The 548080-nt window shown below is 47.9% G+C and overlaps 7 protein-coding genes and 4 long non-coding RNA genes across 23 annotated transcripts; 5 read left to right on the top strand and 6 right to left on the bottom strand.

Annotated features, from left to right (window-relative positions):
* Positions 1 to 53438: 53438 nt before the first annotated feature.
* Positions 53439 to 64974, top strand: N4BP3 (NEDD4 binding protein 3). Its single transcript, XM_077911225.1, has 5 exons — positions 53439 to 53636; positions 58882 to 59232; positions 59475 to 60005; positions 60367 to 60621; positions 60736 to 64974. Exons 2-5 carry the CDS (start codon positions 58912 to 58914, stop codon positions 61270 to 61272), a joined length of 1644 nt encoding a protein of 547 aa, XP_077767351.1. The 5' UTR covers positions 53439 to 53636; positions 58882 to 58911; the 3' UTR covers positions 61273 to 64974.
* A 3659-nt stretch (positions 64975 to 68633) lies between these two features.
* On the top strand, positions 68634 to 84278 carry RMND5B (required for meiotic nuclear division 5 homolog B). Of its 3 annotated transcripts, none has more exons than XM_077911230.1 (11): positions 68634 to 68821; positions 70562 to 70785; positions 76901 to 77051; positions 79848 to 79993; positions 80125 to 80265; positions 80754 to 80854; positions 80987 to 81153; positions 81977 to 82142; positions 83328 to 83430; positions 83523 to 83677; positions 83764 to 84278. In XM_077911230.1, exons 3-11 carry the CDS (start codon positions 76913 to 76915, stop codon positions 83825 to 83827), a joined length of 1182 nt encoding a protein of 393 aa, XP_077767356.1. In that variant the 5' UTR covers positions 68634 to 68821; positions 70562 to 70785; positions 76901 to 76912; the 3' UTR covers positions 83828 to 84278. The 3 variants fall into 3 exon arrangements, with proteins under 3 accessions (XP_077767356.1, XP_077767357.1, XP_077767355.1); XM_077911229.1 differs by lacking the exon at positions 68634 to 68821 and adding an exon at positions 69238 to 69463; XM_077911231.1 differs by lacking the exons at positions 68634 to 68821; positions 76901 to 77051 and adding an exon at positions 69236 to 69463.
* An 841-nt stretch (positions 84279 to 85119) lies between these two features.
* On the bottom strand, positions 85120 to 88245 carry NHP2 (NHP2 ribonucleoprotein). 2 transcript variants are annotated; one of them, XM_077911235.1, is made up of 4 exons: positions 87946 to 88237; positions 87794 to 87863; positions 86045 to 86150; positions 85120 to 85472 (listed from the first exon to the last, which is right to left on the bottom strand). In XM_077911235.1, the coding sequence occupies exons 1-4, from the start codon at positions 88103 to 88105 to the stop codon at positions 85347 to 85349; spliced, it is 462 nt and encodes a 153-aa protein (XP_077767361.1). In that variant the 5' UTR covers positions 88106 to 88237; the 3' UTR covers positions 85120 to 85346. The 2 variants fall into 2 exon arrangements, with proteins under 2 accessions (XP_077767361.1, XP_077767362.1); XM_077911236.1 differs by lacking the exon at positions 86045 to 86150 and having other exon boundaries at positions 87946 to 88245.
* A 120-nt stretch (positions 88246 to 88365) lies between these two features.
* On the top strand, positions 88366 to 104021 carry LOC144321894 (uncharacterized). The gene is made up of 2 exons (XR_013387389.1): positions 88366 to 89034; positions 103643 to 104021. It is a non-coding gene; the product is annotated as an uncharacterized LOC144321894 (long non-coding RNA).
* On the bottom strand, positions 94647 to 104406 carry LOC144321895 (uncharacterized). 3 transcript variants are annotated; one of them, XR_013387391.1, is made up of 3 exons: positions 103856 to 104406; positions 103178 to 103368; positions 94647 to 95204 (listed from the first exon to the last, which is right to left on the bottom strand). It is a non-coding gene; the product is annotated as an uncharacterized LOC144321895 (long non-coding RNA). The 3 variants fall into 3 exon arrangements; XR_013387392.1 differs by having other exon boundaries at positions 94647 to 95201; XR_013387390.1 differs by lacking the exon at positions 94647 to 95204 and adding an exon at positions 99289 to 100291.
* Positions 104407 to 104466: 60 nt separating this feature from the next.
* LOC144321893 (uncharacterized) lies at positions 104467 to 110209 on the top strand. Its single transcript, XR_013387388.1, has 3 exons — positions 104467 to 104669; positions 108243 to 108438; positions 109649 to 110209. It is a non-coding gene; the product is annotated as an uncharacterized LOC144321893 (long non-coding RNA).
* Positions 110210 to 115766: 5557 nt separating this feature from the next.
* Positions 115767 to 122182, top strand: HNRNPAB (heterogeneous nuclear ribonucleoprotein A/B). Of its 2 annotated transcripts, XM_077911233.1 has the most exons (8): positions 115767 to 115924; positions 116008 to 116239; positions 116968 to 117136; positions 117805 to 117963; positions 118159 to 118290; positions 120360 to 120477; positions 121155 to 121295; positions 121572 to 122182. In XM_077911233.1, the coding sequence occupies exons 2-8, from the start codon at positions 116031 to 116033 to the stop codon at positions 121640 to 121642; spliced, it is 999 nt and encodes a 332-aa protein (XP_077767359.1). In that variant the 5' UTR covers positions 115767 to 115924; positions 116008 to 116030; the 3' UTR covers positions 121643 to 122182. The 2 variants fall into 2 exon arrangements, with proteins under 2 accessions (XP_077767359.1, XP_077767360.1); XM_077911234.1 differs by lacking the exons at positions 115767 to 115924; positions 121155 to 121295.
* On the bottom strand, positions 119246 to 153076 carry PHYKPL (5-phosphohydroxy-L-lysine phospho-lyase). 3 transcript variants are annotated; one of them, XM_077911226.1, is made up of 13 exons: positions 152932 to 153076; positions 152189 to 152307; positions 150792 to 150951; positions 147740 to 147814; positions 147112 to 147199; positions 146918 to 147034; positions 145885 to 145967; positions 145427 to 145652; positions 125604 to 125758; positions 125100 to 125189; positions 123439 to 123569; positions 122928 to 122997; positions 119246 to 119678 (listed from the first exon to the last, which is right to left on the bottom strand). In XM_077911226.1, exons 1-12 carry the CDS (start codon positions 152988 to 152990, stop codon positions 122948 to 122950), a joined length of 1353 nt encoding a protein of 450 aa, XP_077767352.1. In that variant the 5' UTR covers positions 152991 to 153076; the 3' UTR covers positions 119246 to 119678; positions 122928 to 122947. The 3 variants fall into 3 exon arrangements, with proteins under 3 accessions (XP_077767352.1, XP_077767353.1, XP_077767354.1); XM_077911227.1 differs by lacking the exons at positions 119246 to 119678; positions 122928 to 122997; positions 123439 to 123569; positions 125100 to 125189; positions 125604 to 125758 and adding exons at positions 126510 to 127295; positions 129508 to 129617; XM_077911228.1 differs by lacking the exons at positions 119246 to 119678; positions 122928 to 122997; positions 123439 to 123569; positions 125100 to 125189; positions 125604 to 125758 and adding an exon at positions 135621 to 138958.
* A 4052-nt stretch (positions 153077 to 157128) lies between these two features.
* On the bottom strand, positions 157129 to 479198 carry COL23A1 (collagen type XXIII alpha 1 chain). Its single transcript, XM_077911224.1, has 29 exons — positions 478914 to 479198; positions 454888 to 454954; positions 223706 to 223750; positions 204747 to 204754; positions 203280 to 203306; positions 184462 to 184488; positions 182772 to 182798; positions 181429 to 181455; positions 176930 to 177046; positions 176088 to 176123; positions 175754 to 175780; positions 175275 to 175301; positions 173592 to 173645; positions 173016 to 173078; positions 172555 to 172599; positions 171060 to 171137; positions 169147 to 169200; positions 168463 to 168507; positions 167582 to 167671; positions 166669 to 166731; positions 166270 to 166326; positions 165969 to 165995; positions 164699 to 164761; positions 164560 to 164613; positions 164317 to 164343; positions 160999 to 161052; positions 160725 to 160811; positions 158647 to 158685; positions 157129 to 158212 (listed from the first exon to the last, which is right to left on the bottom strand). Exons 1-29 carry the CDS (start codon positions 479196 to 479198, stop codon positions 158210 to 158212), a joined length of 1623 nt encoding a protein of 540 aa, XP_077767350.1. The 3' UTR covers positions 157129 to 158209.
* LOC144321566 (uncharacterized) lies at positions 309137 to 332255 on the bottom strand. The gene is made up of 3 exons (XR_013387169.1): positions 332012 to 332255; positions 330974 to 331135; positions 309137 to 309350 (listed from the first exon to the last, which is right to left on the bottom strand). It is a non-coding gene; the product is annotated as an uncharacterized LOC144321566 (long non-coding RNA).
* A 13475-nt stretch (positions 479199 to 492673) lies between the features above and the next one.
* CLK4 (CDC like kinase 4) lies at positions 492674 to 519200 on the bottom strand. Of its 5 annotated transcripts, none has more exons than XM_077911219.1 (13): positions 519049 to 519200; positions 512113 to 512273; positions 507320 to 507542; positions 506113 to 506203; positions 505656 to 505722; positions 501728 to 501844; positions 501471 to 501637; positions 501181 to 501275; positions 500795 to 500924; positions 497506 to 497588; positions 494165 to 494244; positions 493426 to 493516; positions 492674 to 493336 (listed from the first exon to the last, which is right to left on the bottom strand). In XM_077911219.1, exons 2-13 carry the CDS (start codon positions 512271 to 512273, stop codon positions 493196 to 493198), a joined length of 1446 nt encoding a protein of 481 aa, XP_077767345.1. In that variant the 5' UTR covers positions 519049 to 519200; the 3' UTR covers positions 492674 to 493195. The 5 variants fall into 5 exon arrangements, with proteins under 5 accessions (XP_077767345.1, XP_077767344.1, XP_077767346.1 ...); XM_077911218.1 differs by lacking the exon at positions 519049 to 519200 and adding an exon at positions 515578 to 515738; XM_077911220.1 differs by lacking the exon at positions 519049 to 519200 and adding an exon at positions 514691 to 514961.
* Between the last annotated feature and the right edge of the window lie 28880 nt (positions 519201 to 548080).

Genomic DNA, 548080 nt, shown 5'->3' with positions numbered 1-548080 from the left:
CCCTCTGCCCCTTCCCCACTTGTTCTCTCTCTCTCTCTCTCTCTCTCTCTCAAATAAATAAATAAAATCTCTTACAAAGGGATGCCTAGGTGGCTCAGCAGTTAAGCGTCTGCCTTCAGCTCAGGGTGTGATCCTGGGGATTGAGTCCCACGTCGGGCTCCCTGCATGGAGCCTGCTTCTCCCTCTGCCTGTGTCTCTGCCTCTCTCTGTGTCTCTCATGAATAAATAAATAAATAAAATCTTAAAAAAGAAAGATAAGATCTCTTACAGAAATAAAGTTGGGTTGAAATACTTAGTATCCTATTCCTTTCTTATGAGACACTTATTATTCTAAGAGATATGATTACATTCACCTTCTGCTATGCCTGTAAAATGGTTAGATAGCGGGTTTTCTTTCCACATTTAGTAAACAGAAAGAGTGTTTGAATCAAAGTCTAGAAGAGTGATGTGCTCCCTCCTGGTGAGTTTGGAATAGCACTGAGACTAAGATGGGTCCACAATTACATGATATGTATGGAACTAGGATCCAAGCGCCCTGTCTTAATGATTTTTTAAAAAGTTATGCAAGTGGGGCACCTGGGTGGCTCAGTGGGTTAAGCGTCTGCCTTCAGCTCAGGTCATGATCCCTGAGTCCTGGGATCGAGGCCTCAGTCCGGCTCCCTGCTCTGCGGGGAGACTGCTTCTCCTTCTGCCTCTCATGAATAAATAAAATCTTTTAGAAAAAAAGTTATGCAAGTAATACATGAATGTTCTCATTGAAAACGCATGCCTTTTTTCCAGGAAAATTCAAAAGTTCCAAATTGCCGGATCTCTCTGGGTATTTAAGGCGGGGTGGGCTTTCATGATCGCAAACCAGATTCCACCCTTTGATCTCCCTGTTTTTTATTAGTTGAGCTCCACATGTCAGAACTATCCTCGGTGCCTTCCTCTCCCCAGCTCCACACTCCAGTCAATCTGTAAACTCTTCCTTTGAAATGACTGGTTCTTAGACTCTCTCTGCCAAAGTGCACCATCCTCATCACCTTGTGACTGGGTCCTATCACATCCCTGACCTGAGCTCCTGGCTGTCTGATGCAGGTCTCTCTATTCTATGATATACACCAGGGATTAGCAAATTCTTCCTGTGAGAAGAGCCACATAAAAAATATTTTAAGGGCAGCCCAGGTGGCTCAGAAGTTTAGCGCCGCCTTCAGCCCGGGGCCTGATCCTGGAGACCCAGGATCAAGTCCCACGTCAGGCTGCCAGCATGGAGTCTGCTTCTTCCTCTGCCTGTCTCTCTCTCTCTCTCATCCTCTCATGAATAAATAAATAAAATCTTAAAAAAAAAAAATATATATATATATATATTTTTTTTTTTTTAAGCTCTGTGGGCCTTACACTCTTTATAGCAATGATTCCATTCTGCCCTCGCAGCATGAAAGCAGATATACATAAAAGAACGGGTTTGGCCGTGTTCCAATAAAATTTTATTACAAAACCAGGTTGAGGGCCTTAGTTTGACAACCTCTGGTGTATGCTGAGTATATACCTCCATCCTCAAATGTCATTTAAAATATGATTCCCCTTTAGAAAACAACCATCAATTGCTCCTGGTCATCTATGAGACAAATTTCAAACTCCACAGGTTGGTATTCAGGGTTCACATTATCAGATCTCAACCTGTCTTTCCAAGCCTATAAGTGCTTCTGCTAATTGCATGACTCCTCTGGTCTCACCAGATGGTCCCCTAAGTCAATTCAATTCCTCCCATCTTAACTGTACTCTTAAGAATTCTCTTAACTGGAAAAAAAAAAAAAAAGAAAAAAGAAAAGAAAAGAATTCTCTTATCTGGAAGGTCTGTTTTCTTCCCCAAGAGATTCAGATCATTTCTGTCCTTCAACCCCTGTCTCAAACCCTACCTCTTATGGAAGGCATCCCTGCCAAGCCCAACTTTTTGTTTTGTTTTGTTTTAAAATATCTTATTTATTTATTCTTGAGAGAAACAGAGAGAGGCAGAGACACAGGCAGAGGGAGAAGCAGACTCCATGTGGGGAGCCTAATGTGGGACTCGATCTCAGGACCCCGGAATCACGACCTGAGCCGAAGGCAGACGCTCAACCATTGAGCCACCCAGGTGCCCCACAAGCCCAACTTTTGACAATTATTCCTTCTGAACTCATGGCACATTTTGCCTCTCTTTTGGCATTTAGCTTCAAGTCTTCATTTGAGCTGTGATAAAGAGAACAAAGTACAGCTACTGTTCATGTAGAAGTGCCAGACTTCTCAGAGGACATGGCTTGCAGTATTTATGATGATCCATGGTCTCAACTTTTAGTCCATAAATGGAATACAGCCAAGACTGAGGAATGGCTTCAACTGGGTAAGTGAGACACCAAAACAGTAATTTATGGTGAACAGGTTAACAAATTCCTTAAAGTACAGTCCCCAGGGAAAGTGTAATGATTACTGGAAGGTTGCTTGAACCAGACTGACCCTAAAAGGTCCTCAGGCCCAGATGGGATGCCACCACCATCTCATTGCAGGGACAGACCTGCCAGGGACACTAACATGGTCTGATTCTCTATTAAGATGACCATGTGGTTTTTTCCTTTGATCTATAAATATAATTTTTAAATAATTGATTTTTGGATGTTAAGCCAAACTTGCATTCCTGGGATATATTTCTCTTTGTCATGATGTTAAAAAAAAAAAAATATATATATATATATATATATATATATATATATATATATATATATATATTCTGGCTTTGGGTTGCTAGTGTCTTTTTTTTTTTTTTTAAGATTTTATTTATTTATTCATGATAGACACAGAGAGAGAGAGAGCCAGAGGCACAGACAGAGGGAGAAGCAGGCTCCAGGGAAGGAGCCCGATGTGGGACTCGATCCCAGGACTCCAGGATCAGGCCCTGGGCCGAAGGTAGGTACTAAACCGCTGAGCCACCCAGGGATCCCAGGGTTGCTAGTGTCTTATAGAGAATTTTTGCACCTACATTCATAAGAGATATTTGAGTTTTCTTGTGATGTCTTTGTCTGATTTTGAATAAAATTAGGATAATTCTGGCCTAATTGAATGAGTTTGGGGAATCTTTCCTATCCTTTCTATATTTTGGAAGTTTATAAATGATTGGCGTTAATTTTTCTTTAGTGTTTGGAAGAATTTATTGGGTTTTTGTGTGTGTGTGTGTGTTTTTTAAGATTTTATTTATTTATTCATGAGAGACACACAGAGAGAGAGAGAGAGAGAGCAGAGACATAGGCAGAGGGAGAGGCAGGCTTCATGCAGGGAGCCCGACGTGAGCTCGATTCCAGGTCTCCAGGATCACGCCCTGGGCTGAAGGCATTGCTAAACCACTGAGCCACCCGGGCTGCCCGGAAGAATTTATTGTTGAAACTATTAAGATCTGGGCTTTTCTGTATGGCAAATTTTTAAATTACCAATTTAATCTCTTTATTTGTTATAGGTCTAGTCAGTTTTTCTATCTCTTCTTGATTCAGTTTCAATACTTTATGTATTCCTAAGAATTAATTAATCTCATCTGAGCTATCTAATTTGTTGGCATACAGTTGTTTATAGTGTTCCTTATAAGTCTTTTTATTTCTGTAACATTGCTAATAATGTCCCTTCATTCATTCCTGATGTTAGTAATTTTAATCTCTTTCTTTCTTTGTCAGTCTAGCTAAGTCTGAATTTTTGTGGATCTTTTAAGGAATGAACTATTTTTTTAAGTTTTATTTATTTAAATAATCTCCACACCCAACATAGGGCTTGAACTCATGACCCTGAGGTGAAGAGTTGCATGTTCCTCCAACTGAACCAGCCAGCATATGATCTGTCCTGGAGAATGTACTGTATGTGCTTGAAAAGAATGTGTATTCTGCTATTGTTGGCTGGAGTATTATTCTATAGGTGTCTATTAGGTCTGTTGGATTATAGTGTTGTTTGAGTGCTCTACATCCTTTTTGCTTTATCGCCTCATTGCTGTATCTATTCTTGAAAGTCGAGAATTGAAGTTTCCAACCATCATTGTTTTTGCTTTATTTTTTTATTTTTTATTTTTTAAAGATTTTATTTATTTATTCATGAGAGACACACAGAGAGAGGCAGAGACACAGGCAGAGGAAGAAGCAGGTTCCATGCAGGGAGCCCGATGTGGGACTTGATCCCGGGTCTCCAGGATCATGCCCTGGGCTGAAGGAGGCACTAAACCGCTGAGCCACCAGAGCTGCCCTTATTTTGTTTTTTTTTTTAAAGATTTTATTTACTCATTTGACAGAGCACAAGCGGGGGAGCAACAGGCAGAGAGAGAGAGAAAAGCAGACTCCCCTCTGAGCAGAGAGCCTAACGTGGGGCTCAATCCCAGGACCTTGAGATCATGACCTGAGCTGAAGGCAGATACTTAACCAACTGAGCCACCTTAGTGCTCCATCATTGTTTAACTGTCCAGTTCTCCTTGTTCTGTTGTTGAATTATGCATCATATTTTGGGGGATTTTTGCTAATTGCATATAGTTTATAAAAGTTGTAACAGAATAGATGAAACTTCATGGCAAATATCTTACTCTAAAATTATAAATAGGGGGATTCCTGGGTGGTGCAGCGGTTTGGCGCCTGCCTTTGGCCCAGGGCACGATTCTGGAGACCCGGGATCGAATCCCACATCGGGCTCCCGGTGCATGGAGCCTGCTTCTCCCTCTGCCTATGTCTCTGCCTCTCTCTCTCTCTCTCTCTCTCTGTGACTATCATAAATAATAAATTTTAAAAATTTTTTAAAAATTTATAAAATTATAAATAGGGATCCCTGGGTGGCTCAATGGTTTAGCGCCTGCCTTTGGCCCAGGATGTGATCCTAGAGTCCTATGATCGAGTCCCACATTGGGCTCCCTGTGTGGAACCTGCTTCTCTCTCTGCCTGTGTCTCTGCCTCTCTCTGTGTGTGTTTCTCATGAATAAATAAATAAAATCTTTAATAAAATAAAATAAAAATATAAATAATGCATTGCTTCTATGAAGCATAAGAACAAGGAAGAAATAACAGCAGTTGGGGTAGAAATCGTGAGCAAAAAAGATGAGAAAAAAAAACAAGATGAGATAAAACATAATCTGTCAGAGCTCAGGAAAGAGGCAGAAGAAAAATAAAATAAACTCATCGCTCCAATGATACTGAAATTCAAAGCCCTTAGAAACAGATAAAGACACTAAAGTGTCCTAATGGAGGATACACATGAAAAAAAGCCATCAGGATGAAGCTGATCTAAAGGTATTAAAAGAGGGCACCTGGGTGGCTCAGATAGTTAAGCATCTGCCTTCAGCTCAGGTCATGATCCCAGGGTCCTTGGGATAGAGCCCCGCATCAGGCTCCCTGCTCAGTGGGGATTCTCCTTCTCCCTCTCCCTCTGTTATCCCCCTGCTTCCCTCTCTCAAGTAAATAAAATTTAAAAAGTAAAATAAAAGTATTAACATAACTAGAGAGAAAATTATAGCTATAGAGGATAGACAGAAAGACACACGTAAGGACACTCCTTGAACAGGAAAGTCAAAATAAGACAACAGAATATGCAAATATTTTTAACGACAAGGAGATTATAAGTTACTAAATTACAGGCCTGTGCTATCCAATAGAGCAGCCACTAGCCACATGTGACTATGTAAGCTGTAATTAAGTAAAATGTAAAATTCAGTTCTTTAGTCATACTAGCCACATTTCAAGTGCTCAGTAGCCACATGTGCCTAGTGGCTGCCATGCTGGACCACACAGATTAAAACATTTCATTGTCACTGAAAGTTCTATTGGACAGCATTGTCATAGACCAATAACTTCTCATGAACATAGATGTAAAATTTCTGGACAAAATATTAGCAAATCAAATCCAGTGATATGCAAAAAGGATGATGTATCTGACTAAGGTGGGTTATCCCAGAAACACAAGGTTGCTTTAACATTAGAAATATCAACCAACCACCACATTAACAGAATAAAAAAAAAAAGCACAAGATTTGCTCATCTGATGTGGAAAAAGCATCTGAAAAAAATTCAAAACCCATAAAAACAAACAAACCTTGGTGAATTATGAGGCAAAGGGAATTTCTTCAGTCTGATGTCATCTACAAAAAATTTCAACTAACATCATAATTAATGGTGAAATAGCAAATGACTCTCCCTCAAGATTAGGAAGAGGAAAGGAAGTCTGCTCTCACGATTACTATTCAATAGTGCCCTGAAGATGCCAGCAAGAGCAGTATGTCAGGAAAATTGAATAGAAAGCATAAAGATTGAAAACAAGGAAGTAGGGGTGCCTGGCTGGCTCAGTCAGTGGAGCATACCACTCTTGATCTCAGGTTTGTGAGTTCAAACACCATACTGGGTGTAGAGCTTACTTTAAAAAAAAAAAAACAAAACAAAAGGAAAAACATGAGGGGGATCCCTGGGTGGCGCAGCGGTTTGGCGCCTGCCTTTGGCCCAGGGCGCGATCCTGGAGACCCGGGATCGAATCCCACATGGGGCTCCCGGTGCATGGAGCCTGCTTCTCCCTCTGCCTGTGTTTCTGCCTCTCTGTCTTTCTCTCTCTGTGACTATCATAAATAAATAAAATTTTTTAAAAAAATTAAAATAAAAGAAAAACATGAGGAAGTAAAGTGGTCTTTATTCACAAATGTCATGATGGTATATATAGAAAACTCTAAGAAACATGCTAAGAAAAAAACCCCACTTGGATTAATAAATGAATTTAGCAAATCACAGGGGAAAGGCAAATTCATAAATTTAATTGTATTTCCATATACTACCAACAAGGAAGTGAAAAACAAAAAGTTAAAAAATATATTTTTATATATTTATAATAAATATATATTTTTATATTTTATGAAAAACATAAAATACTTAAAAATGAATTTGCAAAATATCTGCAAGACTTTTCCATACGTGCAATGACAAAACATTTCTCGGAGAATTTAAACACTTAAATAAAATGGAGAGATACACCATGCTCATGGATTAGGAGATTCATATGTTATTAGGATGTTAATTCTCCCCAATTTGATCTATAGGCCAATAAACACATGAAAATTTGCTCAATATCATTAGTCATCAAAGAAATATATGTTAAAACCACAATGAAATACCACTTCACAATCACAAAAAATGGCTCATATCACAAAGACTGACTACATATTGTCAAGGACGTGGCATGACTGGAACTCCCATATGCTGCTGATGAGAGTGTAAAACTGTACACTCATTTTGGAAAAGCATTTGGCATACTCTTGTAAAATTAAACATACACTGACCCTATAACCCAGCAATTCCACCCCTACCTATTTACCCGGAAGAAATGAAAACTTGCCCCAAAATATACTTACTCAGGAACATTCATAAGAGTTTTACTCACAATTGCCCCAAGCTGAAAACAAACATGTTCATCAATAGGAAAATAAATAGACAAATTGTGGTATATTCATACAACAGAATACTGCTCAGCAGTAAAAAGGACTTATACGTGCAACAGCATGGAAACATTTCAAAACTGTTGTTTAGAGGCACCTGGCTGGCTCAATCAGTGGAGCGTGCAATTCTTGATTTCAGTGTCATCAGTTTGAGCCCCACATTGGGCATGGAGATTACCTTTAAAAAAATATTATTTTTTTTGAAAACCAAAAAACCCACATTATTTAAGCAAAAAGAAGCTAGACACAAGTAGTACATACTCTATGATCCCATTTCTGGGAGGTTCAATAAAATCCTACTATTAGGGATGCCTGGGTGGCTCAATGGTTGAGCCTTTGGCTCAGGGCATGACCCTGGAGTCCCAGGATCAAGTCCCACACTGGACTCCCTGTGAGGAGCCTGCTTCTCCCTCTGCCTGTGTCTCTGTCTCTCTCTCTCTGTCTCTTTGAATAAATAAATAAAATATTTTTTTAAATCCTACTATTATGTTACAGAACAGAGCCTAGCATTTCTCCCCAAACTGACCTATAGATTTCAATACAATACCAATCAACATCCCTAATAGATTTTTTTTTAGTGTAGAAATTGTCAAGCTCCTCCTAAGACTTATATGGAAATGCAGAAAGCCAAGACCACACAAGTCTCCAAGAAAAAGAATGAAGTGGGTTGACTTTCCCTACTAGACAAAGAGATGATATCTACACTGTGGGGAAGGCACAAGGCTAGCAGACCAAGAGAATAGCCTAGAAACAGGCTCAGGCATGCATGGATATCTGGTTGACAACAAAGGTAGTCAATCAGAGCAGTGTGGAAAGAACAGTTATTTCAATAAATCCTTTTTTAAAAAAGATTTATTTATTTATTTATTTTAGAGAGAGTGTGTGTGAGCAGGGGGAGGGACAGAGAGAGAGAATCTCAAGCCAACTCCTCGAGGAGCACAGAGCCCGACATGGGGCTCAATCTCACAACCCTGAGATCATGACATGAGTCAAAATTAGGAGTCAGAAGCATAACTGCTTAATCAGCTGAGTCACACTCACGCGCCCCAAGATTTTATTTTGAGGTAATCTCTACACCCAGCTTGGGGCTCAAACTCATGACCCCAAGATCAGAAGTTGCATGCTCCACTGACTGAGCCAGCCAGGTGCCCCTCAATTTCAATAAGTCTTGCTCAGACAATTGAGTATCTATTTTTTTAAAGATTTTATTTATTTATTTATTCATGAGAGACACACAGAGAGAGAGGCAGAGACAGGCTGAGAGAGAAGCAGGCTCCGTGCAGGGAGCCGGACACAGGACTCGATCCTGGGTACTCAGGTTCAGGCCCTGGGCCGAAGGCAGCACTAAACTGCTAAGCCACCCGGGCTGCCCGACAATTGGGTATCTAAATGGAAAAATAGAAACAATCCATACGTCACCTATACACAAATATCAGTTCCAGGTGGATTATAGATCTGCGTGTAAGAGGCAAATCCATAAAGCTTCTAGAAGATAACAAAAGATAAGTTTGGGCTGGAGAAGGATTTTTTAAATGGAACACAAGAAAGTGTAACTATAAAGGAAAATATTGACCAAGCCGACTATTTTAAGAACTGTTAATCCGGGATCCCTGGGTGGCGCAGCGGTTTAGCGCCTGCCTTTGGCCCAGGGCGCGATCCTGGAGGCCCGGGATCGAATCCCACGTCAGGCTCCCGGTGCATGGAGCCTGCTTCTCCCTCTGCCTGTGTCTCTGCCTCTCTCTCTCTCTCTCTCTGTGTGTGTGTGTGTGTGTGTGTGACTATCATAAATAAATAAAAATTAAAAAAACCTGTTAATCCTGTGACACTATTGAGAGAGCAAAAAGGCAAGCCACAGAATAGAAGTAAATATTTGCAATACAAATAACAAAGAGAGTCTGTGTCCAGAATATCCAAATAAACTCTATAAATCAATAAGGCAGACAATCTGATAGAAACACAGGCAAGACATTTATTCAAGAAGACATCTAAATGGCTAACCTGGGGCACCTGGGTGGCTCAGTCAGTTAAGCATCCAACTCTTGATTTTGGCTCAGGTAGTGATTTCAGGGTTGTGAGATCAAGCCCTGCACAGGGCTCTGCACTCACCAGGGAGTCTGCTTAAGATTCTCTCTCTCTCTAAAAAAAAAAAAAGATTCTCAAAAAAAAAAAAAAAGATTCTCTCTCTGTCTCCCTCTCCCTCTGCTCCTCTCCAGGTTCTTGCATGCTCTCTAAAATAAACAAATAAATCTTTTTTTTTTTTTTAATGGCCAACATGGGACACCTGGGTGGCTGAGGGTTGAGAGTCTGCCTTTGGCTCAGGGCGTGATCCTGGAGTCCTGGGATTGAGTCCCACATCGGGCTCCCTGCATGGAGCCTACTTCTCCCTCTGCCTGTATCTTTGCCTCTCTCTCTCTGTGTGTGTCTCTCATGAATAAATAAATAAAATATTTTTTAAAAAATAAAAATGGCCAACACAGCACGATTTTGTTTAACATCACTAGTAATTAGGGAAATGCAAATGAAGACTATATTAAGATGCCAGTCACCTAAAAAAAGCTAAAATTAGAAAGATTGGCAATACAGAGTATTCGTGTGAATGCCAAACGCTTAGAACACTCATACACTGCAGAGAGTGGTGTGAACTGATTCAACCACCTAGGAGACAGCTTAGCACCATCCTCTACAGTTGAAGATATGCATACCCTGTGGCCCAGAGATCCTACCCTAGCTCTCCTGAACTAACGTGTGCATATGTGTAGCAAGAAACATGTGTGAGAATGGGCAGAGTAGCACCATTTGTAATGGTAAAAAAACTAGAGACACTCCAGATGTTGATCACAGTAGAAAAGATAAATGCATCATGGTGTATACATGTAATGGAATATCACAAAGCCATGAACATGAATGAATTCTAGTTTTCCACAATATTGATGAAGCACGCAAACATAGTTAAAGAAATAAGCCAGATTAAAATATATTTATGTATATATGTATATGGTCTATGATTCCACTCTATATAAGGTTCAAAACTGACAAACCCAAACAGCAATGTTTCAGGGTACATTCTTCATGGTAAAACCGTGAATATGAAGACTGGGCAGTGATTAAGACGGAGCCTGAAGAGGGCTTCTGGGGTGCAGATGGTGTTCTTGCCCCAAGGGGTGGCTGTAAGGACATTTGCTTCACGGTCTCACTGAACTTTACGTTTTTGCTTCATTCACTTTTCAGGGTACCATATTTCGTGACTGAAACACTTGAGTTTTTTCTTTTTTTACTTAAAAAATCTCTACACCCAGTGTGGGGCTCAAACTCACAACCCTGAGATCAATAGTCATGTGCTCTACTGACTGACCCAATCAGGCGCCCCACAGCTGAAAGAAGTTTAAAAGAATATGTAGTCCACAAAAACTTGCCTGGAGTAAAAGTAGACTTGAATCTACATGTTGGAAGGGAACCCTGCATCACCCAAAAAGATGATCACATTGGACAAAACTGAGTCATATCCTAGAAAAGTAATTGAATTTTAAATATAAAGATAGACTCCTTTATGCAGCCAAGCAAACAGATAAGGTTACTTACGAGGCAGAAAAAACAAGCTGGCCTCATACTTTCCCACAGCAACATTCCATTTTAGAAGGAAATGGAACAACTGCTACAAAATTACCATTGAAAATTGACCCAACTGGACTATAATAGCATACAGGGATCACAGTATTCACATACACAAAAAATAACCAGTAAGAAGCTCTGGAAGAGAAGATCCCCATTCACAGAAACAACAAGAAAGAGAGATGATACAGGCTTAAACCTTTCAAGAAATATGCAAACCAAAAAAGAGAGAGAGAGAAAAGAAAAAAAAAAGAAATACACAAAACTCCATAAGGAGAACTACAACACTCTTGAGAGACAAAAGTAGACTTGAACAAATGGAAAAACATATGTTCTTGGACAGGACGACTCAACATGACAAAGATGATAATCCTAAGATAATTTATAAATTAAATGATCTCAGGGCACCTGGGTAGCTCAGTTGGATGAGTGTCTGCCTTTGGCTCAGATCATGATCCTGGGGTCCTGGGATCAAGCCCCACATTGGACTCCCTGCTCAGTGGGGAGTCTGCTTCTCCTTCTACTCCTCTCCCCTCCCTCCTGCTCATGCTCTCACTCTTTCTGCCACATAGATGGAATCTTTATAAATTAATCAATTAATTAAATGATTTTGATTGAAAAATACTAATAGGCTTTTTTTCTGATGCTAGGTAAGTTGATCTAGTTAATATGGAAGAATAAATGAGAACAGGCATTTTATTTTATTTTTATTAAAGATTTTATTTATTTCTTAAAGTATTTTATTTACTTATTTGAGAGAGAAAGAGCACAAGCAGGGGGAGCAGCAGAGGGAGAGGAAGAAGCAGGCTCCCTGCTCAGTGGGGAGCCTGATGCAGGGCTCAGTCCCAAGACCCTGGGATCATGACCTGAACCAAAATCAGATGTTCAACCCCTGAGCCACTCAGGCGTCCCAAAACAAGACATTTCGATAAGCGAATAGCCATTTGGGGAAAGATAAAAGTGGATCCACCATGCATTCCATGTGCCAGAGTTCAAAGTGTAAAACAATGAAAACAACCTCAGAGCAAGTGATGAGGGAAGTTTCTCTTTGGGCTGGATCATTCTATTGTCAGCGGGGCTAGTCTGGCTCTTCCCAGAACTCCCTTCCCCCATCAGCTGAAAGAGGAGCATGCAGGCAGGAGTGAAGCAGTGGCCGTGACAGTTCCATACCTGGTCTTCCTAATGTGACACCTGCAGTAGCCCCAGGTTTACCACTAAGTGTTTGGTTATGGTCACACAGATGCACTAGCCAGCCGCCCCTGCATGGCCTCACTCCAGCTTCCCTGATGCTCTGATGGCTCCTCTGAGCCTCACACCACTCCTTTCCAACCTTTATTCTTGACTCCTCTCACACCTATGGAAGGTTGAGTTCCAGTGTTAAATCTTCCAACTTGGGGTGCCTGGGTGGCAGTCAGTAGAGTGTCTGCCTTTGGCTCAGGTCATGATCTCAGGGTCCTGAGATGGAGCCCCATGTTGGGTTCCCTGCTCAGTGGGGAGTCTGCTTCTCCCTCTCCCCCTTCTTCTCCCCCAATCTTGCTCTCTCTTTATCAAATAAATAAATAAAATCTTTTTTTTTTTTAATCTTTCAGCTCATGGCAGTCCTGCTTCCCTGGTTGAACCCCAAACTGATGGATTTACTGGTGCCAAAAGTGGGTGCTTGACAACAAAACCCTCAAGCATTGGTCTGGGGACCAGTCAGGAGGCAGAAAGCGGAAGAGCAGCAAGGAAATTGCCATGAGATGTATTTAGAAGAATGATGTGTGCCTAGTGGTGAAACATTTGTAAATATTCTCGCCTGTGCTAATACTAAAGCTAGCACATGCACCTAACAGCCTTGGATATCTGGCTAAGGAGATTTCTAGGCAGGAAGACAAAAGTGCCAATCGCCTCTTTTAGCCGCCTGTGATAAAGAACAAGAAGAGAGAGATGAGCTAAAGAAGGCACAGTTTAGGAATAAAGCAGAGTTTAGAGGAAATATTTCAACCCAGTACTATTCAAAACCTTTTCTCGCAGCCAGATTTTCAAAGTAACAAAATGGCTTGAAGGTTAAGATCAAATCTAGATACAGCTGTAAAACTCTTTGTTAAAACCTCACAATGAGAGGCATCTGGGTGGCTCAGCGGTTGAGCGTCTGCCTTCAGCTCAGGTCATGATTCCAGGGTCCTGGGATCGAGTCCCACGTCGGGCTCCCCACAGGGAGCCTGCTTCTCTCTCTGCCTGTGTCTTTGCCTCTCTCTGCGTCTCTCATGAATAAATAAGTAAAACGTTTAAAAACACAACAAAACCTCATAATGATTTAGAAGGATGCCTCATGGACCCTCTCAGCTAGAGAAAAATGCTCCTAAGAATCTTAAGGGCATTGTCCTACAGCTGCTTGACATGCCTGATTCAGGACCTTTCTCTTGGAAGGAATCATGCGTATGTATTTTGGGGTATGAAGCAAACCCCAATCAGATTCATAGAAGACTTAGAGATTTTTTTAAAGAGAATTGCATTGGTGAACACACATTGGTGAACACACTTCCTGCTTGAACTAAAGGAGACAAACTGTTCACACTCACCAAGACTGAGTTGCCAGTTCTCTGCAGTTGTGGAGAAGGCTAGTAAAAGCCCCTCCATGGCACACACAGGGTATTTCCCTTAGAAGAGGATTTCTTAGTGAAGTCAAGAGCAAGTGAGAACAGAGGCTGAGGAAACCACTCCCAGAAAGCAGATCTGGGTCCTAATCAAGAAACATTCCTTGCTTCTGGAACATTCTAGGAATGTTCCTTGAATATGTGTTGCTTGCTGAATTTCAAAGTTTTCATGGATCCATGATTGCTTTATATTTCCCATTCTTTCCCTTTTTGAATAGACATGTTTATTGTGGTTTTCCTTACCTGGTTTTTATATTACACATTGGATGTATGGTGGGGGGTAAGGGTGGGGGTGCAGACACCAGAGGAATTGTATGTAGGGAACACCATCCATATTTGAACCTGACATTGTTTTTTTTTTTTTTTTTTTTTGATAGTCACAGAGAGAGAGAGAGAGGCGCAGAGACACAGGCAGAGGGAGAAGCAGGCTCCATGCACCAGGAGCCCGATGCGGGATTCGATCCCGGGTCTCCAGGATCGCGTCCTGGGCCAAAGGCAGGCGCCAAACCACTGCGCCACCCAGGGATCCCCTGACATTGTTTTTTAATATTTTATTTATTTATTCATGAGATAACACACACACACACACACACACACACAGGCAGAGACACGGGCAGAGGGAGAAGCAGGCTCCATGCAGGGAGCCCGATGTGGGACTCGATCCCAGGTCTCCAGGATACACGCACTGGGCCAAAGGCAGTGCTAAACCACTGAGCCACCAGGCTGCCCTAAACTTGATTTAGATAATAAGATGACAGACATTAACATGACTATGATATTAAAATGAGATATAATCAGGGTGCCTGGATGGCTCAGTGGTTGAGCATCTGCCTTCAGCTCAGGTCATGATCCCGGGGTCCTGGAATTGAGCCCCACATCCAGCTCCTTGATTGGTGAGAAGTCTGTTTCTCCCTCTGCCCCTCATCCTACTCATACCCTCTCTCTCACTCACATTCTCTGTCTCTCAAATAAATAAATGAAATGAGATAGGATCTTTGGGGACCTTGGGAGGGGGTGAGCTATTTTGCATCTGGAAAGGGTATGAGTTGTGGCCAGAAGGTAGGTAATCTCCAAAAGTGGCCACCAGCAATTCCTTCCCTTTCTATCAAATACATGTCAGTTCTCACAGCATGTGGTGGGTTCTATTCTATCTCTTGAAACTGGGCAGATCTCCTGACTTGCTTTGACCAATAATGGAACAGAAGTGATGCTGTAGCAGTGAAAGACCTACCTTTTAAGAGGACTGTCAGGTTCCACTTCCTTTCTTGAAAGTCTCCATCTATATAAGAACTCTAACTGCCCTGAGACCATCATGCTGAGGGAAAGCCCAAGCTAGCCATGCAGAGAGGCCATACAAGATAAAGAGGTGCCTGGCCTGCTCTCAGATGTGCTAGCCACCTGACTGACGCATCAGACTAGTGAGTGAAAAGCCCACTGTATATTTCAGGAACAGAATACACCGTGTGCAACTGAAGATTTGCCCAATAGATCTGGTTTCAGAATCATGAAAGATAATAGATTGGTTTTTTTTTTTAAGATTTTTTTTATTCATGAGAGACATACAGAGAGAGGCAGAGACATAGGCAGAGGGAGAAGCAGGCTCCTGTGGGAAACCTGATGCAGGATGTGATTCCAGGACCCCAGGGTCGTGACCTGAGCTCAGCCACTGAGCCACCCAGGCATCCCAATAATAGATTGTTTTAAGGTACTAAGTTTTGGGGTTATGCAATAATAGAAAGCAACCTCCATGATACATTGTTGAAAAGGCCCAGAACAGGGGTGCCTACCTGGCTCACTTGGTGTGGCATGTGACTCTTGACCTCAGGGTTGCAAGTTCAAGCCCCACATGAAGTGTACAGATTACTTAAAAATAAAAAAAAAGGGCAGCCCAGGTGGCTCAGCGGTTTGGCGCCTGCCTTAGGCCCAGGCCATGATCCTGGAGTCCCGGGATCGAATCCCACGTCGGGCTCCCTGCATGGAGCCTGCTTCTCCCTCTGCCTGTGTCTCTGCCTCTCTCTCTCTCTGTTTCTCATTAATAAATAAATAATTAATTTTAAAATAAAGAAAGAAAGAAAAAAGGCACAGAACAATGTATACAGTAAGCTATCTTTCATGTTGAGGGAGAGAGATATGAAAACAGAATCATTAAAAAATGTGCAAATAGGGGCAGCCCCAGTGGCGCAGCGGTTTAGCACCGCCTGCAGCCCAGGGCGTGATCCTAGAGACCTGGAATCCAGTCCCACGTCGGGCTCCCTGCATGAGGCCTGCTTCTCCCTCTGCCTGTGTCTCTGCCTTTCTCAATCTCTCTCTCTCTCCCCTCTCTCTCTCTCTTTCTGTCGCTCATGAATAAATAAATAAAATCTAAATAAATAAATAAAATAAAAATTTTAAATGTGCAAATAAAAAAACAAATCCAGGGATCCCTGGGTGGCACAGCAGTTTAGCGCCTTTGTTTTTGTTTTTGTTTTTTTTTTTTAATTTTTATTTATTTATGATAGTCACACAGAGAGCGAGCGAGAGAGAGAGAGGCCTGATTTAGCAGGCTCTAAATCACTGCGCCACCCAGGGATCCCTAGCGCCTGTCTTTGGCCCAGGGCGCGATCCTGGAGACCCGGGATCGAATCCCACATCAGGCTCCCGGTGCATGGAGCCTGCTTCTCCCTCTGCCTGTGTCTCTGCGCCTCTCTCTCTCTCTCTCTCTCTCTCTGTGTGTGACTATCATAAATAAATAAAAATTTAAAAAAACAAAAAACAAAAAAAAGAAATCCAGTGCAGTTCCTGGCAAAATCTCAAGAGGGCTTTTTCATAGTGCTTGATAGGCAAATTCTAAAATTTACATGGTTAAAAAAAAAAAAAAAAGGCCAAGAATGTTTAGGCACTCCTGAAAAAAGTACTAAGTAGGGAATTTGCCTATCAGATATCAAGACTTGTTAGAAGGCCATAGGAATTAAGATAACATAGTATTGGCAACAGGGGTAGACAGACCAATGAAATTAAATAGAAAGCCCATAGACAGGCCTATAAATGGGTGTTTGAGCCCCACGGAGGTAAGGAAGGCGTCCAAAGGGCACATCCCTTTAAACATACATACGAGGGACGCCTGGGTGGCTCAGTCGCTTGATCGCCTTTGGCTCAGATCATGATCCCAGGGTCCTGAGATCGAGCTCTGCATGGGGCTCTCTGCTCAGCAACAAGTCTGCTTCTCCCTCTCCCTCTGTGATTTATCTGGCTCTTGCTTTCCTCCAATAAATAAAATATTTCTTAAAAAAACATACATGGTAAAATATTTACATGTGCAAATATATGATGCTTATGATTTGTTTGAAAATAAAGATGTGGAGCAACAATAAATCTCATGCACTGTTTATAGGAGTGTAAATTTGTTAACTAGTTTGGCACCATTTAGCCAAGAAAACTCACACTGGTGCTCCAGGGGACAGAGGGGAAAAGATGCAAGCAAAGTGAGAAGCTTACTTATAATTTAAAAAGAAAAAAAAAGGAAACAAGACAAATGTCCAAATGGGATCACACATTAGTAAATAATGATTTACAGTAAAATGCCACAAGTGGTGCAAATGAACTACCTGTATTAGCACAAATGAATCCTTCAAACACAATGCCCAGAGAAAAAAGGCACATCACAGAAGACAAATAGAGTCCCTTTTCATAAAGTTCAAAACTGAGCAGGGTAGCCCTGGTGGCGCAGCAGTTTAGCGCCGCCTGCAGCCCAGGGCGTGATCCTGGAGACCGGGGATCAAGTCCCACATCGGTCTTCCTTGCATGGAGCCTGCTTCTCCCTCCGCCTGTGCATCTGCCTCTCTCTCGCTCTCTCTGAATGAATAAATAAATAAAAATCTTAAAAAAAAAAAAAAACTAAGCAGAAGTAAACAATATTTTCTTTAACAACATACAAACATAAATACATATATGGTCACATAAAAGAAAGCAAAAGGGAGGGATGCCTGGGTGGCTCAGTAGTTGAGCATGTGCCTTTGGCTCAGGGCGTGTACCCCGGGGTCCTGGGATTGAGTCCTCTATCGGGCTCCCCGCAGGGAGCTTGTGTCTCCCTCTGCCTATGTCTGCCTCTCTCTGTGTCTCTCATACATAAATAAATAAAATCTAAAAGAAGAAAGAAGAAAGAAGAAAGAAGAAGGAGGAGGAAGAGGAGAAGAAGAAGGAGAAGGAGAAGAAGAATCAAAGAAAAAAGAAAGCAAGGGAGCAGGGGTGCCTGGCTGGCTCAGTGGGCAGAGCATACAACTCTTGATCTCAGTGTCTTGAGTTCAAGCCCCACATTAGGTGTAGAAATTACTAAAAATAAATAAATAAACTTAAGGAAAAAAGCAAGGAAAGAATTAACAAGTCAGGGCCGGGTGACAGTGTGGGGTGAGGAAGGAGAGGATGCATTTAGGGAGAGGCTTCCAGGGAGCTTCGGAGAAAACCTTAGTGTGTTCTATTTCTTAAGCTGGATTTTGGGCACAAAAGGGTTCATTTTCTTATTTTTGCACTTTATACATACATTTATACATACTTGTTTCATATTTACAAAATATAAAATCCCACAATAAAAAACTGCAGCTTAAACAAAAAGACTATTGGCATCCCTCTGGCTGTTACAAGTGACAAAAACTCTTTTCTGTCACCACTCTGGGAGATCTCAGGTGAGCACACCTGTGGTTTATGCCAGTCCCCTCAACATCTCCTATGGAGCCCCTTTGCACTTTCAGAGTTCCCCAGGTGGCATCTACTGACAAGAGGGCCCTGTGCTCCTCGTGGCAGCAGCTGTCACAATCGTTTGTCCCAGGACAAAGAGAAATGCCAAAGGAGAAATGGATGTGGTCTGTGGAATAAGGTAACTGAAACCTTCTAATTATTTTTTTAAGGTTTTATTTATTTATTTATGAGAGACACACAGAGAAAGGCAGAGACACAAGCAGAGGGAGAAGCAGGCTCCCTGTGGGGAGCCTGATGCCAGACTCAATCCCAGGACCCCAGAACCATGATCTGAGCCGAAGGCGGACGCTCAACCACTGAGCCACCCAGGTACCCATCTTCTAATTATTTTTTTTTTAAGATTTATTTACTTTGAGAGAGAAGGAGGGACGGCATGGGAGGAGGGGCAGAAGGAGAGAGTTTTAAGCAGACTCTGAGCTGAGCACAGAGCCCAACTTGGAGCTCGATCTCATGACCCTGAGATCACAACCTGAGCCGAAACCAAGAGTCAGATGCTTAACCATCCGGTGCCCACCCAGGTGCCCCGAGGCCTTCTTTTTTTTTTTAAAAAAAAACTTCCAAAGATTTATTTTTTTTTTTAATTTATTTATGATAGTCACAGAGAGAGAGAGAGAGAGGCAGAGACACAGGCAGAGGGAGAAGCAGGCTCCATGCACCGGGAGCCCGACGTGGGATTCGATCCCGGGTCTCCAGGATCGCGCCCTGGGCCAAAGGCAGGCACTAAACCGCTGCGCCACCCAGGGATCCCGCCCTGAGGCCTTCTAATTAAATCATCACTTCCACTTATTTGGAAAGCCTCCTTTAGACCTAGTTTCTTCATCTGTAAAACAGACCTGATTGCTACCTTATGGGGTCGTGAGAATTACATGAAATTATCCAGGCTCAAGATGCAAGGAATGGAAATCTTTTTCAAATTACATTAGACATCCAAAATAAAAGGCCTAGTTGTGGGGGAAAAAAAAAAAATTACATTAGACAACAGCTCCAGCACCTGGCAGGAATCTAGTATTACCTAGTGTGGGTAGGAAAGGCTCCCCCACCTTTCTGCATCAGAAAGACTCCTCCCAGGCTTCCACAGTCCCATGAAGGTCACTGTAGATTAAAAGACATCTAAGGGACACATCCACCAAGTGCAGCGTGTGGACTTTAGATGGATCCTGAGCCAGACCAATTGACCATAGAAACAGATTCTTAAGAAAATGTCAACAAGGATTGAATATGAAAAGATACCAAGGTGTGATAATGGTATTATGCTTGGGATTTTTTTAAAAAATGCTTATGCTTTAGAGATACGGCCTAAGATATGTTGGCTAAAATGTGATTATGTCTAGGATGTGCTGTAGAAGAATCCAGAGGTGGAAGTGGAGAGGAGGTGGATACAGGTATAGCTGGCTGGTAGTGTCCGAGGGACTTCATCGGTCTCTTGGTTCTACTTTAAGGCATGTGTGAAATTCTCCATGGAGGAGGGCGGGGAAGAGGGAGGAGAGAAGATCCCAGGAACATTCCGGACCCCGCAGAGAAGAGCTCCAGTCTCAGAGCACAGCTCAGCTCTGTGTGGGTTTGCGAACTGCCCTCCTGCAGGAGATAACGTCATCAGCCCATGCGAACTTCAGAAGACAGTGGTTCCACACACTGTGCCACGTTCACCCAATCTTTTTGGGGCCAAACCCACCCAAAGGACTGCTGTACCGAGAGTGCACACAGGGCGCCTGGGTGGCTCAGTCAGTGAAGCATCTGACTTTGGCTCAGGTCAGGATCTCAGGGTCCTGGGATCAAGTGTGGAGTCTGTCTCTCTCCCTCTGTCCCTCCTCCTGCTCATGCTCACTGTCTCTGTCTCTCTCAAATAGATAAATAAAATCGTATAAATAAATAAATAAATAAATTAATTAATTAATTTTGAAAAAAGGAGTGTACCGCATGAGCAGGCTCAGACACCTGTCCCTCCTGGATCCCACAAGCTCTGCGCTCTCCATCCCGGAAAACCATGCATATAAGAAGTGAGTCCCTTTCTGGGCCCCTCTCCCTTCTTGAAATACACCAACCGGTTCCATCCCACCCATTCCGGCACAGCCTGAGGGCCCTAGAGGAGCTTCCATCTGAGAACAAAAGAGCCTGGCCTTCCCCCACCTCTACCCCCCACACCCCCCAACCCCTGCTCCCGCCTGCTTCCTCCAGTAATTTCTGTTCCTCCCCCAACCAAATACCCACAAGAAGACTTCTTGCTATAAAAGCGCCACGAGGGGACCCCTGGGTGGCGCAGCGGTTTGGCGCCTGCCTTTGGCCCAGGGCGCGATCCTGGAGACCTGGGATCGAATCCCACGTCGGGCTCCCGGTGCCTGGAGCCTGCTTCTTCCTCTGCCTGTGTCTCTGCCTCTCTCTCTCTCTCTCTCTCTCTCTCTGTGTGTGTGTGTGTGTGTGTGTGACTATCATAAATAAATAAAAATTTTAAAAAAAGTCCTACAATAGACGTTAGGTGCTATGGGTCCCCATGCTACAAGTAAGGGCAAGGAATCTTCAGGAAGCCGCCGGTACCGAAGGGCAGCCGTCCTTTCCCTATCACATCCACCGGCTCTTGCTGCCCCCTTGTGGTCACCTGCCTCCCACAGCTGTTCTTGCCATCTGGATTTCCACCCACCCTGCCCTGCCACAGGTGACAAAACTGGCCTCCTGCAAACCCTATATTGGGCCAGTCTACACAGATGGGCAGGCATTTGGCTCGTAATGAGAAACTTCCTCCCAAAGCATGTCCATACATGAATATCTTCCAATTTCTTTGCTCTTTAAGAACTTTATTGTTTGAAATTATTTTTTTTTTAAGATTTATTGATTTATTAGAGAGAGTACATGAGGGGCACCTGGGAGCTCAGTGGCTGGGCATCTGTCTTCAGCTCAGGTCGTGATCCCGGGGTCCTGGGATCGAGTCCTGCACCCGGCTCCCTGCAGGGAGCCTGCTTCTCCCTTTGCCTGTGTCTCTGCCTCTCTGTATCTCTCATAAATAAAGTCTTTAAAAGAGAGAGAGTGAGAGAGAGCATGAGCAGGAGGGGCAGAGGGAGAGGGAAAGAGAATCTCAAGCAGACTCTGCACTGAGTGTGGAGCCCAACATGGGGCTCATCTCAGGACCCTGAGATCATGACTTAAGCTGAAACCAAGAGTCGGATGCTTAACTGGACTGCGCCACCCGGGCGCCCCTGAAATTCTGCAAAATAATTTGGGGATGAAGAAACTTTATGATGTGGCTTTTGGGAAAGGGAGCAGGAAAAATGCTCCCTGCCTCTACGTGGGTGAAGGAAGCTCTAATTCCTATAAAAATGCCGCACAGGACCTTGGGCTTGCTCCTAGCAGGGTGTGAGTGGATCTAACTCCCATGTACCTTTCTCAGAGCCCTGTCACTCTCAGTGACTTAGCCTCTGGTCACAGCAGAAGAGCATGTGGAGGTGCAGACAGTGTGGCCAGAGGCGAGAAAGTGTTACCCCAGCCTGGGGCAAGCCTCAAAAGCCTCCTGTTTGGCTGCTGCCTCCACTTCAGGGGCACAGTGGGGGCGGTTTTGGACTCCAGCGGGGGAAGGGCACAGGCAAGTGATCTGATTAACCAGTTTGTGGCCAGCCAGCCGCTGCTTTCTGTCCTGTGTAGGCCGGTTCTCAGGACACCAGAGAGCAGGTCTGTCCAAGGCTGATCCAGAGCCCACAGCGCCCGGGACAGCGTGGATTGTTCTTACTCCCAGAGATCCTTGGCTGGAAACCTCTTCCTCCGCCTCATCGCTGTAGTTGGGTGTTAAATTTATTTATTTATTTATTTATTTATGGCAATGCAAGTGCCCAGTGTGAGCTTTTGATTGCCTACGCGTGCACTTCAAAGCCTGCTATCTTGAACAAACCCATTACCAGCCTCCTGACTAGGTACTGGGCCAGGCTGTAAACCCTGCAGTTCCTTTGTTGTACAGATCTTTGATTTGGTCATTTGTTGTTGGTTTTTTTTTCCTGAGCTGAGCTGTAATTCCCCTTTTTGGGTTTTACAGTCACCAACAAGAGTGAACCCAAGAAGCCAAGGCCCCTATACTTGACCTCAATAGAAGCAGAGCTCTAGGTTCTCCCTCTACCTGTAACCTTGTGGTGTGGCCCTGCAAAGCATGCCGTGTAACCTCCAGGACTCGTAATAAACCGTTTTCGTTTTTCAAAGTTTTCTGAGTTTTGCCGACACCGGTGTATCTTGCAATTGTATCAGGAATCCCAAAGGCTGATCCAGCCACAAGCCTGGTTATTAGGCTGAGGCCAGCAAAAAACATTGCTTTGCCCAAAGGGGCCTTCGTTTGGCCTCTGACATTCGTCAGCAGCGTGTCTGGAAAGCAGCGTTTTGGGGGCCTTGTAGGAAAGCTTGCCTTTCTGATGTGCTGCAGCCACAGCTCTCCTTGAGAGACTAAAAAATTGGGAGGGAGGGCAGTGCCGTGCAGATGCTCAGGCTGGGCAGCTGGAGAGTTCCAGATCCAATAACAACATGTCCTTGGGAAACTGGCTAACCCCCAAAGCCACTTTTCTCAGTTCTGTAAGAGGGTGAATACCAGCACCGACCCTAAGGAGTGTTGGTGGGATATGCGTGCAGGAAGGTTGAGATCTGGGATCCCTGGGTGGCACAGCGGTTTGGCGCCTGCCTTTGGCCCGGGGCGCGATCCTGGAGACCCAGGATCGAATCCCACGTCGGGCTCCCTGCATGGAGCCTGCTTCTCCCTCTGCCTGTGTCTCTGCCTCTCTGTCTCTCTCTGTGTGGCTATCATGAATAAATAAATAAAATCTTTAAAAAAAAAAGGTTGAGATCTGTCCATACCGCTGCTTCGATGTACAAATAACTGTGGTCAAGTGCATCTCCTTCCCAAGTCATGGGGGTGGAGGGTGGGTTGGGGGGTGTCAAGATTTTAGCTCAGCATCTCAGTCTCCTCTGGTCCAAACTGTCTGTTCCGTGTCCCTTTCCAAGTACAACTTTGAACTAGGGATAGTTTGACAGTCTCCTGAACGATGATCTCTTTCAGATGAACTTTCTGTCATTCGATGGAAATGATACCATGTCCCCTCCGTGTGTGCCTGTCCGAAATGGCATCTGGGTACATGTGAGAGTTGCCGGAGAAGGGCCAGGAACCCACTGAAGGTCCATGCTGACCCCTGCAGTGGTGGGGGGTCAGTCTGGTTTGGTCTGGCTATGGACATGTGACTACTAGGGGGTGACTGGTCCCATCTGACACTACTCAAGTGTCTGGGTCCAGCCATTTGCCTGTGACCATGAAGGCCATGCATCTTGTCCCTACCCTAGAGTTCTGTGGCCCACTGGCCCCCCTCACCCCTGTCATGTTCTCCCCATGAGGCAGGTAGGAACTTCTAGATTCCCGCATATCTCTTCCAGCCCATGGGGAGCCAGAATCTTGTCTCAGGCTCATCTACCAGCTGCTTCCTTCTGTGCGTGTTAGGGACAGAATCTTAGTGCCCTCCCCCCCACCATATGTTTAAGTCCTAGCTTCTGGGGTGCCTAGGTGGCTCAGTTGTTTGACCATCCAACTCTTGATTTCAGCTCAGGTAATGATCTCAGGGTCGTGGGATCAAGCCCTGTGTCAGGCTCCAAGCTCAGTAGGGAGTCTGCTTAGGATTCTCTCTTCCTGCCCCTCCCCCACTTGTACTCCCTCTAAGGTAATAAATAAATAAATCTTAAAAAAAAAAAAAAAAAAAAAAGGAAATTCTAACTTCCAGTGTGGATGGGACTAGTGTCCTTATCAAAGAGACAGAGAGAGCTCCTCCCCTGCCCTCTCTGCCATGTGAGGACACAGCAGGAGGACTGCTGTTTACAGCCTGGGGGAAGGCTCTTGACAGAACCCAAACATGCTGGCACCCTAATCTTAGACTTCCAGCTTCCGGAACTGTGAGAAACACATTTCTGTTGTTCACAAACCACCCAGTCTGTGGTTTTCTGTCATAGCAGCCTGAAGGGACTCAGACACCTGCTCCTGCTCTCCTGCTCCTCTCTGCATGTGTCTATCAGGGCTCCCCCATCCTGGTTTCACTCTGCAGACAAAGCAAATGGAACATGTGCCTCTGACCTCCCTGTCCTCTCTATGCCTCGCTCTGCCTCGCTCTTCCTGCCCTTGTTCTGTGTGGGGGAGGAGGGGGGGACATCCTGGACTACCCTCTGCCATAGTTCCTTCTGCCCAGGGCCTTAGGGATCACTCAATCTCTTCATATTGGAAGAAACTTTATAATCTGGCCCATTGGTCTCCAAAGTGAGGCTGTTCAGGCACCTGACTGGCAGAGTTGGTAGCGCATGTGACTCTTGATCTCAGGGTGGTGAGTTCAAACTCCACGGGTGGCAGAGAGATTACTTAAAAAGAAATAGTAATAGAGATGCCTGAGTGGCTCAGCAATTGAGCATCTGCCTTCAGCTCAGGGTGTGATCCCAGGATCCTGGAATCAAGTCCCACATCAAGCTCCCCACAGGGAGCCTGCTTCTCCCTCTGCCTATGTCTCTGCTTCTTTCTGTGTGTCTCTCATGAATAAATAAAATATTAAAAATAATAAAATAAAAAATAATAAAAGTAAAATTGTTCAAAAAAATTTAAAACACACACACACACACACACACACACATTGCTAAAGCTGTTCACCATGTCTTTCCAGCCCTCCATCTTCCAGCACGCAGTAGGGTTATACTTCTTGTCCCTGTGGTTGAGTAGCCAATTTGTGGCAGGAGCAAGGTCACCCCACCATGACACAGAGCCCCCCACCAACCCACAATCACTGTTTAGTGTGGGTGAGAAATTGGTGTTGTTCCAAGACATGAAGTTGTTGGGAATATTTCTTACTATAGCATACCTTGATGATCCTGACTGATCCACTTCTATAGCCCCTAAAGATTTTTAGAATCGGTGTGTACTTGGAGCACCTGGGTGACTCAGTCAGTTAAGCATCTGCCTTCAGCTCAGGTCATGATCCCAGAGTCCTGCCTGGGGTAGAGCCCCATGTCAGACTTCCTGATCAGTAGAGCCTGCTGCTCCCTCTCCCTCTGCCCACTGCTCCCCCTGCTTGCGTGTTCACGCTCTCTCATAAATAAATACATATAAACAAACAAACAGTGTGAACCCTCTAACACATTTTTAACATGACATCTAAAATAGCCACTAAATATTCAAATTTCTACAAGGGACAGAATTTCCCACCTATTGTAAATACTAATATTTAACATAAATTGTTAATATCAGTCTCCTAAATGTACCCAGTGAATTCTAAATATCATGAGACACCTGGGTGGCTCAGTCCAATACATATCCGACCCTTGATTTCTGCTCAGGTCATGAGATTGAGCCATGAGTCCACTCCACACTGGGCATGAAGCCTGTGTAAGATTCTCTCTCTCTCTCCTTTGCTCTCTCCTTTGCTCTTGCTCTCTCGCCATGCTCCCCCTCTCTCTCTAAAAAAAAAGAAAAAAAAAAACCACACACACAAAATGAGTAGATAAATATCGAAACACTTTCATACCCACTATCTTCAGGTTTTTAAATCTATGAACAAGCTCTTCTTCAACATTTGGAAATTTTACTCCCCCCACTTTTTCTCCTTAAATTCATGTGTTTTTTTTTTTTTTAATTTATTTTTATTTTATGATAGTCACAGAGAGAGAGAGAGAGGCAGAGACACAGGCAGAGGGAGAAGCAGGCTCCATGCACCGGGAGCCCGATGTGGGGATTCGATCCCGGGTCTCCAGGATCGCGCCCTGGGCCAAAGGCAGGTGCCAAACCGCTGCGCCACCCAGGGATCCCTAAATTCATGTTTCTATTTCCATACCCTCTGTATATTTTTGCTATAAGGGGATGTATTCTTAGGCTTTAAAGTCTTTTATCAACCACTTTATCATATTTAGCTAGAACAAAAAAAGTATATAGACTGAAATTTTTTTTAAAAGATTTTATTTATTTATCCACGAGAGATAGAACGAGGCAGAGACACAGGCAGAGGAGAAGCAGGCTCCATGCAGGGAACCTGACGTGGGACTCAATCCTGGGACTCCATGATCACATGCTGGGCTGAAGGCAGGTGCTCAACTTGCTGAGCCACCCAGGCATCCCTAGACCGAAATTTTGAAGTTTATTTTATTCCCTATCAACCATAAATCCTAAGTGTTAAATGTGTCTTCAGAACTGAATTGTTAACACAAATAGAATGAGTACATAATTGACCAAAACAACAGAAATACAAAAAAATTTTTTTAAGATTTTATTTATTTATTCATGAGAGCCCAGAGTGGGGGTGGCGGGGTGGGCAGAGGGAGAGGGGGAAGCAGGCTCTCTGCTGAGTAGGGAGCCCGATGCTGGACTTGATCCCAAGACCCCAGGATTATGACCTGAGCCAAAGGTGGACGCTCAACTGATTTAGCCATGCAGGCACCCCAGAAATACAAATTTTGATGAACAATTCTTAAACATAAGAAGCATCTTTTTTAAAGATTATTTATTTATTTTTATTTTTTTTTAAGATTATTTATTTATTTATTTATTTATTTATTTATTTATTCATGAGAGACAGAGAGAAAGAGAGAGGCAGAGACACAGGCAGAGGGAGAAGCAGGCTCCATGCAGGGAGCCCGACGTGGGACTTGATCCCAGGTCTCCAGGATCAGGCCCTGGACTGAAGGTGGTGCTAAACCACTGAGCTACCCTGACTGCCCAGAAGCATCTTTTATTGAGGTATATACTGCTGAACTCTAATTAATCTGGTGCTAGCAATTCCTTTTTATAACACAAATAAAATATATGAAACATTTTGTAAGATGAAAACCGTAACTAGAATAGCTTATATGATTTGATAAAACAGGTTCGACTCCATTCTTGAATAACACGAAGCATCTGAAAGAAACAGAAATATTGGGGTGCTTGGTTGGCTCAGTTGGAAGACCATGCGATTCGATCTCGAGGTTGTGAGTTTGAGCCCCACGTTCACTAGAGAGATTACTTAAATAAATAAACTTAAAAAAAATGGAAATAGTACCTGTCAGTTTCAGCCACTGTGTCCTGAAAAGGTTGATATTCCCAGAGACCGTGCACTTGGCTCATACCACAACCTTCACTGTGCCTGCTGTTGAGAGGCTTGTACCACCTCCCCCCAACTAAGGGTGGTGCCCTCTGCCAAATCCTGCTTCCTCCCCTTTCTTTGATCTTCCAGCCTATAAACTCCTGGGCCCAGAACCCCATCTCAGCGTCTGCTTCCCAGGATCGACCCACAACAAGCCATTCAATAGGTTATGTGACCTTCCCACGGGCTCATGTGGGGGAACTAGCCCAGGGTGGGTCTTTGCCCCTGGAATATTTTCTAGCCATAACGTAAATTTTTAGGATACAATGGCTAACACCCATAGGTAAACCTTTTACAAGGTTTTGGGCTTTTTTCAGGCTCCATGTATTAGTCAATAAAGTAGTAAAACCTATTTTCTGGTTTCCCTAGCCCCCACTGCTGGAAAGACGCTGGGCACCCCAGAAGTTTGTGAGCTTGTCTACTGGGCCTGGGAACTTAAAAAAGTTTACAAAATCCTTCTTGTTTTCAACCCTGCTGGCTCTCAGCTCTGAGCTGGAGTAAAAAGCTTTGCATTCCAGCAAGACCAAGGCAATAATAATAACAATAATAAATGCTTTTGTCAGGGAGGTCACAACCAAGGGAAGGCAAGGAAAAAAATCACAAATAACATAATTCAAAACGCTTCTCCGCATTATAGCTGTAAAGTGCTTAGCGCAGCGCCTGGCAAGAGGTAAGCAGTAAAGGGGGGGCCAAGTGGATACATTTCACACGCATGCGGATCTGAGCCTCAACTGTCATTCACTGTGGCTTTTACTAGCTCGGTGCAGAGCGAACGAGGTAAGGCTCGCGCCAGCCCGGTGAGCTGTGCACGCGGCGCATGCCTGTCCCCCAGCCACCCTGTCCTCTAACTGTGCAAGGACAGCACTGTGGGCTCCGGGCAGGGGAGATGGTAACGGGGAGTCCGGGGGAGGGGGCTGGGCGTCTGCCAGCAGTCCCGGGTGGCCGCTCCAGTCCCCCTCCCCTGGCTGCAGGCTGGGACCCAGGGCAGAAAAGGCAGAGGAGGACTCCGAGAGGAGGACGCCCCCCTCCTTCCCGCCCCGGCTGAGAGTCCCGGGGAGCTGGCGCCGCTTTGCTAACCAGCGACCAGCTGGGGAAGGAGCCCAAGCGCTGAGCCGGGCAGACCCGGACTCCCACTCGGCCGGCCGGCCCCCCACTGACCCAACAGCCCGAGACGCCTCTGCCCGCCGCGCACCCGGCCCCGCGCACCCCGCCCCTGCCCCGCGCACCCCGCCCCGCGCACCCCGCCCCGCGCACCCCGCCCCTGCACCCCGCACCCCGCCCCTGCACGTGCAGAGGAGGCGAGCCTTACCCGATCACCACAGCCACAGCCACGCCCGGGTAGAGCTGCCCCCCGGCCCCGCCCCCGCCCCCGCCCCCCCTGGATTGTCATCCCTCTCGCCCCCAAACGCTGTCCCCTTGATTCCGGAACCCAAGCCGCGCCGGGATGGCCTCTTCCCATATCCGCTCTCATCCTCCCCACCGCCGGGAGAGCGGCCTTTCCCTCATCACCTCCGGGGCTAAGACAGGGGCCCGTGCGCACCAGCCTCGTGCGGCCCGACTGCGGAGACTCGGCGCTCTCCCCTGGTCCCCGACGGGATCACGGGAAAGACAGGCTCCAGGAGCACGGGGGTCTCCTCTGAAACCCAGGGAAGGCGCAGGGCCCAGGTTTCGGTGTGGGACGCCTGCGAACTCGCCTACGGGAGCTGCAGGGGCAGGCAGGCTCCGGCAAACACCGCCCTGCAGGGGGCGCCCTCGGCTCGGGGGCGGGGGCGGGGGCGGGGGCTGGCTTCTCGCCGACCCAAACCGAAGGAAGGGCTGGGAGGTTATTTGCTAAGTGTGTAATTATTAAAATCTCTGCTTTGCTATAAGCAGTCCCTGAGAGCTCAAGCAAATAACACTCTTAAAAGTTACAAGAAAGTACATGTATCCTGCAACACACACACGATTGTTTTAGAAATACAGGGGCAGGCGCAGCCCGGGAGGCGCCGCGGTTTAGCGCCGCCTTCAGCCTGGGGCCTGATCCCGGAGTCCCAGGATCGAGTCCCACGTCGGGCTCCCGGTGCATGGAGCCTGCTTCTCTCTCTCCCTGTGTCTCTGCCTCTCTCTCTCTGTCTCTCATGAATAAATAAATAAAATCTTAAAAAAAAAAAAAAAAAGAAAGAAAGAAATACGCCATCAAACCAATTCTACAACAGGCTTTAGCAAAGCTCAGGGTTGGGAGGCAGCTCCCCTGGACCTTAGAAAATGCTCTGGGCCCGGTACCGGAATCAAAGCTCCTTAAGTGTGTGTGGCAATGTTCTTGATTTGATAGGTAATGAGGTTTGCTTTTTCTTTCTTTTTTTTTTAAATATTTTATTTATTTATTCATGAAAGAGAGAGAGAGAGGCAGAGACACACTCCAGCAGGCCCCATGCAGGGAGCCCAACGGGGAACTCGATCTTGGGTCTCTAGGATCAGGCCCTGGGCTGCAGGCGGCACTAAACCGCTGAGCCACCGGGCTGCTTTTTCTATTCGCATTCCATTTCGGGTTTGCTTTTTTCTTTTCTTCTTTTGGTTTAACTTTACTTTTTGGATATGTAAAACATTACCATGATTTTTTTTTAATTAAAAAAAATATTTTTTTAAGATTTTATTTATTTATTCATGAGAGACACAGAGAGAGAGAAGCAGAGACACAGGCAGGGGGAGAAGCAGGCTCCATGCAGGGAGCCTGATATGGGACTCGATCCTGGGACTCCAGGACCACACCCTGGGTCGAAGGCAGGTGCCAAACTGCTGAGCCACCCAGGGATCCCTTTTTTTAATTTTAGATTTTATTTATTCATGAGAGGCACAGAGACACAGGCAGAGACACAGGCAGAGAGAGAAGCAGGCTCCATGCAGGGAACCCGATGGGGGCCTTGATCCCTGAACTCCGAGATCAGGCGGAGCTGAAGGCAGAGCTTAACCGCTGAGCCACCCAGGCATCCCCATTTCCATGATTCTAATGTCAAAACTGGGGTGCCTGGGTAGCTCAGTTGGTTAACAGTCTGCCTTCAGCTCAGATCGTGATCTCAGGGTCCTGGAATCAAGGCCCGGATCCAGATCCGGCTCCCTGCTCAGCCTGCTTCTCTCTCTCCCTCTGCCCTTGCCCCCTGCTCATGGTCATGCTTGCTCGCTCACTCTCTCTCTCCCTCTCCCACTCAACCTCTCTCCTTAAATAAATAAATACAATCTTTTTAAAAAATAAAGTCAAGGGCAGCCGGGGTGGCTCAGTGGTGTGGGGCCTGCCTTTGGCCCAGGGCATGATCCTGGAGACCCAGGATCGAGTCCCACGTCCGGCTCCCTACGTGGAGCCTGCTTCTCCCCCTGCCTTTCTCTCTCTCTGTGTGTGTCTCTCATGAATAAATAAATAAAATATTTAAAAATAAATAAATAAAGTAAAAAAAAATATATATATATATATAAAAGCAAACTCAGACAAGTTTGTTCCTCTGATTCTACACTCCACCCCAACCTGTGGGTGTTGTCCCCACCACCAAGCGATTATCCTGCACCAGCCAGGTGTCCTACAATTCACCTCAATTCTGACACTGTCCACATGGAGAGAGCATCAGATGCCACAGGTTAAGAGCTCAGCCCCATAAGACCATCCTCACTCCCAATACTTCGGATGCTCATCACAAATGAGGTGGATGCCTGTGCTTCTGACTGATGAGCTATGGATGGGAGGTTCCAATGACCTCCTCCAGGGTTTTATGAACTTGCTAGTGCGGCTCAAAGAATTCAGGGAAACACTTCACTTACTAGATTCCCAGTTTATTAGAAAGGATGGAACTCAGGAACATCCAAATGGAAGAGATGTATCAGGCAAGGTGTGGGGAAGAGGAGCCACTCTAGAGGAGCCACTCTCCCCAAATCTCCATGTGTTCACCAACCCAGAAGCTCTGAGAACCCCATCCATTTTTTTTTCATTATTTATTCATGGGAGACAGGGAGAGAGAGGCAGAGACGTAGGCAGAGGGAGAAGCAGGCTCACTGTGGGGAGCCCGATGTGGGACCCAGGATCATGACCTGCCACCTAGGTGTGCCTTTTGGGTTTTTATGGAGGCATCATGACATAGGCATGAGTGATTCAATCAAGCCACTGGCGAGATTGGTTCACCCTCCAACCCTCTCCCTTCCCCTCAGTTCAGAGGCTAGGACAGAAATTTCCAACTCTGTAATCACATGGTTGGTTCTTTGGGCAACCAGCCCCCATCCTGACTTAAGTGGGGGTGGAGGGGAAGGTGTCTAAAAAACATTCATTAACATAACAAAAGACACCTTGGTCGCTCTCACCACAGAAGAAATTCAGAGGGTTTTAGGAGGTCTGTGGCAGGAGTTGGGATGAAGACTATATATGTATTTGTTGTTATAAATCACAATTATTGGACACCTGGATGGCTCAGTGGTCGAGCATCTGCCTTTCGCTCAGGTTGTGATCCTGGAGTCCTGGGATCGAGTCCCACACTGGGCTCCCCACAGGGATCCTGCTTCTCCCTCTGCCTATGTCACTGCCTCTCTCTATGTGCCTTCATGAATACATTTTAAAATCTTCACAAAAAAAAAAAAATCACAATCATCACAGCTCCCTTTCCCATCTTGTTATGTGTACATTCCTGCCTCCAAGAGGCCCTCCACACCCACTACTCTGGCTCCCACCTTGTCTCTCTTGGATAGAGGGCTCAGCCGTCTGGGTGGCCGGGAGCGGACAGGGTCCCTATGTATCAGGCAACAAGACGTAAAATCAGTAAAAATTGGAAAGTCAGGCTTCTGGCCATCTGGGCAGGACCAGAACCCAGGCCTTGTGCACGCTCCCTCTAGGAACAGTAAGGCCTCTGGCAGGGCTTGGAGGCAGGGTGGGGGAGGCTTTATCTTTATCCAGATGCTTCTACCAACCGATCTGTTTCCATCTACATCCTCTTACAACACCCATGGAGGGCTACTTTACCACCGAAGACCAGAGAGGCAGGAGGAGGTTAAAAGACCCGACTGCCCTGACCCAAAGCCGAGCTCCTCATGCTGCACCACCAGAAATGTACCATCCTGCCCCTCCTGCTCCCCACTTGCATCGGGATTCCCCACTTGTACCAGCAGCAGCGGCAGCCACAGCCCTGCGGCTTCCAAGCCAGCACCGTGCAAGCCATTTTTAGCCCTTCCTGATCCTTCACCTGGCATCCAGGCTGCGGGCACGGAATCCAGCCCTCCAAGACTACACGGAACCACAAACGGCATCACGCAGTTCGGCTGCCCACGCAACCCTTGGGTTCCCCGCAAAGGGCGCGGAAGCAATTGTCCTGGCGCAGCCTCAACACTGCCCGCCCCCGGGAGCCGGCCACTTCCTGACATTATCTTGAGGCGTCAGGAGGTTCCAACGTCGGCCTTCGGTGGAGCTAAACCCGCCTGCCGGCTGCCTCCTCTGCCGCCTCCCTCACACACAATTCTCAACGGTCCTAGATTTTTTTCGGGGGATTCACAGGACAGACCCGTCCCCCATCCTTTATTTTATTGTTTTGGGTTTTTTTTTTTTTTTTATTTAAAGAATTATTTATTTAGGGATGGCTGGATGAGGGAGGCTGAGAGAATCCCAAGCAGTCTCCTGCTGAGCACTGAGCTGGATGTGGGGCTCGATCCCACGACCCAGAGATCGTGACCTGAGCAGCAACCACGAGTCAGATGCCCATCCCCGAGTCTTAGTCCTTTTTATTTTTATTTTTTTAAAGATTTATTTATTTATTCATGAGAGACACAGACTGAGAGAGAGGCAGAGACACAGGCAGAGGGAGAAGCAGGCTCCATGCAGGGAGCCCGACGTGGGACTCAATCCCAGGTCTCCAGGATCACGCTCTGGGCTGAAGGCAGTGCCAAACCACTGAGCACCCCCGCCTCGCCCCCGGGCTGCCCAGTCTTAGTCCTTTAAACGTGAAGGCTAGCTAGCATCACACCCCCACAGGGTAAACATCCCCCATTGCTCCAGCTGGGCTTCAGAGGACAGGGCTTCTCTTCAAGTCACTAGCCAGCCTGGCCCCTCCTCTGAGCACACTCCGGTTTATCCAAATCAAGCATTGCAAACTCTGCCTGTGAGGGCCAAGCAAGCAGTGAGGTAGGCGGAGGCATAATAGGGAGTGGTGGGGACTGTGGCAAAGAGACCCTGTCTCCTGTCTACTGCAAACAGCTATCTCAGTATCAGCCAGTTGTTGCCATGAAGAAGGGAGGCCCCAGTATGACCAGATCTCATTTTCCAGTTGCAACAGGAAATCTGGATTTGGATTTGCAATGTCTGGATTTTTTAGGTCCATGATTCATTTCACACATACGCATGCCTATATCATAGGATCAACGCAATACAGCTAAACAGAAATTGTGGGCACCAGGATGCAAGTTCTCCAGGCATGTGAACACGTGCCACCTAACACTGGGTGTGACCCAGACGTGGTGGCTGACCTGTCCCATCCACCCTTCCTTGGGAAGGCCTCTTCCCTCCCCCTGCCATATCCACCCTGACTTCAGGTCTTTACCATCTCTTACCAGGATCAGGCCCAGAGTCCCCTGACCAGCCAACCCTCTTTTCCTTCTCCAGCCCTCCTCACCACTGTGCAGTGCAGCCCCGTCATCCAAGTCCCTGCCCTAGGACCTGCTGTGGCCTGAGTCAGCCAGGTCTGGCTCCTTCTGGAGAGCAGGCCCCCTCGGCCCCTCCTTTCCGCCCATGATTCCATACCTTTGCTCAAGCCAAGCCTGGCCACCCTCCAGGAGGCTCAGCACAGATTCCACACACCACTCCTCATATCTGCCCCTCTTGTCTTTCCAGCTAAATGATGGATGAACGTGGAGGAGACTGGCAGACCCGGGTCTGAATCCCTCTCTGCCACGTTTTACCTGGGCAAGTCATGCACCCTCTCAGTCTCTGCCTCTGTGTCTGTAAAGTGGAGCTAATGGCTCCCACCTGGCAGGGTTGTGATGAGGAGCAATGAGGCAACGGCTGCAAAGGTTCTAAGTAAATTGGAAAGAACGGTTGTGAGAAGCACAGGTTTTGAGGCAGAAGATTCCAGACCCACCACCATCCTGCTGGAGCCCAGGGCAGACAGGAAACATTGGACAAATAGCTCCTGAGCAGCTACTCTGGCACAAAAAGAAATGGGGAAGGAATCTACATGTTTCACAACCAAAAAATTAACTAAATGCAAAAGAAGATAGTAAATGCAGGAACTGAGGAACCAAAAAGAAACTATAAGACAAACAGAAAACAAATAGCAGGGATGCCTGGGTGGCTCAGTGGTTGAGCATCTGCCTTCAGCTCAGGTCGTGATCCCAGGGTCCTGGGATCTTACACCTAGCCTTGGGGACAGTTCAGGACCTGGTTCTACTCCTTTTTAGTCCCTACTCACTTTCCTAGGAAAGAAGGCTCTCATGGGCTCCAGGTGCACCGCACTTCCTCAGGACGGGTGCCTTTGCTCTGGCTGTTTCCTCAGTCCCAGGAATCTGGGGAAAGGTCTTTGCCAAGTTAGAGGCAGCTGAACGTCTTCTCAGTAGGAGAGCCTATTCTCAGCCCTTCTCACTGCTGGGGTCCCGGTCCCTCCTCCCCAGGGAGCCTCCAAAGACAAGTGTCCTTGTCATTTCCCCAGCATCCACACAGTGGACACTTAGTATCCAAGTGGACACTTGGGAATCTATCTGCAAGGTGCACGGAGGAAGTAGCTGGTGACACATAACCGGTTTCATGGATGGCCACAGAGGTGACCAGAGAGCACCTTCCCATGGAGAGATTACAGAGGGTCTCTCATGGGGGGAGCTCAGTGGGCCTGGGCCTGGATGAATGAGCAGCATGTCACCACAGGGAGGAGAATCACTTGCTGGGTGGCTAGAGGGTCCAGCAGGTGCAGGAAGTTTCCTTCCTCCCTTCTACATTCTTTGGCTGGCCTAAACCTACTTCTCCCTCTGCCTATGTCTCAGTTTCTCTGTGTCTCTCATGAATAAATAAACATAATCTTAAAAAAAAAGTTTAACAACACGTATACCTCCTGTATACAAGGGGAAAGACCCAGGAAAACTGAGCAGCCACCCTGCCCTCCCTCCCTCCCACCTCACTTCCTCCCCCACCCCTGTCCCAGATGGCCCAGGCTCCTCATCTTAAATACCATCTTCAGCTAAAGACAAAGGATGTTGGGGGTGGGAGTCAGTTTGGGAGGGTTGGGGGGAGGGAGCACAGTAAACAAAAGTGAAGTTGTAATGCAGATTTAAATGCAGGCCTTAAAAAAAAATAAATAAATAAATAAATAAATAAATGCAGGCCTTATCCGCCCACAGCAGATTCTAGAGATTTAGATACCCTCCTCTTCCCAGTACTGAAGGGGAGACACCCTAACCAATGAGGATTTCCCTTATAAACACAAATGTTTCTTGCTAAATGGTAACCTACTTAGTTTGCAGAGCTTTGCCTGTATCTGGTTTTTTTTTTTTTTTTTTTTTTTCAGATTACTTATTTATTTGAGAGAGACTGAGAGAGCATGAGCAGGGGGGAGGGGCAGAAGGAGAGGGAGAAGCAGACTGCCCTCTGAGCAGGGAGCCCCAGGACCCTGGGATCCTGACCTGGGCCAAAGGCAGATGCTTAACCCACTGAGCCACCGAGGGGCCCGTGTCTGCTGTTTCTTAAAAATAAGGTTAAGCGTCTGCCTTCAGCTTGGGTTGTAATCCTGGGATCCCAGGATGGAGCCCCCATGTCAGGCTCCCTGCTCATTGGAGAGCCTGCTTCTTCCTCTCCCTCTGCCCCTCCCCCCTGCTCATGCTCTCTCATTCTCTCTCAAATAAATAAAACCTTTTTTAAAAAAATATTTTATTTATTTATTCATAAGAGACACGGAGAGAGAGGCAGAGACATAGGCAGAGGGACAAGCAGGCTTCCTGAGGGGAGCCTGATGCGGGACTTGATCCCAGGACCCCAGGATCAGGACCTGAGCTAAAGGCAGATGCTCAACCACTAAGCAACCCAGGTGCCCTAAATAAATAAAAAAAAAATTTTTTTTTACGATTTTATTTATTCATGAGAGAAAGAGGGGCAGAGACACAGGCAAAGGGAGAAGCAGGCTCCATGTAGGGAGCCCGATGTGGGACTCGATCCCAGGTCTCCAGGATCACGCCCTAGGCTGAAGTCGGCCCTAAACCACCGAGCCACCTGGGCTGCCCAATAAATAAAATCTTTAAAAAAAAAAAAAACCCACCAGCATTAAAAAATAATAGCCAGCATAAAATAATCAATATGCCAAAGAGGCATATTTGGGGGTGATACATTTTGCTCCCCTTCAAGAGGCAAATGCATCATGGGACATGCTAGGAGCCAACCCACGTGCCATAGGCTAGAGGAAAAAGGAAAGGAACAGAACAGAGAAAGGTGGAGAGGTCACCTGCCCAGGAAGGGCCTAGAGTTATGCTGGGGAATCTGACCTCAGCCAGCCTTGGGTCAAAACTCAAGGGAGAGCAGGGGCAGTTATGGAGATGAGGCCCAGGGGATCCAGGAGAAGAGGAGACTGGGGCCTTCTAAAGAGAAGGAGCAGGAGCGCCTGGGTGGCTCAGTCAGTGGAGCCTCTGATTGATCCCAGCTCAGCTCATGATCTCAGGGTCATGAGATTGAGCCCCACATCGGGCTCTGCACTTAGCAAGGAGTCTGCTGGAGATTCTTTCCCTCTCCCTCTGCCCCTCCCCTGCTTGCACGAGAGAGTGCACTTGGACACACACTTTATCTCTCTCAAATAAATAAATCAATTTTTTTAAAAAATCAAAAGGAGGACAGCCCCGGTGGCGCAGCGGTTTGGCGCCACCTGCAGCCCAGGGTGTGATCCTGGAGACCCTGGATCGAGTCCCAGGTCGGGATCCCTGCATGGAGCCTGCTCCTCCCTCTGCCTGTGTCTGCCTCTCTCTCTCTCTCTCTCTCTCTCTCTGTGTGTCTCTATGAATAAATAAATAAGATCTTAAAAAAAAAAATCAAAAGGAGAGGCATTCTCAGCTCCTTAGTGACGAAGCCAAGGTAGATAAATAAGCTCAAAGCTGTCACGGTTTCCCATTTTTTGGAGAAGCCAGAAACCCCGTCTTTATAGTGAAATTTCCTGATTGCACACACCACCTCCCACACCCCTACCCCCGCCCCTCCAAACAAAACATGATCCTAAGACTTGGGTTTGTAGTGTAGCCTCCAGGGCAGAATTTTAGGTGGCAAGATCAGAGCTGTGCACTGGCCCACTAATGCCAGTAGCTGGAGCGGGAAATGGCCAGCGTGGAGGCAGGGGGGCTGCTGAGAGGGGGCTGCAGTCATTGCCGTGGGCCCGAGTCAGGAGTGGGATAAAAAAGGAGAGGGGTACGTTTGCCAGACAAAATACAGAAAACTCCAGGTAAATTTTATTGTTTTTTTTAAAGATTTTATTTATTTATTAATGAGAGACACAGAAAGAGGCAGAGACACAGGCAGAGGGAGAAGCTGGCTCCATGCAGGGAGCCTGACCTGGGACTTGATCCTGGGTCTCCGGGATCACACCCTGAGCCAAAGGCAGACCCTCAAGCGCTGGGCCACCCAGGTGCCCCCCTCCAGGTAAATCTTAATTTCAGATAAACAAGCTGAAAATTTTTTTCCCTGAAGTATAGTTGACACAAATGTTACCTTCGTACCAGGCATAGGTACAACATAGTGGCGCTACTATGTTTGTCACCAAACTGTTTTGTGGTATTAAAAAATGGTACCAAAAAAAAAAAAAAAACCCAAACCACAAACTCCTTGTTTATCTAAAGTTCCAGTTTACCTAGGTGTTCTGTATTTTTATGTGCTAAATAAACCTGACCACCCTAGAGAGGGGTCCTATGGCAAAGGATCAAACATATGAGAAGTGGGCAGCCACAGTGGTGCAAGGTGTCAGCGGACAAGGTCAGGGCAGCAGCCTCTCCCTGGGGTACCTGGTGAGGGTGGCTGGGCCCTGTAAACCCAGGCCACCATCCTGGAGGAAAGAGCCAGTTGAATCCCAGAAGTCTATACCTCCTACCCCACCCCCGCCTCCTTACCCCAGGCCGTTCTCTGCTGGGTGAACCTCAGGCTGGGCTCAGGACTCTGGGTCCCTGGAGATGAGAAGGAATACAGAACCCCTTCTTTCCTGGAGCCTCTTCCCGCTAGCGCTGCTGCCCCTTGCCTGGTCCTCTCCCTCTGCTTAGGAGGAGGGCTCCCCAACTGTCCAATCTCCCAGCCCGGCTCTGTGCTGGACTGGGTGGGGTCCAAACCAGGTTTCCTCCTCCTCTTGGCCCTGCCCGGCTGGCTCCTCCTCCTCCTTGAACAACCTTCTCTGGGACCTTCAGCCTTAACCTTGAGCCCTGTTCTCTCCAGACATCTCATCGCCTCCGGGGCTTCAGTGACCATCTGTACTCTGAAGACTAACGCAGGATATATATATTTTTTTACCCTGCCTGTTTAAACCCCAAGGGCATGCTGACCTGCTGTACTGGGCATCCTCTTCAGCCCTTCAGCCGGCCCATTCCATCTCCCCCTCTCCCTTCCTCCCTCCCCCTCGGTTCCTCCTTCTCCCTTCTCTCTCTCCCCAAGTCCTGGTATTTCTCTACTCTTCTTTTCTTTCTTTCTCCATTTGTCTTGTTCACAAAACTGCTCCAAAGTTCCTCTTGGAGGGGTGCCTGGGGGGCTTAGTTGGCTGAGCATCGGATTCTTGGTTTTGGCTCAGGTCATGATCTCAGGGTCCAGAGATTCAGCTCCAGGTGAGCCCCTCCCTGAGTCCATGCTCAGAGAGGAATATGCTTGATTCTTTTCCTCTCCCTGTGACCCACCCTCCCAGTGAGCCACCCCCCACCTCCCCCGCACACCTGAGCTGTCTCTCTCAAATAAATAAATAATTAAAAAAAAATTTCTCCTGGATTCCCTAAGAAATGTAGATCTTTATTCCTCCACCCAACCACACAAAACAAAACTGATCACGGTAAAATGTATGGTTGCCTTAAAAATGTTGGAGAAGTCAGCTCTGCTTGACATAACCAAGACCTGCTAAACCTGATCCCAGAGACTGGAACTCGTAGAAGTAAAAGTTGCAAAAGTAAATACAAACTAACTGATGCAGAATTTTTTTTTTAAGATTTATTTATTTATTTATGATAGACATAGAGAGAGAGAGAGAGAGAGAGAGGCAGAGACACAGGAGGAGGGAGAAGCAGGCTCCATGCTGGGAGCCCGAAGCGGGACTCGATCCCGAGACTCCAGGATCGCGCTCTGGGCCAAAGGCAGGCACCAAACCGCCAAGCCACCCAGGGATCCCTCTGACGCAGAAATTGATTTCATTTCAAAACTAGATTGAATAGGGACACCTGACTGGCTCAGTGGTTGAGCATCTGCCTTTGACTCAGGTCCTGATCCAGGGGTCCTGGGATCAAGTCCCACAGCAGGCTCCCTGCATGGAGCCTGCTTCTCCCTCTCTCTCTCTGTGTGTCTCTCATGAATAAATAAATAAATAAATAAACAATATCCTTTAAAAAATTAGATTGAAAATAAGTGATAGCCATGAAAATAATTTTGGCAAACCAAAATGTAAATGAAAAAAAATAAGAAGAGAGTGGATTGTGCTGTATCTCATTTTATATCAGGAAGTTAATTTGTGGGCAGCCCAGGTGGCTTAGCGGTTTAGCGCCGCCTTCAGCCTGGGGCCAGATCCTGGAGACTAGGGATCCAGTCCCACACCAGGCTCCCAGCATGGAGCCTGCTTCTCTGTCTCCTGTGTCTCTGCCTCTCTCCCTCCCTCTCTCTGTCTCATGAATAAATAAATAAAATCTTAATTAAAAAAAAAAGTTAATTTGCTATGGATAGCCAAATATAAAAGAATGAAACAGAGCCACTATCTTATACCAAACACAAAAGCTAACTCAAAATTAATTAAAGACTTGGATGGAAGACCTGAAACCATGAAACTTCAAGAAGAAAACATGGGCAGTAAGCAACCTGACATCAGTTTTGGTGATGATTTTTTTGGATTTGATACCAAAAACAAAGGGCAAATGGGGAAAGATTCAGAATACACATCTGTCCAAAGATGTCCTGATGGCCAACAGGTAACATGAAAAGGTGCTCAACATCACTCATCATTGGGGAAATGCAAATCAAAAACACAATGAGATGTCACCTCACACCCCTTAGAATGGCTATTATCAAAAAGACAAGAAATAAACAAGTACTGATGAGGATGTAGAGAAAACGAGCCTGTGTGCACTTTTGGCAGGAATATAAATTAATTGCAGCCATTACAGAAAACAGTATGGAGGTTCCCCAAGAATTTAAAAATAGAACTAGGACAGCCCCAGGGTGGCTCAGCGGTTTAGTGCCACCTTTAGTCCAGGGCATGATCCTGGAGACCTGGGATCGAGTCCTGAGTCAGCCTGCTTCTCCCTCTGCCTGTGTCTCTGCCTCTCTCTCTCTCTCTCTCTCTGTCTCTCATGAATAAATAAAAAAAATCGTAAATAAATAAATAAATAAATAAATAAATAAAATAGAACTACTATATGATCTACTAATTCTACTTCTGGGTATTCACCCAAAGGAAACAAAAACATGAACTCAGGATGATATGTGCATCCCCATATTCACTGCAGCATGATTTACAATAGCCAAATGATGGGAGCAGCCCAAGTGTCCATCAATGGATAAATGGATAATGTGAAATATATATATACCATGGAACATTTAGCCATAAAAAAAAAAAAAAAAGGGAACTTTGCCACTTGTAGCAACATAGAATGACCCTGACAGCATTATGCTAAGTGAAACAAGTTGGGGGAAGGGGGGAGAAATACCAACCGACCTCACTTATCTAAAAAAAAAACACAAGACCAAGCTCAAAGATAGAACAGGACTCTGGGTGGAACAGTCGCATCCAACTTTTGATTTCAGCTCAGGCCATGATCTCAGGATCCTGAGATCAAGTGTCATCGGGCTCCAAATTCAGGAAGGAGTCTGCTAAAGTTTCTCTCTTCCTCTCCCTCCGCTCCTACCCACTCTCTCAATCCTTAAAAAAAAAGTTAGAGAGAACAGAATGGTAGTTGCCAGAGACAGGGGAGGGGAGTATGGCTGATATGGGTAAAGGAGGTCAAATGGTACATTGGGTAGCCTGGGTGGCTCAGTGGTTTAGCGCTGCCTTCAGCCCAGGGTATTGTGATCCTGGAGACCTGGGATCGAGTCACGTCCAGGCTCCCTGCATGGAGCCTGCTTCTCTCCTCTTCCTATGTCTCTGCCTCTCTCTCTCTCTCTCCCTCTGTATCTCTCATGAATAAATAAATAAAATCTTTTTTAAAAAATGGTACAGACTTCCAGTTGTAAAATAAATAAATAAGCCGTGGGGGTGTACACTATTGAGTATAGCATGGTGACTATAATTGCTAATAGTGTATTGCATATTTGAAAGTTGCTAAGAAAGTAGACCTTAAAAGTTCTCACCACAAGAAAAAAAATTCTGTAACTATGTATGGTGACAGATGTTAACTAGACTTCCTGTAGGTATACAACATAATGATTCAAATGTGTCTATATTGCAGGTTCTGAGCTCATAAGGGAGTCTGCTTCTTCCTCTCCCTCTGCCTGTCCCACTGCTTAATTGAAAGCAGAAAAAAATAATAATTCTAACTAAAATAAAAAATTCTTTTTTTAGTATCTTTTTTTTAAATTTTTATGTATTTATGATAGTCACAGAGAGAGAGAGAGGCAGAGACATAGGCAGAGAGAGAAGCAGGCTCCATGCACCGGGAGCCCGACATGGGATTCGATCCCGGGTCTCCAGGATGGCACCCGGGCCAAAGGCAGGCGCTAAACCGCTGCGCCACCCAGGGATCCCAAATTCTTTTTTTTTTTTTAATAAAAAATTCTAATCAAGATCTTTCCATTCAAGGAAACCACAGGATAAAAATGCCCAACTGTTGAAGACTCAGCAATTTTATAGAATTGCCTGAGCTTCAGACACAAATATGCAACTTCCCACAGAACCTTCTCACTTAGATATCCCAAAGCCTCATCAAATATAGAGGCCCAAAACCAAACTGTTGATTTTCTCTTACCAAATTGTTCTTCCTCTCAAACACCTGTCTTTGATGTTGGGACCATGACCCACTGGGTTATTCATGGCCAAGATTAACAAGAGAGGAATTGCTGTGCTGAGGTCCAGGAGAGGACAAGATTTCAGACAGGTGACCCCAGTACTTGAGGCTGCAATTGCCCTAGAAGCTTTTACCAATTGGAAAGAAGGTGGATGGGAGGCCAAGCTCACTTCTTGTGGCTTTGTGCAGCTGGCAACAAAAATCAGAGTCAGGATAAGGCACCTGGCTGGCTCCGTCGGTAGACCACGTGACTCTTGATCTCAGGGTTCTGAGTTTAAGTCTGATGTTGGGTGTAGAGATAACTTAAAATCTTGAGGGATCCCTGGGTGGCGCAGCGGTTTGGCGCCTGCCTTTGGCCCAGGGCGCGATCCTGGAGACCTGGGATCGAATCCCACGTCGGGCTCCTGGTGCATGGAGCCTGCTTGTGTCTCTGCCTCTCTCTCTCTCTCTCTCTCTGTGACTATCATAAATAAATTAAAAAAAAAATCTTGAGACACCTGGGTGGCTCAGCGGTTGAGCATTTACCTTTGGCTCAGGCCGTGATCCTGGGGTCCTGGGATTGAGTCCCGGGTCGGGCTCCCTGTGAGGAGCCTGCTTCTCCCTCTGCCTGTGTCACTGCCTCTCTCCCTCTGTGTCTCTCATGAATGAATAAATAAATAAAATCTTTAAAAAAAAATTTTTTTTAAATAAAATCTTAAAAAAAGGGGTCGGGGCCTGCCAAAGTTAGGGTCCCAATAAACCCTACATTGGGTTAAGCCCCAAAGGACTGCACCCTAGAATTAAAGGTGAACTGAAAGTAAACTGGCCCTTCCCTGAATTGCAGTCCAGCTCTGAGTCATCCTGGGGCAACATCATGCCCTAAGTATGAACTAACATGATCTCAGTTTCCTAATCCCTTCAGGCATCTGGCAAAAAACAATAACAGCAAATTCGCTTTGGCAAATGACAAAAATCACCCACTGCAAATTATTTCTACAAATAATATCACAACTGTAATATTCAATGTACAAAAACAACCAGACACACGAGGAAGTAAGATTCCTTGAACTAAAACCATCAGAAATAACAGTCGACAGAAATAGAAACGGGAGAATTCCAGACTGTGAAACAAATTACACCTACTATGCTCAAGAAATTAAATACCAAAATTGAAACTTCCAGGAGGGAGCAGGAAACTCTATAAAATTATATAGCACATGTGAAAAAGGAATAAACTGAAACTAAAAACTAAAACTATAAACTCAATGGACTGTTTAACAGCAGATTTGACAGCTGAAGAATGAATTACCGAACTGGACGGCTGGTCAGAAGAAACAATCCAGAAAGAAGTATGGAGAGAGAAAAAAGGATGGAAAATACAGAAGAAAAGTTTACAAATATGGAAGTTACAGTGAGATGCTCACATATGTCTAATTGCAGTCCCAGAAGAAGAGAGAGAAAGAGACCAGAACAGACAACGTTTTTTTAAAAAAATTTTTTATTGGAGTTCAGTTTGCCAACATACAGCATAACACCCAGTGCTCATCCTGCCAAGTGCCCCCCTCAGTGCCCATCACCCAGTCACCCCAACCCCGTGCCCACCTCCCCTTCCATTACCCCTTGTTCATTTCCCAGAGTTAGGTGCAGAGACAACATTTGAAAGATGTTGGTTGAAAATTTTCCAGAATGGATGGAAGATACCAATCTATAGATATAAGAACTGAAATGGATCCCAAGCAGAATACCTAAAAAGAAATCCACACCTTGACCCATTATAGTGAAAATGTAGAAAATTCAAGAGAAAGAGAACAGTAAAAACACCCAGAGGAAAACAATAGATAACAGTGCCGGTTACCTCCTGTCTCTCAGGTCACAGCTACAATCTGTTCCCTGATGCTGGAGCTAGGGTCTGCAAACTACATTTCCCAGACCCTCTTGCCTGCTGACTTCCTGTTTTGTTCTCCCAGTGGGAGGCACTAAAGTGAGATTAGCAGGTGAAGAAGGGGATTCCTCCTGTCTCTACTTCCTATAGGCTTCAATTCAGGCATCTCCAGCTCCTTTCCACACTCCCAGAACCAGCTACGCCATATCCCCTTGTACAAAATAGAGCAAGCTATCAGGACCCCTCTTCTGGGGGTCCCCACATGGGGATCCTCCTCCAAGACCCTACATGCTAACCCTACCTTCTTCCCTCTTATTCTCCCAGGCCCACAGGTGAAAACTGTAAACTGGACTAATCTCAGCAACCTCTTTTGTTCTTTTGGTCTTCCCAAAGCTGTGTAAACAATCCACTTTGTGTATTATGTCCCCTTTGTTTGAAAAACTAGAATGGTTTGTTTTCCTGAGTGGACCTAAGGGATCCAAAACTCTTTAAAGGAGCCACTGAAGGTGTGCCTGGGTGGCTCATTCAGTTGAGCTTCCGACTCTTGATTTTGGCTCAGGTCATGATCTTGGGGTCATGTGATCAAGCTTTGTGTCGGGCTCCATGCTCAGTGTGGAGTCTGCTAGGATTCTCTCTCCTGCTCTCTCTGCCCCTCCAACTGCTTGTAATTGAGCACTCTCTCTCTCTCTAAATAAATAAATAAATAAACCTTTTTTTAAAAATGAAGGAGCCACAGAGAACATGATAGATAGCATCTTTGTTCCCAACGATTTGCCACCAATCCCTGCAGGAAGCTTTTTCCACCCTGTGATGTCAGGCTTTGGCCAGTGACATGCAAGGGTAATGACATCTAAGGATAAGCAACACCTGCTATCACTTCTCAGAAAAAGCTTTAGGAGCCAGCACATGATTTTGCCATTGCTCTTCTCCCTCTGCCAGGAGACCAGCATGTCCCAGATAGGAGCTGCAGCTGACCACCACAGAGCAAAAAGTGAGGTAAAATTAAACCTTTGTCACTGCAAGCCAAGGGATGCAGGGGGATGTTTGTTACTGCAGCATACTCTAGCAAAACCTGACTGATTCACACAACTGAACCACATCTCATTCCTCGGCAGGGAGGGGCAGGCAAAATGGAAGGCAACAGATGGTCAATCAGAGCTTCCATGTACTAAAAGAAAATTAATGCCAACTTAGAATTCTATACTCAGAGAAGCTATCTTTCAAGAAGAAACACTGTAACAGCATTACCAGACAAAAACTGGGAGACTGGGCCACCAGTGCACCACTACACATTACAGGAATCTAAAGCCTGTTTTTGCGAAGAGACAGAAAATGATCTGAGAAGGAAGATCATGGACACAGGAAGGAAGGAAGGAAGGTCAAAAACCATGGAAAAGGGCAGCCCAGGTGGCTCAGCAGTTTAGTGCCGCCTTCAGCCCAGGGTGTGATCCTGGAGACCCGGGATCGAGTCCCACATCAGGCTTCCTGCATGGAGCCTGCTTCTCTACCTCTCTCTCTCTCTGTGTGTCTCTCATGAGTGAATAAATAAAATCTTAAAAAAACAAACAAACAAACAAAAAAACATGGTACATAGGTGGGTCGATCTAGCTGTATGAAAGAGCAGTAATAAATAGAGTGCAGTGCACAGCTGGATCCTGAACCAGGAAAGGGCATTAGTGGGAAAGCTGGTTGAATCCCAAAGCAGCCTGCTGTTTATAGTACTGGACTGCCACTAACCTCTCCACTGTCATCACTGTGCTATGGTTAAGTAGGATGTTAACACAGGGGGAAGCTGAGTCAAGGATATCAGCGAACTCTACTCATTTTCACTTTTCTCTACATCTACAACTATTTGCAAATAAAACAGAACCACTGGGGACTGTGCTGCCAAGTGATGCCCTCTGCCCAATCCTGCTTCCTCCCCTTCCACAGATGGTCCTGCCAAGAGACTCTTAAGCTCCAAACCCCATCTTAGTGTCTGCTTCCCAGAGGATCGACCTGCAACAAGCTGTTCAGGGGTCTGTGGGACCTTCCCACCTGCTCATGCAGGGGAATCAGCCCAGGGATGATTGGTAGTCTTTGCCCCCATCTGCCTGGCAAGCTTCCCTGGGGCTGCTGCTGTATGCAGGGTTTAAGAAGCTGGTACAGGGAGGATCCCTGGGTGGCTCAGCGGTTTAGCACCTGCCTTCAGCCCAGGGTGTGATCCTGGGGTTCCGGGATCGAGTCCCACATCAGGCTCCCTGCATGGAGCCTGCTTCTCCCTCTATGTCTCTGCCTCTCTCTCTCTGTGTCTCTCATGAACACACAATCCTGTGTTCATCCTGCCACTGGACCTGCCAAGGGCATGAGGGACACATGCCTGGAGGACCTTGCCAAAGGCATGAGGGTCTGTATGTGGCCTGGATCTTGGAGGTGGCAGATCAGGTAGGAGGGGAGCTTCCCAGGTAGGTTTGGTTGGAGGGTGGGGTGGGGGCGTGGCAGTGCCAGGCTGGTGAGGGTGTGTGTAAGCCTGTCTGGCTCCCCTGGGTGGGGCCGGGTTCAGATACATGGCTCTGGGAGTCAGGCCTGCTGTGGGTTGGGGATGGAAGCCAGACAGGCGGGCTGTGTTGCGCACATCTACTCAGTGGGCTGAGGAAGCAGGAGAGCAGGGGCCCGGGAAAACCTCTGCCTCAGCAGAAGACGCGGGGGAGAGAGTGCTGACTTTCAGACTTCAAGGTCTTAGATGCTTCATGTACCAGGGCCCAGGGCAGCGAGGGCTATGCCCCGACTTGGCTGACTGGCTAGATGTGGGTAGATGGAAGGGTGGGTGAGGGGCCCCTGGGTGGAAAGGTAAGTAAGGTAGCGGGCGGGCGGCCAGGTGCCTAAGACACCCCCCACCAGCCCAGGATCTAATCACTCAGGGCTGTGGCTCCCATACTCCAAGGAAAACATCCCTCTCTCAGCACTGAAACCATGTATACTGGCATATCAGCTAATTTCTCCACATAGGCAGGGGTCCTACAGGTGACCCCAAGATCACTCCTCCGGGCCTTTCCTTGAGGGGAGCTGGGCTCTCGGGAGACCAGTGTCAGTGGACAGGTGGCTCTTGTGCTGGTGGAGGGCATAGCAGAGAGGCTTGCCTGTAGGTCACCCCACCTGGCAGATCCCAAGGTGCCTGCACCCTTCAGCTTTGTTTCTGGCCATCGTACCTGGGCAACCACACACCCTAAAACAAGTCTCAATTACAATTTAAAATATTTTTCTCCACTGAAATACCAACAGATGAAATATCATAATGTCCAGAATTTGCTTTCAAGTAACCTGGGGCAGGGTGGGAGGGGAGGATTCATATAAAGATGAATAAAATCCTAAAGCGGGTGATGAGTACCTGGGAGGGTTTTCGTTCTCTTCTTTCCACCTTTGTGTGTATCTGGAAATTTCTGTAATGAAGCTTTAAAAGTCATCTAGGTGAAGCCTTGCTCAAAAGGAAATCACCCACCTGCCACCAGTGCCTTTCAGTGTTTTCTTTTGTTTTTTAAGTGTAGCTGACACACAATGTTACATTAGTTTCAGGTGTACCATGTGGTGACTTGACATTTTCTCCTTCCTTCGTCAATTTTCTAAATTGTGGTAAAATACATGTAACACGCAATTTACCATCTTAACCATTTGTATGCGTGCAGTTCGGTGGTGTTGACCACATTCACACCATCGTGCAACTGAGAATTCATTAAAGGCACCTATTGTGTCCCTCTACAATATGTTCATCTTGTCGATATATGATTTCACAGTGACTTCCCTAGACTTCTCTCAATACTCCCCCCACCCTCCAACCCACCCCATCCCACCCCTAAATCCCTTTTCCTTAGGGATTGGAGGCCAGGTCTCTCAAGCTCCAGAGCAAGGTACTCTGTTAACATCCGGGTGGTGGCCTGGCCTGGGGGCTCAGGCCTGGCTGGGAGGTGGGCCAGGTTTCTGGTGACCAGCCAGGGGGCCAGTTGGGCAGCCTAGACTTCCGGGCGGCGCTGGCACTGCAGTCCTGGCTGGCTCTTGCAGGTCTGAGTTCTCCGCCCCAGGGCAGGCACCTGAGCAAGCCCTGGCAGCTCTCAGCTTCCACCCTAACCTGCAGCCTGGGGCTGCCCTGGTCACCGGGGAGGGCGGGCAGTGGGGCTTAATAAAGCCTCCTCCCCTGGCACGGGTGACTCAGGGAGGGCAGTCCAGGTCCCAGAAGTCCACTTGCGCCGCAGGGTGTGTGGCACGACTCCCTGGGTATGGTATCGGGGCTGCTGCACTGGGTTTGACTGCCTTGACCCTGACAGCCGCAATGCCCTGCTGGGACACAGCTCTCCTGGAGGAGCGGCCATCAGCTGGGATGGGCACCAGGAGTCACCTGCTAGCCTGCTGGCTGCAGGCCAAGATGCTCAGGCCACCTCTCCAGGCATACCCAGCTCTCTCCCCTCCTCCCTTGGGCTGGGGCCTGGCCCAGGGGACAAGATAGGACGAGGGAAAGCAAGGAGTGAAAGGCAGGCGGGGGACTCGCTGCTGCCAAGTCCTCCCTTCAGGGCGCTGCCCTGGCACCCTCAAGGCGACTCTGCCTGCTTACACACAAAGAAACTGAGGCTCAGAGAGGTCACTGGGAAGTTACAGACCTGGGATTAGACCCAGGCCTGCCTTTCTTCTTCCTTCTCCTAGTTAGAAAGAAGCCAGAAAGTGGCTTTTTTGCAGATGGTGTGTTGGGGTTGAACACAACCAACTGTCAGGTCCTGGAGGAGGCCCTGGGGTGGGGGGTGTCCTGGACATAGAGTGGGGGCTAGTCGCAGTGTGTCCAGGTCTTGCTGTCTCCTAAAGGGGAAAGACACATGATCCACAAATGCGGCACTGTGACAAGTGTTGCCACAGTGACGGCGGAATGGGGGGGTGGGAGGAGGGACACAATAGGTGCCTTTAATGAATTCTCCCCCCACCAGCACTTACAGATGAGGACACTGAGGCAGAGTAGAGGTGCAGGCCCAGTCCTGGAGCTGGAATGCCACCACTCAAGCAGGGGAGACTGGGGACAGAATTCGTGGGCTGGAATGCACCCTCTGGGGCAAAGTGGGTGACAGCTGGGAGCCCCAGTACAACTGATGCAACAGTCAAGGAGAAAGGCAATGAGGCCAGAGGTGGCAGCTGGAAAGGAGGGGCGATTCCTAGTCTCCATAAGCGGCTCCGGGATTGGAGAGTCCTGGCCAGTCTCAGGCAGCAAGGAGGACATCCTCCCCAGCCCAGGGAGACAGACCCGAGGCACCACAAGCGCGTGCCAGGTACGGGCCGACACTTCAGGACAGGCCCCAGGAAGCATTCTGCCCTTCTGACAACTCTTCCTTTTCCCATCAGAAGGGAGCAAGACAGACTAACATTTGCAGATGCCTACCATCTGCCAGGCACTGTTCTGGGTGTTTTATAGGCATTATTTCACACGAGCCCCTTCTGTGAGATGAGTAACCGGAGGTGTGCAGAGATAAAGTAAGTGGTCCAAGGCCGGCCGATTCAGGAAATGGGCTGCAGCCAATAAGTCTGCTTTCCTTTCCCTGGCCTGGTGCCCTTGGGGCCTCACCCCTTGGCATCTGGGCATTGTGGCTTAATACTGCCAGCCCTGGTCTAGGAGGCAAGAACCCCAGCTCCTGGGCCCAGCTCTGCCAGTAACAAGCTCCAATGTGCGTTTTGGGGGACTTTTTCCAACAGAGGTGGTTGGACTGAAGGGACCCAAGGGTTCACTGTAATGCTCTGGTTTATGCCCTAAGGTTTGTGCTTGTGAGTCTGCACAGGAGGGCATGAGGGCACAGGGCACAGGGCTTGTGGAGGTGGACAAGGAGGCAAGGCTGGATTGGCACCAAAGCTGCCTCTTCCTTGGGGCAGCTGGTCCCCTGGCCCTGCACTCCCCAACTGGGTGATCAGAACAAAGTCAAAGGGCTCAGAGAAGCCAAGCAGGAAGAAGCATGTGCCAGGCCAGCTTTCCAATTTCCAGGGAGGGGTGCTGGTGGTGGCAGGGAGGGAGGACTGCTATTAGCAGCCCAGAGCCCAGAGCCTATATAGGAGGTAGGGGACAGACAGCCTAGTCCAGGCTGGAGGGGGCGTGGACAGTTCTGTCTCTCTGACCCTCTAGCTAGAGGGATAGAGCCAGGCTGCTCTCTACTCCTGCTCCTGTCCCCTCCACTCAGCACTCAGCACCCAGCCCACATCCTCCAAGTGGCTCCAGCTGCCTGCAGAGCTGCCAAGGCTCCAGAGACCTCTGCTCTGCCACTGCTCTTCTCTGCTGTGGGGCCACCTTCTTGGGATTCCATTCAGCCAGGACCCTCCTGCCCTTCCCCCCTGCCCTCTCTGTGTTTGACATCTCTAGGTTCCAGGGTATCTTCTGGTTTCTCTCCCTCCTGTTGGGACATTCCAAACTACTGAACACCCTTCCCCTCCCACCTTCCTCTAGCAACCTAGAGGTGCAGGAAAAAAAACGTTTGATGGGGGTTGGGGATGGGGGTCAGAAGATCTTGGATAAATTGCGGATGTTTGTAACAACAGAAAAGGGTAGGGCTGAATCAGAGTTTTCACCAGAACTTATCTTTGACACCCCCCCATGTAATTTCTTGCCAAGACATGACAATTCTTTTTTTTTTTTTAAAGATTTTATTATTTTTTTTAAATTATGATAGTCACAGAGAGAGAGAGAGAGGTAGAGACACAGGCAGAGGGAGAAGCAGGCTCCATGCACCGGGAGCCCGACGTGGGATTCGATCCCGGGTCTCCAGGATCGCGCCCTGGGCCAAAGACAGGCGCCAAACCGCTGCGCCACCCAGGGATCCCGACAATTCTTTAAACTATCTCATGAACTCCTCTATCTCTTCCTCTCCCCACTGCCCCTGCCTCCCTATGTCTCTGTCTCTGTTCCCTGAGATCCCTACACGCAGCCTCCCTGCCTTGACCTCCTCAGAGGGCTTGAGTACACACCCTGAAGTCCAGCTTGGTCCTCACACCTCTCTCTCTCAATACCTCAGAGGCTCCCGTCGCCTAGTTCTTTATCTTTTTTTTTTTAAGATCGATTTATTTATTTGAGAGAGAGCATGAGTAGGAGGAGGGGCAAAGGGAGAGGGAGACAAACAGAATCGCCACTGAGCGCTGAGCAGCAAGCCCAATGATGTGGGGCTCCATCCCAGGACCCTGAGATCATGACCTGAGCTGATATCAAGAGGTGGCCACTTAACGGACTAAGCCACCCAGGCGCCACCCCCCCTGCCGAACCCTGGGCACCTATCTCTAACTTGCTTGTTAAGCTTGCATGTTCCTGACCATGATGGACACCTTCTACCATGGAAATGCTTCCCATCCTTCAAGTGCCACTGCAAAACCCATCTCTCCAGTGAGGCTCTTCCTTGGGTCCCCCCCCAAAAGGTAAAGCGCGTCTTTGTGCCAAACCTTCATCTGTCCTAAAGAGTAACCCTACCAGCCTGGGGGGTGGGATGGGGGGGCTCCTCGAGGGCTAACATCCAGAACAGTAGTGCGTTTTCTTAGAGATGAGCCCCCTAAGTCTGGCACTTAAAGAGGTTAGGACAGCACAGAAGACAAGGGATTCCAAACCAGTCTGATCCACAGGTGACACAACTTTTTCTTTGTTGTGGTAAAATTCACACAACATAACATTAACCATTTTCAGGTGTACAGCTCAGAGGCATTTAGGACATTCACAACGTTGTGCAACCACTACCTCTCTCTGATTCCAAAACATTTCCTCATCCCCAAAGGAAACTATGTCCATGAAGCAGTCGCTCCTGTGTTTCTCCCTACAGCCTCTGGCACTAATCTGCTGTGTGTCTCTATGGATTTACCTACCTCCTGTGAGTGGAATCTTAACCACAGGAGGGCCTTTCGCGTCTGGTTTATTTCACTTAGCCTCATTTTGTTGGCGGCTCATGTAGGCTGTACATGCACTTTACTCTTTTTCCCGGCTGCATAATATTCCATGGTACTAATACAGCACAGTGTGCATACCCATTCATCAGTGGATGGGCTCTTGGGATCCCGTGACCCACCTCTGGCGACTGTGACGAGTCCTGCTGCGAACCTCCGAGTACCAGCACTTGTCTGGGTCCCCGTTTTTACTTGTTTGAATCCGGACACCTTTAGGTGTCCATCTGCGTCTCCAACTCCTGCCTTGTCTTTCATCCGTTTGACTCACATTATTTGTCTGGCCCCTGAAGGCATCTGAATTTGCTGCCCCTTGAAGGCTTGAACGGCAAAAAACTTAGAAAAGAAAAAAAGAAAAGAAGGAAAAGAAAAGAAAAGAAAAGAAGGAAAAGAAAAGAAAAGAAAAGAAGAAAAGAAAAGAAAAGAAAAGAAAAGAAAAGAAAAGAAAAGAAAAGAAAAGAAAAGAAAGCAAGCTCAGCGCCTAATTCAGTCGCTAAGGAGGCAGAGACCTCGGTGAATGTCTCCAGGCCTCGGGTCCTGCCTCGCCGCACCTCGGAAGGGGCAATCATGCTTACCTGAGAGGAGGCGGCGAGGATCTGGGAGGTGATGGACGGAAGGCGCCTCTCCGGGAGCTGCCGAGTTCTGGAAGCCGAGAGGGCGGGCGAGGCCAGCAGGAGGAGGAGCGGGGCGGGCCGGGCGCCCTCCGGGGACGCTGCGGCGCGGGGGGCTGCGGACCCGCCGGAGGTCCGCGAGGCGCGCAGCCGGCCGAGGGACCGGGCGGCTCGGGCGCGGGGCGCGGGGCGCGGGGCGCGGGGCGCGGGGCGCGGGGCGCGGGGCGCGGGGCGGCGCGGCGCGGCGGCGGGGCTGGCGCTGCGAGCCCGGGCGGGGCTCAGGTCGGCGGGCGGTGGGCGGGGGTTGCCCCCCGTCCCCGCCCCCCACATCCGGGGGCCCGGCCGGGCTCGGGGCTGGCGGCGCGCCGGTGAGTCAGGCCGGGTTTTCCCTCCGCCTCTGGGGCAGGCGAGCGAGCGCCGCGGAGCGCGTCCCTCCCTCGCCAATCCGGCTCCAGCGTCCGCCCGCCCGGCCGCGTTTTCCCGGCGTCTGCCGCCCGGCCGCTCCGGCCGCCTCGCGATCCCGCCGGGAGCCGGGGCTCGGAGGGAGGGTTCGGAGCCGCGCGGGGGACCCGCAGCGCGCGAGGAGCGCGGAGCGGCGCCAGCATGGTGAGTGCGACCCGCCGGGGCCGGGGTCCGGGGGCCGGGGGCCGGGGGACTGGGCTCGGGGGTGGGGCCGGCCGCCGAGGTCTCGCTTTCCCGGCGACCTTGGCCGAGCCGCAGCCCTTCGCCGGCGAGGTGCCCGTCTGAGAAGTGGGCGGGGGTGGGGGGCGGTGTGCGCCCAGGTGCCCCCCGCTTCCAGATACTGAAGCGCCGGGGCGCGGGGTCGGGGACCCACCGCGACGCCCCTCCGGAGGGGAGGCGGCGGGTTATGCCGCTCTCAGCAGCCCCTGCAAAGGCGCCGTCTTGGAGCGGCGCCCCGGACCCCTCCGGTGGCTGGGGTGGGGCACGCGTCCTTGGCGCGGGAGCCTGACCTGGGCTTCAAGCGCCCCTGGCTCGGCCGCTCCGGGCGGGCCCCAGGGAAGGGCGGCCAGAGATGCCCCTCCCGCCCCCCAGGTCGTTTGCGGACCTCCCGCAGTTCTGGGGAGCCCACGCCTCCGCCACAATCTTCCCAGGGGGGCAATTCCGTGAGGTTGCCAATATCGTCTGCCCCTCCGCCTTCCCCACGAGACCCCTCTCCCGCCGTCTCCGAGGTATCCCCTTCCTGCTCCAGCCTCCTGCCCTGGAAGGGCGGCAGCTGCCGGCGATCCCGACCTTTGGGGACACTACCAGCTCTTGGCAGCCGGAGCACCATCGCTGTCTGGCCAGAGCCTTTGGCTGAAGGGAGGGCCGGACTGGGGCCAGGCCGCGCGGACAACAGGTCCCTGGCTGTGTCGGGAAAGAGGACTGGGCTGGGACCTGTCACCTCCCACCCTGCACCCAGCGCCGCCCCCCCCCCCCCCCCCCGTGCAGATTGGGGCTCTCCTTTGCACCTGGGGCTTAGCCTGGCAGACCCGCAATCTGGGCTCCCATGCCCTCTCCCTGCCCAGCCAAGAAGGGAGCCGAGGCAGGGGGCCATCCTGCGCCCAGTGATCAGCCTCCTCCCAGGGCCCTCCTGGGCAGGGCTCCTCTGCTGGCTGGCTGAGTGTGGGTGTGTATGTGCGAGACTGTGAATGAATGCGGCCAGTCTGCTCGCGCCACTGCCTCTAGCACTAGCAGCTTCCAGGGCTGAGTCCTCAAACAGCAGTGCTTCCACTATTTCTCTTTGACCCTGGCACAAGCAGGAGGAATTCCATGCTGAAGGGACTGGGGTCCAAACCTACCTGGTTGCAGATGCCCTTGGGAAAAACAAGTGTGGTGAGCTGGGCAGATGCACATACACAGTAGTGTGTGGCCATTGGAGGGCTGCTGGTGACCCCTAGCTGGGACAACCATAGAGAAGAGGACATTGCCCAGGGAATCGGAATTGTTCATCATTGTGGGATCTTGGCCATCTGGCTTCTGGGCCTCAGTTTCCTTGCTTGCCCCCCCCCCCCTACACACACACTAGGCTATTGCAGAGATGAGCTCAGATGACGAAATACAAGGATTCAGAGAAACTAGAGTGGCATATACCTCTACGTGACTCCACAATGATACTAACACTCACTCCGATGGAGTTAAGATGCTGGGCTCTGCCTCTTCAGGTGTCACTGTGGAACTGGGGGGTTTCAGCCTCTCCCGTCGCTGCCCTGGGCACCCCTCACCCACTGGCCCTCTTGGAGCTGGGACATTCCAGTCCAATTCCTCAGGAGCAGCTGCAGACACTCCCTTCAATAAAAGCTGATCCCCCAGCAGGTGGTGGGACCCTCCCCGGGGCCTGGGCTCTGGAGGCGCCAACCACAGCCAGGGCTTGACTGGGAGCTCCCTGCCCACTTGGCTCTGGATGTGCCTGTCAGCCTAGTGGAGGTTCATGGCAGGGTCAGGGTGGGCTTCTAAACCTGGGGAGCCTGTATACATTCTCCAATGTGGCTGAAGGTGACCTCAGGCACGTGCTTTTAGCTCCTGGGCCTCAGTGTCCTCTCTGAAGTGGAGCATGTCAGTATTCTCCACCTGTATACGTGTTGCGAGGCTGTGGTAAGCCCAGCATCAGGCCAGCTAACAGATGCTGGGATGCTTCTCTGTGTGTCCTCTCTCTTTTCATGGCCAGGGTGGTTTCCAAGCTTTGTGTTCCTGTCTCTGGGTTGATCCCGGAAGAGATGCCCCTCTATGTCCAGGGCTTTCAGTGCTGCTGGCTAGTCTTGGGACCTGGGGTTGGGAACAGGGGGCCAGCTGGGGCCCAGCCCAAACCTAGCCAGCATGGTGGTGATGGTGGTGGTGGTGGTGGAGGAGGGGGTGGTGTCAACCCTGTGTAGAACTCTGAGCCCCACGGCATGTACTGAGCTCTGGGCAGGAGAGCCCTTGGAGGCATTTGGAGGAGGCCTTGCTTTTCGCCCTGTGATCTTCCCAGTGGGGCTACAAGGCACTTGCTGTCTCTCCCTCCCTCCTCCCCCACCAGATCCTCTCCAGCCCAGTCTGCATAGCTGCCCTGGCCTCACCAGGCCAGTCCCTTGGCCTCTAAGCAACGGGGAAGGAATGTGTGCATTGGGGGGTGGAGGGATGGACCCTTTTAGGAATAGGGACTGTCCCCAGACTGAGACCTAGGCAGGGTGGAGCCTCCTGGAAGCCTGGAGGCCCCAGCCCCTCTGGGATAGCTGATATGATAATACAGCCAGAGAAGTTACCTAGGAGGGGTGGAGGGCAAAGGCCTCGGAGGAAGACAAAAGGAAGGGGCTGTCTGTGTCCCCTTCCTCCAGCTCCACAGCTGTTTTTAATTGCTTAGGTCACACGGGGAGAGAAGCCCTTCACCACACACACACACACACACACACACACACACACCTTTGCATCTAGCTTGGGGTATGGGGAGGACAACTGGATCTCTGAGCTAGAGTAGTGCTAGAGCATTCGCGTGTCATGTGTGTGTGTCCCAGAGGGTGCTTGGCGCCGTGAGGGTGACCTTGTGCGTGACTGTGTGTGCTATTGGATGTGACCGCCCGTGCTACGTCCTCTAACTCAGGAGCTGCTGTGCTGTTCACTGACCAGACTGCGGTTTGTGTGCGGTTTGTGCACTCCTGTGGCCCATAGCTGACTCTGCCTAGTTCAAGGGCTCTCCCCTGGGACCTGAGACCCCTTGTGGGGAACAGGGTGCCCATTATCTCTCCTGGAGACAGGAAGCCAGGATCTGCCCCGGGGGAAGTGCGGTGGTGTGTGTTTGGGGTGAAGTGGACTTATTTGACACCCCTGCCACCATGCCCACCCCCATGCTTGCACTTGGTTTCTGGCCCTTGAGACCTTCCACCCCCAGTGTCTCTGTAATGGAACCCCAAAAGGAAGGCAGGGCGGGTGGTCTTCCCCACTTCAGAGATGGGGCAACGAGGCATGGCAAAGGGAGAAGTGATAGTGTTGGGTCCCTGTGGAGAGACTGTGAGGACAGGGCTGGAGACCGGGTTCTTGGCTGTCCACCTCCCTGAGACACAGTGGTGTCTGTCACGGGGTGCACTTGTCGTGGTAAGGAGGTATCTGACTGGGAAGCAGGATACTTCGATTCTAACTCTCTGGGCTGTGGGTGCCGTCCTGCCCTCCCGTCCCTGCTCAACATTCAACAGTCAGGGATCCCTGGGTGGCTTAGCAGTTTGGCGCCTGCCTTGGGCCTGGGGCGTGATCCTGGAGTCCCGGAATCGAGTCCCACATTGGGCTCCCTGCATGGAGCCGGCTTCTCCCTCTGCCTATCTCTCTGCTTCTCTCTCTTTCTGTCTCTCTCGTGAATGAATAAATAAAATCTTAAAAAAAAAATTCAACAGTCATCCTGCTGAGATCACAGGTGTCTCATTACAACCAGTTCTGTGACCTTGGATGAAGCTACTTCATCTTTGGGAGCCCCAGAGCCCTTAACCTTAAAAGAGGGATGACAGCTATATCACGGGACTCAGTGAGACCGCTACACAGGGCTATGTCGCTAGAGGTGGCCAGCACCTGTGATTCCTTAACTGGATGAGTTCCCCTGAACGTGAGTGCCCTGTGACCTCCTCAGAGGCCCTCAGCTGGCCACCGGGTACGGGTGGGGAGCAGGGCCATGCCTCCCCTGCCTGCCACTCCCGGAGAGCTTTGTCTTCCACAAACACAAAACCTGGAAATGGTGGAGGAAGATGGACCCTCCTAACGACCATTGTTTCAAGTGGGAGTGGGTGTCCCGGAGGCATATGTGGGGGGGGGGCACACAGCTGCTGCTTGCCTGCTGAGTGTCTGTACTGGGATGGAAGCAGCTGCCTGGGGGGCGGGAGGCAGAGAAGGTGGCATTCGCTCATTTGGCAGGTCCTGTCTGCGTCTCTACTGTGTGCTGGTCTCCGGGCTGGACAGGGGATCCGGTGGGGCACTGGGGCCAGGCCCCACCCTTCAGGGTATGATCTCAGCACAGGTGGGAGCTGGTCCCTAACCTGGTCCCTGGGCCACCTGCCGGGGAGGAGGTCATGTCTGAGCAGCTGAACCTGGCTGCAGGCAACCTGTGTTGACCCTGGCTACAGGCCAGGCCCTGAACAGGACCCATCATCCCAGCATCCCTGAGTGATAAGAGTACATTGGAAACTGGAGCCTAACATGTGATTGGCCACACACTGGGCCAAAATTTGGGACCCCCTGCCTGGTGGTGGGTTTTGGAGTGGCTGCCGAGGCAAGGGTGGGCAGGGGCTCCCACTGCCCCTTCTCCCACCACTGCCCCTATGACTATGTGGACACCTGTTCCGGAAACTGGCCATTGTTCCCACCATCCTTCCTCCCCTCGGGCCCTTCCTGTTTGGATCCCTCCCACTGCAACCCCCAACCCCACCCATGCCAGGTGCTTCCCTAGGGGAACTCTGACCCACTGCAGGAAGAGGCCTGAACTGGGTTTTTTCCCCTCCCCAGAGAAAAAGAAGGAATGGGAGTCATAGGCCACCCCCCAGATGGGGTGAGGAGCCTGGTAGGAGAGTGTACAAGGTCAGAGTCAGAGCCTGCGGCTTCAGCTGGCTCAGTCTTGTGGAGAGCCCTATCCTGCTACTCCAGGCCTATCCCCATTTCCCCCAATCACATCAGGCCCGTAGCTGGAGCTGGAGCATTAGGCTGGTGGCTTTGGAGCCTCTCCCCCTTTCTCTTGCCAGCCTAGGAATCCCGTTCTGGATTTTTTCTGGGACCCATATCTGCCTCCTGGGCCTGGGCCAGGTAGGGAGCTGACATAGAGAACGAGCACCTGGTTTCAGGGCATCAGGAAAGTGGGGTAGCAAGGGCCCACCTGCCCCTGATGGAGGCTTCTGATCCCCAGAGGCGGCTGCTGGTGCCCTGTTGAAACTTCATGGCCATAGCCCCAGGCCCTGCTGGCATTGCCATGGGCAGCGTGGGCAGTCTGTTGGAACGGCAGGACTTCTCCCCTGAAGAGCTGCGGGCAGCACTCGCCGGGTCTCGGAGCTCCCGCCAGCCTGATGGGCTCCTCCGGAAGGGCCTGGGCCAGCGTGAACTCTTCAGCTACCTGCACCTCTCTAAGAAGGACGGCAAGAACACCAAGAGGGCCCCTCGGAACGAGCCTACCGACTATACCACCCTCTACTACCGGGAGCATCCTCGGGCCGGTGACTTCAGCAAGACCTCGCTGCCCGAGCGCGGTCGCTTTGACAAGGTGCGTCTCTGAGCCTGCTCTAGGAGGTTGGGGATGGGGAGCTGGGGGGTCTCCGAGGATGCTGGGATGGGGCTGGGACGTGAAAATCCTACCCTGTGCTGGCCGGAGGCTCAGTCAGAGGCCACTGCGTCCCGGTGACATGCACCCCAGGGTCCTCGAGATGATCGTGGAGGCTGTGGGAGCATCGAAGGGCAGAGCCGAGGTCCACCCAGGGCCTCCAACCCACCCTTTCCTCCCGGCAGTGCCGCATCCGTCCAGCGGTGTTCAAGCCCGTGGCGGGCACTGGGAAAGGCTTCGTGTCCATGCAGAGCCTGGCGGCGCACAAGGGTCAGAAGCTGTGGCGTAGTAATGGCAGCCTGCACACACTGGCCTGCCACCCACCCCTGAGCCCAGGGCCACGGGCCAGCCAGGCACAGGCCCGTGCCCAGCTGTTGCATGCCCTCAGCCTGGACGACGGTGGCCCCGAGCCCGAGCCCAGCCTATCTGACTCCTCCAGCGGGGGCAGCTTTGGCCACAGTCCCGGCACTGGTCCTGGCCCCTTCAGCTCCTCCTTGGGCCATATTAACCACCTCGGGGGCTCCCTGGACCGGGCCTCACGGGTCCCCAAGGAGGCTGGGCCCCTAGCTATGCTGAACTGCCTGCCTGAGCCACCACCACCCTATGAGTTCTCCTGTCCCACCACCACCGAGGAGGTGGTGGCCGTGCTGCCCGACACCTGTGAGGATCTCAAGAGGGGCCTTGGTGATGAGGACAGCGCCAATCCCTTCACACAGGTAAGGGCACCTGTTCTGTCTTTTGGCATTGGGGTACAGGAAGGACAGGAGGGCCGCCCGCCAGCTCACCTATGTGGCTCTGGCCACAAGAGAGTAAGAAAAGTAGAGGTGGTTATTCAGTCACTCAGACACATACGTGTGAGATGAGGATGTCATGTCCCTGATGGCCCTTGCTAGGAGTTGTGTGGAAAGGAGGAAGAGAGACTCCTGTGTGTTGGGGCCACTTCCTCTTGAGCTCCAGCTGCCGTCGGGTGTTGTGGGGAGGTCTAGCAATGGGAGCTAGCCAGCTGGCAGTGGGTGCCCAGGAGGTGGGGCGGTGCGTGGATCTCCCAGCATGGCAGGCACCTCTTCCCCTCGGCAGGTGCTGGAGGAGCGCCAGCGGCTGTGGCTGGCTGAGCTGAAGCGTCTATACGTGGAGCGGCTGCATGAGGTGGCTCAGAAGGCGGAACGCAGCGAGCGCAACCTCCAGCTGCAGCTCTTCATGGCTCAGCAGGAGCAGCGACGGCTGCGCAAAGAGCTTCGCGCGCAGCAGGGCCTGGGCCCCGAGCCGCGGCCCCCCAGCGCCCTCCCAGAGGCCGACCCCAGCGTGCGACCCGAGGAGGAAGCCCGATGGGAGGTGAGACCAGGCGCCCGGAAACCTTGTGTCCCCCTCGCTGCCTGCCGTCGCGCCCTCTGCCAGCCCCTCCACCTCCCCGCTCACCCACGCGTTGCCCACGGGGTGCCCCTCCAGGTGTGCCAGAAGACAGCGGAGATTAGCCTCCTGAAGCAGCAGCTGCGCGAGGCCCAGGCGGAGTTGGCGCAGAAGCTGGCGGAGATCTTCAGCCTGAAGACGCAGCTGCGGGGCAGCCGGGCCCACGCGCAGGCCCAGGACGCAGAGCTGGCCCAGCTGCGGGAGGCGGTGCGGAGCCTGCAGGAGCAGGGGCCCCGGGAGGAGGCCCCGGGCGGCTGTGAGACTGACGACTGCAAGAGCAGGGGGCTGCTGGCCGAGGCGGGCGGCCCCGAGGCCGGAGGGGGTGGCGGGGGCGCCGAGCAGCTGCGGGCCCAGCTGGTGCAGGAGCGGCTCCGCGCCCAGGAGCAGGCGCTGTGCTTCGAGCGGGAGCGGCGGACGTGGCAGGAGGAGAAGGAGCGCGTGCTGCGCTATCAGCGGGAGATCCAGGGAGGCTACCTGGACATGTACCGCCGCAACCAGGCGCTGGAGCAGGAGCTGCGCGCGCTGCGGGAGCCTCCGACGCCCTGGAGCCCTCGGCTGGAGTCCTCCAAGATCTGAGGCCGGTGGATGAGCGGGTGGCAGAAGCACGCCAGAAAATGGCTTGGACAAGCCCACCCTGAGGCAGCTGGCTCCTTCCCTACACCATTCTGAGGCAGAAGCTGCTGAAGCCGGCCAGGGGTGGGGAGGCCCACCGGGAGGAGGGGGTCCAGTGGTGCAGTGGGCTGGATAGGGTGCCAAGCAGCAGGAGCCAGGGCAAGACCTCCTGGCAGAGGGGCACCTCGGTGGGGCCCAGCCCTGCTTTCTGGAGTAGATGTGGCCGGGAGAAGGAAGTTGGGGAATGAAGAGCCCCGTGATACAGAAGGGCAGGCGGGAAGGGGGGGAGGCTGGGATGGGAACATTGGCCTCCCCGAGAATAAAACCACATTTTCTACAAGAAGGCCACGGGTGCTACATAGGGCCTGTTCCTGCGGATGGTTGGTGTTAGGGGCCCTTTACTGCACGGTCACGGTCAATGGGAGGGTGTGCCCTCTGCTCCCGTGTGTGCAGCTGCTGGGCATATGTGTTAAATTGGGAAGTGGAGGGATCCTTGTACTGACTCTGCACGGCCCCTTAGCTGCCGTGTGGGCTGAAATTCTTTTCTTCAGTGCCAGTGGGATTTTGCAGAAGGAACAATGCCAGAGAACCCAGAAAAACAAAAGGGCAAGTCAACCAAGGCATTGCTAGAACATGAAACATTCTCTTGGTAGGAAGTCTGGGCCCTGGGTACCCAGCACCCTGCTGGGTTTAGGGCTGGCCTAAGACAGCTTCCCCTGGAGCCACCCAAAGGCTTCAGCAGGGACCTGCCCCTCCCAGAACGCACCTTCTATCTCCATCTAGCTGTGGCGTACCCACCGTCCACAGCGATGGGAGGGGTGCAGGAAGGTACAGGAAGACAGGCAGAGAAAACTTGTGGATGGGTTACATGGTAAAGGGCCTGTACCACAGTGGGGAACATGGCCATTTCCCTGTAGCCACTGGAAGGCCAAGGGATATTTTTAAGCAGGGGTGAGATGTGACCTAATTTGTATTCTGAAAAGCTCTGTCCTGAGAGGAAGCAGCCCTCCACCTCCAGCCCTGCACCAGGCTCCCTGACCGTGGGTTTCAGACCCCTAAAGCCCACTCCCACCCTTAACCTTTCAGCAGTCTGGTTTCCCCTCTGGGCTTTTGCTCCCTCTTGGATGGGTGGCCTGGAGCACAGACCCAGTCTGGCAGGCAGGTGGCTATTCCCCACTCCTTGCAGTCAAGTTCAGCGTTCTTATGAGTGTGTTGCTGTAACTGCTGCCAGGCATTGAGCACTTCCTGTCTTCTGTTAGGCCTTGGGTGCATGGGGGCTAACAGTTGAATTAGATAGGCTTCCTGCTCCAAGGGAGTCAGCCCACAGACGTCTCCCCTTCTAGTTGCTGCGGGGCAGCAGCAACCTCTGAGCTGTTTCTTCAGCTCTCTGCAGAAACCCCAGTTTGCACCCTCCAGCCATGATTCCCCCTTCCCAGGGCATGCCTGGCAGCCCCTTGGGCCCCAGCAGGTGGATCCTGGTAGAGTGGCTGTGCAGGGGTACCTGCGGGGCTCTGGAGTATGAGCTGATGTGCCCCACCTTTTTTAGGGTGGAGAATGGGGTGTGTGAATCGTCTGCTGTGGGGATGGTGTGTTTATGGTCATGTAAGTGGCAGGTGTGTGTGGAGCTGTCTTGGTGGTGGGTGTGTCTGGGGGTGTGTTTGGGGCTCCTGTGTTGGGAGGTCAGGAGGGCTGCTTCCTGGTTCCTCCTTCTGCTCTATTTCTTCCCGCCAGCCGCAGCCCCTGTGGCTCTGGCCAGGCTTGGGTAGAGCCTATGGCCAGGACAGACCCCTGCACCTAGCTGAGACCCATCTAGAACCACCCTGAGCCTCGGTCATCTGCCCCAGGGAGGGAAACTGGGAGCACTCAAGTGAGGCAGGCCTATCTCTCACGGGCCTTGGAATTTGTTCCACAGATCCCTCCAAACCGAGGCCTCAGGGCCAGTCACCCTCCAGAAGGCCCTCCCAGAGCTAGATGCTGACCTCAAGCCTGGGTCACTCCCTCCCCACAACCTGGAGCTGGTCAGGCCAGGTGCCCACATGCTTGACAGTGGCTGGGGTCCACCTTTCAGTGTACCATCTCTGCCTAACTCCCCACCCAGCAATTAGAGAGCTGGGCCGGCCAGTACAGCCAGCGGGGAGTGGGTGGGCGGTACCAAAACTTGGCAGCTGTGCCAGAAACCAGGGCTAGACCCAGATGCAGGGGGAAGGGCACAAGGGAGCTGAAGCTGGGGTGGCTCAGAGGGAACCAGATCCTGTTAGCTCATCCCTGCTGGGCAAACCAGTTCCCTGGTCCCCGAGCAGGCTGGGTGGCTCTGGGACCAGCTGATCACAGGTGCCACAGCGGTGGCTCCTGCTTTAGAGTGGCCCCTCCCTCCATTGCCTGGTGGGTCCCTCAGCTCCCCAGCTGCCCAGAGGCACTCCAGCAGACGAGGCTAATTCTCCAGAACCCCCCCACCCTGTGTCCACAGACCCATAGATTTGCTGGTATTTTGGTTTCTCTCCACTGGGCTGTGGGCATTGCCAGGCAGGGCTGTGTCTTCTGTCTTGATCCCTCAGAGTCTGCTCTGACTCCAGCCCAGAAGGCACTGGGGGACTCGAGTCAAGCCCCTTCCCCGACCCTTCCCTGACTGGCATGGGTTTGAGCTGGGGGTGGAGTGGAGTAGGTGGGGAAGTCTCCAGGTCTGAGTGTTAATTCACCATTCACAGGCACCTGTGCCCAGACTGTGGCTGCAGAGCCGGTCACCATCCCCTGCCTGGTGAGGCACTACAACGCCTCCCTGAGGGCCAGGCCTGGGTCTCAGATGAAGAAGCCATAGTGGCAAAGGCCCCTGCCCCCATGACCCTTCCCTGTGGGTAGAGGAGGGAGATAGCTCACATATATGTCCATGGTAGTGACAGGACGAGAAGAATGCAAACATATACACACACTTCCCGCCACGGTAGCAAGTCAGCAGAGCACAGAGAAGTACATTTCTCTGAGACTGAAGGTGGGGGTGGTGGCGATCGGTATTAGGGAGCCTGTCTTCAAAGAAGGTACCTGGCCCACAATGACAGTTCAGACTGTAACTCACCACCCTAGTAGGTGGGGCTTAGTCCTCTATACTGGATTCAGAAAAGAAGAATGTGTTATTTCTTGCAACAAAACAAGAGTGAAATAGGTCACGAAAGGTGGGACATGAGTGCCACGGAATTCAGAGGAAAGCTGGCTCACTTTTCACTGCAGGTGATGAGGGGTGTTTATCTGGGGGAGGGTGACAACGATTGACCACACTTTGGTCAAGTGCTTCTAACCTCTCTTTGCTCCTGACCTTGGAAGGTATCCCTCCTGATTAGTCCAGATCTAGCAAGATTCCTGCCAAGTTAGTTTAGCCAGAGTCCCCCATCGGCCACATCAGATACCCTGTCATCTTCCACCATGCCCAGGTGGTGGCTGGCCTGCCTTCCGCAAGACTCCTGTGAGGTGTGTTCAGCCGGGCTGCCTCCTGACCCCTGGAGGTATCCTCTTAGTAATGTTTCATCCACTGCCCCCCCTCCCCCTACCTGCTCCTTCACCATAAATTTGAATTTTCCTTGTATTTGGAGTTGAACCCACTCTCCCCCCCCCCCCAACTACAAAACCCCCACTGCACTATCCTCTCTGAATAAAGTCTTCCTTACCACTCTTTGACTAGTGTCATGAGTATTGTTTTCTTTACCACTCTTTGACTAGTGTCATGAGTATTGTTTTCTTTAGTGGGGCTAAACCTCTCTGAGGAAAGGAATGTGGGGGGATTTCCTCAGGAGCAGTGGGATGAGGGCATTCAGGATCAGCCAGGATTTGAACCCAAGGAGGCAGGGAGGTGTGGGGCAGTCCTGAGGGATAGCCCTTTCGAGAAGGGTTTGAGGGGAGGCAAGGCAGCCCCTAGACAGACTGCTAAGCTGGCACAGGAGGACTTCAGCTTCGCTGCTGTGGTTGTGGGTGGGTCCATCAAGTAGCCAAAAGGGAGGACTAGAGCCAGAACTAGCTTTATGTGTGTGTGACCTGTGCAGTCACTCAGGACCACACTCAGAAGGTCCCTACACTTGATACAATGCTCTGCTGTTGCCATCTTGTTTTTTGCATGTGTTTTTCTAGATTTTATTTGAGAGAGGGCAGCACGGGTGGCTCAGTGGTTTAGTGCAGCCTTCAGCCCAGGGTGTGATCCTAGGGACCCCGGATCGAGTCCCATGTCGGGCTCCCTGCATGGAGCCTGCTTCTCCCTCTGCCTGTGTCTCTGCCTCCCTCTCTCTCTCTCTGACTCTCATGAATAAATAAATAAAATCTTAAAAAAATTTTTATTTGAGAGAGAGAATGAGCAGTGGGGAGGGGCAGAGGGAGAGAGAGAGAGAGAGAGAGAGAGAGAAGCAGACTCCCCACTGAGCAGGGAGTCCAATGCAGGGCTCCATCCCAAGACCCTGAGCTGAAGGCAAACGCTTTAAAGAACTGAGTCACCCAGGTGCCCCCATCTGCTGTTGCCATCTTGAACTTCTTAATGATGTTTGAACAAGGAGCCTCACATTTTTCATTTTGCTCCTGAGCCTACAAATAATGTAGCTGCTCCTGGCCTGAACCAAAGCCTTGCTAGGAGGGACAGGAACAGAGTAGGAGCAGGAGACTGGTCAGGTGCCACTTGGAGGGTGGCAGGAAGAGATAGGACCTGTAGGCAACTTGAACTCCATGGGCTGAAGCCTGATGCTCCCATGTTCCACAGAGGGCAGGCAGTGTCTGTTGCTACCCTAATGCCACCAGCTATCAGGGGAAGGTCCATCTTTCCCTAGCCTGGCCTTCCATGGCCCACTCAGGGAAGCCAGGAACGCAGTATTTTCAGGAGAACACACCAGGGCTTGTCTTGTCTTCCACAAACCTTTTTACTTTCTTTCTCTCTCTCTCTCTTTTAAGTACATCTCTTGTATACCTGCCTCCCCCCCACCCCAGCTTTTTTAGGGTATAATTTACATACAGAAAATGCTTCCTTTGTGGAGTAGAGTTTTTAGAACTTTGACAAATGCAGAAAGTCCCATAACCAACACTAAAATCAAAATACGGACTTGCTCCATCACTGCCCCCCAAATTTCTGTGTTTCAGTCACTCCTCTCCCCCATCCCCAGCAACCAGTCATCTGCTTTCTGGATACCCTTTCTTTCCTTTTTTTCCTCTCTTTGTGAGCAGTGTATAACCCCTCCACGTATCAGAACATATTACACGGTAGCAAGTAAAACAATAAGACACTGGTGTAAAAATAATACATCTCAATGGAAAGAATGAAGAGCCATAAATGGATTCCATTCTGCAGAAAATCTTTTTTTTTTTTTTTATTGTGTTTATTTATTCATGAGAGACACACAGAGAGGCAAAGGCATAGGCAGGGAGAGAAGCAGGCTTCATGCAGGGAGCCTGATGGGGAGCTTGATCCCAGGACCCCGGGATCTCGACCTGAGCCAAAGGCAGACACTCAACCACTGAGCCACCCAGGCGTCCTGAAAATCCTTTTTTTTTTTTTAAGATTTTATTTATTTATTTATTTATTTATTTGAGAAAGAGAGGCAGAGATAGGGAGAGAGAGCACAAGCAGGGAGGAGGAGAAGCAGTCCCCCCACTGAATAGGGAGCCCTATGTGGGGCTTGATCTCAGGACTCCAGGATCATGACCTGAGCTAAGGCAGATGCTTAACTCACTGAGCCACGCAGGCGCCCCAGAAAATCTTAATGTTATGATAAAAGGCTTCCAAACCAGAAGAAAAGGTACGATTGTTTAATAAGATATACTAGAGTAACTGGACAAAAATGGCGGGGGAACAAGTCATACTTTGCACTAACCCTTGCAAAATAAAATGGGCATGTATTGAGGAGTTAAATTTTTAAAAATCAAATCCTAGGAAACTAGCAAAATACTAAGCAGACGATTACCAAGTTAGTGGAGACCAGTTACGTTTTTCTGCTTTGAAGCAGCCCCACCCTTCAACACAAACAAAAAAAACAAAAACAAAAGCCACAGTCCCAACAGGAGAGATGGACAAAATCATCTATGCAATAAAATGGTGCACACTGAGAAGTAACAAGACTGCCAGGCCAGGAGAGTCGGTTTGGGGTGGATGACAATGACAGGTAGGGGTGGAAGTGCCTGATGTGTGTGTGTGTGCTCGTGCCTGTGTGTGTCCTAGGGGAAGCCAGGCTTTGCTCACGGCCCCCTGGGCGGTGAGGCAGACAAGGGATCCCCCAGAGGAAATGAGGAAGCCTAGGGCCACGGGGAAAGTGTGTGCGGTCCTGCTGGCTGGAGGGTGGCTTCAGCCTAGCCCTTGGCCCCAAGGCAGGGTTCACTCAACTCTCCGCCCTCGCGGAGCCTATGCTGGCCAGGACCACCCAGGCCGGCGGTGCACAGACAGGCCTTTCCGGGAGGATCCAACAGCGCCCCCGCGAGCCGCCGGTGGGGCCTGGGCCAGCCCTCTTTCCGGTGTGTGTCATACAGGTTTTGGAGTCCTCGGTCCCCATTCATAAGTAGAACATAGTGGCGACCTCAGACTATGTTTGAGCACTTACGGTGTTCCGAGCACATGGTATTGGAGATGCAGCAGTGATGACCACAAAGTCCTGGCCCCAGTGGCCCTTTTATCCTAATGGGGGTGTATGTGCTTTAGGGGCAGGAAGACAGAATCAACGAATGAACACACAATTTTGAGTCAAATGCTGTAAAGAAAACAAAACCGGATTGTGCAAACGCTATGCAGAAAACAGGATTGTGCAAGGGTGTTGGGGGCTTGTGCAAGGGTGTTGGGGGCGGGGAGCCCTAGTGTGTTGGAGGGGAGGCTGCTCTGGAATGACACTGGCCCTAAAAGAGAGCAGGAAGTCAGGGAAACAAGATAGAGCCCTTTCTCTTGGGCTGTTTTTTGTTGTTTTAAGATTTTATCTACTTACAGAGAGACAACGGACATAGGCAGAGGGAGAAGCAGGCTCCCTGCTGGGAGCCCTAGATGGGGGATCATCCCAGGACCAGGGGATCATGACCTGAGCCAAAGGCAGACACTCAACCACTGGGCCACCCCGGTTCTTGGGTGGAAATGGTGCCGAGGAAATGGGGTGAGGGGCTTCTCTGCTCCTCTCCTGCATAGCAAGGGGCCTGGGAGGACCGTGAATTCAGACCAGGCCTGCGTCTGGGGTCACCGCCCTTCTCTTCCTTCCTAACCTTTACCCTTCCTCCTGGGGACGGTGCTGCAATCCCCGTCGCTCCCCCTCCCCCCTCCCCCAGGAGGGCGGTCACAGGGGCCGGGGCCCCAAGCAGAATCCTTGTGTTGTATGCCCAATGGATAGGTCAGGTACAGGTTTGGGGACCCGTGCGGCTGGGGTAGGGGAAGAAAGGACTTTTCAAGATCACCCGCTATGGCCACAAGACCAGCGAGGAGCCACGGCAGGAGCGCTCAAGTCTTGGACCTCTAGCACGCACTGGTGCTGCTCGGGGCTGTCTTCGCTTAAAGGAGGGCGAGAGGCAGGGCGCGCGGAAGGTGCAGTCGTTTCGGATTTCCCAGAGCAGGGATGGGCAGCTGGCACCCGGGGAGGGGGGCACCAGGCCCGCGCACCCCGCCGCGCCGCAGGTGGGCCTGTCCGACTCCTTCCCGCGCCCCGGGACGGTCGCGGCTCTGCCCGCAGCCTGGGCCGCCACGCCGGGCTCCCCGCCGCGGCCGCGCTCCTGAGGCGACGCCACTGTAGGCGCGCGGGGGGGAAGGCGCGGCGCTGGGCCCAAAGCGCCGGGCCGCGGGACGGACGCCCCTCCGCGGGGCCGCGAGTGGGCGGGCCCAGGCCGGCCGGGCTACCGCGGCGGCTTCCGGTTCCGCTGACAGAGGCGCCGGAAGTCGGGGTCCCGGCCGCGAGCCGAGGCGAGGCCCCGCTGGCTTTCTGGCCGGCGGCCGCGGGCGGAGGACCGGGTGCGTCCGGCAGGCCGACGGGGGCGCGGGGGCGGCAGCTCGGCCGGCGCCCAGGCCCCGGACCTCTCCGGAGCCCGCCCCCGTCAGGCCGCCGCCCGTCTGCCCGCGGGCTGCTTTCTCCTCTGCCGGCCGGCCCCGGGCGGGACCTTCGAGGAGCCGCCTCTGCCAGGGGAGTCGCGAGAGCCGAGACGTCCCGTCCTAGTGCGGCCTGGCCGGGCCGAGGTAACCCGGTGTGGACGTGGACGGGGGGGCCGGGCGGGCGTTAGGGCAGGGTCTTTTGGAGGATGAGTAGGAGTTTGCCAGTCATCTGCACGTTAGTGCGAGGGAAGCTCCCAGTAGGAGCTGCAGCCTAGGGAAAATGGGGGGGGGGGGGGTTGCCTTCCATCCAGTTTTGGCTAATGACAAAAGAAGTATTTGAAATTTCAAATAGCGATGTGCTGTGAAAAGAAGGAACAGGGTGATAAGATCCTGTGTCTGGTGTGGGGGTGGAGCAGAGGGGTCAGCGTCTGACACTGGAGGAGAACTGGACCCTGATCAGGAGTGTATCCGGCAGCAGAAACAGCCAGTGCAAAGGCCCTGAGACAGAAATGAACTCTTGTCAAGGACAGAAGGGAGGCTGGTGTGGTTGGAGTATGGCCAGTGAGGGGGGGATACGTGGTTGGGAGTCCATTCATAGAGAGCCTTGTGGGCCCTAAAAAGAAGTGGGGGGGGGGACGCCTGGGTGACTCAGGTTGAGCATCTGCTTTCTGCTCAGGGTGTGATCCCCCGTGGTCCTGGGATCCATTCACTCATCAGGCTCCCCGCAGGGAACCTTCTTCTCCCGCTGCCTGTGTCTCTGTCTCTCTCATGAATAAGTACATTAAAAAAATCTTAAAAAACAAAAAAAGGCAGAGTGGGGTCACCCAGGCTGGCTCTGTCAGAGGAACACTCAACTCTTGATCTTTGGGTCTGAATTTGAGCCCCATGTTGGGTGTACAGATTACTAAAAAAAAAAAAAAAAAAAAAAAACTTAATAAAAGGAAGGGGATGTTATTCTGATTACAGTAGGAATCTATTGGGTTTTAAGCAGAAGAGTGGTGGGTGGTGGGTAGGGTGGAGAATAGACAAGAGTTGAGGGGTGTGAAAGTCTAAGAGTTGGGTCAACCAAGGCTGTCCAGTTCTGTGTCAGGCAAAAGGGATCTTTCTATGATTTGCACAAACTTCTCACCTGTGGTCCCAGGAGGGGCCCTTCTGTTTCAGGATGCTGAAGACTGGGGACAAAACCCATGCGTACCTTAGTGGGGATTTTAATCCTTCCATCGTTGTTTTTCTTCCTGTCAGCCTCCCTGCAGGTTTGAGCCCAGGCTCCCTAGGCCACGGGTGAGGAAGTGGATGCACCATTTAATCAGCAAGCATTGGCTGAACACACACTGTGGACCAGGCCGTAGGCTGCGCGCTGTGGGGAGAGAGAGGACAAGACTGGTCTCTAGCCCTGAACTGCTCACCGTCTCGTTGGGGGAGACCTGAAGACAGACAGTTATTGTGCCACCGTGCCAAGGACTCAGGTGTGTGGTGTGAGTGTCCTCCACAGAGGTTTGTGAAGCTGAGGAGGAGACAGTGATTTCATTGAGGGCTTTGCGGGGAGCTGGTAATCAAACTGCATCTTGTAGTCTCCGTGCAGAGAAGTGCAGAGGGCATGCTGGACATAGGAACAGCTTGTGCAAAGAAAGCGAATGTGTAATTACATGGGGCATGTGTGTGAAGCCATGCAGTGTTGAGTCAGGGGCTGGCAGGATCAGATGTGTTTGTTTTGGAGGGATCCTCCTGGTGGGTCATTCCTCTACAGGTGAGACCTTGGGGAGGAGGGTTTGAAATGTACATGAAATTCCTTTAAAAAAAAAAAGATTTTATGTATTTATTCATGAGAGACATAGGGAGGCAGAGATGGAGTCCCATGTGGGACTTGATCCCAGGACCCCGGGATCACACCCTGAGCCAAAGGCAGACACCCAACCACTGAGCCACCCAGGCATCCCTGTACATGAAATTCTACTGGATTCCTTGAGAAGTTGTCAAAGACAAACACACACTCATCTACCCCAGTGCCTGCTGAAGATGACTGAGTGGGGTTTAGGCAGAGTGGCTCACCATGGACAGACTGAATTAGACTCCTGGGTTTTTTGGGTGGAATATCTGGAAGCAGTTCTGTTTTCCCAGCTAATTTATCTTATTTTAGATCTTTTGTTGAGTTAATCAGACTTTTCAGTTCATTATACATTTAATTGGTTCAGGCAGGGCCTTTATCTCTTTTGTATCTTCTTTTTTTTTTTAAAGATTTTATTTATTTATTCATGATAGTCACAGAGAGAGAGAGAGAGAGAGACAGAGACACACAGGCAGAGGGAGAAGCAGGCTCCACGCAGGGAGCCCGACGTGGGATTCGATCCCAGGTCTCCAGGATCGCGCCCTGGGCCAAAGGCAGGCGCTAAACCGCTGCGCCACCCAGGGATCCCTGTATCTTTTTTTTTTTTTTTTTTTAATATTTTATCTATTTATTCACAAGAGACACAGAGACAGGCAGAGACATAGGCAGAGACATAGGCAGAGGGAGAATAGGCTCCCCGTGGGGAGCCTGATGTGGGACTCAGTCTCAGGATTCTGGGATCACGACCTGAGCCGAAGGCAGATGCCCAACCACTGACCCACTCAGGCGTCCCATCTCTTTTGTATCTATTGATGTTTTCCCTTTTTTTAAAAAATATTTTATTTTATTTTTTTAAAGATTTATTTATGGGATCCCTGGGTGGCGCAGCGGTTTAGCGCCTGCCTTTGGCCCAGGGCGCGATCCTGGAGACCCAGGATCTAATCCCACGTCGGGCTCCCGGTGCATGGAGCCTGCTTCTCCCTCTGCCTATGTCTCTGCCTCTCTCTCTCTCTGTGACTATGATAAATAAATAAATAAAAATTAAAAAAAAAAAATAAAGATTTATTTATTTATTCATTCAGAGAGAGAGAGAGGCAGGCAGAGACACAGGCAGAGGGAGAAGCAGGCCCCATGCAGGGAGTCTGATGCGGGACTCGATCCTGATCCTGAGTCTCCAGAATCACGTCCTGGGCTGCAGCCCAGCGCCACTGGGGCTGCCCGATGTTTTCCCTTTTATCCCCATTCCCCACCACCACCATTGGAAACCACTCTGAGGTATTTGCGGTTGTCTTTGGTTGTATGCATAATTTTTTTTTTTTTTTTAGACACATTTTAGTAGCTCAGTCGGTTAAGCATCTGCCTTCAGCTCATGATCCTAGGGTCCTGGAGCTGAGCCAAGTCAGGCTCCCTGCTCAGTAGGGAGCTTGCTTCTCCCTCTCCCTCTGCCTCCCTTGCCCCCAATCGCTGTGCTTGCTTACTTTCAATCCCTCATGCTCTCTTCTCTCTAATACATAAAATTTTAAGAGAAAAAAAAAAAGACACCTTATTTAAATTTAATTTTTATTTAGAGAGAGTGCGAGCTCACATGAGTAGGGGAGGGACAGAGGGAGAGGGAGTGCGATGCAGAGATCATGACCTGAACCAAATCAAGAGTCTTTTGCTGAACCAACTGAGCCCTGCAGGCGTCCCCATTTTCTTCTTTTTTTTTCTTTTTTAAAGTAAGCTCAAAAAAAAAAAAATAAAAAAAATAAAGTAAGCTCCATGCCCGACATGGGGCTTGAACTCAAAACTCTTAAGAACAGGATCACACATTCTACTGACTGAGCCAGCCAGGTGCCCCTGCATGTATAAATTTTTACTTTACATAATTGGTATACTGCCTAGAGTTCATTTTGATTCTTTTTTTCCCCTCCTCAGTACCATGTTTGGGGATGTTATTGATGTATTGATGCTCTTGTGAGCACATGGTTTCTTTTTTCTTTTTTTTTTTTTTTTTATGATAGTCACAGAGAGAGAGAGAGAGAGGCAGAGACATAGGCAGAGGGGCAGAGGGAGAAGCAGGCTCCATGCACCGGGAGCCCGACGTAGGATTCAATCCCGGGTCTCCAGGATTGCGCCCTGGGCCAAAGGCAGGCGCTAAACCGCTGCACCACCCAGGGATCCCCCTTCTTTTTTTTTTAATAAAGATTTTTATTTATTTATTCATGAGAGACACATAGAAGCAGAGACATAGGAAGAGGGAGGAGAAACAGGGGGACTTGTTCCCGGGATCCTGGGATGTGGGACTTGATCCCGGGACCCTGGGATCATGCCCTGAGCCAAAGGCAGACGCCCAACCACTGAGCCACCCAGGCGTCCCTGGAACATGGTTTCTAAATGCTACGCAGGTTTTTATAGATGCATCTCCCACATTTTACTTCCTTGACTTAACAGTTCCCCCAGTGCTGAGGCCCCTGGATTTTCTGCCCCTTGCTATGACAATACACAGTGCTGGGATGAAAATGAAAATTCTTGTATATACACATCTCCTTCCTCAGCATTTTTTTCCCCTAAGATTTTATTTATTTATTAGAGAGAGAGTATGTGAGCGAATGAGCAGGAACTAGGGAAGGGACAAAGGGAGAAGGAGAAGCAGACTCCCTGCTGAGCAGGGAGCCCAACAGGGCTGTATTCCAGGACCCTGAGAGCTGAAGGCAGACGCTTAACTGACTGAGCCACCCAGGCACTCCCTTCCTCAGCTTTGTAATACAATTTCAAATTGCTGACTTGGGCTTCCCTGAGATAATCTTGGCACCAGTTGGTGTTGGATGGGGCCATACTGTTTGACCTTGGCGAGGTCCTGACCTTTCTTTTTTTTTTTTTTTTTATTTATGATAGCCACACACAGAGAGAGAGAGAGGCGGAGACATAGGCAGAAGGGAGAAGCAGGCTCCATGCACCGGGAGCCTGATGTGGGATTCGATCCCGGGTCTCCAGGATCGTGCCCTGGGCCAAAGGCAGGCGCTAAACCACTGCGCCACCCAGGGATCCCGGTCCTGACCTTTCTTAACCTGTATTTATATCTGGTAAATTGTGATTCTGGTTCCCAGACCCTTGGCAAACATTTCTTTTGTACTGCCAATCTTTCCTACTTGATCATCTCACAGGCTCTGTGGTCAGTTTCCTGTTTCTTGTCATCATTAATTGTTGCTATACACTTATTCCTTTTTTTTTTTTTTTTTTAAGATTTTATTTATTTAGAGCAGCCCCAGTGGCGCAGTGGTTTAGTGCCGCCTGCAGCCCAGGGTATGATCCTGGAGACCCTGGATCGAGTCCCATGTCAGGCTCTCTGTATGATGCCTGCTTCTCCCTCTGCCTGTGTCTCTGCCTCTCTCTCTGTCTCCATGAATAAATAAATAAAATCTTAAAAAAAAAAAAAAAAAGATTTTATTTATTTATTCCAGAGACACGCACAGAGAGGCAGAGGCACACGCAGAAGGAGAAGCAGGCTCTCTGTGGGGAGCCCAATGCGAAACTTGATCCTAGGACTTGGGGATCATACCTGAACCAAAGGCAGGCTCCCAACCACTGAGCCACCCAGATGTCCCATATACATTTATTCCAACCACAATTATTGGCTGCTTTTACTTCCTGGTGAGAGGGTAGCCTGTTAGCCTGGTCCAGAGAGTAAAGTGAAGTTCCCCAGAGAAGTGACTGGCTTCACTTCTCAGGTCCTCCCTTTCTCACTGCATGACCTTGGGCAAGTTATCTAATCTTTCTGTGTCTCATTCTGTTATCTGTAAGGTGGGTCTAATGTATCTACCTCATAGTGTTTTGATAGGAATTAAATTAGTTGGTGTATGCAAAGTCATTAGAACGGTGCTTGGCACATAAGCCCTGACAGAATGTTAACTAATAATAGCAATACTAATTAATGGTTATGACATTGTTTCAGACAGGAGTCCCTGGTATATTTTGCCCATCATGGATCATATTCACTTATAGGGTATTTGCTCAGGGGGCATGAACAGGAAGGCATGTCTTCTGGACATCATGATTATGATTATGAATTTTAATATCAATCACAAGGAAAGAGGGCAAAAACACATCTTTGGTCCTAGTTGCCATTTCCACATGGCTCATCCCTTATCTGGTAAGGAGATGGTAGCTATAGACTGAGCCAGAAGGATGAGGCCAGGACTGTGGTGTGGGTGGGAATGGGGACTCTGGTGAAACTGGAACCATCCCATTGGTCACCTTGGCCGTAGGACCTTTGTGATGTTACTCTGTACCCTTTGAGAGAATGGACAGCTGGCCAGATTTGAACGTTAGAGCCCTTTCATTTCAAATCCTTTAGACAGAAAGATAAGGAGGGACATCTGTCACCAGCATTTTGAGAGTTTTTTTTTACATGGTCAGCGTCAGAGGCTGCTCTGGAATACAGAATAGCAGTGGTCCAGAGTGTAAGGGGCTTGGGAAGGGCACCTTGCAGGTGGCACCAGAAAAGTCAGCTTTCTTTCCGTGGTATAATGAACAGGGAGGGGTGTGTTACAAGAGCTGTTCCAGTCTTGTGGGAAAGGTGGGCCCTCAAATAGGTCCCTACTCGGTGATCAAAAACTGAAGCAGAAGGCTGCTGCGTGGGAGTTGAGGGAGCCAGGTGGCAGCTGGCTAGGGATGGCTGCTGGAGGAGGTAGGTGATCTCTGAGCTGACCCAGGAAGGATGAATCTGTTCCTCCAGCAGTTGATGAGGTGACGGCTAACTTAAGCATATCAGGGAGAGGGAGCAGCATGAACCTAGGCCCAGAGCTAGGAGGGAGCAACGGTTCTGGCTGGCTGGACACAGGGTGAGCAGCGGGAGTGGTGCGCCAAGCCCATCAGCCCATGTGCTTGGCAGTTGTTCCTTAGGCTGCATTTTCAGTTATCTGCCATTCAAGGGCCGCCTTCATGGCTTCTATGACTGTAGTATGTGGAAAACGAAGTCTGCAGGCAGCCCCGGTGGCGCAGCGGTTTAGCGCCGCCTGCAGCCCAGGGTGTGATCCTGGAGACCCAGACCCTGCATGGAGCCTGCTTCTCCCTCTGCCTCTCTCTCTCTCTGTATGTCTCTCATGAATAAATAAATAAAATTAAAAAAAAAAAAAGGGATCCCTGGGTGGCGCAGCGGTTTGGCGCCTGCCTTTGGCCCAGGGCGCGATCCTGGAGACCTGGGATCGAATCCCACATCGGGCTCCCGGTGCATGGAGCCTGCTTCTCCCTCTGCCTGTGTCTCTGCCTCTCTCTCTCTCTCTCTCTCTCTCTCTCTGTGACTATCATAAATAAATAAAAATTAAAAATAAAAAAATAAAAAATAAAAAAAAAGAAAGAAAACCAAGTCTGCTAATTGAAGAGAAGGTGCTTATGGTGAATATAAAAATACATGAAATATGAAAATAGGTGGTATTTATATGTATTTCTAGTCGATGTTATTGCCTGCTGAGGACTGGAATCTCAAACCAGTTATCTGTTTTGGCCTGTTATCTCTTCTGATTAAAGAGAGATGAGCAGGGATTATAGAATAAAAGAACTGGAAACAGTAACTTTGTCACCATGATTCAAAAAACCTGTCCTCATGCCTGCCTAGACCTTCCTGGGCACCCCAGCTCAGGGTGATGGGCACTGTGGACACATGTTAAGCTGAGAATTTCTGTGCCTTGACAAATGACATGGGTCTGGTGAGGGGGATCTGGGAGCCCTCCCCAGCCCAGGTTGGGCTTGACACAGTGGACCCCTCCCACCCACAGGCAGAGGCCACAATGGAGCAGTGTGCAAGTGTGGAGAGAGAGGTGGACAAGGTCCTGCAGAAGTTCCTGACCTATGGGCAACACTGTGAGCAGAGCTTGGAGGAGCTGCTGCGTTACGTGGGCCAGCTGCGGGCTGAGCTGGCTGGAACAGGTGGGTGTCCCTCTATCAGAGCCCTCCACAGCTGCCTCCCCGGGGGCCTGGGAAATGCCGAGGCTGTTTGATGACAGGCTTCCAGAAGGATGGTGGTTTGAAAGTCAGTATATGTGTCCCTAAGGCCTCCCTCCAGTAGGGTAATGGAAGTCATGCTGAGCTATTCCAGAAAGCCCAACAGAAATGATTAGTTTGGGTCCCCTGGATGGCTCAGGTCATGATCCTGAGACCTGGGATCAAGTCCCATATCGGGCTCCCCACAGACAGCCTGCTTTTCCTTCTGTCCATGTCTCTGCCTCTCTGTGTCTCTCATGAATAAATAAATAAAATCTTAAAAAAATAAAAAGTAATTATTAGTTTACCTGAGATTTTCACTTCAGATTTTCATTTTATATTTTGTTTTCCATTTGCTTTTCTATTTTGAATTTTTTAAAAGATTTTATTTATGTATTTCATCGAGAAGAGAGCATTAGAAGGGCGAAGAGCAAGGGGAGAGGAGGAAGAATAGCTGCTTCATGGAGCCCCGTGTGGGGGCTTGATCCCAGGACATGATGAGGTCCCCATTTATGTATTTTTTATGTATTTATTTATTTATTTATTTATATGTTTTTAAAAAATTTAAAGATTTTATTTCTTTATTCATGAGAGACACACTCCCAGAGAGAGAGAGAGAGAGAGAGAGAGAGAGAGAGAGAAGCAGACACAGGCAGAGGGAGAAGCAGGCTCCATGCAGGAAGCCCAACATGGGACTCGATCCTGGGACTCCAGGTCATGCCCTGGGCTGAAGCCAGCGCTAAACCGCTGAGCCACCCAGAGGTCCCTGGTACCCCCTTTTTTTAAACATAAAGGGTGGCCTCAAGGGCCTGCTTTCCTGCACCTTGCTCCCCCTGCCCGCCCTATTTGTCTCAGTGAATGTTCTGTCTCAATGCATAGATTTCTGCCTTTTTTTTTTTTTTTGAAGATTTTATTTATTTTTTCATGAGAGACAGAGAAGACAGAGACATAAATAGAAGGAGAAGCAGGCTCCCTATAGGGAGCCTGATGCGGGACTTAATCCCAGGACCCTGGGATCACACCCTGAGCTGAAGGTGGCTCAACCACTGAGTCATGCAGGTGCCCCTTCTGCCTCATTCTTGCACCTGATGGCTTATCATTCCATCATCTGGTTGTGCCATGCTATAGTAAATGCCTAGGGTCCTTGCTTTTGATGGCATGTTATCTGTGTGGTAGAATGGTTTCCTCATGCGGGTCTGAAACGCTCTTATGCCATGCTGGTGGTTAACAAATGGTGGTGGCCTGCTGCATGCGTTTACAGGGAGATCGAGTCTTCTCAGAGGGGGGTTTGTCAGCACTAATGGTTTTGGGGGGGTCCTTGGGTAGGGAAGATTTGGGGATTTCAGGTTAAAAGGCTTTGGTTTCAGGGCCCCTGGCTGACTCAGCTGGTGGAGCATATAACTTTCAATCTTGGAGTCATGAGTTCAAGGCCCACGTTGGGCCTGGAGCTTACCTTAAAAAAAAAAAGCTTTGGTTTCCTGAGAGCTGTTACTTTGTACTAAAGTGAGCATGGCCAGGGAGTGTGCAGAGTGTGGCCCTCCATGACCTGGATGGAGCAGAACGTGAGAGATGAGTAGCGAGCTGGGGTCTGTGGGGGTGGCACTGATGTCAGAGTGGAATGCAGCCCTGCCCCATCTCCCTGTGTAGGTGGGTGGACCAGCTGCTGCCTCCTGTCTGTGTTTGTCAGAAGGCCATTCAGTTACAAGTGACAGAAATCCAGCTCAGACCAGCTTAAAGGAATAGGCAGGGCTGGGGGCCACTGGATTCATGAAGCGTCCTGGCCCTGCTGGATCCAGGTGCTCATGTGATACCCTCAGTCTACACTGTCTTCATTCTCAGAGCCATACTGCCTGCCCCCCGCAGGTGATCACCGTACTCCAGCCAGCTCCGCTTCCCATTCTGTGTGTTCAGCAACTTGGTAGAATGCATCTCTCTTCCAGGGCTTGTGGTATTGGAGCCGAGACGCTCTCTGGCTCTCTGGCTCTCTTGGGTCATGTTTCTTTCCCTGAACCAAGGCGCTGCCATCGAAAGAAGGCACTTAGATGCTAGGCTGGAGGAAGGGGCTGGTGCTCTGTCCTCCTCTCTTCTAAAGTCCCACACCCTCTTAGTGGTTGGTCTGGTTCTAGTCTAGCCATGGGGGTAGAAACCACTGCAGGCCTGGAGTCCTGAGCCAAAAACATCCCTGAGCTTCCCTGACAGTATCCTCTGGGTTGATGAGAGGAATTAATACAGGGACATTGCCTTATGGCTAGAAGCCTTCTCATCTGTGATGTCTCACTCAGAACAGTAAAGAGCCATCCGGTGTGGTGGTGAGGAGTGTGTGCTCTAGATCTGTCATTGCCATCGTCACCTGGCAAGGTTCCGCCTCAGCTTCCCTGGCTACAGGACGGGATACTAACAGTGCCCACTGCAGAGCATGGTAGTAAGGGTTAAATGAGCTCAAATAAAGTCCTTCTCCATAGGAAGTGCTGAATCTTATACATTTCACAGCAACAGGACAGGGTCGATACTGTCACTCCATTTACAGGTGGGGAAATGAACCCAGAAATGAAGCCGCTTGACCCACTTGACCAGTTCCAAGGCAGGCACTTAGAAAGTGGCAGGGTCTGGAACAGAAACTGGGCTCTTTCACTCTGGAGTTCAGGGCTGCCCCCTGGGCCTCCAGCTTGGCCTTGAGCATAGAGGAAGCAGGAACAAGGGTGCTCCTTTGTGCCCTTACTCACCACCACCATTTCCCTACAGCCCTCCAGGGGACCCCTCTGTCAGCCACCCTCTCCCTGGTGATGTCTCAGTGCTGCCGGAAGATCAAAGACACCGTGCAGAAACTGGCTTCAGACCACAAGGACATACACAGCAGTGTCTCCCGAGTGGGCAAAGCCATTGACAGGGTGAGCATGCAGGCAGCCTCGGGCCGAGAGTGGGGAGACCCAGGAGCCTAGTGTGTCCTGGGCTCCACAGGGAAAGTGAGTGTGAGAGCATGAATGCTGAATCACAAGGCCCTGTCTCCTGTCCTGGTCAGAACTTCGACTCTGAGATCTGCGGAGTGGTCTCTGATGCAGTGTGGGACTCACGGGAGAAGCAGCAGCAGATCCTGCAGATGGCCATCGTGGAGCACCTGTATCAGCAGGGCATGCTTAGCGTTGCCGAGGAGCTGTGCCAGGTAATGGCCTCACTGGGAAGGTTCTGCTGCTACCTGATGGGTGTCTTCATATGTGGTTCCTGTTATTCTTTATATAAATTTATTTTAGAAAGGAAATCACTGCCCCTGCCATAAATAGAAGGTAGCTCTAAAACTATATATGATGGAAAGTGAAGTCGTGAACCTCTAGCTAGAGTTGGTTGCCAGCCAGGGTTCTGCATTGAGGCCCAACATCTCTTTCTTGGAAAGAGAGATTAGGAAAATGACAAAGTAGCACTTGTTAGGTGTTAGAAACACACTCACAATAAAAGTAAAGGGTACTTTCTCTTAACGTAATTAAGAGGACTGAAGAGGAATACTTTTCTCACTGTGCTGTTCATCACCGATCTCGAAGAGCCTGGGGCTGGGGTGGGTTTGCAGGCTGCACTCTGGGAGGCCAGCATGCAACCTGCAGAACAGCAGTGTCCTGGAAACAGTCCTCCAGCAGTGGGACTGCCCTCTCCCCACAGGAATCAACACTGAATGTGGACTTGGACTTTAAGCAGCCTTTCCTCGAGTTGAATCGAATCCTGGAAGCTCTGCACGAACAAGACCTAGGGCCAGCACTGGAGTAAGTTGGCCTGCGGCTGGGCCAGTGGGGGGCCTGTGCCTGTCTGTGGTCTTTATGTACATGACATGCCTCCAGCCTGTCTCGTGGGCCTCCCATGGGACCCCCTGCCCCACCCGCTCCCTTTCTTCCCAGATGGGCCGTCTCCCACAGGCAGCGCCTGCTCGAGCTCAACAGCTCCCTAGAGTTCAAGCTGCACCGCCTACACTTTATCCGCCTCCTGGCCGGTGGCCCTGAGAAGCAGCTGGAGGCCCTCAGCTACGCTCGGCACTTTCAGCCCTTTGCGCGGCTGCACCAGCGAGGCAAGTGCTGGGGTTGGGATGCTGGTTGCGCGGGTGCCAACAGGGATCTGGTGGTGGGGTTAAGAGTCCCTGCTGCACCTAGAGGGCCACAAGTAGGCAGAATACGTTTCCCCAGCTGAGAACTGGCCCCCCGCCCTCACCGACTCCAGGTGAGGCTCTTCCCCCACATCTGCCTCTGCCAAACCCTTCCAGCCTGGCACAGAGTACTCTGCATACCTACCATGTGCCACCCCCACACTGCACACAGGCCATGTGTGCCTGACATACCCGCCCTCCTGCTGCAGTGCCTCTTCACAGTTGCCTTCCCAAGCCTTCCTTCTGTCACACCAGGATTTCCAAACCTCAGTTGCTGGAGTCTTCCCTTCCAGATGCTTACCATTAATAACCACTCCTACTGGTAGGAACTGGTTCTGGATCTCCACGCCTACCCATTTCTTGCCTCATATTTTATTTGTGAAATCATGACAAATCAAGCACCGTTAGTAAATCTAGATAGCGCCTGAAAGTTTTTGGAAAAGGGAGAGTAGCTAGTATTAGAGGAGTCTGAGTACCAAGCTGAGACTCTTCCCTAGGGCACATGGAAGGATGAGAAGAGAATTCAAACTCTCCTCTACCTGATTGCCCTGTGGCCTTGTCCCACAGAAGCAGCCCCGAGACTCGGCCTCTACACTGGACTTGAGGGAAAACCGGGTTTGCCTGAGGGCAACTCAGCGCCCAGTCATCTGGTGGTGGTGGGGACCTGGGAGCTGCGAGCCTCAGCCTGCTCCCCACCCTGCCTCTGAGCACCCCCCCTCACCCTGACCTGTACCCGATTGCCTTGTAGAGATCCAGGTGATGATGGGCAGTCTGGTGTACCTGCGGCTGGGCTTGGAGAAGTCACCCTACTGCCATCTCCTGGACAATAGCCATTGGGCAGAGATCTGTGAGACCTTCACCCGGGACGCTTGCTCCCTGCTGGGGCTTTCTGTAGAGTCCCCCCTCAGCGTCAGGTACCGGCAGTCCTGTGGGGGCGGCACGAGTGGGAAGGCTTTGAGGGAAAGTTTGCCAAGGTCCTTTCTTGTGCCAGGGATGGCATTTGGTGCTTTCAGACCTATATGGGCTCTCTTAGTCATTCTCCCTGGTAGGAGTTACCTGATTTTACAGTTGGAGAAACTGAGGTTAGGAAGAGTCATGGCCTGATGTCACTGCAAGGTCAGCGGTGACCTTTTGTCAGGTCTTTTAAATGAGGTCTCCTTCTTGCCTGCACCTCACCCCTGAATTATCCCAACACCCTCTGCAGCCTGGCTGCCTTTTTTCAACCTTCTATCTCAAACATCTTCCCTTTGGGGAGATTTGAAAGTGCCTGAATAACACATATCAGGACCTTTCCCTTGGACTCCTTTAATGTTCTCATGATTTCACCAGGTTCTAGGAATTACAGGTAGTTATCCTCATTTTACCGAGGACAAAACAGACTCAAGGCATGAGTGAACTTGCCCAGAGCCCCACAGGGAAGAAAGGCTACAAAGACCTGGTCCCAGAATCCCATGCAGCAGTGTCACAGTGCCTTTTATTTAGACTGACTGTGGACTCTCCTGCCCAACCCCTTGGGGGGGGCGGATTTTGGTTAAAAAACAGTGTTTCCCAGCAGGAACACCAGGGACAACCCATGATGGTTCCTGGGTGCCCAATTTCCCCAAGCATCATAGGTATTTATTTAGCACCTGAGGCACCAGCCAGTCGACTCCCCGCCCCTGCCTGAGTCATTGTGAGATTTGAATCTGCCCCCGTGTCTAAGTGCCCTGATGGAAGATAAGCAGTTGTAGAGGTGCCTTATGACGGCAGAGTGGGGCAGACAGGCAGGCTGGGGCCCTTTCAAGCTGATCACTGTCCCCGTCATACCAGCGACATTCCAGTGGTTTGGAGGAGCAGATAGCTCTCCCCTAGATCTTCCTTTTATCTTTCCCATAGGTCCTCAAACTCTGGGGTGCATTAGTGACTCTAGACTTAGACACACCTAACTACACATGTGGCACTTTATGAGTGACCAGAGAGATTTTCAAGGAGCAGTCTGACCATGTGCCACCTCAGAGCCCTGTCCTAAGACACAGGCCCACGACTGGGTGCTGGTGCCTTGGGCATGTCTGCTGGGTCCTTGGTCAGGGGCACTGCAGCTGCTGCTCTTTGTTCTGCAGCTTTGCCTCTGGCTGTGTGGCGCTGCCTGTGCTGATGAACATCAAAGCTGTGATTGAGCAGAGGCAGTGCACGGGGGTCTGGAGTCACAAGGACGAGTTACCGGTGAGGCCCAGCAGGGGGAGGTGTGGGCAGAAGACCCTGGGAAGGATAGCCGCTGCCCCTGCAGGGACTCACCCCTTTGCTGGCTTCCTCAGATTGAGATCGAACTCGGCATGAAGTGCTGGTACCACTCAGTGTTCGCATGCCCCATCCTCAGGCAGCAGACGTCAGATTCCAACCCTCCCATCAAGCTCATATGTGGCCACGTTATCTCGCGGGATGCACTCAACAAGCTCATTAATGGAGGAAAGTAAGTTCCCCATGCTCTGCTCCCTCTTGACTGGGCTCTCCAGCTGGCTGGCCCCTGAGACATTTTTTGTTCTCCTCCCTTTGCAGGCTGAAGTGTCCCTACTGTCCCATGGAGCAGAACCCAGCAGATGGGAAACGCATCATATTCTGATACCTGCTCGGGATGAACTTTGTCAGAGGGGTTTCCCACCTATGAGCTGTGGTCTGTCTCGGTGGGCGTGGCTGACTTCAGATTGTGGTTTGCTTCAGAGCAAATGACTGAGTGCCACCATGGGTAGAGGCCAAGAAAGGAGACAAACCAGTCTGTGATGGGCAGCTGGCTCCTTGGCTGGAAGGGTGGGAGACATGGGCCTCTGCACTCCTGGTGTTTCCTGTTTATACCTGCCAGTGACTTGGTTGCGACTGACAAGAAGCAGAGGACTGGGCCAACAACGCAGACGTCCTTTCAGTCACATGGCTAGCCAGGTGGCTTATGGTTAACACCCCTTCTATTGTACAGCTTCACAACTGTATGTATCTGTTCCCCGCTGTAAATAGTCCGGGTTCCAACTGAATGCCACTGTTTTATAACTGAGCAAATATATTCACAGGCCTTCTCTGTATTTCACCTTCCTTTAGCCTCACTGACAAGGAACTACTGCAGGGCCCCCACACCCAGGGAGAACCCCACTTGCATCTCAGACTGGGCAGAGGCCCGGGGATGTCACGCCCTGAGCAAGAGGTTCTTACACAAACACGTATCAAATCTTGCCCCCTCCCTTCTAGGAGGCAGTGCCAGGGGACTTAGGAAGATGAACAGACTTGCCCTATGGGGCTCACAGCTTGTGAAGGAATTTGAACTGGATCTGACCCTCAGTCTCAAGCTCTTTGTGGTTTACTGCAGGGTGCCTGGAGCTTGGTTGCTTGCTGCTTGTGCCAGCTGAGCCCTGTGCTGAGCCCTGGGGAGCAGGGAGGCACCTGAAGTCTGGAGTGCTTAAAGGGACTGGGTTACCAGGGTCATTCTGCTCAGCAGGAGAGCTGGCCTGGGGTCTGTCTCTAGCTTCATATACCTACTTCTGATTTGCTGTGTGCATGGCTAAAATTGCTTCCAGGAGTTCCCCAGTGGCATTTCAGGCTTAAGGGGATAGGGGAATGGAGGAAAGAGGGACGGGGGTATCTCCAACACAGGGGCCGCAGGCTTTTCATGCAAAGGGTCTGATGCAGCAGCCTTATCCTGCAGCACCGACCTACCATGGGAAGCGGAAGCTGGGGGTGGCAGCAGAGTCTGTTCGCAGCTCTGGTCTGACAGCGGCCCTGGCAGCCCAGCAGTAGCACTGAACACCCTCTGAGTCCTCCAGGTTCTCTGGTAAGAAAGGCTGCTTCCACTGTCTTCTGCCCACCACCTCCTTGGCCTTACCAAGCAGCTGCTGCTGCTGGAAAAAAACACCCACAGGCTCACCACACTTTAGTCTTAGCATTTACTTCCCCCACATTACATTCTCAGAGCTATCTGCGTTGATGCTCAACAGAAGACGCCGGCAATCCTTTAATGAAAAAGCTGGCAGAACTGCCTGGGAAGAGGACAGGCCACAGGGGCCCAGAGTGATGTGCGAGCAGAGCACAGACAGCGGCAGGGCAGCCAGCTGGCCCACTGCCAGGGCAGCAGCTTCCAGAGCAGGTGCCTGAACCCTTCACATGGGTGGGGGCAAGGCTTGCACCTCCTCCAGGCACTCGTCGTAAGCCTCCTGGTACTCCTCATGGGGCTTGACCATGATCACGCAGGTGGGACGCTTGGAGCCAGCGGCAGCACCCAGGTCCTGTGGGGGAGGGAGGGAAAAAAAAAGGGCTGTGTGGGAAAAAGGCTGCATGACCTGTATGCCAGGGAGTCACAAACCCCTGACCAGCCCACAGACACGTGCTGTTTGGTCCATGTTACACCATCATTTCAACTCTGCCAGCTTTCAAGCATGGTCTGGCAACACTGGGCCTACACAGCCACAAAGCAAGCATGAATGGGCTTCCGCCCCACGGAGCCTGCCTATCTAGGCTGGGTCAGTGTTCTGGTCCCTGCGTGAGGATAAGGCCAACCACAGGTCCCTTGAGCAGCCCCCTCTCCCCCAAGTACTGCAACCACCTGACAGGGCTGATAGAGGCACAGCATCTTCACTGACAGGGCACGTCCACGCACACCTACTTTTTCATTCCCACGGTCCATAGGGTGGGAATTCCCAGTTTCCGAGGAGTCTGAACCAGGAACCAGCCAAGCCAAAGGTCCATCAGTGTCTGTCTCAACTCCCAAGCTTGCACTCTTTCCCACTGTGGCCTGCTCCCACAGAACCCCTCCTCCAGTGCTCCCCAAGATCAGGAAGGGGGGCTCATATGTTCTTACCGTCTTAGAGGGAATATAGACGTAGGGCAAATTCCGGTCCTCACACATAACTGGGAGATGGCAGTATACCTCAATGGGCAATGTGTCCCCTGCCAAAACCATGATCCTGAATTGAGAGAAATACTGTCACTTCTAACTTGCCCATTCCCTCTTTCAGTCCAATGTGGTACCTGTGGACTGGGCCTCCAAATAGGGATGGACAAGATGGCCCCAGCCGTCATGGACTCCAGGTGTGAATCTCCTGCTTTCCGAGAGTGCGTGCAAATGTGTTTGGCGAGCACTTCCTCTGGGGAGGTAATGCCTTTAGTTTCTGGCAAATAAGTAAATGTCACACAGTGTGACAAGTGAGATTCCACTGGGACAAGTGAGGTACGGGAGTGACACCAAGGAGTTCAGAGCTCAGCTCTCCTAGGAGAATGAAAAAAGGAACCAGGAGGGGACACTAGATCAGAAAGCTGAATGAAGGTGTCAGGCAGCCTGTGGCAGAGCTCTGGAGGTGGAGGGAAGCGTTTGAGACAGAATCAGAATGGCAGCACATACCCAGGAGCTGGCTGAGGGGGGCCTGGGGTGGCTCTGGAATCCTGGATAGGGATGAGGCCAGAGACCCTGGCAGGGGCCTCAAGTGCCAGGCTGGGAAGCATGAGCGTGGTCCAAGAAGGACAGGGAACTAATGAAGGCTTGCCAGAGAACCCTCAGGTAGGACTCATAGCTGGCAAGGTATCAGGGCTCTGGGACAAGGGCCTTGGGAGTCCTGAAGACACCAAGGAAAAGCGTTCTCTCAGGGTAGGTGGGCGGCAAACTCAAGTAAAGAGCTCTTAGTTCAAAGTACTGCGGCCCACACTCCTAGTTTTCCTTTCGTCTTCCAGGCTCTCCTCCATCAGCACCCATTCCTTGGAGGGGCCATTCAGTGCTGGTGCTGTCCTCACAGGCTGATCCCTGACCGACCTGAGCCTCAGCCACGGCGTCAGATGCCATCTGTGTGCTGATAACTCCCAAATTTGTTCTTTCCTGCCTGGCCTCTCCCTTCCAGGCCCCAAATCTGTGCAGCCATCTGCCTATTTGACAGTTCTGCTGGGGGCGGGGCAGAGGGGGGTCACCTGCCAAAAAAGCACCTTAAGAACTAGTCTAGAGGGATCCCTGGGTGGTGCAGCGGTTTGGCGCCTGCCTTTGGCCCAGGGCGCGATCCTGGAGACCCGGGATCGAATCCCACATCAGGCTCCCTGCATGGAGCCTGCTTCTCCCTCTGCCTGTGTCTCTGCTTCTCTCTCTCTCTCTTTCTGTGTGTCTCTCATGAATGAATAAATAAAAATCTTTTTAAAAAATAAATAAAAATGAAAAGCGCTTACTGTCTGGCCTGAGAGGGAGAAAGATGTAATGAAGTCAATTCTCATCGCACCCTGCACATCCCCTCACAGTTGTCTCAGGACCTTTGATTTTGTGCGTCTTTGGTTAAAGTCACTGTCTCCCTATAGCACCGTGCCTGAAAAGTCTACGAGTGAGTGAGGCTGGGCTCTACCCGAGGTGAGCTGGCTGATTCCCTTCCCTTCCCTTCCCTTCCCCGGATCTCACTGTCCCGGTGGGGCTCCTCCCAGCTCTTGGAAGTGACGCGATGCTGTCTGCCGGCGGGCAGTACCGGAGGGAGCTCACCGACTGCCTGATCACCTCGTGTCCAGGGGGCGGGCCGCCAAGCATTGGAGATGCCCATGCGACCACCCAGAAATGCAAAGTCCGGCAGGAGGGGGGCCTTACCCTTTCTCGCCTTTGTTGATAAACTTCTGTACCTCCTTCACCCCGCGCCGAATCTGTTTCTGCTTCACGGCTGCAACGACAGAAGAGTCAGCCCGAGGCCGGGGAGCCTCGGCCCGCCCCCGCGCCACCACCGGCCACCGCGCCGGCCACACCTTTCTTGATGCACTTGTAGAGCTTCCGCGTGAGGCGGCGAGAGGCCAGTGGCTGCGCGATGGGATTCAGGTTCACCAGCAGCTCGTGGTAAGTGCGCTCCCCGAGGCACGCCTCCGCCTGAGCCTCCGGCGCGTCGGGATCCGCCTTTATTTTGGTCATCGCGGCGGCCACGGAAACCGGCTCCCCGCGCGGCAAACCCACGTGGCCCGGGCCTCAGGAATCACTTCCGGGTCGTCCGGTACTGCGGGAAGCGGCCGTACCTTAGCCAACGAGGAAACGACGTCTCCGACTCCAACCAATCGCCGTCCCGCGGCGCTTTAAACGCGGACCGCGGAGGGGCGGGGCCTCGGCTGGGGGCGGGGCCTCGGCTGGGGGGCGGGGCCCGGGCGGGCGGGAAGGGACGCGGACGCGGGCTTAGGCCGGGGGAGAGCTCCGCGTCGCCGGCTCCGGGGGTGGTGGAGGGGGCGGGGTCTGCGGGGGCGTAACCACGCCCGAGGGGACCGGACCCCCGCGTGAGGGGCGGGGCCTGCGAAAGGGAAGAAAGTGGGTTCCTGGGCTCCTCGGAGTCTGGTCCTCCCGCGGTCCGGGCAGAGCCGGGCGCTGCAGAGGCCCCCGCGCTAGCACGATGCCTCGCTCGTTCTCCCCGTCGCCCCGCTCCCTGGGCGTGTCTCCGCTCAGTCGGCCGCCCGCTCGGAAGTCACCCGGGACCGACTCCCCCGCCCCCTTCCCTGAAACTGCGGTCCCCGTCGACCTCCACGGACTTCCCCTCCCCCTTTGTTTCCTCCCGGTTCCTACGGCTGCCCGGCCGTGACCCCGGCGGGGCGCGTGGGGGGAGAGCGAGCGCCCCCTCCCCCGGGGCCCCTGGGCGCGCCGGCCCGGAGGCTGGGACCTGGGGCGCGGTGGGCGGCGGCTCTGCAGCTCTCCTCAGGGCGTCGGGGGACGCGGACGCTGGGCTGGGGGCGGGCCCACCTGGGGTGATCTGGCCTTCCCGCTGACCTCCCCCGCTTCCTGGAACGCCGGCTGGATGGTAATTCGACGATTGCTACAGATTGATTGCCGTGGATCAGGAGGCGGTAGGCCGGAAACTGGTAAGGTAGCAGAATAGGCCGGTAAGTGGAACTTTGGAAGTGTCAGGTGACCCGTGGGAGCACAGGTTAGTTAAGCCAACTTAAAAAATTAGACTTTTCACTCTGTCACCAAGTGTAGTCATTCAATAAAAATCAAGTCAATTTTAAAAATTATTTGTTTATTTATTTATTTGACAGAGAGAGCACAAGAAGGGATAGCACGAGAGGGAGAACCAGGTTTCCATTGAGCAGGGAGCCCAGGACCCACCCCCCCCACCCCCGGGATCATGACCTGAGCCAAAGGCAGCCACTTCACCGACTGAGCCACTCAGGTGGCAAGGTCAGTTTTTTGTATTTTCCATTAGAATAACAAAAATCAAGATGCCGGCCATCCTAACCTTAGACCCCAAGCAGTTTTCATAAATAGAAACATAAATCAGTTGAACAATGAAAATATGTTATATAAACAATGAAAAAATAGTTTGAAAGTAAGCAAAATGGTACGCACAACATAACAGGATAATGATCTTTTATAAATGTTTTCACTTTGGAGTTTCTTGAGAAAAGATAGCCCCTGCCTGAAGCTTTGCGGCCGGTACTTTCCTGCCTACGACTCTGCTGTACCCCTGTAGGTCCAGTAGTAGCAATTCTTGCCTTCCTGGGGAAGCCGTCCTGAAGCTGTGAGAGCTGCTCCGTGGGCTTCCCTGAACACAGAGCTGCAGGGCTCTGAAGGGTGCTTTTCCTTTCTTTTTTTTAAACCTTTTTTCAAAGGCTGAATTTATTTATTCATGAGAGAGACAGAGAGAGGCAGAGGGAGAAGCAGGCTCCCTGTGGGGAACCCCATGCGGGACTCATCCCAGGACCCTGAGATCACACTGAGCCAGAGGCAGACGCTCAACCACTGAGCCACCAGGCATTCCCCACCCCCACCCCCGCCCCCGCCTTTTTTTTTTTTTTTTTTTAAGATTCATTTATTTGACGGAGAGAGAGAGCATGAGTGAGCAGAAGCAGGCAGAGAGGAAGAGGGAGAAGCAGGTTCCCCACTGAGCAGAGAGCCTAAAGTGGGGCTCCATCCCAGGATTCTGGGATCATGAAAGATCAGATGCTTAACTAGGCCGCCCAGGTGCCCCTGAAAGGTGCTCTTCTAGTCTTGTCTCTGAGTGGTGTTCCTGTCAACTTTTAAAGCCTTGTAGGACCCCCCCCCCGCCATAAAGTGTCAGGTCACAGAGGGGCCAAGTACTGCCACATGTATGCATGGGACAGGATGAACTGCGTCCTTATGGAGAATTTCATCCTCAAAAAACCTGATTCCAATAAATGTGTTGACCAAAGTCTCAGTTGTTGAAAGCCTCTCAGTTCTGATTGGCAGGAGGAAGGAAGTAAACGTTTATGCACCAAGTACATTACTCGGGGTATTTCATCCGTTGCTCACAAAGAATGCCTTTATTACTCACCATTTATGGAGGCCCACGGAGTAAATAGCTCTGTCCAGCTCACACAGAGCTACATCTCAATCCAGGTCCATTTGTCTGCAAGCTTACACTCTGCTTGTGTCGTGTGATATGTCCTCAGTAAACTACATCGCGCATTTTTAAAAAAGATTTTATTTATTTATTCATGAAAGACACAGAGACATAGGCAGAGGGAGAAGCAGGCTTCCTTCCGGGAGTCTGATACGGGGGTCCATCCCAGGACCCCAGGACCATGCCCTGAGCTGAAGGCAGATGCTCAACCACTGAGCCACCCAGGCGTCCTTACACGTGCATTTTTAAAGCCCAGCTCAGACCTCTAGGCTGGATCTGAAGTGGCATATGTGACTTAACTGATTTTTTTCGAATGGCTACTTGAGCTCACTTGAAGCAGTGTAGACTGAGTGAGACCATCTGGCTATGCCTAATGGACCAGGGCTCTGAAGAACAAGCAACCTTTGTTAACTCATTTAAACTCTAGGCTTCAGCACTTTGTCTAATAAAGTGAGAAAGTTTGACCCAGATGGACTAAAGTCCCATCGTCTGAAATGTTGGGGAGGTTGTTGTTGTTTTTTTTTGTTTGTTTGTTTGTTTTTTAGTTCTGATAAAATTCCCATCCCATGCTGGTTGCCTATTTAAAGTGTACAAATCGATGTTTTTTGTATAGTTAGTGAATTGTGCAGACATCACCACAGTCAATTCGAACATATGTTCATCCCTTCAATAAAAACCCCTGCATCCTGTGGCTATCACCCTCTGACCCCCACAGCCTCCCCAGCCCTAAGCAACCCCTAATTTAATTTCTGTTTCTATAGAAAGTAGTGTCCCTGTCCCGGACATTCCATCAAATGGGAATCATTGAGTACATCACGTTTTCAAGGTCCATCCATGTTGTCAGCATGTCTATTATTACATCGCATTCTGTTACATGGGTTTTCTGCATTTTATCCATTCATTAATGAATGATTGGATTGTTTCTACCTTTTGGCTACTGGGAATAGAGCTGCTACTTTTCATGTGGGCATATGTTTTCAATTCTCTTGGGTATACACCTAGCACTAGCATTCTTGGCTCTCTTTAGCTTTTTGGGGGGGAACCATCAGGCTGTTTCCCAAAGCGGCTGTACTGTTTTATGCTCCTAGCCACAAAGTACCAGCATTCCAATTTCCCCGCCTTCTTACCAACACTTGATGTTATCTGACATTTTTATTGTAGTAATTCCAGTCCTTGTGAAATTGAACCTGGCTGTGGTTTTAATTTGCATTTCCCTGATGGCTAATGATCCTGAGCAACCTTCCTTGCAGTAAGCTATTTGCATTCCTTTGGAGAAATGTCTACTCAGATCCTTTGCTCCTTTATTTATTTATAAATATTTTATTTATTTATTCATGAGAGACACAGAGAGAGGCAGAGACACAGGCAGAGGGACAAGAAGGCTCTCTGATGCAGGACTTGATCTCAGGACCCCATGATCACACCCTGAGCCGAAGGCCATCTCTCAACCACTGAGTCACCCAGGTGCCCTGAGGATGACTTTTTTAATTGACCTTTTATTTATCAGGCTGGATGCTTACTTTGGGACCTGACGTTCAAGTAAAAGATAGCAACATAGTAGATATAGCTGACACAATTTATTGGAACTCTGCTTTAGTTTTATAGGCCAGGATCTCAGTCCTAGTATGGTCAGTATCTGTCAAGATGATTGAGGGAAACCTACATCCCAGCCTGGTTTTCTTAGTGACGGGTTGGTGTCTCCCCAGAAACAAAGCTTGAGATTTTGGGGCCAGATGCTAAGAGAGGCAGTAAGTAGGATTCTGGAGGTTGGACCCTTCCTCAGAAACAACTGTTTGGGATCTGGGACCTTAGAAAAGTCAGCGTGGCTCTTGAGAAGGACACGTTTCTTTAGGGTCTGGATTTGGGCTTTGGAATTTGAAATGTGATATTTTAAAGGTGATAATGTTAAAAAATTTTTTTCAGGTGGCTGAAGAGTTAAACATTCTTCCTAATTCCTATTCCTTCCATTTAAACTCTCCAGAGGGGGGCGCCTGGGCGGTAAGCATCTGCCTTTGGCTCAGGTCAAGATACTGGGGTCCTGGGATGGAGCCACAGGTCTGGCTGCTTCTCCCTCTTCCTCCCCCCCCCCCCCCACTTGGTGCATGCAAGCTCTCTCTCTATCAAATAAATAAAACCTTAAAAAAAAAAAAAAAAACCTCTTTGGAAGTATTCACTATTAAGTTTTTTATGTACACATGTGTACATGTGTTTGTTTATGTATGTTAAATAATATAATGTAGGGGCACCTGCCTGGCTCAGTCGGTAGAGAATAGGACTCTTGATCTCAAGGTCATGAGTTCCAGCCCCATGTTGGGCATAGAGTTAATTTTTTTAAATTAAATAAATAATAAAATAACATGAATTCTCTTTTTAAAATAACAATATGCTATACTGTTCTGGCAGTTTATTTCCACTTGTTAATGTATCTTGGGAAATGTTTCTATGTCCACCGTAGAGATAATTCTTATTCTTTTAATATCTCCATCACATCACAGTGTGTGGATTTCCATACTTTATTTCAGCAGTCCCTACCAATGGACTTTTGTTTTTATTATTATTTTTTAAGGTTTTACTTTTATTTGTTTGAGAGGGAGCTAGAGCACGAGATACAACAGAGGGAGAGGGAGAGATGCCTCAGTGGCTCAGCGGTTGAGTGTCTGCCTCCGCTCAGGTTGTGGTCCTGGGGTCCTGGAATCGAGTCCCCCATCAGGCTCCCTGCGTGGAGCCTGCTTCCCTCTGTCTCTGCCTCTCTCTCTCATGAGTAAATAAATAAAAATCTTAAAAAAAAAAAACAAAATCCACAACAACAACAAAGGGAGAGGGAAAAGCAGACTTCCCACTGAGCACAGGGCCTGATGTGGGGATGTGGGGCTGGAACCCCGGGATCGTGACCTGAGGCAAAGGCAGATGCTTAACACACTGAGTCACCCAGGCATCCCCTTTAGTTTGTTTTTTTTAGTGTTTTTACTATTTTGAGTGAGTTTGCAATGAATATCATACCTTTGGTACTTTTGTGAGTCTGTCCAGGATAAATTCCTAACATTTACAATCTTGATATCTGCAATATTATCCGGTTATTATTTAAAGAGGCACGATTTACAATTGCTCTGAATGGTGTCTCGCCAGCCCTTGCCAAGACAGGATTTTAGCAACTTTTTTGAGAGGGAAGAAGGTTGGTGGTGATCCAGTAGGGACAAATGGTGTCTTGTTTTCATTTGCATTTCTTTAGTTCTCAGGGAAGCTGGAGATTTCATATTTCTATAGCTCATTTGTGTTCTATTCTTGTCCACTTTTTCTATAAGGTTGTCTCTTACCGCTTTAGAAAAGCTTTTAGTGCTTTAAGGAAAGTTTTTAGTGCTTTTGTGGTGTCAGTGTTTATATGAAAATGTTTGATCCATCAGGTTTAATATGATGTTAGGAACAAAAGAGAGCTCCAGCTTGACTTTCTTCCAGATGGCTGAGCTATTGTCCTGATACCATTTACTGAATTCTTACACTTGCCATGCGTTCATTTAAAATATCTCCGTTGTCTACAAGGCTCTAATATGTTTTTGGGCACTACTAAACTGTTTTGATGGTTGTAATAATGTTTGCTCATTGTCTTTAATCTGTTTTTGAACTATTTTTGGTATCTACTGGGGCTTTGGCAGTTCACCAGTTTAAAACCAAGCCTGGGGAAAAGCTAGATATGGGGAGAGAGGGAGGGTCTGGGAATCAAACAGGTCAGGGTTTGAATCCCAGGTAGACAGTTTATCAGCTTTTTACCCCTGGGCAAATTGTTTAACCTTACTGTGCTTCTGGGTTTTTTTGTTTGTTTTGTTTTGTCTTTAAAATCAGATAAAGATTGAATGAGATACTTGGATGAGGAAAGCCCCCAGGCTGCTGACAGGTTTCTGCTGGCTGTCTGGAGGTTCCCTTCTGGGGCTGAGCTATAGAGGGCCAGGCTGAGGAAATCCGTAGGACCTATCTGCACCCCCAGTCCGCCAGCTACAGGAACTCCCTGGCAGGTTGGCCCTGTGTCTGTCAGCAGGACCTGCTCAGCCCTCTCCCCCAATCTACTCTTCTGAGGGACAGCTGTCCCTGTAGATTTGAAGGGTGGTCGAGGTGTGGGTGGGTGGGTCATGGACAGAGTGTGGACATCTAGCTTGGGGGATCCATGTACTTGCATGCAGGTCCCTCATTTTAAGAGCAGGGAGAGGGGGTTGGGGGCTCCATCTGTATTGTCCTGCACCCGCCCAATATGAGGCGTGAGCCTCCCTCATTTCTCCTTTTTCTCTCCAGGATAGATTGCCAGAAGAGGGGGGCAGGGCTGCGGGGAGTGGCAGGGAGTGGGATGTATTCATCTGGTCAGCAAGCAGAGACTGGGAACGGACTGGGTATAATAGTTTTCTAGGGCTCCCCTAATAACGTACCACAAACCAGGGGGCGCTTAAAACAGCACTAATTTTATTCTAGAGATGAGAAGTCTGAAAGCAAAGTATCAGCAGGGGCAGGCTCTCTCTGAAAGCTCTAGAGGAACATCTGTTCCATGCTTTTCTCTTAGCTTCTAGAATTGCCGCCAGGCCCTGGTGTGCCTTGGCTTGTAGACGTGTCACTCCCACCTCTGCCTCCATCCTCACAGGGTGTTCTTGCTGTACCTCTGCCTTCCCATGGTGTTTTCCTCTTCTGCTAAGAACATGGGTCAGATGGGATTAGGACCCATCCTAACAATCTCTTCTTGACTTGATTGCATCTGTAGAGGTCCTATTTCTTCTCCTTCTCTCCTCTCGTCCCCCTTCCCTTTCCCCTCTCCTCCTCCTTCCTCCCTCCTCTCTTTTCCCCTTTTCTCTCCTCCCCTCTCCTCCCCTCCCCCTCCTTCCTCTTTCCTCCCCCCTCCCCTTTTCCCTCCCTCCTCTCCCCCCCTCCCCTCTCCTCCCTCCTCTCTCCTTTCCTCTCCTTTCTCTCCTTCCCTCTCCTTTCTCTCCTCTCCTCTCTTCTCCCTCCTCCTCCTCCCCTCTCCCCTTTTCCTCTCCTCTCTCGTTTCCTTTCTCCTCTCCTCTCTTTTCCTTTCCTTTCCTTTCCTTTCCTTTCCTTTCCTTTCCTTTCCTTTCCTTTCCTCTTCCTCTTCCTCTTCCTCTTCCTCTTCCTCTTCCTCTTTCCTGTTCCCTTTTCCTTTCCAGATTTTTATTTAGAGGCACCTGGGTGGCTCAGTCAGTTAAGTGTCTGACTCTTGATTTGGGCTCAGGTCATGATCGAGCCCTGCATAGCCAGGAGTTGGCTTCTTTTTCCCTCTGCCCCTCCCCCACACATGTGTGCTCTCTCATTCTCTCTAAAATAAATAAATAAATACATAAATTAAAAAGATTTTATTTGAGAGAGAGAGCATGAGCAGGGGGGAGGGGCATGACCTGGGCTGTGGGCTGTGGCTCCTGCTGGTGGTGGGGAAGGGGTGGCTGCTGAGGCTGTCATCCACCCCTAAGCTCTAATCAGAACCTGAAGCAGGCTTGACTCCAGGCCACCAACACTGGTCAAAAGTGTGCTTTTCTCCGGGCGCCCGGGTGGCTCAGTGATTGAGCATCTGCCTTCACCTCAGGTCATGATCCTGGGGTTCTGGGATCCAGTCCATCAGGGTCCCTGCAGGGAGCCTGCTTCTCCCTCTGTGTCTCTTGCTTTTCTCTGTGTCTCTCATAAATAAGTAAAATAATTTTTTTAATAAAAGTGTGCTTTTCTCAGATAGGTCTTTTTTTTTTTTTGGTCCAGGGCTGCCTGGAGGAAGAGGTAGGGTTGGGGAGGGGTGTCACCCTGTTTCAGTTCTTTTTTCTTTTCTTTCTTTTTTTTTTTTTTGAGATATTACTTATTTACTCATGAGAGACAGAGAAAGAGGCAGAGACAAAGGCAGAGTTCTGGAGAAGCAGGCTCCCTGTGGGGAGCCTGATGTGTGACTCAATCCCAGGACCACGGCATCACATCCTGAGCCAAAGGCAGATAGACACTCAACCACTGAACCACCCAGGCATCCTGTCTCCCTGTTTCAGTTCTGACTCTCACTTCCACCATCCTGGTGCCTCTGGGTGTCACTTGGGGTGGTTCTCCTCCGTGGCCTCCTGCAGCCTGTCCTGGGCTGCACTTCTTTCTCACCAAGGCCTTCATGTGCCATGGGCTTTGCACACTTCCAGAATTTCTCCTCTGCTGGAGACTCTTCTCTGGAGTTTACTCTCCTGTTTTGGTAAAGCTTGGTGGGCTGTAACTGGGTGTGTTGGAGGGTACCAAACCTGCTCCCTTTGCATGGCACCATGCTGCCACCCACAGCTTAATAGAATTCTGGAGCATGAGCTCATGGGCACATCTTCTGTTCTTGTGCCCTTTTAACACGGCCTCCTGGCATCAACATTGGCATGCCTGCCAGACTGCAGGCCATGGAGTGAGTTCTGTTCCGTAAATAGCTGATCCCCAAGCAGCACTGTCCTGGGCTCCACCTGCAGTCCACAGCTAGGGCCAGGCCAGGGGCTAGAAGGGCTGAACAGCTGGAGTTCTTGGAGCCATCAGCGACAGGGCACTTGGCAAACCTTCAGGAGTAGAGGGGTTGCTGAGGAGGTTTTGGATCTCAGATCTCATCTTGGACTTTGCATTAATTCTAGAAAATGTACTGAGCACCTGGAGTGTGTCAAAGTCTGTGCCAGGCATTGGAGAGAGTGATAGTGAACTAGAGTGAAACAGTCCTTGCCTCCCCAGAGGTTCCTAAGAGCTGGGAGAAGGTAGAACTGGAACCTGGGAAGGGATCTGGGAGTCAGGGCTCCCTACTGAGACCTGCTGGGTGTGGTGGGTGGGGAGCTGGGGATGCCTGGAGGTGAGGAACTGGGAGGGGGGTGGTGAGGCAGGGCCCTTTGGGATGGCCACCCTCAGTGCTCACTGCAGCCTTGCTCTTTGCTGGGATCTGTTGTGTTATAACAGAAAGCTCCAGAAGGGCATACCTGGCAGGGAGTCAATGCTCAGAAAAAACTGGAGTGAATGAACTTTATTGGTTTTGTCTCAAGCTTACTGGAGAGGAAGGCATTGCAGGAGTTTAAATTGGGGAGCAAGTGCACCTGGCTGGCTCAGTTGGAAAAGCATGGGACTCTTGATCTTGGGGTTGTGAGTTTGAGCCCCACATGGGGGGTACAGTTTACTGAAAAAAAAAAATATAAACAGGGGCACCTGGCTGCTCAGTTGAAAGAGCATGGATGGGACTCTTGATCTGGGGGGTCCTAAGTTTGAATCCATGTTGGGCATAGTGATTACTTAAAACCCTTTTGTGGTTGTTTGTTTCAACCACAAAAAAGGGTGCCTGGATAGCTCAGTTGGGTGAGCAACCAACTCTTGATTTCAGCTCAGGTCATGATTTCAGGGTTGTGAGATCAAGCCCCATGTCAGGCTCTGCTTAGCATGGAGTCTGCTTGAGATTCTCTCTTCCTCCCTTGCTCCCTCCCTCTCTCTCTCTCTCTCTCTTGCTCTCAAATAAATAAAATCTTTAAAAATACATAAACCAAAAACAAAACAAAACAAAACAAAAAAAAAAACAAAAAAAAAATAAAAAAAATAAAAATACATAAACCAAACAAAATAATAAAATAAACTGGGGAGTAAGCCAGATAGCTTTGTGCATGTGGAAGATCATTCGGCCACCATGGGAAAAGAGGGGAGTGGGCAATGGAGCCTGGGGCAGGAGGAGAAAAATGAGGGTGAGGGATCTACTTCAGAGACCGGTTGAGCCATGAGGGGAGCCCAGGGTGGTGGCCATGAGGCTGGAGCTTAGAGAATCCATGTGAGCAATATGTAGGAGCAGCAGGACTTTGAGCCTGGGCGTGGGGGTGGGGAAGAGGGCAAATGGGGTAGACAGAATTTCTAGAGTGGGCCCTGAGAGAGGTCCTGCCCTAATCCCCAGGACCTGGGAGTCCACTGGGCTATCACTCCTGTGAGTATGTGGCACTGTCATGGATTATCCAGGTTGGAAAGCATAGCACTTCCCTGGCTGGTGGCAGTGGGGCAATCAGAGAGATTAGTTGCTGGCTGTGAACATGGGAGCCCTGTGCAAGGACTGAAGAGCAGCTGCAAGGAACCAATGGTACCTGGCTGACAGGAAGGGAGACCCCAATCCAGGGGGTTCCCACAAGGCCCTGAATCCTTCCAACAACCGGAATAAGCTTGAAGAGCAGCCCGATCAGCATCAGGTGAGATCACAGCAGGTGGGAACTCTGACTTTGCCTCCTTGTAAAGCACTGGGCAGAGACCCCAGCGGTGCACCATCCATACTGCGCTACTCTGGTCTGCAGGGGAAGGAATGGACGTGGTTTTAAGGCACGAGGCAGTCCTATATCACAACAGCAATAGAAAGTGAACAGGATGGGGCAGCCCAGGTGGCTCAAGCGGTTTAGCGCCACCTTCAGCCCAGGGCGTGATCCTGGAGACTCGGGATTGAGTCCCACGTCAGGCTCCCTGCATGGAGCCTGCTTCTCCCTCTGCCTCTCTCTCTCTGTATCTCTCTCTCTCTCTAATAAATAAATAAAATCTTAAAAAAAAAAAAAAGTGAACAGGAGAGGATCCCTGGGTAGCTCAACGGTTTAGTGCATGCCTTCTGCCCAGGTGTGACCCTGGAGTCCCGGGATCGAGTCCCACATCGGGCCTCTTGCATGGAGCCTGCTTCTCCTTCTGTCTGGCTCTGCCTCTCTCTCTCTCTATCATGAATAAACAAATAAATAAATAAATAAAACCTTAAAAAAAAAAGCGAACAGGGACATGCCAGGTTTCTGGATACATTCACTGAATTGGAAACAGAGGTGGAGGGCAGGGCAGGACAGGCTGGCAGAGAAAGAGGTCTGGGAGGACTTGCCTCGTCAGGTTATGGGGATAATGGAGAAAGCATTGGAAAGTATTTCTAATCCTGTGGAACTCACACACTGGTCTCAGCTGCATGTGCAGGGAGACCTAGAGACTTGGGTCCCAGATAGAGGGGATGTGGTGGGGAGAACCGAGGCCTGTCCCAGCGTCATTGATTCCCTAAGGTGTATCAGGATGGAGGAAGCAGGTAATACCTGCTGGGTGCAGGTGCAGCCCTGCTGCATCCCCCGAGACTGGAGTCTGTCCAGGGGGCTGGTCCTATCCCTCTCTGGCCTCCACCCCCCTGGGGTGTGCACCTACCCCAGCGGCAGCAAACTGGGAATTGCCAGGACTCTGCTGTGACCGTCTCTGGCTTGTAAACTGTTATGACCCTGTTTGGTTGACAGCTGGTTTCTTGCTTTGCCTTTGGACTGGCCGGGGTGGTCACAGTCTTTCTCCTACAAACACTTTGGGGACCCGTCTCTGACCCCTCATCCTGTAACGGGGGGAATGGGGAGGCTCTGGGAGGCAGCAGGGACCCCCCCTCTGGAGCAAACCAGGGACGGGCTCCCCTCCCTCCTTTGGCCATTGGCTTCCAGCTGGGGATGGAGAGAGGCAGAATTTGGGGAGCAGCTGATGGTTCCCTTCCTAGTTCTGTGCTCCTTCTCCACAGACCTTGCTGAGAAAGAGCAGGAACCCCAAACTGCCAGGCTTCTGTCCGGCTCGTCTTCCTTTTCAGCATCCGAGAAGGAGGAATCTGTTCTCTTCCTTCATGAGGGACAGGGAGGAGACCAGCTGGGCTGGAGTGGAGCAGACCGGGCATCGGAGGCCGGCGGGGATGGTTGAGGGTGGCCTTCTTTGATTGGGAGACCTTGGGTGTCTCGGAATTCATTTGATTTACATCTGGGGTCAGCACATGTTTTCTGTTAAGGGCCAGATAGTAAATATTTTAGGCTTTGTGGGCGGTACACTCTCTGTTTCAGTTATCCATTATTTATAAAAACGGGCAGTGGGCTGGAATTGGCCCGAAACTATAGTTCACTGTAGTTTGCAGACCTGCGTGACCGTGATGCTGCCGTGTTGGTGGCTTTCGTTGTCCCCACCATCCGCTGCTGTCATTAGCATTATCTGGAGCCTCACTGTGGAAGGTCCTGGCTACCTAAATCACTTGCTGGTGACATAGAGCCCTTAGGAGACTTTTTAAAAATAGTAGTAGGAAAAAAAAAATAGCAGTAGAATTCTTTTTTTTTCTGGGATGCCTGGGTGGTTCATTTGGTTAAGCATTCGCTTCTTGGTTTCAGTTCAGGTCCTGATCTCAGGGTTGTGAGATTGAGCCCCACATCAGGCTCCAAACACAGTGGTGAGTCTGCTTGAGATTCTCTCTCTCCCCCACAAAGAATTTTTTCTTTTTCTTTTTTTTTTTTTAATTTTTATTTATTTATGATAGTCACAGAGAGAGAAGGAGAGAGAGGCAGAGACAGGCAGAGGGAGAAGCAGGCTCCATGCACCGGGAGCCCGATGTGGGATTCGATCCCGGGTCTCCAGGATCACGCCCTGGGCCAAAGGCAGGTGCCAAACCGCTGCGCCACCCAGGGATCCCTCTTTTTCTTTTTTTTTAATATTGTATTTATTTATTTGAGAGAGAGAGAGAGAGAGGGAGAGAGAGAGCATGAGCAGGGGGAGGGGCAAAGGGACAGGGAGAAACAGAGTCCCTGCTGAGCAGGGAGCTAGATGCAGTGCTCTATCCCAGGACCCCAGGATCATGACTCAAGCTGAAGGCAGGTCATGCTGCCTTTTTAAAAAATATTTGAGTAAGTAATACATTGACATGGTTCAAAATTATACCAAAAAGTTGTATGGTGAAAAGTGTCTCTTCCATTCTTGTTTCAGTTTCCTATTTTTCTACCCAGAAGTAGCTAGTGAGAGGCAATTCCTAGGTTGCCTTCCATAGATAGTCTCCATCTATCTACCTACCTTCCTACCTCCCTACTTATCCCCAAATACTGTTTTTTCCCCTTTTTACAGAAGTGGTAGCAGACCATGAACAGCATTATTGCATCCTGCTTTATTCAACAAGAGATTATTCCTATGAAATTGCTTTTGTTAGGATAGCATTAACAAGTTAATCAAATGGGCCGCCTGAGTGGCTCAGTTGGTTAGGCGTCTGCCTTTGGCTCAGGTCATGATACCAGGGTCCTGGGATGAAACCCTGTGTTTGGCACCCTGCTCAGCCGGAAGTCTGCTTCTCCCTCTGCCCCTCCTCTCGCCTGCTCGTGTTCTCTCCCTCACTCTCTCAAATAAATAAAACCTTAAAAAAATGTTTACAGGATGTTTGACTTCATCATGATCTCGACTCTTCCTATTCAGAAACACGAAGCCCTTTGCGTTTGCTTACATGTTTTATGTGCTCAGCATTTCCTGCATTCTTCATCTTTTTCTTGTATATTCATTAAGTGTATTCCTAGGTGTTTTATATCCTTTCTTCCTTTGTATCTTCTGATTCTTGTTGACATGCTAAAACCACCTTGCTGAATTCTCTTATTTATTTAGAATGGTGTTTTGGGTTTTCCACATATGTAATCATATGATCTCCAAATTGTGATGAATTTACCTACTCATTTCCTACCTTTTACACCTCTACCTTCTTTCTCTTGTCAATTGCATTAGCTGTTCCTCCAGAAAAGGTTAAAGAATAAATGGAATAAGGTATTGTTTCATACTTTAATGAAAAATGCTTCAGGAAGATGACATTTGGATTGTTTTTAGAAATGTTTATCTTGGGGATCCCTGGGTGGCGCAGCGGTTTGGCGCCTGCATTTGGCCCAGGGCGCGATCCTGGAGACTCGGGATCGAGTCCCACGTCGGGCTCCCGGTGCATGGGGCCTGCTTCTCCCTCCGCCTGTGTCTCTGCCTCTCTCTCTCTCTGTGTGACTATCATAAATAAATAAAAATTAAAAAAAAAAAAAAAAAAAAGAAATGTTTATCTTGGGACGGTTGGGTGGCTCAGCGGTTGAGCCTCTGCCTTGGCTCAGGGCGTGATCTCCGGGTCCTGGGATGGAGTCCTACATCGGGCTCCCTGCGAGAAGCCTGCTTCTCCCTCTGCCTCTGTCTCTGCCTCTCTCTGTGTGTCTCTTGTGGATGGATAAGTAAAATCTTCTTTTTTAAAAAAGAAATGTTTACCTTACTCTATTTTGTCAAGAATGTTTATTGAAAATGTATGTTGAAATTTGGGACGCCTGGGTGGCTCTGGTAGGAGCATCTGCCTTGGGCTCAGGATGTGATCCCAGGTTCTGGGATAGAGTCCGCCATCAGGCTCCCTGCAGGAAGCCTGCTTCTCCCTCTGCCTATATCTCTGCCTCTCTGTCTCTCTGAATGAAAATAAAATCTTAAAAAAAAAAGACTACTTTCCCCCCTCATTTTTCCTATTAATATTATCATTATATTAACAGAGTTCCTAATATTAAACCATCCTTAGCTTTCTTCTTCTTCTTCTTTTAATTATTTTATTTATTCATGAGTGACGGAGAGAGAGAGAGAGAGAGAGAGGCAGAGACACAGACAGAGGGAGAAGCAGGCTCCATGCAGGGAGCCTGACGTGCGTGGGACTTGAACCCCGGGTCTCCAGGATCATGCCCTGGGCTAAAGGCGGTGCTAAACCGCTGAGCCACCCAGGCTGCCCTCTTTTTTTTTTTTTTTAAATAGGCTCCATGCCCAACATGAGTTCAAACTCAAGACCCTGAGATTAAGACCTGAGCTGAGATCAACAGTTGGTTGCTCAACCTACTGAGCCACTAGACACCCCTACTTACTAGCATTCTTGCATCAGTATTCATAACTGAGTTCAGTCTGTGGTTTTCTTGTATTGGGCAAGTCAAGTCTGATGTCTGAGTTGACCTCCATGCAGAGGTGTGGAGGCTGCCCTGGGACCTGCGAACCTGGAGCTTGTGATAAAGAGCAGGACTGGAGAGAGATTGTTGAGTCTCTCACATATAGGCGGTATCTGTGGTAAAAAACAAAACAAAACAAAACAAAACAAAACAAAACAAAACAAAACATGGATGAACCTGGAAGCAAAAGTAACCAAACACCAAAGGCTACATATATGATTTCATTTATTAAAAATGTCCAAAAAATAAAAAATAAAAAAAAAAATAAAAATGTCCAGAACATGTAAACCTAGAGAGACAGAAAGTAGATTAGTGGCTGCAGGGGCTGGGGTTGGGGCGGGTGGGGATGGGAACGACTGCTCAGGGGTAAGAGGTTTCGTTTTTTAGGGGAAGTGAACGTTCTGAACTTCAGTTGTGGTGACCAGTTGCTCAACTCTCTGAATATGCTAGAACCATGGACTTGTACATTTTCACCAGGTGGATTTTATGGTATGTCGATCATAACCCGATTAGAATGTGGGGGGAGGAAAAAAAAGAACTGGGAGGTGGCTAGACTATGTAAGGGAAATTTGGAAACTGCAATGAGGACGCTGCGCTCACCCTGGGTCAGGCCTGGAAGCCCCCGTGGGAGGCTAGTTCCCAGCTTTGTGGCAAAACGGAGGAATGTTAACTAGAGCCATTCTAGGCGTCATTCTTCATTCTTCGTTGCCGGAAGTAGTTCTGACCCAACCGTCAAAGGGAGGGCCAGTCTTAGAAAGAGCAAGCACTTCCCCAGGAGGAAGAGGTTTACCGGCAGGACGGGCCGGGAACATGGGTGGGGTGGGCCGGGCCGCAGAGCCTAGGCCAGCGGCGGCGGGCGGGGCGAGTGCTGGGGCTGCACAGGGGCCCGTTCTGGAAAGGCAGAGGCACAAGGACCGGCCGAGTTCAACGAGGGGGGTCTGGGGGTGGCAGGACTAAGATGCTGGGGTCCGGGTGGATGAGAGCTGCGGCTGGGAGAAACGGGGGAGCATGTGGTCCCGGAGATCTAGCCCGCGTCGCAGCAGGCCAGCGAAGTCTCCGCGGGACCCGGGCAGGAACCGAGGGCTGGTGCGGCCGCCGCAGCCCCGAGCCGCCCCCCCTCCTCGCCTGGGGCCCGAGCCCCTGCGCATGCCCAGAGCGCCCGGCGGGCGGGCCGGAAGTGGGCGGGCCCGGCGGCGGCGCAGGGCGGGGCGGGGCCGGGCCGGGCGGCGCGGCGGGCGCGGCGGGTGCCCTCCGGGAGGGACCCGGCTTAGGTGAGGAAGGTGGGAAGCTCTTCCAAGCAGGTGAAGGGTTGCACTTACAACGTGATCCAGAAGCCATCGAGATAAGGCGGGGCTCCAGCCACTGGAGGATGAGGATCCTGGGGATCGATGAGGACACTAGGAGAAGGCGACAGGTGAGGCGTCACCTGCACAAAGTACTGAGTCCGGCGAGGGTCTCGGTGGGCAGGTGTTGCGGGCGGAGGTGTGAAGACTGGAAACTTGAGCTAGGGAGACTGGTGATGAAGTCCCCAGCTCTACGGCAGGCGCTGGATGTTCACGCTACAGTCGTTGGAGTGCTGGCCCGGTTTTCTTTCTTTTCTTTTTTTTTAAGATGTTATTTATTCATTCATGAGAGATACAGAGAGGCAGAGACAGAGGCCGAGGGAGAAGCAGGCTCCCTGCGGGCAGCTTGATGCAGGACTGACTCCCGGGACCCCAGGATCACGCCTTGAGCCAAAGGCAGACCCTCAACCACTGAGCCACCCAAGTGCCCCTGGCCTGCTTTTCAAATGAAGAATATTGAATATTCCCCCAAGGGGAAATTACTTGTTCTGAATTCCAGAGTTGAGATGCTGGGTGGGAGGCAGGATTTGAGTTGAGCACCCTGATTCCAAAGCCAAATCCAAATCCAAAGTTTAAGGGATGGGTAAATGGCCTAGAACAGAACTGACAAATATTACCCATACAGGATGAGATGGTAAATACTGTATTTTCTGTCTCCTGGGCCAAGAGACATTTCATTATGTAGCTAAGTTCATAATATAAGAAGATGGAAAGGGGTGTCGGCTGACTCAGTCTGTAGAGCACATGGCTCCTGATGTCAGGATGGTGAATTTGAGCCCCACATTGGGCATAGAGATTACTTAAAAAGGGGGGGTGGAAGAATATTAAAAAAAAAGAGATGAAACATTTTTCCAAATGCTTATTGACAAATCTTTATTTACAGACACTGACTTTGAAATTCATAGAATTAAAAAAAAAAGAAATTCATAGAATTTATGTCATGAAATACTATTTTGTTTTTTTTAATCTTTTTTTTTTTAAGTTTTATTTATTTATTCATGAGAGACAGAGAGAGAGAGAGAGAGAAAGAGAGGCAGAGACACAGGCAGTGGGAGAATCAGGCTCCATGCAGGGAGCCCGACATGGGACTTGATCCCGGATCTCCAGGATCAGGCCCTGGGCTAAGGCAGTGCTAAACCACGGAGCCACCGGGCTGCCCCTGTTTTTTTTTTTTTTTTTTTTTTTTAAGATTTTATTTATTTATTCATGAGAGACAGAGAGAGAGAGAGGCAGAGACACAGGCAGAGGGAGAAGCAGGCTCCCTGTGGGGGCAGCCCAATGTGGGACTCGATCCCTGGACCCCGGGGTCACCCCCAAGCCGAAGGCAGCCACTCAGCCACTGAGGGTCCCCGCCCCGCCAGTGCCCTTGGAAAGAGAAGTTAAGACCAGCGTTTCCAGCACCAGTGCTGGAGACTCCTCAGTCCTAGTACCCCCACCCCGCCTCCTTAGGCCCCTGAGGTCCTGCCTGCTCTGGCCTCGAGGAGGGAACCGATGTGGCTGCCAGGGCTGTGGCCTCCGGCGCCACTGTCCACGCCCAGGAGCTAGCTGGCTTTGCCTTGCCCTCGGCTGCGGCTGTGGACAGAGAAGGGAGGTGGGAGGTGCCAAGAAGAGGGTACCAGGCTGTGGCTTCCTGTCTCTGGGTGGAGACAGGCGGGGGTTCTGGGTGCATGTCTGTCCTGTGTCTTATTGCCTCTGGCTGCGTGGGCTCAGAGCAGCTCCAGGAGTGCCCAGAGGATACCATCCCAAGAGAGGCCTGGGTTCCAGGCCTAGTGCCACAGGCCACCTCTAGACTGCACATTTGTGTCCTCCCCCTGTTCGTATGTTGAAATCCTTACCCCCAATGTGATGGCATTTGGAAGTGGGGCCTTTCAGGGGGGCAGTTAGATCATCAGGGTGGAGCCTCCCACCCTGTGAGGATGCAGGGAGAAGACAGCCAGCACCCCCCCCACCAGGAAGCGCAGGGTGGGGGGGCAGGGGGCAGGCGCCTTGATCTTGGGCTTCCAGCCTCTAGAACTGTGAGAAGTACATTTCTGTGGTTATAAGCTGCCTCATCTACCGTGTTTTTGTTGTAGCAGCTTGAACGGGCCGAGGCCCTTTCCTTCCATGCCCTTTAGTTTTCTTCTCTGTTCATGAGGGGCTTGGACTTGATCTTTGAAATGGATCACTTCTTGATCCTTTGCCTGCGGTTGCCAGGAATGGGCGAGCGCAGTCAGAGGCAGGTGTGGGGCGAGGGGCCTGCCTGCAGTGGTGGGTGATTTCCTCCTTGGCCGAGGCAGACAGCATCGCCCAGGCCTTCCCTGCCAGGCCTGCCATTCAAAGCCACCACTGGGTAGCTTCTGGCCCAATTTTCCAGCTTCACTGCTCACCTGCCTCTCTGTCTGGAGTCAGGGTTGTGACTACTAGAGATACAACGTTCCGCCCACTCACCTTCCTTAATAAAAAAAAAAAAAATTTTTGGCGGGTGGGGGTGGGGGGCTGGGTGGATCAGCGGTTGAGGTCTGCCTTCCACTCAGGGCGTGATCCTGGAGACCCACCATTGGGCTCCCTGCATGGAGCCTGCTTCTCCCTCCGCCTGTGTCTCTGCCTCTCTCTGTGTCTCTCATGAATAAATAAATAAAATCTTAAAAAAAAAAAAGGGTGGAGGTGCAAAAGAAGCACTGAACTCTTGATCTCTGGGTCCTGAATTCAAGCCCCATGTTACTTGTAGAGATTACTAAAAAAAAATAATAATAATAAAAAAATTAAAAATAAAAAATTTTTTTTTTTAAAGATTTGGTTTAGGGCCCCTGGGTGGCTCAGTCAGTTGAGCATCTGCCTTCGGCTCAGGTTATGAACCCAGGGTCCTGGGATCTAGCCCGAGTTGGGCTCCCTGCTAGGCCGGGAGCCTGCTTTCCCTGTCTCTCTGCCTGCTGCTCCTCGTTTGTGTGCTCTGTCAAATAAATAAATAAAATCTTTTTAAAGAAATAAAATCTTTTTTTTTTTTTAGAGATTTTATTTATTTATTTGAGAAAGAGCACAACCAGAAGGGAGGAGCAGAGGAAGAAGGAGAAGCAGACTCCTCATTGAGTAGGGAGCCTGATGCAAGACTCGATCCCAGGACCCTGGCATCATGACCTGAGCCAAAGGCAGACAGACACTCAACCACTAAGCCACCCAGGTGCCCTCCCCCCTTTTAAAAAAAATTGATTTGTTTAAGTAATTTCTATACCCAACATGGGGCTTGAACTCATGAAGATCAAGTGTCTCACATTCTGCTGACTGAGCCAGCTGGGTCCCCCATCCTCCTTGATGTCTTCAATGCCCCTCCTTCCATGGACTGGTGCCATCACCGTCATCACTGACTTCCTGTTTCACGTGGATAAGGGGATCCCTTTGTCGTGGCACTGGCTCATCTTCCCTTTCTCAGGTGGAGCTACCTGCAGTCTTTGAACCTCCTGCACCTTCTCAGGTGCCTTTGCCGGGACCCACTCCTCCCCCATCTCTGCCCAGAGAACCCCATTCAGTGTTCCTGGTGCAGCTGGGCATGTGCTCCTCTGGGAAGCCTCATGCTTCCTACCCACCTCCCCGACTTGGGTAAGGTTAGGGTTCAGGGGCATCCCTCCCACGTGTCCTGTTCCCCAATGTACTGTTCATCCCTCCCAAAGCAGGGCCAGGGCAGGGGTGGCCTTTGACAGTGGAGACCAGCAGTTTACCCAGGACAGGTGTCTGGTGACGGTTTCCGAAAAGCAGACAGACCAAAGGAAAGCTTTCCTCTTGTGTCTCCCTTCGTCGCCACTAACACGCAGTTGCTGCAAGCCTGGCGTGAAGAGTGGACACCCAGTCTGGCCTTGCCTTCATTGTGTAAGTATCCACACTCATTTCTCAGTGTCCCTTGCGGCCAGGCGCTGTCCTTTCTGTTTGCTCCCTCTGCCAGCTGTGTGCACCTGATAAGGCCCAGAGTTGGGGGATGGTGGCGCTGCAGGATGAAGGGGCCCATGTCCTTACATGCCACATGGAGGAGAGGGCCCCTTCTCTGGCCTGAATGCCTGGCAGGGGCTGTTAATCTGTAAGACACGATCTGCCAGGCTTGAGATCCGGTGTGGTTCGTGTAGAGTGATGCCCCTCAAGTGCAAGCCCAGGAGTGGGAGACAGAGACGGAGAGGCACGATGGGGCCTGGATGGCCCTGGATGGGTGGGGCAGGTGAGGGACAGAGGGCCACCAAGGCTGGCCCCATGTTCTGGACTGGCATGGGTAGCTAAGGAGCAGACTACACACATTCTCTGTCGCCAGCGACACAGCAGAGGGTCAGGGCTCCGGGGAATGTGGTGCGTTCAGTTTGGGACATGCTGAGATTGAGGTGCTTCAATGCTCAGGGATACTTATGCCTGAGGGTCTGTCCCTAGGGTCGCGCAGGCCTGCTGATGGCGGTGGCAGAAGCCCAGGTGTTAATAAATGAGTGAATAGGGGCGCCTGGGGGGGCTCAGTGGTTGAGCATCTGCCTTCCGGCCCAGGGCATGATCCTGGAGACCTTGGGATCAAGTCCCACATCGGGCTCCCTGCATGGAGCCTGCTTCTCCCTCTGCCTGTGTCTCTGCCTCTCTGTCTCTGTGTGTCTCTCATGAATAAATAAATAAAATCCTTAAAAGTGAGAGTCCAGTCCCGGGTGGGGGTTCTGGGAACCTGGTTTCCAAGGTTTGCCGGGGATCGTGAGGCCAGGCTGGGCCCCTCTGAGTAGTCCGGGAAGCTCCTGATGACAATGGGAAGGGTTAAGTCTGTACATGGGCCACATGTTCCATTAAGGCCTGATTCCAGAAGGGTGACCCAGGCAATTCTGCTGGGCCTCTGGTGGGCAGAGGCTGTCTCTGAGACTCAAGCTGGGTGCGGGGTGGCTGTTGTAAGAATGTGCCACTAGCTGGCAGAGCTTCTCCAGATTTTCCATGTTGGTTCTGAGGATTTGATTTGAGGTAGATGGTAGTAGGGGAACCCAGCAGGGGAAGGAGTTTTCTCCTAGATCTGTTGCTATTGTTGTTAGTAATCTGAGCTGCTCTCCTTCACACCTACTTCCTGCAGGGCACTATGCTGAACCCTCTGCAGATGTACCGATCCCTGCAGGAGCTCTGCTGGGCACATGTTGCCATCCCTGTTTTAAAGATGAAGAAGCCTGGGCTTCATGGAAGCCGAGTTAGGGATTGACATCTTGGATGCTTTCAATTGATGAAAATGGTTTTAGGGGCCCAGGAGCAAGATATCAGGAACTGGTGGGGGGATGGTGTCAGCTGGATGGCATCTGCTGGGGGGCAGTGAGTCTCCGCTCCTGCTGATTGTGGACCTGTGGGACTGTGGCCCAGTGCAACTTCATCTGTTTTCTTTCTTTCTTTTTTTTTTTTTCATCTATTTTCTAGAAGCAGCCGGAAATGTGACATTTTGTAGAAAGATCATGCTTTGTAAATGTTGGCAAAGAATTGTGTAAGGTGTTCAAAACATGCAATCAAGCAGGCTCAGTTGGTGAAAAATCTGCCATCGGCTCAGGTCATAATCTAGGGGTCCTGGAATAGAGGCTTGCATTGGGCTCCCTGCTCAGCTCTCTCTGTGTCTTTCAGATAAATAAATAAAACCTTTTTTTAAAAAAAAGACATTGTTTATTCATTTTGCAGATATTAGGGTGCTCACTGGAGGTGTTGGGGTGAAGGAGACAGACCTAGTGCAGAGTATCATTGAGCTCAGCATCCGTGTCTGAGAGGTGCCCTTCCTTGGAGCAGGACAGAGCACTTCCTGGAGGAGGTGGAAGTGTCGTGGATGCTGTATCAGTCAGCGAGGACTGCTGTAACAAAGCACCACAAGTGGCGCAGCATACAACAAAAATGTTTTGTCTCATGGTTCTGGAGGCCAGAAGTCCAAAAGTCAAGGTGTTGGGAGGCCCATGCTCCACCTGATGGCCCTGGGAGAGGATCTGTGCCTCTCTCCGAGCTCCTGGTGGATCCAGCACTCTTTGGTGTTCATAAGAGGTGACACAGGAGGGTTTCCTTCTCCCTTCACTCTCGGTCATGTGAAGATATGAGAAAACAGCCATCCGCAAATTAGGAAGTGGGTCCTCACCTAGAACCAGATCCGCCAGCACCCTGGGCATGCTCCTCCCTGCCTCCAGCACTGAGAAATCAGTTTGTTGTTTAAGCCACTCAGCCTGTGGCATTTTGTTAGAGTAGCCGGAGCTGACTTACACACCTGACCTGGAGACTCCCACCTCAGCCTCCTTTATCACATGGTGTTTTCCTTTTATATCTCTCTGACTCCGTGTGTCCTCTCTCAGAAGCCTCCAGTCACGTTGGATCAAGGGCCTACCCTATTCCAGCATGACCTCATCTTGTCTCGATTTTATCTGCAGAGATTCCGTTTCCAGATCAAGTCACATGCACCCTCGAACATATCCTTTAGGGGGGCTGCAATTCAATCCGCAACAGATGTGTAGAGTAGGCAGGTGAGATTTGGGGAAGAGTATTCCAGGAAGAGGAAACAGCAGGTGCAAGTCACCTCCAGAGGCAAAAGAATGTGAGTGGGTTTCAGGACAAAAGCTGAGCACAGCTAGAGTGGAGAGTGGCCATGAGATGCTGCCATGGTGGCTCCGTTGGTTAAGTGTCTGCCTTCGGCTCAGGTCATGATCCCAGGGTCTGTCCTGGGACAGAGCCCTGTGCTGTTGGGCTCCCTGCTCAGCAGAGAATCTGCTTCTCCCTTTCCCGTTCCCTGTGCTTGTGCTCTCTCAAATAAATAAATAAATAAATAAATAAATAAATAAATAAATAAATAAAATTTTAAAAAGAAAGGAAGAAAAAAAAAAGAGAGAAAGCTAGTTTCTTTTGGTGGAGCCAGACTTAGCCCTGCAGCAGGGGGGCTGGAGCCCATGGAGTTGTGGAGTGTGGCCTGGCCACAGTAGTCATAACACTCTTGGAGCTAACTCCTGCAACTTCCATCTCGCAGGCTCAGCCAAGGAAAACAAACAAATAAGGAGAATGTGAGGGAAATTATTCATATTCAGTTGACCCTTGGACAACATGGGTTTGAACTGTGTATGTCCACTTACACTGTTTTTTTTTTTAAAAAGGTTTTATTTATTAGAGAGAGAGCACAAGCCAGGGGAGGAGCAGAGGGAGAAGGAGAAGCAGACTCCTTGCTGAGCACGGAGCTCAATCCCAGGAACCCCCACCTCTAGAACATAACCTGAGCTGAAGTCACATGCTCAACGGACTGAGCTCCTGTGGTGCCCCTTTTTTAGACTTTTTTTTTTTTTTTATTCATAGAGACACAGAGAGAGAGGCAGAGACACAGGCAGAGGGAGAAGCAGGCTTCATGCAGAGAGCCTGACGTGGGACTCGATCCAGGGTCTCCAGGATCACGCTCTGGGCTGCAGGCGGCGCTAAACCGCTGCGCCACCGGGGCTGCCCTAGATTCTTTTTTTTTCGATAAACACAGTGTAGTACTGTGAATATATTCTCTTCCTCATGACTTTCCTAATAAGGTTTGTCTTTTTAGTGGCTCACTTTATTTTTATTTTTTTTTAATTTTTATTTATTTATGATAGTCACACACACACACACACACAGAGAGAGAGAGAGAGGCAGAGACGTAGGCAGAGGGAGAAGCAGGCTCCATGCACCAGGAGCCCGACGTGGGATTCGACCCCGGGTCTCCAGGATCACGCCCTGGGCCAAAGGCAGGCGCCAAACCGCTGCGCCACCCAGGGATCCCAGTGGCTCACTTTATTGTAAGAATGTAGTATACACTACATACAACCTACAAAATACGTGTTATGACTATATTATTGGTAAGGCTTCTGGTCTACAGTAGGCTATTAGTAGTTCAGTTCTGGGGGAGTCAAAAGTTATAAGCAGGGATCCCTGGGTGGCACAGCAGTTTGGAGCCTGCCTTTGGCCCAGGGCGTGATCCTGGAGACCCGGGATCGAATCCCACGTCGGGCTCCCAGTGCATGGAGCCTGCTTCTCCCTCTGCTTGTGTCTCTGCCTCTCTCTCTCTCTCTGTGTGACTATCATAAAAAAAAAAAAAAAAAAAAAAAAAAAAGTTATAAGCAGATTTTTGGCCATGCAAAAGGTTGGTACCCTTAATCCCTGCATTGTTCAAGGGTCAACTGAAATTTTAAAAACTTCCAAAATGCATTTTGTATCTGTTCTTTTTCTTCTAGGTTGGTTATTCTATGTATTCTTATTGACAGCCTGAATCCCTGAAACCAGGAGACTGTACTATATGGGCCTCTTAAGGGGGTTTCAGGAGGTAACTGGGCTCCTTCCTGATTTGAGAACCTCATTGTCATAAAAGATGTCCTCTGTTCAGTGTCTGTATCTGGGACCCAATAACTGGAGTGGGATCCTTGCATCAAAGGTACTTCCTGCTGTTTCCGAAGAGCCTGGTGTCCTGCCCGTGTCAAAAACCCCATTGGAGGCAATATAAAAGCATTCTGAGCTGAGACTGACTCCCTCTTGTCTGCAGTTCTTTAGAATTTATAAATGCTTTTTTTTTTTAATATTTATTTATTGGCGCACCTGGGTGGCTCAGTAGGTTAAGTGTCTGCCTTTGGCTCAGGCCAGGATCTCAGGGTCCTGGGTTGGAGCCCTCTGTCTGGCTCCCTGCTCAGTGGGGAGCCTGCTTCTCCCTCTCCCTCTGCCTCTCTTCTCTGCTCGTGCTCTCTCTCTCTCAAATAAATAAATACAATCTTTAAAAAAAAAAAAAAAGATTTATTTGAGAGGAGCAGAGGGAGAGGGAAAGAGAATCTCAAGCAGACTTCCTGCTGAGCATGGAGCCCAACATGGGGCTCGATCTCACGATCCTGAGATCGCAACCTGAGCTGAAATCGAGTCTGATGCTTAACTGACTGAGCCATCCAGGTGCCTCACAAATTATTTTCTAAACTATTGCTTCATTTGAGCCTCAGAATAATCTGATATAGATCTAATTTAGACTAAGGAATTAGGGAGATCAGAGACCCCTTATACTACCATAGCCAGGAGCCATGGAAACAATGCAGAGTTGGTGTGGAGTTGGAGGTCTGGCTTTGTGGCTACAAGTTCATTTTTTAAAAATTATTTTTCATTTTTAAAAAAAATATTTATTTATTTATTTATTCATGAGAGACAGAGAGAGAGAGAGGCAGAGACACAGGCAGAGGGAGAGAAGTAGGCTTCATGCAGGGAGCCTGACATGGGACCCAATCCCAGGTCTCCAGGATCTTGCCCTGGGCCGAAGGCAGGTGCTAAACTGCTGAGCCACCCAGGGATCCCCCCACAATTTTAGGTATGATTTCAGTGTTTTTGTGCATCAATTATGGATACCGTCATACAAAAATTATTTTGAGGCTCCAAATGAAGCAATTTTGAGGAAAGCATTTTGCAAACTGTGATGGACTGTCCAAATGTTATCCTCAGGTCATGGAAAGTGTTTCCCTAGTTGTGCGAAAGGAATCCGTGAGGTCAAGAGCAGGAGCTTAAGTGAATGTATGCCCTCATCAGTAGTTATGTTCTGTGGCTGCATTTGGACTATTTGACTTTGAACTTAATTACCTGTATTATCTTCATCGCTTCGGCATCTGTGTCCATCATCCCCTGTTGCACCCAGTCCTCCCTGGACCTTATTTCTGTGGGTGGGCATGGGCTAGGGTGGAGATGGGGTGGGGAGTCTGTTAAATTCTGCAAGCCTTTCTATCAGATTTCAGTGAGACAACCACAGTTTTTTGGAGCTCTCAGTTCCAGTTGTGGAATCTGGTCTGAGAGTGACTGTCAGGAGGGCCTTGTGGTGAACTGGAGGGTCTTTACTCACCTGTGGGTCGGTGCCCCTGGTTTAGTTGATGGATACCCTGGAGGAAGGTAGCACTCTGTGACCAAATCTTCAGATTTTCTGGAGTTGATTATTTTTTCTGAATGTGGAACTGTTACATTTTTCATTCTCCCTGGCAACTACTGGCTAGCTGGATTATTAGGGAGCGAGCCTTGGGTCCACACTCCGGGCTTCAGTTTTCTCACTGATAAATTTGTGATGGTATCACCTTCCATTGGGTTGTTAGAAGACCAGGTGAGAAACAGAACCCCCAGACCCCCACACTAGGCCTGGCTGCAGGAACTCAGCGGGAAATGCCAGCTACTTAGGTTCTGTTGCTCTCTGGTAATCCCCAGGCTTCAGAGGTGGTAATCCTGGTCCATTTGGGGCCCCGGCACCCATATGATTATAAGGAATCAAGGGATTAACGCAGGCCTTTCAAGCGTGGTGGTCAAGCAGCTCAGATTAAGGGGTTTGGTGTATTAGGAAAAAAGAACCACTCCTCCCCACCTACCATCTTCATGATTTCAGGGAAATAGTTTATTTTTCTTTTTAAAGAGAAATTTCAGCAGAAATAAGTGAATGAAGTCGAATGGGAAATGTGAACCTCCAGCGTGAAAACGACGCTAATCGCCTAGGTGATGCCGGACGCCCCAGGATCGGGGAACACCCCGGCCCCACAGCGTCTCCCGCCACATCCGCCGAGAACCAGCGGCCCCAGCGGCCCCAGCGGCCCCAGCGGCCCCGACGCCAGCGGCCTCCACCCCCTCTCCGCTTCTGGCCCGAGGGCGGCGGCAGAAAGAGCGGGAGCGCTGGGCCGCGAGGGCACCAAGGTCGAGGGGGAGCCCTGCCGCTGGCCTTGGGGGGCGCCGCGCGCCCCGTCTCGGCCGCCCGCGTTCCCCCGCTTGCAGCCGGACGATCGGGGCTTGCCAGACTTCTTAGAGCCCCGCTTCCTCTTTTGGGAAAGCGGTGGGCGAAGCTAGCGGTGCCGGGCTGGGGCGCCCCGCGACGAGAGCCTGCGGCCTCAGGCCGCGGAGGGGTCGGCCGCCGGCGCCCTCGGCCGCGGGGGTCCCGGGCCCGGCGGCTCGCGGCAGGGCTGGGGTCGCGCCCGGCCCGGCCGACCTCCGCGGGCCCCGCTCGCGCGGGTTCTAAAGTGAGGACAAAGCCCGCCCGGATTTCGCGTACGCGCGCCGCTGCGGCCAATGGGGCGCTAGCGCGCGTTTGAGTGACGGGCGAGCGAAACCAATGAGCACGCGCCTTGTTGCGAGGTGGGCCCGGCCCCGGCATTATAAAGAGCGCCACGAGTCGGCATTGTCAGGCGGCGGCACCGCGCGGGCCCGAGTGAGCTTGTCGGTCGGTGCGTCTGTGCGGCGCGGCGGCGGCGGCGGCGGCGGCGGAGGGCGCGAGGTCGCGGCGGCTCCGTTGGCGGCGGAGGCTAGGCCCGGCAGCGCAGGCGTGAGCGCGGCCGAGCCCGCGGCGCCTTCCCGGCGGGTGGGGACGAGCGGGCCCCGCGGCGTCATCGGCGGCGAGGTGAGCGGCCGGGCCCGCGGGCGGCGGGCGGGAGCCGGGGCGGGAGCCGCGCGGGCCTGACGCGCCGGGGCCGCTCGTTGCAGGAGCTGCCGCGCCTCGGCCTAGCATGTCGGAAGCGGGTGAGGAGCAGCCCATGGAGACGACGGGCGCCACCGAGAACGGACACGAGGCCGCCCCCGAAGGCGAGTCGCCGGCGGGGTCCGGCACCGGGGCCGCGACGGGCGCCGGAGGCGGGAGCGCGGCGCCCCCGGCCGGCAACCAGAACGGCGCCGAGGGCGACCAGATCAATGCCAGCAAGAACGAGGAGGACGCGGGGTAGGTGCGGCCGCGGGCCGACCGGGGCGCCGCCTTTGTTCCGGGGCCGCCTTTTGTTGGCGCCACGCGGCGGGGGGAGGGGCGGGCGGGCGGCCGGGGCCTGCTGGCTGCCCGCCGCCCGGCCCCTCCGCTCGCGGGCTCGCCGTTCGCGCCGGAGTTTGCAGGAGTTTGTTGGGTCGGCTTTGGCGCCGCCCCGGGGCCGCTCGCGCTGGGCCGGGGGCGGGCGGGCGGCCCGGAAAGGGCAGTGCGCTCGGACCCGGGGCCGGGCCGGCCTGGGGTTCGGCGGGGCTGCGTGGGCGGAGTTGGCGCGCGCCCCGGCCGCGGCCTCGCGGCCTCCCCGTTCCCCCCCTCCCCGGGGGCGGAGTCACGGTCTGAACGCGGTCTCCGGCCCCCGGAAGCCTCGAGTTCCTTAAGAGCGAGTTCTCGGGGGTGGCCTGGAGGGGCAGGGACGACGGCCGCTGGAGAGACGTGCTTGTTCGGCACATGGCTCCCTCCGTGCGTTAAGGGCCGATAGGTGCCCGGGCCAGAGTGCCCTTGGTCCCCTTGCCCCGTCGGGGGCCACCGAGTCTGAAGCTGCTCTAGGGTCAAGGTTGTTTGGGAGGGTGGGATTTGTTGACGCCTTCCAACTGTAGGACCCTGGGGGACTCAGGGTAGATCTGTGTGCTAGATGGCGACTTTGCTTAGAACCTGTACCCAGGAAGGGCTGGCACGTGTCTTTACCATTTCAGAAAAATGTTCGTTGGAGGCCTGAGCTGGGATACCAGCAAAAAGGACCTAAAGGATTATTTTACCAAATTTGGAGAGGTCGTTGACTGTACCATAAAAATGGATCCAAACACTGGCCGGTCAAGAGGGTTTGGGTTTATCCTCTTCAAAGATGCAGCCAGTGTGGAGAAGGTAAGCAGGATATTTGATGTCAGTGGTCTTAAGTTCATTCTAAGAGAATACTGATACCATTCTGAGCATGATTAGTTGGTGTGTTCTGTAGGTGGTTGAGCTTTGGGGAAAAACAGGTGAGGAACTTAACTGTTTTTGAAGGGATTAAAAATACAGATTAAGGGGTGGGTAGTAGGTATGGACTCAGGTCGTGCAGGAAGAGTTTAATTGGTGTTTGATGCCTACACTGGCACTGATAAAGCCATTGTTTTATGAGCACTAGAATAAGGAGTCTAGAGTTGCTGTGGAGTAGGCATTATTTTAGTCTCATTTTACAGAAAATACTCAGAAGTGTAAGTAGAAGAGTTTATACACCAGAAAGGGGTGGTTTCCAACCGAGCAGCCCACCCTCAGCCTGGACTCTTCATCACTGTTTCTTTAATTTTGAGAGACCAGCTTTAAACTGCTGCTCCTGGGAAAGCTGGTGGGGGCGGGGGTGGGCTGTAGGTATTCAGATAAAAGAGCTGTACTTGAAGTTAGATGAAGTTCGGTTGCTAAGTCAGATTGAGGGTAGTTTGGAGGGGATGAACAAGTTTGTGTACCAGTGTTGGGGCCTGTGTGGCTCAAGGAAGGGCCTTGGTGAGGGTGGTGCTGCTGAGTTAAAACTTGGTTTTCTTCTGTTGGGACAGGTTCTAGACCAGAAGGAACACAGGCTGGATGGCCGTGTCATTGACCCCAAAAAGGCCATGGCCATGAAAAAGGATCCGGTAAAGAAAATTTTTGTAGGGGGTCTAAATCCTGAAGCCACTGAGGAGAAGATCAGAGAATACTTTGGCGAGTTTGGGGAGGTGAGTGTGTGACTTTGGGAGTGACTTGCCAGTTGCCTTGAGCTTGCTTTCTCCCTGGTCCTTGGCAGCCTTGGCTGGCCATTGCCCTTGTCAGCAAGGCCTTCCTAGGGTCTTTTCTCCTTGGAGATCCCTACGGGTCCTGGGGGCCAGGTAGGAAGAGGCATTATTGGTTCTGAGCTTTGCATATATTTACAGATTGAGGCCATTGAGCTTCCAATGGATCCAAAGTCGAACAAAAGACGAGGTTTTGTCTTCATCACCTTTAAAGAAGAAGAACCTGTGAAGAAGGTTCTGGAGAAAAAGTTCCATACCATCAGTGGAAGTAAGGTGAGGTATCCAACTCTGTATTTTGGCCTCCTGCTGCTGGAGAGCTGGCTCTCACAGGTGTGGGTTAGGAGTTGGGCTCCCTCTCCAGGGCAGTTTGACCCTACTGTTATTTTTTTTTTTGCAGTGTCTGCTGTCCTGATTGGGGCAGATGGTCCTGTCCTTCAGGGAGTCCCTAGGCTGGTGGCATTGGCAGAAACCCAGGATGTGTGGGAGGCAGGAGAAAGGGTGGTTTGTATGGGATGGAGCATGTTGAGTAGCCCCTTTGATTCCTGACTGAAAGCTAGAGATCATGCTGTTCTGAGTCTAGAATCCAAGGTGAATATGGCCTGCAGTTAAGGTCTCAGAAGATTCTAGAATTTGTTATTTATGGGTTGGTTTCCTCTGGGTTGAAGTCTTTCCTGCTGTGGAGCTTTTCCCCTTCTGTCAGAGCCAAATCTTTGTTTACTTATATCCACTTTGGACTCTGATTAGTTAACTCCCACCTCAGGTGAAGATTCTTCCCAAAGCTTCTAGGGTTTTAGTTTTAGCTTACCCATGGCCGGTTTTGCCTTAAAAATGAGTACAGTGCTGTGCAGAGAGACGTGCAGCCCTTCCCTCTGAACTCTGGTCAGGCTGGAGCATGGCAGTTTCAGGTATTCTCCAGGTGGCTAAGGAGGCAGTTGAGGGTGTGGCTCACCGGCAGGGTGTGGCAGGTCTGAGCAGGAGTGGCAGCCAGATAAGGTAGGACAGGTAGGGTGGAGCTCCTAGAAGTTTTAATCCTGGCTGGGAATTTAAACTAAATTCTGGATTTTTGGGCCTTTAAAGTACATGAAGTTTCGATTTTTAGGAACAGTTGGGTAAGAAGAGCTCGTTCACTGTTGCCTCACTGCACAGTTAATGACGCAGAGGTGGTTTCTTTCTGTGTCTCGATGTGAAAGGGACAAGAAGTACCTATAAAGTTAACTGCTACTGGTGGTGGGTTTTGAAATAAATGTATTCAGCATTTTTAATTCATTCAACAGGGTAGAAGATAGCAGATGGTATCACTCGGGAAGGGGTGGTTTGCCAGTTTTTTGAAGGAGTAATGCTTGAATGGTGACATAAAAATTTTTGACTGGTCCTAATTAGGGGAGTATCTTAAACTGTTTTAGGCAGGAGCCCTGGGAGGTCCCTGACCATAACGCCACCCACACTGAAGAGATTTTTGAGCAAAAGAAATTGAGTCTGGATCCTCAGGGGACACATCTGGCCCTTCCCCACAATAGGCCAGTGGTTGGGGGAAGAGGGAGGAGCAGTATGGCCCCAGGGAAGCCCTGCCCTGAGCCTCCTGAGCCTCAATGGCTTTCTTCCTCAGCTGGAGGTCAGGTCAGGGTTGCCATCTTAGTGTATTTGAAGGGGATGCTTCATTTCTGTAAAGAGAAGAAAAAAATGAGAGGTTTTTTCCCCCTAAGGCCCTTGATCTGAGAAGCCAGCTCTTGATCTCTCTTGCTTAGTAGGACCACGCTGGCATCACACCTGCTCCCTGCTGTGGGATCTTGCTACAATGGTTGGCATTGGCCTCACTGTCCTTCCTTCCCAGTCATTAGATGCGGAGCTGCCTCTGCGTGGCCATCAGTATATCTGGGGTGATAGCTGTTACCCCCCCCCCCCCCCCCCCCGTAAGTTGTCTGGGGAAAGGTTTGGCCAAAAAGGCCCTAGTGAGTCTAGGTCCATTGAGATTTTGGTTGTAGTCCTGAAAGCTTCTAGCCCAAATGTGGTTTCTCACATTTTATATCAGTGTGTCTTTCTTGTTTTTGTCTTTTAAAGATTTACTTTAGAAAATGAGTGTACGTGCATGGGGGAGAGGGAGAGAAACTTTAGCAGAGTTTGTGCTCAGCATGGACCCCCACATGGGGCCCAATCCCATAACCCTGAGCAAAAAACTGAGTTGGCTGCTTACTGGACAGAGCCATCTGGGTGCCCAGTCCTGGGTGTATTTTATTTTTGAGCCGATGGTCCCGAATGGCCATCTGAGTATCTGTCCACAAAGGTCTTTGTCTATTCAGATCTTGTCCCGGTGGTCTGATCCACCTCGTCTTCTCTGCTTTCAGTGTGAAATCAAGGTGGCCCAACCCAAAGAGGTCTATCAGCAGCAGCAGTATGGCTCTGGGGGCCGTGGGAACCGCAACCGAGGGAACCGGGGCAGCGGCGGTGGTGGCGGAAGTGGAGGTGAGTGCAGCCTGGATGAAGATGGGTCCCTGCCTGCATGGAGCTTCCGTGCCTGTCTGGGGGGCTCTCTGGCCTCTGGTGTGTGGTGTGCCAGGCTGGACGAGTCCCATCGGCTGTGCTGCTGCTGCTGCTGCTTGGCATGAAAGAGCCTGGCTCTCTTCGTGGCCTGGGGCCCTGGGGCGGAGGGACATTCGGCACTTTGGTCCAGGGAGGGTGGTGTGGGTGGGCACGAGGGGGTGCGCTCGGCTCTGTGGCTGTCCTGAGTCTTGGTACACCCGTGGGTGGGTGGGCAGAAGGTAGTGCAGGGCTGTGCCAGGCGCTTTACCTCCTTCTGTCCAGGCCCCTCTGACTCCAAAGCCTGAACTTCATCCTTTTTGTGGCCCAGCTGCCAGGGAGGGCAGGGGTGAGGAGAGGGAGATTTCCAGAGAGAGTGAGCTCCTGCCTCATTTGCCCCTAGTGAAGTTAAGCATTCAGGCCTTTCCTGGCCTTCAGATCCCAGGCTTGGGTCTCAATGCAGGGTCGGGCCCAGGGCCCTCTACATCAGGACAGCAGTCCCTTGATTTCTAGCTCTTGAGTTGCCATAGTAACCCCGCCACCCAAAGGGCAGGATTTCCTCCATCCTAGCTCCTGCGTGTGCTAAATGGTCCACGGGCCCCTGTGCCCTGCTCCCCCCACAGGTCAGAGTCAGAGTTGGAATCAGGGCTACGGCAACTACTGGAACCAGGGCTACGGCTACCAGCAGGGCTACGGGCCCGGCTATGGCGGCTACGACTACTCGCCCTATGGCTATTACGGCTACGGCCCCGGCTACGACTACAGTAAGTAGGAGAGAGGGAGGCCCCATTCACTCACCCACCCTGGGAGGCAGGACAGACAGTGCAGGGGCCGCTGGCAGCAGGGGCTTTGGAGTCGGACAGGCTGGGCTTTGCGGCCTGGCTCGGCCACTGGCGCGCCGCCTGATGAAGCTCTTGAGCTTCTGGGCCTCAGGAAGGTGGGGCGCGATCACCCCTACTGGACAGGGTGCAGGCTCTGGTGAGGATGCATGTCAAGCGCCTGGCACAGGGGTAAAGGCTCGTTGTTGTTCTCCTCCCTAGGTCAGGGTAGTACAAATTACGGGAAGAGCCAGCGACGCGGCGGCCACCAGAATAACTACAAGCCATACTGAGGCTTCATTCAGCAGGATGCCCGACTGATCGCACACGCTTTGTTTGGATATCGAGTGAACACAATTATGTACCAAATTTAACTTGGCATACTTTCTATGGCCTGTCCCATGTGCATCTTATTTAAATCTCCCCCCTGGAAATCAATCTCCTGTTGACTATTTCCAGAGCTCTAGTTTGTAGGCAGCGTGTGGGGTCTCTGAGGCCAGAGCGGCATTATGGGCTGATTTTATTCTCGGGTTCCCAGAGCCAGATTGGAGGGTCTGCTTCCTGCTGCCCCGCTGCAGCCTGGACCTGTGGACCCTGGTTGTAAAGAGTAAACTGTATCCTAGAAAACCAGTGTCACCTTTTTTTCACCTTTTAATTTTATATTATTTGTGTCATACATTTCCTGTTAATGGAAGTGTTAATTTTACTGTACTTTTTGGTACCTTTTGGGAATCTAATGTATTGTAAGGTATTTTACACGTGTCCTGATTTTGCCACGACCTGGATATTGAAGCTATCCAAGCTTTTGAAATAAAAATTTAAAAACCCCCAAAGCCTGGGTGAGTGTGGGGTATCCTGTGAAGAGCGGGGAAGGGCTAGGTGCTCCCGAGCCTTCAAAGCTTTAGTACCCTCCATGACCAGACAGCAGTCCTGTCAGGCAGAGCTGCACTCTCAGAACTGCTGGTTAGCTTCTTTTGAGGATTTGGTCCTACTCAGGACTCACCCTTTTAGAGAAAGTTAAACTCCAGGACCACAGGCCTCTTCAAGAGTAGTGTGGTTGGGGCCAATGAAGGAGGGTGTTCCCCCCCAGGGCAGTGGGGAACATTCTGGGACACCTGCAAAGTTCTGTCTGTACTTGTTGGTAGAAATGGGTATTTGGTCTCCCAGCAAGGACTGAACCTATAGATGGAGGCCATGTCCTAGGAGCCAGCTGCATTTGGACAGCGTCCTTTCCTGGAGCACAGCCTAGCCCCCTTTGGCAGGGCCTAGCTGCTGACTGGATGGGAGCACCCATGGGGCTGGTGGTTGAGGCCTCAGGAGACCTGGTGGCAAGAGGCAGCAGTGGATGAAGCCTGGCAGAGAATGTTTCCCATCACCTCAGAGGAAAGAACTGGCTCAAGGCAGGTGCTATTCCTGCCCTCTGCTGTCCACTATAAAATGCATCATGGAGATTTTTCTGGGGGGTGGCTGGAGATAACCTGGTTAAGAGCAAGGTTTGGCTTGCTTGAGGGAAGGAGCCCCTGCTGTTAATGGTGCGGTCCCCAGTTGTGTGGGTTATGAGGAATAAGATCCACTCACCCAGGGGAGGACAGGATGCCTCAGGGCCGGAGCCTCAGCGTCTCACAACTTCTCATCTTTTCTTCCATGTCTGAAAAACAGCATAAAGTAACCCAAAAAGGGTTAGCAATTCTCCAGTGTCCTTTCATCAGCTGGGTGCAACTCTCATCCCAGCAGCTCAGTGCCTGAGGGAGACCCCAGCCTTCAAGTGAGGCACAAAGGTCCTGCCATCTCTGTCTACATGGCTTCACTCATGACAGTGGGGTCTTTCACCCGAGCTCTGGTTCCCTTGCCCTGCATCCACAGTACCACTCAGGACGGCTAGTGCCTTCCTGCATGCCTGCCTGCTCGGTGCTCAGGAAGTCTGTGAGGTGAGTGCAGGCCTGGGCCCCAGGGCCCCCCCCCCGCCCCCAGCTCCCTGTTCCTGCACCGCCTGGAAGACTCCTGGCTAGCACCCTGGAACGTCCTATATCCTGGCTGCAGGCAGGCTCTACGGACATAGTCAGCTGCTCCTTGCTCCCCACCCCCTCACCTGTCAGGATGGCATCCATTTTTGCCACCACGTGCTGTGCGTTGTCCACACTGAAGCACATTGGAGGTTTAAACTTGAGGACGTTCCTCCCAGGACCATCAGTGCTCAGCAAAATGTAGTAGTCTTTCAGTCTGAGGAAAGGAAGTGGTGAGGCCCTGCTGCCCACCAGCCAGGGAGCCTTTCCAGGCCCCAGCTCTAGCTACTCTGGCCTGGGGGCCCCATGGCAGACCAGGTACTACCCTCCACCACTGGCTCACCCCCATTCCCACCTGCTGGTCCTTTGGGGTGCCCTGTACCTGGCCCTCAGCATGCTGCTCCATCCCTGGAGCCCCAGCCTGAGCCAGGACCAGCCCTAGCCTACAGCGTGGACAGTAAGCATTCCTGCACATCAGCAGCACTTCTAAGCTGGTATGCTGAACCCCACGTCCCCCTCACTAGCTTCAGTTAACTTCCTTGGCCAACCCTGTTTCTGCTTCTTGTCCAGAAGTAATCTTTGAAATCCCAAAGGACTCTCCAGTTTTAATTTCCGGTTCTTTTTAGGAACGAGGACTTAACCCTCAACATAACTGGTACCTGAAAATGTTAACATTCCACATTGATGCTTTAACCTAGGGAGGTTATTGGGCCAGAGAAAAGGGGTCTGATGTGATTCTATTTACATTCTGACACCACTTCCAATCTCTTATTCCTTTTTTTGTTTAAGCTTGTCAGGCTGGCTCCTTTCTCCCATACCATTCTTCCTGGCATGGACTGTGGTCCTAGAAAGAACAATATCTGGACCTTAATCCAGCCCTGCCACCAGCAAGCAGGGCAGCCGCAGGTGCCACACCTGCCCCTGGTCTAGTCTCACTGATGGCACTAAACTCAGGGTGGGTATGAGGTGGGAGTCAGGCTGGGCCTCATGGCTGGCTCCCTCCTTCCCTCTGATCCCATTGATTCCAGTCCTGAGGCTCCCTGGGGGGAGGCAGTAGGTGTACCTGTCCGCAGAGGCAGGGCTCTGCCAAATACAGGAGGGGTCTTGTGTCAAAAATCCCAAGAACATTTTTACATTGTTTCTGTTCACATGATCTCAAAACAGAATGATGTGTTTTGCAATTGGAATAAGGACACAATCAGACACCAGGAGGAGGGTTTCCCCAGGTTCAGCTCCTGCCTTGGATCCAGGGAACACGCAGGCTGGGGCTGGGGATTTTGGAGTCTGGAGGTCCCAGTCATCTAGAAGCCTTCCACCTAGATGAGCAGGAGGCCTGTCCATCCCAAAAACCCGCTGCTCTGGGATCGGGGACCCCCCAGTCTGGCTCTGCCACAGCCCCTGGTGTGACTGGAAAAGCTGCTTCCCCTTGGGCACCTGGGGAACGTGAAATATGGCTTTTGGGTCTGAGAGCCCCTGTGGCTTTGGCATCCTTGGCCGAGAATAGCCTGCACCCATCAGAAGCCTTTGGCGCAGGGCACAGGCCACGGAGCTGACCGGGCTGCTCTTCCTGTCTGGAGTTGAGTGATGCACAGATGGGTGCCCCCTTCCTGCTCAGGCCGATGTCAGCTCCTTCAGGCAAGCCCTCTGTGAGCCCTGAGTGCCCAAGAACACGGTGACAAGAGCAGAAGCAGGAAGGAGGTTCTTTCCCAGTCAGGGTCCTAGATGCTGTGAAGGTCACCAAGAATACCTGGACACCACATAGTTTGCCTCTTCAGTTGCTGGCGTCCTGGTTGCCTCGTCTTTGATCAGATCCACACCAATAAAGAGCCCAGTGCCCCTAGAGCAGAAAGGTGACATCTTAGGAGACCAGGCCTGGTGGGGGTGGACCCTGGTCCTTGCTCTCCTCCTCTGCCTGGGCCTGTGGGAAGCACCAGGGCTTGTTCTCTGCTTCCTGGGCAGGCTGAGAGCCATAGAACCCTCAGATGGTGGTGACCTAGTCCCAGGGAGTAACTGCAAGGGGAAGGGCCCCAGGTGTGACCGAGGAAAGGTTGGGGGTCAGAGCCAAGTCTGACCCTGGTTTTCCCTTCCCTAGAAGTGTCATCTTGGGCCAGAGCGCACCTCAGTGCTTTAGTTCCTCCTCTGAAGATGCAAGTCCCCACCAACCCAGGTGCTTAGGAGGTCACAGGAGAAACCGCACTTGGCTGCTGGCAGGTGCTTAATCAGTGGGTAATAACTGCTGCCCCAGTCTCACCTGACGTCCCCGATGATCGGATGTTTGGCTTTCTGCTCCTCGAGGAGCTCCATCAAGTAGCTGCCCACAGAGGCGGCATGAGCCTGCAGCTGCTCCTTCTCCAGAACATCTAGGACGGCCAGGCCTACAGCACAGGATACAGGGCTGCCCCCAAACTGAGCCAGGGGACAAAGCGCATGTCAGATGCCTGGAAAAGCAGGCCACGCTCCAGGGAGCATAAAGGCAGCAGAACTGCCACACGCATTCTGAGGGCAGCGACAAGCACAGGCCTGCACCCCTCAGAACTCAGTACTTTGGGGGTAGACAGGGTTCTCCTGAAGCCCCTGTGGGCTGTCCTCTTATTTTTTTTCCGGTGCTAATGTGACTGTAACTCAGGTAAGGTACTCCCAGGGGTACAAGAGGAGCCCCAAGAGACCAAATCAGAAGAGGTGTGCTGTGCATTTTTGTTGAGAGGCTTTAGGAAGCCCCATCTCACAGGTTGGGCCTAGACCCAAAGCATCAGACTAGCCTCCATCACCTTAAAAAGGGGGTCAAGAGCAACATGCCAGAGCCACACCCAGGAAAAGCCACTCTGTGTAATTTGACTCAAGGCTTTATAGTTTTAGCTCAGGGCATATTTTAGGGCACAGAACATGATAAGCTGGTTGCCTGTAAGCCACATGTGGCCTGAATATTCATTTTGTTTGGCTTGTGTGACATTATCGAAAGTTTTGAATTAGGTGCTAATGTTAAATATGTAGTCCTGACTGAGAATAAACCTGGCCTATCTGGCTACACTGGCAGGGGCTGCCCTGGCTTGCTCTGATTCACTTCCTCCACCTGGTCCTGCAGGTGTCCGAGTGGGGACCTGTGTTACAGAGAGTCAGGAGCAAGGGTGTCTCTTGCAGAGTATTTTTTTAAACTATATTGAAAAAGAAAACTTTATTGAGGCAGAGTTTACATACAAGAAGCTCCAAATGTTTCCAGCATATATAGTTCATTGCAACTGGACAAGTACATGTACCTAGGGGACCTCCACCACAATGAAGATACAGAACATTTCTATCACTTTCCAAAGTTCTTTGTGCCCCTCCACTACAGGCTTATCCAACCACTGACCTGCTCTCTATCACTATTGTTTTGCTGTTTCTGGAATATCCTACAAACAAAATAACAGAGTACATGCTTTTTTGTGCCTGGCCACTTCCGCTCAACACGTTTTTGCAATTTCCTATCTTGTCCTGTGTATCAACAGCGTGTGTTCATGTCATTGGTGCCTAGTATTCCACTGTATGGACGTACAGTCGTTTATCCAATTTCCTGTTAATGGTCCCTTGGGTTGAGTTTGGGCTATTATGAATAAAGCTGGTAAGAACATTTATAACAAATCTTTGTGTAAACAGAGGTTCTCATTTCTCTTGGGTAAATACCTAGGAGTGCAGTTGCTGGGTTGTAATCATAAATGTGTATTTAGTTTTATAAAAAAAATGGTGAAGCTTTCCCAAAGTAGTTGTGTCTTATCACATTCCCATCATTAGCATACAAGATTCCAGGAGCTCTCATGGAATGATTGGAAATTTCAGTCTTTTGAACTGTAGCCATTCAGTTGGGGGTGTCATGGTGTCCCGTAGATGGGCTTCAGAGCTGGTGTGCAGAGCCCCGTACTTGAGGTCATCACAGGCTTCCCAGGTGATTCTGCCAGGAGGCAGATTTCTGATATGCCCAAAACAAATTACGCGTGAGACGGACAAGGGGATGGGTCGATGCTACTTACTGTATAGTATTAACTGTGAACTTAAAGAGGTAGAGTATATATATATTAGTAATATCTTTTGTTTAGAATCATGACCTGGCCAAGATGCTGAACTAGCACAATAGGTAGATCGTTGCCCCAAGATCACCCCAGAGGAGCAACAGGAAGAAAATGAACAAGGTTTGACACAGTTCTGGGAATCTAGAAGGTCATGTGTACACATAGGGCTATGTTCGTGTCCTGTGCCATGTGCGTGTTCAGGAAAGACCTGAAAAGCTCTAAGCTCCTGCCACTGGCTGCCTTGAGGCTCTGCAGGAGGAGGAAGTCAAGGCTGAGGCAGAGTAGTAAGCTGCTTGGCTGAGTATTGAACTAACACACGGAACTACTTGTCAAAGGCTGAGGCACAGATTTTTAAGGAGGTATTTGTCCAATCATTAGATGATCATTAAGCCAGCCAAGCAAAGGCTACATACAGAACTAGTTCAGAAATGGCACTATACAGGTAGTAATAAAAAACACCACCAAACCATAAGGAGGGAATATGATTTCCAAGGTTGACAGATTATTTAAAATGTCCAGGTTTCAACAGAAAATTATGAAACGGGGATCCCTGGGTGGCGCAGTGGTTTAACGCCTGCCTTTGGCCCAGGGCACGATCCTGGAGCCCGGGATCGAATCCCACATTGGGCTCCCGGTGCATGGAGTCTGCTTCTCCCTCTGCCTATGTCTCTGCCTCTCTCTCTCTCTCTCTGTGTGACTATCATAAAAAAAAAAAAAAATTATGAAACGTGCAAGAAGCAAGTCTCCTATGTGGGGTGAGGAACAATCAGTAGAAACTGTCCTTGAGGAAGCCAAGACGGCAGCCTTATTAGACAAAGACATTAAATCAGATGGTATGCATATATTCAAACTAAAGGAAACCATATTGCAAGAACTAAAAAGAACTAAAAAGCAATGCATGAAGATGACGTATCACCAAATACAGAATATCATTAAAGAAAGAACTAAATAGAAATTCTGGAGTTGAAAAGCACAGTAACTATAACGAAAAATTCACCAGAGAGGCTCAACAACAGATTTGAGCAAACAGATGAAGGAAATCAGCAAATCTGAAGATAATGTCAATCGAGACTGGTCTGATAACCAGAAAGAAAAAATTAAAAAATGAACAGAGCTTCAGCAACCTGTGGAACACCATGAAGGAAACCATTTGCAAACAGGAGTCCCCAGGAGAGGAGGAGAGACACAAAGACAGAGGGTGGGAGAAATGGGTGAAGGTGGTCGAAAGATAACAAGTTTCCAGTTATAAAATAAGTAGTTCATGGGGAGGTAATGTACAGCATGGTGACTATAGTATTATATATCTGAAAGTTGCTAAGACAGATTTCAAAGTTCTCAGATGAAAAAAATTATACGTACATATGATGATGGATGTCAACTAGACTTGTGCTCATTTCACAACAAATAATTGAATCATGTTGTATGAAATAGAATGCTGTATGCCAATTATATCTCAATAAAAAATACTGAAATCAGCATGAGAAGTGACTTGTGCAAGAGATCCTCAACAAGATTAATAGCTGATTCCTCATCCAAAACGATAAAGGCCAGAGGCAGTGGGATGAGATATTTAAAGTAATGAAAGAAAAAGACTGCCAGTCAAAAATTCTATATAAAAGAATCCTTTAAAAATAAACAGGAACCTGGGAAGTCTGGGTGGCTTGGTGGTGGTTTGCCTTTGGCTCAGGGCATGATCCCAGAGTTCTGGGATTGAGTCCTGCATTGGGCTTCCTGCATGGAGCCTGCTTCTCCCTATGCCTATGTCTCTGCCTCTCTCTGTCTCTCATGAATAAAATCTTTTAAAAAAATAAAAAAATAAACAGGAAACTAAAACAATTCCAGATAAATATAAACTGAAAAAATGTGTCACTAACATACTTTACAAAAAATACTTGTGGTATGTCCTCAGGCTGAGATGAAAAGGCATCAAATAACTCAAATCCACATGAAGAAATAAAGAACACTGGTAAAGACACAGAGGTTGAAAACAAAAGGGTGGAGAAGATAAACCATGCAAACAGTAACCAGAAGACTTGGAGTAGCTGTGCTAATATCAGACATAAGACTTGCAGCTTAAGGGATCCCTGGGTGGCGCAGCGGTTTGGCACCTGCCTTTGGCCCAGGGCGTGATCCTGGAGACCCGGGATCGAATCCCACGTTGGGCTTCCGGTGTGTGGAGCCTGCTTCTCCCTCTGCCTGTGTCTCTGTCTCTGTCTCTCTCTCTCTGTGACTATCATGAATAAATAAAAATAAAAAAAAATTTAAAAAAAAGACTTGCAGCTTAAAATTAGTATTAGCAACACAGAGAAACATAATGCCAAGAGTCAGTCACAAGGATATATAATCATTACAAACACATGTGTACGTAAAAACTGAGCCCCAAAATACATAAAGCAAAAACTGACAGAACTGAAAGCAGAGATGTACAATTCAGTGACAAATGGAGAGTTCATTCTCTCATTTTCAGTAACTGATATGACTGAACAGAAGATCAACAAGGAAACAGAATTGAATGACACTAGAAACCAATTTACACCTAACACAGAGCACTTGAAAAAAAGAATAAACACTTTTCCCAAGTGCACCGATGGGTCAAAGAGGTCACAAGGAGATGAAAATATATAGATGAATGAAAATGAAAAAGGCATACTAAAACTTATGGGATGCAGTGAAAGTAGTATGAATATGAAAATTTATGTCTGTAAACATGTATGTTAAGAAAGATGAAAGATTTCAAATGAATAGTCTAACTTTCCACTTTAAGAAACTACAAAAAAGAGCAATCAAAACCAAAAGCAAGCAGAAGGAAAGGAATCTTAAAGATTGAAGTGGAAATAAATAGAAATATAGAAAAAAGAAAGAAAAAAAATCACAAGCCAGTAACTAGAAATAAGGAACTACATGAAAGAAAAAAAAAAATCTCATTGGAAAAGGCAAACATAGAAAAGGTAGTGGATCAACCATTTATAAAATTAATGAGGAAAAAATAATTAATGAGGGTTAAAGACAAAAGTACTAAAATCTTTATCTGCAACAATTAATGGATACACAAAACAGACAGATGCCAGAGAGATGTAGAAACACAGGCAGAGCAGAGGGAGGAGCAGGCTCCCTGCAGGGAACTTGATGTGGGACTGGATCCCAGGACCCTGGGATCACAACCTGAGTTGAAGGCAGATGCTCAACCACGAGCCACCCAGGTGCCCTTATACACAGGTTGTTGTATAGGAGCCTCAGGGTAACCACAAACCAAAAACCTGTATTAGTACACCAAAAATAAAGGAATTTAAACATAACACTGAAGAAAGTCATCAAATCACAAGGGATGAGAATAAGAGAAAAAGGAATAGAGAACTGGAAAAACAACCAGAAAACAGCGAACAAAATGTAAGTACTTACCTATTAATAATCAGTATAAATGTAAATGGACTAAATGATCCAATCAAGACACAGGGTGGTTGAATAGATAAAAAAAAAACTCAGTACCCATCTATATGCTGCTTACAAGAGACTCACTTCAGCATTAAAAGACACATACAAACTGAAAGTAAAGAGATGGCAGAAGATATTCCATGCAAACAGAATTGAAAAGGGAGGGTAGCAATACTTCTGTCAGACAAATAGACTATTTTTTTTAAAAAGATTTTATTTATTTGAGAGAGAGAGCATGTGAGCATGAGCAGGGGAAGGGGCAGAGCGATAAGCAGACTCCCCGCTGAGCAGGCAGACTGATGAAGGACTCAATCCCATGACCCTGAGATCATCACCTGAGCCAAAGGCAGATGCTTAACTGACTGAGCCACCCAGGGGTCCCAAACAAAACAGACTCTATTTTGTTTTTTAAGGTTTTATTTATTTATTCATGAAAGACATGAAAGAGGCAGAGATACAGGCAGAGGGAGAAGCAGGCTCCCTGCAAGGGAGCCTGATGTGGGACTCGACCCCAGGATAATGGGATCACAACCTGAGCCAAAGGTAGATGCTCAGCCACTGAGCCACCCAGGTGCCCCCAAAATAGACTTTGAAACAAAAAGTATAATAAGAGAGAAAGAAGGATATATTTTTTAAAGATTTATTTTATTTATTTATTTATTCATTCATTCATTCATTCATTCATTCATTCATTCATTCATGAGAAACACACACAGAGAGAGAGGCAGAGACACAGGCAGAGGGAGAAGCAGGCTCCATGCAAGGAGCTTGATGCGGGACTTGATCCCGGATCCCGGGACCACACCCTGAGTCAAAGGCAGATGCCCAACCGCTGAGCCACCCAGGCATCCTGAGCTGGTTCTTTAAAAAATAAACAAAATTGAAAAATCTTTAGCCAGACTTGTAAAAAAAGAGAGAGGGAGAGAGAGAGAGAGAGAGAGAGAGAGAGAGAAAGGATCAAATAAAATTAGAAGTGAAAGAGAAGTAGGGTGCCTGGGTAGTTCAGTCAATGGAGGGTCTGCCTTCAGCTCAGGTCATGATCCCAGGGTTCTGGGATTGAAGCTCCCTGCTCAGCTTCTTCCTCTTCCACTGCCTGGCACTCTCCCTGCTTGTGCGCTACTTGTGTCAAATAAATAAAATCTTAAAAAAAAAGAAAAGCAAGAAAGAAGTTACAACCAATACCACAGAAATACAAAGGATAAATTAATTGGACAACCTAGAAGAAATGGATACATTCCTAGAAACACAATCTGGGGCGCCTGGGTGGCTCAGTAGGTTGAGCAACTTCCTTCAGCTTGGGTCATGATTTTGGGGTCTTGGGATTGTGTCCCATGTTGGGCTCCCTGCTCAGTGGGGAGACTGCTTCTCTTCTGCCCCCTGCCCCCTACTCATGCTCTCTTACTTGCTTTCTCCTCTCAGATAAGTAAAATCTAAAAAATAAAAATAATAATAAAATAAAATAAAATAAAATAAAATAAAATAAAAGAAGAAGAAGAAGAAGAAGAAGAAGAAGAAGAAGAAGAAGAAACATACACTCTTCCAAGACTACAACAGGAAGAAATAAAACCTGAAGAGATTATTACTAGTAAATTCAATCAGCAGTCCAAAAACTCCCCAAAACCAAAAGTGCAAGACCAGACAGCTTCACAAGTGAGGTCTACCAAACATTTAAAGAGTTAATACCCATCCTTCCCAAAATATCAATATATTCCAAAAAGCTGAAAGGGAAGGAATGCTTCCAAACTTATATTTATGAGGCCAGCATTACCATACCTAAATCAAAGATATTTAAAAAAAAAGAAAATTACAAGCCAATATCTCTGATGAACATAGATGCAAAAATCCTCAATGAAAATATGAGTAAATTAAATTCAGCTAATATATTAAAATGATCATACACCATGATCAAATAGGATTCATCACCAGGATGCAAGGATGGTTCAATATCTGCCAATCATATCTGATACACCACATCAACAAAGGATAAAAATAATCCAATCAGCTCAATAGATGAAAAAATATTTGAAAAAAATTCAACATCCATTCATGATAAAAACTCTAAAAAAGGTGGGTATAGACAGAACATACCTCAACGTAATAAAGGCCATTGATAAACTCACAGCTAACATACTTAATAGGAAAAAGCTGAAAGCTTTATTCCCCCCATCTTAAGATCAGGAACAAGACAAGCATGTCCATTCTTGTCAGTTTTTTTTTTTTTCTCATTCTTGCCAGTTTTATTGAACAGTACTGCAAGTCCTAGCCACAGCAATTAAGCAAGAATAGGAAATAAAAGGCATCCAAATTGGAAAGGAAGAAGTAAAACTGCCACTAGTCACAGATGAGCTATTACAATATAGGAAACTGTAAAGCCTGCACCTAGAAACTATTAGTATAAAGGAATTCAGTAAAGTTGCATGATATAAAATATACAGAAATCTGTTGTTTCTTTTTTTTTTTTTTTTTAAGACTTATTTTAGAGAGTGAAAGAGCAGTGGGGAGGGGCAGAAAGACTCTTAAGCAGACTCTGTGCTGAGCCCAGAGCCTGACGTGGGGCTCGATCCCATGACCCTGAGATCACAAGTCTAGCCAAATCCAAGAGTTGAGTGTTCATCTGACTGCACCACCCAGGTGCCCCTTTTGTGTTTCTATCTACTAGTAACAAACTATTGCAGAAATTGAGAAAACGATCCCATTTACAACTGTATCAAAAGGAATAAACTAACTAGGAATCAGTTTAACTGAGGAGATAAAACACCTGTACTCTGAAAACTCTAAGACACTGATGAAAGAAATTAAAGAGTACAAAAATAAATGGTAGGATGTAGTGTGCTCATGGATTGGAAGAATTAATATTAAAATGTCCATACTACCAAAAGCAATCTACAGATTCAATGCAATCCCTATCAGAATACCCAATGACATTTTTTATAGAACTAGAACAAATATCCTAAAGTTTGTATGGAACCACAAAAGACTTTGAATAGCCAATGCAACCTTCAGAAAGAACAAAGCTGGAGGTATCATGGTCCCAGATTTCAAACTATACTACAAATTATAGCAATCAGAACTGTATGGCACTGGCACAACACAAAACTAAACATGTAGATGAATGGATCAAAAAAAAACCCACACCTATATGGCCAATTAATCTACAACAAAGGAGGCAAGAATATACAATGAAGAAAAGACAAACCCTTCAATAAATAATAAATAATGTTAGGAAAACTGGATGACTTTTTTTTACATCATACATAAAAAGAAGCTCAAAATGGATTAAAGACTTAAACAGAAGACCTAAAACCATAAAAGTCCTAGAAGAAAATGGACAGTAAACTCGTGGGCATTTGTTTTAGCAATACCTTTTTGGATCTGGACAATCACAACAGAAACAAAAATAAACATATGGGATTACATCAAATTGAAAAACTTTGCACAGTGAAGGGAAGTCATCAATGAAATGAATAGGCAACCTACCGAATGGGAGAAGATATGCAAATAATATATCTCCTAAGGAGTTAACATCCGAAATATATAAAAACTCAAAACTCAGTATCAATTGTTTTTTAGATTCCAAACTAAAGTGAAATCAAATGGTATTTGTCTCTGACTGGCTTATTTCACTTAGCATTATGCTCTCCATCTATGTTGCTACAAATGGCAAGATTTCATTTTCTTTTTTATGGCTGAATAATATTCCTGTGTGTGTGTGTGTGTGTGTGTATGAGAAAGAGAGAGAGAGGAGATAGAGACATCTTTATCTGTTCATCAGTAGATGGGCTCTTTATCTTGGCTCTTATAAATAATGCAGCTATGAACACAATGGTGTATAGGTCTTTTTGGATTGGTTTTTTCTTCAGATAGATTCCTAGAAGTGGAACTGCTGGGTCATATGGTAGTTCTATTTTAATTTTTTCCAGGAAAACCTCTGCACTACTTTACATAGTGGCTGCACCAATATACATTCCCATGAACAGTGCATGAGAGGTCCCTTTCCTACACATCCTCACCAACCTGTTATTTTTTTTGTCTTTCTGATAACAGCCATTCTGGTAGGTATGAAGAGATTTCTCATTGTGTTTTTTTTTTTTTTTAAATGGATCATGGTGGATTTTTTTTTTAAAATTTTTATTCATTTATGATAGTCACAGAGAGAGAGAGAGGCAGAGACACAGGCAGAGGGAGAAGCAGGCTCCATGCACCGGGAGCCCGATGTGGGACTCGATCCCGAGTCACCAGGATCGCGCCCTGGGCCAAAGGCATGTGCCAAACCGCTGCGCCACCCAGGGATCCCTCTCATTGTGGTTTTGATCTGCATTTCACTGATGATGAGTGATGGTATCTTTTCATGTGTTTGTTGGCCATCCATATGTCTTCTTTGGAAAAATGTCTATTCAAGTCTTCTGTCCCTTTTTCAGCTGTTTTTTTTTTTTTTAATATATTAAGTTGTGTAAGTTCTTCTTTTAAAAATATTTTATTTCTTTATTTGAAAGAGTGAGCATGAGTGTGTTGTGTGGGGGGGGTGGTGGAGAGGTAGAAGCAGACTCCCCAATGAGCAGGGAGCCCGATGCAGGCTTTGATGCCAGGACCCTGAGATCATGACCTGAACCGAAGGCAGACGCTTAACTGACTGAGCCATGCATCTCAAGTTGTGTAAGTTCTTTACATATTTTGGATATTAACCCCTTACTGGATGTATAATTTGTAAGTACTTTTTCCCATTCAGTACATTGCCTTTGTGTTTTGTTGATATTTTCTTTGTGTTACAAAAGATTAGGCAGTGGTTTGTTAGCTATGACTCCAAAGCACTGGTAAGCAAAGAAAAAAATAGACTCCCTCACAAATTTTTTTTTTTTTTTTTTAAGATTTTACTTATTTATTCATGACAGAGAAAGAAAGGCAGAGACATAGACAGAGGGATAAGCAGACTCCCTACAGGGAGCCCAATGTGGGACTCGGTCCCAGGACCCAGGGATCATGCCCTGCGCCAAAGGCAGAGACGCTCAATTGCTGAGCTACTCAGGCATCCTAGGCTCCCTAAAAATTAAAAACCTTTGTGCTTCAGAGGAGACTACCAAGAAAGTGAAAAGACAACTCAGAAACGGGAGAAAATATTGCCAAAGTTTCTATCTGATAAGGATTAGTACCTAGGATATATAAAGAATTCTTATAACTCAGCAAAAAAAGACAAGTAACCCAATTAAAAAACTGGGCAAAGGACATGAGTACACATTTTCCAAAGAATATATGACTTTGTTAATAACCACATAAAAAGAACCTCAACATGACTAGCCAGGAGGGAAATGCAAATCATCATGAAAAACTATTTCACACTCACTGGGATGGCAATAATAAAAGATGGAAAATCACAAACGCTGGGGAGGGTATGGAGGAATTGGAACCCTCATACATTTTTGGTGGGCATGTAAAGTGGTAGAGTTAGTTTGAAAAAGTCCCGCCATTCCTCAAAAAGTTAAACCTAGGGTTGCCATATGATCCAGAAATTTCCCTTACAGGTACATACTCAGGAGAACTTTTCTGAAAATATACATCCAAACAAATACATGTACACAAATGTTCAGTGCAGCATTATTCATAAGAGCCAAAAAAGGGAAATAACCCAAGTGGTCATTAACTGAAGAATGGATAAATGAAATCTGCAATATTCCTACAATGAAACTCTTTTCTTTTTTTTTTTAAAAGATTTTTATCCATTTATTAATAAGAGACACAGAGATATAGGCAGAGGCAGAAGCAGACTTCCCACAGGGAGCCAATGTGGGACTCGTTCCCAGGATCCGGGGATAATGACCTGAGCCCAAGGCAGATAGATGCTCAACCGCTGAGCCACCCAGGTGTCCTACAATGGAATTATTTTCATTCCTAAGAAAGAATTAACCACCGATGAACCTTTAAAGTATGACAGGAGTCAGACACAAAAGGTCACATGGTTTTGTGATTCATTATGAAATGTCAAAAATAGGCAAATCCATCGAGGCAGAAAGGAGGTAGTGACTGCTAGGACTTAGAGAAGGCAATGGGGAGTGAGTGACTGCTAATGCGTATAGGGCTGCATTTTGGGTGATGAAAATGTTCCAGAATTAATAAAATGATGGTTGCACAACACGGTGAGTATACTAAAACCCACCGGTTTATACTTGAATTTGAACCTACTGAATTTGTAGTTAAAGTTTATTTATTTATTGAAGTAATCTCTACACACAATGTGGTGCTCAACCTTACAACCCTGAGATCAAGAGCTGCACATTCTTCTGACTGAGCCGGCCAGGTGCCCCTAAATTCTTATTTAAAAGAGTGAATTTGGGCAGCTCAGGTGGCTCAGTGGTTTAGCGCTGCCTTCAGCCCAGGGTGTGATCCTGGAGACCAGGGATCAAGTCCCACATCGGGCTCCCTGCATGGAGCCTGCTTCTCCCTCTGCCTGTGTCTCTGCTTCTCTCTCTCTCTCTCTGTGTGTCTCTCATGAATAAATAAATAAAATCTTAAAAAAAAAATAAAAGAGTGAATTTGGGCAGCCCCGGGGCGGGGGGGCCCTCAGTGGTTTAACCCCTGCCTTTGGCCCAGGGCCTGATCCTGGAGGCCCTGGATCGAGTCCACGTTGGGCTCCCTGCATGGATCCTGCTTCTCCCTCTGCCTGTGTCTCTGCCTCTCTTTCTCTCTCTCATGAATAAATAAATAAAATCTTAAAAAAAATAAAAAGGTGAATTCTTTGGGTATGTAAATTATGTCAACTGAAAAAGAATGAGTGATTTCTGCCCCTCAATATTGCATTCAGGGTAACAATGGAATATACTTTTAACATGCTGGAGGAAAATAGGACCTAGATTTTATATTTAGCTAAAATATTTAAATATAAGGGCCTGATAGAAATATTCACTCAGGATTTCAGAAGGTAGGTTTGGAATATAAAGGCTTGTACTGAAAATAATTTGGGATGAAATACTTTTAATACAGATACTAAAAAAAAGTATGATAAAGTAAAATTATAAATGAAGATGTTAGCAACAGGTCTAAATATATCAATAGTTGCATTAAATTTATTTTTAATAAAAATTTTTATTTATTTATGAGACACAGAGAGAGAGGCAGAGACACAGGCAGAGGGAGAAGCAGGCTCCATGCAGGGAGCCTGACGCGGGACTTGATCCTAGGTCTCTAGGATCATGCCCTGGGCTGAAGGCGGTGCTAAACTGCTGAGCCACCCGGGCTGCCCTAGTTGCATTAAATTTAAATTGTCTAATCACTTTGAAGTCAAATATTAGTGGATTTAGACTAAACCGCCCCCAATTCTAGATATTTGCTTGTTAAAAGAAACACACCTAAAGCTAATCGAAAGCTAGAATAGCTTTTTAGTATCAGATAAAATACAATTTAGTAGGCAGAATCATTATTTGGAATGGAAAAGATACTTCTCATGATAAAGATTCAATTCCTGGAAAACAAGACTACTATTTTACACCATACATACAAATGAACTGAAATGGATTAAAAATCTGAAAACCTGAAACCTCTAAACTTCTAGAAGAAAACATACGCAGTAAGTTCCTTGACATCACTCCACAATTTTTAGGATTTAACATCAAAAGCAAAGGCAACAAAAGCAGAAACAAAGAATTTGGGCAACACTAAACCAAAAAGCTTCTGCACAGCAGAGGAAACCATCAGTAAAATGAAAAGACAATTGACCTAACTGGAGATAATATTTGTAATCGTGTATTTGAAAAAGAGCTGTATGTAAGGATTGTAATGATAAGGAGTTCTATGTAAGAATGGAGCTTTATTGATAGAAAGAAAGGAGCTGAATTAATAAGGAGTTGTATGTAAGAAATCATTCAAGAGCAAAAAAAACAATACGATTAATATGGGCAGAACATCTGAATAGATATTTTCCTACGAAGACATACAGATGGCCAACAGTATGTGAAAAGGTGTCCAATGTCATTTATCATCAAAACCACAATGAGGGATCCCTGGGTGGCGCAGCGGTTTGGCGCCTGCCTTTGGCCCAGGGCGCGATCCTGGAGACCCAGGATCGAGTCCCACGTCGGGCTCCTGGTGCATGGAGCCTGTTTCTCGCTCTGCCTATATCTCTGTCTCTCTCTCCTCTATGTGACTATCATAAAAAAAAAACAAAAAAAACAAAAAAAAACAAAAACACCACAATGAGATACCACCTCATAACCTGTCAGAATGGCTATTACCAAAAAGACAAGAAATAGCAAGTGCTGGTAAGATGTGGAGAAAAGGAAACCCTTGTATTCTGTTAGTGGGAATGTAAATTGGGGCGGCCACTATGGAAAACAGCATAGCAGTTCCTCAAAAAATTAAAAATAGGGATGCCTAGATGGCTCAGTAGCTAAGCGTCTGCCTTTGGCTCAGGGCATGATCCCGGGGTCCTGGGATCGAGTCCCACATCGGGCTCCCCACAGGGAGCCTGCTTCTCCCTCTGCCTAGGTCTCTGTCTCTCTCTCTCATGAATAAATAAATAAAATCTTAAAAAAATTAAAAATAGAGAACTGCCACATGATTCAGGAATCCCATTTCTGGGTATTTATCAGAAGGAGATAAAAACACTATTTCCAAGAAATATCTGCACCCTCGTGTTTACTGCAGCACTGTTTTCAATAGCCAAGGCATAGAAGTAACCTAAGTGTATACATGTGGTTGAGTGGATACAGGAAATGTGGTATATATGCATAATGGAACATTAACCATAAAAAAGAAAGAAATCGGGATCCCTGGGTGGCGCAGCGGTTTGGCGCCTGCCTTTGGCCCGGGGCGCGATCCTGGAGACCCGGGATCGAATCCCACATCGGGCTCCCGGTGCGTGGAGCCTGCTTCTCCCTCTGCCTGTGTCTCTGCCTCTCTCTCTCTGTGACTATCATAAATAAATAAAAATTAAAAAAAAAAAAAAAAAAGAAAGAAATCTTGCCATTTGTGACAGCATGTCCTGTACCTTGAGGACATAATGCTAAGTTAAACGAGTCCAACAGAGAAAGACAAATACCGTAGCTCACATATTTGTGGAATCAAAACAAAAAGCAAAAAGCAGGGCACCTGGGTAGCTCCGTGGGTTAAGTGTCTGCCTTCGGCTCAGGTCATGATCTGGGGGTCCTGGGATAGAGCCTCATATTAGGCTCCCTAATAGGGACTCTGCTTCTGCTTCTCCCTCTCCCCTCTTGCCCCTGCTCACATGCTCTCTCTCTCAAGTAAATAAAATTAAGTAAAATAAAAAACAAACAAACAAACTCAAGATGGAACTCGTAGATACAGAGAACATATTGGTAGTTGCCAGAGATGGCAGTGTTGGGGGACGGGCAAAATGAGTGAAGATGATCAGAAGGTACAAACTTCCAGTTACAAAATAAGTTTGGGATGCCTGGGTGAGGCTCAGCAGTTGAATGTCTGCCTTTGGCTCAGGGCGTGATCCTGGAGTTCCAGGATCAAGTCCCACATTGGGCTCCCTGCACGGATCCTGCTTCTCCCTCTGCCTGTGTCTCTGCCTCTCTCTGTGTGTCTCTCAAGAATAAATAAAATCTTTAAAAATAAATAAGTTTTAGGGGTATAATGTACAGAATGGTGACTATAGTTAATAATGCTCTACTGTTTATTTTTGAAAGTTGCTAAGAGAGTAGATCTTAGAAGTTCTCATGACAAAAAAATAGTTCTCATGACAAGAAAAAAATCTCTGTAACTGTGTGGTGATGGATGCTAACTAGACTTATTTTGGTGATCATTTTGAAACAAATATTGAATCATTATGCTGTACACCTGAAACTAATATGTTAGTTATACCTCAAATTTTAAAAGGTTCAAGGGATGCCTGGGTGGCTCAGTCAAATGTCTGGCTTTGGCTCAGTTCATGATCTCAGGGTCCTGGGATCGAGGCCTGTGTTAGGCTCCCAGCTCAGCAGGGAGTCTGCTTGTCCCTCTCCTTATGTTCTCTCTCAAAGAAATAAAATCTTAAAAAAGAAAAAAAAAAAAAAAGATGCAATTCCCTGGGTTGCCTGGCTGGCTCAGTAGGCAGAGCATGCGAGTCTTGATCTCAGGGTAGTGATTGAGCCCCACACTGGGTGTAGATATTATTTAAAAATAAAATTAGAAAAAAAAATTCAATTCCCAATGAACATATAGAAATAAAAAATATACTTAAATATATTTAAAGCTTAAATAAAGCAAAAACTTAACTGTAATACAAGGAAAAATTGATGTTTTTAAATACTGAGATTTCTACACAATTATTGATATGTTACGTAGAGAAAACATCCAGCAAGAATACAGAAGATTCAAACAATACAGTTAACAAGTGTGACCTAAGAGACATTTACAGAGTTCTGCAAACATTTTTTTCTTAAGAAAATGTAGAATAATCAAGTAACAAATCACCTCAACATATTTTACAAAGTATCACATAAGACATGACTTTTGACCTCAGTGTCATTAGTTGTATGTTAATAATAAAAAGATTAAAAAAAATAATAATAATAAAAAGATTTGAAAAACCTAGAATTGAATAATACTGTGGTCTTTACACTTTTTTTTTAATTTTAATTATTTTAAATTTTTATTTATTTATGATAGTCACACACAGAGAGAGAGAGAGAGAGAGAGGCAGAGACACAGGCAGAGGGAGAAGCAGGCTCCATGCACCAGGAGCCCGACGTGGGATTCGATCCTGGGTCTCCAGGATCGCGCCCTGGGCCAAAGGCAGGCACTAAACCACTGTGCCACCCAGGGATCCCACTTTTTTTTTTTTTAAGTAGGCTCCTCTCCCAGCATGAAGCCCAATGCAAGGCTTGAACTCATGACCCTGGGATCAAGACCTGACCTGAGATCAAGAGTCAGATGCTTAACAGACTGAGCCCTCCTGGTGCCCAGGTCCTCCTACTTTTGGACTTAGAATCCCTTTAAAATTACTGAGGGATCCAACCTACAAAATTGACAAAGGACTAGTATTTTTTTTTAAAGGATGGATTTATTTATTTATTTATTTATTTATTTATTTATTTATTTATTTATTTATGAGAGACAGAGAGAGAGAGAGGCAGAGACATAGGCAGAGAAGCAGGCTCTCCATGGGGAACCCGACGCAGGACTGGATCCTTGGAACCTGGGATCATGACTTGAGCCCAAGGCAGACGCTCAACCACTGAGCAACCCAGGTGCCCCGACAAAGGGCTAGTATTAATAATATATGTGTGTGTGTGTGTGTGTGTGTATGCCTATGTATATGTACACACACACAAATATACACACACATACAGAGGCACACAGAAGCCTCACAAATAAGAAAAACTCTAGTAACTCAAGTCAAAAAATGGGCAAAAGAAAAAACATTTCACAGAAGAGGAAACACATGGCCAATAAACATATGAAGATATCCAAAATATATATAGAACTTATAAAACTCAACACCCAAAAAACAAACGATCCAGTTTAAAAATGGGCAGGAGACATGAACAGACATTTCTCTAAAAAAGACATCCAGATGGCCAACAGACACATGAACAGATGCTCATCATCACTTACCACCAGGGAAATGCAAATCAAAACTACATGAGGTATCACCTCACACCTGCCAGAATGGCTAATAGCAACACAAGAAACAGGTGTTAGTGAGGATGTGGAGAAAAAGGAACCCCTGTGCACTGCTGGTGGGAATGCAAACTGGTGCAGCCACTGTGGAAAACAGTATGGAGGTTCCTCAAAAACTTAAAAATAGAGCTACCTTATGATCCAGCAATCACACCATTGGGTTTTTGCCCAAAGGATATAAGAACGCTAATTCAAACGGATACATGAACCCCTAGGTTTATAGCAGGAGTATTTACAATAGCCACAACATGGGAGCAGCCCAAGTGTCCATCGAATGATAAATAGATAAAGAAGTATCTCTCTATATATACAATGGAATATTATTCATCCATAAAAACGAAATCTTGCCATTTGCAACATGGATGGAACTACAGTATTATGGTAAGAAAATAAGTCAGAGAAAGACAAATACCATATGATTTCATTCATGTGGAATTTAAGAAACAAGAACAAGCAAAGGGAACAAATAAGAGAGAGAAATCAAGAAACAGACTCTTTAGAGCACAAACTGATGGTCACCAGAGGGGAGGAGGGTGGAGGATGGGGTAAACAGGTGATGGGGATTAACGAGCACACTTGTTGTGATGAGCACCGGGTGAGGTACGGAAGTGTTGCCTCGCTATATTGTACACCTGACACTAACAGTACGCTGTATGTTAACTGGATTAAAAGAAGAAAAGGAAACATATACAGAGATGTTTCACATAATTTGAAACCAGGGAATGGTATATCAAGACCATTTCCTGATTTGAGGGGGTACCATTTGACATGCCACTTGCCTGGCAAAAATTCAAAGGTGTTTGAGAGGAAGTGGACCCACAGAATCTTATACACCACTGATAGTTAACTTTTGAACTACTCTGGAAAACAGGTCATCGTCTCAAGTACAGAGTGGACAGAGACCCCATGACCCAGCAAGTCCACTTTTAGGCCTCCTCCTAAGAAAAACTCTTACAAAATAGAAACTTCTAAAAATGTTTATAGCAGCGAAAACCATGGGAACAACCCGAAAGCACATCAACAGGGATAGACAAATCACGGCATGTTCCTATGTGGGATATTATGGAGCAAACTTTGGTGACAAAAAACATGGACTCCTGGTGATATAATGTTAGGTGGAAAAGACCAATCTCCTAAAAGAATGCACAGCATGATACACTCTTTTTAAGGCTAAAAACAACCAGAACGAACAATGAACCTGGTGCTGGTTACCAGGGTAGGGGTGGGGGCAAGGAAACAGCACCAGGGGACAGCCACATGGATAGATGCAGGTCACTGTCCAGGTCCTAACTTCCATTTGGAATGATGGCTTCTTGATGCTTACAACATTAATCAGAGTAATGTAATCAGGTTAGGGTGCCTGGGTGGCTCAGTCAGTTGAGCATCTGCCTTTGGCTCAGGTCATGATCCCAGAGTCCTGGTATCGAGTCCCACGCTGAGCAGGGAGCCTGCTTTGCTCTATGCCCCTCCCCACTCCTTGTGATCTCGCGTTCTCTCTCTCTCAAATAAATAAATAAAATCTTAAAAAAAAAAAAAAAGGTAACCAGTTATCTGGTTAAGAGACGATGGTGGAGGGACAGAGGATGAGTCTTTAAAGAATCAGTTTATATAATCTAACTAGGGATCCCTGGGTGGCGCAGCGGTTTGGCGCCTGCCTTTGGCCCAGGGCGCGATCCTGGAGACCCGGGATCGAATCCCACGTCAGGCTCCCGGTGCATGGAGCCTGCTTCTCCCTCTGCCTGTGTCTCTGCCTCTCTCTCTCTCTCTCTGTGACTATCCTAAATAAATAAATAAAATATTTAAAAAAAAAAAAAAAAGAAAAAAAAAAAAAATCTAACTACAAGCACTTCAGGTTAGGATAAAACCCCAGATAGTGCTCCATGGGGTAGTCTGTCTTTCAACCCACAGGACACATTCCTTCCTGCCCCCAGGGCTACTGCCTCCCGCTCTTCCTCCCACATGATGTCTCCAATGTCTGTCCCACACCTCTTCTCTGCCCCTCTCTGCGTCCCCTATGCTGTCCCTGTGCTCTCCGAGGGCCGAGGTCACATCACTTCCATCATTCTCTTGGCTCAGATGTCTGTGGGTCTGTCTTCCCCTCAACGGGGAGCTTGTCCAGGGCATCTGTCTGGGTGTCCCCTGGGCATCTAGTGACGATGTGCCGAGTCCTTGGCCCTTGCCCTTAACGACCTTTTCTGCCTCCTCTCCACCATCCTGCCCAATCTTGACCTGTTTCAGCCTCCAACTCAAACTGGCTTTCTTGGGTTCTTCTTCCCTTCGTCAACACTGTCCCTTCCTATTCCTTCCCTCTGGCCCATACCCATATTTAGGCCTCCTCCCTTGCCTGGATGGGTCTCCCCACCTCCAGCTCTTTCTCCACACTGATTGCCAGAGATCTAATGTTTATTTTACATCTCATCTGTCCCCAGTGAAAACTGTTCCATGGCTCGTCACTGCCTGCAGGATCGGTCTGGCCTCCTCAGTTCTGAGGAAGCCCCCGGTGACCACCACGCTCCCCATATCCACTGCGTGTTCTCTCAGTGTGACACAAGGACCCACTTCACTTAGGCAAAGCTCTCCAGCCTGTAGCCCAAGGACGGGGAGCCACGTCCTCCTTGAAGCTCCTACTGGAATGTCAACTGTGTTCCCAGACAGTAGGCACCCATACAGATGGAACTCTTGACACATCTGCATCGGCCCAGGAGCAGAGCCTGGCACACAGCAGTAGCATCTGGGGAAGGGAGGGCCCCTTGTATTCTTCCTGCAGACGAGACAAGGCATGCTCTCTTGTGACAGTTTTTGGATCAATGCTACTTTTTAAAGGTTGTGTGTTTTTTCCTCTGATCTGTGGGAACCCCCCGAGGGCAGCATCTTAGAAGTCTGTGCTGGGTATAGGGGAAGGGCTGTGGCCTCTGCCCACTAAGGACAAGCAGGCTGAGGCCCAGCAGAATCCACAGTGCCCCCTTGTCCCAGAGCCTGCACTCACCGTGTTGAAGTACTCAACGCCAGTGGCTTCGAAGGCCCTTGCCACAGCTTGGGTTGTGGCCACGCAGGCTACAGGGTGGCCATTGCCAATGGACTTGCCCATGGTGACAATGTCGGGGACAAAGTCTTCTCCCTGCAGCTGGAAGGCCCAGAAGTGCTTGCCTACTCGGCCAAAGCCCACTTGAATCTCGTCTGCGACAAAGACCCCTCCGGCCCCGTGGATGTGCCTGTAGCAGAGGACACACAGCTGATGGGGTCTGTGGCAAGAGGGATGGGACCAGAGCTGGGGGGTCCTGGACTCTGAACCCTGGCTCTGCCAGCAACAAGGTGGGGGCATCAGGCAGGCGTCTGGCTTTCTCAGGGCCACCATTTCTTTCTGGTCAAGAGGCCAAGCTGAGGCTGGAATTAGGAACAAATGTCGGGAAGCCCCATTATAGCGCCCCCCTCAGGGCTACTCACTCTGCCACTTCCTGGAAGAAGCCGGCAGGGGGGATGATCTGACCCGCGACACTGGGCAGAGACTCCACGAAGAATGCTGCAATCTGTGGATGAGACAGGATGCTGGGGCCACCCCGTGGAGACATGGGGTGGTATGCTGGCTCAGCGCTGGCTCCTTGGCGAGAGGAGTCGCCAGCGTTGCCATGTGGTCACCTTGAGCTCTGGATCACATCTGGCCTGTGATTGGGTTTTCTCTCGAGAAGCAAACCAACTCTTACCATGTGGGACTCTCCGGGCCCCTTGTATTTAGCATGTCCCAGATGAAACCCACGGATTCCTCCCCCATGGGCTTCCCTGTCCCTGCCTGGTGACTCCTGTCCCCCCCATGGAGAGAAACGCGGCTTCCATCCATGATCCATGAGTCAGCACAGCCTCTGCCTCCTCATTATCTGCGTCTGTATCTCGGTACCTCCTGTGTCTGTGTCTCCTGCCCTCCACCCAGACACGCCTACCTCCTGGCACATGTGGGGCTTTCTGCCTTGGCCTCCTGCATCCCCTCTTGTTACTCTCCCTTCAAAGGTTCCCGGTGGCCTTCAGCTGCCCAGCACAGACCTTGTGGTCCTATGGCACTGGGGTGGGGGGGTCCCACCTGCCTCTCCAGGCTCATCTCCTGCCAGCTCGGCCAGGCCACCCCACATTGATGGGGTTCCACCTTTTCAGGCCGCCCCTCTGTTTAGGATGCCTTTCCTCTCCTACCTGCCCCTCCCCTGCCCACTGTGAGTGCTAGCTCCTCCTCACTGAAATCAGGCAGCACTTCCTCTGAGGACCCTCCTTCACACCCACACCAGTCCAGCCCGCATCCCTAGACTCTGGTAGCACCTAGGACACGTCTTTATCTAAACTCCCTGCTGAGCACCCAAACCTCCTACTAGATTCCTCAAAGGTGGGCCCTAGTTCCAGGGTCTCTCAGGGTCCCCAGTGTCGAGCACTGTGCTGGTAGGGAAGGAAATGACACTTGCTGTTCCATTTCATGGGACCCTGCAGATGTGGTTACCTTCCTGCCCTTCTCCTGCACGCTGCTCACCACGCGCTTCACCTCGTTGGCGTAGGCCCCAGCAGGATCGGGGTGGTCCTCCTGGTATAGACCCCGGTAGGTGTCTGGGAGAGGTGCCTGTGGGGAGTGACAGCACCGTGTCATTCAGGCCAGGGGGAGGGCACCGACCTATTGCCCAATTTGGCAGTGCATACCACATGGACCCATTCCTTCTGGCCATCCAGGTCTCGGAACTTGTAGGGACTGATGTCGATCAGCGAGCTCAGGTGACCGTGATAAGCACTGAGGGGAGAAGGGAGGGCTCAGGCCTGGGTGGCACGGACTCCATGGCCCAGCCCCAATGACTGTCTCCTCATATCAGGAGCCACAGGAAGACCGACCCAACCCAGTCCCCAAGTTCTGGGGCTGGGAACCAGCAAGACTTCCTGAAAGGCCACTTACTAGCTAGGTATTGGTGACTTATCATTTAACCTCTCTGGATTCAGTGCTCTCCTCTGTGAAGTTGGCGCAGGGGGAGGTTTCTTTTGCAGAACTGTCACGAATCTTGAAGGGGATAATGCTCTAGCCCTGGGCCTCATGCATAGCAGATACTCAATACCTAAAGCACGGGGCCAACTCTCGTGACATTACAAAGCATCCCTTATTCCCAGAAGAGGCCTGGGGGAAGTGCCCCCTGGTGTATGTAGGGGTGTCTCTGTGGCCTGGTCCTTATGCTTCCCTCTAGTAGCCCAGGCCCCTCATCCTCCTGCCTAAGGCACTCAAAGCTTGAGCCTTACTGATCCCCAGTAAGTGGTAGACCCAGGCTCCTGAAAGGGCACTTACTGGTCTAATACCACCACGTCCCAGTGTCCTGTGTATTGGCGGGCCAGCCTCAGGGCCAGGTCATTGGCTTCTGACCTGTGACAGAAAAGGATGGCATTGCTCAGACAGCTGTCCAAGGGCTTTCCTTATGGATATATGCTTCCTACCGAGAAACCAGGAGGAAATGAGGAGCCCTTTCAGCAGCAGGAAGATCCTCAGGATACCACTTGTGAGTCGTTTGAGCTCATTCATTCAGTGAAAATTTTATCAGATGCCTTTTATGTGCTAAGAGTTGGGTGGTGGTAGGGGGAGGAGTAGTAAATGAAAGGTCCTGGCCCTCCTGGAACTTACATTCTAATATGTGTCAGGGAGGCCAAGTCAAGCCGAAACAAAACAAAAATGAAAAAAAAATGAAAGAATGATCATTTTGAGAAGTGTCCCAAGAGAATCACGCAGACGCTTCCTTCAGATAAAGAGGTCTGATGGGCTGAATTGTGTGCCCCCAAATTCCTATGCTGAAGCCCTAACCCCTAGCAGCTACGAATGTGACTGTATTTGGAAATAGGGCTTTTAAAGAGGTGATTCAATTAAAATGAGGTGGGCAGAGCAGGCCCTAATCCAATCTGACCTGAGTCCTCCTAAGAGGAAATGTGGACACACGGAGACACAAGAGGCGTGGAGATAGAGAACGCCCAGTGAAGACTCAGCAGGAAGGTGGCCAATCATATACCAGGGAGACAGCCTAAAAGAAGCCAAAGCTGCTGAGCCCCTCTTCTTGGATGTTGGCCTCCAGGAGCAGGAGAAATACATTTATATCACGTAAGTCTCCCAGTCTGTGGTGTTGTCATGGTAGCCCAACCTGACAGGGGTCAGGGAAAAACTCGGGGAGGAGATGCCACCTGAACGGGGTCCCCAGGGGAAAGGTTCTAGGCAGTGTAAGTAACCCAGTTCAGGAGAGACACTCCGGGGCCTTGCATACAGGGCCTTGGAAGGTGCCGGATTTTCTTCACTGTGCCGTGCCAAGCTACTGAAGAGTTGTTTTGTTTTTTTAAAAGATTTTATTTTTTAAAATAATACGGGGGCCTTGAACTCACTCTGTGTGAAGCTTGAACTCACAACCCCAAGATCAAGAGTCAAAAACTCTGCCGACTGAGCCTGTGCCAGGCACCTCTGAAGAGTTTTAATCTGAGAAGGGACATGATTCAGCTCCTACTTGGGGAGGAGGCCTCTGGCTGTGTGGGCCTAATGGAATAGAAGGGGTGGGGAGGAGAGCTAGGAGGACACCATGGAGAGCAGAAAGATGGTAGAAGACAGAGGTAGAAGACAAACCTGGTGACAGACGATGGGGACATGATGCGAGCCTGGGAGGGTGTGCGGTTCCTGCCTGGAGCAGAGATGCAGATGATACTGCCGTTTATGAGGGAAGACAGGGTGGAGGTGGCCTTGACAGGGGATATCATCCTGGGAATGGCATCCTGGGAATGGCCAGGAGAGCCTGTGCCCTGGTCCCACACCAGGTGTTGGCAGAAGACAACCAACTCCTTTTGGACACATCAAGTTGGAGATGGTCCAGAAGTAGGCTGTTGGAACCTTGCACCTGGCACACGTGGGCAGCGCCTGGGCTTGAGACACAAATTTGGGAATCACCAGCACATGGACGATATCTAAGCCCATGGGAACGGATGAGATCACAGAGGGAGAAGGCTCAGAAAGACAGCTGCAGAAATCTGGAGCAAGACCAGAGAGCATTTCCAGAAAGTGGCAACACTAGCGACACTGCTGTGAGACAGAACAAGACAAAGACAGCAAAGAGGCCACTGGTTTGGCAATGTGGAAGTCACTGGAATCCAGAGTGAATGTGGTGGAGTAAACTAGCAAATATCACTGTCCCCACTGCCCAGGGAGCTCTGACTCCTGGACCTAGCTCTCAGCTCTTCCCAGAGACGTACTGGTGCTGGCTTTGCCTTCTCCCATGTGGATGACCCTGGGCCAAGCTGGATCCTTTCTTTGAACGACTGTTTCCTTATTGGCAAAACGAAGATGGGAAATTCCACTTCCTAGAAATTACTGGGGACTGGTGTGTGAGAATGACAATGATGATGGTAACGCTCATCACTAGATTCCACATGCCAGGGCACAGGATTTGTAGGAACGTGCTCTCCCAGGTGGGCTAGGTTGGTTCTATGCACACATCATCATCTGCCATTTCTGTTCCCACTGCCACTCCTAGTGTGAGCTACCATCACCTGTCAACCAGGCCGCTGAGCTGGTGCCTATCAATGTCCATTCTTGCTCTTCCTCAGCCCTGAGGAAGCCCTCACTTGCCTGGTTAAAACCCTCAGATGGCTTCCCAACACCCTTAGGATAAAAACAAATTTCTCACTTGGAATGTGTCGGCTCATACCTGCCCCTCCCCCTTTGGGTCCTCAAGTGTGCCGGGTGCCATGCCCTTCCTGCTGCAGGGCTTTGCACTGGCTATTCTGGGTGCTGAGGAACCCTGACAAGAACACTTCCACTTCCAATGTGGGCAGCTTCCTTCCTGCTCATCAGCTCTTTGCCCCATAGTGTTCCTTCAGGGCAGCCTTCTCTGACCCTCTCCGAGCAAGCCTGGAGCCCCTCACTGCATCTCTGCCTCATCAGGTCCCTTATTTCTCCTCCAGACAATGGCCCCTCTTAGTAATTCTGCATTTCTGTGAAGGACCACTCAAGGTTTTCATTCCTCACTGAGCAACCTTGGGGCAGGGATTTCGGCTGTAACCCCCGAGCTGCGATGGATATTCATAGGGCAGAAACAAGGGAACAGATCACCTAGGTAAGTCCCAAGGACAATCACGGAACTGGCAGTCACGGAACGGAGGTAATGGCATGCCTTAGTAAGAGACCAGAAAACTGGACCCAACAGAGTCAGCGCCAGGGTCTACAGCTGGGGATGCGGGCACCCGGCCAGCCAGGCCAAGGCTGCCTCTCCCCCAGGGCACATTGGGTCAGCTGCACTAGGTTTCGCCCATGTGAGCAGTTCTGTCAGTCTTCAGCATCTCACCCTCTTGCTGGGGGCTGGCCAAAGTCCACTTACCCAGAATTCAGGAAATAAAACACAGACAGCTTCTCCGGCAGGGTCTCTGAGAGCCTCTGTGCATAATCCACGATGTTGTCGTGCAGGTATCGGCTGTTGGTGTTGAGCACCTGGTTCTGTTCGTGTGCCGCCTGGACCACGAGAGGGTGGCAGTGGCCAACTGGAAGAGGGCCACCTCCATTACATGGTGGCTCTGCTCAGCCAGTCCCACTGGGCCTCCCCAGCCTGGCCCCGTCCATAAACCTAGCAGAGCAGTTGTGGGGGAGGGGTGGGGAGGAGAGAGGGGAGTCTGAAGACAGGTGTGTGTGACAGAGATGCTGGTTCCGGAAAGGCGTCCCTGAGATTCTGGCAGAAGAAAAACGTCGTTGACAAAATCCCTATCTAGCAAATCCAGGTCTTTAAGGGAGCTTCTTGAGGCCTGTTCGACAGACAGTATGTGGGGCGCGTCTGCGGGCAGGCCCGACCTCTTTGCTAGTCAGGGGGGCTGGAGGCAATGCTGATTGCCAACAGCCAGGGGTTACAACAGTGAACATGTGCTGAGGGCTCACCACGTGCCAGGCACACTCAAAGCAAATTATCCAAATTAACTCACTTATTTCTCCAAAACACCTTGAGGTAAATATTACGTTTATTTTGCAGATCAGCAAACTGAAGCACAGAGAATTAAGTAACTTGCCCAGGAGCACAGAGTTAAGTGGAAGGCAGGGACATGAACTCAGGTAGTCTGGACTAGAGGCCCTGCATTTTTTGTTTTGAAGATTTTAATTATTTACTTGAGAGAGAGAGAGAGATTGAGAGAACAAGTGTGTGTGGGGGTGGGTAGGGGCAGGGGGAGAGGGACAAGCAGGCTCCTGGCTGAGCAGGGGCTTGATCCCAGGACCCTGAGATCATGACCAGAGCTGAAGGAGGATGCTTAACCGACTAAGCCATCCAGGTGCCCCTAGAGACCCTGCTTTTACCCTCTACTTCATTAACTCCTAATATGTCTGCTGGGTTACAGGCTCCCTTTGGCTCCATCAGCTCTGGCAGCCCCACCTGGACAGCTGAATTCCTACTTCAGTTTCCTTGCTTAGCACCTGAGAAGGTCGCTGGGGCTGAAGCCCTGCCATGACCCCCAGCACCTGGCCAGGGCTCTGCTGTGTGGCTGGTCACGGCCAGGTGGAATGACGCTCTCTGAGCTGGCCCCCAGTCCCAAGAGGAACTGGACTTCAGACCTAGGTTTGTCTGGTTTAGCACAGCAGCCGCGCGGAAACTCTACAGTAGCTACACCTGAAAGACTGGGCTCCTCTGCTCAGCTCAAGCTCTCCACCTCTCTCTACAATCTCGGGATCACCCGGGACCAGGTTCACGGCCTCAGCCCCCTCCCCTGCCCCACCGGCCCGAGGTATGATACTAACCATGAGCCACGTTGTTGATACAGTCGAGGTATTCTGCACCCTGTTCATCATACAAATACTGTCCTTGGCCCCGGACAATCTTAATAGGATCCTCAGGATAAAAGAGTCTGCAAGAATTGCTGTGGGGACAGCAAGCAGGGGACAGCCACGTCTGAAGACCTGACGGGACAAGAGCACCCGCCGCAGACACCGTCCCCTTCCCCCCGAGTTTCTGGAAGGCACAAAAGCTTGAAGGGCGCAGTGTGCTTCCCTGCTTCTAGACCCCCACTGTACAGGTGGCTGGGAAGGAGGAAAGTGATGGCTCAGAAGCGGCTCCAAGTGAAACTGCCTAAGTCACTGGGAGGCTGTATGGCCCTGCTCATTTCTGCAGGTGCCCGCCTTAGTCCCTTGGATCCCCAAGGAAAGGTGGGGGCCCCTCAGGGCGGCGAGGGAGGGCGCCCCATCAGGTGGCCGCCGCTCGGTCCTGAGGGTCCCGGCCGGCCGAGCGTCTCCGAGCGTCTCCGGAGCCCGCCGGGGTCGGCCCCTAGCTCCCGCCGGGGCTGCCTCACGCGCCCTCCCGGTGCTGGGTGGACCGTCCCTCTAAGGCTTCCCGAGAAACGCCCCCCCACGCCCACCCTTCGTCTGAGCCTTCAGTCCCTTTCCGGGTCACCCTCCGGCCAGGCCCAGGTCCCGGAGGAGGTCCTGCCCGGAGCCGGGGCAGAGGCCTTCAGGGAGCGCACCGCCCCTCGCTACCGTCTCGGTACCTTAGCAGCCGCCGCCTCAGGGCCAGCGTCTCGACCTTCCCGCGCCGATCGGCGGCCATGGCACCGGGCGCGTAGCCGCGCGGAGACTGCGCCGAGAGGCCTCTCGCGTGCTCGGCCGCCAGGCCCCGCTCCGCTCCGCCCCGGCCCCGCCCCGGCCCCGCCCCGGCCCGGCCCGGCCCATCTCGAGCCCCGGCCCCGCCCCGCCCCGGCCCCGCCCCGGCCCCGCCCCGGCCCATCTCGAGCGCCGCCCCCCGCCCAGGCCCCGCCCAGGCCCCGCCCACAGGCCCATCTCGAGCCCTGCCCCGGCCCCGCCCTTGCGTCTCTCCCGACGCTGCACTTTCCCTCCGGGGTGAGCCCGCTGCGGCTCCGTCTCGCAGCAGCCTTCTGAGGTCAGGGCTGAGGCTCCGAGTCGCCTCCTGCTGTATCGCATGGGCTGCCCCGTGAGCGTTAACCGGGGATGGGTGACAGACACCTAGCCCGGGGCCTCGGTGGGAGAGGAGACGGTCGGTGCGCGGCAGGGGGCTGCGTGCCTGGGGCCGACCTGCGACTTCCGACTTCCCAGTCTCCTGAACCAGCAGCGGGAGGGCTCAGTGTCACTGCCGGGACTGACCGGGGGGGGTCACGGGCATGGGCAGCACGCCTCCTGCTGGCACCCAGGCAGGGGGAGCAGAGACGTCGGAACTCTCAGAGAACCCATGCAGTGCCGAGGCAGGAAGAGAGTTGGGAGGCCTGCTGAGCCTTCCAGCGCGTGGCCGGGAGACCCAGCCCGGAAGGAGGGAGGCTTTGCTCCCAGGCACAGAGCAAGTGTGGAGCCCAGGCTGGACTCCAGTCAGGGTCTGTCTGATGGTCAGTCCAGTGAATGAGAAGCAAGCAATCATCCCCCATGGGCTGGGCAGCTGGGCTACCAGAGAGCTAACCCCAACTGGGGTGAGGCCCTGGGACTTTGTGCCTTGGCAACCCTCTCAGAACAAGGGACCTGGGTTGCAGCCTGAACAGGCTGAGGAAGAGGAGGTTCCCTTCTGTCACCTTTCATGAGTTTCAGCCTCCTCCCTGCTTCGCTCCCTCATCGCTGATTTCTTCATCTCTTCCCCATTGCTGTAAAATGCTTAACGTATTTATTAAAGAACATTTGGAATTTGTTTTTTTTTAATTGTGGTGGTATGGGGGCACCTGGGTGGCTCAGTGGTTGAGGGTCTGCCTTCGGCTCAGGTTGTATCCAGGGTCCTGGGATCCAGTGCTGCAGGGCACTCCCTGCAGGGAGCCTGCTTCTCCCTCTGCCTGTGTCTCTGCCTCTCTCTCCGTGTCTCTCATGAATAAATAAAATCTAAAAAAAAAAATTGTGGTATCATATAAATAACCGTACCACTGAAACCATTTTTATTTTATTTTTAAAATATTTTATTTATTCATAAGACAGAGAGAAGAGGGAGGTGGGCAGAGACACAGGCAGAGGGAGGAGGAGGAGGCTCCATGCTGGGAGCCCCATGCAGGACTCAATCCCCGGGCTCCACAATCATGCCCTGGGCGAAGGCCACGCTAAACCGCTGAGTCACCGGGACTGCCCTGAAACCATTTTAAAGTGTACAATTCAGTGGGATTCAGTACATTCACATCGTGCAACCATCACCACCATCCATTTCCGAACTTCTTTGTCTTCCCAAACTGATTTAGAAGGACTGTCCTGATTTCCCTCCCCCCCCAGAAAAAACATAAAAAATAATTTGTACCTAAAAATAAATAAATAAATAAATAAATAAATAAATAAATAAATAAATAAATAAATAAAATAGAAGGGGTTGGGGGTGGGTGGGTAGGGAGCCTGAGAATCCTGTTTGGGCCCCATCTTTGGCAGCTCAGAGAAGTCAGGTTGGCTCAGGGACTCTTCCTGCCTTGGGGTAAGGGGGTGAAGGTTGCAGTTCATATCTCATCCATTCCTGGGGTGTCCAGGTCCAGGAGGTAGTATAGCTGGAGGTCTGAGCAGGCTCGGCTATTTCCTGGACGGAGAGTGTCTCCCACAGGGTCAGTACAACACCAGGAAGCTTCACCTTCCTGCTCAGAAAAGCCCACTCCTTGCCTCTGGGCCCTATGCCCACTACTCCTCTGTTACCTCATGCATCAGCTTCGAGGTACCATCAGAGGCCAAGAGGGCAGAGGATGGGAGGCAGTGGCTGAAACCGGATCTGAGTGCCAGGAGTGTCCCCCAATCATTGTGACAACCGCACATACCCCATGTGTTCCTAGCAGTATCCTGGGGATCAGGAGGAAGCCTGGGTAAGCCCATTCCTCTTCCACCTCCGTTCGTCTGGAGAAGGGGATAGTAATCCTTGTGCTAGTGTAGCTGCCATGGCACACACTGGGGCTCAGTAATTGTGCTTCCCTCGCTTTGGAAGGGGGTGGTTGGAGGCAGAGCTACCTCTCTTTGCAGAGACGCAAAGCTTCAGTCCTTAAGGCTCAGCTGTGAGGCAGGGGACAACCCCGAGTCTCAGCTGGGACCTGAAGCACATCATTCACTCTTCTAGTCTCTTGTCCCCAACCCAAGCTCTTGGAGGACTCCATCAGCTTGAACTTTGAAGCTTGTGAAATGTGCAGACCTGATGATACACGGTGTGCGGCCACAAGGGGGCAGCAGTGGGCCACCAATGAGCTGGGATGTCTGGGGCCGTGGGAACATGTGGCTTCTGCCCCCCCAGGAGCATAGCCCTACCAATCCCCCATCATCAGGACACTGTCTAGCAGACTCCATGCCCCGCCAGACAATTTGGAAGGATAAACTGGTGGTTATCCAAGAACCTGGGCCCCATCTGCCTGTCACCCTGTCCTGGCTGTGTGTCCTTGGGGAGGTGACTAACTGCTCCATCATTTATAAAGTGGAAACAGGGACACCAATCATATAGGTCCTGTCCTTCATGGGACTGGTTATGGGATCCAGGGAGGCACCTGGCTGGAGGGAGGAGCGGATTACAGACTGTGGAGCACATTCGATTGGTGAAGTTATGCTGGGGCTCCAAAGGATGCTTGGGTGCCCAGTGATCTCCATCAGTTGCCAGAGCCCCATTGTGCTTCTGTCCCTTTCCATACTACTGGCCTCCCCGGTGAGCCACACAACTGGCCGACAAGTAGTATGGCCTGCCACTTATTTCCACTTAGGGAGACAGAGGCGGGGACATCACACTTTCTTCCTCCCTAGCAGTACATGGCCAGGCCTCTTCTGCATAGTGAGGAGGCCATGTAGCTTGGTCTGGGGCAGGTCATGGGGGACATCTCGAACCGTGGCCTCCTTAGATGTCAGCCCTTGTAAGGAGACCTGCAGGCCTGTTCTTGTCTACACTATCCTGGATGTGCTTGATTTTGTCATCTGTGAAATAGACATATTCACTGGGCTTCTCTCCCAGGGTCGTTACAAGGATGAGCTGGGATGAGGGAAGTTGAAACACTGCAAGACTGTGGCCCTTGCTTGCTCCCCTACTTGGTGTGGAGAAGGGAGGAGATTTAGAACCATGAGTGCTTTCTGGTGTCTGACCCATCCCAGGGGTAAACATTGCTGTCCCATTTTACAGAGGAGGTGGTAGGTTTGAATTTTCTAAGTGACAGCTGCAACAAGATCCACTCTCCCACATTTTCTCCTTAAAATAACAGTGTTAATTCTTACCCATTGAATTAGGATGTACCTCTGATCCCGGCAGGAAGTGATACCATATGATTTCTGAGGCTTGGCCACAAAAGGTCACCAGCCTGCCACTGGTGATCTGGGACAATCACCATGGGGACCCATGCTCTGCAGAAGCCCAGGACACATAGAGAGGGGTCCTGGCCCTCTGAGGTCCCCGCTGCCAGCCAGCATCAACCACCATGCATGGGAGAGCTTGAGTGACAACTACCCGGCTGAGCCCATTGAGAGAGAAATATTATTGGTTTAAGGTAAGCTTGGAGGTGATCTGTCATGCAGCAGTCATTGGTCACTGGATCAGAGGAGCATCTGGGAACTCCATGACATGAGTGAGAGGACACAGGGCTGAGCCGGCATATGGCAGAGCCAGGCTGTGGGTCTGTCTTTCTAACCCCAAACCCTATCTCTGCCCTGACCTTGAACAAACTTCCTCTGGTTTCTGGGGTGGCTCTGATCTGGGGAGCGTCCCCTTGTCCCTCCCCCCACCCCCAGAGGTGCTCAGCGGCAGTGTGCAAGGAGAAGCACACCCATACACACATTGTGGTTTATTACACGCGGCAGTTTCCGTCTATACAGAGAAGGGAGGCAAGCAGCTGTACTGGATGGAGGTTGCAGCTGGGATCCCTTGCCAGGGGTGGGGAAGCCTCTCTCCTCAGGGCACCAGTGGCTGGGTCTCAGACCCCCTGCTCAGGCTATAGCCCAGAACCAGCCCCGAGGCTTTCTTGGTCTGCACAGCTCATCCAAAGGGGCAGTTGAGGCAGGCTGACCAGAGTTCTCTTGGGTGGGAGAGCTGAGGCCGGTGCAACCCAAACTCTGAGCTGCAGGCCAGTCTCCTTGGGCTCTCAAAGTCCTGTCATGACCTTCTTTTGGGTGATGCGAGACAGGCGGGAAGTGGCAGCCACTCCAGTCTGGGACCCACTGTCCTCCACACTCAGGGATCACGAGGCTTCTTTGCAGCTGGGTCCACAGGCAGTGGTCACAGTGCGTGGCCTCTTCTCCAGGCCAGAGGACACATGTTCTCTTGGCAGGCTGGGCTCCTGAAGCCTACTGGACTTGGTGGGAGCTAGGCCTGCTGGGGGTGCCCCCCAGAGCTCCCAGCACCCGGCTGCAAGTGCTGGGCAGGAATCTGATCCTGCCCTGGGGAACCCAGGGCCCAGACGGGCACTAAGGGGTGGGCAGCTGGTTGTGGCTGAGTCCACAGGCCAGAGAGGCTGGGACCCTTCTGGATGGAGTGGGCTCCAGGGCTCCAGGGTTCAGGGGGCAGTCTCTCTGCTAATCAGGTGGCTGAAGGCCCAACCCAGCATCTTTGCAGCCTCTCCTGAGCCAGACACTTTCACCCTCGTCTCCTTTCTGGGATAAGCCAAGTCTCATGGCTGCCCCCTCAACCAAGTACACAGCTCCCCTGGACTGGCCTGTCTACTTTCCGGCCAGCTTCACATGCTGATCATTCTGGCACTGGGCCAGGCACACTCTTGAATGTTAGAAGGCCACAGGTGGTGCATCCCGTGAAAAAAAGATCAATATATTACTGTTTTTTGTTTTTTGTTTTTTTTTTTACAAAAATTAAAAACGTCCACACGCAACTGTACAGGTTGTGGCTGGGTACGGGGGTCACTGGAAGAGAAGAGACAGGCGGAAGGTGAGGAGGGAGGCCCCAGAGGCCTCGCCCTGGTCTGGGTTTCCTGTCCTGCCCAATTTTTCTAGAACAGGTGTGCCCTCAAATCTCTCATCCCCAGCTCATGGCTTCCCCACCCCCCTCAGTAGGGCAGTTGGGACGAAGTCCCAGGGTACGTGGGTGGCTTTGCCCTAGCTGGGCCAGGTGCCGAGTAAGCCCAGAATAACCAACAGGGTGGGCCGTGCATCACCACCTAGGACCACAGCCCCAAGCCCTGGGCCACATGATGGGAGAGTCAAAACTAGGGTCACATCATCATGGGAAACCCGGCTATTCTGTCCCTGTGTGGGGAGCTGCAGATACCAGCCCCCACAGCCCCCCTTGCTGGCCCCCTCCTCCCAATCTGTCCTAGAGACTCTCCCCTGTGAGGTACCTTATGCCAGCAGCCAGGCACTGGCAGTCCATCAGGGCCCTGGAAAAGAGAAATGTTTCAGCGATGGGGATGGGGGACCGATCAGCTCCCTACACTCCAAATAGTCTTGCCCTGGGTGTAGGGAGTCTTGCCCTGTGGGAGGAGGCCCCTGAAGCAGGGCCCAAATGCTCCTTCACCTAGGTAGTTGGGTCACGAGATGAGACACGAGGGCCTGTGTTCACTCTGAGTGAGTGCACCCCTGTGGGGCTTTGTTGGGACATTCCAGCAGGGGACAGAACCAGGACTTGTGCTTGAATGTGTTGGCCAGGAGCAGGGCCTGGCCCTGGCCCCAGCCCTGGCCCCCTGAGGGGTTGCATGGCCTCCCTCCTGGTAGCCATGACAGTGGCTCTGGCCCCTCACACTGGGGGCCTGAGAGCTCTCAGGAGTTTCTTCAAGAGTGTCTGAAGGACAGTCCAGGGAGCAGGATGCCCGTCTGGCCTGGCCTGGTCCCCGTTTTTGGATCTGAGTGGCAGACAGAGTAGGCTGAGGCTCTCAGGGTACAGATCGGGGTGTGAGGGGCTGGGGTTGTCTGGGGCACCAGCGATGCCAATGCTGGCTCAGCACTCAGACACAAAGGGGTGGGGCAGGTTTCAGGTGGCCCAGCAGCAGAGCTGGAGAGGGACAGGCTGACCCATCAATCAGTCCAAAGTCCCTGCAGAACCCCAGTTTGGGAAAACACTGCACTCTGGAGGCAGCCATGGGAGCACAGGCCCTGGAACTCTGCGCATCCACCAGGGCACTGGCTGGGACCCAAAGAGAAGTGGGGAGGAGGGGCAGGCAGGACAGGAAGGCAGGATAGGGGGTGGGATTCAGAGTAGGGGGCACAAGCACCCAGATGTCCCGCCCAGCACAGCACAACACAGCACACAGCAGGCCAGACCTCGTACCACAGGGCAGGGCCCGCTGCCCCTGGCCAGGGCCCTGGAGCCCGGCGCCCCTCGCTTGCCTCCACAGCTAGGATATTCCTGTTTGAAAGATGAAGGCTGAATGACTTGGAGAGAAGTCTTGGCCCAGGGCCGGGGCTGTGAGGCTGGGCCACCGCATCCCCCTGGCAACCCTGCACCTCATGTGTATGCCTACCTCTCTGCTCTTCTTGTTTTTTTCTCATTCACTCCTCAAGACCTCTGGGGATAGGGACGAACACCCCCACTGCACGGATGAGGAGACTCATGGATGAGGAGAACAGAGGCCAGTGTGACTTATGGTCAGAGGACCAGGCCTCTGGGGTTCCTCACCCTGATGCCCCTTTGGAAGGTGGCTGGGAGTGGCTATCTGCTCACTCTTAGCATGGAAACTCCCTGCTTTGTCTTGCCTGTCTTTTCTGAGCTCCATGGGAGAGTCTGACGTGTGAACCCTCTCTGCCCTCGGTACTGGGTGGTTGGGGACTAAATCGTGGTTACTTCAGGCCCAAGGTCTCGTCGCCATCAGAAGCTGATATGAGAGAGAAAGAAAGGAGGAAGGCATAGGGAACAGGGAAGGACTCTGGGGGACACAGAGGAGGCGCATGGGTGTGTCAGGGCCACCCATACCAGCCAAAGCCTCCTCCTTGGAGCACCTGGGTGGCTCAGTGGCTGAGCATCTGCCTCTGGCTCAGGTCATGATCCCAGGGTCCTGGGATGAAGTCCTCCATCGGACTCCCTGCAAGGCGTCTGCTTCTCCCTCTGCCTGTGTCTCTGCCTCTCTTTCTGTGTCTCTCATGAATAAATAAATAAAATCTTTAAAAAAAAAGCCTCCTCCTTGGGGCCTACACCCAGAGAGGTAAGAGTGCCCTGATCCCTGTGAGGGCCAAGGAAGCTGAGAAAAGAAGGGCAGTGACCCTGGCAAACACTCTGCCCTGGGCCCTGCCTCCATCTGTGGAGGGGCTGGGGGGTCTCCTGGAGCCATGCCGACGGAGGGGAGTCAGGACCAGAGTGAGAGGAGTGACACGATGGCAGTGACAGCCATGGTGGTCTCCCCGAGGACAGAGAAGACGCTGGCCTGACCTTGGCCTGGGGCAGCAAAGACCTGGGTCAGGGCTCCCACTCTGCTCCGACACGTACCACAGGACATGGCTGGTCCAGGCCTGGCGGTCCTGGCTCACCCTTCTGGCCCTTCACGCCTTTCCGGCCCGGGACGCCTCGTTCCCCCTGCACAAGGAGGGAAATGCGGGGGATGGTTGTGGCTGCAGGGCCCAGGACCCCTCTTCCAAGTCTCAAAGAGATGGGCCTCCAGCCAGCAGCCACCCCTGTCCTACTATCCCCACCCCAGCCTTCACGTGCCTTGGCTCATATCTTGCCACCACTCCCACCCCCCGTTCTCTCCACCTGCCCCCACCTTCTCTCCACGTTCGCTCCGGTCACCTTTCTCTCCTCGGGGTCCAGGGAAACCCTGGCAAAAAGAATACAGTGAGGTTTGAGGTGTGCTATCCCTCTCCATGACCCTCCCATCCATCACTGCCTTGCCCTAGGCAGATCAGTGGTACAAACTGGCCCAGCGCCAACTCCTAGGTGACACATGTGCTGGGTGCCTGGCTGATTTAGAGAAAAGCATGCATTCAAGATGCCAGCACTGCTTCCTCCAGAGGAGAACACCATCGGTGTCTCTGGACAGAAGCCCTCAGGCAGAGGGACACCTGGGTGGCTCAGTGGTTGAGCATTTGCCTTTAGCTTAGGGCATGATCCCGGGGTCCAGGGATTGAGTCCCACCTTGGGATCCCCACGGGGAGCCTGCTTCTCCCTCTGCCTATGTCTCTGCCTCTCTCTCTGTGTCTCTCATGAATAAATAAATAAAATCTTAGGGAAAAAAAAAAAGAAGGCCTCAGGTAGAGCCCCTGGCAAGGGGTTTTCTCTCCCATCACTGCCAGATGCAGCAGGGCATGGCTAGGGACATGGAAATTCATGGAAGTTTATGCCACCAATTTTGTCAGACTGAGAAATGGTGACCTGTTGTCTGCCTCTGGCTGAATCTCTTATACACCTACCCACCCCTCCATCCACCTGTCCATTTATCCATCTACCCATGGAGGCAACATTTCCAAGCATCCACTAGGAACTGGGTTGTGGGCTGTATGCCAAGGACAGAGAAACAGATTTGATATGTCTCCTTTCTCCCCCTATTTATTTTCTGTTCCTTATGATGTTTTGACATCTTAAAGAACTTGCTGGGTAGGGAGAGGCTGGCTAGGGGGCGTAGCAGAGGGCTGGTCTGGGAGCACATTTCATGTGTAAGCCAACAATCTCCCAATCACCCCCTTTATCTGCTTCCTACACACCATCTGATGATGCTTCCCCTGCCCCAAGTCATCCCCGGGCCAGGTACCAGGAGAGCGACACCACCCCTCCAGCCTGGAGCCTGCCTGCACTCTTCACACCTTTTTACTAGCCAGTCCTCAACTGTTTCCTCTGCCCTGCCTGCCTTTTGCAAGGAAACCCCTATAAACACTGCCCTCCACTCCTTTCTTTCCCCCCCGACTAAACGTGGTGCTTCCCCATGTGACCCTCCATAGCGAGGTGAGCCCTTCTCTAAGGAAACATAAGTAACGCACTCTTCCTTTACTGGCATTGACCTCTGTGGGTTGTCACTCGGTCACATGCATAAATTAAAACCCCACAGGAACAAATGTGACACTTCCTTCGTGGTCTCATGTGACAGGCAAGAGGGTATAGAAGACAATGGTCAATGCTCAACGGCATAGGATGAACCAGATGCCATGGGGAACCAGGGAGACAGGCTATTCTATCCAGGTATGAGGCCAGGGAGGCTTCTGAGCAGATTCCCCATGTTGGCTGGACCAGGTGGAGTGGGTGCGGAGCCAGAGGCTTGCCAGGTAGAGCAGGTAGGCGTGGCTTTGAGATGCCACTCTGAGCTCCAGGCCTCCTAGGAGCAACTGTGGTCTCACTGCTGGTGGCATGGTCTCTTTAGCTCCACGACCTCGTTGGGTCCAGAGCCTGAACTGGATTCAGCATTGGCTTCTTCTCTGGACACTTTTCATGGATGGGCACCATCTTCCCCATCAGAAACTCTGTGTCTACAGTTGCTCTCTAAGGTGGCATTCTCTCCTTAAAGTCTGGCACAGGCACCAGAATCCCTGCAGCCCTGCATCTGGTCACCATTCCCCTTGCAATAGCTACGAGGTGTGAACAACCCTCCCTTCATATAATCCACCCACTCTGCTCCTGGCTCCAGAAGGGAGCATGTGATCCGGGCTGGCCAATCAGGGCACTGCATTTCTTATGGCCAAGTGATATTTCAGCACTTGGGGCCAGTGAGAATTGATAAGATATGTCTAAAAGAAGAGGGTGAAGCAAATAGTCTTTCTCCAGGGTTTGGGTCTGGGAAAATGTGGGTTTGGGGCTACTGTCTCCATCCCATCACCACATGTAACTTGAAATGACACCCCCACAGGGAAAGCACAGACAAGAAAGCATGAGAGGCTGGGTTGTGTGGATCTGTGCATTGTCCCTCTGGATTTCTCAGTTAGGGCTTTAAACCAGTTTGAAATGTTTTCTGTTGCTGGCAACCAAGACACTTGATCCAATCAACTTTAGGCTAACATTTTCTCTCCTTCCCTTCCCACAATAAGGTCCTAGCTGAAGCTCCATTGTCTCACCAGGATATTGCAACACTGCTCTCTTCTTGTTCCTTTAACCTTCCTGTTCCAATGCATCATCCTTCCATCCAGTTGCCCATTACCCATCCACTCATCAACCATCCACCCATCATTCATCCATCATCCATCCACCATTATGCATCCATCATCCATCCACCCATTATCCATCCATCCATTCGTCCATCCATCATCCATCCAGCATTATCCATCCATCTTCCATCCATTTCCCATTCACCCATCATCCACCCATCTTCCACTCATCCATTACCCATCTACCATTATCCATCCATCTTCCATTCATCACCCACCCACCCATCATCCATCCAGTATTATCCATCCATCCACCCATTCATCCATCCATTCATCCATCCATCATCCACCCACCCACCCATCGTCCATTCAGCATTATCTATCCATCTTCTATCCACCCATCATCCATCCACCATTATCCATCCGTCATCCAACCACCCATTATCCATCCATTCATCAATCCGTTTATCCATCCATTCATCCTCCACCCACCCATCATCCATCCACCATTATCCCATCTTCTATCCACCCATCATCCATCTATCTTCTATTCATCCATCTTCCACTCATCCATTATCCATCCATATTCCATTCATCACCCATCCACCCATCGTCTATCCATCTTCTATTCACCCATCATCCACCAACCTATCATCTACCCACCCATTATCCACCTATCATCCTTCCATCTATCTTCCATCCACTCATCTTCCACCCATCCATTATCCATCCATCCACCTATCACTCATCCATGAATCATCCATCCACCCATCATCTATCTACCCATCTTCCATCCATCTATCACTCATCCATCCATCCACTCATCAAGTACTTACTCTGGGCTATGAACTAGACTTGGCACTGGGGACACAGAGGGATCCAGTTAGTTGGAGTCCCAGCCATGGGGAATGGGGTCACATCCAAGCCAAGCAGATCAGATTACTGTATGGCCAGCAAAGGGCAGAAGGTACATAGAGGAGGAGCCTGATCACAGTGAACGATGAGATACTTACATCTAGTCCTGGCTCCCCGGGTCTTCCCTGAGGAAAGATAAAGAGGAGGTATGAGAGGCCCGTGGTGGGGGGGGGGTGTGTGTGTGTGCCAGGAACACTACTGCTGAGACGTTCAGCCTTGTGAGTTGTCTACAAGCCTGATTTCTGGCCCTGGGTCAGTGTGTTGCAGGGGTTGAGTCCCCACGGCCAAGTGACACTATAAACGTGCAGTCATACTTGGGAGGCATTAAAGGAGGTTGTTACCTTTTCTCCTTTGGTTCCTGGTAGCCCAATAAGGCCCGGTGGGCCAGCTGGCCCCTGGGTGGAAAAGGAATGGGTCAAGAGGCATGACAGGTACAGAAATTAGTGACCTGGAGGGACAAACAAGGCTCATGACACTCACAGGCAGGCCGCTGGGGCCTCTCTCACCCGCCACACCCTTCTCTCCCTTTGCTCCATCCAATCCCTGGAAGGAAAGAGTAGACATCAGTCAGGGGAAAGGAGTCAGAGAAACAGCAGGACAGGAAAGCTTGGAGCTGTGCTGGGGTGTGCAGGGCAGGGGGACAGACTCTAGGCTCTCACGGGCTTGACCCTGGCTTCCTTCCAGTGCAAATAGTAATCAGAATGAGCTGTTAAGTGTGGGCATTTTACCTTTTCCGGCATATGAGCTACCTCACAGCCATTTCACAGATAGGTAAAGAGAGGCAGAGAGACAGGCAGGGACAGGTCCAGCCACACAGCCAAGAAGCAGCAGAGCTAAGGACCAGTAGAGTTTCTTTTCTTTTTTTTTTTTTTTTTAAGATTTATTTATTTATTTATTTATTTATGATAGACATAGAGAGAGAGAAAGGCAGAGACACTGGAGGAGGGAGAAGCAGGCTCCATGCAGGAGCCTGACGCGGGACTTGATCCCAGGTCTCCAGGATCAGGCCCTGGGCTGCAGGCGGCGCTAAACTGCTGCGCTACCGGGGCTGCCCACCAGTAGGGTTTCTAAGCCATAGCGTTGGACTTCGTCTATGCCAGCAGCTGTCTCTTTTAAACATGATCTGGGGGAGGTCTTGGGACAAAACAGAGCCAGAAGCTGCACATCTGGTCAGGCCACAGGCTGGGCTCCGCTCAGCTGTGGGATTCATGGCTGAGTCCTGCCGGCCTCTGGGTTGGAGAATCAGAGATGTGTGCTCCCGCAGGGTGAATGAGAGAGAAACCAGGCGTAGCGAGCAGTGAGGCCAGCTGGCCTCCCCCATGCAGGGCACACGGGCAGGCCATGCTCACGGTTTTAATTTAAGAGCAGAGGACAGGACATTATGTAATACACACCAAACCCAAGACTTCATGTCCAGGCTGTGGGCAGTTGAGAGACAGATGTGCGTATGGGGGCCATGCAGAGAAGTGTGTAAGGAAAGGGGGCATGGTACACGGAGGTAGAGGCAGCTGACTAGGGCTGGGGCAGAGGGACAAGGTGAAAGAACAGAGTCCCCGTGTGGGGCTAGGGGACACCAGCCTCGAGGGCATCAAGGAGGTTGCACTCCAGGGGATTCAGAGTGTTCAGGGCCTGGGGTAACGCAGAGGTGGTCGGGGGCCAAGCGTGGGGCCCATTCGCAAGGCTTTTTGGAACTATGCAGGCTGTGAGTCTGCAGTGAGTAGAGAGGTTCCCCCCACGCCCCAGAACTCACCTTGGGACCCTGGATTCCCTGAAGGCCCTGGAGGAGGACAGAGCAAATCAGAAAGGCCATCAGGTTGGGTCTGGATCTCAGAGCCACATTCCTCTTGCAGTGGTCACCCTGGCTTCTAGGCCACTCTGTAGCCCCTGTGATCCTGACCTCTGCAACCTCCCAAGCCCAGACCCAGGCTCTGCCAGATTGCTAGATATGCCCCCTCCCTGCCGGGAAGTCCTGTCCTTCTCTGGGTCACAGCTCCAAGCCTGGGCTCCCCATCCTCTGCATATCTCGGCTACTTCAAGCCAAATGTTCTTACCGTGGGGCCTGGGGGACCAGGGGGGCCAGGGGGCCCTGGCGCCACTATGATCTGGGCCTAGGAAGCAGTTAGAAGTGGATTAGACACCCCCGCTCCATCATACCTCACTCGTCCACACTTGAACACACTGGACAGTGGATGAGCCCTCTTAGGGGGGCTAGGCCCTGAGCCACTGGGCTGAGTCTTCTTCCCACCCACAGAAGAGTGCACAGGGGCTGGCCTTTGGGGTTCTCAGATGGGCCTCAGCTGGAGGACACAGCCCGAGGCTCCCTCCTTCCACCTCCCTCACTGCCCTGGGTTTGGTCAGGCCACATGGCCTTTCTGTCCCAAGGTTCAGGAACCCAGTTGGCCTGGGCCTGACACTGAGGGGAGACCTTGGTCCTCAGCAGCCCCCCTTACCAGGCTCTCCCGTAGGCTGTCAGATGCTGACTCTCCCTTCTCCCCCTTGGCGCCATCGGTGCCCTGCAGGAGAGGATGGTCTTCAGCCCTTTCTGTCCATCACCAAAAGCACCACCCACGGGTTGGTAGCTCCCCTTCCTTCCCCATGAGGCCTGCAGCATCAGCCACGAGCTGGCCTCTGCAGCTTGAAGCAGTTTCCCCTAAATTGGTGCCACTCTCTGGGTGCCCAGCAAGTGGGTTTTTGGAGAGTCCATTAAAAGCGATATAAACTGTATCCTGTGAGGTGGGTGTTGGGGGCACCCAGCGGCTCTGGAAGCAAAGACCCGGGTTTAAGACCAGCCACCTCTCTAGCTGAAGGAGCCTCATGGATGAACATCAGATGTGAAGAGGTGGCACCTGGTAGCCGCTTGAACCCACAACTATTTGAGTCCAGCCATGATGATGGTGATGGTGGCTATTTATCACGTGGCCACCACTCTCAGCCCTGTTGTACAGGCTCATGTACAGGATCTCACGAGTGGGAGACAATCATCCTCATTTTAGAGGTGGGGAAACTGAGGCCCAGGGGGGTTAGGATGCTCGTGCAGGGTTCCAGAGCTGGCAGGAGACAGAGCAGGATGCCATCCTGAGCGGTCAGCCCCCTGTCAGCTCCCTTCCACCTGTTCAGTGGCCTTGGGAGGCAGGCAGAAGGTAGGTCCTTGTACGGAGAAGGAAGAGAGTTCAGGGACTCCGAGAGTCCAAGCGGCATGGGCTGAGGCAGAGCTTTCTGTCAAAGATCGGTGGCCCGGGGCTGGGCGGTGTCAGCGGGGCCCCCGCTGTGCCCCTCTCCCCCGCAGCTGCAGGTGGGTGGGCACGCATTGGCCTTGGAACCCCCCGCCTGGGCAGAGCAGGGCAGGGCCAAGCAGCCACTTACCGGGAGGCCCGACAGCCCCATCTCGCCTGCCTCCCCTTTGGGTCCTGTCGGCCCAGCCTCTCCTGGGTCTCCTTTAGCTCCTTTGGGACCCTGCGAGCCACAAGAACAAGGAGTGGGTGGAAATCAGCAGGCAGGCTCCCTGCCCTGCCCCAGCGGGTCCCCGGGGCTTAGTCCGGCCAGGTTAGACTCCCCCTTCTTCAGGTGGGTCCCTGCCTCTGACCCAGGCAGTGACTGCACCAAGGGGCCCGGGTGGGCCAGCGGGGGGAGGGGTGGAGTGAGTGGGACTGGGCAGCCCCCGCAGGGGCCCTCACAGGGCTTGGGAGGGGGGTCAACCCTGTGTTCACATCTCAGACACAGGTGAGTGGAGCCCCCAACCCCCACATACCCCCCACCATCCACTCATTCCCTCTCTCCATCACGTAGTGTCGGAGGTGTGGCACACCTAGGGACCTGGCACTACAGCCACTCCCATGAATGTCAGTGATGCCCCTGACACCGTGCTGTGTGTACAGGAACACACACATAGGTGTGTACACTTACAGCAATGTTCACAGCACTCACTATACTGAGAGTAACTGTAACGGCATTAGGTAACATTTGAAGACTCTTCGCTATATCACGCACAATGCATCGCTCTCTGTTTTCCACACACAGGATTATCTCTTAATAACTGTGCCATCCTCCCCTCCCAGTGGGGAACCAGAAAGTGAGCAGCTGGCCTGAGGCCTCAGGGCAGAACCAGGACATTCACCCAGGCAGCGTACTCTGTTCTGTGGCATCTAACTCTGTACACACGCGCACACACACACACACACATGCATACACACACACAGCCCCACACTAGGCACCAGCATCGCCAAGCAAATGAAAGGCCCAGAGACCTTCTCTCCGTCGATTCCCGGGGCACCAGGCAATCCCAGCTCGCCCTGGAAGGGAACAGAAAGCAAGAGAGGTTACGGCGTCTGGTGGCCCCTGAGAGAGACCCGTGGCTGGTCTGCTTCTCCCAATCAGCACAATGTCCCTGGGTCAGGTCTCTGTAGTTGGTGGTATCTCAGAAGGTGCCCATTGGGTACCCAGCCAGCCCCGTGCCAGGCACTGGCCCTCTCCTCAGCTCCTCTGGGCAGATACAGACCAGAGTTATAATCTATAGTCTGGGAGGTCACCAGTTTGGAAGTTGAGACTCTGGGGAGGGGAGTATTAAATGACTCATTGCAGGCCACACAGAACAGGGCGATGGCCAGGACCAGATCTTACCCGATTTCCAAGTCTGAGCTCTTTCTCCTGAGCCAGCTGGGTGGGGTAAACAATGTGTATAGGCCGTAAGAACACCTATGTCATCTCTGGGACCTGGGGATGTCTTAAGGGTTTACACTCGTGAATGAGGTTTCCTGGAGGAGCGAGGGCCAGGAGGAAGGCACCACGCTTGGATCGGAAGGAGCAGGGCCACCTTCTATGAGCTCCCAGAAGTTGGGGTGGGATCCAGGAGAGAAGCAGAGAGGAGAGGGGAGGTGGGTGCTGGAATTAAGGGGTTTGGAGGGGGCCCACACAACTGTCCATGAACTGACCTTGGCTCCGGGGATCCCTGGTGGTCCTGGGGGACCCTGTGGCCCGGGAGGACCCTGTATGTGAAAGCCAAGCTGGTGAGTATTTATGCAGATCGTCCCCCCCAATTGTTGGCTCATTCCTTCCCCCCGGGGCCTGGGGCTCTGTCCGGCTGGCCTGCAACAGCTGCCCTCATAGCCTGCTTCCCACCCTGTCAGGTCAGGTCAGGCACTCTTGTCTGGCGGTGGCAGGGGGTAGGCAGGCAGGGAGGTGGCACCAGGGACTGGATGAGATACCATGGTGTCCCACTACCACAGTAGATCCAGAATCCCTCTGCCTTCAGAGCTAGTATACCCCAAATACAGCTTTCTTCACAGTACTCCTCTGCTCAAGATCCTGCGATGGCTCCCTATTGCCTCTTGAAGCATGGGTAAATCTCCTGTTGGTATTCAAGACCAGGCAAAAATTTTATCCCTGACAGTGGCCGAGCATCTCTATCCCTCCCGTGAGCTCTCTGCCCATCAGCTCTGTGCTCTGCTGTTGGCCAGGGCTGGAGAGTCCTAGGTGTCATGAATAAGAGATGGTGTCTCATCCTACTCCCAAGCTCCCATTCTGGCCCAGGCTTCCTACAGGCCACTTGCCCACATGGCTCATCGTCACCCTCTGGATGCATGCCTCCTCCTCAAGGCTGCACCCTGCTCCGTTAGTCCCCTCATCCCAGCAAACTGTCCCCTTCTTGCTAGCACCTCCATTGAGACATCTCTGGTCTTCCTATCTTCTTCCATTCCACCTGCCCAGGCCCAGAGCCCACCCCACCCCACGAAGGCCCCCCTGCCATCACACCCACTTTTATTCACTGTCCACGCCATTCCTCAGCTAGCCTGCCCACAATTTATACACACACACACACACACACACACACACACACATATTTAAAAAGATTTTATTTATTTGACAGAGAGAGAGCACAAACAGGGGCAGCAGCAGGCAAAGGGAGAGGGAGAGGCAGGATCCCCTCTGAGCAGGGAACACAGGGATCCATTCCAGGACACTGGGATCATGACTTGAGCTGAAGGCAGATGCTTAACTGACTGAGCCACCAGGCACCCCCACAATATGTATTATTAACATTGCTTCCCTGATCAAGAACCAACTGTCAGCCCACTGCCCATTGGCTGGATGCCTCATTCCAGTCTGGCAGCCGATATCTACATCCCACCTCCCTGAACTCAGGTTGGTTCTCCAAGTGGGGCCTGGATGCACCATGCCTGTGCATGCCTTCAGACCACACTGCACCATGCAGGCCTGTGGTGCGACCGGCTTGTGTTTCCCTGAGGCCTGTGGGGGTTAACTGGAATGGAGCTCAGGTGGGGTCAGGTGCCGAGGCTCAGTCTGGTCTCTGATGTTTGTTCCTGTCCCTCCCGAGCTCCCTTTCCTGGAAGCCGTGAACAGCTGGCACCCAACCTCTCTCTCCAGTGGTGATGGTCCCAAGTCTGTCAGGCACCGGGCAGGGCTCAGCGGCCACGCATTCCCTGAGGCTCCTTGTGGCAGCCCTGCCGCTGTCATCTTCCCCCACCAGCTACTAGAAGACCTAGCCCTCTGGCTTGTTTCCTGGGAAGGTGCAAGGAGGACATCAGGAAATGCTTTGAAAGCTTTGTCTCCTGCCCCTCGCCCCCAGCAGGGAGCTTCCCTTCTATGCTTTGGCCTCCAGGGAGCTCAGGCCCACATAAACCGTGTTCACAGAAGCTCTTAGCACCCAGGGAAGTCTCAGCACAGCCCTGATTTCCTTATCAGGTGTACCTGGGGAAGCTGGGGTCTTTGTGCTAAACTGCCCCCTGTCCCTTGTGCAAAGAAATGCAGGATTAATTTGCATAGTATGTGGTTGTCGCCTCAGGAAGAGAACAAGGGTGGGGTCCTGGTCCTGCCAGGAACCTACCTTCAGGGCATCCAAGATCCTGCCATCGTAGTCGATCACCACTGTGTCTCCTTGCTCGCCCTTGAGGCCCTGGGGACCCTGAGGCAGGAGGAAGAGTAAGAATTTTAGGGCAGAGCCATGGTGGCAACGTCTGTGTCTCAACCAGGGAATCTAGGAACCTGGATCACATGGAGGTCTGTGTGCCGTGTGCTGGCTCAGCTGTAACCTGATGGGACCCCCCACCCTGCCCCTCAAGCTCATTCTCTGGGATCTACAGGGCCACTGGTATCCCAGTCACTGAGAAAACGCTCCAGGGGCCAGGCAGCAGGTGTCCGGGAGGGAAGGGGGCGCAGGCCTGGAGCCAAGAGAGGAACATGCCACTGCCTAGTCCTGCTGTCATTCGTGTGGGAACTGAAGTCCGCTGCCCTAACCCGGAGTTCTCCGGGGGAAAACAGAAAGTCTCACTTTGACATCAAGTTCCTCTGATTTTTAAACGTTGGCAAAAAGGCAAAAATAAACATTCTCCTCCCAAAGCCCAAACACTGCTTAGATCGATACGAGATGTGCCGGCTGGATCTTGCCCTTGTGCCTCCATCTCCCCGGCTCTGGAAGGGGCTGTGGGCGCCGTGTGTGACTAATAAGCACATGCCCACCAGGCCTGCACATTTGTGTGTGCGCACCACTGTCTGCAGAGGCACGTGTGCGGGCAGGCAGGTGCTCTGCTGCAGGTCCTGCCCTTCCTCTCGGAACCTGCCTCTGCTCCAGGCTGCTCTCTGCTGGGGCCATGGCCAGGGGGGCTGCATTCTGGTCAGGCCTGGGGCCAGCCCCTTGCAGAGGGCAAGGGACCCGGCTAGGGCCTCACTTGCCAGCAGCCTCTGTGGTCATGGCCTGCTGGGAACGGTATGGTTCACACAATTCCATACTCTGTGCCCCCTGTACCACCAAGCTATGGGTTAGTCTCAGTTTTGTTTTGTTTTGTTTTGTTTTGTTTTGTTTGAGGAGAAAAGCCACCTCTGGGAGCATAAGGGCATGTGACTGCTTGGAGGCCCCAGCAAGGAGAACAGGATGTTAACCGGAGGTGGATCTAATGGTGAATCAATAGCGTCTGGGCACAAAAGGTCTGAGGCCAGTCGGGGAGGCTATGCTTCTGGAGACAGGGAGGAACCTCGAGGCTGGGGAAAGTGCCCCACTTGTGGGGTGACACCACAAGTGATGCACTGAAGGCCTCTGCTTGCACCTGAGAAGAAAAGACTCTGGGAGGCCAGCCACTCTACCAGTGCAGGACTTGTTTTCCATATTTGCATTTGAGCATTTTGCCAAAAGCACGTACCGTGGGATGAAAAATTTAAAAATCGCTAATGAATGATCATTAAAAAAAAAAAAAAAAAAAGAGAGAGACTCCCATTTCCTGGAGCTCTACTGCTTCTCTGGGGTCCCTGGGGTACTGGTCTCTGGGGGTTTTAAGAAGCCGGGGCCCTGGGTCCCCTTGCTGTGGCCAGAGGGGAGATTTGCTTACCCGTAGTCCTGTGGCCCCATCAGTGCCTCGCTGGCCAGGCTCTCCCTGTGGGGATGTGAGGTTGCAGCCATGTGCCCATGGCCACCCCATGCCCCTCTGCCTCCTAGTCACCAAAAAGCACAGAACCCACTTGCTGGAGCCCTAGGGGACTAATGTAGGCAACTGGCACCCAAGGAACAGGGCTCCTGTAAGGGGCCCCATGGCGGGTAGAGATGGGCAACCGAGGGAGGCCCTGGCGCCCGTGGCTACGAGATGCCCTAGGCACATGGCAGAGCTTGGAGGACGCCTTGTCACTCACCCAATGCCACCTGCGCCCATCCCCAGCCAGCCTCTGGCTGCCCATGGAATGAGACCCTGGGGCCCAAGCCCTCCCGGGACTCCCCAGTTAAGAGGGCAAATGGAGGCAAAGCCCTGTCACCCAACGATGGGGCCCCTGGTCTGCGCCACACACTGTAAGGCACCTTGGGCCCTGGGACGCCGTCCACACCATTTTCTCCCCGAGGCCCCGCATTCCCTGGCTCGCCCTGCAACAGAGACATTGGCAGTGAGTGAGTACCAAGGGCAGGGGAGGGGCTGCCTGGGCTTGCTGGCTTTGACAGACTTCTGGGGAATGTGCCTGAGCCCCTCTGGGCCTCAGGACTCCTCCCCAAACCCTGGGGACTCCGGATCTTGCCACCTACTCTAATCTGGGTCTTGGCGCATCGTTAGGGCAGCTCAGGGGCTCAAGAGACATTGTGGAGGCAGGCTGGCCCTCTCCAAGGTCTAGGAGAGCAAGGATGATACCCTGGTCCTAGCCTGGGGACAAGATACAGTGGGGGCCACCTGGGATGGGAGGGAGGAGGGCGTGAGGGTATGCGGGGAGGCAAATGGCTGGATGGGATGCCCTGGCCAGAGGCAAGTGGGGCCCAAGGCCTTCCCACTGCCTTTCTCTGGCCTGCCCCGGGCATCAGCATGTGCCCCTGGCATTGTGAAAGGGCCAGCTAGGAGCCTCCCCGGACAGATGGGAGCCATGGGAGGTGGGAGGCACAGGTACCTACCTTGGGACCTGGGGGTCCAGGAAGTCCTGGCTGGCTTGGCATCCCGTCATCCCCCTGAGGAGAGAGCAGCTGAAGCTACAGCCCTCAGGCCTGGGCATACCAGCCGGCTTTGGCCATCTCTCCCACCCTGCGCTCCCCTGCACACCAGTCCTCTGCTGGCACCGGCACCTGTCACCCTGGGTTGGGACAGGGGTGGGACAGAGCTCCGGGACCAGCGGAGAGCGTGGGCCAGCAGCTGTGCACCAAAGGAAGGGATGGCCAGATGGAGGAGGGGGGATTCATTGTTCAGTCAACAGATATCTTGTGAGCAATGTTGTGGGCTAGGCAGATGGGGTCTCTCACTCAGTGGGTGAGAGGGGCCTGAGGGCAAAGAAATATCCTGATAAACACACAGCACCATGCCAGGGGGTGGAAGCAGTGTTGGGAAGAGAGTGTAGGGAGTGGTGGGTTGGAGGGACTTGGAGGGATGGTCTCCTGTGGGAGGGGACAGATTTTTGGGTGGGGGAAGATAATCCCAGGCCAGTGGTTCCCAAACTGGAGTGCATGCCAGCATCACTCAGGGGGGCTGCTGATTAGACCCTGGCTACGAGTTCTGGTCGCCAGTTCTGATGGTGATTCCAAGTGATTCTCTGCCATCAGCCAGGTGTCCTATAGTTCAACCCAATTCTGATACTTGTCTACCTGGAGAGAGCATCCGATCCCACAGGGTAAGAGCCCAGTCCTACAAGAGTGTCCCCTCTTTCCCACTAACCCACACATTTCAGGCACCAGGAGTAAGCCTGGTTGTCACTTGTGCTTCAGATCAACCCCCTATGGATTGCAGATTCCTGCTACTTCCTCCTTGGGTTCCGTGAACTTGCTAGAGCAGCTCACAACACTCAGGGAAGCGCTTCACTTACTAGATTCCCAGTTTATTAGAAAGGATAGAACTCAGGAACATCCAGATGGAAGAGATACATCAGGCAAGGTGTGGGGAAGGGGAGCTTCCATGCCCTCTCTAGGGGAGCCACTCTCCCCAAATCTCCATGTGTTCACCAACCCATAAGCTCTCAGAACCTTATACTTTTGGGTTTTATGGAGGCATCATGACATAGGCATGAGTGATTAAATCGCTCGCTGGCTCTGGTGAGACTGGTTCAACCTCTAACCCTGGAGGGGTGGAGGGGTGGGGGTGGAGTGGTCCCAAGGTCACCTAATTCACATAACAAGACAACTTCAAATTAGGTTCATCACTCAGGATATTCCAAGGGTTTTAGGCACACTGTTCCAGAAATCCAGAGGATGGAGACCAAATATGGATTTATTGTAAATCCCTATATCCCCGTGGCCCACCCCTAGTGTCTCTGAGGTAGGCCCCCAAATGTGCCTGTCTAGGAAGCCCCTAGCGATGCTGATACCACCGGCCCCAGGTCCACACCTTGAGAACCACTGTCCAGGGCTCTGAAGTAGGAACAAATTTGCTGTGTTTGTGGAAAGGACGAGCAAGTGAATGAACAAACAAGATCCTGGTTTCAGAGATGGAGGCCAGAGCAGCCATCCACAGTGAGGACTCAGGGCTGGTGCCAACTTCCCTGTGGCCGCCCCCTGCCCCCGCCCCGGTCCTGCTCCATGGGGAGCCCCTGCTCATCTCCCCAGCTACTGCCCACACCCCCAACCCAGAAGCCCCTCCTGGGCACCCCTCACCTTCTTTCCAGGAATGCCGGGCTCACCCTGAGGGGGATGCAGGGGAGGTGCAAGAGAGAGGTCAGAGCCCTCAGAGCATGGCCCAAAAACCAGGCCACCTGCTCCTCTGGTGGAAGTGGCCCCAATGACTGGGTACAGCCCAGAGACCCCCAGCCCCTAGAGGGGTACACATGGATGGTGGGTCGGACAGTGCTGGCCTCCACTCCTGACTGGGTCATCCCTCTGGCCCCCCACCTGCAAGCTGAGTGACCTTGGATGAGTCACTGCCTGAGGAAGTGGGGATGTGAAGCCCCATCCTCAAGGGGTGTTTCCGAGATGAGGGAAAAAGCAAGGAAAGCCTTTCCCCTTGGGGCAGGCCACAGCTCTCTTTGCCACCCCTGCTCAGGGAGAGAATGACCTGTGGCTGGCAGCTGGGGGGGGGGTGGCTGGGGAGCCCATGCCTCCCAGGCCTGGGGTAGGGGACAGGGAGGAGCACTCACCTTGGGGCCTGGGGGTCCTGTCAAGCCCTAGAAGAGAAGAGAAAATGTTAAATGGGCTGCTGGGAGCTGCTTCTGGGTGTCTTTCTCATGTTCAGTTTATAAAGGATAACACCAGCTGCCAGACAGCAGGGGATAGGGCCTCGCCTGCTCTAGGCCTGCTCTAGGCCGACTCCCGACTCCCCATGCCTAGGGCTGCTTCCCTGCAGATTGCAAGCAGTGTGGTGGGTGCGCTGCAGGGCTGGGGGCCTGGCCCATCGTTTCCCCACTGCTGGCTGTGAGTGGGACAGGGGCTTCCGGGCTGGGCACCACGGTCCTACCAGCCCCAGATACTGACCATGTCGCCGTCCCGTCCAGCCTCTCCTTTGGGACCCTGAGGAGGCAGAAGTGGGGAGCCTCTTAAGGGGGTGCAGGGGCTCTGCAGTTCACTGAGCCCCCTCCCCCTGCCAGGCCCTAGGCCAGGGCTCCAAGTGGTCTCTTGTTTTGTGAGTGGCTGTCATCATTCCCACTTTGCAGATGAGAACGTTGAGGCTCAGGGAGTTAGGTGCCCCACAGGAATAGGAGTGGATGAGCTCCTGGAGTAGCTAGCTGCCCTGAGAGGGGACCCTGGTGGCAGTCTGGTGGAGGAGCTGGCTCTGCATGTGAGGGGAAGCACTGGACTGAGTCCCTGCCTTAGGGGAAGGGCTTACAATGAAGTCTGGCCTCCGGGGTTTGGGTAGAACTACAGGAGGACAACTGAGCCTAACTATTTAATACTGGAGGGAAGGAAGAAAGGAGGGGGAGAGAGGGACAGAGAGGGACTTCCTGTGGAGGAAGTGACCACATACGGGTCTCAGGGCTGAAATCGCAGCCAAGGTCAGGTCTCTGGCTCTATTTGGGGTTAGGGTGTAGGGTAAGAGCTGGGTTTGGAGTCAGGGATCACAGTTAGGGTCTGCATAATAGCCAGAAATGAGGGTGTCGACCAGGATTTGGGAGTGTTTAGGATCAAGGTCTTAAATGGCATTTAGGTATGAGGCTGTAGTGGGTTTGTGCTGGATTGGGGTTGGGGTGGGGGTTAGGCATGGGCCTGGGTCTGGACTAGGGATAGGCTATGGCTGGGGATGTTTCTGGGTCAGGATTCAGAGTCTGGGAAGGTACAGAACCAAGTCTGGAGTGTCCCACCTCCGTGTCCTCTCTTACCGCTGGGCCTTGTGCTCCTTTGGGGCCATCTTTCCCAGTGTCACCGGGAGGGCCCCGGGCCCCAGGGGGTCCAGGGGGCCCTGGAGGCCCAGCAGCTCCATCTTGCCCTTGGTCTCCCTGGAAGAGATGGGGCCCGGTGGACTGTGAGGAGGAGGGAAGGGGCTCCAGTCTCCAGAGAGAAGCCTCCACAGACAGACAGCCTGATGCCTTCCCTTCCCCAGCCCTTGGTGGGCTCAGAGGAAACCATTTGGTCACTGGGATTCTCACCACCTCTTAGTGGCCACATGAAGGGACAGGTCCCCATACTTTGGCATAAGAGGCTAACTGGACCTCTTATACCCCAAGGGATGGGCCTGGAGCCCAGCTGAGAGATGAGATGATGAGAGATGAGATGAGATGAGACACGCTGGGTGCAGAAGCAAGCATGTGGGCCCCAGCGGCCCACTTCTTCCTGGAAAGGACCTTTCCAGGTCCTGGAGGACCTTCCTCATTGGTCAGCTCCTACTTTCTTAGGTGATGGAAGTGTGCTCTGGGTGCTCAACCAGAGAGAGAAAAATTCAGGCTCACACAAAACCCTGCACATGCAGGTTCACAGCAGCTCTAGGTGTGAGGGCCCCACACTGGAAGCGACCCAAATGTCCCTCAGTGTGTGAACAAGTTGGATGCATCTCAAGGGGATGACACCAAATGCCAATAAGCCAATCTCAAAGATGACCTACAGTATGGCTGCGTCTACACGACAGTGTTGACATGGAAAAGTCACAGTGATGGGGCACGGGTTAATGGAGGCCAGGGGTCTGAGATGGGGTGGGGAGGGAGGTGACTGTGGCAGCACGAGGGATCTATGGGTGTGATAGCATCGACCAGACTCAGACACCCAGAGGAGTAAAATGGCTGAAATCCAAATAAAGCAAGGGGAGTGTAACAATTTCCTGGCTGTGAGATTGTGCTCCGGGGAGGCAAGGTGACACCACTGGGAGGGGCTGGGGGGAAGTGGATGACAGGTACACGGGCTATTATTTCTTACAACTAATTGTACACCTACAGTTATAATAAAGTAAAAAATAATATATTTAATATAGAAATATAATAAACATATAGACATAAGTATTATAATAATATAATATAATAAATATAATAAACATAATGAAATATAATAAAATAAAATGTTGGGAAAAAGAAAGAAGAATGTCGAAGGGTCATATGGTCCCTGTCATGCAGCATCCTATTTCCAACTCAAGGACCCAATGTTAGTACTAGGTCAGACCTCAGGCATCCAGAACCTTCACCTTGTGGCCGCATCTGCAAGGAGGGAGGACACGGTGCCATCGGCACTTCCTATTGCCTCAGTGCTACGTTTCCAGTACTGGCGTCAGGTATAGCAACAGGGCAAGCCTGGCTCACAGGGACGGCAGCCCCCAAATGTCCCATAGCCAAGCAAGGAAGAAGCCGCTTGTGGAGGGACCCCTGCTGTGTAGCCCAGCACTGATGAGCCAGAACCTCCCAAAAGCTGGCTCACCCAACCCTTGTGACCACCTGGCCAGGGCATTGCTATTGTCCCATTTTACAGATAGAGTGGTAGGGCACAGAGAGGGTGATGGTTTACCCAGGGTTACAGAGCAAGGAAAGGCAGCACTTCCTCTGGCCACCGAGGCAAGCGACAGCTTTTTGACACATTTGTAACCCTCAGATCCCATGACACGGAAGTTCGCCTCTCTAGCCAAGTGTACCTCAGAGACAGCTCATTTGTTTTCCCAATTAAAGTTAAGTGGAACTCTCAGTGTCCACCACTCAGGTGTGACACTGCCAGGGTCCCGACCAAGAGGCTGTGAGTCCAGGCCAAGGTGAAGAAAACCGCCGGGTTGGTTAGCTCGCCCGTGCGTGGGTGGGATGGTGGTGGGTAACTGCAGTTTCATTTTATGATGTGTCAGGAAGAATCTGAAGCCACCCACCCCGCTCTGCTCCCCCTCACAGCCCAGGGGCCCCACAATGGGCCACTGGCCTGGACTCTACGTATTGAGGAGGAATATGGGTTCAGACACTTGAACAGGCCCCAGGGGAGGTTTTTAGGCTTTGCTTTGAGTACTTGGGACATGAGGCTGGCCAGCCGCCTTGCCTGTGCGCTGGGATCGGATGGCTGAGGTCTAACCCTGGAAACACAGGGGTGGGTCAAGGGAGCACACAAACCAGCAGGCCCGGACACGCCACTGGGCCAGGCTACCTTGAAGATGCGGCGGCTGTACACATGATGCTCTCTACTTATAAAGCCCGGATGGAGCCGTGGGAAAACCATCTAGCCAGTGAGCAGGTTGTGTGGTCAGGAAGGCAGAAAGGTCATTTAGAAAAGGATGAGGTGATTTCTGGAGACAAAATCACTTAACCCAGCCCAGCAACCGAGAGAGGCAGACGATGTTCTCCAAAGGTGGCTGCTACGCCCCTTCCCATCCCAGAGGCCCCTTGCAATGGGACCCCAGCACTCCCCATCAAGGGCTGGGGATGCTCCTCTTCCCCCACTTTGACTCTGGATGGGCCCCATGAATGACGGGACAGATCGTACGCAGTAGAAGGGATGCCATGTCTGCTCCAGATATAGCTCCTCACTGGCCTGGCAGGTAGCTTCCAGCCTCCTGGAATGCTAGTCTTGGGATGCCCCTCGAGGAAGCCCACTGCCATGCAGGGAGAAGCCCTGACTGCAGAGATCATCCCCAGCCGAGCCGGGGGGTGGGGGGTGGGGTGGGGGGGTGGGGGTGGTGGGGGTGGGGGGTGGTGGTGCCAGCAGCCTCTGCCTTTGATGAGAGAGATCCCTCCCACTGCCCCACAGGATCCTGATGGACAGTGACACATTGTCCTTTTAAGGCTCAGAGCTTTCTAGGGTGTCAGTTGTTTCAGAGATGTCTAGAACCCTGGGACAGGGCACCTGGGTGGCTTAGTGGCCTTCGGCTCGGGTGGTGATTCCAGGGTCCCAGGATCCAGTCTAGCATTGGGCTCCCCACAGGGAGCCTGCTTCTCCCTCTGCCTGTGTCTCTGCCTCTCTCTCTGTGTCACTCGTGAATAAATAAATAAAGTCTTAAAAAAACAAAACAACACTGAGACAACAAGAGGATACCCATGAAGAGTGGAGAGAAGGCTTTGGGGAGAATCTCTCAGGACTCCCAGGCTGGGTGAGTTCTAGTGTGTTGAGGACTGAGCACTCCATTTTAGAAGATCAGCTTTCACACATCCACTAGAAAGTGAGCAAAGAATTTTTCTTGGCGGCCACAAAATTCAATGTGGGTGCCTTTTCTGACTTTGGGGACAATGTGTCAGCTTTTGGTCCTGGGGACTCAGCCTGGCCAGCCCCGTGCTCTCAGCTCCTACTCACAAGCCCCTGTGGTGTGGGCCCTCCTAGCCTGGCTGCACAAACTGGGCTCGGAGCTGTGTCATGGCCACAGAGCTGGGACTGGGACCCAGCCCACCCCTGGCTCTGCAGCTGTTTCTCCTGTCCATCCCCCACACTCAGTGCCCACCTCCCACCCTTGCTCCATCCCTGCCTCCAGTGCTTGCAGATGCCAGCTGGGGGTGACTCACTCACCTGGCTACAATTTCCACCCCATATACCTTCTTGAAAACACCTTGGGTACTTGATGGGATGAGCACTGGGTATTATACTATATGTTGGCAAATCGAACTTAAATAAAAACAAACGAAAAAAAAAAAAAGAAAAAAGAAAGAAAAAGAAAACACCTTGGGAGTACACCATTCTGCTGCCCTCCTCTGGGCAGCTGCAGTCAGACCTCAGCCCCTGTTGTGGCAGGAAGGGGGGGGGGGGGCGTGCGTCAAGGGCCACTTAAGTGACCCTCTGCCTAGATCTGCTTTGTGGGGCCTGCCCCACCGGGGTCTCCATTCTGCTTTGTTGAAGAGATCCCAGGATTGGCACGAAGCACTTCCGGGTACCTTGGGTCCTGGAGGCACTGTGGGCCAGGGGATCTATCTACTGTCCCCACCCTGGGTGCTGGGTGCCTACTTTTATCACTGCCACAGCAGCATGGGGCAGGGGCTGCCACTCCCACCTACCATAGTTGGAGAAACGGAGTCTCAGAGGGGAAAGCGAGTCGCTCAAGGTTACGTGGGCTGATAATGGCAGAGCTGAGCTTTAGGTTCAAGGCTGCCGATCCTGTAACCTGCCCAGGGTGCCAGCCATGGATGGTCTGGGGCCAGCACTAGCTCCACTGTACCCCCCTCCTCCATGCCCCCATCCATGGTGGTAAGTATGACTGGGATGTCTGTCTGCTAGAGACACCCATGTGTGCAGTGGGGGGTAGCCTCAGCCAGCCCAGGTCCTGGGGCTTCCAGCCAGCAGCCACTTCAGTGAAACCACACAGGGCAGAGTGTGGGTAGTGGGCAGAGCCTGAGGACCTGTGTGATATGTGTAAGGACCCAGAAGAAATGCTAGATGTGCCTTATTATACAATAACACGAAGTACATGGGGTGGGTGAGGGGGTCTTGCATCGGTTCTTACCCGAGGGCCAAAGTCTCCTGGTGTGCCCTAAGAATAAGAGACAGGAAGACAGATCACTGCTACTATTATTACTTTGTCATGTGTATTGAGGGTTTATTCTGTGCTCTGTTTTACTCACATCATCTCACCTAAGTGTAACAAACACATGGGTTCTGTTTTTAATCTCCATTTCCAATGAGGAAACTGAGGCACAGAGAGGCTAAGTAACCTGCCCGAGGTCACACAGCCAGCACATGCAGGGTGTGCTGTCGGTGTGCTGTCTGTCGCCAGCCCCTAGATAAAGTATTCCCGCTGCGTCCTCTTGGAATCCTGGAACCTCAACACAGTGAGGCATGGTAATTACTTGATCGTTTTAAGTCACCAAGTTTGGGGGCGGTGATAGATGCCAAGACACCAAGTTGTCTCTGGTTTCGAAGCCTCTGCTTTGTTCAGCCAGAGCCAGCAGGGAAGAAATCACCGCTCCTGCCAACCGCAAGTGTGCCTCACGTCTACAGAGGACACTCAGACCATTACCTCGTGCAGTCTTCCCCCGTGGCTCTGTGAGGTTGCTGTAGCTGACAGAGGGAGAAACTGAGGCCCGCAGAGCCAGCTAACCCATTGAAAGCCATACAGTTGGTGGTGGAGTCCTGATGCAAACCTGATGCTCTGAGCTCTGGGTCCCACGTCCGGCCCAGCTCTGTTGGTGGGCTGGAACCCTGGCTGCCCTCATCTCAGCACGCACATCCCATCCCAGCGGGGCGCTGGGGTGGATGCGGCCCTGTTCACCCAGCCCTTCCCTAGAAGCATCCTGCCACAGCTGCGTCTGCTCTGGGCCCTTCCTGCTCTGATCCTGCTGTGGGACACTGGGTCTCCCCTCTCTCCCCTTCTGAGGCACTAGGAGGTCTCATTTAGTGCCAAATGTCAGGGAAGCCTTTCTCTCAGGGGCTGTAGAGATCACAGGGGCAGCAGTCCATCACCTGTTTTCCTGGGGGGCAAGCACTCCTCACAAAGAACACCACCCACAGTGACTGTTCGATCACCCCTGCCCAGGGCTCTCCTGGCATCCCCCTTTCATGATTACTTGCTTTAGAAGCTTCTCATTCTGGGAAGACTGTGCTTTGAGTTTTGTCATGTTCTGGTGCTGGGAGAACTCCAGTGTAACCCCTCTGGGACTTTAAATTGTTAAACATAACCATGGAACCACTAGGACGGGGGCACTATCAGTCCCACTTTCCAGATGGGGAAACTTAGGCTCTATGAGGGGATATGACATGCCCAGGCCACACTCTGGAGCTGGGGTTTGGAGGCAGTTTTCTGGTGTCCTTCATCATATCTACATCCAGACAGCTTCCAGCATCACTTACCTTTTCCCCTTTGGGCCCTGGAAGTCCCTGGAGAAAAAAGTTGCAGAAAGAACAGGCATGAGCGAGGAGGACTGGGCTGGCTCCCCTTCTGGTTTCCCTAAGGCTTTGGGGGCAGAAGGGCCTGTGAGGCTGAGCTGGGTGGGGAAGCACTTAAGTCTGTCTGCTGTTAATGAGGGTTGCCCTTGCTGGACAACACCTCGGTCTTCTGCATGAGGGAGGCAGGGGACTTGGGGGTCCCCCTGGTACCTCTCAGTTGGGGTAGGGGCACATGTGCTGTCACTTCCCCTGTGAAAGCAGAGCCCTCCCAGCTCAGCACCTGCTGTACCCAGTGGCTGCTGAACCCTAACTCTCCATTATCCCTTCAGTGGGTAATGCTTTTGCTCATTCATTCACTTAACAATTGTCCATCCAGGCGGTCCTTGCATTCCTCCATCCTTTATTTTATTTTATTTTTTTCCTCCATCCTTTAATACTGCACATATCATCTGACCACTCCTCAATCACTTGTTTTATTTCATTCATTCCTTCATTCCCTTGTCTGCTCAACCATCATGAATTTGTCCACCCACTAACTCAGCTACTCTCTCATGCATCCGACTGTTGGTACAAATATTGACTTATTACCTCTTTCCATCCAACCATCTTTACTTCCTGCCATCTACCCACCCATCCACCTGTTCATCAACCCATTCATCCATCTATCCATTTGTCCTTCTATTCAACCATTCATAAATCCATCCATCCATCCATCCATCCATCCATCCATCCATCCATCCATCCATCCACTTCTCCATAAATTCATTCATACACCCTTCTTTCCATCCACTCACTCACCCATCTGTTCATCAACCCATTCATCTTTCTATTCATTTGTCTGTCCTTCCATCCAACCATTCATCGATCCATTTGTTCATCCATCTATTCATCCAACATCCAGCCAGTCAGCCATCCATCCATCCATCCATCCATCCATCCATCCATCCATCCATCCTACCTTTGTTCATTCCTTCCATCTATCCATCCATTCACTCATCCTTCCACCCATCCATTCATCTTCCATCAATCCATTCATATATCCTTCCTTCCACCCACTCACTCATCCGTCTATTCAACCCATTCATCTGTCCATCCGTCCATCCATCCTTCCATTCAAATATTTATTATCCATTTGTTCATCCATCTATCCAACCATCCATCCACCCACCTGCCTATCTATCCACATCCAATTATTTATTTAATTATGCTGTCTCCCTGAGCAGCTTATTCATTCTGCTGAAAATGCCTGTGGACCCCAGGTTCCTCATCCAGGTGTTAAGATCTTACCAGCCCAATGCTTACCACTGATGTGTTGAGACTGTGTCTGGGGCTGGCTAGGAGGGGCTTGTATGCTTTGAAGGCTGACTAGATGTCAGGAATAGTGCTATCCATACTTCTCCACTGGTTAATGTGGGGACGGTTAATTGACCACACTTGACAGAGCCCAGGCTTGGGAGGTGAAGGGGCCTCCCCAAGGCTGTAGAGTCAGCAAGTAGTGGGTCTGGATTTGAATTGAAGTCTGATGCCCAAATGACGTCTCCATGATGAGCCAGGTTCCAGTGGTCCCTTCCCTCTGGCACCCCCCCCCCATCACTTCCAGCCCCACAAGTGGCCTGTTCCCAGGACCACGTAGAATTGTCCTGTCATCACTTACAGGCTTGCCATCCAGACCCAGTGGTCCCTGGAAACGAGAGACAAAGAGCAGAGGTTACACACTGGAAAGGCGTTTCCTGTGTGTTTTATTACCCAGAGATACTACAGAGTATCAAAGACCAAAGCCTTACATCAGCCCATGGTCTGAATATGTTTTGCATGGACCTGGAGTAGAGGCATCTGGGTGTTTGCTGCCCAGAATCCCCTCCTCAGACAAGAGATCCTCTCTCCTTCCCCGGAACCACCTGCATCTGCACACAGGTGCGTGGTCACATTCCCTCAACCAGGGTGACTGGTTCAGGGATGAGCATCACGTCTGGAACTTTGAATGGTGGCCCTTTGGCGGAAAGAGGGCTCTCTTCTCCTGGTGGGGCTAAGGTGGAGCTCCTGGGGGTACCATGTGGCTTGAAAAAGAGCCAACAGAGAGGAAGTCGGAACTGAGAGACAGAGAGAAAAAACAAGGCAAAGGGTCTAAAGCTGAAACCACCAACCCCTACCCACTTCTGTTCGTCAGCAGCTTTTCTTAAAGCCAGTTCAAATTGGGTTCTGCCACATGTAAGTTGGTAGGGACTGAACGTGTCTCCCCCAAACGCATGTGTTCAAACCTAACCCCCAGTGTGATGGTGTTGGGAGTGGGTGAGGCTTTGGGGAGGCGATTAGGTCATGGGGGTGGAGGCTCATGAATGGGATAGTAGTCTCTTTATAAGCGAGGCTTCAGAGAGCTGCCTGCCTCTGTGTCCTCCACGTGAGGACGCAGAGAGGGGACGGCTGCCTGGGGCCCCGCAAGAGGGCCCCCACCAGAACCCAGCCAAGCTGGTGCCCTGACCTCAGACTTCCAGCTTCCAAGCCTGCGAGAAGTAGATTTCCATAGTTTCTAAGCTACCCAGTCCATGGCTCTTTGTTGGAGCAGCCCAAACAGGCTAACACAGAACTGTAAGAATCTCGAAGGCTCTTTCAGTTCCCCGCACTGCCCTGGCCTTCGTAGGCCAAAGCCAAGGCCGAGAGAAGCAGCCCCCATGGGCACCCTTGCCCGTCCAGCCCCTGCCCACTCAGAAAGCCCCCTGAGCTCCACCAACACGTGAGAGTACACAGGAATCCAAGGGCAGGGCCGCAAACCGGGTCCATCTGGTTCCTGTCAAACCCACCCTCCTCCCTGCCATGGCCTCCTCATCCCCACAGACACCGCAAATGTTCTAGGCAGCTCAACTGCCCTGAGCCTTTGCACACGTCCCCTGCCTGCCTGCCTGGCACACCCTTCACCCCCTTGCATGCCATTTTCAGCTCAGTCACCTCCTCTTCTGTGAACCCTCCGGGCTTTTCCACTTCCTAGAGTCAGGCCAGCCATCCCCACACCCAGCACATTTCCTTAGCGTGCACAGGACCTCATGCATTGTCACTGTGCCGACTACACGTCTTCCAGTGGATCCAGGGAAAGGGTTTGATCCCCATGTCTCCAGTGCTTGGATGAGGCCTGGCACAAAGCGTGTGCCTCTAAATGTGTGTGGAGTCAAGCCAAGGAAGGTAGCTACAAAGATGAAGCACGTGCAGATACATCTGGCATAAAGAGGAAAGATCAGGGGCAGGACAGACAAAGGGTGCCACCAGCTCTGAGCAGGGTGACAGCCTGCCAGGCTCTGTGGGGTACTGGGAAAGATGAGGGCATGCTACCGAGAAAGTAACATCCGGGGTTTTAGAGAGGGCACTGTGGGCAGAGACAGCAGCCCAAAGGCAGGGGGCTTGCAAACGGAGGGGCCACTCTGCCTCAGCGTCAACCTCCCAGCCTGGTCTCCCTCACAGGGACAGGTCTGTCCCTGTCACCTTTGTGGCTGCACTCCCCGGCCCAGCACTGGATTCCTCACCACCAAGGCCAGCCTCTGCTTTTCGGGTGTCCTGTGTCCCTGGTTTTCCCAAGCTCTCTGCTTCTTTCCCATCTCCATGCCCTTGCATGGGCTGTTCCCTCTGCTTGCAGAGTCCTTCCCTGGCTCCTCCACTTGGGAGACACTCTGGCTCCGGGAAGCCAGTCTCTTTTCTCAGGCCTGCATGCTGCCTGGAAGCTGGCAGCCCTGCCTGCTGGGCCCAGCAGCAAGCAGCCAATCTCCCTAGCTCAATCACCAGACCTCCGTGCCCCAGGACAGCCCGTCCTAGGCCCAGTCTCCATCACTGAGGCTCACTGGGAGCTGCCCTTGCAGGGCTAGCAGGAGATGGCCCTGGATCCACATGCCTGAAGCTTCCACCCCTTAGTCTCCTAAAATTGGGCCCTGCACCTCCCCTCCTCCCCATGCTGGCGCCCTGCTAGGCCTCACCCAGACCTGATCCCCTCTGCTGCCACAGCACACTTGGCGTCCAGTCCCACCCTGGCTGTCTTCTAGGGGGGCTCTTTGTGGTCCCTATACTCAGTCTGAATCAGCACAGTAAGCCTGTAAGGCAAAGGAGCACCTGGGGGGCTCAGTGGTTGAGCGTTGCCTCAGGCTCAGGTCGTGATTCCGGTGTCCTGCTTCTCCCTCTGCCTGTGTCTCTGCCTCTCTCTCTGTGTCGCTCATGAATAAATAAATAAATAATCTTAAAAAAAGGAAGCCTGTAAGGCAGGTGTTCTCATTCCTGTCCTACAGAGGAGGAGACTGAGGCCCAGGGAGGGAAAGACCTTGCCCAGGGCCACATGGCCAGTAACAAGGCAGGGCTGGAGGCCAGAAAGGTGCTTTGGTTCTCTTTAGTGCTTTAGTCCTCTGGGTGCTAAGCCACCTGCAGTGGCCTCGTCTAGATTCCTGGCTATGCTACCCAGTCTGCCTGCCCTTGAGTGCCCTCAAAGCTTCCTGCTCCGTCCCACTGCCCCCTGGGGCTCAGCTGCCTATGGGCCCCTGGCCAACCTGTGTAGCGTGGCTGCCACCACAGATGCTGTGCTCAGGCCTTGTATACATCCCGTGGCCTGCTGAATTGAGCCCCCAAACAGCACCCTTCTGCAAATCTGCAGGGATTAGGGAAAAGCCATACTGCAAACTGAGATGAAAAAGAGACTGAGGTGCATCTTGGCACTAAGTTAATCTCCTTCGTCTTCACACGCTGGGATGGAGGACACAGTGAGCTTCCTGGCCAGTCACTGGCAGCAGCATGAGTTCAGGGGGCCCCTGAGTGGGGCTGGGACACAGTGCAGCGCTGGTCTGGGGAAGTGGGCACCCCACCCCTGGGGCCCCAGAGGCAGGGACTCTCCAGGGCAAGTCCATGAATGCTCTGGTACTCATCCGTATGGATTCCACTGAATCCTGCCTCACCCTTCTCAGCCTCTGCCCTCACTGCTGCCCTGTGAGGCGGGCACCACAGTCCCAGCCTGCTGATGAAGCAGCTGAGCCAGTAGGACTGCCCAGGGGCTGAAACAGGCCCTCCTCTCCATGCAGTGCTTCCTCTCCTGCAGCATAGGCAGCACGGTTGACAAGTGGTTGTCCCCAAGGAGCTGGGATGGAGCCCCGCAGGCCTTGCCTTCCTTCTGGGATTCCTGGTACCTCCATCTCACCTACTGAACAGACCCTCTCTGGACCCTCTGTCACCCTAGCTCTCCACCAGAGGGAGTGTTGAGTTGGACAGACACACTTGCTGTGTGACCCTGGGAGATCCAGTCAACCTCTCTGAGCCTCAGCATCCTCATTACCTGTTCTCCCAGGGCTGTTCCTGTCCTGGGTTCGCTCTAATTTTCCCCTAAACACTGTCACACCACAGCCTTCTGACAGCTCTTGGGATTCAGAAAGAGATGCTCCAGGGGTCTTGGGTGCTGCTGGAGGCCCATGGACTTTCACCCATCATGCTGTTTCCTGGCCCCAACCTGTGCTTTCCCATTTCCCTCCACTGCACACAGTCCTGCCTCCACCTGGAGAACTCCTACTTATTCCTCAAGGCCCAGTGCAAATGGCCCTTCTGGGAGCCACCCCAAGGAGAAGCAGCATCCCCCTAGCCTGTCTGCCACTGAGCTGGTACCTCCTCCTTCTGGAAGAAAGCCCTATGACTGGGCTCCAGGAGATTTGTGAGGTGGTCAGAGGAGGCAGGCTCTGGAGTCAGACACATCTAGGACTGGATCAGGCTTTCCCACATGCCAGCTGGTGCCCTGGGCCTCATCATCTGTAACAGGGAGATGCAGGCCTCCCTGCGTTGGAGGCCTGTGTGTGTGTGCACGTGTGTGTGTGTGTGCGTGTGTGTTCTGCTGAAAAGGTGCTACATGTGCTAAAGTATGCAGAAAGAGACAGGACAAAGCAAACGTCCTTCCCTTCTGCTCAGCTCCTCTCCCTGGGGGCAGCATGGGCACCATGTCTGCATGACCCCCAGGAAGCAGCTGATGCCTAGGGAAGCACATATAGGGCAATCTGGTGGCTGGCCCCATGAGGCACATCATAGCATTCCTCACTGCATTCCATGAAAGCCCTATGACATACACCTGAGACCTGAGCACCATCCCTATGGCCCTTCCCTAATACCTGCACTCTCTCCCATGCAATGCCCTGGAGAACTTTCTAGAATGCAAATCTGCTCTCCTGCTTGAACCCCTCTTGGTGGCCTCATTCCTGAAGGATAATGTTCAGACCACCTGATCTGGTGCCCAAAGCCCCCCTACCGCACACTGGGCCCTGGGCATGGGTCCTGGTTCAGCCTTTCCTGATTGGTCCACCACTGGGTCCCCAGCCAGGTTCTAGAATGTCGGCTGGCTGGATGTAAAGCACACAGAGCTGTAGGTGCCCTGCTTTTCTAGAAAAGTCCGCTGGGGAAGGGAGCCCAGGACATTCCCTTGGCTTGGACCCCACAGGAGGAATCTCTTGTTGCCTCTTCTTGAGAGTGACCTTGGGACTCCTGCCTCCTGGGAGGCTTCTGTCCTCTTTCAACTCTGAGATTATTCCTGGTGTTCCCAATGGCTCTTTCTGGTGGGTGTGAGAGAGCCTGCGAGGGGCAAAACCCCCAATTTTCCTTCCTAGGGCCTGCCTCTAACTGGCATCACAGACCACTTGGTTCCCAGGACTTAAGAGTTCTCAAAAAAAGTCAACGAAGTATGTAGTTTCCGATAAAGGCAGGTGATGTGATGAGCACTGGGTGTTAAATGCAACCGATGAATTATCGAATGCTACACCTGAAACTAACGATGTACTCTATGTTGCTAATTGACTTTAAAAAAAAAAGGGCAGAAGGTGCAGCCTGAGCAGTGATCTTGGACACACCTGCCAGGAGGCGGAAGGGAGGTCGTCCTCAATCCCCAAGAACCAAGACTGGGCGTTGAATCTGATGCTGAGCAGATCCCTGGGGCACACACAGAAACCCCACTGCCAGGCCGGCCTTGGGGACCAAGCTGACCCAGAGCCGGGGTCCTGGTCTGGGCAGGAGGCTCTGGGCTCATCTCTGTTGACGTACAGGCAAGAAAACTTGTGCCCGGGCCCCTGAGTTCTTTGTGTGGGGAAAGAGCTGACCCCTAAAGAGGCTGCTGGGTGACCAGTGGTCACTGGGAGTCGATAAGGAGGGAACTCAGTGGGGGCAGAGGAAGGAAACAGCCTGGCTTTGGGGCCAGATGGACCTGCCTGACTTCAGGCAGTGAGCTGATCCCTCTCATCCTGGGAAAGGCTGGGCCCTGGGCTGTGAACCAAGAAAGGACAGATCCCCACTCCTGGTCACCCTAACACTGTCTTGCCCAAACTGGAGTCCCCTGGAACACTGTCCTGCAGAGTGTTAAGGGGCTTGCTTGGAGAATGGGTTCGCCCGTCAAGTAAGTCTGAGAAACACTGAGTTACACGCTATGAAACAGGTTTCCTTCCTGCAAGTTGGGTCTGAACCATCGTCCTGCCTGTGGCCCTTCAGGAGGGCAGCATCCCCAGGCTCACTGGGAGGCCGCGTGGACCATCTATTCACCAGGTGTTTCTGCAGGCTGGAGGGAAGCCCAAGCCTGGCTCTGGGTGCTCTGAGAGGAGGAGAGACACCCCAGGGAGGGGCCTGGGATTGGTTTGAAGGGAGCCAAGGACAACCATGGGGTGGAGGGCCCGGTAAGCCTCAACCAAGGCAGGGCAGGGTCCACGCTGAGCGTCCTAGCTGACAACAAGCCAGTTTTGTGCAGAACAGGGCCACTTGGGAAGGTGAGCAGTCTGGACTAGCAGAGCCCCAGCCTGGGCGGAGGCACGCCCTTGTGTCTGGGTCCTACCTGGTCAAGGCAGTGGTCTCCTGGCTCGGATCAGGGGCATCTCCCACAGGAGGAGCAGGAAGGAAGGCACCTGGGGCAGCCCGTGGATGTGGGCAGAGTGCTGGCCTTGCCAGGGTTCAGATCCTCTCTCTGAGCCTTAGCCTGCATGGGATGGGTGCTCCCCGAGGGTCAGATGCCACACCACTGTGCCCACAGGAACTCTTCCCACCAGCTCCCTCTCCTGCCTGATCAAGCCATGGAATTTACCAGAGGTTTTCAACACCTTCTGCCCTCCACAAAACCCCACGGCTATTTACAAGCCTCAATTCTGCTTTAAATCACTCTATATCCCGCCCCCCGCCCCCACTTGCCCTGACTCCGTGCAGATCAGCAGAGCTCTGGGATGCTTCCAATGTGCTGCGTACGAGATGCAGGCCAGGCATGCAGAGAGAGCCCCTGTGTGCTGCTTTGGCTCCTTGCCCTGGCTCAGCGACCTGAGCCATCTAGAGCCTCAGTTTTCCTACCTGTAAAATGGAGCACATGTCTTTCTTCTCCCCAAGGACAAGTTTAACAGGAATTCCAGGTCTCTCTCCTCTCCCTCCTCCTCTGTCAGACCAACCCGAGGCACAAGACCCTGTAGCACCTGACACAGGCAAGGGGTCTGCATTGGCCCTGGGCAGGCGCAGCGGGGATGCAGTGGGCAGTGCTGGGATGTGAACTCGTGTGGTCTTCTGAGTGGCAGGCAGTGGGACTCTGCCTTCGTGGGTCTGTTCCCCCCCACCCGCCCTGAATATTTCCTAAGCAGTGTTCCCCAGAGCCATCTTTTGGGGGAAAATAAACAGGAATGGTAAAGGAGGGGAGGTTTCTTAGTGAAAGAAGTTTGGGAGGTGAAGTCTGCTGGTCCATCACTGAAGGCTCAGTGTGTATCAGCTTGGGGTGGAGGAAACTCCAAAACAAAAGGGCTGGGCTGACTGTTTAACCCATACTGGGGGGCAGGGGGGGAGTTATTGGTTCTCTTCTTCCCTGTTAGCTGGGGCTCAGGCCTCCCAATCTGCCAGAGTCTCTGCTGAACTGACTTAATAAACTGGCCATGTTTAGATACAGACAGGAGTTGGATGCTCAGACTGGCTGGAGCGGGGTGGCTGTCTCATTGGCTGGCTATAATTCCTGCTGACGGCTCCTGTTGGGGAATGGAGCCTCCAAATTGCACCAGGATGGGGCCCCTGGATGTGAGGAGGCTTACCAGGATTATCAGTCCAGGGACCAGTAATTATGGTCCAGATGTTGACAATTCATCAAATTACAAGGCTGTTAGGCCCCGGGGTCCCAGCCTGGGACGTGTGCATTCCTATGTGAAGGCTCCCTCATTAGAGTGGGTGGGCAGGTCAGCACCATGTGGTCCTGATTTCTCAGACCAGGCTCCTCACACACATGGGCCACAGCAAGATGGTCCTGGTTCAGCGATTTCCCAGACTTGAATTTTGCCCTTAGGTCCAGCCCAGCTGCAGCTCGTGCCCTGTGGTGGTACCCGGTTCCTCCTGGGGAACTCTGACCTGGTATCTGGGGCACTCTGTAGAGCCACCAATTAATTGCACCCCAAACTCAGCCAGCCGTGAAGACTTTAGCTGGGTGGGGCTCGAGGAACCTGCTGAGGTAAGGGGGCTGCTCAAGCTTCCCCCCTTCTCTGTACGGTGATGGGCTGGCCGGAAGCCAGATTGGGTTTGGTCCGTACAGCTAAAAAAAAAAAAAAAAAAAAAACAAATCCAAACCAAACTAAATGAATTAGTTGCAACATTTTAAAATTGTGATGTTCTACAACAACATCGAGAACTTGTACTTTTCTAGAAAAGTTGGAAGATGGTGCCCTCCCACCCTAGAGTCTGCTTGCCTGACAAAGCTGCTGTGCCAAGTGCTCCTGAAGCGTGGCCCTGCCACAGGACTACAGGCTCCGCCCACCCTACTGCCCCAGCCAGGTGACGTGCAGGCTCTGTAGAGGCAGCTAGGCTTGTCAGCCTCTGCCTAGAAAATCTCCTGGGTCCCTTTCAGCTCTACAATTCTGGTGAGGCCAGGAAGCCAGCTGGCTTCTATTTTGGGGAGAGGGCATGCTCAGTATATCCTGTGTGTGCTGGAAGCAATTATACATATGTCCATATTATACATCATGGCTGAAAGAGGGGGTGCTATGCCTTTGAACCGATCCCAAAATACCTGCTTAAATTACACATTTGCCTGCTACATGTCAGGTATCAGGACAAATCGTTCCTGGGTGGGGTAGAGGGAGTCATGAGCCTGACTCCCATTGGGGTGGGACCGTGGAGGATGGGCAGGTGAGGTGCACTGTGTGCGCCTGAGCGGTCTGGTCTCTGGCCTGGTTTCTCTAGCTCAGGCACGTGGGGATGGCCTGGTGGAAGGTACTGGAGGTAGCAGACAGGCTGGGGTACCCATTTTGGTGGCAGACTGTGCTAGGGTGAGGGGCTAGCAGGACAGAGCAGCTGACCAGATGGTAATGATCTGAGTGTGGTGTGAACCACAAAAGGGAGATGGTCTAAGAGAGCTAGAAGGTGCAGCCGAGAGACCAGGGGACAGAGGGACAGAGACAGCTGGCAGCAGACACTGAAGCTGCAGGTGCTCCACAGAGACCCCCCAGGGTCCTGGCTACCCCCAGGCCTCTCTAGTCACCATCCCCTGGGCTGTAGGGTGGGCCCTCCTTGGTTTCCAGACAACACAATTGTCACAATTATCATGGTGGTGAATTGGTTGGAATCCTTAAGAATCCAAAGGTTTTGTGTGAAATTTGGATTTCCAGCTTCTCTTGAACTGTTGGGATGTGTGATATGTGTTATGTGACCTGTGCTATGTGAGGATGATCAACGTGCATGGGCTGAACTGTGGCACCCCCTTTAGGTGGGGCATGTGTTCCCCAGTTTAGCCCAGGCTCTACCATTCCCTGTGCTCTCCCAAACTTCGGAACCCTGTCCAGTCCCCCACCTGCCCCTGCCTAGGATTTGGTCTCCCTCCTGTACCAGCCTCCACCAGCCTCCCTGCCTCCAGCCCCCACATGCCCAGCCTTCCTTGGGAAGGCCAAGAATTGTCAGGTCTGCCTGGGACAGAAGCCTGAATCTCATGCCTAAATCTTGTGTGCTTCCCATCTCATCATCCCCTCTCGCTTCAGCAAGCACCTGGTAAGTACCCCCACACCTGGCTCCCCAAGCTAGGCTTGTGCATCCTGTCTCACTGGGTTTGGGTCTGAGTGGCCCCCAAAAGAGGCCCTATTGGTGAAACAACTCACTTGTGGGAAGATGACCTACTAGGGCCAGCCTCTCAGATGCCCTTCCTAGTAAGTGAGTGTGCAGCCTTTGCGCACCTCCAGTGACGGGGAACTCACTACTTCCTGGACAGCATGATGGGTTTGCAAATTTTTTGTGTACGTCAGGTCCCTCCCAGGTTGGATGCTGTGGCAAATTCCCTCTACCTTGTGGCCTCTGGGGAGGCAGCTAATTGGTTCAGGGATGCTGGGACTTCAGGGTCACTGGCTTCCTCTTTCTCCTGCCCCCACCCCCCCTTTCCCTAGCCAACCTGGCCTGTTCACTGTGTTCTCTGTCTGGATATACCTCTGCAACATCCTGTGTCAGCACCTACTTGTCTCCTGCCCTCGGCTCACACCCTCCTTGCTCAGGGCAGCACCCCAGACCCCCAGCAGGCCAGGCCCGGATTGCAGGTGGTCTCAGCCCTGACCACAGTGCATAGTGAGTTTGGAATTTCCATGAATTTTGATTCTCTCTCCCGCTCAACCACAACCAACCTAGTGAGAACACAGCACACAGTTGAAAGAACCAGTTGCCGGTGGTTGTCTCTATGAATGTGGTTTCCCACCAGTGCTGATGTCTAAACCTGGGATCACCAGGGGGCGCTCTTGACCAGCTGAAGCCTGCCCCAGGCACCTGAGGACTCCTGCCCTGGGTGGGTGGGTGGGGTTGGGGGGGCAGCTACGGTGCTGAGTGCTGGGGACACTGGCCCAAGAAGGGCTCCTTCAGCCTCAAAGGCTCCACTTGCTGAGGTCAATGACCATTCATGGTGGCAGGAACTGTCACTCGCTGAACCCAGCTTGTGTGCCTGACACCAGGGCTCTGTAGGGTCACCTACCTGGTTAGCTCAACGACAGAAGACAGGTTAGGGATGTGCCTGAGGCCACGTGGTCTATGAAGCCCCAAAGCCCATTCTCTTTCCACCGCATGGGCAAGGCATGGGTCCAGTCTCGGGTTTCAGGAAGAGCTGGCTGGACCACCTTTGTACCCAAATAGCTGCTTTCTCTCAAGTCTACTTCCTTAGAGGGCCTGAGGCTGCCTCTGTGACTTGGTGCAGCTCTGTGAACAGGCCTTCCATGCAATGCAGGGAGGCGTGCTTTGTTGCCTGGGGAAGCGGGAAAGGTCCAGCCGGCAATCCTGCACTCTGCAAAGATGTCTGTGCGTGCACTCCTGCAAACGGTGGGGAGGGGTGGGGGACCTCCTCTGCAGACCCCCCACAGGGCTGTCCTGCTAAGTGCTTTCCCAGAGCTGGACTTGGGGAGGAGGCTGATAATCTGGGGTTGGGGGTTCTTGGCTACTGTCAGGAAATGCAAAAAGCTACAGAGGGTAAGCAAAGCATCTGGGAACCCTACATGTGACAATCGAAGGGACCCTGGGGACACAGCACGGGCCTGAGGCCAGGGGCCCGGAGTCAAGGAGCGCCTGCCCCAGGCTGACGCAGGACCCTGGGGAGGAAATCCCTTTCCCTCGGGCCTGGTGGTGTTTCCCTGAGGTTCCAATCTGGGGGCCATTATCGGGTGGCTCGGGAAGTCTTTCATCCCATCCCACTCCACCCAGAATCTGGGGAGCAAGGGAGCAGCCCGGCAGGGGGCCAGATGAAAATGAGATGTAAGTTGTCGAAATCTAAAAACAGATGAATTTGGAATATTACAGATGAATCATTTAACTAATTACATTTTTACAATCAAAGCTGTTTTTGAACTTTGAGAGTGCAAGAAAGCATATGAATGTGTGGTGCTCTGTGGTCCTCTTTTGCTCACTTGATTAATTCCAAACGGTCCAACTGAGTGTTTCATTTCAAAATTGGTCCCAGGCTGAGACCCTGTCTTGCCTAGTACAGTTCAGCTCAAAGCTCGGCTCTCCCTGGGACCAAGGCTGGCAGTGCACCCATTGCTGATTCTGGAGACAGACACAGTGGAGCTCCTGGCCACCCTCTGCCCCATTCATTTCTCCTGCTGGGTGCAGGGTGGTGCTCAGGGGGCAGGGCACTGCCCAGCCCAGGATCTCTGGTTCCCGCCCCTCCCCTGTCACCTGGCCTGCAATCTCTGCCAGCTCTCATTTCTGCCATCTGTCTCCTTTCACTCTGTTCTCCCTGGGGCAGTCTTGACTCAGGCTTCCTCTGCAAATTATTGCCCCCACCTCCTCCTTGGGCCCCCTTCCTTGCCAGGGAGGTCTCTGCAGTGTACACACCTGTCCACGTCACTCAGGGGCTTCTGTGACCTCCAAGCTCTGTGGCTGGGTGGGGGGGGGGGGGCGCCCTGCACTCAGCTTTACCACCCTCCTTTCTCTGTGGGCCTGCAGAGTCACTGTCCCCCAGGGACAGGGGACCACATTGTATCCCCTGAGGTGTAATCCTTTTCCAACTCCTGCTCATCCCTCAAGACACACCTTAAATGTCCTTTTTCTGTGAGGCGTCCCCTGGTCCCAGGCAGAGTTAGCCACTTGATCCAAGGCCATCTGGATGTATTACAGCCCCACTGGCAGCACTGGAAAGGTCTCTGTATGGGAGGCTCTCACGGTCTGGGTTTTGGGGAGTTTTCAGAAGGAAAGCCAGGCCCTGAGTCCTTGCCCACCTTGACATCTGGAAGAGCAGCACGCCCCTATAAGCTTCAGCTTTTTAATACATAAAATGGGCACAGATCATAATGTATGGGGTTGGGATGTGCTTATAAACTGTGAAGTGCCACTCGGATCTGATTCCAGACGTTTTCCACTGGGGCCAAGCCTCGCCTTTGGCCAACATGGATACAGAGACCAAGAAGGCCTAAGTGATTGCCAAGGCAGGTCCCCCAGCTGGGCCCCGCTCCATTCAGTGGCTTCTTGACAGGGACAGGACGCTGGCCAGGGAAACAGAATTGGACACTTCATCTCAAGGGGGATGCCTCTCTTCCTAATTTCTAATAGCGGCTATAATACAAACATGAGTGAGGAATAGCAAAGAAGGTGGAATGGAGAAACAGACTTCTTTCTTTAAGTTAGACTTGATTTTCCATTTTGGTTTTGACGGAGAGCAAGAAAGGGTCTGGGCCATGTGATAGCGGAGGTGGCCTGGGGGTGAGCTCCAGGCCCAGGTAAGAGCAAGGGGTAAGGATGAGGAACAGAATACGGACTCCCAATATCATTTTCCCTGGGTGCTAAGAGGAGAAAGAACCTCCTGCCACTGCACAGAGGGTCCTGAGCTCCCACCTGCTACTCCAGCCTGCTTCCTGATGGGGTGGCTATTGTGCCCGAGGTGTCCCCAGCCTATGCGCCAATCTGGGCTTTGTCCTGCGGGTGGGCCTTGTGTCTCTGCCAAGTGCTATTAGCGGGGAGCTCAGCCTCCTCATCTGTCAAGTAGGGAGGAGCCCATGGACCTCCCAGGGTGAGAGCAAGCACTCAAGTGCACTTGCTTCCCTGGCATGCTGGAAGGGCTTGGGGGGAGGGGAGGAGACGAGACTGTTCTGTCTTCCCTCAGAAAGGAGGGGAATCTCCGAGCCCCTGGCAAGGCAGTTTGTGGTTTCTGTAAACACAAAGCCAAGTTTCCTTGGCCACCAGCCTTGGTCAGCCTGTTAGCCTACAGCAGACGAACTTCTCTGCGCAGCCCTGGAGCTCTCTCCGGCTTACCCTTCCACCACACCCCCCTCATCTGCTCGCTCACTCCTGCCCCGCTGGCCTCGCGTGTACTCTGGACATGTGAAGATCTTCCCTACCTCATGACCTCATGCACTTGCTTTTTTTCCCTCAGGAACACTTCCCCCACAGGTCTGTGCATCGTTTTTACCATTAAAAGCTCATCACCCCCAAGAGCCTTGCAATGATTTCATCCTAGTTATGCCCACCCATGCGCCCAGCTGGCACTCTCGATACATCCCTACTTTATTCTCTTGCTAGCACATTTCACCGCTAGTTTATTGGTTTCCTTGTTTATTGTTTCTTTCCCCTTCTCTCTCTCTCTTTTTATTTTTAAAAAATATTTTATTTATTTATTCATGAGAGACACAGAGAGAGAGGCAGAGACACAGGCAGAGGGAGAAGCAGGCTCCATGCAGGGACCCCTACGCGGGACTTGATCCCGGGTCTCCAGGATCATGCCCTGGGCTGAAGGCAGCGCTAAACCCCTGAGCCACCCGGGCTGCCCTCTCTCTCTCTTTTTAAAAGGTTGTTTATTTATTTGAGAGAGAGCAAGAGAGAGAGAAAGCACAGAGGGAGAGGGAGAAGCAGATTTTCTGCTGAGCAGGGAGCCAACATGGGGCTCAAGCTCATGACCTGAGCCCAAGGCAGCCGCTTAACCGACTGAGCCACTGAGCCACCCAGGCACACCCTCTCCTTGTTTCTCTTATTCAGTGCTGGTCCAAAGATCTGGGAAAGCATCTGGCATAGAGTCATTGATTGGCTCCCCACCCCCACAGCTCCCCAAAGACTGTGACTGGTCTGATTCATCTTTGTGTCAATGCAATACCCAGCACAGGGCATGACCTTCCAAATTCATTGAACAGAGCCAAGCCTCCTGTGTATGAAATGGCAAAAATCACTTTATCTACATAAATGCTGATCCCCCCACCCCCAAAATGCAAGAAGAGCCCAGTGCCTAGAGCTCCTCTGTGGGTCCAACACTTGACCTACAATATTCGGAGCTCAGAATTACTCCAAGGTTGCTAATTCCAATTCCTGGACCGAATGGGATCTGGAAGCTCTTTTTTTTTTTTTTTAAGATTTTATTTATTTATTCATGAGAGACACACAGAGAGAGGCAGAGACACCAGGCAGAGGGAGAAGCAGGCTCCATGTGGGGAGCGGGACGTGGGACTCAATCCCGGGACTCCAGGATCATGTCCTGGGCTGAAGGTGGGTGCAACCCAGGGATTCCCTGGAAGCTGAGCCACCTAGGGATACCCTGGAAGCTCTTTTAAAAAGTGGTGGGACACCTGGGTGGCTCAGTGGTTGAGCATCTGCCTTTGGCCCAGGGTGTGATCCCGGGGTTCCAGGATCCAGATCCATTTCCATATCGGGCTTCCTGCATGGAGCCTGCTTCTCCCTCTGCCTATGTCTCTGTCTCTCTCTTTCTCTCTCTCTCTCTCTCTCTCTCTCTGTATCTCTCACAAATAAATGAAATCTTAAGATAAAATAAAATTAAATTAAAAAATGATTTCCTCGGGCAGCCCGGGTGGCTCAGTGGTTTAGCACTGCTTTCCGCCCAGGGCCTGATCCTGGAGATCCGGGATTGAGTCCCATGTCCGGCTCCTCACGTGGATCCTGCTTCTTCCTCTGCCTGTGTCTCTGTCTCTCTCTCTCTCTCTCTCTCTCTCTCTGTATCTCATGAATAAATAAAATCTTAAAAAAAAAAGTGATTTCCTCTTTTTTTTTTTTTGATTTCCTCTTTAAACTATACCTGCAATTCTATGCTCTACCACCAGGTGGCAATTAGGTCTGCACAAACTTTATTAAAACTAATTTTAATCTCAAAGACAGTATTTCTCTTTAAAATAGACTTTAAATTAAAACAAGATACATACACTCACATTTTTTTTAACTTATCATACTGGCATAGATTTAAAAGCATGATAATACCGTAGTTGGCCAGGGTTTTGGGGAAATATGCGACATTTGTATGCTGTTGGTGGGAATGTAAATTAGAAGAGCTTCCAGGAGGGCAATTTGGCAACACACATCAAAAGCCTTCAACATGTGCAAACCCTTTTGTCCAGCAATTCAGCTTCTAGACATTGATTTTAAGGAGATAGCCATGGAAATACACCTACATTTATTCCTGGGATGGTGACCATAGGGCTAAAAGATTGTCAATATAAACACTCTAACTTGGACATTGGTCAAATTATACAGACGGTAAAATACTATGGAGCAACTGCCTTCCAGAAAAATTCTTAAGGATGTGCAAACATTTCATGCTATATTATTATTATTTTAAAGATTTTATTTATTTATTCATGAGAGACACACAGAGAGAGGCAGAGGGAGAAAGAGGCTCCAAGCGGGGAGCCCGATGTGGGATTCGATCCCAGGACCCCGGGATCATGCCCTGAGCCAAAGGCAGATGCTCAACCACTGAGCCACCCAGGTGTCCCTCATGCTATATTAAAGGAAAAGAAAGAAAAAGGCTACAAAGGAGTATGTCCAGTAATTCTATTTTTAGAATAACAAATATAAAAACAAACCCACACATAATGAGTCCTGAAAGAACAAACACGGAGATATTGGGAAGTCTTATCTGTGTGTGGTAGGATTATGGATGATTGCTTTGTCCTTTTTTGTGCTTTTCTTTATTTGGGGACGGTTTTATAATAAACACACTTCTGTTGTCATCAGCAGGGAGCTCTTCACAAACTCTTGCAGCAGCAGGGCAGGCTGGGCTCTTTGTAAGGAGGCTATGAACAAGATGACCGCGTGCCCTCATCAGTCCACAACCTGCCCCACTGTCCTGCTTGGCTCCTGCCGCCCCAGTCTCTGGACCTTGGCTCTCAGGTCCACATATGAACCTGGTTTCAGCTGGTCTTACTCAGCGGAGGGGCCAGCCTGCATGAATGCAGAACACAGCCAGCACAGTCTCCACCATGACCCTTCTACTTGACATGTTTCTTGCCCTCACTTCCTTTTAGGAAGTGACGTGTTTTTAACAAAGAAAAAAAGTCCTTCCTGAGGCTGGTCTTGAAGTTTCCCTGAGCTTCAGAAAAACACCTCTTCCTAAAACTGATCATTCTTAAAGCCACTTTATTTTCCAAACACTGTCAATGTATGTTGGTGGATGAGAGTGATTTCTGGGGCATCTGGGTGGCTCAGTTAAGCATCTGCATTTGGCTCAGGTCATGATCTCAGGGTCCTGGGATCGAGCCCCTCATAGGGCTCCCTGCTCAGCAGAGAGTCTGCTTCTCTCTCTCCCTCTGCCCCTCCACTCCGCTCGCTTGTGCTCTTGCTCTCTCTCTCTCAAATAAATAGATAAAATTGGGATGCCTGGGTGGCTCAGTGGTTGAGCCTCTGCCTTTGGCTCAGGGTGTGATCGCGGGGTCCTAGGATTGAGTACCGCATCCGGATTCCCACAGGGATTCTGCTTCTCCCTCTGCCTATGTCTCTGCCTGTCTCTCTGTGTGTCTCATGAATAAATAAATGAAATCTTAAAGTAAATAAACAAAAATTTAAAAAAAAGAGTGATTTCCTAAACCTGTCTTTCTTTCTCTTGCGGCTTTCCTTGGTGAGGAAAGAGAGGTGCCATCAAGGGGCTGCCGCATGCCATGCTGCACTTGGATCCTGCGCATGTTACCCTATTTTAATCTTCCAACTCTGTGTGTGTGACCCCAGGCTCCAAAAACCCGAATGCCCTGCCCGAGGCCACAGAGCTGAGCCAGGATCCTGAATGGGGTCTGAACCACTCCAAGCCTGAGGATACTCGGTACACGAGATGCCTCTTAGGAGGTCTGGGCCCCTGTAGCTGTGGCCATTACCCCCACCTCTGGGATGACCACGGTGGAGCCATCTGTACCACACCTCAGGCTGGGAGCCAGGCCCTCCCCAGGCCAAGGGATGGTAGTTTCAGCTCAAAGCACGTGGGCCCTGTGAGCCCACGGAAGGTTCTCCCACCTACCTCCTGCCCGCATGAGCCTGCTTTCCCTCCTGCAGGAAAACTCAGGGTCTCACTCCCACCCTGAGGGCCTCATGGAAAGGACTGCCGTGGAGTGGTACTGCTGAGAGAGAAACAGGGGTGCTGGGGGCACACAGCTGGAACTGGGCCAGGTCCTGGTGCTCAAGGCATGGATGCTTTGGATCCAGCCAGGGGGCAGGGCCAGCCCAGCAGGGGAAGATGCCCATATCCATGTGGAAAGAGCAGTGTGCATGCAAGCCAGGGTGCCCCGGCCTGTGCACTCGTGGGTGTGTTGCCAGAGACTTTGACAGGGTCCCCTCACCCGTTGCCAGGGCCGGCCAGGCAGTGGGGAAGGCTTGCTGGGCCCTGATCCACTTCTTTCCCAGAAAGCTCCCAATTCCCTACGAGAGGGACACACTGCATGCACATTCATACCCCCCAGCCTCCCTTCCCCCAATGCTCAGAGCCCCGTCTTGGGCCCAAGCTGGGCATAAAGCCCCTCTCATGCTTCATGGCCTGACAGCTGGGTAACAGCCCCAGTCACCTGTCCACTGTGATCTTTGGTGTTTGGATGCTCCAGGCATGACCTTACTTCACCTGAACCCCACTGCCCTTTTCACAGGGAGGGAGATGCAGACTTACAGCTTCATAACCAGGGAGCAATAAAAACAGGATTCAAACCCTGGCTTCCTAATTCTGTACCTGGACATGGTGGCTGGTCTGGAACCCCTGTCTTTCACTGGGGAAAAATGATTCCCGTCATCAGCCAACATCCTCTCTCATGCTCACTGCCAGGGAGAAAGGAGTCAACGTCACTCTGCTCAGAGGAGCCAATATGGGGAGAAGAGGGAAGAAGAAACCCATTTACCCTAACGACCACCCACTCTCCTTGGGGCACCCAGCTAGGAGGCCCAGCGTTGGCTTACAGGCCCAGGTCTGCCTGGTACTCAGGGCTGGGCTGTAATCTGCAGCCTCTTGGGAAGGCAGCTCCTGCAGGACTGGTGGACCCCCCCCCCCCCTTCACCCTCCATCACCAGCCTGTCCGGACTCTGGACAGAGCTGGTCGTTAGTGAGGCCTCAGAATCCACCGTTTTCCTCCTGGCATCTTCCTGGCCTGAGGTCATAGGACAACCCTGTCTCCTAACCACACTCCAGGTCCTGCCATGGTTACCACCAGGTAACCCCTCTGCCCCCTGCTCTGAAGCATCAGGACTTCTGGATGCTGCGGCCGTGATCCTTAACCCCTGAGCAGGACTGGATGTCAGCACAGCTCCATTTCATTTAGCTTTTCCTGCAGTGCTCACCCAGCCTGGGCCAGGGGACATTGATTCCAAATACAAGCCAACTCTTAGGTTTCATTCAAAAGATCTGAGAAGTGATGACACCACAAAGACCCAAATGGAACCAACCAGTCTCCTGTTTCTGAGTGTTGACAGGACGCAGTGGGACGGGCAGCCCCTACCCCCTGGGAAGAGGCTGGCAGTGGAGTCAGCCCTGGTGAACGGGCTGTGGGGGGTGGGGTGGGGAGGAGGGTGCTCTCCAGCCAAGGAGCTGCACCCTCCGCTCAGGGCAGACGGGCCAGGCAGCAAGAGTGTCGGGGGCATCGGGGATGCCAAGAAGCCTGCCTGGCCTGCAGGACCGTGGGGGACTGTTCCCGGCAGTGCTGCTGCTGATCCCCCTCCACCTACAGACCTCAGCCGCCGAGAGCAGAAGAGGAGGAGGGCGGCAGGGGCACAGACAGTTAAAGGCTCAGAGGAAGATCAGCTTGAGAGGAAAGGTCAGAAAGCAAAAAATAAATGGCAAATTACCGGGTAGCCATCTCGTCCTGATTGCCCCTGTGGTAATTAATACGTCATTAATAATCAGACTTTGAAGCAGAAAACCATATGGCAACACTTAGGTCGCAATCAGCACCCCCTCCCCAGGTCCCCTCAGGCTCTGCGGGGTCTGCAGCAAGGCTGCCGGTTTGGTAATGAGTCCTGGCCGGAGGGGGTGGCCGCGCTCAGGGCCCCACGGGTCTGCGGATGGAGCAGCCACTTCCCGCCTCTTGGGGCGCGGCTGCAGGGGCCGGCAGGGCGCACACCGCGCGGTCTGGGGCAGGGACGCTCGGGGAGGCCCGCGGGGGTGTGATCCTGAAGGGCGGGGCCACAGCCACCGCCCGCAGAGGCTCCCCGCGGAGGGGGCACCCGGGAGCCGGGAGAGGGGGGCGGGGGGCGGGGCGGGGGGCGCGGGGCGCGGCGCTCCTGGGAGGCTCCCGGGGTCCCCCGCGCTGCCCGCGGGGCGGCCCGGAACGCTGACGGCGGGCGGGGGTCCCGCACTTGGGCGCCCACGTCAGGCCGCAGCTCGAGAATCTGCGCTGGCCGATGCGCTTCCGAGTCCAACAGCTAAGCCCCCCGCCCCCGCCCCCGCCCCCCAGGAGGGAGGGAAGGAACGAGACGAAAACCACCCACTGCCGGCTGCCTACAGCCTGGCGCCGGGCCGCGGGGCTCGCGTGCGGGGCGGCCAGGAACGACTCCGCAGCCGGGACCTGCTCGGGCCCAGGGCCCTGCCGGCGCGCACGTCACGGCCAAGCCGTTCACCCGAAGAGCCACGCGGCCAGTGCGGTTCCCGAATTGACTCGTCAGGGTTCCTCGGGCTCCGAAAAGGCGCCGGGAGGAACCGAGGGCCGGCGGCCTGTCGCGGTCTCCGGGAGCGTCCCGCACTGCCCCCTGGCGGCCGACCCCTGACGCACACCCTCCTGGGGCCGCGCTGGGGGTGCGGGGGCGGGTGCTGCGGGGCGCTCGGCTGCCCCAGCCGCAGAGGCAGACGCTTCTTGGCAAATCAGGATGCCCCATCGTTGCGGGCATCGCTGCCTGACTCCGGGGCCCTTTGTGCCAAAGCACGCGACACAAAGACATTTCAACAGAAATGAGTGTCAACACTCAGAAAGCCCCGCAGAGTGGTGCTGGCATCTCTGCGCAAGAAGCTGAGCCAGAGAGCGGGCCAGGAACGGCCAGGCCCACGCCCGCTCTCTTGCAAGGGAAATGGTCACGGAACGCACAGAATGACTTGCCCTTATGGGGCAAGTCAAGCCCCTAGAGTTCTGTGATCCCTTCATCTACAAATTAAAAAAAAAAAATACATGGCCCCTGTCCAGGATGAATTATTTGCTTTTTTTTTTTTTTTTAAGGACACAACACACCTCTCTAACTAAAAGTTATTTTCATGAAATAGCTACAGAAGAGAACGAAAAGTCTTATCTTTCAGGAGCAGAGAGCATAATCCAGGACACTTACAGGAGGACCTGCAAAACACAAGCAGAGAAGCCACAGTCAGTATCAAAGGGAGAGAGGGTCCCCATGCCCAGGCCAGCCCCTTCCTCACACAGCTACTGGCCACCCCTCCTTGCAAGCCTCTGATGCTCTCCCCGGCCCCAAAGCCAAGCAGCAGGGCAGGGGGGTGCTTTTGCCCTTGCAGGGGCAGGAGTGACCATGTGGGCATGGGAGTGGACAATCACACCATGTATTGGTTTGTGCCTTCATTTCGAAAGGCTGCTGTTGATCCCTGCTTGGGGCCCGCCTGGGTCTAGTTTTGGTAAGCCAGGCACAAATCAGACCGGTTCCTGCTTGAAGGACAAATTTTGGTGCTCACCTAGAGGTCAGTTCATTTCTACTGAAGGGGAAAGCCTTGGGGGAGAAAACATTTGGGGCAGAGGGAAGAGCACTCCTAAGGGTGCAGGTATGTGTGTGGCTGGGCTGACACCACAGGGGGTTAGTGGTGCTGAGACGGGGTGTGCATGGGGACACAGAAGGGGCTGAGGCCAGAAGTACAGGTGGTTGCTCCGGGGAGGGCCGGGACCTGTCCCCCCCGCAGATGAGGACTCTCGGAGAACATTTCTGAAACTCACAGCTGTCTTCTTCACTTTACAGTGTACAAAGCACACATTTGACCTTCTCAGCCATCTCTGGGAGGTGTGAGAAACATGCTACTTGACAGACAGCAACACAGACGCCCAGGAGAAAGCAGTGACTTGTCCAAGGCCAGCTAGGTGGTTAGGGGTGGAAAAGAGCTCTCACACTTCTTGAATCCCACCCACTTTCCACTAAAGCCAATCACTGCTCATCTAGCGAACCACTCTGCTCCCTGCAGACCGTGGGCCTCACTCTGGATAGAGATGCCGGCACGGGGAGATGGCTCTGGCAGTCCGCAGGCCCACACGTATTTATGGATCACCACCTATGAGCCGAGGGGCCCACCAGTGGGTGTGAGAGGCAGCATCTCGGACTCACAGAATTTTTCTTGGAAGGATAGATGCTTAAGAAAACAATGACACAGGGAGAAGCGCAACAAGCTCCTTGCACATACTGAGGTGCCCCTGCCAGGCTGGGCCCTGAAGGTGAGAGATGATTATCTCAGAGAGGAAGAGGGTAGGAGCCACGTGGTGGAGATGGTGATGCTGCTCCAAATGCACTGGGACACTGGGATTGTTGGACTTCAGAGTGGCTCAGACCCATGGGACAGAGGGCCTGGGGAGAGAGCCAGCTAGAGTTCAGGGCCCTGTTTCCACGCCATGGTGCAAGATTTGAAGAATCCTGCATGGAGGAGTGATGGGAGGGGGCGAGAGTGGGTGCGGGGGATGCCTGTCAGCTGTCCCTGTAGCTGATGGTGGCCAAGACTCACATGCTGACAGTGGAGAGAAGTGAGTCAGGAGACACTTGGTAGTGAGGACCATCAGGGCTTGCTCATCGATCTGATGGTCAGGGGTGGGGGTGGAGGGGTGTATTGGGCACAGAAAAAGGAGACACAAGACAAAGACTTTTGGCTTGAAACAGTGATATACGGTGGTGCTAACACCCAAGAATGGTGACATGGAGGGCTGTGTATCCCCTGAGTCTAGACTAGGGTGGGACAGGGCATTGGCCACTTGGACATCTGTACCACTGACTTCTCACCTTCGGCCAGGCACCTCATGCCTTGTTTTCCTAGGAAAAGAAAAGCCAGTGGATGGATGGACCATTATCTTTCTGATGCCGCATGCACACACCTGCCTGTACCTGCGTCTGGGCCCGGCCTCCTGCCTGTCTCCTCAGGTTAAGGCAGAGGAACTGACCCACCCCACCTGCCAGGGGCCCTGAACCCACCGTGCCTCCCTGCCTGTCGCATCAAACCCACTTTCTCCAGCAGATGCTTCCCAGCAGCTCTGGATGGGCTCCAGTTTCTTCAACAAAGGCACATCCTTTGCTCACACACCCTCCTATGCTCTGGCCCTGGATCTCCTCTCCCTCACTGCTGGGAGGAGGGGTCCCCTGTCAGCACCTTTAATTCCACGCCTTCCACACACCCTGTGACCCTCTGATATGGGTTTCATCCCTATAACCACCAGAACGGTTCTCATGGAGTCCCGCACACCTGCCTCCACATCAGTAAGCCCACCAAGGATTTCTCCTCCTCATCCCACACTGCTGTGTGTTCCCTCCTTCTGGAGGTGCTCTCTCCCTTCGGCTTCCAAAAGGTCCCGTTTGTCTAGCTTCCCTGGCTAACTCAATCTCTCCCAGCCTCACGTAGAGGCTCCTCAGAGCTCACAGCAAAGGCTTTCTTCTCTTCAGTTCTCTGGCAGACTCATCTAGCCCCTCTCTCCTGTCTTCCCCAGGGATCTCATCACGCTCATGACTACACCAGGCACAAGTGTCCCAAGTGGGTGACTTCAGCCCCAGCTGTGCCTCAGAAGCCCAGACTCCTTCTCTCGAACTGTCTGCTTGCCATATCCCTTTGAACAGTCCTGAAGACTCCTCAGACCAAGGTACACAGACACGCTCATGGTCTTCTGCCCACAGACATGCTCCTCTCCTGGTTCCTAGCCTCTGGGGGACATTCCCTCCCTCCCAGTGAGAGGTTCCCCTTGACACGCTCTCCCTCCCCAAGCTATTGGCACATCCATTCCACAACCATTCACTGAGTGCTGTTCTGGGGACACAGGATACAGCAGTGACAATGACAAAGATCCCTGTCCTGAGGCGGTTTACCTTCAAGTGAGGGAGGTAGCCAAGATACCATAAGCATAACGAACCAGTACATCACCTACGAGATGACAAGTGCAACAGAAAGAGAGGCAGTGGGACGCCTGGGTGGCTCAGCGGTTGAGCTTCTGCCTTCAGCTCAGGGAGTGATCCCAGGATCTGGGATCGAGTCTCACACCGTGCTCCCCGCGGGGAGCCTGCTTCTCCCTCTGCCTATGTCTCTGCCTTTCTCTTTCTCTGTGTCTCTCATGAATAAGTAAGTAAACCTTAAAAAAAAAAAAGAGAGAGAGAGAGAGGCAGTGAGGCAGAGGAAGGGGGAATTGTTAGTACCGGGGCACAGATAAACACCGGGTGACAGATGGGCATGTTCTATAGGGTGGCTGGGGTAGAGGTCTTCCCTAGGTGACATTTAAACAAAAGCTCGAAGGACATAAAAGACAGGGCTTGCAGATTCCAGGGAAAATCTGTACCTGCCAGAGGGAACCCCCAGTGCAAAGACCTGTACTCTTGGGGGGCAGGACAGTGCCTGGTGCGTTTAAGGAACAGCCAGGAGGCCACTGAGGCCACAGCAGAGTGAGAGGTGGCTTCAGGCAGGTGGGGGCAGATTCACTCCTAGGACTTTATCTTCTCTCCGAGATGGGAGCCCCTGCAGGGTTTAGCACAGGCATAGGACAAGATCTGGCTGACACATGAAAAGGCTCACACCCTGTGAGGGTGGCAAGGGTACAATCTTGCAGTGACGCCAGAAAGGAATGATGGTGGCTGATGGTGGCAGTGTAGGGGGTGCAAGTGGCAGGGCTCTGGATGGAATCTGAAGGTAGAGCCAAGAGGATGTCTCCAGACTCTGGAGCCTGAGAGAGAGGAGTCAAGAATGATGTCACAATTCTAGCTTGAACAACTGCAGGGATGGAGTTGCCATCAACAGACATGGGGAGACCATGGGTCAGGCAGGTTTGGCTGGAAGGACCAGGAGCTCAGCCTTGCACACACAGCACTCGGGGGGTGTTCCAACTGTTAGGGGTTGGGAAGGAGAGGAGGAAGCTGAGTGGAGAAAGTGCATCGAGGAGGAGGGGGTGGTTGCCTGTGCCCCTCGGTGGACAGCTGGGTAAAATAAAGACCAAGACCAGCCACCGGGGGCACCTGGGTGGCCCAGTTGGTTAAGCATCTGCCTTCGGCTCAGGTCATGATCTCATGGGTCCTGGGATGGAGCCTTGAGGTGGGCTCCCTGCTCACAGGGAGTCTGCTTCTCCCTGTGCCCTACCTCCTGCTCATGCTCTCTCTCTCTCTCTCTCTCTCAAATGAATAAATAAAATCTTAAAAAATAAAAAGACCAGTCCACTGGCTCTAGCCACGCAGGGGTATGGGCAGGGGCAGTGATTGGTGTGCGAATCTAGTTAGAGATGGTTTCCGGGAGAAGGGAGAAGAGGAATATGGGCAGTGAGAGCTTTCAAGCAGTTTAGCTGCAAAGGTGAGCAAAGACACAGAGCAGGTGCTTTGGGGCGAGGTGGTGGGATCTGTGGGTTGAAAGATGGATGAGATGGAAGGAACATAAGGGTCAGAGAAGGAGGCGGTGGGCTGGGGTGAACTGTATGAATTGGGGTGCCATGGATGCTGCATTTACTGGTGATGATGAGGCATCAATTAATACCATGGAGGGGAGGTCAGCTGGAGGCCCAGCTCACTCGAGGAGGCCTGGGTGGGTGAGGGGCTTCTTATTTATTTATTTATTTATTTATTTATTTATTTATTTATTTATGATAGTCACACAAAGAGAGGAAGAGAGAGAGAGAGAGGCAGAGACACAGGCAGAGGGAGAAGCAGGCTCCATGCACCGGGAGCCCGATGTGGGACTTGATCCCGGGTCTCCAGGATCGCGCCCTGGGCCAAAGGCAGGCGCCAAACCGCTGCGCCACCCAGGGATCCTGGGTGAGGGGCTTCTGTGTGCACATCAAGATCCCCAGGGATGGGGATGCCTGGGTGGCTCAGTGGTTGAGCATCTGCCTTTGGCTCAGGGCATGATCCTGGAGACCCGGGATCGAGTCCCATGTCAGGCTCCCTGCATGGAGCCTGCTTCTCCCTCTATGTATGTCTCTGCCTCTCTCTCTCTCTCTCTCTGTGTCTCTCATGAATAAATAAATAAAATCCTAAAAAAAAAAAAAAAGATCCCCAGCAATCGACCCAGAAAGAGTGTTGGTAGAAGGGCCGCAGACCCAGGAGCTCAAACCCATGAGCAATGAGGGGGATGTTCCAGGGCCAGGGCTGACTTAACACTCCTCCAATCTCTCCTCTGGTGGCCAGGGGCTGTGTTTTCAAGATGCAGATCTGATCACAATACCCCCATCCCCTCATTTTCCCATTGTTCTTAGGACAAAGGCCCCCAATCCTATACCACTTCCATGCTGTCATCTGTCCCTGACTCTTCACCTGAGCCCCTCAAACCGCTTGTGGGAAGAGAGGCGGTGTTACTAGAGGGTCCTGGGCAGACTGGTAGCTATGGGGACAAAGTGAAGTTGGATCCGCGTTTGAGCATGAGCCAGGATAAATTCCAGAAGGATCAAAGACTTACATGTTTTACAAAAAATCATGAAAATCCTAGAGGAAAACAGACCCATAAATTCAGAGAACAAACTGGTGGTGGCCAGAGGGAAGGGGGAGGATGAGCAAAATGGGTGAAGGGGAGGGGGAGATCCAGGCTTCCTGTTATGGAATGAATAAGTCACCGGTGTGAAAAGCACAGCATAGGGAATAGAGTCAATGGTATTGTAATAATGTATGGTGACAGAGCACAGCACAGCCTATAGAGAAGTTGAATCACTGTGTTGTACACCTGAAACTAATGTAACAGTGTGTCGATTATACTTTAAAGATTTTATTTATTTATTCATGAGAGACACAGAGACAGGCAGAGACACAGGCAAAGGGAGAAGCAGGCTCCCTGCGGGGAGCCCAATAGGGGACTCTATCCCAGGACCCCAGGATCACGACCTGAGCCAAAGGCAGGTGCTCAGTCACTAAGCCATTCAGGCGCCCCCATTTCAATTAAAAAAAATCCCAGAGGAAAGGTCCTTTCTAACTGTGCAGATGGGAAGCCTTTTCCAATGACAGTTCATAATCCAGAAGCCATAAAGTTAAAGTCTGATTCAACCAGATAAAACCCAAAATGCCTACAAAGCACCATAAGCAAAGTCAAAAGCACAAGTGGGAAAAATATTTCTGACTCACGTCACAGAGGCAGATACACCTTAATGTAAAAATGCTCCCACAAATCAGCCCTAAACACATCAACAACGTAAGAGAAGAAATAGTCAAAAGACACGGAGAGTTTGCAGAAAATATAAGTAATCTCTAAGTATATGAAACAGAAGCGATTCTTCATTTACAGTACAAGGAATGACCGTTAAAACGATCATCACAGCAGATACCCATTTGGCCACATTAAGTAGGGCTTGATATGTATGTGCCGATTGTCACAACAATGATCCTCCTAGAAATGTATTCTGTAGATGTGTTAGCATAAACATAAAAGGACAGGTACATAAAAAATATTCATAGCAGAAATATTTGTGATGGCCAAAAATTAGAAACAGGGCAATGGAACTGTGTAAAAGAAAGGATGGTACGGGGATGCCTGGGTGGCTCAGTGGTTGAGTGCCTGCCTGCCTTCGGCTCAGGGCGTGATCCCGGGGTCCTGGATTGAGTCCCACGTTGGGATCCCTGTAGGGAGCCTGCTTTTCCCTCTGCCTGTGTCTCTGCGTCTCTCATGAATAAATAAATAAAATCTTAAAAAAAAAAAAGGATGATATGTTTCAACTTTAGATGGAATAGCATGCAGTTGGGAAAAAAACTAAGGTGATTCTATAAGCTCTAATGCAGAACAAGCTCCAAGGCATATTGCTACATTTTTAAAAGGTATGGAACAGTCTATTACTCTTTATTTGTCCATTTTAGTTAAGGAAAAAAAACCTGATAGGCTTTTGTTTGGATAATCCTGGTACATCTCTGGGTGTGGACACAGAAAGTGGTCATCAGATTGCCTCTGAGGAGGGGAACCGAACGGTGGGAGAACCGATGTTGTGGGAAGAGACTGACTTTTCACCACTGGGTTTTTTGATGTCACTGGATACACGCATGTGGCTTCTGACACAAGTCCGAAAAGGCAATAAGCTTTATTTATTTATTTTTTTTTAAGTTTTTTTATTTATTTATGATAGTCACAGAGAGAGAAAGAGAGACAGAGACATAGGCAGAGGGAGAAGCAGGCTCCATGCACCGGGAGCCCGACGTGGGATTCGATCCCGGGTCTCCAGGATCGCGCCCTGGGCCAAAGGCAGGCGCCAAACCGCTGTGCCACCCAGGGATCCCGGCAATAAGCTTTAATGAAAAATTGGCTGTAGTGAGGTCTGTGTTTTTGTCTGGTCCTCTAGCTTTGTCTGACTTTTCTCACACATCTCTCTAAATTCCCTCCAAGGAAGCTCAGACTGGGGGGTGCAGAGGGGGGTGGGATGCTCAGTCAGCTGAGCATCCAACTCTTGGTTTCAGCTCAGATTCTGATCTCAGGGTCGGGAGACCGAGCCCCATGTCGGGCTCTGTGCTCAGTGTAGAGTCTGCTTGAGGTTGTCTCCCTCTGCCCCTCCTGCTTATTGCTCAATCTCTCTCTCTTCCTCTCAAATAAATAAATAAATCTTTAAAGAAGAAGAAGAAGAAAAAAGAAAGCTCAGACTGGGATTATCATTGTGAATGCCTGAGGCCCTGAGTAGGCAGCCCAGGGACCTGGTGGGAGCAGGAGCTGTAAGAGTAGCCATCACTCACTCATCCTTGTGCACGCTGGGAACTGCAAGGTTTTTCCCAAACATCTCATTTAATCCCTGCTGCGTCCTCACCTCTTCACCGGGCACAGGTTATAGATGAGACCACGGTGCCCAGAGTCACATCCTGCTCTGATCTGGGCAGAACCCAGACTGTCTGATTCTGAGCCTCACAAAGAAGGGTGGAGAGGATCCACTCTGGCAGCAAGAACTCTGATGTTGACTGGGCTTCCCTGCAGTGCCTGGGAGGGCCTGTGGCACCTCTGAGGTCACCAAGCTGGGGAGAGGGCAGCCCAGGCTGGAGGCAGTCTCCTGGGGCCCCAGATCCATGTCTCCAGAGGGGTGGCCAGAGCTGGAGAGTGATCCCATTGCTGGTGGGACAGCTCATATCTAGCCCGTCTGAGAGTCTTCAGAGCACACCAGCCACCACTTCTCTCAGGCCCTGCTGGCACCAGACCACCAAGCCACCACTGCTTCACAGTCTCCTAACTGACTACCTCTGGGCACCCCAACCCACCAACCAGTGAGGCCTCTTGAAAATGCCCAGCCCTTCCCGGGGCTTCCCATGGCATGCGGAGTAACACCCAAATTCCCTCGCATAGCTCTCTGGTGTGGCCTGTGGGTGCCCTTGGCCTCAGAACATTCACATCCACCCTGTCCCCGTGGTCGGCAGGCTGCGGCTTTTCCTCCTCTGCCCTCCCTGCTATTTACCTTCCAACTACTTATCATGATCTTTAATTATTATTATTTTTTACAGATTTTATTTACTTATTCATGTGGGACACAGAGAGAGACACACACACAGACATAAGCAGAGGGAGAAGCAGGCTCCTTGCTTTGGCTGACTTTTTGGGGAGCCCGATACAGGACTCAATCCCAGAACCCTGGGATCGTGCCCTGAGCTGGAAGACAGACATTCAACCACTGAGCCACCCAGGCACCCTGACGACCTTTAATTATTAACCCCACTGCTTTGTGTGTGGTTTATTTTCTGCCAGCCTCACCAGTGAGGCGGCTCTCCGAGTGCTGGGACCCCAGCTGCCTGGCTTCATGCTGTCTCTCTGCTGCCTTGTAAAGGGCCTGGCAGGCGCAGCACTTAGTGGATCAGGGAGACCAGATGGGCAGGCATGCGGAGCTGACTGGCATGTGGTTACCACTTCCAAGCCCTGGGCACCCAAGCCCTGGGCACCCTCATGGCACAGGGTTTGGGCTGTGGCTCCTGTGACCCCTGGAGATGGACCCTTTGACCTGCAGGTAGCTGAGCAGCCATGAGTGATGGACTGGGCTGAGGGCTTGGCTCAGGCCTCCCAGGGGTCGCTGCTTAGAAAGTGAAGCTGGCTGCGGGGCCTCCCGATGACCACGTTCCCCCATGGCCCGGCCTCGTTCTGCACATAGCTTTCAGACATGTGTTCCAGGCATTGCCTGGATCTGTTGACTTTGCCATCGGCATGTGGGAGCAATGAAATAAGAGCCAGATGACTTGGGAACTCAATAAAATGGGTCAGAATAAAGGGTTCACTGATCCCATGGTCTCTTTAAACAGAACTGATGTGGTCCTAAGGGGTTTCCCAAACCAGCCTTTCTTAGTCCCTCTGGGGAAGAGACATTTCTTGGCTGTTTCCCAAAGGGTATATTCCTGGAAAAGTGAACTGGGAAGAATATTTCCTACTGCCTGGCAGGTGTCCAGCCCACACACGGGGGCAGGGTGAGGAAGGGGGGGATGATCTTGAGGTGCCCGAGGCTGCTGGGGCCATGGTCCCTGTGGACAGCCTGTCCCCGGTCCTCTGTGTTGTGCCTGGACTCCTGAGTCCTGCTCTGACCCAGCCCTCTGCCTCTCCCCACTCATCCTGCTCAGGGTAAGAGGTCCTAAATCCTGAGCCTTGAAAACCCAGCCCATCATGAAGATAGAGATCTCCAGCCAGGCTTCTCTGGGACTTTCTCTGACATAGCCGACTGGGCCAAGGGCTTTTAAACTGAGTTTGTGGGTAGATGAAATGAGGCCTACAGATTGGCAAATGCAGAGCCAGTAATGAGTCCGAGAGCTGGCACTTAGCTCGGGTCTCTGGCCCGGATTTAATTTGGCCAGTATTATCAGGGAGGACAGAAAGCTTGGCTCTCCAGCTGAGGAGCTCTAGCTCTTGGGCAGGTGCCTCTTCTCTCTGAGGCTAAGTCTGCTCCTCTGAGTTTAAGGGGTAGTAACCATGCCTGCCTCTCTGAACTGCTACAAAGATTGAGTGACACACTGCACCTGTGTGAAGTGCCCCAGACAGCAGTGGCAGAGAAGAGGCACCAAAAAACAGTGGCAGAGAATCTAGAATGATAGCATCTAGAACTCTTTCTCTCATTCTCTCTCTGGCATGCATGCCCCTCCCCCCCAGACAACACGAACATGCAAATGCACACCCCTTGGATCGTGCATCTTAGAAACATAGATGGTAGTTTTCTGTGGTTTGGATTCAAGTTGCAAAACAGATCCTAACTTAACAGTCGCTCTGAAGTGTGTTGAGATGGTCCGATCCCGGGACCCTGAGATCATGATCTGAGCTGAAATCAAGAGTTGGCCATTCAACTGACTGAGTCACCCAGGCACCCTTCTGTGGATTCCTTATATAAATAAGCAAATAAATAACTAAGTAGTGTGATCCAAAAGGCACTCAACATCATAATCAAGAAGGCAATGCAAATCGAGACTACAATGAGACATCACCTATCTGTTAGATAGAATGGCTAATATAAGAAAATAAGTGCTAGTAAGGAGGTGAAGAAATCGGAACCTTTGTGCTTTGTTGGTAGGTTATGTCTGGACTCCTGTTTCTGTTTCATTGGTCTATGTGCTTAAAGGTGTCTGTTTTTAAACCAGTACCATGTTCTTTTGATTACTATAGTTTTATATTATGGTTTGAAACCAGGAAGTGGAATGACTGGCTTTGTTCTTTCTCAGGATTTCTTCAGGTATTTGGGTTTTTTCTTTTAAAGAAACTTTATTTTTTTAAAAGATTTTATTTATTTATTCATTCAGACAGAGAGAGAGAGAGAGAGATTGGCAGAGACACAACACAGGTAGAGGGAGAAGCAGGCTCCATGCAGGGAGCCTGATGTGGGACTCAATCCCAAGACTCCAGGGCCATGGCCTGGGCTGAAGGCGGTGCTAAACCGCTGAGCCATCCAGGGATCCCCAACTTTATTTTTTTTAAGATTTTATTTATTTATTCATGAGAGAGAGAGAGAGAGAGAGAGAGAGAGAGAGAGAGGCAGAGACACAGGCAGAGAGAGAAGCAGGCTCCATGCAGGAAGCCTGATGTGAGACTAGATCCCAGGACTCCAGGATCACACCCTGGGCCCAAGGCAGGCACTAAACCGCTGAGCCACCCAGGGATCCCCAGGTATTTGGGTTTTTAAAATCCATTTACATTTAATGTAATTGCTCAGAAGACAGGATTTATGCCTGCCAATTTGCTATTTAATTTCTCTATGTTTTATGTCTTTTTTCTTCCTCTATTACCCATTATTGCTTCTTTTTTGTTAAATAGATATTTTTTTAGTGTACCATTTTAATTCCCTTGTTTCTCTTGCCATACGTTTGGAATAATTGTTTTAGTGGTTGTCTTGGAGTTTATAATTACCATCTTAATAAATAATCTGGCTTGGATGAATAACAATTTGCTTTCTGTTGTAAACAAATACATTGCTCCAATATAGCTGTGTTAGTTATTTCCTTCTTTGTACTTTTGGTTGTACTTTTAGGAAATTACTATTTTATACATCTTAAGCCCATCAACACACTTTTATTGTTATTGCTCTACACAACTGGTTTTTAAATCAGAAGAGAGAAAAGAGTAACAAATAAGAATATATTTACATTGTCTTTCATATTTACTGTGTAGCTACCTCTTTATTGCTGTATGTGGATTTGTTTTTATTTATTTTTAATTTTTAATTTTTATATTTTTAAAGATTTTATTTATTTATTTATTCACGAGACAGAGAGAGAGAGAGAGAGAGGGAGGGAGAGAAAGGCAGAGATACCGGCAGAGGGAGAAGCAGGCTCCATGCAGGGAGCCCGATGTGGGACTGGATCCCAGTTCTCCAGGATCAGGCCCTGGGCTGAAGGTGGCACTAAACTGCTAAGCCACCGGGGCTGCCCTATTTATTTTTATTTTTAAAGCTTTTACTGATTCATTTATTTGAGAGAGACAGAGAGAGATAGAGAGAAGTGGGGAGAGGGGCAGAGGAAGAGGGGCAAGTGGGCTCCCGGCTGAGCAAGGAGCCCAACATGGGGCTTGATCCCAGGCAGGACCCTAAGATCATGATCTGAGCTGAAACCAAGAGTTAGACGCTTAACGTACGGAGCCCCCCAGGCACCACTTCTGTATGTGGGTATAAATTACTGTCTAGGGGTGCCTGCGTGGTGTAGTTGGTTAAGCATCTGACTCCTGGTTTCAGCTCAGGTAGTGATCTCAGGGTCCTGGGATCAAGCCCCGATCAGGCTTTGGGCTCAGTGGGGAGTCTGATTATCTTCCTCTCCCTCTGCTTCTTCCTCCTGCTTGCACCCTACTCTCTAAAATAAATAAATATTTTTAAAAACACAAATTACTATTTGGTGTCCTTTGGCTTCAAATTGAAGGAATCTTTTTAATATTACCTGTAGGATAGGTTGATAGAAATAAATTCCTTTTTTTTTTTGTTTATCTTAGCATGTTTTAATTTCTTTCACTTTTGAAGTATACTTTTGCTGTAGATTTTCTAACAGTTTTTTTTTCCTTTCATTAATAGCTGATTTCTTTTCAAGAAGAATCTTATCCAAGATTCCTTTTCTGTGATGAGTCATTATTCTCTTGCTCCTTTCAAGATTCTCTCTTCATTTTTTGCTTTTGGCCATGTGGCTACGAGGTGGTTAGGTGTGGATCTCTTTGAGTTTTTCCTACTTGAACACTCCCCCCTAGTGTTCTTCCTGGATGTGTAGAATAATATTTTTGTTTATAGCTGGGAAGGTTTTGGCCACTAGTTCTTCTTTATATAGTTCTTCTGCCTCTTTCTCTCTCTTCTTTCCTTCTAAGGCCTCCATTGCCTGTATGTTGGCACACTTGATATTGTCCTACAGGTGTCTGAGACTCTGTTCATTTTTCTTCATTCTCTTTTGTCTTTCTTAGACAGGATCATCTCAACTGATCTATCTTCAAGTTTGCTGATTCTTTCTTCTGCCAGCCCAAATCTACTGTTGAACCTCTACAGTGAATTTTTCATTTCAGTTATTATAATTTACAGCTTCAGAATTTCTATTTTTTTAATACTTTTTATCTCTCTCGTGATAGTCTCCATTTGGTGGTATATAATTCTTCTGCTTTCCTTTAATTCTTTAGACTTGGTTTACTTTAGTTCTTGAAACATAATTTATAACAGTCAACATAAAATTTTTGTCTAGGGGCACCTGGATGGTTCAGTTGGTTGAGTGCTTGTCTCTTGATTTTAGCTCAGGTCATGATTTCAGGGTTGTGAGATTGAGCCCTGCATCTGGCTCTGTGCTCAGCATGGAGTTTGCTTGTCCCTCTTTCTCTGCCCCTCCTCCTGCTCACATTCTCTCTCTCTCTCTCTCAAATAAGCAAATAAAATCTTTTTTTTTAAAGATTTCATTTATTTATTCATGAAAGACACACACACACACACACACAGAGGCAGAGACACAGGCAGAGGGAGAAGCAGGCTCCATGCAGGGAGCCCGATGTGGGACTTGATACCAGGACTCCAGGATCACGTCCTGGGATGAAAGCAAGGCGCTAAACCGCTGAGCCACTCAGGGATTCCTGTAAATAAACTCTTTAAAAAAATAAATAAAATCTTTGTCTAGTAAGTCTATTTGGCAGTTTTTATTGACTGGGGTGAGTTTTTTTTCCTTTTTCATTGGCATAGTTTCTTGTATCTTTGTGTATCTCGTAATTTTTTTTTTTTTTTTTTTGTTAAACACTGCATTTAAAATACTTTAATGTGGCTACTCTGGAAATCAGCCATCCACTCTCCTTTCCAGGATTTTTTGGTGCAGTTTGTTGTTGCTCTTTGTTTGCTTAGGGGTCTTCCTTGGACTAATTCTCCCAAGCATATACTCTTTGTTATGTGCAGCTTCTAAATTCTCTCTTGGTTAGCTTCATGGTCAGCTTAGACAGAGGTTTCCTTTAATGCCTTAGTCTAGTACAGCCTCCATTCTGTGCCAAGGGGCTCTTTGTGTCTGTTGGAACACAGCTTCAATGCTCTGCCAGCTTGTAATTCTGCCTTTTCTTTCACTTCCTGCTTGAGCAGGGCCTCAAGGTCAGCCAGAAGTGAGAAATTGGGGCTCTTTCAGGTCTGCTGTGGACATGTACACAGCTTTACACATGCATATGCCTTCTAGATTCCCAGGAATATGCTGGAGCATTTGGTCAGCTTCTTGCTTGTTCCAATTGGTGTTGCCACCTTAGGCAGCTGCAATGTTAAACACTTGCTACTGAGTGTTTTTGGCAAGCATTCTGGCATAGAGCTTTTCCCAGTGAGTGAGCTCTGCATCAGGTCAAATAAATACAAATCCTATGTATGGACTCTTCCTGGAAGTTGACAGATAGTGACAATTCTCTGGGAAGGAGCATTTGGGGAGCTTAAAATTGTTTTGCTTCCTTCAGTGAGTGCTACTTTTTGCAGGGACTGTGTTTATGAGATTGATGGTTTTTAAGGCTACCAAGGAGCTGAGAAATAGGCAAGTTAAATGCTACAAACCTCACTGTTCTTAGCAAGGTACTTGTCTTGAAAAAATATTTCTGGGATCCCTGGGTGGCGCAGCGGTTTAGCGCCTGCCTTTGGCCCAGGGCGCGATCCTGGAGACCCGGGATCGAATCCCACGTCGGGCTCCTGGTGCATGGAGCCTGCTTCTCCCTCTGCCTGTGTCTCTGCCTCTCTCTCTCTCTCTCTCTCTCTGTGACTATCATAAATAAATAAAAATTAAAAAAAAAAAAAGAAAAAATATTTCTTTGGTTGTTACCAGACATTAATTTCCAGGGTTCTGAAAAGGTCGTTTTTCCCCACTAGTGTTATTTTTTTTAAGATTTTATTTAAATAAATAAATTCATGAGAGACACAGAGAGAGGCAGAGACACAGGAAGAGGGAGAAGCAGGCTCCCTATAGGGAGCCCAATGTGAGACTCGATCCCAGGACCCTGGGATCATGTCCTGAGCTGAAGGCAGATGCTCAACCACTGAGCCACCCAGGTGCCCCTCTCCCCTAGTGCTCTTGCTGCTTTTTATGGAGAAGCCGATTTTCCAAGGTCCTTGCTCTACTATTCCAGAAGTGCTTCTTCCACTGGATTTTTAGAAAAGGTTTCTTGGGGTCAGGGTAGATTAAAAATCCTAGCACAAACATGGTAAGATGGACCTGCATGACTGTAGTAGAGCTGATAGGTAACTATCCTTTAAAGTACTAGTTCTTAAGCCACAGAAACTTTTGGAACTCTGTGATCTAAAAACCCCTCCAAGGACCAGGGCAGAAAGTGAACAGCAAAACCAGGCCAAGTGGTCTCCATGGGCTACTGAACAAGTGAAGAGAACATTGTTGTATGAATCAGAACACAAAATATAAATGATTATCTTCTAACAATCATTTACAAACTATATGGCTACTGTTCTAGAATTTTTCAGTGGGGGACCCCTGGGTGGTTCAGTGGTTGGGCATCTGTGTTTGGCTCAGGGTGTGATCCCGGGATCTGGGATCGAGTTCTGCGTTGGGCTTCCCGCAGGGAGCCTGCTTCTCCCTCTGCCTATGTCTCTGCCTCTCTCTCTCTGTGTCTCTCATGAATAGACAAATGAAATCTTTAAAAAAATATAGAATTTTTCAGTGGAACTCACAGAATGGTTTCCTACCGTAGGGGTCACAAACTCCTGGGAGTGCATGTGGAGTAATTGACGGTCCTCAAATCCAAATGGAAAGGAAGCATCATTAGTAGAGTGAATACATCTGTTTTGTACTTAGATGTACTTTCAAGTGTATACTGCCACTAATAAAGACACAGATCTATTTAAAGCAACAACAACAATAACAGAACCCTAGCACCGAGACTGTTGATCTAAGGTAGGCAGCTGCAGAGACCAGGGGAGCGCCTCCATTTGTCTCTGCAGGTTTAGCATGGGCACTAGCCAAGCAGCATTTGACTGCTTCCTTGTGTCTTCCTGGCTCCTAACATTTTATCCATCATTTGTCCACCAATCCCTCTTTCCCTCTTCCTCCTCCCTTTCCTCCTTCCTTCCTGTCAACAAGCATTTACTGACCATCTCCTGAGTGCCTAAGGGTCCAGTCCCGGTTCCAAGGAGCCTCTGCTTTGGTGGAGAAGGACAGGTGTGCAGGGATGCCTGGGTGGCTCAGTGGTTGAGCATCTACCTTCAGCTTAGGCCCTGGTCCCCGGGTTCTGCGATTGAGTCCCACATTGGGCTCCCTGCGTGGAGCCTACTTCTCCCTCTGCCTATGTCTCTGTCTGTCTCTCTCTCATGAAAAAATAAGTAAAATCTTAAAAAGAGAGAGAGAGAAGGACAAGTGTGCAGAGCAGACCACCACAACCAGGCACAGAGGTGCTGGGACAGAGGCAGATATCTGGGGATGGGGGAGATGGGGAGAGTGGATGTTCATGGGGAAAAGAGTGTCTGGATGGAAAAAGCATCCTGCCCAAGGTCCCTAGAAAGAGGACCCCAGAGTGCAAGAGTAGTGTTGGGCTTCTGAGGCTGAGAAATGGGGGAGATGAGAAATCTATTCCATTATGATGGAAGTGTGTAAACACTGTAGGGTTCTGGAGGCATTTCCAGGCAAAGACTCTCTCGGCCTGGGTCAGCTCTGTCTGTAGGTCCGTGGCGGCAGCTATAGCAGGAAGGCATCTTGGCCAGATATCAGTCCACCAGACAAAAAGAGCCCTTCTCTGTGAGATGCAGGAAAAGGCCTGGTTTGTACAAGGGAAGACACCAAAGTCAGGATGTGTGTGGATATGAAACTATCTGGAAATAAACAGGAGGCCCAGCCAAAGCTAATCTGAGAGGGACATCTGCTCTGTGCTGCTCACACCATTCCCCGAAAGGCAGAGAATTAGGATCCCGTGTGGGAAAGGGCAAGAGGGGGTGCTGTCCATCCCTTGGCCAGCTGCTGACCTCACACAAGACACTTATCCACTTGGAGCCTCAGTTTCCTTATCTGGAAAATGGGGATGATAACACATTCTTATCTTTTCCATGGCTCTGTGAGGGTCACATGAGATGAAGGCCTTCAGAGGACCCAGCACAGAGGCCCAACAAATCCTTGTCTTTCTTTGACTTTTAGATGTTTTTTTTTTTAAGTTTTTATTTATTTATGCATGAGAGACACAAAGAGAGAGGCAGAGACATAGGCAGGGAGAGAAGCAGGCTCCCTGCAGGGAGTCCAATGTGGGACTTGATCCCAGGACCTCGGATCATGCCCTGAGCTGACTGCAGATGCTCAACCACTGAGCCACCCAGGTGTCCCTGACTTTTAGATTTTTTTAAACTGGAGTCCTAATTCAAATGGATTTTTGAGTAAGCTGGGTAATATTATACTTTGTCCTAAAACAAGTCACTATGTATTCCTCATTTCCTTTCCTAAAGGACATCAGAAGCTACAATAAAATGCAACGAAACTTTTTACAAGAGTAGGAAAGAGAGCTGAGTCATGAAGTGTGTTGTGGAAAGCTGGTAGTGGTGTGTGTGTGTGTGTGTGTGTGTGTGTGTGTGTGTATGTGTGTGTGGCGGCGGGATTACACACAAAACCCAGAGTAAAGAGAAGTGCTAGCAACCAAACGCAAAATGGCCTCAGCTCTGGAAGTCAAAGTGTGCAGAGATCCATGAGGAGTGTTTCCTAGCAGTGAATTCTAGGGCGTTTATCTTGAAGTTCTCTACCTAAGGAATTAGATAGGGCAAGCAGGCAGTGGTACAGGGGCGGGAAGCCCATGCTGGTGCCAGGGAGAAGACTCTGAGGTCCAGAGAGAATGTGCTGCCCTGTTGCCCCCTGGGTTACAATCTGCCTGGGGTCCCATAGGGGCTGGGCTTCTCTGGCATCAGCTACTACGCTCTCCTGGTGAAGCTGCTTAGGAGCTGAGCATGTGTGCATTCATTCCTTCTCTGTCGTGTGGACGTGCTTCCCTGAGCCTGCGGGGTGCTGGGCTCTGCACTGGGTGCCGAAGACTCCGGGTGGGAGCCCCTAGCCGGCTGGGTCAGAGGAGGCTTTTTGGAGGAGATGCCTGAACTAGATGTAAGGACAAATAGTAATGAACTTGGACAGAGACTCTGGGTAGAGGAGGAGATATCATGGGCAGGCTCGGGGTGGGAGGCCCTGACCCCCAGGTAAGATTGGAGGGGGGGACATTGTGGGGTCAAGGATGCTGCCCTAGAGTCTGCATGGGGAGGCCGTGGCCGGAAGTCTCCCTGAGATGATGGGGAGCCTGAGAAGAGCATGTAGGGTGGCAGGTGCTGGGTTTGGGGTGGGCAACATTCAGCCCCCCGGCCCAGAGATGACTAGGAGGAGGTGTCATCAATATCATGGGGGAGCTGAAGCCACAGGGTGGCAGAAAGGACAGAAGAGGGCCACAGGCAGGCTTGTTTGAAAGTCAGGTAGGGTCCCAGGGAACAGGTAGAGAGGGAGGGGTGGGAGATGCGGGAGCAAACAGACTGGAGTTGAGCCAGGAACACGGGGGCAGGGCTGACAGTCAGGGTCAAGGAAGAGATGGCACAGGGGCACAGCGTCTGCCAGCATGGCCATGGGAGGTCAGAGGGCCTCTGGGCAAACTGATGTCGGTGGCAAGGCTGTGGAGGGACCAGAGGCCTGGGATGATGGAAGCTGAGGGTGTGGAGCAGGGGTGGGCACCAGGTAGGTCTAGAAGCTTCACGGCCACAGGGTAGGGGGTGTGCAGGGTGAGTGCATTTTGGGTGGAATGAAGGTGGCAGAAGGGAGGGGGCGGCAAGTATAGGTGAGTCTGCGGGCTGAGTGTCAGGACAGTGGAGGAGTCCCCTCCTGGGACTGTGTCTGGGGAAGGACAGTCCAGGTCTGGGGAGGGCAGGGGATGCACCCAGCAGGCCAGTTCATTGTGCGGAGGGACCCCTGGTAGAGACAGGGGCTGGTGGAACCATCACTAGCTCCCACAAAGGGAAGAGGATGTTTCAGGGGCTGACAGTGACCTTTGGGAGTGGCCAAGGGCGCAGAGGGACTGTCACTGGAAGCACAGATGCGGAGAAGCCAAGGTAGACAGTGTTGGAACCTGGGGCTTAGGGGACAGTGGCCAGCTGTGAGGGAGAGGAAGGCCCGGCCCCGGGGTCCAAGCATCCCAAGTTACGAGGAGGAACAGGTACTGGCACCTGCGGCCGGGTGTCAGGCCAAGGGCGGACTTGCTGGCCTGGGTTTGGAAATCAAGAAAACCAAGGACTCACCAGGGTCGCCTCTTCTTCCAGCCTTGCCACGCCGTCCGGGAGGGCCTGGGCAGGAGAACAAGACACCGGTTGAGAAGGGAAGCCAGGGGATTTGAGCACAGCCCACCCAGCCCTGTGCCCCTGCTGGCCACACAGAAACATGTCGTGGCCTTCCAAATACCCGAACTCGGGAACAAGAGGCACTGTCTTGTCCACTGCCTGTCCCTCCTCCACCACCTGGAACTTTCCGTACCTCCCTCCCCCAGAGCCCAGGGGGGAGCTGCTGATGAATTGCTCATGTTTTATGGCACTTAAAATCCACACCAATGTGCGATGGCCTGTGTCCACAGATTTGCTTTTTTAAGATTTTATTTTTTTATTCATGAGAGACACACAGAGAGAGCAGAGACATAGGCAGAGGGAGAAGCAGGCTCCATGCAGGGAGCCTGATGTGGGACTTGATCCCAGGACCCTGAGCCAAAGGCAGAAGGTCAACCACTAAGCCACCCAGGGGCCCCCATCTTAGCCATTTTTAAGTGAACAGTACAGAAGTGTTAACTGTACGCATGTTGTGCAAACAGAGCTCTAGAACCTTTTCATTCTGGAAGATTTGAAATTCTATCTGTGCAACAACTCCCCTTTCCCTATCTTCCAGCCCCTGGCAACCACCACTCTATTTTGTTTCTAAGAGTTTGCTTATTCTAGGCATCTCATTTAGGGGCAATCATACAGCATTTTTTTGTGACTGGCTTATGTCACGTTGCATAATGTCCTCAAAGTTCATCCATGTGGTAGCAAGTGACAACTTCCTTCTTTTTAAGGCTGAATAATATTCCACCGTATGCATACACCATGTTTTCTTTTTTTTTTAAGCTTTCAAAGGCTTTAATTAATTAATTAATTGGCTTTTATTTATTTATTTATTATTAATTGGAGTTCAGTTTGCCAACATATAGCATAACACCCAGTGCTCATCCCGCCAAGTGCCCCCCTCAGTGCCCATCACCCAATCACCCCAACCCTCCGCCCACCTCCCCTTCCACTACCCCTTGTTCATTTCCCAGAGTTAGGTGTCTCTCATGCTCTGTCACCCTCACTGATATTTTCACTCATTTTCTCTCCTTTCCCTTTATTCCCTTTCACTATTTTTTACATTCCCCAAATGAATGAGACCATATAATGTTTGTCCTTCTCCGATTGACTTACTTCACTCAGCATAATACCCTCCAGTTCCATCCACGTTGAAGCAAATCGTGGGTATTTGTCGTTTCTAATGGCTGAGGAATATTCCATTGTATACATAGACCACAGCTTCTTTATCCATTCATCTTTCGATGGACACCGAGGCTCCTTCCACAGTTTGGCTATTGTGGCCATTGCTGCTAGAAACATCGGGGTGCAGGTGTCCCGGCGTTTCATTGCATCTGTATCTTTGGGGTAAATCCCCAACAGTGCAATTGCTGGGTCGTAGGGCAGGTCTATTTTTTACTCTTTGAGGAACCTCCACACAGTTTTCCAGAGTGGCTGCACCAGTTCACGTTCCCGCCAACAGTGCAGGAGGGTTCCCCTTTCTCCACATCCTCTCCAACATTTGTGGTTTCCTGCCTTGTTAATTTTCCCCATTCTCACTGGTGTGAGGTGGGATCTCATTGTGGTTTTGATTTGTATTTCTCTGATGGCAAGTGATGCGGAGCATTTTCTCATGTGCATGTTGGCCATGTCTATGTCTTCCTCTGTGAGATTTCTCTTCATGTCTTTTGACCGAGTTCAAAAAGGGTGTTGCCTGTGTTCTCCTCTAGGATTTTGATGGAATCTTGTCTCACATTTAGATCTTTCATCCATTTTGAGTTTATCTTTGTGTATATGTAAGAGAATGGTCTAGTTTCATTCTTCTGCATGTGGATGTCCAATTTTCCCAGCACCATTTATTGAAGAGACTGTCTTTCTTCCAGTGGATAGTCTTTCCTGCTTTGTCGAATATTAGTTGACCATAAAGTTGAGGGTCCACTTCTGGGTTCTCTATTCTGTTCCACTGATCTATGTGTCTGTTTTTGTGCCAGTACCACACTGTCTTGATGACCACAGCTTTGTAGTACAACCTGAAATCTGACATTGTGATGCCCCCAGATATGGTTTTCTTTTTTAAAATTCCCCTGGCTATTCGGGGTCTTTTCTGATTCCACACAAATCTTAAAATAATTTGTTCCAACTCTCTGAAGAAAGTCCATGGTATTTTGATAGGGATTGCATTAAACGTGTAAATTGCCCTGGGTAACATTGACATTTTCACAATATTAATTCTTCCAGTCCATGAGCATGGAATATTTTTCCATCTCTTTGTGTCTTCCTCAGTTTCTTTCAGAAGTGTTCTGTAGTTTTTAGGGTATAGATCCTTTACCTCTTTGGTTAGGTTTATTCCTAAACACCACGTTTTCTTCATCTATTCATCTCATCAGGTGATGGATGCTTGGGTCGCTTCTACCTCTTGACCATTGTGAACAGTGCTGGGATGGACAGGGGTGTACAACCATCGCCTCAATATCCTCTTTCCATGGGATGCCTGGGTGGCTCAGTGGTTGAGTGTCTGCCTTTGGCTCAGGGCGTGATCCCCGGGTCCTGGGATTGAGTCCCACATCGGGTTCCCCATGGGGAGTCTGCTCCTCCCTCTGCCTCTCTCCCTGTGTCTCTCATGAATAAATAAATAAAATATTTGAAAAAAAATCCTCTTTCCAATGCTTTTGGATATATATCATACAGCAATTCTAGTTTTACTTTTTGGAGGTACCTCCGTACTGCCTTCTGTGCTGATACCACCATTTTACATTCGCACCAACGAAGGCCTCAATTTCTCCATAGCTTCACTGACACTTGTTAGGCTGCCCTAATGGGTATGATGTGATATTGCATTGTCATTTTAATTTGCATTTCCTTAATAATAATTAATGATGTTGAGCATCTCCTCTTAGACCTGTTGGCTATCTGTATGTGTGTCTTCTTTGGAGAAATGTTTATTCACTGTCCGTTTTTTAGTTGGATTTTTGTCATTGTTGAGTGACAGAGTTTCATATTCTGGATATTAACCCCTTATCAAGCACATGGTTTGCAAACATCGTCTCCCATTCTATAGGTTGTCTTTGTGCTCTGTTGATGGTTTCCTTTGCTGGTTGGAAGTTTTTAAGCTTGAGGTGGTCCATTTTATCTATTTTTGCTTTTGTTGCCTTTTTAACCTTCTGAGTTAATTTTTGTCTATAGCGTGAGGTAAGGGTCCCACTTCAATTCTTTTGCATGCAGATATTCAGTTTTCCCAACACCACTTGTTTAAGAGACTGTCTTTTCCCGACTATACAGCCTTGGCACCTTTGTTGAAGATCATTTGACCATCTAAGTGATATAGCCCTGAATATTGAGAGCAGAAATTAATGCCAGTTACATGGCTCTTGTTTTCCCTTAATACCAGACACAGACCTTGAGTTTTGTGCTGGAGTCACCCATGGGCCATGTTGACTTGGCATGGCTGAGATTCTGGCATTCTCATAACAGACAACAGCTCCTCACACTGGCGAGGGACTTGCAGCTTATGGAGGACCTCCAGGTCTGTAACCTCAGTTGAGGCCTGCTCACGCCCATACCACTGGGTCACTGTCCAACTTGACATCTCCATGTGGATCTCACCAACATCTTGGGCCTGTTGTGGCTGAAACATACATCCTGGTCTCCTTCCCAGCTGGTGTGTGCAGCAGGCCTGGTGTTAGGCTTTTTTTCCTCTCTGGGCACATCTGTTTTCAGGGAGAGTGAGGGTGTGGGAACAGGAACCCCACTGGCACACAGAGCATCATGCTTCTCTGCTTGTAAGAGGAAAAAGGCCCACTTTCACTCACAAGGCCCAGTGCGTTGGTCAGGTCACTGGCTTCCAGGCTTTCACCAGGCCACAGAAGCTCATGCTTGGCTCAGCAAGCTTCAGCAAGCACGTTTGGCCTCAGACTGAGGGGGGACATGGCAGGAGGGGGGTCTCACAAGTGGGAGAGTAAGACAGGCTCTTCCTGGGTCTGAAAGCTAGAGCACACCATGGTTTCCTGCTGGTCATTACTGGGCATGACTGTAAAATTCTCTGTCTGTGTAACTCAAGCCAGATGAAGATATTTGCCTTCATTGAGGCAGCTGAACTAATGGATTTGTCTGGTGGTTCTCCTGGGTGGCATGGTTAGGCAGAAGGCCCAATGAGGAGGGGTGCTAGCAGGCGAGCAGCTGCCTGGGCAGGGTGCAGCTGCCCGGGCTCTGCCTCCCAGAGCCTTTGGGGAAGTTTCCAGCAGGCCTGGAGTGGGGTAAGGCCCAGATATCCCTGGGCATCCTGGGGCTGCAGGCTCATGAGGCTGGGTGGGACTCCCAATTGAAAGGGCCTAGGTAGAAAAAAGAGAATGAGCCTGATGCACTTGAACCCTCTCCAAGGCCAACCCAAACCAGACACTAGAGGCTGCAGCATGAACAACTCACACTCTGATGATTGGTCAACCCTTTGTGCAAACTAGCGAAAGCAGGCCCCTGGCCCAGTAGTTTGCCCCAGAACTTTCTCCTTGCTGTTTTTCTCCTTTTTCTTCCTTTGTCCAGTGGGAAAACTTCTCCCACTGCCAGCACACACTCAGACATTCAGGCTGCCCTGGGAGGCATCTGGGAATTTGTCTAGATTGGCCTGGTATGTACAGATGGGAAAAGTGAAGTTTTGAGGGGGAACGCAGGTCTTGCCCAAGGATGCTGTTGGAAAAGCTGTTCCAGCTGGAAAATCTGCATGTGATGAAGCCCAGGTCCTGCCCCACCTCCGCATGGGACCCACACAGTGGCATCTGTGAGGTGTCTTTCCAGTGGCTGTGTACAACAGACACCAACCAGAAGGTGGCAGCGCAATAGGAGAAAGACATGACTCATATGGCTGTCTGCCTGGAGTAGTTTACTCAACCTCTCTGGGCCTTAGGTTCCCAACCCACAAGGGTGGAATTTCAGGGGTGGCAGGATTATAGGTGCCGTGCAGAGCCATTAAACAGAAGGGCTGGCAGCGTTTCTACCAGCTGCACAAACGAGGGGCCTATTTGGGATCCCAATAAGTAACTGGCTGGATGGGCCTTTGGGTCTTTGGAACATGGGGGCACTGATGTAAATGGGCTCTTATGTGTCCCCCAGGGTGGGTAAAGCCTGACACAAAGCAGCTGCACTCCAGTGACTTTGTGGGCAGGGTTGGAATCCAGATGCAAGGCCAGTCTGAGGATTTTCCATGTTCCTCCTCGTGGCCTGCCTGCAGACTTAGAGATCAGGACGCATGGGCTGGGCATGGGGCTTCTCAAAGAAATCCTGAGGTTTCAGGCCAAGCCTGGGCTCCAGCCAGCTGCAAAATGACCATAGATGCCTACAACAACCATCTGCATAGTAAGTAACCACGGAGGATGAGGGTTTTCGCAAGCATTGTTTGAAGCCAGACAACATGGGGCCGTTTCTAACTCATAAAAATCTCATCTCTGGTTAGGCTAGAGAACTCACGCCACTTACCAGTGGGGTTCCAAAGCAGGGCCCGAGTGCCAACAGGCTCCTCTGGAGGTCTGAACTCTGGGGATGTGGCTCTCAAAGTGGTGGTCTCCTCAAGTGTAACTGGCACCAACCTCCCCTGGGACCCCTCTTCCAGCAACATCTGCCTTATTACAGCCCTGGGCCTGCCCACCTGGCCAGGTCACATGGGGGATAGCCTGCCCAGGCTCCAGTGGGTGGGGATGGGTGACCTGCGAGTCACCCAGTCCTCGGCCCTCCCCACGCTCTTCCCTCCTGCTGGCCCCTAAAGGCTGAGGCTTTTGCACAATTCATCTTATTGAGTCTATACACAGTTCTAGAAAGTGTTTTCATCTCTTTCCACTCTCTTCTCCTTCAAGACTGAGGAAAAGGAGGGGTACCCAGTAGCTCAGCGGTTGAGCATCTGCCTTTGGCTCAGGGCGTGATCTCAGGATCAAGTCCCGCATCGGGCTCCCTGCATGGAGCCAGCTTCTCCCTCTGCCTGTGTTTCTGCCTCTCTCTCATGAATAAATAAATAAAATCTTAAAAAAAAAAAAAAAAGAAATGCTCTTAGGGTCCTCAGCTCCCAAGGGCTGGAGCATGACCGTGAGTTCAGGTTGGCCTCTTGGAGACCACAGAAATGTTGTTGGCCGAGTGGCTGATGACCGTCCACAGTGGAGTGTCTCCTGAGAGCCTGGCACTGTGCAGGCCCAGGGACCGGCGGTGTCCCTGAGATCACACAGCAAGGAGACGGCAGAGCAGAGATTTAAACCCAGGTCTGTGTGACTCCAGCGCTTGTCTTCTGAACTCCTCGGTCGTTGTGACCAAGGCCAAGCTCTTCTCATCATCCCAGGGCGTGTCCAGAGCCTCCTGCAGCCTTCGGACCTGGCCCTTCTCATGGGCATCAGAGGCCCCTTTATCTGACCCTCTTCCCAGAACTCGGGGAGGGGCCTTGGGGTCTGGTCGCCTCCTTGTGGTCGCCTGAGGCCCTGGGGCCATCGTGGGAGTATGTGTTGAGCAGAGAAAGCAGAGGACGACCCTGGATGTGAGCTTCTGGGATCAGATCATTAAAACTTCTCCCCAAATAATTTTGTTTTCTAAGTTTCAGACCAACATTTGGGGAAGGGGAATGTTCTCTGTGCTCATTTCCTGCCTGGGCTCAAGAAGCCCTGTGTCCCTTGCAGAATTGGGGGACACCTCTGGAGGGGCCCGGGGGATATGGCCCTCCTGGAGGGGCTTTGCTGCCTGGAGTAGGTGGGCAGCTGGCAGATTGCTCAAGCATGGCTGGCACCAAGGGCCATGTTGTCCTCTGGGAATTAAAATCACTTAGCTTCTTACTCAGCAAATACAGCTCATTCCAAAAGGGGTTTATTGTTCCCACAGGCTCCACCATCCATCATGCCACGGGGAGCCCTGCTGCTTTTTGGAAGGTCCTGAAGCAGTTTGGAAAACCAATGCCACAGGCTGCTGGGGTGGTCGGGCAAGTGTGTGTTTGGGACCAGGGTTGTGTCCAGACTGGTGACAGATCCCTACAGCCCCGGTGACCAGATCTTAGCCTACTCAGATATTGTGCCATTCAGTGGCCTCAAATGTGAACACTGCTCTTTTCTCCAAAGGAGCTGATAATACTGATGGCCCCAGAGGCCCCCTGGCGGTATTAAAAACAACAGGTAGGCAACACCATTTATTGTCTGCTTTATGGTTGGTACTAATCTCGGTTCCACAGTATTAACCCATCTATTCTTCGCGTCGAACTTATGAGGACTTCATCAAGATAAGAAGCTTTTGCACAGCAAAGGATACAGTCAACAAAACTCAAAGACAACCTACAGAATGGGAGAAGATATTTGCAAATGACGTATCAGATAAAGGGCTAGTTTCCAAGATCTATAAAGAACTTCTAAAACTCAACACCAAAGAAACAAACAATCCAATCATGAAATGGGCAAAAGACATGAAGAGAAATCTCAAGAGGAAGACGTAGACATGGCCAATAAGCACGTGAGAAAATGCTCTGCATCACTTGCCTTCAGGGAAATACAAATCAAAACCACAATGAGATACCACCTCACACCAGTGAGAATGGGGAAAATTAACAAGGCAGGAAACCACAAATGTTGGAGAGGATGGGGAGAAAGGGGAACCCTCTTACACTGTTGGTGGGAATGTGATCTGGTGCAGCCACTCTGGAAACTGTGTGGAGGTTCCTCAAAGAGTTAAAAATAGACCTGCCCTACGACCCAGCAATTGCACTGCTGGGGATTTACCCCACAGATACAGATGCAATGAAACGCTGGGACACCCGCACCCCGATGTTTATAGCAGCAGTGGCCACGATAGCCAAACTGTGGAAGGAGCCTCAGTGTCCATCGAAAGATGATGGATAAAGAATATGTGGTCTAGGTATACAATGGGATATTCCTCAGCCATTAGAAACGACAAATACCCACCATCTGCTTCGACATGGATGGAACTGGAGGGTATTATGCTGAGTGAAGTAAGTCAATCGGAAAAGGACAAATATTATATGTTCTCATTCATTTGGGGAATATAAATAAGAGTGAAAGGGAATATAAGGGAAGGGAGAAGAAATGGGTAGGACATATCGGAAAGGGAGACAGAGCATAGAGACTCCTAACTCTGGGAAACGAACTAGGGGTGGTGGAAGGGGAGAAGGGCGGGGGGTGGGGGTGAATGGGTGACGGGCACTGAGGGGGGCACTTGACGGGATGAGCACTGGGTGTTATTCTGTATCTTGGTAAATTGAACACCAATAAAAAATAAATTTATTATAAAAAAAAACTTATGAGGAAAGCTACCATTGTCATCCCCATTTTATAGGCGAAACTGAGGCACAGACAGATGAACTGACCCTCCGAGTCAGTAGGTGGGGCCACACCGTGTAGACCATGAGTGTGAGCACCAAACCCTGCCATCTGCCTCCCTCACAAGGAGATGCTTGCTGGAGGGGACAGGGGCCAAACAGTCCACAAGTTCTAGAACCACTTCTTGGCATCTGTTATTATTATGTTTTATAAAACACTGGGAACCACACAAAATGGAAGTCGTCTGGGGAAGGCTCTCAGAGGCCTGGGAATTGAAGACAGAATTAAAAGGCCACATGCTGCCACAGGCACCGGAGCCCTGACGTGACCCGGCCGGAGGCTGGCATGCCCTCCTCACGCCATCCCAAGTGTCCGCTGTTTCCAGGCTGGTTCCTGTGTCTGAGTCAGGAGCGGCTTTAATAAAGTTTTAAAACAGGGTCAAGGAGTTCAGACCCATTACTCATGCCGGTGGCACACCAGGCCCAAGGGGGGCCTGGCGGGAAGGGCTCCGGTGAGGTGGGGACAGTAAGCCCCAGGAGGAAGACGGACACGCTGCCACACGCTGGGTGCTCCTGCCGGCTCTTTAATCCCGATCGTGACTCAGGGCTGTGGATGCGGACAGGGACGGAGACCCAGAGGAGGGTGCCCTGTCCTAGTCACAGAGCCAGTCAGGAGCCAAAAGTGGGGCTCAGGCCGGTCTGCCAGCACCCGCGCTGCCGCCCCCCCCAAGTGCCTTATTTTCAGGGAAAATGGACTGTGGTTTAGGTACCAGAGCTACAATTATGGGATGTCTCATCCAGAGGCAAGAGCAAGAAAGACCTAGAAAGAAGCAGAATGTGGGTGGATGAGGGCTTCCGGCTCCAAGTGATGGGGCTCACGGAAGGGAAGCTCCCGGGGCTTCTGTGTTGTAGCCTAGAGACTTCCAGGGACGTCCTGAAGGATCCTTTTGAGTAACAGGTGTAAGGCACGTAGGTAGCACATGTCGGGGCCACCCGGTCACAGGCCATTCCTTGGGCTTGGCAGAGCGCCTCCCCACTGCCCTCGGCTCAGATGACAAAAGCAGCAAAGCAAACTCTCATGAAGCTCAGAGGGGCTGGGACACACCAGGGCGCTTCCCTCCCACGGGGCTCAAGGCCACGAGAGCATCTCCAAAGGCTGAGGAGGCCTGGACCGGAAGGGGAGTGTAGGGAGAGACCCCAGAAAAGGGAGAGGACCTTCCTGGACTCCCGAAAGGTGGAGCTTGAGAGGTAGCCTGTATACGGAGAGAGCTGGGGCCCAGGCGAAGAAAGGTAATCGATCCTGAGAACCGTGGCTGCACCGGGGTGTACACCCGGGGCACTGGCCAAGGGTAGCTGGTGTTGGGTAGAAGAGCTTGGGGTGACCTCCGTCTGTGTCCGTGCACATCGGCATCTCCCCAGAGCCGATCACCTCCTGAGATCCTGTCTCCTGTTGGAGAACAGACTCCAGAGAGGCACACCTCAAATATACCAAATTCTTCCCCTTCCCATTCACCCCAAAGCCTTAATCACTGACATATGGGCCAGAGGATCCCTCCAGACTTAAGGAAGGCCAGGATTTATCGCTTTCAGAAGGAAAACATTCTTATTTTATTTCATGCTTAACTTAACAGATATTCGTGGGGGCTTTGATTTTCATGAGAATTTCTTCATACCCTGTGGGTTAAAAGCCCCACCCTGTGCCACGCAGAAGGTTCGAGAAAAGGGCCAGTGAGGATGGGCAGCTGGAGGCCTTTGGAACGTGGCCAGCATGGTGGTGGTGGGCACAGGCTTGGGGAGTGATGCTCAGGAAAAAAGCTGGCCACTCAGCATAAGCCACCTGCTCCAAGGTGACCTGACCCTGTGGGCACTGGACTGTGGACTCTTGGCTCCTTGGGACCGGAGAACCAAGCCCTCTGGAGGGAAAGGCATGCCAGCCCCTGGCAGGGCCTAGGGCACTTTAACTTCTGCATCTAGTAAAAACAGGGGCAGCTGGGCACTAGGATGACCAACCACTGCAGTGTGCGCAGGGCTTTTCTGGGACCCTCAGTGCTAAAACTGGGGCAGTCTGAGGCAAACTGGGATGGATGGTCATTCCAGCAGGCAGCCCGTGAGGAATGGGGCTCTCAACACTGCCCATATACCACCTGCTCACCCCCTCACTGCCCACCCTCTGCCACATGGCCTTCCTTCTGCTTCTCAAATCTGCCAGGCCTAGTCCTACCTCAGGACCTTTGCACGAGGCATTCCCTCTGCCTGGGCCTCTCACACATCTCTATGAAGCTGACTACTTGCTGTGCTTCCAAGACCCTTGCCCTGACCACTATCTAAAAGTGCCCTGCCCCCGGGGATGCTCTGTGATAGTTTCCTGTTTTCTTCTTTTAAAGGTCGTATTTATTTTTGAGAGAGTGTGAGAGAGAGGACAGGAGCAATGTGGAGAGGCAGAGAGAGAGAGAGAGGAGAAGTGGGCTCCTCACTGAGCACACTAGTCCCTTGTTACAGTGTCAGGGAGGGAGAAGTACTGTCCAAAGTCAAGTGCCCCCAGCCTGGTCTTGCTGACAGGACTTGGGTCTAAGGAACCCGCTCTGGCTTCCCAGACCACAAGCCGCAGAGGTGTGGGAGGATTCGTGGGGTCCCCCAAGGGCTTCTCCCAGCATCCTGGTCCACGAGGCCTCTCTTTTACCGTCCCACAGGGCCTCAGTGATTCACCCTTTGTTCCTCTTGAGCCCCAGGCCAGGGCTGAGGCACTCCCTGGAGACTTTCAGCTGGGTCTGACTGCCCTGGCCCTCATTCGCCGAGTCTGTCTTGCTCACAGGTGACTCCAGTGTTTTCCAGTTGCACTGTCTCTTATAAAGCAGGGGCTCCCTGCCCTTTGGTGCTGCTAGGGCCTACCGGGGGGTCAGGAGGTCACACGGGCCCTAGCTGGGACTGCCATCTCCGCACACGCAGAGGGGCGAGGGGGCAGGAAGGCCCGAGTACTCTGACACCTGCAGTTCCTCTTCCTGGCCCTCGGGGGTGGTCGGCCACAGTGTCCAGTTGTGTTTGAGGCAGCATTATTGTCCAAACAGCTTCACTGAGATATAATTCACATACCATATAATTCATTCAATGGCTTTGGTATATTATATTTTTAAATACTTTTCTTCTTTCTTTTTTTTTAAGATTTTATTTATTCATGAAAGACACAGAGAGAGAGGCAGAGACACAGGCAGAGGGAGAAGCAGGTTCCCTGTGGGGAGCCCGATGTGGGACTCGATCCCAGGACCCCGGGATCACAACCTAAGCTGAAGGCAGACACTCAACCACTGAGCCACCCAGGCATCCCCATTTTTCTTATTTCTTAAAAAATTGTGATGGGGTGCCTGGGTGGCATGATTGGTTGAGTGTCTGACTCTTGGTTCTGGCTCAGATCATGGTCTCAGGGTCATGGGATCGAGCCCCCATGCTCAGTGGGGGCTCTGCTTGAGGCTTCTCTGTCTCCCTCTTCCTCTCCCTCTGCCCCCCCAACTTGTGCTCTCTCTTTAAAATGAATAAATAAATCTTTAAAAAATTGTGGTAAAATACACATAAAACTTAGCATCATAACCATCATGAAGATTCAGTTCAGTGACATTCAGAATGTTCACACTGTTGTGCAACCATCACCACCACCCGTCTCTGGAACTCTCTGGTCTTGCAAAACAGAAACTCTGTCCCCATTAAGCACTGACTCCCCATCCCCCACCTGGCAGGCCCTAGAACCCTTTCCATCTCTATGGATTTGCCTGCTCCAGGTCCACCCTATGAATGGGATCACATAGGATCTGTCCTTTTGTGACTGGCTTATTTCAGTTAGTCTAATGCCCTGAAAGTTCATTTAGGTTGTACCATGTGTCAGAAGTTCCTTTTGGGGACACCTGGGTGGCTCAGTTGGTGAAGCATCTGCCTTTGGCTCAGGGCATGATCCTGGGGTCCTGGGATAGAGCCCCGCATCAGGCTCCCAGCTCAGCGGGGAGTCAGCTTCTCCCTCTGCCTATGCTACTCCCCCTGCTTGTGCCCTTTTTCTCTTTTTCTCAAATAAATAAATAAATAAAATCTTAAATAAAAGAAATTCCTTCCTTTTAAAGGCTGAATAATATAGTCTACTGCATGTGCATACCACATTTCATTATTATATATATTTTTTAAACACCACCAACTTATACATAACATAAAATTTGCCTTTTAGACTAATTTTCAGCATGCAGTTCAGTGGCATTAGGCACATTCATAACATTGGGCAACGATCACCGCCGAAATTTCCTTTCAGAAATTTCTTCTTTCCCAGAAGAAACTCTATATCCACTAAGCATGGACTCCCCAGTCCCCCTCTGTCCCAGCCCCCCATAACTTGGAAGCTATTTCCTTTTTTTTTTTTTTTTTTTAGCGGAAGCTATTTCCTATCTATGATCTGCTTGTTCTAGATATCTAGACATTTCACAAACATGGAACCGTATAGGATTTGTCCTTTTTGTGTCTGGCTGATTTCACTTGGTGTGATGTCTTCAGTGCTCACCCAGGTTACCCCACTGTTAGAACCTGAACACGTGTCCCTCCAGAATTCAGATCTTCAGACCCCAAGCCGCAGTGTGACGGCATTAGGAGGCGGACCCCAGGTCCCGCGCACAGCTCCTGCTCAGGCTTCTGCAATGAGGAGATGTTACTGCCACTCTGGCTGCTCCCAGAGCCCTGGAGAGGGGCACTCAGATGCCACAGGGAGCAGGGAAGGGGGCTCCTTGCTGTGGACCTGTCATATGCCGGGAAGTGTGCCAAGCACCCCCGCCAACAAGGTGGCAGCTATTTGACCCTGCAGATGAATTAAAAGATGGCTTCGAGAGAAGAAACGTGTCCCAAGTCACACAGCTGGTGTGTGGCAGAGCTGGGATTCAAAGCCAGCTGTGTCCAATTCCAAAGCACTTGATTTTTTTTTTTTTTAAAGAAAAAGAAATGGGTTGTGCTTGAGGCTTGTGCTTGAGGCTTCTCTCATCTATTCACAAGCTATTGTCTGGCTAGAGACCCTGGGTGTCTCCAGACTCACGCAGCTCCTTTGCCATCCTAGGTCTGGTACTGCTGTGTCGAGGTGGGAGGGCTGGGGTTATTTTTGAAAGTGCTGGCGATACTCCGTGCTATCCCTAGTCTCAGATTCAGTGGGACTGGGGTGGCCCAAGAATTTGCATTTTTAAAATATCTTATTTATTTATTCATGACAGGCACACAGAGTGAGGCAGAGACACAGGCAGAAGGAGAAGCAGGTTCCCTGCAGGGAGCCCGATGTGGGACTCATCCCAGGACCCCGGGATCACCACCTGAGCTGCAGGCAGATACTCAACCACTGAGCCACCCAGAGGGGACCCAAGAGTTTTCATTTTTAATAAGTTCTCAGGGTAGAACAAACACACTCAAAAACCAATGCATTTCTTCTCTCTCTCTTTCAACATCATTTTCTCTCCTACAAAATATTTCAAGCCTCATGTACTTTTCACAATGCCATGTCGCGCTCTGCATGCTCAGGGGATGGGAGGCTGGAGTCAAGTTGTGAGTTTATAAAACCCCAGGACACCTGTTCTTGACTCATAAACCACCAGAGATTATTTCTACTCCTGCTACTGTTAGGAAATGTAAGCATTTTCTGTGTGCCAGGTGCTGTTCTGAGCTCTGTTATGCTAAGTCTCATGAAATTTTCGTAGCCACCCTCTTTCTCATCCTATCGAGGAGGAAACTGTACCCAGAGAGGGCAAGTCATTAGCATGAGGTCACACAGCACCAAGTGGCAAGGCCAGAATTTGGTCCAGGGTGGTCTGGTGCACGAGTTCATGCTCTGAGCCACAGGCTATTCAGAAGGTCCTCACCAGTTCTGGTGGAAACTGGCTGAACAGCCCAAACCAAGGTCCTCATTCCCTGTCCCCACCTCATTTCTCCATCTGAACCCCCAGGCTCTTTGAATGGCATCATCGTCTACCCTGTAGACCCTGGGAATGCAGGTGGATGTACCTGTTCATACCTCCTGAGCACTGTCTCAGAATATGAAAGGCCACAGGGTGTTGCTCTGTGTGGCTGACCATGTCTCGGCACTGTGCTGGCACTTTCCATGTCTTACTGGAAGCCCCACAACAGCCCCATGTGACAGACGCTATTATGCCCATTTCACAGATGTGGAACCGTGACATTAAGGGGTTAGGTAACACTCCCCAAATCACAGTCAGGAAGAGAAAGACCCATTGTCCCCTTTCTGTCCTTGTGGGGTCCTGTGCCAGCATCTCTCCATGGGTTGATGGTCACATTTCTGTGACCATCATTCTTTTCTTTTCTTTTTTTTTTTAAATATTTTATTTATTTATTCATGAGAAACACAGAGAGAGGCAGAGACCTAGGCAGAGGGAGAAGCAGGATCCCTGAGGGGAGCCTGATGCAGGACTCGATCCCCAGACTCCAGGATCATAACCTGAGATGAAGGCAGACGCTCAATCACTGAGCCACCGAGATGATGCTCCAAAAGGTTAAAAGTTTCTTTTAAATGTTTGAAAGGAACATCAAAGACACCTGGTTTCTGGGAAAAACTCCTAGCTGTGTGACTTGCCCTGGGCAGGTCATGTTTCTTCCTTCAGCCTTTATCATCTGTTCCATGGAGATAATACCAACCAACCTTCCCCATTTCTTCTCATTCTCTACCTGGCAGTCAGGGCACACATCTGATCATACCACTTCCCTTTCAAGCCATCCACAGGCTCTCCACTTCCTTGGGACATAGTCTGAGCTCCTTGGCCAAAGTCTTTCCAGGCTGAGCCAGACGTGCCTCTCTAGCCACTCTCGACTTGTCCTCCATACATCACTCTTGGCCCACCTTTTGCCAGAACACCTGGCCCCGGACACACTACAGCTCCTGAACTGTGTTGCTCATGCCTCCAATGTCCCTTCTCTCATTTCTTGCCAGAAAACCCCTAGTCATCCTTCAAAACCCACTTAAGACATGGACTGTCTTCTGGGAAGTCTTTGTGGCTGCCTACCCTTGAGCCAGGGGACTAAGTGCCATAGTACTTAGTGCACTGAAATGGAGACATCTTCCCATCTGTTTCTCTGTCAGACTAAGCCCCATGAAGCAGAGACCACATCTAGCTTGCCTTGGTCCTCTGAGAACCAGGTCGAGGCCTGGGCCAAATGCAGCTAAACTGGACCAAGGTGGATGGTCACCAGTGGCCCCATCAAGAGGCTCTGGATTCTGGGGTGTCCACCAGCAGCTTGTGTCTGGGTCTGATCCCCAGACACTGGGCACTGGGAAAGGAAAAGACACAATCTTTATTGTTAAGCACCTGTACTTGTCCCCCTCTGCCCTCTCAGGCTGGAAAATGCTTGTTCAGGAACTAAGGGCAAGGTCTTTCTAGCCAGGGCTGCTGGAAACCACTCAGGGCAGATGTAACCCAGGGAAACTGCTCTTAACCACTCTTCAGGGAGAGCCTGGAGCCCCCAGATAATTAGCCACATGTGTGTGGGAGACAGGCCTGTTTTTTTTCCCCAAGGATTTATGAGAAGGGGGAGTATTCTCATTGACCTCCATTTCAGGAAAGGCCTCTTTCTGGAACACTTGCCGAATATTCCATCAACAGGAAGGCACATATGCTCGCAGTCTGCCTGCTTGACATCGTCATGCCCGGCATATGTTTCTTGTCTCATGTGCATTTTAGCACTCGCGGTGGGGACCGCGTATATTTCTGAGGGTCCCTAAACACAGCTCTGAATGAGGCACTTAGAATTTACCGAAACTTCCTGAAAACCATCTCTGCTCTTTCCAAATATACTTGGAAGTGGAGTCAAAGTTTATTTAGAGAAAAAAAAATTTTTTTTTTTAAACAGAAAGAGAGGGTCTGTGAATTCTTCCTTGCCAGCCCTCCTCCTTGGGACCCTGAGTAAACTCCCTCGGCTGACAGACCCCGACATCCGTAGGTGGACGCGTGCACGTGGGTCATCTGTCTGCTCAGACGGTTCTCTGAGGTCGCCCTCTGTTTACTCACTTGTCCTGCTGCTTCTCCCTTCTCCCTCCACCCCGCTGTCTTTCTTTCCCTTCTACTCAGGCACTGCTTCCTCATTTTTTAAAAAAGGTTTTATTTATTTATTAGAGACAGACAGAGAGAGAGAGAGGCAGAGGGAGAAGCAGCCTCCATGCAGGGAGCCTGATGTGGGATTCGATCCCTAGTCTCCAGGATTATTCCCTGGGCTGAAAGCGGCACTAAACCGCTAAGCCACCGGGGCGGCTGGGGCTGCTGGGGCTGCCGGGGCTGCCCGCACTGCTTCCTCATTATGATTCATCCATCCGCTTAGTCTCTGTTGAAAAATGCCTCAGTACATTGTGTCAGGTGAATGATCGACTTTATTCATCCAGGTGATCGGAGGTCCATCTGGATGTTGGTTGGTCCATTCATCCATCCACTGAGCCATCCATCTATGTTTATCCATCCTTTCACTCATCCACGCATCCAACATTAACCCACTCTCTGCTGGGCACTGGGGATGCACATCAGGAGCTGGGAGGCGACACGCAAGCAGCCAATCACAGCACAGCATGTGGAGTGACGTTAGGGGGATGTACAGGTGCGGCGGGGCCGGAGAGCTGGGCACGGATGCCTGGGAGCAGTGCGGGTACAGAAGGGAAGACAGGGTCATGCACAAGAGGCAAACCTGCTCTCCCTCCCTGGGGCTCCCAGAACCCACAGAGCAGCAGCTCAGAGTCAAGGCCACTCCCTGGTCTGAAACTCCACCTGTGCCTCATAGACATGTTCTGTTAGAAACAGCCTTCCTGACTGGGCCTGTTCACATGCGTCTCTCTTACTTGGTCCTTTGTCAATCCTGCACCTCTATTCTGCAGGGGAGGAAGCAGGGGCTCAGGGAGGGGAGGGGCCGATAAGACGAGACAGAGCCCACCTGCCACAGTGTGGGGACTGGAGGTCAGCCTGGGTAGCCCAGTGCAGCCACTGGCCAGGACAGCACCAGCCACCAGCCTCTCTGCTCCCCCTCTGAAGGCTTCCAGGCTGCTTGGGACTTGGGCTCCCCGCAGGTCCTAGAGCTAATGGGACGTCCCTAGCAGATGAATTGTGATCCCTCTCTCAGGAAGCCTATGGCTCAAAGTACCCCCCCACCCCCATCCTGCTATTTCATTGCCTCTTTTTTCCTGGCCTTGGGCCAAGGGGCTGGGAAAGAGGGCCTCGCTCACACAGCAGGGACCATGCATGACAAATTCCAGGCTCTGATCAGACCCTGGGCTCTAGATCCTGCACAGATAGTGGCCATGGTCCCAGAGAGAGCATTCTGGGAGCTAGCTTGCCCAACACTGCCCTGCCTGGATGAGCTTGGCAGGCAGCTCCTTTGCAGAGCCTCAGAAAGGAGGGAGTTCTCTTATATTTAAGTCTTCACAGAGGTCTTTAGCTTTATGTGGTACATTAATTAATTAATTACGTGGTTCAATTAACTTATTAAAGAAAACAACAACAGAAAAGTGCCATTTGGCAAAGATACACAACCTAAACCAACCACAATCAATGTTGGTCCTAGATGCTCAAAGAGGGAATGATCCTGTTAAAAAATTAAAGGAGGCTGCCTGGGAGTTAAAGACGGGAGTGGAGTGTATACATTTATCTCTATTAGGCCAGAAACCTGAGCTCCAAGAGCAATGAAGTCAGGAGAGGACACCCCAGCAGTAATATTTAGGAAGCTGGGAAGGAAACCTAGGAAGGAGGGGTTACTGCTGGTGCAGAAATGAAATAGCTGAAATTTTAAGCCAGCGATGGGGAACAACTCAAGGGGAACCAGCATGCCATGTAGAACATCCAAAGCTCAGGAGCTGAGAGCACCAGTCACCTGGTGAGCTAGAATCCAGACCAGGGGGTCTCGAATTATGGTCCAAATCTGTCCCCCTGCTGATTTCTGTATATAAAGTTTTATTAGGACACAGCCGTATCTTTATTTATGGACTGTCTATGGCTGCTTTTGTGCTATAGGGGCAGAGTCGATTTCATCAGAGATGATTTTGGATCTAGACAGTTGCCCTTCCTCGCACTGGGCAGCAGGCTGGGGGAATTATTTTCCAGAGACAGAAAACAGCATCTACCTGCAGGACGCCAGGCAGAGATGAGCAAGGAGGGCCATTAACAGAAAGTTTACAAATGGAATATGGGGGCCCCTACACCTCTCCTTCCTTAAAAAAGCTCTAGGATGCAGGCAACCAGGCCTTTGCTTCCAGATGAGAGGTGAAGAGCCTCTTCCTAAGGAATCTAATGAGGCCAGAGAAAGAGCCAGCCAGCTCCCAACCCTGTGACACCACTGCTGACCAGCCCCATCTGCATCCAAGGAACTGATGGTTGGCTTTCTTAGGTTTCCACCATGAGAAAGAAGTGCTGAAGCTGCTGGACATCTGAGAGGGCCTCTTGGTGAAAGATAGAGGCCAAAACACATGGAGAAAGGCAACTCAGAGGATGCAGATTTTCAAAACCAGGAAATCTAAACAATGACAGAAATAGGTTCAGAGAAGTGGTCCATATATCCATGTACAAGAGCAGAAGTCTATTACAAAGGAATACTCAGAGAACATTTGCATAAAATGCCTTGCAGATTGAAAACCTGAAGGCAAAGATGAGAATTGCATAAGAAATGGAGCTGCAAAAATATGGCTGGGGCCTGGGATAGGCACCTGTTGCAGTTCTGTGGGAGGAAGACGATAGGGTGTCCCAACCCAGGCAAGGAACTAGAGGCAGAAAGGGCATTCAGATGGCAGGACTGACCACTGATACCTTCTGCGGGGTGTGCAGGAAAACAGCCTGTGTGGGCAGGTCTGGCCTTAAGGGCTCCGGACTTGACTTCAGGCTCCCTGGTGCTGTCCACTCCAGTGCTGCCTCAAAGCCCCTTTGCCTGACAGGAAACCCTTTTCCAGGTGGCTAATTTCCAGTTGCAAGTGTCAGCTGGATCTTCTGCTCAGTCCCGTCAAACCCACCCGACGGTTCACCGCCAGGTTGATCTCCAAATTTTATGAAAATGATTTATTCACAGGTGAAAACCATATCTGGTTTCTTCTGTGGATGCCCCCATCAAGATGGAAATCTGCTGTGTCTGACTTCAGAATCCACCAGGGTCAGCTTGCATTTTTTTCTCTCTCTCTTTTTTAAAGATTTTATTTAAAGGTGGAAGGAGGAGCAGAAGGAGAGAGAGAATCTCCAGCAGACTCAACTCTGCGCATGGAGCCCAACACAGGGCTTGATCCCATGACCCTGAGATTGTGACCTGAGCTGAATTGAAGAGTTGGACGCTCAACCGACTGAGGCACCCAGGAGCTCCTCAGTTTCCATTTCTAAGACAAGTGGACAAAGCAAGCCTTGGTTCCAACTGGGCCTCTCAGATGGTGTGGGCTGGTTCCTGAGCCTGACTGCAGGAGAAAGCCCTGGAGACTCCTACTGTCCTGTGGCTTTCAGGGCTCACCGCTGTCCCTCCCCTTGAACATTATGAAGTACTGACTACCCGATGCACTGTCTCTGTGGGCTTTGCCTTCCATGGACTGATTCTGTCCTCAGTCCTCACAGCAAGCCTCTGCACACTGCCCACTCCTCTCTGTGTCACTCAGACCTTTCTGCTCATCCTATGTGCCCATCCCTGTTCCTACTTCCAAGGGGGTGGGGCTCTCTTCCTGGGAGGCCCTGCCCCCTCCTCATGACTGGCTCCTCTGTCATTTGGGTCATGGCACAAACGTCACCTCCGCAGGGTGGCACTCTCTGCGGGCCCTCCCTCACTGGCTCCCTGATCACCTGCCCTTTGCTGTGATTCATGCTATAAGAATGTAAGTTCCTTGACAGGACAGATCTTGTCTCAGGACCTGTCTCAGGTCCTAGTGCTTGGCATACAGTAGGAGCTCAGAAACACTTGTTGAACAAATAGGATGAGAAAACAGAGGCCAGTATGAAAATGACTTGCCCCAAATTGCACACTGGCAGAGGCCTGGGCACAGACCGGCTGTCACAGTATGCTGAGGCCAGTCCCCTCCCCTCACTTGGGTACTGGGTGTGGTAGCTTGGGGAGGCTTTGTGTGGTCATTGACTCTGATGAATGCCTCTTAGCTGAAGGAACCTTCTAGAAGGCAGAAATGTTGCTTCTGGGTTTCTCTTGCAGAGAGAGCTGCAGAGCCTGCAAACTAGGGAGCAAAGGGCAGGGGGTCCCAAGTGGAGGCCGTGAAGCCGCACAGGCCTGGGCTGAATCCCTGGGTAGCTCACCTTATCCCGCTGAGGCTCGGTTTCCTGGTCTGCAAGCCCAGGATCCCATGGCATCCACGTTCTTGAGTTGTGAGGCTTACATAAGACCTGCCACTCAAGCAATCCATCAATGTCGCAATCCATACCAGAGGCCGCTCCACCTTCCAGGGCCTGAGGCTCGGAACTCACAACCCTGCTCTGATGAGGGATCCTGGCCGTGCACCCCGGGGCTCCGCGAAGGGCCCCCAGGGAATCAGTGGCTTGGTGACAGGGTCCCCTGGGGCGGGGTCCTTAGGTGGGTGGGGCCCTAAGGACTGACACAGCCGCCATCAGGAGGGTGGGGCAGGCACGAGGGCCACAGGGCACCCGGGTTTGGATCCATACCCTTGGCTTCTCGATTTCCGGCAGAGCTGGGACATCTGCTTGGTGTTTCATCTTTTTAATCCCAGCTGTTATCAGCTGCTGGGAAAGAGCCGAGCCCAGTCTCCAAGCTGGCAGAACCTTCCTCTGAATTCCACGAAGAGAACAAAGAGTTCCCAAAGAGTGACACAGCTTCCCTGGGGGACCAGCCGGCAGGGTCAGCCTGGGAGGAAGCCACGTGCAAGCTGAGTGAAGACGCCTGGCCAGGAGTGGGCACAGCTGCCAGGAGCCCTGAACCAGGAGCCACCTCAGGCTCCGGGCGGCTGAGGCTGTCTTTCCCGTGAGCAATGCCATTGGGAACTCAGGAGCCTCCTGGAATGTGAAGTTCCTGGTCCGAGACCACCTCGGGCAAGGGGCTGGCTAGGGGCCTTGGCTAGGTCTCTCGGCTGGATGACCCCTGCCCTCCACCCCAGACACCAACACTACCTTCTTCTCCAGAGCTGGAGTGGTCAATGGTCATTTCCAGCCAGCTCAAACATCTCTGTCCACCCTCTGCACTTCTGGATGTTTCCCCTTGCAACACCGGCTACAAACCTCTCGCTTTCTCGGGGCGAGTAGTGAGTGTGATTCACAGTCCACACATCGGTCCCATCTGGGCTGAGTTCCGTGGGGACAGAGGAAGGACTCAGGGCTTCCAATCTGCAGGAAGAGGCAGCATGGTTCTGAGCCAGCAGCTGCAAGGAAGCATCCTGACCTGGCATTCCAGAGGAGGCTCTGGAAGCCACTGGAAGCTTTGTCTTCTTTCATAGCCCTTAAGGAATCTCTTTTTCTTAAACCAGCTGGAGTGGATTCTGTTGTCTGCAACTATGGATCCTGACAAACTCATCCAGTGACTCTCTGTCAGAGTCTCAAACTCTACTGCTACAGGGATAAGTGGGTTCCATAGACAAAGGGAACAGACTCAGCAGCAAAAAATTATGAGACAGACCTCTTGGTCTATATTTGATATTTGACAGAAATGTGGTTCAGGGGATCCCTGGGTGGCTCAGCGGTTTAGCACCTGCCTTTGGCCCAGGGCATGATTCTGGAGTCCCGGGATCCAGTCCCGCATCAGGCTCCCTGCATGGAGCCGGCTTCTCCCTCTGCCTATGTCTCTGCTTCTCTCTCTCTGTGTCTGTCATGAATAAATAAATAAAATCTTAAAAAAAAAAGAAATGTGGTTCAAAGAAGCCTTTCTTTACTAGGAGAAAAGAGAATGTGGGGCGCCTGGGTGGCTCAGCAGTTGAGCATCTGCCTTTGGCTCAAGGTGTGATCCCAGGGTCCTGGGATCGAGTCCCACATCAGGATCCCCGCAGGGAGCCTGGTTCTCCTTCTGCCTATATCTCTGCCTCCCTCATGAATAAATAAATAAAACCTTAAAAAAAAAAAGAGAGAGAATTGCAAGCCTCTGATTAAATGGTGAATGATATGCAATTTTAGAGTTCGGGAGATGATAAGGAATAGTGGGGACTGTGGCACCCCAGAGACAGTATATCTAAAGGGGGCAGTTACAACAAACTTTCTAGATCTTTCAATTTTCCAAGAGAAGCCAGAAAGCTTCTCTTTTTATGTGAAATGTCCCATATTTTTAGATGTCTTTATTTTTAAGCAGTCTCTACCCAGCGTGGAGCTTGAACTCACAACCCCGAGATTACAAGTCACATGCTCTACTGAGTTGGTCAGGTGCCCCTGAAATGCTCCGCATTTTTAATTGGTAAGTCACATTTAAAAAATACATTACAAGCCAAAAACACTCCAGAATCTCAATCCCTTCAAGTCTGGGCTTTGCCTTGGGGCTGCTCCTTTGTGATTACAGCCTACAGGATCAAGTTCCAGCTCTTTTTTATGGCATTTAAAGCCCTTTGTAGGAATCCAGCCTGGTTTCTTCCCCCCTCTCATCCCTCTCTTCCCCACCTAGGCATGCATGGACCCTTTGCTCTCCATCCAGGATACTTCCCTGTTCAGCTATACCCTTTCTCTCCTAATTCTCCTGCCTCGCGAATGCCTATGCATCCTTTAAGACTGCCTCGATGACCAAGTCCTTGGTGAAATGAACTCCAATCTCCTGGATTTGAGGCATCCAGCATAGGGCCTCCCACAGTCCCTTCTATGTCCTTTCACCTTGGTGCTTCTAACCATCAGGCCTTCTCTGTCCCCAACCTAGTGTCAGGGGGATGTCCATCTTTATAAAAAGTGAAGGGGCAATAGGCTGGCCTTCTGAGGAGGTGGGCTGTTCCCAAGGGTCTCAGAGAGCAACTGTCCTAGTGGAATGAGGTGAGGGGGTGAGTTTAGGAAACCCAGTATAGGGGTCTGCTTCTTCCTGCCTTGGTGACATGGCAGGGATCCCCAAGCCTGGCTGGGGGCATTGTGAGGGCAGTCACAGGGCAGCTGGATTCCCTGCTCAGTTGAGGGAGCCCCTGGCCAGCCCGCTTTCTCTTTTGCCCTAGGGAGTAGCTGGGGGAGTGTTCCATGTCCAGGGGGAAGAGTTTGAGGCCCCTCTCACCAGGCTGCAGGCTAGCACCCCAGCCCTTCCATCTTTAAGTGAAGAATCATTTTGCCTTTCTCTTGTTCTCCTGGGCGGGTGGTGAGGCATGTCTGTGCACTCACGCCTCTTAAGCTCTGCACGTGTCTGACATAGTACTGGGTGTGCCCGAATCTCCAGGAAGCCTCACGATGTCTCTCTTATGTTGGTGTTAATGCCTGTCTTAGGCTCAGAGGGGCGAAGCGGCCCTACCCAAGGCAGGCACATGAACCAAGACCTTCGTTGATGGCCAACACTGCTGTCTTTCCAGAAGCAAGGATTCATTACTGCAGGGCAGGACGTGAGCCACCAGGAGGCACCGGCCAACCTTTCCAAGGCTCCTGCTTCCCGAGGGGAACTGAACAGAGATTATTGGAACATGTCCACTGTAGCATTTCACAGGGGACCAGAGTGCTTACCACATGCATACGCGGGAGCCTCCAGCTGGGGGGGCATCACCTGAGCAGCAACCCGGTTTGCTTTCGATAAGCCATGCTTTCTCTAAAGAGAGAGGTGCTGCCCTAGAAAAGTATTATGGGAGCCTGTCATTTACCTTCCATCTGCACCTAGGCAACAATAAATGTTTTTTGTTTTTTGTTTTTGTTTTTTAACAGGACAGCAGACTTCAAAGTCTTCCCCACATGCCGGGCCTGGATCAGCCTGGGCACATTCCCAGTTTTCTTCCAGGCAAGGGAGCCTGGTGAGAGGGAAGGCCCTGGGTCAAACCCAGAGCTTGTTCATGACTAAAGGCCGGACAGCGAGATGGGAAGGTAAGCTTTACACTTCCCGGAGGGCCAGCTGTGGTGTGCCAGCCCAGTGGGATTTTCAGAAGCAAGAAGTTTTCTAATTAAATGGAAGGTAGGGTTTCACAGCAATGCCCTGTTTTGAACCTTCTAAGACCTTTGAATGAAAATGATGTGTTCACAATAATTTTTGAGTAGACAACATAATTTCCAAGTCCAAACTGTGTTTCCAGGTTTTAAGGGATAGATGGAAGGTGAACAAGAACTTCATGGGGCACAACAGAGTTTTTGTCCAGTATCATGGTAAGAACAATCCCCTCGGCAGGTATAAGGAGCAAGGAAGACAAAAAAAAAAAAAAAAAAAAAAAAAAGGTACTGGCTGCTTAGATCACACGATTCCCACTTATTCCATGAACTTATTCTATGAACCGGGGCACACATGCACCCTGGTTATTCCCTCCTGAACCTCCGAGCCAGGGCAGGTAGTCTGATTTACATTTAAATATCTGGAGACCCTCATGCTAGAATATGCCAACCCTCTCAGGCCTATATGAAACTTCAGTATCTCCGGAAGAAGGAGAAGAGAGCTCAAAAAGGAGTTTCTGCCCAGCCCATTGTCAGCATAAGCTGACAAATCCAGGAGAAGGGTCTGCAAGAAGCCCAGGAGACTTGGAACTACTATTGGACACTATAGTAATGTAAAGTTAATGCAAAATGCCAGTTTGCTCATTATATTTGAGCTATAATTAATCAACCACGTTTGGAAAGAATTCCGAATGATCTAGGGTATGCAAAGTACTGCTCCATTACAGTTTTCTAGGTGGCCGTGCTTGCCATCTGGTTGTGGTTCTGTCTTGCCCTATATGAGCTGGCAGACTGATGGGGAAGGGAGCCCCGTGTGACATGGGCAGAAGAAGGCAAAAGAGGCACAGTTTTGGGAATCTGAGGAGGAGGAGGTGAAGCTGGGACCTGGTATAAGCTGTGTCTTAATCTGTCTGAGCTGCTATAACAAAAATACCAGAGGGTTTTCTGGGTGGTTTCTTTTCTTTTCTTTTCTTTTCTTTTCGTTTCGTTTCGTTTCGTTTCTTTTCTTTTTTTTTCTTTTCTTTTCTTTTCTTCTTTCTTTCTTTCTTTCTTTCTTTCTTTCTTTCTTTCCTTTCTTTCTTTCTTCTTTCTTTCTTTCTTTCTTTCTTTCTTTCTTTCTTTCTTTCTTTCTTTCTTTCCTTCCTTCCATCTTCTTTCTTTCTTTCTTTCTTTCTTTCTTTCTTTCTTTCTTTCTTTCTTTCTTCTTTCTTTCCTTCCTTCCTTCCTTCCTTCCTTCCTTCCTTCCTTCCTTCCTTCCTTTCTTTCTCTCCTTCCTTCCTTCCTTCCTTCCTTCCTTCCTTCCTTCCTTCCTCTCTTTCTTTCTTTCTTTCTTTCTTTCTTTCTTTCTTTCTTTCCTTTCTTTCTTTCTAAAAAATATTTTGTTTATTTGAGAGAGAGAGAGAGAGAGAGGGAGAGAGCATGATGGAGGGGAGGGGCAGAGAGGGAGAAGCAGACTCCTGAGCAGGGAGCCTAATGTAGGGTTCATGACCAGAGCTGAAGTAGACACTTAACCCACGGAGCCACCCAGGCACCCCTAGGTGGCTTCTAAAGAACAGAAATTTATTTCTCACATTTCTGGAGCCTGAATGTCTAGTGAGAGCCCTCTTCCCGGTTCACAGACGGCCACGTTGCCCCTGTGTGCTCACATGGCGGAAGTGGCAAAGGAGTTCTGGGGTTGCTTTTTTAAGGGCACTAACTTCCTTCGTAAGGCTCCACTCTCTTGATTTCATCACCTTCCCAGAGACCAGCTCTTCATACTATCGCTTTGGAGGTTAGGATTTTAATGCACAAATTTGGGAGAAACACAAACATTCAGTGCAGAGCAGGTTAGCGCACACGCTTAGGTACTAACAAAATCTAAACGAACCTGGTTGTTCCTCAAATAGTAAAACCTAGAGTTATCATAAAACTGAGCAATTCCACTCCTAGGTATATACCCCAAATAACTGAAAGCATGTGTTCAGACCACATGTACAGGATTGTTCGAGGCAGCATTATTTACAAGGTGGAAACAACCCAAATGTCCATCAATATATGAACGGAGAGAATATGGCGCAGCTGTACCATGAGATGTCACTCCCATGAGGGACTGACACATTCTGACACAGATGACCCCTGAAAACATCACACTAAGTGAAAGATGCCAGACAGAAGAAGCCACATATTGTGACTCCGTTTATATGAAATGCCCAGCAGAGGCAAATCCATAGAGGCAGCAAGTGCATTAGTGGTTGCCAGGCAGTGGGGGTGGGTAGGAGTGACTATTAATGAGGGTGGGGTATCCTTCTGGGGCACTGAGAATGTTTTTGAACTAGGGGTGGCAGTGGCACAACAGTGTGACTGCATTAAATACATAGAATTGTTCACTTAAACTAATTAATTTTGTGTTACGTGAATTTCACCTCTAAAATTAAAAAAGAGAGAACCCAGCTCTGGTAAAGGCAGCCTGTCTCATCTCTGACTTAATGATGCTTTTAAAAATAAACAAAATATAAATGGGGCAGGGTAGGGGTGGGGGAACAGGCTATGGTAAGAGGGGAGAAAGAAAAAAAAAAGAAGGCAAAGCAAAACAAGTACAGCTTTTGTGCAGCCAGTTTGCCAAGCCCTCCGTTTTACTGAGAGCACTTGCAAAGAATAAAAGTACTTTTCTGCAAAGCCAGTGGCCCTGAGAGAGAGACACAAGAATCACACGGCTCTCTCCCCTCCATCTCTGGCTCACCAGCAGAATTCATCTGGAGGGAGCAGTCTCTTTCAGAGGGGTCTGGGCGTGGAGATGTGGTGCGTGGGGAGGAGAAAGGCTGCCTGGCCGCCCATCCCCACTCGGGCTGGGGTGCAGCAAGGCCCCAAGCAGCTCTGACACTGCCCTGCACCCCCTCTCATGCTGCCCGCCCTCAGGGAGGAGTAGCCAATTTCTCCTAAGTTTGTGCACCTTGTATATGACCCGGTTTCACCCACTTTTTCACCCAGGAGGCAGGCTCTCATGGCAAGGTCCAGATATCGTCTCTCCCTGGTTCTAAAATTCATGCTATAACATGGAGTAAATTCAAACACATGAGACCCTTTCACGAGCTGGGCTGGCTGCCAGGCTCTCCAGAGGTCCTGAGTGGGAAGGGGCTGGGGGGGGCGATTCCTTCCAGATCCACAGTCCCTTGCTCTAGGGATATGTGGGCTCTGCAGGGATGGGGAGGTTCTGCAGGGGCCCTCCCTGGCACCCAAAGATTGGGGGCCCTTTCTCTGCCCAGACTGGGGCTGCTTTACTGACTTTCTTCCTCTGGGCACAAAAGCATAATTCACTGTCAACCGCCCAACCATCACTTAAAAAAATTTTTTTTTAAATTTATCTGGGAGAAAGAGTGAGCAAGTGCAAGCAAGAGTGGTGGGGAGGGACAGAGGGAGAAGCAGACTCCCTGCTAAACAGGGAGCCCCATGCGGGGCTGGATCCCAGGACCCCGGGATCATGACCTGAGCTGAAGGCAGACGCTTCACTGACTGAGCCACCCAGGTGCCCCAATTGTCACTTAAAAAAAAAAAAAACATGTTTATTTATTTGAGAGACGCTGGGGCGGGGTGGGCAGAATGCACATGAGCAGGGGGAAGGGCAGACCTGGAGGGGGAGAGAGAGAATCTGAAGCAGACTCTGTGCTGAGCCCAGAGCCTGATGCGGGGCTCGATCTCCTGACCTGAGCTGAAACCAAGAGTCTAACTGACTGAGCCACTCAGGCACCATCTCCTACCATCACTCTTCAGAGATGGAAGGGGTTCCTGGGATCATGGAGGAGTCAGACTAACGATAAAGAAAACTGTGATACGTGACATTTACTGAGCACGGTGCTAAGTACCTTGTGTGTGTGGATGATCACATGCAGGCATGTAATGTTCCTGTGTTACTACCCAGGGAACAGCTTGGGGATGATAAGTGACATACTCCGGGCCACACACTTGGGGAGTGGGGCAGGGGTGCCACTGGGGCGGTCTCACACCAGGGCCGCATTCTTTTTTTTTTTTTTTTTAAGATTTTATTTATTTATTCATGAGAGACACAGAGAAAGAGGCAGAGACACAGGTAGAGGGAGAAGCAGGCTCCCTGTGGGGAGCCCAATGTGGTACTCGATCCCAGGATCCCAGGATTATGACCTGAGCCAAAGGCAGACACTCAACCAGGTGTCCCCAGGGCTGTGCTCTTAACTACATATGACCTCCTATATCCAGGACCCTCCGGGTGTCCATGTCTGGCCCGAACTCCTGAAGCTTCCTTGCACCTCACCTGGGAGGCAGCTCTATGGTACAGAGAACACGGGCAGGGAGACAGGCCCACCTTGGAACCAGCCCCCCTTGGAGGGACAGTGACATCTCAGCTGGTCTGGGCTGGATTCCAGAATGTCCAGGGAGATAACAAAGGCAACCATGTACCCAGAACATACCCAGGGCACACAAGGAGCTGTTAACAAGCCTGCCCTCCTGACACCTAAGGCCAGGCTTCTCCTGGTGGTGCAAACAGCTTACATCGAAAGGCAGCTTTCTGGGCAAATCAGTGCATGCCTGAAACCATCCTGGAAGATTCTGAGGAAGGTGTCAAGCCAGAAGCAACATCCGGCCTCTTAATGAGGCAGAGGCAACAGTTTCCTCCCCAGAGCTGGTTGCTCCCGGGTGTGTGCCAACACCGGATAAAGCAGTCACTTGTGTCTGGTGGAAACCAAGTGTTTAAATTCTAGATGCTCCCCGGGGAACATACAGAACAAACCCAACCACTCTTCACAAAGGCCCCTGTGAGACAGACAGGCACAGCCTCAGCCCCAGTTCCCAGAAGCATTTCTGAGAGACGTGCATTTGGCAGCCCTCTACCATCCTGGAAGCCTCTTCTAGCCCTGCCCCAACTAATACGTCCCTTCCCTGTACACCATGGTTCCCGGAATTGAGTCCTCAGGGCAAAGTGGGATAATCACCTTCCTTGTTGAAGGTGTTATGCTCCTGTTAATGATCCCAGCACTGGCATGCCAGCAGGGGAAGTCACAATGGGTGTCTCACTTGCGGCTTTATGCTGCCCCTCTGTGGGCTTCAACTCGTTCCTATGTGAAGGGTGCACAGGCAGAGGTCTGATCTCTTTCTATCTGGCTGGTCTGCTGTTGTATGAGCGGGAAGGTGCTGGCCATAGGTGTGAATCCCTAGCTGTGCCTTGGCTGTGCAACGGAGATACATTCTTGCTGACTTACCACTAACTCCACGTGTTGGGGAAAACAAGAGATGAGTGATGTAAGTACCGAGGATATATTCCCTTATGCACTGCAGCAAGTATAAGACGTGAGTCTACCAGCCACTGAGTATGCCTTGGTTCCCAGGCCTTGTGTGGGGGGAGCGCCCCCAGCTGGGCTTCTGGCGCGTGGTGCCTAAAACCCTGCTGGAACTCAAGGGCTCTCGAAGGCCAGCCTAAGCCGTCTGTACCTTCCTCCCCATCCCAGCACTGGAGCAAATATTGGCTCTGTGTGGCTTCAGGGAGATGGTGCACTCCTTTATCTTATGGACCATCAGAGGGATTTTCAGGAGGACTGGGCCATGCAAGATTTTTGCCGTATATAATTACTTTAGAATAAAAATCCCACCTAAAATGTGATTTTGCAACAATGACTTATTTTGCATGAACCCTCCAGCTCTGGGAAGGCAAGGGTCATGTATTTTGGCTACCTCTGTCTCCTCATTAGGAGATCACAGAAGGAGTGGGAGGATGGGTGTGTGAATAAATGATGAATGGGTGGACTAAGAGGATGAGTGGGTGGAGGGTGGCCAGAGATGGGGCTACAGGGATGAGTGGGTACATAGATGGCAGGTGGATGGATATGTGGAGGAAGGGGTTGGGGAGTGGAGGAGTGCATGGATGAGTGATGAATAGATGGTTGAGGGGATGAGTGGGTAGATAGATGGCAAGTGGATGGATGTGTGGAGGGAGAGGTGCGGGAGTAGATGGGTGGGTGGGGGAGATGGGATGGCCAGACCCGTGCTGGGCTCGCCATAGGTGCCCAACCAAGTGTTTGGAGGAGTGGATGGGTGGGTCAGGGGGGGACGATGGAATTCTGGTGTTGCCTATCACTAACTCTTTGACCTGGGGCATATCACACCTTTGACTTTGGGGGTGATGTTTCCTCCTTGTAATGTTCTTACGAGGAATGACTCCATGAAAGCACAGAGCCTTAGGCAAGAGGGCCTGGGTTGAGAACCAGGCCACCTCTCTGACCAGCATCCCCCAAGATGGGCTCATATAAAAGTAATAGGCAGCTTCCCAAAGGGCAAACATCAGAACAGGTGTATAGGTGCTCCAGGGTCAGAGTTGAAAAAAGGGTGAGGAAAGCCAGTGCTCCTGGCAGCCAACTTTCACTCACGCCTTTGCCTCCAGCATAGGAAGATTCCCCCTTAGTCCTTCGTGCTCCAACAGCACAGGCTCTGACCCCCACGATCAGGGCCATCCCACCCCACCATTTTTGCCCCCCAGGCCTGGGCTCCTCCAACCTCACGTGTATGGAAATCATCTGGTGATTGTGTTAAAATGCAGGGTCTGAGGCATGGGTCTGGAGGTGTGACTCGAAATTCCTCCTGAAGGAGCTGACACTGTGGCCCAGGGCGTGCGTGGACCATCTACCGGGGCTCAGGAGTTGTCATTGTCTGCCTCCTAGGAGGATCGAGCGAGGTTCTTTACAGGAATAGATGTGGACAGGGTGGGGCATCTCTTTTCTCAAATGACGTTACCACCTCCTATCTAAAAAGCCACACCGTCATTGTTCCTTTTGTGGACAAGGATCGTGAGACAAAGCCCCGTGGCTGATGCGTGGTGGCTGGGGAGCCCAGAGGCAAGTCCGGTGTCAAAGTCAGAGCCTCTGCAGCTGTGGCTGTCCCACCAGACAGGGATCTCCCACCAACCAGGCCAGCTAGCTCTGTCCCCCCATTCTGATGCTGAGCAAACTGAGTCCCTCACACTGAGACTGTAGGCAGGGCACTGTGGCTTGCCCCCCAGGATGAGCAGCCATCTCTTGCAGGTGCCTGCTTGAATGGGGCATTGCAAAGCTCTCATAAGCCTCCTCTTCTCTGAGTGACAGGGTCTACATTTTGTTTCCAAAATCTACAAGTAAACAGGACCAATAGGCCATGTCTTGAGCTTTGTTCCAGGCCCTGGGCTGGGGAGGCCATGGGAGGGCCAAGAGTGTGCTATTCCTGCAATACAAGGCATGCCTCTCACTCCAGGGCCTTTGCACTGGCTGTTCCTGCTGCCTGCAACACTCTTCCTCCCGATGGCCACCTGGGAAACTCCCTCACTTCCTTTGCTTCTCCAGCACTCAGATTCACCCTCACTCACTCTGTTTTTTTCCACACCACATTAACCTTCCAACATATTGAAACCTTATTTACCACCTATCTTCCCCAACTAGAAGGTAAAGGGCAAGGATTGCTATTTTTGTGACTCTCTCCTCACTGGCCAGACCCATGCTGGGCTCGCCATTGGTGCCCAACCAAGTGTTTCCTAACAATACCTGCCTGCCTAGGATGCTCATGTGGTTGCTTCTGGGAGCCGAGGTCTGTGAACCCGATTTACAGACCAGAGGGCATGAGCATGTAATGTGCCGGATACAACACAGTGTAGTTACAAGTATGTCCTGCATGGGTAGCTGCCTCTGCCACAGGAGAGGTCCGGGGAGGGGGTGGTAGTTCCCACATTAACAAAGTCAAACGCACCTTTCCTTTTTTTTTTTTTTTTAAAGATTTTATTTATTTATTTATTTATTTATTTATTTAGGAGAGAAAAAGAGAGAGAGAGAGAGCACATGAGCTGGAGAAGCAGATGGAGAGAGAGAGAAGAGAGGCAGACTCCCCGCTGAGCAGGGAGCTCGATGCGTGGCTCTATTCCAGGACCCTGAGATGAGTCATCCAGGTGCCCCTAAATGTGCCTTTTTATTGCATTTGTGTTTTTATTTGCTGAAGCCTGGATACAGTGAAGCTGCCAACTGTAGCAGGTAGCCCCTGGCTGCTCCAGCCAGAGGGGCACAGCTAATGGGGCATCGTTGAACCTAGAGCAACGCTGTGTGCCTCTGCCCAGGGTACTCACAGACAGGGAGGGGGCTTCTGAGTCCCTGCCAGGCTGGACGGATCCAGGCTGATGTGGCCAGGAACAGGAGGGGTGACATACAGCCTCCTGTGAGGCCACCTACATACCAGTGGGGACCAGGGGAAGGGAGAGGATGAGGAGACACAGGCTGGGCCAGACAATTACAGGAGGGGGGTGTGGCCCATGAAGAAGAATGCAAGAGAACCTGCTTGCTGCTACAGATTTCACAAGTGAGCTGTCACCTGGCCAGAGGACAGTCCTCCTCCCAGATCTGCTGCAGCTTCCAGGGAAAGACACCATTCTCAGTGCAAATGTCTGTCTTGGGTCATGGGGAGACCGGAATGATATCCAGCAGACCCTGGCAGAGAAACTGGAGAACTTCCACCCTGACGTTGCTCTGCCAATCAAAGAGCTGCCCATGCCCAGCTGTGTGGCCCTGGATGGGCCCTCCACTTCCGGATGCCATAGGCTCCTCATCTGCTAAGTAGGACCTGCCACGAGGGGCTGATGCAGGCAAGAAGCCCACCCGGAGAGTCAGCACAGGGCAAGGACGGAGCAGGCTCTGGAAAACATTTCTTTATTTAGAGAAAGAAGATGGCTGTGATGTGCCAATCATTCTCAACCTGTTCCTTTCAAAAGCTCCTCCTTTTTCTATGAATATGTATTCTTATTAAGTCAGAAATCACACTTTATTAATATTTAATAGAGAAACTGCCAAGAATACCTGTAGGAAGAAATGACTGATAATAGAGAAATAATAGAAATAAAGAGCCTACTAGAATCAAAGAAAAATGGAAACTCTCAGATGGCAAAGCCCCACAGTACACCAGAGTTTGGAAAGAACCCATACCTCAACGAGTTATAGGGAAATTAAGACTCTTGGAGTCAGCAAGAGGGCAGAGTCCACGACAAAGGGATAAGACTCAGACTGACACCACGCTTTCCAAGGGGCTGGTGGTGCTGGGAACTGACATGAGTTTTGAAGTGTTGACTACTGCCCTTGGAAGCTTATATCTGGCCAACTGGCATCCAAGTGTGGGGGAGTGACCAGGACATTCTCACACAGAAGGCCACACAGAGACCTACACATGGGCAATAGCCCTGGAGGGAGGACTCAGAGCAGCCCCAGAGATGCCCCAAGACTCATACAATCAAGGGGTGGTCAGATTCCCAAGTGCCGACTCTTGTCCCCACCCCTAAATCAGCTAAGACCAAGAAAGGAGACAGGGGAGGCGTGCCCATCATGACACAATGGAAGGGGACACTGGGAACATGAGGGCCCAGTGAAGGTCTTGTCTTGACGAGGGGCATATGGATAACAATTTTATTTGTAAAAAAGAAAGCATTCATGGAGAAACATAGCAAAAAAGCATGAGACAAGCTGAAGCCATAAACTTCTCAATAAAAAGACAAAGACTATCCATTGGCTGAAACTCAAAATCCAGCTGTAAGCTTTGTGCAAGAAAAGACAGCTAAGCCATAAATCAAAGTTATGAAGGGGAGAAAGGGGTGAGGAGGGGGCTGTGTCTGAAATTTGTTGAAGCTCGTTGTAGAGCCATGGGAGTTCATTATGCTACTCTGTATACTTGTGCAAGTGCCTGGAGTTTTTTTCCCTTATAAATGCTTTTTTAAAAAATTTTTATTTTAAAGATTTTATTTATTTATTCATGAGAGAGATACACACAGAGAGGCAGAGATATAGGCAGAGGGAGCAGCAGGCTCCATGCGGGGAGCCCGATGCAGGACTCAATCACCACCTGAGCCAAAGGCAGATGCTCAACCACTGAGTCACCCAGGTGCCCCATTAAATGGTTTTTAAAAGTGTATTTTTAAAAAAGATTTTATTTATTTATTCACGAGATACACAGAGAGAGAGAGGCAGAGACACAGGCAGAGGGAGAAGCAGGCTCCACGCAGGGAGCCCAATGCGGGACTCGATCCCAGGACTCCAGGATCACGCCCTGAGCCGAAGGCAGATGCTCAACTGCTGAGCCACCCAGGGATCCCCTTAAAAGTGTATTAAAAATGTTTATTTATTCATTTGAGAGAGAGAGAGAGAGAGAAAGAAAGAGAGAGTGCATGTATGGGGCATGATGTGGGCCCAATGTGGGGCTGAATCTCACGACCCTGAGATCATGACCTGAGCTGAAACCATGAGTCAGACACTTAATAGACTATATCACCCAGGTGCTCCTAAAAGAGTATGTTTTTCACTAAGATCCTCTTTTCTCCAAAAGTCCAAGACAGTTGTGAATTGCTAATTTTTACACCATACCCATCACTTGAACTTTTTTTTTAAAGATTATTTATTTATTTATTCATGAGAGACACACAGAGAGAGAGGCACAGACACAGGCAGAGGGAGAGGGAGAAGAAGCAGGCTCCATGCAGGGAGCCTGATGCGGGACTCGATCCCAGGTCTCCAGGATCACGCCCTGGGCCAAAGGCAGGCGCTAAACCGCTGAGCCACCCAGGAATCCCCCCAGAGAACTTTCAATATTTGCTGTGCTGCCCGATGTGGAAGCTAAAAGCCACACGTGGCTACTGAGTACCTGAAATGTGCCCAGTGCGACTGAAGAACTGAAAATTTCATTTCATTGAATCTTAATTAATTTATTTGTTAATTTTTAAAAGATTTCACTTATTTATTCATGAGAGACACACAGAGAGAGTCAGAGACACAGGCAGAGGGAGAAGCAGGCTCCCTGAGGGGAGCCTGATGTGGGACTTGATCCCAGGACCCCACGATCTCAACTTGAGCCAAAGGCACCTGCTCAACCGCTGAACCACCCAGGTGCCCAAAACTTAATTAATTTAAATTTAAATAGCCATGGATGGACCTTGAAAACATTATGCTAAGTGAAAGAAGCCAGGCATAAAAGGCCACACATTGTCTGATCTCATTTCATAGGAAATGTTCCTGGCAGGCAAATCCACAGAGACAGAAAGTAGAGCCCCCCGTGGCCAGCGAGTGGGAGGAAGTGGGAATTAGAAATGGTTGCTAGTGGGGTCCCTAGGTGGCTCAGTCAATTAGGTGCCTGCCTTCAGCTCTGGTCATGGTCCTGGGGTCCAGGGTTGGAGCCCCCTGCTTCTCCTTCTCCCTCCACCCTGACCTTGCTTGTTTTCTCTCTGTCTCTCTCCCAAATGAATACAAAAACTCTTAAAAAAAAAAAAAAAAAAGAAATGGTTGCTAGGGAATGTTCTGGAATCAGGTAGTGGAGATGGTTGCACAGCATTGTGATTATACTAAAACCCACTGAACTGCATACTTTAAAAGGATGCCTTTTATGTTGTGTGAATTATATCTCAATTTCAAGAACTACAAAAAATAAATTTAAAATACCACACAGGCTAGTGGCTAGCTACTTCACTGGACAGCACAGTTCTGTGAGCTTTTGAGGAGGGGCCCAGGCTTTTCATCATCCTCTCTCACCCCAAATTCATGCCTCCCAGCCCTGGTGATCGTGTCCCTGGGCTCCTCACCTGCTACCCTTGGCCCGGGAAGGCTCTTCCCCCCATGCCTCCTGCAGGGACATCTCCTCATGGTCCCTCCGCACTCAGTATGGTGACCCTCAGGTACCATTACTTGCACACTCCTCTTGTTATTTTGCTCAAAACACACCCTCCAGGGTTATTTTCCCTTTGGGCTTTCTGAGGAGGGGACACCTAAGGCAGGAAGCCACCCCAAACCGGGCCCAGTCCTCCTCCGACCCTCACCTCCACTCCATGGCCCCCGCCTCCCTGCAGCCACGGCCATGCTCCATTCTCATCTGAACCCCCTATTCTCATGTCTGCCTCTACCAACCTGGCAGGAGGGGCCTGCTGGGTGTGTGGCCTCGGCACCAAGCACAGGGCTGGGCCAGGTGGGCGCGGGCGCAGATCTGCCGAACAGGATGGTGGACAGTGACCGTGATGTTGTCATGCCTGGTTAGCCGGTCACAAGGCGCCTCCACGCCCATTCACCACTTGGCTTCTGGGCTGAGCTTTCCGCACACCTGCCTCGGGAGGGGATGCAGGGAAGGTCTGCAGGGCCCCTTCTCAGGACCAGCCGCACATGGGTGCCCGATGGCTCCCGCCTTCCTAACTAAGCCTGATCTAGGGAGGGCTCCCAAGAGGTCCTGGGTCCTGCTGGTCACCTGCTTCCAGTCCAGCACTTCCCCTGAGAGCCCCCGCCATGCAGCTGTGTCCGGGGGAGCCTGGGGACCTGCTGACTCCTGGCAGGGGCAGAGAGGCCCAAATGAAGGTGACAGCTCTCCCCACCGCAGGCGGCCAGCACCAGCGGGACAGGCGGACCCTCAAACCCTACCCGAAGTGGTGCCCGGGCGTGAGCAAGTGTGGCATGAGAGGTGCTTCACTAAACACACAGAAGGCGGCATTGTTTCCCTGTGTCTGGCCGGGCGAGTCTAGAAGGGATTCTTGGTAGGAGTCCTGACCAGGGCTTACCAAATTCTTAGCACAGCAAGGACCTGGTGATTGATGCGGAGAAAAACATTTTCACCAGCCCCCTCATCTGGTTTGTATTAAGAGATTTCCATGCTTGGATTTTTTTTCCCAAGGTAAAAACTGATGATGAGCTGGGAGCAGAGAAACCATGGAGGAGCCCCTCACCCTCCAGGGCAGTGAGAGACCGAGCCCCAGGGGGGTGGGTAACCCAGTGGTGATGGAGGCACTGTGACCAGCTTCCTTTTTCACTTTATTAAAGTCACAGTGGGTTTGGCAGCAGCAAAGGTGGTCCCTAGGAGTTGTGCCCCGAGGGCATTGCCGCAGCGCCCCTCGCCCAGGCCTGGCCAGTTGTGGCCTCTCCCCTTCCTGCCTCGTCTTCTTCCCCAGCACCCGCAGCATCTGATCGACCTGGAAGCTTCCCTTTTGTTTGTCTTCTGTCTTCTCAGCTGTAGCAGGTAAGTCCCTGCAGGACAAACGGGTTGTTGACTGTGTCAGTGAACCAAATCTTGCCTTCTCCAGCCTCTGCCTGGGCTCCAGCCTCCTCAGCACCTGGGCGCCAGGTCTGTGTGGCTCCAGCCCCACTAGCGTCCAGGTGGGGTGATGCTTAACCTCCCGCTGGGTGCTTCTGGCCCTTCCAGGCCTGGAGAGGGTGGGCATGAGTTAGGAGAAGCCAGTGCCCACCCACACGGGGCCGCAGCTCTAGTCATGTCTCTCTGGCCATTCAGGTGCTCAGGTTCAAGAACCTGCCTTTCCCGGCACCACAGTCAGGTTAGGAAACAGGGCTGGCTGAGCCCACAGACACTAGGCTGGGGCATGCTGTTTCCCTGTCTAGAATGACCTTGAGCGCCTGCCCACGAGCCAGCTTCTACTCCTGGCTCAGGGCTGAATGTCCAAGTCACCTCCTCCAGGAAGTCTTCCTGGTCCTGCCCTTCTGTCCTTCCTTGCTCCTGGCCCCATGTTGCTCTGAAGCACGGCCTGTTTCTCCATGTTGTGCTCACCTGGTTAGAGCTCCTTCTGGGTCCCAGCAACCATCACGGTGCCTGGCATACAGAAATGCTTGCAGGGGGTATGCTGGGCACATGCATGAAGGCAGAGAGTGGCCAACCTAGTGTCCAGCACCCAGCACGGGGTCCAGAGCAGTGTGGACAGGGGGTAGGTGGGTTTCTCACCGCACCTCCCTACCTCCCAGCCCGTTCAGCCCATGCATGGGCTGTGTGCTCTGCTTCTCCTTCCCTCCAGCTCTCCAAGTTCTCTCCCTGACCACAGGCTCAGCTGTGTAGAGCCCTCTGCTTCAACAAACTTGGGTGCAAAGTGGCACAGCAGCAGCTGTTCTACGACCATAGTGCAAGGTCAGGCTCCTCCTGTCCTGGTGGGGAGGTCTCCGCGGGTGCCAGGAGATCCTGCCAAACCTGAGGGGGCCAAAGGTGCTCTGGAGCCCCTTCACGCATGCCAGTGGCATGGCACAGGACCGCCCTCCAGCCACGTGGGGCCCCTGCAGGCTCTCTCACTGATGCACCCGGAGACGGCTGGTTCCAGACGTCGGGTAGAGCATTCGGACTCTAGATAGAGGAGGACAAAGCCAGATAAGGAGTGAGGGAGGGTGATCTTAGCCCTGGTGCCAGCAGTTTGTCAGCCAGTGGAGATGAAGAAGGAGGAACCACATCTCTGCCATCCTAGCAGCAAAACCTCTGGATGAGCCACAGTGCATATACAGAGCATGGGTGGTCCATCAGCGAGCACGACCTGGGCAGCCCACTCTGTGCCAGCCCGTGCGGGGTGCTGGGAACGCATCCCAGCAGACCCCTGCCGGGGACACTTCTGCTCAGTGGAAAGATGTCCCAATGGGACAAGTGGTGCCGTAAAGGTGGGTAACCAGGGTCTGACCTGGTGTGTGAGTGTTGGGGGGTGGTGTCAGGAAGGACTTTAGGGGTCTGGGAGATGGTATGCTGGTCGAGGGGCAGAGGTGGGGCCCTGAAGTGGGGGTGTACAGGTTGAGGTGAATCTGAGACAGGACAGTATGTCTGGAGTGGGGGAGGCCTGAAGCTCTAGTAGTCTGGGACCAGGCTTGGGGTCACAATGGGGGCTTTCACCCTGCTGAGGGCCTCTGGGGCTGCATTCTACCCTGCAGGCTGTTAGGGCTAGAGCTAGGTCCCTCCCAAATTCATACGTTGAAGCCCTAACTTTCAGGAGGCCTGGTAATGAAGGTAATTAAGAGGTAAGACATAATGAGGTCATAAGGATGGGTGTCCTAATCCAATAGGACTGGTGTTCTTTTTTTTTTTTTTTTTTAGGACTGGTGTTCTTATAAGGAGATGCAGAAGCACCAGAGACCTCTAGCTGTCTTTTTCCACCCCAAGGAGACCCGGCGAGAAGATGGTCACCTATGAGCCAGGTTAAGAGCTCCTGTTAGGGAACAACCTTAAGAGCCCCTTGATCTCGGACTTTTAGCCTCCAGAACTGTGAGAAAGCAGATTTCATGTGCTTGTTGGCCATGTGTAGGTCTTCTTTGGTGAAATTTCTGTTCATGTCTTCTGCCCATTTCATGATTGGATTGTTTGCTTTTTGGGTATTGAGTTTAATAAGTTCTTTATAGATCTTGGATACTAGCCCTTTATCTATATGCCATTGGCAAATATCTTCTCCCATTCTGTAGGTTGTCTTTGAGTTTTGTTGACTGTTTCCTTTGCTGTGCAGAAGTTTTTTAACCTGATTAAGTCTCAATAATTCATTTTTGTTTTTGTTTCCTTTGCCTTCATTGATGTATCTTGTAAGAAGTTACTGTGGCCAAGTTCAAAAAGGGTGTTGCCTGTGTTCTCCTCTAGGATTTTGATGGACTCTTGTTTCACATTTAGATTTTTCAACCATCTTGAGTTTATCTTTGTGTCTGGTATAAGAGAATGGTCTAGTTTCACTCTTCTGCATGTGGCTGTCCAATTTTCCCAGCACCACTGTCCTTTTTCCAGTGGGTATTCTTTCTTGCTTTGTTTAATACAAATCAAAACCACAATGAAATACCACCTCACACCAGCGAGAATGGCGAAAATTAACAAGACAGGAAACAACAAACGTTGGAGAGGATGCGGAGAAAAGGGAACCCTCTTGCACTGTTGGTGGGAACGTGAACTGGTGCAGCCACTCTGGAAAACTGTGTGGAGTCTCCTCAAAGAGCTAAACATAGACCTGCCCTACGACCCAGCAATTGCACTGCTGGGGATTTACCCCAAAGATACAGATGCAATGAAACGCCGGGACACCTGCACCCCGACGTTTCTAGCAGCAATGTCCACAACAGCCAAACTGTGGAAGGAGCTTCGGTGTCCATCGAAAGATGAATGGATAAAGAAGATGTGGTCTAGGTATACAATGGAATATTACTCAACCATTAGAAAAGACAAATACCCACCATTTGCTTCAACGTGGATGGAACTGGAGTGAAGTAAGTCAATCGGAGAAGGACAGTCATCATATGGTTTCACTCATACGGGGAATATAAGAAATAGTGAAAGGGATTATAAGGGAAAGGAGGGGAACTAAGTGGGAAAAATTAGAGAGGGAGACAAACCATGAGAGACTCCTAACTCTGGGAAACAAACAAGGGGTAGTGGAAGGGGAGGTGGGCAGGGGGTTGGGGTAACTGGGTAATGGACACTGAGCAGGGCACTTAATGGGATGAGCACTGGGTGTTATACTATATGTTGGCAAATCAAATTTCAATAAAAACAAATGAAAAAATAAATTTAAAAAAGCAGATTTTGGTTGTGAAACCCTTCAGTCTGAGGTGGGAGGTGGTACAAAATCTTGATGGCCTCAGGCATTTAGAATGATTGCTCTCCAAATGTTTATAAAGAGGGGTGCCCCGGGTGGCTTAGTGGTTGAGCCTTTGGCTCGGGTCGTGATCCCGGGGTCCTGGGACTGAGTCCCACATTACGCTTCCTGAAGGGAGCCTGCTTCTCCCTCTGCCTATGTCTCTGCCCCTCTGTGTCTCTCATGAATAAATAAATAAAATCTTTTAAAAGAAGTTTATAAAGAACAATAATTCCCAATAAAAGAAGGTTTTTTTTTAATTTAAAGATTTTATTTATTTATTCATGAGAGATAGATAGAGAGACAGGCAGAGGGGCAGAGGGAGAAGCAAGCTCCATGCAGGGAGCCTGATGTGGGGCCTCGATCCTGGGTCTCCAGGATCACGCCCTGGGCTGAAGGCAGCGCTAAACCGCTGAGCCACACGGGCTGCCCCAAGAAGGGTTTTGATCAACAGGGAAGATATGGAAGACTGGATCTTTCAAACTCTTGTCTCTTTCCAACATACTATGAAGACAAACCTCTGCACTTTTTCCTCCAGAAAAGGAGAGATGAACCACCCCCCAGCTTAGAGAAGGGGCATCAGTTTTCCCGCAGCCTGATAGGCAACTCATGATAAATCCTTCCAAAGACCAGTTAGATGTTTGAGGTTGTCACTCTGAAGGCTGCAGGTGGGATGCTCACAGCAGGTGTCAGGATCAGATAAACAGACACCATCCCCAGCCCAGCCTGTTGAGAGGGGGATTTCCACTCCAAATGCTCCAACCTCCAATGGGTCTGCTTGTCTATCTTCCCCAAACTGAATGTTTTGAGAAGAAAAGAAAGGAGGATGTTTTCCATTTGAAAAAACAAAAATGCTGGCAAGGCTGAGACGCAGAAGCTCTTGCCCCCATGGAAAGGAGGAGCACAGGACAACCTCTTCAGAAAAGCAATCTGGCCACCTATTTTCAAAACCTAAAATGCAGTGTCCTTTGATCTAGCAATTCCACTTCCATGAATTTGTCCTGGGCACAAAAGCAGGACGTACCAGAGGATTCGCTGCAGCATCATGTTTCGTAGAAAGGACAAAATGACGCAAATGCCCAATCACTGGAGACTGGTGGGGTAAGTTATGATGGACTCATGCAATGAAATTCTAGGCAGCTTTTAAGAAGAATGAAGCAAAATGAAGCCAAACACACTAAAGGGAACCATAAATTTCTTTTATAATCTCTGATTTGAGAAGGTCCTTTTATATACAACACAAACCTCAAACTATAAAATAGACGGATAAATGGGGAACATTCACATTTCTTTTGTTGTTTTGCATGACCAAAAAGAAAAACAAAAACTAAATCCATCAAAGAAAAGGTATAAAATGGTAAGAAAATATCTCTCACTCATAGGACAATTTTCTTAAAGCATTCCTGCAAATCAGTAAGAAAAAGATGAACAACTCAGCAGAAGAATGGAACAAGGATCTGATTGGACAATTTGCGAAAAAGGAAATAAGTTTCTCTGAAGTACATGGGAAAAGAATGCTCAACCTTCATCAAAGAGAATTGCAAATTAAAACTCTCCTGGGATATTGTTTCTCATCTCTTAGAATAAGGTCAAACGAACTACATTTGACCCGTGACCAACACGGGTCTGAATTGCACGGGTCCACTTATGTGAGGATTAATAAATAAATAAATACAGCAAAGTGCTATCTATACATGTATTTTCTCTTCCTTATGATTTTCTCAATAACATTTCTTTTCTCTAGCTTATTTGGTAAAGGACCAGGGACAGAAGGGACTCTCCTCCCTATGAGCCTTTTTATGCCTTTGGAGTCTTGAATTAGAAATATCTTGCCAAAGGGACACCTGGTTGGCTCAGTCATTAAGAGTTTGCCTTTGGCTCAGGTCGTGATCCCAGGGTCCTAGGATCATGTCCCACATCAGGCACCTTGCTCAGTAGGGAGCCTGCTTCTTCCTCTCCTGCTGTTCCCCCGCCCCACTCGTGCTTTCTCTGTCAAATAAATAAATAAAATCTTAAAAAAAGGAATATCTTGCCCAAATGAGGCAGATCTATTTAAGAGGCAAGGTGCCAAGAATGCGACGACATGGACAAACATTGAAAACATTGCATTAAATGAAAGAAGCAGGCACCAAAGACCACATGTTATGATTTCCATTTACAGGAAGTGTCCAGAACAGGCAAGTCTATAGACATGGGGTAGATTAGTGGGTAGGGGACTTCTTTTCTGGGGGGGTGGTGGTGATGAACATGTTCTAAAATTGGTTGTGGTGATGGCTGCACAACTCTGTGAATATACTAAAAACCATCAACTTGTACACTTCAAGCAGGCGAAAGGCATGGTATGTGAATTATATCTTAGTGAAGCCTTACTACAAAAAAAAGGCCAGATGCAGAACAGTGTGTACAGCATACTGTAGTGTGTCTAAAAGAGGGGCATCTCTGTGTGTGGAGTGGTTTGGATATATGAACTGAACTGAATCATACTGGAATGGGGAAGGAGGAGGTGGCTGGTCTCCACAAGGTCCAGGGGTCCCATGGCCTGAGCCCCAAAACCTGGCTGCAAGATAGGAGCCACAGAGGGAAAAGTGTGCTCATTTAAGATTCTTTTTTTTTTTTAAGATTTTATTTATTTACTCATGAGAGACACAGAGAGAGAGGTAGAAGGAGAAGCAGGCTCCATGTAGGAATGGAGTCCCAATGTGGGACTTGATCCCGAGATTCCAGGATCACACCCTGGGCAGAAGGCAGATGCTTAACTGCTCAGCCATCCAGGCATCCCATCATTTAAGATTCAAAATGATGATGGCCTTTTGCAGCAGAGTGTAGAAGACAGGGCTGTCTCAGGCAGTTGTGTTGTCCCCAGTAGCAGGCATCCCTGGGACTCTTGCAATAAGGTTGATGAGCACAGGGTGCAGACAGAGCAGTGGAAGCTCAGAGAGGCTAAACAACTTGTCTAAACCACACAGACACATCAGTGCTGCGCCTGCTCCTGACACAAGCTACGACTCTAAGCCCACATGCTCATCCACTGCAGCTGTATAAGGAATGGTGCAGAGAGCAGCCTGGGAATAGGCATGCACCCTGCTGGTTCAAGTGCAGCCCCAGTGTGGAACCTGGTAGGATTATAAAAGGACTACATGCCTCCCATCGGAGCTTATGGAACTCAGTGCCACCAGCCCCCTCCTTCTTCCTCTCCCCAACATCACCTGCATCTCCCATTGCCTCCATTTCCTGAAAGAAGCTGGGATAGCTAACACGCCCTAGCACGTATTAAGTGCCTGACACTTGGCATTGGTTGCTTGTTTAATCTTTAGGAAGTTTACCTCCAAGCCCTCACCACAGGCCTTGTGAACCTCCGTACAGAGCTCAATGTTTCCAATCAAAGTTCCACTTCTTGGGCAAGGTATTAGGGAGATGCTATGTAAGACAGGACTTCTGGAAGAGTGGTGAGGCAGTCAGGGATCCTAGTCTTGGTTATCTAGCTCAACCTCCCAACAAGCACGGAGATGTGTTCATCCATCTACCCACCCATTTATCCAACCATGCCTCCACACACCCACTCCAGCACCCATCCATCCATCCATCTACCCATCCATATATACACTCATCCATTCACCCACCCAATCTACACATCTGTTCATCCATCCACCCATCCATCCACTCATCCATCCACCCACCCATCAGTCCATACTTATCCATTCACCCATCCATCCACCCATCAACCCACCTCTCCATCCATACACCCATCCATTCACTCATCCATCCACCTACCCAACTACCCATTCATCCACTAATCCAACCTCTGTTTAGTATCTACTCTGTAGTCAAGCAGTGGATCCTACGCCAGAGATATAACAGTGATTCACATTTTGTCCCACTCATGAGGTCACTTTAATGGGGTTCAATTCAGCATCTTTTCCCATAATGGCCTTTAAGCCTGGTTTTGCTTACTTCTTATGCTGGGGAACTCACCACCTGACAAGGAATCTCATTCTATGTCATGGGACACTTGGACTGTTCACCCCCTTCGCTTTCAGTTGAGAAACCCAGCCCTAGGCAAAGGATTACATGGCTGAGCTCATACACCAGGGGAAGAGCTGGATGCCTGACTCACTGCTGCTTCTTCCCGCTTAGAGCTCTCTCTGCACTGTGGCATGTTGCCTGCAGGTACTGTTTGAGACACTAAAGCAGTAAAAATTCATAAGAAGTTTACATTGATGACCAAAATTTCTATTTAGCATCTCAAATGCATAGCATACTGACAGCTGACTATGTAAGTGCAACATCAGACGAAATCAATTTCTCTTTTTGTCTTAATTTTTTTTTTTTTTTTTTAGGTACACCTGTGAGGGGTGAGTGGTTGAGCGTCTGCCTTTGGCTCAGGTCATGATCCCGGGTCCCTGGGATCGAGTCCCACGTCGGGCTCCCTGCATGGAGCCTGCTTCTCCTCCCTCTGCCTGTGTCTCTGCTTCTCTCTCTGTGTCTCTCATGAATAAATAAATAAAATCTTTTAAAAATAAAAAAAAAAAAGAGAGAGAGAGATTGTGCCTCCTCCCCCTAACCCCCAGGCCTCTTGCTCCAGGAGATTATAACAGACCTTGAGCTTGTCTCTTTATCTTTTGATCCCAGGCTCCAACATGAGACCTGGCATGCAGATTGTCTAACGAGCAGGAGAAAGAGCTTAGACTTTCGGCCTCAGGCTCTGCTCCCTGCTAAGGCCCCAGTGATCTGTCCAATGAGTCTCTCTGAGCCTGTTTCCAAACAAGGATACTCGTGCCCCCTTCTCCAGATAATGGGAGCGACAATGTATAAGAAAAAAAGGTCTAACATAGAGCCTGACACTAATAAGTATCAACAGCAAAAGCGAAGTTGGGTTTTTCAACAGAGTACTTTGAATCAAATTAAAGGATTGTTGGAATTTCGCAGAAGAAAGAACAGTGAAAGGAGCCTTTTACAGGGGCTTTCCTGTTCCGCTGTCCCTCTCTGCTCTTTGAGTCTCTAATTGCATTAAGCACGAGTTCCTTCCCCAGTGACCCGAGCTGCCCAGCAGGAAGTGACCTTGAGGCCTGCCTGCCCAGAGATCTGCTCCCTGAAGTCCGGGTGATGTGTCCCCATGTGAATGTGACCCTCCCTTCTCACAGCTTCCTGGTCCAGCCCGGCCCACAGGAGAATGCCTTTTCTTCACTCTTATGAAAGCGACCACCTCTGAGCTTGGTGCAGGGAAGTGGGCTGCACCCTCTGGGCCACCCCGTGCCCCCTCCCCCCCAAGCCCTGGGGCTGGCCAGCGAGGCTGCAGGGCTGGGGTGGGGGCAGCCGCATCTCTGAGAGCATTTATTGCAAAATGAGGTTAGGCAGGGTCAGGCCAGATAGAGATGTAGGGTCTTGCTGAGAGCCACACACTGAAAAATTACATGCCTTTGAGGTTTGAACCATCCACTTGGGAAACTCTTTAGTGAGTTCCTTAAAAGAAAACATATTTTGGAATTTGGTGTGATGATACCACAAGGGCAGGCAGCGTTCAGATGCCAGCCCTTGACTGCGAGGCCAGAGATGGACTAATGATGAGTGTCCGCCTCAATTTCAAAATGTTTGCTCCAAATATAAAGGAATTTACCCATCAACTGAAATTTTCCGTTTTTCTCTTGTCTCATGTCAGGTCAGATTCAAAATATGTCAATACGTGTGTATGTTTAAACATGATATACTCACGTCCAATTTAATATATTTTTCAGCAACCCACACACATATAAAATATTTACATACGTGACATATTTTCAAGATGTTGGTTTCTTTATAAAAGTTCCGCTGACAAAAAGTTTAAGCAAAAGGGAGAAAATGATCCATGATTCCATTATCTTCAGATGGCTATGGTTATAATTTTGGGCCTTTTGTTGTGGGACAGATGTCACATCAGTGTGTTAAACAGAAGACTTTTTTTTTTTTAAGATTTTATTTATTTATTCATGAGAGACACACAGAGAGAGGCAGACACACAGGCAGAGGGCGAAGCAGGTTCCCTGTGGGGAGCCCAATGTGGGACTCGATCCTGGGACCCTGGGATCATGACCTGAGCCTAAGGCAGATGCTCAACTCCTGAGCCACCCAGGTGCCCCAAATAGAAGACTTCTGATTTGCTCTGGAAGAGTAAGGGGTAATCCATGCGAAGAGAAAACACAAGGGGAACAGCCATGTGCAGAGTGGAAAGGGCTTGGGTTTTACAGGGGGTCGGAGCCGGCTTTGCCGCCAGCACTGCAGTGATCACTAGTGGGACCTTGGGCGAATCGTTTAAGCTCCATGAGCATTAGCCTCCACCAGTGACCCAGCTGGTTTCTGAACGGAAGACAGAGCAGGGCTATGAGGGTGCCCCAAAACAAAGCGTCTTCCTCAAGGGGTGGAGGGAGAAGAGAGCAGGGGAGGTGGAGGGAGAGGGGCGGGAAGTCGTGAAGAGGGGTCTCGGGGAGCAGAGGTGGGGTGAAGGCCCCTCACGTGGTGCTGGCTGGTGACTCTAGGCAAACATCTCTCTGAGCCTCAGTTTTTCTATCCTAAAAGTGGGCATTATAATACCCACCTAGTTGGGCCACAGAGATGACTGAGTGAAAAACATCAGAAACTCACATGTAGGGCACCCGGGGTGGCTCCATGGTTGAGCGTCTGCCTTCGGCTCAGGTTATGATCTCGGGGTCCTGGGATCGAGTCCTGCATCAGGCTCCTCTCAGGGAGCCTACTTCTCCCTCTGCCTATGTCTCAGCCTCTCTCATGAATAAATAAATAAAAACTTAAAAAAAAAGAAAGAAAGAAACTCATAGGTAATACCCAGCCCATGAAGGTGTTCAGGAAGTAGTGTCACCATGTACTACTGCTTCTGCAGTCAAATCCTTTGGGGAACCAGTCAGCCTGGAGAGCTATAGATGCTCTAAGTCCTTAGACTGGAAATTGGCCAACAGAGCAAATGGGATGCAGGAGAAAATGTTATGCACTTTGGGGCTTGAATAAGAACAGGCTCTGTGGTCCCTCTTAGGTCACCAGGATACTGAAGAATGACGAGAAGAATTTTTTTTTTTAAGAGTTTATTTATTTATTCATGAGACACAGAGAGAGAGAGAGAGAGAGAGAGAAAGAGGCAGAGACACAAGCAGAGGGAGAAGCAGGCTCCATGCAGGGAGCCCAACGTGGGACTTGATCCCGGGTCTCCAGGATCACGCCCTGGGCTGAAGGCAGGCGCTAAACCTCTGAGCCACCTGGGCTGCCCAACGAGAAGAATTTTTGACACTTAGCTTCAGAGTCAGCAAACAGGAATGGACACACTTTGGTTTTATCTTTGTTATCTCCAAGCAAAAGCTGCCCAGAGCTGCTCTGAGAGTCTGTCTTTGGATCTTTTGTCATTCTTGTGCCATCTGCACCATTTTTGTAAACCTCTTTTCCCTTTAAACCAGCTTTTCTTACTGAAATAAATATGTTTGGAAATGAAACTTCCATTGCAACCCACAGCCACAAAAGGAAAACCAGTCTCCCAGGCCATAAGATGGCTATTGTTAAAATGCTACACAAGGAAAGCAGAGTTCCAGCCAAAACCCTTGCCTGAAGAAACTGAGCCCAAGGTCTGAACTGTTTGCAGAAAGGGAGATTAACACATATTAAAGGAGCGTCCAAGACACAGTAGGACCAAATTGCGGCGGATCTCTTGGAGCAGCTGGGAGGATTGAAAGAGACTTTAACATGAGCTTTTTTATGGGGCATTCCTATCCTTTGATATTGAACTAGTGCTCGTGTGCCCTTGCTTTGAGACACTGCCCTGGTGGAAATGCGGGTACACGGGGCCTGAGGAATACAGAAATGGATGCTCTTGGATTCTCCTTCATCCCACATCCCCCGTGTGCACATTTCCTCCCCACGTGGCTCTTGTCTCCACTTCCGCACATTTCCTCCTGCAGCCTTCCCCAGAACCCCACTTTGAGCATTCCCATTTCCCCCCGCATCTCCAACTCTGACTGCTCCCCCTCCACAGGGTCACTCCAAGCTGGACCCTTGTCCCCTCAGAGAGCCACAGCCACCTCCAAGACAGGTGCTTTCACATACCTGCATTCACTTGTGGGCACTAGCCCTACCGTGCCCTTCTGTAAATGGGAAAAAGTGAGGTCCAGCAAGATTAGCTACTTGGTGTGGGTCCCTCAGCTGATTGGCGGCCAGGCAGCCTTCTCCATCCTGCCTCCTGCCTTCCCTCTGGGGGGTCTTCCCACCACCTCACTCTGGAACTCTCTCTGCAAACCACAAGCTGAAATAACACAGGGAGCTCCAGGCACTGCCTAGGAAATACAGAGTGGGAGATAAAAGAGTTGTGATTTTTACACAAAGCCTTCCTTCTTCCTCTCCTGGGGATGTGGAGTCACCATAACCAGCAGCAAGGAAGTTCCCTGGGTCTGGCTTCTTCTAGGTGACATGATGCAGGTGTTGTGGGGGGCGGGGTGGGGGCATGGAGTGGGAAGGGTGTTAAGGTGCCTCCTTCTACAACTATCAGTCAGCTGGCTCAGGACAAGTCTCCAGGGCCACTCCTCCTGTCCCTCCTGCCTGGGGGCTGTTAGGTAAAGACACCGGTCCAATTTCTACCCAGAGCCCAGGAGAATGGAGGGAGCCTCAGTTTGGAGCCAGATAGGTGAGGTTTTGAATCACTGCTTCACCATGGATCCAAAGAAGGGGAAGGTTAGGAACTTCTATGATGGGGTGTAGCCTGGAGGTAATGCCATGGGGTGGAGGGCATGTGCTGCTGAACCTCCAGGCCCACTGTGCCTCTGAGTGGGACACATGGGGCTCGCTTCTTCTGGGGCTGACACAGAATCTAGGCTAAGCCACCACTGAGCTCACATGGAGGGTGTCTGGGGCTGCCCCGCAGCCCTCTCCCTTCTACTGTCATCAGCATCTCAGTGTTCCTTGGGAGAACCATCCCTCCCCACTCTTGGTTCAGTGGAGTTGCTAAGTCTGGACCTCTCACACCTACTCTGGCTTCCAGCGTGTGACTTTGGCCTGGCCCACCAGCGCACACTTGCTTTTCTGACCATAGTGATTGGCATAGAGATGGATAGGCCACCAGAGAGACTCAGTCATGGGACTTTTGTTGGAACTGTTAGAGAGGCTCTCTTTAGGCAAGCTACAAGAGCCTGGGAGGCCCCACTTTCTGAAGAAGGAGCCAGCAGGGAGCAAAGGACACCCAAGCGCTCCTGTTGCCCCCAGATCCATCCCGCTGAGGCCAAACCAATGACCCACTCTTTCTTTCTCTTAGCTTAAGCCAGTTTGAGGTAGGTTTCTTATGACAGGCTGCGAACACGTCCTAATAGGTGCAGATGGCTTTTGGGGGACTAAGCATCAGTCCACTACCTATATAGTTTCAGTTTCTCCTATTTTTGCTGAATTTTAATTCTATCCTCTGAATTAGTCTCATCCTCTGCAAATGGGATCACTGGACACATTTTATGTCTTCAACGTGTTAGAAACAAATGAACAGGGTAGGCCTAATATAGAACCCACGGTCCAAGAGAAGAAAGCTACCTCCTAGCTGATAGTGGCTCATTGATTGATTGATTGATTCATTCATTCATTTATTGATGATTCATTCCTTCAGTTTTCACTGAGTCCTACTTTGGGCCAATCATTGTTCTGACTGGCTCTGACTATAACCACCAACTACACTCCCAGTCTGACTCTGGTTCAAATGTCTCCTTCTCAGACAAAAAACCTGGACATCTTGTCCACCTGTCTGAAGTCCAAATGCACTAGTTAAACACGCCTTGACCAGCAGTCACACAGGGCACTTGCTTGGTGAGTGGCTTGTATGTACCTGGGTGGCCCTGATGCTCACTGTCAGCTGGTCACAGAACTCACGGGCCCTTTGCTCTCTCATCTGCTCTAGATGGTGGCCCCACGTCCCTGTCTGGCTCACCTACCTGGAGTTTCTAGAATTCACCGTTCTGAAAATGGGTCTGACAGTACATCCCATCCTCTGCTCTTCCTCAAAGACACAGCCCTATTTCTATGGTCACATTAGCAAGTTCTTTCCATGCTCTGGGCACAGCTTATGTGGATCGAAAGACTCAATTTCTGTGGTGGGATTCATCAAATGCTTTTTTCCCCCGCACCTGCTTTGTGACAGACTCTTACAACCTCCCCTCACCCCTCACCCTTTTTTCCATGTCCCTTTGCATTGCTGTCCATCTAACGCTCATGCCGAGGCCCCAGGGCATCCTCTGTCCCCACCGCTGCCTGCTAATCCTACGTCTGGGGTCCCTAGACACATGTCTGGCTCTCTGTTCTTCTCCTTGTGCCAAACAGGCTTTTAAAAGCCAAGTGTGCTTTTCCGCACATTTTTGCCATCCCCGGGCCTGTTTTCTGGGCCACATCCCAGCTCCTGTCTCTCCCATCTACACACACACACCCCCTTTCTGAATCTGAGAAGTGCATTCCAAATGCAAGCCTGCCCCCCTCTCCCTGGAGAGAGTCTCTTGGTTTTCCTTCAAACATCCTGACATCCACTTTCCGAATTCCCAAGAGTTGAATCTTTTGGTTTGTTGGCATGGTGGCTGGTGCCCAGGACAGTGAGCCAAGGATGGGGTGGGCCCACGAGGGGTGGAGAGGGCACAACTTTGCCCCTGAAATGTAGGGGTCTGGTCACCCGGGGTAGCCCATTCCTTACGGGCTCTGTCTGCTTGCTCCTTCCATCTCTAATGCCAAAGAACACTAGATTCTAGGATGGGGGTGGGGCAGGGGGAGGAGGAAGGCCCCTGGGATTCATCTGATCCAACAGTTACACCTTTAAATGGCAGGATCACTGGGACAGCTTTTCCTGACCTAACCCCAGAGACTGAGCCACGCACTGGGTCTGGGATGGGCTTCAGGCAGCTCATCTGTAAAAAGCACCCCAGGCCCTCTGACTGCTGATGAGCCCCCCTGGGAGTCCCCTCACCTGTGGGGCAGTTGGCACCTGGCACACCTGGCACCTGGCATGGCCAGGATTCCGGGCCCCAGGCTCCCATGAGCCCTACCCACTGCTCCCATACCCTCACGCCGCCTGGAGTCTTGGAAGTCTGGGCTGGGGGTTGCTGACTTCCACACCCTTGTAAAGACAGCCTGGCCTGAGCGACAGGGACTATCCAGTCCGACCAATAAACAGACGCTCAAACAGATCAATCAATGAAGCCATAAACTGCAGGGTCTGTAATGGTCCCTTTACAATTCCCTCTTTGAGGGTAGGCTCTGCAATGTTGCTTTGTGTTACTTTCATTTTAAATAAGCAACAATGTTTTCTTGGGACTCTGTCCAAGAACATTAGATAAATAGCTGTGGTCCAGCTGCTGGAGGGAAACCCTGTTGGGGCAGACAGTGTGGGAGAGTGAGGCTGTGCTTTGATGTGCAGGGTGGGGGCACCCTGGGGCCGTGGAGGCTTTTGTGAAAGCCCGAGGCTCCACTGGCTGCCCCCCCGCCCCCCGCCCCACCAGGCTCACACGTGCTGGATCTGACCAGGTGCTTCCCTCTGTCTGCCCGCAGCCCTCCATCCTCTTGATGCCTCAGGACCAAGGACAAGCCCCTTGGCAGGTGTCAAGGCATCTCCTGGATCTACCTCACCGCCTCCGGGTCTCTATCGCACAGCTGAGCTCTGCCCATGGACCACTCAGCATCTGCCCAGGTCTGCAGGGACCCTTGGCCCCACTTGTCTTTGCTCTTTGGGGCAGATGCTTACGTTTTCTGTTCTCCTCCCTGGAAAGCTGCTCCTCCAAGCCTGGCTCTGTCATCACTTTCCCCCACAGAGAAGCCCTCCCTGACCCCGCGTGGGGGCCCCACAGGCCAGGCTCCTCTGCGGTCCGCTTCTCCCATTACTTTCTCCCTGTCACGCTGGGGCTCGTGAAGGGTGGAGCCTGTGTCCTCTCTGGCCAGGTCGAGCAAGGCAGGAAGGGCAGCACGGGTTTTGGAGGCAGACACTTGGGGTTCAAACACCACCCCTGCCCTCATCAGCCGGTCACTCCTTACAGCTTACAATGACGACGAAGTTATCCTCTCAGTGCCTGGCACCACCTGCTGCCAGGCATCCTCCCAGCCGGCTCCCTATCCTCAACAGGGCAGTATCCCATCTGTTAGAGACCCATGTCCCCGACCAGCCTGTGAGTCTGTGCAGCAGGGCTGGGGCTGATTCCTCTCTTCCCCTCCCCACAAGCCAGGCCCCGAGGGTGGCTCAGGAACTCTGCTGGCTGGAGGGGCTGCTCTCAGCTCCACTGGCTTGCTGTCCCTGCCTGTGGTTGGGGTTCCCTCTACACCCTGTGGTGGGCATCACCTCCTTTGTCCTCCAGGGCACTAGTTACTTTTACTCTGAGCTGCTGTGCATTCAGCCCCTCCTCGCTGCTGGGGTCCATCTTTCCAAATCTCTCTCCTGCTCCTTGCTATCTCCTGAGCTGGCCCCAATGTGCCCATCTGGCTGATGCAGGCTTCCCTTTACAGTCTCCTCTCAGCTGGCATCCCATCTGACCCTCCCAGGCTGTTTCCCAACCTCCTGCCCAGGGACTGCTTTCTTCCATCCCTCATCAAAGATTTTTTTTTTTTATTTTTTAAAGATTTTATTTATTTATTCATGACAGAGCAAGACAGAAGCAGAGACACAGGCAGAGGGAGAAGCAGGCTCCATGCAGGGAGCCCGATGTGGGACTTGATCCCAGGACTCCAGGATCACGCTTTGGGCTGAAGGCAGACACTCAACCGCTGAGCCATCCAGGGATCCCTAGATTTTTTTTTTTCAATTCATGTGAGACACACAGAGAGAAGCAGAGACACAGGAGGAGGGAGAAGCAGGATCCTGCAAGGAGTCTGATATGGGACTCCATCTCAGGACCCCGGGGTCACGACCTGAGCTGAAGGCAGATGCTCAACCACTGAGCCACCCAGACTCCTCCATCCATCTTCAAACACCCATCACTGTGAGTAGTCCCCATGTCTCTCTGTCTGAACACTGACCCACTTCCAGTTTCATCTAGGACCCAACAGTGCCCTGCTCCAGTCCCACGATAAGGCCACACGGAGCTCCTCCAACCTCCCTGGAAGCCATTCCCTCTTTCTTCCTGTTCTGTGTTTGCCAGCATCATATCTACCACTTAGGCCCAGAGCAGATGTCACTCTGTCCATAAAGACTTTTCTGAGTCTCTCGAGGAGTAGGGTCCTGCCCATTCCCTGTGACTTTTCTGGGTGAGGGGGCAATGTGCCGGATTTCCCAGCTATACCATCTGGACTGGGCTGTTTTAACCCCGGCTTGGCAGACATTTCGTCCAGGCCTGGCATGGGGTGGGCACTAGGTAAGTGCTTGTTGAAACAGTATTGCACAGTTATGTGTCTCAGACCTTGCTCTGAATGGGTTTTGGTCTCAATGTTCAGCACTCCCTTTGCTATCAGACAAAATTCAGTTGCGGTCAGGTCAGAATTTTTCTTATGGCCAAATCATGATCTGACAATATCGCTGGAATATAAATCAGCACGATCTCGAGCTGCTTGAAAACACCCGATGGCATTCACTTCAAGTTGTTTGATGATGTCCAGATGTGGGCTGCTGCTGTGAAGTACATTTTCTATAAGGCAGCTAATAGGAGCTCCACAGTTGACAGGAGCATTCGGCCATGAGCAGGTCACCTCTCTGCGTGCCCCATCTCTCCCCTGCAGCAGAGAGGGAGCACCAGCTGGCTTACCAGAGAGTTCACACACAAGGTGGAATGATTCCCATTTTTCTGATGCAGGTTATACTTTGAAATCAAGATGTCTGCACATTCATATAGAGTTTGGAGCCCCTGTAAACTGGGTGTGCTCCCCAAGAGCTAGAGCAGCTAGCCTTGCCACAACATTGAATGGAGGAGACCTAGAGGTGGATATTAAGTCCCACTGGATAAGCTGGGGATCACTGAAGTGTTAGGGGTTCAAAACCAAGGTCACACAGGCTCCAGGGGACTCATCTTATTCTGTTGCCAAACAATTACTGGCTGCCTATGACTGTGTTTTTTCTTTTTGGTGCACCTATCAAATGTGTCCTCTTCCCACTTTGGGGGACTTCTTGCTCCGAAACACAGAAACTGTCCTGGGGCACCTGAAGGTAGGCGTACAGCTGCGTGCCAGCCCAGGCCTCCTTGGACCTCCACCACCCTCCAGGGCCACAACCCAGCTGAGCCCTGGACAGAGAGCAGAAAGACGAGATCCAGGCACTGACCCTGAGGAACTCATGGCCAGGCCAGGTGGTGGGCCATGCACCAGGAGAACTGCCCTATGGGAGGTGCCATAATGCACTATGGAAATTCATAGGTTAGGGGCATACTTTTTGTATATGGGGTGATCAGGAGAGGTTTTATCAAGAAGGTAGTATTTGAGTAGGCTTTTGAGGGTAGGAAGAACTTTGACACAGTCTGAGACAAGCTATGGAAGTGAGTAAACCTGGACCAACTTGTTTTTTCTAGAATTTTCCATGTATGAAAAACATGAGAATAAAGTCTATGTGGCCAGGACAGCAGGATAAAGGGGGTGGGGGAAATCCTATGGATTGAGCAGAGAGGATCTACTATAGATTTGTGCAGGGAAGTACCAGAGCCAAGCGGGAGCTGCCAGAAGACATATCCTTCCAAAGCAGCACCACTAAGCAACCTTTACAGTGACTTTCTTCCAGAAAGACCAGGTACATTTGGCATTGCTCCAAGCCAAGTATGGTTACTTATTTGGATACCAAACACTCTTTATTGTTCCCAGGTTGTGAGGCCATAACCATGCTTCTCCCTGATTCCTATTGGCAGACAAACACATGCCCAGCACACAAAGTTGCTCCTCTGTTGCAGTAAATCCTAACCAGTTCAACCTGAGAGAGACAGAGTAACACAGATTGTACAGGGTGCAGGGAGGAGAAAGAGATGAAGACCTACTCATGTGTGTGACCCTTTAAGGCTTAAAAGGTCCCCTCACATCCACCTTCCCAAAAAAGCCATTAGTGAGGACCATGGGCTGTGTTTGTCAGGCAACCTTTGCCCCTTGGGGGGTTGGTCGAACCCACTTAGTACAGCATCAGTCATGTGCACACATCCAGCCAGGGCTCAGAGAAACTGGCTTGATGGGTGAGTCCTGTCCAAGGGCGAGTGAGCAGCAGGTCTGGGGGCCTGACCTCAGGAGAGAGGAAACAGCCCCCCACCCCAACCTCCCCCCCTTCTTGTGTGGACACCCTGATCCCCAGTTCCATTTCTCGGGCAACTGGACAGCAGGAGGAAGTGCCTTGCGTTAGGGGTGATGCCCTTCTGGAAACTGGAAGGGCCACCCCCATTGCAGATCAGAAGAGAAATTTTATCTTAATTTCTTTTCTTTTGTCCTTTTAGAAAAGCTTCCAGACAAATTACAAAAGTACAGAATGAAAACAAGGAGCAAACAAAACAAAACAAAACCATATTGGGGGCAAGATGAGCATCTAGGATACAAGCCTCGAGGTTCTATGCCCTTTCTAGACCTGAGTCCCAAACATATGAGTCAAGTTGACATGGAAACCCAACCATGGAAGCTATTTACAGCTTATATAGGAGTAAAAACCAACCTCAGCCAACCCCAGAACTAAGACCAGAACCAAATTGATACAAAATATCCCCAGAGCAGGACCCTACATGATATCCCTTATGTACTGCCCCAGAGGGCTAGCCCTGGAGAGATGGCCAGAGCCACAGGAATAGTGAACGCTACCCGGGAACAGCTGCTAAAGAGACTTGCTGCAGGAATGTGAGGAGCCAAGCTGCTGACCGGCAGACTGGGAGCCAGGAGTGTGCTTTACTTTTTGCGTTTATAGTGTCAGGAGAGGGGCTGTGTGCAGATTTAAAGAGTCAGAACCTGACCCTCATATCCAAGTATCTGCACTTCCTCATCCTAAGTAAGTTTAAGCAGAGTCACCGGGCAGAGGCCCCCAAACCAGGGCAGGCGCCGGCATGCCTGGTGTATAGGCCAAGAGGGGCAAAGACATATGCTCACATCCACGCAACTGATCCGATTTATTCAGATAGCTTTATGTCAAGCGATGCTGGCACAGAGAGGAAAGCTGAAAGAGGGGCCAGCTGTGGGTTTTGTTTTTCTGACTGCAGGTAATGGTTAGACGGGTCTCTAGGCACTCAGCTCCAGGTCAAAGTTCTCACTCCTCCTGGCTGAACCAGTTAACCTTAGGCTGGCCAGGCTGACACTGGGCAGCCAGGACCCAAGAGATGAAGTCTCCTTCTGGGGCACGGTCCCCAAACCCCTGGGCTGACAGCCCCCAGCACGACCTTGCTCTGGCTCCCAGCTCCCCCAGCCTGTGTGCCCCAAGACCGAGAGCCCCGAGTCCATGGTCCCTTCTGAATGTCAGGTTTCCTACTAATTGGAAATGGCTTTCCCTTCTCATCTCCAAGCCCCCACCTCCTGGCCCCCAGCCGAGTCTCTACTGACTGTTTCTCTCTACAGAAAGCCAGCCCCCACCCTGCCCCACTGCAGGAGGGGGTTCTATCGTGTCCAACCACGAAGCAGAGGGTGAAGCCTTACTGTTATAGCTATTACCAGCCAGAGTTAAACCCTTTTGATTTAGCTTGCACTCTGGAACTACAGTTCCGAAGGTCTGATAGGTTGGTTAAGAAGGATTTTAGGGGGAAAAAATCATCAAACCTGAGTATCCCTATGCTAGGAAATTCAGTATAATTTTTAGATTAGTGGTTGCACAATGATAGCCGTGGGCTGGAGGTGACCCACAGACATGTTTTGTCTGGCCTGCAGTGTGTTTTTAAAACATGTGAATTAGTTGCCCAGAGTTAAAAGTCAGGTGATTTTACTCACAGACACAGGTTTCTGTTCTTCTCTGAGAAGGGAGGGGGTTGGGCAGGCAGCAGCTACCCCTCTGAGGATAGGGATCGGCTCAGAAGGGTGAAGATGGGTGTGTGGGGGCAGGGAGGGCGTCAGGAGGTACCAGGAGAGGGTGCTGCTCATGGAGAAGCATGGCTCAACATTCCTGGCTCCCAATGCAGACCTGGCTTGGCTGGGAGCCCTGGCATGATTTACAGGCTTGGCAGGAGAGCCATTTCCTCGTTTTCTGTTTCTCATTAAAGCTTTTAGGCAAAGGGCTTAGTTGCTGATTCTGGGGCCTGGAGTTAGCCTGGCCTTATGAAACAGAAATATACAGCCAGGAGGAAATGAAGGAGGAAGGGCAAACGATGCCATAAGGGAAAAGTGAGACCAAAACTCAGAGCATCTCTCTGGGAGTAAAATACTGGGGGACGAGAAGGGGCAAGACATATTGCTGAATCCATGGGAGCAAGGAATCAATCCCCTTGGCAAAAAAACAAAAACAAAAACAAAACAAAACAAACCCCAAAAGCTTATAGCACCCCCCCCCCCGCAAAACCTCTCACGTGTGGTCCCATGCTGGGGCTGCCACCTGCCAGCTGGCTCTACCCCTAGAGCCCCTAGTGGGTTGGCACCTCTGCTAGCCTTGGTTTCCTCAGCTGTAAAATGGGCACAGCAACAGTAATAGGACAGGGTTGTGAGGGGAGGAGATGAAAGCACGATATGGAAGCCCACCAGCAGGTGAGCAGAGGGCTGATTCTCAGCGGCAGGACCCTGGGTCTGCCCTCGGTGGTTGGCAGGACTCAATCTGCTGGTCCCTTCAAAGTCACCACCAGCTGAGTCATGGGAGACCAATCTGGACAAAACCCACTGGTGGGCATAGTCCCTTCCAACACTTCTCGCCTTGTCCAGGTGGGGCCACCTCCCACAGATGGGAACAGTGAGTGAGCACCCAAAGTGCCAAACTGGGGTCAATGCAGGTGAGTCAGAGTCACCTTCAAACACACCTGAGCAGGATGCTCGCTTGGGCTGAGGCACGGCAGAGCTGGGGTGTGATCCACCCCTTAAGTTAGGGCAAATCCTCTCCATGCCCACACTCACCCCAGGAAGTGCTTTGGGGTGGGAGGTGGCTTGAATGTGTGCGGGGAGCAGTTTGTATAGGTTACATGGGTGTGTGAGTCCTCCGTATGCTGGGAGGTGTTTAAAAAATGCGTTCTCTTGTTTTTAATCAAGCAGACCCTGGAGGATATAATTCTCAGGACATACTGGCTTCTATTCAGAACTGAAGTATTTGATCTAAAACTCCCATGCCGAAGCGGATAACAGAAGAGCTCAGTAGTTGGGCGGAGGAGGTGGTAAGAGCGGGCTGGTTCCGCCAGGATAGCCTGAGCCAGACCTCCGCTCTCCCCGGCCTCTGCCTGCCCTTCCACCTCCGCAGTGTCTTTCCACGCCGCCTGCCGCTGGACACACTCCAACTCAACCCCAGCCCCAGGCCCAGGCCAACTCTCGCCCGCCCTGCCCCTGTTTTGCTGGGGCTGCCGCAGGCTTTGTGCATGCGCCAGGCGGAGCTCCTGTGGACATCATGGGCCGTCTCCCATGCTCTACGGGTTTTGAGCGTGGTCAAAATCATGGGCTTGGGAATTTGGCTGCCTGGGTCTGCATTACAGCTCTGCCACCTGTGATGTCTCAGTGCCCCAATCATGTATAAAGTGAGGATGAGAGGAGCATCTCCCTTTGCTCATCTATAAAGTGAGGATGAGGGGGGCATCTCCCTTTGCTCATCTATAAAGTGAGGATGAGGGGGGCATCTCCCTTTGCTCATCTATAAGGCCAGGATGACAGCATCATCTCAATTTGGTCATCTATAAAGTCAGGATGAGAGGAGCACCACCTGGGAAAGGCTGTTGGGAGGACTGGGTGAATGAACACACATGGAAGTGTTGACAATATCTGCCCTCAGCAAGCCCTGAAAACCTGTGAGCTAAAACCACAGTGGGCTACCATCTCTCATCCCCTGGGATGGTCAGAATAAAAAAGTCAGCTAATAACAAGTGCCGACGGGGTGTGGAGAAATCAGAGACGTGCATTCACTGCTGGTGGGAATGGAAGATGGTTCAGCCACTTTGGGAAATGGTCTGGAGGTTCCTCAAATAATTCAACAGAGAGTTACCGTCTGACTCAGCAAATTCTCCCTTTGGTGTCTTCCCAAGAGAAATAAAATATATATCTGCATACAAATTTGCAGATGAATGTTTGCAATAGCATGATCTATGAGCCTCAAACTACAAACAAATGTCACTCACTGGACAAACAGATAAAGAAAACGTGTTCTATCCACACAATAGAGTATCATTCAGCCCTAAAAAGGGATAAAGTACTGATCATTGCTACAGCATGGATGAATCTCGTAAATATTATGTTCAGTGAAAATACCAGTCACAAGAGGCCACCTACTCTGGGTTTCCATTTCATATTAAAGTCCAGAACAGAGAAATCTCTATGGGCAGAAAGTGGATTAGCGGTTGCCAGGGGCTGTGGTAGGGGTGGGAGGTGAGGGGTGTTGGCTAAAGATCATGGAATTTCTTTAAGAGGTGATGAAATCTTCTCAAAGTGGCTGTGGTAAGGGTTGCACAATTCTGTGAATACACAAAAAACCCACTGAATTGTATACTGGAAATGGGTAAATTGTATGTATGGCATGTGAATCCTGTCTCAATAAAGCTGTCTTGAAAAAAATCAGTTGCCTACCACGGGGGCGGAGGGGAGGGGATGGGAAAGAAGGAAAGAAGAGAAAGCTGTTAGCTGCTATACTCGGTATCTTTACTACACAGGGTCCAGCCCAGAGCAGGTTCTCAGTCAAGTCCGGGAAAGCAACGAGGTAAATGAAATAATCAGCACTGATTATGTGCCCACTGAATGCTTTCACATGTCCTTATTTAGTCTCCGATGCTTCAGTCTCTCACTGCCCTTAGCCACCCTGTTAGCAAATCCCCCCAGGATCCCACCTTCCAAATGTGCCCAGAATCTGATCTTGTCTTACTACCTGCACTGTCAGCCTCCCCCATCCCGTGGATTCTCCAACCCAGCTGAGTGTCCCTGGGAGCGCTACCCTGCTCCCTACAGCCTGTCCTTAGCAGGGCAGCTCATGTGATCCTCTGGGAACCAAAGTGGGCACTTTGCTCTATCTCTCAGAGCCCTTGAATGACATGTCTTCTTGCTCAGAGAATAAAAAGCCCAAGCCTGACGCTGGCCCACAGGCCCTTGCAGCCCTCAGCCACCGCTCTTCCTGCCCCCTCTGCCACTCCTATCCCCAGGCTTACTTCTCTCCAGCCAGCCAGGCTGACTTGCACCAGGCATATGATTGCCTTAGGGTTTTCCCCTTGGCCTGGACTGCACCTCCCTCAGAAATCCTCTTGACTATAAACCTTGACTCAAACATCCTTGTCCCTGTGGGACCCCCAGAGCTCCCCCATCCCCCACCCCATAATACTTCACCTGCACATTCCATATCCCAAGTGCCTTCATCTGCTTTTTCTCTTTTCCATAGCACCTGTCATCTTACAAAATACTACACAATTTATTTATTAGAGTCTTGATTTATTGTCTGTTTCCCTGGTAAATGGGAGCTCCATCAGGTCAGGGATTTTTTGTTGTTGTTGTGTTGATTTATGTACCCTGTCGTATCAGCGTGCTCAAGAAACATTTATTGGGGGATGCCTGGGTGGCTCAGCAGTTGAGCATCTGCCTTCGGCTCAGGGCGTGATCCTGGAGTCCTGGGATCGAGTCCCTCATCGGGGTCCCTGCATGGAGCTTGCATCTCCCTCTGCTTGTGTCTCTGCCTCTCTCTTTCTGTGTCTCTCATGAACAAATAAATAAAATCTTTTTTTTTTTTTTTAAGAAACATTTATTGAGGACTTGGTCTCTACAACATCTCTGAAAAGTAGGCTCTGATTTTCCCCTTTCTCAGATGAGGACACAAAAGCTCGAAGAGATGAAAGAAGCTGCCCAGGGTTCCACAGTGGGGAATGACATCAGGCAGAAGCCCAGGATTGCATGGTGCCACGGCTACTTTTTTTTTTTTTTTTCCTTTTTCCCACACGGATTTATTGTTGGTGACGATGCACATGAGGTGCCGACTACGGACAAGACAGACAGACGTTGACGACACCGTTATCTACGCAGAGTACTCAAGGTGCCTCGGAAGGAGAGGGTAAACCCGATGCCTTGTGGCCACAGCTGCCAACAGCCTGCAGCCCACAAGCTCGTGTCCCCAGTGGTAAGGTCCTCAGCCCCTCGAACCACGGTGCCCTTGCAGGGGACGGCCTCACACCAGCCTCACGGCAGCTGCTTGGTGCCTCTGGTTCCCTAAAAGCAGGAGGTCAGGTGACAGCAGCTCCTATTTATGAACCCAGCGTTCATAAGTTAGGTACTTCATTTTATTTTATTTTTTGAGTAGGCTCCATGCCCAGCGTGGAGCCCAACATGGGGCTCAATCTCACGGCCCTGAGATCAAGACCTGAGCTGAGATCGAGAGCCTGGTGTTTAATCGACTGAGCCACCCAGGCACCCCGAACTGGGTGCTTTAAAGATATCACCTCTGATCTTTACGCAGTCCTGCAAGTTCAGCCTTTTACTGGAAGACAAAACAGGCGCTCAGAGGGGTTATGTGACTTGCCTGAGGACACACAGTGAGTAGATGGCAGGGGTGAATGTTTATTGTATAAAGGGGCCACAACTGAGCTCCTTCCTCTCCCTGATCCCCCAGATATATGTCATATCCTGTCTACTTCCACGAGGTAAGCACCGTTGGATAAACTGTGCTCAGAAGCTAAGTTAGGACTTAGCTGGTCCAGCAGAGGAAGGGAATCATCCACAGGCCACCTCTCCTGACATCCTCAAAGCAAACCTCACCACTGTCTTCTTCCTTTACAGAGGCCATTCTGCTGCAGGAAGTATCCTTGCTTCATCTGGCACCCCAAGAGCTCCGGTCCTGGGATGGGGTTACCTGCTGGAGGATGGCTCAAGGACAAATGCGACCACCCTGCAGCCAGTTTTACAGGGTCTGGAAGGAAGCTGCGTGAGACTAATGCGCTGGCGCCGTCACTGTGGGCAGGGGAGGATGACCTTGTATCAGCAGCCGAGAGCGCTACTATCATAATTTGAGTAAAGAGTATCCTGTCACGGGCTGACATTTCACGTCTGCCAGATTCAAACTGCCTCCCCCAAACAATGAACGCTTTGCCTTCCTAGCCATGCGAAGGGAGCCCCTCCACCTTGCTTCTGGTGATGGAGAGACGAACCACAAGGTGTTCCAGCAGCAAAATTCCCATCTCCAAGGGGCTGTTACTCCACTGCTGCCAGAGAATGAGCCCCAAAGCATCAGGCAGTCAGTACTGATGATGGTTTAACAAAACATGTTTGGGTCAAGTGACAGTGAGGCCAGGGACACCTGGGTGGCTCAGTGGTTGAGCATCTGCCTTCAGCTCAGGGCATGATCCCAGCGTCCTAGGATTGAGTCCTGCATCGGGCTCTCCATGGAGAGCCTGCTTCTCTCCCTGCCTATGTCTTTGCCTCTCTCTGTGTGTCTCTCATGAATGAATAAATAAAATCTTTTTTTAAAAAGTGACAATGAAGCCAGAAACCCCAGTGAGTCTTAGATGATCCTTTTCTTCAGCCTGGACCACCAAGTCACCTGGTCCTGGATTGTGGCACCTAACATTCCTCCCTGGAGGCATTTCCCCTCCTCGTCTCCCTCTCCAGGGTGGCCTGAAGAGTTCACAGGTACCGTCTGTCTCCCACAGGCAGAAGGTTCCATCCCGTGCATGGAGAGGGCCTTGGGGGATGTCGGGCTGGCAGACAGCTAGAGCGAAAGGAAGGGCAGGTAGGGCTAAGGGAACTGCATATACCTTTGATGAGGACAAGAGGATGGGTCTGGGGACAGCGAGGGATGCTACCCATGTGGCAGAAGACTGGGGCCCCAGACGGGGGCAGAGAAGATTCTGGAGAGCAGGGAAGGTCAGATGAGAAGGGCTTCCTCTAATATCCACAATATTAACCCTCCAAGAGGTTAACAACTTCCGTGAAGCCCTGGGAAAATGTACGGGTGCCCATCCACTCTACCCCAGTTGCAGGGTACTCGTGCATCCTCTGAAGCCCACTGCCCCCATCCAAGGCAAGCAGGCCTCTCATCGGGTAGGAAATAACCACCATTGGACCCAGGCTGCAGAGAGATTTGGTAGATACTGAGCAGAGGGAGAGAAGACAAGGGAAGGTCTGGGGAAAAACCCCACAATAATGCAAAGAGCTCTGGTTAAATCCAGTGAGGTCACAAGGGTAAAAGTGGTGTTAAAGCGAGGCGGGTAATCAAAACAACCTGAGAGAGTAAAGACAGTCCCGGAGATTGGAGAAGGTCCCTGGAAGAATGAAGATACAGAGACAGATCCCCCAGCTCCCGAATCTGATCAGGTCGGTGGGGGGAGGAAGAGAGAGGGGGATCCAAGAGGGAGCTCAAGGGACTTGCATTGGTTGAAGCAGCTCCAGGTGCCAGAAAAAGTTTGGTGCTTCTGGGGCCAGGCTACCCTGCCCAGTGCTCCCACCCCCAGCTCTTGGAGGTGGAGAACAGAGGCAGTGAGGACAGGGAGGTGTGGAGATGGGGGGACTCCCATTTCAGCCATGTTTGCCCAGCAGGCCTGCATGTGCAACACCTATAAGCAGAGGCTCACCCCCTTGTCTTATCCTGAACTCCAAGAGTTCTAAGTAGAGAGTATATCTTCAATTATGGCAGGCTCATCTGGAGGCAAGCCCTGTCTCATGTGAGGCTGTTCACAGATTTTATTCATCCCACTTTCTTTATACATTTCACTGCAGAAATGTTAAGTGTGTCTGGTTACCAGGGCCGCCCTGTGCTACTACCTTTCTAAAATGGAGCAATTTTGAGTTCTGCACACACACGGAAACCCCAAGGGACTGGAGACCATGTCGTGACCTGTAGTAGGGAAAGTGTGATTCAATGATTATACCTCTTTGCAGCAGTCAGAAAGAAAACACAGCAAGATCTCTAGGTTCAGGTGAAAAAACATGCTAATTTAACCATACAACAAAAATTTGCACAATACCTAATGAGTGATGCACTGGATGGTATTAGAAATGTCAAAAAAGGGGTGCCTGGATGGCTCACTTGGTTAAGCGTCTGCCTTTGGTTTTGTCATGATCCCAGAGTCCTGGGATCAAGCCCCATGTTGGGCTCCCTGCTTAACAGGGAGCCTGCTTCTCCCTCTCCCTGCTGCTCTTCCTAATTGTACTCTCTCTCTCTGTGTCAAATAAATAAAATCTTTAAAAAAAGTAAAAAAAGGTAAAAATACTAAACAAAGCTCTCTACATATACTGTGTATAAAGAAAAGCCTGGATAGATCCACAGGAATCTGGTAATAGTGGGCCTTCTGGGGAGAGAGATCCTGTACAGATGAAGGTGGACTCTGACATTTTATATACTTTGGTATATAAATTTAAATACTTTTTTATTTTATATACTTTGGTATTATTTATGTTTTTTTCTAAAGAGTGCTATAGACTGTTTACATTCTTACTGAATTTATATGTTGAAATCTTGAAACTCAAGGTGATGGTATCTGGAGGTGGGGCCTTTGGGAAGGTGATGAGGTCATGAAGGTGGGACTTTCACGATGGGATCAGTGCCCTGATAAAACAGACCCCAGACTGCTCCCTCACCCCTTCCACCACATGAGGACACAGGCCAAGACAGCCATCCATGAGCCAGGAAGTGGGCTCACCAGACACTCAATCCGTTGACGCCTTGATCTTGGACTCCTGGCTTCCAGACCTGAGGAACAGATGCCTGGTGTTTATAAGCCACCCAGGCTACGGTATTCTGTTCTAGCAGCTTGAACAAAGACAGTAAGTGAGAAATCACGTATGACTCCTGTAATTAATAGAGAAAAGAAGAACCAGAACTATAAAAACAAAAACAAATGAAAACAAAACAAGGAAACAGAAACTATCCATTAAGTCCAACCTGCTTATTTCACAGATGGAGAAACCGACGCTCAGGGAGGCCCCATAGACCCCACAGCCTTACAGCGGAATCGGAACCCCATTCCATAGACTGGTCTAAGGGTTTGCTCCTGAGCTCGTGCTGCCTGCGACACAACGGCCCAAATGATACCACTGATGTGAAGGTGCTTTATGAACCGGATGCATGCCACTCTTCGGTGGATATGAAATTCCATATTTGGCTTTTTTTTAAAAGATTTTATTTATTTATTCATGAGAGACATGGATAGAGAGAGGCAGAGAGAGAGGCAGGCTCCATGCAGGGAGCCCGATGCGGGACTCAATCCCGGGACCCCAGGACCACGCCCTGGGCCGAAGGCAGGTGACCAACCGCTGAGCCCTCCAGGCATTTCTGGCTTTTTTTTTGGCCAAAGCCTTTCTGCCCACTGAAGGACCACTTTATTTGTTATCTATAGTAGCCACGGCAAGGACCTCTGAGAGCAGGGAAGGGTCGACAGGTCAAATGTTGCCCAGAGTCAGAGCAGCTGAAGATTGTGCCCCATGGTTGGGACTGTGACCCTCGGCTACGGGTGACTTTGGGGAGGGGAGTGCACCACAGGCGCTGCTGTGTCACCTGGCAGGGTGGGGAGGGGAGCGGGACACTCTAGTGTAGCTGCACAAAATTTACCATCCTTGGATTTCCAGTGCTTGTACCACTTTTTGGGGCTTTCTCTTCTCTGTTTTTGTGTTTTCTTTCTTTTCCTCAGAGAGGGAAACAACATTGCCACCCATGGCACCCAAGGTGCAAGTATTGATTTTGCAATTGTAGTTGGTGTCATTCATTATTCATTACGTTTAATGTAATGTATTAAGGGTTTTTTTTTGTTTTTTGTTTTTTTTTACACGGAAATCTGTTTTTTTCCAACATTTTGAAAACCAGAAGGAGGGAATGAAATGCCATATTTAAGTGAGGCCTGAAAGGAAATGCTGAGGTGGGTGCCGGCCCTGGATGGGGTGGGGTGGGTGGCTGGCATGGACAGCACGCAGGTCCAGGTCTGTGGCAAATGTGAGGATGAGCCCCTGTGGGAGACAGGGGTCACCAGGACAGGACTCAAGGCTGCGCTCGCAGAGCTGTGGACTCCACCTACCCCTGAATGTCCTGCTAAGGATGAAATGTAAGTGCTGGAGGCAGGAGAGACCCTTCCAGGGCAGTGGGTGTGGAGGCTGGCATAGGGAGAGCTCAGGGCAGCGGGTCAGGGAGAGGCTGGGCAGATGCGACCCCTGTGGCTAGGCTGGCCCCCATCTGTGATTGCTGTGACATAGGGCAATTTTGCATTCAAGTCATGATTCCTCGCTTGAGAAAATCAGAGGCTCTGACCTCCCTGGGTTGAGGTCACGGAAGGGGACCCGCGCTCTGACCCCTCTCAACCCCCACTCATCAACTGGACCCATCTGAGCTGGCAACTCCTGCCCTCAAGAGATAATCATGAAGTGGCTTTTACAGACCCCTTTCAGCTTGAAGGGGGGACAGATAGGAGGCCGCCGGTCAGCTCTGCTCAGGACTTAGGGAAGTGCGGAGGTTGCGTGAGCTGCCCAGAGCCTGTCAGCTCATCCCTTCCTCACCCTCCATCTCCACGAAGGCTGGAGCGCACACCGCAGGCTCTCCTGGCTGTGGGGACAGACTCAGTCAAGGCCTTCTGAGTGGGAGGTTAACACTTAAAGGGGCATGTGAAGGGGGTTAATGGTGACCTGGAAAGTCCCTTGCATGGTCCTGTAAGTGCAGTGGCCAGGAAGATTATGTTCCTTTAAGCCCAGCACCAACCAATGGATGCCCTAGCCTGGATTTCTTTGATCAAACTGGCATGTTCCCTCTCCTGTGGGGAATCCCGGGGCTCCCTGAGGGTGGTGCAGTCTTGAGCCTGAGTCCCTCCATGATGCAGTCTGACCTCTTGCATAGACTCTTATTTTGGGGCTTCACACTACCCTGGAGCCTTCCTGGAGGAGCTGGTTTTCCACACAGCGCCTGTGGGGCTGAGGTTTCTAAGCTGGGAGGCTGAGGCTGAGAGAGGCTGGGTTGTCTGCCCAAGGCCACACAGCTGCTAAGGACAGAGCCATGATTCAAGATGTGTCTGGGGCCACCAAGCACCCCAGCTCCTGATCAGAGGCACCCGCATAGCCTAAAGGGAATCTTGCATTGTTAGGGTGGAAATGAGAAGCTTTGAAAAAAAAAAAAAACAGAGAGAGAGAGAGACCAACTTCCAGGATTTTTTGTTTCTTTGTTTCGAATAGATTATTTTTTTTTCCTAAGATTTTATTTATTCATTAGACACACAGAAAGAGAGGCAGACATAGGCAGAGGGAGAAGCAGGTTCCTTGCGGGGAGCCCAATGAGGGACTCGATCCCAAGACCCTGGGATCATGACCTGAGCCAAAGGGAGACGCGCAAACCACTGAGCCACCCAGGTGTCCCTTGAATAGGTTCTTTTTAAAACTCTCTGCAGGTCTGCGGTGTTTGCCATAACAATGGAGAAAAGTTAAAGCTGGAGACCCGACCTGCTCCTTCTTCCTCTAGAGCAAGGGGCTATTAGGGGAAGGTGATGGAGGCATATGACCTATAGGAGGGGTGCATGGATACTCCACTGGTGGCCAGAGTTGAGGAGCCCATGGGGGCCCAGCTGAGCTCTACAGGTAGTAGGGGAGTGGCTGAACCAGCTGGTTGCATCCTGGGGTCCCACTGAGCCTAACGAGACATGGCATCAGTAAGTTCTAAGCCCCCTTCCCTCCCAGGGGGCAAGAAATGAGGCCCAGACCCCCGAGGGCTGTGGGATGGAAAAGCAACCCCTGACCCAGGACTATAAGATGGACGAACCCAGAGTGGGCCATGTGAGGTGGTAAATGTCTCTACCCCTGGGACTCCACTCCGGCTCCCCACCTCCTCTGAGGCCTCTCAGGCAAGAGGCCCTGGAGGGGGAAAGGCATAAAGCTGAAAGTCAGCTGTGATTCTGGGCCTCCTGGAAGTAAAGTGAATCCAGCTGGCAACAGGGTCCTACGAGGGGTGTGGGGAGGGAAGGGGACGAAGAGGGAAGCAAGTACACATGTGTGCAGACCTGGGAGGTATCCTGCTGCCGCACAGGTCACAATAGCCACAACCTGAAGTTCCCTCCACGGAGGTAGGAACAACCCGAAGATCCCTCCGTAGTTGTAGGAACAACCTGCAGGTCCCTCCATAGTTGTAGGAACAACCAGATGTTCCCTCCACGGTTGTAGGAACAACCTGCAGGTCCCTCCATGGATAAATGGACAAACAAAATGGGATGTACCCATACGATAGAGCATTATTCAGCCATCACAATGAGATAAAACCCTAAAACATTATGCCAAATGAAAGGAGACACAGTCATCTATCGCGTGGATCCGCTTATATAGTGTCCAGAAGAGGTAAATCCACAGCCCCTGATGACCACTAATCTGCTTTCCATCCTGTGGATTTGCAGGGGAGCAGGGGAGTTCCTGCAAAAGTTGCTGGATTTCCCTTTAGGGGGCTGACCAAATTCTGGAACTGGGCGTTGGCCTTGGTTGCACAACACTGTGCAGGTACAAAGTGCCACTGGAGTGCCACACACTTTACAGTGTCCCCGGGGCAGGCTCCCCTCTCCAGAGATGCTCCTCATCCAGGAAGGGCAGCAATCATGAGATGAAGCCAACCAAGAAGGTGCTTTTAAGAAATAACAGGTGCTAGCTTAGAAATCACAGGTGTCAAGAGCAGTGTCAACCTAGACACACCAGACACACTGCGTTGGTGACTGCCAATCCACAGTTAGCGAAGCAGTGTGGCTTCACACGCAAGCCCCCTCCCTTGCCACCTCCCCCCCCCCCCACCGCCCCGCAACCCACAGCCTCTACCTGGGATGGCTATTTCCTCATAAAACAGATTTCATGAGGTGTCGGCTCCTCACTCTTGACAAGAGACCAAGTCTCAGGAAATCCCAGAGATGTTGATCCAGGTCATAAACAAGGCCACGACTTTTCAAAGGCTGCTTTCTCCTCCGCGAGCTCCCCTCAGCCCATGGCGTTAGAAGCCATGTGGACGGCTCTGAGTGAAGTCCTTCCCAGAGGCCCCAGGGACCCGGGGCCAGGGAAAGAGGTGGCCCACAATGGGGACCCCTCAGCTGGGCGCCGTCATCTCCCTCCCCTCTCCTGAGCAGATTCTATGCTCCACCGCTGTGAGGTCAGGTTTGCAGGAGGGGAAACCAAGGCTCAGTGGGGTCAGGAGGCAGGTCTGGATTCACTCTCAGGTGTCTGGTGTCAGAGCCAGGAGCCTCCTCGGACCGCAATGACTCCACTGAAAGGGCACTTATGGGGGTGTGTGCAGTGAGGGCCTATCCCGAGCCCCTGTGATGGTAGCCTAGACTGTGTACCAAAGGGGGAACATTCTGGTACCACCTAGGGTGTGCCGTCTCCCCAGAGACAAATATCCCCTAATGGAAAGCCTGATAAAAATCTGCTAGGAAGAGACCAGTAGAAAGGCTTGCATTCTTGAGGTGTGTCCCACATTCCCTGCCCCCAGTAGAACCAGGTTCCTGGGGTACGCACCCCTCTCACCCCCTACCAGGGGCACAGTTCCTAAAGCCTGAGCACATTCTGACACGGGCAGGACCTCTGTGGCAGCCCTGCGCCCACAGCCTGGAACACAAGGACTGGGGGTACGGGTGGGGTTCACAGCAGGGAATCCCAGCCCACCCACAGTCATGTGGTGTTGCCTACACCCGGTTCCCAGAGCGATCTGATGTAGGAGACAGTAAGCCCAAAGCCGCCTCTCCCCAGAGGCCAGGCCAGGCTCGGTGAAGTCAGAGTTCCCACGTGGGCTGCCCGGGTTTTCCGGAGGCTCATTCCATCTATTTTAGCTTGGATTGAATAGAAGATTTTACCGATTTCCCCTACATTCAAAATAAACCTGACATTTCTTGGAAAATTGAAATCCGTGCATCCTGTCCACGTCGTATCAAAGCAGAAGAAAGCCCGGCGCACGGAATTTACCCGTTCGCGATGGCAGCTGAGAAAACGAGCGCTCATGTGGCCGGCTACGTAGTACTCACTGGGATACAACCGGGGCTTTTTGTGTACGTGGGTGTGTGGATTTTTTTCAATATTATAATTAAAAAGACACTCTATTATTCCAGGAAATTTTAGGAGTAAGACCCCCCCCCCCAATCCCACCGACCTAACACAAATATTTCCATTTTTGGACATTTGCTTCCAGCCTGTTGACATCCAGAAAGAACTGTGGGCATGAGTGGAGGGATGAATTTTGGTAAAGCAGGGACAGGGGTCTGTTTTCCCCACAGGTCACCAAGACCTAGGGTGCCCATGAGCCCAGGGGAAGGATGCATCGGGAGTGCAGAGGGGTCCCCTCCCCTGTTCCATCAGGAAACCCTGAGAGGGAACTGTGGCCTCCAGGAGGGGGAGTGCTGGGGCTCTGTCCTGGGCAGGGGGGTCCCCACGAGATGGTGACACCCACACTCCACAGGGCTGTGAGTGACACCAACTTCTTTTGCCATTATGTTTCACAGCTCCATACTCTGCCCTACGATTTACTTGGTCACTCTCCCTTACGGTCATTTAAGTGGCTTCTGTTATTTTACTATTAAAATGGGTGCAGCACATGTCCACATGCAGACCTGTGGTTTGCCCTCAGACTACAGGTGTGGTCTGGCACTCATCTCTGCCCCGTAGCTCTGGCTGTCTTCCCCTCTACATCCTGATCCTTCCTCTTGCAGTGGGGACTTCTCTTCCTTCTCCTTGGAACTGACATCACCCCGGTCCCTCCTTTCTTTCTTGTGTGTGTGTATGTGTTTTTAAATATTTCATTTATTTATTCATGAGAGACAAGAGAGGGAGGCAGAGAAACAGGCAGAGGAAGAAGCGGGCTCCCTGTGGGGAGCCTGATGGGGGATGCAGTCCCAGGACCCGGGGATCATGACCTGAGCCGAAGGTAGACACTCAACTACTGAGCCACCCAGGTGCTCCCTTCCTTTTTTGTTTTATCCATCTTGGGGCTGCCGGCCCATAATAACCCTGTCCAAGAACCTTCCATGGCTCCCCACAGATAGCCACACTCTCTAGCATGGTGGTCAAGCCCCCCATCCCCTGGGCCGGGACTCCCCACCTCTCTGCCTCACCTCTTTTCACACACCCTTCAAAAGTCAAGGAGGTGCCCCTCCCTGGAGCACCCCTGCCCGAAAGTGCCCACTCCCCATTCCTACTTCCCTCTTAAAATCTCAGCTCGGGCATCAGCCCTGCCTGGCCTCCCGCCCACAGCCTCCCCAGGTGGGATCAGGACTGGTCCTGCTGCGTCTCGCTGCACAGTGGACACAGCTCCATCATGCTGCCTTTTGCACGGACCATATCTTGGGGTTTACTTATCAGCCTCCCTTCCTGGAGCCTCCTGGAGGCTCACGACCATGTGTCTTTTACCCCCAACACAAATACGAAGCTCAGGCACAATTGCACAGGATGAGGGAATGAATGGCCTCGGGAGTGAGCCTGAGTTCTCCCTGCTGGCAGCGTGGACCGTGGCCCCCCAGCCAAGGAACAACACCCCCCCCCCCGCCCTGGGCTTCCACACCCAGGGCAGGAACAGAAAACAGGCTGGAAAATACTGGGCGGTAAGCAATCTGCCCATGAGGCCCTCCTCCCGAAGACTTCCTAGCACGGCAGCAATAGACACGAGCTGCCCGGACCAAGAAGGGAAAGCAGGGCCTGGAAACAGAAGGCAGAAAGCCTCCCTGTCCCCAAGGGCCGCCCACACTGACACCTGTACTCATTTTCTGCCAGGTGTCATTTGCCCGTGAGGCTGGCCGATGAGAGTCTGTGAGTCACCCCTGGATATGTGGTTCGCTGCCTTGAGTCTCCCGTGGCTTTGCAGATAATGAATTATTCAGAGATGCCTGAACTGTAAGCCTTCTGCCAGCAGGCAGGTCCGATTTTGATTATCCCTTGGGAGATCCAGTCCTCTCCACTCAATTTAAGAATGTGGGGGCTGGGGTAATCTGGGGATATATTGGATTTGTTCTGTTTCCCCTCTTCTTGAAAGCAAGATGTGGTCTGAGGGAAGCAGGTGTCCCTTGGAGCCTTCAAGGGAATAGCCCCAGGCACAGGACCTGCATTTACCAAACGTAAACACACACTGGCAAGGAGGAAGCCCTTCAAATGCTCTCCTGCTTTCAACTCCTTCCCCATCTAGGGATTTTGCTGGGTCCTTCCCAGACATCCAGGTAGCCATTGAGATGGCCCTTCTGACTTAGCCAGTGTGACCAGCCACCTCGTGGGCTCCCTGCCTCCAGCACGGCCCGGGCATCTGCCTGTCATTCCCTTTCACTGAAACCTCCCATCACTCCCCAGTGCTTGAACTATGCTTCCTGTGGAGCACAAGGTTACAGGATGGTTTAATGGAAACCCCCAGGACTGCTGTAGGACTCCTCAGGACCTTCAGGGAGGAGGACTTGCATGTGAGGTCTCCCCAGCTTGTGTGATTGTGGAACGCTTTGTCCCAGGAGCATCTCATGAATCTGTTCCTGGGACACTGATTTGGGAATCACTAACCAAAGGCTAAAATTCACATTCCTTATCAAAGCAATTGAAGCCTGCATAACCTGGCCTCACCTCCTTTCCCCCACATTCCCCACTGCCTCAGGACTTGCTTTAAAAAGCAAGCTGGAAGCTCCTTCCTTCTTCCTCCATCTCCTCCCAACACAGCTTCCCAGTCATATTCTTTGGGAAGCCCTCTCTTGCTCACGGCCCTTGTGCATGGGGATCATCCTGCAGTCTCCCTCAGTAGGACAGTGACACAGAGCATAAGGCAACATTTGCACTTTGTCACATGATTCTTTGGTTTGCCCTTAAAAGATAAGCTGTATGAAAACTTCCACCCTCGCTCAGATGCTCAGACACTCACAGGGCTCTCAGAAGCTGATGCCCCCCCACCCCTCAGTGGGGCTGCACATTCTCAACCCTGCCTACAGAGAGCACTGGTTAGCACTGCTTAAATTAGTTCTCTCTCCTTTTTGCTATTCCTGGACTTGTTTTTTTTTTTTTTTGCCAAGTTATAGCTGGGTTTGTATCAGTGTATAAAACATGATCCTGGGGAGCAGGAGGGGGTGGGTGAAATGGGTGAAGGGCATCAAACAGTACAAACTTCCAGTTGTAAGATTAACAAGATTAGTCCCGAGGATGTAAAGTATAGCATGGTGACTATGATTTACAATATTGCATTGTATATTTGAAAGTTACTAAGACAGGAGATCTTAAAAGTTCTCATGAGAAGAAAAAAAATGTTTGGGCTTCTTGTGTGGTGATGGATGTTAACTAGACTTGCTGTGGCAATCATTTGGCAATATATATCAAATAATTCCATTGGGCAGCTGAAATTATATTATGCTATATGTCAATTATATTTCAACTTTAAAAATACATGAAGGGGGTGCCTGGCTGGCTTAGTTGGTGGAGCGTGTGACTCTTGATCTCAGGGTTGTGAGTTTGAGCTCACGCCGGGCATAGGGATTACTTAAAAAAAAATACATTAAGAAAACTGAAAAAAAAGAAAATAAGAGAACTCATTTTTCAGGGGGTGGTGCCTGGGTGGCTCAATTGGCTAAGTGTCTGCCTTTGGCTCAGGTCATGATCCCAGGGTCTTGGGATGGAGGGTCTGTGCATCCATCAGGCTCCCTGCTCAGTGGGGAGTCTGTGTCTCCTTCTCCCTCTCCCCAACACCCACCCCCGCTGATTCCCTCCCTCCCACAAAATAAATAAATATTTAAACAAATATTTTAAAGAAAATGTTTAAAATATTTTTTTAAAAAAGAAAGTAAGAGAGTTGGATTAGTTACAAAAGCAAAACACATTATTCCCTCCTATAGGGAAGTGCCTTCCCCTCTTGTTGGGGGCAGGATTCCTCCAGAACTGTCCTAGTCATCATTTAGTGGCAAGAAGTTACATGTCCTGTGCTTCTTGAGGCTGTGGAACAGGCACACACAGGTGGCATGGGCAGGGACTGCCATGTCTCACCCTCCTGACCCTTTTGGAAATAGAACCAGGCTGCCTGGGGCCAGGACACCGGTAAACTCTCCATCGGGTCTAATCTCAGAGGCTCTCACAGAAGGCTTCTGAGCCACGGGAGCCCGCTGAGGCTGCACATCCTACCAACTGCTATGTTCACAGTAGCTTTGTGGGATCCAGACTGCATCTGCTGAGGCTTTAACTTTGAAGTGCAAATTGAGTTCTCCCTGTCAGTGCAAAGGATGGCCTCAGATTCTGAGTACACAGCTGGGGCCCAGGGACATTCTCATCCCAGTCTTTGCTCTATGAGCAGGTGACTCTATAATGTATCATCCACACCGAGATATTTTAAGAGAAGAAAATACGCATAAATTGGGACCGTCCCAATATGGTGGCACATAGAATCATTTTAGCTATGGCCAGCTCAAAGAGGGCAATGAGGAGAAATGAGGCAGGGCACTCTGGCAGGTCAGGTGTTTGTGTACTGCAAGCACGGTGCATGCAGCCTTCCGCAGCCAGACGTATTTTCTTCTCAGGCATAGAGGTGTATCCATGAAAAGCAAGAGTTGATATCATCCATTCTAACCAGCTGTCCTCCCAAGAGTCTTCCAACCCAGATACCCATCCTATTCCTACCTGCAAAGTGCACAGGGTTTTGGATGGCAAAGACAACTCAACCAGATGGCCCTTAAGGCCTCCCAAAACTGTGTGCACCCCCAGCCACCATGTGGTGGTGGCTGCTGTGCTGTACTCAGGAAGGTTCTTAAAACCTATTGTTCTGACAAGGATGACAACGCTATTAAATAAGGGGAAGAATAGTCTTTTCAACAAATGAGTCTGGGACAACTGGATATCCATAAACAAAAGAATGAGGTGGACCCTTACTTCACACCATATCCAAAAAATAACTCAAAATGGATTAGCCGCCTAAATAGAAGAGCTAAAACTATGAAATCCCAGAAGAAAACACAGGTGAAATCTTTGTGACCTTCGATTAGGCAATGTTTCAGATAGGACACTAAAAACATAGGCAACAAAAGAAAAAACAGGGATATATTGGATTTCATCAAAAATTTTAAAAACACAATTTTTGTGCTTTAAAGAATATTATCAAGAAAGTGAAAAGGCAACCCATTTACTTGTACCAGGAATATAAAGATCTTTCACAATTCAATAATAAAAACACAAACAGGTCAATTAAAAAATACACAGAGGGGAGTGCCTGGCTGGCTCAGTTGGTGGAGTGTGTGATCTTGGGTTATAAATTTGAGCCCCACATTGGGTATAGAGATTGCTCAAGAATAAAATCTCTAAAAAATGGAGAATTTGAAGAGACATTTCTCCAAAGAAGATACACAAATGGCTAATATAAGCACATGGGGATATTCAACATGGGAGTTGCAAATCAAAAGCCACAATGAGGTACAATTTCATACTCACTAGAAGAGTTGGAACAGAAAAGGCAGATAACAATAAGTGGTGAGATGTGGAGGAATTAGAGCCCTTATATACTTTGTGGGAATGCAAAAAGGCAGATAACAATAAGTGGTGAGATGTGGAGGAATTAGAGCCCTTATATACTTTGTGCAGCAGTTTCATCAAATAGTCTGGCAGTTCCTCAAATGCTTAAACATTGACTCTTTCATGACCCAGCAATTCCACTCATAGGTGTTGACCCAAGACAAATGAGAAAGCCATGTCCTCCCCACCACTCATGCAATATTTTCACAATAGCCAAAAAGAAAGAATAGCCCATAGGTCTCTCAGCTGATAAATGGATAAATAAAATGTGGTATATCCAAATAGAATACTATTTGGCAAGCCATAGGAATGAGGTACTGATTCATGCTTCAGCATGGATGAATCTTGCAAATATTCTGCTAAGTGAAAGGAGCCAGTCACAGAAACCTACAGACTACATATTATATGATTGCACTCCTGTGAAAGCATAGAACAGGGAGATCTATAGGGATGAAAAGTAGATTAGTGATTGCCAGGGGTTGGAGGGTGGGTGACTACTTGTGGGAGGGGGTTTCTTTTGGGGGGGTGATAAGTCATCCCAAAGTTGACCGTGGTGATGGCATCGTAGCTCTGTGGATATACGAAAACTCACTGATATGTGCAGTTGAACTGGTGATCTGTGTAGTAAGGGAACGACATGTCAGTAAGGCTGTTATAGAACAAACCCCATCTGCAAGGCCGAGCCAGCACCACACTCTGGCCCTCAGGAGTCTCAGGACACATTCATCTTTCTCTTTCCAACAACATGCCCACTGCATTCCTATCTTTCTCCTAAAAGATTGGATGCATCTTCAAACAAACCCCAAACAGGACATACACCCCCAAGCACTAAGCGTCGGAACATGAGGAATTTTTAATAGAGGCAGAAGCACAAACGAGTGTAAGTCATAAGTTCTCCACCTTCTTACTGTGATTCCAGGCCATGGGATGGTGCAACAGAAGCTGGACAGCAGAGCTGATGTTTATGCAGACAGAGCAGTCCTGGCTGGCTTTCTGGAATAAGGGAGGAGAAGCCAAACCACCCTGCTGGGGAGAGCCCTCGATCCCCTTGCATCTGACACCTGCCTTTGCCACCTGTCCTTGGAGCCAGATCACTCATCTGATAAGAGGATGACTGCCAAGATGTGGCAGGACCTAGGAACCAATGTCCCCACAAGAGGTGGATGCCTCATGGGGATCTGCCTGTCTGCCAGGGGATCAATAACTGAACTCCTGGGCTTGGTCATTTGGCCTCTCTTCATTTATTTAAAGATGGTCATCCTGCACTTAAATAATTTTTAGAATGCTTCCTGCCCCAAGGAGCAAGGTTGGGAAAAAACAGTTGTGTTGAGAGATCTTCAGTGTCCAAGAACAAAAAGAATATCAATTTGCCAAACACAAGTCCAGTGGGACCCAAAGCAGTGTGGCCTCGGCATGCTCCAAACCTAGGCATCCAAATCAGAAGTCCAAAATAGCTGCAAAATGCAAATGGAGCCAAGCCACACAGGGGCAAACCGCAGGTGCACAGTCCTGCTCAGGACAGCTCTAATTATTGCAGCTCCTCATGCCATATGGAGCGTTCCCTGGTGCCTTGGCCTCCACTTGAAATCACCTGCTGGGGCCTCTGTCTTGTACAGTGATGAGAGCCTGAGGACCCTGGTGGGCATGTGCTGGAGAATAGCCCACACTCAGGCCCGCTCAGCCCAGGCTGTGCACCATTATGTGACTGGCACTGGCACAGTTATCTGCTCATGTCCCCTGTCCTGTGCTATCTGCTCGTGTCCCTCTGTCCTGTGCATCCTGGAGCTTCTGGAGGGCAGGTGCAGGGCTGTGATGAGACATGGGACAGGAGCCCACGGTTCTCAGAGAACCTGTTCTCTGCCCTGTGCTGCTCCAAGCAGGAAGGTCCCAGCCCACCCTCCCCCAGCTCACTCCCCAGAGTGATCTCCATCCAACAAAACTATATTCCAGGGGCTCGGTGACTGCTTTGCTCTGAGACAGGTGTTCGTTTGCAGAGCCTTGATGTTCTGGCTTTCATATGGTGTCTAGGCTGCTCAAAGAACCATGTGGCCTGAAGGTTCACATCTTTGGAGAAACAGGAAATAAGCCTGAACTGGCATTTCTGGCTCAAAGCTAGTCTCAACAGAGAGTGAGATGTGGGCAGCCTTACCCTCTTGGGCTATGAAGGGGAAACTGAAGCCCAGGAAGATGAAATAGTCACTTGAGGTGACAAGCTGACAGTGCTGACAGTAGCAGGGCTGGAATGAAAGCCCCCAGGTCATGGGCAAGGGCTGAGGGACTCTAGGCCCCGCCCGCCCCAGCTGTGGCTCCCCACCCCCACCTCCCCTCACCCCATGTCAGGCTCTTTCCCCTCACTGGCCAGTACTCCGGGCTCCTGCCCAGAGCTGCTTGGCGTGGACTTCAAAGGAGCAGGACAGCTGAGCATCTGCGGCCTGCCTGGTGTGCACTGAGCAGACGTCAATGATGCTGTGCTGCGGGGCCACCTGTCCCATGGGTGGAGGCTTTCTGGGACACAGCCCGCCTGGCAGCTTGGTCAGCTGTGCACACAGTGTCCAGGAAGGGGGTGCAAGAATTCTGCAACACACAGCCAGGCTGGCAGGACCACTGAGGGCCCATTTATAAAACAGCCCGGCCACTTATAAAACATGAACCCTGGCCGAGTCAATGCGTACCTCTCCACCTCAGCTTTCTCCTCTGTAAAATGGGGGAGTCATACTGACACTTCGAGGCTATTTGTAGAAATTAGATCAGATGACACATGGAAGTGCCTGGAATGAAGGACGGCTTGATAAATGTCATTTCCCTCTTCCCTGGTCCCCCGAGGCACATCGGGGCCACTCTTGACCTCTTTTATCTGCTAGAGGGGCCACAGGGCGGGAGCTCTGTGCTGAGCTGGGAGCAGGGGAGGGGCGGAGGGAAGGGGGCACAGCTACTTGAGGGCCCCTTCTTGAGGAGGTGTTTAGGGGCTCAGTCCAGCTCTCCGTCTGAGCACCACATCACACATGCAGCTGCCACCAGGTGGTGACAGCACAGGGATGAGTGTTCCAAAACCTGGCTGGAAGTCCCGGCTCTCGCCCTTACCAGCTGTGTGACCTCAAACAATGCCTGTTTCCCACTCTGTGCCTTGGTTTCCTTGACTGTGAAGTGTAGAAAACTGTACCTCCTGCCTCATTTCATTGTCGTGAGGATAAATGTGGCAGGCAGAGCAACAACTCCATAAAATATCCATGTCTGGGTCCCCTGACCCTGTGAATCTCTTACCTCACTATGATGTACTGGGTTGTATAGAGTCCCTCAAAATTCATGTCCACCCAAAACCTCAGAACACGACCTTATTTGGAAAGGGTCTTTGCAGGTGTAATCAGTAAAGATGAGGTCATATGGATCAGGGTGGGCACTCAATCCCACATGGCTGGTGTCCTTATAAGGAGAAAGAGACACACAGACACACATACAGGGAGACAGCCCCGTGAAGACAGAGGCAGAAATGGAGTGATTTAGTAAGAGACCAAGGAATGCCAAAGATTGCTAGCAACCACCAGAAGCTAGGAAGGGGCAAGGACGGGTTCTTCTCTACAGCTTTTGGAGGGAGCATGGCCCTGCCGACACCTTGATTTTGGACTTCTGGCCTCCAGAACCAAAAATAAGTTTCTGTTGTTTAAAGCCACCAAGTTTGTGGTATTTTGTTGTGACTCGGGGGAACTAATGTATATGACAAAAGGGACTTTGCAGATGTGATGAAATCAGGCATAGGAAGGTGGGAAGATTATTCTAGACTATCCAAGTGGGAACAGATGGAATCACAAAGGTCCTTATGAGCAGGGAAGCAGGAGATCACAGAGAAGGTGATGTGATGACAAAGCAGAGACGGGACTGATGTAAGGAATGCAGGTAGTTTCTAGACGTTGGAAAAAGAGTGGATTCTCCCCTGGAGCCTCCAGAAGGAACCTGCCCTGCTGACACCCTGATTTTAGCACCATGAGAGCATGTACTCTGGATCTCTGACTTCCGGTACCGTAAGAGAATAAATTTCTACTGTTTTGAGCTCAACCAACTTGTGCTAAATTATTATATTATAGCAGCCCCCAGGAAATAAACACAATTCAGTCCCTTGATAGTACTGGGGTACACTGGAGGCCTCCGACTCCACCCTGATGGGTCTACACTAGGCCAGGCTGTTCTACAAACTGCGATGGTTTGCTAAGAAATGCGGAGCTTTGCCCAGATCAGCTGGAAGATAATCTGGAAAGTGGTGTCCGGGAGCGTGTGTTTTACCAGCTTTGGGTAATAACTCCGATGTGCAGGCAGGCTTGGGGCCCCCTGGGCCCAGGGCCACAGCACATCCTCATTGCTCTGGCCATTGAGAGCTTGAGGGGAGGGTTTTGGGCTCAGGGGCTATACTTTCTTTCCCCGGACCAAAAAGGTGGGTTTTTTCCCTTCTTTCTGCCTTTATTTCAACCGGATAAGTATCCTGCATTTGGTCCTGGGGACTCACTAGGCGTCTGGTGAAGGAGGCAGATGTGGTCGATTGTGGTGCAATGGATCTGTGCAAGCAGAGGGGGTGCCGTGACACCTGCGGGGCCCTGGAACAAGGAGTCAGTGTGCTGGGGCAATCAGAGAGGGCTTTTTGAAGGAAGAGGCAGGCTCTGGAAGGAGGAGATGGATGTCAGGGAATCAAGAGAGAAGGTGAGTCAAAGATGCAGGCTTTCATGAAATGGAAGAAAGTGTTGGAGAATTGCTTGGATCAGACACCAAAACATCCAGAGATGGGACTTGCTCTGCTGAGTGAGCCCAGTCACAGCCCAAGAGGGGAAGCAAGCCAAGGGGAAGGCCTCCAAGGCCACTCCCAAAGAGTGATTCTGGTGAGAAGAAGACCAAGAAAGACTTACAGGGAAGCTGATTATGGCAGCCCTTGAATGCTGGTGCACGATTGCTTCTCTTTATTAACATGCTGTGACCTTCCAATGTAAAAAACCTTATTGTGCTCTCACAGAACTGTAGCGGTAAAATTCAAAAGTCATTCTTTTTTCTTTTCTTTTTTAAATATTTTATTTATTTGAGAGATGGTGCACACATGCACAGGCAGGGGAGAGGCAGAGGGAGATGGAGACACAGACTCCCCACTGAGCAGGGAGTCCTGATGTTGATTGAGGTGGGGGGCTCCAACTCCATCCCAGGACCCCGGGATCATGACCTGAACTCAAGGCAACATGCTTAGCTGACTGAGCCACCCAGGCACCCCAATCATTCCTTTATCAATAAAAAAATTCTCTTAGAGTTTAAATTATAACTTAAACATCATTAAATATGAGATAAAATTATGAAAAAAAATTTGCTTTTGGTCTCTCTCTCTCTCTTTTTTAAGATTTTATTTATTTATTCATGAGAGGCACACAGAGAGAGGTAGAGACATAGGCCAAGGGAGAAGCAGGCTCCCCGTGGGGAACCCAATGTGGGACTCAATCCCAGGATCTCAGGATCATGACCTGAGCCAAAGGCAGATGTTCAACCACTGAGCCACCCAGGTGCCCCTTGGTCCTGTTTTTAAGATATAGTCTCAATGAGCCTGTGTTGACTCATTATAATGAAATTCAAGGCCTTTTCCTGCCCCTCCCACCCCATTCTTACATAAAAGGGCCTCTTGAGCACACCTTTTTGTACAGATCTGCCTCTCTCTAGAGCATGGGCTCTTAGGGCAGTAGTTTTCATCTTTATAGCCCTGGCCCCCCAGGCAGCCTGGCATGCAGTGGCCACTCTGTAGGGTCTGTTACACAGATGAATGAAGAAGACACAGAAGAATAACTGTGTTTTATATCATACTCACTGGGATGTTTGCTTAGTCACTGTCTACAGCAGTGGGCCTGGAGGGTCCCCATGAGGTGGCACAGATGGGGGGTGGAGCCTCTGGGCATGTAGACTCAAGCACTGTTGCCAGGCTGAGAGAGTGTGCCCGAGGAGCAGGGCAAGGCTGTGCAGAGAGAGAGGCTCTTGAGCAAGTGAAGGCACACCAGGCACAGCAGGTGGAAGGGGCCGTTCCATATCGTGCATGTGTGTGGATGCTGACAGATTGCTTCTCAGGAGGAAAACCCTAAAAGCAAAATGACTCCCGAGAGTGGGAGTAAGGTGTCTCTCTGGAGGAGGTCTCCCCAGCGGGCCTAGCTGAAGAGCAGAGACTGTGAGCGGTCGGCATGGAAGAAGTCAGGAGTCAAAGAATGGGCTGGATTGGGAGAAAGAGGGAGCAAAAGATAAACAGAGAGACAGAGAATCAGGAGGATACTAATTAAGTGCTGGGTCCAGCCATGCCTGAAGCTAGCCCAGCATAGGAACCTTTACATTTCCTCAGCCAACACCTTCTGCTTTTTGTTGAAGCCAGCCACTCTCACTTGCAACTTAATTGCCTCTTTTAGCTGCTCTCTGGGTACATGGGAGGGAGCGGCTGGCAGCAGGCTGAAGGCAGTGCCCTGCCCTGAGGGAAGCCCTGAAAATCTGGACTGTCTCCCTAGCTTTAAACAGCCCTGCTCAAGAGTGGGAGGCAGGGTAAGGAAACCTGCAAACAAAAGCATAAACCAGAGATGGTTTAAAACCAGAGCATCAAAGGGAGGCAGACCAAAGGAGGCAGATGGGTAGGGCTGCTGTACACACATACTGAACTAAAAAATGACTTGAGAAGGTATTAAAACACCCAGAGCCACCAGATTTCAGCTGGTCTCCCAGAGAAAACTTACTGACATGATTTTTTATCAAAATTACACTAAGATGGCCACACTGTTCTCATCTCTTTTGATTCATCTGTCTCGGGATCGACTCCATGTCCAGCCCTCCGGTTCCGGGGAACACGTGTTGTGCCTAGTGCACAAGTGGAATTAATTAATATTTGTTGGCTAAATGAATGAACCAGCTGGAATGCCTCTTTTCTTTTAAATTTAATTTTAAATTTACGTTAAGTAGAATGCATTCATTTTTGGTGTACAGTGCTCTCTGCACAAATGAACAATCACATGACTGCCATGACAATCAAAGATACAGAATAACTCTGTCATCCCCCCAAGTCCCTTGTCTTACCTGACTCCTCATCCTTCATCCCTGGCAATTACCCACTGGTTCTCTGCCTCTTTAGTTTAAAACATACCTAACAGGGATCCCTGGGTGGCACAGCGGTTTGGTGCCTGCCTTTGGCCCAGGGCGCGATCTTGGAGACCCGGGATCGAACCCCACATCGGGCTCCCGGTGCATGGAGCCTGCTTCTCCCTCTGCCTGTGTCTCTGCCTCTCTCTCTCTCTCTCTTTGTGACTATCATAAAAAAAAAAAAAACATACCTAACATAAAATGTACCATTTTAACTGTTTTTGTTACAAATTCAGCAGCATTAACTATATTCACAATGTTGTACAATCATCATCATGATCTATTTCTAGAACGTTTTCATCATCTCAAATAGAAACTTTGTACCCATTAAATGGTCCCCATTCTCCCATTCCCAGCCCCTGGCAACCACCCTTCTCCTCTGCGACTCTATGAATTTGACAATTTGTATTGTTTCATTTAACATACTAGCCTCAAGGTTCATCCATGTTGTGGTACGTGTCAGAATTTCCTTCCTTTTTAAGGCTGAATAATATTCCATTGTGTGTGGGGCCCCTGGGTGGCTCAGTCAGTTGAACGTCTCCCTTTGGCTCAAGTCATGAGCCCAGGGTCCTGGGATCGAGTCCCACGTTGGGCTCCCTGCTTAGTGGGGACTCTGCTTCTCCATCTCCCCCTGCTCATGCACCCTCTCTCTCTCTCTCTCAAATAAATAGAATCTAAAAAAAATATTCCATTGTGTGCATATATCACATTTTGTTAATCCATTCATCTATGGATGGACATTTGGGTTGTTTGCGCTTTTTGGTTACAGCGGATACAACTTCTATGAACGTACGCGTACACATACTTGTTTGATTCCCTGATTTCAAATACTTTCCTATCGTTTTGCCTTTTACAAAATGTCAGAGTGCAAGTGTACAGTACGCAGTGCGATTTTTGTTTTCCAGTCCCACTAGTTTTTCTTAGCGTAGTACATTTGAGATTCACCATGTCATGTGTATCAACAGCTTGATCCTTTTTACTGGTGAGTGGTATTCTGCTATATAGATGCACCTCTGTTTGCTCACCCATTCTCCATCTGAGGGACAGTTGGGGGTCATTTTTAATTTTGTGTAATTATGAATCACGTTGCTATAATCATGCACGTCCAGATCTTGGTGTGAACCCAAGCTTTCACTCTCCCTGGGTAAATAGTCAAGAATGGGATTGCAGAGCCCTGTGAGGGGTGGATGCCTTCCACAGCAGCTGCACCATTTTGCATTCTTGCCCATGTGAGTTTCATTGCTCTGCATTCCTCACCAACACTTGGTAGCGTCAGTTGCCTCCGTCTTATTTAAACCCACAAACTACCCATTAGTTGCCATTCTAAATAATAGAATTATTTTAGTGGTGAGAAGTGAGTCAGTGAGCGAAAGTGCTATTCACTAAGGCATTCTACATGTGAGGCACATACGAAACTAGAGCTGTGTGCCACACGTGGTCCTTAGACTCTTCATGTGGTTCATCACAGCCCATCGTGGATGAGCTAGACTTGAACTGAGGTTCTGAGCCACCGCGTCTGCCCCCCTCACACACAGGTGGGCACTAATAAGTGGCATTTCTCCTTCCTCCCCTTGGGGAGTTTAATATTATTATTATTTTTAAAGATTTCTTTATTTATTTAAGAGCAAGTGAGCACAAAATGGGAGGAAGAGCAGAGGGGGAAGGAGAGAAAGAATCCAAAGCAGACTCTCCGTGGAGTGCAGAGCCTGACAGGGCTTGGGGCTCAATCTCACTACACTGGGATGAAGCCTGATGATTGAATCAAAACCAAGAGTGGCAGGCTTAACTGACTGAGCCACCCAGGTGCCCCAGCCCTTGGAGGGATTAAGCGCATTGGCTCAATTCTTGCAACACCCCATTCAAGGAAAGATAATTCTTCCCATTGCAGAGATGATGCTCACCCAGCCCATGTGAGGTGCCAGCCCCTGGAGCCTGAGTCTGCCTGCCTCTAGAGTCCCAGCTCTTGTGGGAGACATGCCAGGTTCACATTGTGCAAACCTGCTGCTTTCAGGCAAAAGGCCAGCCTTAGGTCTGTCCCTTCCGGAAACAAAGGCCAAGCCCTGAGACCTGACACCCAACACCCTGCAGTCGTCTGAAGGCTCAGAGCGCCACGGGGTCTTCATAATTCGGAGCTGGGATGCCTTGCAAGTGCAGCCACTGTGTGAAGCCACCTCCCTCTGATCCAACTCTGCCCAACATCTGCAACGCTTTCTAAGAAAGACAACATGAGGCCAAGGGAAAGGGAACAAATGTATTTGTGAAGAAAAATGATGGATCTGAAGGTGCCTTCTAGCCTTCTGGGGCAACTCATAAAGTGACAGATGTGGGAGGCTACCACCAAGGCTTTGAAACCACAGGCTCGTCCAACTCTTCACTATGAAAACCTCAAAAGAATAAGAGATTCTTCTAAAGGGAAGTTCAAAGGGTCTTTTCTTGCCTTCAATGAGATTCCTGGAAATGGAAAGGCAAAGGAGACAGAGGCTCAGGTTGGGGTGTCATACATCCCATATGTCCCCGTGGCCCTCACTTACCCTACCTTCATGCTCCTGGTGAACACGATCAGACAATATGGCAGCCACTCACTGGGAGGCCACTGTGGGCCAGGCAGTAATAGAGGGAATTCTAGGGTTCCCTCCCCAAATCCCCCATCAAGAACCATGCTCATCAGAAGGGATGGCCATGCTACTGGGTGTGGGTGCCTTAGTAACGCACTCAGTTATAATCATCACCATCATCCTTTTTCCACCCACCCATCCATCCATCCAACCATCCATTCATTTCATTTAACAATAAAGAACCACAGTTCAGTAAGGGATATGGAAGTAGATGCAGTGTGGTCTGTAAGCACGGCAGGCACAGCCCCACATTTGTGGTGGCATTGGGAGGAGGAATCAGTTCTGTTGGGCATGGCTCTTCATGGAAGAAGAGACCCAAGCTGAGTCTGCAAGAAGAATGAGTCTGCCAGGAAGAGAAGGGCATTCCAGGCAGAAAGAGCAGCATATGCAAAGGCACTGAGGTCTGAAATAACATGAAACACTTGAGGGAAACACAGGTAACTCCTAACGGTAGGAGTGCGGGGTGAGGTAGGAGTGTGAGCCCAGATTAGCCCCTCTGTTCGCTCCTGTAACTCCAACTCCCACCACACTCCTCAGAGATGCAGGTGTCCACACAATAGTGAGGATGGAGGCCCTGGTGTTCACACACAGACCTGGGCCCAATCCCTTGGCATTCCCCAGGGGACACAAGCAATAACTCTCCCCTTTCTACTCAGAACACTAGCATGAGAATGGGATCACTGTGCTACTAACATTTATTTTGCTTAATTTAGAAAAGAAAAGGAAATCATTCACAAACCTTGATCTTTTGCTTCTATTGATATCACATTACCAGTGGTGCCCCCACACCAGGGTGCATCAGTTGGGGTGATCCCTCCCCATGCTCAGCCAGGTGACCCTCTGCACCCGGCTTACAGCCTGTCTTCACTGGCCCCATGGGCATCACAGGCTGTAAGCACTGTGGTGGTCAGCAGCCCAAGCCCCAGAAGGGCTTGCAGGGTATCTAGTCCTGTGTTTGCTCTGGGAAATGATGCCAGCGAGCCACAGCTCTGCTGCAAGGCCAGCGCACCAGAAGCTTCTGCTTCTTGTTTCTGAGTCAGCACATTCCCCTTCCACCCAAGCTGCTTTACGTGGTGACATATTCCAAGACTTCTCATTAACACAGCTCTGTTTTTGTGTAGATTATTCTCTACACATGCTGCTATTCCATTTTTGAATTTTCTTTCTGATCCACTAATTATTTAGGAGGGTGTTTTTCAATCTCCAGATGGCAAGGTTTTTCTATGTGTAAGTGCCTTTGCTACCCATGCCTGGTTTATGATGCTGTGCTAAGAGGGAGAACAGAATAGGTAAGTTCTCCCTGCTGCCCTATTAAAAAACAGTGTTGCAAACCACAGTCCAACATGCTATCGTGCCTCTCGCTGAAATACTGAAAGCTCCCCCATTAAAGTCAGGAACCAGATGAGGATGGGCCACCACCGCCACCATTACTGAACAGTTTTCTGGAAGACCACAAGAAAGGAAGGAATGCTAATGTTGGAATGGAACGTGAAAAATATAATTATTAGCACATGCTATGATTTGATACCTCCGATCTATGAGAATAAACTACAAACCACTAGAAATAATGAGTGAATACACTAAAATAAATGGATATAAATGTAATGTGCAAAAAATGAATGGCATTCCCACATATAAAGAATACCCAGTGAGGAAGGCATAATAGAAAGGCATTCTATTTGTGATTGCTCTAAGAAAGGATAGAGCATTCAAGAGTCAACTCAACAAGAAATTAAAGGATCTCTAGGAAGGGAACTTAAAATAATTCTACCAAGAAATGCTGAAAAGGCAAGCATCCTTGGATGCTGGAGAGGTAGACAGAGGTTCAGCATTGAAGAGATGCTCATTCTCCTTAAATTAATCTACAAAATCAATGAGATTTTGTAACACTCATAGCTACACTCTTATTTTGGAGCTTAAAATAATAGCAGGGTTCACCTGGAGAAAACACACAAAATAGCTTTGAAAACTCTGAAAAATAAGAGTAATAGTGAAGACAAGCCCAATTAGAAATTTGAAGCATGTTATAAAACTATAGTAACTAAAAACTTGGCAGAAAGATGGAGCAGACATAATTTTCCCTACTCTACCTGTTGAAAGAACAGCTGAAAACCCTGGGGGACATTTATAAAATATTAAAATTTTTAAAATATTAAAATTATATATAATTATTTTATATATGGGAACATTATACACATACACATACATATACATACTCTCTCTATATATATACACACTCTCTCACATGTATATATAGAAGATTCTGAAAGCTGGGAAGAAAAGCCAGGCTAGCTAGAGACCTTGGCATCTGAGAAATGACAGGTAACTTCACTTGTGTGTATGTTTTTGCTTTTTATTGTTTTAATTTTTGTTTTGTCTCATCTATTCTAAACTGAGTGATAGAGAAGCCAGTGACTCAGAAACATCAATGAACAAAAAAGTCAAGGAAAGCCTGCTCTCTGTACAAGAAGAGGAGAAGCATAACAAGACAAAACTTCCAGAGAATAAGAGCTCTACACCAGGCATATAACACCAAAAACTCTAAGCTGTACTCCTCCCTCCATATACCACGGCAGAGTAGTGAGCAGACTAGACTGCCCCCTTAGCCAGACTGTAACATAAAGCCTCCATTGGGGTGGTATCAGAGGAGCCAGAACTGAGCTCCCTCCCAAGGGTAATGAGGAGGAGCTTTCCCCATCTTGGATGTCAGTGGAGGCTGGGTGGAAAAGTTGGCCTTCCATCCTGCTGGAAGTAATGAATACATACGTGTCTGAGCAGGCCAGCTAACACACAAGATTTCAAGTAAGATCCCAAGTCTTATAACTATCCAAAATGTCCAAGATTCCATTAAAAATCACTCATTGGGAGCACATGGGTGGTTAAGTTGGCTAAGTGTCTGCCTTCAGCTCAGGTCATGATCCCAGAATCCTGGGTTTGAGTCTTACATCAGGCTCTCAGGTCTGCTTCTCCCTCTGACCCTCTCTCTCTCCTGCTCTCTCTCTTTCTCAAATAAATAAATAAAATCTTAAAAAAGAAAAAAAAGAAATTAACTCATTGTACCAAAAACCTAGAAAACCTCAACTTAAGTGAGAAAGACAATCCACAAATATGAACACTGATATCATATGGATGTTAGAATTGTCTAATAAAGATTTTTTTTAGAGAGTGAGCATGTGTGCACATGCAAGTGAGTGGTGGGGAGAAGAGCAGAAGGGCAGAGGGATATGGAGAAAGAGAATCTTAAGCAGGTTCCATGTCCAGTGTAGAGCCTGACTTGGATGCCCAGTGTAGAGCTGGGCTCGATCTTACAAACCCTGAGATAGTAACCTGAGCTGAAAAATCAAGAGTTGGATGTTCAACCAACTGAGCCACCTAGGTGTCCCTGACAAAGATTTTAAAACAGCTCTCAAAAAAAAAAAAAAAAAAAAAAAAAAAGCTTTTGCGAGCAGTGAAGAACACACTTGAAACAAATGACAAAAACAGAGACTCTCAGCACAGACAATGTAAAGATAGAAGATATAAAGAAGAACGAAATGAAAATGTTGCAACTGAAAAATACAATCATTCAAATAAAAAGCTCAGTGGATGGAGAATGGAGAGGACAGAGGAAAGACTCCAAGAACCAGAAGGGAGAATCAATGGAAATTACTTGATCTGAACAACAGACAGAACCCAGAAATGACCAGAGCGCTCAGGAACCTTAGGAAGGTAACAAAAGATCTTACATTCCAGATTCCCAGGGGAGGAGAGATGGAGTGACTTCCAAATGGGGCAAAGACCAAAACTTACCAATTCAACATGTTGGATAAATCTCAAACAGGATAAACTTGATGAGAATCAAACCAAGAAATATCATAGTCAAACTGTTGAAAATTAAAAACAAAAACAAAAAAACAAAATTTTGAAAGTAGCCAGAAATGATACTTAACCTATAGGAGAAAAACAATTAGAGTGACAGCAATTTCTCATCAGAGACCAGGGAGGCCGAAAGGAAATGATGAACATTTTTTTTTCAACGGCTTAAACCAAACCCAGAATTCTGTCCTTCAGGAACGGAGGAAAATGTCCTTTAGGAACAAAAGAGGAAACCAAAATACTCTCAGCAGATCTACCCTGAAAGAATGCCTAAAGCATGTTCTCTAAAAAGAAAGTAAATGACCAGAGAAGGAATCTTGGAACATCAAAGAGTAAGAAAGAATAAAGTAAGCAAAAATATGGGTGAATACAATATGGGTGAATACAATAGTTCTTCCTTCTGCTGGGTTTTCTGAATTATGTTTCATGGTTGAAGCAAAAAGTAAAACACCATTCAATAGGGTTCTCAATGTATGGAAACAGTTAAGACAACTATACTATAAATGGAGCAGGGTAAAGGGATAAGAAATGAGTTAGGATTTCTACACTTGGCTCACACTGGTACAGTGTGCTCTGGAAAATAGTTTCTAAAAAAACCCCCAAAACCCAAAAACAAACCAACCAAACACAAAACTGTAACAATGATAAACCCTAGAAATATACTTACCATATAGTCCATCGATTACACACTCATGGATCTTTATCTCAGAGAAATGAAATCTTATGTCTACACAAAAATCTGTTGGTAGATGTTCACAGAAGTGTTCATTGTAGTAGCCCAAAACTGGAAACAATCAAAATGTCGTACAATAACTAGATGGCTAAATCAACTGTAGTATGTCTGCACCACAAAACACTACTTGGCAATAAAAGTGAATAGAATTAACTGTTGGTGGGTGAGAGGATGGGGGAAATAGGTGATGGGGATTTTTAAAAAAGATTTTGAGGTTGGGGGGAGGCTTCGCATGTGTGCACATGTGAGCAGGCGGAGGACAAGAGAGAGAACAAGCAGCAAACCCCCTGTTGAGTATAGAGCCACTAATGGGCTCCTCCAAGATCATGATCTGAGCAAAGGCAGATGCTAACCGAGCCACTCAGATGTCCCGGGGATGAGGATCAAGGAGGGCACTTATTGTGATGAGCACTGGGTGTTGTATGCAAGCGTTGAATCACTATGTTATACACCTGACACTGATATCGCACTGTATGCTGACTGGAATTTAAATAAAATCTTAAAAAAAAAAGAACTATAATGAGATATCACCTCACACCTGTCAGAATGGCTAAAATTAACAACACATATTGGTGTGGACAAAGGGGAACCCTCTTGCACTGCTGGTGGGAATGCAAACTGGTACAGCCACTCTGGAAAACAGTATGGACATTCCTCAGAAAGTTAAAAATAGAACTACTGTATGATCCAGCAACTGCACTACATTATACAAAGATACTAATACTAACATGCACCCCTATTTTTATAGCAGCATTATCTACAATAGCCAAACTATGGCTATCAAACTATCAAACTATCAATGAATAGATAAAGAAGATGTGGTATACACACACACACACACACACACACACATATGTATACACATACATACAATAGAATATTACTCAGCTATAAAAAGAATAAAATCTTGCCATTTGCAACAACATGGATGGAGCCAGAGAGTATTAAAATAAGTGAAATCAGCCAGAAAAGGACAAAAACCATATGATTTCATTCATATGTGGAATTTAGGAAACAAAACAAATGAGCATGGAGGGAAAAAAGAGAGAGAGGCAAACCCAAGAAAGAGAATCTTAACTACAGAGAACACGTTGATGGTTACCAGAGGGGAGGTGAGTAGGGGAGATGGGGAAACAGGTGATGGGGATTAAGGAGCGCACGGGTGATGAGCAGGGGTGATTTAGGAAAGTGTTGAATCACTATATTGTATACCTGAAACTAATACAACAGTGTATGTGAGCTAAGGAATTTAAATACAAACCTTTTAAAAAGTGAATGAACTTTTGATACATGAAACAGCTTGGATGGAAATGAAGGACATTATACTGAACAAACAAAGCCAATCTTAAAACATCACATACTATATGATTCTAGGCACAAAATTTCCTTTGAAAGATATTTATTTATTTATTTATTTATTTATTTATTTGAGATCATGACCTAAGCTGAAATCAAGAGTTGGAAGCTTAACTGACTAAACCACCTAGGTACCCCTAATTTAATTCCTAACAAGGATGCCATGGGAAAAGAAGTGTCTCTTTAACAAATAGTGGTGGTAAGAATTGGATATCCACATGCAAAAGAATGAAGTTGGACACTTACCTCTCACCTGAGACAAAAACTAACTCAAAATAGATCCATGCCCTAAGTATAAGAGCTAAAACTATAAAACTCTCAAGGAAAACATAGGGATAAATCTTCTTGAGATGGGATTTGGCAATGATTCTTGAATATGACACCAAAAGCCAAACAAAACAAAACAAAAAAACACAAGAAAAAAAATAGATAAATTGGACTTCACCAAAGTTAAAACAAATTTCTGTATTAAAGGACATTTCAAGAAAGTAAAAATGACAATTTTTAAAAGCTTTATGCTCAACATGGGGCTTGAACTCATGACCTTGAGATCCAGAGTTGCATGCTCTACCAACTGAGGCAGCCAGGAACCCCAAGAAAACATTTTAAAATCATGCATCTGACAATGGTCTGGTATTCAGAATGTGTCTAGAATATACATCCAATATAAAATGAACTCTTACAACAACAACAGAAAGACAACCTCATTGAAAATGAGCAAAGGACTTGAACAGACATTTCTCCAAAGAAGACATACAGATGGCCAACAAGCCCATGAATATAGATGCTCAACATCATTAATCACGAGGCATTGCAAATCAAAACCACAATGGCCTATGGACTCTGCTCTTTGAGGATTGCTGCTGTAAGAATTACTGTGCTCTGTCAAACTTACATCTTACTCAATTTATGGAAAAGACTAAAGTTGCTAGTCAGAGATCCCTCATAGATAACACTTCACTTTTTTTAAAAAGATTTATTTATTTGAGAGAGAGTGAGAGAGCACAAAAGCAGGGTGAGGGGTAGAGGGAGAAGCAGACCACCCCCAGAGCAGGGAGCCCAATGAGGGGCTCCATCCTGGGACCCCAGGATCATGACCTGAGCCAAAGGCAGACACTTAACCGACTGAGCCACCCAGGCACGTGACAGAAAACACTTCTAATGGACTCAAGTCTTGCATGAGATATGTTTATGTCTACAAGGGTCTGCTGCTGCTAGGAGGGTCTCAGGGATGAAAACAGGATAGTTCTCTTCCGAGGTCCTCTCTGCCTCCACAAAGGATAAAGGGACCATGTGGGCAGTCATTGAGGTGGACAGGACATGGACACTTTAATGCCACAGCTGTGCCAGAACTCCTGCCGGGCATAGGGATGCTAAGGAGGCCACGGCTCTCACTCACTGCCCAGTGGAGACAGAGAGGCCAACCACCAGGCTGTGAGCTCCTCCAGCCCACGACCTCAAGAGAGGAGAGCCAGGCTACCTGAGAGGATACTAAAGACGGAGGCAGAGTGGGCGGGGCCAGAGAGGCCTGGGGGAGGGGCTGTGAGGGCTGAGGGGGCCGAGTGGGAGGGGCTGTGAGGGCTGGGCCCGTCCAGAGGGAGCTTCTAGGGGAGGAGCCATCAGGGCTGGGCGGGGCCAGAGGGGGAGGAACTGTCAGGATTGGGCGGGGCCAGAGAGAGCTGGGGTGGGAAGGTGACCTCAGGGTTAGGAGAGAGCCAGAGGGAGCTTCCAGAGGAGGAGCTGCGAGGGCTGGGCCTTGAATCCTACTTGATGGGTGAGGGGCAGCAGGCAAAGCAGGGCACATGAGGGTCCATCAGCCATGGACCAGGGACAGAGGTTCAGAGGCAGTCTGCCAGTCTGAGGCTGAAATCCTCAAACATCAGTTGCCACGATGCCATTCTTCCACAGTTCAGAATGTTCCATTTACTCACTCACTCACTAAATACAAATTGAGCACCTGTTCTTTGCCAGACATTGGATACAGTACAGAAGACAGTGAGCATCCTTGTCCTCAAGAGCCTTATGTCCTAAGAGAAGGGCAAAGATACAGAGCTCTGGAGGCCAGCCTGCCTCACTCAGGAAGCCCCCAGGGCTCTGAGTTGCTGGACCTGATTGGCTGGGTCACCCACGTCGTTTCCATCATTGGCTGACTGCCAGTGATCAGCACCTGTCCTCTCCTTTCTGTCTGGATCAGATCTGCTTCATGGAAGACCCCTAGGGTAGCAGTGCTGGCTGGAAAATGTATGGAAGGGAGAGGGCCTAGAAAGAGCTGTTGCCTGGATCAGGATAATGTAGTGGGGTTAGAGAGAGACCGATGGGTTCCACATGTTACAGAAGGTAGATTAACCAAGCTCTCATACAATCCTCCCAAATAGTAATAATATCATTTCCTTTTTACAGATAAGAAAACTGAGGTTCAGAGAAACTAAATAATGTGTCCAAAGTCACACAGCTGAGTAGGTGATTAATGGAATCTGGAGTGGGAGTTGCTGTGGATGGCCCAGGTCTCTGGACAGGCTGATTCCTGAGATGGGAAGCACAGGCAGGCAGTGCATTCAGCAAGAGGAGGCGGCTGACATCCAGGCCCATCACAACCTGACCCACGACCTGGGGTCTGGCCTTGTCCCATTCATCTCCTGTCCCTCTTGGACGTGTAAGTCTTCCCCATCAGAGTGGGAGTTTTCAGAAGCAAGGGATTTCACGTGGTTACACATCAGCCTCAGGCCTGTTGACAAACATACTTGCTGAATGAGTCAGGATGCAACAAAAACATTCCCAGCACCAAATCAACTTTGTTTGATCTTAAAACAAGGCTGGTGCTTATTAGAATTCGGGACAAGGCAGAACCAGTCCTCCCTGATGGATGGTTCTTCTGGACACACACACACATGTGCAAACACACATGTTACGGAAATGCACAATACATGCCCAAGACATGTATGCATATGCACAGCCAGACACACATACACAGGCACCTGGACAACATAAGGATGTAGATAGATGCACACACACACACATATGTACAAATCACTCACAGTCTCACACACACACACACACACACACACACACAAGCACTTCTAACAGTGGAGGCTTGATCCTGCTGACTGTTGCCTTCACATTCATGCTACTGCCAGGTTTTCTTTCTTTCTTTTTTAAAAAAATTTATTCATTCATGATAGAGAGAGAGAGAGAGAGACAGAGACACAGGAGGAGGGAGAAGCAGGCTCCGTCCTGGGAGCTCGACATGGGACTCGATCCCGGGTCTCCAGGATTGCACCCTGGGCCAAAGGCAGGCGCTAAACCGCTGAGCCGCCCAGGGATCCCCTGCCAGGTTTTCTACAGGTAAAGAATCTGACATCTCCCCAGAAGCAGAACTGTGCTTTTTTCTGGTCCCTGCTCCGGCAGGGAATCAGGCATGCAATGTTCCGGATTCTCCTGTCCGGGAGAAAAACCACAGTGGTGCCTCCCCATTCCATCTCACATTCCCCCAGCAAGATATCATTATACAGCCGAAAACCACAGAGTCTGTATCAGACGGAAAGCCAACCCTTGGTGATAAAGGGGCATTTGAAAGAATGCCCAGGAACACCAGTATCTGATTAGATGGTTTTTCTAGGTAGCTATGCCCCCAGCCCCCGGCTGCCCCCCCCCCCCCTTCATCCAGGCCAAGGAGACTGGGTTCATTAGCAGAACAGATGTGGCCTGTCTCTACCATTAGGATAAAGATCACAAACTACCCACCGGAACAAGGACATTCTGAACTGGGTTGTACCAGCAGCATCTGACTTGGGCCCAAAGAAAATTGCAGTTTTTCCCTTCAAGTTCAATTAACAAACATTTATTCAGGGCCTGTTATTTGTTCAGCTTTATGTTTCAGTCCTTGGCTCTTCTGTCAAGGCCTCCCCCTTAATCCTGAGATCATCCCTGAGGAGGCAGCCTGAGGTCTGTCAGCAGAGAGGGCTGCAGGACGCTAGTCCTACGCGGAGCACCCGGTGTCTGAAAGGTCTGACACCTTGTACTCACTGGATTCAAATCCTAGCTCTTCTGCTCAGTAGCTATGTGACCTTGGATAACTGACTTAATCTCTCTGTGTCATGGTTTCCTGACTTGTAAATTGTGGATGATGATAGCATCTGCTTCGGGGTTTTGATGATTGAACAAGCACGTACTCATAAAGTAGGAGAATTTTATGCACTCAGTAAGGATCTGCTATTATCATTCCTACTAATTTCATATAATTATTATTGGATTAACTGAGCCCTCTTAGCTGAGCTCGAGGCTCAACTCTCTTGCCCTGTGATACTTCAAGCTCCTCCACAGACTGGAGCCCTTACCTGACTCTCAGCCCTCCTGGCCAGACCCTGACCCTGTTGTCCCCTTAACAAGAAACATGTACTTTGCCCCCCACAAGCCCATCTCAGCCATGGATCTCAGCTGCGTCTGGATGCCTAACCCCAGCTTAGGTGCTGCTTGCCCCTGATTGCCTGGGTCCAGCCTGCTGAACCTCAGAAACCTCCATCCTCAGCCCTCCCTGAAGCCCACTGTAGCTTGGGCATCAGGCAGCTGGCCAGCCCTTCAGCCAGCCTTCCACGCCCACAGTGACCTGTGCAGCGTGCAGAATCTAACCTCACATCCCACCCGAGCCCTCTGGCAGTAGCAGGGTGAAGATGAGAATGTCAGAGAGAGAAAATCTGAAACAAGCCTCGGGAATGCACATCATCCTCTGCTTGTCTGTGTCCAGGGGCAGCCTCACTCTACATCCTTAGTCAGGGGTGGTCAACGACATGGCTTCAGTTTGAGCAGGAGTGCGGAGGTCCAGGAACTGTGCCAATATGAGATCGGGAAATTACAGATTCAATGTGTGCCACTCCCTTCTAGAACGTGAGCCCCAGTGGAGCAAGCACATGCCTTCCTTATTCACTCCTTAGTGTCCATAGTAGATGCTCAAGAAACACTTGTAGAATGAATGAGGCAAACAGAGTCGCCCCCGCACGGTCTGCTTCCTACCCCCTTCCATCCAGGCTTGGGCACTGTTTTTGTTTAAGATTTTATTTATTTATTCATGAGAGATACACAGAAAGAGGCAGAGGCACAGGCAGAGGGAGAAGCAGGCTCCCTGTGGGGAGCCTGACTCAGGACTCAATCCCAGGACCCCAGAATTATGATCTGAGCCAAAGGCAAACTCAACTACTGAGCCACCCAGGAACCCCAGGGCACCAATTTTTAAGGAGAGTGGCAACTTGGCCATGGCCACACCATGGGTGTGGCACCAGGACCAGGGGAGAAGAGGCAAGCTTCTAGCCCTTTGATGCCAGGGCTGAAGTAATTGATAATGACACCTAAACATTTATTGGAAATCTGTTCTGGGCCAGGGGCTAGGCACTGTCCCCCTGAATTAGCATCTTCCACCTGCCCAAGCATACAAGGTAGGTATTACTATTATTATGTTCCCATTTTGTAGACGAAGAAGGAAGGCACTGGGTGATGAACAACAGCCCAAAGTCACAAGGTGTTACGTGGCAGCACTAGACTTGAAGCCAGGTGGCAGCAGGGTCTGGACTCGGCACCTCTCTCTGCTGCTCTACTGCCTCCCTCCTCTCCGGCCCCATCCCCAGTTTCGGAGGGTTTTAGCTTTTTTCCCCACTCTGCTTGCAGCTTTGGGGAAGGCTGACCAAGGCCTTCTATTGTCAGTAGATTGAGTTTCTGCCCCAGCCTCTCATTTACCAGCCATGTGACCTGGGGGAAATGATGCCACGTTCCTCAGTCTGCTGTTCTATAAGATGGGGATAAGGGAAGTCCTTCTGTGGGGCTGTCCTGCAGATTCAAAAGGCAGCAGAGGGCGGACTACAGAACAGGTCCTAATTCCTTCCTCCCTATTGTGAGATGTTACTTCCTTTTTGGCTCTAGCACAGGGCGAATATGGGCTTTGGGACTTGAAAAGCGCAAAGAATGTCTCAAACACTGGGAAACACTGAGCTCTAAAGCCTGTGCTTTGGGTGGTCATCACGCCCACCCTGGGGGAAGGCCTGACCTCACGGGGGCCTTTGCTGTTTTCATTTTATTAGTAGGACTTGAAACAGAGTTCCATTCCCAGGGAAAACTCTGCTGAAAGCAGAAATAAAAACAGAACGCCCCCTCTCCGCTAGAGGGGTCACAGAACCCCAGCCCAGGAGAGGACAACCAGTGTTCTTTGTTCACTGAGAGCCTTTAAAACTCTCTGTTCTTGTTGGGTTTTCTCTCAGTAAACAGATCAGGCTGGAAAAAACCGGGGCTCTCCTTGTTGGCAATTCCTACGTGTAGCCCCAAACCACTTTTGAAGTGCATTATTAATTAGACACGATCTCACGTTTGGAGATACAGGTTGACCCCATGGGCATGTTCCATTAAGAAAAATGATTTTTATGGGAGAAGAACAGACATGGTGGGGAGTCGGCCGAGATATTGCTGAATGGGCACCAGACTCTTCTAGGAGGGCTTGGATTTCTAAGCAGGCTCCATCCCTACCAGCTGTGTGACCATGCTCAGGTCACTCAGCCTTTCTGAGCTTTGTTTTCCTTCACCTGTAAAAGGGGGTAGTTAAACCTGTGTTGGGAGCTGACTGTGGTAATGGATTAAAGTCTCAACACAAGGGCACCTGGGTAGCTCAGGGGTTGAGCATCTGCCTTCGGCTCGGGTCGCAATCCCGGGGTCCTGGGATCAAGTCCTGCATTGGGCTCCCCACAGGGAGCCTGCTTCTCCCTCTGCCTGTGTATTTGCCTCTCTCTCTTTCTGTGTCTCTCATGAATAAATAAATAAAATCCTTTAAAAAAATTCAACCACAAAAACACATACCAAGCCCTGGCATGGTCCCATTTCCTTTGATCCTTGCCTTAGCGCTAGTCCTGGAGGTACATTTACCATCCTCGTTGGACTGTGGGGAAACAGAGCCTCTGTGAAGGCTGCTGCAGGGTGGGGACCTGGTACCACGTCCCACGGTCACACTAACTAATGCCAGGATGCTCCACTCGCTATGGGTGGAGAGGTCTGTGAGCCAGTGGCTGAGTGGGGGTGGGTATGAGGCAGTAGTGGTGCCTCACCCTCCCGACCTTGAGTCAGCCCTCAGCCCACCCAATCCAGGAGGGCTGAGGGCTAAGAAGCCCATTTTACAGATGACGACACTGAAGCTTGGCCATCGAATGATTGTCTTAACATCACATCACAATTATGTATTAGAATCCGAGGGCCTCTTCCTTGAGGGTGGAAGCAGGAGTTGGAAGAAGTTCAAGCCCACTCCCTGCCCCAGCGGGGCGGGCAGGAACTGGGTCAAGCAGCCTTGTTTGCAGACAGGCATGTATTCATCATACAGGATGCCTTCACTCATTCACTCACAGTGACTTCCACTGTGTTGGGGGCCAAAGCACCCCTCGTATCCTCTCCAGGACAAAGGCTATACACACGCTCGTTAAAAACCAGCTTCACTGCGTTGGGTGCGGGATGTCGTGTGAACCTAAATCTGGCTGGCCTGCCCAGCGCCCTGGGGTGAGCTCTGTTCCACAGGGTGCAGACAGAACAGCAGGGCTTCAGGGGAAACCCTTTGATCTGGGTCCCGAGCATGTCCTCTGCCTCACCACTCCTTGCAAGAGGCAGTAAAATGCACACATCGTTTTGGAGAGAGAACATTGAATGCTCTTCCCTGCAGCTGAACAAAGAGAGGGCATACCAACAGCTCTCGGATCTGAAACATCTGGGTGGTTGTGGTCATTCTGTGTTCTCTGGGTCAGAAGTGAGGTCCATGCTCTTAAAATAACAATTCCTCAACGAAACCTGAACGGTTTCGGTTATGGCTCGGGGCCACCCTGGCAGGTTATTTCTCCTCTGAGTTTCAGACATTGTCCATAAAGTGCACACTCACCCAGGCCACTTTGAGGATTCCATGAGATCATGGGTGTAGAAATGGCACAAAATGAGGGTTTGGTGCATGACCCAGGGTACCTCTCTCCTTCTAAGGGACCAAATACAGGTCCTGGACCTCACCTCCTTCTCCTCAGGAGGGAGGCTGTGAGGTAGAAGGGGCGGAAGGACTGTTACCCAAAATATACAAAGAACTTTTGAAAGTCAACGAGAAGAAAACAAACAATCCAGGCAGGAATGCCTGGGTGGCTCAGCAGTTGAGCGTCTGCCTTTGGCTCAGGTCGTGATCCTGGGTCTGGGATTGAGTCCTGCATTGGGCTCCTTGCAGGGGGCCTGCTTCTTCCTCTGCCTATGTCTCTGCCACTCTCTCTGTGTCTTTCATGAATGAATAAATAAATAAATAAAATCTTTTAAAAAAAAGAGAAAACAAACAATCCAATTAATGAGTCACAGATCTTAACAGATACTTCACTAGGAAGACATACAGGTGGCCAATAAACATATAAATAGGTGCTCCATATCCTATGTCATCAGGCAGGTGCAAATTACAATAGCAGTGAGATATCACTACACGCCTATCAGGATGGCCATCCAGACTGCTGACAACACCTAATGCTGTCGAAGGTATGGACCAATGGGGACCTTCATTCAGTGGTGCTGAATGTGCAACATGGTACAGTCACTGTGGGAGATAGTTTGCCAGTTTCTTACAAAACTATTCTTACCCTTCGGCCCAGCAATTATACTCCTTGGTGTTTATACAAAGATGCTGAAAACTTATGTCCGCATGAAACACTGCACATGGCTATTTACAGTAGCTTTATTCATAACTACCCAAACCTGAATGCAGCCAAGGTATCCTTTGGCAGGTGAATGGATTCATAAACTGTAGCCTGGATTCATAAACTGTAGGCCTTCCAGACCATGGAATATTAGCACTAAAGAACCGAGCTATCAAGCCATAAAAAGATACAGAGGAAACCAAAATGCATAATCACTAAGTAAAAGAAGCCAATCTGCAAAGGCTACATGTTGTATGATTCCAATCATATGACGTTCTGGAAAAGGCAACATTTTGGAGACAGTAAAAAGATCAGTAGTGGCCAGGGCACTAGGGATCAGGATCTGAGCTGAAGGCAGATGCTTAATTGACTTGAGCCAGCTGGGTGCCCCAAGAAAACACATTTACTGTAATGTATATATGTATATTCATTGAAAAAAAATCCACATGTAAGTCTACCAGAGCAGTTCAAATCCTTGTTGTTCAAAGGTCAACTGTATACACGTATCAAATCATTATGTCATACACTTGAAACTAATGTAATGTTATATGTCCACTATAACTCAATTAAACAATAAGTTTTCTGGGCATTAACCATGTGCCAAGGCCATGCAGGGAGACCCTTCTCTCCTTCTACCCATTTGTCCACTTTGGCCCTGACCACAAGTTTTGGGAAGAAACTGCCATCTCCTAGCTCTACCCTGGAGCAGCCACGCAGCACTGGGAAAGATGCCTGTGGCCAGTGGCCAGAGCAGGATTTGGCCACTGTGGCCTGTGACCTCCCAACCGGTGGCACAAGTGTCTTCACTGTTGCAGGCCCTTAAGAAGGCATGGATAGGACCAGCAATGGTTGGCTGGGTGGGTGTCTGCGTGTCACCCTCTGGGACCCCACAGTCTGGACTCCAGAAAGAAGTGCTAGGAAGCCCACTGGGCTCGGGGCCAAGTCCCTCCCTCTAGCTCAGCCTTTCCAGCAGTGAAGCAGGCATTCTGAGCCCTGACAAGTCTATTTGTATTCTCAGTTGCTTCAGATCTCAGGTAGCATAGGAGGAAGGGGAATCACAAATCCTCAGAGGAGACTGAACACCCTGTGCTGGGAGGGCAGCCTCTGGCTTCCCGGGCTGCCTTCCATCCAGACAAGAAGGTACCAAGGCTGGCCTCCTTTGCTGGAAGCTGAGAGACCCCTGGGCAGCTCTTTTGCTTTCTATTTATTTTATTTTATTTTAAATTTTTAAAGATTTATTTATTTATTTATTCATGAGAGAGAGAGAGAGAGACAGATAGACAGACAGACACAGGCAGAGGCAGGCTCCATGCGGGGAGCCCAATGTGGGACTCGATCCCGGGACTCCAGGATCGGGACCTGGGCCAAAGGCAGGCACCAAACCGCCGAGCCACCCAGGGATCCCCCTCTATTTATTTTTTAAAAGATTTTATTTATTTGAGAAAGATAGAGCACACATGAGCGCATGAGGGAGAGAGAGGAGCAGAGGGAGAGGAAGAGAGAGAGAATCTTTTTTTTTTTTTTTTTTATTAATGATAGTCACAGAGAGAGAGAGAGAGAGAGAGGCAGAGACATAGGCAGAGGGAGAAGCAGGCTCCATGCACCGGGAGCCTGACGTGGGATTCGATCCCGGGTCTCCAGGATCGCGCCCTGGGCCAAAGGCAGGCGCCAAACCGCTGCGCCACCCAGGGATCCCCAGAGAGAGAATCTTAAGCAAACTCTGTGCTGAGCGAGGAGCCCCCCATGTGGGGCTCGATCTCACCACCCTGAGATCATGACCTGAGCTGAAACCAAGAGTTGGACACTTAACTGACTGAACCTCTCACCTCTTGTGCTTTTCAAACTGAAGGGATAAAGCATAAGGAGAAGCCATGATCAACCAAAATCATTCAAGAGACTTTTTGTTAAAAACCTCAACCCACCAGATATTGCGGGGCCAGGAAAAGATGAGCTCCATAACCCTACAAGTTTCTCATTATTTTTCTGAAACTTCAGGCAATGAAATCTAATTACATGGAGTCATAATATAAAAGCTGAACATAAACTTCAGTAGTTTCTGCACAGAAACCATGAATTCTCTTGGGAGGGACAAGTGGCTTTGTGGTTTACACGCTGGGGCCTCAGTGCCTTGGCCCCGAAAGGCCAGCAGGATGGATGTGCACATGCCAAGCTCAGTGTGGGGCCCATGACCTCCCACCACCAGCAGTGACAGGGACCCAGAGACAGCCTCCGGGGCCTCGGACCCCTCCAGTTCCTTGGCACTCTGTGAAGACTGAATAAATGAATGTTGTGGCCTGGGCTCCATATCCAGGAACAGGGCATCACAGCCTGGCCTGCTGGATGGGGTCTGGTGGCTGGCAGCCTCTGCTCAGAAGCCCCGTCCTTCCAGCCCCTGAACCAGGACAGCAGCCACTTCTCCTGACCTCATTGTGTCAGCGCCCAGCTTGTGAGTTGGGGCTGGGCTAGGGACAGGATGTCTCCCGCTCTTCCAGGACACTGTCATTCTCTTGGTCCATGGTATTTCTTTTAAGGCCTCATTTCATTCCTGAACCAGGACTGGCAATTGGATTTTAACCCCTCGGATGCCTGATGGAGGCTGCAGAAACAGAGGCTACCAGCCCAGTGGGCCTGGGCCTCAGAGGCTCCCACAGGGCAGTGTTTCCAGGTGCCAGCACACAGATGGGGCAGATCCTCCATGTGTTTCTGAGACCCTACTGCACCCCAGACCTACACAGGCCTGGCATCCTCCTGACCCACGTTTGGTAAGGGCATCCAACCTCCCTCTCTAGACCAGGTGCTTGAGGGAGGAAGGGCAGGAGAAGCAGGTGAATATATAGGAATATCGGCCTGTGGTGGGCACCTGCCATTTCAGCAGCCATAAATCTCTCTCGGCCTTGGGCATGGGGTGGTATCCCCATTCTACAGATGGGGGCAGGAGACATGCGCCCCAGGCAAGCCTGCCTGCCTCAAGCTTAGCATTCCTGCCACCACGTTTCAGCCTCCCCCTTTTGACTCCTCAAAAGTCAAGTACCTTTCCTTTCCTCTGCAGAAAGATGCGGTACTCCCTTGATCGGAGTCTCATGGTAATCCAGGCCCATGGGGCATCGATGCTGAGGACACCCCAGAGTTCCAGTCTGGCTCCATTTTCCTGGTGGGGCCACCTGGTCTCCTGCCTGGAAAGTACAAAGCCCTCTGACTGTCTCCCCCAGCCCGCTTCCACACTGATGTCAGAGGGACCTTCTGTGAACAGAGTCCTGTGTCCCTCCCTCCCTGCTCCACCCTTCATCACTTCCCCTGGCTCCTACCAGGTGCCATCCAAGTGTCTCCACTGAGAGGGTCTCACAGGGCAGGGTGGCTCTGCTTTCCCCCTCCAGCCAGTGGCCTGGCTCTGTCCATACCATGCTCTTCACCCTCCAAGGCACAGCTAGAGCTCAGGTTTGGTCTGTCCCCACTGACTGCACCCTTCCTTCTGTCAAGGCCACCCTTCCAGGCTCCTGGTCCAGACAGGCTCTGTGCTCATACCACGACCACATCAGGTCCCATGGGTGTTCACTCAAGATCAGCTGGGAAAGACATGTGTGTAATTGCTTGCCACCATGCTGAATTTTAAAAGCATGAAATACTTATAGGTGAAACTGTCACTCTGAGACTGTAAGCCTGAATATAGGTCACTTAACTCAGAATGTACTGCATTCTCTTGACTGTACATTCATTTCCTGTCTCCTGAGAGCTGGTTTCTTAATGTTCTTCCTGCTGGGAATAAGCGATCACAACCCATGAGGAATTTCTTCCCCACAAGCAGCTAATAAAGGTGCACAGGTGACCTCACCAGGGCCCCAACTTCCAGGACCTCTGCCCACTGGAATTCCGCCACCATTGCCAAGAATTCCAGAAATGGATTCCAATTTTCCAGGCATGTGAATGGCAATCCCATCTCCAGGGCTCACTGTACCCTGGAAAGGACAAGATGGAAGCTGGGAAGAAAAGAGAAAGAAGAGCGGTTTTGTTTTGCTAAAACAAAACTTTTTATCTATCTGAGCTTTATTATCTATTCCTAAGGGCTGTCACTTCCCTGGCTTGTCTACCTCTGTGGGAAAGGTCCGTGCATGTATGCACACGTGGTATGCACATACTGGTATGTGTGGGGAACACGTGCTTATTTATGATCTCCAGGCAGGATGTTGAGAAAGAGACCAACAGAATTCCATGGTTCCTTTATTTTTTAAAAAATGTTTGAGGATTTTATTTATTTATTTGAGAAAGAGAGAGCTAGAGAGCATAGGCAGGGAGAGTGGCAGAGGCAGAGGGAGAAGCAGGGATCCCTGGGTGGCTCAGTGGTTTGGCACCTGCCTTTGGCCCAGGGCGCGATCCTGGGGTCCCAGGATTGAGTCCCGCGTCAGGCTCCTGGCATGGAGCCTGCTTCTCCCTCCTCCTGTGTCTTTGCCTCTCTCTCTCTCTCTATGTCTATCATAAATAAATAGATAAATCTTTAAAAAAAAAAAAAGAGGGAGAAGCAGACTCCCTGCTGAGCAGGACTCTGGGATCATGACCTGAATCAAAGGCAGATGCATAATGACTGAGCCGCCCAGGTGCCCCTCCGTGGTTCCTTTAAATGGCACCTTGGGAAATAAGGTCTGCTGATGAAATTATAATGAGATCATCTGCACAATTCAACACAAGTCCTGTTCTCCAAGTAACTGCTGTGTCCTGAGTGATTCCTCACGCTGATGCTCATGAGGAGTCGCCAGGTACGTACGGTGAGGCAGCAGGTCCCTACCTGGGGAGTCAGGCAGCAGTAAGTCTACTGTGATGGGTGCATTAACACAGAACCAGGGATGGGAGCACAGAGCAGGGAGACATGGGGATGAGCCATGAAAGATGAGCAGCGTGCTCCAGGCAGAGGTGGGAGATGGGAACCCAAGCAGCAGGTCCAGCATGAGCAGGGCACAGAAGGCACACGGTCAGTTTATGGAAGACCAGCAGGAGAGCCAAAGGTGTGGGTGATGGAGGAGTTGTGGGAAAACTACCCAGAAGGTCAGTGGGTGCCTGCAGGGCAGGGGCTGGACCTGTGTCTGTAAAGCTCAGGAGCCACCCTCACGTTCCACGTTGGGTATGTCCCAGTTGGAGCTGGTTTTGGAAAGCTCATTCTGGGAGCAAAAGCTTATTCCCACAGAGATAGTTGTAAAATACAGTCGCCATGATGAAGTTCTGGAAGACACTATGTTTGAAGACGATTGAATAGTGGCCCCCAGAGATCTCCCTGTCCTTCTAATGCCCAGAATTTGTGAGTGTTATCTAAAATGGCAAAAGGGACTTTGAAGATGTGATTAAGTTAATGCTCTTGAGATGGAAGATTATCTGGATTATTCCTACAGGTGATCACAAGTGTCCTTATAAGAGAGAGGCAGAGGGAGGAGAAGGCAATATGACTATGAGGGGGGAGACCAAAGTGATGTGGCCACCAGAAGTTTGGAGAGGCCAGGAATGCGTTTCCCCTCCTCCACATGAGCCTCTGGAAAGAACCAGCCCTTCTGACACCCTCACTTTAACCCCATGAAACTCATTTTGGACTTCTGGCCTCTAGCATTTTCAGAGGATAGACATAGGTTGTCTTAAGCCTCTAAGTTTGTGATAATTTACTACAGAGTCCACGGGAAAGGAATACAGACACCCTCTGGAACTGCCACAGGTTCCAGCCACGAAACCTCTCATGATGAGGAGGATTCTATCAAAACTGTGCTGAAAGGGAGACAAAACATGAGAGACTCCTAACTCTGGGAAACGAACTAGGGATGGTGGAAGGGGAGGTGGGCGGGGGGTCGGGGTGACTGGGTGATGGGCACTGAGGGGAGCACTTGATGGGATGAGCACTGGGTGTTATTCTATATGTTGGCAAATTGAACACCAATAAAAAATAAATTTATAAAACAAACAAACAAAAGTGTCTGTGCTTACTTCACCTAAGGAAGCTAACAGTGGACTAGGGAGAAACATCTTCTGCAACTTTCTATAGGCAGAGAACAGAAATCTTTCAGAAGTCCACAAGAAGTAAGAGAAATGAATGCCAATTCTGATTAGATATAAGCAGTTTAAAACTCCTGACTGGAAAGAAGAGGACATATGAAAGCTGCTTTTAAGGTCTTGGAATAAAAAAATGCGCAGGCACTTCCTTATGTGTTAGGACTCTAGCTGCAATTAGGTCATCGCAGAGCCTTTCAAAGTACCTTCTGGAGCGGTGTCCTTTTATTGTGAAGGCTTCAGAAAAAAGTCTTTACATCTTAGTAGACAGGGTCTAATTAAGGCAACAAAAGTATTTACAACAGAGGGAATTTATTTTTTTAAAGACTTAATTTATTTAGTCATGGAAGACACAGAGAGGGAGAGGCAGAGACACAGGCAGAGGGAGAAGCAAGCTCCCTGCAGGGAGCCTGATGTGGGACTCGATCCCAGGACCCTGAGGTCATGCCCTGAGCCTAAAGTAGATGCTCAACCACTGAGCCACCCAGGTGCCCCGAAAAGGGGGAATTTAATGCAGGAGGCTAGTCACACAGGTGTTGGAGATGTCTAGCAGCCGAACGGAGGATGTTTCAAATAACTCAAAGTTTAGCAACAGCGGAAGCTACTCCCACGCCCCTAAACTGGGTCAACAAATGAGTAGAGGTGGTGTTGCTGGAGCCCAGGGACTGAGTCACCAACAAAAGCTAGAACTGCCACAGGCTATTCCAGTGTGTGGCCCTCTCATTCCGTCCTGTGATCCCACTGGCTGAACCCAGTGGTGGTGGGGGAGTGTGGTAGGGAGGCAGGAGACCCCAGAGCCAGGGACAGCTGATAAGGGTCACTCACTCATGGTCAGAGCACAGCAGAAAAGAGGCTGAGGCCACACAGGCTCCGTCATTGACTCCTGCTCCTCAACAGCCAGAACTGGCTTTGTGCATTTGCACCCAGTGAGGCCTGAGGTCACCTGCCCACCAAAGAAGAGTCGAGCCAGGAAGGAGGAAGATGATGCTGGGCAGAAGGGGAAGGAAGAAGGAAGCAGGCAAGTGAGGAACTTCCAGGGCAATGTCCCAGGGACATGGGGAGTGTGGCAAGGGCCCATGGCCCTGCTGCACAACCATCCTCTGAGCACCTCCCGGCTGTCCACCTGCCTTCTCTCCTGCTCTGCCAGCGAAGTCCTGGGCACAGACTCCGATATCAGCTGTCTTGCTGCTTTGAGGCCCTTGCCTATGGGGCCCCTCACCCACCAACCAACCATCTGCTCAAATCTTTTTTTTTTTAATTTTATGTATTTATTTAATATTTTATTTATTTATTTATTTATTTATTTATTTATTTATTTATTTATTTATTTATGAGAGACACAGAGAGAGAGAGGCAGAGGCACAGGCAGAGGCAGAGGGAGAAGCAGGCTCCATGCAGGGAGCCTGATGTGGGACTCGATCCTGGGACTCCAGGATCACGCCCTGAGCGGAAGGCAGGTGCTAAACCCCTGAGCCACCCAGGGATCCCCATCTGCTCAAATCTGAAGGACCACCTCACCACATCCCACCCCACACCCCTGGCCCTGAGCTCCTGAGCTCCTCAAAGGTCAGGTGCCCTGAGCTCCTCACTCTCCGACATGCCCTTTCCCCTCCTGACATCCAACACATGGTGTCATTTCCAAACTCACTTCTCTAGCTCTCCGTCATCAACCAGGGGCCCAACAGTTTAATTCAATCCAGATGCTAAACTGCCTGGAGTTAGCACAGACCCCACAGACATCAAGGCTCAATCCCACAAACTGCAAGTATCAGGCCATCTGTACTTCTAACCAACTGGCTATAAACTGGGGGTTTCCATGAACCCCTCCTCAGGTTCCATAATTTGCTAGAATGGCTCACAGACCTCAGAAAGTTACTTTTCCTATACAGAGGATATAGATGAACAGCCAGATGAAGGGACACAGAGGATGAGCTCACAAAGGTCCCAAGAGCAGGAGCTTCTGTCCCCATGGAGTTGGAGCATGCCATCTTCCTGGAATGGAAGGGGACGCTCTCATCTCTGTACCTGGCTCCTTGTGCTCACCAGCCTTGAAGTTCTCCCAACTCCAAACCTTAGCCTTTGGGGATTTATGGAGGTTCCATTAGTAGGTGTGGCGATTAAATCATTGGCCATTGGTGATTACACTCAACGGTCAGTTGACTTCCCACCCTGGGGGTGGGAAAAGAATTCAAAGTTCCCAACCCTGTTATCATGGATTGATCTTTTGGGCAGCCAGATCACACTATCCCCCCCCCCCCCCCGTGCCCCCATGCCCTGCAGCTCTCTGGGGACCTCAGACACCAGCCATCTCATTGGCATCCACAACTCTTATCACTCAAGATTCCAAGACTTTAAGGAGCCATGTGCCAGGAATCGAGGACAAAGACCAAATATTTATTTTTCATTACAGCCCACTCTCCCCTCATTTAACCCTCTGTGTGGGCTCAACTATGTCCCTCCCCTCTCCCCACCAAATTCATATATTAAAGTCCCAGCCACAGGACCTCAGCATGTGGCAGTATTTGCAGATTGGGCCTCCCAAGAGGTACCGAAATTAAAATAAGGTCATTAGGGTGGACCCTAATCCAACGGCCGGCTGCTGTCCTAACAATAAGAGATTATGACACAGACAAGCATAGAGGGGAGCGGGGAGCCCATGTGAAATCGCAGGGAGAACACAGCCATCTGAAAGCCAAGAAGTGAAGAAACCACACCAGCCCGCAACTTCACCTGGGGCCTCTAGCCTCAGAGCTGAGGGCATACCTACAACAAGCATGCAGTCTGTGGTTCTCCATCCTTTCAGCCCAGTGGACTGATATAGGCTCCCATCCGCCCCTAGAAAGCAGGTGCTATTATCATCTCTACCTCACAGATGGGAAATCAGGGTTAAGACAGTGTAAGTAGTGGCCTAAGGTCACGCACTCCCACCCCAGGCCACACTGTGGGGAAGTAGCAGGCCATGTGCTTTTTCTCAAGGGGCTGGCTCTTCAGCCTCCTGGAGCACCTCCTCATCACACACTCCCTGGCCCTGAGGCTCCCTCTCCATGACAGGCCACACGTGGTCCCACCAGGATGTCCCCCCCTTCCGCAGAGGAATTGAGCAAAATGGCAGGACCAGGACTTGAACGTTGGGTTCTATCCCACGGCAGCCGTGTGGCTGGGGAGTCTCTTCCATCTCTGACGCTTGGTCCTCCTGATGCAGGAACAACTTAGGGCCAGACAGGGCTAGGCAAGGAAAGATAAGGGAAAGGCCCCAGAGCCAGGCTCCTACCCATCCCAAGAAAACAGAGATAAGACAGTAAAAATAGAAAAAATAAACCTGGCTCCCTAGCTCCAAAATGTTAGGGAGTATCCCCCTTTAATGGGTACTAAGTAATCACAGAAATATGTCATTAAGGTGCTATAATAGTCCCTGCTCACACCAAGACGGCACAAGAATCTCAAGGCCATGGGCAACCTGACTAGGCTCACAGAAACCCCAGATGTAGAGAAATGCTATGGAGGAGACACTAACCAAAGAGAGGGGAACCCTTGTTCCCATGATATTTACAAAAACATCTTATGTGCTATCATGATAGTTACAAGTCCACCCGGTTTGTTCTAAACACCCCCCCTCCCATATCAACAAGAAATTTACCAAGTACCCTGGTCAGTTTCCTATAAAAGACCATAAAAGCCCTCAGTGGCAAGCCTGTTGGGACTCCTCCCACTCCCGAGAGCTTGCCCTGTGCCTCTGCTTGATCAGCCTCTAGGCCCTCCTCGCTGCTGTCCGCGAGATTCATTCTTTGAGTCCCTGAGACCAGAGCCAAGCTCTGCCGTCCCTCGTCCCTCGTCCCTCGTCCCTCGTCGAGCCGTGAGGCTGGGGGTGGGGGGCCGAGGCCGTGGGGCCCAGAGACCCGGCTCAGCAACTCCCTGGGACCCCAGCCCGGAGGCCTCAGTTTGTACCTGATGCCACCAAGGGAGGGCGACCCAGCACCATTGTGCCCTCCTGTCCAGTCCACAGCTGAGGGTGCTGGGGGGGGGCAGCGGGCCGGGCAGGGAACAGGTAGAATTTTCTCCGGGCCACAGAGGTGGAGCTTAACAGAGGTGGGATTCAAACCCGTTTGGTTTCAGAGCCCCTGGCCGTTTTGAAAGCCAGTGGATTCCTTCTGACTTGCAGCATGCCCTGCCGGCCAATCACTGTCCTGGTGCCCCGAGGGGCTCATGCAGGGCACCCCAGCACTGACCCGGCCGGGCCGCTGGAGCCCGCCTTTCCCAGGAGCCTCTGGGGCCGAGGGAGGGGGTAGGCACCAATCCAGGGCAGCTCGCTGGACTCTGAGAGCACCGGATACAGACCCTGCTTGCCCAGCAGGGTAAGCAATAATCTTCTCGTCTATTCCCGGCTCCTGGAGATTTGCCTCTCTCTGGGGAAATTACTTTGGGGTCACAGTGAAATTTCTGTGACAGCTAATAAAGTAACTTTCTGTTTCTGGAACCAGATCCTGGAGTCTTGGACCCCTGGGGGATGTGTGTATTGTATTTTTTTCCTCCTCCCTTTTAATCACCAGATGGAGTGGAAAGGAGTGAGTGGGTGAAGGGCAAGAACTCTGAGCTGAATTACCTCCCTGGCTAGAGTTCACTTTGACGTTGTCATTTGCAGACCCGGAGCCGGGGGAACACGGTTGCCTCCCCCGAGGCCTGCAGTGACCCTCGACTGTAGGTAGGTGGTGTGGGAGTCCCAGAGCTCAACCCTCCAGCCGGCAGAGCTGAGCCAGGGGCCAAGCCCAGAGCTGGGCGCACGGGGAGGCAGGGAGGCCCCGGGATTCTGACGGTGGTCTCACAGAGGCTGGTGCGTGGGGTTCCAGCCCTGCCCGCCAGGTGACCCTCTCGCACTCCATTTCCCCATCTGTAAAACTGGACAATGATAGGACCCGTCTCCTAGGGTTCCCTGGTTGCTCCACAATTTCTGATTCAGAAAAGTGTAGTGGGGTGGAGGGCAGGCGATCCAGCCTCAGGGCGGTGAGATGGGAGCCACAACTGCATACCAGGGCGCTGTTTTCACTTAGATGGTGTGTTTTGGGGGTGGTCCCCAGGGAGGCTCCCTCGTCCCCCCAACCCCCTGTGACTTCCTGGCCCTGTTGCTGAGGAATGAATCAGCCTGTGTACAAGAGTCACCTATTACAATGCTTGCCACCTAATTACACGGAATATGCTGACTGGCCCTTCTTTTATTGTTTTTGTTAATAATAGGATATGACCCTTGCCCTGGATATGTTCACGGAACAGCAGGGGAGGCAGCCATACAGCAGGCCATTATGAACAGCATCATAATGTGCCAGGCATTACGAGAGGACACAGAGAGCCTGTTTCATTCTGCCTGGGCCTCCAGGGCCGACTTGTCAGAGCCGCTGACATTCTATCAGAGCCTTGAAGGATGCTCTGGGCTCCGGGCAGGGCCTTCCGATAGAGGTCAGCTGAATGAAGAGGGAGAGTGTGTGATGAGGGACCAGCAAAAAAAAAAAAAAAAAAAAATTCAGAATGGTAGCAGAAGTGGGCTTGAGGTAATCACCTTAGGAGGGAGAGGATTCAGAGCTCCAGACTCAGTGGCCTGGCGTTTAGCTGTTGGCAGGGTGGAGAGACAGATGGGGAGGCAGGGAGGCCAGTAACGAGGCTGCCAGTGGTGTCTAGAGCCAAGGTTGTGGCAGGGACATCGAGAGGGCATAGAAGGTAGGCAGAGGGGGATCAGGGTGGCTGGAAGGGCCCCAGTTGAGGTGACTGAGGTGGGAAGGGAAGGGGAGGGCAGGGTGGGTGGTAATGCTGTGTGTCAGAGAATGCACAGAACACCCTCTCTGGTGAAAACCATATAGAGGAACCCTGTTTGCTTTTCCCCAAGATGTACCTCAATCAAGGACTCCCCAGGGATGCCTGAGGACAGAGGCATCAGAATGGTGGACAAGCTGCTGCCTTGCTTATGGTGTCACTGTGCAGATTCCAGTGACCTGACCAAGCCATCCTTCCTGAGCAAAAGGGGACCCAAAGGTGAACCGTGCTCACTGCACGGCTGCCGACCCGCCTGTCTGCTGAGGGCACAGAACCAACAGCTAACATTTATTGGGGATTTATCTGCATAGATTGTGCCAAACTGCTGGCATGTTCGATTCCTTCAGTCCTTAAAGGGGTGAGACCCTTCTTTTGCAAAGGTAGAGACAGGGTCACAGAGGTTACTCATGCCTGTCCAGGACTGCCTGGCTTGTGCAGCTGACAGGACATTTTTGTAGCCTCATGTCCTTGAGACTCCTTGTTTCCCATCTGTCTCCCTCCCCGAGGTCACAGTGTTGTAAGTGGTAGAACAGGCACTTGAACCCAGAACGTCTGCCTCCAAGGACAACTTCCTCATGTCCCCACTGTCCACTTCGGTGGAATATAATCTCTTATCTCATTCCTGGTGGGAGGTAGCAGGTGGGGTCTGATGGTAATCATGGCTCTTTACGCTCTACCTGGGGTGAAAAAGGCCCAGGCAGGGTTTGTAGGTGAGGAGTCAAGCCCTGAACCCAGGAGCAGGTGGGCACCAGGAGCCAGCCCACGTCTCTGGCACCCTGGGGCCCAGAACAAACCTCATGCTGAATTGTTCCTAATGCATAAATGAATGTGTGGGACTCCTGGCCTCTGCCTCAGTGGGACTATAGCTGGACCCCAGCTGCCACCTGCCTTCCACCATCTGTGACCTCTCTTTTGCTTCTTCGCCCAGGGGCACATCTAAGTCTCTGAACCTGTGGCCCTGGGTCCTGATTTCTAAGGGACCAGGCCCTGTGGGTGGTCACTATCTACTTGGATTCCCCTTTGTCATGGCCCCATGCTCCCCCATTGCTCCTCTGGCCCGGCCCCTCTGAGGCCAGCCCTGTGTCTTCATCAGTGCCAGTTATTAGCTCCCTCTCCACTTTCAGCCAAGATACATAAGTCAAAAAGACCTGGGGGCACTGAGGGTCTGGACCCAAACACCTGGAAGAAGAGAAAGGTGCAAGCCATCAATCTGTTGATTTGATTCACTGAAACTATTCGGGCAAGAAAAGTATGTGTAAATGAGCTTTCCAGTGGGGTCCTGGCAAAATAAACCATTTTATCCACAGGTACTCTGCTCATCACACATGCAGGCAACATACAGCTAATGTGCTGGTTCCTTTGCCACGAATATCTTTAAATTCCTTCTGTACTCATATTTATAAATATTTTATGTAAGCCAGATGGATTTCTAGAACATGTGCCCTGGAATCTGTTTTTTGTTTTTGTTTTTTTTTTTAACAACACGTATTATAAAATGCTTCAGGAGAAAGGACCTGCGCGTTTTGGAAGGGAAAAAGATTTTCTTGGTTGAGGAAAGGCTGACGCTGGCTGCCCGTACCTGAAATTCACTCTTAGGTCCCCACAAGCCACCTAGAGCAGGGGGTCTCCAACTTGGCTGCACATTATGATCACCTGGGGGAGATTTTAACATTCTGGTGGTCGGGCCTCATCCTCTGCCAATTAAAGGCTCTGGGTGGGATGCAGGCATCCCTGGCTTTTTAAAAAAGAAGTTTCCTGGGTTGGGACGCCTGGGTGGCTCAACAGTGTCTACCTTTGGCTCAGGGCGTGATCCAGGGTCCTAGGATTGAGTCCTGTGTTGGGCTCCCCACAGGGAGCCTGCTTCTCCTTCTGCCTGTGTTTCTGCCTTTCTCTGTGTGTCTCTCAAGAATAAATAAATAAAATCTTAAAGTTTTCTGGGTGCCACTGGGGCTAGTAATGACTTCCTTCAAAGGATCTGGTAATGATCCTAGGGGACAGGACTGGTGAGCTGGTCTTGCTTGATTGGAACCCAAGGCAGGCCAGAGGCTTTGGCACCACTGTCTCTGTCCACAATGCAAATCTTGCTCCCGTGACCCTCGGCTTCTGTCTATCGCTCTCTACCACTTATAACTTATGTGACTCGGAGCCAGTTCGAGAAGTACTCTGTGGCTCCTGTCCCCTCCACCTGCTGTGACGTCTCCCAAGGCTTCAGAAGTAACCTCCTCACCCTGGAACTGGAGGGTTATTTATTTATTTATTTATTTATTTATTTATTTATTTATGAAGGAGACAGAATGTGCACAAGTGGGGAAAAGGGCAGAGGGAGAGGGAGAAGAAGGCTCCTCGCTGAGCAGGGTACCCAATGTGGGGCTCAATCCCAGGACCCTGAGATTATGACCTGAGTCCAAAGGCAGACACCTAGCCAACTGAGCCACGCAGGCGTTCCTGAGGGATCTTCTTAAATGCATATGCCCACAGCTTTCTCAAATCCTCTGCTCAGATCCTCCAGCAGATGTGGACATTGGAACCCTGTACACTGCTGGTGGGGAATGTGAAGTGTGCAAGTCAGCTGTGCAAGTCAATGGAGCTGCTTCTTACAGAGTTAAACACATACTTACCATATGATGCAGCAATTCCCCTCCTAGGATTGCCCTGGGAGAAATGAAAACATATGTCTACACAAAGCTGTGGATGCAAACGCTCACAGAAGCAATATTCATATAGCACCAGACTGGAGACAACCCAAATGTCCATTGGTGAGCCTATATATATATATAGGCTACACTGCAGCAAACCCAGTCAATGTAATACTACTACCCACAACATGGATGGGTGCTGGAAATGTGATACCAAGGAAAAGAAGCCAGACTCAAAAACTGTGATTGCATTTGTATGAAACTTCCAGAAAAGACAAATCTATAGAGACAGAAAGATCAGTGGTTGCCTGGGGTTGGGGAAAGAAGCAAGGATTGACTAGAAATGGGTACAGGGAACTTTCTGGGGGTGATGGAGAGGTTCTAAAACTGGATCATGATGGTGGTTACAGACAACTGTATAAACTAACTCAAAGGCATGGAACTGTACACTTGCAATGTATGAGTTTTATGGTGTATAAATTACAGTTGGCCCTTAAACAACTCCGGGGTTAGGGGCTCTGCCCCCTCCCCAAGCAGCCGAAAATCCACATATAACTTCTGATTTGCCCCACACTTAACTACAAATAGCCTACTGTTGAAGGATAGTCTTACCGATCACATAAACAGTCGATTAACACATATTATCTGTGTTATATGTATTTCTACTGTGTTCTTACAATAAAGTAAGCTAGAGAAAGTCATAAGGAAGAGAAAATACATTTATAGTATTTATTGGATATATAGTCCATATATATGGACTCACTCAGTTCAAACCCACAATACTCAAGGGTCAACTGTATATTTCAAATAAAACTCTTTAAAGAAAATCCTTCTGGTGGCGCACACAGGACAATGAACAAATTCCTTGCCTGGTATGCAAAGCCCTCCACCATATGCTGACCTATCTTTCAGGACCTCCCCCCACATACCCAAGCCCCATGGAACTTAGCTTTCCCCAAGCACACACATGGCCCCTCTGTCTGGAACTGCTCGTTACCATGGCTGGCCTCTCCATCTGGTAAACTCCTTCTCAACCTTCAAGACTCACAACAGGGGCACCTGGGTGGCCTAGCTGGTTAAGCAGCTGCCTTCAGCTCAGGTCATGATCCCAGGATTCTGGGATTGAGCCCCATGTGGGGCTCCCTGCTTAATGGGGAGCCTGCTTCTCCCTCTCCCTCTGCTCCTCCCCCCACTTGTGCTCTCTCTGTATCAAATAAATAAACAAAATATTTTTTAAAAAGACTCGGAGCAAATAACATGTCATCTGAGAAGTCCACACCATCCCTATGTATTATTACACTTATTAAAATATCATTATTTGCTTATATATCAGCCACTACCATCACAGCGATACTTTTAAAACTTAAGCTACTTGGTTGTGAAATCAATGAGCATTTTTAAAAAACGAAATAGAACAGTAAAGAGGAATGCACTGTACGTAGGAAGCACGTCGCTCCATGAAACTATCATTTCACTATTCTATGGATGTATATATGTATGTGTACTGAGTTGCTTATTTCTTATTCTGCATTGAGGCTTCACAAGTCTGAAAAACACTTTCTTAGACAAGGAGTTTCTGGACAGCAGGAGCTGTACTGTATTTCTCTCTGTATCCCTGTGGTCAGCACGGGCTTGGTACCCAAGAGTCCCCCAGGATGGTATCTGCTCAATGAAGACTGGTTTTGTGCACCTGTGACCCCCCCAACCCACCCAGCAACTTGATTGTGGGTTGGTTTGTGTCTTATATTTTCTCCTCTCCTACAAATTACAAACGGTTTTTTAAAAGTTTTTTTTTTTTTTTTTTAAGATTTTATTTATTTACTCATGAGAGGCAGAGAGAGAGGCAGAGACACAGGCAGAGGGAGAAGCAGGCTCCCTATGGGGAGCCTGATGCAGGACTTGATCCCAGGAAGATGCTCAACCATTGAGCCGCCCAACTGCCCCTAAAAAGTTGTTCGTTAGCCAACATTCTCCTACAGTTAGACAGGCAGCAAACCCCAGCAAGAAGTGCAAATGATTACTATAAACACTGAGTTATAAGATTAAATACAAATGTCAAATATATTTTTGACACCTAAAAATAATAATGTAATAATAAGTTAAATCTAAATCTCCAGAGAAGACTTGCTACATAATCTGTGGGATCTAGGGCAAAATAAAACTGTAGGGCTCCTTGTGCAAAAACTGAAGAATTTAAGATGGGGACGGCAGAGCTAGTGAATTGAAGGAGGAGCCCTTCTCAGTTGTGGGGCATAGGGTGATTGCCCTGAAGCCTGGCCCTGACCACAACCCCACACACAAAGACAGACTGGGGTGCAGGGGACTTTAAAAGCTTCCTCTCAGTCTTAATGGGTAGGGGCACAGAAGATCCCATTTAACTCCTGATGTTTAGAGAAATAGGGGTTCAAGATGCTTTTGAAACAAACAAAAGAGCCAAGGACCCAGGACTGGTAGGCTCAGCATTAGGCTCTACCACAGACCCTGCGTGTCTTTTGGCAGAATGCTCTCCACCATTTGTCCAGATCGTGGGAGCCCATCCAGCCCAATACAATGGCAATGCCCAAGGAAGCTCATCAGAGGTCTGATAGGGGCCCACAATCATCCATGACAAAAGGATTTGGGCTTCTCAAAGGAAACTCCATACTTCATAGCCTGACCATGACTGGGCTGAGGACCCATCAGTAAGCCTCTGCCTCGGTTTCTCTGCTCTGCACCTCCACCTGTTTGCCCAGGGCTTTGTCTTTCAACCCAAGCCCCTACCTAATGGCCTGGTCTTCTGGAACATCCCATTGATGCCAAGTCTAGTGTTCTCATTTGTCTCTCCCCAGCCTGGCCCATGCTTTCTCCTCTTATCCTTGGCCAGGATCCCTCAAATTAAAAGAGTCTGAACTAGGTTGCTCTACATCTGAGGAAACCCAGGGGTGGTGGTGGTGGTGGTAGCTGTGTTATGTGTGGTCAAGAAAGATGAAGAGACATATTACAAGCATGAAAGTATAATGCAAGGTCCTACGTGCTGCTAATTCCATGAAGACAATTACCTTTGACATGTTTGTACAAAACAAGTTTACAAATTTAGTAGATGGGAACTTTCTTTCTTTCTTTCTTTCTTTCTTTCTTTCTTTCTTTCTTTCTCTCTCTCTCTCTCTCTCTCTCTTTCTTTCTTTCTTTCGGATGAACCCTCCTGTCTACATGACTTAAAATGTCATTCAGGGCGCCTGGGTGGCTCAGCGGCTGAGCGTCTGCCTTTGGCTTAGGGTGTGATCCTGGAATCCCGGGATCAAGTCCCACATCGGGCTCCCTGCATGGAGCCTGCTTCTCCCTCTGCCTGCGTCTCTGCTTCTCTCTGTGTCTCTCATGAATAAATAAATAAAATCTTTTAAAAAAATGTCATTCAAATCATTTGGAGTTTCTTTTGAGAAACTTCCTACCCCTAGGCATGTCAAAGCAATTTTCTGTCGTGAAGGCTTCATGAATCCAGATTATAGGCCTGAGCATCTCCCTTCGGAGAGTTGGGGTCAGTGTCCACAGCCAGGGGGTGGGGGTGAGCAGCAGAGTAGGAGCGTACTTCTAGCTGACTCTGGGATCACGAGGCCCCTGGGGAACCTTTACAGATCATCTGGTCCCATGGTGATTAAACCTTTGTTTAAAACAGCAGAAGCCACTCTTTTTTTTTTTTTTTTTTTTTGCCACTCTTTAAATAGAACGCATCTTGTAGAGGCCAGTCTATAAAAGACTCAGAGTAAAACAGCTCTGGCTGTTGCCTGGCATAAGGAACTTAGGCCTGAGTCCCTGCAGCCCCTTCACCACAGCTTCCCACCCCTTCCCACCCTTAGAACTGGGCAGAGCGCAGGTGCAGAACCTGTGGTCTATTCTGAACCTTTTTTCCTTTTATAAGCAAGGGGGACCTGCCATCACCCCAAGCCTTTCCCTGTCTCCAGGCCAGAGATGGTTCCAGCACCCCAGGCGGCTTCTGTTTCCTTCCAAACATTTGAAGCATCTTGTGCATTTGTGTGGTCCCGGTGGAGTCTGGTGTGTGCCACTGCGTTCACTTGGACCTGTGTGGCCTGCAGTCCTCCGCTGGAGGCAGCCCGTCCACACGTCCGCACCCCTACCCACCTACGGCGTTTCCCTGAAACCCATTAGAGTTACAGAAGTGGTGCCCATGTGAAAACACTTACCATGTGCCATTTTGGCTCTAAGCAGCAAATGAACCCCACATTTAAAGGGAGCAGAAACCTGAGAGGCCTGAACTGTACCAAACCAACACCAAAACCCCCTGCTTTTGAAGGTGATTCAGCAGCAAACACACAGGGGTCTAATGTCCTGTGGCCACTTGCCTTCTCTTGGTTCAGATTCTGGAAAGTTTTAAAAATTTAAACACAATAAAATTCTGTGTTTTTTTTTTTTTTTTTTTTTTAGTGTACTGTTCTAGAAATTTTAAGACATGCAGATTCTTATAGTTGCCACCACTTATTGGGATCAAGGACAACTCCCCCCAAAACAACCCCAAAAGTCCTTCACGCAATCCCCTTGCAGACTGGCCCCCTACATTCAACCCCCATAACCAATGATCTATTTGCCATCACTAGTTTTGCCTTTTTTCCATTATGTGCTATAAATGGAATCACATAACACATAAGTAACCTATTGCAATGATTTCTGTCCTTTAGCAGAATTCATTTAAGCTTCATCCAAGTTGTTGTGATAGGATGTTACAATAGCTCATTTCTTTTGGTGTGCCTGGATGACTCAGTCGGTTAAGGGTCCAACTCTTGAATTCACCTCAGGTCATGATCTCAGGGTTGTGATATCAAGTCCGACATCAGGCTCCATGCTCAGCACTTAAGATTCTTTCTCTCCCTTGCCCTGTCCCTCCCCCATCACATGCATGTGCGCTTGTGCTCTCTCTCTCTCTCTAAAAAAAAAAAAAATTCATTCCTTTTTCACTGCTAACATTCTAACAAAATTCTTTACCCATTCACCCATGGAGAACATTTGGTGAGCTTTTGGTGATTATGAATACTGCTATTATGAACATTCATGTATAGGTTTTTTGTATGAACATATGTTTTCGTTTCTCTGGGATAAACGTCCAGGGGTGGGATAGCTTGGTCATTTGCTAAGAGTATGTTCACCTTTGTAAGAAACTGCCCAATGTTTCCAGAGTGGATGGACCATTTTGCTTTCTCACCAGCAAAGCAGGAGGGTTCCAGAGGCTCCACATCCTCATCCACGCTTGGTATTGTTGGTATGTTTTTTGCCACATGATGGTATCTCACTCTGATTTTAATTTGCATTTTCCTAATGACTCATGATGTTATGAGTCCTTTTCATGTGTTTATTTGCCATCCATGTATCTTCTTTGATGAAGTGACTTTTGCTCATTTTTTATTGGGTTGTTGATTTCTCACTGTTGAATTTTGAAAATTCTTTGTATTTTTGATATGAGTCTTTTGTTGGATATATGATTTGTAAGTATTTTTTCCAAGTGTGCATCTTGTCTTCTCATTCTATTTGGGATTCCCCACAGAACAAAAGTTTTATATTTATGTCCACCTTACCAATTTTTTAAAAAATGGATTGTGCTTTTTGGTTGTCATCTTTAAGAGCTCTCTGCCTGATATGAAGATTTTCTACTACAGTTTCTTTTAAGAGTTTTATAGTTTTATGTTTATATGTGATCCATTTTGATTCAATATTTGGAGACAGTATGAGATTTGAGTTGAGGTTCACTTTTTTTTTTGTATATGGATGTTCAACTATTCTAGCACCATTTGTTGAAACTGCCGTCCTTCCTTCAGTGAATTATCTTGGTAAAAAATCAGTTGATTCTATTTGCATGGGTTTATTTCTGGATTATCTCTGTTGATCAATATGCTATCCATTTGCAAATATTATTCTGTCTTGATTTGTGTAGTGTGACTCCTCCCACTTGGTTCTTTTTCAATATTGTTTTCACTATTCTAGTTCTTTTGTCTTTCCATACACATTTTAGAATAAGCTTGTTGACATCTACAAAGATTCTGGTTGGATTTTGAGGGGGGATTGCATTAAATCTATAGATTATTTGGGGAGAGATGACATCTTAACCATATTGAGTCTCCCAACTCAGGAACTGAGTAGGTCTCTTTGTTTAGTTTTTCTTTGATTTCTTTCATCAACATTTTGTAGTTTTCAGCATACAGCTCCTATACATACTTTGTTATATTTATGCCTAACTAGCTCATTTAGAAGGGAGTACTGTAAATCAGGCTGCTTGTTAAATTTTGGTTTCCAATTGTTTGTTGCTAGTGTATGTTGCTAGTGTACTGTAGAGTTTTACAGTAAAAACTGTAAAAAAAGTTGATCTTGTATCTTGTGATCTTGCTGAACTCATTTATAAGTTCCAAGAGCTTTTTTTAAATAGTTCCTTTGGATTTTTTTATGTAGACAATCATATCATCTATGAATACAGATAGTTTTATTTCTTCCTTTCAACTTCAATGACTGTAGTTTCTTTTTTCTACTTTTATTGCATGTGCTGGAACTTCCAGTACAATACTGCATAGGAATGTTTTCCCTGATTATTGGGAAAGCATTCAATCTTTCACCATTAGGTATGATGTTAGCTGCAGGGTTTTGTAGATGCTCCTTTTCAATCATACCATCCCTCCCGTCCCTGACCCTGGAGACCATTGGTCCATCACTATTTTTGCCTTTTCCAGAATGCCATGCAAATGGAATAATACCTGTTGAGGTATTATTGAGGTTGAGGTTTACCTCTGGTTTCAGGTTAAAAGTGTTCCTTTCTGGGCAGCCCTGGTGGCTCAGAGGTTTAGTGCCGCCTTCAGCCCAGGGCGTGATCTTGGAGACCCGGGATGGAGTCCCACATTGGGCTCCCTGCATGGAGCCTGCTTCTCCCTCTGCCTGTCTCTCTTTCTTTCTCTCTTTGGCTCTAATAAATAAATAAAAAATCTTAAAAAAAATAAGAAAATAAAAAATAAAAGTGTTCCTTTCTCAGAGTTCCTTTCTATTTCTCTTCTAGTTTGCTAAGAGTTTTTATAGTAAATAGATGTTGAAACCTATCAAATGCTGTTTTTGCATCTGTTGATATGATCATGTGATTATTCTTATTTAGTTGTTAATTTGAGGGATTTCGTCAGTTGATTTTAGCAGGTTGAACCAGTCTTGCATAGCCTGAAAGTTTTAGACACATCTATTACTTTCCACCATGTATTAAAGCTGTTTAAGTGTATGTTATCTCTGGGATGCCTCGATGGCTCAGGGGTTGAGCATCTGCCTTTGGCTCAGGGTGTGATCCCAGAGTCCCTGGATTGAGTCCCACATTAGGCGCCCTGCAGGAAGCCTGCTTCTTTCTCTATGTCTCTGTCTCTTGCTCTGTGTCTCTCATGAGTAAATGAAAAAAAATGAAAATCTTTTTTAAAAAAAGTATGTTATCGCCTTATGAGGGTATAGACTACCTTTTATTCAATTAACTTAGATTCATCTCATGTGCTTTGAATGCCCACTAAGTGCCAGGCACTTCTTAAGCTTATCTGATTTTCACCACAGCACCCGGAGGTAGATATTATCATGCCCATTTTACTATCAAGAAAACCAGAGATGGGAGGTTAAGAGGCTTACCTTATTCATGTGTAGGTCTCCCAGCCCCACATCCAGTATTCCTCTTGCTGCAACTGCAGCCTGCAGTTCATCTGAGAACCCACACCAAGTTCAGCATGGTGATAGTGCACAGCAGGAGGCCCATAAACACGGACTCAAATAAATGATTATGCTTCCTTGCACACGCATACTTGAAAAAAAAAAAAAACCAAACACCTTGCTGGATTCCAGCATAGTGGGAGCTTTCTTATACCTTATACAAAGAAGTTTACCAGTAAACCCAACTTAAACAATCTAGCCTCAGGACAATGACATGGAGGTAGCAAGTTTTTACCTACTGGATCTCAATGAAAAGAGCAACTCCACTTAGATATGTCATTATTTGTCTATACTCTTTGATCACAGGTGATTCTGAAGAAGGAGGAGATAAAGCTGGAGAGGGCTAGGTGAATTGCAGAATGAGCAAACTCACCAGGCATACAACTCCTGAGGCCAGACAGGGGTGAGTCCTGGAGGTGCTAGGGATCCCTAAAAACAAATCATTACAAATCAGCTACATTTTGTTTCTCAATAGTGAGGCAAGCATCATAGGCATACTATAGCCAGAAAGCCCTTCATCTCTGACATCTGGAATGAGGACTAACAATAGGCAGGTGAAAAAGTATCTCTTGATATCCTCATATACTAAATGCATAGGTGCATTCTAAAAAAGCTGCCAAATCTGTTCAAATATCTACCCTACAACTCGTCTCCTTCTGTCTTCCTCCCCACTAACTGAAGTCAGTTTGGTCAGGGAGGACATGGAGATGCTTCAATTTTATGAAATGTAGGTCCCCAGCCTGACCCAGACCCAGACCCAGAGTTGAATCATGGCTGCTGGTTCATTATCCTAGATGGGCAGGTGATAGTTTGGGCTAATGAGACAGAATAGAAAGTCTGTAAGAGAGGGGTACTATCCTGAATGAGAGGACAAAGCCATGCCAAAAGAAAGTTTTTTCTTCCTATTCCTTCTTCCCTTCTGGTATGAAGACCTAAGAGCTGGCGGTGGAGTGGCCATCTTGGGACCACAGAAATCCAAGTATGAGATTCAGAGCTGACAGATTAAAGATGGTGAGACAGACAGAGCCTGGGACCCTGATGGCATTGTCAAGCAACTGAGTCAATCCCAACAACTAACTACCTCCAGAGTTCTGATCATTAGAAAAAAATAAATTTCTATTTGTTTAAGGCATCAGGAGTCTGATTTTCTGTTACTTGCAGCCAAAGCATTCTACTCATACTTACAGAACCAGCTTCCTCATAATCCCTGCTCCCTGAGACCTCCATGCTTCTCCTGCTCTGAGCTTAGGGGCACCCGCACCAGACAAGCAATGCCCCCTTCCCAGACACAAACTTCAAGTGACATGTATGATATGCAGGGACGGTGCTAAGTGCTGTGTACACATTCACTCCTTTAGTCCTGTAAAGAAAAAAAAAAGAAAGAAAGAAAGAAAGAAAGAAAGAAAGAAAGAAAGAAAGAAAGAAGAAAAGAAAAAAACCACAGGCCCCAAATGGCATCAGGACCTAATCTTTTTTTTTTTTTTTAATTTTTATTTATTTATGATAGTCACACAGAGAGAGAAAGAGAGAGAGAGAGAGGCAGAGACACAGGCAGAGGGAAAAGCAGGCTCCATGCACCAGGAGCCCGACGTGGGATTCGATCCCGGGTCTCCAGGATCGCGCCTTGGGCCAAAGGCAGGCGCCAAACCGCTGCGCCACCCAGGGATCCCCAGGACCTAATCTAATTACAGTTTCAGTTTCAGCTTCCCCCAGAAATTTAGTCGGAACTTGCTAGTCAGGAAACTTTTAATCAGTGCCAATGAATCTGCCACGTGGCGGTAGGGGAGGCTATCCCCTCCATTCCCCCGAAGGAAAATGAGTCACCAGCATGATGAGACCCCTCTTAAGGGAAAGCCACCTTGTCTGGAGCAATCCTTTTCTCTTGCTAAAAACTTTCTTGCTCTACCCTTCTTCTATAAAAATGTCCTATTTTGGGCAGCCCCGGTGGCCCAGCGGTTTAACGCCACCTTCAGCACAGGGTGTGATCCTGGAGACCCAGGATCGAGTCCCACATCAGGCTCCCTGCATGGAGCCTGCTTCTCCCTCTGCCTGTGTCTCTGCCTCTCTCTCTCTGTGTCTGTCATGAATAAATAAATAAAATATTTTTTAAAAAATGTCCTATTTTGTACATTGGTGCTCTCTTCTCCTTGCTGGTTAGGATGCTGCCTGACTCAAGAATCATTCAGTAAAGTCAAGATCTTTAAAATTAAGGGCACCTGATGTGACGAAACAAAGGGAGAACGGCACCATGTGAAGATGAAGGACTGGAGTGATTCATTCATCTACAAGCCTAGGAATGCCAGAGATTGCCAGCAAATCACCAGAAGCTAGGAAGAAGCAAGGAAAAATTACTCTTTAGGTTTCAGGAGGAGCATGGCTCTGTTGACACCTTGATTTTGGACATGTAGCCTTCATAACTTTGAGACAAGACATTTATTTTGCTTTAAACCCTAAATAAATAAATAAAATTTATGGCACGTGAAGGGACTCAGTCAGTTAAGTATCTGACTCTTGATTTCAACTCATGTCATGATCTCAGGGTCATAAGAGCAAGCTCCGCCTTGGGCTCCATGCTCAGTGGAGAGTCTGTTGTGATTCTTTCTCTCCTCTCCCTCTACCTGCCTCCCCTGCTCAAGTACACACACTCTCTTTCTAAAAAATTAATAAATAAATAAAATAAAACGTATTCCATTTGATTTCTGTTATTTAATGGTCTTCATAGGTGCCATATTACCCCCATGTTAAAGACAGGGAAATGGAGGCAGAAAAGGTTATGTAATTTGCCTTATGTTCTGTCATTGAACTATAGTGCTTCAGTATTCCATTTCACTCACCTCTCATTTCAAAAGTAAGGGGCATGGAGGAAAAAAATCTAATACACATCCACACATACTTGAAGTAGAAATCTCAGGAGAGAACTAAAGAAAGTAACTTTGAAAGGAAAACTCAGTAGGTTTCTCTGACTCTTAAGCTCAAAAGGTCTCACTGAGTAGCAGCTAAAATTAGTAACAAGAGACCTACCTTGATATTTTGGAGGATTTATTGATACTTTCTTTATACCTTTCTTTATATATTTTTGTAGGTGACCATATTTTAAGTCACAATATATTACAGTCAAATCAGAAGGTACATAGGCTGAACATTAGGCCATACAACTAGAAATAAACAATAAAAGTAAAGGCAAAAACAGCTCATAATTTTTTTTAAAGTCTCCTCTTTTTTTTTTAAATGCTTAGATCCAAGGGGCGCCTGGGTGGCTCAGTCAGTTGAGTATCTGACTCTTGACTTCAGCTCAGGTCATGATCTTGAGGTCGTGAGATCGAGCCCCATGTCAGGCTCTGTGCTGAGTCTGGGGCCTATTTGGGATTCTCTCTCTCCCTCTCCATCTGCCCCACCCTGAGTTTGCACACAGTCTTTCTCTCTCTCTCTCTCTCTCTCTCTCTCTCACACACACACACACACACAAACATACACAAATAAAAATTTTAAAAAATGCTTAGATTCAAAAGAAAATAAAAGCTTCAACTGCAGGGAAATAAAACACACATATTTTTGGAAAGCCTAATCAAGAATAAATAGAACAAAATCACTATACTTAGCAGCAGAGATTAGAGGTATGAGAGACTAGAAAACACTGTAGGAAAATATTATTTATAATTCAAAAATTTGTTTGAAAAGAGAAACATAATTATTAGAAATGACTAGTCCTGAGTTCAATCGGTGTTTTAAGCACATTGCTTGAACCATTTAAAGAACACACAATTTTTAATTACTTTAAATATTTTCACATTTTAAGAAATACAGAAAACTTCCCACTTCTCTTTTCTAAGCCATTGACATCCTTTGTACTTTGGGTTGATATTTATCAAGTGTCTACCATATCAAAGACACTTGACCAGGCACTGAGGTTTTGATAGCAAACTAAAGACAGAGAGGACAACTACCATCATGGCACCAAAGATCTATGGGGGAAACAGGAATAAACCAAAAATCATATAAATAATTAGTTACAATACCCCTCTCCCAAGACCCCAGTACTAACAATAATTACTTACAGTAAAGGTCACTGCTATAAAAAAAAGTTCAAAGTATTTTGAAAGGGAATAACAAGAAGAAACTTAAACTACTATATGTAGATTGGTGATTTAGGCAAAGCATCCAAAAAGATGAGTCACACTCAGCAGAGTGAAATAGAACAAGAAGAGATCTGAAAGATAGCAGGAAGAGAATGTGCAAAGGTCCTGGGGCAGCAAGGGCTTCATAGGTTAGAGGAGAGCTTCCCAACCTATGTGTTAGGAAGCAGTTTAAGGTTTGTTTTTAGTTGAGAATAAGTAATGTGAAAAATGCTGTGCTGGAGCAGAGCAGGAAATGAGGATCAAGCACATTCAGAGTCTAGTGGGCGATGGTAGAAATTCTGATAAGAAATCAGCACAGGGTTTTTAAAGTTGAGAGCATTCTAATCTAATTGTGCTTTAAAATTTAAAAAAAAGATTTATTCATTTGAGAGAGACAGAGAGAGAGAGAGAGAGAGAGAGATTCCTCAAGCAGGCTCCCCACTGAGTGCAGAGCCTGACACAGGGCTCAATCCCAGGACCTTGAGATCATAACCTGAGCCAAAATCAAGAATTGGCTGCTCAACCAATTGAGCCACCTAGGTGCCCTTTCTTTCTTTTTTTAAAACATGTTTAAAGATTTATTTATTTTAGAGAGAGGATCTAATTGTGCTTTTAAAAGATCACTAGGTAACATTAAACCTTCTCAAACTTTTCAAAAATATAGAAGAGGAGGCTACACTTATTTCATTCTATGAGACCAGCATTACTCTGATACCAAAGCCAGACACAAACATCACAAGAAAACTATAAGCTTTATGATGGGATGAACACTGGGTATTATATTATATGTTGGCAAATCAACCTTAAATAAAAACAAATGTAAAAAAATAGCTTTATGAATACAGATGAAAAAGTCCTTTATAAAATGCTAGAAACCTGAATCAAGTAGCATATTACAAGGATTATACATCATAACCAACTTGGATTTGTACCAGGAATGGAAGGTTGGTTCAATGTACATAAAATTAATGAGTGTCCCACACAGATAATAGAATGAAAGAGGAAAAACCCACTGAGCATCTCAATTGATGCAGAAAAAGAATTTGACAAAACCCAACATCCTTTCATGATAAAACACCTTAAAACCTAGGAATAGAAGGAAATTTCTTTAATAGGATAGACAGCATCTAGGAAAAACCCACAGCTAGCATAATCCTCAATAGTAAAAGCCAGAAAGCTTTCCACCAAAGATCAGGAACAAGACAAGGATGCTGCTTTTGCCACTTCCATTCAACATAGCACTGGCAGTTCTAACCAGAATAATTAGGTAAGAAAAAGAAATGAGAACATCAAAGCTAGAAGAGAAGAAGTAAAATTATTTCTATTCAGAGATGTCATGATTTTATATGTAGAAAATCCTGATAGAAACACTCACAGGGATGCCTGGGTGGCTCAGCAGTTGAGTGCATCTGCCTTCAGCTCAGGACATGATCCTGGGGGTTCCAGGATCAAGTCCCACATCGGGCTCCCTGCATGGAGCCTGCTTCTCCCTCTGCCTGTGTCTCTGCTTCTCTCTTTCTGTGTCTCTCATGAATAAATAAATAAAATCTTAAACCACCCCCCCCAAACACAAAATTGTTAGAGCTGATAAATTTAGCAAAGTTGTAGGATACAAGATCAACACAGAAAATCAGTTCAATTTCTATACATGAACAATGAAAGATACAAAGAGGAAATTAAGAAAAGTTTTCCATTTACAGTAGCATCAAAAAGAATAAGGTACTAGGGTGCCTGGGTGGCTCAGTTGGTTAAGTGTCTGACTCTTTATTTCTGTTCTGGGGTTTTGATCTCAGGGTTGTGAGTTCAAGCCACATGTCAGGCTCCTGCTAAGTGTGGAGCCTACTTAAAAAAAAAAAAAGAATAGGGACATAGGAATAAATTTATTCAATGAAGTGCAAGTCTTGTACACTGAAAACTATAAAATATCATTAAAAGAAATCAAGAAGACCTAAACAAATGAAACGACATCCCATGTTCATGGATTGGAAAACTAAATATTGTTAAGGTAGCAATACTCCTCAAAATAATCTACAGATTTAATGCAATCCCTCTCAAAACCCCAATGGCCTTTTTCACAAGTGGAAACCATAGTCCTAAAATTCACATTGAATTGTGAAAGACCCAAGACAACCAAAGCCATCTTGAAAAAAGAATAACAAACTTGGAGACTCATACTACCCAATTTCAAAATTTACTACAAAGCTACAGTAATCAAATAAAGTGGGACTGTCATAAGGATAGTCATACAGAACTGATAGTCCATAAATAAACCCATATACCTATGGCTAATTGATTTTCAACAAGAGTGCCAGGACCATTCAATGAAGAAAGAGTAGTCTCTCCAATAAATGGTAGTGGGAGAACAGGATATCTCCATGCAAACTCTTACTTCACATCATATACAAACATTAACTCAAAATGGTTCAAAGACCTAAATATAAGAGCTAAATTTGGCTGTTTTCTTAGAAGTGTTAGCAAGGATATGGAATAAATTGAAACTCTCACACATGCTGGTGGGAATGTAAAATGGTTCAGCCACTTTGGCAGTTCCTCAATAAGGTAAACATAGAATTACCATATGATTCAGCAACCTCATTCTTCCATTGAAAAAAGGTCCATCATTTGAAAACAGATACTCAAACACATAATCATACACAAATGCTCAGAGCAGCTCCGTTCATCACAGCCAAAAAAGTAGAATTAACCCCAATGTCCACTGGAGGATGAATGGATAAACAAACTGTGGTATAGTCATACAATGGAATATTGTTCAGTCACAAAAGGAATGAAATTTTGGTACATGCTATGACATAAATGAACCTGGCAAACATTATGCTTAATAAAAGAAGCCAGACATAAAAGGCCACATATTGTATGATTTAATTTATATGAAATATCTAAATTTGGCAAATGCATCGGGCCAGAGAGCCGATTAGCGGTCGCTGGTGGCTAAAGGTAGTGGAGAATGGGAAGTGACTGCTTAATAGGCATGGGATTTCTATCTGGGGTAACAAAAAAGTTCTGGAATTGGATAATAGTGATGGCTGCACAATATTGAGAATGTACTCAATGCCACCGAATCATACACTTTATGTCAGTTATAATGGGTACATTTTACGTGATATGTCTTTAATCCCAATATATTAAAAAATGCAAACAAAAACGCCCCAACTAATCAAGGAACTTACCCTGTTTTTTACTATTGCAAAACTCAATAAACAGACATTTTATGCAAAAAAAGCTCCACATCACCTTAGTGTTATAAGGACAATGGGCAGAGCAGAAGCCACAGCAGAGGTGGGCAGCCCCAGGAAATAGAGCAGAGAGGAAGAGAATGAATGGATTTGTGAAGTGCTGGGAGGCTAGAAAATGATTCTGGACTGGCAAGATAACTGGGGGAAGGAGAAGGACATGCAGGCACATTATCCATCACAAGTTCAGTTCTAATAACCAGGCTTTATAACTATATAGACATATATAGTGACATATAATGTCACTTCCTTTTTTTTTTTTTAATTCATTTGAGAGAGACAGAGTAAGCAAGAGCATGCGCAGGGGGAAACGGCAGAGGGAGAGGAGAAGCAGACTCCTCACTGAGCAAGGAGCCCCACATGGGGCTCCAACCCAGGACCCTAGGATCATGACCTGAGCCAAAGGCAGACACTTAACTGACTGAGTCACCCAGGCACCCCAGACCAGAGTTACTTATGAAGATAGGTACCTAACATCTTAAATAAAACATTAGCAAATCCAATTGTGACACTGACTAAAAGAATAATACACGATGTCCAACTAGTATTTATTCTAGAATTGTAAGGTTGGCTCAGTATTACAGAACTTATTAATATATTAACTCAAAACATTAATAGTCAAAGTCATTCATGTAACGATCCTTTCCTTTTCCACTGATATGAAATATTTTGCTCCAGTGATATGCTGTACTAACTTACTTTATATCTTTGGGTCCGTTTCAGAAATTTCCATTGTTTCATTGATTTGACTGTTTCATACTGGCAACATGTGGTTTTCATTTTCATTACCATAACTTTATAATATATTTTAGTATCTGATAGCCCAAGTCCCTCTTCTTTGAACTTTTTCTTTCTAAAAATTTCTTGGTTGTTTTTATATGTTGATTCTCTTAGATCAAATTTAGAATCACTTGGTCAAATTCCCAAAATAGCTCATCATGATTTTCTTTAGAAGACTTTATTTACTTGAGAGAGAGAGAGAGAGAGAGAGAAAACACAAGTGGGGGAAGGGAGTTGAGCAAGAAGCCAGACATGGGCCTCAATCTCAGGACCCTGAGATCATGACTTGAGCCAAAGGCCTACACCTAACTGACTGTCATCACAATTTTGATGGAAATTGTACAACATTCATAAATTGATTTGGAAAGAACTGGCATCTAAAATAGCCGACCAGCCATCTCTATGACATTGCCATTTTGAACGATTTATTACCTAAGTTGGAGAAGAAAAGTAAATTAAAAGCTACACTTACCAAGTACAAAGAATAGGGAGTCTAAAAATTTACATATAGACAATTAGTCCTCGTAAATACTAAAGGAAAATATTTCCGATGTTCAAAGTGTGAAAGATTTTGTCAAGGTATGACACCAAAGAAGGGGGCCATGATGGAGAACATTAAAAAAAAACACACAGATGCACACAAAAATCTCCCCCCAAAACCTGCCCACTAAACCAGAATAAATAAAATTGAGAAAGATTTTGCAAGAGTAAAGAGTTTAAATACCTAATAGAAAAGAGAAAAAAAATAATAGAACAAACAATTCACAAAGGAAGAAGTACAACTGTCTGATTAGCATATGAAAACATCTTTCATTTCTTTAATTACATGAACCCAAGTTATTTCAGAACTACTAACTAACATAATAATAAGATAGTTTTTTACTCAAAAATTTCTCAATACATATCTTTTTTTAACATTACAACAAATACCCCGTGCAGAAGACACAGGTCAGGGGTGTTCTTACATATAGGAGTCTTAAAATTGTGAAGACATGGTTTACAAATACGGTTTATACAAGATTACTTAAGATAACAGAAATGGAAAAGAATCCAAATTTCCAAAACTGGGGAGTTTTATGCAAAAATATGTAATATCCTAAAAAGATGTTCACATAGCATAAAACTCTTATGTGAAAAAATGTTTTTATTCCATTTTAAAAAAGCAAAGAGAAAAAGGAAAAAAGGATGAAAGAAAAAAGGAAATTACATATACATATTTTTAAAACCAGATAGGATACACACAGTGTTTATGGTACAAGGGCAAGATTATAGTAATTTAATTTCTTTTGGCTTCTCTAAGTTTTATACAAGTATGTATTAGTTTTTCCAAAAAGAATAAAAAAATTTTCCATGGATCATTTTCATATTTGCAAAGCAGGAAAAAATTTAGAAAAGAGCATGATTGTTACTGCTGTCATAGGTACTTATGAAAGTAGCATTTTCAAACATTGTAGCATGATAAATCAGTATGCAACTTCTGAACTGAACATCAATTTTACAATATTAAAGACTATAAAATTTTATTTCTTCTGACTTTGTGAATCTATCCTGGAGAAATAGTTCAAAATACTGAAAAAGTTATGCACACAAAAATTAAAATGTTCACTGTAATGCTCTTTGCAAGTGAAAACTTACAAGCCAACTTAGTATCTTACATGAGGAGAGTGATAAAATAAAATATGATTATATCTACTGAACAACTGGATAGAATTTTTAGGGAAAGGCTTATTAACACAATGAGACACAACCAAGATAAAAGGCTGTTGATCAATTATGATTATGAGAATAATCATGCTTATGATTGAAAATACAAGGAAGACATGTATGAAAATTACAGATGGCTGTGAGGATGCAAAATTATCCATGATTATTTCTTCCTTTTTTCTGTTTCCTAAAGGTAATTATATTACTTTTATTCCTCTAAGAAATTATATATGGAAGAGGAAGAGAAGAGGGAAGTTTAGTGGCAAGATGGAGAACATGATGGAAGGAGGGGGACAATGTGAAGGTTCTGAACCAGGGCAGAGAGAATGTTGGTTCGCCTGGTGAAGCCCTTGAAAGATGGGGCTGATGCGGTTTTTAGTTGGGCCAACGAGCTGATGGTGCTGCCATAATCTGGAGCGAGGACAGTTTGCATGTCATATCAAAAATAAAAATGTCTGGCTCTCAGGACACTGATGCTACTGGCCTGTGTCCAGCGCTGGCTTCCCAAGTGGCTGTCAGTAGGCGATGGTCATGGGAAGAGGGGCACCCAGGGCAGCCTCTATCCAGTGATTCCCTGATAGCGACTCACCATGTGTCTTCTGGCCAAGGCTCTCCTATGTGGTTTCTGGCTCAGAGCTTCTACAGACCCAACAGCAACAACTCTCTGTCTTTCAAGCTTAGTAAATAACACTGTTTTACATGCTTGGATGCTAAAAGCGCTCTTTTTTTTCCTCCTTGAAATGAAGGCATTAAAAATAATGCTCATTAAAGTCAACTCAGACAGGATAATTAAAGACACAACTGTCCCGGTCTAAACACAGCTTTCAAACTCGAAAGATGCCGCACCTCCCCCACCCCACCCCATCCTTTTTACTTACTATTTTTCCTAATTAGAGAAGTGGCCTGAGAGACAGGGAGGCTTTTGTTGTCTGGTCTTAATAAGTTACTAAGAGGATTTATACATAAAGCATCCTCTTCCACTTCCTGAGACAAAAGCAGTGGCACGCGATCATATCCCACGCTGTTTACCTAGTGAAGTGAACTCAACTTTGTTGACTATGTCCAAATCCTTTCACTGGAATCAGTCTACTAGTCATCAATCAACATTTAGGGGCACCTACTGTATGCCTGCCACTCTCCAGGCACTGAGATGGTAGCAAAAGAGAACAAGGTTTGATATTTCCCAGAGTGCCTGACTCACCCCAGCAAATATCAAGATACCTGAGTCCAGGATATACCTCACTGCCTCACTTAAGCTCCACTCACCATGAAAAGGCAGCTTTCCTGAGCAAGCCCCTGAGAATGAGCAAGGCCAATCTGCATATGGTAATTACACACCCTCACAGGCCTACAGTGAAATAAGGCACAATACTAGACACTGAGCCCTCCCATTCCCACCACCCCACCATCAAAATAGGTCACAAGCAGGCCCAGGTATGTGGCCATCTGGTGGTATGTGGGAAATGTCAATTTCACATAACAAGCATGTCTCTGACTACTAGTGGTTCCCAGTGTTCATTTTCCCTGTCTTGTATATTAAGAAACGGTTTAGAAGGACATAAATACTACATTTCCCAGGTTCCTTTGTGATTAGGTGTGGCCCTAGGACTTATGGCCAAAGCTAAAAGTGGAAGTGATAAGAGAAGCCTCCTGGGCATGATCTTAAGGACAAGGTACATGTGCCGCCCCCCACCCCCTTCCCTTTTTTGCTTCCCATGGGCTGAGTGAGGATGCCATGGTGAGAGCTGGAGCAGCCATCGGGGACCATGGGATGACACCTTGTGTTGAGAATGGTAGAGCCAGAGAACAGTTGGAACCTGGGTCTCCAGTACTCCTGAGCCACTATACCACTGCTTGAACTATTACAGAAGAGGAAAACACACTTCTGTCTTGTTTAACTATCATATGTGGGGGTCTAAGTTATAGCAGCCTAATCTGTATCTTAACCCAACAAGGGTGGCTTAATGGATATATAAATAAAAATAGCCTTATGTGTTGATATAAGCCAGGTGCCATGCAGTGTTCTAGGTGCTGTCAATATATATGATCTCATTAGATTCCTCACAAAAACCCTGTTTGATAGTTATCATCAGTCCTATTTTATAGATGAAGAAACTGAGGCCCAAAGAGAGGAACAACATTGCAATGACTTGGCGACAGAACTAGGGCTTGAACTTGTCTTTGTCTTTGAACTCAGTTTACAGCTCTTCCCATTACCTCATGCTGGTCCCTAAGTTAGGTACTTTTTCTTTCCATAAATTTATTTCTGAGAACATACTACTTCTTAAATCAAGATTAATTCTGAACACAAATAACATAAGGAATTATAGATCTCTATTTTATTAAACCTGGCAGAACTCAATTTTCAACTTCTATTATACTGACTTTGCTTTCAAAGCAATTATTTTCTGTTATAAAGGGGGAAAAGGGAAATTTTTAAATCTATTTCCTATATAAAAATAAAAAGTTATAAGATATAATAGAAGAAAAATCCTACTTCTATTCTATTTTAGTCCATCCTATCCTATTCTAAAATAGCCAGATACCTAGGAATAAATTTGATAAAAATTTACAGTATCTATGTGACCAAAAAGCTTAGGCCTTCTTTTTTTCTTTTTAAGGTTTTATTTATTTAAGTAATCTCTACATCCAACATGAAGCTCAAATTCATGGTCTCAAGATCAAGAGTCACACACTCATCTGACTGAACCAGTCAGGCTCCTTGAAAAAACTTAAGTCTTATAAGAGACGCAAAAGAAGGTTTGAGCCATTGGAGAAGGAGGTCCTGTTGTTGGACAGAAATATTCAACATCATAAAGGTATCAATTCTTCCTCTGTTAACCTTTAAAGCCAACACAACTCACACACACACACAAATACCAACAGGATGTCTCTTTGAACCCGACAGATTTATTCCCAAGCTCATATGGCAACAAGACTCACCAGGGAAATCTTCAAGAGTTACAAGCAAGGAACAGCCCCATAACATATTAAAACAAATTATAAAATCTCAGTAATTCATTGGCATTGACACAGGAAGAAAAAGATCAATGGGACACAATAAAAAGTCCATAAAACAGATGAAGGAATGCCTGGAAGGCTCAGCAGTTGAGCGTATGCCTTTGGCTGAGGGTGTGATTCTGGGGTTCTGGGATGGAGTCCCCCATCAGGCTCCCTGCGGGTAGCCTGCTTCTCCCTTTGTGTTTCTGCTTCTCTCTATCTCTCATGAATAAAGAAATAAAATCTTTAAAAAAAACAAAAAAAGCAGATGAAGCCACTTTTGGGAATTTAATTTATGGGAAAGGTGACATCTCAAAACAACAATGGGAAAGGATGTATACAAAGTTAGAACAACTGAATAGCCATATGAAAAAAAAAAGGTGGATTCAACAGCTCTTACTTTATGCAGGATAAATTCCAAATAGATTAAAGATTTAAAGGTAAACATGAGACCATGAAATGCGCTAGGAGAAACCAAGGGAAAGTTATTTTAGAAACTCAGAATGGCAAGGCTCTTTCTAATCCTCTGGACTGCAAAACACTGATAAAATGGACTATATGAAAAGCAAGAATGTCTACGTATCTAAAAATTGCCATACACAGAATCAAAAGACTAATGATATAAGGGAAGAAATACATTCAACTCCTTTTACAAAGAGCTTTTGTCTCTCACACACAACTCCTATACATTTTTAGGTAAAAGCCCTATGACTTTAGAGAAATGAAAGCAAAATGATGACACAATTTATAAACAAAGAAAAGATGCCCAGGAGCACACTTAGCGAGAGCACCACAATGAAGACTTCTCTGAGAGACTATTATTTTACTCACTAGAATGACCTGGATCTGCTCCTGATCACACTGAGCTGAGGTGAGGGTAAAACAAGCATAAAACAGTATACCTTGATAATAGGCAATTTGTCAACATCCATCAACATTAATGGTGCGAGGGCCCCTGGGTGGCTCAGTCAGTTAAGCATCTGACTCTTGATTTTGGCTCAGGTCAGGATCTCAGGGTCCCGGCATGGAGCCCCACACTGGGCTCCATGCTCAGCAGGGAGTCTTCTTGGGATTCTCTCTCTCTCCTTCTGCCCCTTCTCACTTGCCCTCTCTCTCTCTTTCTCTGTAAATAAATAAAATCTTTAAAAAAAATTAACAATGCAGGTATCCCTCGCCCCACGATTTCTACTAGGAACTGATCGGGTGGATGTCTATGTATATGGGGAACAATGGATACATAAACTGATTCTACAGTACCTGCTTATAATATCAGGAGAGTAAACACAACCTAAATGTCCATGAGGAGAGGACTGGCTAAAGACACCGAGACACGTCCATGCAACAGAACACTACACAGCAAGAAAAACAAACAAGGAGGATCTTTATGTATGAAAAGGGAAAGATCTCCAAAGGGTATTGTTAAGTGAAGGAAATGAGTGCAGAGTAGTGTGCTGTGTTTGCGGGTCATTAAAAAGTAGGGAAAAGAGGGACCCCTGGGTGGCTCAGCGGTTTGGAGGCTGCCTTGGGCCCAGGGCGTGATCCTGGAGTCCTGGGATCAAGTCCCGCATTGGGCTCCCCACATGGAGCCTGCTTCTCCCTCTGCCCGTGTCTTTGCCTCTCTCGTGTGTGTCTCTCATGAATAAATAAAAAATCTTAAAAAAAAAAAAAAAGTAGGGAAAAGAGATATCGAAGTCCCTCTTCTCTGTGGGAAGTCTGTTGCAAGGACCCCAGTGGACTCCTGAAACTGCAAATAGTCTGAATCCTATGTCCTTATGTTTCTCCCTATACATACACACCTATGATAAAGTTTAATTTATAAACCAGGCACAATAAAAGATTAACAATAACTACTAATAAAAAGGGACAATCGTAAAAAATGTTATGCGAATGTAGTTTCCCTCTTCCTCAAAATATCTTATTGTCTGTACTCAACCTTCTTGGGATGATGTCAGGTGTTGAAATGCCTTCGTGAGGAGAGGAGGTGAGGGGAATATGCAGGCATTGTGATATGGCATTAGGCTGCTATGACTCACCTTCTGATGATCCATCAGAAGGAGGATCACCTGTTTCCTGACCACAGGGCACCTCGAGGATGCCTGTATACACACAAATATATATTTATACATGTATTTTTAAAATCTCTGGATGTATACTGAATGCAACAAAACACTGATGTCCCGTGAGGAAGAAAACTGGGTATCCAGAAAACCGTACACACAGTACACTCTACATACATCAACATTTTTCAACCACATGAGCGGATTACCTATTACACTTTTTCAGCCGTTAAAAAAATAAACACGTTGGAGCACTTTTCTTCTTATCTCACTGACCCACTCACTTCCAAGATACTTCCTGTGTGTCTGGTGCTCTTATAAAGTGTGTTGGGAGACTGTGATGTGGATTTGGAATCCACATTCTTTTTATGGCAAACATTCATTCTCAAGTACCCAAGCTTTATTGAGACATGGAATCAATCTGCTCCTTAATTAAAAACTTTCAACTTCAGGGGCCCCTGGCTGGCTCAGCTGGTAAAGCATGTGACTCTTGATCTCAGAGTCATGAGTTCAAGACCCATATTGGGAGTGGAGACTACTTTAGATTAAAAAAAAAAATTAAAGATTTTATTTATTTATTTGAGAGAGAGAGAGAAGCATGAGAAGGGGTAGAGCCAGAGGGAAAAGTAGACTCTGCCAAACTGGGAGTCTGATGCAGGACTCGATCTTAGGACCCTGGGATCACGACCTGAGCTGAAGGCAGATGCTTAACTGACGGAGCCACCTAGGAGCCCCCAAACTTAAAAATTTTTTTAAAATAAAAAAATTTTCGACTTTAACAGAATCCCAGCACACAGAGCTACTAGGCATTTCTTAAATTTTTAAATTTATTTTGAGAGGAGGGGAGCAGTAGAGGGAGAGAGACTCCTCAAGCAGACTCTCTGCTGAGTGTGGTGTTCAATGCAGGGCTGGATCTCATGACCCTGAGATAATGACCTGAGCCAAAATCAAGAGTCAGATGCTCAATCAACTGAGCCACCCATATGCCCCAGTTTCTTTTTCTTTTCTTCTCTTTTTTTTAAGATGTGATGCTAGAAATTCCCTTTTATTTTTTTAAGTGGGCTCCACACCCAGCATGAGGCTTGAATTTACTAGCCTGAGATTAAGAGTCATATGCTCTATTGACTGAGCCAGCCAGCCACCCCAGAGATACTAGAATTCTTAAGACTCATCTCCAGTATTCTTATGTGTGGACAGTCCATTTGTTCAATCAGCCAACTCGCCATGATGAAATTGAAGGAAAAGATGATTATGATGATGGATATTATTCCCATTTAATAGATGACAAAACTGAGGCACAGTAAAGTGAAATGATTTGTCAACATCCACCCTCTCTTTCTCTAGGAGTGGCAGAGCAGAGATTCAAACCTAGGCAATCTGTCTTGCTTCTCACACGATCCCGTGAACTCTTAAAACCAACTTGAAGCCATGTCTGTGCCAGACTGGAGATTTTATCAAAATAAAAGGAAAAATTCATGTTCCATCTTCCAGGAACTTCTGCTTCAGAGCAGGAGTGTAGGTACTGTGGCCAGGCAGTCACAGAATCTGATAAAACCATTTCACAGAGTTCAAACCTCTTGTTCTCGGAGTGGAGAGACCCTTATCTCTATCTTGGCAAACCTTCTGTCCCTCTTCATACAGCACAACATGATAATTATTACACACAAAGACAACATCTGGGTCGTTCAGTAACAGCCCTGAAGAGTGGTCACAGATGAAACTCAGAGGACTTTCTTTTAACATGCAGCTCACCCACCACCAATCATACCTCAAATACGAGGCTAACAAATCCAGGCCATGTTTGAGAGAATCCCTGACATGTACTAAGAAAGTTCATCACACGATTTTAGCCAGTTTCTAAATGTAAAAGCCTACAAAGAGCAGCTCAGATCAAAAAGTGGAGAAATGGCTACTTTCTTTATGGTTATCAAATGTACTAATAACTTAGGCATGCATGCTGTCAGCCAAAAAGAATATGTCCAGGACCAGGAGCCCCATGGGCCCCAGAGCAAGGACAGATGGGCAGGGGAACCCATGGCTCAGCTGGGTGTAGCCAAGAAGAAGTCTGCGGTCTTTGGGCAAGGCATGAGATGCTCATGGGCCTCAGTTTGCTTCCCTGTGAAAAGGGGATGATCATGCAGGGCCACGCTCTTCCTAAGACTCTGACACATTCCTTCCTAGCTTCCAGGCATGGCCAGGACTGCTAGTTTCTTGGTTTCCAGTTGTGTCACTGCAGTTCCTGCTCCTGCTGTCACTGCTGTCGCAGGGCATGCTCCCTGTGTGTCTGTGTTCACAGGGCATGCTCCCTCCTACAAGGACACCCATCATAGGGGATGAGGGCACACTCTGCTCTAGTATATGACCTCATCTTAACTGCATCAGCAATGACCCTGCTTCCAAATACAGCCATGGCAATCTGAAGTACTTGAGGGGTGGGACTTCCACAGATTCTGTTGGGGACACAGCTGAACACTGAGTGTGCCTTTACTGAGTCCCACAATGCAAGGTGACAAAAGAGATGTCAGGTCTGCACCAGCCCTCTTTGGCTGTCTCTTCAGGGAGAGGAGATGGCTCAGATTGACAGTGAGAGGGCCAGCCCCTGCTCTGGCAACACAGGGTGCAAATCCCATGGCCACCACGTATGCCCTGTGTCACCAGGGCAAGTCAGTCCATGATGGGACTCTCTATGTAAAATAGGAACCCCTCACCACCTGGGTAAACAGAAGCAAGGACATGTGCACAGAGCATGGAGTGTATTTTTTTTCTCAAGTCACAGAAGCACAGAATCTTAGAGCCACAAATCCTGTGACAGGGAAAAGCTTCACCATCTAGCTGGTGGACCCAACAGGAGACTAAGGTGTTGTGCCAGATTCCCTTCTGCTCCATGTGCAAGCATGCCGTCATCCCCCTCCTCACTGTCCATTCAATACGCTTCCTCTGTGCCAATCCAGCCAGATCCCACCGGCTGGCCAAGACCCCAGTATCCTTCTTCTGCACAGCTGCATCTCCCATGGCCATCAGGTCAGAGAAGCCATAGGAAACACACACCCTAACCCATCACCCCTCCTGGGAAACTTGCCTCGGGATGGCACACACTCCCATCAGACAAAGTCCCAGCTCCTTTTAAAGCCATTCCGATCAATAGATCATTGGTTTAACTTGACAAAATAATTCTCATGTGTACTTAGAGAATAAACAAGACAAGAACAGCGAGGGCGGTTTTGAAAAGGAAATGTCACCAAAGAGTGACTTGAGTTGTTGAGGAGTATTATTACACAACCACACGAACTAAAACAAATTGGCATTGGTACAGATTAAAAAAAAAAAAAAAAAGACGCTCACAAACCAAACTGTTTTGTGTACAATACAGGAGAAAAACAGATTCTGTTGGCATAACTAGTCATTTGGAAGACCTTCAAGTTAGATCTTCTCTGTGCTCTGTATATCGTAATAAATTACAGATTTTTAAAAAGTTAAGTATAAACATAAAGGAAGCTCTCTGTGTTTTCCCTAAGCTTTTATAATTCTGCAGGAAATCCATATTCCTTTTGTAACAAGAGGGAATGAACAATGAAGGTGAAAAAAAATAAATGAAGCCTTATATAAACTAGAAAGAAGGAAAGAGAGGTAAACATTTAATGGACATCAGGTGGGGCTTTTTTTCTTTTAAAGATGTATTTATTCATTTTAGAGAGAGAGCAAGAGTGCACACATGAGTGGGGGGAGGGGCAGAGGAAGAGAATCTTCAAGCAGATGTGAGGCTTGATCTCATGACCCTGAGATTATGCCCCGAGCTGCAATCAAGGGTCGGACGTTTAACGCACTGAGCCACCCAGACACCCCTACAGGTGGGACTTTGTCAGCATAAAAGCAATGAAATAAACAGAATAACAAAATTGATGTATTTAAAAATCTCAAATGATATACTTAAAAAAAACATAAATATCAAAAGGCAAATGACAAAGTGGGAAAAACATTTGCAACAAACGCAGCAAAGGATTACTGTCCTTAAGATATTAAAAATATCTTGCAAGTTGGTAAGAAAAACACTAAAACTCCCTGCTTCCTCACCACAAAGACAATTCTAAATAGAACTGAAACCATTGAATAAACATATGGCTGGTAGTAATCTTTTAAAAAAAACCACAGAGATAAAAACCACGAGGCACCCTTTCTTGGGTCTATTTGGTAACACTGAACCATTTGTTATGGAAAATGTTGACTAGGGTGCAGGGATTCAGGTTTTTTTGGGCACAGTGCGTTCTGAGAAAAGCACTGTGTACTCTACGTGTGGGGCTTAGGTGTGTCCACCACCTCTGACTGTCTCCTTTCACTCCCCTAAAGCTGGCATAAAGAAATGATCAGAAATAAAAGCAAAGGCAAGGATGTTTAGCTCAGCATTCTCTAGAATAGCAAAAATTTGAAGGTAACCCTAACATGCAAAAGGAGAAAATTCTCCCTCAAATATGGATTATCATGCCCCCCTTCCCCCCAAATAAGGTTTTCCTTAAAGACCAAAAGAAACGCCCCCCTCCACAAATTAAACTGTATAGTAAACTTATTGTTGAAGGTAGTGTGACATTGTTATTCTAAGGCTGTTTTCCATGTATCATAGGATAAATTCTCTTTCTAAAGCAAGAGAATTTAGTGCATGTTGAGAGGCAGGATTTTCAGTATGAAAAAGATCTGTTAAATGAAAACCCTGCAGGCTTGCTTTGAATTGAAAATAGCAGCATGATCTGAGGAAGCATTTTATCTTAAGAACAAATAAACATTTTCTAGTTCTTTCCAATGAAAAGGCCAAAGACAAAAAATGACTAACCCAATACCAGTGGGTTACCCACAGTGCCCACATTATGGTCTCTATAAACTTCCTACTTAGAGAAATATATAAGCTGAATCTGGACCATCTTTTTCATTGTCAAAGCAAAGACACTGCAGAAACAACTCGGATCATGTCAAAAGGACTCATGGCTCACCTTGAAGAGGTTCTCACTGGCCAAAGACAGGACCCCTTAAACATCAATAAAAATAACTGCAATGGATTAAAATATGTGAAAGATGTTTAAATGCATTTCACAAGGGTACTAAGAAAGAGAACTCAGCGGTCACCTCGCAGGATGCTAAGGAGGAAACTCATGATTTGAAAATTGGTAAATAATTGGGGAGAAAAAAACCCCATGTGTTCTGCTGTTCATAGGTGTACTCTACCACAGGTTAACCGAACAGTTGGTCTTTACAGAGTATTCCAGCTAACAAACAAAGAATAGCAGAATTAGACTATCATCATCTTACAAATCCCTAATAAAATAATGGATCTGGGAAAGGACTCCCAGTGTCTCCTGACATCACAAAAGAGACACATTCCACCAAGTGCTTCCTGGTGGAAACACACACCATCACTGTGTAAGTATTCCCCCCATCCCCCAACCAAACCTGAATGTCATCAAGCCTCTAGATCTACCCACCAATTTTTAGGAAATACAGAGGCAGAGGAACATATGAAATGACAGGAATGCAATCATCAAAAATCCAGACTGTGGGGAACTCTGCAGGACAAATGATCAGTTTCTTCAATAAATACATCACAAGGAAAACTGAAAGAGAAAGACACAGAACCCACAGACCAAAAGAGACTTAAGAGATATATCAACCAATCACAACATATGAACCGTATTTGGATCCTGATTTAAACTATTTTTTAAAAATCATGAAATACTTGGGGAAACTTGAATACCAATTGTATATTTAATTGACATTAAGTATTTGCTAGCTTTATTTTTATGTATTTATTTATTTTGAGAGACAGAGAGAGTGCAAGTGGGGGGAAGGACAAAGAGAGAGGGAAAGTTTCTTAAGCAGACTCTGTGCTGACCACTGAGCTCAATGAGGGGCTGGATCTCATGACCTGAACAGAGATCAAGAGTCGGATGCTTAACCAATTGAGCCACCCAGGTGCCCCAGTATTTGTTAACTTTAAAATCTTTTTAAAAATGCGGTTGACTTTTATTTAAACAGTTATTTTTTTTTATTTAAACAGTTATGCTGAAATATTTATCAAAAAAAAAAAAAAAAAGCTATGATACCTATAGCTGCTTCCAAATAATTCAGGTGGGAGTTGAAAAGCAACAAGATTGGTTATGATTTGACAATTGTTGAAAACCAGTGATCAGTACCTGGGATTCATACTGTTCTCTCTATAAAATGTTTGAAATATTCCATAATAAAATGAGATTTTTTAAAAAGATTTTATTTATTCATGAGAGACAGAGAGAGAGAGCGAGCGAGAGAGAGCGAGAGAGAGAGATTGGCAGAGACACAGGCAGAGGGAGAAGCAGGCTCCATGTCGGGAGCCCGACGTGGGACTCGATCCCGGGTCTCCAGGACCATGTCCTGGGCCGAAGGCAGGGGCTAAACCACTGAGCCACCCAGGGATCCCCAGATTTTTTTTTTTTTATAACAATTTAATGATATGAGGAAATGCTCAAGATATGGCAATGATAGGAAAAGCTACAAAACTATTATGTAGTGTTATCTCAGTCTTGTTATACATACATCAAGAATTTTTAGGCAAAAAGTAGAAAATTCAACATAATGGTTTTCTCTTTATGGTGGTTGTGATGAGTGGTTTTTATTTTTATGTATTTTGTCTTCTACACTTAGCCTTATTTTATAATTACAGAAATATATTTTTAAAAGCACTTAACTTGGAATTTGTCAAGGAAAACCAAGTTGTTATGCTTGCCGTGTGTTTATTTCTATTTCAGCCTAATCATTTCCAACAGTCTCTGGAATTGCTGTGAACCCGAGGACCCTCACCGTGCAGAGAATCTCCAGACTTGATAAAATAAACAACGTTCAGTAGACCTAATACGGAAGCACCTTTCTCAGGCCTAGGCTTTATAGAACCCCTGAGTCTCTCTACCCCAAGGGAAAAAGAATCATGCAGAATATAATCCCTTGCAAAGATGAGCACAGCAGTGCCCCTCCCAGCAGGGGACAGCTGGTCCCAGCCCAGGGCCCAACAGGGGCCCCCAGCCCACAGTACCAGGCAGTTGGCCCATGACCATTAGCTAAGATGGGCATGGGATCTGTGCCAACAACACACATAAAACCTGTGAGGAAAGTTCTGTCAGTGAAAACAAATGCTAATAACCTGTGAATCCCAACTAGGAAACATAATTTGGGCTACCAGAATGAAAAGAACATCTTTACCAACGCACTACCTTGCAGAGCCTCTTCTGATTGTGAAAGCCTAGCTTCCAGAATGCTCCACTATCTAGTCTGACCAATCTACCCCCTACCTCGCTGCCTTGTGTTCTAATGGAAACAAATAGGCCCATGGAACCTGCTTCTTTCCTTTCCTTGTCTTATACCTGCTCCCCTGGGAAAAAGAAATGCACATTTTTTTGTTCTTTGCATTTTACAAAAGGTTTTATACCAACTCTACCAACCCTACCTCATTAGGACCTGTGGGGCTGGGGGTGGTGGGAGTAAGTTCCAGACCTTGCTGATACCTGGTTTGTAATCCCCTGGGGAGGGAAATCAGACACCCAAGATCTCCCCATGCCCTTCCCCCACTTTATGATATTCAAGTTTTGGGGGTGGGGCTGTGAATGGGCATCTCAGTTCATAAAAACATATGTATATATTTTTTAAATATAAGGATAAGGAAATAAAGAGGAGGGATTCCCATGGGAATGTCTCACCGGCACCTCCCCGAAGAGCGGTGTCCTCTAAGGGAGGCTGGTGGGCAGAAAGCAGCTGCTCTCTACTTGGTTTTGGCAGCAGGACCATAGGCTGAGATGGGAACTGGCTGCAGCCCCGGGGGCCTGGATTCCTTGTGCTGCCCCACCCCTTGGGGGTGGGTTGCTTCCCCTGACCTTCCAGCCAAAGGACAATCCAGGGAACTATAGGGCGCATGCTTAGGGTGCTCACCATTGTCAGGCCAGAACATCTCTGGTCACCCCTCCTGGCTGTAGTGACCATTTCCACCAGAGGTGGTAGCAGCAGCAAAGGGGTCAGTTGTTTCCCCATGCTGGGAAGAGGGGCTGGGTGGGGGTGAGGGGACCAGGTGGCCCACCACTCCTCAGTGCCCCTTGTTCTCCCAAAGGGGGCTGGAGCAGGCACCAGGCCGGGGCAGCACAAGATGGTCCCACCCAGGGAAGGGCCACTCGGTGGTGTGGTGAATATGGACTGCTCTCAGGACCAACTTTTAAGAGTTTGGACAACTGTGGAAGCACTTTGGGACATCTAAAAAAATTTCTCTACTCTGGGGGCACCTGGTTTGCTCGTGTGGTTAAGCACCGGGACTCTTGATTTCAGCTCAGGTGATGATCTCAAGGTTGTGAGATCAAGCCCCATGGAGCGTGGAATCTGCTTAGGATTCTCTCTCCCTCTCCCTCTGCCCCACCTCACCCCCAGCTCAAGTGTGTGCTCTCTCTCAAAAAAATAAAAATTAGAAAAAAGAATTCTCTACTTTGGAGTGACGAGAGTAGCCAACACACCACAGTTTACACAAAGGCACCACATCTGGAAGTTCCTTCCAGCTCTAACTTCGGCAATTAGCCTTACCTCTCTGGGCCTCAGTTTCTCCTTCTGTGACATGAGGAAGAGCACAGCATTCACCTCAGGGGAGTGTGTGAGAGGGCCGTGGCTGTGGGCAGGAGGAGTCTCGGCAAGCACACGGCCTGTTCTCAATAAATACTAAGGATCCTCATTGTGCTTTTTTCCCTATTCAAAATAATAGGAATTCGAACACAAATTCTAGAAGTGATGAAAGACACTGAATGGGGGTTGGGGAATGCCCAAATGTTCCCACCCACGCAACCACCTGCCACCCTGCGGATCGGTTCTCAGTGGGTGCGTTCACTCAGCACTGGGCTCCTGGCACACAGGAGGTGCTGATTCGAAACTCTGGGGGGAGTTAGGATAAAAGCAGCCATACAAGCAACACTTGCTCTGTGCCGCGCATGGTAAAGTAAACATTTCCACGTAATTTAAACCTCACTGGTTCTGTTACCACGATTTCACAGATGGCACCAAGAGTTTCCCAAGAGATGAAGTCGCAGGTCTCTCCTCAGCCATCAAGCCCCATTCCCAACACAGCTTTTAAATCAAAGCAGCTGAGGCATGTACCCCGGTCAGTAATGAAAAATTCAACATTCTTCTGTCATTGATATAACTTATAGGGAACTTTTCATATTTATTCCTTTTATCTTTGCATTTGAGGCCAAGATAAACCTGTATGCATTTAACTTATTTCAGTCATTTCAGGAAATAAAGAACAAAAGAGTAGAGTCTGTATTAAATCAGGCACAATAAGAGGAAACGTTTTTAACAAAATATTAGGTTAAGAGCTTTGACTTTCTACAAATCACCCCCGTTGAGCTCTGAAATCCCTAAATTACTGTTTTGTTGTGTTCTTCAATATTTCTCATCCATAACAGCCGATGAAAATACAAAACCAGGCCAAAGAGTCGTGGAAAATTTTACTTTGTTCCCACTCCACTCCACTGAACAACAACAACAACAACAACAAAAGAATCCAAACCCTCCAGGATTCAACAAATTTCACGACAATTTACTAGTCCTATCCTTTCAACAATTAAATGCTCGTCTGGGAAGAACAGCTCCCAAATAACATTTCCCAGATTTTTCATTAACCAACGTCCCCATGGTTCCCTCTTCAGATCAAGAGCCAGAGAGGAAACTGGTGTGAAGATTAGTGAGCATTTACCATGATCAGGCGAGAGTAGGAAAAGGCGAGAAGCAGCAAGGCAGCATTTGCTCCGTATTTGGCAAAATTAGGAAAGCAGAACCAGCTGAAGGCTGGCATCCGCGTACCTTGCCCAAATGCTCGCAGAGGGGGAGCGTGTTCAAAGGGCCCAGTAAGTGGGTGGTTAGGTGCAATTTCACGCCTCACTACACAGCTAAATAAAGGGAAATATTTTTTTAAGTGTAATTGAACTTCAGTTAGGTGCCCCGATGGGTTGGTTTGCTCTGGGGGATTCCACGTCTTTGGAGAGCCGCCCGCACACCTTTCTAGCAATGATGAGGGTTTTGACAGCAGGCTAGATGATATGTGAGTCAAAGAAAGGTTTCTTTCTGCTCTCCCCGGAGAATAAACAAACACTCTGAATGTCAAGTGCTTGCAAAAACCCTGCTTTTAATTTGATGCGTGGAGAGGAGTTTATTTTCTCAGAAAGCCCAAGATATCGGTGGATTTGGCTTTTTTTCCCCCCAGGCTGGGCTGTGGGGTTGAATGAAAACATTACTGTGTCTGGAAAGGGGCAGGAGAAGCGGGGGTGGGGGTTGGAGGAAAGGAAGGGGGCAGCAGGAAGGAGGCTAGCATGAGGGCAGTGCAGCCATTAGAGCACTTGCTGTGGGCAGGCACTGCTCTGAGTGCTCTGCAAATGTTCCCTAAGACTGGGCCTAATGACAGGGCATGATTAGCATCTCTGTTTTACAGATGAGTGAACAGGTAGGAGTTTACTAACTCTCTGAAGACCTCGCAGCTAAGGATGGTGGTGGGGGTGTGCCCAAGAGCATCTGGCCTCTGGAGGATTCCAAGTGTGCACGGCCCGACCACAGCCCTTCCCCCCCCCATTCTGTAAACACGGAGGGTCTGGATGGGAACAGACGCTTCGTTTATAAACAAGGGAGAGCTCAAACATCTGGTCTTGGCTTTGCAGCCGAGGACACTGTGCAGGTACAAGCCCTTTGGCCTGCTTGAGCCACATGGCATAAATACCAGGAGGTCTCCCCTCCTTGGGAAACCAGCCTGGTTATGCAGTGCTCCTGAGGAGGAGCCCTGCTCCTTGTTGCACTGGGTCTCCAGCGACTGGTGTGGGCATGGGTGCAGGCTTAGAGGCCGAAATCTGATACCCCCCAATCTGCAGGTGTCAGCAATTCATTCACATTTACCCCCCTTCCATTTGGAAATATATACATAACATAAAATTGTTCAGTGGTGCAAAGTCCGCTTACATCTCCACTTTTTCATCATCCCAAATTGAAACTCTGATACTAACTTCCCATTTCCCTACTCCCCAGCCCTGGAAACCACCATTCTCCTTTCTGTCACTATATATTTGACAACTCCAGGGCGTCATATAAAGTGTAATCTGCTCCTTATGTAAGTGGAAGCATGCAGCGTTTGTCTCTTTGTGACCAGCTTATGTCACTGAGCATGCTGTCCTCAAGTTTCATCTGTGTTGTGGCAGGTGTCAGAATGCCCTCCCTTTTGAGGCTGAATAATATTCTGTTGTAAATATCATATTTGTGAATTTTCATATTGCAATGTAAATACCACATTTTGTTTCTCCATCCATCCGTTGATGGACACAGGTTGCTTCCACATTCAGTACCCCTTTGAGACACAGTATCTTCTCCCTGATGTAACACATAATTACAGCACATTGCTATTTATAAGGCACTGTTGTCATCCTCGGGATACATGTGAAGGCTGTGGCTGTCACTCAGTCCTGACTGTGGAAATGCAGGAATGCCAGCCTTCACTGCTAGAGCTTCCCACTTGGTAAAGAACATAGAAAGCGGGCTTTTTAAGGGACATCCATATTTTTAACTGTTGATTCAAATGCTTTAAAATGCTGTGCCAGCCAAACAAAACTGGCTTGGAAGCTAGGTCTGAAGATTCCCCCGTGTGCCCCAGGCCTGATAACAGCTTGGTGAGCAGGTTTTGAAGGCCGGGAAGCACAGCTCAGAGAGTTTGAGTTGCCCAAGGTCACACAGCAGTGAGTGTACTTGAACAGAAGTATTCTACTTAAGCTCAATCTCCTTCCAACACGCCACTATTTTGTAAAAGACAACATGTGCCATGCACTGAATACATTACTGTTAACAGGAGTGAAGTAGAGGCTCTGAGTAGAACCTGAGTTAAAGAGTTAATTCGATTTGAAAAGGCTATCCAAAGACCAGCCAGGTGGAGAACACAGGTCTTCTGAAGTGTTCCTGACCTCCTGGTGGCAAAAGAAAACAGTTCTACCTCCACACCCCACGGGATGTGTACATTGAACCCTCTGGGAAGCAAGGGTGGCCTTCTAGTTGTTAATCAGACCCTGACAGGTGATGGGCTTCTGATGGCTGGGGTGGGGTGGGGGGGTCAGATATCCTGCAGCAAGTTCTGGGACTTATAAGGTTTGGTTCTGGGAGCACCAGGGGCTCTCATTAACCCTTAGGGGTCCAAAGGCCAGAAACTCTCTAGCGTGGGTCCGGTCCCTGAAAGCTCAGATGCTGGGCTCCTGCCATGGCAAGAAGGGGTTAAAGCATGCATCTGTTTTCTCTCTCTCTTGGGAGGTCAGGAACCCAGGCACAGGTTTAATAGCATTCTTCACACAGCCGCAGATAACACCCCTGACACTCCCTGGAGCGGACCTGCTGCTATGCAGCCATGGCTTAGCCGGGCCAACAGGACAGCTTCCACCAGGCCTGCCTGAAAGCAAGCAGCAGAGGAGCCTTGTCTGGCTGGGGCATGTTTTCGGCCCACCTCACTCCCCGGCATCCTCTACCGGGCATGATCTGGGCCTCTTGATGCAAGGACCACAGCCGTGAACAGAACTGCCAACATGCCTGCGAAACCGAGACTTTGCACCTTTGACCATCACCTCCCGATCCCTCTGTTTTGAGCCCCAGGCAACCACCGTCGGCTCCCTGCTTCTCTGCGTCTACTTTATTAGATTCCTCATGTAAACATGATCATGTAGCATTTGTCTCTCTGGGGGGTGCTAAGTATTAGCCAGTGAGCTGGTGACCACTCAGTGCGTTTCTAGATCAGCTTCTTGATCAAATCCAGGTGTTTGTAGACAGTGCATGCTGCAGAAAACAAGCCTCCAGAAACCCTCCGAGAAAGCCTCTCAGATGTCCACACCAACTTACTCTCTGAGTCTCCCTGCCGCTACTCAACTCGGTTCTCGAGGTCCCCGGCCATCATCTTTGCAGTCCCTGAGGGCTGCTCGTCCCCCTTCTAAATGCCTCTCTGCTTCTTTCCCTCACTATGCTATCATCACATCTTTCAAATGAAAACATCAACATGACCCAGCAGTTGTGGGAGGACGAGATGAGCTGGCATGCTGCGAGCACAAGGAGCCGTCGGGCATAAAAGCTGGATTTTGTTTTTTCCTATAGCTAATCCGAGAGGCAAGCGCTAATTTTGTGTGATCATTCTGAGGTTCCCCAGGCTGGAGGATCCCCGTGCTTTCAGACACAGCGGCAGAAACCTGGATGGGCCTGGGTGCCCCCAGCGTATGGCCTTCCTGGCTGAAACGTGCACCCCTGTGCCCAGCCCCATGTGTTGGGGACTCCCTCCTAAGTCTTGCCAGTCTGTGGGCCAAGCAGGCTGTTGTCTCTTGGGTCCTTAGAGCTGGGGGTGGTGGCGCGCACCTGCTGCCTCCTGGCCACACGGGATGACATCAGACCCATAACACTTCTGCCCACCTAGAGGGGCTGTCAGAACAGCTCCAACCCCTCCAGGGCTGGCTAGCGGGAGACAGCCGTGTCTGAGGGTCAGCCGGTGACACAGCAGGCATGGCGGGGCAGCAGAATGGGTACAGGAATTGGGAGACGGCAGCCTGTGTCCCTAGTCGAGCGGCATGACCGTGGAGCAAGCTAGAGCCTCAGTTTCCCTGGCTCTAAAATGGGGATAATACTCTCTCCACTGAGGGACTTATTTTGAAGAATAAATAAAATAATACATGTGAAAAAACAGGTATGAAATGTAAAATGCCACAGTCCTGTAATCATACACTAGTGTTATTATTACAAGATTCAGTTGGAGAATCTCATAAAAAGATATGTGGAGCCACGTGGACAAAATGAATTCATAGGGCTCTCAGGGTAGACAAACAGGAGCATCTGCTGCCCACAGTAACAGGGCCTTTGGGAAAGAAAGAAGTCTGGGAGAGCTGACCTCACCTTGTCCCCACCCCCAGGGGAGACCCTTCTATTCCTCTCAGCCAGCAGCCTGGAGGTTACCAGCATTCCTGATGTCTGCTCTAGGCTGGCTCTGGGATGGGGGATGGGGACCCAGAGGTGGCCCCATCCCGCTCCCTGTCTCAGTAAGCATATTCTTTACACCCACGAAGAGGCCATTTCCATTTAGTGCGATACAGGCCATGGATATTGGCCGCAGTCTGCGTCATCTTGTTTGGGTGCTGGGGTGTCAGGGGGAGCTGCAGGAAGAGCTCAGCGTCTGGAGGATGCCCAGGCGTCTCCAGGGCAGGGTCTTCCAAACCTCCAACCCAGTGTCACCCAATCTATGCCGTGTTGTGCACCCCCCTCTGTGATTCCCACCAGAGCCACACACTACTCCTATTACTGATTTAATATTTCTCTTTAAATCAATTCATGTTTTCTTGCACTCCAAGTTATTTTAAAAGTAAACGTGGTACACGACGGTAAATAGAAAACCAGGTCCACCTGCCAAAAATAGAAAGAAATCCTAAAAATAAATACAAGGAAAGGAAGTTATTAAATTATAACCAGACATTGCAGCTCGCTGGAGACATGGAGTCTGAGGCCAGCGCTCTCCGTGGCAAAAAAAGAAAAGAAAAAAGGAGGGGGAGGGGAATCAGCCAGAGTTTTAAGTGTTAAGGACACAGCAGCACCAACGTGAGGCTTTCTCCTTGATATCCGGGCAGGCTTGTCCAAAGCAGACTGATGTGACTTAATGCCGTGTGTGTGTGTGTGTGTGTGTGTGTGTGTGTGTGTGTTGAAGAACAACTTCTGCTGGAGGATGCACATCCCTCGCTTTAGGAGAAGGTGCTGTAGTGGGAGAGGTGGTGGGATCCTGAGGTGGTGTGCGACTGCAGAGGGAGTAGATGGAGCTCACAGTCGGGGGGACCCGGTGCAGATGACTATGAGTGCAACATCAGCAACAAGCCCAGCCAGCATGTCCTGGGCCTGACACCTCGGGGCACCATTTCACTTCATCTGTGCCCCGCTTCAGAGGGAGAGGCAGGTGGGAGAGGAATACTGTCATCTGATGAGTGGAGACTTTGCAGTTCTTGGCCTTGACCATCAAAAGCAGGCTCCTCCCACCTCTTTGAGAGTGTCTGAGATCGGGGCCACCTCTCACTCACCGCCATGCATCATCCGCATGGCTCCGAGCCAGGTGACAGTGCACCCACGTCGGGATTCCCGGGAGCCTGTGGGGAGGGGGTGGCTGACGGTGAGGCAAGCCCAAGGTGGGTCAGGGGTGGAGCTGGGCACCTCTCTCAGTCTGCAGGTTGTCCCCACTTGCCCAGACAAAACACTGTCACCTCTGCCAGGGAGGCAGCTCAGTGCCGAGGACTGTGCCAAGGTCTCAGGGTATACGGTTCTCCGTTGTGGCGTGCGTGGAGATGGGACCTAATGTTTAATTTATAAAACCCCAAGTTAAAAACGTGTTTCTATTGTGGTAAAATACACATAAAATTTACCATTTTGTCTATTTCTTTAAGTGCACAGTTCAGTGACATCAGGTCTGTTCATGCTGTTACATGGCCATCAGCACCATCCAGAATTTTTTCCTCTTTCAAAATGGAAACCCGGGTGCCTGAGTGGCTCAGTTGGTTAAGTATCTGCCTTCCGCTCAGGTCATGATCTCCGGGTCCTGGGATCGAGTGTCACGTCAGACTCCCTGCTCAGTGGAGAGTCTGCTTCTCCCTCTCCCTCTGCCCCCGCTCATGCTTTCTATCTCAAAAGAAAAAAAAAAAAAGCAAACAAACCCCAAAAAACCCTGAAACTGTGTCCTCATTCCTCCCCTCCCCCAGCCTGGGCAGCCATCCTCTACTTTAGGTCTCTGTCAATCTCACTGCTCACTGTTCTCGTACCTCATGTGGGGGGACTCCTACAATACTTGTCCTGTTGCAATTGGCTTGTGTCACTTAGCACCATGTCCTCAAGGCTCGTGCGTGTTGTGGCATGTGCCAGAACCCCCTTCCTTTTTAAGACTGAATGATATTCCATTGTGTGGAGAGATCACATTTTGCTTCTCTCTTTATCCCTCATTGGCCACTACTGTGAACAACGCGGCTATGAACACAGGTATGCAAGTATCTGCTTGAGGCTCTGCTTTCCACTCTTTTGAGTATGTGCCCAGAAGCGGTTGAATTCTCAACTTTGAACATAATCAGAAAGGACCTCGTTACGTCTGGGACACTGCCTATGGGCAGGCCCCCTCCGCCCATCTCCTGTCTATCCCTCCCTGCTCCCAGCCTGGTCTGCCTGGGCAGCACTCAGATCCCTACTCTGAGATACTGTTTCTAGTGGCCCCACCATGTTCTATAAAGTCTATGCATTCTACACACACCTGGTGGAGACTAGAACCCCGATTCTGAAGGGGTGTCAGGTCCAGGAATAGTGCTTGGATAAAGAGCAGGAGATGCAGCAATCTGCACCCAGGATCCTGGAGAAAGGCCCCAGCCCCATGCCTTCAGTGGAGCTGAGCACAAAGTAGGCAGCCAGGACTGGTGCTTACATCTGTCAGCATCTGACAGAGCTGGGGGCGACCTGCCACCTGCTCCCCTCTCCAGAAAGCCCGTGCCTGCAGGCAGAGTGGACAAGCTGCCCATTTTCCCACCAGGATGGTGGTGGCAGGAGATGGCATGTTCCTCCCTAGGAGTCCTAGGATGGATAGAATCTTCTAGTCCTGGAAGCAGGAATGAACCACAAACATTTCATCCAGCCAGCTCACTGTGCAGAGGCCCAAAGGGAGCCTTTATCATGCAAACAAGGTTTTGTTTTATTTTTCTTAAGCGGCTTCTCTCACTGGCCTTTCACGGCAGTGGCAGCGAGCCTTGTAATATGTCATTCACTTAAAGAGTTTCCCCCCCAGTTGTCTCCCAGCACAAGTGGCACTCCAGGCAGCTGAATCAGCCCATTTAAATCTTTACCCTTCACACTCCCAGGACTTCATCCCCTCCATAACCAGAGACTGAGGTTCAGCGTGCAGACTCTGCTTGATAAGCAGAGCAGCTATCAGGCCACACTCATAAATCAATAGTCCCGTGGATCAACATCTGGCTCACTGCTTTCTCGGACTCCTCCTTCGGAGGCTCTGCATCAGCTACAATTTGAGCTCTTGGCTCCCTGTCCAGCCTCACCCTCTTTCTGCTCCTGTGTCCTTCCTTTGCCAGGACTCAGTGTCCAAGGGCCAGCCAAGCAGGCCTGGGCTCCTGGGATTATAGATCCCTCAAACCCAGCCCAATCGATCTTCCTTGCATAAGAGACTGTCTAGAACAATCGTCCAAAGCCACAGAGCTGCGCCGTGAAGCCCCCTCAGACTCCCACACGGACCCTAGCTAGGGCTAGGACACTGGACATGGACACCTCCTGTCCTGAGGAGCCAAGCCCCCCCTCGGTGGCCACCAACTCCAAAAGGCCAACCAGAGGAGCCAGTCTGAGGTCTGCAGCAGGCACTTGAGCCTCCAAAGCCAGTTCTTGGCACAACTTCCCCCATCAAAGCCTATGCTTTCGTATGTTCCTGGTTATCCCACTCTACAACCATCCTCAAGTCTCCCCTCCACCCTGGCTTACTGTGAAGGCCTAACCAGACTATGAGCAGGCTCCGCAAACCATCCACCCTGTACACACACGAGCTGCTTCTGAAAGACCCCCTTCTTCCAGCCACCAGATAGCTGTGTCGGGATCTCCTGGGGAATCTGGGAAACACCCTTCTCCCTCACATGTCACTTGGGACTCTGGCAGAAAACAGCACTCTTCAGGGGTAGTTTCAGGAGAGTTTAATAAAAAAAAAATTACAATGCTGTAGACAACTTATGATGCAGCTTTCAGGGGCTATAGACATATTTATCACCCTTGCCATCTTCTGATGCTTTGCTGGCCTGGGAACAACCACCCCTCTATCTGAGTTAAGTGAATTCCTAGAGATAGCAAACAATTTTTCTTCAAGCACATCTTTTATACACAGACTGATCAATCCAAAGCCCATACGTACCCCAACTGCCTCCTTTAGCTGACTCTCACACGCCAAGCAGCAAGCCCTGGCCCCAGATCATCCCCAGGGCTGGGTACCAGACAACTAAGGACCATCCCTTTTGTCCAGAGCCTGGTGAACTCATTCAAACGATGCAATCCTAAGCTTGTTCATCTTGTCTATCCTGCCTACCCACTCCTCCCCATGAGACCCGCAATACAGGCTCTGGCCATGCATCCCCTCTCTCCCTATGCCTCCTGATGCATCTCCATGTGGCAAGCCATAGCACATGTCTCTGCATCTGTCACCTTGCCACTCTTGATTAAAATAAAATCCCAGGTACATATTTAAACAACCAAAAGACTGAAGGGGCTGGTAGAGGCAGCAGCTGTCTGAACCTGGAGAGACAGTGAGAGAGCCGTGTGGAGATGCTATGTGATGGGAGCTTGAGGGACATCCCTTGGCTTGAAGGTCACAGGCTGCAGTGGCCTTTAGAAAGTTCAGCTGAGACCCAACTGGAAGCCACCAGCCATACCTGTCAGTCTCCTGGGGCCCAGACCAGGGTGAACGGTCTATGAAATGATCTGGAGGAGCAAATGGCAGGTGCCCAGTATTCCTGGGCCCTACTCTAAGAAAGTTTGATTCAGTAGTTCTTTGCTGGCAGAGGGGGGTGGGGTTCCTAAGAGTTTTTCTTAAATGCTTCCCAGATATTTCTGATACATGGCCAGATATGGGATATCCATCATGAACTATAAGGTCCCGTCAATGTTAATAATATTAACAACAGCTACCACTTCTGTGCCAGGTGCTTGTAACGCATAAATCCTAATCTCTACCACAATCCCAAAAGGTAAGTCTTATTATTCTCATCTTACATAGAGGGAAAAACGGAAGCTCAGGTGGGTTAAGGGACTCGCCTAAGATCACACAGCTTGTCAGTGAGACAGCTGGAACTTTGTGTCTACCCAAAGCCAGTGGTTTTTCCACTTCCTTCTGCCTCTGAACAGTCAAGGCCACATGCTGATTAACACCCTGCACCATTCCCAAAACCTCCCTGGGGGGCCTCACGCAACTCCTATACTGTTATCCAGCACACCTCTATGGGGCTTTGTTCCTACTTGCTTCAAACAAGGTGTCCTGAGAACTGTGAAAGAAAGAGGTCATTCATTTTTGCAATTGTTCAAATGATTTCACATCCCTGAATAACAGCAAACGATTTTTCTCCCCTACTACATAAAGAAATGGTGTTTGGCCTTGATGTGTAGACGCTGCCCCTAGCTCATCCCTGGCCAAAGGGATGTGGATTTTGGCAAGGGGACGGGGGTCAGTCCCAGTCAGGAATGTGGACGTGCTTTGATGGATTCTTCAGGACAAGAGTTCTTAACCTCGGGCCTCAGCAAATCCTCAAAATCCTGACACTACACGTGAGGTTTCGCATGAATGGGCACTTTTGTCTAAGCTCTTGGCTTTCATCAGATTTTCAAAGGAGCCTTTCGAAAGTCAGAGTTTTGTATCAGTTTCTTTCCTAATTAACGCTAAGTGTTACCCTTTCCAGCCCCTTTCTCTGTTATTGTCAGCGAAACTATGTCCTACTCCCAAACCAGATGGTCAATGGAATTTAGTTCACAAAGAATTTATGCTACAGTAGCAGGCTACATGAAAAATAAATTTTCAATAATTCTCTTCCTTTTTTGTATTCATAATGAAATCATTATTTTCTTGAATTTCATGTCTGAGGTTTTTACTGGAAATATCTTTTTCCTAAGGATTCAGTATCTTCTCTTCCCCTGTGAGATGTTAAAAATAAATTCATCATGAAACAGATCGGTAGAACTCACCATATTTTTTTCTTAATCTTTTTAACTGTAGAAAAGTGTGGCATATACAGGATTTATATCATGGACACTTTTTAACTAAATAAATATTCATCAATTCATTCAGCACATTTTTATTAAGTCCTATTCCAAGCAAGCACTGATTTAGGTATAGGGAGTTACACTGGAAACAAAAGGAAGTCAATTGTTCTCAAGAAACTTAATGCCAGTGGGGAATGCAGACCATAAACCATACAATAGACCAATAGGTAGGTAGGTAGGTAGGTAGGTAGACGGATGAATGGATAGATGGATGGATAGATGGATGGTTGAATAGAGAGATGGATGGATGCATGGATGGATGGATAGATAGATGATAGATAGATAGATAGATAGATAGATAGATAGATAGATAGATGAATGGATAGATGGATGGATGGATAGATGGATGGATGGACAGACAGATAAATGGATAGATGGATGGATGAATAAATGGATGGATAGATGGATGGATAGATAGATAGATAGATAGATAGATGCATGGATGGATGGATAGATAGGTGGATGGATGCATGGAAACATACATACATACATACATACATACATAGATGTATAGATTGATAGATCATTCGTGGATAGACAAAAATAAAGAGAGATAGATGGTAATAAGTACTGTATTAATATCCTTTGGCTGCTACAACAAGTACATGCAAACACATTAAAACAGTGGAAATTTATTGTCTAGTATAATAGAAGCCTTGGGTCCAAAATCAAGGTGTCAGCAGGGCTATGCTCTCTCTGAAAGCTCTAGAGGAGGACCCTTCTTTGCATCCCTGGTTTCTGGTGGTTGCCAGCTGTCCTTGGCATTCCTTGCCTTGTAGATGATTAACTTCAATCTCTGCCTCTGTTGGTCACATGGTGCTCCCCCTGTGTGTCTGTGTGTCTAAATTTTTCTCATATGGACACTAGTCATTAGGTTAGGGCCCATCTTCATTGAGTGTGACCTTACATTAACTTGGTCACATCTGCAAAGCTCTTAGTTCCAAATAAGGTCCCATGCACAGGGAGCAGTGGTTAGAACTTCATTATTTTTTTAGGGACACAATTTAACATACGACAAGTACCATGAAAAAAAATTAAGTGGTTATACAGGAGAGAGAGTGATGGGTGCTAGCGTGTTTGGCGGGGGAGTTTCTTGGAGGAGGTGTCCCTGGAGCAGGAACCGAAGTGAAATGAATGAATTAGCTCTGAGGACATCTGGGTCCAAGCAGAGACCCTGAAGTAGAGGCATCCTATAAAACCCCACCTGCATTCCTAACTCCCGGAAACTGTGAGATAATAAATGTTAGTGGTTTAAGCCATTAAATTTTGTGGAAATTTGTTCACAGCAATAAATAACTAATGGTCACCCTGCAGTGGTTCTGCCCATTGCATTGGTTTTCTGTTGCTATAAATTGGCACACATTTGGCAGCTTAAAACTTAACTCATAGCTTCTGTAGGTCAGAAGTCTGGGTCCTCTGCTCAAGGTCTGCATCCCGTGAGGGCTGAAATCACATTCGTTTTTGAAGCTCAGGGGCCTCTTTCAAGCTCACATGGTTTTTGGCAGAATTCAGTTCCTTGTGGTAATAGGACAAAGCCCCCCACCTTGCTTGCTGTTGGCTGGGGGCTACTCTCAGCCCCTAGAGACCATGTGGCCCTTTGCAAAAATCTCTCATGCTACATATCTTCTGACTTCTTGCCTCTGACTTCTCGACCCAGATTCAAAGGGCTAGTGTGATTAGGTCAGACCCACCCAGATAATCTCAATTAACTCAACTCAAAGTTAACCCTAATTCTATCTTCAAAATCCCTTTGCCATCAAATGTGACTTAATCCCAGGAGTAGTATCCCATCACATTCCCAGGCTACCCACGTTCAAGGGAAGATATTGCAGAGCTACATACCGGGAGGCAGGAATCCTGGGGTCCCCGAGGACTCTGTCTGCCACACCCATCCTCCATGCCCATTGGGGTAAGCAGCGGTCATCTATGGGCAGCATGACTCTGTGTGTGCCCAAGTGCACCTGCCAACAACGTGGGTGTTGTTGCCTCTGACTTAGCAAGAATAATAATGATGATAATTAATAGTCTTAGTAAGAATAATGCCTGCTCCCATTCTACCCGGCTCCCATTCTAGGCTCTTTCTATGTGCAATTTCATACAACCCTTTTGTACAGGCATGATCAACTTCTTGTCATACAGATGAGAAAAACCAGGGCTTAAATGACTTCAGCGACCTCTTGAAGCTCTAAATACCAAAGGGCACAGCCAGGATTTTAACCCAGGTTGTCAGAGAATCAGGAGTCCAGCTCTAACATTATTATCTGTGTCACTCCACTCCTCTGAGTCTTACTTTGCCCATCCATGTAGGGGGGTTAATAGAATATCTGTGCCTCCTCCTTCTCAAGGCTAGTGTTTGGGTTCTCTAAGCAATCAGGCTAGAACTGCATTTTCTAAACAGCAAAGGGCCATAAAAGGCTGAGGGATTGTGACTGTTGACGTTCCTGTTAAATATTTTATCTTCTTTTACTGGAAGAAGTTGTATTCCAGGCAACCCTCGGATTCAGAAAACAACCAGAACATTAAGTCATCTTGAGGATCACAAAGCTCTGAGCCGGAGAAGCAGTGCCTGGGCTCTGGGGGAAAGGTACCCATCCTAGAGCAGAAGCAGGGTGGCTGGACTGGCTCAACTAGAGACACGCATACGCGGAACTTTCCAGTGTCATTCACACTCATGCAGGGCACTGACACACCCTCAGAGCCCAGCAATCCATCTTGCATGCAAACAAAATGGCTTGTTTAAATGGAAAGCAGACAGTGTAAGCAGAGTCGTCCCCCAAAGAGTGTCTTTCATGCCTCCTTATTAGGCGCCAGTAGGTCTTTTTAGACAGTTTGGCCCAAAGGGAAGAGTGGTTAATCACTGTGCCTGTTGCCTAATCAGGAAGCACAGACCTCGAAGGATACATCTGAAGAATCCTTGCAGAAATGCAAAACAGCTTGAGCCCCTCTCCAAGTGGAAACATCTATGTTTACAACCAGCCACATATCCCCCCTTCTTTCTCTTCCCCAAAGACCATGAAATAAGAAAACATTTCAAGTATAGCAGAGAAGTCATTTGTTTCACAGAGTAGGACTGTTTGGGACGTTGATCCCCGGGGGTGAATCGTGCCACTGGGAGGCTCATGGCTGCCCTCTGGGGGAGCACTGAGCGTCCCCGTTTCATGGATGAGGAACTAAAGGTGAGATGGCAGTTATCAGAGTAGCAGACTCTTGAGCCCCTCGTTTGGGCTGGGAGGTCTCAGGGCCTGGACGTGGAGCTGGGGCAGGGAGATCCTCGCTAGGGGGAGAGCAGGCAGGGAAGCAGCCGGGGCTGGGGCTCAGGCAGGGTTTGATGCAGTTGGGCCAGATGGCCCCGGTGGCTACCCGGCAGGCCCCACTGAGCCCCACCGGGGCCTTAGACATGAAAGTTCTTTCTGAGCCCCGTTCAGGAGATTGACATGTGAGATGGGAAGATACCAGGGTTTGGCCAGAAGAACCAAAGGGTTGCCAAGATGCCTGGGGAAGGGTGGGTGGGAGAATTCACTGAGGCTTTGGGACATGGGTACAAACCCGGATTATCCCGGGCTAGATGGAACAGCTGTTCCCCCGGGCTACACATCTGACTGGTGCAGAAGGAACCAGCCTCCAGACTCCAAACAATAGTTGTCGTTTCTTATATAATCTACATGTTATTTATTTATTACCCAAATGCTGAGGGTTTTCCTAGCTCTGGTCCCTTTTATTTGGAAGTTGCTCTTTCCTTCCAGCATCCTCCATACCAACATCAAGGCCCACGGCTCGGGGAACATCTGGGTGGCCTCCCCTAGAATGGGTCCCATCTGGGCGGCAAATATTTCCTGTGCCAACCCCCTCCCTTCCTGTGTCCACGGAGAGAGTGTCTGGAGGAATCTAATGTTTTAAAATAATAGTTGGGAAAAATACCCAGGCCAGCTGTGTTACCTTTGAAGCCAGATATACTCAGGTTGAAAGAGAAGGAAGGCACTATGAAAGTAGCTGGTGTGGCCCTTTGAAAGTATCAATGCCTGCCACTTGTCCCCTTGATTCACAGAACACTTTGTCAAAAGGTTCCCCCAGAGAACAAGAGCACAGAGAAATGCAAGCCAGCACTGAAGTTCTGCTGGAATTTCTGTTGTGGCACCATACTGGAACATCAAAACACCATTGGGCTTTCAAGAGGCACTACTCTCCAAATCATTGGGTTGCTCTGCAACTTTGGTGTCCCCAGGGGGACAGCCAAGAGCCAGGTTATGAGCCTCAGTGGCCTGTGATCTTCACCAAGATAATAATCACCCCAATAATGACCATGGTGATGGCACCGCTGACAACAGCCAACCTTCACCGAGTACTTAAAAACACTGTCAGGCCCTCTATGTGCACTCTTACTGTTCCCATTTCACAGCTGAAGAAATGGAGGTTCAAAGAGGTAAAGCCACCTGCCCAAGGTCACACACACTGGTAACAGGAGCCAGGACCTAAATTCAGGCTATCTTATCTCAAACCTGTGCTCCTAACTACAGATATGCACAACCTTGAGCTGGTGGTCCCCTCTCCCTCTTGGCTCCTCTACGAGTAGTCTCACTCAACCTGATGCTGGGAATGCCAGCCAGCTCAACTCCATGGTCATGCTTCCCTTCAACACAGAAGTATTTTCAACTCCTGATTACATTCCAGAAATAATTCTGGCTCCTTGAAACCAGAAGATGTGGGACTAGTTCTCAGGAAGGAGCCTGACGGGGGTCTGTGTGATACTATGCTGAGGTGACACGATTTAATTCAAGTGAAAAAAATCTGAATTCAGACTGCACTTATGTGATATTCAGGATTCAAATTAATTTTAGGTGTGATCATGGCATTGTGGGTCTAAGGGCAAAAAAACCCCACTGTAACCCTTGAGCGATACACAACGAAATATTTGCAAATAAAATATAAGTTACCTGGGATTTGCTTTAAAATACTCCAGAAAAAGGATGCCTATGTGGCTCAGTCAATTAAGCACTCAACTCTTGATTTCAGCTGAAGTCATGATCTTGGTGTCATGTTATCAAGCCTCGTGTTGGATCCTCACTGAACAAGAAGCTGGCTTGGGGCTTGGGATTCTCTCTCTCCTTCTCCCTCTTCCTCTTCCCCTCTCCTGCAATTGTGCATGCACATGCACATGCACATTCTCTCTAAAAAAATTTTAAAAACTCCAGGAAAAACAAAAAGCAGAGGAGACAGATAAAACCAGATCAGCAAACTGATGATAACTGTTGAAGCTGGGGGACAGGTTCAGGGGGTGATCATAAGACCCTTCTCCAGGGACGCCTGGGTGGCTCAGCAGTTGAGCGCCTACCTTCAGCCCATGGCGTGATCCTGAGATCTAGGATCGAGTCTCATATCAGGCTCCCTGCATGGAGACTGCTTCTCTCTCTCGGTGTGTCTCTCATGAATGAATAAATAAAATCTTAAAAAAAGAAAAGACTCTTCTCCAGACCAAATTGAACTGTACTGCCTCAGTCTGGGTCCTGCTATCCCCTTGGATCCACAGTCCACTGCAGAGTCTGCTCTGCTCCTTCTCTTAGAGGCCATAGGACTTCTCAAGCAGTTGGACCTTGGTACATGGCCTAGTTTCTCGGACCTCCCAAACCCAGTGGACCTCCACTCCCACCCCACCCCGCCACCCCACCCCAAGACCCTGCCACACCACTGCAACCCATTTAAAAGCACCAGGTACATACACATCTTATCATAAGAACAATTCAAAATGGCCCAATCATATTTTTCAGTTTCCTACTTTGAATGACATGTCTTTGTCTTGCATGCAGTCAACACTGTATCTGTCATTCTGTAATCCACTGCCCAAATCCCAAAGGAAGTGTCATAGTGGAAATTCCCAAGGCAAATCAAAGTCTAATGGTCACAGATAACATCCAGACATCTGGTCAACAAGGATGCAGAACTGTTTCTCACAGGTTTAAGTAAATTAGACTGTGTGAACCTATCTCTGTGTAAGATGTCAGGGACATTCATAAATATTTTTAATATAAAAAATAAATGTGACCACATACAACAATTAGCTTATAGATCAAAAACCTCAACTCAAGAGTTAAAACTATGAAACTACTGGGAGAAAGCACAGAGCAAATTTTAATGACACTGAATTTGGCAATGATTTCTTGGCTATGATGTCAAAAGCACAGGCAACAAAGGAAAAAAAATAAACTGGACTTCATCAAAACTAAATAATCCTATGCATCAAAGGCCACTATTAATAGAATGAAAAGACAACCTTGAGAATGTGAGAAAATATTTGCAAATCATATATTTGATAAATTATCAATATCCAGAATGCAGGGGTGCCTTGGTGGCTCAGCTGGTTAAGTGTCTGACTCTTGATGTTGGCTCAAGTCATGATCTCAGGGTGTGGGATTGAGTCCTGCATTTGCCTCTGCATGAGTGTGAAGCCTGCCTAAGATTCTTTCTCTCTCTCCCTCTGCCCCAAACCCCATTTGCCCTCTCAAAAAAAAAAAAAAAATCCAGAATGCATAAGGAAATCCTACAGTTCAACAACAAAACACAATTAAAAATGTGCAAAGGACTTGAATAGACATTTCTCCCGAGAAGATATATAAACGGGGAGTAAGCACATGAAAAGATGCTCAATTCCAGAAGAAAAGACACAAGGAACAATAGGTGTGGGCAAGGATGCAGAGAAAGAGGAACCCTGAACTGTTGGTAGGAATGCAAGCTGGTGCAGCCAGTCTGGAAAACAGTATGGTGGTTCCTCAAAAACTTAAAAACAGAACTATCCTACCAGCAATTGCACTACTAGGTATTTATACAAAGGACACAAAAATATTGATTCAAAGGGGCACATGCACCCTGATGTTTATAGCAGCATTCTCAACAATAGTCAAACTATGGAAGCAACCCAGCTGTCCATTGACAGATGTGGTATATATAAATACAATGGAATATTACTCAGCCATAAAAAAAGAGTGAAATCTTGCCATCTGCAATGACAAGGATGGAGCTAGGGATTATTCTGCTAAGCTAAGTAAGTCAGTCAGAGGAAGACAGATACCATATGTTTTACTTATGTGTGGAATTTAAGAAACAAAACAAAGAAAAGAAGAGACAAACCAAAAAAACAGACTCTTGACTATAGAGAACAAACAGATGGTTACCAGAAGTGAGGTGAGTAGGAGGATGGGGGAAATCAGTGAAGGGGATTAAGAGTACACTTAACACTGTGAGCCCTGAGTAATGTATAGAAGTACTGAATCACTGTATTGTACACCTGAAACTAATATAACACTAATTGTTAACTATGCTGGAATTAAATTTTAAAAATTTAAATGTAAATTTAAAAATGTATCTACAAAACAAGAACTCCATCTATTGTTCCATTTTAAAAAGACAATATCATTAGTCATTAGTAACATGCAAATTAAAGTCACAATAAGATACTACTTCACACCCATTAATATGGCTATGATGGAAAAAAAGGAAAACAAGTGTTAGCAAAATTGTACAGAAATTGGAACTCTTGGGCACTGCTAGTGAGAAGTATAAATGGCAAAGCTACTGTGGAAAATAGTTGGGCAGTTCCTCAAAAGGTTAAATGTAGAATTGCCATATGACCTGGAAATCCCACCCTTAGTACCTATCCAAAAGAAATGAAAGAAAGGACTCAGACAGATACGTGTAACCAATGCTCATAGTAGCATTATTCGAAATAGCCAAAAGATGGAATCAACTCAAGTGTCCATCCGCAGATGAACGGATAAACAATATGGTCTATTCATATTGTCTTAGCCCATTCTGGCTGCTACAGCAACATACCATGGACTGAATGGCTTATACACAGCAGAAACATGGAGCTCACAATTCTGGAAACTGAAGTCCAAGATTGGGGTGCCAGTATGGTTGTGTTCTGGTGATGGCCCTCTTCTAGCTTTCAGACTGCAGACTTCTCGCCATATCCTGACATGGCAGAAGGGGTGAGGGAGCTCCCTGGGGTCTCTTTTATAAGGGCACAGATCCCATTCATGAAGCTCCACTTTCATGACCTAATCACCTCCCAAAGGCCCCACTTCCTAATACCATCAGTTGGTGAGTTTGGATTTAAACATATGGATTTGGGGGAGGGGTACCCAAACATTCTATCTGTAGTGCATAGAGTGGAATGTTATTCAGCTAGAAAAAGGGATGAAACTCCAGTAACAGGCTACAATATAGACAAACCCTGAAGATACTGTGCTAATGTGCTTACAAAATAAGCCAGATACAAAAGAACAAAAATTGTAGGATTCCACTTAGATGAAGTCCCTAGAGTTGTCAAACTCATAGACTCAGAAAGTAGAAGGGTAAGTTGTCAGGGCCTGGAGGGAGGAGAGAACAAGGAAGTCACAGTTGGGTGGGTACAGAGTTTGAGTTTGGAAAAATGAAGTTTCTGGAGATGGACGGTGGTGATGGTCGCACAATGTGGACATTCGTCATGCCACTGAACTCTGACACTAAAAATGATTGAAAAGGTAAATTTCATGTTTTGTATATTCTATAACGGTAAGAAAAACTGTAAATAGGGTTAATACACAGGTCACTGATAAGCACTTTGGTGCACTGTGAAGGCTTGCAAGTGATCCATTTGCAGACCCCTAATTAGAGCTAAGCATTTGCATGTAATTTCACATAATCTTCCTTTGAAATGAATTACTGGGGTGGGGGGGACAATCATATAGGAATTTGTTGGAGAAGGCAATAGATGCCACATGAAATAGGAACAAAAAGAAACAGAAAAGAATCTCCAAAAGGTGGGTAACTCAGTGCTGGGCAGTGTCCCCAGTGAGATGTTATCAGATTCAGATCCAAGGAACAAGGGCCCTCAATTTGCAGGTTATTTCTGCTCACGTCCTCCCTTCTGTTTTCCAGCGCCTCAGCTGACTACATCTTGGAAGTGGGGAGTCATATGTGAGCAAATAAGAAATATAAGGTCAAGTTTTCAAAAAACACTCATTTAACTTTTTGCATGTTTAAATATTTATATGTTACCCAAGGCCCATCTAAAGACCACAAGTCATATTCAGAAAAGTTTAGCTTCTATCCCTACACATTCAGTTCCCTCCCTCGTTGGTTTTGTTTTGTTTTCTTCTGATTTGGTTTTGGTCTTGGTCCATTCTTCCAATACCAGGTTCAGTTAGGTGTGTTTGTGGGTTCTAATTCCAATTTGACCATCTTTATCCCACAGAGTTGTAAGGAGCATTGTCCAAGAGTGTTTGTCTTTAAAAGGAAACTTTTACACTAAGATCGGTAAATGCCCAAAAGAAAAAAGGAATACAGATTCAGAAATGCACATTTTCTTGCCTCTAGTACAGCACACATTTCCCTGGACACCAAACTCTGTGCTAGGCATGAGATTTTCAAAAGAAGTTTGTTTTCATGTGCTCTGTTTAGAGGCTAACTCAAATTACAAATCTATCAAAAATAAAACAAAGCAAAATAGCTAAACAAAGCCAAGGGCAGTTTGTTGAAACCACAAAGATGGGAGTCTCCAGGGCAGAGCTACTTACCCCATCTCATGATCCCTGTGCAAGAGACCATCAACGATGACCACGTGATGTGATGACTGTGTATGTGTCTAGGTCCCCAAACCATAAGCATGATGGGATTGGACAAGATGTGTTCTTTCTTTCTCATCGTAAGAGAACATATTTGTAAAGAGTTCAGCATATAGGAAATGCCCTTCGGATGTCAGATTCTGGCTATGGGTCTCCAGTGCTTGGCAAATGAGCACAGTGAGCATCCAATAAACATGGGTTGAATAAATGAATGAGGAGAACTTCATCAGTTGATGCGGAATTACCTTATGGCTCTAGCAACTTGACCTTCCAAAAAATTTCTGAATTATATAAAAATGTCCTCCTAAAATTCCAACAATAGGATATTGGTCAATTTATGCATTTACTCCCCACCTCATTCCAACAACATGAAATTGGTGTGATTTTGCTCGTAAAGAAACTGGGTGCAGATATAAAACTTGATATTAAAAAGGAAACCCACCAGGGGGCCTGAGTAGCTTAGTTGGTTGAGAAAATCTCAGTTTCAACTCAGGTCATGATCTCAGGGTCATGAGATCGAACCCCACATCAGGCTATCTGCTCAGCGTGGAGTCTGCTTGAAATTCTCTCACTCTCCCTTTTCTTCTGCTCCTCCCCGCCCCCCCTCCCGCCAGCTCATGCTCTTTCTCTCTTTAAAATAAATAAATACATCTTAAAAAAAAAGAAAGAAAGAAACGCACCAGCAAACTGAGTTTTGTAAGTAGAACCACAATTCCCATGCCATTGCACTGGGCAGTAGGGAAGCTGGTGGTGATGGCAGTGGGAGAAGGGCTCTGCATAAAAGAAGCCTCCTAACAGCAAAGAATATATATTGCATATTCCTCGACTTTTGAAAGATGGCAAAAACATCTGCCCTCAAATCTTGATGCCTAAACCAGCTAAAATTGTGTGAAGTGACCTGATCACACAATGTGTAAGCCTACAGAACAACAGTTAAATGGATACATATGTGTGATTACCTATGTCAATCTAGGTCATACATGTGGTGCCAAATTTGACTGTTGAAAATTTCAACACATAATTTACAAAACACTTCCAAAGATGTGGATGACCTTGAACGTTCCAAAGATGTGGGAACATTCGACAAAGTTCAGGAAGCTGCCAAGTCAGCACAGTTACACTCAGGTGACGTGACACATACAGGTTGCCAAGAACCCTCCTCTGGATGAACAGAAAGGTCAGGGTTTTGGAGGGGCCCCTCATGTGTCACAGAGAAGATCTGGTGCAGAAAATACTGAGGGCATGAACCAGGATGGAAGGCAGGGAAGTCCACCGCGCAATGACCAAGTTCTGGAAAGTGAAACGTTGACAAAACTCAGTCATTTGTTAGGGAGAGGCAGATGGAACATTTAAGAAGCTGAACTAGATGAGAAAACTTGGGAGCTTGAAAGAAAATGAATAATTGGCAAATGCGAAGAGGCTATATCAGGGAGAGGCCAATGGTTTTGTCAAAAGCGGAGATAACTCCAGGTCATGGGGATGAAGGCCGTGGGGAGATGGGATGAAAGGAAAGCCAGAAGCTAGGGACCCATTGGCAACCCAGAAGCCACTTCCCACTTGCAAGGCAGAGGTGCTTCCTGTAAAAAAGAGCCACGGTGAATGGGGTCAGTTGGAAGGTGCCCTTGGGAATGTAAAAATTCATGAAAACCTAATGTATCTTGCCGTGGACTATAAGAAGGGTACCTGCAGGGGTGCCTGGGCAGCTGAGTTGGTTAAGCATCTGCCTTCAGCTCAGGTCATGATTTCAGGGTCCTAGGATAAAGCCCCACATTGGGCTCCCTGCTCGATGGGGAGTCTGCTTCTCTCTCTACCTCTGCCCCCTGCTCATGCTTTTGCTCACTATCTCTCTCAAACAAATAAAATTTTGAGGAAGAAGAGAAAGAAGAAGGAGGAGGAGGAAGAGGAGGAGGAGGAGGAGGAGGAGGAGGAGGAGGAGAAGGGTACCATCTGGACGGCACTTCACATCACAGGCAGAGAATTGGGAGATCAGACAGGATGTGGTAAAGTTAAAAATCACCTCTGGGCCTCCTGGTTCTGCTCTCCATGATCAGCCACATTAATGACATGTGAGGAAAATTAGATACTCTGCACCTGATCTTTCTTTCCTTTTTTTTTTTTAAAGATTTTATTTGAGAAAGAAAGAGACAGCACAAGTGGGGTGGGGGAAGGAGCAGAGGGAGAGGGAAGAAGAAGCAGACTCCCTGCTGAGCAGGGAGCCTGAGTCCAGGACTCTGAGATCATGACCTGAGCAAGGCTTGATCCTAGAACCCAAGATCATAACCTGAGCTGAAGGCAGACGTTTAACCGACTGAGCCATCCAGAAGCCCCTGCATCTGATCTTTCCATTTAAATCCATTTTATACCAGTAAGCCAAGGGCTCACCAGTTCTAGAATCAACGTACTCATAATATATCTCTCCCCCAGTGCCTCCTATCACAGAGGACTCTGGAGGTGATGCTCTTGGAATCCAGATGTTCCAGGGCGGGACCACCTCTGATTCCCAATTTACACATGGACTCCAGCTTGAGGCAGGGCTTGTCTTTCCAATCAGTCTCTGAAGGTAGCCACAATGCCAGGCTTAGCGTTATTTTCTGGCAGCTTTTAGAGGAACTTGGGTGTAGTATGGATCTTCCCCAGGAAAGCCAGGCACCTCTGTGGGCTGGAAGGTCCCCATATGATACTTGCCCTGGGAATGATTCTGCAGATCACAGGACCTGGCTCCTGCAGAATCTCATGTTCCTCCTAGGAGGGTTGGTGGGATGGACAATTGATGACATAGGAAGCTAATCAGCATTTCCTCTAGCTCTTTCATGATAACTACATACCCCAATTCTAACCAAACTTGAAACAGGGTTTCAAGACCCCCTAAAAACCCTGCATCACAGATCTGGTTAGATGGAAATGAGTCACATTTAAAATCACCTCTACTGGGCAGCCCAGGTGGCTCAGCGGTTCAGCACCACCTTCAGCCTAGGGTGTGATCCTGGAGACCCGGGATCGAGTCCCACATCGGGCTCCCTGTGTGGAGCCTGCTTCTCCCTCTGCCTGTGTCTCTGCCTCTCTCTCAGGAATGAATGAATGAATAAATAAATAAGTAATCACCTCTACTCTAGGTCATAAAGTTTTTTTTTTAATTGAGATGTAACTGGTATTCAACATCATGTAAATTCAAGGTATACAGCATGTTGATTTGATTTATCTGTATCTGGAAAGAAGGAAGGCATCCTGCCATTCGCAACAAGGTGGATAGAACTGAAGAGTGTTTTGCTAAGTGAGGCAAGTCAGAGAAAGACAAATACTGCATGAACTCATTTATGGAAGCTAAAAGAGCCAAAGTGATAAAAACAAGGAGTAGAATGGTGGTTAGGAGGGGCTGGTGGGCAGGAGAATCGGAGAGGTGTTTAAGAATACAGACTTGCAACTAGTAATAAGTCCTGAAGATCAAATGCAGAGTATTGCGATCATGGTCATAATACTTCAAAGTTGCTAAGACACTGCTCATTTCCTGTCCACTTCCACTCACTGGCTGCCCAATGCTCACATGCAGACTCTATCCCAGCCACACTCCCAACAGGCCAGCTGTTTTAACGCCTTCCCACTGCTGCACACAGGTGCCCTCACCTAGACTGGTTGCTCATCTTTTCTCCGCCTGACAGGATTCTCCACCCTCCTGGCCCCTGGCCAGCGTCAGCCACTCATCCCCTGGGTGGGGGGGTCCCCACTCATCCCTGAGAGGTGTAAGGAGCATCGACTCTAGCACCGGGCTATCTCTGATAGATTGCCAGCTCCAACCATTCTCTCTCCTGTGATCTTGAGTCCTAAGCTTGGGTTACCAGGCTTCCCTGTGGCTCAGATTCCTCATCTGTAAAGTGACAATAATAGTGGTGCTAACCTCACAGGGTTATCAAAAGGATTACATGATGTAATCCATGTAACACACTCCCAACAGAGTCTGGTACTCAGTAGGTGGCACCACGTAAGTGCTACCTGGCAGGTTAACCTTTAACTGTGGGTCTCGTACCCTGAAAGTATACATGCCTCGAGGGCAGGGACTCTGACTAGGGATCCCCATTCTTCTGGCACTGGGCTAAATGAATGCTCTGACCTTTACTGTAATGGAGAGGAATCTCCAGCTGCCCTTAGCTCAATGTTCTGTGGACTCTGAAGCCCAAGAGATCTAGAAATACCTTCCATGCCATAATCCCTCCCTATAAATCTATGGATATGGCCCTATAAATCTATGGATTGGAAACCACTCCTCCCAGCTCGCAGGCTTCTGGGTTCACCAGGACTTGCAACTTTTCTTGGAGAGAGTACACACTTTGTAGTGGATTCAGGATTATTCTAAGCCAGCAGACTCAGATCATATCAAGGGAGCCATTGGCCAGCAGAGTTCCTCCCCACCGGGAGAGAGCTCTATCCACATGGGGTTAGCCAGCTTCTCTTTCAGACTTCTGAGGCCAGCAACACCAACCCGCCTGCCCATGACCCTCACACCAGTATAAAGACGCCCCTATGGAGTAGCTTCTGGAGACCAGTCCTCAGGCCCTGTGGCCAGAGTGGCCCCTCTGGAGGCCCCCATAGTCGACGGTCCCAGAGAGGGGAATTCAGGGGAAGCTCTTTTTCCATTGGCCCATCCACACTTCAGAGGGCCAGAGGTGGCTGGCAGATGTGACCACTGCAGCCATAGAGGCTGCAGAGGAATCTCATGCCCTTCCATCCCATGCCAACTCCAGGGACACACCTTCTGCAGGCTGGTAGGCTGAGTCCCACCAGCACTTGGCAGGAGTTTCTCTAGGAGAAACCAAATCCCGCCAGCTAAGGCCAAAGCCTGCAATCATGCCAGGCCACAGGTCACTGCCAATCTCAAGCCTGTTTCCTTCACAAATCCCAGGACAGACTTTTCTTAGGTACAAGCCACCACTATGGATGAAATTGCCACTGCTTAAAAAAGTGCAATTTAAGCTCCTCTTTCCTGCATGTAGAAACACAGGAGTTTGTTCTGGCAACCTGGGCTGTTTCCAATTCGACAACTGGAAAAACCACAGCAGGGCAGGGGACAGGGGGAGGTATATAGGAGCACGGATCCAATCTATTTTTGCAATACCTGGGAGTGTCTCAATTGTATCAAGAGGGGGTTGTGAAAATCTTAAAACATTCTTCAAATAAAATCAGCTTTCATTCACCTAGAAGGATATATTATTCAGTTTTATTTTGTTTTTAAAGATTTTATTCATTTATTCATGACAGACACAGAGAGAGGCAGAGACAAAGGCAGATGGAGAAGCAGGCTCCCTATGGGGAGCCCGATGTGGGACTCAATTCTAGGACCCCAGGATCTCGCCCTGAGCTGAAGGCAGATGCTCAGCCACTGAGCCACCCAGGGGTCCCTATTACTCAGTTTTGATTCAGCATTTATGGAGGGAGGACCAAGCTGGATATCATGCCGCCCCTCCTTCAAGAGGCAAGGAGGTCTGTGGGGAGGGCTGGCTCACCAACAGGAGGTCACATGCCTCCATGAAAGTGATGGATCACAAGGGTGGTGGGTGTTATGGACTGAATTGTGTCCCTTTGGGATTCACCTGTTGAAGCCCTAGCCTGAAATGTGACTGCATTTGGAAGACAGAATCTTTAAGGAGATAAATGAAGCTAAAGGAGATCATAAGGATGAGGTCCTAATCCAATGGAGCTGGGTCCTTCTAAAAAAAAAGGGCTCTTGGGCAGCCCTGGTGGCTCAGTGGTTTGGTGCACCTTCAGCCTGGGGGTCGTGATCCTGGAGACCTGGGATCAAGTCCCACGTCGGGCTTCCTGCATGGAGCCTGCTTCTCCCTCTGCCTGTGTCTCTGCCTCTCTCTCTCTCTCTGTGTGTGTGTGTGTGTGTCTCATGAATAAATAAAATGTTTTAAAAAAAAAGGGCTCTCTCTCACTCTCTCTCTCTGCACACACAGAGGAAAGCCCAAGTGAGGACAGCAAGAGGTGGTGGTCTACAACCTCAGGAGAGAGTCCTCACCAGGATCCTGCTGACACCTTGATCTTGGACTTCCAGCCTCCAGAACTGAGGAAGATAAATTTCTGTGTGTGAACACCTCAGCCTGTGGCATTCTGTTAGGGCAGCCAAAGGAGCCTAACCAGTGGGTTACCATTTCAATGGAGGCAAAAGGTCAGGCTCAGATGGCCACGTTGAGGCCACGTCCGTCTCAAAGGCACAGGGTGAGGGGCACAGGCATCAAATCCAGCAACGTGCTTCCCACCAATGCTCCAAACAAGAGAGCGCTGCTCCCTATGCATTCCTAACACTGCCCAATAGTTCCTCTTTTGCCACCTTGTCCACTATTCAGGATTCTGCCGGTTTGTCACTGTGGTTGCCACCTGAGTCATATCTCAGGAAACCTCTGCCCCCATCATCACAAGGCAGAAGACTTTTTCTTTCCCCTTCACACACACATTTGTCTCCAGATCACCGGAAATCAAGAGCTACATATGGGTGGCATCAGATGTCAGATGGGGACGTTGTGACTCTGACACCAGTCATGGCATGCCCATAGTCAGGGCTGGATCTTCACAAAACTGGGGTTGCCAGAGATCATGTCCAGTGTCCTCCTCCTGGTCCCCCCAACTCTGAACTGAGATTTGCCCAGAACCCCAGAATACAGTCTCCCACGTGGGCAGTGATCACCCACCAACCTGTCCCCAGGCATGAAACTATGCTCCCTGGACCACAGGCTCCCTGGGCCCATCCATCATCAGCAAGATCCTCAGTGTTGCTGGAGAGGTCAGATGTCCCACAGAATAACCTGGAATGTGGAATTAAGTAAGTGAAATATTCTGCTCATGGGGAGAACCATAAGTGGCCCAAATCAAGGATCCAAAAAATGCTCTAACCCAGTTCCACACTTGCAGGCCAATCATGAACCTCAGAGAGGAAGGAGTCTGAGACACTATTGAGATGAGTGAACTAATAGATGAATGAAAAATTTTAATGTAGCAGCCTGAATCCTAAGAAAGGATGCTAGCTGTCACTCTAAGATGGGGAAGAAGAGTGGAGAAGTTGACCATGAGTTGGATAAAGGGCATCACTGCTCAAAGAAAAGGCTGGTAAGGAATTTGCAACCATCAGATTGCTACAAGGGTGGATGAAGTTGGCCAAGCAGAGCAGGAAGAGGAGAGAAGGCACAGGAGCCAAGACACCATCAAGTTGCAATAAGAAAGTAGTGAGGTTTTAGCTAGAGATGCCCATGGGACAAGTTTAGTACAAAATGGGGAAAAGTCCCCAAAGTGTAACAACTGGGAGGTTCCAATAGCATATTTCTGGTCAGTGTAGCCCCTGTAGCAATAATGATCAATAATAATGTAGCAATAATGATCAATAATGATCATCAATAATGATCAGTGTAGCCCCTGTAGCAATAATGATCAATAATGATCAGTGTAACCCCTGTAACAATAATCTAAAGACTAGTAGTCATGGGGTGCCTGGGTAGCTCAACCAGTTAAGTGTCCAACTCTTAATTTCGGCTCAGGTAGTGATCTTAGGGTCATGAGATGGAGCCCCTAGTCAGGCTCTGTGCTGGGCATGTAGCCTGCTTAACATTCTATTTCTCCTTCTCCCTTTGCTCCCTCCCACCTACCACCACCACCAACCCCTTGCACATGTACTTGTGCTCTCTCCCTCTAAAAAAAAAAAAAAAAAAAACAAACTAGTAGTCATAACAATGGTTAACATTTAGGAATGCTTGCTCTATATTCTAAGTACCTTCCCCACATTTAATCTTTTTGTCCTTAAAACAGACGTGGGAAGTATCTAGATACCATTATTTTTCCTATTTTACAGATGGAAAGACAGAGGCACAGAGAGCTTAAGTAACTCTGCTGAAGGTCACACAGTTAAGTATGCAATGAGTGGTGAAGAGACTAGTTCCAAAGCCCATGTTCCTAAGCACTTCATTTCACATCTTCACTCAGAGGAACTAGTCAATAACTGTGACTCAAAAGATGACAAAGGGCAGAAGTCAGAAATCACAGAATGAGCCTGTTAAGGATACCTCAGTACTGCCTTCTATAATTCAGGGATGTAAATGCCTACCCCTTTTCAAATGCTGCAAACAGAATGTATGTTAGTCAATTTTGAACTCTCTGGGAGAATGCCTTAGTAAGATCCAAGGTCTAGTTCTTACTCTTTTTTTTTTTTTTTTTTTTTTTAATTTATGATAGTCACACACACAGAGAGAGAGAGGCAGAGACATAGGCAGAGGGAGAAGCAGGCTCCATACACCGGGAGCCCGACGTGGGATTCGATCCCGGGTCTCCAGGATCGCGCCCTGGGCCAAGGGCAGGCGCTAAGCCACTGCGCCACCCAGGGATCCCCTAGTTCTTACTCTTAAGCAGAGTGAAGCCCCGAAACAATTCACTCTACACTCCTGGCCTACAATAAAGTCAAAGGAGGTGTGCAAAGAATCCCAGTTCAGCACAGTCAGGACACAGCTACCTTCAAAGGGGGAGCAGAAAGAGAAATGCCCTCATGTTCTACAGGAAGTTGTGTTTGCTTACTCATGCCTTGAATATGAAGCTTCAGAAGTTGTAGCCAGATCAATTTTCATAAATATTTCAGATTATGCCTTCCCTCTGGATATTTTAGGAACACAAGAAAAAGAAATGTAGTTGTAAAATGTTTACAACTTTTAATTTACTTATAACTTGCCTCTTTCCATAAGAGATACAGAGGTAGATAGAGTATAAATCTCTTAACATATAGACACAAACTAAAAACCATGCCTTTTAGTTGTAGGGACTAAAAAGCTACTATGATTTGGCATCTGTTTTGACCAGTGTTTCCTGGTAGCTTGGGCAAAAAGGAAAATAAGATGTATTATGAAGCTCTTGCTGTAAGACAGAAGTTGGCCTATCCCTCTAGGAAGGTAAGATTTTTCCTGGCACTAAGTTCTGAAAAAAATTTCTCATGCTGAATCTTTATGTAGAGCACATGGTGACTAATGATTCTCTGAAACTCTGGAGCCTGAGGCCTGACTTTTCAAGGCCACAGACTACTCTGAAACGGTACTTGTACTACTGAGACACATTTTTCTAAGTTCTAAGGATTTCACTTCAGTTCCTGCCTGATGAGTTGAAAATCTTTTATCAGAACTCTGCTTCCAATATTATGGATGTCAAGGTGTTCTGGGTAGGAAACACGCTTTGAGGCAGTGCTGCTATCAAAAGAGTATGCTTCATTGAGGACCTCACCCACTAAATACCAAACAAAACATAAGCTACATGTAGCCTGAACACTGAGGAGCCAGAATCTGTCCTAAAGGCAAAGGCAGTAGAAGTGTATCAGGACATATTGTCTTTGCTCAAAGCGTAGGAGACTTGGGTCTGGAATTTCCAGCATCACTAGGTCAAGATCCCTACAAGTGGCTGATATGGTTTCAGGGCAGTGACTCACCATGGAAGCCAGCTGAAGGACAGGCAAAACTAATCTGGAGGAAATCTCCAATTCAGAGACTCAGGAGTCTTATAGATTAGTATCAAGCAATGGGCTTATAATCAAGGATTAACATGTGATAAGGTGAGACCAAGACCCCATTGCATAACAATCAGCAGGAACAATAAACAACAGATATCTTCTCCCCTGTACTAAGAATTTCAGAAACAGAATGACAGAAGCTATGTATAAACATTCATAGAAAAAAAAAAAGATGGAATCACAAAGATGAGAAAGAAAAACAAGAAGAGACTGTGAGGGAGATGTGTGGTTTCTACATGGGAAAATATCATGACTGAAATAAAAAAACTCATTATAGGGGCACCTGGGTGGTGCAGTTAGTTAAGAATCTGACTCTTGATTTCAGCTCAGGTTGTGATCTCAGGGTCATGAGATTGAGCCCCACAACAGGCTCTGCGCAGTCTGCTTGAGGTTCTCTCTCCTCCCTCGGCCCCTCTCACTCATGCTCATTCTCACTCTTTCTAAAATAAATAAACAAACAAACAAACAAAAAAACCTAAAATAAATAAATAAATAAAAAATAAAATAAATAAACAACTCTTTTTTAAAACTCAATATATATGTTAAATAGTAGACTAGATGAAGCTGAAGAGAGGTCAATGAATTGGAAGGTACAAAGATATCATCAAAAATAAAATAGAGTAAGATATGGTATGAATATGAATGAGATGTTAAGACATACTGAGAACATATGAGTCCCCAAAAGAAAGAATAGAAAAAAATGGAGAAGAGGCAATACTTTAAAAAGATAATGTCTATGAATTTCTTAGGACTAAGAGGGAAAACAAAATGAATCCACAACATTAGGAAATAAAACATATCCCAAACAGGATAAATAAAAAGAAGTCCACATCTAGATACATTAAAACAATATAACCTCAGAGACAAAGAGAAGATCTTAAAACTATCCACAGGGAAAAAGGCAGTTCATCTGCCTTTTTTAAAGGAATGTCTATTAAAAGGACAATAGACTTTTCAACACAAACACCAGAAGCCAGCAAGTAGAGGAATATCTTCAGAGTATTAAGAGAAAAAAATTGATGGTTGAAAATTGTCTGTCCAGTAAAGAGATCAAGCCATACACTTAGGGTTTGTGCATCTTACTATTTATTTTGTTTCAATAAAATATGAGAATAATGGTAGAGTGTGTATATTATAGACTGGTAAAGAGGAAACAAATTAAAATAGAATATAAATAACAAAATAAGACAAATAAAAGGAACTAGAAAAGACAAGCCTAGACAAAGTGAGGCACTTAGAAATATTTTTATTTTTTAGAAATATTTTTAAAAGATCAAAGAAACAAGTCCAAGTATATCCATAAGTACCACATACATAGGTGGACTAAACTCATTATTTAAAAGAAAGATATTGGTAATTGGATGTTTAAAAAATCAACTATCTACTGTTTATAGGAGACCTGCCTAAAATACAAGGACATAGAAATTTTAAAGCAGAAAGCGAGGGAAAGGCATGCTTGTCAAATATCAGTAAAACAACAAAATAAATATCAATACCCTCAGAGAGATAAGAAACACACACAAAAGAGAGAAAAGATGCTATTTTAAAAATTACAGAATAAAAGAGAGCACTTTGTATGAAAAGCAGTGGGTCAGGGGTAGTAATATTACAGTGGGGAAACTAGACACACACTAGACACACACTAACTCAACCAAGTAATCAAGCTTCCTCCTCTGCCCAACCTCACTCATGCTCTCTTTCACAAAAATAAATAAATAAAATCTTTTTTTAAAGATTAACAATGAGAGGTATGTCAATAGTAATGTGCTCTTTTTTTTTTTAAGATTTTATTTATTTATTCACGAGAGATACAGAGACAGAGGCAGAGACATAAGCAGAGGGAGAAGCAGGCTCCATGCAGGGAGCCCGACGTGGGACTGGATCCCAGGACCCCAGGATCACAACCTGAGCCGAAGGCAGACGCTCAACCACTGAGCCACCCAGGTGCCCCAATAGTAATGTGCTCTTGATCTGATGTGATGAGAATCGTATGACACCCTGAGGGGATCCCTTCTAAAAATCCATAATCCTAGTCTAATCATAAGAAAAATATCAAACAAATCCAAATTGAGTAAAATTCTATAAAACACATGACCATTACTCCTCAAAACTGTCAAAGTCATCCAAAACAAGGAAAGTCTAAGAAACTATCACAGCCAAGAGGAGCCTAAGGAAATAACAACTAAATGCAACCTAGTGTCCAGCACAGGATCCTAGAACAGAAACAAGATATTAGGTAAAAACTAAGGAAATCTGAATACAATATGGACTTTAGTTGATAATAACATATCAATATTCCTTACTTGTAACAAATGTGCTATACAAATACGAGATATTAATAGCAGGGGAAATTGGCTGTGGTGTATGCAGGAACTCTCTGTACTATTTTCACATTTTTTCTGCAAAACAAAATCTATTCTAAATTTAGAAATTTATTTTATTTTAAAGATTTTATTTATTTATTCATGAGAGACACACACACAGAGAGAGAGAGAGAGAGAGAGAGAGGCAAAGACACAGGCAGAGGGAGAAGCAGGCTCCATGTAGGGAGCTTGACATGGGACTCGATCTCGGGTCTCTAGGATCACACCCCAGGCCGAAGGCAGCGTTAAACCACTGGGCCACTGGGGCTGCCCTAAAAGTTTATTTTAAAAAGAGTTTTTTAAAATTAAAAGCACAAGGGGCACCTGGGTGGCTCAGTTGGTTAAGTGTCTCACTCTTAATTTCAGCTCAGGTCATGATCTCAGGATTGTGAGATTGAGCACCACACTGGGCTTCATGCTGGGCATGGAGACTGCTTAAGACTCTCTCTCTCCTGCTCTGCTCTCTCCTCTCTCCCTCTCTATAATAAAAATAAAAAATTAAATTAAATTAAAGTACAATAGCAGGATGAAAAACTCATAAAAATGGTTAGAAGACAGGGGGGCCTGGATGGCTGAGTCAGTTGGGCATCTGCCTTCAGCTCAGGTTGTGATCTCCTAGTCCTGGGATTAAGCCCCATGTCTGGCTTCCTGATCAGTAGGGAGTCTTCTCTCTCTCTCTCTCCCCCACACCCCATCCTTACCCTCACCACTGCTCACTCTCTCCCTCTCTCAAATAAATAAATAAAATCTTTAAAAAAGGAAAAGAAAGGATTAGAAGACAGAGTTAAGATAACATCTCAAAAAGTAAAGCAAAAAGAGTTTGAAGGTAGAACATAAAGATAAGAAAATGAAAAGACAATCTAACAGCCAAATGTGTCAGAAAGAAAAAAACAATGAAAAACAATGAGAAAACCATCTTCTAAAATAATTCAAGAGGGAATTTCTGGGTGGCTCAGTGGTTTAGCACCTGCCTTTGGCCCAGGGCATGATCCTGGAGTCCCGGGATCGAGTGCCACATTGGACTCCCTGCATGGAGCCTGCTTCTCCCTCTGTGTGTGTCTCTGCCTCTCTCTCTCTTTATGTGTCCATCATGAATAAATAAATAAAATCTTTAAAAGAATAAAATAAAATAATTCAAGAAAATTTCCCAAATTAAAGGACATAAATTTCCAAGCTGAAAAGGGTCTACTAAGTACCCAGCATAATAGGTCCCCTTGAGACACTGAGGACAAACAGAAAACCATAAAACTTTGAAAGAAGGAGACAATGGAGTAATTTATTCACAGTTCTGAAAGAACTGTTCTACATGCTTTCTAATGTAGAATTCTATATCCATCTAAATTACCAATGAAATGTCCAAGTAAAATAATGATTTTTTCAGACAAAAGAGATGTTAAAAATTTTACTTTTAAAACAAATGCATCTTACTGATGGCTGTTTTCCACGAAGATGAGAGAGCAAACTAAGAAAGAGGTAGGGCAGCCCAGGTGGCTCAGCGGTTTAGCACTGCCTTCACCCCAGGGCGTGATCCTGGAGACCCAGGATTGAGTCCTACATCAGGCTCCTTGCATGGAGCCTGATTCTCCCTCCACCTGTGTCTCTGCCTCTCTCTCTCTCTCTCTCTCTCTCTCTCTCTCTCTCTCTCTCTCATAAATAAATAAAATCTTTAAAGAAAGAAAGAGGCATGGAATTCAGAAAACAGGAAGTATAACACAGGAAAAAAGATAAGAAACTCTCCAAATTAAAGAGGAAACATCCTGGAATAATGACAGTTACCAAGTTTAAAGGGCAACCAGTCCATATTGGAACAGTATTACTGAGGAGTAAGGTTTATGAACCATGTCCACCAACATGATTTTCCACCACTGTACTCCTATTTAACCTGATGAAACTCCTGAAGGATAAATGCCACAAAGAAATGAAATGAAGAAATAAAAAGACATGAGACCCAAAAAGTAAAACAAAAAGATAATGTCATGGGATGACAATGTGGGAAGAATTATCAATGGCTGCACACACTTAAACAAATGAAGCAAATACAAATCCCAAGCAAATATTAACTTCAAACAAAACAAAAAGAAACCAGAACACATTCAGAACTATGAATAATACTGGCATACACTTAATTATACAATCCTAAATGTTGATTTAAGTAAAAATTATATATAAAGCATATACAAAGATGCTCAGTATCATTAGTCATTAGGGAGATGCAAACTAAAATCACAATAGGATGCCACTATACTCCTGTTAGAATGGGTAAAGTAAAAAAAAAGCTGACTATACCAAGTGTTGGTAAGGATGTGGGGCAAATAGAACTTTCATATACTGCTGGTAGAAATGGAAAATTTAGGGGGCACCTGGGTGGCTCAGTGGTTGAGCATCTGCCTTTGGCTCAAGTTGTGATACCAGAGTCCTGGGATCAAGTCCTGCATCAGGCTTCCTGCAGAAAGCCTGCTTTTCCCTTTGTCCATGTCTCTGCCTCTCTCTCTCTCTCTCTCTCTCTCTCTCTCTCTGTGTGTCTCATGAATAAATAGATTTTTTAAAAAATCTTTTAAAAAAAAAGAAATGGAAAATTTATGGAAAACGGTTTGGCATTTTCCTAAAAAAGTTAATCATACATCTATCATATGATCAACCATTCCACCCCAAGGTATTTACATGTAAAAGAAATGAAATCATATTCCATGCAAAGCCTTGTATGCAAACATCCATAGCAGCTTTATTTGTAACAGACTCAAATGGAAACATTCCAAATGTCCAACAAGTGAATGGATAAACAAATCACATTACAGACACACAATGGAGTAATATTCAGCAATAAAAAGGAATGAACTATTAATACACACTACAACATGGATGAATCTCAAAATAATTAAGTTGAATGAAAGACACCAGACCAAACAAAAATAGTATGAACTGTATGATTACACTTCTACAAAAATCTCAGAAGTCCATACTAATTGAGAATAACAAACGCCAATCAGTGGTGGCCTGGGGCTGGAGGGAAGGTGGGGAAATTCAAGGGGAGGAAAGATTACAAATGGGCAGGAGGAAACTTTTAGGGTGATGGATATGTTCATTTTCTTTATTGTGGTGACAGTTTCACAGGGTATACATATATTTAAAAATCTATTAAGTTGTACACTTTAAATATGTCTTCTTTATTGTATGCTCATTTACACTTCAGTGAGGCTTTTGAAAATATGAAATTGGATCCCTACCCCATAACATAACCCAAAATCAGTTCCAGGTGGATTCAGAACTTAATGAGAAACAAAAGCATTAAAAATTTCAGAAGAGATTATCTTTCTACATTTTGGGTTGTTTGTGTTTTGTTTTGTTTTGTTTTTAAGAGAGAGAATGAGTGCACACAAGTGGGGGAGGAGGGGCAGAGGCAGAAGGAAAGAAGAATCTTAAGTAGACTCCACACCCAGTGCAGAGCCTGATGCAGGACTAAATCTCATGAATCTGAGATTGTGACCTGAGCTGAAATCAGGAGTCAGATGCCTAAGTGCCTGGGCCATCCAGGCACCCCTATATTTCTACAATTTGGATAAGGAATTATTTCTTCAACAGGAAATAAAACTCACTAACTCTAAAAAGAAAAGGGAAAGACTGGTAAGTGCAACTACATCAAAATCAAGGACATCTGATGAAACAGATGTCAAAAGCACTATCAAGAAATTCTTTTAGGACACCTGAGTGGCTCAGCTGGTTAAGTGTCTACCTTCAGCTCAGGTCATGATCCCAGGGTCCTGGGATTGAGCCCTTCATCAGGCTCCCCACTCAGTGGGAAGCCTGCTTCTCCCTCTCACTCTGCCTGACACCCCCCTGCTTGTGCTCTCTGTCAAATAAATAAATAAAATCTTTAAGAAAAATTTTTTAAAGCCAAAACCTGAAAAATAATATTTTCAATAAGTGTAACACTACTTGAGTAAGGATTAGTATTCACAATACATAAAGAACTCTTACAAGTCAGCAAGGCTTCCACTTCTAGGAAGATGGGGTAGATATACTTTTTCCTATTTCTTCCAGTAAACACAATGGAAAACTCTGGGAATTAAATAAAAAGCAAATCTATATAAAACATAAGAACATACTTATGGTGGAGAGAAGAAGGCAGATCACCTCGGTACCTCAAGACACAAGAAATGAACAAGACAGTACTGAGTCCCTGGGTTTTCTTTTTGCCTCATCAACCACATACTTGGAGCTGGAGAAGCCTGCAACCTGCAAACGCCAACGAGCACAGACAAAACTACCCCAACAAAAGCTGACTCTAGTCCAAGGACCTGAAAAGGGGCATCCTAGTACAGCAAGACAATCAATTGTTTGCTTCTCTACTCCAGCCAAACACCTCAGAGAAAACAGTGACTCCTCTCTTGCCCCTGTCATCAAGGATGTATACATGAGACTATGTACAAGGGGACATCCTAATACCTCTGCTGGATGGTTTCAGAGAAGGCCAAGTAGGGAGCTGAGACTTTCACCCTAGCAGGCGAGGAGTGAAGCACCTCCTGAAGTATCAGAGACCAAGGGGGCTGCCAGAGCTCCCACCCACAAGCAGCCACAGCAGAGGCATGGTGGGGGACCTGGACTTGCACCTCCACCGGCAGTGAGGTGACACTCTCCCTTTCCCCTGGGCAGTGTCAAGAGAAAACTAGCTAAAAACCAGAACATGTAAAGGAGTCAAAAGGAAAAGACAAATAATTTGATAGGAAAAAAGGGCAATATACATGATTATAAAAGAGGATAATAGAAGTACCTATCTTATTAGGTTGTTTTTAGGATTAAGTGATGTGTGTTGCATAAAATAGTTTCTCACACACAGTAAGTTGTAAACAAGAGGTGGTATTATTATCTGCTACTATTATTTCAGAGGAAATGGCACACGTATGCTCAAAAAATGTGAAAAGATGTTCATCACCATTCGTAATTAGAGAAATGCTAATGAAAACCTCAAGAGACAATAATTTATTATATATTAATTTTATACTAGTTCCCCCCCTCCACAATTAAAAGTTCATAGGCTCTCTTATTTATTGCTAATGGAGGATAAGAGGACACACCCACTTTGGAAAATAATTTGGAATTATCTTGAAAAGCCAAATATTCAGATGGCTGATGGTCCAGCAATTCCCTGCTGGATATACCCCAGAGAAACTCACACTTTTCCATCAACAGACATGCACAGAGGTGATCCAAGCAGCACTGCCCACAATAACAAAAGCCTGGAAACACCTAACTGTCCCTCAACAATAAATGGCAGTGTATGCACACACTGGGACGGATTCAGGACCAACGACAAAGGAGTTACAGCTCTACATACAGAAACACAGCTGAGCCTTTAAAACATAATGTTAAGTCACAGAAAAGCACATTCAGAAACAGGATACAATAACCACTCAAACTCAAAACAAGGAGCGTTTTATTTTTTTAAAAGGGGAGAAAAGAGGGAGAGAATTTTTCCCAAAATGTCAATGGTATGAAAATCAAAGAAAGTCCGTGGAAACATTCCAGATTAAATGATGCTAAGGAGACATAGCTGGATCCGGTACTGGAAGGGAAAAAAATGTGGTCAAGGGCATTATTCAGTCAACTTATTGAAGTTAAAAACTGTAATATGGTTGAATGAGACAATATTCCTATCATTAGGAAATAAATACACACTCAAGTATTTGGGAGAGGGGGGACATAACATGACAGCCTCATATGGTTACAAAAATACCATGTGTGTATAAGTGTGTGTGTGTGTGTGTGTGTGTGTGTGTTTAGGAAGGGGTGAGGAAGGGACAGAGAGAATGAGATCATATGATCAAGACAATGGGGTAAAATGTTAACAGTGAGTGAAATCAGGGTAAAGTCTAAACAGGTATTCTCTGTATTCTTTTTACTTTCAAAAATTTTCTGTAAACTTGAAATTTCTAAGTAAAAAGTTCAAAGGAAGCCTTTTGATAAATTCAGAATAATAATTAGTTGAGACACAGTGAGCAGAAGAATGGGCTAAGTCAGGAGGGGACTGATCCGAGCTTTCATTTGTGTTCAGGCTCTGGATTTGGGAAACAGATCCTTGGGTGTTCATTATACTGTTAGCACTTTATAGCTCAGCCACTGTCATTTGTATGGTATCAATTATTATATATGAAAAGGTAAAAGGAAAAGACCTCATCTCAGGAAAGACATTTCAGGCTGATACCAACTAGAGCTTTGAATGTATACTCCATTCCTAGAGTCTTTTTCCTTGGAAAGATGAAATAATTCACACCTTTTTCTGTTTTGCATATTCTACAGCTTCTCATTCGTATACTTTTGAATTGGGACAGGAGGGGCAAAAGTGTAAAACACACTGCTAAATCGGATAGACCAGGTCAGACCAGCTCTGGAGTTTTCAAATGATCTTTAAAAAAGAAAAATCTACTTTCCATTGGTCAACGGCTAGGTCTGGGATAGGGGACAGTGGGCAGTGGGATGGCTCAGGATAAATGGCTTGGATACCACAGTCCTGTCCACTGTGGGGCAGGCCCAGGAAAGAGGTGGAACACAGGAGCTGGGGAGGATAGCAAAAGGCATTGGGTGGTGCCAGCGGGATCCATGCCAGAAGAAGGATGTGCCACCTCCCAGATGGAGAGCAAGGTGCAAGGTCAAGGGGTCTGGGCAGAGGCAAAAGGCTGGAATCTCAGTGGGTGCTGGTGACAGCTGATGACAGACAAGTGGACTGGATGTGGATGTGGGGTAAGGAGGAGCTATGGCAGCCCTGGTCCTGGAGGTACTGGAGCAAAGATCGAAAACTCAAATGCCTCCTGGGGCCAGGCTGGTCCCCCCCACTGAGTGAAGCAAATGCATCTGTGGGGGTGAAGCACCTTGTCTGTATTACATATGTTCATATTACACATATTCTTCAGCATGCACTGAGTTGGTTGTAGGATCTGTGGCCAAAACATGAGCAGCCATGACTCTGCTCCAGCCACCTATGGCCTGCCAGGAATGGTTTGGCAGGTAGCAGATGTTCTGACTTCTCAAGGGAAACCAGAAATCTGAGGGCTATGGATGTATACATCTTGGCTCCAAGCTTTTTAAAACAAGAAGCAGGCCTGACAAACGTGCAATAGCCACCTGATCATCTGCAAAGACCCTATTTCCAAGTAAGGTTCTACTGACAGGGGGCACCTGGGTGGCTCAGTAGGTTAAGCATCTGCCTTTGGTTCAAGTCATGATCCCAGGGTTCTGGGATCGAGCCCGCTCCGTGTCGGGCTCCCTGCTCAGCGGGAAGCCTGCTTCTCCTTCTCCTTCCACTCCTTACCCCTACTCATGCTCGCTCGCTCTCTTTCTCAAATAAATAATCGAAAAAAAGGGGGTTCAACTGACAGGTACTGTGGATTAGGACTTCAACATCTTTTGGGGGGGACATAGTTCAACCTGTAACATTGAGGTATGATGACTGGCAGATGATCAAAGCTACCATGGAGGCCTGGGAGGGTCATGAAGAGGACAGAAAGGGGTTCAGGAGTGGGGCCCAGATTCGGGGATGAGGTATCCTATCATTGAAACTGGACACACAGAAGGAGCTGGGCCAGGCTGAGCCTGACATCGAGGACTCAGACAGCTCCTGAGAGGGGGCAGCCCTCCCTGGAGAAGGGCGTAAGGGGCCAGCAAGCCCAGCAGGCTGTGACCCTATGCTGAGTCTCACAGATGCCACAGACCCACAGTGAAGATGGTTCCTCAAGTCCATGGCTTCAGACCTGAATGGGGCCTCTGACGGGACAGGCCCACCCAGCACTGTACCCAGAGCCTGCAAAGCACATGTGAGGCCATGTCTGCTGAAGGATTTGAGAAGTTGGGTTGAACAAATAAACAAAGAAAGATTTAAAAAAAAAAAAAAAAAAAAGCAAAAGCCTCTTCCTGGACCGGGACTGAAGGACCGTGCCACTTCCCAGGATGAAGCGAGTCCTGGCAGTCAGGGCTGAGCCTGAGGGGGTTTCCGGTCTTCGGCAAGGACAGTTTTCCAGCCTGATGGAATGGCTGACAGTTCTTGGAGGCCTCAGGCTTCCTGGGTGTCCCACCCCACTGTGGCCTGCACACATGTGCAGCAGCTGGTGCCTGAACTTGGGGGCCTCAATCGGGAAAACTAGAGAGCCCATGGGCACATTCTCCAAACAGACATTGGGGTCACAGAAGCCATGGAAATACCTCTTCACCCCATTCATCCAAAGAACACCTAGGTTATAACACTCGAAGATGAACACGTGGGCCAGTGGGGAAATGGAGGCTCAGTGTGAGGTTAGGAGGAGGGCCTGACCCAAGGCAGGAGACCCAGTGTGGGGCTGCGGTTGCTCCTAATGACATTAATGCAATTGCTTATGGAATAAAGCGAGTACTTTATACTGCTGTTTCCAATTCTCACTAATGATGACAAGATTTACTTAATTTCCCAGATTTTATATCTGCACCCTTTCCCTTACAATGAAAACCCCGGTTTCCAAAGACATGAGTATAATTTTTTATGGTTAAATGTGTATATTTGTATATATAATAGTTTCAAAACAATACCAATTTGATTAGCAACAATAAGACTGCTGAATACAGTTTAGGTTCTATTTGTGGTTCTTTTTGTCTTTGTCCCACGTGAAATGCACAAATTACTTCAAAATCACTTGAAACAATTCTCTGTGAGATTACGCCATCAATTTTGTATACAGGACCATTTCTTTCAGTTGGTTTTCAACGTTACGAGGCAGCTTTTATTCTTTTCAGTTTAATTTTGGTTTTTAGTTATGTAAAATGTTTACATAGGTCCAAAGCCAACTTATGAAACAAGGTACATTGTTTGGTTTGTAAACCTGTGGTTTATTCTTCTATTGTTTCTTTTTAAAAATGTAAGCAAATATGTATATATATTCCTATTCCCCCTCCCTCTTCTCTCTAATATAGAAGGCAGCATACCACATGGTTCTGTACTTGGTCTTTTTCAGTTTGCAATATATCCTGACAATACTTCACAGGGATATATAAAGACCTCCCCATAGGGCACCTGGGTGGCTCAGTTGGTTAAGGTCTGCCTTCTGCTCAGGTCATGATCCCAGGGTCCTGGGATCGAGTCCTGCATCGGGCTCCCCACTAAGCAGGGAGTCTGCTTCTCCCTCTCCCTCTGTTGCTCCCCCATCCCCTGCCCCACTTGTGCTCTCTCTCTCTCTCAAATAAATAAATAAATAAATAAATAAATAAATAAATAAATAAAATCTTTACGTTAAAAAATTAAAATTAGAAAAATGACCTCCCCAGCTCCCTCTTATGGCTCCCCATTACACTACTGTGCAAATGTGCCATTCCCCTCTGGATGGATCCTTGAGGGATCCTCCATCACTGGCTTTGCCAATAGTACTGCAAAATACAGCCTTGCTCATGCCTCATTTCATTCTGTTGAGAGACTCCAAGTTGAATCTTCACTTTTCACCACGAAACCTTTGGCTGGTCCACTTGCATTCCACAACTCAGCCTCCTCAGCAGTAAAATGGGGATAAGAATAGTATCTAGTTCTCAGTTCCAAATGAGTGAACCTGTTTTTAAAAATAACATGTTTAGGGATACCTGGGTGGCTCAGCAGCTGAGCTCCTCCCTTCCACCCAGGGCATGATCCTGGAGTCCCAGGATCGAGTCCCACATCGGACTCCTTGCATGGAGCCTGCATCTCTCTTTGCCTGTGTCTCTGCCTCTCTCTCTCTCTCTCTCTCTCTGTATCTCTCATGAATAAATAAATAAAATCTTTTTTTTTTTAAATAACATGTTTAAAAGGCCCGTAGCACAGTAGAGTCAAATGTGTGTTGTTGCTTTTTGTTTTCCATTTTGTTGCTGTTGCTTTTTGTTTTCCATTTTGTTTTAGTTGTTTACTGTCTGGTACTTTCAAAGCTCACTAGCTGGAAGGAGAGAGAGAGGTAAAATTTTAGTTGCTAGATGGGGTACTGAGTGCTACCAGAGGTACAGTAACACAGGCAGTTGGAGCACACAGTGGCAGCTCATCCACCCTGCTGGAGATTAGGGAAGCTGCAGGGTATAGCCCTTGATGTGCTCACCCTGCTGACCCTTCTTCTTATGTAAACCACTCCCCAGTTTTCCATTCTCAACCAATGGAACTGCACCAATGCCCTACCCACAAGATGAACACATGACCCAGGGCTGGCCTCAAAGGAATTCAATGTTTGGCTCTGGGGATGGGCACATGACCCAAGCCCGGCCTCTCAGGGATCCAATGATTGGCTCAAGGATAGGTACAGTGACCCAGTGCAACCAATGAGAGTCAGCCCTGGAGCTCACTCGGGACCACTAGAAAAGACAATCTCATTTACCACCAGAGTGCAGATCTGGTTAGATGTACACCTGGAGCTGCCAGAGGCAGATACATGGCAAGGGGGAACATGAAGATATCAGAGCTCAGAGGTGGAAGAGAGACTCCCAACACTGTCACTTGGATACTGGGGATTTCAGTCAGGTGAGCTGAAAAAAATCCCTTTTCTGACTAAGCCAGCTTAAATTGAGTTCTCATATACATCAAGGTTGGCAAAGACAGAGGGAGGAATCCAGAGGTCTGAGGCTTAGTGACGAGGGGCATAAGGAAAGGAAAGACTTTCCTGCAGAGAGAAAAGCATGTGGGAAAGTCCAAAGGAAATGTTGCAGTCAGCCTCTTTCATATTTTTAGCTAAAGCAAGACCTGGGGGCTGACACGCATCTATCACCTGAACAAATCCATCTTCTCAACTGCAAGACTGAGCTCCAGATTCTGGGGAAGAGCAGGACGTTCTCACCTGGACGATCATCAGTCAGGTGTTGTCAGAATTGATGGGAGCATGCAAATGAGTTGACGGTGGTGACAGAGACTCAGCCTTCCGGCGTGCAGGAAGTTCCTGGCTTCCCCTCCTCAAGTTCACAGCTCATGTTTCTCGTGACCTTCATAGTTTGCAAGATATCCTCACAGACATGCTCGCATTGCTAAGTGTGGGCCTTAACTAGCATCTGCATTTTACCCTGGGGCTTCCACTTCCCTCCACAGGTACCAGTGACCTGTCACACTGTCACTTTGGTTTTTGAAGCCTCCTTTGCTCTAGAAGTCCCTTCTTTCATGCCCCCATATTTTCCACACCACTTTTCCACACTAGATCAGCTAATGAACCTTCACTGGGTGCCCATGTTGAAACACACCACAGAACAGCTTGTGCTGAGCAGGGCAAAGGGGCCAGGCTGTGCATGTCTGGTTTGGAGCCGGTGAGGGTAGTAGCAGGGGAAGGGGGGAGGTGATGTCGAGAAACTGGACTTTGCTACTTAGGAGACTTTTTAAAAAAACTTTTTATTTTGAAATAATTAGAGATTCATAAGGAGTTACAGATAGTACAGAGAAGTCTCTAGAACCCTTTGCCCAGTTCCCACCTCCACCCTCTGTTACATCTTACTTAACTAGAGTGCAATACCAAAACTGAGAAGTTGACGCTGGTGCACTGTGTATGTGTGCTTCTGTGCCATTCTATCACAGGTATAGATCAGCATAACCACTACTACAATCAAGATACAGAAATGTTCCAGCACCACACAAATCTCCCCTTACAGCAGTAATTGTGACTTTGTCTGGTTCGCTTTTCAGTTCTTTCCATTGTTGCTTCACATTTTTTTGCAGATCTTTTGTTTGGAGCATACACATTAGGATTTTTTATGTCTTCCTGCTGGATAGACCCTTTTATCATTATATAATGTCCCTGTCTGTCCCTAGGAATGTTTTGCTCTGAAGTCTACTTAATTTGAAATTAATATAGCCACTCCTGCTTTCTTTGATCAGGGTTTGCATGATATATCTCTCTCCATCCTTTTGCTTTCAGCCTACCTATATTCTTTTATTTGAAGTGGAATTTTTCTAGACAGTTTATAGTTGGGTCATGTCTTTATAATCCACTCTGATACTCTTAATTGGCATATTTAGACCATTTATATTTAATGTAATTATTAATATGTTAGGGCTTAAGTGTGTCATTTTCATTTTAATTCATTTAATTAGTGAAATTTAATTAAATTTCATTTAAATTAACTTCATTTTAATTCATTTAATCTACTTCATTTAATTTTAATTCTGTTCTATTTTTTATTTTTCCTGCTTTCCTGTGGGTTATGTGAATGTCTTTTATTTATTTATTTATTTATTTATTTATTTATTTATTATATTTTTAAAGATTTTATTCATTTATTCATGAGAGATACAGAGAGGGAGAGGCAGAGACACAGGCAGAGGGAGAAGCAGGCTCCATGCAGGAAGCCCGATGCGGGACTCGATCCTGGGTCTCCAGGATACTGCCCTGGACTGAAGGTGGCACTAAACCTCTGAGCCACTGGGGCTGCCTTGAACATCTTTTTAGAATTCCATTTTGGTATATCTGTAGTGGGTTCGGGGGGGTGGGGGATGTTTGGTTTTGCGGCTGTGGTTGTTTGGCCAGAATTTCCAGCATCAAAGGCTTTTTAAAAATTTAAATTCAATTAGCCAACATATAGTACATACTTAGTTTCAGATGTAGTGTTCAATAATTTATCAGTCACTAGTGTTTAAGTGCTTCTCTTTGCACAGCTTTTTTCGTAGTTGCTCTACATATTACTTATATACACATAACATCACAGTCTACTGGTGGTGTCATTTTACAAATTGTAGAAAACTTCCCTCCCTTTAAGTCCCTCTACCATCCCCCACTTATTATATAATTGTCTTAACTATTTCCTCTACATACATTTATAGAACCACATAAGACAGTGTTAACATTTTTGCTTCAACTATTGAATTTGGAAAAACAAAACAAACAAAACAAAAAAAAATACTGAACTTGGAAAACTAAAGAGAAGGAAAATGTATCACATTTACCCATTTTAAAAATTTTGTTACATTGGTCTTTCTTCTTTCTGGATGTTCCAACATTCCTTCTTTTATTATTTCTTTTCTTTAGAGAATTTCCTTTAGCAATATATTTAGTGTAAGTTTGGTGGCAACAAACTCTATTAGTTTTCCTTCATATAAATATCTCTGGATTTTCCCCTCATTCCTGAAGGATATTGTCAGTATAGGATTCTGGGTTAACAGTTCTTTTCTTTGAGCACTTGAAAACTGTAATGGCACTTCCTTCTGGCTCCATGACTTCTGATGAGATACCCACTTTTCATTCAAATTGTGTTCTTCCTGTGGGGCACCTGGTTGGCTCAGTTAGAAGAATGTGTGACTCTTGATCTCAGGGTTCTTTTTTTTTTTTTTTTTTTTTTGATCTCAGGGTTCTGAGGTCAAGCCCATGTTGGGTGTGGAGTACTAAAAATAAATAAACTTTAAATAATTTTCTTTCCATAGGTTAGGCATTGTGTATCCCTGGTTCCTTTCAAGACTGTTTCTTTGTCATGAGATTTCAGAATTTGACTTGAGTCTTGGTGGGGATTTCTTCCGGTTCATCCTACTGGGATTCACTCCATTTTTTGAAACTGTAGGTTTATATCTTTTGTCAAATTTGGAAAGTTTTCAGCCATTATTTCTTCAAGCACTTTCTGACCTGCCCTCTTTCCCCTCTCTTTCTGGAACTCCAGTAAGATGGATGTTAGATCTTTTGTGATAGTCCCACAAGTTTCTGAGTCTCTGCTCTTTCTTTCTTTTTGTCTATTTCCTTTGTTGCTTCGATTGTGTAATTTTTATTATTCTGTCTTCTAGCTCACTAATTCTTTATTCTTTTATCCCTATCCTGCTGTTGATACCAACTACCGAGTTTTTATGTTTTGGTTTTATGCTCTTCAGTTCGAAAATCCTCATTTTTTTTTATCTCTTTTATTTCTTTGTCAAGACTCTACTTTATCATTTGTTTCAAACATGTTCATAATTTCCCACTGGGGCAGTTTTATGATGGCTGCTTTAATATTCATTCCAGATACTTCTAACATCTCTGCCATCTTGGTGTTCGGCACTGATTGTATTTTCTCATTCAGGTTGTAATTTTCCTGGTTCTTGTTACGATGAGTGGTTGCCAATTAAAACTCACACATTTTAATATTATATTATGAGGCTCTAGATCTGATTTAATTGTATGTTCCATTTTATCTGGCTCCCATTGAACCACATTGGCAGGAGAAGGGAGGTACCACCTCATTACTGCCAGGTTGGGGGTAGATGTCTAGGTCCCCACCTGGCCTGTATTGTCACCTGAAGGAAGGTCCGTCTAAGTGGGAGAAGGAATTCCATCTCCCCTCCAAGCTTCCACTGACTCCATCCTGGCTAGGAGGGGCTGCTCTTCAGGCAGCTCCATTGAAACCATGACGGGGCAGAGGCAGAGGCAGAGGCAGAGGCAGAGGCAGAGGCAGAGGCAGAAGCAGAGACAGACTTATTTGGCAGGAGTTAAGCAGTTATTTAAACTTTTCTGTCTTGCTAGGCTGCCCCTTTCCAGGTCCTCTGGCTACAGGGAGCAGGCTTTTGTTAAGAACCCACCACAATGTCATTTCTTGTGTCCTGAGGTCCCTAAGGGGCCTGTCTTCTTCTACCTTAACAGTCTTCTTATGTTTGTTTTATATATAATATCCATGGCTTTTAGTCATTTTTAGCAGGAGAACAGGGAAAAATACTTTTCCTCTACCTTTCCATAAGTGGAAGTTACTTGGAGCCTTTTAAAATATGTTTCAGATGCCAAAGTGGAGGAAAAGTTAAACAAAGCCAAAGTGTGTAGGACAAATATTTTAACCTCTTAGATGGCACTGAAGGTAGTGGGGGTTATAAGGTGGAAGAGCATGAGCATGAGGCTGGAATGGCCTCAAACTAACTCAACCTTGGGCAACCTGCTTTGGCTGTCAGAGGCTCAGTTTTCCTTCTGGAAAATAAAAAGCAAGTTACTTCTTATGTAGGGGTGTCATGAGGAGTAAGTGAGATAAAGTAGGTCATGTGAGATAAAGTATGGCATGTATTAAGAATACATGCCATAAACAATTTCTTTAGTTTTCTCAAACAGTTCCAACCTCATATTCTAGTATCTCCTATGTAAGTCTTTGGTTGTAGTCCCAACTGTCTATAATCTTGCTGCAGCTGCTGCCAAGATCCCTGATGTAGGAAAAGACCCTTTTACTTGCTGGGACTCAGTCTCTCCAACTTCAAAAGGAGAGAGCTTGTCTAGATCCTTGTTATTCCATGGATGAGTCACAGCAGTTTATGGGAGCTTGTTCAAAATGCAGAATCTAGGGCACCACACCAGACTACTGGATGAGAACCACAAAACCCCCAGCGATGTCTGGCATATTGAAATTTGAGAAGCAGTGCTGATGGGGACCTTCAAGGCTGTTTCCAGCTCTGACCTTATCTGTATTGGGCTGTCCCACCTCCACACCCCTGCTGAAAGTGCTAACCATGCAGGGCTAACCATCATTAAAGGCACAGCCCTATCCCTCTCTATCCTGCCACCCCACACATAAAACTTTCTCTGACCACCCCAACCCAAAGTCATCCTCGATACGCCTTCAACAGCCACTGTCTGGACCATTAGTTAGATGATTGATTAATCATGTGCTATGTGACAGTTTGCCTGTTACTGTCTTGAATCACTGTTGAAACCTTGTATCATGTATTCTTCTTAAACTTTCTACATCTTCTAGGATCCTGTGGTTGCACACAGCTCCTGGAAAGCTCTTGGGGGACAGACACCATGACTACTACCTGCCTTAGTGCTCACCAGCTGGTTTCCCACACACAGGAGATACTCAAATACACAATCATTTACATTGTGAACATGTTCTAAGCACAGCTTTCAAGCCCCTACTTACAAGAAAATGTTATGATGATCAGTATTTCAAAAGAGCATAAGTAAATCCATATTTTCTGTTCCCTGAGATATTAAAAAGGAAACTTCTTTTTTCTTTTTAAGACAATATCCAGTGCTGGAGAAATAGTGCTGAAACACAGCTTTTTTACCAAACACAATGGCTACATGCAGTATGGAACAAACAGAGGTTTCCAGAAAACCCACTCCTGGGACTTTACAGGACTTTTCATCTTCATTAAGCAAAAGGAAGAGCTTATTTATATGAAGAGTCATAATATATAACTGCAAAAACTTGGACATAATCTAAATGCCAAACAGTTAACTAGAGTACATCCTTTTGATGGACAACCAGGGAGCCATTTGAAATAATTAAGAAGGCCATATTCAAACATAGAAAAATACATATTCAATATTAGGTAAAAAAAAAAAAACACAAAGTAACACATGGTCCTGATTATAACTAATATATGTAAACAAGAACTGAAAAGGAACAAAAAACTAGAAATCGCACTTGAAATGGTAAAATTAGGTTTAATTTCCTGTACTCATTTTTCCCCCAATTTTTCATTTTGGCAACTTTTCTGTGGATTACAAAGAAAACTTTTAAGTGCCACTAAAAGTAGATTTGGAGATCACCCTGGGACAATTTGTTTAGGAACAGATCTAAGCCCATTTTCTTAGTAGGTTCACCCATAATGCTATTAAGTGGGGCCTGACAATTATGTGACATTTAAATTAATAACCAAGGTCTTGCACCAACAAGTTCTCAGCAGCAAGGAGGCCCCAGGGTGAAAAGCATCATCTTGAAAGAGACATCTATAGCTGCAAGCTGTCATTCATTCATCCCCAACCCCCACTAAAATAAGACTTTATTTGCAGATTGCCAGTGGAATGGAGATCATTAAAGAGTGGCTTTAGCACACGTACCAACCCTATCCTTAGCACTTCGCTCATAGGGAGCCCCAGGTCACCTCCCTCCAGCGATTGTAGGAACATTGAGGGGGGCAGTCGTCTTCACTGGTGACCCATAGGTCCCTTGATCTGCAGTGACTCCAACCTTCCATGACCCCCTGACCAGCTCCTGAGCCTCCTCCATCTGCAAAATGGGGGTGCTGCAGCTTTCCACAGAGGGAGAAGTTAAATCACATGGTCATTTTGAACATTCCTAGAACATGGCAATGATTCATATATGTTCTCATCTCAGATCTCAGTGACATCCTATCAGTTTTTAAAGTTAAAAATTACAAAAATGTTAATTGATACCACTCACTGCTAGATGAGAATGGACACTCTTGTACATTCCTGGTGGGAGTCTCTGTTGATACAGCCTTTTGAGAAGGCAATTTGGGAATATGATGTGTAACTCAAACTTTACAAATGTGCACATTGCAGGTGGGGCGCCCAGTGGCTCAGTCAGTTAGGTGTCAGACCCTTGATCTCAGCTCAGGTCACGATTTCAGGGTCGTGGGTTCAAACTCCATGTTGGGCTCCACACTGGGCATCAAGACTGCTTTAAAAAAATGTGCATACCATTTGACCCAGCAAATCCACTTCTGGGAATCTGTCAAAAGAAAATTAAGTGGAAGAGCAAATGTGTGTGTACAGGGCTGCTCACTGCCTATAAATAATATAAGCAGAAAACTGGAAACAGCCTAAGTGTCCAACAGTAGGAGACTGTTTAAATAAATTTTGGCACATACCTGCAGTGGAATCTTACTCAGCACCCTTGAGGCTTTAGAAGTGTAGTTAATCATGTAAAGGAATGGTTGTGGAATACTGAGCCCTTTTAAGCTGTAGTGTTTACAGTGTGATTCTGTTTTGCAAGTGTCGGTCTTCTGTTTTGCAAGAATCAGTCTATCTAAATGTAGATGATAGATGTACCATATTTTTATATCCAGTTTGAGAAAGCAGTATCAATTATGGACCTTCCTTGACCAGGTACTTCCTGGGTATCCACACTGTGGCAGGTGCCTGTGGTGAATTAACACGGCCCCCGTCCAGTGGGGAAGAGATAGCTAGGTATACAGAGTGCCAGGGAGAAGGGATCAGTGGAAAGGTCCAGAAGACGAGCGGCCATGTGCTGGGGATGTCCGCAACCCTGCGGAGGCTCTAACCCCAAAGGGTGGGGTGGGTGTCCCCTCACGCCGTCTCAGCTCAGAGAGGGACCTAGAGTCCTGCTGCTAGAAGGGGAACAGGGGGCTGCTCTTGGAGGCTCCAAACCCCTGAGCAGGCAGCACAGGAGAACCCTGCCTCTCCCACCCGCTCCACCCCATCTCCAGCAGGTTCCAGCTCCCTGAGTTCTTGCCACCAAATCCCATGGGACTGACATCAGTTCCAAGCCTGCTCCTTTTTGCTGCAACCCCTTGCACCTTCCCATCCACTCCATCTTCCAAATAATGGATGGAGGCTCCCAGGGTCACACTGCCAGCAGGAGGCAGAGCAGAGGTTAGTCCACGCAGGTGGGCACTCAACTCCGTGCACCGCACTGCACAGACCTTCACCTGAGCCTGGTTTTACGCTGGGGGATGAAGGAGGAGGATGCTGTGTTCCAGGAGCTCCAGCTGGAGAGGACCAGCGTGCCCCAGAGGGACAAATGGAGAGAAAAAAGACAAGATGCCACCCAGTGGTAAACCACCTTGTTCTGGAGGGTGTGACAGGGGTGCGAGGATCCCAGAGGATGGCAGCATGGGAGAGAGCCCAGGGGACAATAGCCACAGGGGTGGCAGTGGCAAGAATAATACAGGGGCACTCACGGTGATGCCAGGCACTGCACGAAACATCGGCTAGGAACTCATTTATTCCTCACCAGGGTCCATGAGGTGTAAATAGCCAACTGACCGCTGAAGAAAGTGAAGCATGGAGCTCAAGAAACTTGTCCAAGGCTACACAGCTGGAAAGGGAGAGAGCTGGGCATCAAATCCAGTCTTCCTTTCCCTTTCCCTTTCCCTTCTTTCTTCTTTTCTTTTCTTTTCTTTTCTTTCTTTCTTTCTGTGACCTGAAACCACAGCAGGTAATTATCCTAAGTGTTCTGTGGGTCAGAGGTCCAGGATGCATCCCGTCAGACTAAAATCAAGGTGTGGGCAGGCTGTGTTCCTTTCTGGAGACTCTGGAGGACAATCTGTCTCCTGCATATTCAGGGTGTTGGTAGAATTCAGTGCCTGTTATCACAATGAGGTCCCCTCTTCCATGCTGGCAATAAAATGAGGGCTGATCCCAGCTTCTAGGAGCCACTGCATTCCTTGGCTCATGCCCCCCTCCTTCAATCTGCAAAGTCAGCATTGGCAGGTGGAGTCTTTCTCATGGCTTTTCTCTCTGACTTATCTTTTTACCCTTTCCAAATTTACTTCACTTTTTTGGAAATTATTTTTTAATTGCAGTAACATAGATTTCATAAAATCTACCTTTTTTTTTTTTTAAGAGAGAGAGCATGCATACATGTGTGAGCATGTGAGGGGAGAAGAGGGGAGAGGGGCAGAGAGAGGAGAGAGAATCCAAAGCTGGGTGTGGAGCCTGACACAGGGCCCGATCTCACAACCCTGAGATCATGACCTGAGCTGAAACCAAGAATCAGATGCTTAACTGACTGAGCCACTCAGGTGCCCCAGAGTGTCCTCTCTTTTTAAGACTGAATCCTATCCTATTGTATGGATAAATCACATTTTGTTTATCCATTCATCCATTGATTGGACACTTGGGCTGTTTCCCCCCTCTGGCTACTGTGAGTAATGCTGCTGAGAACATGGGTGTACAAATATTTCTTCCAGACCTTCTTCTTTTAAACTCTTTTGGGTATGGACCTAAACATGGAATTGCTGGATCACGTGGTAATTATACTGTTTTCCGTAGCAGCTGCACCATTTTACATTCTGAAGCCAAGCAACCTTAATCCACAGCCTGTGCCCTTAATCCTATGCTGTCTGAGGAGGATGCTCTGGGTTCAAGGACCCAGGGATAAAGCTGCAGAGGCAGGATGAGAACATGTGTTTGGAGGGCAAGGAAGAGGCCACCTTGGCTGGCATGGAGGCCCAAGATGTGCACGAGGCTGACATTTAGACTTGAAGCTGAAGAAACAGGGACCCACTAAAGGTTGTCTTTTTTTTTTGAGATTTTATTTACTTACTCATGAAGGACACAGAGATAGAGGCAGAGACATAGGCAGAGGGAGAAGCAGGCTCCCCGAGGGGAACCTGATGCAGGACTCGATCCCAGGAACCTGGAATCATGACCTAAGCCAAAGGCAGATAGATGCTCAGCCACTGAGCCACCCAGGTGCCTCTAAGTTCTGAGAGGAGGAAGGCTGAAGACAGGGCTTCACTGGGAAGGTTATTCTGGTGGCATCACATGGCTTGGATCGACAAAGTCCAAGTCAGCACAAAACAGACTTTGAAGCTCATGGTTCTCTGCAAGGAGTTGGATTATTCCCTCTTTATGCATTTAGTTCATCCAACAACCCACTGATTCAAAATCCATCACCACACCTGGTGCCACATCCTGGGGCCACCAGGGCTGGCGCTACAGACAGGAGCTGACCTGGGGCTCACGACCCAGCAGGGAGGCTGACACAGCAGCCCACTGCCCCCCCGCAACACACAACGAAGACGCTTTGAGAATTCAGGGGTGTGGGCCAGCACAGACCATCTATATTTATAACTGACGTGTATAGGAGGAAAAACACCATGGCCCAGGGGACTGGTAACCTCCCAGTGTGAATCCCAGCTCTCACAGAGCACAGGTCACCCTCACCCACAAATGCATAGTGCTGGCTGTAAATTCTAATTAAGGCAGCATTTTCGGAGCTTGGCTCAATCATTACAAACAAAGCTAAGCCAAGGGACCAAGTCCCATTTGTGTTCTCTGCTGAGGTTCTAATTTTTAGAGTTATTTCCCCCCTAGAGTCCAGTGAAAATAAAATCACTCCTTTGAAGCAAAACTGTTCCATGCAGAAGAAAGTTGCTGCCTGTTCAAATGGACACACAAGAGCCATGTGCTCCGCAAGCTTCTAGGAGGCAGCTGAGCTGCAGATGTGGTGGAGGGCTGGCCGGGCCTCAGCTCCCAGCCGGCGCTCCTAGGGACATCTGCTACAGGGCACTTTACCTCTGGAAGCCACATGGCCCTAGGCCTCTCCTGCTTGTCTCCATGCTCCATCCACGGCAGACTCACCCCCACCCCAGCCTCCACACCCATGCGGGCTCCTTCCGTACTCTGCCCTGCTTCATGGGGATGGGACCAGAACCCAGCGAGCACCTGTTGTGAGCCTGTTCTAGGGCAGGTGTCCACCCAGGAGCCAGGGGTCCAGGACAGGTGTGGAAGTTTTCGGGAGCTTGGGGATGGGGAGTCTAACCAGCCTCAGCAGGGAAGGGGTGCTGAGGAAAGGGCATGCCAGACCCATAAATCTCCCATGGCCCTCAACGCCTGGATTCCCTCCCCCTCTTGTCCATTCAGCCCCACCAGCCGCTGTGGTTCTGAGCCTGCCTCCTCACTTCACCAAAGAACCAGAAGCAGTGAGGGGGCACTCAGCCTTCGCTGCTCAGGCCCCATGTCCTCCTGCCCCTGCAGCACCCCCACACCATACTGATCTTAGCCCCTGGTCTGGCTCCACTGCTTACCCACCCTGCGCTCCCTGCTCCCTCTTGAGCCCCTCCCAGCACCCCATGCCCCTTCCAGGCCTACCCACTTCGCCTCACCTCTTCCTTTCCTCGCCACCTCCCACCCATTCCTCAGGTGGCTCCCCACAAACAGTATGTGCCAAGTTCTATGTCCAGATCCAGTGCTAGTGCTCAGTGTTAGCTGCCTCTGATGGCTGGCTCACCTGAGGCCTCTGTCCCACGTACATGGGAGGCTTTCCTCCCCACCCTGCTCCATCTGCTGCTTTCTCTGTGGGCCTCTTTTCAGTAAACTTCCCTTAACTGGGGTCCCCTTCCCCCCTGTGGGTTCTTCAGGACCTCACCTCCTCCCATCTGGAGCCTCAGAACCACATTCCCAACCGCTATCCTGGGCACCTTCACCATGGCATCCTCCTGGCCGATCCCCTCTGCACCCAACCTGCTCCTCAGAGGCACCCAGGAGCCCCAGAGACCTTCCATGCCCTCCCTGCCCTCCCCTCCCATAGCTAATGAAACCCAAGCCCCAAGCAATCCCACTCCTGAACATCTGCATTCAAGAATCATTTACTACCTGCCTCTCTTGCCCCAGACTGCTGTGCAGGCTGCTAACTCACACCCCACCTCTGCCTGAGGTCAAGGCCCTCAAATCCATCCTCATCCAATGAAAATGCCCAAGTGCTCAACATATACCCTGGCCATTCATCCTGGATGAACAGATAAAAGTAATCCTGTGCCCCTGACGGGTGGAAGGGGAGAACACAGTGCCAACATCCCAGCATCAAAGACACAACAAAAAGGGTCAGGATGCTCCCTGAGGCCCGTCTAGACATGGGCACTGGAAGGACACAGAGTCCCCCATGGCCACCCCGAAGCAGCACAAAAGAAGGACGCCACTGAGTGGTTCACCTCAACTAAAAAGAGAGCATGTGAAATGCAACACCCACCCTACTGACAAAGCCCTGACTCACCCTCTCCTGACTCAGGATTCAACGAAGACAGCCCCCGCTTTGGAACAGCATGATGCAGTCGGCAGGCCTTCTTCAGCACCTTAATCATCTTTGCCTCCCCCCTGCCCCCACCATCCCTAACAGTCACCATGCAGATGGGGAAACTGGGAGTTCAGGGGCAGAATGGATTAGAACAAAGCCCAGGCCTCAGGCTAGAGGCAGACTGTGAGGATAGCCAGTGCAGCTACAGATACAGCTCTAGTCGGGGGAATGGACTCACAGGCCACCTGGGCCAGGCATACCATGTGGCTCTGGTGCCAGACAGCAGACAGTGGCAGACTGTGGTGAGCTGGGGCAAATGCCTAGCTCTGGGAGCACTGCCAGGTGGCTAGCCACACTCTGTGCTGCCTGGTCTTTCAGGTTTTCCAAGACAAGCCAGGAATCGGGATTTTGAATAAAAAGTTTCATGACTTTTAACACATTATACTGGTGGGATCCCTTTTCTGTTGAAGGCTATTTATCCCACAAGTCATTGATGCTGCCCACCACTATGTCCCAGAGCTTGGTACAGGATGTAGCATCCACCAGGCCTACAACAAATATTGTCTGGATGGATGGATGGATGGATGGATGGATAGATGGATGGATAGATGGATAAAGGAATAGATGGACAGATAGGTGAATGGACAGATGAATGGAAGGATGGATGGATGCATGGGTGGATAGACAGATAAAGGGATAGATGGACAGACAGGTGGATGGATGGATGGATGGATGCATGGATGGATAAATGAGTGGATGGGTGGGTGGAGGATGGATAGATGGATGGGTGGATGGATGCAGACATGATTCATGTGCAGTTGGATGGATGGATGGATGGATGGATGAATGGATGGATGGATGGTCGGAAGGAAGGGAAAGAGGGAAAGGGAGAGAATGAATGTGTGATCAACAAGGTTGGACAGTCCCTGACTTTGCTGAGAGCAGAAGGCTCAGTGGAGGTAGCTGGTCACTGGTTCCCCAACTGCAAAGCAGATATATCTATCATTACTCAAAAGCCTCTTCCAGGGATCCCTGGGTGGCACAGCGGTTTAGCGCCTGCCTTTGGCCCAGGGCCCAATCCTGGAGACCCGGGATCGAATCCCACGTTGGGCTCCTGGTGCATGGAGCCTGCTTCTCCCTCTGCCTATGTCTCTGCCTCTCTCTCTCTCTGTGACTATCATAAATAAATAAAAATTTAAAAAAATAAATTAAAAAAAAAAAAGCCTCTTCCAACTCCCGAACACCTCCCTAAGAGCAGGCACTCACCTGACTCTTCCATACTCTCCCTCCTCACCGAAGAGTTGCTATGGGGTAAACTAAGGACAAAGGACCAAATCTGGGTCATTCTGGACATTAGCTCAAAGCTCTGTTGATGCACTTGGGAAGAAAGCATCTGTGACAGACACACCTCTAAATGTGACAGAGCAGCATGAACCAGTTTGTCTCCAGGATTAATGAGAGGAAACAGACAGAATGGGCACATGTGTATTTGGGAATTAAGTGGCCCAGGATTCAAAGCTCAGTGCAGTCACATACTTAGATATGTGACCTTGAGGAAGTCCCTTATGGCCTCGGAGACTGAGTGTTTTCATCTGCAAAAGGGGGCGGTAACACCTACCACACACCATGTTTATGAGGAGTAAATACAGTGTGCACAGGCTAGCACAGAACCTGGTTTATGGAAGGCAGGCAATAAATATTAGTTCCATTCATGCTAGCCAACTGCCGAGGCAGTATTATGAAATGACTTGACAGGAATAAAATGTTAAGATTCAACTTACTCCATGAAACTACTCAAGACCGAATCTAAGAATGAGGAGGTTCAAATGACTGCCAATGGAATGGATGTACAAAGCGTGGGAGGTACAGACAATGGAATATTATTCAGTCATGAAATGGAAGAAGCCTTGATTCACACTCAAATGTGCTGAGTAAAAGAAACTGGACACATAAGGCCACATATTTTAAGATTCAACTGACATGAAATACCTAGTCGAGGCAAATTCATAGAGACCCAAAGTAGACTGGAGGTCACCAGGGGCTGGAGGGTGAGAGAAAAGCATTACAAACTTTCTATTTTGGGTGCTTGAAAGTTTTGGGAGTTGACAGTGGAAACAGTTGCACAATGCTGTAAACGTAAGTGATGCCACTGAATTCTCTGCTTAGAAATGGGTACGATGGAAAATAGACTTTTACCACAATAAAAGAATTTCTTTTTAAAAAGTGGGAAGTCTTAGGAAAGTAACAATTCGCCTAGTTTGCTTAAAAAGGAACACTACATGACTTTGTGTCATATAAACATTAAAAATCTTTAAAGTTAACTAGATGAAGGTGTTCTTTTTGCCCTTGAGACCTCCAGTGTATTTTCGGTTTATGAAATGAAATTTGGAAACATGACCTGATGTTCTGCTTTCTGTAATTTCGGGGCAGGCGAAAGGAGAAGGAGAAACACAAACCAGGCAAGTGACCCCCTCTGGAAGACAACCAACCATGGAATAGCTTCTTTCCCCCCTCAAATTAAGCTGCGTGGATTCAGCCCATGTGAATTTGGGCCAGAACATACTTTAACAGAGGCCACGGTCTGCTCTCCCCATGAAGCCAGGTGATGGTTTGAAAGCTGCAAAGACCCTAACCCAAGTGGTTCAGCGAGGGACACCAAGGCCACTCTCAGCCACCCTCAGCCCATGAGCCACATCCTCAAGTCTTTTGAGAAAGAAGGCACTCAAGGGTTGGCAATGAACTTATATTTGAGGGCAAAAGGGACAGTGTTGGAGGGCAGAACGGAGGCTGGGGGGCTGCCTAGAATCTTCAGGCAGTCTGACAACATGTGCCAACACCACAAACTGTCATTCAGGCAGGCGCCAAGCATTCATCATAGGCGCTGCCCAGGGACCACAGTCAACTTATAGGGACTGCTCGTCACTTCTGCCAAATGGTAACCTTTCTCTCTCTGTCTTTCTAAAATATTTTATTTACTTATTTGAAAAAGAGAGAGTGAGTTAGCAGAGCTTGGTGTGGGGCTCGATCCCACAACCATGAAATCATGACTTGAGCTGAAACCAAGAATGGGATGCTTAACCGACTGAACCACCCAGGTGCCCCGGGCATCCTTTCTCTTATCTTGCAGTCCAGTCGCCTCCCCCATCCCCACCCCCTCCACTGTCTGGGAAAGAAGGTCCATCTTGAACCCTCGGACACCGAGCATGGATGTCACAGTACCGTTGTGGCACACAGCTCCAGTAATGAGCTGTGTACCACCACCACCACCACCCCCCATGTGCTAAGTCTCTCTTAGAGCCTCCGATCTGGGCCCAGAAGTGAACTTGAAAAAACCACATGATATGACCAAGTTCCAAGCAATGCATGTGGCCCAGGTTTGAAGACGTGTCACTGGAAGGGGCCAGGCAAGTGCAGCTCCAAAGCTCTGTTCCTGTTTAACCATGGACTGAAATTTTTATCCCCTGTGTTCACGGAAGCACTAGGGTGGGGGCTTTATATCATTTTCTTTCATTTACTGCCATGCTTTATCAGTGTGTGTGATTATTTCCATTACCAAGCCAACAGTGCGTGTGAAATCTGACCCAACGTAGCCAGAAACAAACTAAATGGGATCTTGAATGAACAATGGGCAGGAAACTCTTCTCAATGTGGTCAACACACATTCCAGATTCTGGTGTCCCTGGGACCGGGCCATGACACAACATGGTGCTATGTCTGAGGGTGTCCCTAGGACCAGGCCACGACATGACATAGTGCTGTGTCTTGAGGGTGGGACAAATTCTGGTACATAGCCTGAGAACATGGCTTTCACTCCCTGCCATCGTAACTTTCTGACAACCTCCCCCAGCTAGGGCAGTTTCTCTGGGTGACCTCCAAGAAGGGCCTTGAAAGTGCAAACACTCATGGGAATGAGCCTCAGTAGGGAAACCTGGTCTGTGTCATGTGGTTAGGATCTCTGGGAGAGAACAGCTTTCGGTAGGGTGCTAGATCAGCCAGGATTTTTTATCTTCAAAGGTCAGAACCAGGTCACATTCACTTAAAAGACAAAGAGAGGGATGCCTGGGTGGCTCAATGGTTGAGCATCTGCCTTCAGCTCAGCGCATGATCCTGGGGTCCTAGGATTGAGCTGCACATCAGGCTCCCCATGGGGAGTCTGCATCTCCCTCTGCTTGTGTCTCTGCCTCTCTCTCTGTGTGTTTCTCATGAATAAAAAAATAAAATCTTAAAAAAAAAAAGACAAAGAAATCATATTGCCTCCCTTGAGTGACAAATCCAGGGAGCTTCAAGTACAGCTAGATCCAGGTGCTCCGATGACGTCACCACCATCATCAGGCCTCTCCTTCCCCATCTCTCAGCTCTGGTTTCCCTGTGTTGGATTCATTCCCAGCAGAAGGGAGGAGGAGGGCTGACCATACTATGGCCCTAGCAGCTCTGGGGTTACATTCTACCAGCTTTATAACCTCAGTGGAAAGAGACCCTCTCTTTTTCAAAAGTCCCAAGAAGTGGGACCTGGTGGCTCAGTCAGTTCAGCATCTGCCTTCAGCTCAGGTCATGATCCCGGGGTCCTGGAGTCAAGCCCCACATCGGGCTCCCTGCTCAGTGGGGAGTCTGCTTCTCCCTCTGCCCCTTCCCCCACTTCTGCTGTTTCTCAAATAAATAAACAATTTTAAAAAATGAGTCCCAAGAAAAACCGGGAATCTGCCTCTTTTGGGGCCGACCAGGTCTTATACTTATCACTATATAATGTGGACAGCGCACCCTCAGCCACAGCCTTGGAACAGGGCAAAGGGTGCTGTCACAGAAGGCAGGGGCCAGAGGCAGTGCTGTCCAGCACAGGCAGACATTCTGCTCGTGGCTGGGCCCTGACCTGACCAGGCCCTGGCCCTTGTTGGCCTCTTCCTCTTCCCTGCCAGGCAGAGCCAGCTGACCACCCCTGCCGATTCCTCTGCAGCTCTGCCCCAGCTCCCAGACCAGCCCAGCCTAAGGCCGGCAGGTGTTGGCTGGCTCTTGCCCCATTTATGATGAGGCCTCCTCAACATCACAAATTAGGAATTTCTTTTTTCACAGAGTCCCCTGTCCAAAGTCCACCAGGTCATATGGCTCAACACCCGACTGATTCACTCACTCATTTACCAGCTGTCCGTGAGCCCAGTGCATGGCTTCCGTCTTCACTCCTGTTGCATCTGCATGATTCTTTAAGGCAAGTGCTCCTCTCCCCTTTGCAAAGAGACCAAGGCAGCAGGAGGTTCAACGCCTTGGCTAAGCTCACATGGCGAGTAAAGGCAGGCTACAACAGGGATGCAAACACTAGGACCCTAAGGCTTGGCCTAAAAAAATCCATGCAAAAGGGAAAAAGGTGATGCATCCAGAGCTCACAGGAAAAGCTTCACTGATATAGAAAAACACCCCACAATACATATAGGACAAAAGCCCAAATGCATAAAAAGCTGAAGATGCTAACAGCCTGAGGCAGCAGACCGACAAGGCCAGGGCAGGCCGAAGAGCTGATGGGCCAGGGAGCTCTGCAGCGGAGGAATGCAGAGAGCGCTGGGGTAATCAGAGGTAGCTTCCTGGAGGAGGTGAGTGTGGGAGGCTCTTGAGGAGAGAAGGCAGAGGGCGGATTCTGTGCTGGGGGATGAGAAGGAAAGGAACGTGGGGAAGCCTAAGAGCTGGTGTTGAGCTTACCTGCCTAGTGCCCTGCCCTGTTCTTTCACTGGTGTACAAAGTTCCCCTCACGAGCCACCACTTTGGCACGCTCGCCCAAGTGGGTTTGGTGGGGCTGATCCTGTCTCCTGCCCCGAGGGTGGGCAGAAGACCCATAGCCTGGCCAAGCAAAACCCCACATCCTCTCAGCTACAGTGACAGGTCTGAAGGCCAGTGCTATAGAGGGGTGCTGGATGGCCCCAAAGGGCTGAAACCCCAAAATGTGGGTTCAGACTCAGAACTGCCATTCCCTCAACGATAGGCCGCTGCCATGCAGATGTCAGGGTCGATAAATGGCAATTCTGGGGCTTCAGGAATGATTTGATCATGCTGCTCCTTGGACTCCAATTGATTACACTGAACAGGGACACCTGGATGGCTCAGCAGTTGAGCGTGATCCCGGGGTCCTGGGATCGAGTTTCACATCAGGCTCCCCGCAGGGAGCCTGCTTCTGCCTCTGCCTGTGTCTCTGCCTCTCTCTGTGTCTCTCATGAACAGATAAAAGCTTTTTTTTTTTTTTTTTTTAAAAAAAGGCCAAATTGGAAAAGGTGAGGTGACATTCCCCAGAGGTGCACCCCAAAAGGGTATGGACTGGCAGGGCCTGGGTTTGGGGGATGGCGGGCGAGTTGTGCAGGGAAGGGGTGGTCAGGAGGGTGCAGGGCAAAGGCCAGTGGCTCTGGGGCCAGTCTGAGTGGTGAAAGAGCAGGGCAGTGTCCTTGAGGGGAAAGCCTGAGCTGGAAAGCATCTAAATGTTTTTACAAACACCAATCAGTCACCACTTCCTAACTGCAAATCCCAGGAGCCGTGGCCTCTCCCACCTTTCCAAACTGTCTGTCTGGAGATCAGCAGCCGAGCCCTGCACCTCCTGTTCCTGGGTTCCTGGGCCTCTGCCAGCAGTAACAGGCCTCTGGGGCACCCTCAGCCCCGGGGAAATGGCCCCTACTTGGGCTCTATTTCCAGGAGGCAGTTGGCCCAGATGGTTGCTGGGTCACAAGCTGGCTCCAGGCGCATCATTAGGTACAAACCGTCCTCATGACTATGACCAGCTGGGCTGGGGTGGGGGTGCCTGCCTCTCCGGAGAGCTGGGACAACTCTGTGTCTGGTTTAGGGCTGCCTCTGAGTCTCCCTTGGGACCCAGCTACAAGCTGCCACTCAGAACCCCTGCTAGACCCCCTGAGTGGCCCGGATACGAGGGCTCTGGGCTCCTGCAGAGCCACCTTTCTTTGCTACAAACCTGGGACGGCTGAACGTGGCTCGGCCCAGCCACATGCAGCCTCTCCTTCCTCAGATAAACAGTCTTAAATGGCAGGGGACAAGACAAACCATTTCCAGCATTTCTGGGACATGAGACAGCTATACACACGTGTGTGCACACAGGCACATACCACTGACTTACGTGTAAGTGAATCAGAAACACCTAGACGCTTTTCTTAAACTACAAGTGAGTTTAGGAGCATCTGGGTGGCTCAGGCAGTTAAGCATCTGCCTTCAGCTCAGGTCCTGGGATCAATCTTTGGCTCAGGTCACGATCCTGGGGTCATGGGATTGAGCCTCATATCTGACTCCCTGCTCCACAGGGACCCTGCTTCTCCCTCTGCCTCTCCCCTGGCTCATTCTCTTTCTCTCTCTTTCAAATAAATAAAATCTTTTAAAAAAAATACAAATGAATTTTAAATTCAAGAGCAAAAGCCTAATCTACATGTGGAGTCTCGGCAAATACACAGCTTTTGGCTAAGACATCTGGCTCTGAGCGCAAAGTGGATTCCATCTGGCATCCACTTCCAGCTGTCACTCACCCCAAGTGCACTCATTCCCACTTCTGGGCCTTCTCCTATCTCCTGTTCTACTCCTCGGCTTGCTTGCCTCCTAAGACCCTTGCCTCTTAGTAGCAACAAGTCCTGTCTTAAATCATTAGCCCTCTAGGGGTGCCTGGGTGGCTCAGTGATCGAGTCCCACATTGGGCTCCCTGCATGGAGCCTGCTTCTCCCTCTGTGTGTGTCTCTGCTTCTTTCTGTGTCTCTCATGAATAAATAAATAAAATCTTTAAAAACAAAATCATTAGCCCTTTAAAAAACTCTGTCTCAACTAAGCCTGCTCACAGTTACTCACTCACTCACCCCTCACTGGTTTAACCTACTCCCAGTGCAGGATGGTCTGTTGAGTGAGTCTCACTATTAAGTTTTCACTCCTTCCCCACCCCTGCCTTTCTGCCCATAAACAGCATCAGTTTTTCCCCTTCCTTACTCCACCCTGTTCATGGGTTGGGTGGGACCAAACCCCACCCTCCTTCCCCAGCTACAAGAATGGGTACACATCTCTGGCCTGGTGTTCCCTTCCCACTGGACATGGGGATTGGTTCCAAGATCCCCAAGTGGCTTGCATTAGTGACACGAGAGGCACTTCCTAAGCCTGCAGTCGGTAGCAGCCATCTTGCCACCACTTAGAGAGGATGTCTTAGTCATCTCTGGCTGTGTAACAACATGACCCAAAACATTATGTCCTAAAACATCAATGAATTAGTTGTCAGGATTCCATAGATGAGCTGGGCTGAGCTGGATGGCTTTCTTTCCCATATGGTGTGACTCAGTAGAGAGCTTGTCTAAGTGGCTGGGGTGTCTGTGATGACCTGCCCTCCAAGGTCTCTCTCCATGTAGCCTTCTACCTTTGGTCGTCTAACCCTGAACTCCTTCCCAGCTGGGTGGCTGGGTTCTATAAGGGAACTCCAACAGCACAAGCCCTGGCATCCAAGTGGCTTGTTCTAACCTACTCCTACCACACTTGTTAATGTTCAATTATGCAAAGCAATCTGCACAGCCAAACTCAGAATCAACGTGAAAGGAAGCTACACGTGGCATGAGTGTCAATTTGTATCACTGATCAGTATGGTGGTGGCCAATGCTGCCTCTATGCTGAGACCAGAGTAAACAGTGACACAGGCTGACATCAGATGTGGCTGACTCAGCTAGGTGGGAGCATTCCCAGCTGACTGCCTCTCCAACAGGACTGCCTACTCCCAGTTGGTGGGACCAGACCTCAGGCCCAATTTTTAACTCATTATGCCCAGCACAGTGCTAGGCACACAAGGAATGGTTTGTACAAGCGTGATGATGACCTATTATAAAACTATACATTTTCAGATGGTGCTGTATCATTATTCTCAAGTTGTGTGTTCTCAAGAGACAACTCTCAAAATGAACCAAGTATTATTTTAAGACTGAGGAAGGTCCTGCTCGTAGTTCCAGGGAGGTCAGGCCAAGGCTTTCCAAAGCAGCCCATGACGGTAAAGCCTTCCCCTTAATGGCTTATCAGCAGTCTTTGCCCTGAGAAGTAACCTCCCTTGTCTTCTGGAATAGTGACAGTGGGCGTAAAAGACACATTTTGTTTTGGGGTGGGGGGTAGGGGGTGGTAGCTTGTAACCCAGCAATAAATGTGGAATCTGGACCCAGAAAGAGGGGAATTTTGAGATAATATAGTGCAACTTGGCCACCTGACAGGTGGGATAGAGTCCAGAAGATGCAAGTGGTTTGCCCCAGGATGACCCAGAGAGGGGCGTGGACTCGTATCTCTCGATTCTAAGTCTAACATTCTTCATATCACCTACCCGGTGCTGACCCAACACTCATTCAGACCCTGATCACCCTGACCTCTCTGTGAAGATAAAGGTCTGCCACTAAGGATGGAGAGATGAAAAGATAAAAGGAGCCCAGGTTCCGGAAACATCCCTGAGCAGCCACACCAGCCCTGCACTGTCCACCTCCGGAATTAGCATGCAAGGAAAGTCAATCTCTGTGAGTTTAAGTTCAGGTTCCTGTTATCTGCAGCCAAATGCATGCCTAGCTGATACACTGGCTTTCAGACTGTACTGGATTCAAAGCTCCTACTGGGGTGATTCCAACTTATTTTCATACCATTGCCAAAACCAAGTAACCAAGCTAAACCCTGTGAAACCCCAGGGAAGTTGACAGAGCTCCCCACCATCTTGAACGCTGCCAGAATCGCCAGAATTTTCAGAGCAAGCTGGTCCTCACCCACCCTCAGCCTTCAAAGCTGACCCGGGCAGACCCTAGCATCCTGAATGCTCCCTGCAGCTGATGGGGAACAAAAGATGCCCAGTGCTTTTCTCAGCCAGTTGCTGAGCTCCAACACCAGACTCGCCAGGGACCGCCAAAGCCCTCAAGAGGGGATGATGAAACAGATTACACAGCCCCTAACTGACAACCAGAATAGGGGAGGCCCCCCAGTGAAACTGTGTGGTCACAGCCCCCACCCCTGAGAGTGTGCAAGTAGGCTGGCTGGGGTATGTCACCTGCTGACATGGGCAGGCTTTGCTCGGAGACACCCCTCCACCACTCAGGTCCTGTCCCAGCTGAGCCCCGAGGTCACCCCTGTGCAGAACCAAAAGCTGACCAGGTTCTGACTGGAGGCTTCATCCAGGTACTTTTTTCCTAAGTCTGTTTACCTGGTATTCACTAGCACTATCCCTTTTAAAATAATCAGGTTTTTAAGAGAAACCTTCATGATCATGTCTTGGGCAAGGCTCCAGAGGATGGCTCACTTTGTGGCTGCCTTAATCTACAAAACATGAGCATGAAGGTAGCCTTTTTAGGAGAAGCCTTGCAGAGATGGACTAGCAGGCATGTCCTTCCTCCTAATGCCACGTGCACTTGGCTAAAAGGGCCCCCAGCATCCTTGAGACAGACTCCAGCTGACCCCTAACACGTCTAAGTTCCCAGAGCTGCAGCTGACAAAGGTGTCTGTACCTGTCACTCCACTGGAGTCATATGTTAGCTCTATATAAGGTTCGGGGGGAGGGGGCTATGAATGTCCCCATTTTACAGATGGGGAAACTGAGTCTTGAGGGACTACAGGGATTTGTCCAAGGCCACAAGCAAGTGAATGGGGGCTACAGATTGAATGTTTGTGTCCTCCCCAAAATGCATGTGTTGAAGCCCTAACCCCAATGTGATGATTTCTGGAGGTGAGACCTGTAGGAGGTGATTAGGTTTATGTGGGGTCATCTGCATGACAGGATTAGTGCCCTTACAGGAAGACAAAGAGACCAGAATTCCCTCCCTCTCCGGCACTTTGCTGTGTGCTCACATGGTAGAGAGTTCATCTCCCTATTCTTCTTAACCATTTTTTTTTAAGATTTTATTCATTTATTTGACAGAGAAAGAGAGAACACAAGCAGGATGGAGAGGGAGAAGCAGACTCCCAGCTAAGCAAGGAGCCCGATGTGGGACTCCATCCCAGGACCTTGGGATCATGACCTGAGCCAAAGGCAGACGCTTCACCAACTGAGCCACCTAGGCGTCCCTCTTCTTAACCATTTTTAAAATGTTTATTTATTGATTCATGAGAGACACAGAGAGAGGCTGAGACAAAGGCAGAGGGAAAAGTAAGCTCCCTGAGGGGAGTCTGAGGGGACTTGATCTGAGAACCCTGGGATCACGACCTGAGCCGAAGGCAGATGCTTAACTACTGAGCCACCCGGGTGCCCCCTCTTCTTAACCATTTTTAAGTGCACAGCTCAGTGGCATGAAGTACAGTCACACCACTGGTATTCAACCACCACACCATCCGTCTCCAGAACTTTCTCCTCTTCTGAACTGAAACCCTGTCCCCGTTACACACCTGCCCATTCTCCCTCTCCCAGCCTGTGGCCACCACCATTCTACCTTCTGTCTCTATGATTATGACTCCTTGTATACATGGAATCATACAGTCTTTATCCTGTTGTGGTTGCCTTACTTCAAATCCACATAATGTCCTCAAGGTTCATCCATGCTGTAGCATGTGCCGGAATGTCCTTACTCTTTGAGGCTGAATACACGTATATAGTTGGGCCTTGAACAGCATGAGGGTTAGGGACATCAAGCCCCATGCAGTAAAAAACCTGAGTGTGACCTGTGCGTTCCCAAAAGCTGAACTACTAATAGCCTGCTGTTGACCAGAGGCCTTATTGATAACAAAGTCAATGAACACATATTTTGTACATTAAATGTATTACAGATATTTTTTTTTGAGAGAGGGAGAACAGTGGGGGGGGGGACAAAAAGAGAGATAATCTCAAGCAGACTCCCCACTGAGTGTAGAGCCCGCCATAGAGCCTGATCTCACAACCCTAAGCTGATAACATGACCTAAGCTGAAACCAAGACTCGGATGCTTAATCAACTGAGCCACCTGGGTGCCCCTGTAGACCAGATTCTTACAAGAAAGTAAGATAAAAGGAAATGTTATAAAGAGAATCATAAAGAAGAGAAAATACATTTTCAGCATTGTACTGCATATAAATGGCCCTGTACAGTCCAAACTATGTTGTTCAAGCATCAGCTGTACATTTTGTATGTTCATCCATCTGAATTACCCTTTATTATCAACATTAGTGCAGAGAACCTGAAATGCAAGTTCCTCCTCCCTCACCACCAACTAGTCATTTCACTTCTCAGCCTGTGGCCGCCGTCTAGCAGTTCCACGTCTCAGCACAATTCCTACTGAAACACATTAAGGAGGTGAACTCCCTAACCCGTGCTGGAGAGCTGGCTGTGCTTTTCATCCTGATTTCCAGTTTGTCAGGGACCAATGCTTTTGGTAAATACGATAAAAGGATGCAGCAGAAAATATAATTTTTAAAACCAAAAACATAAAAGTACCATAGCCCATATTTTTTATTATTAGAGTCAACAGACATAAAATTACTGCTTAAGTTGCTATAAAAGTTTCCAAATACTCTCAATTTCTATCCTAATCTTGTTACAGGCCCATAGCAAACAGGTCCAGGACCTGCATCCCCTGGCAAACCCATTTGGAGTAGCAGTGCCCAGAGCACAGTCCAACAGCAAAAATGCAAACATCATAAATGACCATCAATAACACAGTTGTTAAATACACTTTGGTATATTCATGTTATGGTTTAGCAATAAAAAATAATGAAGTCTGTGAGTCAGCAATGCCACTCCTAACTATATAGCCCAGAGAAATGAAAACATGCTCACACAAAGACTTGTTACACAAATGTTCATGGCAGCTATATCCATGATAGCCAAATGGTGGAAACCCAAATGTCCATTAATGGATGAATGGATACACAATATGTGGTATATCCATGCAATGAAGTATTATTCATCTTTTAAAAAGGAAAAAAGTTGGGGCCCCTGGGTGGCTCAGTGGTTGAGTGTCTGCCTTCGGCTCAAGTTGTAATCCTGGGGTCATGGGATCAAGTCCCACATTGGGCTCCCTGTAGGGAGCCTGCATCTCCCTCTGCCTGCATCTCTGCCTTTCTCTGTGTGTCTCTCATGAATACATAAATAAAATCTCTTTTTTTAAAAAAGGAACAAAGTATGACACATACCACACATGGATGGAAAATACTATGCTAAACAAAAGAAGCCAGACACAAAAGGCCACATCTTTACAATTCTGTTCATATGAAATGCCCAGAAGAGGCAAAGAGAGATTAAAAAAAAAAAAAAAAAAAAGATTCGTGGTTGCCAGGGGCTGGGAATGACATGGGGGATGGAGGGTGATGCCTCAGGAGCACAGGGCTCCTACATGGGGTGATGAAAATGTTCTAAACACAACCATGGTGATGGCTGTACCTCTCTGTGTACCTTTAGAGATCACCAAATCATACAGTTTAAATAGATGAGTTATATGGTATGTGAATTCCATCTTTTTTCTTTTTTTTTAATTTTTAAAATTATTTCTTAAGTAATCTCTACACTCAACCTGTTGCTTGAACTCACAACCCCGAGACCAAGAGTTGCACACTCTTCCAACTGAGCCAGCCAGATGGCCCAGTGAGTCCCATTTTAATAAAGCTATTATAAAGACATAATGAGGGGTGCCTGAGTGGCTCATTTGGTTAAGCATCTGCCTTTGGCTCAGGTCATGATCCTGAGGTCCTGGGATTGAGTCCTGCATCAGGCTCCCTGTTCTGTGGGGAGGTTGCTTCTCCCTTTCCCTCTGCTGCTCCTCCCTCCTGCTCATTCTCTCTCTCTTGCTTGTTCTCTTTCTCAAATAAATACATTTTTAAAAAAAGACATACAGAGGCAGAGACTCTGTATGTAGCTATTAAAACAAATGAATTAATTATTTAAAACCTAAAGAAAATCCTACATCTGATGTTTCTACTAGCAACTTCTCCCAAACATTTAAGAAGAGAGCAATGCTAAATCCTATACTAATTCCTCCAGACAGAAGAAACAGAAGTAACATTTCCCAACTCATTTTATAAGGCCAGCATAACCTTGATACCAAAACCTGACAACAGAGAAGGACACTTAGAGACCATCTCTCTACAAAGACAGATGCAAAATCCCCACACAAAACGTTAGCAGATTGGATCCAGTAACATATTAAAATAACACATCCTTTCCAAGCAGTTTCTTCCAGGAGGGCCAGGCCAGTTAACATTCCAAAATCAATCAACGTTATACACTGTTTTGACAGAAAAAAAGGGGGGGGGGGGGCTATCATATGTATGATCAGCTCATTAATGCAGAAACATCACTAGACAAGTTTTAACACCCAATCATAACTGAAAGCAAAAAAACAAACAAACTTTTCAGCAAACTAAGAAAAGAACACTTCTTTAGCCTGATTAATATCTGCAAAATCCCTAAAGCAAGGGTTGTACTTAGTGTTTTCTGAACTCAGTTATGAAACCAGGATGCCTGCTCCAGAGCTGAGAATATTTCTATTCAGCACGATGGAAGGTCGTGGCCAAAGCAGTGAGGCCAGTAAAAGAAATAAAAGGCAGAGAATAGGAAATGAATACAACTCTATATGGACAATATGATAGAAAATACGCAGAAAATCCAAAGACCGTTAAGCTGTTAAGCGTGAAGCAAAGGTGCCAAGGACACTGGAAACATGGGCAATATGTTACTTCTCAGCAACAAATGGAAAACAAATTTTCAAAACTATTATCATTTAAAGTAGCAGGAGAGGGGAGGTGCCTGAGTGGCTCAGTGGGTTAAGCTCTGCCTTCGGCTAAGGTCAAGATCTCGGGGTCCTGGGATGGAGCCCCACAACAGGCTCCCTGCTCAGTAGGGAATCTGCCTCTCCCTCCTTCTCTGCCTCTTCCCCTGCTTGTGCTCTATTTCTCTCTTAAATAAAGTATTAAAAAATATAAGATAAGATAAAATAGCAGCAGCCGATGAAATCAGAGAGGGAGACAAACCATGAGAAACTCTTAACTCTAGGAAACAAACTGAGGGTGGCTGGAGGGGAAGGTGGCGACGGGGTAACTGGGTGATGGGCATTAAGGAGGGCAGATGTTGTATGCAACTGATTGATGTGTCACTGACCGCCATCTCTGGAACTAATAATACGCTGCTACATTTTAAAAATTGAATTTAAATTTTAAAAATCAGAAATTAAAACTAAAATAAAATAAAGTAGCAGAGTCAGTAAATTGCTAGGAATAAATCTAATAAAATACATGTAGTTTATAGGTTAAAATTATAAAATATTACCAAATCAAGTCAAAGACCCAAATGGCAGGGATACACAATGCTCATAAACTGGAGCCCTCAATATGGTAAAGATGTTATTTCTCCCTGCAAATTAATCTCTATTCAATTAATCTCATTCAAAATCTCAGGTAGAGTTTTGGAGGGATTCTATTCCCTCTAACAGAAATAGGAAAACTAGTGGTAAACCTTGTGTGGACATACATAGGCCCAAGAATAATAGCCAAGGTGATCCTGAAGAACAAAATACTCCCTGGGGGACACCTGGGGGGCTCAGTTAAGCATTTGCCTTGGGCTCAGGTCATGATCCCAGGGTCCTCGGATGGAGCTCCACGACCGGATTCCTGCTCAGAGCAGAGTCCACTTCTCCCTCTGCCCCCCACCCCATACTCTCTCAAAAATAAATAAATAAATAGGGACGCCTGGGTGGCTCAGCAGTTGAGCACCTGCCTTTGGCTCAGGGCACAATCCCGCGGTGCCAGGATCAAGTCCTACATCAGGCTCCACGTAGAGCCTGCTTCTCCTTCTGCCTATGTCTCTGCCTCTCTCTCTCTCTCTTGTGTCTCTCATGAATAAATAAAATCTTTAAAAACAAATAAATAAAATCTTAAAAAAAAAAAACACTCCCTGAAATCAACACTAATGCATTGAGAATTAAAATAACGTAGAATTGGAACAACAGGACAGAAAAGGCACACACTGTCACCAGCACAGCTGCCATGGAAAACCCAGAAGGTGATTAGTGTCAATCGCCACCCTCTCTGGCCAACCAGAGAGGCCCTGTGCACTGTGTGTGGCCCTGTGCACTGCAGTGTAATGCCTGCATAGCTCACACCCAGCAATTCTACTGTAAGATAGAATTGCATCTAAATGTTCACCCAAACACATACAAGATCGCTTGGAGCAGCACTGCTCACAAGAGCCCCAGACCCGGAACTGGTCCAAAGGCCCATCAGCAGTAAAATGAATAAATGAGCAATCCCCAGCCACATGCAGCCAAATGGCTTAAATCTCATCAGGCTTGCCGAAACACACAAACAAATCTACATGTTTGATTTCATTCAACTAAAGTACAAAAACAGGCAAAGCTAGTCTATTATGTGAGACACTGGGATAGAAGTCACCCCCACCCACACCCACCCCTGGGGAAACTGTGGGGAGAGGGGTGTCTCGGGGGGTGGGGTCTGTGCTGTTCCTTGCCGGGACCCAGGTGCTTGCTGTCTGTGCAAATTCACCAAGCCGCAAATTTAGGATATGCACTTCGCCTACGGTTAGTTCTATTTGAACAAAAAGTTACCACAATAACGAGGCAGACGTCGGAAATCCAGATCTGCTGGAGCTCCTGATGGTCGCAGAGACACAGAATACTAACCGTGTGCACAGTCGTCGCTTTTCTGCCATCTCTGGAAGCTTGCAGCCACAATTAGAAGGAGCAGGAGGCAAGCAGGGAGACTTTAACACTGGAAAGGGCAAAAACCACTGGCATGGAAGGAAATGTTGGAAAAGCTCCAGGAAGGCAGAAGGGAAGGTGGCCGGGTTGCCTGGAGTCACCGTTTATTGTTTATTTGAACGGTTCTCCACATAAAGCTTGGCCAGGGGCCCCTGGAGCCCATGCAGGCTGGACAGCTGATAGAGAAACGAACCTTCAAACTGCGAGGGGGGAAAAAAAAGTGCAGACTACCACGCATTATTTTATTTCTGCAAGAATGTAAATGTGTGTCTTCATAAAATATGGACATCCAAGGGATGGGATTAGAGAGGGTGGTGAGGCGCAGGATCAACGGAGACTTCACTTTGAACATGAGAGCTATGTTGTTTTTGAGGAGGGGGGCAGTGCAGTAATTTTAAAAAGCACACTTGCTTTTATCATAATAATTTTTTTTAATTTTTTTAAAAGGTGGGCAGTCTGCTAAGAAGACTGGAAGGGTTGGGGTGCCCTATGGGCAGGTCCGGACTTTCAGGATGAAGCAAACAATCTTCCAGGTAGGAAAGGAGCCACTCCATCATCAAGAGGTGCCCTGGAGACCCACTGAGTCAGCCCGGGGGCTGTGGGAGATTCTGGGCAGAGGATTCAGCACCAGTGCGAGGGGTTCAGAGCAGGTACACCAGAGTTCCCAAGTCACTCCCCCATCCCTCACCCCTCCCTCACCTCTACCTTCTTCTACCAAAGCAACCTCTCTTCATTCACCCTCCTGCAGAAACTCCCTCCTGAGTTTATGCCTCCCTTGGCCCCCCACGTGCAACCGATCCCTCCACACATACACCTTCTCTGCTTTTCTACACTCCTCCCCCACCCCACCGCAAGCAGTGAAGGGGCCAGTATCCCAGTAGCTGAACATGACCCTCACAGACCCCTCCTGATGGAGCTCCTGTATTCCAAAAGGGGAGGAGGCAAGAGGAGAGGATGTATGTCTGGGGGGAGTAAACAGGCATAGGGGGTGGATAGAAGGCACTACTTGCCCCCTGGAAGTTGAGCCCAAGTCCTATTTGGGGTGTAGGGCAAGGGGGGGCAGTCACCCCTGGGCAGCTGCTCCTAGCCTTCCTGGGGAAGCAGACCTCATACATATAGTCACAGAGAAGGTGCTAACACCCGTGGTCAGGCCCCCTCTGGATGCTTGGAGGCCCCCAGTCACAGCCAGCAAGTGTGTGCTGTCCCTGTACACCTCTGACCTTTCCTGGAGAGCTGGAGTCAATGCGGTCTCCTTCATTTCCCCTGGGTGACAGGCAGTGCCTCTGCTCGGAAGTGATGCTCAGGGGTAAAGTCACTGTCCAGTCTTCTGTGGGTGCCACAGCTCTGGGGCATTCGCCACCCTGCCTCCAAGCCACCCATCCAGGGGCACATGTGGTCTTGTATATATGTTTTTTTTTTTTTTTTAAGATTTTATTTATTTATGAGAGAGAGGGAGACACCACACGCACAGAGGGAGAGGGAGAAACAGGCTTCCCTCTAAACCTAGAGCCCAATGCGGGACTCAATCCCAGGACCCCAGGATCATGACCTAAGCCGAAGGCAGATGCTTAACCATCTGAGCCACACTGGTGCCCCATCTTACACATTTTAAAGGTACATTTGGCAGAAAGCACCCCAGGGAAGGCAGGTGTGTGAGCTTTTAATGGGGGAACCAGGTCTGGCCCCTCCTCCACACTGGCCATGCAGTGACCTTTGTTTCCTGGATTTTTCTTCCTCCTGAACCCCTGGTCCCCTCAGAATCTCAGCCTGCAGTGCTTTGAATGTCTTTCTGTGCTAGGCTGTGAGTGGCCGCCCAGGGCTACTTCTAAAGAAACAGACCAGGGAACGGGTCACTTCAAGCCAAGAATCATGAAAATCATGACCCCATGGGGAAGGCAGCTGGGCTGGCATTCAGTCCCATTTCTAAAGGCAGGGCTGAAACACTAAAAAAGAACTGTAGGGTCAGGGAAGAGGAGAGGCGAAATCCAGGGTCCCCCCAAATAAAAGAGCTTTATAATGCTTCCTGATTGATAACCAAGTTCAAGGGCTCCCCCAAGGCACCAGGAATTGCTCCTTCTCCATCTGGGAGCAGAAGCTTCACTAGGGAATTTTGACACCAAACGAACCAAGTATCCAAGCAGAAATGGCATTCTGTTCTGCAGGGGAGGCAACAAAAGGAAACTGTCCCTGTGGCCATGCTGTCCATGCTCCCTCAGTAACACCCCACCCATAATGATGATCTGTGTCCAGCTCTCTCCCACCTCTTGGGACTACAGGTCACTTTCCTTCGGGATAATTGCACAGGCATTATTAGATGCCTGGTATGCCAAGCACTTACATGTGTACTTATCTCAGCATATCCTCCACACAAACCCAAGACAGTTTTTGCTTTCTTAAAAAAGATTGTATTCATTTATTTGAGAGAGAGAGAGAGCACTAGAGATAGCAGAGAGCACAAGCGGGGAGGAAGGAGGATGGGGTGGGGGGGCAGAGGGAGAAGGAGAAGCAGACTCCCTGCTGAGCAGGGAGCCTGATGTGGGACTCGATCCCAGGAACCCGGATCATGACCTGAGCCAAAGGCAGACACTTAACCAACTGAGTCACCCCAGCGCCCTGGACATGGACAGGTTAAAGAATCAACTCACAGAGCCCCTGGGTGGATCATGGCTGGATCCACCTGCATCCAAACCCAGATTCCTCTCCTAAACACCGAAAGGCAGCCAGACACCTGGAGGAGAGGTGATTCCCTCCCACTCCACCCTGCATAGAAGCCCCAGATGGAGGGAGGGTCACAGGGGGTCTGCCCAGGAGGGCTTCTCCTCCTCCGGAAACCCCAAACCTCAAGCAGAGTGACACACATTAAAAACAAACAAACAAAAAACAGTGGGTTGGGACATATCTGACAGGCCTCTGTCCCTTGGGGACCTGCTTCCCAGATTCCCAGAACTTGACCTGCATCCTGTTTGACCCCAAGCTTCCTGGCTTTGGTGGGCACTTCCCCTCTGTGAGCTCCGGCACTCCTCCCGGTACTTTGGGGTTCTCCCTAAATCTGCCCCGCTTGAGTTCTGTTGCGAGTGATGATGCAAAGTTGCTCACCATCCACTGGGATACCCTCCCTTCTCCCCACCACCCAGAAAAACACAGATCACATAGGGCCGAGGCCGCCTCTTCCATGGGGTTGGGGGCTCATCCCAGGGCCCGGCTCCTGTGACATGCAGCTGCTAAATACTTAGGGACAATGAAGCCAGCAGGTGCATGTGGCACAGTGGGACGGAGGGAGCCAAACGAGCAGATGAAGGGGGAAAGAGACATTTCTGTGTGTTTCTGCTACCACTGATCCTCTTTGTACAATATAGCAAGGGCAGCTATTTCTGTTCACACCCCCCACTTTGCTCGACCCCATGAGGACGGAAGGCAAATTGAGGCCACCCAGGCAGCCATACCTAGGCAAGGCTGCAGGGAACCCAGCTCTGGGGTGGCCCGCGGGGCCTGCGTGAGGCTGTAGGGGGGACAAGGGGAGACAGAGGCTTGGCCATCGAGGGCAGTCAATACGTGGAGGGGGCCCTCCAGTGCAGAGCCAAAGCTTTCTGATCTAGGGGTGCCCAGGTCTAGATAACTCCCAAACCCTGCTCAATTTAGGCAAAGGAGGGGGGAGGTGGCTAGAACAGAAAATGTACAGGAAATGTTAGCTGCAAGAGACGGGATGGCTTTTTCCAGGACGATATTTCTGAAGTGTTTCCTCCTTGGGAACTCTCTCTGACACAGAGCGGGAAGTGCCCCACGGCAAGCCGGGCAGATCTGATTCACGGAAAAGGGACCCCGGCCAGCACCAAACCAAATGCAAATGCTTCCAATGGTCAGAGTGTGGGGCCAACTCAGAGCGCAGCTGAGCCAAGCCCTGGCTAGAGTGAAGCCTCAGTGGGCAAGGAGAAACCACTGGAAAGAATGGGAAGAGAGTCAGTATCAAATTTTAAAACAAAAAGGAGGCTGACAGCCCTCGAAGGGGCTTCCCCACGGGGATGGAGGGGGTGAGAAGCTGCCCCTGCAGGCCACCTCACCCCTGGGCAGGGTGTGATCCCAGGACAGTGTCAGCCATGGCAGCTTCCTCAGATTTTATTACCCTTTCCCTGAAGCCATCCTCAAGCAGACTTGTCTCGCACGCCACAAATCACCCAAACATATTTACAGAAAGAGCTGAACTCCAGCCATGCAGCCAAGGGATCGTGAAGAAAGAATGTGTGGGTGGGATCTTCAAGGAGAACTGCGTGGAGGAGAGAGCCACTTGGGGCAGAGGAATGACACACAGGCTCTGATTGAGAAGCTAAGTCATTTTATAGGGCGCGGGATTTGAGATAGGAAGGCGGTATGATGTGAGAGATGGGTGCAGGGAAGGAGGCAGGAATCAGATGGAGAAACATCAAGACATAGATTGCACACTCGACCCTAAAGGCTGTGGCTCTCCATGGAAGGCTTTGAAACCGAACAACATCACTTTGCCCTAGTCCTGAGGAAGGTCTGGAATGGCTGAAAGCCAATGAGGGTCTGAAGGAGGCAGTGGTGGAGAGATGCTGTAGGGAGGACTCGTCAACATATGGGAAGCAGGTAAGATAACTGACTGGCTAGAGAGAGAGCCGAGGTGGGAGGAGGAGACCCCAAGAGAAGTAACAGAGGAAGGTGTGAAACTAATTTCATGGGTCACCTTGGCTGGGGCATGCTGCCCAGATATGTGGTCAAACATTATTCTGGATATTTCTGTGAGGATTTTTTTTTTCAATAAGATTAACATTCAAGTAAGTGGACTTGGAGGAAAGCAGATGGGCCTCCATAATATGGGTGGGCCTCATCCAATCAGTTGAAGGCTTGAATAGAACAAGAAGACACAATTCCCAAACAAGAGAGTTCTCCAGCTGACTGCCCTTGGACTTAACCTGTAACAACTGCCCAGCAGAAAGATCAAAACAACTTACACATTATCAACCTGATCTCATTTTACTAGGAATTTCCACAATTTATTTCATGGATGGATGATCTTTTCAAGTGAAGGAAAGTGTCACCATTTATATTTTTCATTGGTGACTTCCTATTCATATTCTTTGCACATTCTTCCACTGAAATATTTGACTTTTCCTTATTCTTTTGCAAGAACGCTTTATACCTCATGAATATTAACCATACATTTATTGTATGTGTTGAGTTTTTTTTCAGTGTTTTACTTATCTTTAAACTTAGTTCAGGGGAGATCTTCTATACAGAAAATGTAAATTAAACATTTAAGAAAGTACTTTACACTCTGGAGGGTTTTCAGCCTCAACACTGCTGACATTTGAGGGAAGGGTCATTTTTTGTGCTGGGGGTCGTCACCAGCAGGATGCTTAGCCACATCCATGGCCCTCCATCCACTGGATGCCAGGAGCACCCCACCACACCCCACACTGAGACAAATCAAAAATGTCTCCACACATTGGAGACACTGCCTAATGGCCCAGACTTCAGTGCCATGCTTAGAAAGTCTACTTCTACCTCATGAATTTTTTAAAATGACCTATTGTATTTTTGTCTTGCCCTCCTCATTTTTCACATTTAAGTCTTCAATCCATGTGGAATATACTATGGCATAAGAAATAATGTAAGAAAAAAAAAGAAATAAGGTAAGAGGCCAGATATGATGACTACATTGAACTTATCCTGAGAAAAGGCAGTGCTAGCAAGTGAGAAGCTCCTGATCTGTGGGACACTTACTAATTCATGTTACACAAAGTTACATGACACCTCATGCAGTGAAAAGTGACACCTGTCACCCAATCATTGGCACAGAGTTGGCCAAGCTGAGGTCAAGATACTTTTTGTCCTATTTTCCCACAGCTTCAAGATTCTCAGCTACGGCTAAACCAGATGGCGCTCAATAAATGTTGGGTGGATGGAGCAACTGTTCCAGGAATGTGTTTGCTGATGGCTATTTTACCCTTTACATAACCCATCACAGCCTCCAGCAAACCCCTTGATTCTGGAATCTTCTGGAAAATTCTGAGGTATCTTCCACTTTAGTAGAAAAAAACCCACCAAAGTGGGTGCTTGGCTTTGTGTTTCGCTGCCCCTGGTATGAACTTCTATGTGCTTTCTAGTCACTAAAAAACAGAAAAATTAGGGACTCCTGGCTGGCTCAGTGGTTGAGTAGTCTTGCCTTCAGCTCAGGTTGTGATCCCGGGGTTCCGGGATTGAGTCCCGCATCCGACTCCCCACAGGGAGCATGCTTCTCCCTCTGCCTCTCTCTGTGTCTCTCCTGAATAAATAAATAAAACCTTTTTAAAAATAAAAAAAAATAAAAAAATTAATTATCCACTGCCTTTAAATTTCCGTTTAATTTCTATCGAATTTAATGAATATGGTGGGCTCCCTCTGGTGGTCACAAGAAAATCTCCAAATTTCAATGGTCAGCACACAGTTAAACTCCAAGACCTTTACTCACAGGACATGTTATATTTCATAATTAACAGATTCAGAGTAGCTGGACGGTGCCCGAAGAGAAGACCTCCAATTATTTTCTCCCATCCACCAGCGGGTCTACTAACTGGTTCATGAAGCCATTCACTGTCCAAAACCAAGCTTACCATCTTCCCTTCCTTCTAAATCCCTCTTTGGGGATTTCCTGTTTCTGTTCAGGGCATCAACCTCCCCCAGGCTTGCTGCTTCAGGCACCTCTGTTCTCTTCTGTGCCCATCCATCCTGTTTGTGACTTCTGTCCCCCACGTGGCTCCGGGGCTCCTGCAGCTGTTGCCTGCCATCAATTCTCAAGGCCTCCATTCAAGTTCTCATGACCTCTCCTCCACAGAAGTCATCCAGCAGAAGTGTCTCATCCCTCCTTCACATGCCCAGCACCATTCTAGGCTCAGATGACACAGCAGGGTACAAGATAAATATCATCCCCACCCTGAGCACCCCCTCTCCGGGGGCTTCTCTGCTACAACCAAATCTGCCCCCCGTCCTTACCCCCATGCTGTTTCTAGGGTACTCTTATCGCTGAACTCCACTGATGTTCCCTCAGCTGTGTCCTCCTGGGAAATAAAACCCACATCCCTCCATAATCGAGACCCATCCACACTTCATCCTGTCGCCTTCCAACCTCCTAGAGCTCCCCATTGCCTCTGCTCAGAACAATGGGATCATGGACTGTGTCCCCTGTCCCAGCTGGCTGAGATGCCAAACGGTCTTCAAAACCCTGCCTGGCTATCATCTTCCCCCTGCTCAGGTCCTCCTGATCTGAGGCGATCTCTCCCTCTTTTTGTTTCTGTAAAGACTTATTTTTTTCTCTTCCCATTCTTAGGACAGTAAGGTTCTTGTGTCTGCCCCATGACCTCCAACAACAGGCTCCATCCTAATGCCTCTTCCCAACCTTTGTCAATACCGCCCATAGGAAAAGCAGGAAAGCACAGGGGAAGGGAGAAGTGAATGAGAGAAAGGAACAACTATCCGGGCGTAACGGAGTGGGGACCAGAGACCATACCCCAGAGTAGTCCAGCCAATAAGCGAGCAAACCAGATCAGACACATGGATTGTCTCCTTCAACTCTGCAATGTGACATAGTAGAACAGCTGCCATCAAGCTGCTATTGTAGGCCGTAAATTTCAGTCAATGAGGATTTTTTTTTAAGATTTTATTTATTTATTCATGAGAGACACAGTGAGAGAGAGAGGCAGAGACACAGGCAGAGGGAGAAGCAGGCCCCATGCAGGGAGCCCGATGCAGGACTCGATCCCGGCACTCCGGGATCACACCATGAGCCCAAGATTCAACCACTGAGCCACCCAGGCGTCCCCAGTCAATGAGGATTTAAGTGTTATTTTTTAAATTCTCTAAACAGATCATTTAAAAGGGGAATAACAATTTCTTGGTACCCCCTTCACTAAGCTCTTTCCTACGCCAACAAATAAACAGGCTGGCTCCTCTGTTCAAACTTCCAAATGCTGTCATAGATCCGTGAATTTCCAACTCTGATCAATCTGTTCTTAGTGTACAGCATTTGGAAACCACACACAGCATCTCTGGTATATTATACAAGGATACAGAAGGGCACAGAAATCAAGAGTATTACTACTTTTCTGACAAGTTCCTAAGAACTTTCCAGGGCAGGTGGAGCCGGGGTAGAAGCCAGTGTGAACTGTGTGAAGGGGGTAGAGCCCCAGGCTTTGCACACATCCTTCCGGATGCTCTTGTGGCTGACAAGAGCTCAGGAGCTACACGTTTCCTGTTCCATTCTGGTTCTCTCACTCCCGTGCTCTGTCGCCAGCCTTTTCTCACCCACGTCCCAGAAGAACATGCCAATACAGTCTGCCAAGGCTTTGTTCTTTCCCTCCAGAATATTCCCAGACAACCGCCAACTTGAAATCTCCTCTCCCCATCTCTCTGGAGGCCCTGCCTGACATCAGCAAAAATCAAGAAGATAACAGGCGGCATGGGTGGGTCCGGGTGGGCTTGGGGACAATGGATCTGAGTTCACGGTGACCACAGCTATCTAGCTCTCCAGAAGCGGCAGCAGGCCCTATTTTAAACAACTTACATGCATTAACGTATGCAATCCTTGCCACAATCCTATGATGCGGAGACTCCTGAAACCCCATTTCACAGATGAAAATCTGAGGTACCAGGAGGATAAGTGGACGAGAGTCCAAGGTCACGGCGCTGGTGAGTGGTAGAATTTGAACCACAGAGTCTGGGTCCAGAGTCCAGGCACTTAATCACTGGGCCAGGCTGACTGTCAGCAAGTTCAACAGGAGGGAAGACTTTGCCCTTGTGTGCCTGGGGTGGAGGCAAGCCTCTGGTCAAGCTTAGACTCTGTCTACAGTCCCCTGCCGAGAGCCACACACGGGGCTGGCCAGCTGCCCCTGTGGTGGTCATCTCGTACTGATGCCCGCCCAGCTACGAATCCTTTGTGTCGTCTTCTGGGAACAGTACCCTGGGAACATTCCTTCTGGTAACTACCTTCCCCCAATCTCAGCGCACATGGTTCTGGAAGTATCAACCCACCCCCATCAGGGGCTCCTCCAGGTCTAAGAAGAGTCACATGACCCAGACCTGGCCAATCAATGCATCCCATCCTCCACGCATGGCAGTTAGTTCGGGGATACGCGTTAGGAGAGTTAGTCACTGCAAGGACCCTGAACACCAGATTGGCCCATCCCAGGACGTGCAGGATAGGACCACACAGCAGCTGACCGGGTGGCAGAGCCAGCCACATCCAGGGCTCTCAGGCCCCAAGGTGTTGGGTGCCAGCCCTGACCCATCCCTTAGGATGCTCCTGGGTTGTAGCTGTCAGGGCAGCGGGGGCCGGGTTGTAGCTTCATCTGTCACACAACAGGCTTGGGGGACACTGCTGCCAGAGCCCTTCCTGCAATGTTCTAGAATTGCTGCTCTGAGGGCAGTCTCCTCAACAGCCTGTGGGCTCCTGTCCTTCCAGCCTGACACCCCCAGGCCGCAAAACCATAGGCACTCACCACATGAGGCAGTTTAAATTAAAATTAAGTAAACATTTGGGGCACCTGGGTGGTGGCTCAGTAGTTGAGCGTCTGCCTTCATTCAGCTCAGGGTGTGATTCCGGGGTCTTGGGATCAAGTCTTGCATCGGGCTTTCTACAAGGAGCCTGCTTCTCCCTCTGCCTGTGTCTCTGCCTCTCTGTGTCTCTCATGAATTAATAAATAAAATCTTTTAAAAATAAAATAAACATTTTAAAATTCAGCTCCTTGGTGGTACTAGGCACCCACCCATCAAGAGCTCAGCAGCCACATGCAGCCAGTAGTGGCTGATGTATTAGCATGATATCATACACTTCTGCATCACAGAAAGCTCTGCTGGGCAGTGCTGCTCGGAGCACACTGGCAAAGCTTCTAGAAAGGCGAGCAGAACTGGGGAGAACGGGGAAGGAGAATTATTCTTCGTGAGTTATCTTTAGAAGCACTTGAACTTTTTTTTTAGCACATTAGACACAACCTCCTATTCAAAAATAACCACTTTTAAACTTTATACGTAACACTCTTAACGTAACACTCTTAACCTTTGAGCTCATTTTCAAACATTGAAAATATATAGGTAACAGAAGAAGAGAGTGTTGGAATACCCAAGGGGCATGGATGAGTCGAGGGTGTCTGAAGGCTGGAGTCCCCCACCCGCTGAGCTGAGGAGTGCAGAAGTGTCCCTTCGGGAAGGTGAATGATAAGGAGCAGCATGGGGGAGAGGGGCTCCCAGGGAAGCAGCCCCCTCCCCTCAGCTGTGATCCTCCTCCTCACCGACCTTAAGGTCCACATCCCTGTCACATCACTTCCTAGGGCTGCCACGACAAACCACCACAACTGAGATGGCTTAGAATGACACACACTTATTCTCTGTGGTTCTGGAGGCCAGCAGCCTGAAATTAAGGGGCCACCAGTGTTCCTTCTTGTGGTGCCAATGGAGCATCCCCTCCATACACCCTGTCCAGCTTCTGGATGGCTCTGGGTGATCCTTGGCGTTCCTGAGCTTGTAGATGCATCCTTCTTTTATTTATTTATTTTTTATTCATTCATTCATTCATTCATTCATGAGAGATAGAGGCAGAGACACAGGCAGAGGGAGAAGCAGGGTTCCTGTGGGGAGCCTGATGCGGGATCACACCCTAAGTCGAAGGCAGACACTCAACCAATGAGCCATCCAGAAACCCCCAGATGCATCCTTCTGATGTATGCCCCTGTCGTCCCAAGACCTTCTCCTCTGTGTGTTTGTGTCTCAAATCTATCCCTTTTGTCTCATCAGAACATTCATCATTGGACGTCGAGCCCACTCCAAATCCTGGATGAACTCATTCAATGCACTATACGGTTTAATACAGGATGATGAGGAGGAGAGCAAGGCTCAGGCCCCTCCCTTGCCCGAGGCCACAGGGCCCAGCCCTGCCAGTCCTCCCAGTAGCTCCGGCCAGAGGCCTGCCCTCTTCTCAGCTGCACAGCTCCCACTCAGGGCCCGCCTCACAATGGGCAACATACAGAAGAGTGTCTCCCTTCTCTGGCCTCGCTTATCTGTTTCATCAGATCTCCTAGGATCTGACAAAAGATCACACAGTCTCCAGGCTGTGAGAAGGAACTGGGTGGGCAAGGGGGGCATTGACAAGTCTCTCAAATCAGATGGGGCCCCACGCTAGTGAGGGCGGCTTACAGGTCCAGACTCCAAAAGTATGCAGGGTAGGAAGATCAGAGCCCCGGAGAAAGGCTTCCAGGGCTGGGGGGAGAAAAGGCCTCTGTCCTTTTTATGACAGGGAGAATGTTCCAGTCTCCAAGGTTTGCACCGATGAAGGTGTCTGGTCCAAAGGGCTCAAGTGAGTCCTCTGGCTTGAGCAGACAGGGTGAGAAAGAGCGAGTGTAGACATAGGTGTCCATCAGGGCCTGGCCACACTGACCATACTGGGCACAACCTCCCAGGGCAGCTGGATAGCAGCCATGAGTCCCTCGGACAAAAGCAGCACAGTGCTGACAGCCAGCAGGGCCCCCTCCAAGAGCAGAGGAGGTCACTGCCCTCCTCTAGGCAGAACTGGGGGGTTCTGACCAGCCTTTCTGTCCCTAGGGACCCTCTTGGGGCCTCTCTTGGTGGCTCAGGACTCAAGGGAAGGCAGGTGACAGGACTGCCTCTGGGGTCATGGGCTTTGACTTTCTCTATGACCTCAAAAAAGCCTCAGAGCCCACTCCAATATTGTTATCAATTTCAGATAAAGATCCTAATAGTAAGTGGCAGATTCATATTTCTTCAGGAGCTCTGCACCCCCTGCTCCCAACCACTACCTCCTCTTCCCTCTCCCCTCATCATCTCTATTTGGGCCTTTCAAATTTCCGGTCAGCAGTGCATAGCAGGAAACCCATTTCAATCACCATCCGGGTCACACACTACAAATATAAATAGCTCAAATGAAAACTTCAATCCAACATGTTTTCATTCCAGTCTATGGCTAGTTCAAAATTTCAAAATGCTGGCTGCCACACATAGCATGATTTCACATCCTACAAAAGCCTTGTGACCCCCACTTTAAAAAATACTTAGCCATATAACTCGCATGAACTGATCCATACAACACTCAGAAAGAGGAGGGGGGGAATACAAAAGGACACAAGAGGAATCATTCCTGTTCTATGCACTTTGCAGATCATCCAAAAGCTCATTTGTGGATCTGATGGGGTTTTTTCCCCCACTGAATCAAATGTCTGACTTCCTGATCTGCAAATGATGTTTCGTCCTTAGTTGTCATGTCCTTTTTCCTCCTGTTAAAATGCTGGAGATACTAGTAAAGACGAACTCAAGCTCAAAGGAAGAAAGACCCCCCCGGATGGTCCACAAGGTGCCCATAAAATCCTCTCCAGCCGGGGCCTTGGGGAGACTGACTTTTCACACCATGCAGTCGACCTCTGCAGAAAACCCCAGGCATCTCCCAATACATAGATGCTCATTTTCAAAGAACCTCGTGTCTCCACCAGCTGAAGTTGATTGGGAAAAGCCAACTTGGCTAGTGGATGGAGTGACAGCAAGGACAATGGCCGCAGGGCTCAGCTCCTGTGATCTCCACCTTGTCCTGCGGGTGGGAAGTCTAAGATGTATTGCTAATTTCAACTCATCCATGGGTACTACATGCTGTTCTATAAGGATAATTCTAACCCTGAAAATACCAGGGCAACACCACACATCTAAATTCTCAATGATGGTCTGTGCAAAGCTCCCATGAGGACGACCAGAAGACCTGATAGGACATGGGATTGGCCACACAGATTGGGAATCCAGAAATCCTGGTTATTCACAGCCATCCTGGTTATGCTACCAAAACCCAAGAGAGATAGGACTATGTGAACCATTCAGACCACGTTCCCATCTTCCTTCCTCTATCTCCACCAAAAGAAATGAAAACCAAAAAAGCCTATATTTACCAGATTACTCCTTCACACCCACCCCCCTTGTGTCTGAAATAGAGCTGGGGTCATGATGTCAATATGGTGAGGATGGTCCAGGCCTGTTTCTTTGGCTTTAAAATGTGATGGCTGTCACTTTCCTAGTGTCTAAGCCTTCATTATAAGCCATTCCTAATAGTTTCTTAGCTGCTACCCTGACATCACCATCCTCATCAAACCAGGTCAGTGAACCTTGCTAGAATCCTTGACTGGTGAGCTGGTCAAGGAAGACAAAGGAAGAAAGACCCCCCTGGATGGTCCACAAGGTGCAAGAGACAGCCTGAAACCCAATGAGAACCTCTTGACCACGTCTTCAGCAGTTCTGAGCAGACAGAAGAGAGGAGGCTGGGCCTTGGGAAGTCAGGAACCAGCAAGGATCCAACAGCCACTTACCTGGTGGGCAGATGCATGCTGTCGGTGCTTCCCGAACTGTCCGGTGCTTGGCCAGTCCTTCCAACTTCTGAACCAGAAAGAAAACAGAGGGGGGGCGGAAAAAAAGCATGAGTTTGAGGGTGGAGAGGGGTAAAAGTGGAAAAATCAGCAAACACCAATGTATTGGAAAGATCTACACCAGGGGTGGCATTGCCCAGCACATTTTTTACAAGGTCCTTAAACATTACAGGAAATTTTAGGATGAGAAGAGAAGCAAAAATAAATGTGCAACAGTCACTTGGGAGTCCCTGGAAAGAAGGCACCAGGTTTCTGCATTGTTACAACATTTTTCAAATAGGAATCCAGAAAAGCCAAAGTGACTGTGCAGTCTGCATGAAAAGGGGAGGGCACAGCAGAGGAAAGCTGGCCCTTGGCAGCCAGCCCTTGGTCTTCAGATAGGATCCAAACCCAGGCAGCCCCAGGTCCCCCTCACTGCAGCCCCCACCCCACCCTGCAGCTTGTGGGCCTCAGACCCCAGACCCAGGCCTAATCCACCCTGAGGACATCTTTCTTCCTTCTTATCAGCAGGGATCCTTGGCCTAGAAAATTTGGCTGAGTACAGTTTAACAAGAATCTCTACACATGCCTGGCCCTGTGCTAGATTTGGGTGAAGGGAAAAGAATTACTCCAGAAATAGGGTCAAATATCCCAGCTCCGCTACTATGCTAACTCGCAGCACAGCTCTGGCATAATCATCCCCTGATGTGCCAGCTCGAATAAACGGAGAGGCCCGAATCACTGTCCCTGCCTTGCACGCAGGGAACAAGCTTGGGGAAAAAAAAAATAAGAAATGAGTCCTCCAAATTCAAATCCAGGTTTAGGAGAGTGAAATGAGGGGTCCATGATCCCAAAACTAGCCAAGACTTGAGTCCTAACAAGAAAAAGTAAAGTATTAATGTTTTCCTAGGAAGCAAACAAATAATAATAATGATAAAAATCCCCCTAAAAGCAAAACAAAGCAAATCCCAACCAGGAGAATTGGAATGACAAAATGTGATACCACCACCAGAAAATTAAAATATAAAAATGTTATTTTTCTTGAGGGACCCCTGGGGGGCCCAGTGGGTCAAGTGTCTGACTCTTGGTTTCAGCTCAGGTCGTGCTCTCGGGGTCGTAACATGGAGCCCCATGTAGGCACAGAGTCTGCCTGAGAGTCTCTCTCTCCCTCTGCTCCTCCCACTCATGCTCATTCCCTCTCTCTAAAAATAAATACATAAATCTTTTTTAAAAATACAGTCTTTCCTCATAAAAATAAATAAATGAATAAAGACATAAAATTTTAAAATAGCTTGGAAAATGGTACAGCAAGCAAATAAAACCATCATTAACTTTTTTTTTACATAATCTTTGTACCCACAGTGGGACTTGAACTCAAAACCCTGAGATCAAGAGTCATATGCTCTATTGACTGAGCCAGCCAGGTGCCCCCAAAACATTATTTTAAAGTGCTGCTTTGGAGGGGGTGAGAAGAGCACCCCCAGTTTTGAGTGCCTGACCACCAAGCCTACAATTTTCACAGGAGGTGGCATTCCGGCCAAGCCCTGTCTGCCTCTGGCTGGGGCAGCCCAGGACCAGAAGCTCTGGCCACCTGCAAAGCACTTCCAAGGTCCACCTCCGCTCCTGCCAGACTCATCCTCATTTTACCAATAAGTCACAGAGGCTGGTACCCACCAGAGATGGGGTAAAGGTTTGCAAGTTTTGGGGGAACACAGGGGTGTGTGATTATGCACCCCCCCCCATCGTGGTGGAGGCTGCATGGTAGGAGTTCCAGGATAGGCAGGCAGGGGGTGCAAGGGTACTGCCTTGAGGTGCCCTAACTTATCCATCTTAACTGCACCTCCCCAGCTTCCCCAAAGCCTCAACTTGCCCTAGAAATCAGAACCTGGCTAGGCTTCTGGACCCAGGCTCCCAGATCCCAACAGGGCCCCTACCTGCCACTCGCTCCTACTCTGATCCACCTCGCCCAGAGCAACCCTAGAAGCATCCAGAGCCAGCCCCAGCCTCCAGAGCACCCCCTGCCCCCACCCAGCATCATCCCTAGCTGGGCCGGCCTTGTTGCCCTGGGCCCTGGCACACTGCAGTGGCTACCAGCTACCGACCAGGGTCACCGAACCAGAACCCCAGAGCGGCCCCGGGTATGTGGATACAGGCTCCAGCACGATCTCCTGAACTCACTCCCCCGACCCCCTCCCCCCCATTGTATCTGTGGATACTATTACAGATTGCAAAATTTACACAGCAAACGAATCCAGCCTTCTGGGTTAAGCCAGTCAATTTGTGCGAGACACTCTCATCTGTTTTTATCATTGCTAGACGGGCCAGAAGCCCACTCACTTCCTTGTTTTAAACAAAGGCATTTTCATGCTTAAAAAAAAAAATTCGCTTTTCACAGCCCACCGCATCTGGGCCGCTCTCCTGAAAGGGAGGGAGGGAGGCTTTATCAAATACTAATAGGAAGTACAACCATTTCCAAGCAGCTCTTACTGTAAAATAAAAAACTAGAGAGGACACTATTGAGGTGGGTGGTGGGGGCAGGAAGGCACCTTATTGTGAATGCTGGTAGGTGGGGTCATGACACAATGGGATCAAGGTTTTGTTGGGTCACTTATTCTGACTCCATCTACGCGTGTGTTTCTCTGGATCATAAGGGTGAATCTGCAATTTTATCTGCTAGCGCCCTGCCCTCCGTTCCCCCCATGCCTCCTCCCCAACTTTGTGTGGGTTTGAAATGTCCCCTGCCGTGAACACGAAGTGAAATGTTTGAATGAGAAACCCAATCCCACCATCTTTATTTCCACGCTTTGCTTTCTCTTTTTGAAATCTAAGAAAATATTCTTTTGTGTCCAGGTTTGTAAAAATGATTTAAAGGCCCCAACATTTTTCCGCATTCAATTATCTGGCAGCACCCTGAGCATCTGCAAACAATATGGTCCCGGTTTTACATATGCAAACAAGTCCTAACTCCAAAAGTAAATAAAGGAGGAGTCTTGAAGAAAAGTCCCTGAGATGGTGGGGAGCTTGGTTCCCTCCAGTGGGAACCTAGGAGGACTTGAAATTGGGGGAGGTGGAGGGACCACTCCTCAGGGAAAATCACAGTTCTCAGAAAAGCTACACTGTTAGATAATAAATTTATTTATTTATTAAAGATTTTATTTATTTATCTGAGAGGAAGACAGAGATAGCGAGAGAGAGCACAAGCAGGGAAGAGAGGGAGAAGCAGGCTCCCCACTGAGCAGGAAGCCTGAACTGGGGCTCCATCCCAGGACCCTGGATCATGAACTGAGCTGAAAGCAGATGCTTAACCACTGAGGCACCCAGGGGCTCCAAATGATAAATTTATTAATGACCTTGGGAGCACTAGTCTAGGGCGCTTGGACAGATGTTTGATCACAGCCTTGAACGGTTGCATTTTGATGAAAATATAAATTAATATACATAGAGGGATGTCACGGTTTATTTCTGGAAAATGCTGCAAATAAAGCCACAAAGACATGCCTTATCCTCTTTGACAGAAGATTCCTGCTCTAGGGAATAAATCTTAAGAAAATAAGAATTAGCAGGAGCAGAGAACCATACTGATGAACTTGCGCCCCAAAACAGTGGGGGTGGTTTAGAGAAGGGTGGTGAACCCCCCTCTATTTCATGAAATATCAGGTAATAGGAAGGAGAAAGAAAAGGTTTATGGTACCATAAATAAAAGACCAACATCTGTATAAAAATTCAGGCATGAGGTGGCAGCAGCTACCAAAACATGAACCCCCTTGGGTGCCAGGATTATGGCAATTTACTTCTTCTTTTTTTTTTCCGCTATTTTAAAAAATTTATTTAAATTCAATTAATTAACATATAATGTATTATTAGTTTCAGAGGTAGAGGACGGTGGTGCATCAGTTGCATACAACACCCAGTGCTCTTCACATCTTGTACCCTCCTTACGCCTGTCCCCCAGTTACCCCTCCCCCACCCCCAACCCCCACCCAGCGACCCTCAGTTTGTTTCCCAGGGTTAAAAGTCTCTTTTGGGGAACCCTGGGTGGCGCAGCGGTTTAGCGCCTGCCTTTGGCCCAGGGCGCGATCCTGGAGACCCTGGATCGAGTCCCACGTCAGGCTCCCAGTGCGGTGCGTGGAGCCTGCTTCTCCCTCTGCCTGTGTCTCTGCCTCTCTCTGTCTCTCTCTCTGTGTGACTATCATAAAAAAAAAAAAAAAAAAGTCTCTTTTGGTTTGTCTTTCTCTCTCTCTGATTTCATTTAATTTTATTTTTCCCTCCCTTCCCTTATGCTTTAGAAGTCCTCCCTGTATTGTCACACCATCTTCTCAGTTAAAAAAACAAAAACAAAACCCTGAAAGTAGAAGAAAAACCAAAATGAAGCCCTGCCATCTCCTTGCCCAGGACACCGTGTGAATGACAGGTGATTCTATCCCCTCAGGGAGCTGCACTTCCAGGACCACGCCTGCTAATAGTACTCATCTGAAGCCCCAAAGGACCCTCTCTGCTCCAGCCACAAATCCTCTGCCCTCCCTCTGCTCCCACAGGGAAGGGCTCCTGGGTGCGTGGGCACTGCCACCAGCAGCCCAAGAGGGCAGCAGGATCTAGCCTCTGACATTCTTTTTTTTCATACCTCAGATGAGGAGGATGACAAATACAAAGTATTATTTCTGAGTTACTGATTACTTATAACAGGCCAGGCACTGTGCCAACCGCTGTTACCTCATCTAGCCCTGCCAATACACCCCCGAGGCTGGGCCGATCATTAAGCCCATTTACAGATGAGAAAACTGACACTACAGAGGGTCATGTAAGCAGCAGAGTGGGACCCAAATCCTGGTGTCAACCAACTCCAATCACAAATCAAGACAACCTCCGCTTACAAGCAATCTTCATATCTAAAAACAAGCAATCCGGGCAGCCCTGGTGGCGCAGTGGTTTAGCGCCGCCTGCAGCCCAGGGCATGATCCTGGAGACCTGGGATCGAGTCCCAGGTCGGGCTCCCGGCATGGTGCCTGCTTCTCCCTCTGCCTGTGTCTCTGCCTCTCTCTCTCTAGCTGTGTCCCTATGAATATATAAATAAAATCTTTAAAAATAAATAAATAAATAAATAAATAAAAAATCCAAAAGTTGCAATGCACAGCTGGCCCCTACAAAATGAAAAGGGTTGCTGGAGGTTGAAGAGTATGAGGCACAAAGTTGAAGGAACCACAGGAGAAAATGTGAGTTCTGACAGAACTGTTTGGAATGGCACTGAGGGGCTGCACACATGCTTTTGAGTCTATGCTTTTGTCAAAAACAGTAAGACTGGGGGCGCCTGGGGGGCTCAGTCAGTGAAGCATCTGCCTTCAGCTCAGGTCATGATCTCAGGGTCCTGGGGTCGAGTCCTGCTCTGCCTACTTGTGCACTCTCTCTCTGTCAAACAAATAAAATCTTAAAAAAAGAAAGAAAGAAAGAAAGAAAAACAGTAAGGCTGTACGTCACCAAAAATGAACTTTAATGGATACAATTAAAAAAAAAAAATCAACGAGGATGTCAGAGAATCCCTGGACGAAATGTAGGCTGTGACAAATGAATCTAACCATGTTAAAACTGTTCAACATAATCTTACTGCAAGTGGTGGGGAAAAGCATGTACCTGACCTAAGCAGCTTTACAAAACTAGTGTTTTGGTTGAGGACTATCAGGCTGAACACAAAAGGAACCATATAGAAATGCTGTACTGCAGGAGGTAAAGTCGTTTCTCACAGGAGTACAGGTTAGCAATTTTGAAAGTACTTTACATACATGTTAGGGTTGAACAGGTACGCAAATAAGTTATAGCTGATGAGAGCCAGGCTTCTCCCTTGACGGGGCTCAGGGTGAACCAGCCAGCCTCCTTCGCGGTGCAGCTGAATGGTGCTCGGGGTGTGATCGACGCTAGAGTACACATGCCCTTGGGTGCAGCGGAGGAGTGCTACGTCTCTGAGCTGGACAGTGGTGAGCTGCCCCAGCCTTGCCCACCCTGTGAGGCCCTTCCAGGAAAGATGTTCTAAACACACAACGGGACAAAGATGGAATGAATCGTGTAGTGCTGCGTCAGTCAGACACCACTATGAGGTCACAACTAACGTACACAGGAAGAGACATACAGAAATAATCATGGGTATGTGCACATAGGGGAGTGACTATTCATGCATATTTATGCTTGCGGTCTGCGGACAAGGCCTATAACCAATGACATCCTGGAAGCAGCAAGCACACCCAGCACCAGAATCTTGGTTTCTAAATACCATTCTCCAAGAAAAGGAACCAGGGCTCCTTGGAGAAATGGCTGATTCTAGGCCCAGGGCAGGAAATATATAAGAGGGAGTACCTTGCAGTGACAGAAAGTAAGGAAGTTCTTTTTGCAAAAAGGAGGTAAGGGAAGAATATGTCAAAGAAACACAAAACCAACCCAAAAGGGCTCAGAATAGCCAAAGCTTAAACAACTGAGGCAATAAAATAAATAATGCAGTATGGGATTATAACCCAAAGAATAAGTTAGAAACCCAGAAGTCCATACTGATATAAATGACTGAATAAATAAGTGGGAAGAAAAGAGAAATATTCCCTATAGAAGAATGTCCAATAATAAATGTAAATAACTGCCCTCTCCAGGAGGTGCAGCTAGATTCCCTTCTTCTTGAGTAAAGGCTAGACTTACTTCCTAAAAGCAGAGAAAGGAAAAATAGTGACTCTATAATGTGGAAACCGGGAAGATACTACTTTAACCAAGTGATCAAGGTTAATGTTACTCATGACGGGTTATGTGACATAACAGACCCCTGACACAATGCCATAACAATGGCAATCCACCTTAGTGCTATGCTTCCCAAGCCCTTGTAACCCAGTCTAGTCACCAGAGCAGCCCAAACTGAGGGACATTCTAAAAAATACCTGGCCAGGCCTTCCAAAAATTGTCAAAGTCATAAAAAACAAGGAAAGACTGAGAAACTGTCACAGATCAGAGACCAAGAAGACATGACAACAGAACACAATGTGGTGTCCTAGGTGGAATTCTGGAATAAGAAAGGGACTTTAGAGGGAAAACTAGGGAGATTTGAATAAAGTCTGGAGTTCACTTTTTATTTTTTAGATTTATTATTATTATTATTCATGAGAGACTCTGAGAGAGAGGCAGAAACACAGGCAGAGGTAGAAGCAGGCTCCCTGTGGGGATCCTGATGTGAGACTCGATCCCAGGACCCCAGGATCATGTCCCGAGCCGAAGGCAGACACTCAACCACTGAGCCACCCAGGCATCCCTGGAGTTTACTTTTTAAAAATGGGTAAGAAAGAAATCACAAAGTCCCTTAATACCCACTAAGATACAGCTTTGCTATTTGCTATAACACATCTATTTTTTTAATTAAGGTGAAATTCACACAGCAAAGAAGTGAACAGTTGGTGGCTTGCGCAACCACCCCTTTATCTAGCTCCCTCTATCTAGTTCCAAAACATTATCATGACTCCAAAAGGAAATCCTGTACCCACTAAGCAGCTGCTCCCTATTCCTCCCTCTGAGTCCCTGGCAGCCACCAATCTTTCTGTCTCTATGGATTCATGTATTCTGAAACAGAATTACATAATGTATCACCTTTCATATCTGGTTTCTTTCACATAGTGTAATGGAGATTCATCTATTCTGTAGCACACATCAGGATCTCATTCCTTTTAATGGCTGAATAAAACTGCATCGTGTGTCTATACCACAACTGGTTTATCCATTCACCTGCTGAACATTTGGCAGGAACACCTGCTGTGTCCACCTTTTGGCTATTGTGAACAGGTCAGTTGTGAACACAAGTGTATGTATTTGTTGGTGTACCTGTTTTCAGTTCTTCTGGGTATAGGGGTCGAATTGTTGGGTCATAGGTAAGTCCACATATTATGTTTTGAGTACCCACAAAACTTCTCCACAGTGGCTGAGCCAATTTATATTCCCACCAGCAATGTATGAAGGTTCCAATTTCTTCCCATCTTCATCAACAGACCCTAGTGGGTGCAGAATGGTATCTCATTGTGATTTTTGATCTATACATCCCTAATGACTAATGATGTTGAGCATCTTTTCATCTGCTTGCTAATCATTTGCATATTTTGTTTGAAGAAATGTCTGTTCAAGTCTTTTGCCCATTTTTACTTTGAGTCCTTTGTCTTTTTGTTGTTGAGCTATAAGAATTCTTTATGTTTTCTGGATACTACATCCTTATCAGATATATGATTTGCAAATATTTTCTCATATGAAAGATCTATTGTTGTTGAAGATTCTAACCATCTCCAACCAAGACACAATATAGCTGTATTAAAATCATCTTAAGGGATGCCTGGGTGGCTCAGTGGTTGAGCATCTGCCTTCAGCTCAGAGTGAGATCCTGGAGTCCCGGAATCGAGTCCCACATCAGGCTCTTTGTGCCTGCTTCTCCCTCTGCCTGGGTCTCTGTGCCTCTTTCTCTCTGTCATGAATAAATAAACAAAAACTTTAAAAATAAATAAATAACAATAAAATCATCTTAAAAATTAGAGGTGGTGGGGGCCCCTGGGTAGCTCAGTTGGTTAAGCATCTACCTTTGGATCAAGGTCCTGGGATCAAGCCCCACATTGGACTCTCCACTCAGTGGAGAGCCTGCTTCTCCCTCTGCCACTCACTCTCCCTGCTTGTGCACACATTATCTCTCCCTCTCACTCTCTCTCTCTCTCTAATAAGTAAATAAATAACTAAATCTTAAGAAAAATTGGAGGTGGTGGGAATGGACCCATGGCTTCATGGTGGTCCTCACATTACTCTTGGTTGAGATCTTGCTAGATTAGTAGTGGGATATTGTTACTAAGGAATCTGACCTGGTCCTTTTTAGTTGGTAGTAATTGTATTAGTTTTCTTTTTCTTTCTTTTTTTTAATGTATTAGTTTTCAATTGCTGTGTGACAAATTGTCACAAAATCAGCAGAATAAACAGCACATATTTACTATGGTTTCCATGGTCAAAGGTCTGGATATAGACAAGTTTGGTTCTCTGCTCATGGTTTCCTGAGGCTGAAATCAACGCACTAGCTAGGTGTTTCTTTCCGGAATTCGGGGTCTTCTTTCAAGCTCACGTGCTTCCTTGTTCTCTGTGAGCCCCAATCTCTTGCTGGCTGCCAGACAGAGGCTGCTCTAAAGGTCACACACAGTTCCCTGACATATGGCCCCCTCCACACACCCTCCCATGCTTCAGATCCCTCTGACTTCAGGAAGGGCCCAGTCCCTTCTAAGGACTCACCGGCTTATGTAAGGCCCATCAACAATAAGCGTTGTAATGAACTCAGTCAACTGATTGGTAACTCAGTCATGGGAGTGATCCCATCATAATCACAGGATCTGCCTACACTCAAGGGGAGGGGATCACACAAAGTATGTACACCAAGCAGTTGGAATCCTGAGAGTTGTCCTAGAACTCTGCCTACTAGAAAAAGGTATCAGAATTAATTTCTAACTTTTGATGACTGTGCTACATTTAGGTACATATGTAAGTATGTTTTCCTATAAATCTAAAAATTGGGGATGCCTGGGTGGCTCAGTGGCTGAACGTCTGCCTTCAGCTCAGGGTGTTATCCCAGATCCCAGGTCTGGGGATTGAGTCCCCCATGGGGCTCCCTGCAAGGAGTCTGTTTCTCCCTCTGCCTGTGTCTCTGCCTTTCTCTCTGTCTCTCATGAATAAATAAATAAAATCCTTAAAAATAAATAAATAAATCTAAAATTATTCCAAAAAATTTTAAAAGCTGCATCTTCAATTTCTACTTCTGGGCAAGGTAGAGTAGCAGCAACTATATTTATCCTCCTGCATAAAACAACACCACCAAAAACTAAAACAAAACAAAACAAAATCTGCAAATAAAACATAGGAGACACAGGTTTTGAAGACATTGATACCAAGCAGGAAAGGAGAGTGATCTCAGACAGAGAACAACAGCTCCAGCTTCCTGGCTGGGGAGAGTTTCTAGGCTGTGGCACAGGGCAGGGAAACAGACATGGGGCCTGGCAGCCTTCTGAGGTTGAAGAGATGGAGTTGGAATGTCTACAAGAGCCAAACTATGGGAAGAGTTCAGCTGTCCATCGACAGATGAATGGATAAAGAAGAGGTGATATGGAGATATATATATATATATATATATATATATATATATATATATATGCACACATAATGGAATACTACTCAGCCATCAGAAAAATGAAATCTTACCATTTGTAACAACAAGGATACATGGATAGAACTAGAGGGCATTATGCTAAGTGAAATAAAACAATTATATTATTTCACCCATATGTGGAATTTAAGAAACAAAACAAAGGATCAAAGGGGAAGGGAGGGAAAAATAAAACAAGACAAAATCAGAGAGCGAGACAAACCATAAGAGACACTTAACTCTAGGAAACAACCAATGGTTGCTGGAGGGGAGGTGGGTGGGGGATGGGATAACTGGTGATGGGCATTAAGGAGGGCACGTGATGTAATGCACACTGGGAGTTACATACAACTGATGAATCACTGAACTCTACCTCTGAAACTAATACACTGTATGTTAGTTAACTGAATTTAAATAAAATAAAAAAATTTTTAAAAAGAGATGGACCTAGGAGTCCAGGGATGCCAGGCAGCTGGGGCTGCAGAGCAAAGGACTTCAGAGAACCAGAGCTCTGTGAGGGTTCTTTGCAGATGTCCTATGGAGCACTGAATAGCACATGTGGGAGGCAATGACCCAGCCCAGGGGAAGAACCACCCAAAGGATGCAGAGAACAGAATCTAGCTCTTACACAGGGCCAGGAAGGGTGCCCATTCCCACGGCCAGATAGTTAAAACCTTCATTCACACTCATAAATCACTGAGTAGAGCACCAAGAAGGGTCTTGCCTCAGACACAGGGAGTAATCAGTCCTAGACTACACATGACTCTGGTCCCACATAATGGATCCTAAAAACAATACCCAAAGGATCCAGCTATTTCCAAACAACTCTAATACAACAAAGCTCGTGAAAATCTACAGAAATGAGGTAAAATTCATAATGTCCAATGTCTAATAAGAAATTACCAGCAGGAAAACAGGCCCCATAATAAGCAAGAAAATCAATGCACTGAAAGACCAACAACTGCACAGATGTTAGTATCAGCCCCCATGGACCATAAAACAAGGACCGTAACTACATGGTACACGTTCAGGGAGTTCCGTAGTGGTGTCAAAGCTACTAAAATACCTACACTGAAATTCCAGAGTGAAAAATACTACATCTGAAGTGAAACACAGGGCAGAGGGGAATGATGAAGATTAGACACTGCAGAAGAGAAGATTAGTGAACTGAAGATGGCAGTAAAAATTATCCAAAATGAACACAAAGGAAAGAATGAAAAAGAAAAGAAGAAAAAGAAAAGCATGAGTGAACTTTGGATCTTCAAGTGCATATATAGGTAGAACCTCCAAATTGGGGGACAGAGAGAGAAGAGAGCAAAAAATGTGAAGCAATGAGGTTCAAAGGTTGTTTTTTTTTTTTTAAGCTTTTCTTTATTCATGAGAGACACAGAGAGAGAGAGGCAGAGACATAGGCAGAGGGAGAAGCAGACTCCCTGTGGGGAGCCGATGCAGGACTCAATCCCAGGATCCCCAGATCGACCTGAGCTGAAGGCAGATGCTCCACCTGAGTCATCCAGGTGTCCCGAACACTGTTCAAAGTTTGACTTGAACTATAAACCCACAGATCCAAGAATCTCAGGAGAACTCAAGCACAATAAACATAACAAAAATCACACTAAGGCATATCACCTTTGAATTGCTTAAAACCAGCAATCAAGAGAGAATGTTAAAAGAAGCCAGAGTGAAAAGGACATATTACATGGATAAATTGAACTCTCATTCGATTTATGTTGCTGGTGGGAATGTAAAATGATACAGTGGCTTTGCACTACAGCTGGGCAGCTTCTTTAAAAGCTAATCACACACCTATCAGACAATCAACCATTTCATTCCAAGGTATGAATGTCCAAGAGACACGAAAGCATGTGTCCATACAAAGACCTGTACACAAATGTTAACGGCGGCTTTATTTGTACTCACCCCAAAATGGAAGCAACCCAAATGTCCATAAACAGGTGAGGGGATAAACAAACGCTGGCCTCTCTATTTGATGAAACAACACTTGGTAATGGAAAAGAATGAACTGGGAAGCCTGGGTGACCCAGTGGTTTAGCGCCGCCTTTAGCCCAGGGCGTGATCCTGGAGACCCAGGATCGAGTCCCACAATGGGCTCCCTGCATCATGGACCCTGCTTCTCCCTCTGCCTGTGTCTCTGCCTCTCTCTCTCTCTCTCTCTCAATAAATAAATAAAATCTTTAAAAAAAGAAAAAGAATGAACTAATAAAAGATGCAAAAATATCAATGAATCTCTCAATAACTATACTGAGCAAAGGAAACCAGGCATCCTACCCCCTGCAAAATAAAATAAAATAATTTTTAAAAGTCATTTTGTGTCATTCTATTCATATAAAAATCCTTTAAAAAAAAAAGATGAATCAGTAGTGAGAGAAATCAGCAATACCTGGGTAGCAGGTGGGAAGGGACATAATTCAAGGTGGCAGACAAAACTTTTAAGGGTTATGGCTATATTCACTACCTTGGTTGTGGAGATGGTTTCACAATTACACACACATGGTCACAAGGTATCAAATTGTAATTTTAAAATATTTGGAGTTCATTATGTATCAAATATACCAAAAAAAAAAATCAAACAAACAAAAACACCCCAGCCTGGGCTCCCACAGGCATGGCACCCATGGGGTGGTGGAGCAGGGTCCTGGGGTCAGAAGGCATCACTTTACCCCATGGGGAAGGGGGTTCCACCAGGGGGCCAGGTAAATGCCAGTAAAGTCATGGGAAGACAGAGAAAGTGCCTAGCCCAACCCTGGCATGTGGCAGGAGCTAGAAACCTTTCTCTAAAGCACCTGAAGTTTCCTTAGTGACTCCCACTGGCACACTGAGTGTGCCCCAAACCACACGGGAATGTATTTCCTTAGGGTCCCCGCTCAGTCCTGAAACACGCTGGCATGCTCTGAACTGTTTAGTGTGGCAACAGAATGCAGTTCCTGAGCCATCTTTAATTCCCACCCCAATTTATGATTGTTCAAAAAGACACACATCCCTTCTTGTCAGAATCCAGATTCACCGCTCGGGGCTGACAGGAGGAAATCCCACGCGTGGCCCTGGGTGGTGAGTGGACAGGCTCCAGCATGGCTTTCAAGAGGTCAAGGAGAACCCTCGAGGAGGCTCCCCAGGCGGGCCTCCAGGCCTCCAGGCCTCCTCACACCGCAGCCAGCCTTCCCCAGCGGCCCGGTCGCCAAGCCAAGCCCTGCCACATCCCCACCCTATGTGGCCTGCTTCCCACGAGCCTGGCCACTCAGTCTTGTCCACAGGCAGTGCCCGTGGTTTGTCCTGGTGTGCCGTTGGATTCGACCACGTCGGGCGCACTCGTGTTCCCCCAGAGTCCACGTGTTGAGGTTCGAACCACAGGACCTCAGAACGAGACTGTATTTGGAGACGTGGTGCTTAAAATTTTTAAGATTTTATTTATGTTTTCATGAAAGACACAGAGACAGGCAGAGACACAGGCAGATGGAGAGAAGCAGGCTCCTCGCGGGGAGCCTGATGTGGGACTCGATCCCAGGACACTGGGATCATGCCCTGGGCCAAAGGGAGACGCTCAACCGCTGAGCCACCCGGATGTCCCTGGAGACTAGGTCTTTAAAGAGGTGATTAAGCCCAAATGTGGTCCAACTAAAGTGGCTCCAATGTCATGTGACCGATGTCCTTCTAGAAGAGGCAACAAGGACACTGACACACAGAGGGAGGACCACGAGAAGATGCAGGGAGGGCATGCTCACATGCAAGCCAGGGAGAGGCCTCCGGAGAGGCCACCCCAGCCGACACCTTGACCTCTGGCTTCCAGATTCTACAGCTGCGAGGAAATTAACTTCTGTGGTTTACGCTCCACTTTGTACGGCAGCCTAAGCACATAAAGACAGAGGGGGTCTCCCAAACACCCCAGCTGCCTCTGCAAAGCCCTAGGTGTGAGCCTGGCTACAGGTGGGAGGAGGAGGGGGAGGAAGAGGAGGAGGAGAGAAGGAAGGGGAGAGGGAGGAGGAGGGGAGGAGGAGGGGGACAGGGAGGAGGAAGAGGAGGGGGACAAGGAGAAGGGGGGACAAGGAGGAGGGGGAGGAGGGGGGTTGGAGGGGGAGAGGAAGGAGGAGGAGGAGGAATCGCTCCAGAAAGAGCCCTGGCACTGGATGTTAATTAACACTCTTGGCAGCCACCCACTGTCAGGATCAGCAGAGCGGGGAGTAAGGGCGCGACGTGACATCTCACTCATCTCACTCATCGTCCTGAGATGTGAGCGTCACTTTATCCTCAGGGAAACGGGGTGGAGCGGACACTATCACTCCTTTTCCAGTGGAGAAGTAGGGGCGCTGAAGAGGCAACTCCTTGGTCCTGGGCCGCTGTGGCCAGTTTAGGAGCAGCTCCAGACTCAGCTTAGATTTTGCAATGCTGGAGGCCACGCATGAGCCGTGAGGGCCCAGAGAAAGGGGCCTTCAGGAAGACCTGGGGTGGGGGGCGGGGGGTGGGGGCAGGGGACATGCAGGCCCATTCGCACACCCAGGCACACAGTCACACCCATGCATCTATAGGCACACACTCGAAGGTACACTCACGTGTGTGCACACTCACATGCACCCACACTTGCTCTCATGTGCTTACACACTACATGCACACAGTCTTGTGCCCTCCACACCTCCCAGCGGCTCATCCTCACACACAGTCCCCATACTCCAGTCCAAATGCCACACAAACTCACCCTTCCACTTGACCGCAGGACACACCACAGGGCAGAAAAGAAGATGCCATGGATGACGGCAACTCGCACACCACACACAAAAGGGCACTGTCCAATCAGTGGACAGACTGTGGATTTTTTGTGTGATGATCCTCCTGGCCAGCCCCAAGCGGAGTAGCTTTTATTTCAGCTGTCTCCTAAAAATCCCAGAAATCACTGTAATTGCTTTATGACTTGTTTCACAATTCAAAGTTGGAGGCAAAGTCCGTTTTAGAAGCTGAAATCAGTCATTTGAAAGCACATTCCTCCTCCTCCTCCCCCACTACCCGATTTTGCGGCTACATCAAAAAAATAAAGATTTTCTCATTTTACCAATGTGCCTTGAAGCAGATGTGTGTGAGGCCTCTAATGCATCAGGTTAATCACGAGCATTTGGGGGTGTTCGTGCCATGTTGCATAACCACAAGAACAGACTTATTACTTAAAGTAAATTTATTAGGTGTTTGGGTGCCCTTTTGCAATGAGAAATCCATCTCATAATTCTTGTGAATAAATCAGGTTTTTATTCTGGTCATAAACATGAATTTTTCTTGTCTAGATGAAAACAGTTTCATTCCGCCTAAAGAGAAATGGGATGGGGGGAATAAATGGAGGGATGAAGGCAATCTGGTCCCTGCTTTTTTTTCTGCAGTGACCAAGCAGTCCCATTTCCCGTCACTGACTCAGAGTCTGGACCCATGTTAATACCTTTTCCATGTCCGTGTGGCCTTTAGAAGCCGGCAGGATACCAGCGTTAAAGGGACCGTGGGGGGACACCTGGGTGGCTCAGTGGCTGAGCTTCTGCCTTCGGCTCAGGTCGTGATCCCAAGGTCCTGGAATCGAGTCCCACATCGGATTCCCAACAGGGAACCTGCTTCTTTCTCTGCCTGGGTCTCTGCCTCTCTCTCTGTGCCTCTCATGAATAAATAAATTAAATCTATTTTTAAAAATAAAATAAAAAGGACCATGGGGCCTTCTCTCCAATTTGCAAACAGACAGACACATGTCTTCTGGATTCATGCAAAGAGAGCCTTCTAAGAAGAACAGCCATGTGCACCATGTGTATGACGTCTGGGGTACTTGGGGCATATTAGGTTTTGTAATCCCCATAGAAACCTCATGAGGCAAGTACTATAATCCTCATTTAACAGATGGGCAGAGGTGCACCTGGGTGGCTCAGTCAGTTGAGCATCTGACTCTTGGTTTTGGTTCAGGTCATGATCAAAGTCCTGGGATCAAGCCCTGCATCAGCTCCAGGCTCAGCATAGAGTCTGCTTGTCCCTCTCCCTCTGCTCCTCCCCGATCCTGTCTCTTTTTAAATAAATAAAATATTAAAAAAAAAAAAAACAGATGGGCAAACAGAGGTTTGGAAAAGCAGTCATTTATCTGAAGTTACAAGCCTGGGAAATGGCAGAGCTGAGACACGAACTCTGGTCTACTTAAAGCTAAAGCACTCCCTGCCACCTGCACATCTGTCAGGCCAGGAGGATGTCCTCACTGGCAGAAAAAGCTGCTACTGCAGCCAGGAGGGTGAAAGGGCTCAGGACTAGGAGTCAGGTCCCTTGGGTTCAGGTAATCGTTGACACCTGGGGCCAGTCTGCCCCTTCTAGAAGGGTGCAGCCCACTTGCCAGGGGGTGGGGGTGGAAGACTGGGGTGAGGCCTTTTAGAAACACCCTGAAGATGCACATGTGAACCCTCTGCCCGGGGTGTGCCTCAGAGAGGCACTCAATCATCTCCCCTGTAGCTTCTAGGAGCGCACTGACATGCCTTTCTCTAAAACTACATCTGTGAACTTATTTTTTCTCCCAACGATTCGTGCTTAGTCCTGAAGTATGTTTCCGGATATGATGAAGGGATGTTTTTTGAGTGCCTGTGTCAACAATTAAAGATTAATCCTGATCCTGCACGTGGAGAAAATCGAACCAGGAAGGAGCTGGAGCTCGTGTGTGGCCTCCAGAGAGCACTCCCAAACCAAATTACATGTGTTCACAGAGTTAGAAAGGAGGTACAGCCACACACTGAAGGCAATGCCTGGCCCTGCCAAACACTGCTCCAGAAAGGGGTTGGCACCACACCAAAAAAATGAGCCTAATTCTGAGATGGATCTTCAATTTTTCTATATCTCATTTTCTTTAAAAGATTTTATTTATTTATGTATTAGAGAGAGAGAGAGAGCAAGAGTGGGGGTGAGGGGCAGAGGGAGAAGCAGACTCCCCACTGAGCAGGGAGCCCGACGCAGAGCTGGATCCCAGGACCCCGGGATCATGCCCCCGGGATCGAGCCCAAGGCAGAAGCTTAATCGTCTGAGCCACCCAGGTGCCCCTCCATATCTTGTTTCAAGGTTTTCTTTATAATTGCCTTTTGCTTACAGCAACAACAACCCCAAATGAAATTAAAAATTCAACCAAAAGATCAGACTCCATGCTGCCCATCATAAAATCTGAAGCATGACTTCACTACAATACAATTTTGGAATACCACAGGAGGATAAATGAGCATGGCCTGGACAAATTTGGATATTCTAAAATCAAAACAAAACAGAAAAAAGCCCTAAAGATGTTCCTCTTTAGGCAGTTACTTACATCCTACAGAACAACAGAAGGAAGAAACTTGCCCCATGAAACTACTGGCTGTGCCACATTCTGTGCCAACAAAAATCTGAAGGAGGCCTAGATTCTGTTTTGATAGAAAGGTGCAGATTCCATTTATGGGATCAGATGCAGTAGTGAAACATGACCATAAAGATTGTGCAGAACCTGGAAAGATGTTTTTGATAGAAGGCTAAAATGCATACAAGGAAGGTATAAATGGTGCACACTCTGTGGTTAGCACTGGGTAGGTGTAAATCTGTCTAAAGATTAAAGACTGGATGAGATTATGCAAAATGTTAAATAGGCCTTGTTTCAGGGTGGGGGGCTTATCAATAACATTAATCATGTTAAAGCAACACATATTTTGGTTTGGTTTGGTTTTTAAGAAAAGGAGGAAAGGGAAGGGTAGTCCAACTGGCATGCTGTCGCCCAACACTGGGTCCAACACCCTGGATATGGAGGTGGCCACAGCTCAGCAGCTGTGGCAGCTGGAGAGCCAATGAGCATGGCAGGAGGCAAAGACAAAAGGGTCTGTACCTGCCTTGCAGAGAGCAGCTTTGAAAGAACTCCATTTCCCAGCAACATCTATCAATGTGTCATAGTGGGGGTTAGAATTAATTTGGGGAGAGGGAGAAATGTGTAGAAATCTGGTAAAGGAGAGGGCATTTCTGAAGGTGTAGGATTATATCAAAACCCTCTGGGGCCCTGCACGGGAAGAGCAGGGGATCCAGTGCCCAGAGTTTACCCCTATGTTGAAATCTAATCCTCAATATGATATTAGCTGATGGGGCCTTTGGGAGGTGATTAGGCCACAAGGGTGGGACCTTATGATGGGATTAGTGCCCTTATTAAAAAGACCTCTGAGAGGGGCACTTGGGTGGCTCTATGGTTGAGCCATCGGCTCAGATCATGATCCCAGGGTCCCAGGATCGAGTTCTGCCTCGGGCTCCCCACAGGGAGCCTGCTTCTCCCTCTGCCTATGTCTCTACCTCTCTCTGTATCTCTCATGACTAAATAAAATCTATTTTAAAAAAGTGCAAGAATCCAAAGTCATGTAGAAAGGCTGAATCTAATGAGATGATGCTCATGAGGGTAAAGGGGACATCCTGCTCTGGGGACCACGGTTACTAGTGTACATATGCTAGAAGGGAATCTGGGGGCCATGGTGACATATAACAGCCGAGAAAAGCCACGGAGACCACGGCCAGAGGTAAGGGAGGATGAAGAAGAGAGCTGTCTGGGCACACCTGATGGATACAGGGCTCCCTACACGAGTTTGGGTGTAGTGATCTTCTTGTCCTGGGAGCAGCTGAACCAGTTTCTCCAACCTGACCAGCCTCTCCCACCTACTGCAGGGTGACACAGGTATTCCCATTCCCTGTGTCTGCTGCAATGTGGGAAAAAGCTGGAAAGTGGGACCCCAGAGCCATCCCAGGATGGAGGTCAGCCCAGCCAGTCACTGTGGGGTCAGAAGAGCAACCATAAAGACCATACCCCATAAAGAAGGGGGTTGTGCTGGAGACAATCCCCGGACACACCAACCTTGCCTTTGACTCTGGCTGGGGGCAGAGCTGGAGACCTGACCTTGAGGAAAAGAGAAATTTTGTGGCTGAGGAGCATTCTCAAAGGGGGTGTGGTTATGAAAACCGTGGTGGGCTGGTGGATGACCGGCCCCCGCATGCCCCTATTCTTCTACAGCACCGACACTGCTGGTTGCTCCCCAAAACATTCTCAGTCCTCCTTCCTAACAAAGCCACCATTCTCTTCCAGTGGCAATGTGCCCAGCCTCAGGGGAGGAATCAAGATTGGTCCAGCCTCCTGTGGCAACCCCATTACCTTGCCAGTGACAGGATGATGGCAATTGGGGGCCTTGGCTCTGGTTGATGGCCATCCAGGATGTCTCCTGAGAGGTGCTGGGAGCTTCCCCTCTCTGACTCAAGAAAAAGAGAAAGCCTATTGAGAAGATAACTTTTTTCCTGCCCCCTTGCCTTCTACCTTGGTTACTCTTGTATGAAGACACCAGCTTGGCGCTACGGCAGCCATTTTGAAACCATGAGGAAAAGCCAAGAGAATGGCAGACCCTGGCCTGGCCCCCACTGGTGCCCAAGTTGCAGGACTAACCCAGAACTGCTAACTAACTTCCAGGCTCCTCTGGTTATGCAAGACAATTCAATGGCTGTACTGTTTAAGCCACCACCCTCAGGTATTCTGCTACTCACCATCAAAAGCACATTCATTGGCCAACACTATCCTCTATATTATTTTATTTGCTTGTCACTACACAGGTCCTTGTGAGCCTCACATTAGGAAACAGGAAGCTGCCGCCCAGGAAGTTGAAGAGGTGAGATGACACCAGCTGGCAAATGGCAGGACCGGAGCCCTTCTCTGCCAGCTGGGATAACTTCATTCCATTTGTGGACGATCCAACTTTGGGAGCCATGCTGCAAATCTTCAAAACCAGTAATGTAAATGTCTGATTAACATTTCCAAAATTTGTTTGCAAGAAGAATGCCCTGACAGCTGGCTCATCCTAAGCATGCTGCTATTTTTTTTTTAAAGATTTGCTTATTTATTTATTTGAGAGAGAATGAGCATAAATAGGTGAAGGGGTAGAGGGAGAGGAAGAAGCAGACTCTGCTGAGCATGGAGCCCGATGTGGGGCTTGATCTCATGACCCTGAGATCATGCCCTGAGCTGAAACCAAGAGTCAGCCACTCAACCGACTGAGCCACCCACACACTGCTATGTTTTAATACTCTGGTTTCTCTTCAGATTGCATTAATCTTTCGCCTTTTCCTAAACAAGTTGCTGTATTCATAAAGTTCTCCCAAATTGTTCCCCCACCTCCACGAAAACAAAAAACACAACAACAAGAAGAAGGAAAGAATAAAGGGAAAGTGAGCATGCCAGGAAGTCATTGGAAAGAAACTTTTTGGTCTGAGAGCCAGGAAATGTCAAGGAAACAAATGTCACTACAATTGACCCTCCATCTCCTCTGGTTCCGTGGGATTCCAAGACTGCCTCTTTATTAACGGGTACACTGTAGGGCAGTCCTGACAAGTGGCAGGCTGCCACAGAGGCTGAAAAAGCTACCTGTGATTCTGGGGTTTATGGTAATTTAACTAATAGATATAGTAGTTGATGGTAGGGAAGGAAATTGAATTTTACCCTGAGTCTCTGAGTTTTTCTTGTTTTCAAACTGATTGGTCTGGACAATGGAAGACCAGGAGCCAACAATAAATCCATTGTAAGCTGGAAATGGTCTCCTCTGAATACAGCTAAATATTTCTTTAATCCTTGTATTAAATTTGTCACTGTAGTATGAGAGCTATTTTATTTACTCTAAAATTTAAGCTGTTGTAACACTGTAATTATAGATGTAACAAGTGGGGGGCTTGATATCTTCGGCAACCTATTTAAGGCACTTTAAAAGCATAATATCAGATGCTTGGGTTGCATTTATATTTTCAAGTCACGATGAAGATACTATCATTAATGACTTTTTTATGTTCTGAAAGCCATCTCTTTCATTTTTGTATCATGGGAAGGGTCTTTAATAATCCCAAGTTAACATGAAAATGCCTTTTTTTTTTTTGTAGTTTCTCTGTCTACATTATCGGGCACATCAGCCAGTCCCCAAAAAAGTTATGTCACAGTTCTGTTCCCAAGGGAACAGACACATTGGGTCCCCTATTAACAGTGGCTTTTGTTGGCTTGTTTTTTAATTTTTTTTCTGACATTAAAGTGGTGTGTGGTTGGCAAGGATTTCTCTTCCTCAATTTGGATGTTGTTTCTGCCTCTAAAACTCTGAAAACAAGCTTGTTGATAAAGGACAAGCTGCAGGCACCCTCACATGCATCACTACTTCATCAGAGACTCCAAAGAGGCTTCACCAAAAATAAATCAGTACTGAAAGCCATGTTCAAGTCCAAACGTGCTTCCCTTAAGAGATTTTCAGCTCAATGTGTACTTGTCCTCCGTATGTAACAGTTCAAAGAAGTATCTTCACATCTATTGAAAGCCGATTACTAACCATGATCGTGCACCTCCCAGCCCCCACCCCTACTCCTCATCTCAGCCAGGGGCTCTAGGGTCACTGGCCAGCCAGACTGTGTGCATTTCCCATCCAGTGACACTGGTGAGAAGAATGGCTCATCACAGGAACAGACTGGTGTCCTGGCAAGAGATGCCTTCTCACAGAGGACCCCCAGACAACCGGAAGCTCCACCCTGAGGGCGTGAAACCATGGCATTCTGACACTCCACGGGCCAGTCTGGACTCCAAGCACTTAATGCTCTTCAACTACATCCAACTGAACCGAGTTCAGTTAGCTAGTTGTACAACATGTTTACCAACGTCCCATGCCAGCCTGCTGAGTGGTGCAGGGAATTTCACCTGGAAGTCCCAGGATGTGAAATTTCCCCTCTGCCTTGCTAGTCAAGAGCAGAGAGACTGAGACAGAGCCAGAGACAAAGAGACATGAAGCTCTGCCCAAGAATTTTTAGCTCAAGCACTAGAATCCCACCCAGGTAAAATCAGTGCCTCGGGAGGGAGCAGAATGAAGTCATTGTAGTCTCTCCCCTCAGATCCTTAATCCTCAAGGTCTGGGACTTGTGAATCCACACTTTTTCAGCTGTGGCTGCTCTGCCAGGACACCTGCCCCGTGCCTGCCACCAGAACGTGGACACAATTTGCAAGATCCTTGTAAAAGATTTTACCGGGATTTCCATTTTGCTCCATAGGGGCTTGCGGTTTATTTTTAACCAAGAGGGGCCTCCTATCAGAAAGGACGGCTACAGTTATTGCTCTAGCAGAAATGTTACTGGGCCTCCATAAATCAATTCAACACCCTGGCCTCTAGGGATTTGCCAAAAGATAACAGGCAGCAATTATGAAAGCTTCACCACCAGTTGCCAGCAGGGCTCCACGGAGATTTCGGAAGTCTGGGGGCACACTTTCAAGGCAAAAATTGTAAATCAGGGACTCCTGGATGACTCAGCAGTGGAGTGTCTGCCTTCGCCTCACAACAGGACCCCAGGGTCCTGGGATGGAGTCCCCCGTTGGGCTCCCCGCGGGGAGCCTGCTTTTCGCTCTGCTTCTCTCTGTGTGTCTCTCATGAATAAATAAATAATTTTTAAAAACTGGAAAACACGAAGCATCAATTCTGCTCAAAACCATGCTGGAGGACAGGTCATGCTGGTTTAAATTAAAGCCACTGAGAAACAGGGACTTCGGACTAGAGGGTGTGGGGCAATCTTCTCCCATTCCCCCAAAGATTCCAAATGAACTCAAGAGTGGACACAGCTTACTTGATACCTTGATAAAGATCACATTGGACGCAGTTTAGGGGAATCGGTAGGTAACAGGCCTGGCCTACGTCTCCTTTACCTTGAAACCCTGGCCCTTTTCAGGCTATCTTTAAGGATGCTAGGATCCAGGGATCCCTGGGTGGTGCAGCAGTTTAGGGCCTGCCTTTGGCCCAGGGCGCGATCCTGGAGACCCGGGATCGAATCCCACGTCGGGCTCCCTGCATGGAGCCTGCCTATGTCTCTGCCCCCCCCCCGTGTGTGTGTGTGTGTGTGTGTGTGTGTGTGTGTGTGTATGTGACTATCATAAATAAATTAAAAAAAAAAAAAAAAAGATGCCGGGATCCATTTTTCCCAGGAGACCCCTGGCCAGTCCACCTGCCTGTCACAGTTCTCTGGGAGTCGGGGAGGGAGGCACTGCGGCACCAGAAGCGGAGGTTTTTAATGAAAATGATGGGTGAGCACTTTGAGGCTCCCAATGTGGCTTCTGCTTTGAGGACACACAACAGCAACCTTCGAAGTGTCACAGAGTTTCATAAGACGCTTCCAACCAGAGCAAGAAATTTCAGGATGTATCTGCATCGCTTGAAACCAGAATCGCTTTGGGTTTTGTGTTTGTTTTCCTGCCCCTCATCTTCCCAGGTTTCGGTGGCACTGGGTGTCCACGCGGGTCCGAGAGCCCCGGAACGCAGCCCCTCCAGGATGGAGCCGCCCGAAAACAAGCGTCTCCGGAGGGCGGTGGACAGGGAAGGCTGGGCTGACCAGGTCGCTCCGAGGCCCTCGCCTCCGCCGGGGCCGCCCGCCCGCTGGGGAGCCCGCGCGTCTCCAGGGGCTGCGCAGCGCTGGTGCCGGCGGCCGCTCCGCTCCGCTCCGCTACCGAGGAGGCTCATCCGCCCGAGCCTGGGCATCAGCCCCGCGCAGAGGAGCCCGGCGCCCCCCGCCGCGGGAAGCGTCCGGGGCGAGCGAGCGCACAGCCCCGGGGAGCCTCGCGCCTCCAGCTCCGAGACCCTTCCCAAGTCCCTAGTCTTTCCTCGGACTCTCCCGCGGCCAGAGCGGGGACCGCAGGACGCCCTCGGGGACCGCACCCGCAACCTCGGCTCGCCGCGCAGGCCCCGGGGGGAGAGCCCTCGCCGGGCAGAGGCGCCGCCCCGCCCCGCCCCGCCGCGCCCCGCGCCCCGCGCCCCGCGCCCCTCACCTCGCGCAGCAGGCGCTCCAGGTGCGGCTCGGCCCAGGCGGCCAGGGCGCCCGGCGGCCCCGCGCGCCGCAGCAGCTCGCGCTCCTCCTCCAGCGTCGCCACCCGGCCCTGCAGCGCGGCCGCCTGGGCGCCCAGCAGCAGGCAGGCGGCCGCGGAGCCCACAGAGAGCAGCAGGCACAAGGCGCTCACCGCCCAGGCCCCGGCCGCCGTCGCGGGGCGCCCCCCGCCGCCGCCCGCCGGGCCGTCCTTCCGCGCGTCGCCGCCGGCGCGCTGGCCCGGGCTCATGGCGCGCTGGTCGCGCGGGGGTCTCCGAGGGGGCGTGCGGGGCCGCGGGCGCGGGCTGGCGCGCGGGAGCCGGCGGGAGAGCCCGAGGCACGAGGTCGGCCGGGCGCGGGGCTTGGCCTCCGGGCAGCAGCGGAGCGCGGCGCACGCCCCCCTCTCCCCGCCAGCTCCTCCGCAGCGGCCACTTTGGGCAGTTTCCTCTATGCAAATAGGCCCTGCCAGAAAAGGAGCCGGGACCCACCCAGGGGAGGAGCGGCCCGGCCGGCCCCGCGCCGCGAGGGGCGGAGAGGGAAGGGAGCTGGCTCCGCTGAGCCCCCCGCCCCCGCCCGCGCGCGCCGGGCCCACGCCTGGCCCGGCCCGGCCCGGCCCGGCTCCCCGCCTCACCTGTCCCGGTCGCCGGGCTGCTCCCCACTGCCGCGCGCGCACCTCCGCGGTGCCCCAGCCCCAGGGCCCCTGCCATCCCCAGAGGTCTGCGCTGCGCCCAGAGACGCAAGCGTCTTCTGCAGCCCGCCTCGGGCTGGAGCATCGTCCGTGGCTGGAGGAAATGCCCCTAAACTTGTGAATTAACCTTTCTGACACTTTTTAAAAAGTTCCTAACCTCAAATCCCGTGAAGTTAGTGAGTCCGTCCTGGACGGTGCCTTGGCGCCACTCGGTGGCCGAAAGCGTTCTCTGCGCCACTCGCGCTTACAGACGCAGTCCGGAGGTGGAGATCTCTCTGAGCAGAAAGGTGCCTCTTAGAATCTTAGCGCTCTCACCATTTATTAGGTGCCAGACATGCGATGCTGGGAGCTGAAATGATAAGATCTTGTTCCTGACTTAGGAGGATTTTCATTTGAGAAAAATCGAGACTATCACAAATGGAAAAGATGGGGAGAAAGATCTCCAGCTTTCGTTCAGGAGATGGCTTCATTCTGTAGTGGAAGCGCAACCACACTGAGCCCACTGCGCGGTCCTGCTGCAAATTTAGATCACAGGTAGGAAAGCCTGAATGAGAAGGAAGAAGCCCTTACAGGTTGGTGGGGGTTTTTTGGTTTTTGTTTTGTTTTTTTGAGATTTCATTTCTTTATTTCAGAGAGAAAGAGCTCAGAAGCACAAGCATGAGCAGGGGGAGGAGCAGAGGGAGATGGAGAAGCAGACTCCTCACCGAACAGGAAGCTGGATATACAGGACTCTATCCCAGGACCTGCGGATCACGACCTGAGCTGAAAGCAGACGCTTAACTGACTGAGCCACCCAGGTGCCCTGAGGCCTTCACAGTCTTTCCAAAGAAAGGGAAGAAAGGCTGGAAGTCAGGTGTTATATTTATATTCTAAAATGGGTCTCACCATAACACTTCCACTAACATCTATAATACTCAAATAAAGCCAAATAAAACTTGATGCTTCCACTAATGTCTATAATACTCAAATAAAACCACTTAGATTTTTGTGATTTGGGCAACTCCACAACCATTTTTGAAAAAAAAAAAAAAAGATGTTATATCTATATCTTCCCTCTCACTTTCTGGCTATCTATGGATTATTAATTTCTGTAGCCAGATTACAAAACTGTTGGCCTCCAGCTGACATGTTCCTCCTTACTCCCTTAATTCAGAGGGGAGAATTACCTCTGAGAGTGGGATAAAACAGAAGTGATTGGCATCTTACTTCTCCAAATAGCTATGAGCTTCCTTAGGTAAATTGGGGTTATGGTTAGGTGATTATACAGAGATAGGTCTCAGGCTATGCTAAAATCAAGTGTGTGCCCAATAAACAGTCTGAAAAGTAATTGCTAAGCAAACCAGATTGTCTACTCAGAAAGAGCCCAACACCATCTTATAGGTTAGCACTTCAGTCTTGGTGCAGACACGTAGGCTAATTGCCCATCACCTGTTAATGTTACTGCATGTCCCCGTGTTTATAGCAGCATTATCTACAGTAGCCAAATTATGGAGGCAGCCCAAGTGTCCATCGACTGATGAATGGATAAAGAAAAGGTGGTTAATATACATACAATGGAATATTACTCAGCCCTAAAGAAGAATGAAATCTTGCCACCTGGAATGGCATGGATGGAGCTAGAGTATGATGCTAAGCGAAATAAGTCAGAGAATGAAAATACCATATGATTTCACTTCTATGTGGAATTTAAGAAACAAAACAAATGATCCTAGGGGAAAAAGAGAGAGAGATGAACCAAGGGCAGCCCCAGTGGCGCAGCGGTTTAGTGCCGCCTGCAGCCCAGGGCGTGATCCTGGGGACCTGGGATCGAGTCCCACGTCAGGCTGCCTGCATGGAGCCTACTTCTCCCTCTGCCTGTGTCTCTGCTTCTCTCTCTCTCTCTCTCTGAATAAATAAATAAATCTAAAAAAAAAAAAAAAAGAGAGATGAACCAAGACTCTTAACTCTAGAGAACAGACTGATGGTTACCAGAGGGGAGGTAGGGAGAGGATGATGGGGGAGATAGGTGATGGGGATTATTAAGGAGCACACTTGTGATAAGCACCACCAGGTATTGTATAGAAGTGATGAATGACTAAATTGTATGCCTGAAACTAATACAACACTGTATGTTAACTCACTGATACTTAAATTACCAAAAAAAAAAAAGAAAAACCCACAATGCTAAGCTCATTGATCCTTTAGCCTTTGTCTGCCTCCTACCTCACTATCTGGAATGTTCTGCTCTCAGGTCTTTGAACAGCAAGTTCTTCCTTCGAGTCAAGGTCCCCAGGTCCTCAAACCTCACCGCCTCTGAAAGACCTCCCCTGGCTGCCCAGCCTAAGGTATTTGCACCCGCTGCCCCTCCTCCAAAGGATTACTCAAGGGATTAGGCCATTTATCACTGTTTGAAGTGACCTTTTCATTAGCAAGACATTTGTCTTGCTCACCACTGTTTTCTCAAGAAACAGAACAGGATCTGACACAGGCTGATGCTTGATAAATATTTGTCAAATGAATTAAGGAAAGGTGAAAATAGGTTTACTGCCTGCGGCTCACTTTAAAAGGCTGGGAAGAAAATACTCTTATTTTTGTTAGTTGGAGTCCTAGAAGGAACAGATGGCATCCTCGGACTATAGACAGCCTGAATGTAAAGACTCTGTACAAAGTGAGGCAGTTTAAGGGAAGTCAACGGGGGTGGGGTTTGCTCAAGAAGCCTCCTGGGGTATCAACAGTGGGGAGCCATTATCATTTCTAACTGAAGGCCTGAGGAGAAGGAGCTGTTGTGGGAACCCCATGAATGTTCGGAGCTATAAAAAAAGTATGCACAAGAGGAGCTGTGGACTCTGGTTAAGGGCCACCATGAGGCGGAAGGTGGGAGTTGCGGGGGGAAATCTTTCTCTCTTCCTGCTCTCTGATCTGCTGGGTCTCCTCCTTCCCACTGACTGAACCGACAGGGCAGGGAACCCAGATGATGCAGTGCAAGAGGTGAGCCTGCTAAGGACAGAGGGGTGGAGAGATGAAGAGCAGCTCTGTAGGGTGCGGGGGGGGGGGGGGGAGAAGAGAATCTCCACCATGTTACCAAACATGCATATAGCACCTACCGAGCTCAATATAGCTACTGCTGCTTCTGGATGGCTAACCCATCAACAATAGGTACTAATCTTCAGGGAGACCAACTGGCTGCTTGGTGGCAAATCACCTATTTTGGATTCTGTCTGTCTTCCACGGGCCAGCAGTTTGTCTCTCATGAGGATAGCTAGCCAATCCAGGTATGGGTTTCTTTCCTGTCTGCAGAGACTCAGCCAGAACCACTATGCTTACAGACTGCACAGCATGTAGGTATGGAATACATTACAACATAGCATCTGAACAGGGACCCACTTTACCATGGCAGTGAGCCCATAACCATGGAATCCACGGGTTGCGTGGATATGCTGCACCAGCCAGAAGCAGCCAGGCTCACAGAAGATTGTAACTGCCTTTCTTTTTTTTTTTTTTTTTAAGGTTTTATTTATTCATTCATTCATGAGAGACACAGATAGAGAGAGAGAGGCAGAGACACAGTGGAAGGAGAAGCAGGCTCCATGCAGGGAGCCCGATCTGGGACTCGATCCCAGGTCTCCAGGATCACGCCCTGGGCCAAAGGCAGGTGCCAAACCGCTGAGCCACCCGGGCTGCCCTGGAACTGCCTTTCAAAGGCACAGGTGAAGAACAAACTCATAGTATTCAGACACAATACAGTGGTGCCTTTATCTATGGGGAATAAATTCTTTATCCATGGGGAATAAATTCCAAGACCCCCAGGGGATACCTGACACTGTAGATGGTACCAAACCCTGTATATACTATATTTTTCTCCTCTATACATTCCTGTGATAAAGTTTAATTTATAAATGAGGCACCATAAAAGATTAACAATAAAAAATTGGAACAACTATAACAATATACTGTAATAAAGTTATAGGAGGGATGCCTGGGTGGCTCAGTGGTTGAGTATCTGTTTTTGGCTCAGGGCATGATCCTGGGATCCTGGGATCCTGGGATCCCGGGATCCAGTCCTACAGGAGGCCTGCTTCTCCCTCTGCCTATGTCTCTGCCTCTCTTTCTGTGTCTCTCGTGAATAAATAAAATCTTTTTTTTTTTAAGATTCTATTTATTCATGAGAGACAGACAAAGAGAGAGAGAAAGAAGCAGAGACACAGGCAGAGGGAGAAGCAGGCTCCATGCAGGGAGCCTGACGTGGGACTCGATCCCAGGTCTCCAGGATCACGCCCTGGACTGAAGATGGCACTAAACTGCTGAGCCACCTGGGCTGCCCAAATCTTAAAAAAAAAAAAAAAAAAAAAAAAAAATAGAGCTATAGAAACTATCCAGAATGAAACAGAGGTAAAAAGGTTGAAAAAAAAATAAGCGGAACATCAGTGAGCTCTGGGACAGTTTCAAGTGAATAACTGGAGTCCCTAGAGGAGACGACAGAAGACATTTTTGAATAAATAATGGCTGAAAAACAATTCCAAATATGATAAAAAAAAAAAAACTATAAACTCACAGAGGATTTTAAGGAACCCAAGTAAAAAGAGCATAAAGACAACCACGGCAAGCACATCATAATCAAACTGCTTAAAAAGAGTGGTAAAGAAAAAACCCTAAAAGCAGAGAAGAAGACATGTACAGAGGAACGAACACAACAGAAGACTTTCCACTGGAAACTGCAACCCAGAATATAGGGGAGCAATATCTTTTGTCAAGCAAGAATTCTATATCCAGTGCAAGTATCTTTCAAAAACCAAAGTCTAAATAAATACTTTGTTACAAAACCTCAAAAGATGTATTACCAGTCGAACCACAAGAAAAAGAAATGTTAAAGGAAGTAATCAGGCAGAAGGAAAGCTGTATCAGATGGAAATATGGGTTTCCATATTTGAAAAACACCGGAAATGGTGACTATGTGGGTTAATATAAGAATTCTTATTTAAATCTCTTTAAAACAAAATTGATGTTTTATTTTTAAAAAATATTTATTTATTCATGAGAGACACAGAGAGAGAGGCAGAGACATGGGCAGAGGGAGAAGCAGGCTCCTTGCAACAAACCTGATATGGGACTTGATCCCAGGACTTGATCCCAGGACCCCGGGATCACGACCTGAGCTGAAGGCAGATACTCAACCACTGAGCCACCCAGGCGTCCCAAAAATTGATGTTTTAAAGCAAAGATAAGACTGTATTGTGGGGTTGTAGCATATGCCTAAGTAAAATGTGTGATGACAAGAGTATGAAACCCAGAAAAGGAGAATTGGTAATTGACCATTAGAAGATTCTTTTGCTCAGGGTTGTGAGTTCAAGTCCTGCATTGGGCTCCATGCTGGGCATGGCACCTACTTAAAAATATTTATGTTTGTGTGTGTGATCCTTTTGTTATATATGTGAACTGGCATAATGTTACTTAAAGGCAAATTACGATAAGGGTACAGACTACAAACTCTAAAGCAACTGCTAAACACACACTCCCAACACACATATACACAGGCAGAGCTGTAGGTAACCAGCCCCCAACAGGGGGTGCCTGGGTGGCTCAGTCGGTTAAGCATCTGACTCTTGATTTTGGCTCAGGTTGTGATCTCAGGGTGGTGAGACTCAGCCCTACATTGGATTCTGCACTGGCTATGGCAATCACTTAAGATTCTCTCTCTCCCTCTTCTTCTGACCTTCACCTGCCTCTCTCCCTCCCTAAATAAATAAATAAATAAATAAATAAATAAGCAGATAACCAACAGATATAAAGTGGAATCATGAAAAGATACTCCATCCAAAATAAAGCAGGAAAAGATGAAAATGAGAGCAAATGAGACAAATAGGAAATAGGAAGATGGTAGATTTAAACCCAAATATATCAATAATCACATTAAATATGTGGTCTAAACACAACTAAAAAGCAAAGATTGTCAGATTTGATTAAGAAAAAAAAAAAAAAAGCAAGACCCAACAGTATAGTTCTTACATAAAACCCTTTATGGAAACAAATAAAAGAATGGGAAAAGATGTACTGTGCTGGCATTAAAATGGAGATTATACCTATTTGCACAAATTTCATGTGGTTCCTATAGCCCCCAAACAATAGGAATATAGTGTATAGGCTGTAGAATACTGAATAAATCCAGAATCTAGGGGGGTGCAGCCGGGTGGCTCAGTTGGTTAAGTGCCTGACTCTTGGTTTTGACTCAGGTCGTGATCCCAAGGTCATGAAGTCAAGCCCTATGTGGGGTTCTTTGCTCAGCACAGAGTCTGCTTGAGATTCTCTCTCCCTTTGCCCCACCCCTGCTCACATGCACTCTCTCAAATAAATAAAATCTTTTTTAAAAGAATATATGGAATAAATTAAGAAATTATGCAAATAATAGCTATCATTCACTAGCACTTTATGTAAATTATTTCATTTAATCCTCACAATCACCCTTGGAAAATTAGGTATTAGTAGCCCTCGGATGAGACTACGGAGGATATGTACCTTGCCCACCTATCTAGGTAATACCAGGGTGTGAATCCAATTTGACTCTTCAGGCAAACATTGCTATACAGACCAGATTGTTCTAAAATTTGCAGTTGTGAGACACACAAAATAAGGTAAATGTTTCTAAAGTAATTTTAAGACTATAAAAAAATAGTGAGATCTTTTAAAATTAAATTCCCGTATCAAAGATATACTCTACATATCATTTAGGCCTGTTCTTGTCATTCATTCAAAATCATACCTGCCCATGTTTGTCTTTAGTTAGGGGTAAATCCAGCAGCTTTATTTTTATTTATTTATTTATTTATTTAATTTATTCATGAGAAACACACACACACACACAGAGAGAGAGAGAGAGAGAGAGAGGCAGAGACACAGGCAGAGAGAGAAGCAGGCTCCATGCAAGGAGCCTGATGTGGGACTCGATCCCGGGTCTCCAAGATCAGGCCCGGGACTGCAGTCGGCGCTAAACCACTGCACCACCGGGGCTGCCCAATCCAGCAGCTTTTAAAGTGCTGGACTTTTTAAGTTTAAAGAAAAAAACAAACAACAACAACAAAAAAACATGTACATTTCATTTCTATTTCTAATGGGAAACATTTTAAGTCATGGGGTGGGGAGAGAGGCCTGGGAACTCTCCCAAATCTACATAATCTTTGATTCATCTCATTACACATAACCACTGCTAGTAGTATCTGAAAGAACTAATAAGTCTATGAGGTACCTGTCTCAAAGGATACTTCAGGTGGTTTCAAGTCTTCATAATTAAATCTATCTTTTAATTACTTATGATATCCTCCTGAAATCGTGACATTTAAACCAGACTAAAGTCAGGAAGGGAGTGAATGTAAGAAAATGTATCTGAATAGCAGACATTCTTGATTGGTAAAAATAAAAACCAAATTTCTTTGAAAATCCTATTCTCCATGATTTTTCAGTGAAATGTCACTTTGTAAAAACCAGAACTTTAGGGAGTCAAAAATAGATTAAAGATTTTATTTATTTATTTATTTATTTATTTATTTATTTATTTATTTAGACGGGGGTGGTAGAGGGGCAGAGGGAGAGGGAGAGAATCCCAAGCAGACAGACTCCCTACTGAGAGCAGAGCCTGACTTGGGGCTCAATCTCCCAAACCCTGAGATCACAACCTGAACCAAAATCAAGAGTCAGACACTTAACTGACTGAACCACTCAGACACTTCCAAAAATAGAATTCTTGATAGTTTAGTAATTTCTGGTGCCATAATGAGGAACAATTAACATTGTTAGAAAAAATTTTTTTAAATACAAGAAGTCATCTGGGTTAAAACATTTATAAAAAAGAGTGACTGCTTTTTATTAGTGAGAACAGGTAATTTGCTGGATGTTTTTAATCACCCTATAGCAGAGCTATTACCCCTAAGAAATTCCAAGTAACAAAGTTACTTTAAATCATTTACTCCCCAGGGACACCTAGGTGGCTCAGTGGTTGAGCGTCTGCCTTTGGCTCAGGTCCTGGGATCGAGTCCTGCATCAGGTTCCCTGCAGGGAGCCTACTTCACCCTCTGCCTAATGTCGCTGCCTCTGTCTTTCATGAATAAATAAAATCTTAAAAAAAAAAATCATTTACTCCCCAAACACAGAGAAGACCCGGTACTGATTTTGGAACCATACTGGGAAGAAGTCTGAGCTCTTTTGGTTCACTGAACCCTTACCCCAAGAAATTATCTGATAGGTGAGAAATGAAGGACACAAAAGGGCTGGAAGCTTTTTTACATCATGGTATTTCAACTTGGAGGCTTGATGAGAACTAGGTTTTTGTTTTAAGGCAGTGATACTGCACTGGTGCCATGTATTTCCTATTGCACCAACCCAGAAGCACATCTGTACGTCACCTGGTTGTCGGTCTGAGGTTCAGATTGATCCGAGTTCATGTGTTCTCAACCTGATACCTTCATCATAAAGTTCTCCATCGATTTTTCACCCAATGGTTTTAACCATTACTTCATTAAGCATCGCAACATAGTGCTTTTCTAGCATTCTTTCTGTGTTTACTAGGAGGAATTCTGTTTTAAAAATTTCAGGATAAAAATCCTGTTTATAGGATCAGTGGGGACTACAGAAACAGACATCACTCTGATGAAATATTAAACATGAAAAATTTTTTTAAAGATTTAGTTTTTCATGAGAGACACACACACAGAGAGGCAGAGACACAGGCAGAAGAAGTGGGCTCCCTATGGGGAGCCCGATGCAGGACTCAATCCCAGGACCAAGACCTGAGCCAAAGGCAAATGCTCAACCACTGAGCCCTCATATGGGAAATTCTTTAAAGAAAAATGACCCAGTTTCATTAGCAAAGAAAATGAGTGGACGGCAAAAAGCAACACACCATGATGCTAAGAGACCCAAGGCACTGTGTGGATGGATCCCTTCTGGGTCCCGATTCAAAGCAACGATTACAAAATGACATTTTAAGACAAACTTCATTTTTAAAAAGTATTTTTAAACTTTATTTATTCATGAGAGACACAGGCAGAGAGAGAGGCAGGCTGCATGCAGGAAGCCCAATGTGGGACTCAATCTGGCCAGGACCCCAGGATCACACCCTGAACCAAAGGCAGACGCCAACTGCTGAGCCACCCAGGTGTCCCTCTTAAGACAAACTTTAAAGAGACTCAATATCAGATACGAAACTATTTTGTTAGATATGTTAATAGCATATTTTTAAAACTGATCTGTTAAAAGGTATACAGAAATATTTTGGGCAAAAGGATATGGTATCTGGCATTTGTGTATAAATACGATAGGAAAATAGGTTGAGGAAGAGATGAAACAAAATTTGCAAAGTGTTTTTAATTTTTGAAGCTGGGCTGTAAGTACTTAAGAGGTTCATTATTTTACTTTTGCATTGTATTTTTAAGAATTAATTACCAATATGGAACTAGTCAGCTTCCTTTCCCTACCTACATGACTCAAAATAACTGTATTCACATTACCTAGATCCCAGAGGCTGGACTGACCAAATTGTAAAACTCACCTTTGACTTTACATTTCCTCTATCTAAAAAAAAAAAAAAAAAAAAAAGAAAAAAGACAAAACCAATTAACCGAACAAAACTTTAGCTTAAGGATTTTGCTGGAGATGGCAACTTCCTAAAAACTGTTAAAATGATCAACTCCTTAAGAATTAAAATTGTTTCCTATTTATTTACAAACCTTCAATCTATAAGCCAACAATTATGACACTGGCATCAATACTATTATTCGAAACGAATCCTTTTGACCATATTTGAAAATGTAGCCTATTAAGTAGTACTGGATATTTCCATTTAAAAGATTTTATTTGCACCAAGTTTTGTGGGAATCACAAACTTCAAATTGAAAAGGATTTTAAGACTCAGTGCACCTTACTGGCTAAGTTTGTCTTCACTTATTCACTTCCTCATGTCAAGACAAGCTTTAAGGCATGTGTCTACTTACTTAAAAAAAGTTTTAAAATTCAAATGACCATACTATTTTAATCATTTTGACGGTTGAAGCTACATGTCATCTGTAGTAAAGAACACTGTGAAGCTGGAATCCAAGTAATAAAACTTCTATTAACCATTACTTTCCATTCCATCACAACTCATTTCACATAAAATTGTAAACATGAATCTAGGAGACCTGAGTGTAAGTCACAAAAGACAGCCACAATTGAGAGAGTTGGCCAAATCATTTCCAATTCCTCCAGCATCTAGCTCTTCAAAATTACTTGAAGTTTTCAATGTTATGAACTGTAAAACTTCACAGGGTAACTTGCTATCAATTAATAGCGGGCATCAATTTTATTCATCTGCTCTGAACATTCTGATGAATGCGCAGGTGAATGACAACACTTGAGAAACCAGCAGGAGCTGAAAACACTGCAAACCATCTATTTAGCTGCACTTTAAAAAATGCCTCCTGGGTGGCTCAGTGGTTGAGCGTCTGCCTTTGGCTCAGGTCACGATCCCGGTTTGGCTGTTGATAATGCTATAAACATAGGGGTGCACGAATCCCTTCGAATCAGTTTCGTATCCTTTGGGTAAATACCTAGCAGTGTAATTGCGGGTTGTAGGATAGTTCTATTTTTAGCTTTCTGAGGGTCCTGGGATAAAGTTCTGCATTGTACAAACAGTAAACTGCGAGGTCTCAAATTAAGAAAGATACCTAAATATAAATGATCCATATTTATTTATTGGCCATTCTCTTTCCTGTTAATGCTGAAGCTCCAAGTGGCATCCAGTAAAAATCTGGTGCTTTTCAGGAGAGTTCAGATGCACAAGGATAAAGCCATAGGAACCTGAGAGGAAGGTTGGCAGTAAACATTCCTAACGATACCAGAGGTACTACCCTACCAAAATATTTCTTCTAATTTATTGAAATTTCACTTTAATTTCCAAAATTCTAGGAATTATGCCTAGAAATTAGCAAGCCCTCTGTGAAGAACTTAAGTACTTTTGAGATGAGAAAGGGAGTTAGCAATCATTAACTTCTTAGAAAAAGCACATTTTTCTTTCTTCCTACATCTTAAGTTCAGCTACTCTGAGAAGTGAGTTTCCTGATGGAGGAGAGAGTAAACATTAATCTGGGAACTTGAAGCACCTGTAGGGGAAGCACAAGTAGACTGGAAACAGGGAACGTAAAGGATGGCAGACACCTTAATCTACATGGCAATGTTGCTAGAGTCAGGGAGAACATTTTCTTTGCATCAAATAAATGCTTTTTAAAAACCTTGTTACACATCCAGATGGCTAACACGCATAAGATGCTCAACATCACTCATCATCAGGGAAATACAAGTCAGAACCATCCTAAGATCCCACCTCACACCTGTAAGACTGGCTAAAATGAACACAAGAAACTATAGGTGTTGGTGAGGTTGAGGGGAACCCTCACACTCGGGGAAAGCAAGCTGGTGCAGCAGCCACTCCTGAAAAGATGGAGACCCCTCAAAAAGCTAAAAAGAACTATCCTACAACCCAGCAATTGCACTATGTATTTACCCAAAGGATGCAAAAAACTGATTCAAAGGGTTACATGCACGCATTTATAGCATTATCAACAACAGCCAAACCATGAGAGTCCAAATGCCCATCGACGGATCAATGGATAAAGCAGATGTGGCATGAATACAATGGAGTATTACTCAGCCATCAAAAATCATTTTGCCATTTGCAACAACATGGATGGAGCAAAATGAGAAAGACCAATGTATGATTTCATTCATGTAAGTTTAAGTACAAAACAAACGAGGATAGGGGGAAGAAGAGAGGAAAACCAAGAAACAGAATCTTAACAGAGAACACAGTGCTACTCACCAGAGAGGAAAGTGGGGAGATGGGGGAAACGGGTGATGGGGATTAAGGAGGGCACTGGTTGTGTTGAGCACTGGGTATTGTATGCAAGTGTTGGACCTCTAAATTCTACATTTTTATACTGTATATTTTTTTAAGATTTTATTTATTTATCCATGAGAGACACAGAGAGAGAGGGAGAGGCAGAGACACAGGCAGAGGGAGAAGCAGGCTCCATGCAGGGAGCCCGACGTGGGACTCGATCCCAGGTCTCCAGGATCACACCCTGGGCTGCAGGCGGCGCTAAACCGCTGAGCCACCAGGGCTGCCCTATTATACTGTATGTTAACTGGAATTCAAATATAAAGGAAGAAAAAAAAAGCACCTTGTCACATATAGTTCGACTACTATGAAGGAACAATTACTCTATATGTTGACGGCATCAGAGGCCCAAGCATAATTTATGCAGTGAATCTGTGGCAGAATTTCAGCTTTCTTAAATTCCCAGTCAACTTCAGGAACAAGAAGCCTTGTTAAATTGGCAAATGCCATCTGTGAATAATAATGTAGACGGCCCAGCCTGCTTTCACTATTTGTCATACAAGACAATCCCATGTGTTCCATGTTTAAAATAAAAACCAGGCAACTCCACAATCTCTGTATAATACGTATAAAATGCCAAGATTTTGACAAAAAAACAAAACAAACCCCACCCTGTATCTGAATATATGGACTCTACAACAAGAAATATTTCTACCTGGCAGTTCTTGGTTTTTAATAAATTAAGTAACATTAACCATGTAGTTTCTAATGTGAAACAAGTAATAGTAAGAAAAAACACCTATATGGGAACAAAAAAGTTACCATATTAACCAATTATGGTCTGGAAATTTCTGGTTTCTTTTCAAGTGTTCTCCAATTAAATCATTCTTTTGTTCCACTAAAGATTAACACAAATATAAACTGCTCAATAATCTTAATTCTCATAGGCTGAGGGTGAAATATTTATTTACTGCATTTGATGCAGAAACTGCTGTTCCACAATTTCAAAACTCCTTGATGTGGAATTAAAAATTAAATCCTTAGTCATCAGAATTCCTATTTTTTTTTTGTGACTTGCCAGTTAGACCTTAACCTTAAATGAAGCGTGTATGTGGTTTTATTACACCACCTGTCATGATGGATAAACTGATCTTTCCATGAATGTTCCTTATCACCACTGACATTACCCAATGAGACAGAACACAATTCTTAAAATTTAATGAAATTCCAACAGTAAACATTTTCCTATGGGTTTTGGTTTCCAATACCTGCCTATTGGGAGTTAATACTTATTACCTGTTCAACAATTACAGAAAAAACTTTAAAGTTACGAAAAGTTTTGAATTTGAGGTATATAAAGAATAAAGTAGTCAAGATTTCCTTTTACTCAAAAAAATCACTTCAAAGAGTTGACCTCCATGTACAAAAGACAAGATCAATCACATTTATCACTGGACACAAAGAATATTCCAAAGATCTTTAAAAATGGCAATTAATCTCAAAAAGGAAAATTAATTTTAACTTTTATAGTTCATTCATTATCAAGACCATACTTCCTCATTAACAAGGTAATTATGCTATGGATACAAAACATACAGTATTTACACTTAACTGTACAAAATAATTTAATGTTTACAAAAATATTAGAATGTTTAGAGTTGACTGACACAGTCTTAAGTAATCTCTTCTAGAGAAGTATATAGTAAGACCACTAATTTCCATTTCATTTTTTGTTTAATAAGTCAAAGAAAGGATGCTGCAAGGCTTCATCCAAGGTGATTCTTTTCACTGGGTCATATTCTAACATCCTTCGTACCAGGTCAAACAGTTTCTCATGTTCTTCATCATGACAAAGCATAAATTCCTGGGGAAAGAAACGTTTTTGTTTAAGAGATTTAAAATAGTTTTTAAAAACATTTTTTTAAAAACCTTTCATCATCTTCTTTCTTTTACCTTTAATGGTTTACAGCGCCTCCTAACATATCGGCCAGCAGAACTGTGCTCATCCCAGTCTAACTGGTTATGGTGGAAATACTTGCGTTTTCTACGAAAAAAAGAAGTCTGGATCAGTAAGAGTAACAAAAGAGCCACACATTTACTCTACCCCTACTAATAGATGGAAGCATGGACGGCCCTATGTAGACACATAGACATGTGTACAATTTTTAAAAACCTCAGCAATTACATATCAGATCCTTTATAACGCATCTTCCATACTGTTGCACCCTCTGAGGTTTCAGTGCCCCACCTGAGTGGTTCATAAATACCATGCATAGAACGGTGAAGAGGGTTCAGTCCTAGGAGTTCTCCTTTCACTACATGTGGAATGGGGTGGTGCAGCTGTTGGCAAACCACTCAAGTATCTTGTCCAAGGGCAATACAGCTAGCTAGCTAGAAGTATGGAATAAAAACTTCAATTGATAGGACTCCAAAATCAAACTCTTTTTTTACTATTCTATTGTTTTTATCAAGTTAGGAAAACATTTATGCAAAGGTTAACTTGAGTGTAAAAAAATACCACCTTTGTTTGCTAGATCACGAGGTAAATTATTTTAAAATTTTGATTTTATGGAAAAAAAACATTCTCAATCTCAAGTCCTTGGAACAAGCAGTAACAACAAAGCTGGGTTTGTGCAGTTTGAATACAGGGCATTGCATGTACCCAAGAAAGGGCTTTCATTTTAGAATGTACCTTGTTTTCTGAATCATGTGTGCTGGTATGGGTCCTAATATTCGTTCCATCATTGCCAGGTGCTCTTTACTATCATGAGTCTGAAACACACAGGAAAAACAAAATTAGCACATTCTCTGTCCCTACATGCACAATAAAGGAAAATACAAGAAAACAGCATGGACACTAAAGGACATTAGACAGCTGCACAGTTGATACTACACTCTGCTTAGAAGATGAACAATACTGAATGAGCTGTATTATCTGTGCAAACCAGTAAAATGGAAGTCTTTCTGATATCCAACAAAGTTCTGCATAGTGGATGACACGTAATTTAATGTGAAACTAACGGAACAATTTCCTTATTTTCATTTTTTGCGCTGCTTACTGAAGAACGAAGGAAGAATACCAGAAAAAAGCTCTCCTCCTTTATTCAGCTACTGACCCCAAAGTGGCCTCCTTTCACCAGTGAATATATGTTACCATCTAATCCCAGGCAATAAAAATATAGTTCCAGTAATTCTCTCCACAATCCTCAGCTCCGTATATGGGAACATGAGTGTCCAAGACGCTGAGATACTAGCTCATAAATGAGGAAAGGTGAGCCATGGATCTAAGTCAAAACTCATGTTCTTAAGTCACATAGTAACAAAACTCTGGCTAAAGGGAAAGAGAGAAAACCACCACACTTACAGCTGAAATGGTGTGCTCTTCAATCAGAAGCTGGCAAACTTTTGTAAAGGTCCAAGGAGTGAATATTTCAGGCCTGGCTAGCCATGGATGATCCCTGTCACATAGTCTTTTTCTTTCATTAAAGCACACATCAAGCAGAATATCATTTGCCAACTCTCAATCTAAAGAGCAGAGGCTATGTGTAATGCTTTTTAAAAACAACTAGTGTTCCTAGCGCAGTGCTTAACTCATGACAGAAGTAATACTAGCTCCATACTTTTCTTTGGTTTTAAAATATCATAAGTAAGTCTGAAAGATCATCCAGCATCTTGCTGTTTCTGTAATGTGACAGCTCAGATGTCATTCATCAGACTGCTCAACTGTTCCTTTTTCAGAGACCACCCCTCAATTTCCTGAGATCCTTGTTTTTAACTATTGTTGGCTTGCTGAATCAAAGCAGCTGAATTTGATACAAGTTCAGTGTCATTTCCTTCAAGAATTAACTCCTCTTTTTGCTTGAGAGATACTGAACAAGCAACAGGTGACTTTATCCAAACCCTGCAAACAGTTTTCACTGAAGAAATTTCAGATTTAATTTTTATTTTTTTTTTATTTATTCATGAGAGACACAGAGAGAAAGAGAGGCAGAGACACAGGCAGAGAGAGAAGCAGGCTCCATGCAGAGAGCCTGACGTGGGACTCGATCCTGGGTCTCCAGGATCACGCCCTGGGCTGAAGGCAGCGCTAAACCGCTGAGCCACCCGGGCTGCCCTGAAATTTCAGATTTCAACAAGAAAACCATTCTCCTGAATAAGAACGTTGATGGGGGAAATAAGCATACACAGACCTCATCTGGAAATGGAAGCCCAGGGTAACGCCCTTGCTCATGTTCTATACAGGACTACAGACAGAAAAGCACTGGCTACAGCACATACTATTTCCTACCACTTGTCAACTTGGAGCCTCTTTTTCTTTCCAAGGAGACTGAGTTCTACATTGATGTGACTGAAGTCCCTCTGCAGGGTTCCCCTGGAGTTCTTTACAACAACAGTGCATCCCTTCAGTCATGTTGACATTTTCTGGAATGTTGACAGTCTGACGGCTATCAATGGTCTTCATTCTCATAGTAGATGCAGCCAAGAGCTAGCTCCACAATTTAAAAAAAAATATTCTGGAGGGTGGAATTTAAAACAGAAGTCTTTCTTGGCTCTCAGCTTAGTACCACAAACCATATACACCCCCTCTAAAAACTGACTGGTCACCATGGTTCTAGGTATCAAACTTGTCTATAAACTAAGAGTACTTTTAACAGGATCTCTGTGGATCAGAAACAGAAACAAGTCTGGTGATAAGCCCCACAAGCAGAGAACACACAATTTTACAACAGCCACCACCTGACTCTTAACTCATGATACTTCTTCTCCATCCTGCATCACCCACTTTCAAGTCAACCTCAACAGTGTGAGCCAGAATGTGCCAAACCTGCATCCCTACCCCTACCAACTCCCCAAACAGATCAGAACACTGATCACATCACAGCCCTACTTAAAAGTTCTTCAATGCCTGCACAACCTAAAGCTTTTAAAAGACTGTTAGATTTCAGATGTAAGTAGAATTTAAGGGAAGAAAGTAGAGACTTAAGTAAGGTTTCCTACTTTTGTTTTGCCCAGTAAGGACTTTAATTAAAAACAAAACAAAACCAACTACTAACACCTATTATCATTGCATAAAACGGACATTTTAGTACCAAAAACAAACTAAAAACCTAGAGGAATAATCTCTAAATAAATAAAGGTCAGAATGACAAGCGTACAAAATCATTTTTACTTTGGATTAGTCTACATCCTGGAAAACTAACTTCTGGGAAACAAGTACCTTTCAATCCAAAAAGCCCATCATAAGTCAGTCCCTGCCTACTGTCATTTCCCCATTTATACAAGATACTCTGACAGCACTATTTACTGTTCCCTAACTACACATTTATTGGTACAATGTCTTCTTCCTGAGGGGGCCACACACTCCTTAGTTTTCTTACAAATCCCTGATCTTCCTTGTAGCACTGGTTTATACTTCCTACCTCCTCAGTGACTTTCTTCGAAGAAATAGAACTGTCTATCTTTCCTGGGTTCCCACTACACTTTCTACACTGTCCATGATAGCAAATCAACCACATTAAACTGTGAACTTTCCCACATCTTATCTTTTGCACGACTTCCTTGAGCACAGAGTTGCTGTTTCTTCTTTATACACTTAGTGCCTTGAAATGTGCCTAGGGGGTCATAGCGTAAAATACAACTTATTATTCCTGAATTATTTTATAAAAAGGAATAAGTGGCTTGTTCATGGCCATGCTATAGTCAACATAATTAGAAGTGAATTAAAACTGGCTGCAGTAACATGGTAACATTGCAGTAACATTAATTATGCAGGAGAGCTCAATAAAAAATGGCAACACAAGACAATATGAACCGTGTGTTAAAAATAAAAACTCAATCACATGCAAAATGGACTATGACCATTTACCAAAGAGTTGTTCACCCAATTCTGGTCTTAGAGAAGGATGACCATCTTGCAAATGTAAGTTTTAAAGAAGAACACTGCTACACCAACTTTTCAATATGGAAGCCAAAATTTTCACATGCCTTTAACACTGAAAATTAATTATGAAACAGTATTTAGTAAATACATACCTGAAAGACTGTGAAACCAAGGTAATATTCAATAAGAATGCAACCTATACTCCAAACATCACAAGGCTGAGACCAACCTAAAGCTGTAAAAAGAAAAAAAATACACACTTGGTTTTTTGTTTTTTTTTTTTTTTTTTCTTTTTAAATTAAGTTATTTGAAAGAGCGAATGAGAGAGTGCAGATAACGGGGGGGGGGGGAATATGCTGAGCAGGGAGCCTACTCAGAACTCAAACCCTAAACTCATGCATGACCTGAGCCCAAAAGCAGATGCTTCACCAACTGAGCCACCAAGGCACCCCCCAAAACACACCTGTATATGCAACAATTTTTAATTGCCAACACACTACACCCTTCCCTACATGTATGCTCTCTTCACCTAGCCCATTTGGGAAAATTGGACAGTAAACTCAGTTTACATTTTTAGTTTTATATTAAATGTTACTCAGTATATGCTCATAATTCTCCATATCCTTACAACAAACTAGTGCATTAATCTGGGGAGGGGGCATTTTATGTAAAATATGAGAGCGACTAGCAGGATTTTCCACATATAACTACCAATTTGTGCAAATACTCCATATTCTCTGAATTGCATGCAATGGGGAACACAGTCATACCCAGTTCATGGTTGTTCCAGGAAATTTTACATTTTATTTAGTGAATACAGGTTGGTAATCACCCTCAAAATGTAATTACTAACCACTTATCACAGCTTAAAGCCTCAGTTTACATCTTGCCTTAAAATACTACTATAGTTTTACATAAATTATATAAGGATTATAAATAAATATTATAAACAGTTTCATAATAAGCAGAATTAGCCATTTAAAGTTCACAGGGAGGGATCTACTTATATATGTACTTTTCAGGCTGAGTATAATCATACATACTTTCTCCTTCACAATCCTCAATAGCAGTGCTAATCAGGAAAGAATAAAATACCTAGTTTCCTTAAGATTGTACGTAACTGAAAAGGAGAAAAAGAGTAAACCATAGAGCTGTTTTCATTTTGTTAAAGATCAAATATTTAGTAAAATAATAATGTATAAATAAAACCTACTTTAAAAGACATTTCAATTAATTTCAGCAATGTGAAAGGGAAGAAACAACACATTCAAAAACCTTGCCTATGATTTAGTCATCTTATTTACTTATTTTCAGGCTAACCCTCACAGTGCCTATCATTCGAACAAATGGATAACTGAGCCTGGGTCTACCTACAGTGACACATAAAAAAAATCTGCAAATGATAGTTCCTTGACCTAAAATTAATGTTTTCTTCTCCAGCCACTCCAATCTCCCAAAGCAGCTTCTCTCCCAAGTGATGTAACCCTTCTTGCCGCTCGCCGGTCTAAACCATCCCCATTCTCTGCCAAGTCAGTGCTCGGACTCTCGAATTCCCCATCATTCACTTCCTTGTATCTCTCTCAACTTTAATACCTGTTCACTACCAACATACAAGACAGGAAACCAACTGCTCTCTGGAATGGCAGCCCCTGACTTCGTCATCCTCTCCAGCCTAATTCTGCCTTAATCCTAAAGATTAATACTCCACAAAAACAAAGAGGACCATACTAATCTCCCAATCTCCCAACCTCCTGATTTCTTTTCCTCAAGGGCAATAACCCCAATTTTGGATTTCTATCAACTATCTAGTCTGGCCATACTTGGAACTGTGTTACTGTAATTACTAAGAATTACTATATTTTATCCAATCTAGGAGGCCATTAACAGCAAGACACATGACTGTTTTATGTACCAATAACAAAGGAAAAATGCCAGTTATTTTGTGTTGTGTTCCTCATGGTAACATGTGGGGGAAATCTGCATCTTAAAACTGAGAACACAGGAAGTTATGTCTTTTTAAGCTCTGAAAAATATCTGTCCACAGACTCTTCATATCATTTCTTTCACCTTCCCTGAAGCCTTTATAGTCCTCAACCATTAATACACTTTCTAAACTACTGTAATACAACAGCTCCTTTCAGACCATACTAAGCAGAAATCCTATCATCATCCATTCCAAGACAAGCTCAAAACGTGTGTTGTCCAACATGGCTGCCCACCAGCCACATGAAGGGCTATTTACACCTGAACACTTAAAATTCAGTTCCTCAGTCCCACTACCTACGCTGCAAGCACACAGCAGCCTACATGTGGCGAACAGCTACCACACTGGATGCTGCAAATATAGAATATTTCCATCACATGGAAAGTTCTACTGACCAGCACTGCATATCTTATGCCTCTACCAAGCTTTCAACCCAAGTAAAAATCTTCAGGGGGCTTATTCTTATTCTGAACTACCAACTCCTGCTACACAAAAAAAGGTGAAAAGTGGAAACATTCCATAAAAATGTTCTACTACCCAACCTCAGCTGGACCCTTCTTTTGGCTAAAAAGCTTGGTCCATGTAACCATTTCCCAAGAGTACCTGATCTGAACTTCCCCCACTGTCTCCGAGCTCCCAACCCCGACACCTCCCTACTCTATTAACAAGACCTGATCTCTGACATTATGAGTCATAAAATACACACTCCCTTACTGAATTCCCTCTTATTTTAAAACTGAACCATAAAGTCATTTTCTTCTTTAACCTTTCTCACGTTAAGAAGCTCACCTCTTAAGACTACCCTTCTTTCTCCTCGACCTCCATCTGCCAACCAGACCTTTAGCACTTCTATAGCACCATGCTTTTGTGACATGAAAGTAAGTATCCCCATTATCCCCATCACTTCACATTGCTGCAATATACATTGCCGACAGAACTTGCCCTTTTATGATCTAAGATTAGCTTGTTTAAAAAAAACAAAAAACAAAAAACCACCAAACCAAACAAAAACAAAAAACTACTATTTGGGGCACCTCGCTGGCATAATCAGTTAAGTGTCCAACCCTTGATTTCAGCTCAGGTCTTGATCTCAGGGATGGGAGTTGGGAGTTCTGCACTGGGCTCCATGGTGAGCGTGGAGCAAGCATACATACATTACTTATATAAAATAAAAATTAAAAACAAAACAAAACAAAACCACCACCACTTTCAACGTCCTTACAGATGGTATCACATTTTTCCCATTCAGGAAGTTTTTATAGCAATGTCCAAACCGTCTTTCTTAGGATAGATAATATTTTCTGTATGTGTACAGAAAATCACACTCATCCCTAGTAAACCATTTTTTTTTTTGGGGGGGGGGATCTTTTCTTTTAATTACAGTATTAGGAAGGGTGGTGTCAAAAAAAAAAAAAAAAGAAAGAAAAAGAAAAAAAGGAAAGGTGGTGTCTACTGACCCAGAATGACTTCTGGAGCTCTGTAATGCCGCGTAGATACCAAAGTACTATGATGCTCATCGTCATATGTTGCACTTCCAAAGTCAACAACTTTGATATCTGTGTTTTTTAGTGTGCGTTCATCACGTTTCTAGAGAAATACAGTTGAGTCAACATGAAGATCAGTAAAGACATATAATACTTTATAGTTCTTCAAAAGGCTTGCACATGAATTATCTTTTTGATTTTTAAAATAACTCCATGAGAAAGGTAGAGAAGAATTATCCTTTTTAGATTAAACATCAGGATATAACCAGCATCAGAAGTGAAAATTCCTCATTCAAGGATCACCAAGCTAAATTAATTTAAAAAACCACCAACAAAATTAAAACAAGTCTTTAACTTACCATTTTAGAATTATATTTGACTACATAATCAGACTTCACAAATAAAATATTTTCAGGCTTCAGATCTGTATGGGTTAATTTATTATGATGCAAAACTATAAGAGAACAAAAAGACACTATTAGTTTCACTTACATATTTTATCTATATTGGGGGAAGTAAGGATTAGCAGTGGATATAGGAGTTTCATCTTTACCTGTAACGTGTATTTTTAGTGACAATGTTGTGAAATGTCGTTGTATAATGAAAGCTTTAAATTTTCTGGTGTTTAAAGTTTATCAAGTATACTTACAATTTATAGACTGGCAGATCTGATATGCCATCTGCCTGATGTGGTCAATTTGAAATGGTAGAAAGCTATTTTCTTTAATGAAATCATAGGTACTAAGTCCCAGTAGTTCAAACACAATACAAACATGACCATGATGATCAAACCATTCTAGCATCTGGACACATCGGCTAAAATAGATCAAAATAAAAACAAGTCAGTTCACAGAATTCTGATTATTTGAAGCAATATGATGGATCACAGTTCAAGTTTATACTTACAAGACACTATTGGGATCAGTACTATTTAAATGTTCCAATACTTGGATTTCTGAACGAGCTGCTTCACGGTATCGACCTACATTTTTTACAATTTTCACTGCTACGTGTATGCCATCCCTTAAAAACAAAATTAAGGTGAAAAAGATATATGTACAAAAGTAGGTTGAAGATATGTGTCCTCTAAAACATAACCTTACTGAATATTAATTACTGTTATTTTTCTAAGAGTCTTTCAGGGCATCCTGTATCAGATTCCATATAATACCTTTTCAAAACGTTCTGAGAAAACATTTTATAGAGGTTAAATACTTACAAATTTTAATGTTTCCAGAATTTTAAATTTACCTAGATTTTAGACAAAAATTAAAAAAAAAAAAAAAAGACAACGATAAACACAAAACCTCCAACAGAATATGCTACTGCTGAAAGCATTTGCTCATTCACCAGAACAGACCCACCCTATGCCAGAGGGTACATAGGTATTAGCGATGGAAGACAAGGTTCGCCCCTATGTACCTCAAAGTCTAGTGGAAAAAAGACACATGAACAGCTTACAAGGTTATAAGTACTTCGTATGAGCTACCATATAGCAAAGAGATGAGAGAGACTAACATGTAGGGGGTTAGGGGAGCTCAAACTTATTCAAAGAAGAGGTGACACATGACTGAGCCCTGAAAAATAGCTGCCAATCTGTAAGATTTGGGAAGAAAGAGGAACACGTTCAAATATAGGAAATACCATCAGTTAAGTCAGGAAGCCGAGAAAATGTTTAGCACATTCACTGATTCAAGTAGGTAGAAACAGCTAGCGTAGGGCATAAGATTTAGACTGGTGTATCTGTAATACTTCCTAAAAAGTAACATGTCACAAGTGATCTAGAGGAAATGGATTTCTAAACCTTCCAATTCCTTTTGTCTTCTTTATAAATCTGATTTTCCTGAAGCTGTATCAACATTCAAGCCTCTTTTTTTTTTCTTTTTTACTATGGCCCTTCTACCTTACACAAGAGAAAACCTCATACACCTCTAATTAGTATATTAAGGTATGTGCCCCCAAGGGACACCGGGGTGGCACAGTCTGTTCAGCAGCCAACTCTTGATTTTAAGCTCAGGTCATGATCTCAGAGTCACAAGATCAAGCCCAAAGTCAGGCTTGGTGGTCAAATCACAAGAAGTCTGCTTGAGATTCTCTCTCTCCCTCTGCCCTTTCCCTCATGCTCTCTCTCTTGCTCTCAAAATAGATAAATCTGTAAAAAATCTTACAAAAGGATGTGTCCTACAGCTATAAAAAAAAAAAAAGAAAAAAAAAATCTTTGCGGCAAATTTTTCTAGTGGCAGGATAGCAAACCTTTTTCCCAACTCAGGTGGTCCCCAATTCACTGTTTTCAACAAAGCCCCAGTCAAATTGTGAGTTGATAATTAAAAACTTATTTTGATGGTATCTCCCTATGACACTTGGCATATATCTCAAGGCTTCAAAGAGCTGCTATGAAACCACTGTGACAAACCTCCTTCTAGTCTTATCTACCATATGACCAAGTTTTCTCAGTGCTTATACCTCTATGAATGAAAAGTTACTAAAGCTGTTATCTAACACTACTACAGTAATTATACTGCACTGAACAGCTGTATACCTTCAACTTACATGTTACATCATCTTAAAAAAAAAGAAAAATGCTACGTCATCTTAAAAAAAAAGAACACATTTAATATTAAGCACTTAAGGCATGCTATGAATACGTGTACTCCTTTTTTAAAAGTCCCAACCAACCCAATAAAAGACATATTTCCAAATAACTTTTATATTTAAGTCCAATAAGTATCAAAATTTGCCAAAGATTTGTACTTGATCAACTGAATATCATTAACTGGAATACCTCAAACACTCATTTTGGAAACTTCTAACAGTATTTCAAAATATTTCAAAATTTCACTTTACGTTCAGATTTTTGTTGCAGAAAAGATAGGGTGATAATAAAAGATACTTAGAGTAATATATTTTATGGAAAACAAAATAAAAGTAACTTCAAGAACAAAACATGTTTAAGCATTTAAAAAGAACTGGTTCATGGTAACACTAGTAGGTATATTAAGTTGCTATAGTATTTAGATTCCCTCAAATACATTTAAAGACAAAAGTTTTTAAAAACATATCAATGTTTAAATAAGGAGGAAATCACATCCTTCTCAACTATTTTACGATGAAAAATTTTAGATGTCAATTTAGAGATGTGCAATTGAACTATAAAATTGTTTTAAAGAGGTTCACTTACAAAAAAAGCTTGCTTAAAAAAAAAAAAAAAAAAAAAAAGCTTGCTAACTATAGAACAGAGACCCTGGAGGAAAATGTTAAAACAAGACACAGGGGGGTCAAATCAGAAAGCATTTAGTATAACACGTTAAAGAATTTGGATTCTATTCTGCAGGCTTTAACAGAATTTCTTTATAGTTAAGAAGCTAACTCTAATATGCAAATATAACCCTTTGGCAATAAAGGTTTTTGTTGTTTTTGTTTTTGTTTTTTGCCATAGAAACTTTTATTTCATGAAGCTTAAAGAAACAATATACAAGATCTGCAGGGTACGGAGCACAACTGTGATAAAATGAAATTCTTCTACTGGTACTTAGTACTTAATTGCAGAGTTCCTTTCCAGTGGTAATTATGGATCATTCCAAAATAAAGCTAGAAGATTCCAAAACCTTTTACTTTTATTTTTTAAGATATATTGATTTATTTGAAGGGGGTGGGGAGAGAGAATGTACGTGAGCAGGGGGAAGGGAAGGACAAACAGACTCCCGGCTGAGCAGGGATCCTGATGGAGGCTTGATCCCAGGAACCTTAAAATCATGACCTTGAGCCAAAGGCAGACACTTAAACAACTGAGCCAGTGCCCCTAGTAGGTTCCAAAACCTTTAATTTTTTATTTATTTAATTTTATTTTTTAATTTTTAAAAAGATTTCATTTATTCATGAGAGACAGAGAGAAAGAGAGAGGCAGAGACACAGGCAGAGGGAGAAGCAGGCTTCATGCAGGGAGCCTGATGTGGAACTCGATCCAGGGTCTCCAGGATCACACCCTGGGCTGAAGGAGGCGCTAAACCACTGAGCCACCTGGGCTGCCCTCCAAAACCTTTTAAATGGAAGATGTTCCCTTCAACTCCCTTAACTACACTCCAGGGCAGACTGCTTTTTGCTAGGTCATTTCTTCCACTGTGCAACTTTCAGATCAGGAATACATGTTTTTGACAAAGATGAGACAGGCTTTAGTTTTAGTGTCTCTGCTACTCAAAACTAAAGCAAAGCACTCTAAATGTCATTTAAGGGCCAAGGCCTAAGTTCTGGGAAATCCCTTCACTTGAAGACCCACTTTAATAAATGCCATCTGATAAAATTAGTTGGTTTTTTTAAGATTTTATTTTATTTATTTATTTATTTATAGTTGTTTTTTTAAGATTTTATTTATTTATTTATTTATTTATTTATTTATTTGATGGGGGGGGCGGGGCAGAGACACAGGAGGAGGGAGAAGCAGGCTCCATGCCGGGAGCCCGACGCGGGACTCGATCCCGGAACTCCAGGATCGTGCCCTGGGCCAAAGGCAGGGACCAAACCGCTGAGCCACCCAGGGATCCCTAAGATATTATTTTTAAGTAATCTCTATACCTGTGGTGGGGCTCAAACTCACAACCCCGAGATCAAGAGTCACACACACTCCACTGAATGAGCCAGCTGGACACCCCCGAATTTGTCAGCATTCTTGATCAAAATCCATACTCATGGTAAATAACCAAACACAGCCAAGAAATTTCAGATATTTACTCCACCCAGAAAAACACATGGCTACTACTTAAAATACCATTTCATCTAAATTAGGGATCCTTCCCCTCAAGAAATATCAGGATGTTCAAAAAAGAAAAAAACAACTTACATGCCATGATCAATGCACTCTACGACTTTGCCAAAGGCCCCTTCACCCAAAGTGTCCACGATTTCATCTAAAGTAAGGGAGGAGAAAGAGGGGTAAGTACCCGAGGACAAATCATCTAGTTATTCAAACAATGAATACTTAAGTGTGGAATATTTTCAAATGATCTCTATCAAAGCATAACTAAGGTTCCAGCACTCAAATTATTTTATTTTCAGCTGCTACAAAAACAATTAGATAGAGCTATCTTTCTTGCTCTAATCTCAAATTCCACTGATTATTTTGGAACTTTAGAAATATTTAAATTCTACAGAAAAGAAGAAATACAAAAGAACAAACAAACCCACAAAAAACAAAACAAAAAAGCAATGAAGAGTTCTTTAGCCCCCCGCTGACAAACTATTCTTAAAAAGATTATTCTGTCTGCAAAGTTAAAAAAGTGTTGAAAAATATTCTATACATCTTGCTCTTAGAACGTCTCCACTTTGACAGATCAGGTGACCCTCCTCATCATCCTCTATACTCCTGGATCTTTTCCTTCGGTGGCTCTTCTGGAACGGCAAGTGGGCAGCACCAAGATCGTCCAGCCAATCAATATATCAGAGTGAATTCAGGGCAGAATACGCAATTCATTCAGCGGGGAGATATTCAGGCATTCAGATAAGCACCAGGCCACGAACAGTTGGCAGGAGCAATTTCAAATTCAGTCCCCAGAAATTCACAGGGCACAGTTTATGTTACAGAAGAAAAACATGGCAAGGAACAGATTTTCAGATAAGATACTTAAAGTGGCAATAGAAAAAAAACAACACAATTGTCTCTTTAAAATACTGATTTAATTGAAGTCTGAAATTTAAAGAATGCAATGTCATGATCTACTAATCTCTTGCTATAAAATAGCATATGCTGTGAATTGAGATGTCTAGATGTCAGGAAAGGCTTTAAAATGTCAGGATTAGCTGAAATTGTTTATTTAGCAATATTTTAAAATATACATAATTAAAGTAAAAGGGGAAATAAATGCTAGTTAATTTCAATGTTCAATCTAATCAAAGCTAGTTCTACTAAAGAAAACTTGGGGAAGAAAACAATTTATTCAAAGTTTACTGATTAAACAAACAAGTGAAGATGTCTCAGTGTAAAAAAAGGCACGCTTTTGGCTAATGCATTTTCCATTTAGCACCCATTTCAGAATTTCAATGGAACTAGCTATGGATAATGATGCACTGTGCTCTGGGACTTCCCTACGTAGAGAATAACAGTTAAGCATCCATCAGTGCAACATTCTAGATTAGTATCCAACTATCAGGAAAATGGCTTCTTCTAAAGTGTTTAAAAAAAAAAAAAGTTTAAAATGAAAAAAAAAAGATGGGTGCTTCATCTTTTCATAAAATTATATAACAAAACAAAAATATTTTTAATACTAAAATCAAGAACTCATGATCTGGACTGCAGAAAATGAGTAAATGTGGGCAAATGAAGGCTACCTAATAATATAGATTAGCTATGAGAATTGGATGTTTAAGAATTCAAGTAATATAAACACAATTATAATATATCCATATAATATTATATGTATATATACACTTTTTCAAAACTTACTGGCTCATTAGGAGCTTTTACACACAAATAAGCATCCACCCAAAATAAAACAAAATCAATCATACCGAACGTGACTGATGACTTGAACAGTGTCTATTACGCTTCCTTTTAGGACTGCTTCTCCTGCTTCGGACCGAAGATTTACTGCAGTGGACTCGATAACCGCTATCAATGTCTCTGTGATAATGTCTAGGAACATAGCCTTCGCAGTAGTCATTTCTGTATTCATCAACGTATCTCCGATCTCGATAATCTCTCTCATTCAAGGACCTTGCTTCTAAATAATGACTGCAAACACAGTAAAGGATTTCAAATCATTCTCTTCATTCTGCTACAGTGTGATTCAAACATAACATTCTCTCAGTAATTCTCGGTTTAAACAGCTAGCTCAATAAAAGAAAAAAACCTCAAACTGATGATTAGAGCTTATACTTATCTCACAAATTTAAAGACAAAATTTTGCCTTAACCGAACAAGCAAGTTCACATTCTCCATCAGATAGACTTCTATCAAATATCTCGTATCAAGGAACAAAGCTTGAGTCAATTACGTTATGTTCAGGGTTTACTTAAGTGTCCCTTTATCTTTTAAAGTTAAAACCAAAAATTCACGAAACTGCTCTTCTGAAATTTATCCGTCTTATGATATATGCATCTGTAACTAGGCTTGCTTTCTTTCCACACAGAGCCACACACAATCAGAGGCAGGCAAAACAGGATTCCTTTCTCTTTTAATGTAAGTGAATTTATCTCTGGCACACACAGAATGCTTTCATGAAAGGTGTACTGGAGCTAAAAGGAATCTTACATATATTCCAGCCCTTTCATTTTACAGATCACTAAATTAAGATCCCTAGAAGGAAAGTAATTTGCCATAGTTGTAGAGCACTTTCTAACTGCTATTATATGGGCCAATTTTACTACACATATCACCCATCCCATCTCCTCTCTTTGTATTCCTAGCTTCCTGTTTTTCCTTTTTGAGAAATAGAAAACACCACTTTTGAAGGTTGCCTCATGTGTCAAAGACATTAAAATATATTCCCCATAAATGAAAAAAGGATCTTGTAATTGCTTGCCCAGGATTACAAAACATCCACCCGCACCACCCTATTTCCCTTTCCATTTTTAATTTCCTGTCATTCCTGCTTGCAAAATACTAAAAAAATCTACATGGGAAACCTTATCCTAGTGCCACAGTGCTTATTAACTTCTGAATCTATCAATCTCTTTAAAAATCTGATGAAAGAGCTAGGGACCCTCTCCCCTAAAAAATGCACAAATGCATAAACAAAACTCTGGCAAGGAATTTCATAGAGGTCACGGACCCCAGGAAGTCAACAGATCGCAGTTAAGTAGCCTTGGTCTGATGGAAAGAAAAGGACATAGATTCAATTGGCCCAGTTTCCCGTCCCCCTCTCTACCTGGGATGGTGTCCTCTTCAACAGAGTGCGAAGCTTCAAGAGGGATGCACATGGAGCACTGAGGGAGAGAGGGGACACCTGCCCAGTCAGACAAATCGGCTAAAAGAATCCTGACAAGCAATGGAGTGACAGATGTTGACTAGCTGCCCTCACCAACCTCATTATTTTTCCCCAGAATATGCTGTGTTCTTTTTCCCAGGGGCTGGTTTAGGCAGAAATAAAAGGGAAAGCATCTCTAAACTCCTACTCAACAGAGTTGGCATCAAATCCAGGCTAGGGAAATGGAGACCCCCATCCCCTCTCCCTTTCCCCAATTTCAATCTTAAATTCTAGAAACAACTCAGAATATTAGGATGTGGGTCTAGGTCAAGGACCTGATCACCTGGCTTCAAACTGTCAGCAAGAGATCTACAATACAATGTGCTAGGAATTACCACACTCTTAAAGGCATCCTTTTTAATTCTGTAAGGCATCCTTTCCATAAAAGTCCAAAACCTATCAGAAAAAAACTAATAATCTTTAGCTGGAATAGTGCATCAAATTAGAGCTGCAGATAACCCATAAACAATATACAGACTAACAAACATGAGGTGAAGTAAAGCCATGAGGATAAACTAGAAAGATGAGGAACCTCTTCAATCTATAACAACCAAGCCTTAGAGATTACATAAACAAAGTCTATAGAATTATAAAGGCTATGTATGGACAAAGTGGACAAGATGAACAGATTGATTTAAATTCTCAAAATATTCACTCAATGTCCAGTGAATATTTCACTGTTGTCCTTCAAATTAGCCAAGACTAATGAGGCTACGGGCATTCGTTTTTATTTCCACACAGGTCCTGTGGAAGATAAAAAAATATATATAAGGCAAAATCCTTGCCAACAAATGAACAATTTGAGATTATTCACATAAAAACAAAACTCAACAATGCAGGAAATGCTGAAAGGTTACATGAATACTTAGGATCATAGTGTGGGTGGAAAACTCAAACTGCTTAAAACGGTCAGGGAAGACTTCATAAAAAAGCAGCATTGCATCTTAAAGGCAGGTCAAGATTTAGACAAAGTAGAAAGTAGAAGAAATGCCAGGGGAGAAGAATGGCATATTACCATCTCACATTTACAGATCACTTGCAGCCATAACGTCCCGGGAGATAAACTGTCTACATATTACCCAGGAAACAGTATGTACACAATTACAGCAAGACCAATTTTCCATGTAGGGGAATGAACAGAGCCAAGTAAGTTAGCTGGGAACAGATCATGCAAATCTGGCATGCCAGGCTGAGTTTAAGAAATAGTGTTTCACAAAGGGTGGTCTGCTTATAACAGTAATATCAAAATAGGGAATTATTAAAACTGAAGATCCCTAGGCCTCAGGTTATACTGAATGAATCTATATCTGGTAATATGCATTTTAAACATACCTCTGAGGCGATTCTATTCATACTCAAGTTTGAGAATTATCAGTTTAAGAATTCATACTCTAGGTTACATGAGGAGACACTTAAGAACTTTTACCTCAATATATAAAAGCATTGTTATAGCCACACCAGTCTTCGTAATATACTGTACAGAACTAATTAAGCCTGTAGCAAAGGAGACCAATTATAGGCTACGGGCAAAAGACAAATTGGGAAGAAAACCCTTTGCAATATGTATGAAAAGGTTAAAAAAGTTGATATACAATAAAATCAGTAAGATACTGAAATAGATAAAATAGGTATTGGACAAACTAACTAAAAACTTAAAAAATTCAAATTAAGACAAAATACCATTCCTGGCATTTCAAAACGCCAGAGTGGTAGGAGCATGAAAGAGCATGTAGATCACGAAAGAGCAAAGAGTTGTAGAACTTGGTACAAACTTTCTAGAAAAAGATATGACTATGCAGCAAGAGCTTTATGAGTTCACACACTTTAACTTAAAAATATCCTTCTTAGAATCTATTTCCAGGAAATAACCAGAGCCAAAGACTTATAAAGAAAGATTTTTTAAGAACAAATAGAAATAATGGGGACTAGCAACCTATTTAGGTTGACTTACAACCTAAAGGTTGTAAAGAAGGTTGTAAACCTTCTCTACAGTTTACGGTTTTCATTTTTTTTCAATAATTTTATAAAAAACACTACTGTAAAGATTTTAAACCTTCAAATATTAGAATATTCCAGATTATAGAGAGCAATTACCATGAGACACCTCTGGTGCCAATGTCAAAACAGACATTGGCCTGGTTAACTGGACTGATATAGTATCATGTTTACGTAGTTAATTGTGAACATGAAAACTGTTCATTACTTAAGTCACTTCCTTCCTACATATACAATGAATAATAATCTATCCATTATTTACCATGACGTTAAGCTTACAGGGCATTTTGTATTTGTAACAGAAGAGTACAGATGTTTCTCTACAGTGTTTTAATTAGCTCAGGTCACTGAAATCCTGGCATAAATCCTCCCTCTTCCCCCTGTGACAGTTATGTGATGAAGAAAGATTAGTCTGCAATGACTACCAATAAACTCACTGTTCCACAGAACAAGTCTGTTTTAGCATGGAGAAGGAAAAATATTACATACTCTTTTTTAAAGTAACCCCAGCTGGCTAATTTAGAAAGCAATCTGGTAAACAGTCTCAATGGAACATCTGTACAAAACGAGAAAACATAGAACCAACAAAACAAATGAGAAAGGGAAGTTAATGGAAGACGGACTGGAGGAAATGCTACTCACCTAGCCTTTCTTTAATCCTTTGGGAACTTTAAAATTCCTTTATTTCTATATAAATATTACCTCCAAATTTTACACAGTAAGCATAATTAAACAGGACACATGCCATTGAAAAATTTTTATTGAGACCCTTTCCTAAATTACTGGTTCTTACAATAAACAAGCTTCTAAAAATCCTACACACCCCCAGTGGCTATATCTACAAATATAACCCATGGAACAGTGTCCGTGACTGATCCCCCATGCACTTTACCATTCCCAAACAGCACATGCTGGTTTTCCTCTCATCTGGATGAACTCTCCCAAGCCCTCATCGTCTCTCATTTGTGGAACCCTAAATGAGCACCCAAAAATACCTATCTCCTCCTGCATACAAGTTAAAAGCACCCACTGGACATCCTATTGTCACTACTACTAACCCGTTTGTGTGTCTTACAGCCCCAACTACATTATTGGCAACTGGGACTCAACCATCTCCCACCACTCCCAGATAGACATGGATAAAGAAGAGTAAGAACTGTTTTGTTCACCACTGTAGCCTCAGCACCTACACACTGTCTAGTTTATAAAAGGACCTTGATAAGCATTTTCTGAATATTTGTTGATGGAATTATACAACAATCTGACAGAATAAAGCTACTTAATCTAATAAGAAATCATTAAAACTAGTTTTAAGATATTACTAATTCAAAAGTAATTTACCAATCAGATTCTTTAAACTGGTGATGGGGTTTACAATGTCTGTTCTCTTGAGTACTACTGTGGGACCTCCTCTTCCGTTTGTGACTCCCACTGTAGCTTTCATGTCCCCAGCTTTCTCTGCTATCCCAGTCAGGGCAGTGAGTTCTTTTGGAATGCCGCATCTGTTAACAGAAGGGAAAAGTGAGTGGAGACTATAAATGGCTATGTTTAGTAAATAAAACATTACACGGTATTTAAATACAAACACTCAACACATGGGCTCACACAGGTTCTAAAATCTTTGTAAGTAAAAAAATAAATAACTAAATAAAATCTTTGTAACTGATGTTTCCTAAGGCATGGGGCACCATTCTATGGTATGTCAGATGACTGTAAATAGCATACAGATCTAGTACCAAATGATGCAGAACACTGAGAGACCTTAATAATACATCTTCTTTCAATTTTTCTTTCTTTCTTTCTTTCTTTCTTTCTTTCTTTCTTTCTTTCTTTCTTTCTTTCTTTCTTTCTTTCCTTTTTTTTTTTTTTTAAAGATTTTATTTATTTACTTGAGAGAGGCAGAGACACAGGCAGGGGAGAAGCAGGCTCCATGCAGGGAGCCTGATGCGGGACTCCAGGATCATGCCCTGGGCCAAAGGCAGATGCCAAACCACTGAGCCACCCAGGGATCCCCTCTTCTTTCAATTTTTCTAAGTAAATACTCAGTTTGGTGTTTATCTTCAACTTCCTAACTGCCACTGTAAAAATAGTTAAAGAGCCAGGATTCAGGCTTAGAACCTCCAGTAGACAACAATATCTAGCTAGAAATTAATAATCTGGGGAGTTGTAACTCATTTTTATTACCTTTAAGATTTTAAGTAATCTCCACATCGAACTTGGGGTTTGAACTCTCAACTCTGAGACCAAGAGTCACAAATTCCATCGACTGAGCCAGCCAGGTGTCCCTTACCTTTTTATAATAAGTGATCTCCTAATTAAGTTATTAATATGGTTTAAGAAAACATTAACTTCTATGAGCTATTTTAAAAATACGTTAAAAAATTTAAAAAAGAGAACTATGTTAAGTGTCGTACAGCTTTGGAAAAATTCTGTAATCCAGACAACTGAAGTCAGAGAAACACTTAGGGACATTAAATATAGGTGATGACATTGTTTTAAAGGTAAACATTATTAAAAAAAAAACAAAACACTAAGAGAGTTCCTTTTTTTAATCTCAGAATGGCTCCAAGCTACAGGGAAAAAACTAGGACGTGAATAGAACACAGAATTCAAACAGAGAAACTGAAAAACAAAACAAAGATTTTTTTATAAACTCATTTTCTCTATCCAAGAAGTTTATCTTCATATCATCTCGCAATTAGTCCTAAAATGAAAACATAATTGCTGTACATACATCCGGGATGACGGAAGAAACCAATCTACAAGGATGCATATGGTCACGGTGAAATCAGATGAGGACAGTGCAATTCCCTGATTTCCTGCCTCAATCTACAACTTCTAATGCATAGGTTCCTTTCAGGCTCAGGGTGAAGGACCTGAGACACCTCATTGGGTGTTCTAACAATGTAATCACTATCTGCTGCTCCCCATCTGAATTCTTTTACAAAGCAGTTAAGTTTTTAACAGTGACATCCAAACTGCTGAAAGGATGAGTTTCACAACTCAAGAGCTAAAAAAAAAAAAAAAGGTAAAACAGAGCAAAACCAGCTTTGTTTATGCCTTTAACTTCCAAATGACTTAAGTAACAAGCAAACAAATCAAGGAAAAATTTAAATGATTTCAAATGGATTAAAATAAGACTTGGAAGGCAGCTGCAATTCTCCTGGGAAGTATTCCCTAAGAAAATATTTGTATCATGCTTTTTGCTTAAAAAAAAAAAAGAGAAGAGAGGGCACTGGTCAGGTAAATCGAATTATTAAGTGAGCATTCCAGTTTGATACAATTACCTCAAAATGGGAAACTGAAATGACAGTACAAATTAACTTGAGGCAAAGGACAACAGAAAAGCCATCTAAAAAAATTTGTATTTCTAGTGGAATTCTTCCAGACCTTCCTTTAATCACCCCAATTGTCTTTTAACCACATCAGCAACTCTTTAAAATAGCTTAGTTAAGCATTCTTAAATCCCAGCCAGCAAAATTACATTTGATGACTGAGGATTATTATTATGACTCTCCATTATTACTGCAGTTTTTACAAGACATATCTACTCTAGTTTGTGGGAGTGCCTCCCCCCCTTCTGTCAGTCTGCTAAAACCAGCTCACCGCTAACAAGGGAGAATTGTACAATCGCAGAGGAAGAAGCAGGCTCCCCAGGGGGAGGACCCTGGGATCACGCCCTGAGCCAAAGGCAGATGCTCAACCACTGAACCACCCAGGCGTCCCGATTTTTTCATTTCTCCAGTTAAGGTCTACTACTTTAAATTTAATTCAGGTGTTAGGAAGTTTTCCCCTCCTAATGTTCAGAAACACCGTCTGAGGCGGCAAAGAATCCCAGGCCTGTATGTTACAGCTAAAGTTCCTTCACATCCACACACAAGAAGGAAAAAAAAAAAAACAACTGTAATTATTACACTACCTTCAATTAATAAAAAACCTTTTATGTCAGAATCACCGCATTATCTTTCACTGGAAACCTCGGACACAATGGATCCACCTTAGAAATGACTCTCTGCCTTTCATACCCCACAATTTTACGTTATAACTATGGCTTGTAAACATCCAAACAGGTTACAGTTACGATTAGACGGCTCCAGGCCTGCACTAGGTGGGTAACGGGGGGGTGTGTACGGGGCACAATCACACCAGGACGGCTGTGAAGCAACACCGGGCAGGGTGGCCAGGTCAGCTTGCGCTCAAGGATAACGTGACGCGGAAGTATCGGAAACGCCGAGAGCGGCGCAGCGACGGGAGGGCCGGGGAGGGGCGGGGCGGGAGCAGGCAGCGCCGGCACAGCCCCTCCCAGTCTCCACCGCTCCCGAGCACGAGCTCAGGGCCACCACCTGGGCTCACGGGCAGTCCCCACCCCCTCCGCCCCGCCCCAGGCACCCGGCCAGGGCCTTCGGCGCACTGGCAGTCAAGGCCGGCGGTCCGGACTCCGGGAAGCCCCCGGGTCGCTACCCGCGCGCGGCAGCCACCGGGCACAAGGAGGCTCGCCTCGACCGCCGGCTACACAAGCCCTACGGACCGCTCGCCAAGGGTCTTCCTCACGGGTCCGCGCTGTCGCCGGCGGCGCGAGCGGCCGGGGCCCCCGGAGACCAGTCAGCGGCAGGACCGCGGCCCCGCCGCCTCAGCGCTTCAAACCTACAGGGCACCTAAACAGCCCGAGGCTGTAAAGGCCACCGGCGGGGCTGTGCGCCCCAGACACCCCGACCGCCCAAGGCTCCGCACCGGGTCGTCTCTCCGACACCTGGCTTCGAGACTTCAGACTGAACACGGCCCAGCCCAACCCACCCAAAGCCTCACCTCCGCAAAACCAAAAGGCCCTCTGGCCGAGAAACGTCGCCAAACCGCCGTCTTCTCTCCGCAGCCACTGCGACAAACACCCTACAAAATGGCGGCAGCGCCGTCTCCTCACAACCCCCAGGCGGCCTCTAGCGCCACCTACGTCGCGCGAACGCGCCTGCGTGACAGAGGCTCGCGCGCTCCCGCCGCTCGCGTAAGGGGCGGGGCCCCTGTGGCGTCCAGGGCCGGGCCGGCCTTCCGCACTGCGGCTGCGCGGCTCAGGCGAGGCCCCGCCCCGACGCCTGGCGGGGGTGGGGGTGGGGTGCGGGGAACCTTCGGTTGTTTTCATCGCGCCGGGGTGGGGGTGGGGTCGCGGGCAGAGGGGCGGAGTATGGAGGAAATCCGGAGGAAATACCTGTGCCCGGCACTAACCCGGTAGCACGCGTCTGCTCCTTCAGGTGGAATTGAGGGCGGCTTCCCCCTCCGCAGAGGCGGAGCCAGAGCCAGAGCCAGAGCCAGAGCCAGCCGCGGCCCCGTTTCCCGTTCGCTCTCTGGGGCGGACCGCGCCGTGGCTCTCGGGCTGCCGTCCCTCCATCCCTAGAAAGTGCCAACAAGCAACAGCTAAGCCCCAAACCTGCTCTGTGCAGGTGCTAGGGGCAGTTCAGAGAACAGGAGACGAGGAGTCCAGCCTCCCTGGAGCTTCCTACAATGGAGTAGGGCCGAGAAAGAGGATGTCTCCGAAAACAAGCTCAGGGTGCCTTCTCCTTTTGAGGCCCATGCTTCTAATCAGAAGAACACAACAAAGAATGAGGAAGCTTCAACGGAGACTCCGTACAGCGTTCTTCCTGTTAGGGTCCCTGCCTCCTGGGCAGATGGTAGCTGGAAAAGTTCCCTAACGATGCCCCCATTTTCGCGAGTTGCATTTAACCGAGGCAGAGTAACGTTTGAGAGCTAGTGAGCATCTCTTAAAGGGCTTATCTCGAAGTATTTTGCAGTTCTGAGAATCCCTAGACCGTTTCCAACTCTGAGTGGGTAGAGAAAAGAGAACCAGTCTAAGCCCTAAGAAACACTTCAAAGGGAAGAAGAGCCTGAGAAGGAATGATCAGGAGAGGAGAACCAAGAGCATGGTGTCAGAGAAAGCACGGGGGGAGAAGGGCTTGAATGAAGGAAAAGCTTTCAGCGCCAAATGCAGGGAAGGGGTCAGGTACCCTAAGTACTGGAAAGTGTCAAGGGGATTCTATACTCTGACAAGGATTCACTGGGTAAAAAGGAGAGCCGGAAATCAAATTTAGGAGAGCGAAGTTGGATGGTTATGGGCATAAACTCAATAGTGTGTGGAAGATCTGAACTCTTGTATATTGTTAGGTGAAAGGAAATCACTGTAATTTCATGATCTGATATCCTTGGAAACTTGTGTCACCTACTTAAAATAAATTGAGTTGTAATGGAGATTGTACCACAGCCTTCAAGAAGTGAAGTTGAAAATACATCAATTCTCACGAAGATTGTGCCACACTTCAAGGAAGTGAAGAAATTGAAAAGATAATTGGAAAATTGGAGGTGAAAATTCTTGATGCTTTAGAATGAAACAGACAATATTATTCTCATCTAAAAGAGCCAACATTTCTGTATCTACAAGTTTAAATCTTGCCCATCCTTCCACATCCATCTCTAAAATTCTGTCCTTGACTAGATCATTTCCCAGCCATTACCCTGCTCTTGACTACTCCAGTTAGAGATAAGGTCCTAAAACAGGTGGCCACAGCCTACTGATGTGCCTGGAGCCATCAAGGTATATCAGCCAATTTTGGAAAAAATTGGAATTTACTGGTTCTACAACTGATTGCACATACTGTTTCAGAGACATTTATCAGATGAAATGTTGAACTGAGTGGACTGGGCCATCTTGCAAGGTAAAGTGGGGCTCGGCTTGCTGCATATATAAAGGCATAAATTGAAGCTGGCACCAAAGAAAAGTTGCTTTTTTTTTTTTTTCTTTTTGCTGTAGCATGAGGCATATGAGGCATCTTTGTCTCAAGAGACTATAAGAGAATGTGGTCAGGATAGTGCACCGTTGTGTTCAAACAGCAACAGCAACAGCAACAGTGTTGCAAGGTAGCCTAGTAGAGGGGCATCTGGGTAGCTGGGTCAGTTGGGTGTCTGACTCTTGATTTCAGCTCAGGTCATGATCTCAGGGTTGTGGGATCCAGCCCCGCTTAGTGCTCCACACTGAGCATGGAGTCCGCTTGTCCTTCTCCCCTAGCCCCTCTCCCAATTGCATTCATGCTCTCTCTCAAAATCTTAAAAGTCAGCTAAGTGGAAAGGCACCTACAGAGGCATTTATAGACATCACAGAATAGTGTTACCCAATAGCAGGGTCTGCTTTGTACTTGCCACTATCTTGTTTTAGTGTCATTTTGAGTTTTTAAACTCCAGAGTGCCACCAAGGAGACTCATACTTGACAGTATAGAGTGATCAGATAAGGTTGAGAACATCCTGTGACTAGTGTCTCTATTACATGTAATACAGCACGATGGTGTTCCCAATTGCTCTCTATGGCTTATGTGCTTTGACTGGAGACAAGGATTTGATTTATATTGTCTTTGGTATTTCAGTGCTCCAAACCCAATACCTATTTGTAGGTTATTTACATAAGCTGCTTTTGGCCATTTTACTCAGTTGGTTTAAATTGGATTAAATAAAAGTAGGAATTTACTCTCAGACACCCACCTAACTGCCCGTTAGTATAATAATCTTACATGGTACCTCAACCTCTTTCTATTTAGTTACTATTAAGTCAGTTACCTAGAAAATAAACACCCTTTGGTCAGAAGACTTAATGAAGTCTAAATTTCTGTGAATCTACTACCAACACTGGAAAAACTGCCTAATCCAGTAGCTTCATTTCAATGCAAGAACACATATGCCCAAGAAAACCTTAAGTTAACTTGCATACGTGTTCTTGCATAGAAATGAAGAAAATCTTAGTTTTGAAAAGCAACCAGAGGAATATTCTTGTATAGTCTGGCACAGATATTCTATGTGCTTAACCTCAGACATAGGAAACAGTCATCTCTGAGAACAGAGCTCCAGAGAAAAAGTCTAAACTGTTGCATAAATTAATTTTAACAAAATCTTAGTGTCTCTATAGAGAAATGTGAAGACATAAACAATCCTTTACAGAGTTATAACCTCTGGTTTAAGTTGCCTATTACTGATAATTACCATTGTGTACTCAAATTTTTCATTCATGTTTAGCTATCAAATATCCACTAAGTAATTAAATAACCACTGTATATCCATAATGTCCTAATTTAATCATCTAAACAATACCCTGTAAAGTGATTGATCTTTGGTATTTGCTCTAGGTCACAGTTATCAAGTATTAGAACTAAGATTTAGTCTTAGGCTTTGCTTGCTCTGAAGTACTTTGCATTTAACCATTCTGCTAACTGCTTCAACTCCTTACAACAAAGTACATAGCAACTTACTTTACTTAGTCCTTATGGAAAATATGCCGAGTCCATCATTCAGCAACACCAAAGGAGTTTGTCTTAAAAAAAAAAAAAAAAAAAAAAAAAAAGCCAAGCCACTTTCCACAGTGATATATCATCGAGAGCTGCTCATGATGAAACAATGGGTCAGTTTTATCTCCAGCACATCAGGATCATGAAAGGCCTCAGTGTGCCTCATTCACTGTTCAATAGGAAGTCACAAAGGACTCTCCTGCATCCCACGTTCCTCCAGTGTCTCCTGATACTGGTTGTGAGGAGATTCACACAGCACAGGATTATTAAGCAGGATTCAGTCCCATCAGAAAATGCTAGAAGAGTTCCCTGATACACAAAACACTTGGCCTAGTGTATATGAGGAGGGGCGTAAAAGGGTGCTGGAAGGTGCTAGAGGGACTAGGATAGGCTGGTATTTCCAATCTCCTTGTAAATTTTCACTGCTTCCAATGAAAAGGCTTTGGAGCCAGGTTAATAAATTACTTTCTCAACCCCCACTTGCCAATAGTCTCAACTGTCAACCATCCAGTAAGCCATTGCAGGGAAAATATATTTACCTAAATCCTAAATATCTTGCAAACATTGTAGAACCCTACGTAAAATGTGTAATACATATTCGTCTTCAAGTCTTCTGGAGTTAACCCTTTCTTTTAATGTGTAATCGTCAAGTTCCTATGTCATGTACTTATGCCACACACTGACCTAAGTACTAAGGATACAAAAGTATACAAGACAAAGTACCTGCCCTTATACAGCTTAGATTCCAGTGGGGGCGAGAGAAAGAAACTAGAATAAAATATTTCAACTTTTTTTTTTTTTAGATTTATTTATTTTAGAGAGTGAGATCAAGGGTGGGGGACAAAGGGAGAGGGAGAAAGAATCTTCAAGCAGACTCCCTGCTGAGTGTGGAGCCTGGCACAGGGCTTGATCTCAGGACCCTGAGCTGAAACCAAGAGATGGATGCTTAACTGACTGAGCCAGCCTGGTGCCCCCAAATACTTCCACTTCTTCAAGCCTTTTAACAGAGTTAGCCAGGGATGCTTGGGTGGCTCAGTTGTTTAAGTGTCTGATCCTTTTTTTCAGCTCCAGTTATGATCTTAGGGTTGTGAGACTGAGCCCACATTGGGCTCTATGCTGGGCATGGAGCCTGCTTAAGATTCTCTCATCACCCTCTGTCCCTCCCCTTCCCAATAAAACAGTTACCCAAAGGCAGATCACTTAGCAATTCTTACAATTACCATTCAAGTGCCTCCAGCTACTGCATAAGCCAATGTTTCACCTCAACCTGAACCTCATCCCAGTTCACCACCAGTGAGAGTTTTTTCCTAGATCCAAAGGCAGTATCCTTTTTTTTTTCTAGTTCATCACCTTTGTCTCCACTAGAAGCAGTGTTAAAGGGACATCTTTGCCCTATTCCTGTTTGTAAAGTGAATGCTTCCAAAGTTTTTATTAGGTTTCATGTTGTAAACTTTTCTCTCAGTATATTGTGAAAGTATGTCCATACCAATAACTATTTATATACAGCCAATCCTCGTTATTGGCAGATTTTGTATTTACAAATTCATTTACCCATTAACATTTATTTGCAACCTTAAAATCAATACTCATGGCACTGCACGGTCATTCATGGACATGAGCAGAGCGGCAAAAAATTTGTTGCCCAACGCATATTATGTACTTTAACAAATCAAACTGGAAAATCCGTTCCCAGGGTTATTAATTTTATGCCAACATATGTTTAGTACACTTGGTCATAGTGTTCATGTTGAGGGTGCTTTTTTTATCAATGAATATTAGCTGAGGTAGCAAGGCAATGTTATGTCTTCTTGCTTCAGCTCTCACACTGTAAACAAGTGCCCTTGTCAGTGTATTTACTGCTATGTTTTCTACATATCTGTGCTTTTTGTTGGTAATATCACTATTTAAAATGGCCCCTAAGTATAGTGCTGAAATGCTTTGTAGTGTTCCTAAAAGCAGGAAGGCCGTCCTGTGCTATATGGAGAAAATGTGAGCGTTAGGTAAGCTTCATTCATGTATGAGTTCTGGTGCTTTTGTCAGGAGTTGAATGTTAATGATTCAATATGTGTTTGTTAAATAAGGAGAAACACACATTTCAAAGATTATGTACTGATTACTTGACAAAAAATTAGAGACTCTGAGGAAACTAATTTTATTTCCCCCAGGAGCAATAATTTAGTCACTAAGCATTCTTAGCAACTTTATGTAACCTTTAAAGAATTACTGCAAATGATGAGAATCAACTGCATACATTAAGATACAAGAAACATTGCATGGGATATACTTGTTCTAAAAAAGTACTCATTGATGTGGGAAACAAAAGCAGAAGAGAAATTGTTAAATGGGGAGGTCATTTTCAGAGTTAATTAATTAGTTATTAGTTTCATGAACTAATTATATTTCCCTGATTATTTGGGTCTTCTTAACAACAGTTCCTTGTTTTGTAGAATTTGCTTGTAAAATTTCTTAAAGTTATAACCTATCTACACTGTTCTGTTGTTCCATTTACATTGTTACATGGCCTCCACAGGGGTCACACCAACTCATTTCACTCTTTTGTCCACTAATTCTCACTAATGAAAAAGCACCCTCAACATTAACGTTAGGAGTCCATATCCTGAACATGGATTGGTATAAAATTAATAACTCTGAAAGCGGACCTCCCCATTTAATTTGTCGAAGCATATAATACCACCTTTCATGGCATAACTTTCCGATTTTTCTACATTATTTTGCATCTCTTCATCAACATCTATGCAAAAGAAACACTTTCTTCAAGAAATGTAATCCACTTTAAAAGATGGTCATGGCAAATGTCATAAAAAGGATCCACTTCAGAATTTTTCATTTTCATAAGCAAAGCTCTCCTTTTTGAGAATTGTCTTGACAAAGGGATAAACTTTTCATCAATGGTTTAACACATTCAACAACTTCCTTTATTTTTTATTTTTTTTAAGATTTTGTTTATTTATTCATGAGAGACACAGAGAAAGAGAGAGGCAGAGACACAGGCAGAGGAAGGAGAAGGCCCCATTCATGGAAGCCTGACAGGGGACTCAATCCAGGATCATGCCCTGGGCTGAAGGCCGCGCTAAACCGCTGAGCCACCTAGGCTGCCCCAACAACTTCCTTTAAACTATAATCGCACTTCGGAGGAACTATTTGCTTTTCTTTCAATTTGAATAATGCTATTGATAATGAGGTATTAACAACTATAAACAAGCAATAAAGAGGCTTCACTTAGTGGACTATTTAAAAAGTCAACAAAAATTTGGAGACTTTTTTCTTCAGAATTAAAGTGTGATTTTCAGTGCTTTCTAAATAAACCAGGGATTCTCCCAACTGTATTTGTTAAAGAGAACCAATGGGTTTTTGAGTTCAAGAGAATTGAAGAATACTGAATGCCAACAAACTCAAAAAATCTTTTAGTCGCTGAGTTAAAACAGTATAAAAGAGTAAAACAATGACAATTGCTTTAATGTCAGTAGAATGACAATAGATGCCGTTTGAGCAGCATTTTGCAGAACATGGCCAACAGCCAGCACCTTGGAGAGAATCGTGTGTGCTGCTTCACTTCTGGACCAATATTGTCTGCACCTTTATGTAAATATCCATTGAAAGTTGTATTTGTTTTTTTTTATTTTTTATGATAGTCACACAGAGAGAGAGGCAGAGACATAGGCAGAGGGAGAAGCAGGCTCCAAGCACCAGGAGCGCGATGTGGGATTCGATTCCGGGTCTCCAGGATCGCGCCCTGGGCCAAAGGCAGGCGCCAAACCGCTGCGCCACCCAGGGATCCCTGAAAGTTGTATTTGTATTCCACACTAAGTTTTTTCTCCTATTAACTCCTAACTCAAACTCATCTCTGCAAAAATTTGCTCTTCTTTCTAAGCTTCTTATCTGGGATGGATTTCTCTCAGTTTTATAAGCAAGACCTTTTAATGAGAAAAAAATTTCTACATATGAAAACATACTTGGAATTTTAGAATTAGAAAATATTCCAGAAGCACTAAAGCCAGTGATTTGAGCTGAAAGTCTTATCTATACAGCATAGAAGGCCATCTGTTACAACTTTTTCTGTGATTATTTTATCTTCATTAATCAAAAAATGTGTTATTGCTTTCTTTGATGCTAGTTGAAGAAATCATGTATCCCTTATGCTCAATGCTTAGAATATGCTGGGTTATATCTGAGTTTCCATCATTTTTTATATTAAATGAATAATTGCACACATTACAAAAAGCTATGAAGAATTTTCCTTTGTTTAACAAATGCCAGTGTTTAGAAAATTCATCACAAAATTTGCATTTGCATTTTGGCATTTTGGAGTTCATATATATACAAATAAAAAAGAGGGTGATAGCAATCACCCTTAAACAAAAATTAGAAAAATTTAGTTTGATCATTTCAAAGCTGTGTTAGTGCATCTGCCACCCATAAGTCTGAACTAATAACAGATTGTAATTTGGAATTAATCCAGCAAAAAGGTTATGAATTCAACATAAATTGAACTTGTTATCTGATGCAAAAAAGGTGAATTCCTGTTTGCTTGCAAGGGACAGTCTTCCCAAACGCAGCCAGAACTGATCTTACATAAGGTTTTGGGAACCTTGCATTTAGACATTGGTGGGTTTCAGAAGCAGAGGTATTTAGGAATTGATGGACATTCAAAGGTGCTAGTGTGGTTACTGATGTAAGGCTGCAATGATTGTCTATTCTTGTCATTTTTAAAAAAGGTTTTATTTATTTATTCATGAGAGACACACAGAGAGGCAGAGACACAGGCAGAGGGAGAAGCAGGCTCCATGCAGGGAGCCCAACATGGACTCAATTCCAGAAACCAGGGATCACGCCCTGAGCCGAAGGCAGATGCTCAACCGCTGAGCCACCCAAGCATCCCTATTCTTGTAATATCTTTGGCTTTGCTATTAAGGTAATTATGGCCTAATAACCAGGAAGCATTCCTTCCTCCTCTATTTCTTAGAAGAGTTTGTGAAGTGTTGGAACTATTTCTTCTTTAAGTGTTTAATAAAATGTACCAGTGAAGCCATCTGGGCCTTTCCTTTTCTTTATAGAAAGTTTTGGGTTTTTAAAAAAGATTTTATTCATTTATTTGACAGAGGGAGCATAAGCAGGGGGAATAGCAGGCAGAAGGAGAAGCAGGCCCCCGTGGAGCAGGGAGCCAATGTGGGACTTGATCCCAGCACCCCAGGATAATGACCTGAGCTGAAGGCAGACACTTAACCAACTGAGCCACCCAGGTGCCCCTGTAGAAAGATTTTTTTTTAATTATTAGTTTCATTTCCTTACTTATTGGAGGTCTATTTTGATTATCCTCTTCTTCTTGAGTCAGTTTCAGTAATTTCTAAGAATTTGCCCATTTTATCTCAGTTGTTTAATTTGTTGGCATAAAATTGTTCACTGTATTTTTTTAAATGTATTCTTCTAATTTTTCCAGGCCTAACAGCGTCATCCCTTCATTCCTGATTTTGGTGATCTGTTTTTTCTCTCTCTGTATTGGTCTAGTTAAGGTTTGACAATTTTGTTGCTCCTTTCAGAGAACCAACTTTTGGTTTAATTCATTTTCTCTATTATTTTCCTATTTTCTATTTCATGAACTTCCACTCTAGTGGGAGTTACTTCGCGTTCAGTTTTCTCTTCTGTATCTGGATTCTGAAGACAAAAGCTTAGATTTTTGATTTGTGATCTTCTTTACTAATATGTGTTTAAAGCTAAAAATTTCCCTCTAAGAACTGCTTTAGGTGCATCCCATAAAGTTAGATATATTGTGATTTCATTTTCATTCAGTTCTAAAGACTTTCTAATTTAACTTGTGATTTCTTTTTGACCCACAGATTATTTAGAAATGTGTTGTTTAATTTGCAAATGCTTATGGATTTTCCATTTTTAAAAAATTGTTGTTTTCTTTTTTAAAAAGATCATTTATTTGAGAGACAGCAAGACTGAGAGAGAGAGAGAGAGAGCATGAGCTAGGGGGAGGGGCAGAGGGAGAGAGAAGCAGGTCTCCTGCTGAGCAAGGAGCTAGATATGGGGCTTGATCCTAGGACCCCAAAATCATGACCTGAGCTGAAGGCAGACACTTAACTGACTGAGCCACTCAGATGTCCTCAAAATTATTGCTTTCTAATTTCATTCCCTTGTAGCCAGACAATATACTTTATATGATTTCAATTCTTTAAATTTATTGAGACTAGTTTTATGGCCAACCATAAATTAGATACATAGTAGATAGATCATGGTCTATTATCAAGAATGTTTTCTGTGCAATTGAAAAAAATGTATATTCCCCTGCTGTTGGCTGGAATTTTCTATAAGTGCCAATTGAGTCAAGTAGATTGATAATATGGCAGTCTTCCATAAGTGACTCATTCACTTTTTGTGTCATATATTTTAGGCTCTGTTGTTAGATGCATATATGTTTATGAATGTTTTATCTTCCTGATAAATTATCTCTTTTAATATTATAAAACATTTCTTTTCATCCCTAGTAACCTTTGCTCCCTTAATTTTGTCTGACATTAATATAGCCACTCTAGCTCTTTTTTGGTAACTACATTGTCTATCTTTTTCCATCCTTTTAATTTCGACCTATTTGTATATTTGAATTTAGAGTGTCTCTTAGATGGCACACAGATTGTGCGTTTTTGCAAACCTGCCTGTCAATCTCTGCCTTTTTATTGAAGTGTTTAATCTATTTACATATTGATACCATTGGATTTACATCTGGCATTTTTTAAAAAAAGATTTTATTTATTCATTCATGAAAGACACATTGAGAGGCGAGACATAGGCAGTGGGAGAAGCAGGCTCCATGCAGGATGCCTGATGTGGGACTCGATCCTGGGACTCCAGGATCACGCCCTGAGCCAAAGGCAGACACTCCACCACTGAGCCATCCTGGTGTCCCATGACATCTAGCATTTTGTCATTTGTTTTGTCTATATAGCTTTTTTGTGCCTCTGTCCTCTTATTGCCTTCTTTTGTGTTAAATAGATATTTTCAGGTGTGCCATTTTCCTTTTTGTTAAAAAAAAACTTATATATTTGGAGTTATTTTTAGTTGTTGCTCTGGAGAAAACAATATGCATTTCAACTTATACAATTTCAAGTGAATATTAACTTAATTCCGATAGTATACAAAAACTACTCAAATATGGTTCTCTTCCTACCTCCTCCTTTGTGATATTGTCATGCATATTCCATTCTCATACATTATGAGCCCAACAGTAGTTTTTTCGTTTTAAGATTTTAAAAATTCATTTATTTGACAGCACAAGCAGGGGGAGCAGCAGGCAGAGGAAGAGGGAGAGCAGACTCTCTGCTGAGCAAGGAGCCAAAAGTAGGGCTTGATCCCAGGACCCTGGGATCATGACCTGAGCTGAAGGTAGACGCTTAACTGACTGAGCCACCCAGGCACCCCTAATAGTAGTTTTATAATTATGGTTTTATGTAGTTGTCTTTTAACTTATTTAAGAGAAGAAAAGACTATATATCATATCAACAGAATAAAGAACAAAACCCTCACAATCATTTCAGTAGATGCAAACATTTGACAAAATCCAACATGATAAAAACACTCAACAAACTATGGATAGAAGGGAACATCCTCAACCTGATAAAGATCATCCATGAAAATTCATAGTTAACATCATACTCACTGGTGAGTGATTGGATGCTCTCCCTCTAATTCCAGGAACAAGACAAGGAAGTCTGTTTTCATCATTGCTATTCAACATTGTACTAAATGTTTTAGCCAGGGTATTTTAGGGAAGAAAAAGATATAAAAGGCAACCATATTGAAAAGGAAGATGCACAACTATATTCACAGATGACATGAAAATATATACAGAAAAACCCAAGGAACACATAAAAACATTGTTAGAACTGATAAATGAATTCAACAAGGTTGCAGGATATGAGGCATACCTTGGAGATATTGCCGGTTCAGTTCCAGATCACTACAATCAAATGAGTCAAATGAAATTTTTTTTTTTGTTTCCCAGTGCACACAAAAGTCATGTTTACCCTATACTGTAGTCTATTAAGATGCAATAGCATTATGTCCCCCAAAATAATGTACATACCTTAATTTAAAAATACTTTAGTGCTGGGACGCCAGGGTGGCTCAGTGGTTGAGTGTCTGCCTTCAGCTCAGGGCCTGATCCAGAGATCAGGGGATCGAGTTCCACATCCCGCTCCCCTGGGGGAGCCTGCTTCTTCCTTTGCCTATGTCTTTGTCTCTCTCTGTGTCTCTCATGAATAAATAAATAAAATCTTAAAAGAAATACTTAGTGCTAAGGTTTGCTAACAACTGTCTGAGCTTTCAGTGAGTCATAATCTTTTTGCTGGTAGAGGGTCTTTCCTCAGTGTTGATCATTGATTGACTCATCCTTCATGAATGATTTCTCTTTAGCATGAGATGCTGTTTGATATCATTTTACCCACAGTAGAACTTCTTTCAAAATTGGAGTCAATCCTCTTAAACTCTTCTGCTGTTTTACAAACTAAGTTTATGTAATAGTCTAAATGCTTTGTTGTTATTTAAACAGTCTTCGCTGGCATCTTCACCAGGAATAGATCATATCTCAAGAACCACTTTGCTCATCCATAAGAAGCAACTAAAGTTTTACCATGAGATTGCAACAATTCAGTCATATCTTTGGACTCTACTTCTAATTCTAGTTCTGTTATTTCCACCGCATCTGCAGTTACTTCCTCCACTGAAGTCTAGAACCCCTCACAGACATTTGTGTGTGTTGGAATCTACCTCTTCCAAACTCCAGCATTTACAAATGCTGATATTTTGACCTCTTCTTATGAATCACAAATGTTCTCAATGGCATCTAGACTGGTTAATACTTTCCAGGAGGTTTTCATCTTACTTGATCCATACCCATCAGAAGAATCACTATCTATGGCAGTGGTAGCCTTATGAAATCTATTTCTTAAATAATAAGACCTAAAAGTCAAAATCACTCCTTAATCCATGGGCTGCAGAGTGGGTGTTGTGTTAGCAGACATGAAAACAATATCAATCTCCTTGTACTTCTTCATCAGAGCTCTTGGGTGACCAGGAGCATTGTCAATGAACAGTAATATTTTGAAAGGGATCTTTTTCTGAGTAGTAGATCTCAACAAGGGGCTTAACATAACTAGCAAACCATATTGTAAACAGATATGCTGTCATCCAAGCTTTGTTGTTCCATTTATAGAGCATGGGCAGAGTAGATTTAGCAGAATTCTTCAGGGTCTTAGGATTTTCAGAGATGGTGAATGAACACTAGCTCCAACTTAGAGTCATCTGCTGCATTAGCCTCGAACAAAAGTCAGCCTGTCCTTTGAAGCCAGGCACTGACTTCTCCTCACTAGCTATTAAAGTCCTAGATGGCTCTTCCAAAAGAAGGCAATTTCATTCACATTGAAGATCTGCTGTTTAGTGTAGCCACATTTATTAATGATCTTAGCTAGATCTTCTGGAATCAGAACTCGCTGAAGTCAGAACATAGCATTTATCAAATACATTATATGAGTATGGTCTGCAGTGCCCCCAAAACAATCACAATGATAACATTGAAGATCACTAATCACAGATCCCCATAAGACATATAATGATGGAGAAGTTTGAAATATTGTAAGAATTACCAAAATGTGATGCATAGACATGAAGTGACAAAATGCTACTGGAAAAATAATGCTGATAGACTTGCTCAGTGCAGGGTTACCACAAACCTTCAATTTGTGAAACAAACAAAAAAAAAATATTTGTGAGGTGTAATAAGATGAAGTATGCCTGTACAAAAAAATCATTGCCAAAACCGATGTTAAGGAGCTTCTTCCTATGTTTTCTTCTAGGAGGTTTATGGTCTCAGGTCTTACCTGTAAGTCTTTAAAATATTTTGAGCGAATTTTTGGAGGATAAGATTAATTTTCTGCATTTCATTTTTCTGCATGTGGCTATCCAGTTTTCTCAATATCATTTGTTGAGGAGACTATTCTTTCTCCATTGAATGCTCTTGCTTCCCTTGTCAAATACTAGCTGACTATCTATGGCGGGTTTATTCCTGGGTTCCCTAGTCTGCTTCATTAGGCTCTGTGACTGTTTTCATGCCAGGACCATATTGTTTTAATTACTATAGCTTTGCAGGGTAGTTTGAAATCAGGCATGTGATATCACTGTCTTTGTTCTTTCTCAGGATTGCCTTGGATATTTGGGGTCTTTTGAGTTTCCATACAAATTTTAGGATCGTTTTTTCCATTTCTGTGAAATATATCATTGGAATTTCGATAGGGATTGCACTGAACTTCTAGATGTCTTTGGGTCTGTGGATAATTTAACAATATCAATTCTTTTTTAAAGATTTTATTTATTTATTCGAGAGAGAGAGAGAGAGAGAGAGGCAGAGACACAAGCAGAGAGGGAGAAGCAGGCTCCGTGCAGGGAGCCCGATGTGGGTGTGGGACTCAATCCCGGGTCTCCAGGATCATGCCCTGGGCTGAAGGAGGCGCTAAACCGCTGGGCCACCGGGGCTGCCCTATCAATTCTTAACAATATCAATTCTTCTGATCCCTGAACACAGGATATTTTTCCATTGGCATGTCTTCTTCGATTTCTTTCAACAATGTCTCATAGTTTTCAGTGTACATATCTTTTACTTCATTAAACATATTCCTAAGCATTTTATTCTTTTGGATACTATTGTAAACATAGTAGTTTCCTTTATTTCTTTTTAGATGTTTCATTCTTAGTGTATAGAAACAAAACCGATGTCTGTATTTTGATTTTATATCCTGCGGCTTGACTAAATCTTGTTGATTAGTTCCAACAGTTTTTTGGATGATTCTTTAGGATTTTCTATGAATAAGATTACGTTATCTAGCAGAGACTCTTTTATTTCTTCCATTCCAATTTGGATGCCTTTTATTTCTTTGTCTTGCCTAATTGCTGTGGCTAGGACTTCCAGTACTATACTGAATTGAAGTGGTGAGAGTGGGCATCTTTGTCTTTTTCCTGATCATAGGAGAAAAGCCTTTATTTTTTCACTATTGGGTTTAATATTACCTATGAGTTTGTTGTATATGACCTCCTATTATGTTGAAATAGGTTCCTTCTTCACTTTGTTGAGGGTTTTATCATGAAAGGATGTTGCATTTTGTCAAATGCCTTTCTGAATCTATTGAAATGATCATATGCTTTTTATCTTCATTCTATTAATGTGGTATATCACATTTACAGATTTGCATATGTTGAACCATCTTTGCATCTCAGGGATAAATCCCATGTGATCAAAGTGCATATAATTTGTTTATTGCGTTGTTCAATTTGGTTTGCTAATACTTATGTTGAGAGTTTTTGCATCTATATTCATCAAGGATATTGTCTGTGTTTTCTCGTAGTTTGTTGAGTTTTCTCAAAACAGCTATTTCAAATTCCTTATCAGCTAGATCACAAAATTCTGTGACTTTGGGCTTGGTTATTGGAGGATTACCATTATGTTAAAGGACAGGTTTCCTTGATTCCTTATAGTCTTTGTAGTTTTACATTGCTGTTTTCACATTTGAAGAAGCCGATGCTTTCTCAAATCTATACTGGTTGCTTTTATACAGGGGCATATTGTTTGTTGATGGGGTTTTCTCCAATCTTCTTTGGATACACCTGCTCCACACTTCTTGCTTCCTCTTTTGATCTAATTCTTACTTAGGCTTTTATGTCTTCTCTGGTTCTCACCTGACTGCCTCTCTTTTGTTTTCCAGAAGGTAGTGCCAAAACTCAAGCTTGTGGCTTTTCCCTTGCCCACAGAAGGAGGGAAAGATCCTGTCCTGTTTTCGGAAGGCACTCAATTTACCAGACTTGTTCTCACTGCTGTACTTGGGAGAATGCATGAAGAGCTGGCCACTACATAGAAATACAAGGAGGTTCACTCGTGTCACTGTCCTCTCAGTTTTTAGGGATTTTTTCATTTTTACTTGCCCGTTTTATAATTATATAATTCCACTATTGAAACTGTAAAACAAGGTACTTTTTTTTAAAAGATTTTTATTTATTTATTTGACAGAGAGAAAGCACAAGCAGGGGGAGCAGCCAAGGGAGAGGGAGAAGCAGGCTCCCAGTCAAGCAGGGAGCCTGATGTGGTGCTCCATCCCAGGACTCTGGGATCATGCCCTAAGTCAAAGGCAGCCACTTAACTGACTGAGCCATCCAGGTGCCCCAAAACAAGGTACCTTAGAAGATATCTGATTCTGTGCCTATTCCCTCCATTATTTTTCTTCCACTGTCATACAGATAACTGCTCTATTTTATTGGGGCTTTGTCATTTTGTTGGCTTTATCTTTTCTTTTATGAAATATACAAATATTATATATATTTGTTTAATTGGTATATATTTTATATACATTATAATATTTCATTCTATCTCCTTTCTCTGATGAAATTGCAATACACACGTTCTACACCTTTTTCCTAATAAAGTCACATATCCTATGGATCACTCCACTGTGGAATTTATAGAGCTTTTCTTATTCCTTTTTAAAGCTGCATAGAATAGAATTGCTTTGTGTAAATGTACCATAGTTAATCTAACCAGATTCCTATTGATGGATATTTGTGTTACCTCAGATTTCAATGTATTTGGAAATTACATTTCTACATGGATGAAAGTATACATTTAAATCAGTTTCCAAATTCCTGATCAGCAAATACCAAATTTATAATATCTTAACCCAAGCTGGACCTTTTGAGTTGACATCTTTCCAAGGCACACATACCCAAGACCAGCTCTCCCTGCAACCAGGAATAGAGCCAGCCAAAGTCCTTTCAAGCCACTCTTCAGCCCTCTACCTCCCAGATGAAGCCTTCTTTTGCATAAAACATTGGATCCTGACCGCAAAGAACTGATGACCTATCAGAGGGACACCAGATCTCATAGCACAAATCCTTGGCCCTCTTTCTTTTGAAGATTCAGAATAGTGATGTCAGAATGGGTGTTCACATCCTTCAAGATACTGTTGGAACTAAATCTGCCATGCATGTTAAATCTCAGTCTCCCTGTATCCATAATGGCACAACTGTCCACCTGGATGCTCAAGGAGCAGTCTCTTCTTTTCATGTCTCTCACCTGTGCCATCAGCACACCTGCTAGATGTCCTCCCATGGCTGATCATCTAGTCTTACTCCCCATTGTCTCTCCCCTAGGCTACCAGAAGTTCTCATAACTGGTTTACCTGGATGTTCTATAATTTATTTCAATTCTGACACTATCTATCTGGAGACAGAATCATATTCCACAAATCCTATAGGACTGGCCTTTCATCCCCTTTCAAATATCAGTTGCAAGGCCAAGTTACTGCCTATGCTTCTGAGCAACTGGCTACAAATGGGGGTTCCCACAACCCCCTCCTTGGACTTCAGATGTCAGCTACAAGTCCAGGTTGCTACCTGTACATCTGACCAACTGGCTATAAATCAGAGGTGCCTTCCTCCCTTGGGTTTGATTAATGTGCTAGAGTGGCTCACAGAACTCAGAGAAACATTTTACTTACTAGATCGCTAGTTTATTACAAAAGGAAGTGACTCAGGGACAGCTAGATGGAAGAGAGACATAGGCAATGTTCAGGGGAAAGGGCCAAGAGCTTCCATGCCCTCTCTGGGTGCACCAGTATCCCCAGATCTCCACGTGTTCACCACCTGGGAAGCTCTCTGAAACTTTTTTTTTTTAATTAAAGATTTTATTTATTTATTCATGAGAGAGAGAGGCAGACACAGGGAGAGGGAGAAGCAGGCTCCACACAGGGAGCCTGATGTGGGACTCTATCCCAGGACTCCAGGATCATGCACCGGGCTGAAGGCAGGCACTAAACTGCTGAGCCACCCAGGGATCCCTGAAACTTTGGGGTTTTTATGCACATGTCATTGCATAGGCATGATTGATTAAATTATTGGCCATTGGTCAATGATTCAACTTCTGGCCCCTCTCCTCTCTCCAGGGGCCAGGGGTTGGGACTGAAAGTTCAACCCTCTAATCATAGATTTGGTTTTTTTTTTTTTTTTTTTTTTTTTTTTTTTTTTTTTTTTAGATTTGGTTTTTTGGCAACCAGCTGGTACCCTTCAGTGGGAATCCCAAGTCACTTCATTAACATAACAAAAGACACCACTATGGCTCTCTTTACTTAAGAAACCTTATTTTTCACTTAGGTTTTTGGAGTTCTGCACCAGAAATGGGGATGAAGATTATATATTTCTTATTATAAATCACAATATCACAGAAGCTTAAAAGTCAGCCTTAGAAAAGTCAAATGATTTTGAGGCCACCTAAATGCATCACCAAAAAAGAGCTCAAATCTTTAAAGGTATATAACAAATTCCAGCACAAACAACATAAAATTGACACTGGCATATAATAAAATATATATATTTTTAAAACCCGGAAAGAAACAGGAAAATATAACTCACAACAAGATTAAAATTAATCAATAAAAACAGTTCTAGGAAGAACATGGATAATAGAATTTGTAGACAAGGGCCTTCAACGTAATTATATTATACTCACTTTTTTTCAAGACAGTAAAGGAAAAATTAGGAGCATAAAGTGATTGTATTAGAGTTCTTCAGAGAAACAGAATCAATAGATTTGTGTGTGTGTGTGTGTAGGTGTATGATTTATATAAAAACATATTTTTATAAGAACTGGTTCATGTGATTATGGAAGGTGGCAAGTTCCAAAATCTGCAGGGTGAATCAGGAAGCTAGAGTCCAGGGAAAGCCGATGGCTAGCTCTATTCCAAGTTCAAAGGCCCTTAGTTATGGCTTTCATTCAAACAGAAAGTCCTGAAATGTCTGGGGAATGTATGGACTTATTTCCATTCCTGGCATTAACATACATGCATTCTGGGCTTCTCAATGGACAATGGCAGTTGTATTACCGTCTCTGTTTGCATTTTTCCAAAGATAAAATCCGAACTACCTGGTTACTGCCTGTAATCCCAGTTCCTGTGGCTTGTTCCTTGACATCCCCACATCTCATTAGGCTCCTGCTCAGTATGCATGCTGCAGCCACGCTGACCTTTGCTCATTTCCAATATGGCAGGCAGTATCTTTGGCTCATGGCCCATGGTTCTGCTCTCTTTGCCAGAGTGCCTCTTTTCCCATACTCCTAGTTACCTCTTATCAGCTCTTAGGTCTGATGAGAAATTATGGCCTCCCTGGGAGGTCTTCGCTGACTCTGAGACTTGCCCACAGACGACGTGAGGTGTTCCGCCCTTTACCTCTTTGAGAACTTGACAAGTCTGTGGTGCCTCGTCTCCTGTTGTTCTGCAAACTTGCTGACACCAAGGGTCTTGTGGGCACAGTGAATGTACCGTGAGAGCCATGCTTCTCACAATGAGCACTGAAGTCCCTGGAGGGCATTTCAGAATTTCCAAAGTTAGAATTCTTTTTCTTTTTTTAAAAAGATTTTATTTTTATTCATGAGAGACACTGAGAGACAGGCAGAGACATAAGTAGAAGGGAGAAGCAGACTCCCCATGGGGACCCTGATACTGGACTTGATCTGAGAAACCCTGGATCATGCCCTGAGCTGAAGGCAGGTACTCAATACTGAGCCATCAGGGGTTCCCCAAAATTAGAATTCTGTACGCTTCGGCCTTGTGAGTTATTAGCCTATGGTGGGATGTAGGCCTTTTGTGAAAAAAGTTTTTGCAGGTGGTTCTAATTGACAAGCAGATTTGAGAACTATGGCCTCAGAGTCACCAAGAGGGGATTTTCAGTGGGCTCTGCCTAAGATTAGCATTTAACAATCAGAGAAGCAGGGACTTTATTAGCTTCCCAGCACAATGTGATAATACAGGAGAGCCTCCTGGAGACTTTCCAAACCTTTTTAAAAATATTAAAAATTTTTTTTCTGTTTATTTACTCGAGAGAGAGAAAGCACAGAGAAGGAGAAGCAGATTCCCCACTGAGCAGTGGCTCTTGATCCCAGGACCCCAGAATCATGACCTGAGCTGAAGGCAGACACAACCAACTGAGCTACCCAGGCGCCCCTCTAAACCTTTCTTTAAAAAAAATTTAAAGGGGGAGGATAAATCCTCAAGCTGACTTCCCACTGAGCAGGAAGTCCAATGGACCCTGGGCTCAGTCCTAGGATCCACGAGTTCATGACCTGAGCTGAAATCCTGCAGACTTTCTAAGTAGATTTGGCCAGCTCTTGCCCATCAGACTTGATTAGGCCCCAGATAAGTCTAACCACCCTGTATTCTATAGGCCCAGATGGTTCTCAGGGGTATTCAAGGTTGAGATGTTCTGCTTCAAGTGGTAAATCGCTCTTTGTCCTGTACTCTGAGAAGATGATGGAAAGCCATGGGTAACCTGATGATCAGCCTCTTGATAGCATAGTGTGGTTCACAAACATCAGGGAAGCATTATATGACCCTGGCCCTTTGTTTGGAAATGCGGAGCCCCAGATGCAGCCACTCACAGGCAACAGGTGCTCCTGGGCCAAATCTGTACTCCAGGATATCTTGCCATCCACACTGGTTTCTGGGGGACCATGGAGTAAGAAGTAACCTTGACTTCTGAGTCATCAAAGGAACACAGCACCATGATGTTCCCATGATAATCTTGGTATGCTCCATGCTGTCATATGGTATGGACTTGTCCCTGGAGTCCTGTGGCAAATGAAGAAGAGGGAGCTGGTGGGTGTTTGGGTCATGAGGCCCTAGGGCAGGACGCCCCCAGTCTACAGATGGGAACCCAAGGGGAAAGTGTCTAGATCCCTTGGAATGCCTGGGGCCTCTGCTTTTAACCACCTCATGGAGGAGAGCCTCAGAGGATTGAGCATATTCAGGGCCTTAAAGCCTGTGGGCATCTGCTTCACTGCACAGAGTCCCCAGCCAGCCTGGAGAATGGAAGAAGGGCAGCTGAGCTCAGACTGTGGCACTCCAATCTCAGTAAGGTCCGTTGAACCCATGGCTGCCTGTAAGTAACCAACAGACTCCTTTATCTATAAGTGCCCCCTATATAAAGGACCCACCGTACAGCAGGAATGTTGGGGAGAGGAGAGTGAGGAGAGTGACATATCCCAAGTCACCTAGGAATCTTGAGTTCCAAGTTGTCCCTTGGGTTTTGTCTTCATTATACTGGGACCTCTCCAATTCTGGCCCCCAGGTGGAAAGAGAGAAGGATTGACAATGAGTTTCAATTTTTAATTTGACAATGAGTTTGAGGAAGAGGAACATGGACTGTCATGAGAACATGGACTGTGATGTTCCTTTGTCCCTCAAAAGGAATCAAGATCAAGTTTCAAACTATTTATAAGTCCTGGATTTGGTTCAGGTCATGAAGGATGCCCCAGGATCCTGGGAGAGGTGATGAATAGGAAGACAGGTCTCAGGTTTCCCAGGAAGCTGAGCACCTTCCCCCTGCCCCTTGCTCTGTTTTAGGGTTGAATCCAAGCCCTGGTCGCAAGGCAGAACTAGAGCATCATTTAGTTCTATTTCACATTTGAAATGTTTGGGGAAGGAAAGGAGTCAGGATATCTCTTATCTCTCAAATGGAACGGGGTCCAGGTTCAAATTTTCTTAAAGTTCAAGATCTGGATCACAATCAGAGGGGGATCAATCAGTGCTGCTGGGGGCTGAGGACTCTGCAGGGGAGAAAGACAGGAAATGGGCATGGACTTGACCATGGAAGGTTCATGTTCTAGGCCTTCTTTTATGGTTTCTGAGAATTCTCTGCATAGACCATGGATTTGGGGGTCCCAAATGGAAGTTGGGTGCTGGTCCAGGCCTGGATCTGGTACTTGGTGAAATGGCACGTCAGCCATGTCAGCACAGGGAGGACTTGAGAGAGAGAAAGGCACATGGAGAGCTCATGAGGATGTCACCCACCCTCTCCCTGGATCTCTGCCTATGACCTAGCCATGTCTAGGGGCCATGTCCACTCTAGGAAAGCCCAGGACCATTGCCCTATTGGCAGGACAACCAGTTTTAATGAAGCAAAATGATTGTACAGTAAAATGTTATACACACTCACAAGACAACCCTGGCAGCCTTCTAGGTATCACAGAGAAAGCCATAGGAACATATTCCTTTTTTTTTTTTTAAGATTTTATTCATTTATTTGTAGACAGAGAGAGAGGCAGAGACACAGGCCTTAGAGGGAGAAGCAGGCTCCATGTAGAGAGCCTGATGTGGGACTTGATCCAGGGTCTCCAAAATCACACCCTGGGCTGCAGGCAGTGCTAAACCACTGCGCCACCGGGGCTGCCCTGTAGGAACATATTCCTGTGGACATTCTTCTTCTTGGGGTTAGAACTGGAGATTAGCATTTCGGTCCTTTGACTTCAACTCCGTTGGCTTCCATTATTGTCCTCCTGTCAATAAGCGCCTTAATCTTCCTCTACTGGCAATCAAAGCTCTAGTTTGTCCTTGGTTTCTTTGAAATGAAATGCCTGGTTCTCCACCCTCCAGACATCTTTTTTTTTTTTTTTAAGGATTTTATTTATTTATTCACAAGAGACACACAAAGAGAGGCAGAGACATAGGCAGAGGGAGGAGAAGCAGGCTCCCTGCAGAGAGCCCAATGTGGGACTCGATTCCTGGACTCTGGGATCACGCCCTGAGCCGAAGGCAGATGCTCAATCCCTGAGCCACCCAGGTGCCCCTACCCTCCAGACATCTTGATGCCAGCCTGGAATGCAGCCTTGGTCAGAGAGCCTCCTGGGTGTTCATATACTCACAACATTCCCCCTGGTATCGTGCCCCTGGTTCAGCTGCTATAACCCACCGCCCAACATTCCCCACAGCCATTCATCCCTCCTGTCAGGTTAGCATGCTGCGTCACTGTTGGACATGTGAAAGAAACCTCTCAGCCTCTTCTTGTCCTCTGGCTTCTTCAGAGAAACCAGTGCCTTTCCAGTCAGGAATATGGCAAACTCCTCTTTGATAAGCTTGATCAACTCCTTGGCAGACCCAGGTCCTTTGTCCATGTTTGTGGGCTCACTGCCACTTTCTGCTTCTCCAAGTAGCTGTGCCACCTCTTTTTGTCTCTTGGTCCAGCTCTCAGCCTGGGTCTAGCTCCCTTCCCTGACATCTGTCCTGTTCTGTGTCCTTGTGTCCCGGTCACAGAGGGTGTATCATCTGCAATGCCTTCAAATATGACAGCTCTGAAGATTTCTTTTTTTCTGCCTCCTCTTTACCCTTCATCATGATGTTTCCTGTTGCAAGGATGCTGCCTCCAGGAGGAAAGGATCTGGGTGAGCTTGCTGATAACAATGTCACCTTGGTCAGTGTGGACTGGGCCTCCGTGGTGGGGTAAGTGGTTTTGCTGTGGATGGAGCAGGAGGGATATCTGTGTGAGTATTGCCACCGCTAGGCCTGTCACCTGGACCACATGGCCTGGTGGGACCAGCTGCCTCCTGTATTGGGTGTGACTCCTGAAGAGACTGTGGTAAATACTGGGACCCAGAAATGTTTTAAATTCCTCTTAATCTCAGGATCTTCATTTTTATGGGCCTCCTTCTGTGGATTTTCCACCAGTTCCCCTTTCTCTTGTGCTTTCTGGAACATCAGAGCTTGGACCTTCTTTTTTTTTTTTTTACGATTTTATTTATTTATTCATGAGAGACACAGAGAGAGAGGCAGAGACACAGGCAGAGGGAGAAGCAGGCTCCATGCAGGAAGCCAGATGTGGGACTTGATCCTGGGACTCCAGGATCATGCCCTGAGCTGAAGGCAGACAGACTCTCAACCCCTGAGCCACCCAGGCGTCCTGAGCTTGGACCTTCTGAATTCAGTAAAGTAAAATACAAACCTCTCAAAAAATTGTCAAGTTAGCCTGATTCACAATTTTTAATTGCACACAGAACAAAGTCAATATTATTAAAGGAATAGAAAATATCCAATACATAACCATGTAAAATGCCCAATGCAGACCTCTGTCTAAAATTACCAAATGCTATTTAAAGAAGGAGAAAGGAAAAGTAATAAAATGATCAGGTATGATATTCACCGCAACAGGAAAATCGCTCTGAAATGATAGAGGGTGAAGTTACTAGAGAAGAACTTCAAAACAGCTGTTATGAAGAGCCTGTTGCAGGCTATTCATGGTTAAGCATGTAGGGAGAGCACGAGCACAGGTCACTGAAGAACATCAAAAGGACCTAAATGGAACTTTGGAGATGCAAAATGGAGTGAGACGAAAAAATCAAAACAGACACACAGTTCCATTAAAATCAGGAATTTTGAGGGGCACCTGGGTGGCTCAGTTGGTTAAAGATCCAACTCTTTATTTCAGCTCAGGTCTGGATCTCAGGGTGGTGAGATTAAGCCCCATATCGGGCTCCATGCTGAGCATGGAGTCTGCTCGAGATTCTCTCCTTCTCCCTCTGCCCCACCCCTCTCATCAAAGCACTCTCCCTCCTAAAAAATAAAAAAAAAAAAGGAAGAATAAATGTAAAATCAGGAATTGTGAAGGATTGCCCCAGGAAATATTTTAGAAGCAGCATTAACAGCATCATGCACTCTAGAGCCGTGGTGTTGGGTGTCTGTTTCCAGCTCTGAGAAGTGCAGCTGGTCCAGGTAGCTCCCATTCCGCTGTGCCAAATGAGTATGGTTAACACCTTCCATGACATGCCCAGAGGTTTGGATGAGTTTAGTATTGGAAAAGTTCATAGAAACATGCAGGGCTCCTACTTTAATGGATATAAAAATGCTAATGAAATGAAAGACAAATAATCCAGTCATCCTCCCACAAACACACAGGAATATGATCCTTGGCTTGTCTTTTGACTTCAGGAACTCAGCTACAGGTCAGGAGTCTGGACCCTACACAGAATAAAACTCGAGTCTTGGCGACCATCCTCCCCATTTCTACCCCGTCCTTCAGATTTATGGCATCTATCTCAGGTGGTATCTGAGAAGGCAGGGAAAGGGGCTTTGAAGGAAGTGGTAACTTTTTTTTTTTTTTAAAGATTTTATTTATTTATTTGAGAGAGAGAGCATGAGAGAGCACAAGTGGAGGGGAGGGGAGGGACAGAGGGAGTAGCAGACTGCCCACTGAGCAGGGACCCGGATTTGGGACTTTTTAAAAAGAGTTTATCTATTTATTCATGAGAGACACACAGAGAGGCAGAGACATAGGCAGAGGGAGAAGCAGGCTCCACGCAGAAAGCCAGATGTGGGACTTGATCCTGGGACTCCAAGATCACGCCCTGAGCTGAAGGCAGATGGACCCAACCACTGAGCAACCCAGGCATCCCATGGATTTGGGACTTGATCCTAAGGATTTTGGGATCATGACCTGAGCCGAAGGCAAATACTTAACCGACTGAGTCACCCAGGCACTCCAGGGAGTGGTAACTTCTTAAGTCAACTCAGGCTCAGTTATCCAGCAGCTAAGGGGGAATCCTTAAAAACAACACAGGCCCTTCATTTCCATAGAGATTCTGGGCTTCCATTTCCTGATGCCCATACACCCAGGAAATCCCCTAACGAGACACTGGGCTTCCCAATCTGGGCCTGTCCTATACACCCCACTCTGATGCCTAAGGAAGCGTGTTAGACAAAAGTCTGACCTTGTTACCTGCCCTCCTCATCCCTCTCCAGATACTACTAAAAACCAAGTTTCCCTCTCCAGGTTAGCGTCCTCATAGCAAAGCTAAGCTTCAGGACCCTTTCGTCTCCATGCTCAACAGGGTCCCACCCTGGGTATCCTCACCCAGCAGCCCCCTCAATCTAACCCCTGTCTGGGCCTCTCCCTTTGGGTAAGTGGGGGCTTCTTCCAGGCTGTTTCCAGAGAAGAAATGCAGAAACAACTCATAGATCCTTTTAATCACCATACTGAACGGTCTTCTCAAGCAGAATTATTGACATCCTATCTTATTCTTTTGAAAGATTTTATTTATTCATTTGAGAGAGAGAGAGAGAGCGCATGCGTGCACAAGTGGGGTGTGGGGCAGAGTCAGAAGCAGACTCCCCGCTGCGCAGGGAGCCTGACCTTGGGCTCCACCCAGGACCCTGAGCTGAAGGCAGACGCTTAACCAACTGAGCCACCTAGGCACCCCAATATCTTATCTTCTAAATATATGTGCCACTAACTGTTCCAGTTTCCAGCGCGGGAATTAAAGCAGTCCAGGCACTCAGAGGATTTCCAGGAACAGCAGGTATGATATCTAACAGGGACTATCCTGCTTATATCTGCCTCTGTGTGCAGCCAACATGTTCTGACTTTTCAGGACATCCTTCATTCCTTGTCCACTGCACAGCTTCAGGTCAAGCTCAATTTCCTCCTAATATTGGAGCTCCAGTCACACTTCTCTGATATTCTTGACTACCACTTTGTACAGTTGAATGGAACTTCCTGGTCAAGTCTAGCTCAGCCACTGGTCTGGAAATTCAGCAAAATCATGGATCCTGTTTTCAAGTGAATTCAGCTGTAGAAGAGCTTCCCAGGCCTAACTCAACCATGGAATCAACTGGAAGGCATTCAAAGGTCAATCCCTGTGGCTAAGAGTTAATTACCCTGGGCTGGGGCCCAGGCATTGGGTGTTTGTGGAGAGCTGTCTGGGGGGTGTCTCACCTGCAGCCTGGGTTGAGATCTGCTGCCCCCAGGAGGAACATCGTGCACTCTGCCCTGAGCTGCACTTGACCAGGGCCGTGGCAGGGGGTGGGGGGTGGGGGAAGATGGGGAGTGCCTGGGGACCTCCTTGGGACTTGCCACCTGCGGGGGCTCCAGGCAGGGTAGACTCTAGAAGGTCTCAGGTGGTACTAATGCACTTTGGGGCCAAGAAGCTCCTGTTAAAATGGGTCTTTTTCTTTGAGGAATGAGAGTGCTCTCAGAGGCTCTTTGGGGGCAGAAGCCTGATCTAGGAAAGCCTTCCTGAGATTTCAGGTTTATTCTAGATGGAGCATGTGCATTTCAAGGAAGTGAGGACGCCAATCTTAGGGCTGCTTGTCTTCCTGTGGATGAGGGAACATACAGGTATTAAGTTCTAAGCCTTGGGGAAAATTTTCTCATTTAGGGAAAATTTTCAAGATTTCATTGTAAAACAACAAAAACCCAACTATGATGTTTTTAGGGTGAATTTTTTAAAGAAGGGCACTTCTTGTTGGGCTAAAATAGGGGGAAAAGTAGTTCACGGTGAGGCAAGTACAGGGAGACAGTGGGGGTTGCTGTGTGAAGGACAGTCTTCACAGATCAGAAACCTGCAGAACTGTGAGCCAGTGGTGGTTTCTGATGTGCCAGGACGTGATGAGGAAAGATTTTAATTTCAAAGGGAAAATGGAGTCTTCTGAGTGAAAGAGGGAAAACTAAGAAAGATCAAGCATACTGAAAAAAGGGAATATGAGTGAACAAGAAAAATGTGAGAGAATCTATGGCCATTCCATCCTAATGGTGTCCGAAGAAGCTGAAGTATGTTTCTCTCCAGAGGCTGGAGGTGAGTTGATCCTGGGGGCAAAGGCATACTGTGATGGCCACTGTGTTGGGGAACCAAGCCTTCCAGGCTAAAGACAGTCAGCACAAGAGAGCAAGCGAGAGAGAGGAGGTGGTGATGGTGGGGAGGGAGCAGGGAGGGGGAATAAAGAACAAATTTAGGAGGCCATCGGGTCTCTGTGGGAAATCTGCCTAAATGAAGAGGCCATGTCTGTTTTGAGGCCAAGACAGTGTCCCTCAAGGGCACTGCTGGGTCCCCCAGTTATGAGGAGTGAACAGGAGAGAGAAGCAGGTGACATGCTGGAAAGGCCCCCTCTTCCTGGTGGGTGGAAGGAACCTATGGGCTCACCTGGCTCAGAATTCTTTGCCCAATTCAGGACACAATGGGCAGGGCTTGGCTTGAAGTCCCTCCCTTAACCACTAGGACCTGGAAAATAGAGAAACCCCTAAAGAACTGTGGCCCTTGTAGTAATAGCCCAGGATTATCTGTAGGGCCTCTCTGTAAACAAAGCTTCCCACCCTGGCCCCTGATTTTTCCCTCATAAAGGTCAATAGGAATCTTGTAAAAAGAGAGGTGCACCTCATTATAATTTAGAGCTGCTGCTTTTTTTTTTTTTTAACATTTATTTGAGAGAGTACATAAGGAGGGAGAGAAGTAGACCCCCCGCTGAGCAGGGACTGAAAGCCCGTGACCTCCCCACCTGGCCCACAGCCGGGGACCTCCACCACCCCCAGCCTGGACACCTACATCTAACCTACTGAGCCACCCACGCACTCCTGGTTCTCTCTTTAAAAATAGGAAGGGGACTATGAACTGATAGAAAATCACCAATTAAAAAATTTTTTCACGACTACCGGGGAGTCGTGGAAGGGTCTTAGCGACAAGCAGTTCAGGAGGACGTCCGGGTGTCAGGAGCAGGGAATGAGCTGGGAGAGCTTAGGAGCCCGAGAGGAGGGGCGGATGGAGGGGGTGAGACAGGGCTGACGCGGGAGAGGAGGGGCCCCGGGTCCCCTGGTCCCCTGGTCCCCGGGTCCCCTGGTGGGAGCTGGCTGCCGCCACGGTGGGCGCCGGGTGCCGAGCCCCGGTCCTCCGCGCAAGCCCGAGTCGGGAGGGAGATCCGGCGCTCCCGCGGGCTGCGGTCCTGGGACGGGGGGAGGGAGGCTCGGGTGGGGGCGGTGAGCCTGGGTGGATCAATGGGTTAAGCATCTGACTCTTGATTTCAGCCCAGATGGCGGGATCAGGGCCCCCAGGTCGGGCTCCCTGTTCAGCAGGCGTCGGCTGGAGATGGTCTCCTCCCTCTGGCCCTCTTTCCATCCACTGCCTCCTAGACTTTCTCTCTAAATCCTAAGTCCCCGCACTCTCCTTTTAAAAAACCTTACCTGTGACTGAGGCCAGCTAATCCAGAGTTTAGCCCTTGAGCCCATTGAGACTGGAACATGGATTACATCGCCAGATCCTTTCAGCGGCACCTAGACTAGCATCCCATTGGGTCACTGAGAGACCATGTGCCTGGGCTCAACTAGGCCAGTGATTCAAAAGGATTCAGGGCTTAGATCCCCACTTGTAACATAGAAAGTTCTCTTCTCTCCAGATGCAGACCCCTGATTCCTGAAAGTTTTGGTTTTTAGTTTTTTTCTTCTTTCAACCTGCGTGAGCTGAGACATCCCGAAGCTGAGCTCCCTCCCTGCCCCTTGACTCTTCCTGCCTTTTTTTTTTTTTTTGGCAGGGTTGGGGGTGGGGTGGGAGGTGTCCCTCTACACCCTGGCCACATGGCAGAGCTAAAGGATCCTCCAGTTCATTTCACATTTTACTTGTCATTCTACTGGGCTTGAGGAAGAGAAGGACTCCTGACCTCCCTTGCCCCTCAAATGGGACTGGGAACCAGGTTAAATTGCAGGTTGAGTATCAGATCCTAGTCAGAGGTGGCTTTGTTTGCAGGTGCTGTCCATTATTCAGTCCTCAAACGAGACAGCTGGTATGGTCTCTGTACCTTCTTGGGTACGTCTAGCTCTTCCGTTTGTATCTGAGCTCAGGGAAGTCCCAGTGAGGCCCACAACTTTGTGTTTGTAAAACTGTCTAGCTTTTCAAACCTGCAGCCTGGGTAGAGCTCTCTTCCTTCAGAGGAGCATCGTGCACCTTGCCATGAGCTGCCCCCAAGAGCAGGGCCACCTTAGGTGCTTCCCCACCTCCCAGACCATGCTCCAGGGAGGTAGAGACTTGCATAACTGAGTCTAACCTGGGCTGTGTGTTAAAATGACCCAGAGAGATGTTCACAGCTTCACAACATGTTGAGCGTCCTTACTCCAGAGATTCTCACATAATGATCCAGGTGGGGCCTGAGCCTCAGGTGGTCAGAAAGTTCCAGATAGTTCTAACACAGAGACAGAATGGAGAAGCACAGTGTGAAGAGGGTCTGAATGGCCAGGTTTTTGTTCTAGCTTTTTGTTTTGTTTTGTTAAAGATTTATTTGAGAGGGAGTGTGTGTGCATGAGCATACAGGAGCACATAAGGGAAAGGGGGAGAGGGAGAAGCAGACTTTCCACTGAGCAGGGAGCCCCATGCAGGGCTCCATCCCAGGATCTTGGGATCATGACCTGAGCCAAAAGCAGACGCTTAACCCACTGTGCCAACCAGGTGCCACCCCAGGTTTGCTTGTTTTTTAATCTTTGAGGAACTTGAGAGAGTTATGAAAATCCCAGGCGCTTGGTGCGCCTGACCTAAAACCTCATGCTGGAGATGAACTCTAGAGGGTTGTGTGGATTTGATCATCTGTTCTTCGAACGTCTTCTGGGGAACATGCAACGAAAGGCTGTGCTCTGCTTGAAAGCTTATAGAAAAATCATCAACATGTGGGAAATTGTTTCTATACTTCAGTGTAAAACAACATTGTCAGTGAAATGTAATTCAATTAAAAATACCTCCTGGATTTCAGTTAAACATGAGAAATAGGAACTCTGTGTTAGTATCTTAACAGGCAAAAGTACTTGAATGACCGTACTAGGTTTTCTGCATCAGCACTGTGAGTGCCTGGGGTGAGCCCGGCACAGCTGCTGAAGTGCCGTGGAAGTGACTGGACATCTTTGCAGAGGTAGAGCATCACTTCAGATTCCTGGATGGCATAAAGAAAATTTTGAGAGACTGTTAGGGGAAGATATTGGAGCAGAAATAGAACACACTGATTGCCAGGATGTTTGAGGCCATTTTAACTCAAGGGTGTGATGAGATGCTGACAAATAGGTAGGTGGAGCTGCGGAAGGGTCTCAGACACGGCGGGGAGCCCTAACCCTGATCCTCCAGCTAGAGGCAATCTTGCCTCCCCTCACTACACACCCTCCAGCCCTTTGGTGTCTCTGCTGCCTCCTGGTGGTATTGAGTACCTCCTGCAGGTCTCAGGGGAAAGTGGGGACCAGGTGGCCCTGACTTCTGGGTCTTTCAGGTCCAAACTAAGAGCAGCATCATGTTTAGTCCTGTCTCCTCCAACACTATGTGAAATCTGAGGGCAGCAAGCTGTCTCTGGAGGCCTCTGGGTGGCTGCGCTGGGGTGTGTCCAGCCTACAGCTGCATTATAGGACACCTTCCTTCAGCCAAGAGAGGGGAACATGGGCCCTGGGAGGCCTGCGGCTGCTGCTGCTTTTCTGGGCCATGAAGGAGAGGCCCAGGGCTAGTCGGGTTCAGGCATCAAGGCAGCGGGAGGTGGGAGCCGCAGGAGGTGGGCCCAGGCCCAGGCCTGTCTTTGACTAATCTATTGGGTACACTGTTCACCCCCTTGACTCCTGGCAGAGTCCCTCTGCTTGGGCTTTGACACACAAGTCCAATCTCTGCCAATGTTTATTTTTGGAAATGTGGCCTTTCACAGGCACCCTTAGCGACCAGTAAACTGCCTTGGTTCTCCTAAAGCTTCCATTCTCCAGGAAAGGCAACATTCATAAAAGGACTGCAGTCCTCATTATTTTGACTAATATTACTGATAATAGGAGTGTGAACTGTGTGCAATAAGTTTTTCAAAGAAAGACTAGACTAAGTTGGGTTCTACATTGGAAGAAAAATTCATGAACTTCTAAGAAACATGGAGGAAAATCTAACAGTGATCCTTTGTATGCACACACATATACTACACAGAAAATATTCCAAATCTGATCATTTAAGAAACTTCAATTTGATTTTCATAAGAGGGTGAGGTCCAATACTGGTTAATTAATAGACCATGCTGGGGCAGGATAGCAGAGAAGGAAGGATGTCAGATCTCAAGGTGCCTAGAAGCTGAGCTCCCACCCAGCACCTTGGCCTTTCTCGATAGAATTCTGGGCTCCATCCAAGCCACTGTCCCCAAAATAAGAGATGAGGGCTCTCTCCTTCAATTTCACATTTTATTTTATGACCTTGGTTTGAGTAAGGAAGGGAGTCATGAGTATATGGAGCTGTGGTAGTCCACTGTCTAAAGTGCAAAAGGGAGCATGTTCAGATTGCCAAAGTTCAAGATCTGGTTCAGAGTCAGCAGAGATTCAGTCCTACTGTGGGGGCCTCAGGTCCCCCAGCTAAAGTAGAGAGAATAGGCACAGAGATGACCATGCAGAACCCAAAGTTTCCAGAACCCATCCTAGTACCTGAGTGTCTTCAGTATGGTTCAGTTATGAGGGCACCCAGAGCTTGACCCTTGGGAACATGGATGGGCCAAGCCTGGAGCTGGTCCTGGGAAGTGGGAGGTGGCTGTATGCACAGGGCTGGGTTGGGTAACCAAGATATTCTCCCTGGGTGACTACCTCTGGACTTGTCTTCCACATGGTCATGGTAAAGCAGAGGCCTATCTCCTAATTCTCTACTCTGCTAGGGCACAGTGTGATAGACTGGGTCAGCCCATGTTGGTCACTTGAGGGCTATAAAGTAGAACATAGAAGAGACCTACCTGAGACCTTTCATCCCAGTTCTGGTGCAGGGTCTGCCACAGGGCTTCTTCATAAGGACAGGCCAGGGCTCACCTGTTGGCCACATGTAGAGGCCAGTGGAAGTCTTGCAAACTTGTCAGCATTGGGGGACATTGTTGCTACTCTTAATGGCTCTGTGCTTGGGCACAAAGCAATTGTCAGGATATGATGATTCCTTGACTCAAGATGAAACCCTTCCAAGGGTTTCCCATTCTTGTAGGAAACTCTGGGTTTCCTGGTCTCACCAAGGCCTGGCCTGGAAGGGACAGAGAAATATGGATGCACCTTGGCATGACTCACTCTGTATATGTCAGTGGTTTTCAGAGACCCTCCTTCTACACTGACAGAGCCCACATGTGCATTTATGTATGTTGGTGAGAGATGATCAGTCCCTAAACGGGAAGGTCAGGAACCAGCATGACTGGGAGAAGTAATATCTTTTTTTCTTTTTTCTTTTAGATTGTATTTATTTGAGAGAGAGAGAGAGAATGAGCCGGGGGAGAGGCAGATTCCTGCTGAGCAGGGAGCCTGATGCAGGACTCTATCCCAGGACACCCGGGATCATGACCTGAGCCAAACGCAGATGCTTAACTGGCTGAGCCACCCAGGTGCCCCAAGAAGTAATGTCTGA

This window comes from Canis aureus, chromosome 10 (assembly GCF_053574225.1).
Source record: "Canis aureus isolate CA01 chromosome 10, VMU_Caureus_v.1.0, whole genome shotgun sequence".
NCBI classification, from domain to species: Eukaryota; Metazoa; Chordata; class Mammalia; order Carnivora; family Canidae; genus Canis; species Canis aureus.
This window is presented reverse-complemented; position numbering and strand designations above follow the sequence as displayed.

What these genes read in the sequence shown, in the direction of transcription:
- HNRNPAB (XM_077911233.1), top strand. Translation starts at nt 116,031, where the DNA reads ATGTCGGAAGCGGGTGAGGAGCAGCCCATGGAGACGACGGGCGCCACC. An exon ending in AAGAACGAGGAGGACGCGGG is followed by an intron (nt 116,240 to 116,967) that starts GTAGGTGCGGCC and finishes TTACCATTTCAG; the next exon opens with AAAAATGTTCGTTGGAGGCC. An exon ending in ACTTTGGCGAGTTTGGGGAG is followed by an intron (nt 117,964 to 118,158) that starts GTGAGTGTGTGA and finishes ATATATTTACAG; the next exon opens with ATTGAGGCCATTGAGCTTCC.
- PHYKPL (XM_077911226.1), bottom strand. Translation starts at nt 152,990, where the DNA reads ATGGCCGCCGATCGGCGCGGGAAGGTCGAGACGCTGGCCCTGAGGCGG. An exon ending in AGAAGGAATGGGTCCATGTG is followed by an intron (nt 147,035 to 147,111) that starts GTATGCACTGCC and finishes CACTCCCCACAG; the next exon opens with GCACCTCTCCCAGACACCTA. An exon ending in CCGATCATCGGGGACGTCAG is followed by an intron (nt 125,190 to 125,603) that starts GTGAGACTGGGG and finishes TTTCTGCTCTAG; the next exon opens with GGGCACTGGGCTCTTTATTG.
- RMND5B (XM_077911230.1), top strand. Translation starts at nt 76,913, where the DNA reads ATGGAGCAGTGTGCAAGTGTGGAGAGAGAGGTGGACAAGGTCCTGCAG. An exon ending in TGGGCAAAGCCATTGACAGG is followed by an intron (nt 79,994 to 80,124) that starts GTGAGCATGCAG and finishes TGTCCTGGTCAG; the next exon opens with AACTTCGACTCTGAGATCTG. An exon ending in GTCACAAGGACGAGTTACCG is followed by an intron (nt 83,431 to 83,522) that starts GTGAGGCCCAGC and finishes TGGCTTCCTCAG; the next exon opens with ATTGAGATCGAACTCGGCAT.
- NHP2 (XM_077911235.1), bottom strand. Translation starts at nt 88,105, where the DNA reads ATGACCAAAATAAAGGCGGATCCCGACGCGCCGGAGGCTCAGGCGGAG. An exon ending in CTACAAGTGCATCAAGAAAG is followed by an intron (nt 87,864 to 87,945) that starts GTGTGGCCGGCG and finishes CTGTCGTTGCAG; the next exon opens with CCGTGAAGCAGAAACAGATT. An exon ending in TCTATATTCCCTCTAAGACG is followed by an intron (nt 85,473 to 86,044) that starts GTAAGAACATAT and finishes CCTCCCCCACAG; the next exon opens with GACCTGGGTGCTGCCGCTGG.
- CLK4 (XM_077911219.1), bottom strand. Translation starts at nt 512,273, where the DNA reads ATGCGGCATTCCAAAAGAACTCACTGCCCTGACTGGGATAGCAGAGAA. An exon ending in AGACGTTCTAAGAGCAAGAT is followed by an intron (nt 505,723 to 506,112) that starts GTATAGAATATT and finishes CCCTTACTTTAG; the next exon opens with ATGAAATCGTGGACACTTTG. An exon ending in GATCTGCCAGTCTATAAATT is followed by an intron (nt 501,276 to 501,470) that starts GTAAGTATACTT and finishes GTTCTCTTATAG; the next exon opens with TTTTGCATCATAATAAATTA.
- N4BP3 (XM_077911225.1), top strand. Translation starts at nt 58,912, where the DNA reads ATGGCCATAGCCCCAGGCCCTGCTGGCATTGCCATGGGCAGCGTGGGC. An exon ending in AGCGCGGTCGCTTTGACAAG is followed by an intron (nt 59,233 to 59,474) that starts GTGCGTCTCTGA and finishes TCCTCCCGGCAG; the next exon opens with TGCCGCATCCGTCCAGCGGT. An exon ending in GCGCCAATCCCTTCACACAG is followed by an intron (nt 60,006 to 60,366) that starts GTAAGGGCACCT and finishes TCCCCTCGGCAG; the next exon opens with GTGCTGGAGGAGCGCCAGCG.
- COL23A1 (XM_077911224.1), bottom strand. Translation starts at nt 479,198, where the DNA reads ATGAGCCCGGGCCAGCGCGCCGGCGGCGACGCGCGGAAGGACGGCCCG. An exon ending in CTGGACCCCCAGGTCCCAAG is followed by an intron (nt 173,079 to 173,591) that starts GTAGGTACCTGT and finishes TCTCTGTTGCAG; the next exon opens with GGCGAGCCAGGGAATGCGGG. An exon ending in CAGGAACCAAAGGAGAAAAG is followed by an intron (nt 164,344 to 164,559) that starts GTAACAACCTCC and finishes ATCTTTCCTCAG; the next exon opens with GGAAGACCCGGGGAGCCAGG.